Source organism: Monodelphis domestica, chromosome 4 (genome assembly GCF_027887165.1).
Source record: "Monodelphis domestica isolate mMonDom1 chromosome 4, mMonDom1.pri, whole genome shotgun sequence".
NCBI classification, from domain to species: domain Eukaryota; kingdom Metazoa; phylum Chordata; class Mammalia; order Didelphimorphia; family Didelphidae; genus Monodelphis; species Monodelphis domestica.
The window spans coordinates 407,727,499-408,304,214 of NC_077230.1; the positions used below are offsets into that span (position 1 = coordinate 407,727,499).

Here is a 576,716-nt window from a genome sequence, read left to right on the forward strand (position 1 = left end):
CCTTCCTCAAAATCACACAGTGGGTAAAGAAATTAGAACTCATTCTCTGTGATACCAGAACTCTCCTTCACACAACAGGAGCTTGTCTGATTTGCTCGTAATTTTTGGAAATGACTTCTCAGCTCTTGTTTCTGATATTCTTCCAAGGCAACCCAAGTTGGCAATCTCTAAGTCATTTTTGATTCTTCCTTTTCCTTCATCCTCCTTGCCCAGGCTGTCAAGTCTTGTTGTTTCTTCCTCTCACAGCACATCTCCAAATCATTCTCTTCTATCCACTCCCATGGATGCCACTCTAACTCAAACACCGATTGCCTGAACGATAGAAATATCCTATAGGTGCCCTGTCTGCTACAAGTAAGGATAACAGATTGGATGTACATGTACCCAACTGGTATCCAGGAAATATCCGGAATTCTAAGTGAAAGTAACAGCATCTTGGGTGGATGCTCTCCTGCAGTATTTAGAGGGTCACATGCATGAGGATTCCATAAGATGAAAAGATGTGGTTTGTTGGGCATGATTGTTATTTGTAGACTAAGGACCCACATTCTTAAAATTAAGAAAAAAGGAAGGAAGGAAGGAAGGAAGGAAGGAAGGAAGGAAGGAAGGAAGGAAGGAAGGAAGGAAGGAAGGAAGGAAGGAAAGAAGAAAGAATAAAGAAGAAAGAAAGAAAGAAAGAAAGAAAGAAAGAAAGAAAGAAAGAAAGAAAGAAAGAAAGAAAGAAAGAAAGAAAGAAAGAAAGAAAGAAAGAAAGAAAGAAAGAAAGAAAGAAAGAAAGAAAAGAAAGAAAGAAAGAAAGAAAGAAAAGAAAGAAAGGAAGGAAGGAAGGAAGGAAGGAAGGAAGGAAGGAAGGAAGGAAGGAAGGAAGGAAGGAAGGAAGAAAAAGAAAGTTAGTTGACTCAGTGGATATATCTATCCATAGCCAGGCCTGGAGATAAGAAGTCCTGGGTTCAAATATTGTCTCAGATACTTCCTAGCCGTATGATCCTGATCACAACCCTTTGGTTGTAGATGCTGACAGAGCAATGGCTAGATCCTGCAGTGGGAATCTGGGCCATTTGAGTTCAAATCCAGCCACTTACTAGCTATGTGACTCGGCAAATTCCATACCTTCTTCAGTTTCCTCATCTATAAGATCAAAGTAAATAATAGTACCAGGTATGTTGTGAGTATAAAATAAGATAATATTTGTAAAACGTTTTATCCACCTAAAAGTCTATAGAAGTTTTAGTTATTATTCTTACTCTTAGTATTATTATTAAATAAGTGAATAAAGGCTGAGAAATTTAAAAGCCTTACACATTATCACACCACTAGTAAGTACTGAAGTCAGGTTTGAACAGATGCTTTTCTGACACCAAGTTCAACATTATTCATTATAGCTGCTTAAAGTTAGGGTTCCTGGACTCAAATCCCTGACCGGCAACATTCTATCTCTGTGACCTTGGGCAAGTCATCTCCATTTTCTCTGTTCCCTAATTCTCTTGGTGGGTGAAAGAAAAGAAAGGTGCCTGGACTAAGTGTCCTCTATGACCCACACCCATCTCTGAGTCTCTGGCTGATCCAACCTTCGAACCTTGAATGAAGCATTCTATTTTGTTCCTTATGTGGAGGACAGTGGCAAGAAACTGAGTTCAACCATCAGGATCTTCTTGGGGAAAGTCATCTGTGATGCTGGCCCTAGCCTTGCCTGAAATTTTGGGTTCAAGGATGGACAGGAGCCCTGTAGGGTGCAGAGAGATAGAGGCAGTGGTAGATTGCTCAGATCAAATCTGAGTAATGTGGGCCTCCTGATGGGTTCACAGGGATGTGAATTGTGATTTTAACTGATGACTCATACAGAAATGGCTGGCTTCTGTTATTTAATATCAAAAGTGCTGTGGGAAAGCTATAAATGATGCTGGCTTCCTCCTGTTTTTGCTAACTTTTTTTGCAGGTACTTTTGGTATGAGCTAGAGATTGATTAAGGCCCTTAAGTCAAATGTGTACTGGGACTCCTGAATTACCTAATTGTGCATCGGATACTGATATGTGACTATATTTCAATTCAGTGTGTAATTATTTGGTGTATGATGCATGATCTGAAGGTTCAACTGCTATCTTTTTTTGTAAACCCTTAACTTCTCTCTTAGAGTCATATTGTCTATTAGTTTCAAGGCAGAAAAGTGGTAAGGACTAGGCAATAGAGGTTAAGCGACTTTTCCAGGGTCACACAGCTGGGAAGTCTCAGAGGCCATATTTAAACCCAGGACTTCCTGTTTCTGGGTCTGGTTCTCAAACCACTGAGCAACCTGGCTACCCCCTACTATCCTCTTAATGGCAAAAAGAAAGCAAGGAAGATGCCCAACAACCATGTAGGACAACATAGGTAAGTGTCCCACATGAGGGAGAGCAAGGATAGGTTTCTATCAGCACGATTGGAGGGACTATCCAAATGAAAGAACTCATAGACCCATTTTGCCAGAGGCCATCATACCCAGACCAATTGGCAAGGTCACAGTCTGAGGAAGGAAGGTCAGCAAAGGAGACCCCAGAATGAGGGCCCCCTGATGATCCCCCTTTGTGACTTCTTTCCCCAAATTTTCTCCACTAGTGGACTTGTTATGATTATTATTCTCTCCCCAATACAGGAGAAATAACATGAGAGCAAATACTTATAGGATCAATAAATATATACCCTACTTTAAACCCCCTAGGTTATTGCCCCCAAAAGATTGCAATTATAGAATAAAAGCCCAAAGATTACTGCCCATGACCCCTCCTTTCTCAAGCACAAGACATGCTCTAAGGCCCTACAATAAACACCAGCTGAAAGGTTGAGTACAATAATGAATCTTGTCCTACAGTTACCACACTCGAATGAATTTGTTGGATCAAAAGCCAAACAGTATTACTAGGCACTTCAGAGTAACAAACAAACAAACAAACAAACAAACAAACAAAAACAACCCAGAACTTATAAATTGAGGAAAACTCCAAAATTGGTGTGCCTAAAGTCCTCACACCTAGATACGAATATGTTTTGGTGTTCATCTCCCAAGCAATTATGATGGATAGTGAAAGCTGGCCAAAAGCACAATGATCCTCTCAGCAGGTCAAAGGGTACTAACCTACAAATGACTTTATTCACATTAATCATATCTATCACAGAGTATTGTAGAAACCTAGTAAGGGATCACAGAATTCTTTGTTGTAGTAACATTACAAGAGTGTTGTTTAGGTGATTTGATAATATCCAATTAAACTGTAGAATGTCACATAGGTAGAAAATTGATTATGTGTGTGTATCAAAAAACCTATATAATAAACGTACCATAGCTCTATGGCAGAGCACTGTGTGTGATGCCTGCATACGTGGGCTGAATGCACGGTGTATCTCATCTCATTTAACCAACCATGATGTCACATTTGGGCAGACAACCCTGGGTCCTCAGAGGCCATTAGACAGACCTCTGTACCATTTGACTCTTGTGGTTGGAAAAGTTAAAAGGCACTGTGATAGCTACAGGAGAATTTATATATAAATACAAATACAAAATCATCCTCGCCATTGGAAAACATATATTCTGGAGGAGGCTTGGCAAAAGGGAAAGATCACAAGGTCTAGAGTCAGAATTACTTGTCAAACTCATCTAAAAGGCTTATTATTGACATGACATTGGGAAGACCAGTAAACTTCCTTGGGCCTCAGTTTCTTCATTTGTAAAAATGAATGGTTTAAACTAAACAGCATCTGACATTCCTTTCAGCACTTGGTTTATATGGCTGCTCAGGGACATTATATATCTACAGAAAACTTAATACAGATTTGGGAGGGCAAGATTGCTGATAATGGAGGTTATCAGAAAAGGCCTCATTCCAGAAGTGAAACTGCAGAGGTGATTTTCATAAAATTTATTTTGGCATCTTTTATTTAAACAAATGATCTTCCTTTCCAAATATTTGTCTTCCTTTTGCTTACCCACTGACCCATCCCTTGCACCAAAGAATAAATGAAAAAGGGAGATAATACTGTGTTCAAACTAACATAAACATTAACGATGTCTGACAATATATGCAATTTTCCATGCTTAGTGACTCAGCTTTGTGATTTGTTTGTTTTAACCTCAGATTTATTTCCCAATAGAGCTCGTCCTCAGTTAGGTGGTGAAGTGGATAGAATTTTGGACTTGGAATCATCAAAACTGATCTCAGATACCTACTAGTTATCACCTAAGCAACTTCACCTCTGCATACTTCAATTTCCTAAATCAATAAAATGTGGATCATAATAGCTCGACCTCACATGGTTGTTCTTAAGATCAAATGAACTAATATTTGTAAAGCACAATGTACATAGTAGGCATTAATAAACACTTCTTTCTTAATAATTAATTAATAATGTAATATAATAATATATAATTAAATGAAATTAAGCTAATTAATAAATATGTCCTCCCTTAAAACAAATATTTTATTTTAAAGATCAAGGGATGGGGGAAGCAACTTTATAAAACCAAATCAACACGTCTACCAAGTTAGACAATGTATATTTCACAACAATTTTCCATTATTTCTTCAATGAAAGTTTTTGCTATTCTTCACTCATGTCCAACTCTCTGTGACCCCATTTGTGTTGTCTTTGTCAAAGATACTGGAGTGCCTTGCCAATTCCTTCTCCAACTCATTTAACAGAAGAGGAAACTAGGCAAACAGGGTTAAATGACTTGTCCATCTATTTAAATCTATGATATTTCTGGAGCCTCATCTCTCAGCTTTCTGTTTGCTATGGCAGGAAATCACAGCTCTAGCCAAGTATTATTGGAACATTTCATATTTAATGTCTGTCTTATGTGCATATATATAAATATTTATATATCATAAATATATATGTATTTATTATTAAAATAATTTACTTCTTAAAAAAATTCTTACCTTCTGTCTTAGAATCAATACTGTGTATTGTTTCCCAGGCAGAAGAGTGGTAAGGGCTAGGCAATTGGGTTCAAGTGACTTGCCCAGGGTCACACAGCTTGGAAGTGTCTGAGGCCGGATTTGAACCTAGGACTCCCATCTCTAGACCTGGCTCTCAATCCACTTAGCTACCCAGCTGCCCCCTAAAAGGATTTACTTCTAACCAAACCATTATTTCTACTTATCCTTTTTAATGAGGTTTATATTTCCTGCCTGAAATTCCCAAATAAATATTGACAAAGTGGTTGTGACTGTGCCTTTCTTCAGTGATATGGAAAATAGTGAAACTGCTCCAAAATAAAAATTAATAATACACATCTGAGGTTGGATTCGAACTTCAATCTCTTTTGACTCTAGGCTTGGCATTCTATGATATGTACCACCTTGCTGACCTCTCAGTAAGGGTAGAGTGGTATATTATATCATTTTTCTGTGATGTGCTTTCAAGGACATCAGGAAGTTGATGAGATTCAAGTCATGGAGGACCACCTCTGTCTGCAAAGGCATCTAAGCCAAGAAATCAGCCCTTGTGCCAAGGGCAGAGGGAGCAGACCCGTTTGACTGAAAAAGAAAGTGCCTAAACCAGGTGGTAGGGGGGGAAAGATAATATGAAATAGCTCTCTAAGTTGTAGATGGGAACCAAATCTAGGGTTTTAAAACAACAGGCTGAAGATGCCTATCAAGAATAATCCAATGACACAAGGAAAATTCTGCAGCAGGGAGAGTTAGATTCAGCTGTGTGATTACATTGGTTACTGCTGTGACCAAAGGCAATAAACTTAGTATCTTGGTCTTAGGCATGAACTTTCCATCTTTTACACAATGGAGCCAGGAGAAATACAACCCCAGGAATTTCCCAGAAACTGTTAGCTGATATTGACTCTAATGAGGATATTGTACCAATAAAGGGAAGAGTCTATAAAATATTATCATTTCTAATTGATAATTGGATTTTTTTTCATTATGCTTTAAAGTAAAGGGGTGGTAGGTGGAATGCTTAAGTCATTTTATGTGGATTTATTCTTTTTACTTCCCTAGGAAAGCAAGGCAGATTCTTTCATAAAAGAAGGACATTTGCATAAAATAAAGAATGGAGAAGTTACTGTGGGCCACAAGGAGAAAGTCACTCCAAAAGGATATTCCTTAAGCCTCATTTTCATTTCAATTTATTCTTCTAAATCACTTCCTCACCTACTATTGACATACACTTGTTTAAATGGGATTTAAATTTATGCTAAGCAGAATTTAATCTACCATAGGTCAATTCCAGGCTATCTGCCTTCCCTTCAGAAGGGATATTGCTCAAGAATGGAACTGTAATGTCAGAAGATATCTTTTCTGGGTTACCTTAGAACACAATTTAGGAAAAAAGGAAAACACTTTTGTTCTTGGAGACTCTTTTGTCTTTGGACTTGGAGAGTCTTGGATCTTTTTGAGGTCACTTGGGGGTAGGTTAATTAGCAAGAAAACACAATGGAGAACAAGCTAGTGCGACCATAGCTTCCCAAAATATGTTATTTATGCCCACCGAAGAGAATCATGTGTAAGAGTCAACTGTGAGCCCAGTCAATATGATGAGCACAAAAAGAAGGTAGAAAGGACAGAGACAAGATGGAGCCCAAGCCATAAAGATCAAGAAGGTGGATGAGGGAGCTGGAGACCATGCAATATGTGAATAATGCTGTGTTACAGGGCAACAAGAGATCTGTATTCTCTCTACTTCTTCCATACCAAGAGGAATGGGAGGGGCTGGAAGATCAAGAGGGCTCTGACCGGATTTTGAGAGTCTGACTCAGAGGCAATTATTTCTCTTTTCTTCCCTCTTCCTTCTCCAGTAGCCTTTGTTAAATGTCAAGGAAGCAGGGAAAGAGTCCAGTCCCAGAGCCTGCTGGGCGGTCAGAATGAGCTTCACTTTATCAAACTAGAGAAACTGAGTAAGGAAAATTTTACTAAGCATTTTCTTTGTACAGATCAAGAACTCTCAAGACAGCACCACATGTACTGGGTATAAGGGAGACTATAATGTTTAAGTTACACAGGGTTTATTTAGGGAAAAATCACAAAGGTTTGAGTAAGGCATGCAGGGTGATAATCTTTTGCTTATAGATGGCATGGATATGGGGAAAGTACAAAAGGTAGAGTAACATAACATTTCTTGGAAAGGGCAAAGTTAGCTACAAGCAGAAAGTGACAAAGGGCTATGGGGAAAAGCAAGAGTTTGATCCACTGGCATATTCTAAGTGAAATTCAAACTCTGAGAGGCTTTTAAAAGGCAAAATATGAGTGGGGTGGTGGCAAAAATCAGTTTCACAACCCACAATTATCATGATAATAATAGCTAATAATAGTTGATAATAACGTATTTACTATGACATGTGTCAGGCACTCTGCTAAGTATTTCATAATTATTATCTCATTTCATTCTCATAAAAATCTACAATGTAGGTACCCATTTTATAGATGAGGAAACTGAGGCTGAGAGTGGTTAAGTAATGATTAGAGATATATAAGCATTTAAATCAGGATTTGAACTCAGGTCTTCCTTACTTAAAGTGTCATAGTATCTACCACCCAACTGTCTCTACCAGAGCTGCCTTAATGAATACCATGAAGTGACCAGAAAAAAAATCCACTAAGACAAATGTCTAGGTCAACTGCATATGTGTGTGAGAAGTGAAACTGGGTCATTCACACAATTCAACTGGGAACAGAAGAAATGAATAGGTTCAGAAATGGTTACATAGCCAAAGGAAGATAAGGAATAGGGGTTAATTCCTCTGTATCCCTTTCAACATGGCTCCCTTTGGGAACTCTGCAACCATAAGAATGAGCTGCCAAGAAAGATCAGTCTTATAGATCCTTCATCTCAGTCTCATTGTTTTCATCCTTCCTGGTTAACCCTAGAGAGAAAACCCCTTCTCAGCCACTGCCTCTGGCATCTCTGATGCTATTATAAATATTTTTAGCCTCTTTTCATCCTCTCCACGGGCAAAGCTGCCACCTCTGGGGAAGGGAATGCCACCTTGCTCCTTTTCTTCCTCTGGGTTTTATCTCTTTTGTCCTTCAGTTCTCTCCAATTGCATCAACATACTCAAATTGTACTATATATTCTTCACATTAGAAATGAGCAAAAAAATCAAAATTGAAGAAGTCTATGAGCATTCAGATTGCTTTCTCTTTTTTTAAATTTAATTGATTAATTTAGAGTATTTTTCCAGGATGACAAAAATCATGTTCTTTTCCTTCTCTTCCCCCAAACCCCCTTCCCATATCTGATGCACAATTCCAATGGTTTTACACGTGTCTTTGGTCAAGACCTATTTTCATATTATTTATATTTGCACTAAGGTGATCATTTGGGGTTTATAACCCCAGTAACATCCCCATCAACCCTTGTGATCAAGCAATTGTTTGTCTTCTGTGTTTCTGCTCCCACAGATCTTCCTCTGGATGTGGATAGCATCTTTCTCATAGGTTTGTCAGAATTGTCCTGAATCATTGCATTGCTACTCATAGAGAAGTCCATTACATTCAATTGTACCACAGTGTATCAGTTTCTGTGTACAATGTTTTCCTGGTTCTGCTCCTTTCGCTCTGCATCACTTCCTGGAGGTCGTTCCAGTCTCCATGGAATTCCTCCACTTTATTATTCCTTTTAGCACAATAGTATTCCATCACCAACAGATACCACAATTTGTTCAGCCATTCCCCAATTGAAGGGCTTCCCTCATTTTCCAATTTTTTGCCACACAAAGAGCGCAGCTAATAATATTCTTGTACAAGTTTTTTCCCCCTGTTACAAGGGAATCACTTTAAAAAGACTGATATATATTAATTTAAGGTCGCCAAGGAATCAGCTATGTAATTCCTAAATGAAAACTTAAGTCAGCCGTCAATCTTTTATGGAGTTTAATTACAATAGGAGGAAGTAATTAGAGATAGAGAGAGAGAAAAGGGAGAGAAGGAAATAGGGCTTAAATACCCCTTCTGTTTAGGCTGGGCCAAAAGGCCCAAGCCCTTAGATAGCTGGGGCAAAGGAAAGAGATCAGTCCCTATTACTCACGTGACCAAAATGGAGAAACAGTCTCAGAGGCCCCCACCTTCAGCTTCCTTCAGAGCAAACTCCTCAGCGCCCACACGAACCACACCGACCAACTACTCAACCCTCCTCTGGAGTCTTCAGACCCCCTATCTTTAAGGAAACCCTCCAAGTTGCCTACCCTCAGTCCTCACATCTACCAATCACCTGTCCCTCAATCACCTGTGCCAATGGAGGCTCTAGCTTAACCCAGGACCGCCCAGAGGCTTTGCACATGTCTGTTGAAGGTCATATTTTCAAATGATTAAATCTTTGCTCCTTTGCTACAGCCCTTTCTAAATCCTGTTAACCTGAGTAGGGTAGAGATTGGAATAATTAAATTTTGATCTAGGCTGCAGCCCTTACTCAATCCTGTTAGGACTGAATAGGGTGGAGATTGATTCCAAGTATCTCCATTGTATCAATTCTAAAATCAATCATGACTCAAAGAAATTCCTGTTCTATGCTTAAACATAGGTCAAAGTCCTTTCCATTGTTCAGCAAAGGGTTTCTGTCCTAAAGTAATCTTAAGAAGGGAAGAGAAGGAACCTCCCATGCCAATGGGGTTCCCATTCCAATAGACTATCAGTAAGAAATTTTCCAAGTATGAAATATCCCAATGGTGAAATTTCCAACATTTATAAGTCTAAGGAATTTTGAGGTTTACACCCCCTTATTATCTCTTTGAGGTACGAATCCAGCAGTGTGGCTGGGTAATAAGGTAGGCAGTCTTTTGTTGCCCTTTGGGCATAGTTCCAAATTGCCCTCCAGAATGGTTGGATCAATTCACAACTCCACCAGCAATGAATTAGTGTCCCTACTTTGCCACATCCCCTCCAACATTCACTGCTTTTCTTTGCTGTCATGTTAACCAATTTGCTAGGTGTGAGGTTGAGGGTGTGAGTGGTGGGATTTATTCACCCATTCCTTCTTTTTCAAGAAGCCTGTTAAGCATAGTAATTGAATATATTTTTATTTAGATTTTCTGTGCAAAGTCCATTATCTAAAAATGATACCTTTCCACATCCTTCACCTTATTCCAGCTCTAACTGCTTTCCTTCTCCAAAATTAATCTTATATTTTAAATCTCCCAGCCACCTTTTACATATTTTGCATATATGTTACCTGTACAACTTATCTCCCTGATATAGATTATATGCTCCTTGAGGGAAGAAACAAGTTCAAGTTGTTGTTGTAATAACCCAGTCCATAGCATATAGTAGATACTTTAAAAGGCTAAAAATCAATTAGAGGAGAGAATACTAGGTGGAAGGGGTCATGGTAATGATTTTCAAATGTTTGGAAGGTTGCCATTTAAATGTGGAATAGACTTGTAGTATTTGGCATAGGTTTAGCAATAGTCAGTTAGTCAACTACTTTTAATTAAAAAAAAAAACTTACTATATACCCAGGAAATATGCTAAGCACTGGGGATAAAAAGAGAAGCAAGATGGTCTTGCCTTCTAGGAGCTCACAGTCTAAAGGAGGACATAATATGCAAAGAAATATGTACAGGAAGGAGCAGTGAGATGGTTAGAAAGCTAGAGCTTGAAGAAAGGGAAACATGTTTCTTAGTTCAAATATAGCCTCACCCACTTACTAGTTATGTGACCTTGGTTAACCCACTTCACCCTGCTTGCCTCAGTTTCCCTCATTTATAAAAGCTACAGAAAGAAATGGCAAAGCACTCCAGGATCTTTGCCCAGAAAATCCCAAATGCATCAACAAGAGTCAGAGACTGAAACAACAGAACAAATATATAAACAAGATAAAAGAGAGTACAAGTTGGGAGTGGGGGGAAACCTCAGAGGGAAGGCATTAGTTTTAAGGAGGACTTGGAAAGGCTTCTTTCCAAAGATAGGACTTTGCTGAAACTTGAATGAAGCCAGGGAAGATTATGAGCCACTGAAAAGGAGAAAAAGGAAACACCAAGGCATGGGGAAGAGGCAGCAATAATCCTAAATTAGGAAATAGAGCATCAAGTGTGGCTCAACTATGTAGGAAAATTTGATTTCACCTCTAGATATGGAAAACCTTTCTGACTCATAGGGTTAATCAGAAATGGAATGAGATTCTTCACAAGTTCATTGAAGGGGTTCAAACAAAAGTTAATTGGTCACTTCTTAAGGTTGCCATAGATCAAACAAGGAATTTATGCTCAGAGATGTGTTGGACAAGATGACCTCTTTCAATTCCGTGGTTTTGTAATTCAAGGCTTGGAAGGTTGGGGTTCACAATAGGATACGTATATTTTAAGTTAAAATATCCTTGTCTGTCATATTTGGCAAGGATTTTCATTGCTAATGTTCCTGAAGTCAGCTTTATACATTAGTAGAATAGGCATTCAGTTGTGCAGGATGATTCAAGGGGTACCAGAAAGAGTTATCCCCCCAGAAAATTCCTCCTCCATCCAGAACTTCCATAAAACATTTTATCATATATTCTTTATTCCATTATGTTTAATGTTACTCAGGAGATGAACCATAGTATTTACAACTAGATGGGGACTTCTAGATAATTTCATTAAATCCCCTCATTTTATACTTACTGAAATAATCAAAGGGACATAAATTTAGAGCAGAAAGGATCCCAGAGACTTACAGTACAAAACCCTGATTTTACAAATGAAGGTTCTGAAGTCCAAAGGATGAAAGTATCTTTCCCAAGTTCATAGAGGTAATGAAGAATAGTCTAGAATTTACATGCAGTTACTCTGTCAAAATTAAATATTTTCATGACTTCCCTCCAGAAATTAGACTATTCTCTCTCTCTCCGTTTCTCTTTCACTCTCTTTCTTCATCACTTTCACACACACATACACACACACTCATCTACCTCAAACACACACAGAGTACTACACTGTACAAATACAAGATAGCAGAGGAGTGGGAAATCAAGTCCCTCCTGAACCTTCAGCTAAAACAGTGTTGAAACTCAGAAAATCGCACAAGGAAAGCCTTTGGAGCAATTCCCCAATAGAATGGGCAGGGCATCCTGGTAGGTGGATATTCCAGAATGAAAAAGTTGCAAAGAATAATGGATGTTCCAAAGGAAGGTCACCCTAGGGAAACAAGGAGTTTCTAAGGGGTGACTATAGATGAATCATGGTTTTAAAACTGTAAAATCAAGAGCAGAAACAAGAGGGGAACAACACTGTGATTTCTCTAATGTGATCAATTTATTAGATAAAGTTCCACCTTCATGAAAGACACTCAGGCTCCCAAGAGGTTCTGAGCTCAAGGAAATTGTAGGGGAATCAAGAAAACAGGTTTCTGAATTTGGAGAGAAGGATACAGAGAGTTAAACAAGCCTTGAAAAAGCACATTCTAGGTAAAGTGCTAGATTAAAAAAAAATTAAACTGGTCCCCAACTCTCAAAGAGGTAGTGTGGTCCCAGACAGCTGGGTGGAATGATTCCTAAAATGCTAGGTCTGGAGTCAGGAAAACTACTTTTGGTGAGTTCAGATCTAGTCTCAGACACTTCCTAGCTGTGTGCTCCTGGAAAGATCACTGAACCCTGTTTGCCTCATTTTTTTCTCCCCTGAAAAATGAGCTGGAGAAGAAAGTGGCAAGCTATTTTAGTATCTTTGCCAAGAAAACCTCAATTTGGGGTCACAAATAGTGAGGCTCAATTGAAACAGATGAAACACAACAAAGAATAGTCCAGGGTTATTGGTCAACCAATAGACAAATATTTCTTAAATCTTCTCTATGTTCCAGGTATGCTACTAGGTAGAGATGATACGGATATAGGATACATGTCCCTGTTCTCAAGTAGAGAATTCTACCCAAGCAGGAGCATATTTCATTAGGAAGTAGATTACCTACTACCTGTGTGACCTAGACTCTTACTTAGCTGTCCTGCCGTCATATTCCTTATTGATCTAATGGAAGGATTAGATTAGATGCTCATTGAGGTCCCTTACATTCATCTATCTATTATATTCTCCCTATGTTGTCAATAAGGGAAGAGAAACAAATTTTAGTAAATGCAATAAAATTTTAAGGGGAGAATATGATCCAAACATTTTGGAGAGCAACCTGGAATTATGCCCAAAGAGTTATAAAACTGTGTAAATGCTTTGACTCAGCTACACTATACTATGATTACATTTGCTTTTGAAGGTGATTGGGATAAAAGGAATAGAGTCTATAGATACTAAAATATTTATAGCGGCTGTTTTTATGATTGCAAAGAACTGGAAATTGAGGTGCTGCCTATTTGTGGCATATGATTGTGATGGAATACCACAGCATTTAAAATAACTAGAAGATTAATTTTAAAAATATGTAAAGATCTACATGAAATTATGAAGAGTGCAACTAGTAGAACCAAGGGGATATTTCATAGAGGTCCAGAAGTGATAATTGAAAAATAATTTGTGTATGTCCACCTTTAGATAAAGAATTTCTACATAGAAACAAGCAAGACATAGTTGTATATCTATATCTACATCTATATCTCTATATATCTATATATATATATATATGTGAGACAGACAGACAAATACAGAGAAGAGATGGAGAGACAGTAACCAAGACAGAGAGAGAGAGAGAGAGAGAGAGAGAGAGAGAGAGACAGAGACAGAGACAGAGACAGAGACAGAGACAGAGACAGAGACAGAGACAGAGACAGAGACAGAGACAGAAAGAATAAAAGATTGTAAATGATACCTTCTTTCATTACAGGCATGGGAAGGAAAGAAATAACAGAGAACTTTAATTTAACAAATTATTTTTTTAACATTTTTCTAAAGAGGGAGAGAACACTATGGGATCAGGAAAGGTCCAAGTAGGAAGAGGCATCTGAAATGGGCCTTGAGGGAAGATGGGCACTCGAAAAGGAAGAAGTGAATTGGGAGTTCATTGCAGTCCTCTAGGACAGACTATGTATGCAATGGTGTGGAGGCAGGAAATGGTATGTTAAGAATGAAGAGTAAGTAGGAGACCAGTTTGAAAAAGAATGTGGTAAGGAATAAAATATATGATGAGAAAGGGAGGGAGAAGAGATTATGAAGAGCTTTAAACATCAGACCAATGATTTTCCATTTTATCTTATAGGCAATAAGGAACCATTGGGTATTTTGAAAGGGAAATTTTGTGATCAGACTTAGGTTTTTAGGACCCTTTGACTGCTCTCTAGAAGACTGATTGTAGTAAAAAGACATTAATTAGATCATTGTGATAACTAAGCCAATCATAAGCATCAACTTCTTGAAATCAGGGAACATCTTACAACCTCTATACCATGTCTGGTATTGTACCTTGAACAGAACAAGTAAAAACAAACAAACACATGTTGAATGGTTTTAAAAAACAATCCAAATACTAAACCTCTCCATCCTTATTATACATTATTACTGTTCCATGGTCCCTCTAAGCTGGTCTTCTTTCAGATTTTTTCAAAAGCACACTAATTCTTACCTCTATAAATTTGCAGTCTGTCATACAGGTCTAGAATAAAATTTCTTTTTACCTCTGCCTCTTAGATTCTCCACCTTTCTTCAAGATTTAGCTCATATGCCTTTTCCCAACCAGGCCTTTTTCCTGACATCCCCATTACTCTTTATTTATATAAATGTAAACATAAAATCATTTTATTATATTTTGTTAAAATTAAACTCCCCATTTCCAGTCCCAAAGTGCAGGTCAGCCCTGCTCTGCATAGGTCTATTTTCTCAAAGTCCAAGAGAGAATAAAAGAAAGAATGAGCAACTTTATATGTGAGTTTGCTCTTAAAGACCTAATGAAAATATGATACATCTGATAAGAATTCATCTCCTTACATCTAATTTGACCAATCACAAAGAGTTCCTCATATCCCAGCACCAAGGAACCAAAAGCAACACATTGTGGAGTCATGTAACAAAGGTCTGCATCTTGCAATTTCATCTGATTGATTGGGGAAATCATCCAACTGATCAGATGTTTCCCTGAATAATTCTCATTATGCTCTCCCTCAATATAAATATGTGCTATCCTCGCAGATACAACTGGGTTACTTTAGGTCATACCTTTAAATCTTGATAGCTATCTGGCTACTTAAGGAGGTTATAGCCTCTGTCTCCTTATCTTACTCAGTCTAGTACATTTTCTCATCAATGTTCCTGATCCATATTCTTTCTTTTAAAAAACCCTTAATTTCCACCTTAGAATTAATATTATGTATTGGTTCTAATGCAGAAAAGTGGTAAGGGCTAGGCAAGGGGGATTATGTGACTTGACCAGACCATGCAGCTAGGAAATGGTCAAAATTGAACCCAGCACCTCCCATCTCTAAGATTAGCTCTCAATCCACTGAGCTACCTAATCTTCCTGTGATCTATATTCTTCAATCATGCTGCAAATTAAATCGATAATTCTCTGACATGGCTTAGCTTAAAGGGTTAAAGGATAGGCCTGTGACATCACTGGCAAAGGAAAATACTTGATTGAAGAAAATCCCTCTGTTCATGTTTGTTGATACCCTCCTCAAATTATAGCCTTACAGAATTACTTGGGACATCAAGAGACTAAAGGTCATATAGACACAGAAGTATGTCAGAAGTGAGACTTGAGCACAGGTCTTCTTGACTTTCAGGTCTACTCTCTACTCATTATACTGTATGCTTTTACACATTATCCTATGAATTTGAAAATAGATTTATAAAATTAATTTAATTTTATTGCTGTGTTGGTGCATGTAAGAGCATAAATGACTTGAAGGATATAAGTTGCTCAATCAAAATACAAAAGCCTGCAGGAGGAATTGTTTGAGAAATAGGAATTTCATATCTTGCTTTTTTTGGTAGTGATACTTATAGGACATTCATTGAAGCTGTCTAGAAGACCATTGATTATGTAGGACTGGAATTTAGAAGAAATTGAAGAAAGAGATGGTGATCAAGTCCACTGCTTCTGTAGTGAACACTGCGAGAGAAATAAGGAATATAAAGATAAAAGAAACAAGAGCCTCAGGTGAACTGGGGGACCACCTTGGCAAATGAAAGATCTGACAAATATCCCTATCAGATTTTATTCCTGGTACCTACAGATTTTTTGACTAGCTTTTTATCTGGTCTGAAAATGATAAATCATGATGCTACTCAAGAAGGTATGAATTTACAGTATCTATGGCATGTAGCTAAATGGTGAGTTAAACAGAAAATATCTTTATTTTTGTCAGAGTAGAGAGCTCAAAGTATGTCAGGCAAATACCTTACCCTCCATCTTCATTCTTTCAAATGCATTGACACACTAAATTCACCAAATTGCAACAAATCAGGCTGTAATCACATCTGCGTGTATTTACAGTTATGAATTTTACTCACTAAACAATCCATCAGCCCAAGTTCCCCTGGAGACATATTAGTGATTTATTGGCTACAGTGTCTTGAAATGGGAATGCTTTAGGATCAAAGGAACCATCCTTTTTCTAATATCTCAATGAGCCTATAAGCAATATCCTCTAATGGAACTATGGATGGTCATTCTTGTGGAATGTCTGCCAGTTTCCTTCTCCTTCCAGAGCCAATGACTATCTTTGCTATTCTTTAGCATCTTTTAAGCTAGTCAAGTCAATGAGGATCATAAAATATAGAGCTAGAAGGGGACTTTGAGATTTTTTTATTCCCAATCCTGTCAGAGATGAGGAAATGGGAGCACAGAAAAGTTAACTGATTTGCCTAAAATCACACACCTACAATTACAATCCAGGTCTTCTACTTCCTACTCTTGTGTCTTTTCTTCAACATTGAAGGCAAATATGGTCATGTTATCACACTGACGTCAAGTATCTGTGGTTCCATCAGTAAAACCTGGCAGAGATCTTTGCAACTCATTCATAATTTAGCAGTTAAGTCTTAAAGGTATTGCCTCAAGTTTAAGGAGTTTATGTGATCATCTGCATTCACAAAGCTAGTAAGTATCAGAGGGAGGTCTCTGAGTTGCATCAAGTTAAAATGAAAATAAAATTAGCTCTGGAGTCATAGGACCTATGTTCCAATCATGCCTCAAGCATGTACTTATTCCATTGCACTGGAAAATCACTTTGCCTCTCTCTACTTCAATTTCACTGTCTGTGAAATGAGGGGATTAGACTAGATGATCTATGATGCCCCTTCAATCTCTATATCTACAATCCAAAGGTCTTTCTGACTTCTGGTATTATTTCAACTATGTGCTAATGACTAAAATAGTATGGAAAGCAATTTTCAACAAAGTCAAATGGTCATCTTTTGATCTTTGCATTAATTGGAATTGAATTAATCAAGTCATCATCCTTAGGTCAAATTGTAGAAGTAGAGATCTTATTGCTTTGGCTGATAGAAAGTTTAGCTAGGAGAAATGTTTTTAACTTGGAGTCCACATAATCTAAAGGGTCTCATAGTTGGATTTCAGGAAATCAGTGTCTTTTGACGGCACAATGAGTAGAGAACTGGATATAAAGTCAGAAAGATCTAGGTTCAAATGTTTTCTCAGGACTGCTACTGGGTTTTTATCCCAAAAACACAAAAGGAAAAAGACTCACATGTACAAAACATATTTGAAGCACTTCTTTTTTGTAGTAGCAAAGATATGAAAATTGAAGGGTTGTCCATCCAAAGAATGATGACCAAGTTGTGGCATATGATTGTGATGGAATATCATTTTCTTTAAGAAATGAAGGAGAATATAATTTCAGATTAACCAGGGAAGGCTTATATGAGCTGATGAAAACTAAAATAAGCAGAACCAGAAGACAGTGTACTTTGTAATAGCAATATTGTGACAATAATGGACTCTGAAAGACTTAACTACTCAAGACAATGATGCAAGAAAATTTGAAAGAATTCATCATGAAAAATGCTATCCCCCACCTGATGAATTCTGAAAGTAGATGGAAACATTTCTAATTTTTTTCTTCATTTTTCTTTTTCTTCCTTCCTTCCTTTCTTTCCTTCCTTCCTTCCTTCCTTCTTTCTTTCTTTCTTTCTTTCTCTTTCTTTCTTTCTTTCTTTCTTTCTTTCTTTCTTTCTTTCTTTCTTTCTTTCTTTCTTTCTTTCTTTCTTTCTTTCTTTCTTTCTTTCTTTCTTTCTTTCTTTCTTTCTTTCTTTCTTTCTTTCTTTCTTTCTTTCTTTCTTTCTTTCTTTCTTTCTCTCTCTCTCTCTCTCTCTCTTTCTTTCTTTCTTTCTTTCTTTCTTTATTTATTTCTTTCTTTCTTTCCTTCTTTCCTTCTTTCCTTCTTTCCTTCTTTCCTTCTTTCCTTCTTTCCTTCTTTCTTTCTTTCCAATATGACTAATAAAGAAATAAGTTTTCTATGACTTCACACATAATTTTTTGTTTACCTTCTCAATGGGTATGGGGCTGGAAGAAAGGGGAGAATTTTGAAATTGAAAATAACAAAAATAATGAAAAATATATAATCAAATATAGCCTCAGACATTTACTAATTGTGTGACCCTAGGCAAACAACCTAACCATTTTCTGCTTTAATTCCTCATCTGCAGAATTGGAACAATTTTTTAAAACTACCTTAAAAGTTGTTGTGAGAATCATATGAGAAATTATTTGTAAAACACTTTGCAAATGTTAAAGCATGGCATAAGTGCTATTAATTTTGTTATTATTACTTTCCTTTAACCTTCAAATGAAATGTGACATTTTCCTTTATTTATTCATTTTGATATACAGATATAGCAATAGATATTCTAAGAAGGGAGGTCTGTAGGTGTCCCTATATGGCAAAAGATCCTCATGATACCACAAAAGTAAAGACTCTCTAATTTAGCCTAAACCTCTTTTTTTTAGGGAAGAGGAAACTGAGGTTCCATCAGATAAAGGAAAAGTTTTGTTCAAGATCATAAAAATAATAGACTGGATAAGAGCCAGGATTCAAGTTCAATCTAATGATATTTTCTATATGACTTGACTACATCAACCTATCATAATATAACTTAAAAAGGACATTGTTAAGATAGGAAAAGTACAAAATAAGATAAAAAGGGTAGTGAAAGATCTGGTTTGTTCTCTATGAAGCCTATTTAAAAGAATTGGGATATTTACCTTAGAAGAAGAGAAGATTCATGAAATATATGGCAGTTATTTTAACAAATAATGTCCATGATGGATTTTACTTTTCTGACTTGGTCCCAGAGGGTAGAATGAGAACAATTGATATAGATTGTAAAGAAGCAAATTTATAAGAAACTAATTCCCCCCCCCTTTTTTTTTTTAGCAATTGGATTTGAATTAAAGAAGATGTAAGACCAGATCTTGCTTTAGGCATCTACTAGTTGTATGACCTTGGGCAAGCCACTTGAAGAATTTCAGCTTCAGTTTCATGTGTAAAAATTTAGGAAAGATAATAGAACCTAATTCTCTGGTTGCTGTGAAGATCAAATGAAATAACATGTTTAATTGGATGATTTGTCTTATCAAAAAGTTGAACTCCTGGAGTAACTGGGTTCCCTTTCACCTGGGATCTTCAGCCACAGGATAAGCAACCACTTGTATATTTATTGTAGGAGAAAGAGTGGGGAGGAATAAATTGTACTAGATATCCTCGCGAGTCCCTTCCAGCTCTGAGATTTCATGATTTTTGTGAACTTCCCAAAAAACTATTTACTATTTTTGTAAAATGAAAGAAAGAGTTGCTATACAAGCATGTCAGGTTTCAGGATTACCAGGCAGGAAGAAATGCCTCCAGTGTCCTTCTTGTTCTTATATCCATTTTAAGTACATATTGATCAAGGAGAATATCTCTCCTTTATATTCCTCTTCTTTTCCTTAGAGAATTTTATCTGGTTTGATGAAAAAAATTTTATCTCAATTTTGCCTCCTCTGCTTAATCAATATCTCATTTCCCATGCACTGTCATGGGTATATACCATTCCCATAAGGGTGGCTGAACCATCCTCTGGAGGAGGCATTAGGTTCAAAGAATTTCCATATCAAGCTAGCTTATCAGTTCCCTGGAAGATCACTATCAGATGCCTCTGGTTCTGCCCTTAGAGAATGACAATGTGAGCATATAAATCTAAAGTGGAATTCCTTAAAGAAGATGGGAAATGAATGGGTTTTGTGGAAGGACAAAAAAAAAGACTTCAGATCATTAGCTGTTCAAAGCAATAAAATGATGTTCAATGGGTCCTGGTCCTTTAATTAATCAACAGATATTAATTGTGTCTATTATATGCCAAGCATTATACTAGGTACTGCAGATACAAAGAGAAAATTGAAAAAGCTCTCATCCTCAAGGTGATAACAACAAGAACAATAATAAGAACTAGTTGGGTTTTTTTTTTAGTTTTACAAAGTCCTTCACATTATCTCACTTAGTCTTCCCAACAATCCTGGAAGGCAGATTATATTTTCTGTATATTTTTACACATGAGGCAGGCTGAAATTCTTTAAGTGACTTGCCCAAGGCCTAACAATTAGGAAGTAACTGAATCAAGATATGAATTTTTATCTTCTTGGCTTTGAAGTCCAATAGCCTAACTACTAAGCCACAAGATGGACACATATCAGAACATGCAAAATAGGTTTTAATTGTCAGAACCCTCACTGGGCTTGGACTCCCACAGGATCCAACATGTAAATGATTTAGGCAGCATTTTTGCAGTGAATTTTGGAGTCCAAGGACTTGGCTTTAAATCCTGAATCCAGCACCTATTTCCTGTGTAGCCTGAACCACTGAAATACCTGATTCTGTGGACAATAACATTTTTTCCCTCCTAACTCATTGGGTTCCTGCTAACTGAAGTATATTTTGCACCTGACAATGTTTTAAATGTGCTTATATGTATATGTGTTCCTCCCTCCCTCCCTGATTGAATTTCATTGGACAAGTCATTTCATCTTCTTTGGCTTCAGTTTCCTGAACTATAAAATGAGAGTGTTGGACTAGATGGTCTCTGCCATCCCCTTCAGCTCTTTAGCTAAGTTTCTATGGGCCTGAGTATGAAGACTGAAACCAGATCCTCTTCCTTTCTAGACATGACTATATTCCCCTTCCTTTGTCTTCCTGCTCCCCCATGCTCAGATTCCTTCCTCTGGCCCTACTGCTCTATAATTTCTGTTTGTCTCTTCTCCATCTGGCCATCTTTCCCCCCCCCCCTCCCTGTTCTTTGTCTTTCTGGGTCTCAGGATGCTGCCATCTCTCTAGCTCCCATGAAACAGCCATCAGCCAATAGCCTCCCAGGCACTCCTACTCTAGAATGAACACATGCCCTAATTGTCAGACAGGGGTGGTCCCCACGTTCTTCATTTGCTCATGGGCAGATCCCTATGGTGTCTCACTGTTCACTTCAGTGAACTGGACCTGCAAGAGAAATCTGATTCCCGCTGCTGCCATCAACTAGAAGGGGGGAAGTTTTAGTATTCTTTCAGAATGATTCTGAGTATATTTAAATACGTCCCCTATTTATGCCATTATCTGTGCCTAATTTTCCATTCTATCCCTTAACATTCCAATTTCTCCCTTCACTGCTTTCCTCCTTTTAAGAGTGCTGACAAACTTTCTTCACCTCGTGGAGTCCCGGGAGTCCTCTATGGTATCAGCTGCCTCCCTATCTCTTTTCATCAGTTCCTGGGTCTTGTCCCCCAATCACCCGTGACCCTCAGCAATGGACTACAGAGTCAAAGAGAATTAGCACGTGGTTATTGGAAACCATATTCAGTACTCTCTTTGGATGTTGTGTTAATGTCCTTCTCATCTTCAGATTTCTTGCTCAAGAAACCAGAGAAGTAGGTTTTGTTTTTTTTTTTGTTCATTTGTTGTTATTGTTGTTTTAAACTAGACTTATAAGTTCATTGGTATATTGAAGATCCAATAAGGGTACTACCTTTACCAATGAAGATGGGACACTAATACTCTTAGCCTTTGCTGAAACAGTGAAAACTTAAATGATTTACCTAGGGTCTCACAGTTGGCATGTATTCGAGTAAGAATTCAAACCCAAGCCATTTTTTATATTTTTATTTGAAACTGGGACTCCCCATCTTGCTTAGGCTGTAAGTATAGTAGTCACTGGGTTTTCTGATTCCATTGTCACTCAGCACTAAAGTGGACCTCCTATGTTTCTCATTTCAAGTCAGCGAAGTAGTCTTCTCCCAGGGATTCAGATGGCAGAATTATTATCTATACTTCAGTCCTCTCATCATTCAGAATCCTGACCTCAATGAGATCAGTTAGCTTCAGCCTCTAGGAGGTATGGACCACCCCACTCACTAGATTTTAGGCTTAACTCTCATCCTTGTCTGGGATCAGAGATAGACTGTTGAACTGGTGGAGACTTTGGAAACCATCTAATCCAAAGCTTCATTTGAAAGAAGAAAACTGAAGATCAGAGACATTATCCAATGTCACAGAAGTAGCAAGTTGGAGAGCTGGGATTTGGAACATACAAAAATAGGTTGAAATCCCTGTATCAAACCTCACTTGCCTAATGGTTATACAGAGGTAAAGTGACAGCTCTAGGTTCAGAACTCCAGTCCTTTGGTTTTAAGCCTAGTGTTTTTTTTTTTCCCACATCACCATGCTGAGTATGATAACATAAACAGATAATATTCTAAAAAGTATCTTTGAATCTTTCTGATGATGGACATCTGCTGAGTAGCAAGAGTTGTTATTTGCAGGATCACGTTTTTTGTTTTTTGTTTTTTCTATGAGAATTAATTCCTTTTCTAAATTTCCTCCAGAGAGTAGGCCCATAAACTGTCCACTGATGTGCCTGACTAGACAAGCCAACACCCTTAAAAATCCCTTTTCTGCCATTACTCCTTTATTTGTACACTGATGAGACTAAGGGGAAAGCCTACACATCAGTCCCTAGGGTCCTAGAACAGCTATCCTCTACTACAGAATTGGTTCTAAATAGTTTGTCTTTTTCCCCTGATTCTGTTTAAAGGGAAAAAAATATACCCAGGTTGACAAGTTCCCTACAACTCTTAATTTTTTAAAGGGCTGTTATCTGTAAAAATTTCAACTGAACCAGCTCTCTGAACATTTCTGTCTAATTAATTATCAGGTAGAGCTCATCCCAGTGCCGAAATAAAAGTTAAAAACCCAATTTCACTGAGTTCCATATTTTTCTGTTCAGCATCACTGTCTGAAAGGTTTCAAGGCTGGCCAACATTTGCATACCAGGGCCAGCCAAGGTTGCCATGGCAACAGGAAAACTTAGAAAATGGCTTCCCTTTTTGTGGGGCTGCTTTCTAACTTTATAGATTTCCCTGGAGAGAAGATTAGGAAGATCTTTTAACTCAGAACTTTATGTAGGCTAACCACTGGCCACACTCTAGAAATGTTAAAGATGCTGTTGCCATTTAATTTATTTAGATGAGTAACCAAGCTTGGTTCCAGAGAAGAATTGAAGAAATGCTCCTCCCTCTTTCTTTTCAAGAGGTGGTAGATTATAGATATATAACATTGCATATACTGTCATATTCAATGTTTTTTTCCTCTGAAAAACTGTTTTTCTCTCTCTTCTCTTCTCTTTCCTCTTCTTCCCTCCCTCCTAGCCTCTGTTTCTATGACTCTGTCTGTCAGTCTCTGTCTCTCTTGTGTCTCTATTTTAAGGACCTTGCTGTCAATTTATCTCTGTATTTCTGTTTGTGTCTCTATGCCTCTGTCTGTTGGATCCACAGTCTCTGTTGTTCTCCATATTTATTTCTTTTTACAAGGGAAGACTGGTTATGTGGTGAAGGTGAAAGGACTATATTCAGAAGTAAAGAGAATGAAAAATGAAATTATATCAGCCAAACTTCATAGACATATACTAAAGTTACAAACCTTATTAGATGAAATAGTGAAGATTGAATATCTGGTAAGAATGTTTCTTTGAGACATGTGGGAAGATGGCTAGGTCCTTCTTTTAGGAGATTCATATTCAGAATCTGCTCACTACCTGAATAACCTTAGGTGAGTTACTCAGTTTCATTGGGACTCAGTTTCATTTCTTTAACTGCAAAATTATGGAAGAATAGATGGATTTTAAATCATTTCAAAATAAAATCTAAATAAAATCATTTCTAAATAAAAACAATAATAATAATAATTTATATAGAATTTTAAGATTTGCAAAGTACTTTACAAATATTAACCCATGCAAATTTAAGACATTATTAATTACTGGACACAACATGCCAATATGCCACCTCCAATGCCAGGTTCAGAGGATAAAAAGACACACACACTCATACACATATACATATACATATATATGTGTATATGTGTATGAATATATATATATATATATGTATATGTGTATGCATGGGTATGTGGATGGGAACTGTGAAGATTGGATTTAGCTATATCCTGATTGTAACAATGAAGGTACTTAGCTCTTCCTTTATAGTGAAGCTAGAATTGTAAGCTACAATCTATTTTAGATTTTAACTACAAAAAGGTGTTAAGTAACTACAAAAGGTGAACATAACAAAAGAGGTATTAAGTAACCCAAAAAGATATAATATAACCAGAGAAGGTGAGAACTAAAGAATGGGCAGACCTGGAGAAAAGCATCTCTTGTGATTGGTAGATGTGAAAATTTGGGGAGGTGACACAAGAGAAAAAGATCTTTAAAAAGAGGACCAAAAGGCAGAAGAGGATGATTCATTCAGGCACTGACTTGGAGGAGCAACTGGAAGACAGACCCTTGAGGAGGGACTGGAATATAGACACCCAGACTTCTTTTAGATTGTCATCTCTGGTGAATGAAAAGCTGACTTAGTGACCCCGCCTTTCTGGAGGCATGAAGCCTCTAGGTAAGGCCTGTCTTCTTGAGACTCTCTTTCCCTGGCTGGGGCTTAGAGATTCTAACTGGTATCATAAGAAGCCAGAGTTCTCTCTCTCTCTTCTCTCTCTCTCTCTCTCTGTCTCTCTGTCTCTCTCTCTCTCTCTCTCTCTTCTCTCTCTCTCTCTCTCTCTGTCTCTCTCTCTCTCTCTCTCTCTCTCTCTCTCTCTCTCTCTCTCTCTCTCTCTCTCCTCTCTCTCTCTCTCTCTCTCATTGTAAATATTGTAAATGAACTACCATAACTTCCATTTACCTTAGTAATTCACTTTGGGATTTAGAAATTAAATCCCTGGTGACCACCTATATAAATAATATTTAGAGTCCAACCACAAATACATTTAACAGAACATAAATGTGTGTATATACGTATATATGTAGAGAGAGATCGGTAGATAGATAGATAGATAGATAGATAGATAGATAGATAGATAGAGAGATAGATAGATAGATAAATGGACAAATGAAGGAAAGGATAGAGAGATAGAGAGATAGATAGAAAGATAGATAGATAGATAGATAGATAGATAGATAGATAGATAGATAGATAGATGAGACATAATATGAAGCTTAGTTCTCTGACTCTACTTCACTGCCTGAGAGTACCACAAATAATATTTTGATCAGGAATAATGAACATCCAACATTATCAGGAAAAGTTTCCCAGAGAAAATAACAAATAGTCTGAGTCTTAAAGAAAACTTGGTATGCTAAGAAGTAGAAGGTGAGAAAGGAGAACATTCCAGGAATGGATATTGTCTATATGAAGTCTTGGAGATGGGAGCTAGATATCTCAGTAGGCCTGGATTCAGGAAAACCTGAGTTAAAATGCAGTCTCAAACACTTCCTAGCTGTATGATCCTGGACAAATCACTTAACCCCTCATTGCCAGATAAAAAGATCCAGTGAAGAAGGAAATGGCAAACTACTCCAGTATCCTTACCAAGAAAACCCCATGGATATCTATGGTCCATGGGATCATGAAGAGTTTTACACAAGAGATGGCTAAGTGGCTTAGTGGATAGAGTCAGACCTGGAGGTGGGAGATCCTGAGTTCAAATCTTATCTCAGACACTTACTAGCTATGTGACAATGTCCAAACCACTGCATCCCAATTGCCTAGCCCTTAGTGCTCTTCTGCCTGGAACTAATACTTATCTAGAATAATGATTCTAAGACAGAAGATAAGGGTTTAACAAAGGTCATGCATTACTGAACAACTGGACAAATGTTTTGAACTAAAAATATTTTTAAAAGGAAACAGTCTCAAATGTTAGCATGATAGTACCCTCAGATGATCTCATTATTCCTCAGGGTGATATGAAATTCCTAAAACAAATTTCATTCAAATTCAAATTAACTGAGACAATATTTCCAGAAAGGCAGAACAGGATATATAAGGATTCATTGAAGAATTTGCAGGTGTTTTACTTGCAGAGGTGAAGGTTTGAGGAAGAAAATTTTGTTGCCTACAAACATTAAGAGCTATCATATGGTAGAGAGAATACATTGACACTCTTTGGCTGCAGAAGGGAGATGACACAGAGAAGGTAGTTAGACTTAAAGTCAACAACATCAACACCATCAAAAACATTAGATGGTTAGATTCCTCTTTTCTGGAATTTGTCAAGCAAACACTGTATGAGTCATTATTGGAGAGTACAGAGATGATCCTTTTTCAGGTACCAGTCAGCCTCAGTGGTCCCTGAGGATCTTTTTATAGTCTCTAATATTACAAATCAAGTCAACCAACATTTAATAAACATGTAGTGGCATGGAAGACAATAATAAGGATAGAGAAAACAAAAAAAGGGAAAAGACAGTTCCTGTTCTCAAGGAGCTCCCAATCTAATGAAGGAAACAAAATGGAAACACCTTTGTATAATAAGATATTGACAAGATAAAAAGGAGGTAGTTACAAAGAGGAGCTCACCAGAATAAAAATAAAAAAATATAGTAATATCAAATGTTAGACATTTTATAAACTTCATCGATTTAATCATTACAACAATTCTAAGAGGTAAGTACTGTAAGGATAATTTTATAGTTGTGACTTAAAATCTAAATTAATTATTGGTCACCATGGCATAACCCAAATAATATAACACCCAAGTCAGCTGGAAATTATGGTGATTTTAATTAATATAGAGGAAGGAATTTAAGAAAGAGAGACAGGGAAAGAGTTAATTAAAACTGCTCTGGCTCAGGCTTAGTCAGGAAGAAGTTAAAGGCCTTGGCCAAGGGGGCCTCCCTTGAGCTCCAAGGGAAAAGGAAGTCAGTCTTATCACTCACCCTGAGACCATCTCAAGGGAGCTGTCTGAGGGAGCTCCTCCAGACTCAAGTTCCAGGATTGAACTGGTTCCCAGGCCTGCTCACAGGAAATCACCAGCCAGATCCACCTCTTCGTGTAAAGAGAGTAAAGAGAGAAAGTGACATGCTCTATATAGATGGTTTTTCATCACTTTCCTGTTTCTTATCTATACCAATGGTAGCTTAGCTTGACTTAGGATAGCTCAGAGGTCTGTCAGCTGTTTCTGCACATGCTTATCAAAGGTCATCCTCCTAGATACTTAATCCTTAAGTATGGGTGCAGACATTCCTGACCTTCTTAGACTAAGTAGGGTGGAGCAATGTAAAGTTCACAAGACATTCCTGATTCTGTTAGATCAAATATCTCCATTGTTGCAATCAGGAGATTACAACTTTATCTTCCCATAAGGTACAGTCTGAGTATGGTGGAGTAGTTTTAAAGTTCACAGTACTATTTTTAGTATACCCATCACAGATGACACTAAGGTAAATAGAGGTTAAGTCACTTGTTCAGGGTCATACAGCTAAGATCTGAGACTGGATTTTATCTCAGGTCTTCCTATGGCTGATTGTGCAGTAGACAGAGCACTGGGTTGAGAATCAGGAAAAACGGATCTTCCTAAATTCAAAGCTGGTCTCAGATACTTACTAACTCTGTGAATAGTAGGCAAATCACTTAACCCTTTCTGCTTCAGTTTCTTCTGTAAAATGATTTTGAAAAGGATATGACAAACTACTCCAGAATCTTGGCCAAGAAAACCCCAAATGGGGTTGCAAATAGTTGAAAATACCTAGACAACAAAGCCTTTCTGTCTCTATTCCCAGAGCTCTATCCACTGTACCACCTAACCACGTCATTAGAGAGGACTGAGAAAGTGAGATTTTAGTTGAGATTTGAAGTAAGCCAAGGAAGACAGAAAACAGAAGACTGAATCTGTGGGGTTTTCCTTAATGGACTTCCCTGACCAGCAGGGTCCCACAAGGGAAGGGGCTCACCTTTGTGATGGGACCCGAGGAGAGGTAGGAACCGAGAACCAGGGTGGAAATGAAAGACACCGACAAATCAGTGATTGGATAGGGCAGGCAACCCCTATGATTTTCCTTAAGGCGGAAAATGAGGATAATGGAATACAAGGTGGTTGAGGAGATTAAGATAGAGAATGCAGGCCGAGATGGTTACAGCCTCGGGGAAGGAGAAGGTCAAGAAGAGAGAGACATGGTCATTGAGGAGCCCAGTGGAGCTCCATGGAAGGGAGAAAGGCCAAGAGGAAGTTCATGGGATTGCCTCTGAATTTATTCATGTCCTGCTTGGGCGGTACTCCCAAGGATCACAAAGTATAGACAATTAAGATTGGGTGGCAAGGTAGAGGGAACACCTTTGGGCGTGTACATTGCAAACAGCGCTTTCCCGGGGAATTGACTCCGAGCATGCTAATGAGTTTGTCTTAGCCAAGGGCCGCATGGCCAGTTCAAGGTTACATTCACAAGCCTCATTGGTATAACCTTATGCTTGGAGACACAGTAGTAATACAGTCATCTATATTTCATAGATGTGAATATGCTTGGGATGCTACAGAATCAATATTTACAGTGTTAAAATTCTCTTTTGGATTTTAATATAATTTGGACAGGAATGACTACTTTTAAACCAGAGGTAGCTTGTTGTCATAGGCACATCAATGAATTGAGTAAAGTAGAAAAATCTGTAAGCAAATATTGTCTCAGGACACCAGCTCTCTGTAATATATGACCAGCAAGAGGGTCACACATATACACTGGGGACCTGGAGAGAGGGAGAGAAAGAGTTGAGAGAATAAAGAGAGGGAAAAGATTGATCTTCCCCTTTCTTCATCTTGGGAAAGGTAACCCAGCTTTGTCTCCTGAGGGACAGAGTATGTCTCTTCAGAGAGTGGTTCTGGGAGGTGGAGGTTAAAACTAGAGGCAATAGCTTTAGTGAAATGGCACATAGCTTTCCTTCTTGGTCTCAGCTATAGTTGAGAGCCCAGGTGGACATTTTTTGTCTTTGCCACTTCTCCTCCCCCCAAAATCTGGAGTTACTCCTCTACCCAGATGAGAGGATTAGTCCTTTGGATCTAGTTATTTGGATTCCTAGGATCCTGAGTTAACCCTCCCTTTTGGGGAGAGGTATGGTTCTCCCTAAAACTTCAGCCCCCTTCATTAGACATCATAAACTAAGCAGACCTGATCTAAGTAGTAACACTTTGTTTGGGATCATTCAGGGAAGGGAGAGATGAAGGTATTAGGTGAGAAAAGTGAGTAGCAGGAATTCCTATTAATTGGCAGACTGAGCCCCCTAAATCTGTGGGTCCAGGCTTTTGGCCTTGACTCTTCTGGTCAGCTGATGACTTGGTCCCTACTCCTGAGCCAATCTAGTTAGAACAATGGAGTTCAGGACAACTTGGGGAGAGATGGAGAAGAATCTTTGGAGAGAAGTTCTCAGTAGACCGCTTCAAAGTCCTAGTCTATGATGTCTCATGCTGAGTAAGAGATTTCAGGGGTTCACTGGGAAGCAGTTGATATCCAGAGGGACCCCCCAGTCTCAGAGGTCTTCTTCTCTGGGTCTCAGATGGAGGAGTGAGATCAGTTGGCTGTTTTTGGGTTCTCCCAGCTTCTGTTCTCTCATTAGAATTTTGAATTTTTTCCTTTGCCCTTCCCCCCTGCTTGCTTTCTCTTTGCACCTTATGACTGTCAAAGATTTCTCTCTTATAGATTCCTCTCTTGTATATTTGTAATATATATTAATGTATATAATATATAAGTAATATATATATTATGTAATAATAAAAAATAAAATAAAATGAATGACATTTAATTTTTTCTACTCTACATTTTCCTCATTGGCAAAATGGGAGAAAGTAATTTGTCACAGTTATGAAATAAGGAACAAATTAGCTAATGATCATATGGTAGATTCACAAAAATCTTGAAGATCTTTATCATGTCATTATTTTTATAGTTATCAACCAAAGGGCATTTGACAGTGTGAATCTTAAAGCTACTCAGACTCTACTTTAGAAGATTTGATTAAGCTATTCCCCATTTTTAACAATGAAAATATTTAATCAGGAATGTGTTGGGAACTTTTAAAATTACACCACCCTGCTCAAACAGTGCCTTAGGGGAAGATAAAGTTATAAACTCCTGATTGAACAATGAAAGTCCCCAACTCACACCTTATAGTAAAGCTAGAACCTTAAGCTAGGTCTATTTTTAGATCTAATACAAAAAGGTGCTAAGTACCTATGAATGTTAAATTAATCACTAAAAGGTCAAGCAACTTACAAAAGGCAAGCTTAACAAAAGAGGTGTGAAGTACTCAGAAGATTTAATCTAACCAGAGAAGGTGAAAACCAAAGAAGATGAGAACTAAGAACGGGCAGTGCTGGGGAAAAAATGTCTACTGTGATTGGTAGACATGAAAATTTAGGGGAGGTGACATAAGAGAACATTTCTTTAAAAGGAGGGGTAAATGGTAATTTAGGGAGTTGTAGTTCAGAGTTGAAGTGAGGATATTTTGAATTGAGTTCCCAATTGAATTCAGTTTGGAGGCTAATTTCAGTTCAGAGTGAAAGAGCTAGCTTGGAGATGATCTTGTGGTGAGTGATAAAGACTGACTCACTCTCCCTTAAGCTCATACTGCTTGGTTCAGCCTGGGCCAGAGCAATTAATTCTCTCTCTTTCTCTCCTTCCCTTAATTCCTTCATTTATATTAATTAAAACTTCCATAAATCCCAGCTGACTTGAGTATTTTCATATTTGGGAATTTTCCCATGGTGACTACTTATTTTAGATTTGAAGTCAAAACACTAAAATTATCATTACAGTTTGGCCAAAACCTTTACAGTTTTGGCATTTACAGTTTTTAACATTCATAGACAGGAGATGTATAAAATGCACCAGTTTTTTTTTAAACCCTTACCTTCCATCTTGGCAATACTGTGTATTGACTCCAAGGCAGAAGAGTGGTAAGGGTTAGGCAATGGGGGTCAAGTGACTTGCCCAGGGTCACACCGCTGGGAAGTGTCCGAGGCCAGATTTGAACCTCGGACCTCCTGTCTCTAGGTCTGGCTCTCAACCACTGAGCTACCCAGCTGCTCCCTGCACCAGTGGTTTTAAACTCAAGGAATTTACTCAGTGAGTACTTCTTAAGTGTATACAGCTTTGTGTAGATACTGTGAGCTTTATAAATAATATTCAATAACTAAGTATTATATTTTATAAACAGTTTATAAAGTTATTATTTTTAAATATAAAATATATAATTTTAAATATAATATATACTTTTAAATATAAAATATATAATTTTAAATATAATATATAATTTTAAATATAAAATATATAATTTTAAATATATAAATATAAAGTTTAAAAATAGTTATTAATAATAAGTAAAGTAAAAGAACTACCTGAACTTAGCCTGGTCATGAGTAAAAGAGAGCGTGAAAGGGTTCACAGCAAACTTAAATATAATCAAGAAAACTGGAGGACACAGGAAAAGGGAAAAGGATTCTTGGTAATACCGAAATGAATTTTGGATAATGTAGTTTTAGGGGTTCAAGAATTTCTAACTATATAATACCGGGATTTCTTCTCTCTGTCATAGATTGGGTATGAAATATTGGTCAAGACAATTTTGTTAGGCCTTAGTATACTGATCTGTAGTAATAATCATAGCTAGAATTTATATGGCACTTGAAAATTTTATATAGTGATATATATGTATGTAGATATGTATATCTACATAAAAATAGAACCATATTTGACTCTCACAACAACCTTGTGAGGAAGATACTATTATTATCTCCATTTATCTCATTATTTTCTAAATATGAAGAAACTGAGGCTGATAAAAGCTAAGTGAATTGTTCAGGGTCATCCAGGGCCAAAGTGTGTGAGTGACCTTTCAGATCTTCCTGATTCCAAGCCCGTTATACCAATTAGATGACTTTTCTGGCTGTAAACTCAAGATTCTATGATTCCTTGTTTGCTGTTGGGCCCAGCTTTAGCCTCTTTGCTAAGCTAGCAAAATATCCGACAAAGCTGTCCACAGAAGATAAGCCTTTTTCCCAGTCTCAGGCTTTGATTTTCTGAGATCATACCTTGGTGTCAAGTTTAGTTTTATCGGAACTTATGTCCCTGTCTCTAGTATTGTAATTTTCAGCCGAGTTCTTTGTCTGTGTTTATAAACATGCATTAATAAGGGGCAAAGGCCTTCCTAATTGCCATCAATCTCCACGGAACTCCACAATGAATAAGGTTTTCTTCTACATTCTCTTACATCCAAATAGACTTGTTAAGGCCTTATGTTTCTCTGTAATATATACAACAGGGAAGAATTTTGTTGAAAAAAAAAAGCACTGTTGGCCCAAGGAGTTATGATCCCCCTTTCCCATTGTACAGTAAACTGCGCAGGGATAGACAGAGCAGGTGAGATGCCTCAGCACTGAATGGCACATCATCCTGTATGATAATGTCTCCTTGATTAATGATTACCAAATTGACTTCAAAGAAGAGCAACAAACAAGTCTTAATCAGCATCTTCTCTGATTGGGGAGGTTTACTAACCTGCTATTCCTGGGTCCAGCCTTGACTGTGCATTATGCTTCTTTCCTCTTTTGCACTAGATTCCTTGGGGAGATCTTTGGTCACATAATGTTTTATGTTGCTAGTTTAATGAGCTGGGGATTGATGCTGCTGTCGGATCGTTTTGCCACTTGGCTCTCACCAAAGTAATTTCTTTAGAAAACAAACAAACAAAAACCCTGGATTTAAAAAAAAATGTAGATGCCAAGTGCATGCTGGAAGCATGGCTGGGATGCTCTGGGGTTCAACAATATTTGTTTTAAAAACAGAAAGAGATGAGAATTGTGTGTGTGTGTGTGTGTGTGTGTGTGTGTGTGTGTACACAGACACTCATTTGTTTTTTTCTTCCTTCCCCTCACCCCTCCATAAATATTATTTTTTCATTCTTGTCTCCATTAAATATGCCTTGGCATTGACCATTCTCAGTGTCTGGAATTCATTCATTCTTCACTTAATCCTCATGAGTGCCTCTCTTCTTTCAATATGTAGTTCAAGACTTCCAGGTAAAGTGCCCAACAAGACAGAAGACATGACATTTTTTTTCCAATCCTCATGACCTCTCAAAACTCTCCAAAATAGGAAATTATGTGGAAAAAATAAAGCCAGTTCAGCTGTCTTAATTGCCTCAGATATCAGCAAACAAAACTTGAAAGAAAAGTGAGAATCTTGAAAGGGGATTTCATAGTCTGTCCAGCAGAAATAATTGGCCTAATTGTAAAACTTGAATCTACAGTGGCAAGTCTAATTGAAGAAACAAAAGAGTAGATAACTGATTGGGAATAGAAATATATGAAAGTGAAGGACAATCCGGAAAGAGAGAAAGCAAATGTAATAACATGAAAAGAAAGCATTTTGTATCCAAATTCTCCTCTTTTTCTCTTAAAGCTAATCCATGAAATTTACTCAATCCCTTACTTACTTCCTACAGATCTCCATATAAAAAGTATATTTAGGGTCAGCTAGATGACTCAGTAGATGGAGAGCCAGTCCTAGAAATGAGAATCTCTGGGGTCAAATCTGGCTACAGACACATCCTAACTGTGTGATCCTGTATGAGATACTTAACCTCAATTGCCTAGCCCTTCTATGCCTTGGAAGCAATAAATAATACATATTCTAAGGTGAAATAGAAGGGTTTAAAAAACATGTGTATATTAAAGATAGAATGAGCATAAACAGATTAAGCATGTAAGTCTTCCAGGAAAACATAAATCAAAAGATGCTGAATACCATAATGCAAGACACAATGCATCCAGCCTGCCTAGAACTTCTGAAATGAAAACTAAGCATGAATTGGAGGAATCCACAAATCTTCCCAAAATGCCACTCAGGTACTTCCTTCTACCTGAAGCTTTTCTCAATCTCCTGCCACCATCCACTGCTAGTGTCCTCCCTCTCAAACAACCAGCTACTTTATACATATTTCCATTTACTCTCTTTAGAGTTTTTCTAAAGCAGTTCAAATCAGAATTTGTTCAGTCATTTCCCAACTAATGACATCTCTTCAATTTCTAATTCTTTGCCACCACAAAAAAAAGAACTGCTGTGAATATATTTTACAAGCATGTCCTTTTCCCTTTCCTTTTATATCTGGGGTATAGCCTTACTAATGGTATTATAGGATTAAAAGGGATGCACAATTTTATAGCCCTTTGGGCATAGTTCCAAATTGTCTTTCAGAATGGTTGGATCATTTCACAACTCCACCAACAATGCATTAGTGTCCAAATTTTGCCCCACCCCCTACAACATTTATCATTTCCCCTTACTGTCATATTAGTCAGGTATGAGGTGGTACCTCAGAGTTGTTTTAATTTACTTTTCTCTAACCAAGAGTGATTCAAAACATTTTTTCATATGATTATTGGTAGCTTTGATTTCCTCATCGGAAAACTGCTTGTTCTTATTCTTTGACCATTTGTCAATTGGAGAGTGAACTGAATTCTTCCAAATTCATTTAGGTCTCTATATATTTGAGAAATGAGACCTTTATCAGAGAAAATTGTTGTAACCCCCCCCCATTTTGTTGTTTGCCTTCTAATCTTGTTTACATTAGTTTTGTTTGTACAGAAAATGTAGTATTTTACAAATATTATCTCACTTTATTCTCAAAGCAACCCTAGGCAGGACAGTAGGTGCTGTTCTCCTCATTCTACAGAAAAGGAAATTGAGATATACATTACATGACTTGCATAGGATTACATAACTAGGAGACATTGAAGGCCAGTACTATAAACACCACCAGGCCTAACCCTGTAAATACTGAATTTTAAAAATTATTTGCATTTGTATTTTCAACATCTATCACAGTGTCTGAAATGTAACAAATATTTATTTTATTATGACTTAGGATTGATCCTTTAACTTTAGAAAAGGGTATCTTAACATAAAGGTTACCAGACATTCAAATAGTCTCTGAATTTGGATGAGAAAATATCTATAATTTTCATCATTTCAATTTCGTAATTTCCTTTCTAATTTTTATATTTTATGCATTTAAAATGATAATTATGAAAAGTTATCCATTAGACCTCAGTAGAATAACTAAGTGGTCTAAAACAAATGAATAAAGAACAAAAACAATAGATTAAGAAGCCCTGCTTCTTAAAGAGTGACATGCAAAGAAAGAAAAGGAATGCAGTATGGCAAGTCCCCACTTTAGACTTCTACCTATCGGCCACGTATATGGTTCTCATCCATTTTCTTTTCCTATCCCACCATTCCCTCTCCAATTCTTAGCTTAAAGAATGATTTTTCTTCAATTTTCCTGGGATAAGACAGCTACTGTCTCTTAGCTCTGAATGCAAAAAAATAAAAATAAATTTTAAAAAAGGAAAATGGACTAATAGTACAAGAATAGCTAGACAAATTTGAAAATCATTTTTCTTTTAGGCGTTAACGTTTCAATGGTCCTCCAAATTACTAAATTGTCCTTTTGTTAATTCTAGTTCTCATCCTAATGGTTTGGTTATGTCACTGAAGGCTGCTGTTTTTCTATCAAAACCTATAATTAAATACTAGGCAAAAATTGAGGGAATAATCATGGATTGGGGAATGACTAAACAATTTGTGGAAGATGATTGTGATGGAATACTATTGTGCTATAAGAAATGACAAACAAAATGGTTTTAGAAAAACCTGGGAAAACTTACATGAACAGATGAAAAGAGAAGTGAGCAGAATCAGGAGAAAATTGTTCATAGTAACAATCTTATACAATTAACATGTATGAACAACTTAATTATTATCTACAACACAATGATCCAAGACAATTCCAAAACACCCATCATGAAAAATTCTTTCCTCTTCCAGAGAAAGAATTGATGCAGTCTGTGGAGTCTAAATGCAGATCAAGTCATCCTTTTTATACTCTATTTTTCTTTTATTATTATTATTTATTTAGTTTGAGTCCATGTTTTCTTTCACATTACTAATATGAAAATATGCTTTACATACCTGCACAAGCATAACATATTAAATTGCTTTCCTTCTCAATGAGGGTTAAGAGGACAAAGGGAGAAAATTTAGAATGCAAAATTTTAAAAAGTTAAAAATTATTTTTACATGTAATTATAAAATTTTATAAAATTGTAAAAAATAAAATAAGTTAAAAAAATTACTAGACAAAGTGATTGGCTTGTGTTGGTATTTACCACTTCATTATCAAGAATGATCAAGAAAGATTTATTTGAAACCATTTTATTAAATACCTACTACACCTCTTAACTTAGAACAATGAGCAAAACTGATATAGTGAACTCCTTTGCTGGCAGTTCTTACATGTTAGTGGGAAAAGATGGAACCACAGTTTATCTTCAAATATTCAAAATAGCCTAGCTCAACTACAGAAAATCAGTTACCATTATTAAAAACTTGAACATGTGAAAAGAAGACTCTTTTTAATGATTACTTCATAATTTATTTTTAAAATAAATGAATAAAATGCTAACAAGAAGTAACTTGTTCATGAATAGATTTAAAGATAAAATATAATTAAAATGATTTTAATTATAGAAAAGATATCATAGTGGCAGTGGGCACAATGACCTCATGGCTTAGAGATAGCTCTATTATTTAAATTCTTTGTTGTTGTTGTTGTTTTTTCTCTTTATTAATCAAACTATTAGAGAAAATACATTGACATCCATTACCTCTACTTTCTTGCCTCAAATTTAATTTGTCAACTTTTTGAATTCTGTTGTCTAACCTCATGTTCAACTGAAACTTCTGTCCCCACTGTTAACAATTATTTCTTTGTGTCTGTGTGTGCATTTTTGTGACTTTTATTTATTTTATTTATTTTTTAATTAGTCAATTTAGAATATTTTTCCATGTTTACAAGAATCGTGTTCTTTCCCTAACCCTGCCCCCACCTCCTCCTGTAGCCAATGGGAAATCCCACTGGGTTTTACATGTGCCCTTGATCAAAACCTATTTACATATTATTGATGTTTGAGCCAGGGTGATCATTTAGAGACTCCATCCCCAATCAAATCCCTATCAACCCACGTGATCAAGCAGTTGTTTTTTCTTCTATATTTCTTCTCCCACAGTTTTTCCTCTGACTGTAGATAGTGTTCTTTCTCGTAAATCCTTCTGAATTGTCCTGGATCATTGCATTACTGCTAGTAGAGAAGTCCATTACATTCGATTGTGCCACAGTGTATCAGTCTCTGTGTATGATGTTCTCCTGGTTCTAGTCCTTTCACTCTGCATCAATTCCTGGAGGTTGTTCCAGTTCACATGAAATTCCTCTTTATTCCTTTGAGCACAATAGTATTCCATCATCAACAGATACCACAATTTGTTCAGCCATTCCCCAATTGAAGAGCATTACCTCATTTTCCAATTTTTTTACCACCACAAAGAGCACAGCTATGAATATTCTTGTACAAGTCTTTTGCCTTATTATCTCTTTGGGGTACAAACCCAGCAGTGCTATGGCTGGATCAAAGGGCAGACAGTCTTTTATTGCCCTTTGGGCATAGTTCCAAATTGTCCTCCAGAATGGTTGGATCAATTCACAATTCCATTAGCAGTGCATTAATGTCCCAATTTTGCCACATCCCCTCCAACATTCATTACTTTCCTTTGCTGTCATGTTAGCCAATCTGCTAGGTGTGAGGTGATACCTCAGAGTTGTTTTGATTTGCATCTCTCTGATTATAAGAGATTTAGAACACTTTTCATGTGCTTATTAATAGTTTTGATTTCTTTATCTGAATATTTCAAGACTCATATAAATAAAAATACATTACTCCTTATAAATTTCTACTAGGTTGAAATAAGAACCGAATGTCTTAAAAATGTTGAAGGTCCTTGAAAAATTATCTGAATTTGGGCAGAGTATACCTGAACATTCCCAGAAGGAACCATAGTATTTAGAATTATGCCCATTTCTAAATATGACACATATTTAGATAGATAGATCTACATATAGATCTCTACATATAACTTTAGGTATATGTGCATAGATATTTGTGTTTATAAATGCCTATACATATGCTATCTATAACCATATAATTCATTGCTATAAAGGTCTAGGCTATAAAATAATTGATAATAACTATTATTTATGTTTTAATAATAAATGATTTATTGTAATAATTATAATTGTTATATTACATACATAATTATTATAATAAATAATACACTTTTATTATTTAGATCTATAAAATGCTTTACAAATTTTATTTCATTTTGTCTTCAAAACAATATTTGTATTTAGGTGTGATTTTCTCATTTTATGGATGACGGACCAGAGGAAGAGAGAAAATATATGATTTCTCAGGGTTACATCACTAGTAAGTTTCTGATACTAGATTTGAAATTAGTTCTTCCATACTCTAGGTCTACCACTTCTTCCACTATAACATCCACATGCTTTTATGAAATATTTCACCTTTTTCTTTTTCTTGCCACTTAGATTACCTAAACCATACTTAAATTCTCCATTCCCTCTCAATTAGGTTATTGGAAAAATCTGTTAATTAGTTTTTTGTTTCTAATCTCTACTCTCTTCAATTTATCTATATCATAGCTGCTAAAATAATTTTCCTAAGGCATAGGTCATTCCTTTGCTTAAGAACACTTAATGACTCCCTATAGTAGTGATGGTAAACCTTTAGAGATAGTGTTCTCTCTGCCTCCACCCTACCCACAGAATGAGTGCATGCATGCCTCCCCATATCATCTCTTGACCCCCTCCCCTACAATCATATCTACTATGTGTTATTTCAGCAAACTTATACAAGTACATTGAGGTCAGTACATTCCTTCAAGATATCCAGGTATCTCTCTTTTCTCTTTCACTCCATTCATGCCCTTCCTTTGTCCATCAGACTATTTTTGTCTTTGGTAAAGAAAAAAAAATGAGTAGTCTGTCTAATATCTCATCCATTAGATTTGTTCCATCTAGTTTTCCAACCAGAATTCCTCTCCCTCCTTTGATCTTCTCTTTTCCCCTCTTTTAGCTAAAATTAAACTGTAATTATAATAATAATGGCTATTATTATTGTTATTTTGTTATTCTCCTAATCCTTTATCAGGACCCTGACCTCTGGTCTGTACCCCTTCTGTGCATTTTACCTTTATTCTGTTTGTTACCTTTGATAACATCTCCTCAACAAATCTATATCCAATTTCCATTGCTCAATGAGTGCCTCATGCAGTGATATCAATGGAGATGGCATCCCCTTCCTTTCCTCACCTGGAGATACCTATGTTTTCAGTATTAGCTAAAAGAGAGGGATGCTTCCTTTTTGGACTCTATATCCCCAGGGCATACAATAGTACCTTGCACATAGTAGGTACCCAGCTAAACAGAACAATAAGAACAGAAGTTCTGCTTTTTTTTTTAATACTAACTTCTCTTAATGGAATTATATAACTAAGCTACTGAACTGAAGCAACCCCATTAAATTCCAGAAACAAACTAAGAAAAGGTTCTTGACCTTTTCCTTCAAGTCCATCTCAATATTTTATCACACCAGAGCTACTCTTCTTCAGTATTGCTTATTCTGGTGATATTGTATTTTTCAAGGATGATTTCTGTTAGATTTGTTATGTATTCATGTTTTTTTTCATTTTTGAGTTAATTTATTTAGTCAATTTAGAATATTATTCCTTGGTTACAAGAATCACATTATTTCCCTCCCTCCCCTACTCCCTTCCCACAGCTGATATGCAATTTCATTGGGTATTATATGTGTCCTTGATCAGAACCTATTTCCATGCATCCATGTTTTTATTGTTATTGGGGCATGGGTATTAAATTGTTTCTTGTAGCTCCACCTTCTTGGAACTGTTGTGTTCATCATCATATTATTATGGCACACCCAGCAGTTGGATAAAATATTGAACTTCTTATTGATTAGAATCATGCAATTATAAAGAGCATCACACCCATTCTGACCTTTATGATATCTTTTCTGCAATAAATCATGTCAATATTTTCTATTTATAAGAGGTGATAATCTGACTCCATCTTACCTTTTAGGTTAGCATCACATTACACCCCACCCCCATTTATACATCATTTATTCTGCCCAAGTGGTCTTGCTTGCTATTTTGCCAAACTTGGAATTATTTTACCTCTTACATCCATATCTTTGTAAAGGCTGTCCCCATGCCTAGATTACATTATCTCATCACTTCTGGCACTTAGAATCATTACCTTCATTCAGAATTCAACTTATATACTACTTCCAAGTGGAAACTTTCCTGCTTCTTCAGCAATTAGTATGTCTCTCCTCCTCAAATTGCCATGTATTAATCTGTTTAATTAATCTTGCCCCTTTACTGTCAATTCAGTAAAATAAAAGCTTCTCAAGGAAAGGAACAGCTTTTCTTTTTATTTTTCCTTTGTAACACCACAGCTAGCTAACAAAATGTATTTAACATAATACAAACTTAATATATATCTCCTGACTTGGATCATTCCAGCTTCCAAAGGGCTGAAAAAAAAGCCAGGATCAAGAAAGCTCTGAAGACCATGTTAGAAGCAGATTGATTTAAGGGACTAGAGGTATTTAGAAAGATGACAACTGTCTTTGATTATTTGAAGGACTATATAAAGGAAAGGCAATTAGACTTATTCTACTTGACTCTAGACATCAGAACTAGGAGCAATATTCACAAGGTGGAGAGACACAGATTTCAGTATGGAAATAAAGGAAGGAAATACCTAGTAATTCCAACTATACTAAAATGGAATGGGCCTTCTAAGAAGATAACAGGTTCTCTTAAGTCAAGCCAGGATGAAATCTTATGGCATCTATTACAGAAGAGAATATTTTTTGCAGAATCACTTAGAGTAGATCACAAAATCACTTTTCCTGTGTATATTTTGTTTCTGTGATTACAAGAATAGCAATATTATCTAATTTGAGGGTGAGAGAGTTCTGAAGTAATAGTCCAGAGGTGGTCCTAGCTAACCTCTGCTCTAGAAAGATCATTATTGTTCATGGGTCTCATTCAAAATCAAAAGTTCCAGTTGCTTGTCCAAAGAACCTACCAACTCTTTAGGGAACCTTTCCTGCCATGGAAGAGTCTTCCTTTCATACTGAAATGTAATCCTCATCACCCCTAATAATCCTAGAATCCTTAGCTTTCTTCAAGGTAGGTGGCAGCTCCTACAAAAGCATTTCCAACACTCCTATGAAATACTGTTCTCTTTCTCCGAAAATAGTTGTCTTTATGTTTCTGTACCTACATTGCATAATGTCAGGAAAATATAAAGTCCTGAAAGATGGGGACTGTTCCTTCTTCTGGCATTTCATTTTATTATACATTGTCAGGATGTAGAATAGTGCCTTACACATTGAAAACACTTAATAACAGTGTTTCAAATTACACTGTGTTGCATTTGATTGAACTCACTTGAATTACACAAAAGGGGATGAAATGGAGAATATATGTTGGAATGGAATGAGATACAAAGTTATTTTATGAACTGATTTCCCTAAAAAGATCTGGTCCATAAGAGAGTAATAAGGTTGCTGTTATTGAAGTTGGAGTTTCCCTAGTTAAATTGTGTTTGCAGCTTGTTAATGCACTGCCTGATTAAGATCCTGGTAATGTACATCATCACACATGCCCTCAGAGAAGGACATGACTAAATAATCTTTAAGGTCTTTTATAACTTCAAAATATGATGGCATATTCCTAGCTGTTGCTGGGAAGAGTAAGGCTCATGGAGTTTAGGAGTTCAGAGCTGCAAAGAATCTCAAGTCTATTGATTATTCATGTTAAATCTGGAACCAGTATAGTGAATCCCAGAACAAGTAAACTCATGGGATGAGACCTGAGAACCTTTCATTTTAAGTATAGATGATTTCGTTTCTCTCTGGGCTACAATCCTGAATCTTCTGGACCGTCATATAATGGCACTGAAACCTGTTGATGATCTCACTCTATTCTGGATTTCACACAATGAAAGTATCCTCTATCCCTTCAAACTCTTTTGATTAGCTAGGTCCTCCCAGAAACTTTATTTTAAGCAAGAGGCCAGACCAGCCATGTCTTCATTCCTTTCCAGACTATACCCATAACTCTCCTGAACTTTATCCACAATATGCCCAAGTATCTTCAACATCCTACAAACACTCCAAATACCACCACCACAACCCCCTTCCTTCAGCTCCCTTTTATGTGTTTTCTTACACATTTAGAATGAGGGGTATGGACTATCTTTGGGATTGTATTCATATCACAAACATTTATCACAATGCCTGGTACCTAACAAAAACAATAAATACTTATTGACTTAACTTGAAGCTACCTAAGGAAAGGAAAATTAGTTCAGCTAAGAAAAGTGTCCATGCTGATCAACAGTGGAACTGGTCAGGGACTGGGTGCTTACTAGCTAGGGAAAAATAAGAAAGAAAGAAAGAAAGAAAGAAAGGAAGGAAGGAAGGAAGGAAGGAAGGAAGGAAGGAAGGAAGGAAGGAAGGAAGGAAGGAAGAAGAAGAAAGAAAGAAAGAAAGAAAGAAAGAAAGAAAGAAAGAAAGAAAGAAAGAAAGAAAGAAAGAAAGAAAGAAAGAAAGAAAGAAAGAAAGAAAGAAAGAAAGAAAAGAAAGAAAGAAAGAAAGAAGGAAGGAAGGAAGGAAGGAAGGAAGGAAGGAAGGAAGGAAGAAAGGAAGGAAGAAAGGAAGGAAGAAAGAAAGGAAGAAAGGAAGAAAGGAAGAAAGAAAGAAAGAAAGAAAGAAAGAAAGAAAGAAAGAAAGAAAGAAAGGGAGGAAGGAAGGAAGGAAGGAAGGAAGGAAGGAAGGAAGAAAGAAAGAAAGAAAGAAAGAAAGAAAGAAAGAAAGAAAGAAAGAAAGAAAGAAAGAAAGAAAGAAAGAAAGAAAGAAAGAAAGAAAGAAAGAAAGAAAGAAAGAAAGAAAGAAAGAAAGAAAGAAAGAAAGAAAGAAAGAAAGAAAGAAAGAAAGAAAGAAAGAAAGAAAGAAAGGAAGGAAGGAAGGAAGGAAGGAAGAAAGGAAGAAAGAAAGAAAGAAAGAAAGAAAGAAAGAAAGAAAGAAAGAAAGAAAGAAAGAAAGAAAGGGAGGAAGGAAGGAAGGGAGGAAGAAGGGAAGAAGGAAGGAAAGAAAAAAGAAAGAACATACATATATACATAGAAATTTATACTCTATGCAATTAATTTATATTAATTATATATATTGACTAAGTAAAACACATACATTAAATAATTATAATCTGGCAAAGAACAAAAAGCTAACATCTTGACAAAAATAAAGTCTTGAATTAACTACTTGTTTATAAAAAACATAAGCCTAATAAATAAGTAAATAAATAAATGACTTAAAGTGTGGAAAATGTAAATATTATCCTATTTTATCCTGACAAAAAACCATAAAGAGGTCCAATTTTATCTGTGATTTTTTTCAAATACACAGATTAAAATACTTGTACAGTATTAAACAGTTAGTAATTTTCTGGTTGTATTTGAACTCAATTCTTCCTGACTCCAGAATTATTAATCTATCTATTGTATCACCCAGAGGTCTTTACTATATATCTCATTTTTATCTCTTTCTTTCTACTAACATTACTTACACCCTATTTAAGAAATTCATTCCCTCTTTACTTGGTTTTTGGAACAGCATACTAACCTTTTTTCCCCAATATCTACCCTGTCCAATTCATCCACCTCACAGCAAGTTAAAAATTAAAAATGATTAAAAATCCTAAATGTTGTCCATGTGGATCACTGCTCTACTCAACAACATTCAGTTTCTTCTTATTGTCCCAAAGATAAAATGAGAACTTCTCAGATTTACATTTAAAGTCATTCATAATTTTTTCTATTCTTTCTAGATTTATTACGCAGTACTACCATATAATGTATTTTAATTTTCTGCCAGACTAGCCCATTTAGAATTCTTCATATTCAGCATTTTATCTCCCCCCTCTCTGCCCCCTTTACAGGCAATCTCCTATTCCTGAAATACAATCTCTCCCACTATCTCTAATAATTAGATTCCTTCAAGTTCAGCTCAAAGTACCACAGATTCTTTTTGAAGCAGTAAGACAGTATAGCTGCTTTCAAATAAATCTACCCCCCCTTCTCCATTATACAGATGAGGAAAGTGAGGCCTTTAGGAATTAAATGACTTACCTCTGTGTTAAAAATATGATCTCAGATACTAACTGAGTATATGGCTCTGGACAAGTCACTTAACTTCTGTTTGTCTTAAAAAATTAGAGAAGGAAAAGTCAAACTATTCTAATATCTCTGCCAAGAAAATTCCAGACAGTATTAGCATGCTGTGGTCCACAGAATCATTAAAAATTTGACATGGCTGAACAACCATCAGGTGAAAAGGCAGAGTTTGAACCTTGGCCCTTTAACTCCAACAATAATTATTTTTATTCTACTATATTGCAGTTCTTCTCCAAAATTTATATGCCCTCTATTATGGGAACTTTTTAAAGATTCTTGTATTTTTCTGATGTCTTCTCCTTTGTTTTAAGTTATTATATGTAGCTTTAAAACTGTGAATACAATAACTTCTATTTCTGTATTCATGTGTGAGTGTGTTTGTGTGAGGGGGGTATAATAAAAGAATGAGTTACCAATTTCAGTTGCTTATTGGAAGGAATCATGGAAAACTTTTCTTTTCATACAAATTAAAAAAAATCCATTTGACTAGATTATTAGATGGTTCTCCCAAATCTTGATAAAATTGGATTTCTTGATTGTGAGAATCTTGCTGATTCTATTCAACATCTCATCCTTGATCTATCTTGTATTTGAGATGTCACAGAGCAATCCCTCTTCATGAATTTGTCCATCTATTATCCTTGTATTTTGGAGAAAATATACTGTAATGCTCTGAAAAAAAACTATCTTAGATGTCATGAAAGACCAGAGGCAAAAATAAATAAACTAAAAGTACTCAAATATTACAGATTAAAAGCAGCAACTCAACTGAACTCTCCACATACCACTCTAAAAACTTTAATATTATGACTCAAATCTAATTTTGAAGTGGTAGATCCAAAAAACAGTCAGAGTATGACAGTTTTCTTACCTAAGAAAACTTAGATGATTGACAAGGAGGTCTAGACTCCAGGAAGGAAGCCTATTCAGAATAATACATGTTATTGGCAATAAGAGCACCCATAGAGGTAGCAGTAGCAACTTCAGGACCTATAACACTAGAGATAGGAAGGCATCTGACTAGTTGAAAAGAGTTTATAGGGGACTCATTGCTGACTCTGTGTACAGAGGGTGCTGACTGGCAATTCTATTGTTCATGCACTATCCTGGGTTGCAGTTATGAAATGGAGAAGAGTCCTTATTGTTGCTCTTGAAAGAGCAGGGTCTATAGTCATAGTTCCAGGACCAAGAAAAGTAATAGCACTCTTGGCACTCACTGTGTAAAAAACCAGGGTAAAGCCCAGAACAATGATCACTTCTTGTCCTAGATCACAGCAACCAAAAGTACCAAAAACTTGTAGAACCACAGATTAACTCTGAAAACAGCAATACAAAAAAAAGAAGAGAAAAATGAAACTTGGGACTATGGCTCCCAACCCCAAGGTGAAAGAAACTCTCAATTTTTACTTGAAGTTCAAGATATTGCCTGGAACAAAATAAATGAATAAAAAAAGAAAAAGAAAGAAAGAAATTGACAATATAAAAAAGCTACTACAGTGGTAAAGATCAAGACACAACTTAGAGTATAATAACATGAAAAAACCTACAACCAAAGCCTCAAAGAAAAATTCCAAGTGGACACAATCTAAACAAGAAATTCCCAGAAGATATAAAAAAGAAAATGATAATAGAGGGAAAATGGGACAAGAAATGCAAATGATACACAAAAATTAATAGCTTGAGGAAAAAAGAATTGGCCAAATGTCAAAATAATTTCTAAAAAAAAAACACTGAATTTTTAAAAATCCTTAAAAACCATAAGTTATTCTAGAGAAAAAGATAAGACCAAATATTCAGTGAAGAAAATGATTCCTTAAAAATTAGAATTGCACAAGTAGAAGCTAAAGACTTTATTTTATGGCTCATCAAGAAATAATCAAATAAAATCACTTTTTTAAAAAGACAGAAGAAAATATGAAGTGTCTCATTGGAAAAACAACTAATCAGGAAAGCATATCAAAGAGAGAGGATTTAAGGATCAAATATATAGAGAACTGAATCAAGTTTATAACAAAAGTAAAATTTATTTAAAAAATATAAATATAAATTTCAAAAATAAGATTCATTATCCAATGGATAGATGCTAAAAGAGTATGAACAGGAAATCTACCACACTCTTTTTATGTCACAATTTAGGTGGTGATACCTGAACCAGGAAGAGAAAAAAAAACAGAGAAAGAAAATTTTAGATCAATATCCCTAATAAATAATCATGAACAGTTTTAAATAAATAAATAGCAAGGAGATTACAAGGATTACACACTGTGACCAGGTGGATTTTATACCAGGAATGTAACAAAGGTTCAACATTAGGAAAGCCATCAGTATAATTAACCACATCAATAACAAAACCAACAGAAAACATAATCATCTCAATAGGGTGAGAAAAAATGTCAAAATTCAACATCTTTTCCTACTAAAAACATTGGAGAACATTAGAATAAATGGAATATTCCTTAAAATGACAAATAGCATCTATCTAAAGCAATCAGCAAGCATTATCTGCAATGGGGATAAACTAGAAGCCTTCCCAATAAGATCAGGAATGAAGAAAAGATGCCTATTATCAGCAATATTATTTAATATTGTATTAGAAATGCTAGCTTTAGTAATAAAGAAGAAGAAGAAATTAAAGGAATTAGAATAAGCAATGAGAAAATAAAACTATAACTCTTTGCAGATAATATAATGGTATATTTAGAGAATAAACCAAAAAGCTAATTGAAACAATTAACACTTTTAGCCAAGTTGCAGGATATAAAATAAACTCACATAAATCACCAACATTTTCCTATACCCCCAATAAAATCCAACAGAAAAAGATAGAGAAATACAATTTCAAATCACTGTAGTCAATATAAAACACCTAAGAGTCTACTTGCCAGGACAAACCCAGAAACTGTCTGAAGACAATTACAAAGCATTTTCGACACTAATAGAGCCAGAAATAGACATTTAGGAAAATATTAATAACTCATATATAGGCCAAGTCAATATAATGAAATTGACAATTCTAACTAAATTCATTTTCCTATCAGTGTCATATCAATCAAACTATCCAAAAATTATTTCATAGAGCTAGAAAAACAATAAAAAAATTCATCTGGAAGAACAAAAGGGCAAGAGTATCAGTGGAATTCATTAATATATATAAAAGTAGCTTAGCCTGTACCAGATCTCAAACTGTATTATTATAAAATAGCAACCATCAAAACAATCTGGTACTGACTAAGAGGCAGGGTAGTGGATTGATGCAATAGATTATGTACTCAACATACAGAAGCAAAGGGATATAGTAATATAGTATTTTGGAAACCCAAGGATCCAAACTTTTGGAAGAACTCAGAATTCAACAAAAGGTGCTGGGAAAATTGAAAAACAGTATGACTGAAACTAGACATAAACACCTCATGCCATATACCAAGGTAAAGTCAAAATGTTAACAAGAAAGAGTGATGCCATAAATAAATTAGAGGGGCATGGAATACTTTGTTATATTTATGAATAAGGAAAAAATATGTCCAAACTACATATAGAGAATATTAAGAGATTTAAAATAGATAACTCTATATAAAATTAAATATTTTTGCACAGGTACAACCAGGATTAAACAGGGAAATAACTAATTAGGGGGGAAATTACACCATGTCTGACAAAAGTTTCATTTCCCAAATATATAGAGAAGTGAATCAGATTCATAAGAATGCAAAGTATTTACTAATTGGCAAGTGGTCAAAGGATATGAACAGGAAACTTTCAAATGAAATCAAAATGGTCCAAATCACTATTTTTTTTCATTTTTGACATTTTTTATTTGGTCAATTTCAAATATTATTCCTTGGTTACAAAAATCACCTCCCACCCCTCCCCCACCCCATCCATAACCGACATGCAATTCCACTGGGTATTACATGTGTTCTTGATCAGAAACCATTTATATGTTGTTGGTGTTTGCACTAGGATGTCCATTTAGAGTCTACATACCCACTCATATCCCCCTCAACCCATGTAATCAAGCAGTTTTTTTTCCTTTGGTGTTTTTACTCCCACAGTGTTTCCTCTGAATGTGGATAGTGTTCTTTCTCATAGATACCTCCAAGTTGTTCAGCATCACTCCGTTGCCACTAATGGAGAAGTCTGCTACATTCAATTGTGCCACAATGTCTCTGTGTACATTGTTTTCCTGGTTCTGCTCCTCTCATTCTGCATCAGTTCCTGGAGGTTATTCCAGTCTCCATGGAATTCCTCCACTTTATTATTCCTTTGAACACAATAGCATTCTATCACCAACATATACCACAATTTGTTCGGCCATTCCCCAATTGAAGGGCATCCCCTCATTTTCCAATTGTTTACCACCACAAAGAGTGCAGCTATGAATATTCTTGTACAAGTCTTTTTCCTTATTATCTCTTTGAGGTACAAACCCAGCAGTGCTATGGCTGGATCAAAGGGCAGACAGTCTTTTAGCGCCCTTTGGGCATAGTTCCAAATTGCCCTCCAGAAAGATTGGATCAATTCACAACCCCACCAGCAATGAATTAGTGTCCCAATTTTGTCACATCCTGTCCAGCATTCATTACTTTCCTTTGCTGTCATGTTAGCCAATCAGCTAGGTGTGAGGTGATACCTCAGAGTTGTTTTGATTTGAATCTCTCTGATTATAAGAGATTTAGAACATTTTTTCATGTGCTTATTAATGGTTTTGATTTCTTTGGCTGAAAATTGCCTATTCATGTCCCTTGCCCATTTTTCAATTGGAGAATGGCTTGATTTTTGTGTATGATTGATTTAGTTCTTTGGAAATTTGAGTAATTAGACCTTTGTGAGAGGTTTTTCTTATGGAGATTGTTTCCCAGTTTGTTTTTTCCCCTTCTAATTTTGGTTACATTGGTTTTGCTTGTACAGTAGATCAGCTCACTTTTGGGTGAGAGCTTTTTTACCCCTTTATAGTGTGGAAATGCCCAAATCTCATGTACCTTCAATGCTGCACTCTACTGTTGAGTCCCTCCATTATAATGAGAATATTTGTTTTTTGTTTTTTGTTTTTTTGGTCTTTTGAGGTAGTCTATGTCAGTGGGTGCTGGGGAGAGGAAGCATCCTGCATCTAGACTGCTGCCATGCTTACCTGCAAGCCACCCAAATGACTATTAATTAGAAAAATGTAAATTAAAACAACTCAGGTACCACCTAAACCTATCAGAGTGGATAATATGACACAAAAGGAACATGATAAATGTTGAATGATATATGGGAAAACTGGAGCACTAATACATTGTTAGTCAAGCTGTGAACTGATATATAGATAGATATAGATATAATCCACATGGACCACAGCGAATACCAAGACAGGTATTCTATGGTGAACTGTCAGCTGGACTCAGGAAACAAGGCCGACCAAAGAAAAGATTCAAGGATCAGCTAAAGTCAAACTTGAAGTGGGCTGGCATTACACCAAAGCAACTAGAACTCGCTGCCTCTGACAGAAGCAGCTGGCGAACCCACATTAACGATGCCGTCACCACCTTTGAAGATGAGCGATGTCGACGTCTTGCCGCTGCCAGTGATCGCCGACACCAGGCCACACCCGCACCTCCCATAACAACTGGCGTCCCAGGCCCCATGTGCCACAAACTGTGCATCTCAGCCTTTGGACTCCAAAGCCACATGAGGGTACACTGTAAATGAAAACGCACGAAGACAAATGTCATTCTCGGTCACCGAGAGACTACTGCTACTACTAGATATAATCATTCTGTGAAGCAATTTGAAATCAGGTCCAAAGGAACATAAAACTTTATATATCGTTTGATCCAGTAATATCACTACTAGCTCTGTATCAATGAAGTAATCAATAATAGGAAGAAAGGACCTGCTTGTATAAAAAAAAATATTTGTAGCAGGTCTTTTTTTCCAGTGGCAAAGGATTTGAAATTGAAGGGGTGTTCATAAATTGGGGAATGGATGAACAAGTTATGGTATACTCTTGTAATGCAATGCTATTGTGCCATAAGAAATGATGATTGAGATGACTCTCTCCATCCCCAAACCCAACCCCCAGCCCCCACAACCTTGGAAAGACTTATATGAAGTGATAAAAAATTAAGTGAGAAGAATCAGGAGAATATTCTACACAGTAAAAGGAATAAAGGGTGAAAACTAACTGTGAATGATTTAACTATTATCAGTAATTCAAAAATCCAGGACAACTCAAAGGACAAAAAAAGCCATCCACTACAATAGAAAGAACTGAAGGAGTCTGAATGTAGATTGAAGCATACTACTCTTTGCTATATTTCCTCCATGTTTTTCCCCCATAGTGTAAGCACTATGTGTTCTCATTCAGAATAGGATGAACATAAAAATATGTTTTGTATAATAACAGATGTACAACTGTATAATTTTACCTTCCACATGGAAAGGCAGGGCAAGAGAAAGAGAGGGAAGATGAATTATGAAATATCAGAAGATTATTAAAATTATTTTGACCTGTAATCTTGAAAACAATGAAAATAATTTTAAAAGAATGAATAAATGCTATCTCTAGTTGAATAAAAAATATTCAAAATCATTATTGATTAGATAAATGCAAATCAAAAGACTCTGGAATACTACCTCATACCTATCAGAAGTGACAAATGTTGAAAGGGATAAGGAAAAATAGATACACTAATGAACTGTTGTTGGAGTAGTTAAATAATCTCACCATTCTGGGAACTCAAAGGGCTCTAAAACTGTGAACATTCTGGTTCAACAATTTCCCTACTAATTCTGTGTGGCAAAAAATAAAAGGAAAAGGGAAAGGACCCACATATACAAAAAATTAATATCAGTACTTTTTAAGATGTCAAGTAATTGGTAATTGAGGTACTGCCCATCAGTTGGCCTTGGCTGAATAAATTCTGGTATATGATTGTTATAGAATTGTTTGTCCTTCGATTCAAAGAGGGCCAATGAACATTATAGGATGATGTCTTGACTTAAGCATTAATTGGACTTAAGTGAGGCAGACTTGCACATGTTTTTTCAGCTTCACTTGTGATGTATTACTACTCTCTCTCTCTCCTCCCTCTCCCTCTTTCTTTAATTGATGGTTGAACTTGCATGGAACTAGGAATCAATTCTTCCCTTATTGATAGGCCATGATCATATGTGGCAATTTGTTTTCTTGACAAATTGGAAGCATCTCTGAGCTGTGTTTCATTCCCAATAAGTTTTAGGTTTTTTTACATTATTAGCACAGATGAGTTGATTACAACATTCAAATTTTCTCTTTCCATTCAGCAAGCATTTAATCATATTTGTTTTAATTCGTTGATTTAAATTGGAGACGGCTGCCCTCCAATAAGTCTCATTTTCAAATGAAAAAAATTAAGTTATTTATCTTAATGTCAATTAACTCTTTTGCTAATTGCTCATAACTAACTGCCACAGATAGGTACTGGAGTTTTATGAACTCTGATTTATATTTGATATGGAAAAATCTGCAGAAAAAAGAAAGAGAAGTAAAGGGAATATATATTTACATTCATCTGAACTGTACTTAGCATCCTGGGTTAAATAGTATACATGCTCCCTTTTTGATGTATTTTTTGACCACAGCTGCTCTCTAAGACCATCTGCCAAGTCCCAGAGAGGATGAAATCTAAATTGGTAAAAGGAACACATAGCTGCACCAATGGAATCACAGACCGTTGAAGCATTAAAATTATGACTATGTCTAGAGAGGAAGCCTGGAATCGTAGTTAGAAAATCAGTAGCAGAATGAGGAAGGCATTGCTTCAGGTCCTGACTCTTATCTTTGGTGGCTGGGTATCACTGGGCAAATCATTTAACATCTCAGTATCCCCAGGGGAGCCCTCTAAAATGCTAAGTTGAAGTACTGTTGTTGCTCTATATTTGTAGAGATGATTTCCTCTTTGAGAGTTCTCTACATCAATAAAATCACAGGAAATTATCATCATCATCACATTATTTATATCCCATGTTAAGGTTTGAAAAACACTTTGCAAATCTTGTTTGAGCATTACAAGAAACATGGAGGACATCTACTATCATTATCCCCATTTTTCCGGTTGAGGAAACTAAGGTTTCAGGCATTTAAGTGACTTTTTCAGGATTATATAATTAGTAAATGTCTGAGACTGGATTTGAACTGAACTCCTCCTGACTCCATGCTCCAAGGATCACTATTAGAACTAAATTCCTCAAACATGCACAATATGGGGAATTATTTCTCAAGATCAAAGATTTTGAGCTATACGGGAAATCAAGTCTTTTATTTTCGTTCTTTTCATTTTACAAATAAAGAACCGGAGGTATGAATTAGATCCACAATTTCCCAATGGTTACACAAAGGACAAGTAGTAGAACCAGGATTTGAAAGCAGATAATCTGATTCTGAATCCAGTATGCTTTCAGCTATATTATATTGACAACAAAACATTAAACATCTTATAATCATGTATTAAGTTCTTTGTGCTAGGAGCACTTGGGAAGACACAAAGGTGACAAAGATGCCTCAGATAGCTTTCACTCTAGTAAATGTGATAAGGAAAAATGAACAGACATATTATTTAAAGTAGAAAGAAATATAGGACACAAGAAAAGTGTGAGCAAAGTGTGGTGGAAGCTCAGAGGAGAAAAAATCCTTGTTCCTATTAGTGAGTAGGGAAGAAAGGCTATCTGAAGGAGGCTAAATTGAGATTGGTTCTTGAAGGAAGAAAAGAATTTAAATGGATGGAGATGGAAGATGGAAGATCGCTCTTTTTACTTGAAGGGAATAACATGAGATAAAACTGAGAAAGCATTTGGATATAACAAATTTGAAAATTATTAAATAGCCTGTTAACAAAGATGGTTTGAATGTTTGTTTTTTTCAGTGCCATTGAGCTATGATCTTATGATACATTTAAACTCACTGGGTCTCACTTTCTTCATCTGTATAAAAATAAGATTGGAAGTTTCACCCAAATTAGAGATGAAAATTTATATCTATCTTTTCTAAGCATCTATAGGTCTTAATTGATATATTTGTTAGTCTTGTTGAACTGCTTTTTTGCTTTATTTTTCATTCTTTCTTACAAAGGATGGTTCAATAGGTGGTGGCAGGAGTGGAGGGATATACTCATAAATGGGGGGTGATATAAAACTAAAGCAATATTTTCAAATAATCTTGAAAATAATTTAAAATAGGAAGGGATTGAATGTTATAATCTCCAAGAGCCAGTAAAATAAAACCTCTTTAGAGTTGAATACCACTTAATTTGTGTTTTTGTATCCCGAGAACCCAGAATGGTACTTGTCATGTATGAAGCATAAAATGTTAAATTAATTGAATTGAATTAAATATAGAACATAAGATATAGAATACATTAGCAACTAGATGGAGCAATGGATAGAGTGTTATGTTTAGCAGAAGGAAGATCTGAATTCACATTTTTTCTCAGATCATTATTGGCTACATGGCCTTGGCTAAGTGACTTCTCTTTGCCTCATTTTCTTTAAGTGTAAAATGCTATAATAGTAGTGACCTCCCAGGGTTATTGTGATGATATCATGCAATAATATTTATAAAGCACTGAGCACAGTACTTGGCACATAGCAGGCAATATCATCTTCATTATCATCAAAGAACATGGGAAAAGTATGGAGGGCTTCTACTTGGACTAATTAATAATATCTGCAGGAGTATATGTGAGGTTTATGGAGGACTTAGCACCTCTGGTGTGAGGAGGGCTTGCCACCAACTCTCACCTGTGGCCCTACAAAGATGAAGCATGTACAGTGTGTTGGCAGGAAGGCTAAACCAGGTTAAAGGTGGTTGACAGACTTCAAACATGTCAGTGAGTTAGGGGAATGTCTGCCCCAAGAATGTGAAGACTTCCCCTAGTTGAATGGGAAGATGAAAATAATTTGTCCAAATGGCCATTAAGGCAGCTGAAGCAGGCACCTTGGAATACTTACGGTTTGGTCAGACATAAAAGAAGCCAAGGTCATCCATTCACTGCATCCCAGGCCATCAGCAGTCATCCTGACTTTTGTCTTGTCAATGGACTTTGATGACTCTGGAAGAGTGAGTGAGACTGATGACTTTGTATGGTGATATACACTTAAATGTACACCTCACTTAAATCTGATTCACATGCAAGATCAAGGTATCACCCTGTGATATTATTGGTTCTTTTCAAAAACAAAGGACAAAAAAAATTGAATCGAATTTCTTCTCATAGATAATTCTAAAATTAGATTGTTTCTTCTCAATTTTCTACTTCAAATAATTAACTCTATCTTTTTTTCAGTAGCCTCTGCATACCATTTAACATTTTCATTATAGGGAGCCAAGTGACCCTCTGGGTATGAAATCAAGAAGACTTGAGTTCAGGTCTTGCCTCAGAGATTCATTATGTGACCATGAGTAAGTCATTTAATAACTCATAGCCTCTAATTCTTCATCTGTAAAGGCTGGATTTGATTATATCTAAGATTCCTTTTCTAGTATGGATATGATCATATCACATGATCACAGATCTGGAATATATTCATGTTCCTTTCTTTATATAATGTTGGACTCTACCAGTTGCTTGTAGATGAAATCTAAAACTTTAACTTCCTATTTTCATTTTCTCATAGTGGACCAAAGCCGTGTCCCTAAATACAACAGGGAGTGGATGGGGGTGTTAAATTAGCAGAGTGTTTCCTTTTGAAAGAATGATCCTCATGAGGCCACTTCAGAGGCCAATAATGAAGATAGCATTTGTAGCTGCAATGGTCTGCTAACCCAAATGATTGCAGCAGGGCTGGTGAGCATGATATAAAGTGCAAGGTTGCACATTGCCCCCCACCATTACAATTTACATCTTGCCAGCATTTGCAAATTAAAAGCAATCCCCTGACCTGCTAAGAATAAGATGTACAGTCAGCGCCATGTGCCTTGGAAAACTGCCAAGCTTCCTATGTTCTCATAAAGACATACAATTTTGTCTAGAAGACCCTCTTGTATAAGACAATTCAGTTGACCACCTCTCACTTTTCCTACTGTCCAGTCCAATCAGGATGATGATATGACATATTTATAAAGGACATTGATTAGCTGGAGAGTGATTATAGGATAAAAGGAAAGTAAAGAACCAAATGAGGACTGGTTGAAAAAACTGAAGATTCTTAGCATGAAGAAGAGAAAACTTAAGTGGGATACTATAGTTCTCTTCAAATATCTAAAGGGTTGAGCTTTGTTTATCTTCTAAAGGGTAAAAGTAAGAACTGTAAGATATAATGAGGGAAATTTAAACTATATAAGAGGGAGGGAAAAAACTAATGATGATGATGATGATGATGATGATGATGATGATGATGATGATGACGACAAAAGCAATTCCCTTATAATTAGAGTGATCTACAAGAAGAACGGAATACCTTAGTTTATAATAGATTCTGCTTCATTGGAGAAGTTCAAGTGAAGGCAAGATACTCACAAAGTGTATATACATACATATATATGTATATTGAAGAAAGGATTCTTGTTCAAGGGGGGAGGCAACATGATGCCAAGGAAAGTGTGGAATCATCTAAATCTGCATCTAAATCTGCAGCTTGACTTTTCCACTTGTGTTCCTAGGCAAAAACTTTTACTTCTCCATGTATTTATATTAAGATTCTGTTGGGCAATGACCTGAGTTATTCCTCCAAGGCTCCATTCAGCTCTAGAATTCTGTGAATCTCTAAGTGTGAACTTGTTTAGCTGATACACTTGGGGATTTTGTTGGTGAGATTGCTGATTGTTGGATTTACCTCAGGGAGTTTCATTACTCTTATAGTTTCTCAGTCGGTAACTTCATTCATCAGAGCATCTTCCACCTCAGTGCAGGTTGTAATTATTCTACCTCTGAGAGAGTTAGGTTCCAAAATGAGAACCATGACACATGACTTCCAAAAGGCTGTGATTTGATCACAAGGGTCATTAGAGTTGTGATCATCCAGTTGAAGAGAGGGAAGATGGGTCATTTTCATCCCTCCAAAGGAAAGTCCCCCAAGATTATCACTCCAACCTAGAGTTAAGTCTGTGCCAAACTGCACTGGCAGAAAAAGTCATTGGCAGCTAGAGGCAAAATTACTTCATTCCATGGCATTTCTCACAGTATTATCCATAACAGGGAGAAGCTGTCATTGAACATTATATGATTCATGATGAACAAATCCTTTTAAAGTGAACTTTCACTTAAACTCTGTAACTCTATTCTGACATGTAGTTAAACTTTCTTTATTAAGAAATACTATCAAATTAAAGCAAAAAATCCATTAAGGGATTTGTCTCCAACACAACAATAACTACCTTTCACTCATTACAGATCAATATTCTTCCATCCAATTTCATTCTTTTCCCCTGTTGTGCTAGCTTCAAATGCTCCCTTTCTTTAGCCAAGGGTTAAATCTTTACCTTCTTTCTTAGAATCAATAATAAATATTGATTCCTAGGCAAAAAAGCAGTAAGGGCGAGGCAATGGGAGTTATGTGACTTGCCCAGGGTCACACAGCTACAAAATATCTGAGGCCAGATTTAAAACCATGATACCCATCCCCAGGCCTGGCTCTCTATCTGGCTCTATCTATTGAACTACCTCACTGCCCCTAAAGCCATAAAATGTGAAGATCCGTTATCCCTTCTCAGTGTAGTTACAACCTAACCACAACCTACGTTCTTCCCTTAACCAAAACTGCAGAGCAATGGAAAACTCCTACCAAATCTTATAGTTGGAGTAGAGTGGGCAGGGGAGAAACTGGTAAGAATATGAAAAATTTTTAAATGAAGCCTGGAGACCACTGCCTTAGAGAATCATCTTGAAGGGTGACTATGGATTAAAAAAATATTGAAAGACAAGTTGCCTATGAGCTAAGTAAACCTAACTGTTCTTTGGGCAATAACAGCTCATATTCCATTGTCATAGTCTGAAAATTCAAGATCATCCTCACTTATATGATGAGACCCAAGATGAAGGCTTTATTGATCCTTAATGTATTTCACAAGGTTTTGGAAGTTTCCTTAAAGCCACAAGACAGCATAAACATGGATTGCACACTTGTCCCACCCAGATTGAAGGCCATGGAATAGAAGCCTTTGAAAAGACTAATGAGCTCCACTCTGACATCTCAAGATAATTTCAACTTCATTTTTTTGATGGTTATATGGATAGCTCCCAATTTAAAGGAGAGAGGGAAGCAGAGTAGGGATGGGATTAAAGTCATCTTTTTCCCTCTCTTCATTAAAAATGACACCTCTCATTTATTTTGAAGAGAATGGGAACTGTCTTAAAGTTTTCTAGCCTGACACCTCAAGATTTTTCTCTGGCTAAGAACTTGAAAAATATGTAAATGCCTGACATGAAGCAGATCACACTTCTTAAAAATGGGTTTGTTCTGATGAAGACTGATTTTTTTTAAAAAGGAGCTGATTTTCTTTTGCTCAGAGACCTTCATTATTTTTCCCTTAAATGAGCCTTTGCCAGAGTGAAATCTCAACTGAGGGAGTTTGCAGGTAGAAGTGGCTTATTACAATAAATTACCTTTTCCACTGAGCACTATCTCAATATTAGCTGTTGAATAGGATCCCAGCTTACCTGATGTTAGCAGGGCCTCCTAGTACCTTACATCCCAAAGAAAAAGGAAAGGAGGCATTTTTGAGATGTGAAGAGTCTGTTACGTATTTCCTTCAGGATCCATTGAGGATGTATATGTTTCCTCTTTCCTCAAATGAATTAAGAAAATTTTCAAAGTGTACTATAGAGGAGTAGAAGAGGGAAAAAGAAAATCCATTGAAATTAGCAACTATAATAGGCAGATAAATCAACCTCTCTCCACAGAACACAGAGATTGATTTGAGTTTGCCAATAATGTACTATTATCTTTGTTTGTGAAGTGGGTATTATAATCTGCCTTAACATTACTCTTAACCACTGCCATGAAAATTTAATAGAAATGGAGACTGAAAACAGCTGTCATTCCCCTTCCTTCCCAATGAATAGATCAAAAAAGTATTTATTAAACCCTATTATGGATAATCCACTGTGCTAAATTATGGGGATACAAGACAAGGTTATTTCCTGCGCTCATGGAATCCACAGAGGATACAAGCCCTACCACAGATGGCTGAAACCAGATATAAGCAAATATCTAATGACCCCAGATATGATGTGATTTTCTTATACATGCCTATAGATAAATTAAACACACAGTAAGATATTACCAGAATTAAATATATGCTCTGTTCCATTGTGCAGGGGTTGAGCCTGTGAACCCCTAGCAATATGGAAAATCTACACAAAATGTTTGATTCTCCTTACTAAAGAGAGTCTGAATTTTTTGTTTGTTTTTCTTTTATAGGGCATTTATAGTACCTTATTGTAAAATCTGGGTTAAGTGTTTGATCATAGGTTATATGTAGGTCAATATGAAGCAAAAATACTGTATAAAATGAAATTTTATGAATATGAAATAAATACAAATTTTAAAAAAATGAAACATATCTGAGAAGAAAAATACTGAATACTCTGCAAGTATAACAAAACAATTTAAAAAATAACTTTGAAATTCCCTACTGATAATTCTTAGCCTGTGGTTGGTTCATCTCTACAATCTAACTTCTTACTTTAAAAAAAATGAATGTTTATGTTATTAAAACTAAAATACACTTATATTCTACAATACTATATATATGTATATATATATATTATACTTGTCTGAGTTTTGTGAATTTTAAAAAGTCTCCATCTTGATCTAGCACCCAAAAATTGTGCACACCCACACTACACGGGCATGTGCTAGTCAATGACAAATCAGAAATAACTAACTGCCCACCTGGGCTGTCCTAAGCCAAGCTAGAGCCAACCATTGGATTTCTGAGACACAGGAAGTGAGGTAGGGAACAGCCTCTGGGATTCGCTCACTTCCTGTGGAGAGAGCTAGACGGGAGTTGGGGTTAGGAGCTTGGAGAGGGAGGATGCCCGCAGACAGTTTTCCTTCAGATCGGTCACGTGAGTTAAGGACTGATTCTTTCCACCTGGGCCTTTGGGCCTAAAACTCCCTCTGCCTTGGTCAGAGGTTGAGTAGCCCCTTTCCCTTTTCTCTTCTCTCCTTCTCTCCCTCTCCTTTCTCTACTTCCAGTGTGATTAAACCTCCATAAACTCCATTCTGACTTGAGTGTTTCATTATAGGAATTTCATAAGTAAATTCCTTGGCGGCCATAGTTCAATATTACACAAATCCTGTAGCCACATTTTTAGCCATTACAATATTATAACCTCTCCCAGAAGCCTAAAATTTCTACATTACAGTTTCTAAACTTTTTCTGTGTCATTTACTGTTCTCCTTTCATCTGCAGCTTCTACAGAACTCCCCAAACATTTCCATTTAAATTCTTATACCCCTTTGAAATATTGAAATCCCAATGGGAAAATTTCATTGTGGAAGGGACACTTGTACAGAAATAAAATATATTGTACGTCATTTACAGTATTGTACTCTTGAGTATTTAGGTGTTCAAGAAGGACTAGCACTCTGGTGTGAGGACTTACTGGGTTCTTTTAGGACTGTTCACTCACCTTTGGTGTCTAACTGGCACTCAACTTTCACCTGTGACTCCAAGAAAGTGGTAGATGCACAGTGACCACTCCTAGGGAAAATGATCTTCACAGATAGTCTAAATCAGTTTGAAGATAACCCACAAACCTGTCAGTAAAGTAACATGGTGTCTACCAAAATCACGTGAAGCTTTCCCCTGATGAAATGGGCAAGTGAGAAAAAAAACATTTTAATATCTATAAATGTGACTGAAATAGGCAGTGTGGAGCACATAGAGCTTGGTTAGGCATAGAAGATGCCAAGGTCTCTGATGACATCCTGGGCCATCACCAATTATCCTGATTTTTGCCTTGTACCTGGATGTTAATGGTAAAAGAGTCAGACTGATTTCTTGGAAGTCTGCTTGAATTAAATACAATTCATGCACAAGTCAAGACATTATCCTGTGATATTATTGCTGCTATTTGAAAATGAAAGACAATCAACAATGTGCTGAGCTATCAAACTTTATCATATTACAGTCTATAATTTCTTGGTGTATATTTGAAACTTATTAAATCAATATTTCTCATTTTCTGAAATTTTCAAAATTTTTGAGTTTTTTTTCCCTTTATTTCCCATGGGAGCAAATCATGGATATGGGGACCCTACTATATATGAATATACAGTATACATGTGTGGATCTGTTATGAATGCATATATACATAATTGTTTTTATGTTGTCTCCCCCAGTTGGTCTGTGGTCTCTTTAAAAATAGAGACTATCTTTTCCTCTTCTTTATATCTCTATGCTTTACATAATGCTTGGCACATAGTAGGCATTTAGTAAACATTTATTGATTGATTTCATAGAATCTTGGGCTAGAGCTCTAACTAGAACTCCTTATCTGTGACTGTGTCAGAGGTTTTATCTTGTATCTCTTGGGATACTCTTCAATTTCCATAGGTTTAATTACAAACTTTATTCAAATGACTCTCAGAACTCTATGCCCATGCAGATATCTCCTCTGAATCACTTATTAACTCTTATACAATTCAAATCCCATAAAGATATCCCACAAACCTGAATATCCTATAAAGATCTTAAACTTATGTAATAGATAATACCGAGGGGTATATTTGATGGGTAAATGATAACTAATAAATCAGGTAGTTATTTTCTTTTGCCTACCCTCCTCCCTCTATACCTCCCTTCCTCCCTCTTCCAGCCTCCCTTCCTCCCCTTTTCTTCCCTTCAGCTTCTCTTTCCCCTGTTCTTCTTCTGGTTAATAAGTCAGTCAGGGTGAGTTAATGATATTTCAGAGGAAATACTCTTTTCTCTTCTTTATCTGAAGTAAAGTGTTTATTTGGGGAAACAGGAAAGGGTAGAGAGTGCAGGTAAGAGGTTTGGGGTTTCCCTAATTCTATAATTAGCCTTAGATTGGAGGATATTGAGAGAAATGGTTGATAGATATAGTATTTCAGTCACTATCACCAATAGAGCAAGTCAGAAAGATATATGGACTATTGTCTTTCTTCTTCTTTTGCCTTCAAAGTCACCAGACCACCTCCAGCTTGATTATCCCAAGTCCCAGAGATAAAACCAGTTTCTTCCTTCCCTGATTCAAAGGCAACTACACCATCAGCCAAGTCCACCAGAATTCAGCCAGCAGTTGGTTTGGCTCCAAACTGCCTCTCCAGGTAACATTCCAAATCAGATTCTTCATTTGATTGACAGTCAGGTCATCACTCATCCATTGCTTCTTGTCTTGCTGCTTGCTTTCCCTCTGGCTTTTTTGCATGCTTTCCCAATTCCTCTTTCACATTCCTCTCTTTTCATCTTGCAAAAATGCAACCATCATTTTTTAATGATACTTACATTTTGGATATATTTTGTTATATTTCTATCTAATTCTTAACCCTGTACTATATTAAATATTATTTTACCCTCCCAAAATAACAAATCCTAATCTTATCTTAGCTATTCCATCTATCTAGTTCTATGCTAAGTTTGGGGTATTGGAAAATGGTTTAGGTAATAGGGATTTACATGAAATATAGTTTTGACATAATAACTCATATGACAATTTTTAAACAATTCCAACAATCTCAACAGCATTTTGAATATGTAACTGTCTTATCTCCTGTCTATGAATTCAACTAAGTAAAATTTTCTACTACTAACAATTGCTAATCTAAAATTATAATGCAATCTAACTGCTATACTTAAGTAGTTTTTGTCTGTCCCTACTTCCCTAAGACTTTGAACAAATTTTTCTAAATTGTCCCTATAGTTTAGTTATTAGAACATTAATAAATTATTCTAATAGTTTGTTAGTACATTAGTATGTACATGTGTACATAGGTTGTATCTATACAGATTTTCATATGTCCAAATATAATACTTGTTCTTGATTTCTGTGCAAACTGATGCAGATAAGAAATATCTTTGTTTCAATTTTCCACAGAAAGTTTTATATCAGTGTGACTTTCGTGTTTTGCAACTATGCATATGTTGTATACTTACCCATTCCAAGAGATCGCTTCCTACATTATATTTTAGTGTAGCATGTGTATGTATATATGTGATGTTAACATGTATGTTGCATTCTTACATAACCTCATGATCACAAGTCCAAACATTCAAAGTCCTTCCATGTCCTTTGATGTTGATTGTAGAAACTCTGTGTGTCCAAGTCTCTCGTCATCTGGTCAGCATCCCACTCTTGTCTACTGTCACTCTTGATTGTAGTCCTGTGTTCTTTAACTCAGGAACAAACTGGAATAATAAGGAACATACTAGAACAATCAGGAACATGCATGCGTGTAAGGTTTTTACATGTGCATGTATGTAAAATTGACATTTTCATTGTGCATGGAAGTAAGCTATGAGTTCTTCATGAGTGCTTGTCAGAATTCATTAGTTATTCTTCATGTGTAGAAGTAAGCATTACTTGTGTTCATCCTCATGGGTGGGTGTAAGCAGTATAGTATGTTTTTAGAATTTATGTTAAGAATATGAATTTAAAGTTTTCTTATCTTTTTGTTGTTTGATTTTTTCACAAGATTTATCATGTGGTGTCTTTAGCTATGCCTTGGAGATAGCATTTGGATATAATGTAATTGGTTTGGAGTATGTATTTATTTGAAATAATCTTGTTACCTTGCTGTTGCTATTGTAGGCAGAGAGTTTGTATAGAATATGTAGAGACTTTTCTATGGCTGCTAATCTTTTAAATGCATATTACTTTTACTCTGTATTACTGGCTTTTGCAGTGCTTTCCTTTCATCCATTCATAGTCTATCATTTTAACATGTGCTCTCTTGTCTGTACTATCTGTTGATACGTACTTTTGTGTGTGCTTTCCTTTGTTTTCCATAGGGACTGTTATTGATTTATTCTAGGGCTACTCAGACTGTCTTTCCCGGTAACATTCCAAATCAGAATCTTCATTTGATTGACAGTCAGGTCACCACTCATCCATTGCTTCTGGTCTTGCTGTTTACTTTCCCTCTGGCTTTTGCATGCTTTCTGAATTCCTCTTTCACACTTAACACAATTAAATATCAACTTTTTTCTCCCTCTAAAATCCCTGCAAACTCTCTTATTTCTGATAAAGGCACCACTATTTTTCTAATATCTCACATTAATATTCTTACCATTGTCCTGAATTCCCCACTATCTCTCACCTGTCATAGCTAATCATTTGCCAGATCTTGCTTTTTTCTTCATACCATTCCATATTTTATGTTTTATGCCTTCTCTCCATTCACATAGCTATCACTCTAGTTTTGACCCATGCTTCTTGTCTTAATTATTCCAACAACTGATTTGCTGATCTCAATACGAAAATTCTCTCACCACTATAGTTCATCTTATAATTGATGTAATTTTTTAATATGAGCACAGATCTAATAATGTGATTCTTCCATTCCACATACTCTAGTAGAGTCTTTATTATCTGTAACATATTATAGAGATTCATTTGTTTACTTTTTAAAACCCTAAACAACCTGGCTCAAACTTATTTTTCTAGGTTTAAAAGGACATTATTCTTTTAAAAAAAATTATTTAGTCAATTTAGAACATTATTCCTTGGTTATGAGAATCATATACTTTCCCTACACTCTCCTGACCATTCCCATAGCCAATGCACAATTCCACTGGGTATTACATGTGCCCTTGATCAGAACCTATTTTAATGTTGTTGATTTTTGCACTAGGATGTTCATTTAGTATCTATATCCCCAATCATACTCCCCTCGACCCATGTGATCAAGCAGTTGTTTTTCTTTGGTGTTTCTACTCCCCCAGTTATTTCTCTGAATGTGGATAGTGTTCTTTCTCATATATTCCTCCGGGTTGTTCAGGATCACTGCATTGCCACTAATGGAGAAGTCCATTACATTCGATTCTACAACAGTGTACAATGATTTCCTGGTTCTGCTCCTCTCGCTCTGCATCACTTCCTGGAGGTTGTTCCAGTTCCCATGGAATTCCTCCACTTTATTATTCCTTTGAGCACAATAGTATTCCATCACCAACATATACCACAAATGTGTTCAGTCATTCCCCAATCAAAGGGCATTCCCTCATTTTCCAATTTTTTGCCACCACAAAGAGTGCAGCTATGAATATTCTTGTACATGTCTTTTTCCTTATTATCTCTTTGGGGTACAAAACCAGCAGTGCTATGGCTGGAAAAGGAAAGACAGTCTTTTGGTGCCCTTTGAGCATAGTTCCAAATTGCCCTCCAGAATGGTTGGATCAATTCACAACTCCACCAGGAATGCATTAATGTCCCAACTTTACACATACCCTCCAGCATTCATTATGTTCTGTTGTTGTCATGTTAGTCAATCTGCTAAGTGTGAGGTGATACCTCAGAGCTGTTTTGATCTACATCTCTCTGATTATAAGAGTTTTAGAACACTTTTTCATGTGCTTATTAATAGTTTGATTTCTTTAATTGAAAATTGCTTATTCCTATCCCTTGTTCATTTATCAGTTGGAGAATGGCTTGATTTTTTGTTCAATTGTTTTAGCTGTTTATAAATTTCAGTAATTAGACCTTTGTCAGAGGTTTTTGTTATGAAGATTGTTTCCCAATTTGTTGTTTCCCTTCTAATTTTGGTTGTTTTGGTTTTGTTTGTATAAAACCTTTTTAATTTGAAGTAATCAAACATTTATTTTACATTTTGTGACTCTTTCTAAGTCTTGCTTGGCTTTAAAGTCTTTCCCTTCCCATAGGTCTGACATGTATACTATTTTGTGTTCACCTAATTTGCTTATAGTTTCCTTCTTTATATTCAAGTCATTCGCCCATTTTGAGTTTATCTTGGTGTAGGGTGTGAGGTGTTGATCCAAACCTAATCTCTCCCACACTGTCTTCCAATTTTCCCAGCATTTTTTTTTTATCAAATAGTGGATTTGGTCCCCAAAGCTGAAATCTTTGGACTTATCATTGACTGTCTTGCTGAGGTCACTTACCCCAAGTCAATTCCATTGATCCTCTTTTCTGTCTCTAAGCCAGTACTATATTGTTTTGATGTCCACTGTTTTATACTATAGTTTGAGATCTGGGAGTGCAAGGCCACCTTCCTTCCCATTTATTTTTCATTATTCCCCTGGATATCCTTGATCTTTTGTTCTTCCAAAAGAACTTTGTTATGTTTTTTTTTTCTAATTAAATAAAAAAGGGTTTTTTTGGTCTTTTAATAGGTATGGCACTAAATAAGTAAATTAATTTGGGTAGGATTGTCATTTTTATTAAGTTAGCTTGTCCTACCCATGAGCAATCAAAGTTGTTTTTTTTTTCCCAATTGTTTAGATCTAATTTTTTAAACATTATTTTATTTGGTCATTTTCATACATTATTCATTGAAAACAGAGATCATTTTCCTTTCTTCTCCCTCTTCCCCCCACCACCCTTCCCCTAGCCAATGCTCTATTCCTCTGGGTATCACATGTGTCCTTGCTCTGAACCCATTTCCTTATTGTTGGCATTTGCATTAGGGTGTTCATTTAGCATCTCTCCTCGATCATGTCCCCTCAATCTCTGTAGTCAAGCAGTTGCTGTTCCTCAGTGTTTTTACTCCCTCAGTTTGTCCTCTGCTTGAGGATAGTTTTTTGTTTTTTGTTTTTTTTTCTCCTTCATAGATCCCTGAAGATTGTTCAGGGCCATTGTAAAGCCATTAATGGAGAAGTCCATTACGTTTGATTGTACCACAGTGTATAAGTCTCTGTGTACAATGTTCTCCTGGTTCTGTTCCTCTCACTCTGCATCACTTCCTGGAGGTTGTTCCAGTCTTCATGGAATTCCTCCACTTTATTATTCCTTTTAGCACAATAGTATTCCATCACCAACATATACCACAATTTGTTCAGCCATTCCCCAATTGAAGGGCATCCCCTCATTTTCCAATTTTTGGCCACCACAAGGAGCACAGCTATGAATATTCTTGAACAAGTCTTTTTCCTTATTATCTCTTTGGGGTACAAACCCAGCAGTGCTAGGGCTGGATCAAAGGGCAGACAGTCTTTTCTCACCCTTTGGGCAGAGTTCCAAATTGCCCTCCAGAATGGTTGGATCAATTCACAACCCCACCAGCAATGAATTAATGTCCCTACTTTGCCACATCCCCTCCAGCATTCATTACTTTCCTTTGCTGTCATGTTGGCCAATTTGCTAGGTGTGAGGTGATACCTCAGAGAACACCTTTTCATGTGCTTATTAATAGTTTTTATTTCTTTAACTGAAAATTGCCTATTCATGTCCCTTGCCCATTTTTAATTGGAGAATGGCTTGATTTTTTGTACAACTGGTTTAGCTCTTTATTAGACCTTTGTCAGAGGTTTTTGTTTTGAAGATGGATTCCCAATTTGTTGCTTCCCTTCTAATTTTAGTTACATTGGTATTGTTTGTACAAAAACTTTTTTAATTTGATGTAGTCAAAATTATTTATTTTACATTTTGTGACACTTTCTAAGTCTTGCTTGGTTTTAAAATCTTTCCCTTCCCAAAGGTCTGACATGTATACTATTCTGTGTTCACCTAATTTACTTATACTTTCCTTCTTTATATTCAAGTCATTCACCCATTTTGAGTTTATCTTGGTGTAAGGTGTGAGGTGTTGATCCAAACCTAATCTCTCCCACACTGTCTTCCAATTTTCCCAGCAGTTTTTATCAAATAGTAGATTTTTCTCCCAAAAGCTGGGAACTTTGGGTTTGTCATGGATTGTCTTGCTGAGGTCATTTACCCCAAGTCTATTCCACTGATCCTCCTTTCTGTCTCTTAGCGGGTAACAAATTGTTTTGATGATACTGCTTTGTAATATAGTTTGAGATCTGGGACTGCAAGGCCACCTTCCTTTATTTTTTTTTATTTCATTATTTCCCTGGATATCCTTGATCCTTTGTTCTTCCAAATGAACTTTATTATGGTTTTCCCTAATTCAGTGAAAAAAAGTTTTTTTGGTAGTTCAATGGGTATGGCACTAAATAGATGCATAAGTTTGGGTAGGATGGTCATTTTTATTATGTTAGCTTGTCCCACCCATGAACAATCAATGTTTTTCTAATTGTTTAGATCTAGTTTTAATTGTGTGGAGAGTGTTTTGTAGTTGTGTTCATATGGTTCCTGTTTTTGTCTCAACAGATAGATTCCTAAGTATTTTATATTGTCTCAGTGACTTTAAATGGAATTTCTCTTTCTAATTCTTGCTACTGAACTGGGTTGGAGATATATAGACATGCTGATGACTTATGCGATTTTATTTTGTATACTGCAAGTTTGCTAAAGTTGTTGGTTATTTAGACTAGCTTTTTAGTTGATTCTCTAGGATTCTTTAAGCAGATCATCATATCATCCGCAAAGAGTGACAGCTTGGTCTCTTCATTGCGAATTTTAATACCTTCAATTTCTTTTTCTTCTCTAATTGGTACTGCTAGTGTTTCTAGTACAATATTAAATAATAAAGGTGATAATGGGCATCCTTGTTTGACTCCTGATTTTATTGGGAAGGCTTTGAGTTTATCCCCATTGCACATGATGTTTGCTGATGGTTTCAGATATATACTGTTTATTATTTTTAGGAAAGGCCCTTCTATTCCTATACTTTCTAGTGTTTTCAATAAGAATGGGTGTTGTGTTTGGGCTTTTTCTGCATCTATTGAGATAATCATGTGATTTTTGTCAGTTTGCTTGTTTATATGGTCAATTATGTAGATGGTTTTCCTAATATTGAATCATCCTTGCATTCCTGATATGAATCCTACCTGATCATAGTGGATAACCCTTGAGATGACTTGCTGGAGTCTTTTTGCTAGTATCCTATTTAAGATTCTTGAATCTATATTCATTAGGGAGATTGGTCTATAGTTTTCTTTCTCTGTTTTTAATCTGCCTGACTTTGGGATCAGTACCATGTTTGTGTCATAAAATGAATTTGGTAGAACCCCTTCTTGGCTTATTCTGTCAAATAGTTTGTATAATATTGGGATTGGCTGTTCTTTGAATGTTTGATAGAATTCATTTGTGAATCCGTCTGGACCTTGGGATTTTTTCTTAGGGAGTTCTTTGATGGCTTGTTCAATTTCTTTTTCTGATATGGGTTTGTTTAGGTAATTTATTTCTTCTTCTTTTAGTCTAGGCAATTTATATTTTTGTGAGTATTCATCCATATCACATAGATTGCCATATTTGTTGCCATATAATTGGGCATAGTAGTTTTTAATGATTGCCTTGATTTCCTCTTCATTAGAGGTGAGGTCTCCCTTTTCATCTTGCATCCTGTCAATTTGTTTTTTTTCCTTTCCTTTTTATAATTAGACTGACTAGTACTTTGTTTATTTTATTTGTTTTTTTCAAAGTACCATCTTCTAATCTTATTTATTAAATCAAGAGGTCTTTGACTTTCAATTTAATTAATTTCTCCTTTGATTTTTAGGATCTCTAATTTAGTCTTCATCTGAGGATTTTTAATTTGTTCACTTTCTAGTTTTTTAATTTGCATTCCCAATTCATTGACCTCTGCCCTTCTTAATTTGTTTATATATGAACTCAGTGATATAAATTTCCCCCTGAGTAATACTTTGGCTGCATCCCATAGGTTTTGAAAGGATGTCTCACCATTGTAATTTTCTTCAATGAAATTATTATTTCTCGGATTTGTTCTTTGACTAGCCTGTTTTGGAGAATCATATTGTTTAATTTCCAATTAGTTTTTGATTTATCTCTCCATGTACCCCTACTAATTATCATTTTCATTGCATTGTGATCTGAGAAGATTGCATTAATTATTTCTGATCTTTTGTACTTGTATGCCTCTATTTACAGATGACTTATTTTGTTTTGTAGGTTCTTTTCCCAGTTGTCTTCAGTCTCTCTTAATTGTGTTTTGAGTTCTTCCAAAGCCTGTGTCCAATTTGCTGGAGTTTCTGTGTTTTCACTTGGTGTCCCTAGATCCTCCTCTTTTACATTTGATCTTTGCTTATTTTTTTAAACCCTTACCTTCCAACTTGGAGTTAATACTATATATTGGCTCCAAGGCAGAAGAGTGGTAAGGGCTAGGCAATGGGGGTCAAGTGACTTGCCCAGGGTCACACAGCTGAGAAGTGTTTGAGGTGAGATTTGAATCCAGGACCTTCCCTCTCTAGGCCTGACTCTCAATCGACTGAGCTACCCAGCTGCCTCCTGCTTTTTGTTTATTGCCTGGATAGAAGCTGTCAATTATAATTTCTCTTTTTCTGTTTTTTGCTCATATTTGCCCCTTCTTTTTTCCCTGTAGTTGCCTACACTCTTGCTCCTCTCATTATGTGTCTGATCTATGGGTTTGGGTTTTTCTGTCAGCCTTCAACCTTGGAGCTTAGCAAAGCACTTAGAGTAGTCTGTGGGGGATGGGTGTTGGAGCTTGAGCTTCCAGGCCCTCTGAAGGCTTGATGAGATTAAGCCCAGCTGAGTTGAACTTCCAGCACTGAATGTGCCCTGAGGTCAAAATCTCTGGAAGGGAGGGTGCAATATGGAATGTCTGTTGCTTTGACTAGGTTGCCTCCTCTGTGCTTCTCCTGGAGCTGCCTCTCAGCCACCAGTGTTGGAGCCTTGAACCTGGCACAGCTTTGCCCACAAGGTACTCCCTCAAGACTAGATCCCTTGCCTACCCAGAGATTCCAGCCACTGCTGGAGGCTCAGTACTGTAAGTGGGGAAGGGGTCTTGGGACTTTCCTTCTTCCCTCCCCGTAAACCCAAGTATTCTTGAATTCAGACTTTTTGGGGGTGTACCTTTTAAGGTGAGTCCAGCAGGAGGGTTCCTTGGCTCTGACCTGTTTTTAGGTTTGGTTTTCAGTCCCCAAGGAGCATTTGGCTTTTAATAGGTAAGGAAGGGTTTTCAGAGGTCTGAACTTTCGCTCTCTCTATGCTGCATTCTTGACTTTTTGCCTCAGGACATTACTATTCTATCACTCAATGACCCAGCCAACTGGCCTCTGTTCCTCACATGTGTTATTTTTCTATCTCCATCCTTTTGCTATGGTAATATTCCATTCTTAGAATTTTCTCTCTCCTTATCTTTGCCTCAGAGTTCTCTTCCTATAAGATCCAGATTAGAAACCATAGTCTTCATGGATCGTTTACTGATTCTTCCATGTTGACCATCCCTAGTGATAATGTTATCTTTCTCAAACTATTTTATATTTAACTATTTTGCATATATTTATCTTATACATGTTTTATATTTTGGTATTTTAAAGTGTTATATATGGTATATTTCTATGCATCTATATATACCCATCTCTATAGACATTTAGATAGGCATCTAAAATTATCTATCTAAAGAGAAATATGTGTATATTGTTACATTTAGAAGAGTATATGCCATAAACTGTAAGAGTTAAAATGGTTGAGGTTGTAAACTGTAGTGAGTAAAATAGTGGAAGATATAAATTGTGATAGATATAAGAATGGGTGAGTAAATTTGACTGCAGAAAATATGTTTTTACTACAGTGTTTTGTTTTAAATCAAATATAAGATGGTCGCCAGGGAAATATCCCCAATTATGAATATACCCAAGTCAACTGGATTTTATAGAGATTTTAATTAATAATACATTGAGGAATTAAAGAAAGAGAGAAAGAGAGAAAAAGGAAATAATGAGAAAAGGATAGACAGGCCCAGGGTAGCCCTGGCCAACCCAGGCCTAAGCCCTAAAAAAAAAAGATCAGTGAGTCCTAATCACTCACCATAAGATCTGTTCAAGTAAGGATTCAGGGGGGCAGAGTCTCCCCAGAGGGAGTTCCAGTCAGAGTCAGCCTCCCTTGAGAGACCTCCTTAGAGATTGTCCTTCAAGAGATTCTTCCCAAGGGACCCTCCTTAGAGCCTGTCTCTCAAGAGCTTTTTCTTTCTCAAGAGATCTTTTTTCTTATATAGGGGGTTTTCTCCTATGTCACCTCCCCTAAGTTCTTCCATCTACCAATCACAGTAGACATTTTCCAAAGGACAGCCCATTCTGAATTCACAGCTGAGTCGACTAATCCCTTTAGTAAGTTTGAACCAGAAAAAACTTCTGAATAAGTTTTCACCTCTTTTCTCCTTGTAAATTCACAAGTTGCCTGTCCTTTATAGGTACTTAGCACCCTGTTGTATAAATTCTAAAAATAGACATGGCTTAAGTATGGGTGCAAGTATTTTTCATTGTTTAGCAGGGAGTTTTCTCCCCTAAAGCAGTCTTAAGTATGGGTGGAGTAGAGGTCTTCCCTTTTTTGATCTAAGTAGAGTTCTCACTGTGCAAATGGGGAATGTTCCCAGTAGGGAATTGTTCAAATGGAGAATTCCCCAGTGGGGAAATTTTTAACATTCACAAGTCTGAGAAATTTCAAGATTCACCATATATATATATATATATATATATATATATATATATATATATATATATATATGTACACATACATACTTATTTATTAAGAAATAAAATGATTGCAAGTAGGAATTATTATATTCTTTGCATTTGTATCTAACACATAGTAGGGACTTAAACCATTTCTTGGTTGAGTGGTTAAAATCTGAATTCAGTTTCATTCAGTGAACAGCTTGGTTGATATGTTGACTTACTAAACAATATGCTTTGACACAAGTTGTTTCTAGACTGTCTGAATAAGAGATAGCATTGGGAATTTGCCACCTTTTATGTGTTGCCATTTCTGAAACAACACTTATTTACAGTAGTGGGTAAATAGGGTATGGAAACACCATTACAAATGTATTCAGTGGCCCAAAATTTTTGATGTACCTAAGGTGGTGGGAAATGGGGAAGATCAGAGTTAGGGAAAGATTTTAGTTAATCCAAACTGATTCACTGATGACTTCATTTTAATCATCATTCAATTCTAACAATTTATGGATCAGAATTAGTATTTTATAATGGAGCCAGACTCAGAGTTGGAAAGAACATGGTTCAAGTCTAAATTCTTACATACCCTGAGTTCATGACCTTGGACAAGTCACCTAAGGTCTCAATGCCCTTGGCAGTTCTTTAAGACTGAAAGTTGCCTGGAAGGTATGAGCCTATATTAAAGGAAGTAGTTTCCTCATTGGAAGTTCTCTATGCCAATTATATCATAATTCTGGAACAATATATGCAATGGTTCTTGGTATAATCTGTTAAGATGAAAATTCTCTGGAGACTTTATCTTAATTTATAAGTATTCATTAAATAATAAAAAGCAACCCAGAGAAAGAAAAGGACTTTAGCTACATGTAGATGGCTGTTCCCTTAGCAAACCTCCAAGTACTGGGCTGGGAGCCCAGAATGGGGAGCTAAGCATACACATAACCTCCTCTGGATTCCCTAGAAAAAATTCCTTTCCTCTAGCAACTCAAAGTTATATTCTTAGTGATGTCCTTTTCTCAAGTCCCTCTAATAGAAGCAGGTCTTCTGGATACTAGAGAGTCACAGTGGGCAAAAAAGACAAATGTCTTCTGTACACAGGAGTCACAAACCATTAGAATGATGCACTTCAGAGTACATATGACCATTATTCTCTTTACTTTGTCCCACTATCTTAAGCAGGGTGCTGACAGATAAGCAATAGGTTTTTCTATTCTTAAATAAGTCAGAAGGTGGGGTGAATTGTGACTTAAAACAATTAGAGGTTGACTTCAAATTAAATATCAAAACTCAGTTAAAAAATCCAAAGGTAATCTTGGGTAATCAAAGAAAAGGTTTCAGGTTAATGTTAAATTTTCACAACTCAAATATATATGTGTGTATGTATACATGTACACACACACACAATATTGATTTAGAAAGCTTTAGAATTTCAAATTTGGAAGGAATATTAGACTGCTGTGGAGTACAACTTGAGCCTGAATAACAATCCCTTCCATAATGTGCCCATTAAGTTGTTAAATGCAATTAGCTATGAGCTGATTTTGTTCTAACCCCAGAACCAAGAGCTGTTTGAAGATAGTAATGAAGATGGTTAAAGAAAAAAAAAACAAAAACAAAAAAAAAGGAAAACATAATTCTGTTGTTTCTTTGTATATTCTCTGTGTCTGCAGCCAATCAATGCTCTTCTGGTCAGATGTCATTATTCCCCAAAACTCTGGAATCATATCTATGCAAAACAACTTATACATTAGTTACTAGTCATTCTTTTACCTTATAAAACCATAGAATATTCCAAATCCTTCACCTGCCTCATTCAATGTCCCCTCAGGTATTCCAGTACTTTGGTGCTAGGAGGCATCCTGAATAGCAAACACCTTGCCTTGATTAAATACTTTTGTTATTGCAGCCTTTGAAATCTTTTATTGTAGATTGATATGTTCATCTAACCTGATTTAAAGACCTCCATTGAGGGAAAACACATGACCTTCCCAGGCTATCCAATTAACTTCTCGGTGATTTTGAGGACATTTTTCTTCATATCATGTCCAGATTTAGCTCTTTGCTCTGATTCTGTCTCCTGGACTAAGAACAACTTTAATCGAAGTTATAGCACTTCAAATACTTTGAAGATGGTCATCATGCCCTCCACCTCGGCTTGTCTTCTTTTGCCTGATTATAGTGTTATTACTACTTTTCAAATGTCTTTAGATACTACTGTGCTTAATGGAATAAAATCCTTTTAGAATATATTTATATTAATTAATTTCAAGTATTTTTGTAATCTTATGTCAAACAATTGGCAAATAAACATTTGTTAAATGCTTTGTGGGCATCAGGCATTGTGCATAGTACTGGATATCTAAATATGAAAAATGAAAATATCTACTTTAACAGAAATTAGTTTTTAAACCAGTGGAAGGAATTAGGTGATATAGTGATTGGAATGAAGGACTTGGGAGCAAGAAGATCTCAGTTTAAAACCTACCTCAGACTAATATTTAGCCATTTGACTCTGGACAAGTCTCTTATCCTCTTGTATCTTCCATCTCTTCATCTTTAAAATAAAGATAATGGTGGCTACTTCAGTGGGATGCTAAGTGTCTCAATTTGGTTTCTATAGGTAAAGAGCTTGGTAAACTTTAATATCATATATAGGTTTGATTATTATTTTATTATAATCTAATAAAAATCCCTTTTTAACATTACTGAAAATGTTATAGAACCCTCAATAGGAAAAAAAAAGTGTATATATCAAGGAGAAAACAGAAGGTAGGACCCAATAGCAAATGTGCTCACTGAAATAAACACTTGCCTTCCATTCACAGGCACAGGAAGAACCTGGGAAATAAAGAATCTTGAAGAGTAAATCAACTTCACCAAAAGTATAATCAGAAGTGATTGTAAAAATTATTTGACAAAATATTTTAAGCAAGCAAAATGATGGTATAATTGAGAAGGAGATAAATGTCAGCCCCTTAGAAGAAACTAGAATCTTAAGAAATAATCAAGGTGATATCACAAAGAACTCATCATTCCAGATAAATTTTATTGCTATTTTTAACAAAAGGATTATAAACAATGATTAGACACAGTTGATGATATATATAGAGAACCATAAAATATTTGAGACAGTCTCATGGAATTGTTAGTGGCAGAATTAATTCAAATTGATGAGGCTTGGAACATTGTCATACAGAAGGCAATTGGCTTCTTGCCTGTAAACAAAAGACTACAATAAATTCTAGAGGAAGAGAAGAAGGGGGAGGATAGATACAGAAATAAGGCATTTACAAAAATCTCTTCATTTCACATCTGCATTAGAACTCTGAAAACCATTGGCCAGCCCACATATTCCATTGATATCCAAACATCATGACCAGAAATCAAATAAGGCTATCTCCCTGAACTGGCTGATTGGATACTATGTAGAAAATTTATTAGAGGATATGAAGAAAAGCTATTCATTTCTTTATTCCTTCATTTATTTATTTAACAGTCATTCATTAAGCACCTGCTGAATGCAAGGGTTTGTGCCAGATACTAGAGATAGAAAGACGAAAGCAAAACTATCCCTGCTCTTAGGAAGCTTGCATTCTACTTCGGAGTGGAGAAAAGCAAGAGATAGGTGAATATAAAATATACAGAATAAGTATAATATGTAATGCCAAGAGAAGGAAATAACAAGTGGTAGGGTAAAGAAAGGCTTAATGTAGGAGGTATCATTTTTGTCCAGCAAAGAAAATGAACTAGACATTCCCAGATACAAGAGAAAAAGAATAAGTGCAATTCTAAGCTTTGAAAACAGTTGGTGTAAATATCCAGATGTAGGAAATAGAATGGGTGAGGAAAGAAATGTTGTGTTTGATATCACTGTAGAGAAACTTCACATGAATAAGATCAGAGATAATCAAAATCTTAATAAAGTGACTGACTAATGGGCTTCCTGGGAGCTACACATCATAATAATGGTGCAAATTCCAGTTTACCAAACACTTTATTTATATTTTCACTTATAAAATTCACAGCAATCCTTTGAGGATTATGCTAATTATAGAGATGGAAACTGAAGTCCAAAAAAATTACTTGCCCAAGGTCATACAGCTAGTAAAAATAAAAGACCTAATTTGAACCTATGTTTTCTCTTGAATACAAATTCCATTCTCTTTCAACTCTACACCAGGCTCTTTGGAGAAACTTTGGAGATATTAATACAGAAAGAAAAAAAAGTAAAGCCATAGTGGGCCCTGTCTTCTGATGGATATGGTAGCCAGGGTATGTAAAATTAATAATGATAATAGAAATGTTCATGAATAATTAGAAGATTAACAAGAAAGATGACATTCGATCCCAACAAGAGCATGATGAGAAAGGTATTAATATGATCCCAATTTTTAAAAATTTACCAATTAAGGTTCAGAGGATTTGATAGTTACTCAGGAGCTCATTCCTAGCAAATAACTAAACCCACCTCTGCTCTAATTCATTGCATCCTTCATGGCATGTAAAAATTGGCTGGGTACATGTTATTTATTTAGGTACTATCTGATTAATGAATGGGTGGGAAATATACATCATTCCTTAGAGTCATAACTAAGAATCTAATGAGGTGGGACTTGTGATAGACAATCATGTGTCAAATCAAAAATCATAAATGATAGGGCTTAGAGGGTGGTAAAGTCAGGAAGAAAAAAGTTGGAACATGAGCCTCAAAAAATTTGTGACTCTAGGTAAATCACATAACTTCTCTAAGCCTTAATTTTTTCCCTTTCAAATGGGGATACAAATATCTAGGACACTTATATTACAAGACTATTATGAATCTCAAATGACTCATCTATATAAAGCACATGGAAAACTTTAAGGTGCTATCTAAATATGAACTATTAATACCTATGATAATTCACCATCACCTGGGTCATCAAAGCAGAAATTGAATTAATCTAATATTGGCCTCATTGCTGTTCTTTTTACAAGAAAATCAATCTGAAGAAATCAAAGCTATATATATAATCATATGAAAAAATGCTCTAAAATGTTCTATTAATTAAAGAAATATAAATTAAAAAACTCTAAATGCCACCTCACAACTATCAGGTTAGCCAACATAACAGAAAAGGAAAATGACAAATGTTGGAGGGGCTATGGGAAACTTGGAACACTATTTGTGGAGTTGTGATCTGATCCAACCATTCTGAATGGCAATTTGGAACTCAACAACTATGCATACTTTGATCCATCAATACCAATACTAGACCTGTATCCCACAGAAATAAAAATAGGTGGGGAGAGACCTATTTGCACAAAAAATATTTATTGCACCTCTTTTTATTGTAGTAAAGAACTGAAAATTGAGGGGTTTTCTATCAATTGGGGAATGGCTTAACAATTTGTGGTATATGATAGTGATAGAGTACTATTGTACTCTATATACTCTGTATAAGAAATGACAAGCATGAGGACTTTGAAAAAATCTGGAAAGACATATAAACTGATCCAAAGTGAAGTAAGCAGAACCAGAAAAATGTAGTGACTGAACTTTTTTTTTTTGACAAACAGCTGTGAATGTACTAGTTATTCTCAATAATGCAATCATCCAAGACAATCCTAAAAACTCATATTGAAAAAAGCCATCTGTCCTCTGAGAAAAAATTGATGAAGTTTGAATGGATACTGAATCATTCAATATTTGTCCTTGTTTATTCCCTCCCTCCTTCCTTGCTTCTTTACTTCCTTTTTTCCTTCCCTCTCCCTCCTCCTCCTCTTTTTTTTTCTTCTTCTTCTCCTCCTCCTCCTCTTCTTTCTTTGAGCTATCTTTTACAGAATGACTAATATGCAAAACTTAACATGTAAAATCTGTATCAGATTGTTTAGAGCCTCAGGAAAGGGGGAGTGATGGGAGGGAAGTATGATGAAAAGGAGGGAGAGAATTTGGAACTCAAAATTAAGAAAAATGAATGATAAAAATTGTTTTACATTTAATTTGAGAAAAAATAAAATATCATTAAAAACAAAGACAAAATTAACCCACAAAAAAGAATGAAAGGGACTCAGTTCCCTAATACTGGATATGTCCAGTGTCTGTACCCTGTGCCTAGAATTCTCTTCCATATTATTTTTACCTCCTTGTTTCCTTTATGACCTACCTAAAATCATACCTTCTGCAAAAAAGTCTTTCCAAAAACTCCTAGAATTTTAATGCCTTCCCCTCTAATTTGAAATTAATTCTATATATAAGTTGTTTGTATGTAGGTGTAGTTGATACCTCCTTAGTTCAACAGATCTTCTAGAGAATAGGGACTATTTTTTGTTTTACTTTGTCTTTCCTTATGTGGCCCTCCTCCAGAGGGTGTTTTAAGTATACAAATATGCATAACAAATGCTTGTTGACTGAGCTATCAAATTCAAAAGGACAGGGATCTCTGTGGAACTCATGTGGACTTAGAAAACCATAAATTAACATTATCTATGTAGTCTTTTATTTATTTTGTTAAAGATTTCCAAATTATGGTGCCTTTTAATCTGGTTGAGACATCCAGGAATTTTGCAGATTTCCTGAAATCCCCAGTGGGTGAATTTGGGACCTCTGTATTAAGACATTTCCTATATCACCTTCCACCAGCTGAGTTTGTCATTTTATGATTCCTTCATTCTTCAGGGTTAAAGATAGCCCCTTCCATGTTTCTCCTTTGGGAAGATCCATACGTTTAACCCCTCAGAGTAAATGAATTCATTTCCAGAATCAATCTTAAAAGAAAGAGGCTTCAGAAGCCATCAGATAATAGGATGGCAGGCTTGAGTGAAGTCACAAGGGAACATGGGAGATAAAAGAGTCTCTTATTTGTTTGGGTCCTAAGAGAGTGATAAATTCAATGCCAATCAAAAAGGGGAAGGGGAAGGGGAAGGGAAGGGAGAGAAAGGAGAAAGGGGGAGAGAGAGAGAGAGAGAGAGAGAGAGAGAGAGAGAGAGAGAGAGAGAGAGAGAGAGAGAGAGAGAGAGAGAGAGAGAGAGAGAGAGAGAGAGGGAGAGAGAGAGAGAGAGGAACCCAACCTAATGAAAAGATTTCTTACTTGTCAATTTTGTCCAGGACCAGTCTGAGAACACTTGCCTAAACAAACTAGAACTTCAAGAAGGGATAAGAGGGCCCAAAAGGTCATTAGTTTGGAATTGGGAAGGACACGGAAGGACATTGACTTTAGTATTCCCATTTTGCAGATGATAAAACTGAAACCCATAGAGGGAAGAGGCAGGGATTTGCCAAAGTTTCCCCAACTATAAGTGAAAGGGCTGAGAGTAAAGTTAAGTCCTTGGACTCCAAACTCAGATTCCTTTCTAGTGAGGTTCTTTTTGGAGAGTTGAATCATATCTCCTGCTAGCTAAGGATACTTTTTTCTGTATCTGTGTATTAATAAATAGTTTCCATTGTAGTTCTTTGTGGGTAGTAGAGGACAGAAGAGAAGAAACATTACTGATGAGAATCCCTGAATTTGACAAAGGCATTCATCTTAAAATATCAAAGGATAATGTATTGGTTCTTCTGAGGGAGCAGAGAAATTTCACTTATCCCTCAAAAATGGTTGAAATTGGAGTAAGGGAGCAGCCACATCACTCAGTGAATTGAGAGCCAGGACTAGAGATGGGAGATCCTGAGTTCAAATTTGACCTCTGACACTTCCTCTATGTGTGAACCTGTTCAAATTAGATTAATCCCCACTGCCTAGGCTTTGTTGCTTTTCTGTCTTAACCAATAAACAGCATTGGTTCGAAGATAGAAGGTAAGAGTTTTTAACTTTAAAAAAAAGTCAAAGAATGTTAGTCTTAAATATCTCTCGCATCTGTTTTGAAGATAGAATATAAAATATTTTAGCCTGGTCCCTAACAAAATAATAGAAAAATAGATCTCCCTCCTCTTTGCAAAGGAGTTGGACCAGGGATATGGAACAACTAGTTCCAATTCTAACAGGAAGTATCATCTGACCTGAGCCTTGGTGTCTGGTAATGTATCTTCCCTCAGGGAATGAGGTAGTATAGTTGAGAGAGTTCTGGGTCCTGGAGTCAGTAAGACTCAATCTCCTGAATTCAAATCAAATCTCCGACATACTAGCTGTGAGATCCTGGGCAATTCACTTAACCCTGTTGGCCTCAGTTTCTTTATCTGTGAAATCAGCTGGAGAAGGAAATAGCAAACTATTCTAGTCTCTTTGCCAAGAAAACCCCAAAAGGGGTCAAAAAGAGTTAGGTAGGACTGAAAAATGATTAAGCAACAACAACAGTGCTATTATTATCTTTATCTGAATCATTGTAGTTATGGAATCCTGGGTAACTCCTAGCTTCTCAGTATCCCAGGAAACTTCCTAAGATGTAAGATGCAAAACAAATGCTGATTTTCATTGGGAGATGCATTTTCCTGACTAGGAGTTACCTATATGAAAAGAAATCACAAATCCAATAGGAAAAAAAAATCCTATTACTTCATGCCTCACCCTGCCTATGTCTACTCACAGGGACATGTGTATTCATTTATAGGTATATATTTGTAAACTCACATTCTCACATTTCTTAATAGATTTCTAAAGACATACAAAAGTATACCCTAGGTACTTACAAAGCTTGCAAATAGCTTTATCACTGTTATAAATACTGCTGTACTGACATTTGTATTCCAGTAGGTGTCAGTCAGATATTATTTCCTCTTTTTCTGGTTTATCCTTAAAACAACACAGTCTCTTATTAGTCTGGATTCCTAAGACTGACAAATTCAAAGCCAACCAAAGGAGTGAAAGAGGAAGGGGAAAAGGGGAAGAGAGAGGAGAGGGAGTGGGGGGAGAGGGAGAGAGAGAGAGACAGACAGAGAGACAGAGACAGAGACAGACAGACAGAGACACAGAGACAGACAGACTGACAGAGACAGAGAGAGGGAGAAAGAGAAAGGGATGGAGAAGAGAGTGAGGGACAGGGAGAGAGAGAGAGAGAGAGAGAGAGAGAGAGAGAGAGAGAGAGAGAGAGAGAGAGAGAGAGAGAGAGAGAGAGAGAGAGAGAGAGAGAGAAATAGAGAGATGAAATATAAAAGCCCTTATCTCATCAGTTATAGGAGAAAGAAAATTAAATTTGCAGAAAGGAATAAATATACTTCAGAAAGGTAGAAGCAGACTCTATCAGTAAGTTGGATATCTGGTTTTTATAGAGCCTGAATTTTCTTTCAGTATTCTCTTAGGGGGCAGGGTAGCAAGAGATTAGAATGGGAACAAAAGGAGATGCTAGGTGTCTAGAACTGAGTCCAGACCAATTAATTTATCCTCCATAGATATAGCCACCTGGGGACCCAAGAACTGGCACAGAAGCTTCTTCCAAGTTTTCTTCTGAATGGAATCTCTGACACCCTCTGGTGCCCTTTCTAAGTAGTTGAGATGGGGGGGGTGTCACAACAAGGGAAGAGGGGGTGAGAATGGGAAGTGGGAGGCTGGGGAAAAGAATGTGGGTGAGCTAGCTCCAACTGTACGTTATGAAATGCTCTCTAAGATGACATCATGTTGGAGGGGGAGGTGCTCATTTGGTCTTTTATTTGGTAGTGATAGGAGAAAGAAACATCATTTGCCATGAATTTGCATAAAAGTAAAGAGATGGAGAAAAGTGCTGGTGTCAAAATGGTTATCTTTTTTAGTGCTTTATTATACTATATGCATAGTTGGTACCTGTGGCTGCTTAATTCGGTACTTCATTTTTCAAAATGATATGTTGACTGATGCTTAAAATATCACAGACGGTTCTCTCTGGCTTAATTATAATCATTAGGCTCAGCTAATGGCTAACAATGGTTTTTTGTTGTTGTTGCTGGGGCTTTTTTTTTCTCTTGAAAATACAGAAAATATGCCAAGTAGGGCCTGTCTTCATGTCAGCTTCATGTTGTAAGTTAGTGTATGATAGGAAAAAGCTGTTTTCCCCAGTAATCAGAATATAGGGCTCCTGGAATATGTGACCTTTTCCAGGCCTTTCTTTCCTGGTCAGTCCCCACTAACCACAAAATCTTGCACAATTCCTCCTGTTGTTCCACCACTAGCATCCCAAACTCAGTCTATCCAAATTGGAAATAATTTCTTTTTTCAGAAAACAAAACAAAATAAATGTATAAAACAACTGCGGCATTTAAAAGAGTTGGATGTGGTAAACTGTAAGAATTAAAATAGTGGAAGATATAAATTGTGATAGATATAAGAGTGGGTGAGTAAATTGTGACCGCAGGAAATATGTTTTCACCACAGTGTCTTGTTTTAAATCAAATATTTAAGGAGGTTGCCAGGGAAATATTCTCAATTATGAATATACCCAAGTCAACTGCGTTTTATAGAGATTTTTAATTAATAATACAATGAGGAATCAAAGAAAAAGAGAGAGAGAGAAAAATGAAATAAATGAGAAAAGAATAGGCCCGGCCCAGGCAACCCTGGCCAACCCAGGCCTAAGCCCTAAAAGAAAAAAAGATCAGTGAGTCCTAATCACTCACCATAAGATCTATTCAAGTAAGGATTCAGGGGGGCAGAGTCTCCCCAGAGGGAGTTCCAGTCAGAGTCAGCCTCCCTTGAAAGACCTCCTTAGAGATTGTCTCTCAAGAGCCTTTATATCTCAAGAGCTTTTTTCAACAGTCTTTCCTTTTTCTTATATAGCAGGTTTTCTCCTATGTTACCTCCCCTAAGTTCTTCCATCTACCAATCACAGTAGACGTTTTCCAAAGGACAACCCATTCAGAATTCACACCTAAGTAGACTAATCCTTTTAGTAATCCACACCTGAGTAGGTTAGAATCTCTGTGTAAGTTTTTTCCTATTTGCTCCTTTTAAGTTCACAAGTTGCCTGACCTTTATAGGTACTTAGCACCCCTTTGTAATAATTCTAAAAATAGGCATGGCTTAAGTATGGGTTTAAGTACTTTTCATTGTTCTGCAAGGAGTTTTCTTCCCTAAAGCAGTCTTAAGTATGGGTGGAGTAGAGGTCTTCCCATTTCTGATCTAAGTAGAGTTCTCACATTTTAGATCTAAGTAGCTTCATTGTTTAAAATGGGGAATGGTCTTAACCAAATGTTCTAAGGTAGAGTCTGAGAATATTTTAACATTCACAAGTCTGAGAAATTTCAAGATTCACACAACAAATAACTTCTCTGTAGAATCACAGATTTAGAGATGAATGGAATCTTGGAGGTAATTTAGCCCAACTCTTGCATTTGACATTTGAGGACACTAAAACTCATGGAGGTTAAGAGGCTTGTCCAAAGACATGTAAGTAAATAAGCATCAGGGATAGGATTTGAAATCTTAGTCTCTGACTGTAGATCCATTGCTCTTTTCACTGAACTGTGCCAGCTCCAAAGTTTCATATCAGAATGAATGAATGAATGAATGAAGTGAATCCTTAAGTGCTTCCTATATACCAGGGATTATGCTAAGTGCTGGAAATACAAAAGTGAGACAATGCTTGTCTTCAAGTCCATCATATTTTAATGGGGTAGAAAATTTCCCTAGGGTCATGGTAACCAAGGAAGTTTTGGTCTGTGATAATGAAAGGAGGGCAATTATTCAGGAGGATGATTGACATATTCTTTTCAGAATCAACAATAGTGTTGATTTGATTACTGATACTAAAGGAAAAGTTGAAAAGTGGAGGTTGGGGAGAGGAGGAGTCAGGCACTAGCTTGTTAGCTTCTAAATTTTATCTCTAATCCAAGGAACTCATTCAGTACCTGACACATAGTAAGTGCCTAATAAATTCTCTCTCTCTCTCTCTCTCTCTCTCTCTCTCTCTCTCTCTCTCTCTCTCTCTCTCTCTCTCTCTCTCTCTCGTTGATCTCTAATCTACCTTTTTATCTATCTACCATCTACCCCTAAGGTGACACAGTAGACAGAGAATACTAGTCCTGGAGCCAGTAAGACCTGAGTTCAAAATTGATCTTAGACACTTGCTAGCTATGTCACCCTAGTCAAGTCACTTAACTTCCATTTGCTTCAGTTTTCTCAATTATAATTAGATATAATTAACAGTTTTGAGGATCAAATGAGAAAAAAATAGTTGTAAAACATTTAATACAGTGTCTGGCACAGAGTAACCACCATATAAATGTTATTATTTTTACCCAGTATCTGTCATCTATCTATCTAAAGTGCATGGCCTATTTGGTATAAAATTATAACCACAGATTCTGGACAAAAGAAAAATATCACTAGTGGCTTTGTCTACTTCTTTAACACTAATATGTAGGAGTTTAATTTGGCAGAATAGAAAGTAGAGGAGAAATGCCCATTTCAACTGGAAAGGTTTTTGATCTGAGTCAAGCAACTTTGACTTAAACAGAGATGTGGCCTGAAGATTTCTGGGATGGCATTTGGGAGAGCTGATTCCAAGCAGCTCACTTGGCCAGATCCTTGGCTTGACTACCTGGACATAGAGAGAAAAGAGCAGACCAATGGGACAGCACTACCTCTGGGATGAACCCCCAACTCAGTCTCAAAGATCATTGGTACCTTTGGATAGCATCCTGCTCTTTTAAGACTGTTTCAAGTGAATAGACTGTGGAGAGTGGCTCTGGGAGAGAAGGGGAGAAAACATCTCTCCCCCTTATAATATCACCATGAGTATCACAGTATAGAAATAGAGCTACAAAAGTCTTAGGTATCTAGAAATTAAAAAGGAAAATACAAAGGCCCTAGCTACATGGGAACTGTAGACATGAGCTTTAGGAGTTCTCTAATAATCTTAAGCATGTTACCCATTTTGGAGAAACAATTTTGGCTTATGTTTATGTTCTAATCTATCTGAGGAATCTACCTCATTCTTTTTCTCTTGGCCATACTCATTGAGTCTGTTTCTAGTGTCCACTCCAGTAGATATCTGGCTCCTGGGTAGTAGCATGAGGGTGGGAACCTTGATTATGATGACGTATTTTCTATCCTGAGGTGGTAAAGAGTGAACAATATTTTCCTTATTAGTCATAATTCTTTTCTTGAATATTTTAGGTAACCCTTCTTTCCCAATATCTGGGTGATAATTTGAGGAATAGATTTTATTTTGGTTGAAGGAAAAAAAATCTTCTTAATGGTTGTAGTTACCCCAAAGTGGAGTGGGTCTCTTGATAAGTGGTTCCCTTCACTGGGTGCCTGTAATGTCCAGTGTCTGTAACACCTTTCACTGGGTGTCTATCACACCCAGAGAATGGCCACGCCTTTTTCAGGGGAGTTGATCATAGGTCAAAGGAGACTAGATTTTTAAAATGGAAACCTCTAAGGTCTTCAAGTCTAGTCCCTTTACTTTGTAAATGGAAAAACATACTTTAAAAAGCTAAGTGATTAACTAGTGTTACAGCACCAGAAGGTGTCAGGCAGGATTTGAATGTATGTTATCCCGATTCCAAATTCAGTGCCCTTTCCAATATAACATGCTGAAGAGAGGAGTCTCATTCAGGTATAGAATGGACTGAATCATAGCTGAGAAGCAAATCATCTAAGAGTTCCTATGGTTGTTTAGATGAAAAGAATTGGTTAGCAAAGTAGAAAGGGATCAGGACCTGCAGTTTACACTTACTACAATAACCCATTATTCTATGGCTTTGGAGAATGAAGGAAAAAAAAAAGATTAACATTCCATCCTTCTCCAATACTGAAATTTCTCTTCCCTTCCCTGGGGTTTACTTCCTCATATTTAAAATGAGAGTTGGATTTAATTGAAATGGTTTTTTACCTCTCTAATGATTTATAGCAATCATTAACAACTTTCTGTCTTTATTTTCTCTTCTTTTAAGTGGGATACTAACACTTTCTGGAGTTTCTCTGTTAACTGAGAAAGGGAGGGCATAAAAGTACACAGAGGGAAAAAAATAAACCAAATATTAATTCAGAAAGGTGGCATGGCCAAGTGGATAGAAGGCCTTGGCATCAGGATGACTTGGCTTCAATCCTGCCTCTGACACATACTGACTATATGACCTTGGGCAAGTCATCTGACCTGTCATTCCCATACTCCTCTACTCTAAATTACTCCTTCTTTGATAGAAGGAGTTTCCAAGCAGGAAGTTTGATATATTGGTGGAAATTCAGATATAGACCAACATAACTCTCTCTCTCTCTCTCTCTCTCTCTCTCTCTCTCTCTCTCTCTCTCTCTCTCTCTCTCTCTCTCTCTTTCTCTCTCTCTCTTCCTCTCTCTTTCTCTCTCTCTTGCTCTCTCTCTCTCTCATGAATGAGGGCAAAGTGGTATAACTCTTGTTGTCAACCAAAGCCTCCAGACTGTGGCCTGGAATGAAAAAGCATTATTTTTGGCAGAAGGGCTGCTTTCTCCCAGGAAGGCCTCTGTTTGTTTTTTGGCTGTCCTTGCCCTAAATCTTTGGTAAAGAAAGGCAGAGCACAGGAGTTGGACATGACATCCCATTTACACTGAAATGGAGTTTCATTCTAATTTATTATTGTCCATGTCAAAAAAAGAAGACAAAATACCCCCTCCATATCCTATACACACACACACACACACACACACACACACACACACACACACACACACACACACACACACACACTACTGTGATACCAACTGTGTACAAGATGAAATAAAGATTAGGGCAAAAGATAAAAGATTGGACTTGGAATCAGGAAGTCCTGGGTTCAAGTCATTCCTCTGATATGGCAGTTTTTTTTTTTTACTTTGTGAAAATAATTTAATTTCTTTTTATTTCCAGATAATACTTTAAGACTATAATTTACAGGAGGAGCTAGGTGGCTCAGTAAATAAAGAGCCAGTTCCTAGGTTCAAAATTGCTTTCAGATACTTCCTAGCTTTATGATCTTGGGCAACTAACTTAATACCAATTGTCTAGATCTTGTCTTGGAACCAGTACTTGCTATTAATTATAAGGCAGAAGGTAAGGGTTTTTAAAAACATTATCATTTATAGGAGAATTATCAAACAGAAGTTGTTGCTCAGATCATTGAAATCACATTCCTGAAAGCCACTTTCTCTCCTAAAACTACTAAGGTACTCTATTACATATCCTAGAGACATAAAATCAAAGTCACAACTAACTCATGGCTTTAAGGAGTTGACACTCTTCTAGCATATAAAATGCACAGAGATGAACAAATGTCATTTCAATTGAGGACAGAACATTAAAAGTTGGGGGGAATAAGGACATATTTCCAGGAGTAATCTCTTCTTAAACTGCGCCTTGAGGAAATTTAAGGATCTTTTAGGCAGAAGTAAGTGGAGGAATCATTCTAGCCATGGGTGAAGGCATGAAGACAAGAAATAATAAATATTAGGTTCAGGGAATAGCAGTTGCTAGAATAGATACTTGTTCAAGAAGGAGTGATTGTTACTCAAGCTGGTTGTATTGAAGGTAAGGGATGCTTGGGCATACGCCTCTTCTCCCAGGGTATGAACACTCAGGCACAATATTCTCTAATGTCTTGCTGATTTGGACCAACCCTTCTCCTGTGGATCAGTAGGGTTTGCCCAATGTTCTACTGCCAGCTGGCTAGCTCAGGCTCCATGTATTCTTGTAAGGGAGGCATTTTTTTCCCATGGAGACATCTGGTTCCCTGGCAAATGGTATAGACAGTTGTATAAACAGTTCCAGGATTCAGCTTGGTCTGTCCCCTGACTCTACATTGGGCCTGTTGTATGACTTGAGGATCTCCCAGATAGAGAACCTTTATCTATTTAATAATTACTGCTCCTCTGTGGGTAAATGTTGGCCTGCATTTCTTCTCATCCATCCTATTCACCAAAGCTACAGTGATATTTCCAAAATATTGTTCTCATTCAGAGCATCTATTATGTTAATCAGAATCCTTTAGTGTCTATAGAAATGACTTAGTCAGGCATTGAAGCCTGTTGGTGATTTGCACCATTTTTATATTTCCTATCTAGTCATCAACCAAGCCACCACTGTTCCCCTTAGCTACCATTTTTCTTCTCTTCTATTCCAACACCCTATACACTAGATCTGAACTTCTGTAACCGATATATTCGGAATCTATCACCAAACTACCTGGAGAAGTTAATTCATCTTCTTTGAACTTCACACACTAGAAGTCAACTCAGTGGTTTAATGAAATAATGGGAACCCTATATTATCCCCCTATAATTGCTATAATTGAGTCCCAATCACCAGACTATGCTGCAAGTTCACATTTCATTTACCAATTTAGATAAATGGTTTAATTTGGGTAAATCTCTTCCATTCTCTCATGTTGAGTTACAACTCAACACTTTCCATTTTAGAGTCTTTTTGAGACTTTTTGTTCATTTAGAATATGTCTTCCTTCAAAATCTAGCTCAAGTCCTTTCTTTTCTACTGAGTTTTGAAGTTTTATTTATATATATTTGCCTAACATTGCATTTACTGTTTACTCCAACTTTGCAGTAGTTTTCTTATATGAAAGCAAAGCAATTGTATAAAACTAATAATAAAATGACTTCATCAAAAAATGTCTACAGCAATCCACATCCCAACTCTTTATCTTTCTTAATTAAGAGAAAAATTTTACTTTCTCCTTTATTCCCCCCAAGAGAAAAGAAAACAGATACATCTTAACAAATATTCAAAGTTGAGTAAAACAAAATTCCTTCCATGAATTTATATGTGCACATTATTTATGTATATATAACTATAGGTATAATATATCATACTATGTATATAATATAGAAATCACATATACATTGAGAGAAAAAAGAAAGAGATGAGGAGGAAGATGATGAAACAATATTAATTAAGGAAAGGTGATAGATTTGGGGTATAGAATGAGACACATATAGAGTATTATAGATAGTTCACAATTATAATATATAATTATAATTATTATGTTATGCATAATTATAAATAACATATATGCATATACATAATGCATGTTCATTTGCATGTATGTATTATAAAATTATGAAACATAAATATTCAATACTTCTCTTTATTAGTAAGTTTCATGCTTAGGCCACTGAAATCAAGAATGGTCATTATACTGATCATACTTCTCAAAACACACAATTTTTTCCCCAATTTTTACAGTGTTTTTATTGTAGAAATTGTTCTCCTAGTTCTGCTATTTTCTTTCATCATAAGTTTAAAAGAGTCTTTGAAATTATTCTTTTTCATAATAGTAATGTAATAGTATAGATTTTTCTTCTATTTGCACTCAATTCATTATATATCAATTCATTTGTCTTTCTATTAATTTTTTCAATGATCTATTTCCTGATTTCTCATAATGTATTAATTCTCCATTATATTCATTCACCACAGTTTATCTAGCCATTCCATATTCAATATGCATCCCCTTGGTTTCCAGATTTTTTGCAGTTTGTCACCATGATAATAACTGTCATGAATATTTTTATACATACAAGACCTCTTCCTTTTTTAATTTCTATTGAGTATAAGCTATTTTAATTTAAAATCCAAGAATTTTGATTTTTTTGCTTGAGATTGTATTTTTACATAAAAACCAAGATTTTGATTTTGTTCGAGAAAATATCTTCAAGAAAGAAGCTTGAAACTCCTAAATCCAGAGAATGAATTGTTGCAGAAAGATACCCCCAAACCTACACTTCATCAAGAAGATCAAGAATGAACTTTGGATGTGATTGATTGAACTGAACTTTGATTGAACATTTATTGTAAATTTACACATTTATGCCAAAAGGGACTGCCTCTGATTTGGCTTTCTGTCAATGTGCCTAGCAAAACATTGGTTTTGCTTTCTTTTCTTTTCTATTTCCTCCCTCACTATTCTAATTTCTCTTAGAAAATTGAATATTGTGTATATCTATAGTTAGAAGTGCATTTAGAACTACAAAATGATTATGTTAAATGATCAATGGGGAGACTAATCTCCCAATGATCATCAGGGGTGATCATCATAAGTAAACCTTAAAATTTCCCAGACCCTACTTTATAAGATTGGATTAAGACCATTCCCCATTTGGGCAGTGAACTCTACTTAAAGCAGGAATGTGAGAATTCTACTTTACCTACTTGGGTCTGCCCTAGGGGAAGATAAAGTTGTAAACTCTTTTCTGAACAATGAAAAGTACTTAAACCCATACTTTTCTTAAGCTAAGTACCTATAAAGGTCAAGCAACTTGTGAATTTACAAGGAACAAAGAACTGGAAAACTTACTCTGAGCTTTCCTGGTGTGAATTACTCAAAAATCCACACCTTCTTAGGTGTGGACTAAAAATGGGCTGTCTTTTAGAAAAACGTCTACTGTGATTGGTAGATGTAAGGACTTAGGGGAGGTGACAGAGAAGATTTTGCCCTTAAAAATAAGAGCTCAGGGAAGAGATGGGAAGTCATTCTGAAACATTCAGATTGGAGAGACTCATTCTGAGGAGACTGATTCTGAAACATTCAGATGGAGGAGGGAGCTGGTGAAAGCAGCTGAGATGCTGCTGGCCTGGTGTCATTAGAAATCCTTACTTAGACAGATCTTATGGTGAGTTATAAAAAACTGACTGATTCCTCTCTTAAGGCTCAAGTCTAGGCCATATTGGCTTGAGGCCCTTCATACTTATTCCTTTTCTTACTCTCTCTCTCTTTCTTTGATTACTCATTCTATTGTTAATTAAAATCTCTATAAAACCCAGTTGACTTGGGTATTTGAATAATTGGGAATATTTCCCTGGTGACCACCTTATATTTGATTTAAAAACCAAGATACTGTAGTGAAACATTTTCTGCGGTCAAACTTACTCACCCTCTCTTATATCTATCACAATTTATATCTTCCACTATTTTAATCACTACAGTTTAAGACCTCAACCATTTTAAATCTCACAAAGCCTAGCTTATAAACTACTTATTAAACTGTTTAGTGACTTTTTCTATTTAATTTCATAATGATTTTCAGAATGACTATACCCATTCATAGGTCCACCAGCAATGCACCAACCTCTACAAAATAAATGACTACTTTGTTTTCTTATTTGATGACTATGGGTTAGACTATCTGAATAGCTTTGATTTTATTTCTCTCATCAGTGTTAGTTTAGATGACCCTTTTCTTAATTCAATAGGTAATAAACCTGAGTTTCTTCTTTTGATAACTGCCTATTCATATCATTAGAGAATTTGTCCATAGAAAATGGTTTATATTGTGAAGTTGAATCTGTTTCTTACCTATCTTAGAGATGAGATCTTTATCAGAAAAACTGTGCTGCAAAGTTATTTCCCCCACTTAATTCCATTTTAGACTTAGCTTTATTATATATTATTTACAAAATTGAGATTTTATGCAATCAAAATTATCCATTTTAAGCTTCTCTTTTCTTCTTTCTTCTTCATTTGTTCATGAATTTTTCTCCTATCCATAAATCACAGAGATTCCCTTCATCACTCTTGTAGCTGACAAATTCTTCCTCCTCTGAATTCTTATGGTGATGATTATCTGCATCCCCTCAATTGGATCTTGGCATATGCTGGCTTACAGCTTTTTTATGTCAAGGTTTTTTTTTTCTCCTCCAATTAGGCAGTGAGCTTTACAGAAGCACAAGCTGTGTCCTCTGCCTCTAGGTATTCTTAGCATCTTGCATAGTTCTCTGTATACTACAGTCATTCAATAGAGGAATAAAAGGACCTCAGGGCTTCAGGACACCTTATGGATCATATAGCTGAACTCACATATGTATAGGACTGTCTTCTGCAACCTACCTACTGAGCACTCATCCAACCTGTGTTTCAAGGCTTCAATGGAGAGGTAATAGGCTAATGTTTAAGGGAGTCTTCTACTTGGGATAGTTCTATGTGGGATAGTTCTAATTGTTAGGTAGGTTTTTTTTAAGTTTTCACAATCCTTTCATTAAGATTAAATTTGTCCCTTGGCATTTATTTTGCTCTTGGGGCCAAGAAGAACAAGTCTAATCCTTTTTCTTTGTGAAAACCCTATAAATAATAACAATAATAACAAAGCCAGTTTTTCTAATTCCCCACCCAATTCTTTTTGTTTTCCTCTGGGTTAAACATCTTAAATTCTTCCAACTGATTTTTATATGAGAAAACATCTAAGCTACATCATGATCATTTCTCTTCTCTGGATATTCTCTGGTTTATCGATGACTTTCCTAAAAATGTTGAGTCTAAAAGTGAACACACAATTTCATTTATGTTCTTGACAATGTTTCTGACCCATACCTCCTCTCTGATCCCACTTCCCAAGATATGGGGGTGACTAGGTCTGTAGAGACTAATGTTTTATCCCACTCCCCAAACGATGTTCTTTACTCTTCCCCCCCTCCCCAGGACAGTGTATGTTACTTACCTGGTCCAAACCATGACTTTACACAAATTGCTCTTCTTGATGACTTCCTCTAGGTTTGGAAAATAATGTCAGCTCAAAATTCCATCTGAAGTAATGATATGATAGGTTTTTAAAAGACATTATAACACGAGAAAAGAAGATCCCCATGAAGAGAAAGTGAATGATCCAGCTACTATAACTGTAATATTATTATTATCATCAAGCAAAGGACCTGCAGGAGATAAAGTAGGAGAGAAAACTGTCTTCATAGAAGCACAGAAGCACTGGTGGCAGGAGGAATACTAGTGCTTGCAATCTTTATCTCCTAGATTTTTAGTCTAATTGAATATCAGTTTGTATTTCAAGGATTGGTGATTTGGTGTAGGAATGGGGAACATCCCTTATTCACTAATGTTGTTCATAATCAGTCTGTTAGTGACAGGAATGCAAGAGACCTGTGAGATTCCTGAGTTCAGGGACTGCCTCTTGCCTCTTGAAAATTCTCTGTAACTTGTCACTGTGCTAGGTATATAGCTCTTATTAAATGTTTATTGATTGATTAATCCTCCCAACCCACATTTCTTGTCACTACCATATTTTGATTCTGGTCTGCCCTAAGGGGACAAACACAGGAAAAGTAAAGGAAAATACACACACACAGTGTGTGCATATATACTTGTGTGTGTATTTCTATGTGGAAGATTTTCAAATAATTTAAGATAATTGTTATGACCCAAATGCCTTCCCAATCTTTTTCACTTCATTCTGTCTTAACTGTTAAAAAATTTAACAGATCCATCCATTTCAGACTTGGAAGTTGACCTTACTTGGCTTCAAGTCAATCCAGTTACTATTTTCCTTTGTCACAAAGGATATCTTCCTGTGACTTAATTCTATGTTCCCTGGTGCTTCTTCCTAATCCCTTAACTTAATGGTCAATAGAATTAGTAGTGACCTCATAATATCTATAAAACAGTAATTATAACAGATGGAAGAAAATGTCATTTATCTCTGTTGTAGGGAAGCAAGTTGGAGAAGCTTTTTTTTAGGTCCCAGAATCATTGGAGTGGAAGGAACTCTGAGGTTATCTGGTCTACAACATGCCTGAAAACCAAGTCCTCTCCATAAAATCTGACAAGTGGTTGTCCAAACTTTAATGGAAGACTTATAATGGAGTTGGGAATGTACTGTATATGTATCTCATCACTGACATATTGTTTCTTCCATTAGAGTGCACTTTTCTAGGGGGCAGGAACCTGTCTTGGATCTCATGTGATTTGCAGTGTGCTTGGAATGAAGTTTCCCCTTAATAAATGATTGTCAACTGGCTGAATGACTACTTCCAGAAGCCCAATCCACTCCAATTCATAGGAAGCCCTCTCCCCAATAATTATAAGAACAACAATATAATATATCACCTTAAGATTTTGAAAGACTTTATATATATATATATATATGAACTTGTTCCTCACAACTCTGTGATTATATGCTATTATTATCCATGTTTTAGAAAGGAAGAAACTGAGACTGAGTGCTTTGTTAAGTGACTTGTTCAGGGCCACATGGCTAGTGAATATCTGAGGTAAGATTTGAACTCAAGGTTTTTCTGGCTTCAAGTTCAGGGCACCATGACACCTAGCTGAGTGTGATTTCAAATGTAAAGCAGCCTCTGTGCCATTTCAACTCATTGCAACTTGTTATACCTACTGGGGACAAGTGGAACAAATAGATTCCTTTCTCCAGGAAACTTCTTCAGATCTTTAAAGATAACTATTCTTACCCTGCACACTCTGTCTCATGAGTTCTCTTCTCTAGGTTAAATATGCCCATTTCCCTCAGTTGAATTTTATATGATATAAATTATATGATATAAATTGACTAGTCCTCTCTGCATTCTCTACCTTGCCAGTGACACAGAAGTGAGTGCATCTAGAATCTTGCAATGACAAATCAAAGATAATATCTTGATTTTATTATTGCCTTCATACACACCTTCTGATTCCACAAATTTTCAGAAAATAGTCTTAGATATCATGAAGTGCCTACAGTATTTTTGTAAAGGAATGCATCTTTATGCCCCCTGCCTATTTTTCTATAGTTTAATGGTCAGTTATCATGTATTTTTATTATTCTCTAACTCCACATTGACCATTGGAAAAATATTAAAAATCAACTGCCTTTGATCCCAAAGGAACAATTTTAAGAATTGATTAGTTTTGGGGTTTTTTAGCTGGGTAATCAAGATTCCCCCAAAATTATAAATAAGCTCTCAAGATTTTTCTCATGCTATTGCATCTCTTTTGTGAGGGGAAGGAATAGAATAGATATCAGTCGATAAGTGTGAGGAGCTCCATCCCCTGATGTGCATCATCCACTTGTATGTAGCTTCTAGTTTCATAGTTATCAAGTGCCCTAAGATTGAGTAACTCCTGTGATAACTAAGTCCATCTGCATCAGAGGCAGCACTTAAAATCTTGTCTTTCTAACTTGAAGGCCATTACTAACCACTTTTCCAAGCTACTTCATCTTTACATATTGCTTAAATTCCTATCTTTCATCCTTTAATCATGCCATTTTTCATGGTTTTAATATTATTCCCACTTTGTTCATCTTTTTCAATTGTTCTTCAGTAATTTTTCAGTCATATCTGACTCTTTAAAATCCTATTGAGGTTTTTCCCCCAAAGATACTGCATTGGTTTGCCATTTTCTTCTCTAGTTCATTTTACAGATGAGGAACCGGAGACAAACAGTGTTCAGTGACTTTCCCAGGGTCACAAACCTAGTAATATTCAAAGCTATATTTGAACCCAGAAGATGAGTCTTCCTGATACCAGGCCCAGCACTCTGTTCACTAATCCATTTACCTGTTCAAAATCTTTGTCTTCCTTTAAATACAACTTGGAAGTTACAACTTTGCTGAAAATTTTCCTGATCTCTCAGGTAAAAGTTGCCCTTGTTTTCGAGGAAAAGAGTATAGGGTTGTGCCTATATTGTTTTTTTTTTGTATTGATTAAATTATAATGTTTAAATTTTAAACCCTTACCTTTTATCATAGAATCAATACAGTGTAGTGATTACAAGGTAGAAAAGTGGTGGGGGCTAGGCAATGAAAATTATATTACTTGCCCAGGTTCACCCAGCTAAGAAATTTCTCAGACCAGATTTGAACCCTCCTGTCTCTCAGACTGGTTCTCAAACCACTGAACCAACTACCTGCACCTTTATTGATTAAATTCTAAATTATTTTATAGATATTTAGGTCCATATTTTTGACTCCAACACCCAGAATAGAAAATGATCAAATGTAAGATCAATGTGCTGATCTGTAGCTCTGTTCTCATCACTGTACAATATATTGCACATAGTGGATGCTTTTTTCAGCTGTTTTTGGAATGGAATTTCATTCCTCTCCTGAATTTGTATGAAACTCTCTGCTCTTCATGGATAATGATATATATTAGTCCTGTTGTTTCATTGATTTAGGGAATTCCAAGCTGAAGAAACTTCTGCCAGTGCTAGTGGACAATTTTTTTCCTCAATAAAAGACTCAGTGAATTGCCTGGGGTCAAAAGAGTCAATGTGGAACAGAGGTGGAATTTGAACTTAAGCCTTCCTGCCTTCAAGGACAGCTCTCTCCCACTTTCTCATGTTGCCTCTTCAAATCTTCATGAACTGGAATTAAATATAAATGAGGACAGAATGTGGACTTGCTTCCTGTACACTTCCCCAGTGCCAGATTCTACCAAGTCTCTTTCCTGTGTCATTGATTCCAGAATAAAATGTTTCATTTGCTCTTTGAAAATGACATTCAGAATCATTCAAACAAGCCTCTTCAACTTATGAAAATCACAGGGGATAGTATGAAAATCCATGGTTGTATTTTACTTGGTGCAGTCCCATTCACTTTGAAAGGTACTTAGAACATCCTTATTGATATACTACTTCCTATTGAATTTTATCCCAGGAGACCCCTGCCCAATGTCAGGTTGATTTAAGTTTCAATTCAATCCCAGAGTGAGCAACATCTTTCCCTGGTCCTCATTATTTTTCTGCATAATGTTATCATATATAAATATATGGGATGAGAGATGCTCACACCATTGCCATTAATCTCACATTTCAAGAATTCACTGTGTCCAGTGTTTCTTGATTCCCTGAGTCGGGGTGTGGGCCATCTCTAACGTCTTGGGAATAAAGTCTGGTGTAAGATAAGATTTACATCCTCAAGGCCTTAATACAGCTTAGCAAGGTTCCCCTGTTCTGCCTCACTAATATTATGTGTCTCATCACAAATATAAAGCATTCTCACATAATGAGAGATCCTGTACTGATTGGGAGATGATATTAGATATACACAGGACCAGGACTCAAACTGAGCTGCTTCAATGAATGACTTTGACAAAACAAAGGCAAATCATTTTCGTAATTCTTGGGATGTGCTTCTAATGTGTGTGAGGACAAACACCCAGAGGCCAGTTGGTATTGATGGGGATAGTCATTCTGAGGTTGTTTGTTGCCCCACAAGGGTCTGGCCTTGGGCTCCTACCTAATTCAGTGCCAGTTATCAAAAAGTCAATTAACTTGTAATTTTCCAGAACTCATTACGTGCTTGGAATTGTTCTCTGAGACCATGCTCTGGGTGAGTTGCCTATAAAGCAATCAGCGGGATTCTCACAAAGTGCCTCTCATCAAAATAAACTCATCTGACAAAGAGAGGGAGTACACCAACCTCACCATATTCAGCACCATGGAGAGCTCAGGTGCCATTGGCTGATGATGACACAAATTCTTTTGAGACTAATTCAGTTTCAGCAGGGCTGCAATCAGCCAGTGCTACTGGGGCTTCAGATTGTCCCTAGAGTATTAATGAAGTTCAGTTGCGTACCTATCAACAAGGTAGTGACATATCGCCTTCTTTAATAAATATAGCAGCTTCCCAAAGAAGAATGCCATAATCAATGCAGAACCAAACCATATATACATATATATATATATATATATATATATATATATATATATATATATATATTTAGATCAAAAGGGAAGTTTATGTGACACCTAATCTAACCTACCTATTTCAAAGACAAGAATAAATAGGCCCATAGAGGTTGAGCAACTTGTCCAAAGTCACACAGGTAACAGAGCAGACATTCAATCCAAGTTACTCTGACTAAAAATCTTGCCTTTTCCCCCCTCCCACTTCTTCATCCTGCCTTTCACAAAGGTCACACAAAGGTCAAGATTTTTAAAAATCCTATCATTTCTATCAATATCAAGGGTGTGTAGATATGGAAAGGGGAGATGAGAGTATGAATTATAAGAGACAAGAGGATCAATCGAGATCCTATAGACAAAGATAGATGGTGGAGGAAGGCGAGAAGGAACAAGTTGAATTATACAATGAAGTTGACAAATGTTACTGTATCTTTGGCCAGCATTAGCAGGCCCCTTCCATTTAGCAATGCAGCAGATACCAGCTTAGGGGCACATTTTGTTGCTGCAGGCAGAAGTGTGCAAAACCCAGATAGGAAGTCAGAAAATCCAAGGAACAAATGAAACAGAAATAAGGAATTGCAGATGCAAAACTGGGAGGGGCGGTCAATCTTTATATTTGCAGCTGCTCTATGTTGGGAATTATGTATTCAGTCTCTCCCCTTCACCCCCCCCCCATAAAATTTTATTACAGAATTTAACCACAGCAGCTGCTTCACCTTTTTCTGGCAACCTGAAACCAAAGCAAAAATGCCATTCTGAGTACAGACATTTAAAAAAGAAACTGCTTCCTTTTAAAGCCCAGCTGGGCTTTCCATGAGAAGCCCAGCTGCCTGGTTACTAGAAAATGATAATGTCACAACTCATGACATCACTTCTTAACAGTGCAGGGGTCGGGAAATGGAACTGCCATACTTCCTCAAGTCTTTGTGTCAGATGAAATGCAGAATAAGGTGGAAGGAGCTATCTCATTGAAGGAACAAATGATGCTTAGCTCAGAAAAAAAATAAGATGGGAAGGGGATAAACCTGGACTCTCTTCAATTCAAGAGTAGATACTATGTGCAAGATGAATTAATCAATAATCAATGTGAAGAGTCACCATGTATTTGTTTATTTTTTAATATCTGTGGGCTGTGAAGACAAAGACAAAAGTCAACTAGTCTCTGCCTTCAAGATGCTTACATTCTACCAGGGGAAATCAGTAGGCAGAATTTCCTTTAGGACATTCCTCATGAATTTGCCATCTAGCCTGTTCTTGAAGTTCCCTAAGGAGTAGAGGCAAATCATTTCACTCTTCAGCCTGTACGTCTATCAGAAAACATTTATTAAGCACTGCTCTATGACTCATTTTGTACTGAATGCTGAATACACAAAGAAAAAGGGAGTATACATTGTACTTCATAGATCAATCAAGTAAATAGTTTTATTGAGTGTCTCTTAAGTGTCAAAAACTGTTAATTGATGGGATACATAAGGCAAAGGGAAACAATTTTCACCCTCAATGAGATTCCATTCCATTCCATCATCCAATCAAGAAAAAAAATGTTATTGAGTGTCTATTAAATGATAAAAATGGAGTTAAGTGATGTGGATATAAATATATCATGAAAACAGTATCTGACCTTTAACAGCTCATATTCTATTAAGGGAAAGAAAAGTACACCTATAGGTACAAAGTAAATCAAGGTCATTTTGGAGAGTAGGTCCTACTATTTGAACTGATCTGTAAAGGCTTTGTGTAGAAAATGGCTTGTTAGTTGAGTTCAAGGAAATTAAGGCTTCCAAGAAAAATGACACTATGGGTGTGACACCAGATGGGGAGAATAATCTAAAGGACAAACAAATGACTTTGGAGGTAGTAGATTCTCTCTTAATGTTTCCAAGCAAAAATTAGATGACCACTAGTTGGGGGATACTTAAGAGAAGACTATTCAGATTGAATCAACGGACCTTTAATTTCCCTTTTGGACATGCTATTCAATAAGTGTTGTGGAGTCTATTGAATGGGAGTTGGCCAAATCTAAGTCATTATCAAATGGCTTTGAAGAGTCAGTCTTGGCCATTTTTCAATAAAATATCTTCCAATGGGATTGCAGGATGAGAACTACAGTGGTGTTGACTTAGGAAAGTGCACTGAAAAAGGAGAGAACTGCTCTTGTACAAACATCTTGCATATTTGGGCAATATACATATATAATTATGAAGGAACTAGAATTGTTTTAAGAATTCTCATGAAGAGAAGTCCTTTGACAACTCACAAGTGACAAATACATTCTAGGGAATTCCCTAAGGCCTTGAACAAAACATAAGTGTCAGAGATGGGATTTTAACTTAGATGTCCCTGAATCTAAGCTAACTTCAAGATTTTATAGTTTTGATGTTGCTAATTTTGTAACCTATCTCTTATTTAGGGCATGCCTACTAAATGTTGATGGAACTGAATAAAGTAAACAATTCCTTCATATGTCTACTTGTATAATAGGGAGGAAAATTAGGTTTTACTTTCTGTTTTATTTCTCTAAATTTAAGGAATATAATCCATCAAATGAGCATTAGGAAAGTATAAGAGATACACTTTTATAACTGGTTAATAGGACATATAGAAGTGTTGTCAAAATTCCCAAAATAGGTTTTTCTTTTCACACCTTGACTCTTGTTCTATTTCTTGTCTTACAATCTAAATTATCCTATCTATCCAGGATTATTCCTCATTACTTAATTATTTGTTTGTATCCTTAACACCTTGCACAGTGATTTGAATAAAGTAAGTGCTTAATAAATATTTTTAACTACATTTTCCCCTACATATATTTACTGGTCTTTTTATGCACTCTCCATCTCAGCCATATTTGCCTACCACACCAGCTTGCAATTTCTCAAATTTGACATTCATCTTCCAGTTGCATTACATTTCTGTAGACGGTCCCCCATCCCAAGAATTAAATCCTTCTTCCCCTCTCTCTCATAGTTCATGATTCTCTTCAAAGCTCAGTTCATTCATTAGCCACATTGGTGGTGCTGTGAATTGAGCACTGGGCCTAGAATCAGGGATATTCACCTTCATGAATTCAAATCCAACCTCAAATACTTATTAGCTGTGTGACCCCAGAAAGTCATTTAACTGTTTCCCTCAGTTTCCTCATCTTTAAAATGAGGTGGAGAAAAAAAAGCCCCTTAGGTACTTTTGCTAAGGAAATATGAGATGGTGTCATAAAAAGTAGGACATGAATGAAATGGGAAGACTATCCCCTTTTTTGCTTTTGTTCTTTGATGTTTGAAATAGTAATCTCTCTCTTTATATATGTATGTATATATATTATATGTATACACATAGATAAATACATATAGACATAGGTACACACACATATATATTTATATCCTTCAGTAGAATTTAAGTTGCTAGAGGGAAGAACTACACACATATATGTGTATATATACATATGTGTGTATGTACGTAGGGATACATAGATAGATAGATGAGTAGATAATAGATAGATAGATAGATAGATAGATCGATAGATAGATAGATGGAAGTATAGTCTCTTTAATTCTTTGAAAATGGCAAGTGATTAATAAATACTTGTTGTATTAGGTTGAGTGATCTAAAGAAGTCAATTCATTTATTTTATGGGGAGCTTTCTATAACTGATTTGTTAGACACTTTGACATCCTGAACTTTCTTGTTTTTATCTCAAAATAATTCAGGATTAATAGCCTTTTTCTCCCTGTTACTGCTTTTTCTTTTCTTCTTTGTGATATACTTAGAAAGTTCTTCAAGGTCAGGAGTAGGAATATACGATGCTTATATCCATGTTATAGAATTCCAGCTTTGCCCAGTAATAATCCTTGTACATAATTTGGAAGCACACAACAACTATATCTGATTATGTTAGAGGGAAAAACCTATTTCTCATGAAGATGAGAAAGGTACCATTGAGATTTTTCATTTTGGGGGAGATGAGGAATAAACAGCAAAACAATGCAGGTAATTGGTACTAATTGATTCAGCTATATTATTTTATGGGTTTTCATTAGAAGAAATGATCTCTTCATGTTACCAAATAGATTTGAGCTTTCATTTACTCCTCACTCAGATAAACTAGTGTGTTTATTTCAGTGGCATCCAGATTGTTCATTTGCTTAAATTTGTAAATGGTCGAAGAAGCATCACTTTTTTTTTATTTGTGATAGATACATTAGGCACCTCGTTCATCAATCTGTCTGAGTGCTTTAAGGCTTTTTCATGATTAAGATTCCCCAGGGAGAGAGTGGCCACTTTAGTTAGGTGCCAGACTTCATCCATTGGAGAATGAGAGCAGAAAGCTCTGTTCAAGCATATTCATAAAGAAGATGGACACTTCATTGTAACCAAAGAAGTCCATTCACAATGAAAGTGACATAGTCACATCTTTGAACTAGTTTAACAGAATGGTCTTTACTAACATCTCTGTAACCCCACACCCCTGATATATTTGGTACCACAAAATGAAAAATGCCTTCTAATTTCTAGGTCACTATTACAAAGTTATTGATAATTTTTCTCCAATTACAGTCCTCACCACATCCTGCCCATTCTCAAATGCTTGTGTTTATTCTGAGATAAGATGTTGGCAAATATGGTTGCCATCTATCTTGTTCAAGTAAACAAGAAAAAGAAAGTTCTTCTCTGGATACAATTCTACCACAGTTCCTCTGTGTATATAAGGACAGATTGCTTCAAAGATTAGACATAATAATGCAGGACATCTCTTGTAATTCAATTGAGCTTTGCAATTTGGAATCTTTGGGTCAGTCATATTTCAGTTCTTTTAAAAGAGTCATGGCTTTGAAAATAACTTTAGGAGATGTAAGAACTCTTATCAAGATAGTGACCAATTTTGACTTGAATAGATTGGGGGTACAAAATGCTTTCCATGTCTTAGAAGATAGATGATGGAATATTTATATACATATATAATGTGTGTATTTTCATTCACACACATATGTACATATAAAATACTTTTATATGCATAGATATGGACATACATGTAGGCACACATACATATATCTTTCAGATATGGTCAATGGATTAGTTTGGTGTGCTAGAATATAATTATTCACTACAAGGCATATCTGGAAAATTCTGTGAAAGAGTAGGGCTAGGTGATGGGTTGCATTTTTTAGAGTCATGTCAAAAAAAAGAAAAAAAGAAAGTAGACTGTCAATGGAACTTTTGAAATTTATATAGGGATGAAAAAGAAAATTCAGAAGTGATATAGAGAAGCAGACCAGTTTTTGTTATTATATGAGTTAAACTATAAAAAATCAATTAGTACAGAATTTTATTTACCTATACAAATTCTCTTCTTTATTCTTCTCTGTATACTGAAATCTAGGAAATGTGATTTCTGTAATTACTGTACGACTTTAGTGAAGTAACTTTAATGCTCTCTACCCCAATCTCCTCAAATATTAAGGAGAGGAAGGATAATAAAATCCACATTTTAGAATGATAAAAAATATTCAGTTAAAGGAAAGGAGGTTGACTTCTTATTATCTGGGTTACTTAGTTTCCACATCTCTAAAATGAAGAGCCTGGACTATATAACCTTAACAATATTTTTAAGTTTCATATCTATAAGCCCAAAAGGCTGCATATTATTAAATACATCAATTGTTCATGATGTTTTTTCATCCATCAACCTAAAAATTTTTTTCTCAAACTCTGGGAATTTTGGTTTTTTTAGTGTAAGTTTCATGGTTCTGAGAGAAGTTTTATGATTTGGCCAAGACTGAAGAGTCAGTAAGTAGTAGAACATTTTTCCTGACACCAAGATTTACTCTCTTCTCCAAGCTATCTCTTCACACATCAAATAAAATGATATAAATTAAAATGTTTATTCTTGCTATTGGCTTTATTTGGACCTATAAATGTCATGATTATAGGAAATCCCTGGCAAGGATTCTCCTACCCATTTAGATCAGCTACTGTTCTGTGAGCTACGTTTTTGATAGTTTCCTGGACATTAAGAATAGATACCTTGATCAGGGTCACACAGCCTCTAAGTTTTAAAGTGATAAGTTAGACTTAGGTCTACTGATTCTAATGCAGACTCTGTATCTTGTAACTCACAAGTATTTTAGTAAATTTAAAAAGGGCTATATCAATATAAGGTTTAATTCTATAATTAGTTTATTTACTACCCTCAAATGAGATGATGAGTGTGACTTACCTACTGTCTTAGCATACCCGTTGGCTACCTTAGAACCTGGAATGATAATATATGAGGGAAATTGGTCAGTAGGGGGGAGAAAAACAGAGACTCCACCCTACCCAGGCTCAGATGGTACATATAAAACCCTGTTAGAAAAAAATGGAAGATAAAATATTCCACTGTTCATTGAGATAAAACTATTGCATCTAGTTGTACTCATAAAAAGAAACTAAAAATTTGAGGAAATATTAAAATAACAAACTTATTTGTTTGAGTCCTACCCAAATACTCCCCAAGTCTAGTGTTCTCCAACATAAGCAACTAAGGATACTCTTGAAAAGCATCAACTATTCAGCCAAATTAACATGTTTCAATACACTTTCTTAAAGCACAGCTCAAATAAATGTTCATTCTTGACCAAGTTTAGCAGAATTTATATAATAATCTCACCCTGTCTTTGAGTTATATGGTACTATAAAATGAAGGATGCCTTCTAATTTGGAAGGGGAGGGTGAAAGTTGTAGGATTGCTGGTTGTTTTGCTCCTGAGAGGTTTCTCATCTCATCTTGTCCATATTCAAATGTTTGTGTTCATCCTGATACCTTCTGGTAAATTGACAACTTATGCTTTCTGCTTAATAATAATAATAATAATAATAATATATGCATAATATTATCTTGTTTTGTTTTTTCCCTTTCTCCCAACCCATTCTTCCAATTCTTCCCAAGTAAGAGAAATTCTGTATTGTGGACTAGATTAAGACTTTGAGAATGTCTTTAAAGTGCATTCCCAATAAAAAAATTCAACAGTAGAAACTTACATTGCTTCCTTTTTTAAATTAAATATTTAAGGTATTGGGGAGAGAGACTAGAGAATGAAACAAAGCTTTTTCTCTCCATTTCCAATTTATTAACTTGTTCTAACTCTTAAAATTATCTAAAATTTATTATTTGTGTGCATAGTGTTTTGCTCCAGCAAACCGTAAATTTCTGGAGGGCAGGCAGTTTTTTCCATTTTGTTTTAAAGTACGCACTACTTAGAACAATAGCTATCACATATTAGAGGATTGTGTTTGTTAAATTGAATTGAACTGAACTAAATATAAGCTGGTTGGTTTTCTCTGGTGAAATCCTTCCTATGTAAATGTTCATTTTTCAATCCATAAGTTATGGAAATTTCTTGGGATAGGGATTTATTCAGTTTTTATCTTTATATTCCTAGAATCTAGTACAGTGACTGCCACATAAGAGGCACTATTTAAATGTTTTTTGGTTGATTTATTTGCACAAGAATATTGAGAATCTTTTATTCTTTCCCTTGTCAGCCTTGCCACAATTTACATCAGCTTTTTATTAATTTAAGGTAACCAGTCAAAGGTATTGTGCTTTGTAATTCAATCCAAGAATATCTCAGGCAAAGGAGTTCATATTGATCATATTTTACTCATTTATTAGTTTATAAAATAATGCTAAAATTATAAATTGTAATAATGTTGAAATATGTGTCCGTGGAAAGATCTGACTTTATCATGAATCTAACATTCATTGATCATAGAAATATGGGGAAATTATTTATACCTTTCCAAGACTTAATTACTACATCTGTAAAATGTATATCATGAATCATACAGTAGCTATCTCACAGGAATATTTTGGGGATATAAAATAAGATGACACAAGAGCATCTTTGTCAGTTCAAAGTGACACATAAGTGTCAGCCATTATACCATGAAACAAAACAAAACAAACAAAAGCCTTCTTTTGGCCTACTGACATGTTGAAGAAAAAAATTTTTGGTCTAATTACTGCTTTTGTTACTATTCTATTTTAATATCACAACACAAATAAATTAATAATATGGTATTTACAATATTTTATAAATAGATGGGCTTGAAGTTCATAAAGAAAAGGGAAGGAAGGAAAGAAGAGAGGGAAAAAGGGGAAAAGATTAAAAGTGGAAGTGACTAAGGGAGAGAAGTATGGAGGAAAAGAGGTAGGGAAAGGGCAAGCAAAGGAGGGAAGAAGGGAAGAGGAAAGAAAGAAAGAAAGAAAGAAAGAAAGAAAGAAAGAAAGAAAGAAAGAAAGAAAGAAAGAAAGAAAGAAAGAAAGAAAGAAAGAAAGAAAGAAAGAAAGAAAGAAAGAAAGAAAGAAAGAAAGAAAGAAAGAAAGAAAGAAAGAAAGAAAGAAAGAAAGGAAGGAAGGAAGGAAGGAAGGAAGGAAGGAAGGAAGGAAGGAAGGAAGGAAGGAAGGAAGGAAGGAAGGAAGAAAGAAAGAAAGAAAGAAAGAAAGAAAGAAAGAAAGAAAGAAAGAAAGAAAGAAAGAAAGAAAGAAAGAAAGAAAGAAAGAAAGAAAGAAAGAAAGAAAGAAAGAAAGAAAGAAAGAAAAAGAAAGAAAATAGGGAAGAAGAAAGGAAAGGGAGGGAAGGAAAATGAAGTAAGGAAAGAAGGAAAGAAGTAAAAGAAACAAAGAGAAAGAGAGAAAGTACGACTGTAGTAAAAGTCAACCTGTATGGGAATCAAACCTAGCAATGTACCACCCCTCTCTGTTATCAACACATTGTTTCATTTCTTTTATTAATGTGATAATGAAAGACAATATAAAGGGAAATATATGAGACCAAAATACTTAACAATTTTGCAGGTGATATACTCCCCATAGATGAGTGCTTTATAAATATATGCATCATATGTAAACAGTAAGAAAGACTTCTTAGATTTCCTTTATTTTGTGCAAAAAAAGACACATGATCCATATAGAAGTAGAAACAAAGATCCAGTGGTTTATTATATCTGAAAAATATTCTAGAGAGAGGAAAATAAATCCAGTTTCTCTCCATAAAAAGGAAGGAAAAAAATCTAATTCTTCCGATTGCAAACTTATTTGGAATAAAGTATGCCCTTGTGTACTTGTTTCTCCTTTACTGAGATATGTCCTGCTTCATGAGGAATCATCTCTGCTGGTAAGTTGGGGTGTTGATATGGTTTCAGAGACACAGTAAAGAAATATCTCTCACTCAAATAATTACCTAAAGGGTCTAAAGTGGGAATGGCCCCCAAAAATCAATCAGAATCCACTGGCTTATGTTTTAAGATGGGTGGAATATTGTTCCATGTGGACCAGAAGAAAAAAAAAAGAAACTGTGCTAAATTAAATATATAGCGTGTAACCTTGAGAGTAGGTCATGCTTTGTTTGCATCCTTGGAGTCCTAATGCATATCATGGAAGCTGGCAGAGAAGACTCAATGAAATCTGGTTGAATTTAATTGCATCTTTGATGTAGTTCTATGAGAACTATGATTCAATTGGTTTGAGGAAATTCTTATGATACATTTGATTCTGGCTAACAATTCCTGTTTAACTTATAGTGTTAGATGTCTGAAGTACTAAAAGGTTAGAAGTTAGATGACCCAATGGATAGAGCACCAGGTCTGGAATTAAGAATACTGGAGTTCAAAAGCAGTCATAGACTTACTAGTTATGAGGCCCTGGGCAAGGAACAGAACCTATTTTTGTCTCAGTTTTTTAATCTGTAAAATCAAGACAATAATAGCACCCCCTACCAGAATTATTCTGAGAATAAGTGAGATGATATTTGTAAAGCCCTCAGCACAAGGTCTAGTATATGTTAAGTCCTATATAAGTTAGCTATTCTCTGGACACACATTCTAAATATAGTAGAAGCACAACTTGAATTCTGTTCCTCACAAATTCAAAACCTCGACCCTGTCCACTACACTTCATTATCTCTAAATTTTTCTATGCTACCTTAAATATTTAGATTTTTCTGCATTTTTAGTTTTAGAAAATTTAATCAATGGACCAGTGATTTGTAGCAAGGAGACTCTCATATTCAATCCCATCTTTGTGTGGAATAAGTAACCAATACTAAATATCATGAAGGCATTTGCTTAAGTTCTCACTCTTGGTAAAGAACAGAACCTAGATTTTTGTCCCAGTTTCTTGGGTTCATTTCCCAAAGCTCTTAAATTCCTTTGAAACCTCCAGATTATTGACTGAAATTCCAGTTGTTCTTATGTCTTGAGAATTATATAGCTTCACTTATTTAGTAGAACAATCTATGCCATTAAATAAGTCTTTAAATTTTGGCTTAATTTTCTATCAAACATAGATTTGATCATGATTCTTACAATGTAAAACCCTGAAACTAATAAATAAAACAAAATATTTATAGGATTTCTTCATTTATTTTTTCCTTAATGCAATAATATTCCATGGCATTAAGTGTTGCTTATTGTTAATGATTTCAATCATGTTTAAGTCATCTCTCGGTGTCAATGTGGTTTCTTAACTATCTAATTTGCTTTCTGGAGTATCTGCGGAACATATCTCTGTATTATGACAGAGGCTGGCACTAAAGAACAAGTGCCAGGCTGAAGAGTGTGTGGAAACTGATCACCTTGATGGGGGAGGGGCCCCAAGGAGTTGGAATCTGCAGGAGGAGAAGACTCTGATTGGTAGAGGAGTGGTTCTTGGACTCGAGAAGCCAAAGACAGAAGGTGGGAAAAAGACTTTTTCCTGGGGGTTACACATTTTTTCCTGCTGGTGACTGGAAATCCTTCCCCCCAACATTCCCAAATGAAGGGACTTTCTGAAGAGAAACTTGAGCACACTTTACCTCAGCTCCTGTTGCCCAGGGGTGAGTCAACCTGACTTTCTCAGGCTGCCAAGACCTGAGTTCCCCCAAAACTTGAGGAGGGAGGGGAAAGGGTATAGATAGAGGCAGGGACCCCCTTTCCCCACTTTCATTTTCCCATTCTTCCATGCCTGTTGTTCTTTTTGTATTACCTGATTGAGTTGACATTAAAAGTTATCAGTTCCCCAAGCTGTGTGAGTGAACAGATCAAGGGGAAACCCTTTGGTATCGAGTAGTGGAGGGGGAACAAGAGGGACAAGGTTAAATTGGAGAGAGCAGCTTTAGCTAAGGAGGGAAGGCAGGAGGAGAAAATCTTCAAACCCCCTCTCCTCTCTCTGAGCCAACCCTAAACAGCTGTCTTCCCTGAACCCCGCTTTGAGAAGGGAGGTTCTCAACTCTTCTACTCCCTCTCTATACTGAAAGACTAACCCCCTTTGTTACAACTTAACCTTCCCTTATAATACAGATGGCACCTCAGATGGGATTTAAAAGAACCCCATTTGTAAAAAAAAAAAAAAAGCTTTAGTGACTAACTCTCACCAATTGTCATCAATTGTCAGTTGTGAATTGTTGTCAATTACAATTCCTGAGACTAGCAGCATTAATATAGGTATTGGATGTTTATTCATTGGTTAAAGATCTAGTCATATTTAACTCCTCTAGATCAATATACCAAGAAAGGATAGGTAAATTTAAAAACAACTAGAAATGAGCAAGACAATTTTGCAGTGGAATTTTTTAAAATTACCTTTGTTACTTTGGAGCTGAATATCTGCTAAAGAGTTCTACTGGAGAATTGATCCCCTGACTTCTCTGAGCATCCAATATCCCATTTAGGAAGAGGAGAACTTTTATTACTGATATAAAAATTTAGCCAAAACATTTTAAAGTCATATAAAGCATCCAAATAAATGATGAATATGTTTTGTTTTGGAAATACTCATTTCATTACATTTTCAAGGCATGTGCATATTCAAGTAATAATAACTCCCCCCAAGCCTAACTTCCAGACAACATAACCAATTGGAAGCTTGAGCAAATGACAAAGACCTGAAACTTCCTTGACATCTTTGTTGACATTGAATTAGTGAGATTTCTAATGGATACCTCATCACAGCTTAAATCATAAGGGACAGTTTCCAGACTTAGAACAACTATGGAGTAGCAATCTGAAGGGAGAATTTCTTAGGATTTTTTTACCCATTTTCCTCACATATGCATCCTTAAAATTCAAGAGAAAAATGGATGGATGGATGGATGGATGGATGGATGGATGGATGGGGGTAATTTTCCACAGTTGTCAGAAGTACCAAAATCTGGGTAGCTGTGAGCCAAATTGACCAATTTATATGTTTGTTAAAATTTTCAGACAGGTACCTTCTTCCTTGATTATGCCATTCAATTGTCATTAAAGTTGCAATTATGTATAAAAAATAGGATGCATTCTCCTAAATCCATTCCCCATTTTGTAATCCTTTTTTAGTCTCTGATTCATCTATACTGAATTTAATGGAAAGCTATATGTGCCTTTTCATTTATTAAAGCTCTAAGATATCAGAAAATATGAGTGGGTAGAGTATATAATTCTAAGAGAAAGTGATGCATGTAATCTACCAAGTTAAAAATGATGCAGCAGATTTTAGACCACAATAAGACTGGGCTGTCATAGACCTTTCTTCCATTAAACTAAATGGAAATTTCCTAGATTTGTGAGTCACCTGAATCATAGCTTGGCATTAAAAGTTATTTGGTAATTGGAAGCACGTTTTTAATACAACCATTGTGAAGCACCCCCTTTTACTTCCGTTTTCAAAATCACAAAAAATAATTTTGACATAGGGCAATGTCTAAGTTGGATTGGGAATGCCAAATATAATGTGTGATGGCTTCATGAATGTAGAATAAGATATCACAACCTATGTTGCATCACCTAGGAACATCTCTAATGATATGGCACTAGATTCTTGGTCACTAGAGTCATTGTGACTCTTATAGTGTTTGAATGAAATGAATTAGTTGCGAAACTCAATATGGCCCTTAGTCTTGGAATTCTTTTTTTTTCTTTTTTTTTTAAAACCTTACCTTCCGTCTTGGAGTCAATACTGTGTATTGGCTCCAAGGCAGAAGAGTGGTAAGGGCTAGGCAATGGGGGTCAAGTGACTTGCCCAGGGTCACACAGCTAGGAAGTGGCTGAGGCCAGATTTGAACCTAGGACCACCCGTCTCTAGGGCTGACTCTTAATCCACTGAGCTACCCAGCTGCCCCCTAGTCTTGGAATTCTATTGGCTATAAATATCATTCTTTGTAAAATATAGGTGTCATAAATTATAAGAGCAGACTGGACTGATAGTCTTTCCATGCAATACCTATCCCTGCAATATAAAGGTTTGGTGTCTGAAAAGAGAGCTGGTTAAAAATTGTTTTAGCTAACCATTTGTCATTGTGAATGTTTTGGAAATTTATGTTCAGAATATATCCATTATATATAGTTTGTTAACATTGAAGTTAAGTAATATGGACTTTTGGTTTAGAATTGATTGATTATTATGTTGGCATATATTATTCTTGATGTTTTTACCTCTCCTTCCCTAGGTCAGGGTTAAGTTAAGCTGTTTGACTCAGAAATCTTTTCTAATTAATAGTTTGATTAATCCATGTACATCTTCATTTACTTGTAAGTCTTAGAGAGTGCAGGGGTATAGATTTGAAAAATAGATTGATAGGAGGATATACAGATGGATGTACATATGGATGGATGGATGGGTGGATGGATAGATAGATAGATAGTTGTAAATAGCAGAAGGTCAACTAGTATACCATAAAAGTATCTATTATTCATACTTTTAGACAAAATAAAATATACTCACTTCTGGCTTCAATTTTCTTAAAAGCAAATTTTCTCTGAAGTACCCTAGAGACCAACAAGATTCAACATAGTTCCAAAAGGAGTCAGACTTATGACCAGGATATAGCACAGGAACTAGGGTAAATTGGGGTTAGCACAAATCTATTTAGAGTAACAGTGCACACTGATGCTAATTTGCAATGAATGTAGAAAAACAATGCTTGATTTGATTTCATGAGCACATTTACTATAGATGTTTATATCCTGATGCCATTGTCTATCAGTGCTATGAAAGTGCTATCACACATCTCAATATGTCAGTTTCAAGTACCTATGATATACAGGTTAAATTGATGGATGTTACCTCTTAAAAAGGTTGTTTTCTTGGTTTGATATCTTAATTGCAATTGGAGGGTGGTAGCAGATGGTCATTCCTTTGTTTGCTTATATAGTAATTTATTTAAAGGGAATTCATTTCAATAGATGTTTGTACCATTGCTAAAATACCTTTATTTGGAATTTAAAGTCTAAAATTAACACAAAGAGAAATTCTATGAATCAATAGACTTTTTATCTGGAAATTTGAACTACTGGGAATGGTTTATGAATTTTGATAATTGATATATGGAATAAACACCATACAGATACAACTGGAACTCTCCTACCATACACTTTATGTACTACTGAAAAAGATATAAATAAAGAACACGTCACCCTCTTACCCTTCTCCTGATTTGGGTATTTACTGATCCATTGAACTGATATTACACAAAGGAGTAAATTTAAAAAATTGATTTAACCCTAATGAAAAGTAAAGAGATATGGAATCTTCTCAGCTTGGTGAAGGCATGTCTGTCTTCTTAGATGGCTCACATAATGCAGCAGATATTCAGTTTCAATAGCCTGCATAAGGATAGGGAAATTTCTCTGTTAAAGTGCTAGTGCATTTTATTAGTCTATTTACAGAGAAATTATGCAGGGAATCTGATGTTCTGCTTTGGGATCTTCTGGTCATTTTGTGACAGTTATTGAGTTCTGATTCTGGTTATAGTATGTGGCTTGGTGTTTGAAACATTAGAAAGTAAGCTCTAAGAAAGCAAGAACTATGTTTTGCATCTTTTTGTATTGCAAGGGCTTAGCACAGTGCCTGACATACAGAAAGTGCTTAATAAATGTTTATCGATTAATTGATCTTCAAGAGTGATCTTCAGTCAGAGGTATCAATGTGCATGTGCATGTTTCTGTGTATCTGTGTGGGTGTGCATGCAGGCGCACACAAGCACATTTGGACAGCATGGTGGAGACATCACCATGAGTTGAGCTTTCTGTACTCTTTATACCATTCCATTTCAAAACCTGATTCCATAGAGGAAGATAAAAAAAATACATAATCACACTTCAGACCTTTTGAAAGAAAGGGTCAGTAACATATTTTGTAATGTCAAATAGTCATTAATGATTACACTAGAAAATCCACAAATACTACTTAGTGCAGCCAACATACACAGTCAGTCAATGTAGCTCAATAGAATATAATAATCTCTTTACCTAGGAGGCACATCAATGCAAAAACAAGGGAAATTAATGAAGTAAATTGAATCAAAGAAGCTTAGATGGCAAGTACATGGGCATTGATGTGGGCTGCACTGCTTACACTGGTCCAATCCAATAGTTTCCATATGCTATAACAAACCACCAAGTTTATCTCTCCCAAATTACATTGATCATGCATGTTTTGGTATTACCTCTGGCCTCAGAAGTATGTTGCTCATTAAGGAATTTTAGGAAATATGATTTGTGTCAAGGGTGACCTTTTGAGAAAATGGTTTCAATCCAGTGGAGTACGTCTGCCTGGTTTTTAGTGGTAACTTTCAAACCTCCTTTGTTTCTGCCTAAACCTTTAAACCAGGTGCTGTATTAGCGCTGAGACAGTGTGATCTATATGGTGGCTTTTGTGGAAATGGGGATACACTATGAGAAGCAATGGTTAAAAGCATAAAAAATTACATAAAAGACAAGATAACCTTGTGATCACAAAATGATCCTTTTCATAGCCATTCATGCTTTTTTTAACATTCCAAATCAGTTTGACTAAAATATTTTTATATCCACTCATAACATGGAAATAACTCCAGAATCTCATAGGATTTCCAGAAGTCCTGACAGTTTAAATTGACCTCTAACTGTCAAAACCAACCTAGTATGTTTAGATTGCATATCTGTTTCTAAATTTTAGTCTTTTTAAGTGTAGGAATGTCCATCACAGAGTAGGATGATGTATGTCGCAAATATTGAAATTCAAGAGGACTTTATAATTGATTTTAGACTGATTGTGCCTAGTAAAGTGGAAGTTGGTTCTACAATGCCAAAAGAATGGATTTATGAACAACTGGACAATTATAAATATCAATAGAATTGAAGGGCTTGGTGGAAGGGGAAGAGTGGTTTAAGAACAGTAATTAGCCGTGCTTGGTAAAAACCTACAATTAGAACCCCATTGCTTTGTTATTTAGGATATAGAGGTATTGGGTTTTTTTTTTTTATTTACCTTCCAATCAGCCCTTTCCTTAAAGAAAATGATGGAAGTTCTGAAAGGAATCATCATTTCCATTTCCACTGCTTCAGGCAAAATAAAGGAACGGGCTTCATAAGTGAGATCTTTAATATTACTGAATTGTTGGAAATACAATATACAGTCTGGAACAAAAACAGGAGACTTTAAGATTTTGTTCTGTCATTGACTTGGAGCAGGACTTTAACCATATCACTGGACTCTTAACTATGGCCAGTTTTGGGATGTTCATTCAAATACAATTATTCCTTATATCCACCATGTTTTCATAGGAACCAAACAACAAAAATTACCCTTTTGATAGAAGTTATCAGAAAGAAACAAAACATTTCCTTTGCATTTTTTTTCAAAACATATCAACTCTGGGTCAACTAGTAAGATTCATGAATATTCAGTTTTCTATGTTCTGGAAATCCTCCAACCCCCTCTCATCCCCAAAATACTTTGCCTGAATATTCCTTTTATATCTTTGAATTTTTTCTAGCTTTTTTGTCATCTCCATGGTGAAATTTCACTGCATATTTCTGAGTGAGTGACACTATAATATAATGAATTCAACTTGAACTCATGGTAAATAAAGGGTTTGGGGGTATTAAATATGGAAAGGACCTCAGTGATCACCTAGCTCAATATGTTCCTTTAAGAGAGAAGTAAACCAGAAGAAGAATTAAGTTGTCCAATATCACACAACTATTGAGCATAAATCTGGGGTTCAGAATGAGGTGCTCCAAAAAAAAACCCCAACCCTATCATGTCCAACACAAAATTCCATTAATGTCAGTATATAACATGATTTATTCGAATTTCAGAAAGTGGGAGAGTTGAATGTTGTCATTTTCCCTTTTTTGAAGTTGCAATAATGGACACGTATGCAGTGAAAATTAAGGTATTGAGAGAGAAAGGGGGGGAGGGAGAGGAAGAGAGAGAAAGGGAGGGAGAGGGAGAGAGAGAGGGGGAGAGGGAGAGGGAGAATCTTTACAGGTAGACTGACCAATAACACAGAGATATAGGGATGATATTTTTTGGTCTTGAAGATGGTTATGAATGAATAAATGTCCCTATGGGCACTGATTTTTCACAAGTATCATTATGAAAATTTTATCAGAGTAAATTGGTGGTGTTTACTTATGGTTCCAGATTTCTATGATGGTAGAAATCTATCAAAGATTATGTAAGCAATTCAACTGGCAATAAATGTCAGCCAACTCAATGAGTTTATAAGAGCTAGGGAATAGATAGAAAGCATACAATGTTATAGCTAAAACAAGAGGGTCACTTGTTTCCTTTTAATCTCAAGAAGGATGCCATGTCTATGTTCCCTCAAGTATATAAAATGGAAATAATTTGACTTGGGTTTCTTACCTGCCTTTTTTATCTGCTGGAGTTCTACAAAGCTATCATTACATATTCTTCAGTCACACGGACCTTGATGTGTGAGGGATTGAGAAGTCAAAATTTCCAGATAGTATGGTAGGAAGACCCAATAAACAATATGGCTTTCTCTTAGACTCTGAGGAATGGGTTGAAAATTTAATAGCTTTTTTGCATATGTCAAGATAAGTTTCTACTTAAGGCTAAGAAATCATTATATAAGATTAAGGAGATCCAAATAAAGAGGAGGGAAGAAGCACACAACTAAAATTACTGTGAGTTTGCATCAAAGGGTGACTTCATTGCGTTGATTTAGATCCTTATAAAGAGCAAGTCAGGTGTTCATATGAATTTACAATCTATTAAGCAAATGACTAAGACAATGAATTTATTTCCATCAATCCTGAATTATTTGCATTAGATCAGGGGTTCTTAACTTGGAGTCCATGAACAAACATATAAATATATACATATATAGTGCACATATATGTATATGTGTGTATATATGCATGTGTGTATATGTACACAGAGATTGGATATGCATGCATACATGTATAACTATCTTAATAAAATTTATTCTCTTTTTAAGCCTATTCATTTTGTTTTGTGTACATTACAATATTAGTTTGAGAAAGGCTCCATAGATTTCACCAGACTGCCAAAGAGGGCCATGACTCTAGTAAGGTGTAGTTCTTAGAGGATAGAAATTAACAGGACATGAGCACAGTCCTCAATTCTAACATGAATCATCTGACCATGTCACACTTTTCCTGAAAGCCAAAGGAAATAGGTAGAACTTCAAAGACACTGAGTGATAGTCCAGGATAAAGGGGGAGGGGTCCTACTGAGAGTGTGAGAGTATGTGAGTATAATGGATTAAAGACGATGAAGAATTGCTAAGACCAGTAGTGAGCAGGGGTCAAATATGCAGTAAAATTCTTAGCCTTGCCAAGAAAAGAAACATTATCCCATTCATTTGGTTGATTGTCTCATTAAGATTATATCATTGGGGTAACTAGGAGGTTCCGTGAATGGAATGTCAGATCTGGAATCAGGAGGACCTGCATTCAAATGTGACTTTAGAGGCTTCCAAGCTGTGTGACCCTGGGCAAGTCACTTAATTCCTATTGCCTAACCCTTATACTTTTCTGCCTTGGAACAATTCTAAGACAGAAGGTAAGGGTTTTAAAAAAAGATTATAAAAACCTAATGATTTTGCAGTCATCCATCAGCACTGCCTTGCACACAGTAGGTATTCATTTAAATAAATGAGAGGTGATGATCAATATACCACAATCTAAGCTTTGCTCTGTACAGTGTAGACCATTTAGACTGCTAGCTTTTATAAATCAGTTCCTTTTATATAAAAGCCTTTTAATACACAGATATCATTACCCCATAAGGTGTCTAGAATGTGGTCTAAAACAAATTTATCAATTCCTCCCTATCACCTGGTTCAAAATGGAAGATGACTCTTGTTTCTTCTGCTTCTAGTTTTATTTTAAAAACAAAATGGTGGACAGTGAATAGATCAGCCACTGTAAAAACAGCAGCAAGGAGGGAAAAAATAAAACAACTAATCTACTTATAAGGGCATATTAAAAATTTGTCACCTACTCAGTCTGTGTGCTTAAGGATTTGTCTGCTGCATTATTTTCTGTTTGGAAAAGTCATAAATGGGTTGTCTTATTAGGGTATGCAGAGGTGGGGATGTAAGCTCAATTAGAATGAATTCTTCCAGCACACAGCCTCCTCAAGGGCAGATTCTCTTTTATTTTTGGTTGCTATCTCAAGTAACCAGCACGGAGTATCTGCTTAATAAATGCTTGTTGAGTTGACTTCAATTGGTTCAAATTGCCTTGAATTAGATTACATTGAATTGAAAATCCTGGTCTGAAGAAAATTGCACCTGTGAGTGCAACTTAAGGTCACAAGGAAGGTGATCACTGTGACAATCCATCTTGCTGGGGAATCCAGCCTCAAAGTCAGAATGCACTTGTGGCTCCATCATCTCCAGCTTCATTCACTCAAAGGATCAGGCTGTCAAAGGTTAATGAAAGCCAAATTCACTGCATAGATACAACCCAGCACTCTTACAAAGATACCCGAGCCTTGACTATAAATATGTGGATGTAGATAGGTATTAAAAAGAAAAAGAAAGAGGTGCATAGTTTGCTGAGGGAAGGTGACTATTGAATGACCAAAAGCCCCTCCCTTTACTGAACTACTTAAAATGATCTTTCCTCACCTTTTGGAAGCCACAGAAAATATAGACAGGGCAACAAGACTGCCACTATATATATATATATATATATATATATATATATATACACACACACACATACATATATATGTATATATATACATACATACATGCATGTATATAAGATCATCTCATAATATATGTGCATATATATACCTGTTGTAGCAGTCTTGTTCAATTTTTAAAATATATTTTGTATGTTTTTTACAAATATATATAATATACCTATATGTATATATTTGTAAAAAATCCCCCTTTTATTCCCTTACTTCTAAATGTAGAAAAATTAACTTTTCAAGTTTACATTTGTTTGAAGATAAGAATTGCCTGGATTAAAGGATCAGAAATTCATCTATGTTCATGTCTCACCTATTTAGGCAAAATAAAGAGAGAAGAATTGTTCCCTCTCTGCTTAATGATCCACTTGTTGGGTGTATTTAGGTTGGTTGAAGCACAGTGCTAATGAGACAAAGGTCACAGGATTAATCCCCACAGGGATCAGTTAGCTTCCCACCAAAAAAAAAAAAAACAAAAAACAAAAAACAAAAAATACTGTTCCATAGTCTGAAACTATATCCTGAAACAGGATTTCAGCCTTGGGCTTGGTCAGACATCTCTCAAATGCTTGTACTTAGCCCCAGCGGGGACCAAGTGAGATGGCATGGATGGCTCATCCACAGTAGATCCCACTTCCACGACTGAGCTTGTGACTCCAGGGTCAGGATGTTTTTGTGCCAAGTAGGTGACCCTCAGTGAGACCATCCACTCCTTTGGTGTATTGGCAGATTTGGTGTGGATTATATTTGGTAGTGATGAATGGATATGAGTACATGAATGTGACTATTGATTACAGGATTCTGGTTTGTTGGTTACATTGGCCAAGAACTGTCATGGGGTTTGCTGGGTTTTTGACCCCAAAGAAAGGATTCTGGATTTACAAGCAGTACCAAATAAAATTATTCTCACAGTACTCAGAAATGAAAATTCAGACCCTTGAAATAGATGGAAACTTACCCTCAACCCCCAACAGGCTTTGTCAATATAAGTTTAATTTAGAGGAATGCTTGAGGTGGACTCTGAGCAGGCTGGATATAGCCATTCACTGCTGAAGTGTGAACTTCCTGGGTCAAGTCAGGATGAAATTGCTGTGATTTCCAGATACAATGAAATGAACAGCTTTTCTGAGCACTTCATACACACGCTACACACACACACACACACAGATGTTCACATAGTAATAGAATCTTATAGTTGGAAGGGACACTCGCAGTCATGGAGACAAATTTGTATACAAAAAACCATCTCCTCTATGGCATACCTGTTATCCATTCTTTACTTGAAGACTTCCAATTATGAATGGATCCCTCTCAAAACTAACCCATCCTATTTGGACTAGCTCCAAACACACATACATGCATACATACAGATATACATGTAGAAATACTTTTAATTTTGATATTCACTCCTCATTCTATCTTTATGCCACAGTCATAGGCTCCAAGGATCCATGGAATACATCCCTCATCCTCCACCATTATCCTACCCATAATCCTTTTAAAGAACAACAACTCACCAAAAAATTGTGCCTCTGGCTCTTAGGTAGTATCTTTAAACAACCAAATGATTCAAATCAAATAACCATAATAACAAAAATAGAACCAGGACACTCTCTTTCCAATCTAAAGTAGAAGTAGTAATGGCGGCCGCTGGTAGGTGGACACATTTACAATGAGCGCTCCAGATTGTTGACTAAGGCTGTCCATCTGGGGTGGATGATGATAAAATAATGGTTCTTTAGAAGCATACTGCTCAGCTGTGGAAATGTTTCTAGATGGTCATATATATGTTGGGGTTTTTTTTTGGTGGATATATATATGTGTATATATATATATATATATGTTGGAGAGGCAAGCTGCCGAAGTAAAAAACACCAGTTTATTTAGTCCATACTAAGCATGTTAAATAAATCAGATTCTGTAACCCATGACACATTTTCTTTAAAAAGGAACATTTAAGAGCTTCAAAAATTGCTACAGTACAAAAAAAGGTGTCTGTGTGTGACTCCATGTATGTATTTATATATTTATATATGTATATTAACCAGAAATATTCACTGTCTCAGAAGAGAAACCCCCAACCCTGTTTTCTGTAATATTTCTATGTGTAGTTAACTTAGCTTCATGTTTGAAACGAAATCTTTCAGCTCAGTACATGGCACGTAATGGTGTTATTGGCACAGGTTCAGAATCATTGTCCAAATCCATATCTCCAGGCGGTCCATCTTGGCCTTTGCACTTGGCCTCCTTTTTCTCCCTCTGTCTTCAGAGCATCATTTCCCCATTTATTTCTGGAAACTTTTCTCTTCTTTCCCCCCAAAATTCCTTGGGGACAATACAGGTTGCCTATAGGCACGTTCCTTTTTTTTATAAAAATATATTTGGCCTATAGAGTTCTGCTCCATGAGTTCTCCAATGGCAAACAGAAATGATAGGTTTGGGGACTCTTTCCCCGATTTTGAGTTTTAAAGTTTTCAATTTTTTTGTTTTTTTTCACTTTTTTGTTTTTTTTTTAAATTTTTTTTGTTTTGTTTTTACAGGTTCACCAACGGAATCCTGCATGGGAGGAAAAGAAAACACAGAGATTAAATGGCAGCAGATGAATAGTCAGGCCCATCTCTTTAAATCATTTAAATTCAATCAACATTTAGAGCCTACTAGATGTAGGATATTGTTTTAGATAGTGAGGAATCTAAAACAAAATAGTTCTTGCCCCCAAGGAGCTTCTACTGTACTATTCATTGTTTCAGGTACCTTGTCCTACACTAAGGTTTTTCTTATCTAGGTCAGTTGTTAGTATTAAAATTGCACCAGATTTATTTTGTCTTTGTATTTTACCTGTGGAGCTATGAATTTGCTATGTCTCCCTCATTCTCACCCCAGCAGAACATAAATTCTCTGAGGGAAGAAAGTAATTTTTTTCTCTATATAGCCAGTGCCTGGCATAGTGGTATGCACATATTAAATGTTCTATCTATCTATCTATCTATCTATCTATCTATCTATCTATCCAACCACCTATCCATCTATCCATCTATCTATCTATCTATCTATCTATCTATCTATCTATCTATCTATCTATCTATCTATCTATCCAACCACCTATCCATCTATCCATCTATCCATCTATCTATCTATCTATCTATCTATCTATCTATCTATCGATCTATCTATCTATCGATCTATCTATCTATCTATCTATCTCTATCCATCTATCTGTCTATGTGCCTATTAGTCTATCTTTCTATCTATCTATCTATCTCTATCTATCCATCTATCTCTATCTATCCATCTATCTATCTGTCTATTAGTCTATCTATCTATCTATCTATCTATCTATCTATCTATCTATCTATCTGTCCATCCATCTATATCTATATCTATATTTCTTTATGCATACATATATTTATATAATCTTTATTTTGCTTCATTTGTATATGTTGCTGGACCTGTCTACTATCTCAGCCTCACTCTCCAACATTCAAGTCTCCAAGTTTTCCTTCCTTTCTTTCTGACTCCATTGCTTCCATAGACTTTTATGAGTTAACCCCCAGTTCTCAAAATTAATTAACTAGTTCTTAACAGAAATGTGAATAATTGGTAACTCAACTGGCAAGAGGTCTTGGTCTCAGCTTATGCAAATAACAGTAACTTCAGCTCTGGAGGCAACATTCACTCTAACTTCAGAGGTCTGAAATTGTATTGGAAAGAGTGCTCAGGACCCCTGTCCATATTAATCCATGAGTCATTGCATCCAAAGTTATGCCATTCTACTTGTCTGCTGTATGTTAGCCTTCTTTATAACATTCATCCACTTTTCCCCATTCCTTAATATTCACCATCTCCCATGAAGGGCAGACTGTCTCTAGTTTCTCTGTACAGCTGGTTGGAAACAGCCCATTTTAACCCATCCAGGCGTCTGTGGCTTTCCTGAAGCCTAGGACTTGGAAGAGATTAATGACTTGCATTAGAAAACCCATCTCCTATATCTCTGTGAGAGGTGATCTTGCTGAAGAGAAGAGAATTGGAATCACAGATATGTCTGGGTCAGGTCAGCTAGCAACCACAGATGTTTTTAAAGGACTGGCAAAGCATATTCAGCTCATATAATTAAGACTATGTGCCTCATGGGAAAAAAGGAAGGGAGAATTGGAAGCCACTGGATCTAGGGGTTCATAATAAGAATCAGAAGATTCAGGGAATATGATCTAATAGGACAGGAAAGGATAACCATCACATTTTGAATATTTCCTAGCAAATCACCATAATCAGAAGAGAAAAAGTGAGATTATCTGAAATAGATTAGTCAAGTTATCAAGGTTAAAGCTACATGATACTTGCCACCCACATTCAATGGTAATAAGATTATAATAATATCCCTGAGGATTCATTTTTTTAAACTATGTGATGATGCTTGGTTGAAATGGCTTTCATCTGTCCTCCCTTAGCACCTCTACATGCATAAAGAGAGTCTAAAGAGGATAGTGATTTAAAAAAATTGAATTTCAATTTTTATTATTATTATATATTTATACATATTTTATTATTTATTATTCCATTATTTGCACTATTCTCCTAATAAAATCAAATACTGAGAGAAAAAAGCACAATAATCCCTGAATGAAGGAAAATAAACCAGTAGGGTAGAAATCTGAGTAGTCAAAAGGCTATTCTTTTTAAGCCAATTTATAGTAATAGATCAACAAATTCTCACATTTAACTGCAAAAAAAAAACATTTTTGTAAATACTAGGTAGGTTTTAAAAAGGGGTCTCATAATAACTTAGGGAGTTAGATTTAGGAAGTGTGAAGAAGGAATCAATGAGAGTTAGAAGATGTCTGAGTGAAATAGGAAGAATCAGAGTAGACATTGTTGTTAAAGCCTATGCCTATATTTTGTCATGTACTTATCATTTAAGGAGATTCTGAAATACCACCCCAACATGAAGCCTTCTCTGACAAAATCTAATTGTTCCCTCAATCTCCACCCAGTGAAAGCATTCTCAAACTAAATGACTTGCACCTCAATGAACTACTAATTCTTGCCTTTTGATTTGAAAATGGACTGGCTCCTGATCCCAGTATATTGTCTGCTTAAAGACAAAATGTATTGACTTAATGTTTTTACTTGCTCTTTTTGCTTGTCTTGCATATGTGGGATTATAGCAGCCTACCAACTGACTCTGTATGGACTTTTCTTTAGTTAGTGTTTAAGAAAGTACCATCTACAACCAGGCGTAAAAACCAAGAGCTAAAATATTGGTCACAAAGTGTCAGAATAATCCTCCAACTTTCTCTGATGCATTGAAAAAGTGAGGAGGTAGAGACAATGGTTTATCCTAACATGACCATACAGGGCTGAGCTCAAATTGTCATGCTTATATACTAGGAATATTCCATTTCTGAATCTAGGCAGTCCTGCCCAATCATATATCTTGTGCTTCATAAGATTACTCCAAATAGGGCCACCCACTACATAAAGTTGTAGGAAAAAGAGAACCACATAAGGAGTGAGTCAGAAGCCTGGTGTTGTTGAAGCCTCAGTTCTTCCACTAGTTGTATGACCTTGGACAGGTCTCATTCTTTCCCTTGTGTTCAAATTTTCTGTCTCAAATATAAGGAGAGTGGTCTAAAGAATCTCTAAGTTCCATATCACTCTAATATTCTATGTTCTAAGGCCTCTACAAGGAACCCTATATACTCTGTTCTGCTTTGCTTTTTCTCTGTAATTTTCAGACACTTTATATCCTAAAGTCTTTCCTGTTTGAGGCAGCTAAGTAGTACCACAAGTGGATTCTGATAGATCTGAGTTCAGATTCAGTCTGAGACATTTACTAGCTATGTGACCCTGAGGAGGTCACTTCACCTGTTTTTGCCACAGTCTACTCAAGCATAAAATAGAGATGAAAACAACACTGAATAACAGGGTTCTTGGGAAGATCAAAGGAAATGCTATTTAGAAAGTGCTTAATACAAGACCTGGAAATAGTAGGCACTATACAAATTCTTTCTCTCTTCCCTTCTGCTATCCTGTCTTCTCAAGTAGTCTCCAAACTCTGATGTTCCATGCTCCAAGATATTTTCCAGGTCTGATGTTTGATATTCTAGGGTGTGCTTCTCCCAGCTCTGATATTCTATGCTCTAAGATTTCTCCTTACTCTGATATGTTATATTTAAAGGCCCCTTCCAAGTCCAGCAATATATATTCTAAAGCCTGAATCTACAATTATATTGTTATTGTTGTTGCTGTTGCTCTTTTTGTAGATGTTGAAGTTGTAAGACTCTTTCCAACTCCAAAACCTAAACAACATAGCTACTCCAGTGTCAGACAAGATAACCCAGTATTCCCAGTATCATTCTCTCTGGGAGTATTCAGAAATAGCAATAGGATACAAATGACTCAAAATGATTTAATTCTTTGACCTTCCTTTCCCTCTTCACTGTTTCTTTTCTCCTCCACCTCCACCATTATTTATTAGATCTCAACTGTCCATCATTCAACATTTGGAAAATTGCTACGAAACAGAACCAAGGAATCACTGTGCTGGAATATAGTTCCTTCTACTATTCTTAAACTGTCACATGTCATAATGGGGAGGAATATTTGCCATGAGCCAGAAGGGATCTATCATTTTCTGAGGCAGGGACCCTGGGTTACATTTCAAAGCAAGCCACTTTCCCTCATTGGTCCTGAGTTTTCTCATCAGTAAAATGAGGGGGATGGAAAACATTCTGAATCTGGAATCAGCGGACTTCTGTTCAGGCCTCAGCTTTGCTAACTATACTTTCCTCCTCCCTAAAATGAGGTCAAACTAGAGGACCTCTATGGTAAACTACAGTTTAAAATCTGCGACCTTCTGTTCATTATTAAAGAAAGGCTGCAGCCCAATCTCTCACTTTAGCTTCATAAGCCTGGACAAAATGAAGTTGCAGAAAACTTGGCACCTTATATGTGGGATAGAGGTGTTCTATTGATAAGTCAGGGGGGAGAAGGAAGGAAAAAAGGAAGGAAGGAAGGAAGGAAGGAAGGAAGGAAGGAAGGAAGGAAGGAAGGAAGGAAGGAAGGAAGGAAGGAAGGAAGGAAGGAAGGGAGAGGGAGGGAGGAAGGAAGGAAAGGAGAAAGGGAGGGAGGGAGAAAGGGAGGGAGGGAGTGAGGTAGGGAGGGAGGGAGGAAGGAAGGAAGGAAGGAAGGAAGGAAGGAAGGAAGGAAGGAAGGAAGGAAGGGAGGGAGGGAGGGAGGGAGGGAGGAAACAAGGAAGAAGGAAGGGAGGAAAGGAGGGAGGGAGGAAGGAAGGAAGGAAAGAAGGAAGGAAAGGAGAGAGGGAGGGAGGGAGGAAGGAAGGAAGGAAGGAAGGAAGGAAGGAAGGAAGAGAAAATTGAATTCCTTTAGCTCATGTCATATGAGAGTCTTTTGTAATTTGCAGTAACTTTATGTTGGATATTTTAATGGCAGTGTGGGGTAATTGGTTATAGACAAGATCTTAAATAAGGAAGACCTGGGATTTGAATGTGGGCTCAAATATTTAGTACCTATATAACCAAGGAAGAATGATATAAGCTGACCAAGCCTAAAATTTCCCAGTAAAATGGGATCAATAACAGCATCTTTGTGAAAGGGTTGTGACACTCAAATGACATTAGATCTATTTTGTATTTTTCAAGATTTAAATGTCATTTGAATGTCAGTTTTTATTTTAGGGGAAATGGACAGCTCAGAGCAGACTTTTTAAATGAATCTAATTACGACTGCAAGTTATTTTATGTGTGTTTAAATATTATTTTTAATAGGATCTGTGATCTAACTGTTATAGGAAACTCTCATGGCAGAGACTAGCTCTTTGTCAATGTGGACTAGCCCTGACCCTACAATTTATAGCTTATGGCACCAAGAGATAAAGTTCACTCCATCAGGAGATGGCAGAGAAAAGATTTAAACTTGAGTGTCTCTGACTAAGGTTGCCTCTCTATGCATTACTCCATGAAACAGAATAAAATATCATTTATTTCTGACATTTTCTGAAGAGGGAGCAGTTTGTATAGTGGAAAAAGCATTGCCTCTGCAGTCATAGAGCCTAGGTACAGAGGCTGCCTCTAACTGGCTACAAGACCCTTAACCATCCCAACCACATCTCATCTTCCTGTGCTATTGCCAGTTTCCCCACTCAGCACAATTAGGATGCAGGTTCTGGAAGGGCAGGGATTTTTTTCATTTTGAATTTTTATGTCCAGTGCTTAACACAGCATTTGGCACACAGGAAGCACTTAAGATATGCATTTCCTTTCCTTCCTTTTCTCATTCTTTTTTTTCCTTTCTATCTTTTATCTCCATATCATGTTATGCTTAAGGAACTTGTAATTCTTCAGAAGGAATAGGGCCTAAGAAATAGGGGAAAGAATAAATATTTTTAAAGTATCTATTTTGTGTTCAGACAAGGTGCTTTAAATATTAGCTCACTTTGTCCTTACAATGATTTTGTGAGGGAGGAGCTACTATTATGTCCATTTTACAGAAAAAGAAAATGAAGTGAGGTAACTTTCCCAGGGTCACACAGCTAGTAATTGACTAAAGCTGGATTTGAATTCATGTTTTGCCCCATACTTCATGTACTGTACCACTTAGTTGTCCAGTGGACAAAGTTCCTATGGTAGTACTGGGCCTCAGAATGAAGAATATATGTGGGAAAGTCCTGCCTCTGGCAGTCCTACCAGTGTGATTCTGGACATTCACTTAATATCTCAGTGCCTTAGTGAATCCTCTAAGACAAAACTAAGAGTTGAGTAAAACTTCTGGATTAGTGGAGGCAATTTCCAGACTAAAATTTTCTTCTACAGGTCACAGGCGAGGCTGAACCAAAACCAACCAAACAGATGAAACCCCTCATCTGACCTTCACAACATCCCTATGAATGAGAAAATGAAGTGTCAGAAGATCATGTTGGGAATCCCAATTCTGTTCTGCTCTTTACTCCTTGAATAGCCTTGAAGAGCTCACTTCTCTGCCACAGAGTAAAAAGTCACAGAATTTGAAGTCAAGAGACCATGAGTTAGCTAATACATATTTTTTTAAATTTACCATCTGTGTAATCTTGGGGAACTACTTTAATTTCTTTGAACCTTACTATCCTCATCCATAAAATGAGAGATTTGGATGCGATTGCCTCCAGGGTCCCTGATGAGCTCTGGTTCTGTGATCCTAGGTTTTCCATTCTTATATTTTCCACTGAATGGACTGAATGTGGTTGGTTAGTTGTCTTTGATTGTACTTGAAAATGACATCAATGTGTTGGGGTAAATGTACAGTAATGTGTTCTCCCATGATTGGCCAGACCAATATAACCTCAGAAGTTTCTACCAGAGATCGGGCACAATAAACCTGTATGAATATTTGGCATGGAGATGTCTCTAAATTTGCAGATTTAATGAGGAGAAGAAAACAGATGACTAAAGAGGATTTCTAAAGTTTAAATAGCCTATGAAAACCAGTGGGACATTGAGCTAACCATTTCTGTGCTAACAGTTGAAATCCCTTCATCCCCTCAACTACATGCTCCCAGAAATCATACACATTCTTTTTTTTTTTCTTTCCACAGGACAAGGCATCTATTGCCAGCAGTGATGATGGATTAGTGTTAGTATCTGCACCTCTCTCAAAAAAGCATGTCTGAGTACAAATGGAAGTCATCTAAGAGTATCACCCAAGGTGAAATGTGAAAGACAAGGGGATGGCGGGTTTAGCCATGTTCCAAATGTCTCAAGTCTGTGTTTTGGATAGGATCATAGCAATAAGATGGAGTGATCACAAACTGTTAAATCATCATTAAAAATGCATTTATAGAGGCTTAATGGTGATGGGAGAAATAAATATCTCCTTTAGCTCTTAAACTTTAATTAAATGTTTTAGTATTAATTGCTATTTATTTAAGGGACAATAAGTAGCCTAGTAAATCTAAGTGGTCTCTCGGCAAGTCTTCTATTAATGCTCATGCCCAGGCATCATTCATGGGAATCAGAGACCACACAGAGTCCAGATTCTCTCATCTCAGTAAGTGATAAACTGCATGTCAGAAACACACCAACTGAATCTTTAAACATTTATCAAGGACTAACAAGGCTGTTTGCATAGGTCTCCCTGGTTTATTTCCATGGGGATAAAAAAGAAAGGAAGTGAAAGTATAACAGAATTTAACTACTTTGCTTTTTTCAATAATATAGTGTTTCTTGTTCAGTGCAACACACTCATCATCTAAAGAAAAAATTCTGAGACTGGGGGGAGGTTCATAAGCTTTGTGTTTCTTCTTGATTCTGTCACTGATTTAGTGTATAATATCTGGCAAATCATCTAAACATCAGACCCCAGAATATTCCTTGTCTCTAAAATAGGTATTAAAATAACTTTGTAATCCCATCAACAAGGTAACTCCTCCAATAGGGTATAAAGGTCCTAATAATGTCTTTTCATAGCAAAGGAGGCCTATGATCCATGTTCTTTGCAAATTTTCTACTACAGGTCCACCCAATGTACTGAAGGACTTCCTTTAGAACTCATGGCACTGAGTAGATATATTGGTGTATGTATACTGTGAATAAATTATACTTTGCATTCAATGCATGATGACAATGGACAAAATGGGTAAACCACAGGAATAATGCCTAGCCATGCTTGAAAGAAATGAATAGTGGAGGACTAAAAGTCAAATGGGTTGCCTTGAGAGGAGGCAATGACTTCTGCTTAACTGGTGGTTCTTCAAGCAAAGACTTGATGGGTACTTGGGAATTTTGGAATGAGGAATCGCTCTGAGTTGGGATCAATGATCACTGAGGCTACTCTTCTTATACTCTATGATTTACTAAAAAACTTATCCAGAAGTTGGGTTTTTTGTAAACTCTCAGAAGGAAGTCCTTCATAGACATAGCATCTGAGGGCAAGAAGAGGAAATGATGACTACTAAGTGAAGTTAAAACTGAAATAGAATCCCCACTACAATGGATCTTACAAGTTATCACCTAGCTTTTGCTGAAGGCCACCATTGAGATGAGATTCATTATCTGATACAGTACAGTCTCCTTTGGGAAGCTGTAATAATCCTATTCAGAGTTAAAAGGGATCTCAAAGTCCCTCTAATCCAGGGATTTTTAACCTGGAATCCACTAATAAGTTTCAGGGGTTCATGAATTTAAATGGGAAGAAAAATTATATCTATTTTCATTTCCTAAAATGACAAATATAAATAGATACATAAGTGAGATTTTATTTATAAAGTTCTTTGAAATTCTTTTGACATTATATAAATGCTAATCCTCATCATCATTAATTATTTAGATTAAAAAACTTGATCTGAGAAGGGGCTCATGAATTTCACCAGGCTTCCAAATGGATCCATGATGCACCAAAAGGTAGAAAGACCTGTGAAGAGTCCAATCTGTACACAAAAAGTATATCCTCTGGACTTTATATGAAAAGTGGTCATCCAACCTTCATGTAAAGGCTTCCACTTTGGAGTAGAGTTGTTGTTCAGTCTTTTCAGGCAAGTCCAACTCTTCATGACCCCATGTGGGGTTTTCTTGGTAAAGACACTGACAATTCCTTCTCCAGCTCATTGGACAGATGAAGAAACTGAGGCAAATGATGTTAAGTGACTTGACCAGGACCACATAGCTAGTAAGTAAGTGTCTGAGGCCATCTTTCTGACTTAGGCCTGGCACTTTATCCATTATGACATTTTAAATAGCTTAAACCATGGTGTCCCAAAAGATTTAAACCTTCAACAATACTTTTGAGTAAAGCTAAAACCCAAACTAAGACTTGTGGGATAACCTACATTTAAAATAGAAACATGCAATCTCATTGGAGTGGTTATGGCTCCGCTTTCACATTGAAATCCCTTTCACACTATGACAACCATTTAATGAGGTATTGTGAAAAAAAATCTAATATTCAGCTTCTTATTGATGAGACTCTAAAATTCTTTACATGGCCCCATTCCTCAAGCCATTTAAGCCTGGTAGACTCTACCAAAACTTTTTTTTTTTGCTGTTAAACCCTTTGAAAGCCTAGGATAGCCTACATGCTTTGCTGTACCTCTGAGGCAACCAAGAAGAACTTTGTGAGAGGTCAAATTAGAAATTGGGTTTAGAGTACAAATGTTCATAGTCTCATAAAGCTAGAGGTGAATGTGATCTTGGTGACTATATAGTCCAGTGTTATCAAATTCTGATAGAAATGAGTCCTTAACACCATCTTGAGTTACAAAATCCTAATTATTATCTTTGTTGCATTTGTATTCATTTTGTTAAACATTTCCAAATTAAATTTTAATCCAGTTTAAGATTTGAGACATTAACAGTCCAAGTTTGACACCTCTGATTTAATTCAATTTCTTCATTTTGCAAATGGGAAAACTGAGGCTTAGAGAAGTTAAATGAGTTGGGTCCAGGATTTGAATTGAGGCCATCTAATTATACATCGATTACCAATTACAATGTATCATATTCCTTGAGTATATTATAAAGAATATTTTAGTTGCAGCTTCATAGGGGAAAATTAAAAGAGCAGTGGAGGGTGTTGAGGGAGAAAGAAAAGGAAATTTTCTCCCTCATAGCTATTGAAAATTCAGTATATCCCCATTGGGGTCAGATAAGCAGACTATGTCTGGGAGACTCATTTTGTGTACCACACTTTAGCTAGGGAATTAATAAGCTGAGAATATCCAAAGGAGAGGAATGAGGAACACAGTAGAAAGCTATTTGGGTTTGGAATCAGAGTACCAATGGGGAGAGATGAATTAGAAGGACCAGGAAATGTCTCCTTCCTTTTCTCCTTGAAACCTCTGATTTCCATCAAGAATCAGTTTAAGGGTCAACTTTTAAATAAAAACCTTCCTGACCCCTATTTTAAAGTTCTGGAGAGAGTGTCATGAAGACCCAAGTTCAATTTCTGCTTCATATTCTTATTAGCTGTATGACACTGGACAGGTCATTTATCCTCTCTCTGCCTCAGTTTACTCATCTGTAAAATGGAAATAACAACAGGACCAACCTACCTTGGTTGTTATAAAGATAAAATGAAATAATATTTGTTAAGAGCTTTGTAATTATTAAAATGTCATATAGGTACTGTTATTATTATCTTCCTTTCCCTAACTGTCTTAAATTCATTTAGTATCTATGATATATAATGTTGTGCACCCCCACCCATTAGAATGTACCCATCCTGAAGCCAGGCTTTTGTATCCCTAGTCTTTACCACTTAATTAATATTTGTTGATATCTTGATTGATTAAAAATGAATTTGATTTCAATAGGAATGATACAAGGTCGTTTCTCTACCCCATTTTCCCAGCATATAGAAAAGACATTTGTCTTGAAGCACAGAGTCAGAGAGACCCTAGCTGGAAGGGAACTCACAGGTTACCAAGCACAATGCTATCATTTTAGACTTGTGGACACCAAGACTCAGAGAGATTTAAATGATTGGCAACAGAATTTCTAAGTAGCAAAGCTAGACTTTAAGATCTTGTCCTCTGATCCTATATGGGCCAGGAAACTGGGATTCAACAACCAGATCGAATACTAGCCCATGTGTAACTTGAGCTCTCTGAATTATAAGATCAGAAATTTAGAGATGAAAGGAACACTGGAAATTTTTTGCTCCTCATTTTACAGAAGAGGAAACTGATGAGCAGAAACGTTGAAGTGACTTGCCCAAAGAGGTCACATTGTAAGTGGCAGAGACAGGTTGTAAACCTAGATCATCTGGCTCCCCACTCACTATCTCTCAACTACATTATTATGATAATCATTCTTGGTTTAGTCTTAATTTTAAATTAGATAAATCTCTACTCTTCATTTATTTTCCTTATCATTTTTCTTTCTCTTCTCTTATTATCATATTTCAATATTGTATTTTAATTACATTTTCCCATCCTCCTCTGAGTGCAATGATTTGGCATAGAAGACACTCATGAATGTCTGAAGAACAGGTATAATAATATTGATGTGATCTATCCCATGAGGCTTTTTGGTGAGGAAAACACTTTATAAAATCATAAAATGAGAGTGGAATGTGAAAATCTAGAAGTTCCCTTTCCTGTAGCTGTGCTATAGCATCTCAGAACCTGTTTGGGGATCAGAAAACTTAAATCTAAGACAGATGGTTTAGGGTTTGGGATATCGCTTCCAGTTCCAGAAGTTCTATGTTCATAATGAATAACTAACTATAAGCATTTCATTTGGGGGTGGAGACTGGGGGAGAAGGAGGTTTCCCAAGTTTGCTTCTGGTGGAGAGGATTGAATATGGGCCTCTGTATTATGCAGGGTTTGTCTGGGGAAGAGCTGATGCTTGCTTTTTGTATTTTTTTTTATTTTAAACCCTTACCTTCCACTTTAGAATCAGTACTAAGTATAGGTTCCAAGGCAGAAGAGTGTAAAGGCTAGGCAATGGGGGTCAAGTGACTTTCCCAGCGTGACCCAGCTAGGAAGTGTCTAAGGTCAGATTTGAACCTAGAATATCCCATCTCTAGGTCTGGCTCTCAACCCACTGAGCTACCCAGCTGCCCCCCAGAGCTGATGCTTATTAAGGAAAAAAGGGGGAAGTGTTGCCAATGCCCTATAAATATTTAGGTCACAATGGCTCAGAAAAACTCTTCTGATGGAGAATCACAAGGCAAGGAGCAAGTGGAGGGAATATGATTCCAGTTGGTGCTCTAAGTGTTCCAGCCTGGACCAGAGCACCGTTCATGTCACATTAGTTAGGACTCTCCTAAAATTACAACAAGGAATTTCCCTATTTCCCATTGGGGACTCTTCCTTCATTGGGGTGCACCACTGATACTTTCTAGGAGTTGTCACTTCCACAACATCTGGTCTTTCATATGGGGTCAGCCTAGAAACATTACCACATCCAATCTATTATGTTCCTGCTTTCATTTTTTTAGCCTAATAGAGATGCTGGCAACTGTTTGGCTCCATCAGTCCAGAGTGTTCCTTCCCCACAACAAAACAGAAGCTTTTTTCATTAGTAAGCAGGCTCTCGGTTGCTAGCTGAGATAGAACTACAAAGCCAGCATCTTCTGCGGTCTTAATGGCATTAATTACGGTGGGCTGACAAAGGTGACATGAGTCTGATGAATGTCCAGTGTCCAAGAGAGCTGACCCTATTAAACTGATTTGGGAAAGAACTCGTCTTACCTGCTCTGCCCACAGATACCCAGGAAAAACCTATTGTATTTTTATTCACTTTCCATCCTAATCTAATTCCATTTCTTTGTCTGTTGGCTGAACATCATGCTAAGCAGGCCATTCTGGCTCTGGGACAGGGAATGAGGGCTGGAAATTTGATTTGGAGTGAATATGCGATTCATTAGAGTTGGGATTAGGGACTGTCCAATTCATTCCTATTCCTGAAACTGTGTGTGAGCCTGGATCCCAGCCTATGGCAAATGCCACTTACTTAGTCCTTGCTCTGTGCTAAGGCTGCCTTCTTGGCAAACACCATCCCCTTGCCTGAATCACTCTGCTTCTAAAATACCTACCTGCACTCCTCACTTTCTTCCTCCTCCTCCTCCTCGCCAATGAGGCTAAAAAGCAGAAGTCTCTGATTATCTGTACGCTCTTGTTGTTCGTGTTGTGACGTGTGTGCGTGCAGAAAGGATTTCCTATAGGCAAAGTGTCTCCTGCAGTAAATGCGCTCAATGCAAATCATTCGCAAACCTCTGATTGCATCTCCAGACTATGCATAGAACATATGCGGGCAGAGAGGTAAAATGCAGTTTATACCACACAGCCCAAATGTTCAGAAGATTCAGCAAAGAAGAAAGCAATTTACCGTTAGCATTAAAGTTAATATCATTGAAAGCAAACCAAATGTTCTTATCCAGCAGAGCGTGGAAAATTCATCCTGTCTTGGTACCAGTCCCTGGTTTCAAATTAGTAGATATGTCTCAAATCTTCACTTTCTTTCTTTATCATCCTCTTCCTTATCTCTTATTTTTATATTCAAAATTGTATTTTAATTTAGTCCCCCCTCCCTTCCTCGTGGTGTAAAGACATGTGATAGAGGAGAGATTCATGCACGCTTAGTTGTTGGCCTAATCTTCTTCTGTTAAGGGAAATGAGAACTGTAATTGTAACTTGTTTCAAGAAGAAATTTTCCCCTGCCACACGTGCCGTTTGAGAAACTGGTGGCTTCTTTGGGAACCGACACACCATTAAAAATAATAACAATAAGAGGGATGAAAAATTGGTACAGGTCCATTTGCTATTCTGCCCTATTGGAGAATTTATATTGGATTTAATAGAAAGGGAAACAAAAGGATTAGTCATCTGGTTTGCATTCAGAGGTTAATACTGTTGTGGGTCCTTTTATGGGTAGAGAACTACTCAAAGTGATAGAGAATAGGAGGACTGGGAGAAGGAGAGAGAGACCATAATAATGTCTTAAGAGTGGTACCTACCAGGAAATAGACACATGGCGTCTGCCCTGCCCCCAGGAAGTAAAAGAGACTTCGGCCAGTCAGCAGGAGATTTCAAACCATTTCTCAGACACAAAGGCCACAGGAATTAGATGTCGGTCAGAAGAAGAAGGTCTGCAGCGAGCAGAAAAATAGGCTTGCGCGTGCTGGTACATAACACACAATAGGCAAGCCAGGTCAGGCCTGCTTTGAAAAAAAATCCAACTAGCTTCTTTAGAAGAAAGAAAGAAAATGAGAATTCACTCTAAAGTAATGCTTTGGATTGGCTCTTTGGCTTTTCTGCAAAACAAACCTATCGTCCTTTATTCTCCAACCAGAGAGTTATTCTGAGCACTGAGTGATTTCTCCTCCAAATTCCAGGTGAAAAACTTGAAAGGAAAACATGCTTAGTTGCTTCATGACATTTAGGATACCATGTAGTGGGCCCAAAGGATGGGTTCTACCGGAGTTAGGTCATCTTCCCAGGCATTTGTACACTTAAGAGTCTTATCTTTCTCTCAATTTCTACCTTAAAGAAAGGCCAACACCCCAGAAGTCTGGGACAAAGAAGGAGCTTCAAATGCATGCCAGTTGGCAGGCATTGTTATATCATGTCACTTTTCATTGATTTTTTTTAAGGCCAATGGGTGGCAGGGAAGGAAGAGTCCAACAAAGCATTACCTTAGGGGAGGAAAAAGCAGTGAACCCTATTCCAACCAATGTTTTCTCCCCTGTAGGAGACTCCAGACAAAGCAGACCAGAGACATCAATGATGTTGCTTGATAAAAACAGACATGAGAAAGGACAGTGAGACAGAACAGAAGCAAAGAGATCTACCTCCCCCCCAACCCCATGAGACCCCAGCATTGGTTGGCTGTAGTCTATGTCCAAGACAACACACACACAACACTCAATGAAATGGTTTGAAAATCCTTTTTCTTTTTTTCAATTTTTTTTAAATCTATTGAGCCCAGTACAATCCTAGACCATGAGAATCCAGGCTCCTAAGATTACTAAAGGAGATTTCTAAAAGTGTTTGGCAAAACAATTGATTGGGAGCTGCTCCTCCTTAGGTACCTATATTGAGAAGAAGGGTTTTATGTAATGAGCATAATGGAGATTCCAACATGGAGAGAAAAAAGAGAAGGAAATTGTGTGGCAAGATGCCACTGAAAGAGAAAAAAGGAGGAAAAGAAAATGCTAATTTGAGTTGATTAGACAAGAAAACACATCAAACTATGGGACAAAGTTGGTGAACATTGGTGAAAATCTCAAGCAGTTATTCATAGAAGCATGCTGGGATGATTTGCCTTCATATGGAATAATAATATAATTTCAACCTATATACATCATATATCAACCATTTCCAAAAAGGCTAGCAATAGAAGCATTTCCTGTTTTGCAATTGAGGGCTCTTTCCATGATCATCAGGCTTCCTTGGTCATGCTAATACCCTAGGCATAGGACTTCCTGGCCGCTCAGGCAGCTTCTCCTCTGATGGCCTATTAACATGTTTTCAGTTCAGTATCAGAGACTCATGGGATCAAAGGACCATAGATTTAAGATTGGAAGGGACCTTAAGGCCATCAAGCCCAACTCTCTTCTTTTACAGTGGAGGAAATGGAGTCCCAGATTGACTATGATTGACTTGCCCAGGGTTACATAGCTAATAAGTATCAGAGACAAAATTTGAACCCAGTTCTTCCTAAGACCAAGTCCAACATTCTCTTCACCCTAGCTGCCAGGATAACTAACAAAAAATTTTCATTTTATTTGCCCTACTATTTTAATTTGATTCTGGATAAACTTTTGGGTGCCAATGAGAAAATGCCAATGAGTTTTTAGGGCATTTCTTGGCATTTTTTGATGTATAAATAGAAAAAATCAATAATAAACAACAGCAGCATTTAATAAAGATAGGTCTGGGAAGGGAGGCTGGTTGGAATTTGACATTTTGGCTTCACCTGATGTTGACATTTCATTGACAGGTAGCCACAGCTACTGGCACACACAGTGGACAATAATAATCTGCTGATATCTAGAAGACCAATAAATCCAAGGCTGCCATTTGAACTCTAGGGGATGACAACAGCACAAAATGTAAAGCACCAGACCAGGAAAGGGCCACTGTGTTCTACCTTTGCAAACTCTAAAGTGTTATATTGTCCTTTGCTATTAGTATCGCTGATACTACTATTTCTATTTCTCCTAATCCTTTGAAACTGGATTGAAACCAAGCTGATTAGAACTCTTAGGGAGAGATGAAGGTATTGATAAACAGACCTAACTACATCCCTTGTAATTAACTCTATATGCAGAACATGTTAGTAGCTATTTGCCTCATTAGCCTTTCTATAATTTCAGTGGTCAGAAACATCTGAGACACATTTTAGAAATACAAGCAAATTCTCAACTATGTGGGTTGGGATCAGCCATGAGTCTTCCAAAACTCAACTGCATTTGCCCCAAGACTAGACTTACCTGTTTCCATTAAAGGTGGTTTTATACTCCCCAGTTGGGTGCAAAGTCTCATCAGTATACACGGGCACTGAGGTCCTAACACACTCATGTGAGCACTGCAGGGTTTCATTATAGGCGGTAAAGATATCCAAGTTGCTAGGCACCCGGGCAGGGGTGAAGTCTGTCAAGTTTTGGCAGCTCTCTTCTTGTTGATTGATTTTCCGTTGGTGGCTGTTTCTGCGAGTATTTCCACTTTGTGCACAGCTAAGAGAGAATGGTATGAAGTTGGGGACATGGAGTGGGGAATTGTGAGGTTGAGAGGACAGGGAATGAGGGATAACAGAACACACAAAGATATCATCATCATTTGAACATGGGGCCTTCATTGCAAAGCATTAATTATACATCATTTAATATTAAATTATAATTCCCAAGCTCTTCAGAAGGATCAACGACAATCAAGCAATCAGTTCACTTTATTTTTTATATCAAATTTGAATTTTAAATGTGAGCCATTATGGCAAAGAGAATTATTGAGATGAATGGTTTAGCCATGTTATCAGAAAGCTAGAGCTGTGTTTGCTCAAAGAGTGTCAGTAAGGCAATGTTGTTAACATGCTTTTCCTCCCTGATGCCTCAGTGGGACAAATAATTAGAATAGATAACTAGACACCAAATAAAGCTATAATAGTTCAGAAAAAATGGAGAGAGTATGAGAGGTGTTCAACAATTCATTTTGGAAGGCCCAAAATGGAGGAGCTTAGAACTAATGGGAGAAATTGACTAGCCACACACACACACACACACACACACACACATACATGTATAATAAACATGCACGTGTATATATGTATACATATGTATTGGTAGACATGCATATATATACCAATGTGCATACAGTGTGTATATATGCATTCATATACACATGTATATTATATACATATGCCTATATACACATAGGAATGCATACATATTTATGTATATATGCAAGTATACATATATGTGTGGATGTATATGTATATATAACCGACAGCACTTCATATCAGCCATTGAGTCTTGATAATCATGCTCATATCCTAAGGACCATTCCTCCTGTCATTTTTCCCTTTGGGGATATTTTAAACTTGGGATTTCTTTAATTCTGGAGCCCCAGAGTTGGAAGCTGGGCTCCATTCTATCAATATAGCATATAAAGATAAAGTGTATACATAACTGTATGGCATAGATATTTGGCTTCTTATTCTAGTCTTAGATCTTTGGAAATAACTCAATCTATACTCACAAGATGGCCATTGGTTCCCTTTTCTCTATGGCACCTTGTTGGAAGAAGGGATAAGAAATTAACTCAAAAGTACCAATGGTCTCTGGAATGAAGCAGGTTATCTATCACATGATCTATTTCATAGTATATAATATCTGAAGCAAGAGAGACAGTAACTGTCAGTTTCCAGCAGCAAAATAATAAATTGCATTGGCCGTTTTTCAGATATGTGTACTCTACCATCCACGGTGGTCTCTCATGGGCAACCCATAGCAGTGACAAAAGGAGGAGGACAAATGACTTGGGGATAACTGGCCTATATAAGATAATATGTTCAAATGGAACCCATCTTAAGACATATTCCTTGATGTTATGCCCTAATGACAATTTAATCATAGGATTAGAGTTAAGTCCCCTCATTTTATACACGAAGAACTAATGATTATGAGAGAAATGGACTAGTCAAGATGAAAAAGAAGAAAATAACTGACCTAAGACCCAAACCTAGTTCTTCTGATTGCAGAGGTATCACACTCTTTCCAGGGTATGGGTTTTCACTCCTCCTTGTTACTATATTGATGTTCTCTAGGATTTAGATCTCTTGAGAAAGGTTAAATTGGGAGCAGGAAGGGTAACATGGCGTTCTTCCCTCTACTTGAAGGCCATAGCTAGTCAATGGCTTAATTCCTTCATGTGATTGTGGTAGAGGTGATAGAGGGGAGTGTCCCTGATTCATGGTTTAGAACAGATCTCCATTATTTTTCTACCCTCAAACTGATATTTAAGAGGGTAAATTTAACAATAAATAAATCCTCATAAAGTACATTGTTATTTGGAGTGGGGAGGAAATGCAAACCAACTTATCCATCAGGAAAGAGCAGATGAGTTGTCCATCCAGTTTGGAGTTCCCTAGGTTGATACTCTGCCCCTTCTTCATGCTGGAATCATGACCTCTTTGCCCTATCGAGGCTTTCCAAAGAAAGCCAAAGGTGACACACTCTTTTCATGGAGTGACACTACTCTTTTCTATTTGGATCTCATCTGGGTCCCCCTTGAAACCTGTTTTGGTCACAGGACATTACTTCTGATACAGAGTAATGGATGTCACTTTGTGGGCCCATATCAGAAAGCCTTCCCCACAGATATGTAGAGCAGGATCGGCTCAAATATCCCTCCTTGCCAATCTGGCTGACCTCTATCTAACAAACTCCATTCTGTGTCTATGCCTGACTACCCTTCATTTGTTTGCAGAGAAAGCTCTGTGGGCATAGGGTTTTTCTAAAAGTACCAGGAAGTTCCCTTGGCCCCTTTGAGCTCATTCAAACATGCTCTGTGGCTATGTGATACTGTGTATATTTGGTGCTGTGTTCTCTAATTCCATCAACCGAATAACCAACTAACTCCCTTCCCATTCCTGTTCTTGGGGGCTTGGGTGCCCTTTGTACCCATCATCCAGTATTTCTTTTAGATTATTATCTGGAGACAGCCAGGGGCTCATTTAGGTCCATTACACTACAATAGAACTGAGCTATGAAGCAAGAAAGGTAGCACATTTTCTGGAAGAATAACTACCTGCAGAATGGGGGTGGGGGAGATATTAAAGGGGCTTCCAAAGTGCCTTTGTGAAGAGTGAGGTTACCCAGTGGTTCTCACAATTTACCCAGTGATATAGGTGGGGGAGTGGTAGTGGCAGCTTTACAACATCTAGCAAATCTGACCTCAAAGTAGGCCAATTTCCATAAGAAAACAAGCAAAAGCAGGGATGCCTGAAGCGAAGAACTAACCTATTTCACTATTTGCAGAGCTGATGTTGAAGGGAAAACCAGAGAGCAAATTACATTAGGAAAGTGAAGGAAATCATCCAAGGAGGCAAGACAGAGAAGAAGGAGGCAGAGAAGAGAAAGAGTCCTAAACTAGGGGAATCTCAGTGGATGTATGAGAACAACCAATAGATGCTGAAAGAGGGTGAGAAAAGAAAATAATAACCACTGGATGATGGTAGGCTGGGCTGATTCTCATCTTTGGAAGTTGCTTTTGGATCAGAGAGGCATGTTTGGGAACAGAAGCAATAAGGCTCCTGGGAAGTTATTTGAATATGGTTGGTGCTTGGTATAGCTCCTGCTGAGGGAGTCATGGGGCAGGATGATTTGCCCTAAATAATAGGTGTCGTTTTGGATACAATAGTTAGTCTAAGTAGTAACAGCAGAGAAAGCCAGCAAGCTTAGATGCTGGGGAATCAGCTGGAAAGAACACCAATTTGGAAATGGAAAATAATATTAATAGCAGTTATAGAGACAGTTGCCTTTTTTCTTAGTGAAATAACAGATAATGGGATATAGGTTATTTTCATGAATCTGGAGCCAGAAGGGATCTTGGAGGTCATCCAGGAGGAAACTGAGGTTTGGAGGAGCAAGGTAATTTGTCCAGGGTCACCCAGAAAGTAAATGTCAGAGGAGGGGTTTGAATCCAGATCTTCTTTGTCTTCAAATCCACCATTCTGATAAATTCCTTACCATACATTTCCCCCAAGGCCCAGGGGCCCACAAGATAGTCACCTTACCCTGTTTTCCCCCAAGCCAGAAGGATCCTTACCAATTTTTTAAGACAAGAGTTGTAATCAGAGCAGCTATAACCATGATGAGGGAGACAGTGATGGTTATTATCTGATGGACAGCCAGACCTGTAAAGAAAGAAAGAAAAAGGGGGAAAGTGGAGATGGGGGGAAAGGGGATAAAATATCCATGAAATTAATGAGCAAAGAGGAAGGGCAAACTTTTAAGGTAAAAAAAAAAAGGACATTAGTGTTACTTGGTTAAAAAATCCAATCAAATAAATAGTTAAGCATAATTCATGACCAGCCTTCCAACTCCTCTGAAATGAATGGTGAGTCACAGTGCAGATTAGAAAAGATGACAGCCACCTGAGTGATCTCTTTTCTAGGACAAAGTGTGGGACACTTGCTGCAAGTTCCTGGGATCAAAGAACCACAAAACCCCTAGGGAAGGTACTGGCTTTGGGCTCTTTGATTCTCACTAATTCCCCTTTTCCCCAGGACTTCAGTTCACACCACTGCTGCTTTTTCTTCATCCCCTTTACCCTCTTTAACATTTTGCCAAGAGATAAGGTAAGAGGATGGGGAGAACTCTGGATATCAAGTCCCAAGCCCCATTTCTGAATCAATCACTTTTTACTCCAATTCCACTTCAATGCAATAGGCATCAATTAAGTGCCAACAAATCAACAAGTGTTTACCAAGAGCTTGCTATGTTCAAGTCACTGGGTATAGTAATGGGGATGCAATTCAATGAATGATTCTATAAGTGAGTATTTATCCAATACTTGCTAAACATTAGACATTTAGATAAGTGATGGGGATGCAAAGACAAAAGGGAAATAGCCCCTGTTCTCAAGGAACTAAGGTTCAAAGAGGAGAGAAAAGACATATACATGCACACACACACACAAGGAGACATACAAACACACACATACATACCTGCTCACACATACATGTTATATATGTGTGTGTATATATATGTATGTGTATGCAAACATATGCATGTACCTTGGGCAGATAGGTGACACTTAGTGGATAGAGCCCTAGACCTAGAGTCAGAAAGACCTAGCTTCCTGAATTTAAATATGACCTCAGATACTTCCTTGCTGTGTGACCCTGAACAAGTCACCCAACTTTCTTTGTCTCAATTTCCTCATCTGTAACATGAGTTGAAGAAGGAAATGGCCAACTACTCTAGTATCTTTGCCAAGAAAACCCCAAATGAGATCACATAGTCAGACCTGACTGAAATGTCTGAATAAGAACAGCAATGTATATAATTTCTCTGTTTCTGTCTCTCTCTTCCCTCTCTGTCTCTCTCTCCCTCCCTCTACACACACACACACACACACCCCACAGAGCAAGGAAAAGTGGATTAAAATTTCAAATATGTTTGTCAAAGCAGTCAGCTCACAGCTTTACATTTTTCAATCTAGGGAACTGGAGGGCAATCTTTGTACAAAGAATATTGATTTATGTGCTACAGGGCAGTAACAGTGGCAGTTTGAAAAGAGAGACAGAGAGATAGAGACAAAGAAACAGAGCAAGAAGGGGGATGTAAAGAGAATATTGGAGAGGGAGTGAAGGAGAGACAAAGAAGAGAAAGGTATAAATAAGATGAATATAAAGCAGACACATATTAATATTGGCTGAGAAGATATTTGCAGTAAAGTAGACCAAGAAAGGATTCCTAGGGATACAAACACAAAGAAGAAACAATCTATATCTATGTAAAATTTCCGTACAACCAGAACTGAGAGATATGGTCAAGTAAATAAATTCAAAGCATATGCAAAGTAATTTCAAGAAAGGGAGAACTTTCAGGGTTTCTAGACTTTATGAGGAGCCCATCAAAAAGTTCCAGCATATCAAAGATAAACAACAGAGATAGATGGTCATGAAAGGAGAAAGAAAATACTTCCAGTGAAAGAACATCCAAGTACTTTGAGATACTCTTTTTATCGCCTGTTCTCTAAGCTTGAATTTATTTTTCTTTGAACCTTGCATGTATTTGGTGAGGAGGGGAATATGCTCCTGTTTTGTTTTGTTTTGTTTTTTGAGAGGTGAGTATTTTGCATACACTGTATCACTCTATATAAGCATTTCTAAAAGCTAATTGGATGAATGATTTATAGCAAATGATTATCATTAGGGGAAGCACACTGATGGGGGCTCTTTAACTATGCTATTAGACAACTTCTATTCCCCCCAAATCAGGCTACCCCTAGAAACCTGAGGGGAAATGTAGCCATCTTCTCTCTGGGATTAAATCTGCAAGTCTGAATGGGGGCTGGAAAAGTGAAGTCAGAGCCTCCAATACATTAGTATTGAAGCTGGTGAAGAACTTCCGGGTTAATGAAATATTAGAGCAGAGGTTCTCAACCTCTCAATTTGTAGCCATGAGAATACATAATGCATATCAGGTATTTACATTCCTAATCATAACTGTCGCAAAATTACAGTTTTGAAGTGGCCACCAAAATAATTTTTTGGTTTGGGGTCACCACAACATGAGGAACTGTATTGTGGGGTCGCAGCATTAGAAAGGTTGAGAACCACTGGATTAGAGATATTTAGCCCTCAATGGAAGAAAAGGGGACTCTGGATGAGAAATGCAAAAGCATGCTATCAGGTGATAGTGGATTTTTTTCTTTTTAAAGTTTTTCAATTATTTATTGAGTAATTTAGATTCTTTTATAGGTTTGGATTGATATATAAGGCCACCAAAATCTCTTATATTTTTAAATTCTATGATTCTGTGACCTAGGAACCTATGAACAAAAATTCAAATCTGGAAAGAACCCTAGAGACCATTAGTTTTAGCTTTTTCAATTTAAAATGAGGAAACTGAGGTTTGGAGAAATTAAAGTGATTTTTCCATAGGGTCCCACAACTAGTGAGTGCCTTAGATGGTTTGATGAAGATGATGATGGTGATGAAAATTATGAGGATGAGGGCATGACAATAACAATGATGATATCTAACATTTTAAGTTTTCAAAATGTTTTACTCTTTGGTGTATCTCCAGAGGATCCCGCACAATCTTTGTGCAGTTTAAATCTAAGGCTTAAAATTGTACAAAAACCTGTAGGATATACTACATTGTCATAAATGATCCCCACAAGAGTTCCAAGAGAGAGAAGTTATTATTAGCCCCATTTTATAGATGGTGAAATTGAGGCAATGAGAGGTGAAATGTTTTTGTTTTTTTTTCTAGTCTCACCCTACTAGTAATCCTCTGAGGCGAGGCTTTTCTGGTTCCAATTATAGCACAATGTTTTATCCACTTCAAAGATGCACAATGAAATCTCAGCAAAGATGAAACATATAACAAATGATATAGGTTATGAAATGGATCTTTCTGTGAATAGGTCTAAACTTGAAGGGCAGAGAAGTGCTTCCTTGCAAGCCTCCCTTTCATCTTAACCCATCATATCCCTAAAACTATGCCCCCAAAGCCTTCTGCCTTTATTATTAGGGAGAGTTTTTAATCAACTATTGATCACAAGCACTTCTTGCTTATCAGACTACAGATGGAAACTCTCTAGGTTTACTTATAAGGAAGTAATTTTTTTTGACATTTAAAGTTTGGGCCAAATCTAAGAAGACAAAATGTCATAAGAATAAGGGAAAAGTTCTAAGCTTTCAGAAGAAAAAATACTTTTAGAAGTACAAGATGGAGGAGCCATGGCACTTTGCCTGTTATTATCTGGTGGCTGTAGTGGACTGCCCTAGAAATATAGATCTCCAGTGCTATAATAGCCAAGAATATCAAGGGGAGTTCCATTGGAAAACTCAAGGCCCAGGTCCAGGATGGTTAAGAGTCCTATTGTATTCCAGACCACATCTGGAGTATTATTCTTAATTTTGGAATTGGAACATTAGGCATGGTACTAATGAGCTGGAAAGCTTCCTGATGATGGTGACCACGGTGGGCAAAGGAACTGAAATCATTTCATAGAAAACACAATTGAAAGAATTGGGAGCAGGATTGAACATTGAGACCAGAGAAGAGGATTTAAGGTAAGGTATGATATCTCTCAACAAATATTTGAAGAACTATCAAGTGATATATTATTTGATAAAGGGGGACAATAATAAACTACTGGATTTAAGGCATTATCTTGAATGCCATTGGATATAAGTAAAGGGAATGCAAACACAATCTTAATTATACCTTTTTAGTGTGAAAGCCCAGCAAAATTTCTGGTATATAGTATGAACTTTGGCATGCTGGTTGAATAGAATTGAGTAAGAAATTATGTCTAAATGTTGGAACACTGTATAAATATATTGTATTATATAGTAATGAAAACTGTACAAGGTTTCTGAGTTGAGAATCCAACTAAATTGTTTAACATGTATTAATTGTGCTTCCTTTTTAGTGGAAAGACATTAATTGAATTGATGAATTAGGAAAAATACAATCTATTGTGGGTTTGGAAGAAATTAGGAAGATAATGATAGAGTTTTTGCATTTGTATTATTGGAATCTAGCACTGTTCTACTCACATAATAGATGTTTAATAAAGGTGTGTTGAACTGGATTGAATTCTGCTGGATGGACTGAGACTGGATGGACATTTAATGAATGGACTAGGTGATCACCATTGAGCTCCCATCCAACTCTGAAGTTGGGTGATCTGTGATCAATGATCTATGATTTTTCCTAATGGTACCTTTTACCCCAACACAATATACTACCTACAATCTCTCTTTCTCATAAAAGTGCCTGAGCCTGCCATGGCATTTATTTATTTTTTTTTAAGTTTAGTTTTGTTTTTGTGATGGGGTGTTTTTGCATCTGTTTGCCCAATACACGTATGTGTTTCCTGATGGCAGATTTCATCCCAAAATGACTTTGCTGGCTTCCTCCCAAAGACACAATATCGCAAACAGATGTTACCTCTCCATTGGATATTATCCACTGGGGAGAAATTGTTAATAAATAATTAAGAGTTGACATGACCGGGAAATAAGTTTGATTCTTTTCTCCCTCCTACATGCTTTTGTTATGTTTGGTAAGGGATTTCCATCTTGAGCCTACAGGATAAATACTTTTTTTTCCTAAAAGAATAGGAGTGAGTACTGAAATGATATTTGCATTTATAACCAGTACTCAAAAGCTAAATTTTCTGGGTGATTTCAAATAGACACTAGTGGGGAACTGGAAGCTGGCTGTAGCTAATAGAAATTCTCACATCTGAGTTACTTGCCAGTAGTGACAAGATATCATTGTAGAGAGGAGCCTTTCATTTGCCCTTTGAAAAGACCAAAACCTGACATGTGAATGGGAGAATCCTAATTAGACAATCCTGGCAGCCTAACTTACACACTTCTTCGCAGCTATTCTCCTCATTAGAGACTGATGACCATTCATTAAGTGTCCTATACTGATAGAGAATAGACCTATGGATAAGGAATCTTTAATGAGGAAACTCCATCCACCCAGGGCAGGTTGCTATCTCCTCTACATCTTATAGTCAGAGAGTTGTCTAGAGCACTTGAAAGGTTAAGGGACTTAGCTAGGGCCACATAGCCAGAATATGTCAGAAGTGGAACTTAACACAGCTTCCTATTCTCTGAGGCATTGTATAATAGGGATTATTTGGGAGGTCTAGATTGGAACATGTGGCTATAGAGGTCCTTTCAATCTGAATTTTTATGATTCTAGGAATTCTACCACTGTTGTCACAATCTCCCCATGTTTTCGCATAGATTGCATTATTTTTAAAGTTCAATAATTCAATTCAAGTATTTGTTATAATTCTACCATAGGCAGGCACTGTGCTAGCTAGTATTGTATGTAGAAGGCTGGATAAATGCCTATTGATTGATGGGCATTATGGGAAAATTAGTTGGAAATATACACATATATACACTGTAAATGCATAAGCACAGACATATGTTTGTATATATATATATATATGTCTAAACATCTACCATATATATAAACACACATGCATACACATATAGATGCTGTATGCATGCATATTTCCTATAATGCTTCCCACAATGCCTGCCAATCAATCAACAGGCATTTATACAAGCATCTAAGATCCATCAGGCTCTATGCTGGCATAATGCTAGGCACGTAGGAAGAGCAAAATGAAAACATATTCATTGACATATTAACTCCCTCTAGCAACAAGCCTGGTCCTATTGATATTTCTTGATAACATAAGAACTCATTTTTGCATAGTGTTCTGAAATGTGTAAACCATTTCTTCCTCAGGTCCATTGAAAAAGCATGTGAAAGTTCACACTGTATATCTGGCACTGTCCTAGGCACTGGGACTACACATCCAAAATGAAGAAGTTCATGAACTCAGATCATTTACATTCAATGTCAATAATGTTAGAAAGTGTGTAGTACAAGTATTACTGTTCCTATTTTACCAATGAGGGCACTGAGGCTCTGAGAAATCCACGAACTCCAAGAGGTAGATGGAGAATGAACCTTAGAAATTATCTCCTCTAGCCCTGTCATTTTACATCTGACAAAACTAAAGACAAAAAAGGTAAAGTACTTGATTCAAGGTCTCCCTGGTAGTAGAGGGCAGAGTGAAGACTTCATGATAACTTTCCCATGATCACATAGCTAATTAGCATTTGAATCTGCAATTGAACCAAGGCCTCCAAATGCCAGGGTCAAGGATATATCTAATAGCCTTTTTGAATTAATAGGTCAGTCAATAAACATTACTACCAAGGACCTAGGTAACTCAATGGATTGAAAACCAGGCCCAGAGACAGGAAGTCCTGGGTTCAAACTAGACACTGCCTAATTGTGTGATCCTGGGTAAGTCACTTAACCCCCATTGCCTAGCTCTTACCATTCTTCTGCCTTAGAACCAACACACAGTATTGGTTCTAAAACCAAAGGTAAGTGTTTTAAAAATAAAATAAAATAAACATTACTACCTTTTTAATGCCAAGCACTCTGCTAAAATTTAAGGATATAAAAAATAGCAAAAACCAAACCAAACCAAAACAAAACAGTGCTTGCCTTCAACAAGCTCACAATGTAATGGAAAAACTCATTTCAAATGATAACTGACTGAATGAAATTCCAGTCTTTAGCAGTAAATAGTCACCTAATTGCTGTTAGTTCTTTATTTTGAAGAGGATCAATGCCATCACACTAGGGTGATGTCTTGACTGGGGCATGAATCAGATTTAAGTGAGGCAGAGTTGCACAGAATCATCAGACTCGCTTTTTAAGAGTCATTTAAGTCCAGTGGCAAAACAAAAGTCAGAATGACTGGTAATGGCCAATGATACACTCAATGACTTCATCATCTAATATGTCTGACCAAACAGGGCTTCAAAACACATTCTTCAGCCACCTTCATAATTACTGGAATAAATCATTCTCATCTGTACATTCTGCCGAGGAAATTCTTCACATGCCTGGAGTCCCTAACTCAATGAAGAATTTAGAGCCTTTTGGTTTCCCTCAATGTGGTTTATCCCATCTGTCAAGATGGTTTTGCACAGGTGGGCCAGCTTCTTGGAGCCAGAGATGAGACTTGGGTGAAATACAGACACCAAACGTGGACAGGTGCCCCTGAAAAGGGCTCAGCAAGCCCTCATACCAAAATGCTGGTCCTCCTTGAACACCCCATACATATTAATATAGTTTCTAAAAAGGTAGTTAAGGAAATGATCTAGTAATAGAAATGTCACCCTACTAGCTTATAAACTCCATGACAGCATAGACAGTATATTATCCAAATTAGACTGTTATGTGTTTAAATCAGTGCTCCAAGCATAGCAGGTGTTTAATACATGTTTGTTGGATGGAATTATGAATTTTTTAATGATATAGAAAAGTCTTTCAACCTAAAAAGACTAAGCTTTTCCCCATGGAAGTTATTTTCCCTTCCCCCTTAAGGACAGTGTACTATCCCTTTCCCTTTAGCTATTTAGAGACCAATTCAGTTCAATTCATCAAGCATTTATTCCACACCAGCTAGATGTAAAACACTGTGCTAAATGTTGGAGGTATAAAGGGAAAAGTTCAAATAAAAAAAATTACATTATACTGTGGAGATAATAAATATAAACAGATGGTTTTAAAATAAGAGAATTTTGAGGTGGAGAAATATTAATACCTGAGAAAATCATGAAAGGCTTCTCTTAGGAGAGATCTATGAACTGATTCTAGAAAGACATAAAGGAATCAGTCAAGAAGCATTTAATAAATGCTTACAGCATCTGACACCATATTAGCTTGTGGGAATACAACAAAAGGCAAAAAAAAAGTATCTAAGAAATAGCACCTAAGAAGTAAAGATAAAGGACTGTTCAAAGAGAGGTATTCTATTTTTCTACTACCTTTTCCCATCCTCTCAGAAAGTATGTAAGTAAGCATGTTTTTAAAGTTTGATGAGATAAATGACCAGTGAGAGCTATCACTTAAGGCATTCATAGTATGACCCAGCTTGGTTCCATTCTGCTGATGCTTAGCCAGTCCACTTTTTTTCATGACTAATGAGGGGCCCTTCTCCCCACTTCATAGCATGAACAGGTATATTCTAACAGTGAGATGACTGACAGTCTTCTAATGGGTTGATGATCCAGATGATCCAGAAAAAAATACAAAATAATCAAGCAAGTACTCTCTCTAGACCCTTATGGTTTGTTCGTTTTTTTTTTAAACCCTTACCTTCCATCTTGGAGTCAATATTTGGCTCCAAGGCAGAAGAACAGTAAGGGCTAGGCAATGGGGGTCAAGTGACTTGCCCAGGGTCACACAGCTGCGAAGTTGTCTGAGGCCAGATTTGAACCTAGGACCTCCCGTCTCTAGGCCTGACTCTCAATCCACTGAGCCACCTAGCTGCCACCTAGCTGCCTCCGACCCTTATGGTTTTTGAGGAGGAGGAATTACTATAAATCTAGAGCAGGGAGTACAGGGCAGCATCTTTGGATTTCTTATCTCCCCACCCAGGTGCCATGTGTCTGAAAGTACATAATACTTCTTTTTCTGGTATATTTCTTTTCTGTGTTTAGATAAATCAATATCTTGAGATGGTAATGCTTAAGAAACCAAAGAGCCCATCAAAACCATTTCAGGTTCCAAAGACAATAAAGTCTCAGAGCTAGTGGAAGCATCAGTTGAGTAAGGTGAGGAGATCATTGTAGAAACCTTGAAGAGTGACTTTCTTGACTCATTGCTGCACTGAAGCAAGGAAGTCTACGTAAACATTCATAGGCTGTTTACAAGAAGTGAATTCCTGGAATTTTGAAAAAGAGTCAACTCTCCCAAGGGATTAAGTGGATTTGTGGAGGGAAGATGCCATCTCATGGTGTGGAGCATGAGGGAGTATTTCAGGCTTTATTATATACCTTCTCAGGAGATATGCAAAGAAAATTGATGTCAATTAATTGATCTTGGGTAAATGCTAACTGTCTAAATGATTTTGGAAAGCACATTACTGAGGGGTCAATTGTTGTAATCATATTAGAAGCTCCATATCCTTTAAATTATCCCCCTAGGAACCTTGAAATGAATAGTCAATCCACTGAGGACCCAATCTACCAATGAGAGTAATGATTGGGACAATGAGCCCACAGATGGTGTTATGCATGCATTTACTTTGGATAGACTGATAAAACAAGATATTCTTTAAACTATTATCTGAGATATTACCTTTCCAGAATATCCAAAAATGGGGTCATAGAACAATGAGGCAGATTGATTGTTGAAATAGATGTATCCAATATCATCTTTAACAAGGCTGATTAATTTGGATATTCCTTGATCCTATTTTTGAGGTAAATTATGTGTTCTTGTGTGATTATGTGTATATTTGTACATGTCCCCTCTTTTCATCTTAAAGATTAATCAATAAGTGATTCAATCAACAAGAATTTACTAAGTACCTACAGGAATTATGCTATTGACTGAAGATGCAATGATAAAATCAAAATAATCCCAAACCTCAAAGAGACACATCTTTTACTGGGAGAAGAATGAAATAAAACTACTCTCAAACATGGTCCAATAAGATTACATTCAAGAAAGAGAACAAATGAGAAGTAAATTCTCCCAAATCTCAGGTGGTAAGGAGAAGACAAGCAGTTTGGTCTATTTTTATTCACGTTGATCTTTATGAGAACTGTGGCTTGATGATAACAACATCCAGTAGATTTGCTCCTATATTCATGTCTCTTTGCCTAAATGGAAGTTGTTACCCTTTGTGTTTTCCAAAACTTAAAACTTAGAATGTTAGCTTACTGAGGATATAGACTATGTTATTTTTTTCCTCTCATTTAAAAAAAAATGCCTCAATGCCTAAAACACTATCTGGTATGGATTAGGTACTCAATGAATGCTTACTGATTGGTTGATTGAGTCTTCCTCATGGCACCCATTAATAATGCATACTCAGGTGCTTCAAATCACAGCAACTCAAATAGTCATTTAGAATTTATGACCCTAAAAAATATAATTGATTTAGAGATACAGGATAACTTGGGTGCCAACTTTTCAATCTCTTTCTTTTTATAGATCATTAAATTGAAGTCTGAATAGGTAAAGAAGTGACTTGTCTGATATAACATTGGGGGTAAGCACCCTAGAGCAAAGATCTGAACCCAAGACTTCTGGCAGCAAATCAAGGCTTCTGCCCAATGTACCATCTCTTGACTGTGATTAATCTGCCCTGTATATGCAAAAACATTGTCAAGGTCCTAAACTAACAAACCTTCTGTCAAGGGGTCCCTGATGAGAAAGAATTTCTGGTGGTGGGAAACCTGCAAAGAAGACCAAATCAATTCCTTCCAATGTCAAGATGCACCATTCTTCAAGCTGAGGTTGGTTGACTTGTATGCATAATGCATACAATGCATATGCAATGATAGTTCTTTTGAGGATTTTGGCTAAATTAAGTGCCTTCTGAAATACCTTCAAACTCTAAAATTCTGGCATTATCATTTATAAATTCTCTTCTTTACTTCTAGTCATTTCTTCTTGTTCTGTTCCTGAAAAGAAATCTTGCCTCCCTTCCACAAGGAAATTTTTCAAATAGTCAATGCTAGATATCATAGCTCTTCAAATGTCCTTTCCTTTCCTCTTTAATCCCTCTGTTTTCTTTTTAGGCTGAAGATCTAGAGAACTTTAAATTTTTCCCAAAGTAACACACTCTCCAGCTAATTTGTATCCTTTTTTAAACTGTGGCTCCTGGAAATATTCCTGAAGTGATGAAGTTAGAGTAGAAAAGGATTGTCACTTGCTCATTCCTGGAGGAGTTAAAGAAGATATTCCATCTAGAAGACAAGTCATGAAAAAAAGGCAAAGCACAGAGGGTTTCCTCAGGGAAGAGTGAGCATATATATATTCTCTGTGGATATATCAGCAGGAATTAAACAATCTGCTTAACTTGTGAAGCCTATAATCTTGGAGCAATAGGAATAGACAGTTGACAAATTGTCAAGGTGAGAGGACAAGACCAAAGAGCCATAGGATTAGGCCTGAAAGTGACTTCAGAAGTCATCTTTCATTTAATGAGGAAACTGAGCCCTCTGAAAAATCATTAGACTTGTTCAAGCTAGTAAATGGAAGGGTTGGGATTTGAATCCCTATTCATTGATTACTAATCAAGAGCACTTCCCACAGTTCTGTTCCACTCTGTGTGCCCAAGTAGATGAACAAAATATACACCAGATTCAAGAGCAATGTGACACCACAATGTGAATGTCAATGACTCAATAAGTCAAAAACAAAAGTATTTTGAGTTGGAAGATATGTCAGAGGTAATCTACTCTAAATTCTTTAGGAAACTTATCTATTTTTTTTTCTTTAAGAAACTCATCTCTAATGGAAAATCAAGTGCCTTGCTCACAATCACATTAATGGTAAATGGAAGGACTGATATTTAAAATCACATTAACTGACTTCAAATTCAGTGCCTTCTACAATAGCACGTCATTCTCTGTGTACCCATTTAGGTTAAAACTATATAATAAATACTTTCAGAACCAATGTGGAATTTCAGTTTTTCAAGTCCCTTGAAATTCACAAAAATATTAGATTTTATCTGTTCTATATGGGGATTCTCTCTCCTTTTCCCTGATGAACATTATCCTTCCCATTTATTTTGGGCTCTTTTGCTTCTGGTAATTGTCATTGTATACTAACGTGTCTGGAACTCAGCTGTCATATATATAATGAAAAATTATACTTGAGATAATGGATGGGGACAGGCAGATCACCAAGTTATACATCAATCATTAGGGCTTTATGGTTATGTTTGTGGTGCTTTGTAATGAGATCAGACCTTGAAGATTGATGGAGAAGTTGGTCATCCATCTCAGAGTTTGGAGAAAGTTTCATTAGACCAAACCGAGGAATGCTGTCTATTGCTAAATTATAATAGTGATGATAATAATAATGCACACCTGAACTCTGTCTATATACATATAGAAAGGGCATGTAGACTAGGGGAAATGGGAAAAAATCCTGGTTATTAAAACAAAAGGCAGCATTTTTCTTAATATTTAAACCCTAAATCTATGTTTACTTTGTTTTATATGCAAATAGAAGGCATGAGAAATCATGCATTAGATAAGAAATTACCTTTTAATGTAAAGCTGCCAATCATATGGCAAAAATGGGTGATAAATATGATGAGAATACAAAAGAGTAAATACCAAATTTTTACTTCCCCATTTTCCAGAAGAAGGTAAGCTCATAGAACACAGTGAATACAGTGAATAGAAGACTAAATCTAGAGTAAGAAAGACCTGAGTTGAAATCTGTCCCCAGAGTTAATGTGTGTCCCTGGTCAAAGCATTTAGTCTTTAATTTCCTCACTTTCTTCTTCTATAAAAATCAGGATAATAACACTACCTACCCTCAGAGTTGTTAAGAAGATAAAATGACATAGTAATTGCAAAACTCTTAGCACAGGGCCTGGCAAATAGTGAGTGCCACAAAATATTAGTTTCTATTGTTGTTAAAAATATTTAACCTCATACTGGCACATGAGAGGTGCTATATGAATATTAGTTGTTTATTATGATCAGTAGTAGTAGTAGTAGTAGTAGTAGTAGTAGTAGTAGTAGTAGTAGTAGTAGTAGTAGTCATCAGTCATGCTATCCCTGATATCAGGACACCTTTCAAATGAGATTCAACTCAATTCACTTAATTGATTCATCAGTCATCCAGTATTATATGTCCAGGTCATAGAACAGTATTCTATATAGTGTACATGCTTGATAAATGCACATTGAATTAAAATGAATCTCATTAGAGAAGTGATAATGATATAATGGTTGGAATGCTGAACTGTGAATCAGGAAGACATTAGTTGAAACTATACATGTCATACTTATGCCACAGGTAAAGCACTTAACTTTCCTGCATTTAAGTTTCCTTATCTTTAAAACAGAGATATGGCTGAGAAAATAGGAAAACAGTGTGGGAGAGATTAGGCTTAGATCAACATCTCACACCCTATACCAAGATAAATTCAGAATGGGTAAATGACTTAAATATAAAGAGGGAAATTAGAAGTAAATTAGGTAAACATAGAATAGTATACATGTCAAATCCATGAGAAAGGAAAGAAATGAAGACCAAGCAAGAGATAGAGGACGTTAAAAGACATAAAATGAATAATCTCTATTATATTAAATTTAAAAGTTTTTGTACAAACAAAACTGATGTAGCCAAAATTAGAAGAAAAGCAACAAACTTCCGGGGGGGGGGGCGGTTATAACAAAAATCCCTGAAAAAGGTCTACTTTTTCAAATTTATAAGGAACAAAGTAAAATGTACAAGAAATCAAGCCATTCCCCAATTGACAAATGGTCAAGGGACATGAATAGGCAGTTTTTAGATGAAGAAATAAAAACTATTCATTAATCACATGAAAACATTCTAAATCCTCCTCAATTAGAGAAATGAAAATCAGAACAACTTTGAAGTACCACCTCACACCTAGCAGATTGGCCAATATGGCAGCAAAGTAAAGTGATGAATGTTGGAGGGGATGTGGCAAAATTTGGACACTAATGCATTGCTGGTAGAATTGTGAATTGATCCAATCATTCTAAAAGGCAATTTGGAACTATGCCCAGTGTTTTAAAAATGCATACACTTTGATCCAGCAATACCAAACTAGGTTTGCACACTAAAGAAATAATAATGAAAAATGTTCGTACAAAAATATTCATAGCTGTGTTCTGTGTGGTGGCAAAAATTGGAAAATGAGGGGGTATCCCTTGATTGGGGAATGGCTGAATGAACAAATTGTGGTATGTGATGGTCATGAAATACTGCTGTGTTGTAAGGAATGATGAACTGGAGGGTTTCTATATGAACTGGAAGAATCTCCAGGAACTTATACAGAGTGAAATGAGCATAACCAAGAGAATATTATACACAGAAAGTGAAACAGTGTAGAACAATGTAATGTAAAGTTTGCTAATACAAGATAATTCCAACGGATTTATGAGAAAGAATACTATCCACATCGAGAGAAAGAACTCAGGGAGTGGAAATACAGAAGAAAAACAAATGATCAATCATGTGTTTATATGGAGATATATATATATATATATATATATATATATATGATTTGGGGTTTTGGTTTTAAAAGATCACTCTATTGCCAAAACGAATAATATTGAAATAGGTATAAGTGACAAAATCTTTATAACCCAGGGGAAGTGCTTATTCAATCCAGGAGGGGGAAGGAAGAGGAGAGGGAAAGAAAGTGAAATATGTAAACATGAAAAAAATATTATAAAACTAAAATGAAAGTGAAATAACTAAATAAAATGGAGATATGAATGTTGGAAATTTTGACTCTGAAGAATGCAAATTAAAAGAACTCTGAGGTACCACTTCACACCTATCAGACTGGACAATATGACAGCAAAGGAAAGTGATGAATGTTGAAGGGGATGTGGCAAAATCGGGACACATATCCTGGTTGGTGGAGTTGTGAATTATTCAAACCATTCTGGAGGGTAATTTGGAACTATTCACAAAAGGCTTTAAATGAATGCCTGCCCTTTGATACTGCCATGCCATTGTGGGGTTTGTACCCCAAAGAGATAATAAGTAAAAGACTTGTACAAGAATATTCATAGCTGCACTCTTTGTGGTGGCAAAAAATTGGAAAATGAGGGGATGCCCTTCAATTGGGTAATGGATGAACAAATTGTGGTATATGTTGGTGATGGAATATTATTGTGCTGAAAGGAATGAAGAAATGGAGGGATTCCATGTGAACTGGAATGATCTCCAGGAATTGATGCAGAGTGAGAGGAGCAGAACCAGGAGAACATTGTATACAGAGATGGATACACTGTGGCACAATCGAACATAATGGACTTCTCTACTAGCAGCAATGCAATGATCCAAGACAATCCAGAGGCACTTAGGAGAAAGAATGCTATCCACATTCTGAGAAAGAACTGTAGAACCAGAAGTGCATTAGAAACATATATGATCAACCATGTAGCTCAAAAGGGATGTGATTAGAGTTTTGATGTTAAAGAATTGCTCTACTTCAAATATGAATAACATGGAAATAGGTTCTGAACAATAATACAGGGATAGTCCAATGGAACTGCTTGTTGGCTTTGGGAGGGGGAGGAGAAAGAAGGAGGGAAGGGAGACCATGAATCATGTGATCATGGAAAAATATTCTAAATTAAAAAAAATTAAAATAAAAAATTAATCTGAGAGATGGATAGTGTATAGTAGAGAGAGAATTTCCATCAGTATCAGGAAGTCCAGAATTCAAGACCCACCTCTAATATCTACTGACTGTGACTCTGAGCATATCACAATCACTTGGTGCTCCAGGCAAATCTCTAAGGCTATCTTTTGCAGAAAAGTTGCCTATCTACATTGACAGAGGAAATTCCTTGTTGGAGAATTCTTCAAATTAGAAACATAATAGGCCAAGTCTCTAACTTCTTACTTTATAACATGCAAGCATTTATTAAATGCATATATTTGTTGGCAATAAGCTAAGCAGTGAGGATATAGTAACAAAAATGAAACATTTCCTGCCCTCAAGGAATGTAAATTCTAACAGAAAATAGAGAAAAAATAGAGAGAGAGCGAGAGCGAGAGAGAGAAAGAGAGAGAGAGAGATAGAGAGAGAGAGAGAGAGAGAGAGATAGAGAGAGAGAGAGAGAGAGAGAGAGAGAGAGAGAGTTAGATATACAGACAGGTGATATGGATAACAGTAGATGTTAGATATATAAGTGATTTATATGTTAGATATCAATATCATTATATTAGATGAATGATAGTTATGTAATCAGAGATGTTAGCTATCTAAATAAACAGATAATATATAAATGATAGAGTGATAGATAATTGATAGATAAATGAGTAAAGGTAATTTTAGGAAGAACATTAGGGAAAACTGAAGGGGGATCAAGAAAGAGCTCCATATAGGAGATGGTGTTTGAGTTTAATCTTAAAAGAAACTAGAGATTCCAAGAGGAGTTAAGTGATTTGCAAAGCTCAGAGCAGTATAGAAATGTGAATTATTACTAAAAGCTACTCAAATCTTAGTTATTATTATTATTCCTATTCTCCTACAAAGTGCCTGGCAAAGCTCATAACCATCCCTTTAGAACATAGCCAGCAGACAGTCTATGTTCTTCATGGAAGAAGTATTTCAAAGTTATTCTATATGTCTCCTGCCTCTGAAAGCTGCCAGTGTACTTTCTAAATCTGGCATGCTCTCAGAAAAAGCAATACTAGTCTTTTGACTCCTTTTTTTAATAAGAGAATAACAAAATGCACGTAGGCCTGTGATTGCCTAAGTGAAAGATCAGAGACTTCCATAAGATGAATAATGGTCTGAGACAGCAACTAGGATTCAGGATGCCAGAAGGAAAAGATCTCCTCTTATCACAAGACTAATTAAAAATGTTTTCCCAGGAATCATATTGTCAACAAAGTGGAGCTCCTAGCAGCATCCCTTACTTTTGGACTTCACTGGAATTGACTTCTCCCCTAGTGTGGCACTGTAGACCATTAAAGAGCCAGTTTTAATTAGAAGAATTGATATGGTTGTTCTGGTTCAAGGAAAAAAAGATGATCCTTTATATTTTTTTGTGAGCTCTTCCACATAGGTTCTGCATGACCTTGAATGGTAATTATCTGAAATTATAATGATTTTACAACTAGAATAAAAGGCTAGGACTTGAAATGAACTTTAGAAAGCATCTAGTCTAACTCTTCTTTTTGACACATGAAGAAATGAAGGCCTATAGAGTTAAAATGACCTTTCCAAGTTCACACAGTGGTAAAAAAAGTCAGAATTTGAACCAAAATTTCCTGTCTCAAATTTGAATATTTTCTGGTTGTGCTGGGATGCTCCTGTTCATTTAACTCATCAAATGATGATTATATAAAATAATTTCCCTTGACAAATATGATTAGCAAAGAATTATATTATATATGTAGAATAAGTATACATCTGTCAAATATTATATGTACATATGAGAAATAGAGAGGCACAGACGACTGGCCTTGGAATCAGAAAACTTTATGTTCAAGAACCAAGTCTTCCACATACTATTTGGGAGACTCTGAACAAGTTTCTCAACTTTTCCTTGATGTTTCCTGAAAAATTTTCAAAGATTAAAATGTGAAGAAAATTCTTGCTATGTACTGTTGGTGTCATTCCCTTACCAGTAGATCTCTTCACAAATTAAATCATAGATCTCAAAAAACCCCACAAAACTAGATATGTGTAATATTGATTTGTGCATATAGAAAGTACAGAAATGGATATGGCGAGATGCATAAATGCAGATATGAGTATAGTTAGGTATATGAATATCAACTGATATTGATAAGAAGAAAGTGTTTAGATAGAGATAGAGATAAAAAAAGATAACTTCATAGTATACTAGGAAGAGGATTGGCTCTGGAGTCAGAGGACTTGGGTCCAAAGTTTGCCTCTGGTGCTTACTACATAATCCAGGCAAAGATATTTTTCTCCCTGGGGGCTCAGTTTCCTCCTCCAAGAATGAAGAAGATTAGAATAGCCTCTGGAGTCTATTATAGTTATTGATCTATGACATTACATATTTATTGATTTGGGGAAGAGGATGCAGATTTTTTATTTTATGTCAGTTAACTCCCAGCATGGGAAAAACTCAGGACCAAATCAGATTGGCAACCAATCTGTACATTATAGTTTCAACTGTTTGCCCAAGGACACCAAAAGTTAAGTGCAATTCAAGTTCACAAGGAGAATGTCAGAGGTGGAATTTCAATCCAGGTATTTTCTGACTCCAAGATAGGCAGTCTTTGTGATATGCCATGCCACCTCTGGGGCACCATAACACAGGATAGATAAGGGTAGACATGAAGGGGTTATTATTTGATTTTTAAGGTAACACCATAATCAATTAAATCACAAAATGAGGTACTCAAATTCTTAATTCAAATTCCTGCATGAAATATAGATAACAAGACCTACCGATGCTTTCCTTTGATTTATATAATCAGTAACAAATAATTGATATGAAATCACTATAATCAAAGGCTATACTCAATTAATGTGATGGATCAATAATAATTTGTTTACAATATATGCTATATACATATACATGTTGATAAGTCTCCAGAAATGAGTTCATTCTTATAGGGAACTCCTATTTCCTCATGGAATGGGAAAGCTCATTTTCCAATTGAGATTGTCAATTAATTCGTACATTAAAGTCTTAAAGTATTGCCTAGAGAAGCTAAGGGTTTAAATGTCTTTTCCCTGGTGAAATGTGTATGTGTGTATGTATATAATGTACATATATATACATATGTACAAATGTATGTATAGGCACAGTTTTGAATTAGAGGATGAAGAAATGTGAGTGGAAGTGTTGAAAGCAGAAGGATTAGAAGTCATAGGATTGAAAGCAGAAGGTATTTCAGAGATCATCTTGTCCAACCTTCTCATGTTATAGATAGATAAATAATTCTAAAGAAATGAAGAGATTTTTCCAAAAGCAATAAAATAATGTGCCCAAGGAAATACAGCTAAATGCAGCAGTCAGAAAATTGAACCCAATTCTCTTTACAGTGTACTATGTGGGAAATAAGGCAAACAAATATATAAGAAAATAATGTCTAGTAGATAGAGCTATCAGGTGTTTTAACATAACTCAAGTAGGTTAGAAGTCAATTCAGGGGACTCATTGAATCTACGAAAGGTCAAGTATATGTAGGGAAATAGCATCAGAAATCTAGGAAGTCTGAGAATTAGCTCAAATAATATTAACTAAAGGTCTATCTTGACCCTTAGGTAAATATTCTTTATTTCTATTATTTCTAAAATTAAGGTTTCAAAGATCTCTGCTTGAAATAATCAATCAATAAACATTAAGTGCTTACTGTGTGGCATTTCCAACTGCAAAGAAAGAAAGAAGTTCCTTATCGCAAGAAGTTTTCACTTTAATGAAAACAGAAACCTTCAGGTACAGCTTTGTCTTAATATACATATATTATATTACATATAATATGTTATAGTAGCTGCTAGCATGTGGCAGCGGCCACACCCCAGGCAATGGCTTCAACAGGCCAGCTAAACCTTGTGAGGGTAGCCATTGGGTCATCGACCCCTGGTGAACCAGGGCTTTGCTCACCCAGCATGTGAAGACTGTTTTGGCGGAACAGATGGAAGAAACCAACAAGAAGGTTCAACGGCTGAGAGGGCAATGCAGCAAAGCACTGTGGAGTGCTTAGGGCATGTTGGAGCACAAAAGACAACATGGCCATCCAATGCAGCTGAGGAAGTCTCCAGACATAAAGACTTTTTGTGCCATTGGACCCAGGCTTCCAACGCCGAGAGAGTGCATGGATTTTTCCACTTAAATATCCTTCACGCACAAGTGTCTTTGTGTACACTCATCTATACACCATAGATGAAAACGCACAAAGACAATCGTCATCCTCGGTTACCAAGAGACTACTACTATATTACATATAAGGGTTGTGGTTAAGCCACTATTTCCGAAGAGGATCAAGGGCATCACAGGGTGTTGTCTTTATTTATTTGTGCATGAACTGATTTAAGTAAGTCAGAGTTGCACAAAGTTGGCAGTGTCACTTTCTCTTCCCATCATTGAATTCCATTGGCAAGACAAATCCTGGGACACCTGACTGGTTGTGGCATGGGATGTAGGAGATGACCATGGCAACATTGACATTGGACCAAACTCTAAGTGCTCCAAAGTGCCTGCATCAGCTGCCTTCATAACAGTGGAACAAATTGGTCTCATCCATCTATTCTATAGGGGAAATCTTCGCATGCTTAGAGTAGACATCCTCCTAACTCATCAATAGATTTGAGGCCTGTCAGTCATCCTCAACTTGGCTCAGCCTGCCAATGAGATGGTTTTAACGGGGCAGACCTGCTTCACATTCTATAGATCTATTCTATAGATTCTTGGAGCCACAGGTGAGAGTTGAATGAGAGATGGACACCAAGGTGGATGAGCAACCCTGAAAAGAACTTGGTAAACCCTCACAACAGAGGTTTTAGTCCTCCTGGAGAATTCAATGAACTCCGTTATATTACATATACATATTGACACATATGTGTACATATGGATGTATGTGTAGATGAATATGCATGCATATATTGTTTTGCCCTTGAGAACATAAGTTCCTTGAGGGCAGTAATTATTTCAAGTTTTTCTTTTCATCCCCAGTGTCTATCCTAGTACCCAATATCATAATAGGCATTTAATACTTGTTGCTTGATTAATTCCCAGGACTATAGCTTCTATTTAGAACAATTTTATGGATAGCATGTGAACTTCTTTTGCTTTATTTTTGTCTTTGTATTCTTAGTGTCTAGCCTAGTTCCAATCACATAGTAGGTCCTTAAAAATGGCTTTTGATTGACTAATTATAGCATTACTGCCTTTGGACTAACTCCTGCAAAACTGTTTCACTAAAAACAATGTTTTCTTTTTTATGACTTATTTTAATTACAAATTTCCACATAAGTCTTCCAAAGTCATATGATGCAAGTTTCTCCTTTCCTTCTTCCTTTTCCCCCTTCTGGAGCTGTCTAGCAATTTAATATGTGTTACACCTTGTAAGAATGGCAAGGGGGATGTTGGCAGAACCTGTGTTGGGATGGGCAGGCACAGAAGTAGTAGTTTGGAGAAAAAAAGGATTGTGGGTAGAGAACAGTGAGCTGAAGAGAATTCTGGCCAACCCTGCACTGGAAGGGGAAGGGTTCTTTTCTGTGTGCCTTGGGGACATCTGGAGCCACAAGAGAGAGAAAACTGAGATTTTCCTGCCTATTCTTTGAAGCCATTGTCATCTAGGGAGTTCTCTACTACCTTCCTCCATCTGCCAGCTGACTCAGAAGAAGTTTAGCTTGGACTCTCACAAATAACTGAGTCAGCTTTCTGACTTCATTTCTGGGTATCTCCTTGCCTTTTCTTGAACTGCCTTAGATTTAGAGATTAAATAAATAGTAATGTAGAATAAAGAGCACTGACAGCTGGAAAAAAGGCTGAGTCCTTGGGGGCTCACATTCCTGCCCCTTGATCTGGCTATTTGGGGTTTTAACTTGTCAGGGCATCCTGTTCCCTTTCCTCTTCCCTACCTTCCTTTCCCTTTCCAAATAAATTCTTTAGTTCAAGTCAGACTTGGGGTTGGTCTATTCCATAATGGGAGATAAGTTGGGTGATTGAGAGCAGGATTCAAGGATGAATCCTGTCTCATCTGTGGCAAAACTACACCTGGTCTGCCATATTCCTCCATAGAGAAGGGTTGGACAACAAACCTTTGCTCTATAGCAACTGACTGGGATACAGACATTTTCTCTTCAGCTAGCTTTCACATTGGTGATAAAAGTGAAACAGTTTTTAAAATATTGTTCTGTCTCTCTAGAAGTACCTCAAGCTCTGATAACAGTTAACCCCAGGGAGGGAGAGATCTCACCATCTTCTCTCCACCAGCAGATCACACCTCAGCCTCCCCAGTTTCCCTCAATTGTTTCACTGTAGTCTACAACTTTCCAGTGAAATAAAACCATTCAGTCCTCTCCATTTAAAAGGAAGGAAAAGACTTCCTGGTAAACATGGCTGCAATCTAGACACAAATCGCTTCCTCTCCCCCAGCACCGAATGAAATAGACTACCTCAAAAGAGCATAAAAATCATCCTTTGAAGAATGGAGGGAATCTCCAGAAGGCCACAGAAATGAAGGTACATGGGGTTTGAACATTTCTACACTACAAGAAGGAGAAAAAGCATGCAGAAAAACATGAACTGAGTTTCCCTCCTTCACCTCTCCCATGGACCCAGAATAGGGGCCAGCATGAGCACTGGAGACAGTGTGTGAATGAGGAGTGTCTCTGTCTGGGTAGGGGCACACCAGGGTCCTTGGGATCTAATGAAGACTGCCAGGGAACTACCCCTCAGGGCACTTTCATTGAAGAACTCTGAGCACTGGAGAATGGGCAGACAGCGGGGCCCTTACAAACTGCAAACACTGTGGAGACCCTAGAAACTGTTAGAAACTGCCTGAGGCCAAAGCTCCATTCCTCGCTGTAGTGAGGGGGGCACACCAGGGTCCTTGGAAACTGACAGGGGCTACCAGGGAACTACCCCTCAAAGTGGTATCACAGGAGACTCCTGCGCACAGGAGAGAAGAGACCACAGAGCATGGGGGCAGGCCCAGCACACTAACAAACCACGGAGTTGGGTAAGAATCAGCCTGAGGCAAAAAAATCGCCAATTAAATCCATAGAAAACCCGCCCTTAACACCCAGACCTCTGACCAAAAAGGAAAGGGCAAATACCAAAGGGATGGCTAATAGTGTCCAAGATCAACCCTCCAAGAAGAAAGGGAAAAAAAGGTGACTATTGAAAACTTTTACAGAGGGAAAACCCAGGCTACAGAGGAAAAAGAGGATAAAATTCAAAAAAAATCAAAACATGCCCCCCCAAATGGAAATTATCTACAAGCTCTGGAAGAACTCAAAATGGAGCTTATCCAAAAGATGGAAACCTTCTGGCAAGAAAAATGGGGAAAAAATCAGAAAGAACAATAACTCAAAATTGGAGAGAGAGCTGGAAGCCTCAAACAGAAGGGCAGACCAAACTGAAAAACAAAATCAGTCTTAAAGGATCAGAATTAAGCAACTGGAAGACAATGATCTTGCAAATCAGCAAGAATTAATAAAGAAAAGTCAAAAATTAATGAATTAGAAGAAAACATAATATCTCACTGACAGGGTGACAGACGAGGAAAAAAGGAAGGAGAGACAACTTGAGAATCATTAGTCTACATGAAAAACCAGAGATAAACAAAAATCTCGATGCCATACAACAAGAAATCATCAAAGAAAATTGCCCTGATGTTCTCAAGCAAGGGGGCAAAATAGAAATAGAAAGGGTTCATAGAACACCATCTATACTAAATCCTCAAAAGACAACCCCCAGGAATGTAATCGCCAAATTAAAAAACTTCCAAGCTAAAGAGAAAATCTTACAAGAAGCTAAGAAGAGAAACTTCAGATACAGAGGAGCCCCCATAAGGATCACACAAGACCTAGCAGCGAACAAGCTAAGAGACCACAAAGCCTGGAACACGATATTCAGAAAGGTAAGAGAACTGGGTCTTCAACCAAGAATCAGATACCCATCAAAATGGACTATATAGTTCCAAGCGAAAGTATAGGCATTCAAGAAAATAGATTTCCAAGTATTTGCAAAGAAAAGGCCAGAACACATTGGAAAGTTTGACATCCAAACACAAAGAGCAAGAGAAATGTGAATAAGTAAATATGAAAGAAAGGGAAAAAGGAGAAAAATGTTTTTATTTTTCTTTTATTCAAACTCTCTTCTATAAGGGCTACAATTAGCTAAAGCATATATACTAACATATGGGGGAAATGTTATATGTAACTTACAAAAATGGTATGTATTAATACGGTAATCAGAATAAGCACTCATAGAGAAAGATCGGGGCATTAACATGATTTGGAGGGGGAAAAAAAAACAAAAAAAAGATAAAGGGAGGGGGGATAAATGATGATACTAAGATATACTTGAAGAAATAGAAATGAATTAAATAGAATAATCTTTGTCACACAAAGATAAACATGGGAAGGGGAGGGGAAGAATTCTCTTATAAGAAGGAGAGGGAAAGAGTGCTAATTATTATTACTTAAACCTTACACTCAGTCAAATCAACTCGGAGAGGGAAGAACATCTAGATCCATTGGGATTGTGAATTCTATCTTATTCAACAGGGTAAGGGAGAAGGGAAAACTAAGGGGGGCTGGGGGAGAGGGAGTACAAAAAGGGAGGGAAGGAGAGGGGGGGAAGGGAAGGGAACTAAAAGGGAAAGGACAGAAAGGGAAGCATAACAAGGGAGGGGAAAGAAGAAAGGTCAGAATTAGGGGAGGATATCAAAATGCTTGGGAATTCACAAATGATAATCATAACACTGAACGTGAATGGGATGAACTCACCCATAAAACGTAGACGAATAGCAGAGTGGATTAGAAGCCAAACTCCACCATATATTGTGTTCAAGAAACACACATGAGGCAGGTAAATACAAGGTCAGAATTAAAGATTGGAGTAAGAACTATCAGGCCTCAACTGACAGAAAGAAGGCAGGAGTAGCAATCATGATATCTGACAAAGCCAAAGCAAAAATAGACTGAATTCAAAGGGATAGGGAAGGTAAATACATCCTGATAAAAGGGAGTATAGACAACGAGGAAATATCACTAATCAACATGTATGCACCAAATGGTATAACACCCAAATTTCTAATGGAGAAACAGGAGAATTGAAGGAGGAAATAGATACTAAAACTATACTAGTGGGAGATCTGAACCAACCACAACCAAATTTAGACAAATCAAATTTAAAAAATAAATAAGAGGTAAAAGAGTGAATGAAATCCTAGAAAAATTAGTTTACATATATATATATATATATGCAGAAAAATAAATGGGGAAAAAAGAAATACACCTTCTTTTCAGCAGCACATGGCAATTCACAAAGATTGACCATAGACTAGGTCATAAAAACATGGCATACAAATGCAGAAAAGCAGATATAATTAATGCACCCTTTTCAGATCATAAGGCAATAAAAATAATGATCAGTAAGGGTACATGGAGAGCCAAATCAAAAATCAATTCGGAATTAAATGATATGATGCTCCAAAATTGGCTAGTTAGAGAACAAATCATAGAAACAATAATTCCATTGAAGAAAATGACAATGATGAGACATTCTTTCCAACTTTATGAGATGCAGCCAAAGCAGTACTCAGAGGAAAATTCATATCCTTAAGTGCATATATTAAGAAATTAGGGAGGGCAGAGGTCAATGAATTGTACATGCACATCAAAAAACTTGAAAGTGAACAAATTAAAAACCCCCAGAAGAAAATCAAATTCTAAATCCTAAAAATTAAGTGAGAAATTAATAAAATTGAAAGTGATAGAACTATTGAACTAATAAATAAGACAAGAAGCTGGTACTTTGAAAAAACAAGCAAAATAGACAAAGTACTGGTCAATCTAATTAAAGAAAGGAGAGAAGAAAAGCAAATTAACAGTATCATAGATGAAAAGGGGGACCTTACCTCCAATGAAGAGGAAATTAAGGCAATCATTAAAAACTTCCTTGCCCAATTATATGGCAATAAATATGCCAATCTAGGCAATATGGACAAATACTTACAAAAATACAAATTGCCTAGACTAACAGAAGAAGAAATAGAATTCTTAAATAATCCAATATCAGAAAAAGAAATCCAACCAGCCATCAAAGAACTCCCTAAGAAAAAATCCCCAGGGCCTGATGGATTCACAAGTGAATTCTATCAAACATTCAAAGAACAGCAAATATAATAATAATAATAATAATAATAATAATAATAATAATAAGCAAAGAGGGAATTCTACCAAATTCCTTATATGACAGAAACATGGTACTGATTCCAAAGCCAGGCAGGTCAAAAACGGAGAAAGAAATATATAGAGCAATCTCCCTAATGAAACAGGATACTAGGAAAAAGACTTCAGCAAGTGATCAGGAGGGTCATTCACTATGATCAAGTAGGATTTTTACCAGGAATGCAGGGCTGGTTAAATATTAGGAAAACCATCCACATAATTGACCATATCAACAAGCAAACCAACAAAAATCACATGATTATCTCAATAGATGCAGCAAAAGCCTTTGATAAAATACAATACGCATTTCTATTAAAAACACTAGAAAGCATAGGAATAAAAGGGTCTTTCCTAAAAATAATAAACAATATATATCTAAAACCATCAGCTAACATCATCTGCAATTGGGATAAATTAGATGCATTCCCAATAACAGCAGGAGTGAAACAAGGATGCCCATTATCATCTCTATTATTTAACATTGCACTAGAAACACTAGCAGTAGCAATTAGAGAAGAAAAAGAAATTGAAGACATTAAAATAGACAATGATGAGACCAAGTTATCACCCTTTGCGGATGATATGATGGTCTACTTAAAGCATCCTAGAGAATCAACAACAAAATAAAGATAGTTGAAATAATCAACAATTTTAGCAAAGTTGCAGGATATAAAATCAACCCACATAAGTCATCAGCATTTCTATATATTTTCAACACAGCTCAGCAGCAAGAACTAGAAAGAGAAATCCCATTCAAAATCACCTTAGACAAAATAAAATACTTAGGAATCTATCTTCTGAGACAAACACAGGAACTATATGAACACAACTACAAAACACTTTCCACACAACTAAAACTAGATTTGAGCAATTGGAAAAACATTCACTTCTCATGGGTAGGACAAGCCAATATAATAAAAACAACCATCCTACCCAAAATTATCTATCTATTTTGTGTTATACCTATTGAACTTCCAATTTTTTTTCCTGAATTAGAAAAAAAAACATAACAAAGTTTATTTGGAAGGACAAAGGATCAAGGATATCCAGGGAAATAATGAAAAAAAAAACAAAAAAACAAAGGAAGGTGGCCTTGCAGTCCCAGATCTCAAACTATATTATAAAGCAGTGGTCATCAGAACAATTTGGTACTGGCTAAGATTCAGAAACGAGGATCAGTGGAATAGACTTGGGGTAAGTGACCTCAGAAAGACAGTCTATGACAAACCCAAAGACCCCTGCTTTTGGGACAAAAATCCACTATTTGACAAAAACTGCTGGGAAACCTGGAAGATGGTGTGGGACAGATTAGGTTTGGATCAACATCTCACACCCTACACCAAGAATAACTCAGAATGGGAGAATGACTTGAACATAAAGAAGGAAACTATAAGTAAATTGGGTAAACACAGAATAGTATACATGTCAGACCTGTGGGAAGGGAAAGACTTTAAAACCAAGCAAGGCATAGAAAGAGTCACAAAATGTAAAATAAACAATTTTTATTACATCAAATTAAAAAGGTTTTGTACAAACAAAACCAACACAACCAAAATTAGAAGGGAAGCAACAAATTGGGAAATAATTTTCATAACAAAAAACCTCTGACAAAGGTCTAATTACTCATATTATAAAGAGCTCAATCAATTGTACAAAAAAATCAAGCCATTCTTCAATTGATAAATGGGTAAGGGACATGAACAGGCAGTTTTCAGCCAAAGAAATCAAAACTATTAATAAGCACATGAAAAAGTGCTCTAAATCTCTGATAATCAGAGAGATGCAAATCAAAACAACTCTGAGGTACCACCTCATACCTAGCAGATTGGCTAACATGACAGCAAAGGAAAGTAATGAATGTTGGAGGGGATGTGGCAAAGTTGCAACAGTAATTCATTGCTGGTGGAGTTGTGAATTGATCCAACCATTCTGGAGGGCAATTTGGAAATATGCCCAAAGGGCGATAAAAGACTGCCTACCTTTTGATCCAGCCATAGCACTGCTGGGTTTGTGCCCCAAAGAGATAATAAGGAAAAAGACTTGTACAAGAATATTCATAGCTGCACTCTTTGTGGTGGCAAAAAAAAATTGGAAAATGAGGGGATGCCCTTCATTTGGGGAATGGCTGAACAAATTGTGGTATCTATTGGTGATGGAGTACTATTGTGCTAAAAGGAATAATAAAGTGGAGGAATTCCATGGAGACTGGAACAACCTCCAGGAAGTGATGCAGAGTGAAAGGAGCAGAGCCAGGAGAACATTGTACACAGAGACTGATACACTGTGGTACAATCAAACGTAATGGACTTCTCCATTAGTGGCTTTACAATGGCCCTGAACAATCTGCTGGGATCAAGGAGAAAATAAAAACTCTAACCTCAACCAGAGGACAAACGGGGGATTAAAAACACCGAGTAAAGGCAACAGCTTCAATACAGGGGTGGAAGGGATATGATCAAGGAGAGACAGTCTAAATAAATACCTTAATGAAAATACCAACAACATGGAAAAGAGATAGAACTGAGGACACATGTGATACACAGAGTGATCACCCATTGCCATTGGGAGGGGTGGTGGGAGGGGGGAAGAAAGAGAAAATGATCTTTGTTTCCATTTACTATGTCAAATTTCTCCTGTCTTTTGGGCATTTCTTCATGCACTTGCTGAGAAGTAAAAAAAAAGAAAAAAAGGGAAAAATGATACAAAAATGCATTAACCTCACCTGCCATCCATTCATTAAAAGCCAGTGTCATATGATATAGAATTTAGAATTTATTCATTAGCTTATGTTTGGAATTAAAAATTTCAATGCATCATGCCAGTTTTTGCTTTTATCTTTGTTTTGCTTTGTGGATCTCATGTAGATTCAAGATAAACTTTCATTTGTAAATTGAAGGAATTTTATATGGAACTTGTAATGATCACACTTATGGAATACACAGGTATATTTTCTCAACAGAATTTGTTCCATGACACTTTCTTTCATTTATGTCTATTCATTAAGAGATTATTTCAACTCTTTCATTAAAAAAAAAAAAACTTTGAAAATAAAAGGCAGGAAATGTCTTCCTCTAACCCCCCTTTTTAACATGTATTATCATGCAAAACACAATCTCATATTATTCATTTTTGTAAGTGAATAATCTTATAAAACCAAAACCCCAAATCATGTACCCAAATAAACAAGAGATAAAGCATATCTTTTCATCTATATTCCTACTCCTACAGTTCTTTCTCTGGAAGTGGAGAGCATTTTTTGTCACTAGTACCTCAGAATTGTCCTGGATCATTCTATTGCTATTAGTGGCAATGTCTATCTCATTTGATTATAAAAACTATATTTTCAGAGACATTTTTAACATATATGTGTTTTACATGTGTTCTGTGCTAACCAAAAGCAAAAATAATAATCCAAAAAGAGACTCTTAGGAATTCCATGACACCTTGGGGTGTTTAAGTAATAGAACATTGATCAAAACTGTTGCTAAGTTGAGTATTGAGTCATTTTATTAGGTTCCTGCACCTACCTTCTCTGTTTCCATGTCCTTTCCTTTCTGCCTTCTTCCACTTCCACATTCATGATGTGAATGCCATTGCTAAAAAAGGGACCTTCATCTAATAAAGCCCAGATGGATTTGGAAATGCTTCAATCTATTCAAAGGATTAATGTAGAAATTGAGTGAGGAGCTTTGCATGCATGGACCCAGGGCATATGGTCCCTCACAACAATGGCACTAAAGCTTGAAAAGTACTTAAAGATAATTGGATCTGTGAAGGGCCCCTCCGGCCTGCAGAGTCATAAATAGAAGTGACACCAATTAGCAGGCCAATGCTAAAAAATGAGAGAAGACCATCATCATTAGACAAGAGAATCCCATACTCAGCATCTTCCACTACTCCATTGGCCACTCCAGGAGGTCAGTCACACTCAGAGAAGGAAAACACAAAATGACAGTGAATTTTCCAGATGGAAGAAAGTGGCAATAATGTCACCCATGGGGAGAGAAGGATTCTTGTCAAGATGGGAATGCCTCAACACACTGATGCTTCCATAAGGATTACAGAATTTAGTTGGAAGGGGACAGAGATAACAGAATCAGAGCTTTCCAAAGGAGAGTGACCAGGATCATAAAACCAACCAGCTGAACAATATGTATGCATGAAACATCTCCTGCCTTCCAGACACTGTGCTGAGCTCTGGGAAGACAAGTACAAAGAAAGAAGCAATTCCTCCTCACAGTGAACTTACATTCTAAGAGGAAAAAAAGCAGAAATAAAAATATTATGTGTGTGAGTGTATACATATATATGTCGTCTTAGGCTTATTTTCTCAGAGTGAGACCTGACCCTCAGGGTTCTAGAGTACCCTGGTCAGCTGAGGATGTCTCTTCTCTAATGTCATCTTTGACCCTTTACAAGTTGTGCTTTCCCTGCAATGAAAGGTTCCATGAAGAGGTTTTATTTAACCATTAAATATTGATTAACTCTTATAAGGGCAAATGGGTAGCACAGTGAGTAGAATGCTGGGCATGGAATCAGGAAGAACTGAGTTCAAATCCAGTCTTAGACAGTGACTAGCTATGTGGAGGAGACAACATGCAAATATATAAGCACATATAAAGTATATAAAGAATATATGAAGGTATTCTGAAAGGGGAAGGTATTATTACTATCTGGGAGGACCAGCAAATTCATCTGGCAAAAAGAGGGATTTTCATTGACTTTTGAAGGAAGCTAGGTAAAAGAAAAGGTAGAGGTGAAGGAGGAGGGTATTTCAGACATGGAGAACAGTCAGTCCAAATGCATGGAGATGGGGGATGGAATAACATGTTTGAGAATCAAAGAGTACATGGATGGAAGTAAAATATAAGACTGGAAAAGTTAGAGAGAACAAGATTATTTTTTAAAAGTTTACATTTTAAAGGAGTTACTGGTTTATCCTGAAGGCAACAGGGATCAGCTGCAACTTTTTAAAAAAGGTTTATTTAATTAATTAATTTAGAATATTTTTCTGTAGATACATGAATCATGTTCTTTCCCTCCCATCCTCCCACTCCCCTCCCATAGCCAACAATTCCACTAGGTTTTACATGTGTCATTAATCAGGACCTATTTCCATGTTATTGATATTTTCACTAGGGTCATCATTTAGAGTCTACATCCCCAATCATATCCCCATCAAACCATGTGATCAAGCAATTGTTTTTCTTCTGCATTTATGCTCCCACAGTTCTTCCTCTGAATGTGGATCAGGCATGTTCTTTCTCATGAGTCCCTCAGAATTGTTCTGGATCATTTCATTACTGCTAGTGGAGAAGTCCATTACTATCGATTGTACCACAGTGTATCAGTCTCTGTCTCCTGGTTCTGCTCCTTTCACTCTGCATCAATTCCTGGAGGATGTTCCAGTTCACATGGAATCCCTCCTATTCATTATTTCTTTCAGCACAATAGTATTCCATCACCAGAAGATACCACAATTTGTTCAGTCATTCCCCAATCAAAGGACATCCCCTCATTTTCTAATTTTTTGCTACCACAAAGAATGTGGCTAAAAATGTTTTTGTACAAGTATTTTTCCTTATTATCTCTTTGTGGTAAAAACCCCTGCTGCAACTTTCTAAGCAGGAGAATAACATAAAATATAAAATTAAATTAAAAATAAAAGATAAAATAGTTGCTGCATTTTATTTAGCCTCAATTTGCCCAACTCTAAAATCAAGGAGTCATATTAGAGATGCTAATTGGCCACTTTCATATTTCAATCTATAAGCATCAGATATAATGAAGTATATAAATACAATATGGAAGAAGGATGGTTCTGCTTGACCCTAGAGGGAAGAACTTGGAGCAACAGATAAAATTTGCAAAGAGATCATGTGAAGATCCTCATGAGGAATTTAAAAACAATTTTAAAACTTCATAGCCATCCAAACTCCAAAAGGGGAATGGACATCCTCAGGCAATATTATGTCCCAACTCATAGGAGCTCCTTAAGCAGAGGATAGATGATGACTCCTTGGATATATATTTAATGGGTATTCATTTCAGATGTTAGTTGAACTGTATAGATGATATCTGAAATCCTTTTCATTTCTAAAAGTTGTGACCCTATTAGGCATTATCTGTCTTCCCCTTCATTTTACAGATGAGTAAATTGAAACCTTGAATGTTATATGAATTATCTAAAGTCATGTTGATTATAAGTGCCAGATCTGTAATTTGAATTCAGATTCTTTGACTCTAATTCAGTAGTTTTTGCACTGCTCTATTATGTTGCCTCTACATAAGTCAGTGGTCTCATTTTACAGAATAGTAAACAGTCAGATAGAAGATATTTGCTGAATACAGGGAACAAATATCAGCTAGGATTCACTTTAGATGCTCTGACCCCAAAACACTGTTTTTTTCACAACAACATAATCTCAACAATGGATAATGCACTGAATTTTAGAGACAATGGCTAGAGGGCGCAGCCACATGGCTCGGTGGATTGTGAGAACCTTGTCTAGAGATGTAAAGTCCTGGTTTTAAATCTATCCTCAGATACTTCCTAGCTATGTGACCTTGGACAAGTCACTTAAACCCCATTGTGTAGCCTTTACTTTACTTCTGCCTTAGAACCAATACATAGTATTGATTCTAAGATGTAAGGGAAGGGCTTCAAAAAAGAAGAAACAGTGGTTTGAAAGATCATCTTCTTGTATGTAAACAAAGACTTCCTATATTAGTATGTGCTATGTGTGGTACACTCGGTTCTCTAAACTTCCCATTTCATTCTCTTCTTTCCAATTTAGTTTCAAGATGGAGAGGCACCTGACTCCCTGTTGTCATTTGGTCAACCTCTACTCACTAGGAATAACTATTCTATTCTCTTTATAAATCAATTTCATGGGTTTTAGTGGTTTCAAAGATCAATATAAATCAATGATAGGATATGTCATCCAGGAACTTAAATGATCTCCTAAGAATAGAAATATACAGTTATCTTATGCCTGAGAATATGTCACAAAAAGTCCAAGAAAGAAACCAAGAAGAAATAATATACACCCATATATATATATATATACCTAGAGCAATTCAATGTGGCATCACATTGAAACACAATGACCACTGACTTGGGAATGGATAAAGCAATACAAAAACTTGATTAGAATATAAAGAACCATATTGCACAGCATATAGGGATACATTTGATAAATTCAGAGAAAATGGGAAGATTTGTATGAATTGATACAAAATGTAATAAGCAGAAGTATTCTTACACAAGGTGTCCCAAAAAGCCTTAATGCAGTTTTAAGTTTACACCCCATAAAATAATGACTACAACAAGGTAAAGAAAAAAATTGCTGAAAGGATGTTCAGTTCTGAAGAAGTGAAAAAAAAACATTGAAGGTCATAGAAAAGTAAAAATGAAAAGATTTGATATAAGGGAATAAACGACCTGAATAGGGTGTTGCACCAGTCTTAAAATCAGGAAGAACTCTGTTCAAATACTGACTTTGATATTAGCAGAACTATCCTAAGCAAGTCACTAAACTCTTTAGAATGAATATGGCATAGTGGAAAGTATCCTGGCTCTTCAGTCAGTGGAGTAGAGTTTAATTTCCAGTCTTGATATTTGTATATTGGGTTGAAATTTAATGTCACTTGATCTTAGTTTTCTCATCTGTAAAATGGGGGAGTTGGTCTAGATGATTTCCAAGATGTCTTATCACTAGATCTCTGAACCAATGACTGCTTTCTTTACAGTAGAGAGATGGGGGAACCATAATGATGGAAAACTGTATACTTATCAGTCACGTCACTGCATCAAATGTTTTTGTTTAAATCCTTTTCATTGTCATATGGAAGGTATGATCTGGAAGAGGACTGGGGAATGGCTGGGGCATGAAGACAAAGGATATCAATAAAAATATGTTGAAAAAAAGATATAGAGGCAGACAGAAACAAAAACTAGAAATACAATATGCCCACTGTAATTTGCCCTTGACAAAACACATCTGAAGAACTGTTTTTACTCATGATACTATATTTTAGAAAGAGATTTAGCTAGTTTTTCAGAAAACAAAAGCTTTTCTGAGTGTTGAATAATAATAATATAAATGAAATTTAAAGGATTAGAAATAACTTTACAAATATTAATTTATTTTCTCCTCATAACACCCCTAGCTATTATGACATATTTAAAGATGAAGATACTGGATTAATTAATTTGTCAATAGTCACATATCAAGTATGTGTCTCGGGCCAGATTTGAACTCAAGTTTTCCTGACTCCAGGACCAAATCTCTATCTACTGCATGACTAGCTGTCTACTTATAAGGAATTGGAAAGAACATCTAGTCAAATTCATACTTAATATAGAACTCTTTCTACAATATATTGAACAAGTAATTTTCCAAGGCTCACTAAAAACTTCTAATAAAAGTTTTCTGTGGTGGAAACCCATTATATTTCTGGCTAAATTTCATTGTTAGAAAATTTTTCTTCACTCCAAACCTAAAGTTTCCCCTTTGTACCTTTCACTAATTGGCATTCTTCCCTCTAGAGGTATAAAGAACTTAAAAGACATGTTTCATGGTCACCTTGAGTTTTCTTTCTTTTTTTGGCTAAATGACACCAGTTCATTCAGCCAAACTTGCCATGAACTAAAGGTCCTTCATCATTCCAAACAACCTACTATATTTATTCTTCAACTTTCCAACACTTTTTCTAAAATGTGGTAGTGAGTTCAGTAAGCTAGATGAGGTCTAGATAATAACCAGAGTGAAATACAATTGAACCTTCATCTTCTAATTGAAGGAAGCTATGTCTCTCTCAATATAGTCGCAGATCTCACTGACTTGTTTTATTTATTGCATGAGAGATTAAGCTGAGATACTGTGAAGGTCAAATGGGATGAGTGGAAAATACTTTGCAAATCTTAATTATTATGTAAATGCATTTTTATTATTATCATAATCATCACCACCACCACCACCATCATCATCATCATATTATTATTGTTGTTGTTGTTGTTGTTGTTATAATCCTATATTTACCAGACCTTCAGTCTGGTGATAAAACAATTCCTTGGGCCTTCTGTTGGAGTCCCATTATAATAATCAGTATATATATAGACTAATGCAGCTAGGTGGCACAGTGGATAGAATACCAGCCTGGAATCAGGAAGACTCATTTTCCTGAGTTCAGCTTTTGTCTCAGACACTTGCTATCTATGTCATCCCAAGCAAATCACTTAACCTGTTTGCCTCAGTTTCCTCTTATGAAAAATTAGATGGAGAAAGAAATAGCAATCCACTCTAGTATCTTAGCCAAGAAAACTCCAGATGGGGTCATGAAGAGTCAAACATGATTGAAACAACTGAACAATAACAGAACAAATGTTCTGATAAATGTTTAATAACTAGACTCTAGAGGGGGAAATGCATATACAGTTTAAGTCTAATTTGTGTAATTAACACTTTCTTAAATCTGGATAATCAACAAAATAATAAATCGAAGTCTGTTTTGTAGCACTTTAAGAGACTTTCAGTAGCTTTAGAGTTGGATTAGGGACATCCCTTTTTTGAGTTTTCAGTCCACTCAAATCCATGGGTCGTTTTCTCCAGAGGAACTTTTTCCTTCCACTTGAACTTCTAAAATTAATTTTGGAAAGGCTCTCCATTCACCTCTGTGAAATCTCATCTCATTTGGTTTGACTCAGTGTTCTGGCCTATTAAGCTATTCTTGTTAAATTTAAACTCTTTCATCCATTGCATTAAAGATCCTTCCCATCTTGGTGTCACTTGAGCCTTTAACAATGAGACTAGCTCTGCATTTATACAAATCACTGGGAAATTCAGAATAGCTGAAGTCCAAGCAAAAATGCCACCAATTCATCATGGTTGCCAGCATACCTGGATAAAGATGGGAAACATCAAACTAACCCAGGAGGACAGACTGCTTGCTGGGTCTGGAATCAGGAAGATCCAAGTTTAAATTCTCCCTCCGTTACTTCCTAGCTATATGATTCTGGGCAGACCACTTGAATTCTCCCTATTTTAATGATCCCAACTGCCAAAATGACATTGGAATGCTAATTGATTTAACTTAATACCTATGAACATTAATTCCCTTCTTGGATTGTGTTGTTGTTGTTGTTGAGTTTTCTAAATATGGCTGACTGTGCTCTATGGACTTTGTTCATAGGATTTTTGTAGCAAGGATACTAGAGTAGTTTGTCACTTCATTCTTTAGTGTATGCCCATTTTACAAAAGGCAAATAAGGAACAAGTATCTTTCCAAGGTTGCAAAACTATTTAAGTGTCTAAGGTCAAATTTGAATTCATATCTTCCTGACTCTAGGTCCAGAGTTCTATCCACTGTACCACCTACATGCCTTTTCTTGGATTTTACCTCCTATGAACTTTTAGGAGAATCTGCAATTATATATCTTCCTACATCAAAGTTAATCCATATGGTACTTCTCTTGCTATGGATATAAATAGGCAATATGATATAGTAGATAAAACTCTGAACTAAGAGTATGGACAACCAAGGATCAAATATAGCCTTGGCTTCCCAACAGCTGTGTGAGGAAGAAGAATTTACTTATTCCCTCTGAGCTCGGTTTCTTAATCTAGAAAATGAGAATCAACAATGTCCCTTGTACCTATCCAGCAATGTAAGACTTAGATGAGATAATGTTTATAAGGCACATTGTACACTCTAAAAATCTACATAAATGCCAGCTGTTATTATTAATGAGGAACAGTGGATAAGTGGATAAATATGGCAAAGGGGGACAATTGAACTTTTTATAAAGAAAACTTTACTAACATCTACAGCTATTCAAATTTGCAATGGAATGCTTTGGCAAGTAATGGATTCTTCCATCATTGGAAGTCTTTAGGACAAGGCTGGATGACCACTTTTTAGATATGTTGTAAGGAGGATTCTTGTTCATATGTTAGTCTTCCAGGTATTTTTGTTTTACCCTTACCTTCTTTTTTTTTTAATAACCCCTACCTTCCATTTTAGAGTCAATACTATATATTGGCTCCAAGGTAGAAGAGTGGTAAGGGCTAGGCAATGGGGGTTAAGTGACTTGCCCAGGGTCACACAGCTGGGAAGTGTCTGAGGCCAGATTTGAATCCAGGACCTCCCATCTCTAGGCCTGATTCTCAATCCACTGAGCCACCCAGCTGCCCCATTACCCTTACCTTCTGTTGTAGAATTGACAGTAAGAATAAACTATGAAGCAGAAGAGTGGTAAAGATTAGGCAATTGGGACCAAGTGATTTGCCCGGGGTCAATAGCTAGGGAGTATCTGAGACCAGATTTTAACCCAGGACCTCCCATCTCTAGGTCTAGTGCTCTATCTACTGAGCCAACTAGCAACCCACTGAAGTCTCTTTTAGATCTGAATTTTGTGGATTATGGGATTTTTTTTTAGCCTATTGGTTTTAGGGCTTTAGTCAAAGAAAATTTCCAGAACATCTTACCTCTTATTTAATTGAAAAATAAATTTAGTAAGAAAGTATCACTGATGTATTCAAATCAAAGGGATAATCACTTAATAAGCACCTATTGTATACCATGCAGAGTCTGAAGTTCAGAATATACTAAGGAAGGCAATAAACTATAGTAACAAAAGCAACAACAATTAGTCCTTTCCTTTAGGGAGCTAATAATGTAATGGGGGATACAAAATGAAAACTTACAAACACACACATACACACAGAGAAACTTGATATAGATAAGATAAACCAATATAACAACATTAATTAAGATAAACAACAGAGGGAAATCTCTAGCACTTAGAGCTCAGGGAAAGCTCATTGAATAAGGTATGATTTTAATTAAGACCTGAAGGAATCTAGGGAAGCTAGGATGCAGAGAGAACAAGGAGAATGAACCAGGCATGGGAGACATCCAGAAACAATATCCAGAAGTATAAAATATATTGTCAGTATCACTGGTTCACAGAGTCCACTGGATGGAAGTAAGATGTATGAAAATCAAAAACATAGGAAAGGGGAATGGCTGAAAAAGTTGTGGTATATGTTGGTGATGGAATACTATTATGCAAAAAGGAACAATAAAGTGGAGGAATTCCATGGAGACCTGAACAACCTCCAGGAAGTGATGCAGAGCAAGAGGAGCAGAGCCAGGAGAACATTGTACACAGAGACTGATACATTGTGGTACAATCAAATGTAATGGACTTCTCCATTAGTGGCAATGCAATGTCCCTGAACAATCTGCAGGGATCTAGGAGAAAAACACTATCCACAAGCAGAGGACAAACTGTGGGAGTGGAAACACCGAGGAAAAGCAACTGCTTGACTACAGCGGTTGAGAGTCTGAGGAGAGACTCTAAATGAACACTCAGATGCAAATACTAACAACATGGCAATGGGTTAGAATCAAGAACACATGTGATACCCAGTGGAATCACGGCTATGGGGGGAAGGGGGGAAGGAAAAGGAAATGATCTTTGTCTCTAATGAATAATGCTTGGAAATGATCAAATAAAAATTATTTTAAGAAAAGATAGTAAAGGTCCAGGTTATGAAAAACTTTAAAAGCTAAAGAGAGGATTTTATATTTGATCCTGGAAGTAATTGGGAGTCAGTGGAATTGATTGAATGGTGGACGTTAGCTGAAATGACATAACCAGACTTGAGTTTTAGGAAACTCACTTTGAGAGCTGAATGGAGGATGGAATGGTGTGCAGAGAGATTTCTGGGAGGCAAACAAAGTAGTAGGCTTCTATAATAGTCCAGATGCAAGGTGATAATGGACTGCACCAGAGAGATGACATTTCAGAAGAGAGAAGGAGGCATATAGAAGGAAAGTTGCAAAGGTAGTTTTGATTAGACCTGACAAAGCTTTGAATAGGGGTGAGAGAGAGTGAGAAATCAAGGATGGCACCAAGGGGGCAATCCTGGGTCACTGGGATGATGCTGATGACCTTGACAACAAACGAGAAGTGAGATACAAAGGAAGGTTTTTTATTAAAAGATAATAAACTCAGTTTTAGACACTGGAAAGAGAGCTGTATTATGTGTTTGGAGGATATGAATTCAAATCCCAACTTTATCCTTAAAACCTGTTTGACCTTGGAAAGCTCTTCTAACATCTGTTAGCTCTAAATTACCTTCTAGCTCTGAATTAATAAGCTTCTGATCTAGCAGCTGTTGGTATCATAAGTTAATCACCTTAGTTTGAGACTGGCATAAGTTTCTTAGAACAGAGATATCAAATACAGAAACACAAAATTTGTCCCAACTATACTAAAATGTAATGAAGGGTTAGGCAGCTGGTTGGTACATTGGATAGAACTCCAGGCCTGTAGACATGAGGACCTGGGTTCAAATATTGACTCAGATACTTTCTAGCTGTATGGTCCTAGGCAAGTCACCCATTTTGCCTAGTCCTTACCCTTCTGCCTTAAAAAGTAAAGTTTTAAAAATGTAATTAGAAACAATAAAATAAACAAAAGTACAACATAATATAGAAAATGTTACTATGAGGATTTTAAGTCAATATGTGTCTTGCAAGGATCATTATGTAGATTCAGTAGCCCTATTTCTATTTGACCTTGATCCCACCCTCTTGGAGTACTACTCTAAATCAGAATGTTGGGGGCAATCTGACCTCTGTGAAGGTGTATTTGTTGTGGCATGATACCTTTTATTTCCTTGTTCTCTTTTATTTTTAATTCAGTGCACCAAATAAGTATGATAATTACACATAAATATTTTTCTCCTCATAATAGCCCGTAAGGAAGATAATTAAAATAGAGAATATGGCAAAAGTCTCACTCTAGTTTTAAGCTACTATATCTCTTCTAAAACTGTTGTAATGAGACAAGATAACTGTTGTAATATCACACAGTTCCAAAATACAGAAATCAAGTCAACAGGCACTTATGAATTACTTACTATATGCTTGGCACTGTGCTAATCCCTGAAACTATAAATACAAGAAGATAGAAATATAATCACTTCCTTCAAGGAGTTTATATTCTAATGGAGGAGGGTAATGAATAAAAGATAGCAGGAAAGTGAGGTTGATGAAAGAGGGATGGGAGAAAAAGTTCATGGAATGCTGCCTGGTCAGGAATGAAGCTTTGGGTGGACTAGTTATCCTTTTGAAAATGAAGGTGCCAAAGAATGGGAAATTTAAAGGATGACTATCTATTAAGAAATGGCTAGACAAGTTAGGGCATATGATTGCGATAGAATACTACTGTGCCATAAGTAACAAACAGGTCAATTTTTAAGTACCAGCATTGTACATAGAACATAAGTAGGTATTAAGTGATAGGTAGATAGTTAGATAGTCAAAGAGTTCAACATAGATAATAAAAAATGATTGTATAGAAAGATGATAGAGAGAATACATAGATAGATAGATAGATAGATAGATAGATAGATAGATAGATAGATAGAGTTCCTAATTCAAAATATGAACATGTGATTCAATTATTTTAGGTATTGTCTCCAGTATTTCAGATCTGAACCCAAATTTATGTCTATCTTAATTCTTTTCCATATTCTCATACTTGTTTGTCACAAAGTGTTTACCTAATGTGCTGGAGCCTTCCCCATTATCTCTTTTGAAAAGAATGAGGAGGAGAAAGGAAAGGGGAAGGAGAAGAAGGAGGAAGAAGAAGAGGGAAGGAAGGAAGGAAGGAAGGAAGGAAGGAAGGAAGGAAGGAAGGAAGGAAGGAAGGAAGGAAGGAAGGAAGGAAGGAAGGAAGGAAGGAAGGAAGGAAGGAAGGAAGGAAGGAAGGAAGGAAGGAAAGAAGGAAGGAAAGAAGGAAGGAAGGAAGGAAGGAAGGAAACAAGGAAGGAAGGAAACAAGGAAGGAAGGAAACAAGGAAGGAAGGAAACAAGGAAGGAAGGAAGAAGGAAGGAAGAAGGAAGGAAGGAAGGAAGGAAGGAAGGAAGGAAGGAAGGAAGGAAACAAGGAAGGAAGGAAACAAGGAAGGAAGGAAGGAAGGAAGGAAGGAAACAAGGAAGGAAGGAAGGAAGGAAGGTAGGAAGGAAGGAAGGAAGGAAGGAAGGAAGGAAGGAAGGAAGGAAGGAAGGAAACAAGGAAGGAAGGAAACAAGGAAGGAAGGGAGGGAGGGAGGGAGGGAGGAAGGAAGGAAGGAAAGGAGAAAGTTAAAGGAGAAAGAAAAGATAATTGACCAGGGTGTTAATGACTTTTGTTTATAAAGTGTTTTAGTTTTGTAAAGCACTTAATACTCAGGGTATCCATTATTTATTTTTCTTCTGATAATCTTATAAAGTAGGTAATAAAATAACATATCACAGGATCAGAGGAAAATAGCACAGGATCAAAGGAGAAGATCAAGGGGCTTTAGGGACCATCTAAACCAATCTACTTATCTTGAAACTAAAGAAACTGAGGCAAATGGTAGTTAAGTGACTTGCCCAGTATACCCCTGCTATTGAGTGTCTAAATCTAGATTTGAACTCAGGTCTTCCTGAATCCAGGCCTAACCCTAAGGACACTGTGCCACAATATATGAATCCCTTGGATATGCTATCCCTCATTCTCTCCATATGACCAATCAATTACTTTTAAGAAGTAGTGTGACAGGGCTGCAATGGAGCTGTAGGAAAATGATAACTTGTAGTAATGGAGAAGGATGCAGCTGCATTTGGGATTAGAAGGGCATATATACATACATACATACATAAACATATACATACATAAACAAGTTGCCAGCCATATGGGGGCTGGCAACTTGTTTATGAGTGCATTTTGTGTATATACATGAATATAGTCAGAATGGTGCACGGGGCTTTACATTGGAGGTCCTAGGTTCAATCCTGGCTCTAAAACTCATTATCTGTGTGGCTTTGAGCAAATCACTTCCTAATCATTGAACATCAGTTTCTTCTTCCATAAGATGATAATGTTAAATTAAATGAACTCTAAGTTTCCATTCACATATTTTTGGCATCCAGGATTACATTCATATGCCTAATCAAAGCGGAAATAAAGGAGGGGCTATGATTATACCTTGGGTAACTGGCTAGCTTAACTGTGAATTAGTTCATAAAGTCATAGATTTAGCACTGCAAGAGATATCACAAGTCATTTAGGCCATCAATATCATTTGAAGGATGAGGAAACTGAGACCAAAAGATGAAGTTGTTAGTTTAAAGTCACATAGGTAGTAATCAGAGAGGAAGGAGGATTCAAACACTGGTCCACTGACTCATAAGTGTCTGCTGTCTTCCCTGTATCATATTGCTTTATGTATTTCTAAAGAAGCCAGTTGATCTAGCAACCAATTAAATTAAATTAAAACTATGCCTGATTGTCCTAAAGTTTATTGATTGTTCAACTTTTCAGGTTGCTGGTAGAAAGCAGAAGAGGAGCAAGGAGTAGTTTCTAGCCTCTATATTATTTTGTGCCCTATAACTATTTCTAGAGACCCAGAAATGCAAAATTCCTGTATGTAGACATACAAAGAGAAAGAAAATGGGAATTTCTCATTCCCTTACTGCCAAACTACCTGATCAGTGGAGAAACAAATCATATCTGATTACACCCAGTTCCTTTTTTCTTACACTCCAGATGGTCCAAACCTAGTTGAAACCAAAGCATTTCTAATAGATTCCAATCTATTATGAGGCTTCTAAAATAAGCTTCCGTAGCCTTATATATATATATATATATATATATATATATATATATATATATATATATATATATATGACATAGGTGCCTTTGGTAGTCTGGCGAAGCCTATGGACTCCTTCTCAGGATTATATTTATGAATACAAAAAATTAAATACATAAAATTATGAAGGAAGGCAATTATATTGGCAGAGTTATCACTACATACATATTTTTTTAATTTTTAAAAATGGTCCCCAAATCAAGAATCTTGGTCTAAAGAGGACATTTCTGCTTCTTTATGTTTGTTCCTTTCTTTTCTCTCCTGTTGATGACATTTGCTACTTCTATTCAATTAAAATATAATTTAAAAACCTTTATAATTAAAAACCAAGTTCCCCTGAAACTCTACTGGGCACTGGGGAACAAATGGGGAAAAATAAAAGGAAAAAGACAATCCCTGTCTTCAAGAACTTTCCATTGTAATGATAGGATACAATAATAATATAAAAATAATAGAGAGATGGATGGATGGATGGATGTATAGATAAATGGATAAATAGATAGATGTTAGATATAGATGGAGAGGGATATGGTTATATAGAGAGGATATATATATATGTGTATATATATATATATAGAGAGAGAGAGAGAGAGAAAGAGAGAGAGAGATGGTTATATATAGACAGACAGATAGATGAATAAACAGAGAGAAACTGAGAGACAGAGACAGAGACAAAGAAATAAAGAAAGAGAGAGAGTTCCAGGGGGAACAAGAGAGATAGAAAAACGGAGAAATGTCAAAATACGACAGGTACAAAATAAATACAAACATTCCTTTATGTTCTAAGTATCTTGCCTCTATTAATGAAGAAATGGATTGAGGGGAGATAACATTATGAGTATCAGGCACTCATAGAGGAATGACCCCTTCTTTCTCTTCATTCCAAATTCCATTTGGAGATTGTTCTTTCTACCATGAGCTTTGTGAGAATGAAGTCATATCAAAGAGGCTAAGATGGTGAAAAGACTTGTAATGTGACCTACACATGGCATATGTCCGAGTGCAGCATTCTTTGATGAAAAGGAGGCCCCTCACTCCATGCACATGTGCAGGCCAAGCCATGTGGTGGGATAGCCAGCAACCTGACAGAGACAGGATCTGGGGCCCCATGCGTCTGGCAGCTGCCTAGTCTGTTACCATATTAATCACCAGCAGTGCCAGCTTCAATCAGCAGGGCAGACTCTATTTTTAACCTTTGCTTAGCAGGTTGCTCCATTCACATTTTTTACTATGGAAAGATTTGCCCTCCAGGAAAGCAGGATGACATTCCCTTAGTGCTACAATGACCATATTTTCCTGAAACTAAATCAGGACACATGGCCAATTGATTTTTGCCCTGCTGCTACCATTGTGTGGGTATTTATTCCAGATCATATAGTCTAATGTTTTCAGGCTTTATAACTAGAGAGTTCACAGGCCACATACACAGTCATAACTATAGATGAAAATCTGCTACATTCTCAAAAGACATCATGGTGCTTCCTCTTGAATCAATTCAGCTCAATAAAATAAATCTTTACTAAGTGTCTACAATGGGCAAAAGCCAAGGTTGCTGAACTTTTATCCCTCTAACCACCTTATCAGGGGTCACCTAATCCAAACTTTCAGTATAGAGTTCAAGTATGGTCTAAGCTCAGGAATTAAGGTAGGAAAATGTAAGGATCTTTAACTCTAACTATTGACCAACAAGTCAACCTTGCTGATGGTTCCAGGGAAGCTTTAGAATTTCTGAAGACCCTTCAATTTCTAGGTTGACTGAACCTTTTATCTGCCTCTAATCACTTTATTTGCCTTGATTCTTATGAATAAGATAGTCTATATAATCTATTTCCAGGTAATAGAGAGGGTAACAATGGTGGAAAGAGTGCCAATATATTAATCATCTATAGACCCCAATTCACATCCCCTTTGCTCATTGTGCAACCTTAAACCAATCAAGAAGCTTCTTTCCCTATTTGGGTTCATCCATTTAAAATGGATATACTACTTGCCCTGCAAGCTCATTAGACCATTATGAGAGATAGAGATGAATAAAGAAATGAATAAATGAAGAGGAAACAAAAGAAAGGAAGGAAAGAAGGAAGAAAAACGAAGGAACAAAGAAAGGAAAAGAGAAAGATAAAGGAAGGAAGAAATGAAAGAAGATAGAGCTTAAATGTTATATAAATACAACTTTATGTTACCATTCATAACAAAAAAGACAAGATGGTTGAACTGTGGCAGCAAAAAGGCTATATCATTTACCATTAGGTCTAATGAGGGCTCATACCTTTTTACTTCTCCAAAGTCATTAGTATAAAACACATTAAATCAAGGAGGGTCTATATCTCTAAATATGACATTATAGCTGATCACATCGATCAGAAGGAAAGAAGAAAAATCAAATGAGGCCTCTTTGGGCAGAGCAATATGATTTTGGAAAATCTATTAAAGCTCTGATCATGATCACATAGCTAGTCATGGTCAAAGGTGGCATCCTAACACTGGTCCTCTCAACTACAACTCTAGCCCTCTAGCCAATATCCTATGATTTTGATGGTACTCAAGTTGTCCCTCTGCAAAATGAGGGTGTCAGACTAGATGATTGTGAAAACCTCTTCCAGCTATAACATTCTACTATTTGACAGTTCCAGATAAATTTAGGCATAAAAGAAGGTAGGAGGCACCCAAGCTAATCTCATCACTGCACAGCTAAAAGCTTCCAAACAGAGCCCAGTTGGGCCTTGGCATCATGTATGCCTTCCAAATCCACCAATAGTTTTAGCAGCCAGCAGGAAGGAGATGGTTATCTCTGTTTCATTAAAACCTCTGCAGGGCTAGAAAGTTTCGAGAAATTGCAATGTGATTTGTAGAAAAAAAAAAGTGAAGGGAAGAGGGGGAGTCAGAAAAAGAGTGGAAGAGCTAATAGCCACAGGTTCTTCATGGAATCTCTCTGAACCCAAGTTAGGAATAGAGCCAACTGAAGTTCCCATTCCCATCAGTAATGGGTCCAGATTCATGCTTGACCATTACCGTTCTAGACTGAATGAGGCAAGAAGAGTCATCATACTAAAAAGGGTATTATAAAAATGTAAGTTTTTATTATAGAACATTATTGGTAAGGGCTGTTCATTGCCAAAAAAAGAACTATTGCAACCTGCATGAGTCAGGGCCAACAGTTGCTGGTGATTAGGAAGATGCTGGGGCAGTCAGTTACTCTGAGTAGAATTGGCAGCAAAATCAGTAGGCGAACATGCAGAAACCAAAAGACCAGACTGTGTGGGTACCAGAGAATTCTTAGACTACCAGACTCCAAGGGACTTAGACAAACAGGAAAACCAATTGTAGAGGCAGAGATTCAAGTAAGGAAGCCAGTTTGGGATCAAAAGGGATGACATTAAGACAGTAATGTCTTGTAAATAAGGGAAAAAATGTACTAGACTTGGAGTCTGGAAGGTATAGTTTCAAAAAAGTCCTCTTTGGATACTTAGTGGTTGTGTGACTGATCTGTAAGATGAGAGAGCTATACTCAATGAGCCCTATGGTTCATTTCAGCTCTAAATCTATGTTCCTATCATTTAAGGACTCTATAATACCTGGAAATCAATGACTTTATCTGTAAATGAGGAATTTGGCCTGTATAGTCTCTGAAAACTTCAGCTCTAGATTTATGATCTTTTCTAAAGGAAGTTCTTATTCATTAATTTTAAAATCTTAATTTTTTTTTGGTGTGGGATGGACTGGGCTTCTTTTGCTATCCGTGATTATGCCTTGAATCCCTTTTATAAATATTTTAAAATTTATAAAACAAAATACATGGGGTTACATGCAAAATAAATTATGTCAGGATTCAGTCATCAATGTAAAAATAAACTTCAAAACAGTTCACATACTCCAGGTGAAGAATCATTGCTGTATACTAACATTCTCAGAGTTAAGCATCTATCTAACTCAACTTGTCTCCTCAAAGTGTCAGGCATTTGGAGGCCATTTGCATTTTGCATTGCTTCCCTTTAGTGATATATGAGAATGGTAAGAAGAAAGGAAGGTTGGCAATAGTCTTTCTTGACAAAGATGACAAGCAGTCCATAGAGTCTTGCAGGATATCTATTAAGCATGCTGTGATTAACACCAGGCTTTTTGTGTATGTTGAGTATGGAATGAGTCCATTGGAGCACACACAATGGATAGGGTGACAGGGAGTCAGGAATCAGATCGGAGAAGGAAGCAGAAAAATCAGAACAAAGAAGATCCCAGAGCTTTAGGATCCTCCCAGGTATCCAAAAAATGTTTAGAGGTAAGAAGTAAATGACTATTTTGCAGTGAACATACCAAAAGGGGGGAAAATGTTGATGTTCAATACAGTATTCCAAAAGTTGTGAATTTCAAGTAAGATTTGGGCATGGGAAAAGTACTGTTCTCCCACCCCTAATTTGCAAGTAAAGGGCATGCCATTTGGAGGAAAAGAAGCAGGAGGGCCAAGTCACACCATTCCCTCTAACAAAAGTCAGCTAATTTCTTCAGGCAGAAGTAACATTTGGACAAAATTCTGGATTGGAAAATATGGCATAAAGGGGATGAGATACTGAACATAGAGTCAGGAATAACTGGGTATGCATCTTGACACTAACATTTCTTAGCTGTGTGACTACTAAAATATCACTGAATTATTCTGAACTTTCATTTAGTCAGCCACAAAAACTAGACTTATTTCAATGTTTCAATCACATCTGACCCTTTGTCAGGTTTTTATTATCAAAGATACTGGAGTGATTTGCCATTTCCTTCTCTAGCTCATTTTACAGATAAGGAAACTGAGGTTAAAAGGGTAAAGTGACTTACTCAAGGTCACAAAACTAATGAGTGTCTGAGGTCAGATTTGAAACTTAGGAAGACAAATCTCCCCTCTCCATTCATTGTGCTACCTACCTGCCTCAAAGATTTGTAGTAAGGTTCAAATGACATCATGTTTGGAGATCACTTTTCAAACTTTAAAGTGCTAAAAGAATCTCTCAAATTATTATTTTGGAATCCTCCTTAGCTCACTCACTACTAAAGCATGACTCTAAAGCATGTGTCCCTAAATTATAAATGAGAAAGTAGGGTGAATGATGTAGAATATAGATGAAGCAGAAAATCTAGAAACCAAGTAGAGCTGGGTTTTGGTTCTTCCTGTGACATATACTGGCTACATCAATCAATAACTCATAAACATTTAAGGGCCTACTATGTGCCAAGAACTGGAAAAATCCCAGGGAATACAAAGAAAGGTAAAAGAAAGTTTCTGCCCTCAAGGATCTCACAATCCAATGGGAAGAAAACATTTAAACAATTAGGTTTAAAAAAAAAAAGAAATGTATAGTTACTTAACAGATGTTCAAGTTTCTAGGCAATTTTCTAATGCCAAAAGTTGAAGAGAAGGTGCCAATCTGCTTTAATAGAAGGAAATACCTCAATTCAGAGTTTCCTACACCTAGTAAATCACAAGTTAAGTCCCTAGTCCTATAGATGAGGTGCCATAGGTCAATCTCATGATTAGTCTTTCCCTATACCTTTTATTTTCACTATTTCTTCTACAGCCAGAAAAGTTATCCTTCACAGCCAATCTAAAGACTGACCTATCTATCATCCTTTTCACTCTCAAAGCCTAGTAACACCAAATCCAATCATGGTGGTTGTGCTAAGAATCAGGGGGAGGGGGTTCTCTGCTCTGGTCTTTGACACTCTGATACTTTGGGTAAGTCCTTTGACCTCTCTTCGTCTTAATGTTCTCTTTCGTGAATCAAGGGGAGTCAGATGAATTGGTCTCTAAAGCTCAGACATTCTATGTTCTAAGGACAATTTCATCTCTGACATTCTTCATTCTAAATTCCTTCATATTACTGCCATTCTATACTTTAAATCTCTCCAAGATCCATCATTTCATGTTCTAAATTCCCTCAAAGAACCAACATTTCTTGTTCTAATGTCCCTTCCAGTTTTGACATTCTATGACCTAACCATCTTCCAGCTCTGATATGTGATGTTCTGAGCCTCCTCCTAGATTTCTGATTCTGTGCTTGATATTCTCATTGTGATTTTTTTATTTCATTTATTTATTTCATTTCACTCAGAAATATCCATCTTTTCCCATGCTTCCCTTCACAGTAAGGAGAATGCCTCCAAGCAATACTTTGCACAGTTGCTGCATATGGACAACATGAGGCCTAGAATTCAGCAAGAGGGGAGACTGGCTTGGTTGATACCTGAATATGGTTTCAAGGGCTTAAAAAACATCTCCTTTCTATAGCAGTCATTCTCCCTGCCAAGTTTTATGGCTGTGAATGAATGATCATGTTCTCAGCAGAATCAGAAAGGGAGGTGACCCAAGGGCCAATGGAAAGACATTTGGTCATCATAAGCAGGCTTCATTAACAAGGATTCTCTCTCACACATGCATGCTCACAAGTACATGTGCAAATACACAAACAGATCAAGGACAGGTATAACTAGTAAAGGAAGGAACCAATCAAGTAGGGAGGATGAAAGTGAGCAAAATAACAGGCAACACAACACTGAGATATTAAAAATAACAAAAAAGTAGACAGATCCTTGAGGGAGGATTTAGCTAGGACAAAGATAGAGGCAGTATGGTGCAATAGACAGTGTGTTCACCTCAAAGGCAAGACTGATTTTAGTTCAAATCCTATCAATGATACCTACTGGCCATGTTACACTGAGCTAAATACTTAGCCTCTCAATATTCAAAGTCAATAGTATATTTTCTTAGTTTTTCCCATTTCTATTAGAAATATTCAGATAATTTCTATTATTCCCTAAATATAAGGAACTCTCAGGTGAGATATTTCTCTCTACTCGGGCAGATTGGCACCTTATCTTCAACTTCTAGTTGTCTAGAAATCTGAAAGTCTATTAAGTAATTTTCTTCCCCCCCCCAAAGACTTTTGAAAATTTTCTTCCCATTAGTAGTACATTTATGTTCAAACAGAAATGGGGTCAACAAATGGTACATAAGGATCTGTGCTGGCCACATATTTATCTAGAAAACCATGTAATTAACATTATATTCTATTGAATTTCATTTTATTTCCTAAATATTCCCCAATTATATTTTAATCTCAAAAACACTCAAGCAACATGTTTGATACTTCTGCTCAAGATAACGTTATAAGAAATTTTCAAGATATGGAGAAGATCCCTGGGGATCTACAAGGTCAAAACTATTTTCCTAATAATACCAATGTTATTTAACATTTGAGAGTATAAATAGTAATAGGTACAATCCACCTAAATAAAAGTTTATGTGCGTTTCTGTGAGATATTGGGGGGGGGCATTAATTTTAAGTGTGTAAAGGGATCTTGAGACTAAAATATATGAGAACTGTTGCTCCAAGATTCTAAGCTACAGAAAAGATGGTGACATGCATTAGTAGAATTTCCTCATTTTGAATGTCCTTCTATCATTGGAATCTTATATTCTTTATCCCTATGGAAAGAAAGCACTGAGTATGAAGGTTTGGATGGATTATGGTTCTAAACTCAAGAGAGAAAGACTATAACCTCAAAAATTCATCATTCAAAGCATCGATATGTCATTTAGTAGAACCTTATGACTTCTAGGAAGAAATACAAACTTCTTCATTTGGCACTTTGTAGCCTTTCATAGTCTGGCTCCTACCTATCCTACTAGACTCATTTCACATTATTCACCATCCCACAGTCTATGTTCCATCCAAGCCTAAATAATTTCTTTGCACTGGCTATGATATTTTGCCTCCCAATTCCATGCCTTTCTTCATCCAGTCCTCCATTTTCAAATGGGCTCTGCTCTCACTGCATCCTGAGAATTTCCATCCCCTTTGAGGTTAATGCTTATCAGAACTTGCCCATGAGATTTTTTTCATTTTTCCTAGTTGTTGAGTTTCCTCATGAAATTACTCTAAATTTACTATGTGTATATTTGATACGTACTTATCTGATAAAATGCCATTTTCTTCTACTAGAATACAAAGTACTTACAAATAGGTTTTCTCTTTATATCTGCAACAACTGGCACAAAGTCGGCCACATGCAGTGGCCTTGTGAATTAAAGTGACATACCCCAGGACTCTAATTCCCCCTTCTCCCTCTAAAATCTTTACCTGGTAGATCCACAGGTCCTGTGAATTAAAGGATCCTCTTTAGGCAGATGACTCCCACACTTAGTATTCCACTCTCATCTCTCTCCTGAGCCCTAGTCTGAAATCTCGATCTGCCTAATGGATATTATATCTCCAAATACCTATCTCAAAGACATGTCAAAACCAGTATGTCCAGAACAGAACTTTATTATCTTTCCCTCCAAACCCACTCCTCTTTCAAACTTCCCTAATCTTATTGAGGTCCCCACCAGTCCTCCAGTCACACAGGATCCCAACCGTATCAAGTACACACCAACTGCACATCAAATCAGTTGCTACCCCTTGTTCACTCTACCTTCCCCAAATTTCTTCCATGTCTCTTATATCTCAGCTCACACCATAACTTTTCTATTTCAGGCTCTTATGACTTCTCCCTTTTACCACTGCCATTGCTTACTAGGTGATCTCTGCCTACTCCAATCCATCTTCCACACAATGATATTCCAAAATCATGCCATTCCCCAGCTCAAGAAGTTCCCACGGCTTTTAGGACCAAATATAAATTACTCCATTTGGCACTTAAAGCTGTTCATGAATTGTTTTCATCTGATCTCTCCAGGATTATCATACATCACTCACTCTAAGGTCCTCTCCTTTCCAAGTTGATCAAACTATTGTTTATGATTCATGACATCACATCTCCCACTTCTGAAGCTTTGCCCAGGCCCTCCCATTGTTGGAATGCTCTTCTTCATCACATACACCAAATGTTCCAAACTTTGTGTTCCTCCGAGATTCATTTTGAGTGTCATACTTTTTATGAAGTTTTTAATGTTTCCCTTAATTCTAAGTGCCCATCCTCCAATACATTTCTTTTTATTTAGTATAGCCATTATTTCATTATCTAAGAATAGCTTATCAGCTCAAAATAGAATGTAAAGTCTTTAAAAGGAGGGATTTTTCCTACTTTTATACATATTCTGGTGCCTAGAACACTGTCTGACTAGAAGTAGCAATTTAATTAATACATATTAATTGATTGATTCAATTTGATTAGCTACCAACAGATAATGGAAAGAATCTAGTATTCAGAAGCAGCAGAAATGGGTTAATATCTGATATATAAAACCTGAAATCATTTCACCTTCAAGCTTTATCCATAAATAAGTAAAGATGATGCTTGAAATGGAGAGATGCGGGGCGAGTGCAGGTATACTAAAGCACATTTCCAATGGCAACAACCTACGTACAAAAAAGTGACATGTGGGATATCAGTGAAGGAATATATGTTTGGAAAATGTGGTGGGCTGATCATGTGGCCAGTCCTAGGGATAGCAGATAGCACATAAGCTGTACCAGTTACCATGGAATGCAAAAATACCTGGAGGAAAGACTTCAACACATTAATCTGTGGAGACTCTAACAGAAATGTGAGTAAGAGTTGCATAGCATGAGAAGTTAAGGATGGGCTCTGACCTGTACCAATGAAAAGACAAACCTGCTGATGTGATGGAATCATGGTGCAATGAACAAAGAATTTCACTGAGTCAAAGGACCTGAGTTCAAAGGTTGATAATGACATCATACTCTATTTCAAGTCCCTTAATTTCTCAGGATTTCATTTTCTTCATTTTTAAAATGAAGGTGTTTGATTAGATGAATTTTCAAGTCCCTTCCAGCTCTAGATTTATGATCTAACCCAAGTGCTATTGGGCAATATTCGTAACCTCTCTGGGCTTCTATAGTCTCATCCATAAAAAAGTTAGATGGGAAAGACTAAATGACACAGAGTTCTTTCTGAGTTGAATCTATGATTTTATGATAATGCTCACACTGATTTATTAAAGTCTGATGCTTATACTATATGTTTGTTATCGTTGTTCAGTCATTGCAGTCATGTCCAACTCTTTGGGATCATATTTGTGGTTTTCTTGGCAGAGATACTGGAGTATCTTGCCATTTCCTCCTCTACCTCATTTTACAGAGGAAACTGAGGCCAACAGAGTTAAATGATTTGCCCAGGGTCGCACAGTGTTTTAGACTGGATTTGAATTCAGGTCTTCCTGAGTCCAGATCTAGCAGTCTATCTATTGCACCACTTAGCTACCTATTTAAAACACCTTAAAACTCCGATCTATTATGTATTTTCCTGAGAGAAACCCAGGCTTTCCCATAGCTCTCTATTTAGTTACAATGGGCCCTAGATTCCTTAGCTGTAAAATGAATTGGATGAGATGATCATTAAGATCTCTTCCAGATCCCTAGCATGTGAGTGCTTACCAAATCGGCTACCAATTGTTCCCTACCTACCTCTTCAATATCTTTCTTATCCATGACCTTTACTCCCCGCACACACCCAATGCCTGTTACACACTCTCATCACTACAATCCTAGAATGGAGCAATAGCTCCTTAGAACGTAGTCCCACTTCAAGTCTCTCCCCTCTGGAATCTATCCCAAACAAAATGATCAGAATAATTTTCATAAAGGATAATTATAACTATATCATGGTGAAATGGGAAATTGATTGAAACTCAAGGAAATTTAGTTCAAACTCCATTTTTGTCAGTCACTGCCTGACATAACATAACCACATAAGACCTCAGTTTTCACAGCTATAACATGAAGAGGAGTTGGACCAAATGACTTTTAATGTGCCTTCCAATTCTAATTCTAATTCTATAATCCTTGTCCAAGAATGTTAAGAGGTTATCAGTTCCCTCCAGGATAAAATACAAAGTCCCTGCGGCTAGCATTTAAATTCAAAATCTTATGCTAGTCTACCTTTCCAGACTTATTTCCCATCACTCCCTATCCAGACAAATTTGCCAATTTAATGCCCCATGCCCTTCAATTCTTAACATCCCACCTCATGACCTTTGCACAGACTCTTCCTCAGGGTAGGAATGTACTCCTTTTCCATATTCACCTGGCAGCTGATTGATGCAAAGGACAAAAGTACTGTCAGGAAGACCTGAGTTCAACTACAACCCCAGATGCTTACTAGGTTTGTGTCCCTGGGGAAGTCATTAAAGACTTTTTTCCTCAGTTTCCTCATCTGTAAAATGAGGATAATATTAGCACCTACTTCCTACATCATTATCAGGAAAAAATGAGATTTTTTTAAAGCTCTCTTCAACTTTAAAGTACTATTTAAATCTTACATTTTGTTTTAATCCTTAGCTTCCTTCAAGACTTAGCTCATGTTCCTTCTTGGTCAAAAAACCAAAAACCTTTCTTGATATCCTTAGTCCTCGGTGCTATCTCTGTCCTCCTTTTTCTGTCCAATTATCATGTCTATTCATCTGGGCCGAAGTTTTATCCCCTAGTAGAAAGTAAGTTCCTCGAGGAGAGGAACTATTTCATATTTTTATCAGTGTCTCCAACCCTTGGCATAGTGCCTCGCACATAGAAGGCACTTATGAACCTATGAACTGGATTCAGTTTTGTTTGGATATGACAATAGCTTAGTTGGGGGAAAGACATGAGAGCAAGAAATCCATGGTCTAACAACAGATGGCATTTCTTTTTTTCCCCCATGGCAGGGCCAGCCAGGATGGGAGGAGCACTTGGCTGGATGTTTTTGGACAGCATTTGAGGTTTTTTGCTTGGAATTCATAAGGGAACCACAGAAGGGCCAGCCACATGGACAGCAAATGGGATGGAAAGGAACTGAGAAGGGGGGGGAAGGGCTGTTCACTTGAGGACTTCCCAAATTGAAATTCATTGCTTTGGCTTTCTCTTTCAGCTGCCAGGGACTGGGTGCTGAGCAGATGGCTCCCTAGTCTCTGCTGCTTTGGCAGTTCCTTAGTCCCTCCTCCCCCACTAAGAGTCAGTGGTTTGGCTACTAAATTCTTCATTCCTGTCTTTTCCAGAGATTGGTTCTCAAAATTAATCAACAATGAGTATTTATGTATTACCTATTTAATTAATTATTTTAATTTAATATGTATTTAATTAAGTGTCAGGCCCTCAAAAGGACAAAAAAGGAACAGTTCAGTCCTTCAAGGGGCTTCCATTCTACTCATGACATACAATATAATCACAGCTAAATGGATTCAGAAAAATACTCAGTTATTCAGATGCCTGGGGGATTGGGCACTAATGATTAGGGGACTCATATAATCAAGCATTTAAAGATGCAAGGAGCCCCAGAGGGCATATGGTGTTGACTCTGGGCAGTGAGTGGCACACCTGGACTCAAATCTATGTCCATTGGCTTCAAATCAGGAAAAATTGCTGGTAAAAGATGCAGATGAGTTCAGAATTTTGAAAGTCTGAGGAGCATCCCCAGGGTCCAAACTTTTAATCTGATACATATCTCCATATTATTTATCTCTGAAAATTATTGTTGATTCTTCTTCATTGGCTACCTTCATAGAGGGGAAATAGGCACTAATAACAACGAAACCATATCACACTTTCTTTTTTCTGTATTAGTGACTAAGATTTCTTATGCTTTGCTGAGGGTCTTATTGGTTTCATTTGTTTTCCTTACAATCTTTGGGACTAGAGGGTTATTGTCTCAGTTTATAACAGCTAATATGAATACCTGAGTTATGCAGCTGGGAGAAAAATGACATTGGTTTCAGAGGACCTGGGTTCAAACTTTCTTCTGTCACAGTACTGGTGTGACCTAGGACAAGTTATTTAACATTTCTGGGTTTCTACTTCTTCATCTGTAAAACAATGGAGATGGAGTATATGATATAGGGTAGAGATTGTATCTGAGGATTTATGATCATATGGCCATCTTTGGAAAAGTGACATGCAAATAGCAGCAAGAGTAAGCTTGGGATGGGAGGAAGATGTAGGTAGACAGGTCAGTACAAAGGGAGGAATGTGTGCCTTCTATATGGTTCAATCTTGGTTTTTAGATAGACACCCTGTAAATGTAACTTTTATAACAGTTTGATATAAAATATGAAAAGAAAGAGAAGAAAAATAGAGAAAGAGAGAGAAAGGGAGGGGGGAGTGAAGAATGGAGGAAGGAAGGAAGGAAAAGAGGAAGGAAAGAAGGAAAGGAGGGAAAAGGAGGCAGAGGAGGAAAGAAAGACTGGGACAGAGACAGAAAGACATAGACATAGAGAGAGCGAGGAGAGGGAAAGTGGGGGAAAGAGGGATAGATGGAGAGAGGGAGGAAGAGAACCAGTTTACTATTATTGGGAAGGGAAAAAATGGTACCAGAGTTGGACTGGAGTTTCCCCTTTAGTTACTTCAGATGGGATTTTAACATCTAGCCTAAATGAGTAAGTAGCATTGTCAGGAAGCAAAAAATGAGTAGCCCTTCCTGTTAGCTGTTCTGCCAAGTTCTTTCATGTGGGTTGTGTGGAGGAAGGGGAGTGGATGAGTTCTCCAAGGCATTCCCCCATACTAGGCCCTCCATTGACTGGTAATTGAATCCCATTCCTGACACTAAATGGTCATCCCTGTGTCTTTGTCTTTCTCTTAGCCATAGAATCCTCATTTATAAAACAAGTATATGCTTTTCATAGCATCTGCCACCCAGCATTCTGAGGGAGTTTAAATGAGCTAATGTATAGAGAAAACAAACATTATTTATCTAGAGCTTTAAGGTGTGCAAAGAAAGCACTTCATATTTATTATCTTGTTTGTTCCTCAGAGTGATTCTGATAGATCAGTAGTATTATGATTTTTAAATTAGTAAAATGAGGCAGACAAAGTTAAATATCTTGTCTATGGCCTTCTGACTAATAAGTATCTGAGACAGAATTCCAACTTTGATCATTCTGAGTCCAAGCCCAGTATTCCAAGAACCATCATATCACCTAACTGGCTCAATGTAAAGCTTAAAGTTTTCTCCATGTGGGAGCTATCATTGCTACTGAGTTGATGTGTCTATTATTTGAACAGCCTCTCTCCATTCCTGTCCCTTCTTTTTCACAGAAAGAAGACAGATTTGCACAGACAGGGAGGTAATAGAGACAGATCATATCTATTTCTGGTAGAGCAGCATGGTGACAGAAGAAGGCATGGTGGACTAGACTGGAGTTCTTTGCCACTTATAATTGCTTTAAAAAGGCTCATCTCAACTTCTAGATGAGATGAGATGAATCAGACCTCAGCATAGACAATATTATGGGGGGAAATAATAATAATAGGTGATATTTATAAAATATTTAAAATTTTATAAGCCCTTTGAACAAAATCATTTCAAGTAAGCTTCACGTCAAGCCTGTAAAATAAACATGGAAGATATGACCATTCCAATTTTACTGATGAAGAAACTGAGGGCAGTGACTTGGTCATGGTCATATGATTTATAAGTTTCATAGGTCAGAGTCAAGCCTACATCCTCCTGATGAATACTCTAATTATTGTTCTTAGGACAGATTTTGGGAAAGAAAATAAGGTAAGCATGCAGAAGTAAATGGAATCTGGGGGTAGGAATGTTGGGAACTTAACTGCCATTTGCGAGTTGGATCCTGACTCTGGTATCAAGAGCATCTCCAGGACCCAACTCTGAGCTCCTGGAGACTTCTGGTTTGATCCAGGGAAGAAACTAGCAAGATCCTGATAGCGTTCAAACCTGTGACACTGCTACTACTGTGAAGAAATTGAAAACCAAGAATGGTTGACCAGAACACTTAATTTACCCATGAAGAGGCTCTGACTTCAGGCATGTAGATTTGAACACCCCCTGTGTCTGACTTCTCCTCTACTCTGATTGGAATCTAGAGACTATTTGTTTCATGGGTTTAGCCTAGAAATTAGATCAGAGAGCAAGGGAACATTAAGTTCAGAGACAGTGTAGCCTAGGTTCAACCAAGGATCGCAGATACCCTGCAAAGGGTCAGTTTTGGGCAAAAAAGGTAGATTGTATTAGTTGTTAGGGAATATACCTCAGTTCACCTTCCTAACCCTTTCCTTGATTACAATATTGAATAAACCTTTTTTTACCTGAAGACATCACAGTCAGATTTGATTGCATACTGGCCTGAGTCAGAGAGAGAAGCCCTTTTTGTTCTCTGGCCCTGGAGGAAACACCTTCCAGACTAGGTTAAGCAAAACTCTAGTCAACCATTATATGCCATCTTTTGGGGTGTTTGACTCCCCTCTTTCAATTATACAGCACTGCCTCTTTCCCAAATTACATTTGAAGCAAAATCTAGTGCTTATTTTCAGAATGTTTATGCCCTTGTTCAGAGACTGGTTAGAGACCCTCACTGAAAAATGATGATAGAACAGGTTAGTGTCTTTGCTATTAGCCTTACACTTAGTAGGTGCTTAACAAATGTTTATTGAAAAATCAATTAACTGCATACTTCTTTTATGCTGTCTGTCTCTGTAGAAGCCATCAGGTGAGTCAAACAGATAAATTAATGCATGCAGCTTGGTATTCTATTTAGTCAGGTCTTAATAACAGAAGAGTAATAATAACAGCCCATGTTTCTGTAATGCTTTAAGGTTAATACTAATGAATTTATATGGCACTTTAAAGTTTGCAGAGTACTTTACATATTGATAATTATTACAATCCTGCAACACAGATGCTACTATTATTTCCATTTTACAGAGAAGGAAACTGAGTCAGACACAGGTTAAGTGGCTTGCCTAAAGTCCCATAGTTATTAAAAACCTTGCCTTCTGTTTTAGAATCCAGACTGTTTATTGATACTAAGGCAGAAGAGCAGTAAAGACTAGGCAATGGAGTTTAAATGAATTGTCCAAGGTTACACAGTGTAATAACTAAATTAAATGAGGGTGCTTAATGTCTATAGAGTTCATTAATATTTATTTTAATAAGAGAAGGCAGACAGATAGAGAGAAAAAGCCTATTCTAACTAGCCATGTGGATACTCTCCACATGGCTCCTTCAGCCACCTTCCTTTTACTGCGCATCAAAGAGAACAGAGAGCCTGATTCCTGGAATTCCCTCTTTTATTCCTTCTCTTTTTACCTCAGATCAAGATCCCAATCCTTTCTGGCTCTGGTGCCTAGGTCACTGCCCCATGACTCAACTTCCATGGCATGATGTAGATGGGGTCCCAATGTGTGATCTGGGAAGAGGGCTTCCCTCACACAATAGTTAGGAAATATCTGAGACTAGATTTGAAATAATTACCTCTCAACTCTGGCCCTGGCTTTCAATTCACTGAGTTACCTAGCTTCCCCACAGTCTCATAGTCATTAAGTATCTGAGGCAGGATTTGAACTCAGGTCTTTTTTGATACCAATGCCAATGTCCTATGTAGTATTTAGTGCTCTTTCTAACAAATCTGGAAGTGATGGTCTGGATAGTTGTAATATCATTTGGCAGATGGGGTGATGGAGGCTAGGAAAGGTCATAAGATTCTAAGTCAGAGCTAAAAGTCATATCAGCGGCCATCAAGTCCAAACTTCTCATTTTACAGATGAGGAAAACAGAAGCCTTGGGCAAATTGCCAGAGATCACAATAATATAGAGTTGGCAGGGAATCAGTGGCCATTAGGCCCAATCTCTTCACTTTATAGATGAGGAAATTGAGGTGAAGAGAAATTTGAAAAGTTGGCCAAGATCAAGATAGGTAGTTAACACAAAGATAGGAGTTAAATTTGATGTCTTGTTCCAGGACTAGTGAATCCCTCTTTCAGGATTCTAACCCAGGTCTTTGGACTGTAAATTAAGTGTAGTTTCTCCTATTTACCTAAAATCATTGTATCATGGATTTAGAGTTGGAGGAATTATAATAATCATTGAGCAAAGCCCTTTCATTTTCAGTTGAAACCAAAGTTCAGAGAGAAGAGAGTTGCTCAAGAAGAAAGAAACATGATACATCTGAGTAGATTTTGTAGAAGAGGAGCCATGACCAAAACAAAATCGTATCCCTGAAGATAAACATCTGGTGACAATGATTTTCTCTGAACTCAGTTGGACTGGTCCTAGGAGGATAAATGTCCTACCCATTGCCATTTCCATTGTTGAAATCTCTTCAGTATATGACTTATAAGAGCTTGTGTATTACTGTTAGAGCTTTAAAAATAATAATAGTAACAAAATAAATAGTCATCTCTACTCCATCCATGCAGAGGTTTGTAAGGAAAGCAAGGAAAGTCAGTCAACATGATGTAGGTGAGTGGTGCCAAATTCAAATACAAATGAGTATCACAAAACTGGATCAGTGAAGGCCAAACATTGACCTAGAAAATCACATACTAACATTATCTAGGTTCTGCTGCATTTTTCATTTACTTTGTTATATATTTCCCACTTACATTTTGTTCTAGTTCTGGTTACTCTCAGGAATGCTGCACCCTGGGCTGGTTATTTGCCATCTTTGATGTAGAGGGTAAAGATTTGACTTCCAATTCAGGAAGACATGGTTTCAAGTCATATCTACCAAGTTTACTATAAGCTTCAAGATGACATGGGTGATGTCTTATTTAAAAATCCATATTCTCCATGCCAGAGAATGGCACTCTAAAGTCAATAGATGTATAATAAATATCTTCCAAACTGAATTATTAAATTGAAATCTTTAATCTGTGAACCAACATATACATTAAGTATGTACTTTGTCAAACACATAGTAACTTATAAAGAAATAAAAACAAATAAAAATAAAATTAGTTCCCCCTCCCCAAAGATGCTTACATTCCCCTGGTGGAAAGAAACTTTAAATAACCCAGTGCGTACAAGATAATTAAAAATAGGTAATAGTCAGAGGAGTAGACAGCAACTAGGAAGACTAGGAAAGATTTCATTGCAGAAGGTGAGATTTCATCTGAGTCTTGAATGAAATTGAGTTTTAAGAGATGGAAATAGGGAGAAAGAATGTTCTAAGCTTAAGGAATAGACAACATAACAGAATAGACATAGGAGATAAAATAAGGGAGTATTGTGATGGAGAGAGGATTAGATGGATTGTAGAGTATAAAGAGGAGTCAAGAATCAGAAGACCAGCAAGGTAGGAAGGGACTCATTTGAGAAATGTTTGAACTATATTCATTGTCTAAGTATTTTAAGCTCCATGGGCCTCAGTTTCCTCAATTGGAAAATAATGGAGGTAAGACTGGCATGTCTTCATGGTTTCTCCCAGCTCTACATTTAAGTATGAACCTATTATCTTCTTATAAGCTAGATTCTATAAACCCTAGCACTAAACTTTATATACAGTAATTGTTTAGTCAATGTTTGTTGAGTTGTGGAACTCTTTACTATATCCAGGAACTTCATTTTTTCCTTCTTCAGCAATCAAATCAGATCAAATTACCAGCCAATTATTATTGATATCCTGGACAGAATGACCTTGGATGCCTACTAGGGAACCTATAACTATGAGAGTTTGTCATAATACATAATATCTTCCTTAAAATCAACATCTCCATCCACCACCTTTAGTCATTGCAAAGCCATAGCAAAGCATCACTTTCTGTTAGGTTTTCTTATCTGCTGTGTTCAATATATTCTATGGGCCTTTAGCTCCAGGCATTCTCCCAAAACATTAAAAATTATGACAATAAGGAATCTAAATTTTGTCTTCAACATAAAAAAATGCCCCATGCCATAAGTTCTGTGTCACTCATATACAGTCCTTCTACCCCCCTGATTCTCATAAGCAATGAGTTTTTTAGATGTTATATACGCTTAGAGGATGTTAATAAGTGCTTTTTAATTGCTATTAGTAACAATGATCCCAGGTCGCCATACATAGGCAGTTAAATAATCAACTCTGCATGTCTTTGATTCTAGATTTAAAGCTGAAAAATCAGAAATGATTTGGTGAAATTCTGTCCATGTATTTATTAGAAAACTGAGGCTGCTTGAGTATTTAAATTGTTTGTCCAAAATTACAAATGTGGGATTTTGAAGAGGATAGACTTGGACCCAAGGTCTCTGACTCCAGATTTCTTTTTTTCCCCACTGTACAATATGGTCATTGCATTTGGTGTTCTGTATGTAATTGATGGAGGGAGTTTGCGTAATCAAATTTCCGTATGATGAGAAACAAAATCATAGATTCATCTGTTGTTAAATTCATCCTATTAATGTCTTCTTTTTGCATCACTTTCATTTTTAGGAATGTTCCCATATCTGTCCTTCTCCCCATATAAAAACTGAGCCTTTCCTTGTAATAAAGAAAAATAGTAAAGCAAAAATATCCAATACAGTAAAGATATTGGACACTGTATCCTATATTATGCTTCAATAGTCACCTGTCATAGCAGGAGGGAAATATATTTAATTATGTTCCCAAGACCCTTGGTTATTTTTCAGTTACTTGGAATTCATAGTAGAAATCAGTTTCTGCATATAGTGGAGTATTCATGCATTGAGTCATTACTGTCTAGCTTTCATTATTCCAAGGCTCAAATGGAATCGTAGAGTAGAAATGGAACTCAGTGGTTAAGTTAAAACAAGTTTTTTACCTAGTGAACAGAATCCCATTTAAAGAAAAATTTCCATGGAAAAGAGATTGTAGGGGGAAGGGGTGGGTGGAAAGGAAAAGGAGGGAAGAAGACAAAGAAGGAGAAGAGCAAAAGAACAAAGAAAATAGAAAGGAGGAGTGGTGTCCCATTCTGACTCTGCGATAAAGGATCATCTGAATTTAGAGATACCCTTTATTATTATCAGGATCCTATTGAATAATTCTGCATCCAGGGTTTGGTAGCTATCCTAGTTCCCAGAAATTGTTTTAATGAAAACAAATGTGAATTATTTTCACATAGAAGAAATAGAAAGAACATATGCTTTGTCATGGAGTAGAAAAGAGAAGGGGGAAGGGAAGAGAAGACATTTATTTGTTCATATTGTCACCTATTGCTCCTAACCTTTGAAAAAGAATCCTGAAAAGTGGAGTTGGAGAAGTTATTGTTTACTTTGTGATATACATTGTTTTCTTTTTATCACAAAGCTTGATACCATTTCTGAAGGCACTGGGTAAGCTTGAAGCTGGAAGAGTCAGATACTGTAGCTGCTGTTGAATAAGTGCAACTAAGCAAAAGTAGAGCTAAGTAGCAGCACATCAGGGAAGTCTCACAGTAAATCAAAAGGTCCATTTGGAAGACTGTGTCATGTGAAATGTCAGGAACACACAATGGGGATCAGCTCAGCTTATGAGTGGGAGCATTTGTTGAACACACAATCTTTGCTTATCGTGGAAATTTTATTAAAAAAATTCTCAAGACTGAAAGAAAATACCAAAATCTACAATTTCAGAGTAGTAGATTGCCCTGATCCTATATATGAACTTCCTAAATACCTTATTTACACAAGACTTTAAGTATAAGTTCAGCCTCCCCATTAACACTATGTGCATTTGAAGGAGAATGAATTTATGAGTGAAATATTAAGTACAGCTGGTGTTTATTTTTAATATTCAGTAAATATTTTATTCAGGATTAATTTGTGTATTGTTATATGATTTGTTAGTGGAAAATACAATGACAGGAAGCTAGGTAAAACAATAGTTTGATAACCAGGCCTAGAGATAAGAGATCCTGGGTTCAAATTTGACCTCAGACACTTTCTAGCTATGTGATTCTGGGCAAGTCACTTAACCACCATTGCCTAGATTTTACCAGTCTTTTGTCTTGGAGTCAATATACAGTATTGATTCTAAAACAGAACATAAAGCTTTTAAAAAAAAGATATACATTTTGTGGACTCGTGATATAATTCTCTAAGGAAAAGTGATCTAAAGGGTTACTCCTAAGATCCTGAGAATTAAGTAGTACCTATGTGACCGCTATATAAGTACCATTCTAACCTACTAAAATAGATGCATGAATGAACCAGCTCTGAGAGAGAGAGAGAGAGAGAGAGAGAGAGAGAGAGAGAGAGAGAGAGAGAGAGAGAGAGAGAGAGATGAGTTTCATGCTTAGAATACATTAGGGGCTCATCCAGGATGTAGTGAGGTAACCTTGTCATCATCAATGTCCCATTGAAGAAAATTTCCATCCAGGATTTAATAGCTACTTTAGTTTCATTAAGAAACCCTAAAGAAAAACAAGTTTGAATTTCTTTGAACAGTTCTCCAGTGTCTTCCCTTATAAAGTCAGAGCAATTTCTATGATATGATTTTTGAGGATTTGAATATTTAACACATTTTTATCTTTATATTCTTGCCTATTACTATGACTAAGTATGGAAAGTAAAAATGAAAAATCTAGATGCTTTATCTTTTGAAGACTGGTGGTAATAAATAGAAGTCAAGTCCCACAAAGGCTTAAGAAATAAATATATGGAAGTTATTTTCCAAGATATTACTGAGATTGTAAGGATATATGCAGTACAAACTAAGAACTCTAAGAAAAATAAAACAACATTTCATTTGTTTTCTGTCAACTACCTGAGGATATATGCTATTCTGAAATTCCTAATAGGATAGGGATTTCAGAAAGTGATTGGAGTCTGATTGCCAAACCTCTCACAAGGAAGAAAGAGTACTTCATAGAGTTAAAATGTTTTTAATTAATTAGGAAGTATCTGGAGATAGATTATTGGAATTAACTTGGAATAAAAAGCTATTTGAAAGACTAGAAACAACCAGAGATGTTAATAGGTTTCTCCACATCATAGAATATAATATTACATCTCAGTGAAATTACAGACCTAATTTAGCACTTTTCTCAGGAAGAAATCTTGTATCCCCAGGGAAGAAACCTGGGATATTTGGATTAGAAATGTAACAATTGGCTCACAATAATGGCAAATACCAAAGATAGAGAAGAAAAAGAAACTATTAGAAATTGTTAGATACAATGTTTGGAATGGTACAAAGTGTAAAGTCTGCAACCCTTGAAATGACCTAGTGAAAATGTTTGACACCATTGAAAGATAGTTTGTTAGTAAAGGGACACTTAGGCAAATATATGCCAATTCCATGAGGTGTTCTCTTTAGCAGAAAGGGGAATGACCCCTTGAGTTCATAACTTGAATGGACAGTAACTTATGAAGATTAATAGTAAGAAGAGCATTAAAACTCCAGGTAATTAATGAGATTGTACCAGAAGAGATAGTTCATAGAGGCCAAGAGTAGGAGATGATCCAGTTAGTCTCAATAATAAACAAATATTACCACATATTAATGAATTGTTAAAAATAATAAATCAATTAAAAATGGCAAAGACCCAACTTATCCAGAACACTTTTAAGAACACCTTTTAACATTTGTCTATTGTAGACAACAGAATTCAAGCAAAAGCTCACTTTGGATTATTAGATTTAAGATCAGAAATTTGTCTAATCTTCATGGAAGATGGAATGACAGAGAAGACCACTCTCCTTGGCACAATCAGAGATTAAAAGAAGAGAAGCCCTGGTGCTTTGATATATTACCTTTCTAGAAGAAATGAAAGAGTGGCAAAATATTTGTTATTGCTTCAGTTTAGACAGACATATGAATTTTGCTTGCACTGAAAAAAGGACTACAGAGCCAGTGTATAAGAGGCTAGATTATCAAAAATTGGCTGTGAGGACAGAGCTGGAGCCAGGAATGGAGGCGTACTGAAACCGTAATACAGTAAAAATGGCCTCATCATTATTTACAATGCATCAGCTTGATACCAAAATCTCATCATCAACATATAATTAGAAAAGCCAGATAATTATCTGCTATAATTGTGGATCAGCTCAACATAAGTGGGTTCAGTGCAAATGGGAACAGAATGATCATTTAGTTCAGAAAAAAACTAATAAATTATGTTGAAAAATATATAGCAATATGAAACAAGAGATTAAGAAAACATGATAAAGATTTAAAATACTTGGATATGTAAAGAATATTGACAAAATTAGTAAATTAGAGTAAATGCTTAAGTGTAGGCTATTTTTACAGTTGAATAGTAAAATATGAAAAAATAAAAATTCTTTATTTAGAAGAAACAAGATGACTAGCCCAATGTCCACAAGTGAAATTTTTAAAAACCTATTTCAGACAAAAATGTCACAATGCAGCAACAATGCAAGGAGATTAAATGTCAGGTTTTTCCTCCTTAGTCCACAAAGAGAATTGCTTAGAAGCATTTTTAAAGTGGATATCATATTGAGAAATCATAAAAGGTTGACTAGAGCTAAGGAGAATTCCAGGTCAGAAGATGATGATGATTTAATTGCATAGTGATACATCCTCCAGAGGGTTAAGAAATTCTATCATGTTTATTTCAAAGTGAGATACCAATTTAGATGAAAAGGAAGTGAGGAGAATGTTGTGAATTGCTGTCCAGCTGCTGAACCCAGAAGCAACTCTTTTTTTAGGATAACACTGGAGTTGTAGAATCTGAAGGAAGAAAGTACATTTACAGGACAATGTAATGCAAAGCTTAACACATCAAAAACTTCAGAATAAGGATTAAAGATAAGTCACTGTGTACCCTAGAAAATCAGGGTAGGAGCATTAGAACTTTTTAGGCACTGATTAGACGAAATTGCCAGGCAAACATGAAAAATGTATTCATGTAGCTAAATATGTTTTAAGAATAATGTTTTGAATTTATATTATCATTTTATTCATTATATCATAATTATATCATATATAGCTCAACATATCATGCTATATTTTCTTATGTTGTTATAAAGTCATATTTACTACTTTTAAAATATGGTTTATTGTTTTGGAATAAATCTAATGATATGTTTGTTTACATGCAATATTTGAAATATAATATTGCTATAAGAAGGGGGAAGCTAGTGGCTCAAAGGATAGAAAATTGGTCCTGGAGTCAGCAAGAACTGAGTGTAAATCTGGCCTCAGATAGTTATGAGCTTTGTGACTCTGAGAAAGTCATGTAATCTCTATTTGCCTTGATTCAATGGAGTAGCAAATGTCAAAATACTCCAGTATTTTTGACAAGAAAATCCCATGGATACTATTGACATCTTGTGGTCCACAGGGTCTCAGAGTCAGACTTGACTGAACAACTGAACAAAAATAATTGTTATAAATATGTATGATGTATGAATACATAGAATTGATTCCTTGGTTTATATCATGTATTGGAAACTTTATAACATATAGAAACTATGTAAAATGGTAAAGTTTTGGGAACTTTGTAACATATAGAAACAATATAAAATATTAAAATTTATTGATTTGTATCTAGACAGTCCTAAATAAATTGCAGAGACTGAAAGTTTTCATTTATAGAAGAGCAATAGAGGATGACTTTTGACAATTAGCTTCTCTGAGTTATTATTCTGCTTTTGATAAAATGAGTTGCTGAGTTAAATATTTAACAGCTGACTTGTCTTGGGACATTTGTCCAACTCAGTATTCTAAGAGAAGTAACTGAGTTTAAATCCGTTAGATTATGCCCCGGAGGGCAAGGTCTGTCTTTTTCCTTTCATTGTATCTTTAGCACTTAGTACAGTGTCTAGGACATATCACTTATTAATAAGGAGTTATTGATTGATTGACCAACCTGAGTTCTGAGCCAACAGTTGCTCATTTGTATATAAGAAGCTATAGAACACTGGAAAGAAATGGGGAAGAGGGGAAGTTTCCTTTGGTGATTTGAATTAATTAATTAATAATGAATTTGAAAATGCTTACGTTGATGACTATAGAAATATATATATATATATATAATGGTTCTGTTTTATGATTACAACATTAATGTAATTTACATGATTATAGGTAGAAGATATGAATTTTGTCAGAAAGCATAAGCTGATGTGATCATTCATAGAGAAGACCTAATTGCTAAACTAAAAGTATTATTAGATGTAAAAAGACAGATTTGAGAATCTCTCTGTGTCTCTCTCTGTCTCTGTTCCTCTTTCAGTTTCTCTGTCTGTTCTTATCTCTGTCTGTCTCTATTTCTATCTGTCTCTATGTCTGTCTCTTTCTCTTTCCCTCTGTCTCTTTCTGCTTCTATCTTGATCTCTCTCTGTCTTGCTGTCTTTCTCTGTCTCTGTCTCCATCTGTCACTGACATACTCTCTCTCTCTCTCTCTCTCTCTCTCTCTCTCTCTCTCTCTCTCTCTCTCTCTCTCTCTCTCTCTTTTCTCTCTCACTCTGTGGTGTGTGTGTTTCTGTCTCTGTCTTTCTCCTGTCCCCCCACCTCTGTTTCAAATGTCAGAGTTCTTTCTATTCTGGCCTGCTCATATGAAGGAAGACAGAACATATATTGTTTCCTATTATGACTTGCTTATGAGAACAAGAATAAGAAGGAAAAGAGAAAATATATTCTTCTCCCTATTATGATTTGAAGTTGAAAATTAGACAAGAAATGAGAAGAGATAAGAAACTTCTCTGGAATACCCTCTACTGGTGCTGAGAAATTTGGAAGAAGAAAATAAGTGGATTTAGAGATGCTTTTGCTAAGGTAAAGATAAAAGTTATTGTTTTTTCCTTAAAAAATAAAATAAGGCATAACTTTACATTAGCTGAAAGTAAGAGCTAAGTATGAAGCTGGAAGTGACATTTTGATGAGAAGTAAGCTAAGCTGATAAGAGGAAGGGCTTTGAAAAAGAATAATTGCCAGTAAGATATTAATCAAAAATAAGCTTAGCTTAGTAGTAGAAACATCTAGTTAATAGATGCTATGTTTGACAAAGAACTTTTACAGTTGCCAAAATTAAAGAAGACACCATTCTACAGTTCTAGATTTGTGAGTTGCCCCAGGCAAGAGTGGCCATTTCATGTTTGCATTATTATTTTTGGACTTTAGATGTATATCGGTTCTACCCAAAGCCACTCTGCACATTAGCTAGAGAATATTGCTAAAATTTACACATGGGATTCTGTGTAAATATTATACCTTTGTGTTGCATCTTTATGAAATGTCTTGACAAACATTAATTGCACATTAATGACTGATTTTTACAATCAGAAATAGACCAGTGGGAACTCTGGAAGTATATTAGTGATGTGACTAAGTGTTATCTATAAGGGTTACCCTTAGCTAAAATGAATTCAGGTACAGTGAGTAAGCCAGTCTTAGCTAGCTCTGAGGGAGACAGGATGGAAAGAATTGGTGTTAGTGCCAAACTTGGGCTCCAAGATTAGAGGATGAGCTACATGTGTATAAGCACGTATTTGTACATATATGATTTTTTACACAAAAGGAAATGGTGAAGCACATAGGAATACTGGCTACAATATATTGAAAATACAAAACTTAGAAGAGTCAGAGTATAAGAACTGGCAGAAAATTATACAATGGAGACAAAGTTCAACAGGCTATAGGGAAGGATGGCCGATATCTCTTGATAACCCACATGTTTTAATTGGGATGGCATCATTATAACTGAAACAGAAGTTAATGAAACCTTCTGGTACATAGTACATGGGGAACTAATAATGGGATATGGACAAGTACACTCACAGACAAGAAGCAGGCCTAGGTGGGTTGCAATTGAGATTGTTAGCAGAAGAAGATGAAAATAAACATTCATTTAAGCATTTGAAGATTACCAAAATGTACACATTTATTATAGGCATGTAAGTATATAATTTGTGGTCTATAGATTTGTTACTATTTGTATTATATACAAAAGTACATACATGTCTATTTAAGCAAACATATTTCACATCCCTATATCTCTTACTATAATGCCTTATTTTTTAGGCTTTTCAGTTACTTTGGGTTCTAGAAGGCAACTCTATTAGAAAGCAACCTATGGGAAACTAGTATACAGATGTAAATTGATGGCTTCGTAGAGTAGGAGGCAAAGAGAAAGTGATATTATTGCATTGGTCTAGACAATTATTTCAGGAGTCCAGATCACAACACAGATGACTTCCCATTCATCTCACATTTTTATCTGCATATTCCCACAAATATTCTACAGATTGTACAATCTCTCCCCAACATATTCATATATTCCTCTAAATCTCTTCACAATACCAGTGAGGGACAAGAGCCATCTCTTGACCTTTTAATGGACCAATTTGCCTCTTTTTACTTAGTGAAAAACAGCACCAATTATCACATTTAAAGAAGACAGATTGAGGAGAAAACTGTTGCCTATATTCACCAATATGCAGCCACTTTATAATTTCTACAGTTGAGCATGTTGCTTTTGCCTAGGGAAAGGAGTAGCAAAATTGTATTTAGCCTTATATCTTTCTGCTCCTGCAAAACTACAATATCCTATGAGTCCTAGAATGCCTAGGACTTTGAAGATTTCTTTGCCAGGAAAGAATCAATATATGAATCAGAGTTGTAGTAGCAATCAAATATGAATATGAGGGTAGTTATGGACAGTGAAGGTCCCTAATTAAAACCCCAGAGAAAACTCTTACCCTGGCCCTTGGTTTTCAAAAGGAACTCTTGAGTCCAGTGGATTTTCTAAAATTCTAATCAAATATTCTCTGATTTCTCAGCAAGTTCCTTCAGATTCTTTTTATAGATGGATGACCATGTGCAGCAGGGACTGAATAGTGTGAGACTGTTGACATAAAGAAATTCCCTACCATCTTTTGGAGGTGTGCCCCTGATTTACCACAAATGGCATGAAAATAGCAGATGTTTGGCATACCTGCCACCTGAGAGAAATGAGAGAGTCTCCCATCAAGCTCCTAAGTGCCCTCCAGCATACACAGTTCTATGATTATCACCACTTCCCAGATAGGCTGAGGCTCAAGTGTCTCTTTACAATTAAATTTGGAAAGGATAGTCATAGATTCTCCAACACACTCAAGGCATTGGGGAGAATGTCTGATGGTAACATGTTATTGTTCTCCATTGTTGTGCAGCATGATTACAGGTTACTTTCCCAATTTCAGTTCAAGTTACGGCAAGTAGTGGGGCCAGCTGCATGCTCCCTTGTGATTTATTCAATACAGAGACTACTTGTTTATAAAGCATGTTTGATTTGATGCTTTTTTATTATTGTTGTTCTTCTGTTACTTTGTAAGGCAATCAAGCACTGAGCTAGCAGTTATATTGTCGGAATGCTAGAATGTTAGAATATCAAAATAAGAAAGGTCTTTAGTGCTCATCTAATCTGTATCTCTTCTCTGACAGAAAAAGAAATGGAGGCCTGAGGAAGGCAAATGATATGCATTAGATCACAGGGCAAGTGAATGTTTGAGTGAAAAGATTATTGGATTTGGAATGACAGGATCTGGGCTTAAATCTCAGTATTTCTATCTTCTGCTATAGCTTTGTGACGTTGGGAAAATAAAATTCATCTTTCTGGGACTCCTTTTTCTTTAGAGTAAAATTAGAGGGTTGGACTAGATGACATATAAATTCTCTTTTGGTTCTCGATTTATGTTCCTATGAAATAGTCACCCAGGCAGTAGTGCCTGGGCAGAAAAGTAGAAAGGAAAGCTGATGCAGTAATTTTCTGATGACTCTTCCAATGAATGTTCATGACATGCATTGGATTGTCTCTTCTGTAGGACCAAGGTTCTGGACTAGATAGATGACTTGAATGTTCCAGCTCAAATCTATGATCCTGTGAGTGATAATATCAGGACTGAATTTAGCCTACTAGCTCAGGGTTCTTTCAGTTTTCTCTCAATCTAAATCCTATCTGTCTAAAAGCCATATTTAAAGCACTATATCAAATTTTAAATTCTTTGAAAATTCCATAGTTCATTGTACTCAAAGTGAAGGTCCCCTCTTGTAATGTGGATGTGAACTTCATTCTCTCATCTTTCACTACCATTCTCAAAACTTTCTCAACAAAAAACTCTACATTGTGTATATACTCTCTTCCCCTCCTCTTCTGGAACTATAATCCTTCAGCAAACAACTCAGCCATTCAAGCAATAAATCAATAAACAATTTATAAATGCCTACTATGATAAGCATTGATGATACAAAGAAAAACAAACAAAAATAAAAAGGAATTAATATTCTGATGGAAGTGCTTATACTTTATTTTTCTCAAACCAGAAGGGAATTCCTAGTGCCCTTCCCTAGTGACTATTGTACAATATTTTTTGCTTTCTTATAAACTACTTACAAATAAGGACTTTGCTTTTCTAGTTGTATCTCCAGTATTATACTCTTGCTCTCTCTCTCAATCTCTCTCTCTCTCTCCCTCTCTATCTCTCTCTCCCTGTCTCTATCTCTGTCTCTCAATCCTCAATCTCTCTCTCTCTCTTTCTCTCTCTCTCTCTCTCTCTCTCTCTCTCTCTATATATATATATATATATATATATATATATATATATATATATATATATATATATATATATGTATATGTATATATATATATATATCCCTCCCTCTCTCTTTCTCTCTCTTATTCTCTCTCTCTCCCTGTCTCTATTGCTTTGTCTCTCAATCTCTCTCTCTTTGGAGCTATTTGTTGTTAAATTTTTCAGTAGTGTCCATCTTTCATGATCCTATTCAGGATTTTCTTCTCAAAGACACAGAAGTTGCTTTCCATTTCCTTCTCCAGCTCATTTTACAGATAAGGAAAGAGATACAAACACGGTTAAGTGATTTTCCCAGTCTCACAGATATTGAAGTATTTGAGATTTGATTTGAATTCACAAAGATGAGCCTTCCTTGCTTAAAGCCCAGTGCTCTATCCACTGGGCAACCTAGATGCTCCTTTCCATGGGGCTATGGTTCCAACTGAGTGGCTTCTTAGTTGCCTACAGAATAAGAAAGCAAACCCATGAATAGTGTTTTTCACAACTTGATTTTCCATTGCTTTCTAAGTCACTCCATTCATCTGATTCCACACATCCTACTAAAATTTCTGGATAAAAATAAAGAATGTGTAGTGGAGATAGAGAACATCAGTGGTTTAGGGATTCACGTTCCAGGCCAGTCAAATGTTGAGCATAGTTTCCCTACTTATGCAGGGTGGGAAACTAGCCCAGCCTAAAGAAGGCAAATTCTCAGAAGCTACTTCAGCCTATGAAATAAGGTGTTAATAGAATTATTCCTGTAATAGCCATACAATTGGAGTCATTGGGAAAGACCTCATGGAGAAAAAAAATTGTGAAAGATAGCAAAGCATCTTGGACTTCTCCATTCTCCTAATAAATAATTGGATTTAGGAACTGGAACCCGAGATCTTGATGTGAAGTCCAAGGTTATGGTACTAAGACTCAGATCTCCTAAGCATTTACAGATGAGAAAATGAGCAGGTGAGCAAATTTAGGATTGAGAAAAAGTCCCTAATAATTAGAGCTATAGAAGGGTAAATAGGCAGGCAACACTCCTTATGTTAATGGGCCCCTCCTTATCAGAGGCCTCTAAGGACTCCCAGTAAAGACTAAAGATCCACCTATTGGACATTTGGGTAACTTAATAGAAATGGTGGTAGATTTAGGAATCAGGATAACCTGAGTTCAAATCCTTCCTCACTTACTAGCTTTTGTGACCTTGAAAAAGTCACTTATGTGTTGTCTGCCTCAGTTTTTTTCATCTGAGAAATGAGGATAACTATGGTTCTTTCACATGGTTGTATTTTAATGATCAAGTATAATAACACATTTAAAGGTTTTTGTGAGCTTAAAAGTGCTATATAAATTTGGCTATCTTCATTACATTGTTGTCTTTGTTATTATAGAAGATATTCTTGGTAATATGCAGGTTGTACTATAAAGACTCGGTGGTCCCTTCCCATTCTGAGAATCTGAGATTTGTATCCTTAAATGCTGAATAAAGACATTGTTTTTAGATGGATGGGTTGAGCTCAGACAAGTCACATAGTTACTGTGGTCCTCAGCTGACTCCTCTATTTGCCAGAGACTATGAACGAAAACAGTTTGAAGAAAAATATTATAAAGCATCATAAGAATGCCATGGTTAATTTTTAGGCTTCCAGAACAGAAGTACTTAATTTTCCACCTCCACAGACAAATGTAAAGCCATGGATAAGGTAGCATAATAGTAGGCCAGTGGTACAGGTTTTGCAAGAACTAGCTGTTCTCTCTTCCTTTGTTATAGGATTTCCTTCCTCCCCAGGACCTTCTGAAGCAGACCGGTTCCTCCAGGATGTCTCTAACCCATCAGTTCTCTAAGAGGAAACTCTATCTTTTATCTCTCCCTTTGTTGCCCATCTCCATCTGTCTCCATCTCTATGTGTCTGTCTCTGTGTGTCTCTATCTCAGTCTCTGTCTCTATCTCTCTGACTGCCTCCCTCTCTGTGTCTCTGTCCTTCTTTCTGTCTCTGCATCTCTGTATGTCTCTCTCTGGGTCTCTGTCTCTGTTTATCTTTCTCTGTGTTTCTCTCTGTTTCTCTGTCTCTGCCTTTGTCCATCTCTGTCTGACTTTCTCTTTCTCTCTATCTCTATTTGTCTTTGTCTCTCTATCTCTCCCTGTCTCTATTTCTGCCTATCTGTCTCATTTTCCTCTCTCCTATATCAAGCCTCTTTCACTTAGTAACCTTTGCTTTATAAATCCTAGCTTCCTACCCAATAATATTAATACCTAATGAAATCAACCTGCCTATTCTGAATTGCACTGGAAGTGTGGAGAGTTCTCTCTCTAATAACCCAGGCAAAGTTGCTGTCCTCCTTCCCTTACAATTATATCATCAGAACAGAGCCAGTTTGAAAGCATTAGTGAAGTCAGGAGGCCAATTATTTCCCAATCAATTCTGAGTAGGTAAGTCAGCAGTTGTTATTGAAGAAGCCTCCTTTCCTTAGACTGGGTTGAACCAACCCAACCTTCGATTTACAAATCATTCCCTGAAGCCTGAGCATTTATAGGTAAGGTCTGGATTTGAGCAAGGGTAGAGAGAAAAAATAAAACTTCTCAAAATCAAATGGGAAAATGAGATACAAGATCCTGGGAACCCTTAAAAATAGCAGCATAGTACACAGTGAATGATTCAAATCTAGACTGGGACTTTTGAAAGCTATGTGACTACCGACAATCTTCTGGCTTTCTCTGGGTTCCACTTTCCTTATCTGAAATATGAGAAGACTTCTAAGGTCCCTTCTGGTTCTAGAACTAAGATCTTAAAACCTCAAACTTCCCTTGGCCCCCATTTCCTTATCCATAAAGTGTGTGCATCCAACTGGTCAATCATTGATTTAGAGCTGGAAGAAACTTCAAGGATCATTTAGACCTTTCCTCTTTCATATGATGAATGGAGAACAAAGAAGATTAATTGACTTGTCCAGGGTCACCCTGGTTGTAGGTAGCAAAGCACTGGTTAAAGCTCAAGTCCTCTGGCTCCAAATTCCATGCTCTTTCTACAACACTAAGCAGATCTTTAAGGAAACTTTCAGTTCATGGTCATTTAAATTTTCTGGAGTCACAAACACACACACACAGAGAAATACATAAGACAGCGTACTTATCGCTACCATACCTGCCATATGCTTCCAACACCAATTTGCACAAGAACAATGTAAGCATGTTGAGGAAAGAACAGTGTTGCATTTTGTCTGTATGTCACCAATGCCTTTTATAGGGTCCTTTGACATAGTAAGTGCTTAGGAATAGGCATTCAATGAAATTCTGGCAAAGATCTGTATTTCCATACAGTATTCTTCAAAAAGAAAAAGAATGTTTTCTGGAAGAAGGGCTCAAAATTCCCTTATAGGAAATAAGAAATTCTAGAGAACCAAGAACTTTGAATAATAGAATCTGTTATTACTGAGTCTGAAACTTTTTATTCTGAAGAATCAAAAATCAAACCACTGAAAGGGAACAGTTGGAGGTTGTTGGTTCAAATCCAGCTTCCGATTCTAACTACTTGTATAATGTTGAACAAGCCAGTTAATTCCCCTAGCTTCAGTGAAATCAAGTGTAAAATAGAGAGAAGGGGGTAGATCAGTTGACCTTTGAGATGCCTTCAGAAATTTTCATATTCCAAGGTTTATTTAGATAGGCGTTCATTCATAAGACAGCATGATAGTAGGCCAGCAGTAAATGTTACATAAAAATCAATTGATCTCAAGACAGGAAGTTCCTACTGACAAAGGATAAGGATAAAGAGTCATTGATCATTTTTCCATATCCACAAATACATTTTTAAAAAGCTAATACTAAGGATTATCTATTCCAACTACATTTATCAATCCATGAGAGATCTTTTCACCAAAAACTCCATTTGGAAAGTAATCCTTCTTAATGTACAGGTCCTCTGACAGCCATAGTAGATGGGCCTTTGGTGCTTTCTTCTTAATTTCTTTTTTTTAAAACGCTTACCTTCAGTCTTAGATTCAATACTATTTATTAGGTTCTAAGGAAGAAGAGTGATAAGGGTTAAGCAATGGGGGTAAAGTGATTTGTCCAGGTTCATTCAGGTAGGAAGTATCTGAAGCCAGATTTAAACCCACAAGGACCTTTGATTTCTAGGCCTGGTGATCAGATTGCCTAATTTCCCCACCTCCTTTATGTTTTAAAGGAGGAAATTGAACTATCCTGCATTGGTTGTTAGGACATGATAGTTCTACAGCCTACAAAGGACATAATGATGATGATGATGACAATGATAATAATGATGATAATTATTTGGTCAGGGTTTGAAAAATGCTTTACTAATATTTACTAATATTTAACCTCACAAAAACCCCAGGAAAAGAGTATTATTGTTATCCCCACTTTACAGATGAGGAAACTGAAGCAAACAGACATTAAGTGCCTTGATCATGGTCACACAATAAGTCATTGAGGCTATATTTGAACTCAGGTCTTTCTTATTCCAGATCTCATATAGTGGTAGATCTATATAGCACTGGCCTCAGAATCATTAAGACTATGGTCACTTACTAACTATATTATGCTGGGAAAGTCACTTAATTTATCTGTTCCTCAGCATCCTCATTTGCAAAGTGATTGACTTTGGCTCAGTACCCACTAAGGTCCCTTTTAGGTTTAAGTTTGTAATTCTAACTCAGTCCCCACTGTGATAAGTAAAATAGTTTAAAGCTGTACACTGTAGTGATTAAAATAATGGAAGAATTAAATTGTTGTAGATAAAAGAGTGGATGGTTTAAAATGTGACCACAAAAAATATGGTTTCTAGACAGTGTCTTGTTTTAAATCAAATTTAAGGTGGTCGCCGGGGAAATATTCCCAATTATGAAAATATACCCAAGTCAGCTGGGTTTTATAGAGATTTTAATTAATTAATACAATGAGGAATTAAAGAAAGAGAGAAAGAGAGAAAAAAGGAAATAATGAGAAAAGGATAGGCCGGCCCAGGGCAGCCCTGGCCAACCCAGGCCTAAGCCCTAAAAGAAAGATCAGTCAGTCCTTAATCACTCACCACAAGATCTGTCCAAGCAAGGATTCTAGTGACACCAGGCCAGCTTCATTTCAGCTGACTCCACCAGTTCAATCCTGAATCTGAATGTCTCTGAATGAATCTGAGCTCCTATTTAAAGGGAATTTTCTCCTATGTCTCCTCCCCTAAGTTCTCACATCTACCAATCACAGTAGAAATTTTTCAAAGGACAGATCATTCTTAGTTCACACCTGAGTAGACTAATCTTTTGAGTAATTCACACCTGAGTAGACTAGAATCTCTGAATAAGTTTTCACCTCTTTGTTCCTTGTAAGTTAGCACCCCTTTGTATTAGTTCTAAAAACAGGCACAGCTTAAGAACTTTTTGCCCTATTATAAGTATGGGTTTAAGTACTTTCATTGTTCAGCAAAGAGTTTACAACTTTATCTTCCCCTAAGGCATGCTTAAGTATGGTGAAGTAGAGTTCTCACATTCCTGATCTAAGTTACTTCATTGTTTAAAGTGGGGAATGGTCTTAACCCAACCTTATGAAGTAGTGTCTGAGAATTTTTTAAGGTTTACAATCCTAACCTTATGAAGTAGGGTTTGAGAATTTTTAAGGTTCACAATCCCCCCTGAATGATCATTGGGAGACTAGTCTCCCCATTAATCATTTAACATAATCATCTTGTAGTTCTAAGTGCACTTCTAACTATAGATATACACAATATTCAATTTTAAGAGGAAATTAGAGTAGTGAGAGAGGAATAGAAAGAAAGAAAGAAAAACCAATGTTTTGCTAGACGCTTTGACAGAAAGTCAAATTAGGGGCAGTCCCTTTTGGCATAAATGTATACATTTACAATAAATGTTCAATCAAAGTTCAGTTCAATCAACCATATCCAAAGTTCATTCTTGATCTTCTTGATGAAGTGTAGGTTTTCTGCATCTTTCTGCAACAGTTCATTCTCTGGATTTAGTAGTTAGCAAGCTTCTTTCTTAAAGATCTTTTCTCGAACAAAATCAAAATCTTGAATTTTCAAAGAAATACAATCTTAAAAAAAAGATCAAAATTCTTAGATTTTAAATTAAAATACACCACCCTGGTGAAATTCTAAAGAGCAAGGCCCACCAAAATGAAGCTCTCCCTTCTGGTCATGTGAAGAATCTGATATCATAAATCTTTTCTCCACTGGAAATAATATGGTGAACTGAAAAAGTGCTATATTTGGAGTCAGTCTCCTGGGTCCCGGTTCTATCTTTGTTACTTGCTACAGTTAATGTGGAAAAGTGGGAAAGACCATTGATTTATTGATAAGACCCACCTCTATCACTCACTCTGCATGACTGTGGTCAAAACAATTAACTCCTCTAGCCTGTTTTCTCATATATAAAATGAGGAGGTTGGACTAGATGACTTATGAGTTCTCCTCCAGTTCTTATCTTCATGACTCCAAAAACTTAGGTGAGCTCTTGGTGCCTCCATTTTCTGATCTGTAAATGGAGAGATTTAGGGTATAGAAAAGAAAAACAAAAAACAAAACACCTGGAAATTAGAACACCTAGTTTTAGAACCTGACTCTTCTACTTCTTATTACCTGAATGAACTCAGGAAACTTCATTCATAACTCAGGTTCCTTATCTATAAACATTAGGTTGTGGTGTGGCACAGACACCCAATAAGATCCTTTTTGGCTCATAATTTATGATCCAGTGTTTTGAATTTCAGATTCATACTATGGAAATAACAAGGAATCATGGTGAAATTCTAATGCAATGAATCTCTTTCAATGGGACACCTATGACATCTATTGGGTGAATGCAAGCCCCAAAGAAGTAAATAAAGAAACTATTTCCTCCAAAGTCTGTTCACATAGCTTTCTGGTGTGTTTGTGTGTCTGGGTAGATGTGTGTGTGTACATGCACGCATGTGTGTGCTTCAATTTTGCTATAGGGGTCATTTCTCTGCAGTAACAGAACATGAAAAATACCAACTCTGAGTGTGCAATATCAGCCAAGATGACTAAGAAAAGATGAAATGCAAATTGATCTCTGCCTCTTGAGAACTGATTTAAGAATCTGTTCAAAATCAAATTAACTTTTTGACTTATTTCCCTGGAAAGCTATCGAAACAGGAATGAGACCTCCAGTTAATACTCCCTAAAAAAAGGGGAGAAATATGAGATTCCAGGAGGCTGGAATCAAAACTAGGTTTTGACATTCTGTGGGCCTTTCATTGGACGATCCTTCATTCTCATGATGGAGAAGTGCCCAGACCTTGGTGTAGAAAATATTGCTAATCCTGAGAGATTATAGAAAGTCTTAGAATTAAAAGACAATTACAAATATGATATGACATGTTTTTGAGTTAATGATGGATTTATATAATATAATATGATAATATGATATATGATATAACAACATAGCATAACATAATATAACATAACGTAACGTAATATAATATAATAACTTATAATATGGAACTAGCCTTGATTTTTGGTGATATAAATTACATTGAAGGAAGAAAAAAGGCCAAAGGAATGTCATGGCCGGTCTAAACATCTGGGTCAGGAGGGAAGAGAAAGTTTACTTCTCCCAGGCTCTTTGAAAGTGAAATGATTCCCAAGTGGTTCTAACTCATTTCACAGGTTCGTATTTTTATAATTCTAAGAACCAAAATGTCTTGCAATACTCAGAATTTATTGGGGTCTGGTATGTAAGGACTTCATGAAAATAAAAAAAAAAACTAGTTATACCAATTGAAAGGAATGGGCCCTTTTATTTCGTCATTTGTCAAATGAACCAAATGAGGTATGCAATTCAACTCTGCTAAAGTACTTGCTGTTCCCCATAAATGGAAATCTGTCTTCCATCCTTGCCTTGGCACTGGCAATATGTTCCCTATAAGTGGAACACACTCTGTCCTCATTGGTACTTCCAATCCTTGGTTTCCTTGAAGACTCAACAACATGGCATAAGAGTCTGTGTCTACCCGAGGCTGTTTCTGATCTCTCCTCAAACCAACTCCCTGTATCCCCAGTGCTTAGCATAGTACCTAGTAGATGCTTTAAAGTGGTGGTTGTGTATGTAGATATGTATATATGGGGGCAGCTGAGTGGCAAATTGGACAGAGCACCAGGTCTAGAGTCAGAATGACTTAATTTCAGATCCAGTCTTTGACACTTAATAACTGCATGACATTGGATAAGTCCCTTGATCATATTTGCCTTAGTTTCCACATCTACAAAATGAGGTGAAGAAGGAAATGGCAAACTGCTCTAGTATCTTTATCAAAGAAAACTCCAAATGGGGTCACAAAGAGTCAAACATGATTAAAAATAACTTTAAAAAAATAACAAAACAATACAATTAGGTGTCAAAGTGGCTAGAAGACTAAACTTAGTCAGGAAACCTTGAGTTCAAATTCTGCCAAAGATACTTATTAGCTGTGTGATGCTGGGTGAGTTACATGATCTCTAAATCTCAGATTCCTTAACTTTAAAAGGAGGGATAACAAAATCCAGTAGCACTTCATCAATTTATAATTTAATGAATTTAGAAGTTAGAAATTAAATTTATAATGATATACAAGTGCTATTACTATTTTAATAATATTTTATTTTCCCTAATTACATGTATAAAACATTTTAATTTTTTTAAATTGAGTTCCAAATTATCTCTCCCTCTCACTCTCCCTTTTTCATTCCTACATATCCTTCCCCACTCCCTGAGATGGCAAACAATCTATCTATTATTATGGATTATTATTATTATTATATGACATGAATCTAGGAGTCAAAGGTTTAATCTTCATTCTGCATATCTTTTCCTCTTATTTTTTTTCCTCATAAAGTAGAGAATAGGAAGAAAATAAAATAAAATACCTCCCACAGGAGAGGCAGGAGCACAATTTCAGGCAAATGAGTCTGTTTCAGTGTCTGAAGAAGCCTTAGACAGATAATTTCCTCTCTCTGCGTCTTAGTTTCCTCCTCTGAAAAAATAAGTACCTGGACTAGATGATCCCTGTCATGTCCGTGATTACGAAAATACTTTTCAGAAAAGCAAAATTCAATTTAGAGACAACCTAGGAGGAGAGGTCATTAGTCCCCCTGGAAAACTGCCTTGTTGAAAGACTGTATTGAGTTAGGTTTTCGCCCCATTGGCATTTACCTTGTTCTTCCAGAAACCATCTTTCTGATGGGTGATTGCCCAGGAAGTAAAGACACATATTGATTTTGTGTTTCAAAATTAATGGCGTCTGAACTCTTCTCTTCTTCATGTCCTTTTTTCTGGCAGGTGAATACAATGGCACTTAGAGACGGGCTTGTCCTTGAAGACAGCTTTTCACACCAGAGACTCCAAACTGCTGCTACCACCTGCATCTTGCGGTTTCAATACTGTCACCCTTCCAAGGGTGCTTCCAAAGCAGCTACTTCTCGAAAGTAACGAGAGTCCCATTTGCACTCCAGCAACAGATATTTATTGAGTGTGTATTGGGTCACACAGTAGAATAATATAGAGGAAGCTCAGCTTGGGCTCTGTAATGACCCTGTTCGTTGTTATGAGCTATGTGACTAAGGGTCAGTTTCTTAACCTCAGTGGGTGTCAAGGCTACCTCTGAGGCAATAGTTTTCAAATTTGTTTTGGCTCCAAGTGTGTTATTTTGGGAGATTTGAAATACTATGAAAGGGTCAAAAGCAAGAGTGTGTTGGAGCTATTTGATACCGCCTGAGGCCGATCACTAAATTTCTAGCATGATCCTTTACAACTCAGAAACCAGCAAACATCACAGAGGCTTGGGTTAGTGTTTGGTTGATTATCAAGACTTAAGAAAGTGATGGAGAAAATACTAATGGCGCAAATTGAACTTTAAATTGTGTCCTGCCTTTTCAGAGAGCTGGTTGGTAAATGCTTACCAGCACATGCCTGGTCTGAAGACTTGTCCATGCATGCATGGTGAGCCTCCAAAAAGAACATTTGTGGTGTATACTACCTGAGCTCAAACACTGCTGCTTTAAGGTTAGTATGTAAATGTAACAAGCAACTCGTGTTTATTCTGGGCATACCACAAGTAGCTTACTATCTATCTATCTCTATCTCTATCTCTATCTCTATCTCTATCTATCTATATCTATATCTATATCTATATCTATATCTATATCTATATCTATATCTATATCTATATCTATATCTATCTATATCTATCTATATTTATCTATAGCTATATCTCTCTATCTCTCTATCTCTCTATCTCTCTATCTCTCTATCTATCTATCTATCTCTATTTATATCTATCTCTATCTCCATCTATCAATATCTATATCTATACATCTATCTGAACCTATATCTATTTCTCTATCTATATCTATTTATATCTATATCTATATATCTATCTATATATTTATCTCTATCTATATCTATCTATAGGTATATCTATAGCTATCTTTCTATCTCTATCTCTATATTTATATCTATCTATCTATCTACATTTATATCTAAATCTATATATCTATATCTATATATCTATCTACATCTATCTATCAATATCTATATATCTATCTGTACCTATATCTATTTCTCTGTCTCTATCTATATCTATATATCTATCTATACCTATATCTACATTTATATCTAAATCTATATATCTATATCTATATATCTATCTATATCTACATCTATATATCTATCTGTACCTATATCTATTTCTCTATCTCTATCTCTATATCTATCTATACCTATATCTATCTACATTTATATCTAAATCTATATATCTATATCTATATATCTATCTACATCTATCTATCAATATCTATATATCTATCTGTACCTATATCTATTTCTCTATCTATATCTATATCTATATATCTATCTATACCTATATCTATCTACATTTATATCTAAATCTATATATCTATATCTATATATCTATCTATATCTACATCTATATATCTATCTGTACCTATATCTATTTCTCTATCTCTATCTCTATATCTATCTATACCTATATCTATCTACATTTATATCTAAATCTATATATCTATATCTATATATCTATCTACATCTATCTATCAATATCTATATATCTATCTGTACCTATATCTATTTCTCTATCTCTATCTATATCTATATATCTATCTATACCTATATCTATCTACATTTATATCTAAATCTATATATCTATATCTATATATCTATCTACATCTACATCTATCGATATCTATATATCTATCTGTACCTATATCTATTTCTCTATCTCTATCTCTATCTATTTATATCTATCTATCTATCTATATTTATCTCTATCTCTATCTATAGGTATATCTATCTATATCTATATCTATCTTTCTATCTCTATCTCTCTTTATATCTATCTACATCTATATATCTATCTATACCTATATCTATCTATCTACATCTATATCTATCTATATCTAAATCTATATATCTATATCTATATATCTATCTATATCTATATGTATCTATATCCATATCTATCTATCTATATCCATCTATATCTATCTCTAACTCTATATAGCTATATATCTATCTATATCTATATATCTACACCTATATCTATATCTATACACACACACACACACACACACATATATATATATATCCTGAGCAAGTGGAAATTATTTGGAACAAAATAACTTGTAACTTTTGAAATGTAATAATAGAATTGTCCAGAATTTAATGATATACCCAATGCGAAGTTTAAGAATATCCACTCTAAAGCCAGACTTTATAGTTGTGTTCTGACTCTGTAGGCAGAATTCTAAAAAGGGAGTCATCACATCAAGGAAATTACACAAGTTTTTGTTTTTGTTTTAACTATTACCTTCTATCTTAGAATTGATGCTAAGTATTGGTTCCAAGGTAGAAGAGAGGTAAGGGTTAAGCAGTGGGGGTTAAATGACTTGCCCAGGGTCACACAGCTGAGGTCTGATTGGAACACAGGACCTCCCATGTCCAGGCCTAGCCTCTATCCACTGAGCCACCTAACGGCCCTCAAGGGTATCTCTCAGCTCTGAATTTTGAGGATTATTGAATATGCTTCAGTCTTTTGGGTTTAATGCTTTTGTTAAGGGTTTCCCAGAACTTTTACATCTTCTTTAATCAAATGGCAAATTCAATCAAAAAGGTTTGAACCCAGGATCTCCAGTCTCTACTTAGCCACCCAGCTGCCACTATAGAGTCCTGAATTATGCTCTCAGTTTCAAGGGAGCTACAGTGAAAAAGAAGAAATTCAGGTCACTAAGAAGTCCATATTCCACTTAAGAGAACAAGAAAATGAAGTCAATTCATTTCAACAGAATGTTGTTCAGTGTCCACTGTATGCTAGCCACTGGGGAAAGAAATATAAAAATGAACCTATCCTCACCCTCAGTGAGCTTATGTTTCACTTGGAGGTGGGGATAAAACTCTCAAATAGGCAAATGGGCAATATTATTATTGAAAGAGCAATGAAGTGGCACCATAGAGCACCAGGCATGGAGTCAGGAAAACTCCTCTTCTTGAGTTCAAATTCAGCCTCAGACATTTACTAGCTATGTGACCCTGGGCAAGTCACTTAGCCCTGTTGGGCTTAGTTACCTCATTTGTAAAATGAGATGGAGAAGGAAATGGCAAATCACTATAGTATTTCTGCCAGGAAAAACCACAAAGGGGTCATGGAGAATTGGACATGACTGAAAACAAATAATTACAAGAAAATCAATGAATGAGTACTGTAGAAGTTCAGAGAAAGAATCTAGGTGGTACCATAGATAGAATGCTGAATTTGGATTCAACACGACCTAAGTTCAAATCTTTCCTTGAACATCTTCTAGATATATAACCATGGACAAGTCACATGACCTCTCCCTTTCCTCAGTTTCCTCGTCTGAGAATGACACTAGCATCTACCTCCCAATGGTGTTGTGAGGATTAAATAAGATTAGATGAAAAGTGCTTTGTTAACAGTAACACATAATATAAATGCTAGAAATGATTAAGGGTGACATCATGAAATTGAAGAGTGTTTGTAGAAAATACCCACACGTTTTGCGTTGAGTATAGTTGATAGGCATGATGATAACAAACCTAATTGTCATTTCTATGGTCCTTTAAAGTTTGCAGAATTCTCTCCAAAGAATATATAAACACTTTACAACATCCATGTGAGGCAGGTATCACTAGCTCAGGGAGGTCAGTTAAGTGACTTTCCTCTGGTTCCTTAGCTAGTAAAGTCAGAAGGAGTAGGTAAATCCAGGGTTTCCTGACCCTAACAGGAGTAAGGCAGATAACAGAATTTTAGATCTAGAGACAACTAAAGCAATTATTTTAATCGAACCTTCTGCCTTTACAGCTGAGAAAACCAAGACCCAAAGAGGGTAATTATCCCATCATGACCATACAGAGATAGAAGGTTTGATTATCTTCCATGATTAGATTCAAGAAAAGTGATGCTCATTATCAGTCCACCACATTTTTATTCTTCTATTTTATTTTTATTCTATATTCTCTCAATCCATATATTTCCTTTATTCTTATCCTGGTCCATATAAAAGTCATCCTATGAAAGTTTCTCTCTTTGTCAAATAGTACATGACTCTGGGCAATTATTGATCCTAAGACAGAAATATAGGTTTAGAAAAATGCTATGTCTTTCTTTTTTAGCATAATGCCATTCATTTATTTATTTAAAATCCTTACCTTCTCTAATCTATACTGCATATTGGTTCCAAAGCAGTAGAGTAATTAGGGGCAAGCAATTGGAGTTAAAATAATTTCCCAGGGTCACCCAGCTAGAAAGTGTCTGAGGCCAAATTTCAACCTAGCATCTCCCTGCTCTAGGCCTAGCACTGAGCCACCTAGCTGCCAATATAGCATCTTTTAACAGAAAGGACTCTGGATTGGAGTTAGAATACCTGAGTTAATTCATTCAATAACTATAGCTGTGTGACCTTGAGTAAATCACTACCCCCTTTAAGTTCCTCATTCTCAGCTATAAAATCATGAGAAAGATGTACTTTAAACATTCTATGATTTTTTCATTGAAGATCATTACTGAAAGGCATATTAGGTAGAGTCTTGGATAAGGCTTCAGTCAGGATAGAACTGGGTTCAAATTCTGTCCCAGTGATTCAATAGCTTTGTAACCTTAGGAAAGTCACTTAAGTTATGTCTGTTTCCTCATCTGTAAAATGCTGGATTTGGATTTAGTTGATCTTAAAGTTCCCTCCAAGTACTGAACTAAAAAACTGGTTTTGACATGAGTTCTGGAGAGTTCCATAGTCCATTGTCTGGCCTCAGAAACTTACTAGCTATATGAGCCTTGGCAAGTCACTTAACCATGTTTGCCTCAGTTTCCTTATCTGGAAAATGAGTTAAAGAAGAGAATGGCCAATCACTCTAATATTTTTGCCAAGAAGATGCCAAATGGGGGCATAAAAAGTGGGACACAACTGAAAAAGACTGGAAGGGATAATCCATAGTGCATTGCTTTGATTAGGTCATTTCTTAATATTATGTTCACTTCTAAGAATCACATTTCAGAAGATACTAGAGCTCCTACATGAAGCCCTTGTTGACCTTCCCTTTAAAAATCTAACACTCTCCACTCTCAAATCATTTTTTATTTGCTGTGTAGACATGTGGCATGTGTACAAAGAATTGGTATGTTATGATGAATAAAGAACTGGTCCTGGATTCTATAAGTCCTGGGTTCAAATCCTATCTCTGTCACATGTTGATTGTGCATCCCAGTAATTTTTTAAGACTATAACTGGCAAAGAAGAATCTAATCCTCATTGATAGAGGAAGTTCCTCACCTGAAACTTTCTATATTAATTATATCATGTGGCCCCTTTAAAATTATCTTATCTATCTGTCTGTCTGTCCATCTATCCATCCATCCATCCATCCATCTATCTATCTATCTATCTATCTATCTATCTATCTATCTATCTATCTATTTATCAATCATCTTATCTGTCTGTTTGCCCACCCATCTGTCCATCTATCTAGGTTATATTTTGTATAGATTTTTATGTGTGCCTGCCATCTCCTTTTATAGATTGTATCTTCATTGAACACAAGAATTGTTTCTTTTTTGTCTGTATCCCTACTACCTAGCAGAGTGCTTGGAACTTTATGATTATTTATTGATTGACTAATAAACTATGGTACCCAGAGAAGGGAAAAGCAAGGTACTGAAAAGCCTTGAGAAAATGATATATTAGGAACTGGAGATGCTAAAAGTGAGATGACAGTGGGTGCTATGAGATCTTTTTATGAAGAACTTGAAGGACTTCCAAAAAGAAAAGACAAATCAAACCAACAATTATTTCTTAAGCATTTGTTAAGTGTCTGTTGTTGTTTTTACAGTTGTTTTTAGTCGTTTTCAGTCTTGTCCAACTCTATGTGATCATATTTGAGGTTTTCTTGGCAAAGATACTGGAATGATTTTCATTTCCTTCTCCAACTCATTATAAAGATGAGGAACTTGGGCAAACAGTTAAGTGATTTGTCCAAGATCACACAGCTAATAAATGCCTGAGATCAGATTTGAACTAGGGTCCTCCTGACTCTAGACCTAGAATTGTATCCACTGTATCATTAAGCTTCCCTGGATATACCCTGGATATAAAGACCAGATTGAAAATCTCATCTGTCCCAAAGAATATGCTACATTGAGAGAAACAACACGAATAATGCATGTCAGCATATTGTTTTAAAAATCTGTGTCAAGTAAAAACAAGACAGTGGGGGTCAAGGTAGGAATGGTCTCAGTGGTGCCTTTGTGGCTTTGTCCTGAGCTTTGAAGGAGGTGAGGCATTCTAAGAGGCAGAGATGAGAAAAGAGAACATTCCAGACATGGGAGTGCAAAGAGATGTGGAGTCTCATGTGAGGAATAGTAAGAAGGTTAATTTGGTGAAACTGTAGAGTGCTTGAAGGGGAGTGTTGTATAATAAACCTGGAAAGGTAAGCAGAAATCAGATTGGGAAGGGATTTAAATGCCAAACAGAAGCATTTGTTTTTTATTCAAGAGGCAGCAGGGAGGCGGTGTACCTACTACACAATTATACATATGCCTGGTCCTGCCTAATGCCCACGTGGATCTTAACTCCAGGGAGCAGAACAAACCATTTTCCCATTCGCCAGGGGGTGGCTAATGGCTTCTCCCCCTCCCTTCCCCTAACTCCCTCCGGCAAGGAAATTAAGAGATCTAACTGGGTTCCTTTCATCCTTGAATCTGAACTGAGGAATGGTGGGTTTTCACATCTGTATTTGGATTTTAATTGCTGTGTCTGAAGGGGTGTTTTGTGAATTTCATTTTTTTTTCTTCCAAGTAAAGTTGATACTTGAAACGTGATCAACTAAAGTGTTGCTAATTGAAGCTACAGTGGAAGGACTCAGACACAAGATTTACAGTCCTCATGTGAACTGTTTCTGCATCCCCCTTCAATCTCTCTCTCTCTCTCTCTCTCTCTCTCTCTCTCTCTCTCTCTCTCTCTCTCTCTCTCTCTCTCTCTCTCTCTCTCTCTGTGTCTCTCTCTCTCTCTCTCTCTCTCTCTCTCTCTCTCTCTCTCTCTCTCTCTCTCTCTCTCTCTCTCTCTCTCTCTCTCCCTCTTCTCTTCTCTTCTCTCTCCCTCCCTCCTCGCTCCTTCCCTCTTCTCCCTCCCATCTGCTTATCTACCTCCCTGCTCTGTGCTTCTCCCTCTCTCCCTCCCTCCCTCCCTCCCTCTATCTCCTTTGATCCACATTTCATAAGGGCGTCTTGCCCTAGAATTCTGAACACAGAAATCAGAGCAAGAACTTGTTACGTTCTATTTCTGGCAGGGACACAGACAAATCACAATGCTAGAATCTTCTTCAGGCTCTGAAAAATGGCACGAGTCACAGCGACCTTTTCCTTCCTCTTCTTGGAAGGGGAAGGGGAAGGAAGCCTCATGAATAATTAATAATAACAATAACTAATAATTATAAAACATTTCCATATAATTTTGACATTTTGGGACCATTTTCTTCATGATGTCTCTATAAGATATATTAATCTAGCTAGAATAATTATCCTCCTCTTATAGAGAAGTATATTGAGGCTCAGAAAGGATGAAATATCTTGCTAAAGACAGAGCAAGGAAACAATGTCTACGCTTGGTAAATTCTATCCAATTGTCCTGAATACCTACTCAGGGACCGTGAAACCCAAGGGATGGACTAGTAAACAGTAAATTCCAGGAAAACTAAGCCCATATCTAATTCTATTGGAGAATAGTCACACTACCCCAAGGTGTCCTGTTTCAACCAGTGCTGGTTTCACAAGATTGGAATGGATTTCCCTCAAAAACCAAGTAATCAATCAAACAAGAAGCATTTATCTACTCCTCACTCCCTCCAAGCATTGCTAGGCAATTGGGAATACAAAGACAAAACAAGAAACAGTATCTTTTCAGGGAACTTATATTCTAATGAGGAGATGTAACCTTTGCATGTAGCTTGTATATAAAACACATACATGCCAAACTTGGGGAATGGGATGGGCACTGGGAAACTGGCCAAAACTCAAGTGCATATACAATATACATGTATATACTTCTGCATAGATGCATGCAACATATATGTGTGTTATATGTGAATATATGCATGTGTATGTGTGTTCTTGTGCCATCCAATGCATAATGAATACTTGTTGAATACATTTACAGAAAAAGCATTACCCAGGGAGAGAGAAGACCTGAGTTCTAATCTCACCTCTACTATTAATTACAAGGGTAAAATTTTTTTAAACCTTTATCTTCCATCTTGGAGTCAATTGACTCCAAGGCAGAAGAGTGGTAAGGGCTAGGCAATGGGGGTCAAGTGACTTGCCCAGGGTCACACAGCTGGGAAGTGTCTGAGACCAGATTTGAACCTAGGACCTCCAGTCTCTAGGCCTGGCCTAGAGCCACCCAGCTGCCACCAATTACAAGGGTAAATTGGCATTGGGTAAGACACTTTCCAGTCTAAAACCCAATTTCCTCCTATACTGAAAGAGACAGCCAAATTAGAAGATTCCCAAGGTCCTTCCCCATTCTGAAATGCACAATTCCAAGACTATGGCAGAAAACAGTTGCATTTTTCCCGCCCTTCAAAATAATGAACCCATTTTAATGAGTTGTTTAAATGTTTCATCCCTAAAATGAGGAATTTGGGTACTGGGTTAGACATGTAGGAGAAAATATTGGGGAAGGGAGTAAACAAGTTGTACACCCAAAACCACAATGACCAGCTCTAATAAAGGACTCTGCAGATTCCAGAAATTCCACTCAGAATACCAAGAATGACTTAGTGTTGCAGAAGTTGACTTTAGATGACTTTATGATCTATAAGGTCCTTTCCAGCTCAAAACCCTATGATTCTAAATATAGTGTAGCCATTACTAGACCCATTTCACTGATGAGCGACTGAGATTCATAGGCAAATGACTTGCCTCTGGAAATATTAAAATATGATATGTAGATAACTGGGGTACACAGTACTGTAAGACCAGATGTGGGTCAGATCACTTCCAGATGGAGGAAGATTAGTTAGCTCAAGTCAGGGGTATAATACATAGCCACTGCAATGAATGGGGCTAATGTTCCCTCCTAACCCTTAACCCTGTTTTCCTTAGCTCTTACTAACAGAACTAGCCAGCAACCACTTGGAGTCTAAATGTAAATGCTGATTAGCCTAATAATAGAACCAGGCCTTTATCTTTTCTTTCATCACTTCTGTTAAACCACTTAGATGTAGAGAACCTTAATCTTTAATCTGGCAAATTCCTTGGACAAGATAAAAACCCTTGGCAACATTTCCTTCACTTAGTGTTTATGGCAATGAATGACCCAAGTAGAAAGGGGCCTCTTGGGATTCTGAATGTGGTGATAACTTATTGAGGGACCCCAGATTTTCCAAAGGAAGTGACAAGGTAGTGAAGTGTATCAAGTACTGAACCTAGAGTCAAGACAAACTCCTGTCATAATAAATACAGACTCACTCCCTAGATCATAACCAGAGCCACAGGAGATGATCTAAAGCTGAAAGGATCTTTTTATTTATTTTTTTTTAAACTCTTACCTTCTGTCTTGGAGTCAATACTGTGTATTGGCTCCAAGGCAGAAGAGTGGTAAGGGCTAGGCAATGGGGGTCAAGTGACTTGCCCAGGGTCACACAGCTGGGAAGTGTCTGAGGCCAGATTTGATCCTAGGACCGCCCGTCTCTAGGGCTAGCTCTCAATCCACTGAGCTACCCAGCTGCCCCCACTGAAAGGATCTTTTGAAATCATATTATCCAACCTTTTCATTTGATAGATAAAAATAAAACTGACAAGAAAGTAAACTGACTTGAGTCAGTTGGGTTGCAAAATTGTTAGAGCGTTGGACCTGGAGTCAGAAAGACTTTAGTTCAAACCCATTCTCAGATACTTATTAGCTGTATAGCCCTGGACAACTCATTTAACATCTGTTTGCCTTAATCTGGTAGAGAAGGAAATAGTAAACCACTCCAGGATATTTGCTATGAAGTATTGACATCCATTGGTCCATGGGGCCCAAAGAATCAGAAATGACTGAACAACTGAACAACTGAACAACAGAACATTTTTTAGTTCCTTAAAAGCCCAAATATTGAAGCTCAATCACCATAATTATGGGCTGCCAGTATTCTTCCCTAATCTTAAAATTGTCAAAACAGAGCCACCTCCTGACTAAAATACTTAACCAAGACCTTCTAAGAGGGTAACGATTGGCATCAGAGCTAGATTTATTTCTATAGTACATGATAGGTCTCCTCCTATAAAGAAAAGGGCATACATGGATGTTATAATGCTAAGCTTTCCGAAATGCTGGCACTCACATAGTACTAGGAAAAAGCATTGACTCTGAAGTCAGTGGACCTTGGTTTGAATCCCACCTCTAAGGTTTACTCTCTCTGTGACCTTGGATTAACTTAAACCCAAGAGTTTGTGCTACATGGCTCCAGTGGTCCTCACTAGATCAATCGTCTTACCGTTATCTACATGAGTAAGTATTTGCTGAATACATTAAAGAGCCTACCCCCTGCCATGATTCACATGATACATTGGCCATTATGTTGCCATCCTCTCTGTCTCCAATGAGACTCTCTGGATTTTTCCATTCAGTCATCAATATGCCCCTAGTTTGCTTTCTACTTGGGAAATGGAATCAAACTAATGTGGGCATTGCCACTAGAAAGTACCCCCTCTATTTACCACCCTCAAAACTCACTAAGCCAAAAAAAAAACAAAACCTGAGGCCACGTAATGACCTGTTTTTTGTTTTGGTTTTTTTTACCTGTATCTCTAGTATTTAACACAGTGCTTAGCACTTGGTAAATATCCTAATACTAGCTCACTAATTCCTTCCTTCATATTTTACTAGATCTATTACAGAGAATATAATATCTATTATCTCAACTACAATAGAATATACAGGATATGGATGGAGAGATTGCCTCAGAATTTAGAGTTTCAAGACCAGCCTCTGACATATATTGGTGTGTGACCATAGGGATATTATTGAAACTCTCACTACCTCCAAGTAAATCTCTAAGACTCCAAGTCAAGGCATTTATCTGCATTCATGGGAGAAGTTCCCACATCAGAAATCTTCTGAGATTTGGAGTCTAAGGACCATGATTCAAGTATCACCTGTCATTAGTTAACTGAGGGACCTTGGACAAGTCAGTTAATTTCTTTGATATACAGTTTTATTGTTCTCAAAACGAGGAGATTAGGCTAGGTGTGGAAGCAGACAGCTGTGAAGGGCCATCAGGTTGATAAAGGAGTGAACTAAGAAGTAGAACAGGTCAAAACTCTATCCACTGTAGTAAGTATTTGTAGTAAGTAGTAAGATTTGTCCTGGTGGTAACCTATTATACTGCCATCCTGGAAGAGATAGAGAGTTGTTTTTAGTTGTTTTTCAGTCATGTTTGACTCTTTGTGAATCCTTTTGGGGTTTCTTGGCAAAGAGACTAGAGTGGTTTACCATTTCCTTCTCTAATAGATTAAGGAAGATGTTACGTGACTTTTCCAGGGCCATACAGCTAGTAAGAGTCTGAGATCCAGTTTGAATTCAGGTCTTCATAACTATAGAAAAAGCATCTGATCTACTGAGCCACCTAACTGCCCCTTCTGGGAAATCCAAGGTACCATAATAATCTATGACCATTCTCAGAATCCCAAGAGGTCTGTCTAAATGGATCATTCATTAATGTAAACACCTAGCATAAAAAAAAAAAAGCCTCTTTTTAATTTGCCATCAACATCATTTCAAAATGTTTGGGAGTCTCCTTGTGCTTATGGCAAAATCTTTTAATAAAATCCCCACAACCCTGTTTACTACCAAGAACACTACACCAGAGCTAATGGGTAGCCCAACTGGAAGCTTCCCCCAATCCAGGTAGGGACCTTATTTCAGCTAACTTCCTTTCATGTCATCTATCAGACACACTGGGTTCCTTGCTATCACTTGCTTCCATAATCTAATGCAAGCCATTCCTTGTAACATTACATTTTCCTAGAATAATTCTCTGCAGCTCTCTTTTGCTTCCATACTTGATCCCTTGTAATGCTACTTTCTTCTATCTCTCTCTTGAGTATCTCCTTTTTATACTAAGTATATTTTGTTTCTAAATAAATATTTGCATGTTGTCTCCTCCATTAGATTGTGAGCTCCCTGAGATCAAGAATTGGTTTTTGCCTATTTTTTTGGATCCTCAGGGCATAGCATAGTGCCAGACATATAGTAGGTGCTTAATAAGTTTCTAAAATGATTGATTGAATGGCATCATACTCTATGTCAAATTATCCTATATTTTAGAAGTTAAATCCATTAACACCACCCCAAACATTGAAAAATAGATATCAAGTTAAAGAAGGTGATTTCAAGAGGGATGGGATGCCAAAAACTGGTACCTGATCTGTGCTTGAAAAGAAACTAGGAATGCTAAGAAGAAGATCTAAGGAGATGCTAGTCTATTCCAAAAGTGGGAATATAACACATAAAAGGAATGTAATGTGTAGGAAATAGCTGACCCTCCAACCAGTCTCTCTACCTTTTGTCTCTTCCCCATCTACTCTCAAACAAACATTCACATGCTTAGTGATATAAATCTGCCTTACACAGAGATCTGATCATGATGTTTCCCTGCTCTAAACAATTTAAGGGCTCCACATGCTTAGTGGTTTAAGGCCCAAAACCTTAGCCTGTCATTTATACTTTTCCACCTTTATCTCAAATTCTTCTTCAGTTAAATCAAATCAGACTATTTGATAATCTCTTACATGTAGCCTAAATTTCATCACTTTTGTCCTTCCTTTCCCCATCCCTAAACTGCCCTGACATGGCTTTTCAAATTTCAACCCATCTTTAAAGCTTAGTTCAAATGCCAGGCCTAGAAAGAGTCCCCTGATCTCTTTAAATAGAAATGGACTTACTCTTCCTGTTCTTTAAATTACTCTTTCTACTTGGGAGTTTCTCATGAAAATATCATGTATTTTTTTTTATCGATGTCTGCATTCTATCCCCTCCCCTTACAAGGAAAGCTCTGTGAATACAAAAACCAGGGGAGTAGCTAGGTGGATCAATGGATTGAGAGTCTGGTCTAAAGACAGGAGGTCCTGGGTTCAAATTTAGCCTCAGATACTTCTTAGCTGTGTGACCCTGTTTAAGTGACTTAATTGCCATTTCCTAGTCATTATCACTTTTCTGCCTTGGAACCAATACACAGTGCTGATTCTAAGATGGAAGGTAAGGCTTTATTTTGTTTGTCTTATTTTTTTTTTAAAGACAGAAGCTGGACCTTATTTAGCTTTTATATATTCTCCATTAACTAACACAGGCTTCTATATAGGTAAGCACTTAATAAATTTTCACTAATTGGAATAGAAAGGAATGGATTTCAAAAGGCAATATAACTGGCTTTTCTTTTGCCTGGAAATCACCAGAACTTGTATGTAAATCATTTGGGCAGTGCAGGGGTCTGAGAGATTGACCAGTTGAACCATTTAGCATATCTAGGGTAGGTTTAGATTAGTTTCAACTCTTCCAACAGTTATCCTTTTTCCTTCAAGTAATCTGACCCTACTAGTGAAATCAGAGATTGCCTATACTTTAGCCAAGCATTTGAAAATGTCCCACAATCCATTCTGGCAGAAGCAGTGGAGAGATGTGGCTAGAAGGTAATATAATTAGATGAACTGTCCGATTTTTGAGTGGACAGACTTAAAAAGAGCAATCATTAAGGGTTTAACGTCACTTCGCAAGGAGGTTTCCAGTTGAGTTCCCTGGAGATCACTGAATTACCTTTAGTTTCTTAACAGATAGCTAAAGGCATCGATGACATTCTTATTAAATTTTTAATTGACCAAAAGTAGGGGGTAATACATTTAATATGCTAGAGAAAAGGATGAGGATGCATAAAGTGTACACAGGGATCAAATATTGTGTCAAAACAAATAATGTGAAATTTGACAGGAATAAATATGAATTCATAGACTCGGGTTCAAAAGACAATTCTACAAATTTAGAATGGGAGAAGAAAATACAAAATAATCTAGGACAGCACATTCACTATGAATCAGTAGTATAATATGGAATCCCAGAAAATTATCGTGATATTAGGCTGCATTATGAGAAAGGAAACACATAGAAAGAATATGGAATCATCAAAATGTATCCAGAGTATCATGTTCTAGTTTCCCATTTTGAAAAAGGATATTGATAAGCTGAAGAAGATAACAAGACTGGTAAAGGGGCTCTGTTGATGCCATATAGAGCCTGCTTAGGGGAGGGTAGCAGGGAAAGAATGAGGGAATAAACAATTTATTAAGCATCTCAGCTCCCTTCAATCTCCATCAAAGTGCCAAATACCTCCTAAAAATGAAGGGATTAAGCAAAGAGGACCTTGAACCTGGAGTCAGGTAGACCTGAGTTCAAATTTGGCCTCAGCATGTATAAACTAGAGGGATTGCTTGCCAACCCTGGGAGAGGGGAGGGAAACAACATGAATCAATTGGAAAACTTATGTGTAAATTTGTTACCAGAATAAAATAAAGACAAAAGTTTTAAAAATTTGGTCTCAAACACTTACTAGCTAGATGATTATGGGCAAGTCAAGTAACTTTTGTTTATCTAAGTTTCTTTATCTATGAAATGGGGATAAAAATTGTATCTACCTCCCAGCGTTGTTCTGGGGGCAATATTAAATAATATTTTAAAGGACTTTGAAGAACTTAAAACATTATATAAATACTAGGATCATGCAAATATTACATTATATGTAGATGTGATATAAAAGGTTTATTCCTCCAATTATTAATATCACCATAGTATTACTTTGTAATTATTTCATAAATAGTTGGTACTTGTTGCTTATTGGTAGGTATATATTACCAAGAAGAATGGAATTTGGTTGAGTGTGCATTATCGTTGGATCCCCCAGGTCCTCTCATAGTATCTAAAACATAGCAACTTCTTAATAATTGAATAATTGAAAAAATAAATTGAATTGATATTGAATATCTAGCTAAGGGATAAGGTATGGTAGGGTTTCTTGAAGGGAAATCCAGCACAGTGTATAGGCTGGAATAAAGGGATGGAAATGGAGTCAGGAAAAACCTGGCTTCAAATTCAAATCAAAATTCTCTTGTTATGTGTGTAACCCTGGGCAATTGAATTCAACTGCTTAATGCCTCTGTTTCCTCTTTTATAAAAAAGAAAGTGAATAAATGACCTTTAAGGTCTTTCCCAGCTTTGATCCCAGTTACTGTGCCTAGATTCTGTTTCTTCTGTGCCAGCCTCAGTGCCTAGCCAGTGTTAGGCATCCCCTTTGGCATACAGTAAATTCTTACTGATAGTATGATAAATAAACAACTCCGTCTTCCAGGTTTGACTGGGGAGCTGTGGGAAATAAATGATGGGCTCCAGGAAATAGCTTAGCAGTAGCCTGTGTTTCTGCTAAAGAGAGTTATTCATCTTTTCTTCAGGTATGTGGCCTGAAACATAGGCTCTGAGGTCCAGGCTGCTCCAGCAGGATATGAACCAATGAGGCCCTTTGCCCACATCTGATAACTGGATTAGCACAAGTGATTTTATACCTTCCAGGAATCCAGCAGTGACAGAGCCCATTCCACTGCTGGAAACATTAGTTTGCCTTATTTTTTTTTATTGTTGCTTTCTCCCTCCTCTCTCCCCGCCCCCCCCCATTAACCACTTAAAATGTAAACGGTTTTAAGGAAAGAGAGAGAGTGTGCTTGTGTGTATGTATGCAAGTGTTTTATCCTGAATCTATTTTCTAAAATTATAAATGTCGGGAGTTGTGAAGAAAACCCTGGCTTTCAAAATACTTGCACCTGCTCTCCTGGGCACCAACTGTGAGGATATTGGACTGTTTTCCATTTTTCCTTGAAGCAAAAAAAGTGTTTTTGTACAAAGCATTATTTTTATTTTTGATATGATCAACTGGTGAGGATTTAGGCTGGGCGATTTTGAAAAGTACCAAGTTTGGGATGGGAAATTGGAATGGCATTGGGCAGGCTCCTGGTCCTGGCTGGTGGTCACTACTAGATGAGCTACGGTTTCTATTAGAGACACATGATGAGGCCAAGGAAAGAGGACACATTGGGAGTATTTCAGGAAAAAGAAAAGCAGTTAATATAATCAGCTGGTATATTCAGTAAGGTAGATATGAGCTAAGAGGTAGGAGCAAATGACAAATGACAGAAGAAGACAGCCAAAATTGATGAGCCGAGCCAGAATGAGAGAACTAGAAAATGATAGAAAATCTGTCTATAGGCAGAAGATGCAAGAAAAGGGAGGTCAGCTCTCTAACACTTGGCCAAGAGTAGGTTGAGGACTCTCAATCCAGAGCTCTTCCTACTATATAATCCTTCTCTCTCCCTTACATCAAAATTCGATTGTCCAAGTTGGATGTGGGGAGTGTTATACCCTTGTGGCAGGTAGGCAGGCCCACTTGAGTGTTAGAATGAGGGCAAGTTCTTGTCGGTTTTGAGTTTGGCACTGCTTGAATCATCTCTAAGGCACAGCCCCACCTAAGGGAACAGGGTGATAGTCAGTTCCCCTCCTACCCCCTCTTGTAAAAAGACTTTTTTTTAATCCACCCCCATTCAGGGAAAACTTTTCAAAACTTCATTTTTTGTTCTTTCTGGAATAAAAAATATATACACAAAACTTTTTTCCTGCAAAATACATACATATATCCTGCAGAAAATAAGTTGCATTGATTTCTATCTATTCAGACTTCTTCTCTTCACTGGGCTCCTCTTATCATATACCTCTTATTTTCCTAGAGAGAAGGATGGGTTCATGGAGAAGGTCATGCTTTCTTTGTGACTGCTTTTGCTGAAATCTCCAAAGAGGCAAGAGGAGGACTCTCCTATTCATTGCTAGGAGGTGGGGAGAGAAACCTGGGAAGGTGGGAGAAGGTGAATCTCACAAATGGAGAGGCCTTTTGTTTTTCCTTCTTCCACATCACTTCTAGCTGCTGTGTTGAAATAATTAATTAGCAGAAGTGGGAACCTGACAGAGTATGAAGTTAGTATTATAGGCAAGTCATCCTGACAGCCAAATCCAGAGCCAACAACACTCTAAAGCAGAGCTCACTGGGGATGGACCTGGGCAGGTCATAGGGTACCTGGCACTCCTGAACAACAAAGTAAACCGCCTTTCCACTTGTTCACAACAAGGGATAGGCTTATTGCATTGCAAAGGGGCAAAAACTACAACAATTCCAAATATGAATAGTAAATTGAGGGATAGGAGATACCTTGCAGGTCATCAAATTCTTTACCTGACCTTTATTTTACCAAGGAGACCAAGAAGTCCAGGAGAGAGGACATAATTTGCCCAATATCACATAGTGGAAGACAGTATACAAATTCCTGTCTGTTGGGGCCCATCTTCAGGGGTTTCCTGTTCATAGAATTAATGACAATATCATCAGAAGCCCCTGCAAGCTTTCTCCAATCTGTGTTTATAAGCTAATAATTCCTTATTGCCAATCATAACTACTACTGCTTAGGGAAAATGGCCTTCCTATTCCTCAAATGACATTTTATTTCCAACCCCATCTCTTTGTACAAGCCATCCCCCAGATCTATAATGCACTCCTTTTTAGAATCTCTATAGTCTCTTTCAAAAACTAGCTCCAGTGTTCCTCTCCTATATGAGGACTTTCCAAATGGCGCACTGGATTGAAGTGGATAGAAGCATGGATTTGGAAATGAGGAAGACTGGAACTTGAATTCATCTTCAGATTCTAATTAGCTATAGCATCCTGAGTAAGTCGCTTAATTTTCCTGACTTTTAGTTTCCTCATGTCTAAAAATGAGGATAATATGAACACCTGCCTCACAGGGCTTTTGTGAGGATAAAATGAGGACATGTTGGTTGTCTATTCAAACCTTACAACAGTATATGAGTGCTAGCTAATATTATTAGGGATATTTCTAATCGCCTCCTCCCCTCAAAAATTGCTTTAGATTTATTCTATTATTTATGTCATTATAGTCTATTATATATCTATTCTCTCTCTGTCTCTGTCTCTCTCTGTGTCTCCCTGTATATATAAACATATACATATATATATGCTATCTCTCCTATGAAATCTAAATTTCCTGAAGTCAGGGTCTATTTCATCTGGTCTTTGAATCCCTAGTGTGTAGCACAGTGCTAGGCACACAGTAGGGGTTTTATATATGTATGCCAATTGATTGACCAATGTCCTTTTGCTTCCAAACTAGCATACTTTCCATTATTCACCATACATTGGTATCTTAGGGTTTTCTTTACTTAGGATCAAAGATTTGAACCAAGCTATACTTCAGAGTTGATGCAGACTTAGATAATCATTTTACAGAGGGAAAAGCTGCATCATAGAGAAATAATATGATATATCCATGGTCATACAAGTAGAAAGTAGCACAGCCAGGATTTGAACTCAGTCCTTCTAACTCCAGGAACACAGCCTTCTTTTTCTTTCATGTGCTGCCTCCTCCTCTTAGTAAAATTGCTGCTGTACTAGGGTTATCTATGTTTGATATTCTCACCCCACTTTGTAGAAGATATGAGGACAGGAACCAAAGCTTGTCTTTGTAATCCTAATTGAATAATATTTTCCACAGATTAAGAGCTTATAAATAGTTGACACTGAATTAGGGAAATAAATTTAACTAGGATTCTTTTTTCCTGCTCAACAGACTCATACTTGGACTCTTTGACACGTGGGCAAGTAACACTAGTCCTATACTTTCAGTTAAGGAGAGTTATAAGGCATTGGTCAAAGACAATGGGGAGGCAGAGTCTCTGGAACAACAAAGCAAGCATGATATTTGGGAATATCATGGCAGGGGTGAGGAGAGTGCTAGCTTCAGGTGGCCAAGTCTTACTACTTTTATCCCTTTTTTAACCCCTTAGTAATGACTCTAAGACAGAAGGTCAAGAGCTAGGCAAATGGAGTTAAGTGACTTGTCCATGGTCACACAGCCAGGAAACATCTGAGGCAGATTTGAACCCATGGCTTCCTGATTTCAGGCCTCCCTTATCCACTGTGCCACCTAGCTGGCCCTACTTTTATTCTTTACATGCTATAAAAGAACCAAACATTTTGCTGATTCAGGACTCTGTGGCAATGCCCTGATCACACTATCCTAGTCACAACTAAGCTTCCTAGCCCATTTTTTCTTCCAAATAAAAAAGGGAACTAGTCAAGATCCTTGTCTGTTTATTTATTCTCTGTGTTAGTTAAGGATTGGGAAATAAAGATGGCAGATTTTTATTAATTAATGATCAATCTCTTGGCATTGATGAATAATTTATTTTGATTTTTTTAACCCCAGAACATATCAGAGTAAGCAAGTGAGTTCTAGGGCTGAGAATGAGAAAATGGGCACTGTGTAGCAGCCCTTTGGTCTCAGGAAGCTCATTGGCTGTCCTTGCCTTAAACTGATTGAGTAGCAGAGACCCAGAGCATTCTTTGGACCCTGGCCTGCTGCCACCGGGGCTGAGGGCCAGGGGACCACTTCAAAGGGCAGAAGATTCTCAGAAGGAGTGTCTATCTTGCAAGCTTTTAAGTACCATTTCTGGGGTTTGACAGTCCTCTGGCATAGAGTTAGTCCATCAACAGACTGGGGGTGGGGAGATGGCTGAGAAGTCTGTGCAAAACCCAGAGCAAATAGAGAGGAAAATGAGATGGTCAGTTAAAGAAAACACTTTACTCTTGTGATGAGCTGGAGCTCAGACACAGCTGTTTGGAGTCTTAGATTGAAGTTTCAATCAACACACAAAATGGTCCTTTAAAGCACGCAAGGATCGATCAGCTTCTCAGCCATGCCAGAGGGGTCTCTATTCCTTTGCTTTTTTTTCTCTGTGCTGAACTCACTGCCACACTATTGATGGGCTGTCCCTGGACCCACAAGCTCAAGTCAGCTAACAAGCTGATTTCCAAGTGAAGGCAGCAGCAGAAGGTGACAGACAGTCAGAGGCTGACAGACTGTTTCCCAGGCCTGGGGGTGTATATAGCAGGCATTGGGATGGGGGTTTGGGAAGGGATAGATGGGAAAGGACCCTCTTATTGTCTGTGTCAGGTAGGCAAACTCAGATGGCCAAGGGGAAGTTAACAGAGGCAGCCAAATGGTACAGTGAATAAGGAGGACTGGCTTAGGGAGCCAGGAAATTGTGATGTTAGCTTCTACCTCAGACACTTACAAGAGGGTTGACCCTAAATAAGTCATTTATCCTCTGGCAGCCTCAGTTTCTCTTCTGCAATATGGGCATAATAAGATCACCTACCTCACAGGGTTGTTGAAAGCATCAAATGAAATGATATATGCCAAGTGATTTGAAAAGCTTAAAGAGGTATATGATTATGTTATTATTGTTATTAAAATAATTGATTTAGGTATGTTTGCTTTTTTAAAATTTATTTCCCTTTGTGAAACATTAATCCCTACTTACTCAATGCACAAGACCTCCTATTTTTTATGTATACATATTCAGATATCAAAATACTATGTATAACCTAGAGACAAATGGCACACACTTTCTCTGCCTTGTATCTCTCTATTTCTCTCTTTTTATCTGCCCCTATTCTTTCTCTCTCCTCTCTCTCTCTCTCTGTGTGTCTCTCTCTCTCTCTCTCTCTCTCTGTCTCTCTCTCTGTCTCTCTCTCTCTCTCTCTCTCTCTCTCTCTCTGTCTCTCTCTCTCTCTCTCTCTCTCTCTCTCTCTCTCTCTCTCTCTCTCTGTCTCCCATCTCTTTGTCTTTGTGTTTGTCTCTGTCTTCCCACCTCCCCACTCTCTTTTATGTGTATCTGTGTCTGTCTCTTTGGCTCTGTCTCTCTTCCCTATCAACCACAGTCAAATGTATGCTGAACAAAAATATTCCTTTTTATAATACCCTTACTAGTGATCATGGGCATCCAACTGACTATCTCCAGGCATATATAGCCCATGTCTCCTACAGGTCACTTCCTACACTTTTGGACACTCCCATCCCTTAGATGCTTTTTCCATAAAGTCAAGACTAAATCTGTCCCTTTTGTCAAATTCCTTCTATTATTCCAAGTTATTGTTTCTGATTCCAAAAAGAACCAGTCAAATTCCTTGTCCTAGGATTATCTTTCCCGTATTTTAAAACCATCATTGAGTGCCAAGTATTTTTTTCTTCTCTCATCTGATATCAGAAGAGAATTTTAGTCCATATCTTTCATACATGTTGTTTTGTTTGTTCTCCTAACCCCCATGAAAGGTTATCAACATGGTAGACTGAAAAGAGCACTGGTTCCAGAATACACGAGTTCAAATCCTGCTGCTGATATTTAATAACTGCACAATATTGAGCAAGTCATTTAACCTCCTTAAGCCTCAGTTTCCTCACTTGGAAAGCCAGGGGGGTGATACCAGATGGCTTCTGAGGTCCTTTCCCTTCTATAATTCTTATTTAGGTCAATAGGCAAGAATTATTTCCCACAGTTTATAGTTGTGTTCATAGCACAGTGTCTGGTACATGGCAGATGTTTATTCCAACCATCTAAAGTGAATCTGAACATTTGGATATATATCTCTTGGGATGGCAAATAAATACATGCAGGTTGATATTCTTATCTTGCTATGAGTACTGGTACTGAATTTGACTAACTCTCCCTTGTCACTGGTACCTTGTTTCTCCCTTGGAACTATGGATTTTTTCCAGGTCTAGCAAGCTATAGTGAAATAAAAATAGAATTTAAGGCAACTCTGTAAGTATTTATTAAGCAACTAATATATCCAAAATCCTGTAATCTGTTATAGGTGCTGAGGATTAAAAACTTTTTTTTCTAAAGGAAGTCCCATCTTTTAGGAGCATGCATTATATAGGTAAGTCTTTAAAATAACTATAATATGATTGCCCTAAATTTGAAGGTCTAAATCCCAAGTGTTGGACAGGGATAAAGCTTTCCCACCTACTCCCCGACATTTACTAGCAAATGTTCTCTAAATGGCTTTTAATTGATGCTTAACAAACCACTAAAAGACCCAAGGCACTGACTAATAAAAAGTTCATTCATGACTAGAAGGGGGGAAATGATTGGGGAAAGAAGAGATTCCAGAAAAATTCTTTGGATGGAGAAAACATTTTTAGCCAAGGGAAAATAGAGCATGAAAAAGTAGAACCTCAGTTAAGCTTTGAAGAAAAGAAATGAAACTGAAAAATGAAAAATGTGGGTAAGGAAGAAATGTGGTCAGAGTAAGAAATGTCACCTTGTAGGCACAAGAATGAAATGGATAAAGATGGCTTTGGTAGAGAGCTGCAAGTGTAGTGGATTGGTCACTCTAGTGGTGAGAGGTATGAGATTAACTTGGAATCATAGGTGAGAGACACATTGCAAAAAGTCTTAAATACCTGGCTGTCAAATCTGTATTCAATGATAGACAGACAGAGAGACAGATACATACATATAGGTATGTGTGTGTGTGTGTGTATATACATATATATATATACACATAGACAGAAGGACACATAGGTATATATATATATATATATATACACACATAGATGGATAGTATGGGTGGATCAAAAGAAAAAGACAGGAAGTCAAATACAGAGAAAGAGAAACATAGATGGACGAATAGATCTAGATAAAAATAAAGGGAAGTCAGACATGGAGATAGATACATAAAGAGGTGAATGAATGGATCAAGAGAGAGATAAAGGAAAACATACAAATACATACATACATAAATGGTTAGATAGATACATAGAAAAATACATAGGTAAAAAGCATTTATTGAGTGCCTCTTTTGTGCCAGGCATGATGCCAAGCAGAGTATACAAGTACCTCTAAAGAATCCCTCCACACAAAGAGCTAAATTTAAGTGAGAGAAGATAACTCACACAGGAGATCTAGGAAACTGACTGTAGGGGGAAGCAATGTAGTGGGAAAAGAAGAGAAATTTGGAGACTGAATGCAAATAAAAGTGAAGTAAAACACATCTGGGGTCATTCTTAAAATGGTGGCCCTAAGGACTGAGTCACCAATCAGAAGACCAGGGTGATAAGGGGGAAGTTTCTCAGGGATAGGAAAGCAGATGGCAATGCAATAAAATCCACAAGTTAAAGAACTTTGACTGGGTGGGAAAAAGAAACTTAGTAAGTCCTGTACATTAGGATGACTATTTAATATGCAGAATAAAGAATGGATTAAAAAATAGAGGGACCAGAGAAGGGAGATAATTAAGAGTGTTATAATAATTCAAATAAAATAAAAACATAGTTGAGAAATTGATAAGAATGTAGTTGCTGGCTTATCAGCTCTGGCCAGAGTCATTTTGGAATTTGCAAGTGAGATTCTTTATTGTCCTCTCTCTTTTGTCCTCCTCGATCCTTTTCTTTTTTTTTTTCTTGTCACTGTGACTATGTCTTCTTTCCTACTTCTTCATCCTTTCTGTTTCCCTCACTCCACATGTTTCCACTGCCTAAAAAGAGGTCAGGCCAAGTGACTGAATTAATTAAATAAATCTAATTCTACAAACATCTGTAAAAGGCATAGTATGAGCAAGGCATTGTGTTGGGAAGTAAGTAACCAAGATTCTTGTTTGGCACTTAAAACTTAGTGCAAGCTAACTTCAGACTGCTTTTCTGTTATATATACAATTACTCTCCATCAAGTACTCTCATTTTAGCCTAATGAGCCTACTTCTTCTTTCAAATACACATTACCAAAAGGGATATTTCTCATCCTGCTCCTCTGTAAAGCTGGAGAAAAGGTTAGCTTTCTCTTCCATTCTCTAATGGGGACAAAAATCTCTCATCCCTCTGAGCTACCATTGCCTATGCTAGATACCTCAGGGAAGCACATTATGAAACCCAAATAGGAAACCACTTCTCTACCCCTCTTCTGTGGCTTCTGACTATACAGGAAACCAATCAGTGACAGGGGTGATGTAAATGTACCTGATGCTTCTGGCTGCCCTCATTAAGCCTGATTGGCTGTAGGAGTCTTTGTTAATTTCCTCCTAGCCCTGCTGCTTTTTTTTTTCTTGCTATGGTCATTAACTAGAATCATTTCTTAACAATTTCTCCACTTAGCAAGATATTTAATATTCTGCAGTGGTGGCTTTAGTTGACTTTACATATATGTGTCTAGCATCTACCTAGGAAATGACGGAGAAGGGTAGATGTAATGACTTATCTTCTTGACAGCTTGCAGTTGCTGAAAATGTCTGACTGGGGATAGATGATAGAATTTTGAGAAATCTCTGGTCCATTCTGAATCATTTCCTCTTCTTTGACCTGAAGATTCTGAATTTTTATGGCATTTGTCCATGACAGCTTCATTTCTCTTTCTTGCCCTACTGACTCCCCCTGCCCCAGGTGACGATAATAAAGAAATTGGGAAACTAGACCTGTTCCTTTCAAACTCTAGATTGTAATATACTGGACCCCGGAAATATCCCAACATATACAGAGAATTGGAGGAAAGAATCCTAACTACTCTAGGTCATTAGGGGGCACTGTCCCATTTTGGTATCCCTAAAAACCCAGCTGTAACAAATTGATTTTCTTCCCACTTCCTTTTCTGGTAAGGATTATTGATGTCTTTTCTTGTGTGTCTGGATTGCTTCAGAATATATTCTACCCTTCAAGTAAGCCTTCCCTTGAAATAAAGTGTTTTTTTTGTTTGTTTTTGTTTGTTTGTTTTTTAAGGAAGGAAAAGCAGCCTGATAGCATATATGACATTCGATACCCATAGTCTCTCATATCATAAATGAAAGGAAAGAAGCATATTCCTATAGTTTATCTTTTAGCACAATATTTATTGTTTCAGTGGCAAAGGAGAAGAGGAAGAACATTCCACTTTATTGTACTTTTCATCTACATCAAAGTATATTATGAGTAGTGAATTCCTAGTTCTTTTTATTTCATTATGTCTACATTGATTCATATGCAATCTTCTCATGTTTTTTCTGAATTATTCTTGTTTTCTGTTTCATACCACATGAGATATTTTGATATATTTTTATACTTTAGTTTATTTAATCATGCCTCAATTTTTGATACAGTTTTTGCCATCATAATTTTTTTCTAGAAAGATTTTGGTGAATACAGGGAGTTTAATTCTTGCCTTTGACCTCTTTTGGGGGGTTATGTGAAGCCGAGTGATTCCCAAGTTGAAGTATTTGAGTATTTGAATTACTTTTATACTCTATAAATCAAACTTTCCTCCCTTTGTTCTTTTTTCTGCTCTCTCCCATTCCTCCACCTTCCCCAAGAAGGCCAGTAATATGATATAGATTGCATATTTCTCTGTCATATTATAAAACAAGACACATATTACTTCCACTAGAGAAAAAATTCATGGAGAAAATCAAGTGAAGAATGATGTTTCATTCTGCTTTCAGAGTCCATTTATTCTGCCTTTGGTGGTAAATATCCTTTTAGGTCATGAGTCCCTTGAAATTGTCCTGGATTCTTGCCTTGTTGATAATATTTAAGTCACCCACAGTTGATCATCATACATTATTTATGAAAGCCCAATAGTAAAACATACCCTGTTTATAACCCCAGGGTACTGTGATTGGCCCAAATGGTCGATAGAAGGGTCAAGAAGGGAAGGGGAAGAGAGAAGCTGAGTTAGAAGAACCCAAGATAAACTTTGATTCTTCATAAGTCTATAGAAACAGTCAATGAATATTTATTTATTAAGCACTTTCTATGTGCCAGGTAATTTTATAAGTTCCTTACCAATGACCTTGTTTAAAATCAAGTCAATTCAATCTAATTAGTACTGGTTAAGTATTTACTATTTGTAAAGTCTTGAATTGGGTACTTGAAGCTGTGGAGATTAAAAATATCAGTCAGGTGGTCAACAATCTGGGAGTAAGACTGGAAGGACCTGACCTATCCTCTCATTTTACAGATGAGAAAACTTTAAGGGTTGTGGCCTTGGTTAGAGAGTTAATGACAGAGACAGGATTTGAACCCAGGTTTCTGACTGCATTGAAAATTTGCCCAGTCTTTTTTTTTTCCAGTTCATCTTCAATGTAAATACCAGTATGATTTTCTTAAAGATCACTCTGACCATGTCCCTCTCCATTATCAAGAAATCTCAATGCCCAACTTTTGCCTCTATGTTAATATATAGACACCATCTTTTTTGGTATTTAAAGTCCTGGAGCATCTTCTTCCAGTAGAACTTTCTCATCATATTTCACATTACTCATAACAATAATAAGAATAATAACTAATATTTATAGAATGCCTATTGCATGTTATGTACTGTGCTAATTTATAATTGTTCTTGAGTCATTGGCAGAGATCATTACTTTGCAAAATTGTGTCTGACTCTTTGTAATCTCATTTGTCATTTTCTTAGCAAAGATATTGAAGTGGTTTGCCATTACCTACACCATCTCATTTTACAATTTAGGAAACTGAGGACAATGGGATTAAGAGATTTGTTCAGAGCCATACAGCTAATATGTAATTGAGGCCAGATTTGAACTTGGGAAGATCAAATTGCCCTATTCACAGGACTTTTCAAATATCCCATTTGATCTTCACAATAGTTATCTGAGGTAGATGCTATTATTATCCCTTTTATACAGATGACAAAATGCATAACAATAGCTTACATTTATATAGAACCTACGCCATGCCAGGCTGTACTAAGCACTTCATAAATATTACTTCATTTGATATATTGCTAACATTTATATTTGCTTACCCTGTGCCAGGCCCTATGCTAAGTGCTTTACAATAAGTATCTCATTTGATCCTTGTAATAAACATTTGAGGGAGATGCTATTATTATCTCCATTTTACAGATGGGTAAACTGAGGCTAACAGAGGTTAAATGATTTCCCCAAGGTCACAAGCTAATAAGTGTCTGTGGCTACACTTGAACTCAAGTCTGTCTGACTACAGCCATAAAGCACACTGGCTAGAAAGGCTAAATAAAGCACTGACTTTTCACTGGAGTAAAACTTTATTTCCTGTTTCCCATGATTTTGCACCATCTGCTCCTCATGCCTAGAATGCAGTCCTGTATCATCTCAACTTCTTGCTTCTGCTAACTTCCTTCAAGGATCTATTCAAGTGCCATTTCCTATGGGAAGCCATTCATGTCATCAGTTTTTAATATTCTCTAATTCCAGAACTTACCTGTATTTAGTTATCTGTATACATATGTATGTATGTACATATGCATATATGTATGTATGTATGCATGTACATCCTCACCCATCCCAAACACACTTCTAAGAAGGCAAGTTCCTTGAGGGCCAAGAGAGTTGTTTTTTCAACTCTGTATCCATGGCACCAAGCCCAGAATAAAATAGGCATTTAGTAAATGCATGCTGAAATGAATTGAATATTGGAAATAGCAGAATATGATTAAATGGTCATCAGCACTGGTTTAGAGTTAAATAAATTTTACTATATTCTAAGTCTTGGGAAACTGATGATTTGTTTGTATGTGTGGTCTCTATGGTAACTCTGTATATCAGAATATTTCATTAAGCAGGACCTTGTATTTCCTCAAATGTTCTGGATGAGGAAGCTGGTTGAATTCAACTTCATTTTAGGACAAATTCCCTTAGACTGAGTGCCAGAATTAATCATACTCAGGGTCTTCATATCCACCCAACTCTCTGTGAAGAAAGTTTTAATTTTCAAAAAAGTCATGTTGGACTTCAAATATGTATGTTGTTTTTATCGACTGATTAATTGATGTGCCGTGTCCTAAGAGTTTCTGGATAGTGCAGAAATTAAATGGGTAAAATGGATAAAGGAATTGGGATAGTGCTATGTACTACAGCCATCTTCACATGAGGAAATCCAGGTATAGGACAGAGAGAAACATTGTATAGAGCATTTGAATAAAGATCAATGGAGGGTAAAAGAGATTTTGTCATAATACTACTGACTGACCTTCTGGACAAAAAGAGGAAATAGATAGGTTTTTTTAGAAAACATCACAACAGTGAGACAATCCAATCAGCATTTATTAAGTACCTACTATATGCCAGGCACTGTGCTAAGTGCTGAGACTACAACTAGTAAGAGTGTTTCTACTCTCAAGGAACTTACAATCTAATGGCTATAACAGTGATGAAAGACAAATTATCTGATTATCTATTGGAATGCTCTCTTTCTCTAAAGCAGAGAAGTGAATAATGTAATTATAATTTCATAGGAATCAACAAAAGAGAACTGTAGTCTACTATCAATTTCATCCTCCCTAAACAGGAAGAAGTAGTTATTATACTGGAAATGACAAGAACCACTGAGGAAATCACCACCACCCTAGAGTCTATGATAGAGGAGGAGGAAAAAAAAGCAGGGTTTTAATCTGATATGCTACCTCAGCTTTGGGAGAGGAGACTTCAAAAGGTTAAGGAAAAGATAGTTAGAATTTTGAAGACTAAAATTCTAAAGGGCAAGTTGGCCCAGGAGAGAAAGGACATTCTTATGTTCTAAAGACAAGAAGAGAAAAAAAAAGTCTCATGAAAAAGAAAAATTAAGACTTTCCTAAAAGGCCTATATGGAACATACACACAGAAAATGGGACTTACCTGAAGAGACTCAGTGTAGATCACAAAGAACTCATCAAACTACTTGATATTTTGGGGAATTAGAGGGTAGAACATGTTCAAAAGATGTACTAAGGGCATATAAGAAGAGGAAAACAAACAAAAAATGGTATGGTCTTAATGTCATCAATGTTAAAGTCCAGACTGAGCTAGGAAAGAAAGATAAGAATGAAAAAAAAAAAGTATTATTTCGTGTTTGCTTTGGTTTTGATTTTGGTTTTAGGCTATTGTGGGAGAACATAGAATATCAAAGAAGGAAAAGAAATGTTATTGAAAGTCTATGGGGCTCTGATAATTGGAAATATAGATTAAAAAGCAGAACTAATTAATTTTTATTTTTAATTTGCTCTTTCCACCAAAAAGAGTGATCTTTGGCCAACAAAGAACAAAACAAAAATGTCTCAGAAAATTGCTATCCAATTTAGATAGGAAGATGGTAAAAAATCTCCTAGCTGACATGAATTTATCCACCTGGACCAGATTCCTATTGCCTTTGGGTTTCAACAAAGTAGTTGATGTGATTGTTGAGTCATTGGCAGTGAAATTTAAAACATTGTATGGATAAACTGAAACCTGCCAAAAGAGAAATGTAATTCCTGATTTTCAAAAACAGAAAAGTTATTGGAGTCTCCAAATGATAGACTAGTGAGCTTAACTTTTTAATTACTGGGAAAATTCTAGAAATAACTCTTAAAGGGATGGTTAGCAAGCATCTAGAAATTGGAGTAGTGATTACTACAATTGAAAACTGCTTCACAAAGGACAGGCCATGACAGTCTAGCCTTACACTTATTTTCAACAAGGCTATAAACTGACCCTATCGGAAGAAAGTTATAGATATTGTTTATACAGATTTTAGTGGTTTGCTTGAAAAAGAAACTCAAGCCATTCTTGTGCAAAATCTACATAGAAAGGGTACAGATGACAGTTAAATGGGATTGGACTCAATTGGGTGCAAGAAACTAAAGAGTAGTTATTAATGGGTCATTGGCAACTTGGAAAAATGTCTCCAATTGTGTTTGCCCATTCTTAGAATTTTTTTTTTATCAATGACATAAAAGCATAGGGAACATTTTTTCCCTAAAATTTGAAAATGATTTGAAGCTTGAAGGGAAAACTAAAACACTGAGTGACAAAATCAGCATTCTCCAATATATGGACAGACAAGACCACTGAGCTGAAACAAAAAAGGTGAAATTTAAGAGACAAACATAAAGTCATCCACTTGGGATCAAAAATCCACTTTACAAGTATAAACCGAAAGAGATTCTGATGGATTCTATAGATTGGACCCTCAATGTTAATCAATTTTATGATAGAGCAGCCAGAGCCAATTGTGTTTTACTGGTGATTCTTCAGGGAGTAATGGTTGGATAAAAGAATTACTGGGATTTCTTTTTCAAATATATTCTATGATCTTATAAAACTATAATCAATTAAAACTTAAAAGAATTTTACGCAAGGTCCATAAATAGGAAAAAAGGACTATAGTGATGAAAAACAATTGACTCTCTGTCCTCACAAAGTATATAAAGTTAAAGGAAGCAACATTAAATGGTATCATTAAATAATGGAAAAAATGTCCTCAAAGTCATGAGGACTGAGGATAAAAATCATTCCTCTAACATCTAATAGTGGCATAACCCTGGTAGGAGGAATAGGAGGAGGAGGAGGAGGAGAAGGAAGAGAAGGATGAAAAGGTCGAATAACATAAGATCATAGATTTAGAGCTAAAATCTGGAAGGAATTGTAGAGGCCACTGAATCCAAGCTCTAAACTTCACAGATGTAAGAGTTAAAATTTGGGGGAAACTGAGGCAGGTAGAAATTAGTTTCTCCCTGCAAGGAGTATTATGAAGGTGATTTTCACTAATCACAGATGAGGATTGTTTCCTGACTTGAATTTGTATTCTGGGATATTCCATATAAACTTCATGGATTCCTAGGTTTAGAGCTATAATGGACTTTAAAGGATATATAATTCAACTCCCTCATTTAGAGATGAGGAAACTGAGACCCTAAAAGGTGAAGCTATTTACCAAGGGCCACACAGCTAGTATGGATCTGAACACACATCTTCTTGCTGCCAATTCCAGTGCTCAATTTGCACCACAACCAGATATACACAATTATGTAAAGGGGAGGTGATGGACACAAATGCTATTATCTAAAATTGTGATATTAAAATTTAAGGAGGGAGCAAAAACTTTAACCTTGGGTTTGGGGTGGAGAAGAGAACTGGAGGAGATATCAGGGAGGAATTCATGAAGACTATGATCTGTGCCTTGGAAGAATAGAAGGCTTTTACCTAGTAGAATTCAGGAAGAGAGGCATTCTAGACTTAGGGGAATGGGGTATGATGAAGGAAGGCCTTGATGGGTATACCACCAGGAACTCAAGATGAGAACTGTCCTTGTATAGAGGTCCTGTAATGATTAAATATGGAACTATCAGCCTCTCTATACCCTCAGGATACCCCTTTGAGGAGCAAACAATATTTGCATATTTTACTGCCTGTAGGACAGACAGAATGGGAGGCTGCCATCATCCATCTGTTTTCTGAAACAGGCCAAGGGAGACTCCATGATTTCAGGTCTAAGAAGTATCTAAGGAATATGTGCAATCCCCACCCAGGCCCTCCTGGGCCTTTTCCAGGTCTTTTATTCAATTGCAAAAGTCTTCATGAGTCAGATGAAATCACTTATTCTGCTTCTATCCAAAGGTCAACACAAAGACTTCTTTTAAAACTGTATTTAGAAGAGGAAAAAAGTATCCAAGAAGGGATAGGATTATTGCTTGGGGTATATGTAATTCTGACAACAGAAAGAAAGCCGGGCTCCTCAAATCTTAATTTTGTTTGTGTTTACTCTGACAAGGAGAATGGCCTTTGCTCTAGAAATGACAGACTAAAAGTACCCAACAGGGAGTTGATAATCAAGATAAGTCAAGAGATAGTAGGAGAGCCTCTCCTCATTGCCCTTGACAATTTTTTTTTCAGCTGGCTCAAATGAACTATATCCTGGGGCTTTGAAAGAAACTGGAAGAAGGGATTGCTTCACCACACCAGTGATAAGTGAAAAACTATGGAAATTGGGAGAGGTACCAGAAGATTGGACAAAAGATGATGTTGTCCCATTGAAGAAAAAAAAAAGGAGATGAATGGAGTCAGTTAACCAGAGGCCAGGGATCTTAACTTAGATTCCCAGAAAAATCCTAGAATGAATCATTAAAGAGGTGGTAAGTAAATATTCAGAAAAAGAAATAGTGATTACAAGGAGTTATCCTGACTTCCTCAAGAACAAGGCATGGCAGACTAACCTCATTTCCTTTTGTGAGAAGATTACTACATTAGGAGATGAGAAAAATGGATCCTATTTTAGGATCAACTTAGAACTTGACTCAATTTCCCATTGTGTTATTTCCTTTTTAAAAAGGAATGTTTCCCACTTGGATAGTACTGCCTACTATACCAAATGTCAAAGCCCATCTGTTAAATATAGAGAAATCTTAGTTGAGTTAAAAAGGTTATTTATTAAAAAGGAAAGTGAATAGACATGCATGTTAGAAAACATTCAGAGTGAAGACTCCATAGCCCCAGAAGGGTTGAGAATTTATCCGGCATACTGTAGGCTCCTAATTGGCTCTTCTCTGAAAACAACCTTGATCTGTGTTCAATGTACCTGTTTAGTAAAGCAACTTGTGAAAAATAGGCATATTTTTTTTCATGTGATCCTGGGAAGGTCACTTAATGTCTGTTTGACTCAGTTTCCCTAACTATAAAATGAGGATAATAATGACACCTACCTCTCAGGTTTGTTGCGAGGATCAAAGGAGTTAATATTTGTAGTGTACTTAGCATGGTGCCTGGCACAAAGCAGGGACAATGTAAATGCTAGCTAGCATTGTCATTATCATCATTATCATCAGTATTGCCCCTAGATACAAAGAGTATCTAAAACATGATTCATATTAGTTCAATTCCATTCCAGAAGTATCAATTAGAGATGGAATGCTATAGTAGAGAGAGCTGAACTTGTAGTGAGGAAGACCTGTGTTCAAATCAAACTCAGATACTTACTTTGTTATAGTACCCTGGGCAAGTCGCTTGAACTCTCTGGGCCTCAGTTTCTCCATCTGTAAAATGAACTAAATAGCCTCTTAGATCCTTACAATTCTAAACTTACAGTACTATTACGTGTTCACTATGTGCAAGGGACTACACTAGGTACTGGGGATACTCCAGAACTCAAATACCTGAACTGAACCCCCTCTCCCATCCATACTTATAATCAGTTCATTGCTTCAGCCACAATTAGAGAAAGAGAAAGAAGGTGAAAAGCTGAATGCAGGTACAAGCTCACAAGAGGAAGCACTACTTTCATGGTTGATGTTTTTTTGGCTAAATTTCATTTGATCTCTCAAATCCACCTGCAAACTCCCACATGAGAAATAGATGGGCCTTTTGTAACAGCTCAGCTGTGTTGTCTTATCACTGCACACTCACTGAATATTACTCAGTTTTTACACTCATTCATTTGGCTTCCTTTTTGTGATTGTGAGTGGGGGTCATGGAAAAGGAACAGGGTGAGGGGGCAAGTGAGGGAGTGGTAGAGATCCAAACAAATATTGCTTCTGAGGCAAACCTGGCAGCCAATATTTCTATCATAAAAAAGGAAAATTTTCCTTGTCTGTTCTAGTGATTTACTATTTCTACATACATATGCTATAGACTGCATAAAGACGTGATATATACTACTTAGTCAATACCATGTACATCATTTCCATTTTCTGGTCCTCAGTTACCATCTTTGTAATATCAGGAAGCTGGACTAGATGACATCTACATTCACTTCCAAGATAAATAAAGTCCAGCACTGAAACAATTTTGCAAAGTTCTTTATCTATTATATACTCATACCCACATGTTCATGCACACCCTATAAGATGGGTATCATTATTCCCATTTTACGGGTGAGGAAACTGAAGGAAAGCTGATGAGTGACTTGTCCAACTAGTAAGAAAGCTAGTAAATGTCTGACCCCAGATTTGAAATCAAGATGTCCTGACTCTAGACATAGTGCTCTCTCTGTGCACTATGACACCATTTAGCTGCCTACATCTCAGACTCATTAAGGGGAAACACTATAAACTTTGATTTGATATGTAAGCATGTGGTGATTCTGACAAGAATCTGGCTGTCTCATGGATAAAAGAACTTTCTTAGGAATGAAATCTGAAGGTTCTTCACTTGGATTGAACTACTTGAAGGTGATTTCTCATGTATTTAAAGTGTTTCTACTTCTCCTGAAGTATAAAAGAAGAGATACTAGCCCTAATGGATAAAAGTTCAAAGGGTTGAAACAGTTTCCAAAAGTCTTAGAAACTAAGAAAACAAACACATGGCAAAATGTTCCAAAGCAGTAGTAATGATAGAAATACAAATTAATGTAATTCCAAACTTCTACTTTATGCTTATTAAATTGATAAATATCATAAAAGAAAGAAATAGAAAAAGTTAAAAGGACAATGATCAAACATATTTGCTAATACATTGTTGGTAAAGCTGCAAATAAGTCGAGCTCTTCTGGAAACAAAATTTGAAATTAGATTACAAAAGTTATGAAAATGTTTTGCCCTTTGATTTTGTTATACCATTATTGAGCCTATATTTTAAGAAGGTCAAAGTCAGAAAGAAATTTTTCATATGGGCCAAAATATTTATTTAATAAAAAATAGAAACATACATTGATTAGAGAATGACCAAACAAATTTTAGCATGTGAATATAATGGAATAATAAGGCAAGTTGTACTGTAGGAAAGGCTAAAGTAGAAGATCAAAGACATCTTGAGAGAACCAGAAGAACTGATACACAGTGAAGTAAGCAGAACCAGGAGAAGCACAACTACAATAATTCAAAGGGAAACAACTCTGGAAATCATCCAAACTCTGGTTAATAATGAACCAATTTTGGCTTCTGATTAATTCTATAATTCTATGAGTTTTCTAATGCTTAATGGTATCATGATTCTATTGTTACTCTTAAGAATGAATTTAAAATAGAGACATTTGTAAAACAAAACCCTTTTTATTCTGAAATCTTTCAAAACCAGGAAGCTCTGAGAAAAATAGGGAGAAGAAAGGAACTGGAAGAGTTCAGCCTGTCTTTCATGCAGGCAAGGAGATAGGCTTTGTCATGAACTTGTAAAGCAAAGATGGTGAACTTTTTATAAAGGCAGGTGATGTGCAAAATGTCATGTGCCCATGGAAAGGGCATGGGGAGCAGCCTGGCCCCACATCTCTCTGGCTTTATAGTAACAAACTCTGGCAAACTTTGTGCTGGGATGATAACATGCATGCCCACAGAGAGGGTTCTGAGTGCCCCTTATGGCACATACACCATAGGTTTGCCACCATAGTTTTACAGCATCATAATTAAATGTGGAATGGAGCTGAGAGGCTATCAGCTCAAAATCTCTCCTTTTACCAAGAAAGGAAGCAAAAGGGAAATGGGGGACTTAGGTCTGTTATACTGTTTATAACCCCTAAGCCCCTTCCTCAAAAGCATAATGTTCAAATGCCATATGGAAGACATGGAAGACAAATGTTTACTCAATTTTTTACAAAAGTGAGTCAAGAGGTTAGGGTCAGGCTTGGATTTCTGGTTTCTGGAAGGCTTCAGACAGAACTTAGATGATAACTTGCTAGAAGCATAGTAATGGAGATGTTTTAGCAAGTGCCCATTGGAGTAGATGATTTTAGAGTACCTTTCTAACTCTGAGATCCAGTGAAATGGTGCACCAATCACACAGAATGCAGAGTCTCATTAATTTTTATTCTGGGAACAAGAGTCAGAAAATCTAGTCCAAATACTCAACAAGGGGTGATCAAGTACTTCTTTGTGTCAGGTATTTTGCTGGATACTGGGGATACAGAGAAAAAATGCAATAGATCCTGCTCTTAAGAAATTTATATTCTTTCTTCCTAAAATAAAAAAAAAATAAACTTGCCTTCTATTTTAAAATCTATACTGAGTATCAGTTCCAAGACAGATGAGTGATAAGGACTCTGTACCTGGGTTAAGTGACTTGCCCAGGGTCAAATAGGTAGGAAGTGTTTGAGGACACATTTGAACCATGGACCTCCCATTTCCCAGCCTGGCTTTCTATCCACTGAGCCACCTAGTTTCAGTTGCCCCATAACTTATATTATTTTAATGCAATGACTTCATATTTTGGGGATATCTTCTTAAGATTCAATCACTCATTTTACTATCATTTATTTGTTGCCTACTATATGCCAAGTATTGTGCTCGGTGCTGGGAATACAAATTTTTAATAATGGAAATAATAATAAAATGTATTTATTAAAAATGTTTACTTGTAAAGAGTCCTTGAGTTCAACAACCTTATAAAATAATAATGTTATAAATTGGAGATACATTCCTGAGAATCTATCAGTTAACTGACAATTTATTAAATGCTGATTACATGTCAGGCACTGTGCTAAATGTTGAGGATACAGAGAAAAATGAAATGATCCTTGCCTTCAATGAGCTTCTGCTTTATTTATTTAAGAAAAAGTGAACCTGCATAACTATTTATAACGTAAATTCATCCCATGGTTTGTAGTAGGTAATTTTGCCTGGGGTGAGGATAGCTATTAGCATCTGAGTGGATCAGAAATAATTATGTACATATAGAAGGTGAACAGTTTCCATTTGAGCCAATAGTCAGTAACAAATAGAATCGGACTTTAGAGGGCCATCCAATTGTAGAACAAGAAAGAGAAGTCCTTCTAGTTTATTCATCTGCTAATGATTTCTTTCACTTTGCAATTAAATTTCATCTTTGCTCAACTTACTGGTCCATCATCAGTCTTGGCCTCTTATCTTTCCATGCATACATTTCAAAAGGGACCCTGAAGACCTCTGGATAACAAGGACAAATTCACTTGACAAATCATCCTTGGAAAAATCCTGAGTGACAAGGCAGGGATCTGTCTCAATGTGAACCATCTGATCTTTCAGCTGTGGCATGTGGCTAATACAGTAGTATGATTTCTCAGCCAAAAAAAGCTAGTGTAATCTTGGGCTGTATGAAAAGAGGCCTAGCTTTAGGGAATAAAGAAGGGACAGTCAGTCTTTCCATCCTAGGTCCTAATCATGCCACATTTGCAGTATTGAATTTAGGTCTAGGTATAGCAATTTAGAAAGGACATTAACAGTTTGGAGAGTGTCTGCTGGGAGTCGTCAAAGACCATGCTGTTTGACACAGTCCTAGGACCACAAAACAGCCCCCAGGAAGGATGGAAATATCCACTGAAACTCCCTCCCCAAGTGACTTTCCTTATTAACATCCCCTTATTATTGGAATTGCTATGATTATTATTCTTACTTAGCCCCAGGAAAAATAGATGAGAGCAATGTGCTTACAGGGTTAAAACAGGTGTCCCAATCTGTCCCCCCAGAATATTACCAGGAGATCCCACTTATAAAATTAAACCTAAGGATACTTTTATACCCACCTAGATAGGACCCTCTTTTCTAGGCATAAAATCTTCGGGCAAATCTGTGCCATGTTGATTCTACCCTCGACCCTGCACTTCGCAACAATGTTTTGTTGAGTGTCTCCTTAAGCTTTGAGTCTATTGTTAGGTTCTATGGAAACATGTATGTTGAGAATGAAATTGTGTGCCAAGTATAGATGTGTGATCATGAGGATATAAAATAAAGCCAAGTCTCAGACAAAGGGGAAGCAGTTTATCCTGTGAAACCTGTCTGCTGCAGGTTAAATAGAAAGCTGTATCTCATCTATCATTCTGCCAACACTCTCCCATCTCCAAGACCCCATACCCTGTGGGAGGCTGGACCACCCCACAGCAAGTGTCCAAAGCAAAGCATCTGGAATAATGAAGGGCCTTGACTTCATTCTATATAAGAATTGGTTTAAAAAGTGAGGATGCATAACCTGAAAAAGACTTCTATTGGGAGAGGTTTACACTAACTGTGTTAAAAGTGGTTTGAGACCTACCATGGTGATGGATGATTTTAGCATCATAGAATTAGAACTAAAAGGGCTTTTAGAGAGAATTATGCTCAATTTTACAATTGGAGGAACTGTTTATAAAAGAAATTTGCTCAAGGTCACTTAACCAGTAAAGGTCAGAGGTGGGAGTTGATCCCAGGTTTCCATGGGTTCTAAGTCAAACCAAAACAGAAGTAATGGGTAGAAGCTTCAAGAATAAAGACTCAATGTCAGGAAAACTCAAGAATTAGACTCAATATCAGGAAAACAGAGAAAAAGAAAATTTAATGAGTAGAGCTGTCCAACAATGGAATAGAATGCCTTGGAAGATGATGTTCCCCCTCCCCTAATCCCTGCTAAAAGTCTTCCTTCAAATGGAGGTCAGATGACAATTTGTTGGGTCCCTTGAACCAGAATCTTTTTAAGGTGCATAATGGACTAGATGGTCAGTGAGGTCCCTTTTAGCTGTAGCTCTATGAATATTATATGATCCTTCCATCTGGAACTTCATGTGACTTTGAAAGGTGGATCTGAACCAGGAAACAAACTTTAAACACCTGCAAAGATGTAAGGAATTTTCTTTGTGATCTTCTTAGTTTTGCTATTCTCTGAACAGGATAATAAGGCATAACTGTGAGGAAAAGCTATGCTACACAAAAATTCCAAAAATCTGTTCTTCATAAGCCTAGAAAGTGTCCAGGCTCCAAATGGTAATGTACAATGTGATATGGGTGACCAAACCTCCTTGATTCCTGGAACAATTGGCTGAAATACCCTAGAAACATTTTTTTTTCAACTATAAAGAAAAAAAAAACTTATTTTTTGTTTCTTTTGTGTGTGTGTGTGTGTGTGTGTGTGTGTGTGTGTTTAATTATGTTTCTAGGAAAGTCTGTCCTTTGAGATTCTGAATAAAATTGGAGAGTGCAAAATCATAGAGAGAAGATTATTTGTTAAGGGAAATTCCTCCATCTGGGCCTAAAAAAGTATCTCTGACCTGTTTGACATTCACCTGCTGCCAATACTCATCTGAGGTTTTATCTAAATGACTTGAGTGAATCAGAGCCAATCCAAATGACTTTCCACGGCATGCTGTTTTTGGCTGGTACCATAGGAGCTATCATCACGCTGTGAGGCAAGGGTGGTCAATGGAAAAAGAAAGTCAATGATGAACCCCACTATTGCCTACTTTGGACTCCAAACCACTAATCATCCCTGTAAATGGGAGAATGGGGTGTAGAATGTTTAGGAATTGTTTTCTCAGGGACTCACTACATGGAAAGAAACCTACAAGTATCTATTTAAAAGGGAACTATGGAGAAAGTGACCAAGTGATGGATCAAGAATGAATTCATTGCAACATGAATTACTCAGAGAGATTCCTACTTGTCACAAATCATTAGCAACTGCCAGAATTAGTTTCTGGCCAACATGTAAATGTTAAGTGTCATTTGCTATGAATATCTCAAATACTGTAACAATTCAATTGAAAAAGGTTTCTCTATACTTTCTGCCGGGAAGAACTGGTTCTAAAAGTTCTTGTTCAGGACCCCTAACAATTTTCTAACAAGAGATAAGTAATTTAACTTGTCACAGTCTCTATTTTTTCACTGATGAAACAGTAATATTTATAACTGTAGTACTGATCTCATGGGGCTATTGTGAAGATCAGATGAAATAAAGAACAAATATTTATTAAGCCCCTACTGCATAATGAGCACTGTACTAGGCACTTTACAAATATCTCATTTGATATTTTAGTTAAACTGGTTTGTAACATTAAAGTGCTATATAAATACAGATAGTTGTTGCTGTTTTGTTTAATTTGGCTTTGTTCTGTTTGTTCTAGACCAGTGATTTCATAACTGTAAAAAATTTTCTTTCTTCAGTGCAGATCAGCAACTGTTTTGAATTTATAGTTATAAAGAATTGTCCATGGCACTGAGAGGTTGTGATTTCCCCACATAATATGTATTAGAGACTGAACTTGAGCTCAGATCATTCTGACTTCAAGGACAGCCTTGATTTGTAAATGTTTTATATACATATATGTACATATATATAACATGTATATGTTTATGATTCTGTGTGTATGTGGAGAGATTGAACAGAAACAGGATAAAGACAAGGAGGAGGAGGAGGAGGAGGAGGAGGAGGAAGAAGAAGAAGAAGAAGAAGAAGAAGAAGAAGAAGAAGAAGAAGAAGAAGAAGAAGAAGAAGAAGAAGAAGAAGAAGAAGAAGAAGAAGAAGAAGAAGAAGAAGAGGAGGAGGAGGAGGAGGAGGAGGAGGAGGAGAAAGGAAGGAAGAAGAGAAAGGAAGGAAGAAGAGAAAGGAAGGAAGAAAAAGAATGAGGTTGAGGAGGATGAGGATAAAAAGGAAAAAACAAAGATGAGGAGGAGGAGCATTCAGACCAGGACAAGAAGGAGGACAGGTAAAAGAAGATGAGGATAAGGAGGAAAAGAGAAAAAGCCTGTCATTTTCCCAATCAAACAATAGAATATTAAATTACTTGAGTGTGAGGGCAGTTCAATGGTTATCTTTTGTATGCCAGGCTTCTAATGGTGCCTGTTACATAGCAGTGGCTTAATAAGCCTTTGCTCTTTGCTTCATTGCCTTTCAAATTTTACTTCTCATTTTGATCATTACTCCTCCACGCCATCTGGTAAGAAACTTAATCCCACATTCTCTGAAATCTCTTAATCTTTGAAGCAAGCTGATGCAGGGGTATTTCAGATAATGAAACTCCATAGCGACACCTTATGTTTCCAGCCTAGTCCTCAAAATTCTCCCATGACTCAAGTCCCTTCAATGTCCAGCTTCAGCTCTTCTGATAACCAATATTGCAGCTATGCAGGATAATTACTAAAATAAATTTATTACAATCACCTTGTTATCCGTGGTCAGAAGTCTTTTGATGAAAAAACACCACTAAGAATCAGAGAAAGAACTTACAAAAGCTCACACCCACTTTGGATGAAGACTTCCTGTAAAGAAGACTCTACTGCCTCCCAAAGCAGCCCATTTTACTTCTTCACACTTCTCATAGTTATGAATATCCTTTTTCCTGGGTTCCTATGATATATCTCTATACTTGAATCCCTCACAATTTCATTCATGCCAATTGAATGTCCCTTAGAAGACAACTAAACATTGGTGTTGATGGGTATCTTGGGTACAGAGGACTCCAATTAAGTTAATGTCTTGAAGAAAAAAAAATACACTATTTTATCCATTTCTACATCTTCTTATTAGGAAAATCTCAGAATCACTAAACATTAGTAGGGAAGATCTCCTAAACACCTATGTCAGCTCACCACTGATCTATAACCCCTTCTATATGGATTCTAAATGGAGAGAAAGTGATTCTCTCCATTTTCCATGAAGAGCTACAATACATGGGGACCTACTGAAGTAGCCCATTCCCCCCTTAAGTCAGTTCAAAGGGAACAAAAGAGTTTTTATTTGTTATTTTTCTGACATCATGACTAAACTAGTGCTTTTACCATTACTACTCCCCTCTCCCATCCCTTCTAATTCTTCCTTTTAGAGATGAGAGAAAGGAATGAGAGAGAAAGTAAAATGTAATGAGTTGTGGGGTTAAAAAGTATAAGATCTTGGCTGGAATGCAAGGGGAAGAGTTCCGAAGAGAATGGAAAAAGAGGAAAAGAGAGGAGGTTAAGCTGAAGCTGAAAGAATGTTCCTAGGTCTCTCTCAGAATTCTGAAAGAGAGGGACTTCTGGGGGAGTAACTGCCAGCCCTGAGGAGCAGTTTGGGAGTAGTGAGAGAGTTCACAGCTTCAGGGCTTTGGTCTCCCTTGGATCCTGCTTGTGATTCTCTTTATATTCCTGTGTTTGGTTCCTGTATATTCCTGAGATATTCCCACCAGCCAGTTCTTAATCTAGTTTAATTCTACCTGTGAGACTGTGAGAAAGAAAGTCAGCTCGTCTTGACCTTTTTTGACTTGTCTTGTTGTCTTGACTTTACTGTTTACTCTACCTCCACAGGCACTAGCCTGTATTTTTGGTGATCAGACCATTTTGGTCAACAACCCTGGTCCAGCCAACTTGATCTGTTAACTTTACCAAAAAACTGTTTTGGAGAGGCTAAAGACTAGGGAAGCTAGGATAGGGGTATTTGGGGGGGACATAGCTTAGTCAGGAAAGTTGTGAGATAGCTTGGAAGACAAAGAAGTGAGACTTGTGAAAGTCTCTTAGTTTGGGGCTAAGCATAGTTTAATTAGCCTAGGGACCTCCTTGGCCCTCCACCCTCTTCCAGTCTTTATTGTTTTATTTCATTAAACCTTCTATTAACAAGTATACATCAGTCAGATTGTGTTTTTGAGAGCTCAAGGCCTGAGGGTAGCCATCTTGCCTTCTGAGCCTAAGAGGAACAGAGACAACAGACTTCTGATTTTACTAACCTTTTGAGTGGTGAAACCTGGTTTCAGAGACAAACAAGAAAAAAATCTATCATCTATCTATCTCTAGACAGAAATACACACACACACACACACACATATATATATGTATATATATATATACACATATATATATATACACACACACATATATATATATATATATATATATATATATATAGAGAGAGAGAGAGAGAGAGAGAGAGAGAGAGAGAGAGAGATACAGTCATCCATGAGTCTTCTTTCTTCCTCATGTCCAACTGGCTGCCAAATATTAGAAAATCGACCTATTTAATTCCCTTTATAAACATCTTCTCTCCTAGCATATAGGCATAGTTCATTCATTTCTGACTCTGTGACCCCCTTTGAGGTAGTCTTGGATAAAGGAGTGCTTTGACAATTCCTTCCCTAGCTTATTTTACAAATGAGGGAAGAGTGGCAAATAGGGTTAGTGATTTTCCCAGGGTCATATAAACTGGTAAGTACCTGAGGCTGGATTTGAAGTCAGATCTTCCTGACTAGTCCTGGAATTCTTTATACAATTACAAAAAATATATATGTGTGTGTGTATGTATGTATATTTGCATATCTAGTTCCTGACTCATAATAAGCCATTAATAAATGCATCCTGATCAAATAATTAAATAAACTGATCAAATCACTCAGTCAGTTCTTCCTAGCTTCTGATTTAAAATGTTTTTGCTGCTAGAATGGCAGGATTCAGCTTCCAATTTCTCTAAATGGTGCCTAATAACTGGGGAACAAAAAGGATTCTTGGGAAGAGTGGGGGGTACTTAGATCCATTCCTGCCTCATCAAATTGTGTTGTCAGTTCCTGAGATTTCTTACCCTGAAATGATTGATCTCCCCACCTCTAATGAGGCTTATTGTCAGGAGCTTTTCACCTGATCCCCAGGATGCTGTCTCTTTAGCCTGTTAAAACTGCTTTCCCTTGGTAGCAACCATATACATTTTCCCTTTTTTGAATTCATCTCACTAAACAAATTAATCTGTGAACAGATTATTTTATGAAGAACCATAAATCTTTTTTTTTTCCAAGATAAGCATCTGTCGTGTCGGATTAGTAACGTCCAATGTTCTGTGAATTAATTTGCTAAGCCCTATAACACTGCCCTGGCAGTTTAACTTTAGTAATAACAAATCTAATTTGGAATAAGTGGGAAATTGTTTTCTCATCCATGTCCCTATAGTAAGTGATGTATGTGGAAGAAATGACATTAAATGTAGACTGTATGAAATTCTATTTTGATGACTACTTTTGAGTTTATTTGGGTGGGGAGACAGTTCAAATGCTTTGAATGCTCCTCAAGGCAGCTTGACAGAGATGATGGATTGCAGGCTTCCCAATTCCAACCAGACTCCCTTACTCAGGGTATACAATATGTGGGAAAACAAACCTCTGGTCACTCCAAGATCTCTTAAAAACTGCTTTTTTTTTATTTCTTTCTCTGGTCTCTGGTTCTAAGCCTGAGTATGCCTGAAACATAGTAGTTACTTAATAAATCTGTACTGATTGATAGATTAATACAATCCAGCTTTGGAATCCCTAGAAGTAGGTTCAAATCCATTTTCTGCAGCTTAGTGCATCTATGGGCTTGTCGTTAGATTCAATGATCTCTCAGATCTCTTCCAAGTCTAGACATATAATCATGTTGCAATACAGGAACAAGGAAAATGAGAAGCAGATGACAACTTTCTGCTGAGATGCTCTGGTCTTTCCCATTGGAAGGAAACCTGTCATCAGATGGGGATATGGGGATCCGTAGACCAAAGCCATTCTTTCTCTACTGATCTGAAGAATCAGAAGAAAGGGCAGGTTTTGGCAATTAGGGGGGAAAATCTACAGGGGATACGGTGTTAGGGCAGGGAGTTATGGTAGCCAAAGTGAAAAAAAAAGGTCAAGACAAACAGAATCTCTTAGTTTCATGGTGGTATCTAGTGAAGGAAAAGAATCACAGGGCCTAGACATCCCCATATAAAACGAAACTTTTTGAAGACAGGACCACATTTGCAGGTTCCCATTTTATGGCAGCCCTCTGTAATTCTTACATTTTATAGGGTTGGCAAAAAAGTTGTTGCTTACATAGAATATATTTGGGCTGTGCCCATTCAGGGACACCCAAACTGTTACACTGTATGTGACTGATGTTGGTTAACAAAGGCAAACAAAATTGGATGTGAATTATAAAAAGCCAAAGTGTGGCGCACTGGGATTGGAAGCTCAGAGATATTTCTAAGCTTCACCCATACTCCTTCTCTGTTCAGAATAGCTATGGAGTCAATGGAAAGGGCTTTTATCCCTGAAGAATTCCAGGAATTTCTGCCTCTTCTGGAGGAAAAAAATGAGAGAATAGCCTAGTGGAAAATAAGAAAAATATAAGGATGTGAAATGGGGCAGTGCAAAGGGGGGGGGATAAAAAGGGAGAGAAAGCCACCCAAGTGGGCATTTAAAAATTCCTGAGCCATCAATCTGAATCAAGGCTAATACCTGCAGAAATACCTTCCACCAAGATACTAGCCCATCCCTCTTCTATTACCTAATATTCATCTCATGATAATATTTTTAATGGGCTCTTAAAAGATTCCTAGGGGAAAAAAAAATATTTCACATCTTTAGTGATTGGTATTCAAGTGCTTAATCTCCCACCACAGGAATGGAAGGCTATAATTCAGCAGAAGTTGGTCATTTGGATAAACCCTGCTTTTTTTTTTTTTTCCAAAAGGGAATCATTTCCACCCCTGTTTCTCTGTGCCCCTCTGGGATGATATAGTTGTGTTTTTCCTTGCAATGAATGCAAGAAGACTACTTAATGAAATTTTACTTGTTTGTTTGCTTTTTTTTTGTTTTGTTTTTAATCTACCCCCAGTCCTCCCTACTGTTGTGGACATTGCCTGAATCAGGGTGCAGCTGGGTGTTGCAGATTTGCTAGATACACGATTATAGGAATCTGGAGAAAATCTTAATGGCTCCATATAAATCCATTATCAGATGCCTAGATAGTCTCTAAGGCTGTGATCTCTAGAAGACCAGAATCCTAAGTGTTTGTGACTATGTGAAAATTTATTTTTCATGTACTTTATTAAATCTTATAACAGGGCCCTAGAGCAATAAGACCACCCGTTCCTGTATATTAGGAAGAATTACTGTGTATTTCTGTGTCTGGAGTCTGGGTGAGAGATCCTATCTAATCTACTGCTTTTTTGCATTTTCCTTATCCTTAGGAATCAAAAGACATCATCCTTTTCAGAAAGAATTTTGTTAAGGAATGAAGGGGACAAGGATTTTTTTTCAGCATATGTGCAAGACTTCAACTGTCCCTCAATCAGTGCATGGATGGGCTGAGAATTTGAAAACCAACCTTCTAAATCACCAACTAAAAATGTCTTGGGAGCTTTGAGGGTGGGTAGGCAGGGGAGGTCCTAAATAACCAGCTTTTAAAACTATTCTTAGTCTTACCAGGGTTTGGGGACTCTCTGGTCATTGAAAAGGACAATAGAGACCTTTATCACTTTATTGGTTGTGATGTTGGCCTAAAGAATAAACTGATATAGTCAATTAACTGATATTCTTGTCTCAAAATCAAGCAACAGAGATAATTTTAATCATAACCACTACCAATCTCCTCCTCCCCTACCCACCTCCTGGGATGGGATTCAGGACTCTACTCCCAGACCAAATCAATTCACATTGTCAAAATTCCAATTGCTCAGCTGTCATCCCACAAAAATGTGATCTGATATTGACTTTGGTCCAAATCATGTATGGCATATGTATAAATGTGTTGTGCATGCACAGAGAAGTCATCAAAATCACACTTTCATATATTCATACTCTGCTGTCAACAGAGCAAGAGTCACACCAGGTTGGCTGCTTGTACTAATCAGACTCAAACCGGTCATGAGTTGATGCAAAAAAGAGATGGCCTCCACTGAAGGATGGACCACTGATTACCTTACAAACCAACTCCCAAGCCTAAGCCCACAAAGAGGTAGGTAAGAGTACCTGAGGTCTCGCCCAGAATCCGTGGTGGTGTGATGTCTTTGCCATTGCCCTGGGGGCCAGGGGAAGATTCTGTTGTGCTAATCCTACCAGGGTAGTTAGGACTGTTCTGACTAATAACAGGACTAAGGGATGGTGTGAACCCCTTAGGCTGTCGAGTGATGTAGCTTGTAGTGGTGGTGGTGGTGGTAGCCACAGTTGTCTTTCTGGTTTGCAAAATGGAGACGGTGGTGGGGCCATAAATCCCAGGAGATGTGCTAGATTCTACAGATTCTTCTTCCCCTGTGGGACCCCAGGCAATAAATTCAGTTTCCACTGTGGGCTTGCTCCCTCTGAAGTCAAAGTTATTCAAACTACCCCCTTGTAGATGCCTTTTGTCCCTTCTCAAAGGTGTCTGCTGTTCTATCCTCCCACTGTTTGTCAAGGACGGAATGGAAGGGTTGAATTTGGCAGCTTCTGGGTGTTTCAATGACCCACTTTTCAAAGGGATGACCCCCTTGTTCCTGGTTCTGTGGGTCCCTCTGGAATGATATTTCTGTATTTGTCCATGTGCACGTTCAGGATGGGATGAAAGAAGGTTCCATAAAGGGGTGGGGACCTTCGTTGCCAGTCCACTCTTAAAACTCCACAATCGGGGATTGTGGAAAGGCCGAGGCAAGAGCCTAAACTCCGGGCCTTGGGCTAGAGATTCACAGGTGGGGAAATCCATGGCTAGTTGAAACATGGCTATAAGTATCCAAGCATGGCTTCCTATAGGGCAACCCGACCAGTGGACAGACATCGAACTGTATCAGAAAAAGAGAGAGAAAATTATTTTGGTAATGCACTAGATTACAAGTCATCCATCCATCTATCCATTCATCCACCCACCCACCCACCCATCCATCCATCCATCCATCCCTCTATCAACATTGATTAAGTACTAACTATATGCCAGGCACTCTATTTGGCACCCGGGGTGCAAAAACAAAAGGAACACAATTCCTTTCTTCATATAACTTATATTCCATTGAGGGAGAAAACAGGTATATATTTTACATATAGAGAATAACTATGCAGAAGATAATACATGGCAATTAGTAAGTTCAGTAGCAGATAAGGAGATTCTGGAAAAGTTTCAGGTATAAGGTTATAACTGAACTACATCTTGAAGGAAAATTCTAAGAGGCAGAGGTAAGAAGGTATCATGTTCTAGGCATGGAATTGTCTCCCCACCACAATACTTCATCACTCTGTCTCTCTGTCTCTCTTCCTCTGTCTCTGTCTCTCTTTCTCTGTCTTTCTCTCTCCCTCTCTTTCTCTGTCTTTCCCACTTTCCTATTTACTTATCAATTTGCTTTTTCACTTGTTCATTTGCTTTTGTTCTTCTATTTAATGTATTTATTTTTATTTTTTAATTTAGTACTTCAAAAATAATTATTATTCTCATTGTTTATATATCACTTTAATGTTTACAAAGCAGCTTACATATTTTAACTCATGTGGTCCTCACAATAACCCTTTGAGATAGCTGTTTTTATCATGTTTATTTTACAGAGGCAGAAACTGAGGCACATGGAGGTCATGATTTCCTCAGGGTGACAAATTGTCAATCAAGACATCTTTGGGTGAGATTTTAACTCAGGTCCTTCTTGACTCCATGTCCTGTTAACACTCTCCACTATGTCACCAAGTTGCTTCTAATAATATTAATGATAATATTAGGGTTAAGAATTGATCATTTAATTTCACTGATAAAGGGAATTCCTGACCTGAGAAATTCCCTCTACCATCATATTTGGCATTTTCTTTGCAACTGATTGTCTTACAAAGAAAAGTCTAAAGTATTTATAAATCAAATGACTTGCCCAGGGTCACCCTAGCAGTATGTGCTAGAGGCAAGGTTTGACTCCAGGACATCCTAAGTCTGAAGCTCTCTAAACATTATGAGATAGCAGCCTCTAAGAATAATATTACGTAGCATTTATATAGAACTTGAAGGTTTGCAAGTGCATACAATATTACTTCATTTAATCCTCACAACCATTCAGTGAAATAGTTCACATTATTTACAAATAATCATTTTTATCAATGAGGAAACTGAGGCTGATATCAGTTAAATGACTCATCTAGTGTCCCATAACTAGTATGTCTGAGGCATGATTGGGACTCCAGTCCTCTGATTCCAAATCCTATACTATACTATATCAACTGTAATTTCCCCAAATGATTACCCTAATAATAATATAAGTAGAAAAAACTAACATTTTTAGAGCACTAAAATTTTCAAAAAATTTTTATGTCTTGTCTCATTTGATTCTCTCAACAAGAGAGGAAGGTTGGTGCTACTATTAGCCTTATTTTACAAGTGAGGAAAATAATACAAAGAGAAAAGTTAAGTGACTGGCATAGGATCACATAATAAATGTCTGAAATGGAATTTCACCTCAGTTCATCCCAAATCCAGGTCCAGCCCTCTATCCAAGGTGAAATGATATTTACATAGTATTTTAAGGTTTTCTCAAATGCTTTGAATCATTTTTAGTAAAAAAAAATAATGGTAGTCAATTGTATATGAAGATGGTCTCTCTGTCAAAGAACACTAACACTCATCATTTTCTCTAGCCCTACAGTATATCTGGGCTTCTAGGTGGCACAGTGGATAGAATGCTAGTACCGAAGTCTGGAAGGTTCATCTTCCTAAGTTTGTTTCTGGCCTTAAAGACTTACTACCTGTGTTCTCCTGCACAAGTCACTTTACCCTATTTGCCTCAGTTTCCTCATCTGTAAAATGAGATGGAGAAAGAAATGGCAAACCCCTCCAGTATCTCTATCCAAAAAAGACAAAATGGGGCCATGACTGAAAAATGACTGAATGACAATAATATGTTATAAGCAAATAGGATGTGGATAAATTTATGTTCATTTTATCAAAAGGAAAACTAGCACACAAAATTACTAAATGATTTTCCTAGGTTAATAAGTGATAGAATTAGATTTCTTGGTTCCTACCCCATGGTTTGTTGCATTAAGCCAAGAAGCCTAGTTCCCTTACATCTATAGATATGTGTTTATTATTACTTGAGCAGAACTGTTTTAAATCCCTCCTATTAAATATGGAATATCTCAGCTCTCTCCAACCTTGGATATCCACTAGATTATTCACTCTGGACTTTACCCACAGGAAAATAAATCTTTCCAGTTTGATAATTCAGCTATGCACAAGTGTTTGCTTTGCTGGCATCGTAGATCCTTTTATTTATTTTCAGCATAGATAAATCTTTTGTGAACCAATCAACCATGCCCTCTTCTGCAAGGAAGACTTAACAGAGGTCATCATGTCATTCTGTCTTGTTTCCTAATAAAACTAGAAAATTATAATGGTGGGGTCTGTTTTCTGCTCCCAGTAATGTTTATAAATATGCTATGATATCCTAGTGGACTCTCTGAGAAGTGATGCTATCTATCGTAATCAATAGCTGAGTTTCAGAGAGGTTATGAGCAGGGATGGTCATGGGGAAATTGGACAAACTGAGCTTCCAAGGACCGCTTTGTCAACTCACAGGGTAACCGCATTAGCTAAAGGTAAATTCCCAGAACATGAGATATTCTCATATCAGTGAAAGCTACATGATGCTTTGAAACAATAGTTCTTAAATATTGTGTATATGTGTGTTTGTCTGCCTATGGGTCTCTTCTCAGAATAAGATTCTCAAATGCATAGAAGAAAATGCACAAGTTTGTAAATTATACCAATTATATTGAAATAAATTACCAAATATATATTTAAAACAAATTAATTGAATCTACTTAAGAACTTCCACTTAAGATTCAAATCAGCATATTTTAAAAAATGTTTTCTGTAAATTCCAATTAAGTATTCTCTGTCACCAATGGGCTTATAGAGTTTATTAAATGAGCATTGACTGTGTATCTTGTTCATATTGAATATATGAGCCACCAAATCCAGATATGAGACTTAATGGTCCGGCGGGGGAGGTGGGAGGGAAATTGGTCAGTATGCCTATAAATCACTAAACTTTAATTATACCCTTTAAAAGCCAGTAAGAGTAAAATTGTTCCAATCCAATTCAATCTTTTTTGGGGAGGAGGAGAGTATTAGGAGGAGAGAAAAGACCTGGGATATAAGATATTTTTTTCAAGATGTTAATACTCTCGAGGATCTCACTTTCTGAACACAATCTCTCTCTGATTCAGCAGATGGTCTTCCAAAACAACTGCAAAAATCTATTAATATCCAAATCCAATTTTAAAAGTTTAAGTACTTACTCTGTGCTAGGCACTGTGCTGAGCACTGGGGATATAATTAATGAAAATAAAGGCAGTCCCTGCCCTCAAAGAACTTGCAATCTACCGGACCCTAGCATAAGACCAAACTGATGACAAACTTCTGTAAGTCTAGTCAATCTAAGACAATAGCTAGATTTGGATAAAAGCATATCTTTCCATCTTGGAGGAGATGGTGTTCAGGCTATTAACAGCATCCCCAACAACAACAATAAAATAACAATTTAACAAACGATTTTAAGTGTCCAGCACATGCAAGGCATGAAAGATGTCATCAAAGTCATACATGAATGAAATGAGTATTGATTGGCCACAGGACAGTTTTGAGTGGTAAGAGATAGGCAGCCCATGTGTTCTCTTGGTATCCTCAAGGGGTGAGGGGAAAGAAAAGTTGGCTTCTCTGAATATTAGGTAGAGCCCCTGAGGAGGACTCTAAGGCCAAGATATAATGCTGTGGTGTGCATTGTTGTAGAAGAAACCATCATCAACAGGATGAGATCTTGGATCTTATCTTGGATCTTGGATAGAGTTAGAAAACTTGAATATGTGAGAGATGCAGGGAATACAAGAACAAAATAACACTCTGCCTTCAAATCAGCTAAATAAGCATATATTAAGCATTTAGTATGTGTAGGACAGAATTCTTGGGACTGAGGAACATCATCACCGCCATCAACAAAACCAATCACTCTCCTCTTGGAGCTGGAATTCTACCTACACAGAATCTCTTGCATCTGACCTCCTCTCTACTCATATAAGTTACCAGCTTAGTTCAAGCCCCACTTCTCTACTCATTTCCTGCAGCAGCCACTAATTGGCCTCCTTGTCTCAAGTGTCTCCTCACTCCACACCACCACACGTACTCCTAGGAAAGAAATTTTCCTTAAGTGTAGAACTGATCACGTGACTCCACTATTCAATCTCTGGCTTCTATGGCCATTAGGATCAAATATAACTCTTCTTTTTAGAACTTGAAACCCCACATAACTTCAGTCTATTGTTCCAACCTTTACTAGCTATGAATTCACCTCCCCTCACCCTCCCCTCTTGATATAGCCACACTGGCCTCACACACAATAAATATATTTCGTATCCCATATCAGTGTGTCTGCTACACTGGCCATCCACCATACCTAGAATGAATGCCCTCCCCTATTTCCTTCATTTTATAAAACTCTAATCCTTTTAGAGGTAGCTCAGTCAACAGGGCAGTTAGGTAGTACAGTGCATAGAGTGCCAGGCCTGGAGTCAGGAACAGCTCAAGTCTATCCTGAGATACCTAATAGCTCTGAAACACTGGGTGAGTCACTTTACCCTGTTTGCCTCAGTTTCCTTATCTGTAAAATGAGTTGGAGAAGAATATGGCAAGCTACTCTAGTATCTTTGCCAAGAGACCCCCAAATGGGGTCACAAAGAGTGGGTCATGATTGAAAAACTGAATAAGAGTAACAGAAACATCTTTGGCATGAAAACTTCCTTGATCTCCCAATTTCTAATGCCCTTCCAGGGCACCTTGTACTTTGCATTAATGCACATTGAACTTGCTATCTATTTTAAAATATATGTATTTTAAATATATATTTATTTATATAATATATATTATACATTTATTTATATAATTATATATTAATATATAATTATTTATATAATTATATATTAATATATATTATTTATATAATATATTAATATATTATTTATATAATTATATATAATATATAATATATTTATTTATATAATTATATATTAATATATTATGTATTACTTATATAATTATATATTAATATATACTATATTAATATATTTATATAATTATATATTAATATATTATATATTTATTACATAATAAATATATAATGTTTTAAAATATATGTATAAATATATGCAAACAAAATATATATGCATGTATGTATAGATATATATATATATGTGTGTGTGTGTGCATGCATTCTGATTGTCTCCCCATTAGAACAAGCTTATTGCAAGAATTATTTAATGCTGTGTATTGATATCCTCAACATCTGGTATTTTGGTTGACATCTTCGTTGTTTAGTCATTTCAATCATGTCTTACTCTTACATGTCTAGTAAGTGTCTCAGGCCAGATTTGAACTCAGTACCATAAGTCTTCCTGATTCCATTGTACCATCTAGTTGCTTCTGCTTGGCACCTAGTAGGCACTTAGCTACTTTGTGATAAATTGATTATATTCCACTAGGATAGGGGTACAATATATCCTGAGGTAAATAATAGCAATGTGTATCATAGAAATACAAGTAATTTCAAGATGGACAGAGGAGCACAACTGGGTTGGAAAGGGAAAGGGTGGGCATGAGGAAATATTTGTGTATGAGATGGGATCAGAGCTGGGCTTGGGAGCCAAGAATTCAACAGAGAGATTATGTTCTACCTCCATTTCATTGTGAGGCATTGGAATATTGCATGAATTAAAAAATAAATCTCTCTGTGTGTTGGGCTGTGCAATTCAACCTTGTTTCCTATTAAAACTGAAAAATCCCAGTGTTGGGAGGGGAGGGGGTGACTGTCTCCTTCTCCATCTCCCATGCTCGGAAATGTGCTCAAATGTCCCTAAAGAGCATCACTAACTTAAAGCAGAAAGAAGGAAAGTTGTATTAATGAGAGCTAATTACCGAAAAGTACTAATCCCCAAATAATAAGACCTCCTGTTTTTTCATCACAATGAAAATGCCTGGTTGCAAAAACTAGATATTTCCCATTATGCTAATGATGCTAGACCAGTTTTTCTTTTTTTTTGGGGGGGGAGGGAGAGGGTGAGATTTTGTTTGTTGGAATAACTAGCTTTGATATTTACAGAAATAAGCATCACATCCATTGCCTTCCATGAGATTTAGGTCAATTTGAAATTCCCCAATCCACACACTGGCATCACAAAGGGTAGCATAGCTTCAGCTGGGGGATGACCCAGTAAGGATCAGGGATGTGTGAAAAAGAGTGAATATTCCCTAAAGCCCTCAGAATGGGGTGGGGAGTGGGGAAGAGAGGTGGAGGAAGGTTGACTGATATCAGCCTAAGAAGATCATGAGTGTAGCAGGTGCAGTCAGACAGCTCTCCCAGGACATTAATGGCAGGCAAAATAAAGAACAGTGGTGCCCCAACAACCCAACCATTAGTGTCATTGGAAATATCGCCCCAGGAAATTAAAAACTCAGTGCCAAGGCATGTGCCTGCATGACTGTCGGCCTGCCCCAGCATAACTTTGCTAACAGGATATTTTTGTGAGATTTCACCAATTACTGGCAGTAATTGGTTACCATAGAAACCCCTCCATTTCCTCATCATCCAGCTGTTTTTTTCAGGGGTGGGGGGAGAGAAAGATTGATCCCAGCTACAGTCAGTTTGATTATTTAACAACCCCCTCTTCAACCTTAGGGGCAGTTTCTCCTCTTTTAAATGACTGACTTGTGCCAAAAAGAGAAAGAGAGATGAAAGATGAAACCTAGAATAGAAAGCAACGAGGCTAGCTAGGGCACAGAGAACAAAAGTTGGGTGGCCACGAAGACCGACTGGATCATTTTCAGGACTGATTTACTTAAAAGAGCAGGAAGGGGAAAACTGAGACACTGAAAACCCTGCTCTGTGTCTTCAGGTCTTTCCAGTTTGATTCTTCTCTCTAGGTTGTGGGCATGCAACTATAGCTGAAAATACCCGGCTCCTGCAATCCCTATCGGCCTGGAGGCTTTGGGGCATGGAGAAGGCTTCATTCTATATGTGTTATTCTAGATATAGGGCACACACCATTGGAAACTCTCCTCAAATCCCGTGGAGACAAATGCCACTATGGGTCAAATAATGGAGCTGCAGGCAGACAGGAAAAATCTTTTTTCTGATGCTGATTCAACTACTATGTAGGACAAAGAACACTAAGCTTTGGAGCTTGGAAACCTGGCTTGAAGTCTCACTTCTGACATCTGCTAGCTATGTGACCTAGAGCAAGTCACTTACTCTGCAGCCTGATAGTTGTAAGATACGGAGAATAATAATTCTCGTACAACTGGCCTCATGGAACTCTTGCACACAAAGTGCTTTCAAAGACTGGAAGTACTTTAGAAATGTAAACTATCATGTTTGCTATTTAAATGAGAACAATTTTTAATATTATCAGACTGTTCTCATCTTCTCCAATGAAGTTCAGTAAGAAATAATACTGGGACAAGGCAATATCCTGCTCTTATGTTGTTATATTTAATTATTATTCTTTTTATTGTACATTATGTAAAAGTGGATAAAACCATTGATTTTTCCCATTTTTATTTAATTAATTAATTTAGAATCTTTTCCCATGGTTCCATGATTCATGTTCTTTCCCTCCCCTCCTCTCTCCCCCCTCCCAGAACTGACAAGCAATTGCACTAGCTTTTATGTGTATCATTGTTCAAAGCCTATTTCCCTATTATTAGTATTTGCAATAGAGTGATCATTTAAAGTCTACATCCCCAATCATATCTCCATCGAACCATGGGATCAAGAAGTTGTTTTTCTTCTGCATTTCTACTCCCATGGTTCTTTCTCTGGATGGGGAGGGCATTCTTCCTTATAAGTCCCTCAGAATTCCCCGGGAACATTGCATTGCTGCTAAAACTACTGATTTTTAAAGCTGAATAATAACAAAATAATAATGCCTAGCATTTATATAGCACTTTAAGACCTTTTGTGTTTGGTGTTCAGTCGTGTACTACCCTCTGTGACCCTGTTTGGAGTTTTCTTAGCAAAGATATTGGAGCAGTTTGCTATTTCCTTCTCCAGGTCATTTTACAAATGAGGAAACTGAGGCAAACAGAGTAAGTGACTTGCCCAGGGTCACACAACTAGTGTCTGATGCAGGATTTGAATTCAGGAAGATGAGTCTTCCTGGCTCCAGGCCTGATGCTCTATATGCACTATGTCATCACCTAGCTGCCTCTACTTAAAGGCTTACAAAACACTTTACATAGCATTATCCCATTCTATCATCATAACAGCCCTTTGACTTAGGTTCTATTTTTCTCCCTGTCTTACAGTTGAGGAAGTTAGGACTAAGAGAAGTAAAGTGATTTTCCCAGGGTCACACAGTAACTAATTGTCCAAGAAGAAATGTGAACTCAGGTCTTCCTGACACCAATCCAGTTCTCTTAACCAATACAACAAACTTCTGTAGAATGACTAAAAGCATCTCCAGGCCAACTCCAGTGGCAGGAAGGGTAGACTCTGCAGCCTTCAATTAGTTTTGATTTCCTAATCAAGGTCTCTACATTTTCAGAGCTTTTCATTACACACCATTTGGAAATTATGGGTATTTGGTATGGAAATCTCTATTAAAATGTTTTCAATATCGTGTGGGTAAGATTTATTTCTGGGTGACTATGGGAACCAGTTTTGTCTTTGATAATACCCAAGTTCCAATTCAGTTAATTGTTTGCATTTTCTAGGCTCTTGGGCAGAATCTGGATTTGTAATATAGAGATTCTCATCAGTTAGTTTATGAAGCATGATAAGTTTACGAGGCATAATTCTGACCATGTAGTCTTTCCATTCTCAGGAGAGGCAAAATATTTGTAACCTTCATGGATCTGCTGCAGTTTCTACTCTCTCCTTGCCTAACTGGTAATGATCAATAAATCTTAGACCCTTAATGATGACTTTCATAATTTCGGGGATCAATGATTTAGTCCTCTATCACTATTTTAAACTTTTCCATTACTATAACCAAATTCACTTGGCCTGGAATTTTGTTTTATGCTTTTTATTCAGTATAGGTTGAGTTCCTATAGATAGTTATCATTATCACCCTCAATATCACTACCATCATCAATATCATCATCGGTATTATTGTCAATATCACAATAATTATCATTCTTTATATCAAATTATACTCAATTTATACTCAAATTATGATCCTCATAAATATTATTTATCATCAGTATTGTTACTAGTAATTGTCAACTTCATTAATAACAATTAGTCTTGTTAGTGGTGATGATCAATGTTTTGATGAATAATGATCAGCATTATTAATATATATTAGCATTACTGACAATAATATATAGATATTACTATCAAAATGATATAATTAATAGAATGGGAATGTGAACAAAAATGAACTGAGTTCAAATTCTACTTCAAATACTCAATAACATGGCAAGTAATTGAATCTCTGAACTTTTAATGATGATAGATTCCCAAATGAATGAAATCATAGTCCAGGAATTATCATCTTTTTGGTCCAACTCATCATGAGGCAGCAAAGGATCATAGTAGATAGGACACTGAGTCAGAAACCTGAAAACCTGAATTCAGATTTTGCCTCAGGCACATACCAGCTGTGTGACTTTGGGAAAGTCATTTAAGTTCTCAGTGTCCAGGTCCACCCCCCACCCCATCTGTATAATGGGGTTAATAATATAATCTAGCTCCCAGGATTGTTTTGACAATCACAAGATATATCTGTAAAGCACTTTTAAACATTAAAGTATAAAAATTCTGGCTATCATTGTTGTAGTAGTGGTTATTGTTACACCTGACAATATTCTGCTGTGGGAAGTTGTAGGGAAAGTTCTGGATTTGGAGTCAAAAGTTCTGGGTTCCAATCTCATCTCAGTGACTTACACCTGTTTGTTCTCAGGCAAAGTCCTTTTCCCTTTCTTGGCCTCAGTTTTATCATCTTTAAAATAAGGGTGTTGGGTGACATGATCTCTCATGTCCCTTTCAGCTCTCTGTCTAATCTTAGCATCCCCTCCAAATCCCCCTTTAACAAAGATGGTCATCTTGATTCTGGGTAGCACATGGGGCTGGATGACCAAAGGAATCTCATCTTGAATTTCCATGATTAAGCGATTCTGGAAGAGCCACCCCCACTGCCTTCCCAGCCAGGATGCTTGTTGTACTGTAAGCCATTTCACAAAGTGAAATAGAACTTGACACGTCAGCAGAATGAAGGCACCACAGCTGCCAAGAGGACAGAACAGATAATCAGGGCTGGCATGAAACAAATGCCCGCCCTAAAGGAGTTCAAACTACCATTTGAGGGACAGCCCCCAGGCTACAAATACATTTGCCTGGTCCACATCTCCATAGCAAAATGCCTCAGGAAGGAGATCAGCTCAAGAATCCAGGGGAGCTGGGCTTTGGAAGAAGGTGGCACAGGTGTTGTGAAATGATGATTGCATTTGTAGTCAGGGCCTGAATTCAAATCATGATTTCTCTCACTCAAGTTGGGTCAATGAGCATTTATTTATTAAACATTTACTATCAGCCAGGCACTGTGCTAAATGTTAAAGATATAAAGATAGGTTAAAAAATAGCCTTGACTTTTAAGGAGCTCTCCTACTGGAGGAGGCAGCATGCAAACAACTTATTACTTTTTTAAAAAGTCTTTGGCAAGGTCATTATCTGGGCATCTGTGTGGCATAGTGGACAGGGCACCTGACCTGGAATTAAAACCTCAGTTCAAATCCAGCCTCATACATTTACTAGCTGTGGGACCATGGGCTAATCATATAACCCTGTTTGCCTCAGTTTCCTCATATGTAAAATGACCTGAAGAAGGAAATGGCAAACCACTCCAGTATTTCTGCCAAGAAAACTCTGGATAGAGTCATGACAAATTGGACACTGAAATGTCTCAACAACCACAGGACCATCACCTTCACCAAGCTTCAATTTCCTCAAATGTAAAATAGAAGGAAGTCGAGAAGGCAGTATGGTTAAATGGGTGGGGGCTGGGGTTGGCACAAAATAAATATTTATATGACACCTATTATGCCCCAAGCACTTTTTGCCAATCTTATCTCATTTAATCCTCACAACAGTTTGGCAAAGGAAGTGATACCATTAGTCCCATTGTACATCTGAGGAAACTGAGGCAAACGGAAATGACTGGCCTATGACATAGCCAACAAGTGTATGAGAGTGGATTTGAATTCAGGTCTTCCTGACTCTGGGACCAGCAATCTATCAACTGTGCCTTCAATTGCCTATGAAAGACTACAATGGACTAGAGAAAATCAAAGTTAAAATCTTTCCTCCCACCCATAGCAGCAATGTAACCAGGAACAGATGGCAGTCTCTCAGCAGCCCCAGCCACCTCTCTAAGACTAATTCTAACCAGTCACTGGGCTACATTAATGAAGGAAGTCTCCAAAAGGCAATTCCCTAACAGATGATATCACTGGTATATAACAGCAATGACCAACTGACAAAATGAGTCTTCGCTATTGAATGGCTGAACAAATTGCAATATGATAGCATAATGTGATTCTATTGGACTATAATGAAAACAACATTCTTTTTTATTTTTCATTCATGAAGCATTCAGAAAAACTGAAAAATGGGTATGCACAGATGCAGAGTGAAAGAAGTAGAACCTGGAGAAAGATGTAAAAAATAACTTCAATAATGAAATATCAAATGCTTCTTAGATACCTATTCTATGCCAGGGTCGGTGCTAGGCACTGGGGACTCAGACATTAATAAAATAACCTCCACCCTCAAGGAACTCCCAATGTAAATGAATGGAACACTAAATGAAAGCCTAGCTCAGCCTCAAATAATAAACCAAGAAATCCATCCCTTTCTCTATTTAGTAGACAAATGAAGGACCATGAATATGGAGTGCTGTATATACCATAAGATGGAAGAACTCTATCACTTCAACTTGTTGAATTGTTTTTTATTTGGTACAAGGGAGGGCTTATTCAGAATGAGTGGGAATATTCCCAGTAATTATTACGGCTGGATACTCTTTCAAAACCACTTAATAATGAAAAGTAAAGCTGTGAAAGATGCCTTTGGTCATCCAGCCCCATGTGCTCCTTAGAATCAAAGTGAATATCATCATAAAAGGAGGATTTAAAGAAGCTACCTCAGGGAGCAGTCTGCTGCTATTTCATTAGTACAGGGAATTCCCACATGAGGAAACTCCTCTACCATTTCAGACCAGCGTATTTTCCCCAACTTATAGTAGTATGCTAGAGAGTTGACTTGCAAACTGTTGTGTTAGGGCATTTCTTCAAAATGACACTGGCTCTGAAACCAACTCCCTACTCACTATATTATGAAATCTCTTTGGTACAAATACAAAAGTTGTCCAGAAATCTTTTTTCACAAGGAAAAAAATATACAGATAACAAAAAATAAAGAGGGAGGGAGATTTGATTGTGATGCCCCTTCTTGCTTTATATCTCTGATCCCATGATCTTTTGCTTTCTCCTTACAATATGAATATACTGTTGTGAATACATAAAAGAAGCTCAAGCAGAGGATAGAGAAAAGATTCTTGAAGCAAGATGTGCCAGCTTAATTAATTGACCAATCGTTTACGTATATATTAAATGAGGTAGCCCAATGGATAGAGCCTGACGTCAAGAAGATTTGTCTTAATGAATTTAAATATGGTCTCAAAGACTTACTAGGTGTGCAACCTAGGTAAGCCACTTAAACCTATTTGTCACAGTTTCCTCTTCTGCAAAAATGAGCTGGAAAAAGAAACAGCAAATCATTCTATTATCTATGTGAAGAAAACCCCATATGGGATCAGGAAGAGTCAGAAATGACTGAACAAACTGAACAACAAAAAAATAAGCTCCAGCTATATGTCAAGCACTGTATTGAGAATATAAAGAGAAAAGTAATGAGTTTAATCTGGAAATCTTTTCATCTAGGAAAAAATTAGGGATGTCAAATTGTGAAATTATATTGGATGTGAAATTGTATATCAGAGGAAGGTCCATTTGGGTCAAAGGATAGCCAATTTGTCAATAAACATTTAGTAGTCACTTACTCTGTGCCAGGTACTGTCCCAAGGGGTTGGGGATGCAAAGAAATATAAAAGGCAATTCTGCTCTCAAAGAGCTCCCAGTGTCATGAGTGAGAACAACATGTATTCAAATAAGTCACAGACAGGATCAAGTGGAAACAGTCAACAGACACAAATGAACTAGAGAATAATGTGGCCATAGGAACAATTACCACGACAGTTTTGCTTATTTTCTTCTATTTGTAGGAGTGGGAGAGTACCCAAGGAGAATGGTACCACAGTAAGGTTAAATGAGGGAGTGGGCTTGTACACAAGCTCCAATGTACACAAGCTCCAGTGTACACAAGCTCCAGTGTACACAAGCTCCAATAGATCAGCAGATCAGGAGCCTCTAGATAACACCAGGAAGAAACAGGACCTCTCCATGTCTATGCATCCTACACCTTGTATAAATGGAGATTTTGAACCTTTGGACTTCATCCTCCAGAAGTCACTTAGTATTCCCCAAAATTCCCTTTAATCTCTCCTGTTTCTCCATGTTTGCACGTTACTGTTTTGTAAGTTCTGTAGTTCCTCCCTCTTTCTTTTTTTCCCCTCATAACTGGGCTGGGTATAGGTAGTTCTTTTACTTTTAGTTATTATTAATAAAGCTTTTAAAATGTAATAGTTATTGTATATTAATTTTAAAAGCCACAACCTAAACCCTAGTCACCTTACCCTTGTAACAGTCCTCCTAGAGAGCCAATTCTTTCCTTTCTGGAGATTAACAGGCAAAAGAAGATTCTGGTGATCCTTACCTTTTCTAGGTAAAACTATGTAGAACTTCCTGACTGAGGTTCACCATTCATTAGTCAGTAGGTTAGTCCCTCCCTCTCCTTGTTTTTTTTTTTGTCTTCCCAGCAGATGGGTCTTGAAAAGAAGAATGGGCCCCTTAGCCATCTTCTCCTAATTGCTTCTAAATCAGGGACCATTGTTCCGTCCCACTTTATTTTCTAGTTTCCAGGTTTCTGGGCTCTTTCCCTTTTTACATTTTTATTGAAATATTTTCCCCAAGTAGAGTTTAATAAGATTCAGTGAGTTGAGATTCAATTCACTGCTTTCTGTATATTTTCTTCAGAGGAAGAATCACTGTCAATTAGGAGAGACAAAGACATCTCAGCTACTTAATGTTCCCACCTTTCCCTGGGTGGGGATTTTGCAAGATTTGCCTCACTTCTATTAAGTAGCTGGCATCAGACTTGCCAGAGGAGATGGAAAATCAGGACTCTGATGAGAGTGTATATGAAATCTGGGGAGGAATCCTGATGAGGGTGCTATGAAAAAGGACTGTACTCTAGGCTGTAAATAACTAGGGGTGCTGATTTTCTCCCCCCAACAGCTCTGCACTCTGCTACACTGATGTCTTCTAGTTCTGCGTTAGCTCTATTTGACATAAGGTTCTTCCCTGTACAATAAGGGTCTCACACCATGATGGGACTCTGACTGAACACATTCTCTTGGTCTCCTTCTAGGGATTTTCTGGAAGAACTGCCCCTCTCCAACTTTCCCACCCACTGCTCAACTGAATTGGCTGCACATTCCAGAATCCTCCATTAGGACTGTACTCTACTGTTTAAAGACATAAACTTGGAGTCCGGAGTCTTGGGTTCCTCAGCTCTCTTCACCATGTGGTCTTTCTCTCAAGAGTCCCATTTCCTTCCAAGAACTATAAGATCAAAGGTATGAATATCTGGAAAACTGTTCCTGTAAACAGTGTGTTCTCCATGCCACACTTCTCAACAGTGCTGGTTTTGGAGCTAGAATCCCTCAGTTCAAATCCCAGTTCTACTGGGATTTTCTAGTGGTATAACCTTGGGTTAGACATATGTCCCCTCTGGGCCTCAGTTTCTTCTGCTACAAAATGGGGAGAGAATCTCTAAAAAGATTCTCTATCTTCAGATAGTCATTTAAAGGCAGTTCTCTCTAATTCTATAGCCTCCTTAATTATAATACTAAATTTATGTTTTCATATCATTAACACCTGATAAGTCAAATGGGCTGATTTGGCCTGGATCTCACGGTTCTTGCTTTTCCCTCTCCATTGATAGAGAAGCCAAGGGGCATTGAAATAGCAAAGAGAAGGGAGCCCAAGGGAATCAAGGGTCTTTAAAAATTCAGAAACTGAATAAGAAATCCTTGAATAATTGAGATTTGTCTGAATTGTGAAGCTCAGAATATAGTGTATATATATTCCTGCAATAGATTGCAAATTCCTCGAGGACAAGGATTGCCTTGGTTTTCTGTTTGATCTGTGGGCCTCCTGTGTAGTAGTTTCCCTTGGTAATTTGAATGGTGGACACTTAGAAGAAAGAGACTGCCCCCTTTGCTTCTTTTCTGAGGAAATTACTTTTTTGATATAATGAATAGTAGCATTATGATAAAGGAAAATTAGGGAATTAAGGGGCAAGACAAGAATGGGAAAGGAATATTGGGGTTTTGCATGAGAAGGTATCATATGTCAGGTCAATAATTTAGACTCCCAAGAGTCATTAAACCTCTAGAATTCCAGAAACTGGAACATAGTAGACCCTTAATAAGTGCTTGCTTATTGATACTGATTGATTAGCAGAGCAAATTCCTTCCTATGTAAAATGAAGAAGTTGGGGCAGACAGCTCCAGAAGGAGGAAGACAAGAAAGGGGGGAGATCATTTGGATCATATAACTTCATAAAACGTATGTGGAAATTTATTACTAAAATTAAAATTAATTTAAATTTTAAAAAAGTTGGGGCAGAGGTCCTCAAAGCTCCCTTTTAGCTCAGAAATATAATCCTGTGATGTCACATTTTCATTAGCCTCTCTTTGTCTCTCTGTCTCTGTCTGTCTGTCTGTCTCTCACATGCTCTCTCTCTCTTGCTCCCTGCCTCAATTTATTCCTCTATAAATTGAGATCAAACTAAAAGGTGCCTCCAAATTCTGACATCCCATGTTCTAAGGTACCTGTGACATTCTGTGTTCTAAGGAACCTCACAGCTCTACTCTTCTATGTTCTGAGGCCTTTCTCAGTTATGATATTTGATGTTCTATGATACTATATTGGGCCTCTTTCCTAGCCTCTGAGGACAATTTAATGCCTGGGGTGGTGGGAAATATGAAAAATGTGTGGCGTGCAAAACAAATGATTCTTAAAGAAAGTAGGATTGTAATAACATTGCTGTTGAACCTGGTTGAAAACTATCTATTTGCCCTTTTTAAAAAATTCTGATATCAAATGCCACTACAAAACATATACATATTTACCCACACGCACACACAAAGAGTTTCACAGAATCAAAGCTAGAAGGGAAATTACAGTTTATCTAATCTATTTTACATTTGTGAGTAAACAGACTTGGGGAGGTTACAGGTCTCCCAAGTAGTATGTATCAGAAAACAGAATTTGAACTCATATCCTCCAGCTTGTCAGGGATAGTAACTGATGGGTGAGACAAATTCAACCCTAGCACTCTATATCTCAGGGATTCAAATAAATAAACTCCATGTGAAAAATCAACATAAAACTCTTTGCATATTATAGTGACTCAATAAGTCATTAAGCTCATTGGAGAAAGGTCATAGGTTCATAGATTTAGGTCTAATGGGGAACTTAGAGGCCATTGAATCCAGCTCTCTCATTTTACAAGCAAAGAAACTGAGTCTGAGAGATGTCAAGTGACTCGCCCAGAATTAAACAGATAATATATATCTGAGGCAGGATTTGAACTCATGTCTTCCTTATTTTAATCACACCATCTATATGTTGACATCTCAGTGGAAAGACTTGTAGACAACTTTCATCCATTTCATTTCAAGTCACATCCTCACATTTCACTAGGGACGATTTTAAATGGATTGGAAGGGGTGGTAGACCTTAGAGGAATGAAAATAATGGAGTCTCCAGCTCCTTCTCCTGCCTCATGGGTCAATTTAGAGACCCAGACTCTCTCTTTTGGAAAAGTGGCATTTCTAATGTTAACTGTCTGCCATATGACCAGTCAGTATTAATTCAGTGACATAAACAGCTCAGAAACTCATGAGAATATGAGAAAAGAACCCATCATTCTTCACAGGGCAGGGAATATTATTTTCATCATTTACATCATCACCATCATCAAGCCTTTATTAAATGTTTATTATATGTCAGGTTATGTGCTATGAGCTCAGAATTCATGGACACCAAAGAAAGTGGGATATTTGTTGATCGGCAACATGCTACAATAGTGATGGTGATGATACCGACAAGAAATTCTATAGTTGAAGGTTTTGTAAAGGACTTTAAAAATGTAATCTCATTTGAGATTATAGCTGAGACATCACTAGACATAAAATTAGGAAGTCCTAAGTTCAAGTCCTACCTTAGACACTTAGTAGTTGTCTGACCATGGCCAACTTATTTATCAGTTTCCACATCTGTACAGTGGGGGAGGGGGAGTGCATTAGATGGATTCTGTGATCCCTTACAGTTCTAAATCTATGCTCCCATACATTCAGGTCCCTTTACTATCACCCAAACCAAGAGTAACAAGGGAAGTTGGCATCAAAGCTCTTGAAATGTTCTGCCCTACAATAGAATTCTAATTATTAAACCTCAGTTAGATTGAAGAAGGTAAAACTCAGATCATCAATGCTAAGAATCTCATTTTATCCATGAGGAAACTGAGGATCAAATAGGGGGTATGAACTTGATCGAGTGAGTTAGTCATTGAAAAAGACTGGCTTTGAACCTGGAGTTCCAACATCAAATTCCATGTTCTTTCCCCTGGCTCATATTACCTATGAACAAGAATTAGAATTGAGCACTTCTGCTACTACCTGCAGTGTTCAGTCTACCTTGCTTCCTCTCACTTCCTCATCCGAATCTCTTGGCTCAGCCTTCATCTTGGGGGAAACATAAAGAACTTTAGGTATACATATTCCCCTGCCATTGGTTTTTCATTGCATTAAGGTACCATTACCTGTAAGAGGAAAAAAGACCCGAAAACAAAACACCCAATTCTCAGGCTGGTGGGAGAATTACATGCCCTTCTCCAAGGCTAACAGTCTAAGTTAATGAAATATTTTGTCAGGCCAGAATATTATTTGAAATGGGCAACACAGCTATGGTAACATGGAGAGGTTTGGCTACATCCTATTGTTCAGTTCATCCTGGATCATTAATGAGACAAACGTCAAAGCTGCCTGCTGGATTTGGGGATCAGAGAAAGGCCATGCCTCACTTGGGGAAAATAATTGTCTCCCTGCCTTCTCCTCTTAAGCTCAGAGCCAAAAGAGGGACGCCCACTTCCTTCTGGAAGGCAGTTGACGAGTTCAATTTTCTAATGAAAAAAAAATTAAACCCTGATTCATTTTAATAGCATTCCTAGACCTGATGTCATTCCAATGACCTGTCAACTTCTCCCTTTCTCATACTTTAATATGATTCAAAAATTCTTCGTTCAGGGGAGGGAGCTCAGTGATACCTAAGAAGAAACCATTTCAAGGGGCCACAGTACATGTCAGATGAATGCGTGATGCTTTACTCAGAGAGAAGAAGTAGAGTATGAATGATTCATTTCTGGTGAAAAGATGAAATTTGGAAGTTTTTTAAAAGCATTTATTCTAATACCACTCTTCTCTTTTCTCTCAGAAGTATTTCAGATAAGCCCGCAGTACTCTAAGTGTCTCCAATCAGACTGCACCAACAGGTGCCTTCATTCTTCTGTCCAGTCTGACAGAGGCAAATGACCTCTTCTTCCCTAAGTGGATGGCTACTTGGCTTGGCTCCACCTTCACGTTATTCTGACCACCCTCACATGGACTCTCAACAAACTGGATTTTCATCATTCCCACCTTAGCCCCTTGAAAAGAGTGACTTTATTTTATTTTATTTTTTGCATTAGTGTCTCCAGTGTCTGGAGGAAACAGCAAAGGAGGCATTGATATTAGAATCACAAGTCCTGGGTTCAAATCCTGCTTCCAGACTATATGACATATTTAATGACGATAACTCACTTAGCAAAGTCTTTCATTTCCTTGCCTCTAACAAGAATAGCTAGCATTAATATCACAGTTTCAAGTTTGTCAAGAGCTTGACATATATTATCTCTTTGGATCCTCACAAGAAACTTGTGAGAAAAATATTATCATCTCCATTTTACAGACCAGGAAATCAGAACTCAGAGAGATTAAGTGATTTGCCATGGGTAACACAACCAATTAATGTCTGCGGCAGAATCTGAATTTGGGTCTTCCTGACTTCAAATCTAACACTCTCCATTCCACTTAATTTGCCACCTAAATCTTAAAAGAAGGTGTCAGACTAGATGGCCTCTGAAGGCATTTTAGCTCATCATTTATGATTCTATGATTTTAAGTGTTTATTGAATGCTTAGAGGCTGAGTGATCCCAGTATAGAGTTCAACATTTCGATCAAACACTTTTTCAATCAAGAAGCATCTTTTAAGCACTTGCCATTTGTCCAATGACACAACAAATATTGATTAAATTTCTATTTTCCAGGCTCTGAAGAAAAGAGACAAACATTAAATAGCTCCAGCCCTCCAGTGCTGCTGCCCGCCCTCCATTCTCTTATGGTGATGTCACCAGGCCAGCTGCTTTCTTTGCTCAACCTGGTCCTCTTCTATTCTGCCAGGCTGCTGTCCACTGACATTTGTGCTGCTCTTCCCTGTCTGCTCTCTGTGCTAAATCACTACTCTTCTCCAATCTGTTCAAGCAATCCTCACTTGTTTTGTAACCTGTTCGCTTGCTCTTTTATCATTTTTGATCTTCTGTGGAATCATAACAGCCTATCCCCATAGGACCAAGTTCTTTTAGCGGGATCGCTTCAGTGGCTATTGCTATTGCCCCCATTAAGGCAGACAATAAAAGCCAGCAGAAACCTTCTCATTTACATCAAGTCTATATTTTTAACTGCCCACCCCCTGCCACGTTGCTAGGGTTCTCTCAGTCTACACTCTTATCTGATTAAGACAGTGCAGAAATTCCTTTTAACATCTATCTAATCCTTGTCTTGGGAAATTATATCCCTTTAAATCATCCTGAGGACTCCTCTTATCAGACTATAAAGGAGCTAGAGGTGGGGGTGGGGTGGGGGGATGATTTGAGGAGAGTCCTTTTAACCCTAGAGCATCCATGGACTGAGCACTGTCCTCCCACTCCTTCATCTCTATTGCATTCCTTTGGAATGCTCCTGGGGATGTTGCCAGGGCAACTAGAACTTTTGAATGTCAGTGTTCACACTGAAGGATGTTCTTCATGTTGACTGTGAACACCTGTCAAAATGAGAGTCTAGGGGAACACTGCATCAGTGGTTCTATTTTCCTCTGGACCTTTAGCCCCATCAACAGAAGGTCAAGGGACAGACAAGAGACCATGTTCCTTGCTGAGGCCAGTAGATGTAGCCAGTAGATCATCAAAAGAGAAATGTATCAACCACAGATCTTTGGTTAAGGAATCTGGTTTAGGCTCTCAGCATTCACAGGAATGTGTAACATGTAATTAGAATATAGAGTTATAACCTTAGGTGTCCATCTATTCCAGGTCCCTCAATATGCAGATGAGAAAGCTGAGGTCTTAAAAATGGTGAAATGAGCTAGAATTCAAACCCAGATGCACCCCTCCTACTTTAAACCCTGTTTTCTTTCCACAACAATACCTTGCCTTTTCTTCTCCACTTTGCATTTCATCTTCTGATCTCAGTCAATAAACATGTGTTAAGCACCTATCATGTGCTAGACCAGTGATGGTAAACATTTTAGAGAGTGACCCAAATTTCAACCCTTGCTCCACATATGAGCCCCCCATCTTATCCCAGACAGGGGAGGGAGGTAGCACTCCCTCCCATTAGGCTGCTGGGAAGAGAGGAGGGTCATGTGAGAAATGTCCTCACAGTGAATGGAGAGGTGGAGGGGAGTAGCCACTCTGGCACACTCCAGCACATGTGCCATAGGTTTGCCAACATGGTGCTAGGCACTGTGCAAGATATAGGGATTAAAAAAAAAACAATCTGTTGTTAAGAACCTTCCAGTCTAATGGAGGAGACAATATGCAAACAACTTTGTGAAAGCAGTATAAACAGGATAAACTGGAGTAATTAATAGAGGAAAGCTACAAACATTAAGGTAGATCAGGAATGTCTTCCCATTGATGGTGGAATTTTGGCAGAATCATGGGGGCAGCTGCATTTATTAACCATCTAGTATATAGGTGGCAATGTGTTCTGCAGCTAGAGATAAAAAGAAAGGCAAAAAAACAAATGACCCCTGCCCTCAAGGACAATATGCAAATAATTACGGATGCACAGTATATGAGATATCTCTTAAAGCTCTGAAATCTTACAACTACACTAAGACTTTTGGGACAGCATATATATATATATATATACATATCATATAAATATATATATTTATTTACATGATATATATATGCATTTATTTATTTTTACATGATATATATATCATGTAAATATATTTATTTACATGATATATATGCATATATTTATTTTTACATGATATATATGCATTTATTTATTTTTACATGTAAAATAAATAAATGCATATATATATATCATGTAAATCAGAGGGAATCTGAAAGGGAAGGCAGGAGTGGGAGAGGAATATTATCCACTCATTCCTACAGATTGTATCCAGAGTAATAGAAAATCCACTGGTCATACTAAACATTATTAGTGATATAATTGTCACGGAGAAGAACAAATGCAGAGTTATCTATGCTCTCCAAAGTGACTATTGCAATCTTTTGGTCTACATAGGAAACAAAATTGGTTCGCATTTAGGCTTCCTTTGATTGTCCTGCTCATTATTAATAGAGCTCCATGCTTAAGCTAGACATGTGTCAAACCAATCTGAGATAGAAGAGAACATGCCAAATGTGTAGCCAAAGATACCTTGGGAAAGCTGAGGGTAGAGGGTTGAGGGAGGAGAAGGCAGGACAGATAGACTCACACAGAGACACAGATAGATGGGGATGGTGAAACACAAAAACACAGAGACAGAGATACAGATAGATATAAAGAGAGACAGAAAAAAGAAAGATGAGGGAAGGGACCTTGGAAAAGGGACTTCATTTCCCTCAAGCCTATTTCCTCATCTATAAATTTGGGATAATAATACTGCCCAGCTTCCAGGACTCTTATGAGGATCAAATGAGATAATAATATGTAAAGCACTTGGAAACTTTAAAGATATACATAAATCGTATTTATTAGTATTGCTTTCATCAAACTCCAGCTCTAAACCTTCTTTGTTCCATGATCTTTAGCAAATCACTTAATCCAAGGGGTTCTTTATCTAGAAGTCCATAAACTCATTATACATATGTATATGTGTGGGTATATATATAAATACAATTGCTTTCTTTGGTAATCCTATATATTTTTACTTTATATATTTTAAATATTATTCTGAGAATGAGTTCATAGGCTTCATTAGCCATGATTTCAAATTAGGAACCCTTGACATTCTCCAGGTGCCTCAATTTTGTCACATAAAGGAAACAGAATAAATAGTATATATGAGATCACTTTTGTCTCTAGATTTTTCAGGTATGGTGCCAAAGTCAAACCACCTCTCTCTCTCTCTCTCTATGTTCCTGAGGGCTAGGTGGTCAGATAGGAGAACAATGAGAGAAAAGGAGAAATCTGCTTCCTCTTGATGTCCAAAGCCCAAACCTGGAAAAGAACAGTAACAAACTAAAGGAAATCTATTGCCATATCAAGAAATCTAAGACACAGTATTGAAGATGGAAAAGAAAAAGCACTGTAGAGGCTATCTAGTCTCTTATTTTACAGAGAGTAAAACTGAAGCCCAGGAAGGCTGTGACAGGGTCAGGGTCATCAGAGACAGGATTTGAATCCAAGTACTATGACTCCCCTACTAGTATTCTATTATAAAATATTGCCTCCCCTAGACCTCAAATTTCTAGTCCTTATAAAAACAGAGTTCAATGAGTCAAGGACATGAAGGAAAAATATTCTTTAAGTATGATGTTGCCATTTGGGGGGAGTAGTGGCAGGGGAGAGGGATAAGCTGGGTCAGGGAGAGCAACCACCAAGACACAGAGGACCAAATTCCTTTCAGGTATCAGCCTTGTGATGATGGTAGGATGAGAAGGATTTTAATAATATGAATCCCTTCCATTTGTATAATGTATTTCATGCTTTCAAAACATCTCATTTGATCTTAGAACAATCCTATGAGACAGGTGTTACCAAAAGCTCTAGTGTCTGAAAAATTAGTGCTGAAATAGCTGGAATTTTAAATAATCATTCCAGGAAGCCCACAGGGAAGCAGATCTGAATTTACTTTTTCAAAGCTTCAAGTATCTTTTATTTCATGGGTTGTGGGCTCTTCCTCAAGCAGGCAGAACAGTGTCTTTCAGAGTGAGTCAATGCTACTGGATAACTGGTGTAACTGACAAATTTATTGCCTGACACTTCACCTCTTGCTGGTTTTTCAATCAATCAACAAACATATGTAAAGCACTTACTATATGACAGACAATGTGAGAATCCCTGGAGATAAAAAGACATAATGAGATGGTCTTTGCTCAGTGTCTTTTTTTGATGCAATGTTGAGTTGTAGATTAATGAATTTCCACTGACTGCAACCTGACTTTTGTGATATAAACATGGGTTTTGTTGGAAAAATACTAGATTAGTAGTAGCATTAAATACCTAAATCTCTAGTGTCATTTGTAATAGAACTTTTGTCTTGAAGTAAAAGAGGCATTTGTGAATTTAAGCTGTGGTTATGTTTAGAGAATGTGCTTTCATACATCAGTGTGGGAGAATGTAATCTCTTTACTCCATTATTCTTGTCTTTTACAAAATATAATGTAAGCATGGGAGAAATGGCATGTACATCTTTTTTTTTCCCAACTGGACTTGTACATCCAAGGATGCAGAAAAAATACTAGTGAGGAATTTTCTCTATCATCTCCTCTGGGGTTTAGAAAGTTGCTTAGGGGCATTGAGAGGTTGAATAACTTGCCCACAGTCATATTTGAACATAGCAGAGGTGTTCTTTCAACCCAGTTCTCCTGAATTCTGAGGCCAGTTTTCTATGAGAGAGAGAGAGAGAGAGAGAGAGAGAGAGAGAGAGAGAGAGAGAGAGAGAGAGAGAGAGAGAGAAAGCGTGTCTTGTGTGTATTTTCCCCCAATATAAATTCATCTCTCTGATCCCAAGTAAACAGGTATGTAATCTGTCTCATATTTTCAATTTAGTCAAGCTTATGATCTGTTGGCATAGCCCTCATCAAAAGTAAAACTTGGGTTACCCTCTATCATTGGCCTTCTCCACTCCTCCTCACGTCCTCTTCAATTTCTTCCTCAATTCATACAGTCAAATAAATCCATTGTAGTTTGCAGGTTACTCTCTTGTAGCAACTTTAGTTCAGATATATCATAAAATGACAGGAAATATCTCTAAGTCAGTCCCTGAGCTCTCAGGCTCTGGCTTTATAGAAAACATTTCAGAATAGTTAGAATAGGGATTACTATTCTCATTGGACTGAGGAAGAAACTGAGGCACACAGTCTACCTCTCTAAGGCTACAGGGACAGTCAAATGACAGCCATTTAAAAGACAAGATCTGAATTGAATTCTGAATTGAAGCTCAGGGCTTTTCTCATGAATCATCACTGTAATTCATCCCTCTTTATCAGACCTCATCTTTGTGTTTGTAAGCATAAAAATTAATAACCAGTAACTCCAAGTATTATTTTTATAAGATTTGTTAATAATAACTTGAAGTAAAGGATCTTGATAGCCTTAGTAAAGAGGAGGATCTCAGACAGAGGTCATAAAAGGAGAGAAAAGGGTGAGGTTGCAGCAAACTTATTTACAAATGCAAAGTGGAGATGAAAGAGAAAAGGGATTCTGGAAAAAGAAAAGGAATTCTTGGGAATGGAATCTTGGGGCACAAAATGCTATTTACATGTTCCATACTCTTGTTAAAAGTGCAAAATAGCATCCCCTACTAGAACTAAAGGCAAGGTTAGTCCTTTTTGGTAGAGATTTTAGCAATTAAATATATAGTTAGTTAGTTAGTTAGTTAGTTAGATGTTCTAAATAAAGTATTGATTCTTAGATCTTAACATAGTCAACAAGCATACCAGAAGGGGGCAGAGAAAGGGCATAAGCATTTATTGAACAACTACTATGCACAGGTATTGTGCTCAGCACTTTACAAATGTCTCATCTTATTTGTACAATGATCCTGTGAGGTTGCTGTTCAGTTATTTTAGTCTTGCCTGACTTTTTGTGAACCCATTTGGGTTTTCTTGGCAAAGATACTGTAGCAGTTGGCCATTTTCTTTTCTAGTTCATTTTATAGAAGAAGAAATTGAGGTAAAATAGGGTTAAATGATTGGATTTGAGTCTCACAGCTAGTATCGAAGCCAGATTTAAACTCAGGAAGATGAGTCTTCCTGTCTCCAATTGAGGCACTTTATCCACTTCACCATCTAGTTGCTTGTCCAAAATAGGTAGTTGCTGTTAGTATTTCTATTTTGCTGTTGGGGAAACTGATGCAAACATAATTTAAGTGACTTCCCCAAGGCCACACAGCTAGAAACTATTTGAGATTCATCTTGAATTCAAGTCTTCCTATCTCCAGGTTCAGTGTCATCTACCACATGACCTAGCCACCCTCAGGCCATCCTCTTAGAATCTATGGCTTCAGTAATATTTCAAAGGAGGAGGAGAACATACAGTAGATAAGAATCTGGACCCATTGTAGTTGGTAAGACCTGGATTAAAATCAAGTCCCTTTATGTAGAATTTATCTGGCTACAACCATTTTAACCCACAGTTTTGTCATCTGTAAAATGGACATAAAATAACTCATTTTGAGGTTCAGATAACATCAATCGAAAGAACTTTGTACCTTTAAAACACTATATAAATGGTGATTATTTTGTATTAATATAAAGAAGAATAAATTACCTCTATGGTACTGATGAAGAGAGGCAAGAAGATAGAAGAAATTGCTTTTTTAAGGTATCCCCTTCCATCCTTAGGCATCAAACACTGCATTCAGTATCAGGCAAAGAGCCAAAGGAAATCAAAGACAGAGGGTTCAGGGAACATCTCTGTGGGGGCTGAAAGGTTAACAGTTGCCTTTTCTGTCTCTCCTTTACTTGCCCCCTGATGTTAGTGAATGATGCTCATTTTTTCCTCTCCCACTAATCATTTTTGACAACCGGTTAGCAACTCTCTATCAAGGATAGAGTTCTGGATCTGGTTTACTTGCAAGAGGAAGGGCCACTCTGGGGAATATTGGAAGGAGACCTCTAATGCTTTCAATCATTTCTTCCTGGACTAACTGAAGCTGAGGCTGCCCTGAACCCTGATCCTCCAGAATCCTTCTGTTCTCTGATGCCAACTCAATTCAAATCAAGTAAATTAAAGGAATTTATCTGGCTTGTTGTTAAACGGGAGACACCATGCTAAGCATTGTATATAAGAAGACAGAAACTAGTCACTAATTTAAGAGCTAAAAGTTGTTCGTTTTACTCCTCCCAATATCTCTTTTTTTCTCTATCCTTTCAATATCTCTATATTTATCTCAAAATCTACCTCTGTAAGTATATCCCTGAATAATCTAGCCAAAAATGAAAGTGCCAGAATCAAGGAGATGAGTTCAAATCCTGACTCAGCCACTCTGGTCAAGTTATCTAGCTTCTTTCTCAGTCCCTTTATCTTCATTCTTCATTGTTCCTTCCTCCCAAGGTTATTGCAAGTATCAAACGAGATAGGGGCAGCTAGGTGGGTCAGTGGATAGAGAGCCAAGCCTGGAGTTGTCAAATACTGGATTCAAATATGACCACATATACTTCCTAGCTGTGTGACCCTGGACAAGTCATTTCATACCAGTTGTCTAACCCTTACTGCTCTTCGGTCTTGGAACTAGTACTTAGTATTGATTGTAAGTTACAAGGTAAGGGTTTTAAAGAAAAAAAAATACTTAGTATTTTTGGTAACAAAGCTTAGAAACACCGTATATGTTCATTAATTGGCCAAAGGCAAAAAGAACTGTGTAATATGAATGTTATGGAACAATTATCCAGCTGGGCCCAAATGCCTACCCTACTACCTAAAGACATTGTGACTTTGGATTAGGTCTTTTCTACATTAATAATGCACTTCTTCAGAAGGTCTCTCTCCCTCGCTCACTTCTTTCATCCTAAATGACTCCCTCTCCGTCCACTCTTTGTCTTCCAACTGGAATGCTCAATTGAGCTCCAGGCACTTGCCTGAGTCTGCAAATTGCCCATTCTAGAAGTGGGGAGAGGAAGGAGAGTGGCCTCTCCCCAGCTGCGCCCCAGCTAGGACTGCAAGGGGTTAGTCCATAAGCCAGAAAAGGGATAACTCATACCCTTCATTGCCCTCTACATGCTCAGTCCTAACTTCCTAAATGCTTTACTGGGAGCTGGAAGAATGCACTTCTGCAGCAACAGTGATGTTTCCCTTAAGGCAGCTTGACATGGGGCCACTAATTAGAGTTGAATTTCCTGACAAATAGGAATAATACAGAAATATTTGATTAACGTAAACATGGAGAGCTGAACTTGCCCTCCAGCTCTAACTCCCCCCCCCTCCCTTCTCCTTCCTTTTCTCCTGAGATCTCCTCTCTGCTTTTCTCTTGGTCTGCCATTCTTTTGACAGGAAGAGGACTGAGGCCCCCACTGCTTCTTCTCTCTGACTTTCTGCCATGTGCAAGGCAGTAACTGATGTTAAATCAGAGCTGGTGAGAATCAAGTGATGAGGAAGGGAGGAAAAGGTCAGGAGCAGGGATTGAGGCCCACACAGAAGCAGAGGATGGGAGAAAGAAAGGAGAGGGAGGGAAAGGGGGAGAGAGAAAGAGAGACAGAAATATACAGAGACAGACAGAGGGAGACAGAGAGAGATAGAGAGACAAAGAGGAGAGGAGAAGAGAGAGGCGAGAGAGGGAAGGAGAGGGGGTGGAAGGGAGGGGAAAGGAGGGAGGTAAAGAGATGGAGGAGAGAAAAAGGAGAGGGGGAGAGACAGAGAGAGAAATAGAGAGGGAGGGAGGGAGAGGAGGAAGAAGGGGAAAGAGGAGGGAAGAAAGGAGAGAGGGAAGGAGGAGGGCTGGAAGGGAGGGAAAGGGGGAGAGAGAAAGAGAGACAGAGAGAAATATACAGAAAGACAGAGACAGAGAGAGGGAAAGAGAGGGAGACAGAGAAAGATAGAGAGACAAAGAAGAGGAGAGGAGGAGAGAGAGGGGAAAGAGGGGAGAGAGGGAAGGAAAGGGGGATGGGAGGGAGGGAAAGGGAGGGAGGGAAAGAGATGGAAGAGAGAAAAAGGAGGGGGAGGGGGAGAGACAGAGACAGAGAGACAGAGAGATAGAGAGAGGGGGGAGAGAGAGGGAGGGAGAGAGAGGGAGGAGGAGAAAGAGGGGGGTATTAAGGGACAGGAGGAAAGAATGAGGACTATTGTGTCGCAGGTGTCTGGTGACACTGGGTTTCTTGATAAGGCACTTGAACATTGCACTCTGCTGGAAAGTGCTTGGTGTTACAAACTGAAGTAGCCCACTGCACATGTGAAATACAAAGTATTTGCTGGCATTAAAGTGTGTTAGTTTGTGTACAATGCTCTGAGCAAGAATCTGGGGGAAGGAGGCAGGTGCTGTGGTTCAAAATTGAATTTTGTTTTTTTCCCCAAAATCAAAAGCACAGCCATGAGAAAATCATTTAGACTCTTTGAGGCTTAGTTTATTCATGTAGAAAAGGAGATAATAATGTCTTGAGTGCTTTCCTATAAAGGGCTGCTATGATTTGAAAGAGAAAAGTATGTAAAGTACTTTGCAGACCCAAAGTGCTATATGCATTGCAGGTATTATTATGTAGGTATTTTCCTTCTCACAAATTTCAACCATAAATATCCTACTTAGGAGCAACCTGGGAATGAGGACAACATTTCCCCAAATAAGCTTCAACTGTCACTGAATTTCCTAGTTGCAAGGGACTTCAAAGGCCATTGAGTTCTACTTGGCCATGAGCAAGATTCTACTTGACAATGTCCTTGGGACATTTCAATTCAACCTCTGTGTAAAGGTCTCCAGAATTAAGGTGTCCTCTATCTCCTAAGGTAGCCAGTTCTAGGAGCAAGTTTTCATTCCTTGGAAGCTGTTTCTTGCATGAAAGCTAAATTAACTTCTCAGCAAATTCCATCCATTTTTTCCTAGATAAATTCAATTAGACATCCATATATTATCTAATATCTCTCCCCTCTCCCCTCAGCCTTCTCCTCTTCTAAGCTTCTCCATTACCATGGAGGACACCATCAACCTCTGAATCATCCAGTGTCAAATCATCAGTGTCACCCTTAACTGCTTCCTCTCCCTCCTCCCACATGACCAATCCATTGTCAAATTGTGTCATTTCTATCGTAAGGACATCTTTCACCCACATTCCTTCATCTCCACTCATACAACCCCTACCTGGACTCAGGTTTTTGTTACTTCTAGAATGGACTACTAAAGCCACCTTCTAATTTGGCTCCTCCCTCTTTTGAGTGTCTCCTCCATTTGGCAGCCTAAGTGATGGCCCCACTCAATAGACTTCAGAGGCTGCCCATTACATTCGAGATCAGGTATAAATTCCTGGTTGGCATTTAAGGTTCTTCTCCACTTGAGTTCTTGTGTTAGTCTCCTCTACACCCAATATGATCCTGCAATATGGATCTACTTACTTTTCTTCATACACAACCTTCCATCTCCAAACTCTGTGCCTTTGGGATGGCTATCAGCCACATCTGGAACGTCCTTCTCCTATCCTTTGCTTCTTGACAGCCTTAACTTCCTTTAAGACACAGCTGAAATGTCACTTTCTATGGTATTGTTCCCCCTAGCCAGTTGATTCTTCACTTGCAAGGTCATCTCGAATTCACTCCATGTGTATCTTGCATGTATTTATATGTGATTTTATGCTCTCACATGTGGTCTCTCCCACATGTATGTAAGCTCTTTGAGAGTCAGGCCTGGCATGTGTGTACATGTGTCTACCTTTCTTAGCATACCCAGTATATATGGTGGTGCCTGGATCATAGTGAAAATTTGATTAATTCTTGCTGCTTGACTGATTGAAAAGCCTATTATCTGCCGGACAATCAATGCACTAGGCAGTGGGAACAGAAAAATAAGAATGAAACTGTCCCTCAAGGAGCATAGAAATCGTGTGGTTGGTTGGTTGGTTGGTCTGTTCATTTGTTTTTGTTTTATTTTGTATTTCTTACATTGAGGGGCACAGGAGTCTAAATCCTCTCCCACATGACAGCTTCTCAAATACTTGAAGACAGCTATCATGTTTCCCTGGAATCTTCTCTTCTCCATAATAAATAACCCCAGTTTTTCAACCTTATCATCTTGGCTGTCCTCCATTTTATGCCACAAAACTTGTGCCTCCAAATAAACATAATTCTTCATAAATAGCTTGACTAGGGTAGAATACAAGGAAATAGTCACCTCCCTATGTCTCAATAAATATAGCCTAAATTAAAATCCTCTTCTGTCTTCCATTTGTGATTAATGACTTATAATGTACTTGTTATCTTTTGAGTCAGCTATTTTGTCGCAGTGCTTAGTGCTGGATCTGGACTGAGGAACACCTGAGTTCAAATTCTGTTTCTTACCTGCACTTTAATCTCTCTTTACCTAAATTGCTTCATCTGTACAAATGGAGATAATACTAGCATCTACCTCCGTGTACTTTGCAAATCTTAAACCATTATATAAACACTAGCTATTGTTATTACTAAAACTCTCAGTTCATTTCTCAACTCTCCAGCACATCTTTCAAGTTTTATATTTATGAAATTGATGTTTTGAATCCAACTGAAAAAAATTTATGTGAATCTCTACTGTTTCATCATGTGACATTCAGTGCAATATTCTAAGCTATCATCTTAAAGAATGACAGCCATTCAACATATTAGGTATCCCTCTTAGCTTTGTGTTCTCTACACATTTTATAAACACACCATCAATGTCTTTTTTTCTAACAACATAGAGGTATGTATATAGCCCAGGACACTTCCCTAGAGACATTCTTCCAAGCAAATAGACAACTATTCTTGGTATTCAACCAAAGACCTGGATAAATTATGACCTTGCTCAGATCTTTATATCTTGTTCATAAGAGTAAAAGACTTGGTCAAATAGTGTCCTAACAATTGAGCAAACACTGATGATAATTGCCCTGATTGACATGCCTGTATCTCTTGTCATGAAGAAAATATAATTCATCTAGGGCCATCTTTTTTGGATGAAGCCCTGTTCTCTCTGCTATTTCTACTTTTCTTTTTATCTCATCCCTAAACATCTCTTTCTGGACACTTTCTAGAATTTTTACAGTAATCACAATAAAATTCATTGGAATAAAGTTAGTGATTTCCAGAAGCCAGAAGAAAGCTCAAGAAAAGGGAATAGTAGCAGATTTGGAGTTGGGGTTGGGAGAGGATGCAAATATTGATCTGATGTAGGTCAAGTCATGTCTCTTCTCTTGGTATCAATTTTCTGACACAAAATAAATATGGGATGCGAGTTTATCATTAAGATCCTTTCCTGCTCTTAATTCTAAACACATATTCTTCCATGAAGTCAGAAACAAAAAGAAAGGTTTCTTATACACTAAAATATGAATAGCAGCATTTTTTGTAGAAACAAAGAACAGGAAATAAGAGACATCCAGAAATTGAATAACAACAAAACTAAATGGTGTACATGCGTGCAATAAAATATTACTGGGCTGTAAGAGAAGATGAATATAGCAAATTCAAAGAAGAATGTAAGACATGTAAACTGATGCAGTTAAGTAAATACTCAAGAAAACAATGCAATAATGAAAAATGTGTGCATGGAAAGAATGACAAAGTATTACAAAAAAATAATAAAATAAACTATCACAAAGGCCAAGCTTTATCCCAAAGAAGAAATGAAATTAATTTAACCTCCTTTATTTAAAGAACTAGGACTGCAGATGGGGAAATTTGTGTCTAGGTCAGGCTCAGTTAATGCATTCATTGGTTTTGCTATATTCCTTCTTTCTCCCTTGTTTATTTATGGTATATTCCAACAAATGGATTATCAGGGAGGGGGGTTAAACATAGTTGGAAAATGGAGAGGATATAAATATATATATGTGAATTTATAATGTATATATACACACATATCTGTGTGCTCTTTATATATATATATATACATCTACATATATATATACATCTACATATATATATATACATCTACATATATATATATATACATCTACATATATATATACATCTACATATATATATATATTTATGTATATGAAAACCTATGTTATAAAAGATATCCCTTTCCCAAACAAATTAGACCCTCTCTGCCTTGGGACCAACTAGGAGGCTACCACTAATATTCTGCCTGTGATCTTTAAGGAAAAGAAAGAACTGGAAAGATCTTCCTGAACTGGTTCAGACTGAAATAAGCAGAACCAGGAAATTGTACACAGTAAAAGAAATATTGTATGATGATCAACTATGATGGATTTAGCTACTCTTAGCAATACAATGATCTAGGACAGTGATGGCGAACCTTTTAGAGAGGGAGTGCCTGGCCTTGCCCTCACCCCACCCTCCAGACTGAGTGCCTGGTATACCTGCCCCCACTTTACCCCACACAGGGGAGGGAGAAAGTGTTCCCATTAGGCTGCTGGGCAGAAGAGCAGGTAAAATAAGGAATGTCCTATCAGGTGTAGAGTGGGGAAGAGAAGCAGCTTCATCTGAGTCCCTTTGCCTTTCTAGTAATGAACTCAGGGTGGGGGGGATAAGGTGGTCACATGCAAAACAGAGTGCTCTGTATACCACCTTTGGCACCTATGACATAGATTTGTCATCACTGATCTAGGGCAATTCTGAGAGACTTATGACAAAGAATGCTATCTACCTCCAGAGAAAGAATTATTGGAGTCATAATGCAGATGAAAACATGATTTTACTTGTTTATTTGGGTTTATGTTTGGGGATTTTTGTTTAATAAGATTACTCACAAAAATGAACAATATAGAAATATGTTTTGCATGATTATGCATGTATAACCCAGATTGAATCACTTGCCATTTCTGGGAGGAGGGAAGGAAACAAGTTTGATCATATAATATGGAAAAACATATGTGGAAATTTGTTATTCTATGAAATTGATAAAAAATAAATAATCATAAAAATTTAAAAGAAAGAGAGGACAGACTGACATTGCCGCCATTCCATTCCAGGTCTCAAAGCAAACAGCACTTCCTTTAAGTAAAAGTGTTGTCAATAATGAATAAAGGCAGCCCTGAGGTCTTGTGAAGCAAGGGACTGGAATTGTTTTAAATGAGCTAAATTTTAATGTTTTCCAATGTCAAGAGTCCCTCTAATGTCATTGCAAATACTGCAATTGGCTTTGATGAAGTGAAAACTGTCTCCTGGGAAAATAAAGGAAAATTTATATTTTGTAAAAGTCTTTGGTCGAGCTTCCATGTGCGTGTCGGCCCTTCCTCTGCCTGGAGAAACAAGTTTGGAGAAAGTCTGAGGATTATGGAAATTCCCACTCCCTTTTGAGTTCATGCCAGGTACTTGTCAGGTCACTTCTGTTTGGATGCTAATGTCTGTTCACCAAAGTAGAAATAACCTTAAACTTAGAGTCTAGAGACTTTGGTTCACATCTAACTATGATACATAATGTGTGACCCTGACAAAGTCACAATCTCTCCTCACTTTCTTCATCTATAAAATGGGTAGAATAATATCTGCACTGCCTAACTTTAAAATACAATAGAAAAGTGAGCTTTTATTATGACCACATGTTATTTTTATTTAACCAATCAATAAGCATCTAAAGGGCCCAAGTGTCAAACAGTGTTAGATGCTAGGGATACAAATGAAAAAAAAATGCAAAAAGAAAATAGTCTTTTTTCTCAGCAGTTTGAACATGATAGTAAGGTTCCAATGTCAGCTCCTCCCCTTTTCTTTATATGTGTGTAGATTTCCACTTGCCTACACTAATTATGTGAGATAATATTCCTTTCTCTCCCCATCCCTGTTTATTCCTTCCTCCCTTTCCTTTCCATTCTCCTTTTAAGATTATCCAAACATAACATTATCATTGCCAGGCCTTCTGAATAATTGTTCTTGTTCAGTTTTATCAACTCTTCACGACCCTGTTTGAAGTTTTCTTGGCAAAGATACTGGATTGATTTATCATTTTCCCATCCAGCTCATTTTACAGATAAGGAAACTAAGGCAAGCAGGTTAAGTGACTTGCCCAGGGTCACACACTGAGGAAGAGTCTGAAGTCAGATTTGAACCCAGGTTCTCCCAACTCCAGGTCTGGCATTCTCTCCACTGTGGCACCTAGTTCCTATTCTGTGTCCTTTGTTAATAGGCTTCAGAGAAGATACATGTATCATCTCCCCATCTTAAAATGTAAAAAGTTGAGTCCCTTATAATTGTTTATTTATGCTTACCTGTTATCTTTCTCTTGACTCCTATATTTACATTTCAAAGTTTCTACATAGCTATGATTTTTTTTCTTCAGGAATGCTAGGAATCCTCTTTCATTATATAATGGGTTCATTTTTTCCCCCCTGTAAGATTATACTCAGTTTTGCAGGGAGTGTTATTCTTAGTTGTAAGTGTATATAGTTTGCCTATATTTTTTGAAAATCTATTATATTTCTTAAATAATATATTTGAAGTTTCTTGCAATATGTTCCTAGACAGACTATTGTCAGATGATTGTGCCCATCTCCTTATCCTGAGAGGAGCTGCAGAAATATTTTACCATGATTTTCTTGTATTTTCTGAAAAGGATTCAGTCTGATGAATTTTATAGTTCTATTTGGAGAAATTGTTTATGGAGGGGAGTTTGCTATGTTCCTATCTGCTATACCACCATCTTGGCTTCACCTCTAACCAAAATACAAATAATGAAAATGGTGAAGTATGGTATAATGGAAAAATCATGGAATATGGAATCAGATGGACCTTGTTTTGAATTCTACACTTTCTGTTCTAGGCCAGGCATATTTAATCAGTATGTCCCAGATTCATTTGTAAAATGAAGAGATTGTACTAAATAACCACAAAGGACCCGGTAAAATCTAGAACTATGAATCTCTTGACCATACATTACTTTCACTCCTGCTATGATGATAATGACACTTTTATTCTCTGAATAACTAAGTTCCTTGGTAGGTCTGACATCCCATATTGATTGTCCATATTCCTCAAACTCTATGGGAGAAATGAAGGTCTAGGCATAGCCTATAGGCTGAACATTGGAGAATGATGTGCAAGTAGGCCATTTTGAGTGGAGGAAAGAGAACAAGGAACTTTTGATGGGTTCACTTTCCCCTTTCAAATCAGAAAATAGGCATTTGAGAATAATATGGTATTTTCAATGGAACAACTCACTGGCAAAGGAAAAACAATTTAACTGCCTTAATCTGTTGAATTTGTACTGGGCAGGCAATTCTGATTTAGTTGTAATTGCCTTTGAAATCTATTTCAGGAGAGGAATGACAAGCTGTGTGTTTCTTACTTCTTTTATCCTAAGGTAAGTACCATTCCACATGCCCTGTTCTCTCTGACATCATCTTAGAAAAATGACATGAGTACAAAGGACCATCCTCTCTTCCAACAGAGGATGGGGATCTTGCTATGCTCCTATACACTAAAGCAAGGATGGATTTTAGAGAGTGAGTCCACCTGGGACTTTTTAGGAATAAAATCATCTCACCAAAAAGAGACCTGATTTCTTTATTATGTTAAAAATGGATTCTTAGATAGATCATTTTACCCTTTGTTGACCTGTTTCCCAATTTGCAAAATGGAAACAATGTTTTCCATATGATTATCATAAATACATATGAACTTCATGTATCACAAGGGACAATGTGGTAAAGTAATTAGAGAGCCAGCTCTGGACCAAAGAAGAAAGAAGTCCAAAAACCACGTCTGAGAAATACCAGCTATATGATTTTGGACCAAAAACTTAACCCATCAGTGACCAAGGGACTTCTTGGTATTGTGAGTTAAAGAGGAGGAACTAACTTTGACTAGAAGTGGGGGTTTCATCATGCAGGAGTTTCTTCTGTCCATGATATCACATGACCAATCTGTGTTAAATATGTGCATTATAATGTCTCTATTAGGGAGGGAAAGACTAAATGTTTTTTTAAACATCTTTCATTTGTTTACTTTCAAGAGACAATCTCAGTAGTGATTAAGGCTTTCAGTGACCAGAAGTAAATAAGAATAGATTGGAATTCTTGCTACTGTTTTTGCCTTTAATAGTAGAAGCAAACGATCAGCTAAATTTTTCTCAAAGGAATACCATGAAATCCAAGCATATGGCCTCAGTTAACACACTTTGACTGAACATGACACATCCAGGGAATATAATAGAGAAATGAATGTTAGCTATACTTTGATTTTTTTCCCCAAACATATTAGAAATAACAAAACATTTACCTGGACTGATCTTATCACTATTCAACAAACTCTGGGACCAATGTGATTTCTTATTGAAGCCTTTATCCATGTGGACTCTCTCTGACCTAGAATATAGTAGGTTCCCATATCTGCAGGGGATATGTTCCAAGAACTATGGCTGAAACCATGGATATAAGCTAGTGCATGGTGATGTACATATATTCTCTCTCCCCACTCCTGTACCTCTCCCAGGTTCTCTGTGGCCACCTACTTCTCCCATATACAAAAAGAAAATTGAAAAGGTGAAAATGAAAGCAGAAGAGACCTCTGAGAGGAAATAACTGAAACTGTAGAAAGCAAAACAGTGGATAAGGAGGTCCTACTGTATAGTGCTGAATTTAGAGTCTGGCTGACCTAAATTTAAAATGCAGCTCTGACACTTAACTGTGTCATCATGGGCAAGTCACCTAAGCTAGTCTTTGAGCCTCTAATTACAAATGGAAACTAACACCAATGCATATGAAGCATTTTGCAAAACTTAAATGGCTGTAAAATTGTTGGCTGCTTGATCATCTGTCTTGTATTCGAAATCCCAACCCATCCTTCAAGGAACAGATTAATTATCACTTCCTCCACTGAGTCCTTGAAATCTATTCCAGTCCATTAAAGCATTATCCCGTTCTCTTTCACTTTAATAGTATTTGTCCTCCATGTCATTCAGTCTAGCACTTAAATATTTTATTAGCTGTGTGATTCTATTTTTTTTCCCATTATCAAAGTCACAGAGTCAAGTATCTGGTGAAGGAGGCATCTTGCAATTAGCAGCAAAGGGCTACAATTTGGAGAGATTCATTTAGATAAACAATTATGTCTTGTGAAAAACAATTCCTCTGAGGAGGAGAAAATGAAATCTGATCTTGATGGAGAGACAACTCAGCAAATAAGTTAGATTTTAAAAATAAATATAAAGAAATGCAAAACCAAAATACGAACAAAAGTGTGTCACTGCAACACCCTGAGGCTTCAGTGTTCTTCTTCAAAAAATGGGAACAACAAATACTTGTCCTACTTTACCTAAGAGCAAAAATTCTTGGCCTAGGATCTAACAACTTATATGTATGTGTTTATATAAGCATGTATGTATAAAGATATATATGTCCATGTATAAATATATTAGATAAATTAATTGTTATATTTCCATAGAATCAATTTTCTTTGTAATTCATTGCATTGCATTTTATGGTTTTAAAAATATCATTCTGAGAAGGGGTCCATAGGGTTCATTAGACTACCTACCACTGTGTGATTCTCACTTCTTTTATTCTAAGGTAGGTCCCATTCTACCTGCTCTGTTCCCTCTGATATAATCTTAGAAATGTGGCATGAGTAACAAAGGAGGCCCTCATGGACAATTCTCACTTCCAGAAGAAGATGGGAATCTTGCTATGCCCCATACACTAAAGCAAGGATGAATATCAGAGAATGAGTCAACCTAGAGTTTTTTAGGTGTAAAATCATCTCACCAAAAAGACCTGATTTCTTTATTATGCCCAAAGTGGATTCCTAAATGAGGTTGGTCAGCTCATTTTACCCTTTATGAACATCTGTTTCCCAATATTCAAAATGGAAACAAAATTTATTCCATAAGGATATCATAAGTACATATGATTCTCATGTGCTACAAGTAACAATGTGGTAAAGTGGTTATAAAGTTAGCCATGGGGCAGAGAAGAGGGTGATTCAAGTCCCATTTCTGACAGATACTGTCTAGGTGACTCTGGGCCAAACATTTAATCCTCAGACACCTAAGATGTTTCCCACAGAAAAATAGAGATGAAGAAACCCTACCTTAATACATTCCAGTCACCTTGTCCAAATGAGCTATATTTTCATGGTCTTAAAGAAGACTTAAATTTCATGGCTAGAATGTCAGAAATATCTGAAATATTATGGAAAATAGAAGGGCTACCAAAACAATGAAGAAGGACATTTTGCCAATTAAAAAGTAAAAGGAAGAGAGCAGAGATTGTAAATAATGAGAGTGAACTTACTTGAGTTCTGAAAAAAATTTTAAACATGTTAGAAATGGTTGCAATTGTGACTTGTTGAAGATCAAGCCAGTCTAGATCAATCACGTTCCTTTTATTAATAGAACAACTTAACTAGAAGATGATGGGAATGTTGTGGCTATGATTCACCTGGATTTTAGGAAAGTTTGTATAAAATATAGAATATTATATTTTTTTTGGAGAAGAGGGAGAATATGGATCAGAAGTCCTGAGTCCTAGATTCAGGAATATCTGAGTTCAAATCTGGCCACAAACACTTATTAGCTATGTGGCCCTGGGCAAGTCACTTAATATTTTCTCAATTTTATTTTTAAATGATCTAGAGAAGGAAAAAGCAAACAATTCCAGCATCTTTGCAAGAAAAATTCAAAAGCGATAAAAGAGTCAGACATGATTGAAATGACTTAATGAATATATACATATAATCAAATGGATTTTTCAATAACCATATTCAAAAAGTAGTTGTTAATGCTTTAATTTAAATGTGATGGGAGAAATGCAGTGAAGTCTTAGAGACAGCTGTACTTCTGCCTGTACCATTAAATATATTTTTATCAACAGCTCAGAGGAAAACAGATAGTTTGACCATCAAACGGTAACAACAGACTGAAAGGAGAACTAACAAAGTCAGCAACCAAATGGACCTTGAAAGGCTAGAATACCAGGTGAATCAGAGATGCAATTGAATTTAGATAAATGTAAAATTTTGCATCTAAACATAAAAAATCAACTTCATGTGCAATATTATGGGTATAGGGGTAATATTGTTAGGCAACAGACATTCTGGCAAATATCTGAGGGTTTTCGTAGACTAAAAGGTCAATATGAGTTATCAGTGCAATGGGTTAGCCAAAATATGTTGGGATCTTAGGCTAGGTTAGGAAAGATATGGGTTTCAGTTATAATTCCAGGTGGTCATTCCATTTTACTCTCTACTTTTCAAAACTCAGTTGGTATATTCTTTTCACTTCAGAGCATGATACTTTAAGAAGAACATTGGACTACTATTGTGTTTGTACCTCAAAGAGATCAGAGGTAGGGGTAAAGGACCTATTTGTAAAAAAATATTTTAGCAGCACTTTTTGTAGTGCAAAGAATCAGAAAATGAAATTGTGCCCATTAACTGGGGAATGACTAAACAAGCTGTAGTATATGATTGTAATGGAACACTATGGTGAGCAAGATGAGTTCAGAAAAATCTTGAAATACTTATACAAATGATGTAAAGTAGTGAGAGAACTAGAACAGTGCTTATAGTAACATAAATATTGTATTATGATCAATTGTAACTAAAGGCAGCAAAACCAGTTCCAATATTACCCTCAAGAAATTCATATTTTTTTTTTAAATTGCTATCCACAACCAAAGAAGGAACTATCAGAACTTAACTGTGGATCAAAGCATGATATCCTTCACCTTGATTTTATTTCCTTCATGAGTTTGTTGTTTATGTTTATATATATATATATATATATATATATATAAATATATGCCATCAGACATTATATGTGGTGGGAAAAGATTAATATAATAGAAGGGAGGAAAAGGGTGGTGACAGGTAATACTTAAATCTTACTTTCATTGGAATTTGCTAAGAGAGAGAAGAACAGCCAAATTCATTGGGGGTATAGAATTGTATCTTACTCTATAGACAAGTAGAAAGGAATAAGAAATGGAGAGAGGAATAATATAAGGAAGGGAGAGGTTGGGGAGATGATCAAAAGACCCTATAGTAACTAGAGGGGAATAAGAAGGGAGGTGGTAAAAATGGGAGTAATATAAGGGGGAAGGAAGGGAAATGACTAAAAGTAAATTTGAGGAGAGGGAAAGAGTAAAAGGAGAAAGGTTAGGATTAAAGGAAGAAGTCAAAATGGAGGGATATACACAGATGGTAATCATAACTGTGAATATAAATGAGATGAACTCACCCATAAAATGGAAGAGGATACCAGAAATCCTGCCTTATGTTGTTTACAGGAAGCACACTTGAGGCAGGTAGACACACACAGGGTAAAGGTAAGAGGCTAAAGAAGAATCTTTGGGGCTGAAATTGAGAGAATGAAGGCAGGAGTATCAATCATGATCTCAGAAAAAGCTAAAGTAAAAATAGTTCTGATTAAAAGAGATAAGGAAGGTAATTATATCTTGATAAAAGGCAGTCTAGATAATAAAGAAATATCAGTACTCAACATATATGCCCCAAATGATATAGCATCCAGAGAATGAAAATCACAAAATGTTAGATTTAGGCTTCAGGTCATGACAAACAGGCAAGCTAACAAACAAAATGATTCTTAACAATTAAGGCTGTCCAAGAGTGGAACAAGCTATCTCAAGAAGTGTAAGAATCCCCCCTATTCCACAAAAAATGCAAAATAGATATTTTGCCTGAATATTTAAGAGAGGTGCAGTTAAGTTAGAATCAGGAAGACTCATCAATCTGAATTCAAATCTAGCTTCAGACACCTTCTAACTATGTGACCCTGGCCAAGTCACTGAACCATATTTCCTCATCTGTAAAATGAGCTGTAAAAGGAACCATTACTATATCTTTTCCAAGAAAACCTCAATTAATGTCACAAAGAGTGAACACAACTGCAACAACTGAACAACAAGCGCCATAAAAACAAATAGAAATCCCTTTTAAATAAATTCAAGAGAGGGAAATCATTCACTTTCTAAAATTATATGTAGGGTTGGAATCCTAACCAAAACAAGAAACAGAGGCATATGCAAAAGATAGAACACATAATTTTCTTTATATGATACTGAAAAAAAAAACTTTTATAGAAACCAAATTAATACAAGGATTAGAAAAGTGGTACAAAATATTGATGTCAAAATTCTCTGATAAGGGTCTGTTATCTAAGATATTTAGATAAAAAGAGAAATAAGTAAAAACAAAGACACAATAGATGTGTAGTCAAAGGGTAAGAATATAGTTCTTACAGGAAGGTCACAATTGATTGAGGCATAGGAAATGATGCTCCAAATCACTCCTGATGAAAGAAATCCCAAAGCAAATAACTTTGAGGTTTGATATAACACTTGGGAAAATGACAAAATGGGCAAAAACATGGGAAGTGTCAATGTTAGTGGGATTAAGAGAAGACAGTAATATTAATGAATTGTTGGCAGAGCTATCAATTAGTAAAACCATTCTGGAAATAAATTTGGAATTATACAAATAAAGTGACTAAAATGTTCACACTCTGACTCAGATGCCAGCACTAGACAGATTGCTGACAGAAAGAAAATGTCCATATACACAATATTCATAGAAGCATTTTTTGAGGGAACAAAGAACTGGAAACCAAAGATTGATGCTGACTGGTTAGGGAATGGTCAGACAACTTATAGCAATAAAGGTAATGGAATATGATTATGCTATAAGTAGAGAATCATGAGGATATGAACTGATGCAGAGAAAGAAGAATTGGGGGAAAAAAACCAATATATACACAGAACAAAAAACAGAATAAGCCACAAGAATAATAGCTAAAAAACAACTGAAAATAAATCTTGTGGAATTTAACCAAATTAAGCACTGAAAAAGATATTTGAAAAGACATCCTTTGCAAATGTCTGGGCCATGTATGAAAAACACTGAATAAAGTATCAGATTTTTTTTCTATGTCAGTGAGTTTCTTTGGATTTTTCTCTTCTTTAAAATTCTTTTTTTTCCCCTTTTAATTAAGGAAGTATAGCATTCTTAAGAGGATCGTAGGGCCACAGATAACATAGGCAATGGGAAAACAAGACATCAATAAAAATCTATTTTAAAAAAACAACAATTAGAGTTGTCCAAAAATGGAATGACTTGCCTCCAGAGCTGCTGCTGCTGGTGGTGATGATTGGTTCTCTGACCTTGGAAGTCTTCAAACAGATACTGGACAATTACTTGTTTAGTGTATTGTAATGGGGAGTCCTTTTCTTTATAATGTGGACTAGATGGTCCTCACAGAGGTCTCGTAAAATTCTCAGATTCTGGATTTTCCAATCTAATCTTGGGAAGCAGTAGACAGAGAGGGTCCTTCACTAGCATTCTTTAAGCAAAAGTCATCATCACTTTTCAAAGATATTAATCAAGGGTTTCTTAGGTCAAGTATTGTGGCAGAGAAGAAATGTGGGTACAATCTGATATTTACTCTAAATTTAAAGAAAGCAAATTTAAAAGAATTCTGAGTGACAAAAAAATAGTATGCCATAAGTGAAGATGCTTACAGGAAATTGAGCCCAAGAGGAATGAAAGATGCCCAAGAATGAAATTCTAAAGAACTAAAGAAGAATAGAAAGCCCCTGATATGTCTAAAAATTCTGTGTGTGTGTGTGTGTGTGTGTGTGTGTGTGTGTGTGTGTGTGTGTGTGTGTGTGTGTAAGGGTAACTGCACACTTATATTGTTTGCACATATTTTATTAAAAAACAAAGTGTCATCCTTGACCTCAGATTCAATAGATGAGTTCAAGTCCTTCCATTCCCACACACTGGCTATGTGACCATATCAAATCACTTCATTTCCAGAGTCCCAGGAACCCTCTAAGACTCATTGGTGGGATTTGTTTGCCTTAGTAAAGGAACTGTTCCCACAGATAAAATAAAAAATCCAGCAAAAAAAAAGGCGTATTTTTATTTTAACAAGCCATCAAATTGGCTTCTGTGAACCCTATATGATGTTCTCCTGTACATTTAATTGGGTTTTCTTTCTGTCACTGTTGTCTATATTCACTTAGTTGTCATCAGGTCTTCAGGGTATACATTGTTCCTTTGGTTCTGCCTTCTTCCCTCTGGAGCATTTCTGTGAAAGCTTTGCTTGTTCCTTTGAATTCTGCAAATTTGTCTTTGCTCATGGTGTGACAATAATCCATAGTATTCCTGTGTTATAGTTTGTACAAGTATTCCCTAATAGTTAAGAATATGATTGATTTCTTTTCTTTTTTATATTTTGCTAGTAAAAATCCTCATTATTAACAAGATATACAACCTCCCAAGTGAGTTTCTAACCTCAGGTAGGGCAAAGATTTGCACTTGTTCAGAGAATGAACACAACGATCATTTTATGACATGAATATGATACAGAAGAATAAGCATTAGCACTGGAATGAGAGGACCTAGGATCAAGGACTAACCCCAACAATTAAATAAATAAATTAAATAAATTATATAAATAAATAAATATAAATAAATAAATAAAATAAATTAAAAAATTAAATAAAACCATAGGCAAGTCATATAGCCTCTAAGCCTCAGTTATTTTTTTCCAAAGTTAAAAGGAGAATAAACAGTTTGACTTCTTAGTTTGCAAGGTTGTTAAAAGGTTTGCCACCAATAAAGCATTACAGAAATATGTCTTCGCCCCTTGCATGCTTCCTTCTTTCCGTGCTTCCTTCCTTCCTTCCTTCCTTCCTTCCTTCCTTCCTTCCTTCCTTCCTTCTTTCCTTCCTTCCTTCCTTCCTTCCTTCCTTCCTTCCTTCCTTCCTTCCTTCCTTCCTTCCTTCCTTCCTTCCTTCCTTCCTTTCTTCCTTCCTTCCTTCCTTCCTTCCTTCCTTCCTTCCTTCCTTCCTTCCTTCCGTGCTTCCTTCCTTCCTTCCTTCCTTCCTTCCTTCCTTCCGTGCTTCCTTCCTTCCTTCCTTCCTTCCTTCTTTGATTCCTTCCTTCCTTCCTTCCTTCCTTCCTTCCTTCCTTCCTTCCTTCCTTCCTTCCTTCCTTCCTTCCTTCCTTCCTTCCTTCCTTCCTTCCTTCCTTCCTTCCTTCCTTCCTTCCTCTCTTTATTCCTACCTTCCTCCCTGCCTCATCACTCTTTTCTCCTCCTCTTCCTCCTCCTCTTTCACAAAAATAAGTTATAGGTGGGTTGAAATATGTGCAGAGAGTCTTCCTACATCAATGAAATGAAAGATTCTTGTCATATTACAACCCATCTACAATTAAATGACTCTTTGATACTCCAAGAAATCAAATGATTTGCTTCTGACTACTAAATTAAAAGTTTCAGATTTGGAATGTGACAAGTCTTCATGACTCCAAAAATCCACCCTCTGTCAACAATAAAATTATGAATCCTTGAGTCACACACACATATATGTATATATACTTAGTCCAATGTATCTGTGACACCATGAATTTGGAAATACTCTCCAATGATTCCTATCACAACCAATCCCTGTTTGTCTATCCCATACATGTTTTGCTTTTGCCTTGCGGGGCATTTTCCAGTGTGTTTTGCATCCTTTTCTATTGTTCTTTTTGCAATTGGTTCAATTGGTTCATTCACAATTTTACTTTTGAAAATTAACTGCTTGTATCCTTTGACTATTTATCTCCTCTGTAAGGGCTTCTCATTCTACATATTTCTCTTCTTTGCCCTGACTGTTCTGCTTGTTTTCACATCCACGGACTAAGATGTCCCTACCCAAGTCACCTCCATCTTTCCTGAATATTGTCTCTCCTTATTAGATTATAAGCACTCTGGGGACAGGAACTATTTTTTTAAACTAATACTATCCTTAATACTATACTTAGCATAGAGCCTGGTACACAGAAGATATTTAATGAATGTTTTTGGTTTTTTTTTTGGAATAGAGTAGATAGTGGGTCCAATCGATGTATGAGTGGACAGGAGGGAAGAAAGACTTGCTCACTTTCTCCTGACATTATAAAGACACTGGTGGAGCACTCTTCTCATCCTTCTTCCATATCACAAGATTGAGTGTTGTTCTTTTCTACTGTCCAATTCTATGTAAACTAACGCAAGCCAGGCATGGCTTCATTGTTGTCTATGAATTGCTAGTAGTACTACAGAGACTGGTACATAGAGAGGATTTACAAATGTTTTCAAATACCAGGTTATTTTTACTCCTTTTCTTTGGAGTTCCACATTGGTTTGTTGTTGTAGTCTAATCACACCCTCCGTGCACCTCTCCATTAACCTCTTGTATGAGAGTCATGTTTAATTTGTAGGACAGTGTGATATTATACTGACATACAGTAATATTGGTAAAATGCTGGAATTAAATAGATGGGTCTTAGTTTTCATGGGAAAGATAAAATTCTTACCAAAGTCTATCCAGCTCACTCTAGTTACTATTCAAAGATAGACTCAATTTATTGTTTATCTGTATAGGTTTTAACAGATATTTATACAGATAAGTAAATTCTGTACATTGCCCATCCACTTGCATATTGTAATCAGTACATATATGTATGTATATATATATAATATACATAAATATTCTAGAGGGAATAGCTATTATTTATGAAAATATTGAACAACTGAAGTATATATGCATACTTATAGACATCAAACACTTTAAGAACACACATGTGCATGCATAAATGGTAAACACATACATACATGCACATGTGTGTTCATACATACATGTATGTGTATATGTGGTGTATGTTGTGGTATATATTATAAATATAATTATAAATATTGTATATAAACTTATAAATTATAACTATATATATATATTATAAAATCCAATATTGTCCTTCAGATACAAATGTCAGATGTCCCCACCCTGAATGGTCTCTTTTGCAGTATAAGCAGATTTAATTCATTTAACTTAGTCTCTTATGACATACGCTTAAGTTCCTTCATCATTCTGGTCGTCTTACCTGGAAATTCTCTAGCTGATCAATGGCTTCTCAATTTCTGGTGATCAGAACTAGATACAGAAGTCTGGATAAGAACTGATGAAGGCAGGGATGCTCTCCCATCCCCAGTCTGGTAAACAATGTCTCTCTTACTTACTGCTGCCCCATGCAGTGTTTATGGCTGCCACATATTATCGCTTATTTATAGAGAATTTTCTGGCCATTGAAAACCCTAGATTTTTTTTTCAGAATAACTATATCATCCATGTTCAGTGTCTGTCCAAGTAACAATTCCACAATGCATTTGAAAGCATTTGTATTTAAACAAAGATATATATATATATATATATATATATATATATATATGTTTGTGTGGACATAGATATATATGTACACATAAATATGTGACTACAAAGTACTTTGAAATGCATTGTGCAATTGGCATTTAGCTAGACATCGAATAGGAACAATGATGTAGGGATCAGATATGAACAGGAGAAGGAGGATGGGCCGGATGAAATTTGGAAAACTTTGCTGTCGTTCCAATGATAATAATAATCTTCCTGAAATTAAAAAAAAGTCTATCTTCTTTTCAACATTTTTTGTGGTCAATTGAAATCGAGGCTGAGTTTAGTCATAGCTCTGCCACATAATGGCTATGTGATCTTACAAAAGCCTCTTCACCTCTTCATGCCTCAGTTTTCCCAGCTGTTAAATGGGTACAATATACCTGATCCCAGAGGGCTTTACACACCAAAAAATAAAAATCTTCAGTAACATGAAACTATTAAAGAAATATAAGTGTAATTGTTATTATTCCCAAGGAAGAAAGATGGTACCTGGCTTCTGTGATTCTGTTGGAACTAAATACTTAATGAAATAATCACTCTTATGGAAAATCTGTGTCAAATCATAGAATCTCAGTGGTCACTGATTCAGTCTTTTTTTAAAAACTCTTACCTTCTGCCTTAGAATCAATACTATGTATTGCTAGGCAATGGGGGTTAAGTAATTTACCCAGAGTTGCACAGCTAGGAAGTATCTGAGGTCCAATTTGAACCCAGGACTTCCTGTCTCTAGGCCTGGCTCTCAACCCACTGAGATATCCAGCTGCTCACAATTCAAGCATCTTCTGACAAGAATATTTGCAATAGTATCCCTAGCAAGTGATCAATGAATCTTTAATAGAAAATCTCCAGGGAGAAAGAAGCCATGACTTTTTGGGGCAATACATTACCCTATGGGTCTATCTAATTGTGAGGGATGTTGCCTTTTATTGGATATAAAGGCAACTCTTTTGAACCTCCCAATTTTACTCAGAGTCCTGCCCTCTTTGACAAGCAAATTTTTCTTTTCCCTTCCCCTTTATTTTCCTATGATACCATTTCTAATACTTAAAGACAACCCTCACCTACCTCTTCTCTGACTAAGTACCCTTATTTCCTTCAAGAAATCCCTCTATCGTTTGGGGGCAGTTGGGTGTTTCATTGGATTGAGAACCAGGTCCAGAGATGAGAGGTCCTGGGTTCAAATTTGACCTCAGAACTTCATAGCTGGGTGACCCTGCACAAGTCATTTGCCCCCCATTGCCTAGCCCTTACCCCTCTTCTGCCTTAGAACCAGGACCCAGTATTGATTCTAAGATGGAAGGCACAGTGTTCTTTTGTTTTGTTAGTCCCTCTATCTCAGGAACTCAAGGTACAGGTTGTTTCCCTTTGGATGTTCTCCAGCTCATCACCATCATGGAAAAATATGGCTGCTAGAACTGAACTGAAATAATCCAGTTATGATCTGACCAGGGAGGTGAATAGCAAGACTATCATTTGCCTTTTCTGTTTGCTACCTGGTATAATCACAACTGAATGAGACTTTGCAATGTTTCATGGGTGGAAAAGGTTGTACTGGTCAGACTCTGAAGAACAACGCATGCCATCTCTGACCTTTTAACTGTTCTTTTGCAGCTGGAAAAATCCATTTGGTTACAACCTACTGAGCAATGAGCATATACATCTCTAACCTAGGCTTTTTGACAAAAACATCCCATCTTTATGCTAACAAAACATGAGAAAACAGTATGTGATTCAGAATAACAAGCCTAAAAGAATCATCTTGTCTCAGATCATCTTGTCCAACTCTCATTTTATGTATGGGCAGATTAAGAAATACAGAGCATAAAGGATTTCTCGAGAAGAAGCAGGCAGTTAGATCACTGGGTCTGTCAGGAAGACCTGGGTTAAAATATGATGTCAAATATTTTATAGCTGTGTGATCCTGGACAAGTCACTTAATCCTGTTACCTCAGTTTCCTTATCTGTCAAATGAGCTGGAGAAGGAAATGGCAAACTATTCTAGTATCTTTGCACCCCCCTAACGGGATCACTGTCAGTCATCACTGAAACAACAAAACAACAGAGAAGAAGCAGTTACCCCACCAATCTAACAATCAACATGGCCAGGAACAGGGTTGGAACCCTCAAGAGGCATATATTTCATCAAGGAGACATGAATATAAATGTTTTTAGCAAACTGTAAGGATAGAATTGCATCTGTGATTCAGTGATATAAGCAGCTCCCAGGAAAGGAACTCCCTCTACCAGTGGAAATAACACCTTCTCTGCAACACTTTATCTTAAAGACTTGCCAAGAGCTGAGGAGTTAAACTCCAGCAGGAAAATGCAGCTGAACCAGATTAAAATATAATTAGGAAACATTTGATGAAATATATGAAAATACAATATAGCCTAGATAATGTTAATGTGTGGTTTTCTGAGTCAAAAAGTGATCCTCCAGGATCAGTTTTCATTTGCATTTTATGCAATTAGCCAAGAGAACAGAAAAGCTAAACAACTTACCCAGGGTACCAAAGGTGGGGTCAGAAGAAGGATTTGAATCCAGGGCTTCCTGACTTTAAAACCATATCTCTATTCACTACAACATGCTATGCATTACATATAGAATATATCTAAAATAATTGCACAAATACAAAATAATTGTGAGGAGGTACTAGCAGCTGAGGGCAGTTGGGAAGGCCTCATGTAGAAGATGATACCTGAACTGAGCTTTGAGGAAAATTCAGGGAGAGTCAGAGACAAAGAAAGGCAGAGACAGAAAGATGAAGAGAATAAAAGAGAGAAGAGAAAACAACAGAACAGAATGGAAGAGGACAGAAAGAGAGAGAGAGAGGAAGATAGAGAGGGAGAGAGAAAAAGACAGAGGGAGAGGAGTGAGAAAGGAAGAGAGGAGAGGAGAGAGAGAGAAGAGAGAGATTAAAGTCTTGGGACAATTTTAAGTTTTGATGCCTTAAAACTGAACCAATACTTTTAGGAAAACCTGTATTTAATATTATATTTTAAAGTATAACATATATATTCATTTATAATATGTAAATATGTCACATACATTATAAACTAGCTATAAAATTGATTACATATAATTACAAGTCTCTTAAGTAAATTCAGAACTTGAGAATTGTCTGTCCATATAATTTGGACCAGAGATCTTACTGCTAAGTATTCACTCCAAGGTCAAAAATGTTAAAGATCCTTTATATACCAAAATATCTAAAGCAGTAAATTTTGTAGTAGCATAGAATAGGGATAGATTAGATGCCTATTAATTGGAAAATGACTACATGACCTAGGACCCATGGATATTAACTTCTTTTCTAAGGAAAACTTCCTGGCTGCCTGAAAACATACCCAAGTTTGTATACCCTTAAAAAAAGCCATCCTTTCCTCCAATCATCATCCTGTATCTCTCTTTCCTTTAATGGTTAAACTCCTCAAGAAAACCATTTACTGCTTCCATTTCCATTCTCCTCACTCTTTCCTAAATTGTCTAAAGTCTGACTGTCAACTCATGGCAGTTGAAATTGTTCTCTCCAAAGTGGATTTCCAAATCCACTAATGGGATTTCCTGCTAGATCTCTCCATAGCCTTTCATATTTTGATTGTCCTCTTCGACTACATAATGTTTTCCTTTGTAGGTTTTATTTTTTCCCCTGGATTTCATGTTACTCATCTGACTACTTCTTTTCGGAGTCCTTTACAGGCACTTCATACTGACTAACTGTGACTCCACTCACTAATGGAGACCATGGATCTGTCCTGGCCCTTCTTCTCTTTCTACATAATAACATTTGATGATTGACTGTGGGCTTGATTATCACTGTTAGGGAGGTGACTCAGATTTTTTTTATTCAATCTTCAATCCTAGCCTCTAATGCTGCATCACCAATTGCCTATTGAGCATCATGAAGTATATGTTCCATAGACATATTTATGTCATCATGTTTAAAACAGAACACATTATTTTCCCACTAAAATGTTCCCCTGCTCTCTACTTCCTTATGATAGTCAAGGGCACCATTATTGTCCTAGCTGTACAATATTACAATCTCTAATACCATCTTCAATTCATCACTTAACTCACTCATGCTATCCAATATGTTGCCAGATTATGTCTACTTTGCCAGAATCGCTTGTATATTTTACCATCTCTCTTCTGATGTAGTACTAGTCAGTATTATTGAAATATCTTGCTGGTTTGTCTCTCTGCCAACAAGTCTCTCCCTACTCCAATCCATCCTCCATTCATCTGCCAGTATTATCTTGCTAAAGTATAGGTTTCACTATTCTGCTACCACCTCAATAAACACCAGTGGCTATTTGCTCCAGTACTATATATAAAATCCTTTTCCTGGCTTTTAACATACTTCACAACCCAACTTCTTCCTACTTTTCTAGTTTTACAATTACCCTTTATTTTCTCTAGGATCCAGCAACACTGACCCCCTTAATGTTTCTCATATATGACACTCCATTCTCCATCTCCTTTTTCATTGGTGGTCTCCAATGACTGGAATGATCTCCCTCTTCATCTCCACCTCTTGGCTGTCTTACCTTTTTTGAGTCTGTTCTCAAATCTTGTCTTCTGGAGGTATTCCCTACCTCTTTCAACCCTCTAATTACTCCTTTTTGAGATGGTCTCCAATTTATATTGTATAAACCTTGTATCTGTATATTGGTTTCATGTTATTACTCTCATTATAATACAGGAAAGACACTCCATTTCTGTATTCCCTTCATTTTGTCTCTGTGTCCCTCATGCCTGGAATGTTCTCCTTCATACCCTGCCTCCTAGCTTCCTTGGTTTCCTTTAAGCCTTAGCTCATGTCCTACCATCTGAAGAAAGCCCTTTCCCAATCCTCCTAATGCTAATGCCTTCCATCTAGGATGATCTCCTATTTCTCATCTCCATATCATATTTGTACCTAATTATTTGATTTTCTCCCTCATTATACTGAAAGGGTTCCCCCCTTACTTTGTGTTCCCAGAACTTTCCACAGTATGTGACACATAGTAGGCATTTAACAAATGTTTGTTGACTTGACTAAAGAAATAACAACAATAAAGAATTGGATGTAATCACAATGTTCAACCCTAAGAAAAGAATGGCCATGAGACTACATCCTTTCTTTGTAGAGCTGAAAAACTATGGGTGTGAAACACAGCTTATACACACAGATTTATTTGTTATGACTTGTTTTGCTGAACTACTTTAAAAATTATCCCTTTGTCTGTCTATCTCTCTCCCTTCCTTTCTTTCCTTTCTTCCTACCTTCCTTCCTTAAGAATGGACTTCCCACCTTCTGATCTCAGTGACCTCATCTTTTTAAAGGATGACTTTGGACTAGATGAGCATCTTTCTCAACTTTACATCAATGAAACTTTTTGCTTGATTGTTTGCTGTTTGATGAAATCCTTAGGACAAGATAGTATCACTGAATAAGCATATTTAGTAGCTTTTGATGAGACATGATTTGCTAAGCATTAAAGTTATAGAATCAAAGCTTTGAGAAGAAACTTAAGACCTTCTAGATACATTTCTACAACCTATCCAATATGAAGTCATTTATCCCCTGATTTAATTCTAAAATTTACCTGTAGGCAACTTCAGTGTAATGCTTCTAGTTTTGTTATCTGTATTCCAGAGAAGAAATTAAATCCCTTGCCTTTCCTGGACCCAGAGAGTCATTTATTCTTTCTAAAGTCTTACTTTCCCAGCCATCCACCAACTCTTTAAATCAAGTCTCATAAGATCTCAAGATCTTCCATCATCCTTGTCACTCTCCTCTGGACACTGTTCACATTGTCTATGTTTGATATAGTCCCCAAAACTGAATATTCCATATTGGTCTTTAACATGACAAAAGAAAGAAAGATTATCACAGAATGATAGAATTCTAGAGTCTGAAGAAATTTTTGACAACATGAAAGAAGTGTCTAGTATATATATATATATATATATATATATATATATATATATATATATATATATATGAATATATATACTCTTAGTCCCAAATGACTTTTCTTTCTTTTAATACAATCAGTTTCCTTTCTCAGTTGTCATATGTTGTTGATATCTCTAAAACCTCTAGATCACTTTCAGACAAATTTATATCTAACCATTTCATTGGCCAAAAGAAAAACTGATTCTACATCTTTGATCATTTTTATAAAACTTAATTTTCTAGGCACTTTAAACAATAAGAAAACTGTTGAAAGTTACTTTTAGGACCATTTACTCTTAAAATGAATGTTGTAAATATATATGATCATAGCAGTTTATTAGTTACTTCTTCTGTAATCCCTCAGTTTCTGCTTATCTGTGCATTTCTGAATTTGTGAACAGATTTTTCCTATCATATTTAGTCAATGGGAAGCTTATTTGTCTTGTCCTGCTTTCTTCCCTTCATGTTATCTCATATGAATCTTTCAAAAGTACCTCATATTCCAGATATTTGTCATCTCAAATGACATTATATTATCATGCGGAAGATGAATTAGATGTATTGGGCTTGGTCCCAGAGGGCAGAACTAACAACACTGGTGAAAGATGCAAGAAAGCAAATTTGGGTTTGAAGGATGCAAACTTTGCAAACATTACAGTGATACAAAAGTTCCCTGAGCTGTTTTGGGAACTGGTACCTTTCCTTTCAGAGCTTCCAATTGGAGCTCCATGGTCATCTTTAGGGTATGGTATAGAAGAGATACAGTTTAAGATACAGGTTGGATTAGATCATCTCTGAAATCCCTTCCAATTCCAATATCCTGTCCTTCTGATTCTTATTTGCTACATGTGAATTGGCGTCATTGACACCAATAATAAGTTTTTGTAAAGAGCCTTTTATCTGTGGATTCAATGGGTTGTACATTACATCTGTAATCATATTTGATTTGGCCCTTAATTCTAGATTGCAGAGTTCTCTTTAGAGGCAGATTGGTTTGTCTGCCATGGCAGCTATCACTTATGAATTAAATAAATCACAAAGCCTTAGATGACTTGGACCAAATCACTTATTTACAAGGTGGACAACATAGCTGATTCATCCCAGAGTTTGTATGAATTTGTATGTATATGTAAACATAAGTATATGTGTATATGTAGGTATATAAACAGGCAAGGTTAGGGTGAAAAGAGCCATTAGAGACAATCTGTCCAAGCCATATCCCACCAAAGACTACCTTTATAACCAGCATAAAGGATGAAAGGCTCACCCAGTCTTCGCTTGAAGACCTCCACTAAGGGGAAACTCAACTACACAAGACAGTCTATTTTTTCTAATGCTTTGCCTGACGTGAAAATGAAAACTACTTCATTGTAACTTTCACTCAGTGATCCTACTTTTTTCAGATTTGGGCCCAAAGAGCCAGCTAAATCCCCCTCCCAGGTAACAGCAGATCAGACACTTGAAGCTGTCTTCATGCTTCCCTCAAGTCTTTTCTTCTGGTTAAACATAGCCTAGTTCCTTTGGTTGATCCTCACATGTCAGGGACTAAAGACCCTTCTCCATCCTGATTATTCTCCTCTGGTCACCATTATATTTGCCCTCAAGGTTATCATTTCCCCCTTAAACTGTGTTGTCCAGGAATGAGCAGAATTCCACAGATGTGTGACAAGGATATGGGGTAGTTCAATAATCACTTCTTTATTCCTACAGAACTGATTATGCCATTTCTGATGGAGCCCTTCTTCTGTGGCCAGTTCTGTGTTCTACACTGTCAGGGAATGTAAGAGAAGATATGATTCTTTCTCTTGAGGGGTTTATACTCTACAGCTACATTTACCCACAAAAAACCCCTGAAATACAGGAAAGTCCCCCAAGGAGTTAGAAATTATCTCTTAAAGTGCCTTCACCCTCATCTCTTTGTTTCTTATCATGTCATCTGCCATCTCAAAATCCCTCCTTCTGGCAGAGGACCCTAGTCAACAAATGATTGGGCCATCAGTTCCTGTTACACTCTCAAATTAAGAACAGAGTTGTCTTCCTATAAAGACATGCTATTATAGAAAGCAATGGAAAAGAAGAATGAGAAGGTCTTAAACTGGGCCAAGGAGGACCACGATCATCTTTCTCTATGAAGGGCTGCTCATCCCTAGCCTTATCAGGATTACTTTGCCCTGGGAGAAGAGCTTTAACTTTCAGCCCTGAGAAAAAGCCATCAGGCTAAAGACTAAAGCACTTGCAATAGTTTTACCCCCTATATCCAATGGACTTGGTAAATCTATCAAAATAAGTAAGTAGCAATACTGGTGCCAATATGGCTTAGAAAAAGAGCAGAATGCAAATTATTAGCAATCTATGCTCCATTTGCCAGGATATCCCATATTGAAGATATTAAGAGACCACAATTATGAATCCCACAGGGAGGTGGTGACATAGGAGCATAAGTATTCCTTGTCTGGTTGGGTCTTTTCCTATAGAAAAGAAGTCTATCTGTTGAGGGCTGACCACCACCCCCGACCCCCTCCATCCCCAGCTCCTTCCAACTGGTCACTTCTGCAGAGTTTAAAATGCAGAGTTGTACTGAGTTTCCTTATAGAATTATACAGTGGAGTTATGATCCTGGTCCATGATTGCATTAGGTAATGCATTGATATTGCAGAAAGAAGGAAGGTTATGTCCTTGTTTCTGGGTGATTTATGGACCTGGATCATTTCACACTCCCTGATTCTGGACAGGATTAAGATAGCAAGCCTCCCTAGCTGGGGCCCAAGAAGCATTGATGTCAAATGGATTCTAGGCTGGCTTCCCGATGAAAATGACTCCCTCAGGGGAGGCCTGCTCAGAACAGAGGAGGAGCCAGGGAGACATACCAGGAAGGGACAGGATGCTTGTCTGGCCTTCTGGACTTCAGGTTCTCCCTGGCTCCTCCCTGTTATTGCTTTCTCCCTCCTGGAATTAATTTATTTTTGCAGATAGTAATGGTGGCAGATAGGGAAAGGGTACAGGGCATAGAAGATCAGCTTTGGAGGAAGAAAGCTCTCCATTCAAATGCTATCTCTGATATATTCTAGCTCCATGACCATGTCAATGTCACTGTCTCTAAGACTCAGGAAAATCTCTAAGACTTCAGGTAACAGAAGAATTGTTGATCTGGTTTCCTTCCTTAATGAAATGGGTGGTCCAACCCTTACCCCCTCATATCTGAAATGCTATAAAACAAAAATCAAACCAATGAAGCCATCCCTAGGTATTGTTTCACTGTAATAGAATGTAAGCTTCTTAAAAGCAGGTGTTGGTGAAGGGACACTCCATGCTGTGAGTTCCCTGCATTAATAAAATTATGAATCCGGACATGCAATCAATGTTTCTCTTCATGCTCCGTAGTTACTTATCTTTGTATAAGTAATAAAGAAAGCTCTTTCAGGACAGGAACATTTTAATTCCATGTCTTTGTAACCCTAGGGCTAAACTCAATGATTGGTATACAGAAGTACTTTAATAATTATTTTTGTTTTAAGATAAATTAAATTCAATTGAAAAAATTGCCTCAAACAAACCTTGGGATGAAATACGCTTCTGCTTGTTCACTGATGGTAATCATAGCTTATAGATTCATATTTATTCATATATAACTACTACTAATTTATTATTATTATTAATCACTCAATACACATCTATTAAGGGACCACTATGAACCAGACATTTCTAGGTCTTTTGGATACAAAGTGCTTTTGTCATAATTCTAGAAGGATAACTAGGAGGTTATTATTGTTCTCATTTGACAGATAAGGAAACTGAGGCCCATAGAGGTACACTATATTGGTCTGTTCACATAATCATTTTATTTACACACACAAGTAAATATTCACATACATATACATAAACCCAAACACATCAATTTGTCTCTCTATCCAAATACAAGATCCTGCAAGTAGGGATTGTTTTATTCTTTGTGTTTGTGTCCGCAGCAGTCAGCAAAATACTTTGGCCACAATAGACTCTTAAGATGCTTGTTGATTGAACCCTTGATGGGTTAGTGGGTTCAATGCATTCTTGGGTTCAGAGTTCTAGCAGAGAAAGGCAATAACTCTGGGAAGAAAATAGGGCAGTAGGATCCAACAGAAAAAGAGAGGAATTGGATTCAGAGGACACTAGAAATATCTCTGCACAGCTTTGAGTCCTGTGTTGTCTTCTCTTTCAAAAATAATACTAGATGAAAATTATATACATACAACATGGTGCAATGGAAATAATACTAGGTTTAGAGTCAGCGATCCAAGCTCAGATGCTGCCAATTACTACCCATGTTACTTCAGGCTAGTCACTTTATCTCTTTGGTTTCCTCATCTGTAAACGAAGGGACTAGATTCAATGGTCTTAAGATCTCTGCATTCTAAATTTAAGACTAGAAGGGACTTTAAGGAGCATTGAGTTCAATCAATCATTTGGCAGATGATAAAACTGAGGCAGAGAGAGGTTCAGTCACTTGCCTAGGGTCACACATGTGTCTAGGGTAGCCTTTTAATTTAGGGCATCCTAAATCCAAGCCCAGTTCTCCATCCACTTAACTTCAAGCTCAGTTTATCTGTAAAATGAAATGATTGGAGCCAATATCTCTAAGGTCCCTTTTACTTAAAGATATATAATCCTGTGTAAACAGAAGACATTATTTTTTGTCCTAGAGTTAATAGGGAGCCCATAGAGTTTACTGAGTAGTGGAATAATGTGTCAGGTGTTAGTTTCTGCATCTCTCTAATAAGGGAATTGGATTAGATAACCTCTCAAGTCCCTTTTAGCTCTGTGTCTATGATGCTGTGGTCTTCTAATACTGTAGCCCTTAGGGAAGCGAACAAGAATACATTAAGTGACTACTACATGCCAGGAATTCAGCTAAGGGCTTTACAATTTTTATCTCATTTGATCCTCACAACAACCCTGGGAGATAAGTGCTTTTATGATCTGTATTTTACAGACAAGAAAACTGAGGAAGACAGAGGGTTAAATGATTTGCCCAGTGATACACAGAGGGGAAAAATGTGAGACTGGATTTGAACTCAGATCTTCCTAATTCCAAGGTGAGTGCTCTACCCACTGTGATACCTTGCTGCCTTTAATAACTGTAAAGCACTTTACAAGGATTATCTCATTCTAATAATGAGATATTCTCAAATTCCCTAAATCCTCTGATTCTATCCAAAATAGGAAGTCTCTGAAGGTTAGGAATTGTTCAGATTTGGACACTGATGTTTCCATCACCTCCTCTTCCCTCTGTGCCCTGCTGCCCAGGAGGCAAAGTTTCCTTTGCTCTACATCTGGGGCCCTACTCTAATCACTGACTCTTAATAGCTTCTTCGCTGGATGAGTCAGAATTTTGGATCTTATAAAAAAGTAGACCGTGTACTTTTCTCAACCCTGGCACAAAAGAGAATTTTTACAGCCTTCTCATTCTCTCCTGCCCCTGTGAACTCTTAAACTGGAGAGAACTGCTGAGCTAGAGTAAATGGGATTAGATGTGGTTTCCTAGGAGGAAAATTATCAACTGGTTAACAGCTGCCCAACCAACAGCTGGGGACACATTCATGGACATGAACAGAAAAATGGTATTTTCTGAACCTCTGGATTTCTCTTTCAGGAGCCAATTGAATCAATATAAAGGTGAAAGACAGGAATCTGGGGATTTAGAATTGAAAAGGGCCTTAGATACTATTTAATCTAGCCTTGTCTTTTTATAGAGGGGAAGAATGAAGCCCGGCTAGGGGACATAACATCCCCAAGGCACTCAGAAACCAAGTTTAATGGAAAGGGCTTAGGAGCTGGGTGGGAGGCCTGGGTCTTAGATCAATCTCTGTCACTAGCTCACTAGGTTTCTGGGTGGAATACTTTCCTTTTCTGGTCCTCAGTTGTAATATATGTGAATTCAATTCAACATCTCCTAGGGGACTCTCAATCCAACAACAAGTATTTATTAATTGAATTCTCTGGTTCAAGAACTGTTAGTCTCTTGTGATATATAATAAATAGAATAATAGTAATTGGCAAGAAACTTATATTCTGAACTGATCCAACCATTCTGGAGAGCAATTTGGAACTATACTCAAGGGGCTATAAAACTGTGCCTACTCTTTGATCCTGTAATACCACTATATCCCAAAGAACTCATAAAAAGGGGAAAGGACCTATTTTAAATATATATGTATACGTACATTTATATTTATAGCAGCTCTTTTGTGGTGGCAAAGAACTAGAAACTGGGGGCAACTGAGGAATGACTGAATAAACCGTGATACATGTTGGTGATGGAATACTTTTGTGCTATAAGAAATAATAAGCAGGGTGATTTCTGAAAAAGCTGGAAAGATCTGCAGGAACTGATGCAGAGTGAAATGAGCAGAAGTGGGAGAACACTGTATATAGTAACAGCAATATTATACGATGATCAGCTGTGAAAACTTGGCTACTCTCAGCAATGCAATGATCGGGGACAATCCTGAAAGACTTATGACAGGGAATGCTAGCCACCTGCAGAGAAAGAACTTTCACATCAGTGTATTTTGGGTTTTATTTTGAGATTTTGATTATGTATGACTTTGTTCTTATGACAATACCCATATTGGAAGGGGGTTTTTCATGAGAATAAAAATAAAATGTTAAGAAATGAAGCTTACATTCCACTATGTTTTGCTGCTGTTGTTTAGTTGTGTTATGACCCCATGTGGGGGTTTCTTGGCAAAAGAGTCTGGGTTAGTTTGCCATTTCTTTCTCTGGCTCATTTTACAGATGAAAAAGCTAAGGCAAACAGGGTTAAGTGACTTGCCCAGAGTCATTCAGTTAGTAAGTTTCTGAGGTCAGGTTTGAACTCAGGTCTTTCTGACTCCAGACTAGGCACTCTATCTAAAGCCATGATATTACCCAGACCTTCACTATTTCCGATCCTGTATATCCAATCTGTTGCCAAATACTTCATTGGGATCTTCATAACGCCTCTCCAATACATCTACTCTTCTCCACTCAAGTATGCAACACCAAATTTGAATTGGCATCACCTCTAACACAGACTATAATAAATTCCTAATTGTTCTCTCTTTCTCTAGTCTCTTCTCTCTTCAGCTCTCCATACCTGCAAAAGTGATGTTCCTAAAGCATAGTTCCGACCACATTGTTCCCTTACTCCCTAAACTCCACTCATCCCCTACTGATTCCAGAAACAAAATTATAATGTTCTCCATTTGGTATTTACAGGTTTCCATCTTGTTGCTCCTCTGATGTTTCCTGTGCTTTACATATTGGTCCCTCCACACACTTTGTTGTTTAGTCGTGTCCAACTCTTCCTGAAAAGACCTTCTCTTCCTGACCTCATGGACCATGACAATCAACCCATGGTGGTTTCTCTGCAAAGATACTGGAGTAGTTTGCCATTTCCTTCTCTAGTGGATCCTTTTGTAAGGCAATCACAGGCTCATGACTTGTCCAGGGTCACACAGCTAGGAAGGGTCTGAGGCCACAATTGGAACTCATATCTTCGAAGCACAGCGATTTTAATCACTGAGCCACCTAACTGCCACCTGGGCATACAGAGGTTAAGTGATTTGTCCTAAGTCACACAGTTAGGAAGTGGCTAAGGATTTCAACTCAGGACTTCCTGATTCCAATCACAGTGCTCTGACCACTAAGCCTCAGCTGTCTCTTCCACACACTCTACAACACAACAATATTTGCTTTCTGGCTATTCCTCACACTGGACACTCCAAGTCCTATCTCTATGCCTAGCACTGGTTTTCCCTTACAACTCTCTTCTCATAGAATCCTTGACTTCTCAAACAGCTCAAAGAATTCCTTGAAAGATCTCCCCCTCTCCCCTCAGTTTCTGGGGTGTGTCCCCTTCTTTAAAGTTGCATTCTTGCTATCTACATACAGATGTAGATATGGGTGTCTATGTGTTATCTTTCCAATTAGAATGTAAGGTCCTTTAAGGTAGAGGATATTTTGATTTCTAAATATTCTTGTTCCATTGCAAAGTACCAACTAGATACAAGGGGAACAGACAAATAAGGATAAATATTCCAGTGGAATATAATATAATCTACTTGAGGGCAGATGATTATCTCCTTGATGTGCTAGTATAGACACCACTCCTGCATCATGTGGGTTAGGGGCCAGTGGTTCCGTAATCTGGAAAATCTGGGTAAAATTTTTTGGTCCTCCCTTCAGAACAGAGCAGTCTAATTTTGTTTTATTTTTTCTATTATGGGGTATTTACTCTATCTTATTGTAAAATTCAGGTTGTCATAAGCCATATATTTGGTTCAATGTTAATTAGCATTTCTAGCTTTTGTATATCATCTTCTGGCTTTTACAATCTTTTCACAAACATTGACTTTTTACTTATTTTAACTTTGAAAAATAAATTGTGTGTATTTGTGTTATTAAAAGACAAAATTGGGGGGTTGGCAAGGTGGCTCAGTGATTTGAGAACTAGGCTTAGAGTCAAGAGGTCCCAGGATCAAATCTGGCCTCAGACATTTCCTACTTATGTGACCCTGGGCAAGTCACTTAACCCTCATTGCCTAACCCTTATGACTTTTTGCCTTAGAACTAATGAATAATATTGAATCTAAGACAGAAAGCAAGGGTTTTTTTTTAAAAAGAGAACAAAATATGTTGATATTATGTAATACCATACATATATTTAGGCACTTATGAGTTTCTAAACTTTATGTCATCTGCTGACCTTTTAAGTGTCATCTGTGGCTTCTGCAAAACTCCCTCCAAATTTCCATTTAATTTCTTAAACCAACCCAAGGCATATTGAAATGAGGGTAGAGAAAATGGTGATGTTGAAGGGCTGCCATATTTCTAGTATCTCACATGGTGTTTGGCATAGAGCAGGCCACTTGTGGATTAATTGACCTCATGGAACTCATCTTCTACTAAGGGAGACAATATACAAATTGGAAAATGATTACCAGATCATTGGAGAAGATGACCTCTGAAGTTCTGTAGCTCTAACATTGTGTTATCTATGGCTCTATGAACATATTTACTCCTCCAAGGGGATCCCTAAATCATCTCACACACTGCATGCAACCTGTGAGCCCTCTATATGGAGTGAAAGGAGTTAACAATGAGAAGGACCTTGAAGATTCTCTAATCCAGGGGTTCTAAGGTTTTTGTGTGTGTCCTAGATCCCTTTGATAGTGTACTAGAACCAATGGATTCCTTCTAAGATCCATGTTATATTTTACCACATGAAAGGAAATACATAGGATTCTAAAAGTAGCCAATTTGACTGAAATAAGTTATCAATTTTTGAAAAATAGACATCATTGTAAGAAACTCTGATCTAACCTATTCTTTTTATTTTAAGAAATTGTGATCCAGAAAAAATATATAATATTTTGTCAAATAATTCTCATTTCAAGGATTTCAGTATTCACCAGGCATGAAAATTTATAGAAGGATCCATGGTGAATACCTATCAATTGGTTAATCAATCGATAAAAAATAATTCATTTAACACCTGCTATGTGACAGACAGTGTGCTAATTGCTAGGGCTACACAGACAGAAGGGAGAGACTCTTTGCCCTCAGTCTAGCCTGGGGAGACAATAAGAAAATAATAGCAGCTGTTGAAATGGAACTAAATTCTGACATAAAAAGGGGTACCTCACACAACACATTCATATGATGATAATGATGAGAGAATGCAATCTCCTAAGGAAGGCTCTGGACAAAAAGCTTCTCTGAAATGGGTATGTCTGTGAATTTGTAAGCATTATGTTGCAACGAAGGTCTCACTTATTTGCTAATTCATTAAAAATATGTTTTCCTATATGAATAGAGTGTGAGATAGTAATACAAATTCATATAAGTCATAGAACTTCAGAAATGGAAAAGGCCCCACCCCTTACATGAACAAGTCTCCTGGACAGCCTCCTAAATAAGTGACCACCAGTCTTAGCATGAAGACTTGTGAATTAGAGACCACTATAGCTAAAATTAGCCCATTACAATGTCGGAGAGCTATAATTTTCAGGGAACATTTCCTGGCATTAACTTAATCTACTTTTCTGCATCTTCTATCCATTTCTCCCACTTGGGTTTTCTCAGACCAAGTTGAGCAAGGCTAATATCTCTTCCATATAGTAGCCTTTCCAATATCTCTGAATATATCTAGTATTTTTCATCTCCAGGCTAAACCAACTCAGTTCCTCCAAACCTTCATTATGAGCCATCACCCCAAGATTCTTCACCATTCTGGATGACTTTCATTGGATGTGCTCTCACTCATCAAAAGCTTTCCAAAGATGTGAGGCCCTGAACCGAACTCAGTATTCCGGATGCCATCTAACAGAATAGATTGGGTAGCTGTCAACTCTTGTGTTCTTAATTCCATGACTCTTCTTTTGGAAAATAGGTCTGTTTTAAATGATACCTCTTGCTTCTTACAATACCTTCATTTACTAATGTATTCTACTCCTCACTCTAAGCAGTGATTCCTTATAACAAAAAAGAAAAAAATTCAGAAAGTCTTACCAACTCATCTACTGAGTTCAACATTCCATCCAAAACAGTCTAAGACAGTAACATATCCTTTGCATATGTGCAGGGCTTTGCATATCAGGGATGTCTTATGGTTTATCCCAGAAGCACTAGGGAGTTACTAAATATTTGTAAATAAGGGAGCAAAATGATCAGGTCTGTGTTCCTAGGCATCTCAATTTAGAAGGAATAGAATGGAAAAGGGGAGAAATAGATGGAGGATGGGAAACAAGAAAGAAGACCACTGCAATAGTCTAGGCAATATCATGGAGCAGTAAGTGGAGAAGGGCCCTGGGTGGAGGTGGGTAGGAGAGCATCCATACAACCCCCACGCCCTGCTCTCCCAAGCTCACATCATGTAAGAGAGCACTTACTTGCAAGGCCAGCCTTGCCTACAATGAGAATTGAACAGATTTTTTTTTTAACTAAGGCAGGGATATTTTCCCCTTAAACAATAAAAATGGTTATTCTCTATTGAGTTCATTTTGTCAGAGGCTTCTCATTTATATTGGCGTGATGGCTCTCTGAGTCTGTCCTCTATTCTTTCCTTTCTGGGTCAGAGCCATTCCCTTAAGCTCTTCAGAATGTAGCAAGGTAAAACTGTGGGTCAAGTTCGGCTGAGCTCTGGCACCACTTGTCTGTTTTAATGCTTAATATTGGTGCTACAGAGAGCTGAAATCCTTCAGTTCTTGGGCAGTGTCCTAGCTCCATGCTAATCCTGCCAAAAATTCAGAATAAGAAAAGTTTGAAGAGAGGATAGAGATAGGCAAAGGGTAAAGACCTTCAGCCAGTGGCCAGGAATTTATTCATTCACATTCACTCAGTCAGTCAACAAACAGCTATTGACTCCTACCCTGTTCTGGTTCTAAGATCTGAGAGATGTTTTGAAGAATAAGAAATGGCCCCAGCCTTTACAGATCATACATTCTATTTAGCAGGGGAGATATCATAGGGTCACTTGTAATTGTTATATACATATCTGGTAGCATCATGTGAGATTGAAGGAATAATCAAGGAGAGGTAAGGTGATAAAATGGAAAAAGCTTTAAATATGGAGTCCAAAGACCTGAGTTTGAATTCCAACTCAGCCACTTAGCAATTCACTAGCTGAGCAAGAAAGGATGTTAGAGGTCATCAAGTCCAACCCCTTAATTTAGTAGATGATGAAACTGGAGCTCAGCTGGTTGGAGAAACTTGCCTAGGGTCAAACAGATGGTAAGTGACAAAGGCAGAACCTGAACTCAGAGCTTCCTGACTCCAAAACTAGCCCTCCATGGTATTTAGGGTCAATTGCTTCATAAGACAAGTCAAAGACTTGAGAATTCATTAAGCATTTACCCAGTGCTGGACATTGTACTAAGGGCTGGGAATACAAACAGAAAGAATGCCAGTTCCTGCGCACAAGGTTATTATATTCTAATGGAAGACCACAACACATAAAAGGGAGCTAAAAAGTGAGAACCAATGGGGACAGTGTTCAGAAAGGCCTAGAGTCCACACCCTCCTCAAAATGAGGTTCTTAGGAGGAACCAGCCAACCGAGGGGAGAGGTTTCAAGAGCAAAGGAAACTTCTAACATGGGAAATAGTCCAGAGAAGAAAAATTTCCTGGGTGAAAAGATTTCCTGGTTGTATAGAGAAATTCTTGTGGAAGGGAGTCAGGAATGCAGTCTGGAGAGGAACTTAGCTGTGCCTCAGTTTCCTCACTTAAAAAATTAGGAGGCTGGATAAAATAACATTAAGGCCTCTTCTTTCTACTGACAGGGTTTTATATAATGCACTTTGAAAAACCCAAAACCCAACATAAAATTGAACAAATAGCTAAATAAAATTTTTCTCTCACTCAGGACTTATAGAAGTGCTATCGACAAGTAGGCTCTTAATAAATATTTGTGAATGAATGAATGAATGAATGAATGAATGATATTCTTCCCCTTGATGGCACAGCCAATGACTGACATGGCCAGCAGGCCAGTAGTAACACTGTCATAGATGTGCAGACATACACCCAAACTGACAGAGAATCTCAGAGTCCGGAGCTACGAGAAGTTCCATTTCCCACCTGCACAATCCCTGCCAGCAAAGCAGAAACAATGTGGAGCTTGTCCTGACTCTTTACTACCTCCTGGGAACTCCCGGGGGCACTGCCCTCCAGGGACTGACTGTGGTTGGCATGTCTCTGCCACACTCTGTTGAGCATCCTGCCTCCTCCCGCGTGTGGCTGGCTGAGGGAGACACTGGCCGTTCGTGGCCTTTGACACCATTCTCTGTTGCAGTCTGTGGCAATTTTGCCCACTGTCAGGGCTGCTGAAAACATGGGCTTCGAACGGAGCTCACCAAACACTGCGGGCATTTAGCGCGCTGGGCGTTCACAGTGGGGCATTTCATCAAACTGTCTCAAGTCACACTCGATGTTTGTCCAGTCTAGACAAAGGGATTCTGTATGAGTTTGGCTGCTTAATCTAAACACTGCACCTGTCTCTTTGATTTATGTAACTCTTCCCCCCAGGATTTTAAGCCAATAACAGGGCCGGAGAACACTTCAGTTCAAACAGAACTCCCCCAGAAGTTTATCTTTGCAATATTTCCAAATCCACTGGAATTCCAGTGCCAGAGCCCTATTATTTAGCTCATATATCGTGCAGGTTATAAGACACTAAAATGTAATCCTGCCGAGAAATGGTCCATTTCAATTCCCCTTCAGCGAGAAGTCCATATAAAAACACTGCCAAGAAAAGGCTGTCTGAGATCAAATCGCAGAGACTAAGTAGTATTGCTACATTTAACTTCACGATTCTTACTAGGATGGAAACAATTTTATATCTAGCTATCTAGCTATGGAGCTGGCAGAAAGGGGAAAAAAAACCCTCCAGCCACACGTTGTTTGCATGTTCTAAAGGTTCGTCATCCCTACTGTTTGCATCTGACTCTCTAGTTACATCCAAGAGAAGATAGACACAGATCCTGGAAGCCTTGGAAGGTAGCCACCAAGGCTTGGCCCTGTGATGGAATGCAGAGCAGTGCTGCCTGACAAAGGGGAAGCCCAGCTGACCCATTGGCACCCAAGCCACCATTCTCCCACGGTGGAAGCTTCAGCTTCTTAGCATTGAGACAAATCATGTGAATCTGAATGCCACAGACACTTGCTGACTGGGTGATCCTGGGCAAGTCACTAAACCCTTTTTGCTTCAGTTTCCTCCTCTATAAAATGCGCTGGAGAAAGATATTGCAAACCCTCTAGAATCTTTGCCGAGAAAATCCCAAATGGGGTCAGAAAGGGTGAGACATGACTAAAATGACCAAACAATTCTTGACACCAGATCCAGAGCTCTAATGACCACCATATTTACTTGTTTCTGGTATGACATGCCAAGACTCCCTTGTTTTATTTAGACTTACACACATATGTGTGTATATATGAAACAATTATGTGATATGGTAGCCAAGAAGACAAGTTAAGTATTAGACTGCCTTCTTCAAAAGTCTAATGTCAAGCATCAAGCTGATTACACCATTATATTCTGCCCAGGTCAAGTCATATCTGAAGTGTTGCCTTCACTTCACTTCACTTCACTTCACATCATCTATATAGATAGATGATAGATAGATAAATGGATAGATAAATGGATAGATGGATGGATGGATAGATAAATGGATAGATGGATGGATGGATAGATAAATGGATAGATGGACAGATAGATAGATAGATAGATAGATAGATAGATAGATAGATAGATAGATAGATAGATAGATGGATGGATGGATAGAGAGGGAGAGAGACAGAGAAACAGAGAGAGAGAATACTAAAATGTTCAGTGTTTACCCCTTTGGAATGTAAGTTCCCTGAGGTCAAAGACTTCCATTTCTGTGTTTATATCCTCACAACAGTGCCTGATATAATATAGTAAACACTATGAAAATGTGAGTTATTATCATTGCTAAAATCTTTCCTTAAAAACTTAATACCTGTGTGATTTGGGGCAAATCACTTAATCTCTGTTTTCTAAACTGTAAAATGGGGATAATAATAGCATTATCTCCTAAGATAGTTTCAAGGATCAAATAAGATAATTTTCAAGTACTTATCATAGTGCCTTCACATAGGAAGTACTAAATAAATATTACTTATTATATTATTATTACTCAAATTTTGCCTCAGAAGCTTATTTGCTTTGAGACCCTGAACAATTCACTTAGCTTCTCTGCCTGCCTCAAAAATAAGGATTATAATAGCACCTAACTTACAGAGTTGTTGTGAAGATAAAATAAGAGAATATTTATTAAGCACTCTGCAAAATGTAATGAACTATATAAATGTTGGCCATCATTATTTTTCACATTCATTAATTCATTTAGATACCTAAAGATAGATATCATGCTCCATCCTCAAATCTTTCCCATCCTAGCTATTCCTCACTTCATAGGATTTCAAGGTCCCTCACCATCTTGGTTACTCTTCTATGGGTAACTTGAGTTACTCAATGTCCTCCTTTAAGTGAAATATCTAAAAATGAAGGCAACACTTCAGATATGACTTGACCTGGGCAGAATATAATGGTGTATTCAGCTTGATGCTTGACATTAGACTTTTGAAGAAGGCAGTCTAATACTTAACTTGTCTTCTTAGCTAACATATCACATAATTGTTTCATATTGAGTAGAATTATATGAAATCCTCCCTCCCTTCATCCTTCCTTCAATTCTTTCTTCCATCCTTTCTTCCATCCTTCTATCATTCCATCTTTCCATCATTCTATCTTTCCATCCTTCCTTCCTTTCATCCTTTCTTCCTTCAATCCTTTCTTCCTTCTATCCTTTTATCATTCCATCCTTCCATCTTTCCATCATTCCATCTTTCCATTCTTCCATCTTTCCATCCTTCCTTCCTACCTTCATTTCTTGTCAATTTTCATGTAAAAACGCCTTTCATGGCTGCTTGAGAAACTCAATAGTTGAATTTTAAAAGAAAATAGATCAGTTTAAAAATACATTGTGACTATAAATTACCCTACTAAAATGACATTGCTTCTGATGAGGAGGCCAACATTGCCCAGAGGGGTCTTCCAATCTCTACATTTCCTCTAGTGATACTGCAGACATTGCCAGATTTTACTTTCATCCATTATTTTGTTACATTTAGCTATTGACTTTTTTTACTGACCCGAGTTAATAAATATTTTTGGAACTTCAGGTCTGTTTCTTCCAGATTATTGGCTCACTTTGTCTCCTGTGCCTTTCCCCTTCAACCTCACTGCTATCTCTGCTGACCAAATTGAAAAGATTTTCTTCCTTCCACCAAGACTTAGTGCCTGCTATGAGTCAAGCTCTTGTTTTGGCTGCTAGAATTTTATTCTTCCATCCTGAAATGTCTACTGTGTCCTTTGCTGAGTTGAGCAAAGTGGGAGGTAGAGAAAGGCTGCCAAGGCTTCTGGGGAGAGCAGGGAAATGCCCCTGGCCAATCACTGTTGAGTCTCTCCTCTACTTCACACACTCCCTTTACCACAAATAAAAGCAATTAATCTTGGCAGCATGGTGTGAGGGTTGACTGCACAGGAAGAAGTTTCCCCATTAGTGGAGAGGATAGCTGTTCAAGGGGCTTAGGTACTGGGGATTTCCCAGAGGAATTTGCTTCAAGATCCCCTGGTGATCAGCAACTTTCTTATATGACAGGGGAATCAATCAATAATGAGTCAATTGATAAACATTTATTAAATGTCTACTATGTGCCAGATCAAAAAACAATATGACCACTGATTAAGCCACCAGTGTATATAAAGCAGTCCGTAGGGGAAATAAAACAATTAGGAATGGTATAACCCCCATCTGCCTAAGCCAGTCAGTTGCCTGCCTAAGAGACTTCAGTGTTTCCTTTTTTGCTTTTAGGATAAAATACGAATATTCTTGTTTGTCACTTGAACCTTCAGTCAGTTCCTTTAAATCTCAATTAAAATTCTACTTCCTCAAGGAAACCTTCACCATGCCCTCTTAATTCTAGAGTCTTTCCTCCGTTAATTATCTCTTATTTATCCTTCATACACCTTTTTTGTAAACATTTGTTTACATGATGTTTTCCCTCTCCCACTGCATACATTGTAAGCTTCCTAAGGGCAGGAACTGTCTTTTACCTCTTTTTGTACCCCAGCCCTTAGCACAGAGCCTGAGAACTAGAATGGGCTTGATGAACATTTATTGATTGATTCTTTCAATGTTTCTTTCCAAAATACTGTCACTTCCATGTTCTAGCCAAATGATCATACTTGCTCTTCCATGACATGGCTCTCCATCTCCTATCTCCATGCCTTTATTTCAGCCAGTCTCCCAAACTTGCCCTGATTGCCTTTCTTATCTCTGCCTCCTGGCATCCCTAATTCCTTTCAAGGCCCAGCTCAAGCATCCCCTCCCATGTTGTTCCCCCCGCTCCAAATTACTTGGCATTAATTTTGAAATGTATCTTATGTTTCATTACCTGCACATGTATTGTCTCCCTGAGTAGAGGGCAGACACTGTTTATTTTGGTATTTGCATCCCAACTATCTAACATAATTTGTGTCATATGCTAAATACATTCTTGCTAAATTGAATTGAAGGAGACAGCTCCTGCCTTGATGGAAGTTGCAATCTTGTGCAGGGGAGATAGAACAGAGAAAGCTACAATACACAGAAGTATGTGGAAAATAAATGAAGGGGGTACAAAGCACTGCTAAAAAAGATTTATTGCTAAGAAGAATTTTACAGATTGTCTTCTTCAACTCTCATACTTCACATTTGAAGAAACTGAAGCTGAGGGAGTGATGATCTGCCTAAGCTTGGGCAGGTAGCAAACAGCAAAGACAGGATTTGAACCCAGGTCCTCTGATTCCATGGCAAACATTCTTTCCACTTTTCCATACTACCTTCATGGAAGACGTTATGAATTCAATCTTGCTGTATTAGGATGACTCAAGTATTATTTTTTGGTGTGTGTGTGTGTGTGTGTATGACTCAAGTAAAATAGTATATATAAAGCATATTGCAACCTTTAAGGCACCATAGAAATGATAATGTTTGTTAACGATGCCATTATTCATTAATATTTTGTATTATTGTTCTTTGAATGAGATAAAGCCCCAGGAGGCTAAATCACATAGTGAGTCAGGAACTGGGTTTACTTGGAAACCAGCAGTGCTCTTTCTACTCAATGATGTTCTCTCTGTCTCTATTTGTTTATTTCTGTTGGTCTCTTGTTTATGTCTCTGACTCTTATCTCTTTGCCTCTCTCTCTGTATTTTTCTCTGTCTCTCATTGGGAGCAGAGTGGGCTTTGGTGGGGTTATGGAGAAGGGAAAACATGGTGCCTGAATTCTAACCAACTGCCAAGATGATTCTATTTCCAAGAAATTCCTCAAGAGTCGAGATTATTGTTGATTTTGTCCAGCTAGGGGTCAGTGAATGAATGGTAAATATTCTTAGTGCCTAGCATAGTGTCTGACACACTTAAAAATTTTTTTTTCTGATGGTTCTGCTATCCATATTATGGTCTCCTACCCAAATTGAGGGGCCTCTTCTTTCCAATTCCTTCCCACTAGCTAGCACATCCAGGCTACCAATGGGAGACACGGAAGTTTGGGTGACTACAATGGATGGATCTGTGATTTAATCATCAGAGTGAAGTCCCAGGGTGCAAACGCTCTCCACTAAAGCAGATTGCAATCTAGCCATGATTTTGTAGACACATAAAATGGAGCCTATAGAAACACAAAGCAATTAAGTAGCTTGCAAAAGGTCAAAGAGCTAATATATGTCCGAGGAAGGATTTAAACAGAAAAAAAAAACAAACCAAAAACCTTTTATTTCTAACTCCAGTTATAGCACTTTATACGAAGAAGTTAACTCTGAAAAATCTTTAAGATATACATAAAGACATAGACATACAAGCAGACATGTATAAGGATGAATAGTTAAATGGATGGGTGGATAACATGTGTAGAAATAGATGATAGGCATAGAATTATAGATTAAATTGGACTGATTTACACAGAATTGATAGGAATCAGCACATTTGTTGAGTGAAGACACTTCATTACCTAGTCACTTCCTTTTATTTTGAAGATAAAGTAATGAATTCGGGAAGGTTAATTGTCCATTGTCCATTGATACACAGATAGTGAGTAGCAGTGCTAGGGTTTGAACTCAAAATCACTGAAAAAAAATCTGTTTTTAAAGAGAATCAAATTCCTACGGCGTCTCAAAACCACTTACAAAATATTGGTGCGATTTTCTCATTTTGGGTTGTTATTTTTATTCTGCAGCCCATTTTGTTTCTGCTTCCCCTGCCAATTCCCTCTACCCCCATCTTAGAAAGTTAAGTACTGTGACATCCCTCTTTTTATCGAAAGGTTCAGAATCCAAAGTTGCCAATTTCTGCTCGTTGGTATCCTTGGCTCCGACACTGATAGATGCAGACCATTTGAAGGATATGTTTTCCCTGAAGCGACAAATGAAAAATGAGCTGCTTTGCTGACAAGTTCTCAGCCTCAATCGTGCATTTCTTGGCTATTTCCATGTCCTCATCATTTCTTCAATTATTTCCTCGGCTTCATCTTTGTGGACTGTTCTTTTTTCCCCCTTCCCTTTTTTTCAATTCACACATGAGCCTCATTAAAGATGAGCCTCAACTATTCTTTAAGTGCTCTATATTTTAACATTTTTGAAAAGGGATTAGTCACTGGGGGATATAACTTCAGTCACAATAATGCCTGAAGATTAGCTACTAAGAGGTAGAAGGGTTGTGTCTACATCAGTGAAAGAAGAACTCCCCCTAACTAAGTAATAACTTCATTTACATATGCTTTGAGGTTTGTGACCTTCTTTATCTAGTTTAATCCTCTCTGTATCCTTGGCTGATTTTTCCTTTACACATGAGTAATCTGAGGTTGAGTCTTTAAGTGACTTGCCCTTGACCACACATCTAGTTAGTGTCTAAGGTAGGATTAGAACTCTGGTCTTTTCGACTCCATGTACACCTCTATACTATACCACCTAGCTACCTCTAGCTATATAGACCTTTATAACATTAAGGTTCAAATCAAGCCAAGAAGTCAATCATTAAGCAGCAACTATGCGCTAGACCTTCAGCTAGACAGAAGGGCTACAAGACAAAATGAAAATTAAATCTTTCCATCAAAGACTTCATGTTATGAACTGAAATGCAACACAGAAGCACATAAATGTATATATATATGTGTGCATGTTTGTATATAAATTGCATATAATATATTGTATATATTTGTTTAATCATTTCAGTCATGTCCCACTCTTTGAGATCCTTTTTGAGGTTTTCTTGGCAAAAAAATACTGGGGTAGTTTGCCATTTCTTTCTCCAATTCATTTTAAAGATGAGAAAACTGAGGCAAATAGGGTGAAGTGACTTGTCCAAGGTCATCCAGATAGGAAGGATCTGAGAATGAATTTGAATTCAGGTCTTCTTGACTCCAGGCTCAGCCCTCTATTCATTGTACCACCTAGCTTCCCTCTATTTTGTACATATATAAATTTTATATGTATATTTTACATATACATTTAAAATTATAGTATTATATAGTTGCATATTTATTATTTTATATTATTTATTATTTTTTATTTTTATTATTTATTTATTATATTTTTAATTATATATATATATTTTTATTTATTTTATTATTTTATTATATATATATAATATATCTATCATATAATATATGTTAGAATAATATATAGTAACCTATACATACATATATACATAGAGAGACCGAAACACAGAAATAGAGAGAGACTGAAAAAGAGAGAGAAAGAAATACAAAAAGAGACAGAAGACAAAGAGAAAGAAGCAGAAGAGTATACTGACTACTGGCTACTAAGATTCAGGCTCAGGAAAGACCTCCTCTAGAGATGGCCAATGAACAATATTCTGAAAGCACCCAGGGCAGTGATAGCAAACCTTTTAGAGACTAAGTACCCAAACTGCACCCTCACACAGCATGTAAGCCCCCCACCTCACCCCAGACAGGGGAGGAAGAAAGCACTCCCATTGGGCTACTGGGCAGAGAGGCAGGTGATGTGAGAAATATGCTTAGGCATGGTGGAGAGGGGGAAGGGAGCAGCCCTCTCTGGCATGCGTCCAATAGGTTTACCAACACAGACCAAAGGTATCTAAAGGATAGTGAGAAGGAGAGAGTGAATTCCAGGTGAGGGAAACTGTCCAGATGGCATTTAGAATATGGGAAGGAGTGATGGATGTGCAGTAAGGCAGGCTAAAACCAGCTGGTGAAGAATTTTCAGTGTTTAGCTGAGTACTTGGTGATTAATCCGAGAGGTAAGAGGGAGCCACTGCAGGTCACTGAGCCAGGGATATATCACGACGCTATCTGTGCTTTGTATATATTTGCTATATGCTTATCTTTTCTAATAGAATATAAAATCCTTCATCACAGCAGGGACTGGTTCAGCTTTCTCTTTGCATTTCTAGTGCAGGGTCTGGCACAGAGTGGACACTTAAATTCTTGATTGACTGATAGGAAAATTACTTTGGCAGCTGTATGATTGAAGAAGAAGAGATTGAAAACTGTGAGTCCAATTAGGAGGCTGTTGATATAGTCCAGGTGAGAGGTGATGAGGGCCTGAACAAGGGTAATGGCCGTGGGAGTAGAGTGAAGGGAATTGGAGAAGGATATTATGGAGGTAAAATAGATAAGACGTGGCAACTGATTAGACACGGGGGATTTGGGAGAGGGAAGATTCAAGGATGACTCCATGGTTACGAAGGCAGATGATTGGAAAGGATAACAATGGCTTTGTCAGAAATATGGATTTTGGAGTAAGGATGGGTTTTGAGGAGAGGATAATGAATAATCAGAGATTAGCAGAAATATGGAACTTTGAAGTCATTTGAATATAGTGATGATTAGAGCATAATCCCATCATTGGGTATGAAGCATAGTATCCAATAAGAATAGTGAAGATATAAAAAGTGGAAACCCTGAACTGAACATCAGCCATGAATTGTATGCTTTGGCCTTTTGCAGGACGACTGTGATTCATCAATGTGGGCACATCCTCCAAAGACACAGATCACAAAGCCTCTGTGACTTAGTGATCATCTTGGACAATTATTGAGGCCAAAATTTCCTCACTCAATAAATCTACTTACTGATAAGATTTTCTGTATTTATCTGGAGTGCTTTTAAGAAATAAACAAAAGGCCCATCACAGAGGGAAGTAACATAGCAGAGGGGGAAAAAAATATCACTGGAATTGGAGTCAGAAGATCTGGGTTCAAATCCCAGTTATACTACCCTGTGTGGCTTTAAATAATCATTTAACTTGAATAGGTGTCATTATTCTGATCCAATAAAAATAAATAAATAAACAAATAAATAAATGACTAGAAGAACAAATAAATGAAAGGAGACCTAGAGTACCTCTTCATCTCTTCTACTTCTAAATTCTAATGGGGAAATCAGGGAAAATTCAGACACTGTGTTACCTAAGTATGAGAGAAATTTTCAGCAGAGGAAGGGAGATTATGGAGAGAGTAAGTGTTACCTTTCTGATGGCTCTCTAATCATACCACAGTTATATATTCTGCCTCCCTAGGCACATAACATTTATTTGACACAGACTGGCATCAAAGTCTTTCTACCTTGAAGGAACCTTCCAGAGGATGGGCTCTCCTGGTGGAACCTTGCAGAGCCAGACTCATCTCTACAATAAATGCAAAGGGAGAGGACTTCACTGCAGGAGTTCATGAATCATTTGGTCGATACACAGAGTTTTCACTGATTTTGCGTCAACCAGACTCAGCTCTGATCCTCATTTCATGTTCAAGAAAAAGGGAATTTGGGGGGTTGGTTGATTTGTTTGTTTGGTTTTTTGCTTGTTTGTTTTTATAACTAGCTAAAAAGAAAGTAGTGAATCTGAGAGGAAAAAAGAAATCAGAGGTGCCTGACTGATTCATTGGGGTTGGGGGGGGCAAGAGATATTAGAAGCAAATAGCTAGGGAGAAACTAGATGAAATGCATGATGAATATCAATATCAATCAGCATCGGTAACATTAATTATAATTAGCTTCTTGAATTATACTTCATTCTAAGAGAAAAGTCACCATCCTTAAGAGAATAGAAGGTCTCTTTAAAAAGTCAAAGAATGAAAGACATGTTTGAGAAACACTGGTGATCTTATGGGACTCAGGAGACCTGGGTTCAAGACTACCCTCCAACACTTACTAGTTTTATGACCCTCAACAATTGATTTCACTTGTGGGTGCCCAAGTTTCTTCTCATGTAAAATGGGAACACTTGTGCTCCAAAGCATCCAAAGTCCCTTCCAACACTCCTTTACTTCTCAATCATAATTCCACCCCCCAAACCAGGTAGCTACCCCCATCTCCTTTTAAGTTTTTGTATGTTGTCTTCTCTTGTTCAATTCCTTCAAACAAGCAATGTTGGGTTTTTGTTTGTTTGCTTGTTTGTATTGGTATCCCTTGCACTAAACACAGTGATAGACAGGTAGCAGGTTCAAGATACATGTTTCCTAAGAGACTGTGTTTCTTTTATACATCTAGTCCACAGAATCCAATGTGTGTTACAGAACACTATGGATTTAGAGCAGGAAGAGAAGGTACAGGTGAACTAAATCAAGGAAACCAAGGTTCCAATTGGGTATAATGACTTCCTAAGATCACAGAGATCATAGGATCATAAATTCAGAGCTTCAATGACCATGACTTATTCGAACTCTTCAAACTCTTCAGACTAACAGACTAACAGAGTATCCAATTAAAGCTCCTCATTTCATAGAGGAGAATACCGATACCCACGGAGGATAAGTGACACCTAGGGTCACACAGGTAGTAACAAAGATGGGATTTGAATCCAGGACCCCAGATTTCCAGTCCAATGCCCTTTCCACTGCACCACTCTGCCTGTGAATCTGCAGTGAACTTGCTATTCTCTCATGTAAATCCCACTAGCTTTGATACAAATGCTTACTTCTCCAATAACAGCTTCGTCTCAGAAGCTCCCCAATTTGCCTACAGAATACCTAGTTCATCTATGGAAATATGACCTATACATTCTTCTGAGATAATGTTAAAAGTTTTGATCTAGCCTGACTAGATAGAAACAATGTACTTTCTCCAAAGGCCCTCTTTGAAAGCCTCATTCAGTGATAAGTCAGTTAGCATTTTTAATTTCTACAATAGTCCAGTCACTATGATAAGTGCTACAGATTCAATGGAAAAAAAAACAAAATATAAAAAAAACCAACCTGTGCTCTCAAAGATCTCAGTCTAATAGGGAAGAAAACACATTAATAATTATGTACAAATATGATGTATTCATGTATCCATGTCAATTTATACATCTTTACCTCCATTATGTATTTATCCTCTATTTGTATCCCTCCATTCATCCATCCGTCCATCCATTCATTCATTCATTCTATCTATCCAACTATCCATTCATCCAATCTATCTATATATCTATCTCTGTCTGTCTGTCTGTCTGCCTGTCCATCCATCCATCTATTCATCCATCCACCCATCCCTCCATCTATCTATCTATCCATCTATCCATCCATCTATCTATTCATCTATCCATCCATCCCTCCATCCCTCCATCTACCTATCAATCTATCTATCAATCAATCAATCTATCTATCTATCTATCTATCTATCTATCTATCTATCTATCTATCTATCTATCTATCTATGATGGAGGTTTGGAGATCACTCTGAGTCCATGAAGTCTAGGTCAGTAGTTCAGATTTTGGCACCCAATTCTATAGAAATCAAAGACCTTGGAAAGTGGGTTCAAGAATAGACTACTGTATGAAATTTGGGGGCTACAGCAAATTGCTTACTAATTCACCATAGGAATGTGAGTTGTACATCTGAAAAAGGCCTCACAATGAATAAATTGTTGACCATTGAAGTACTGACAGTCTCCTCATCACAGCTACTTGTAGGCTTACTTTAAGAAAACTTTTGAGTCATAAGGTCATGGAAAGTAGTTAAAGTGATAGTGGAAAGAGTCTTGGCCTAGAGTCCACCTTTACTATTTACCAGTTGAATGATTATGATTATGTCACTCTAAGCCTCAGCTTTGCTCATCTGAAAAAATGGAGTTAATAACATATTTATCCCTATCTCATAGAGAAGTGGTGATGCTCAAATGAACTTATGTATGTAAATTACTTTAGAAGCTTTAAAGTCTTACATAAATGTTTGTTATTATTATAATTATCAGAGACAAATGGACTATCATGATGTCTATTATGTGGACTCTGCAATAACTACTGTTGTTCAGCCTTGGGGAAAATGTTCAAGGTAGTCAAAGAAACTGTAGTCAATGAAAGGGCATTGTGGGACAGAAGAGAGATTGCTGGACTTAAATCCCCAGGTTCTGAGTTCAAATCTTAGCTCTGATAGTATCTGAATGGCCTTGTTTATATCTAGATCTCCCTGGGCTTTATTTTCTTTAACCATAAAATGAGGGAGCTTGATTCAATGGACTCTGAGAACTCTTCCAGCTTTTAATCTATATCCCTTTATAGCTCTAATTCCAACAGCCTATGAACTATGTGATCTTATATTAGTCACCACCCCCTAGGTCTCAGTTATCCTCAAATATAAAATAATTCAGTTAGATCATCTCCTCTTTCATCTCTGCCTCTCTGATCCTATGACCCATATACCCTTGGACCATATAACCTCCTCTTCCCAGCACTCAGTTTCCTCATTAGTAGAATGGGATGGGTGGAATAGCTCTCTTAAGAGCATTTCAGCTTTGACCTTTGAATCTCATGACCTCTACAACCTTGGACAACTCACTTCCCCTATCTGGGCCTCAGTTTCCTCATCTGTATTATGAGAGGGTTGACCTGGATGGTCACTGAGTTTCCTTCTAGCTCAAGACCTATGAATCTCTGAATCAATAACCCTGGAAAGTCAAACTGTTCTTCCAGGTGGTCCTGCCCAAGTCAATCATTTCTGGGATGGGGGAGAGCATGCCCAATCTGAGCCCAATCCGAGATGAAATTCTGTTGTCACTGCAAGTGCCACCCAAGAGAACTTCTCACAGGGCATGAATCACGCTGCAGTGGCTGCGTCTGTGTTTGAAAACGCTGAATGTCAAAAAGGAAGAAAAGAAGGAGGCAGTGGAGCAGAAATAGGCACATCCAGATGAAATGATGCTGGTGGTTTGCATAGCAACTTTCTTCTAAAACCCACAAAACCCTGGGGAGGAGGGGCAGATGCTCAGTCACCTGCCTTGCCAGTTACTACACTGCCCACAGGTTCCAGTTTGGGAAACAGAATTCAGGAAACCTCTCTCATAGAACCATGGTATCACAAGAATAACTCCCATTCATATTTGGAGGACAGGGTGGCCCCTGTGGATAGAGCTTTGACTTGGGAGGCAGGAAGACCTGGGGTTCGAATACCAACTAGGCACTCACTAGCAATGGGGTGATGGACAAGCTTCTTGACCTCTCTGAAACTCAGTTTCCTCATCTGTAATTTGGAAACCATAGTGTAATAAATGTAGAGCTGGAAGGGACCTCAGAGGCCATCTAGGGCAACCACTTATTGTATACATTAGAAGAATGAGGCCCAGCATGATTAGGTGTCTTGTTCAAGGTTATGCAAGTAGAGTACACCTCAAGGGTTGTAGCACCATGTGGCAGTAGATTTAATGCTGGATGGGACCTTTAATATTGCAGGGAACCTCAGGGATCTAGGCTGATCTCCTCATTTGGAAGACAGAGAGAATTCCATAACTTGTCCAAGGTCACATACACAGAAGTACCCAAGATGGGATTTTAACCCAGTCCATTCATTACATATGAGACCACTTAGTCCAATCTCCTCATTTTACAGATGAGGAAACCAAGGCTTAGAGAGGATAGGAAATTTACCCAAGGTCACATAGATCTAGTAAGCATTCGATAATTTAAACTCAGACTCTTATGATGACAGAGCCTCTGCCTTTTCCCACTGGATCCCAATGCCTATAATACACATAGTACCTACCCCATAAAAAAGGAGATGTTCAAATGAGATCATGTATATAATATGATTTGAGAATCTTAAAATATTATATAAAGGTCAGTGCTTTCTTTTTCTTTTTCTTTCTTGGTGGGAGTTTAAGGGTTTTATTTTATGTTTTGATTTGTGTTTTTTTTTTGTTTGGTTTTGTTTTGTTTTGTGCAAATTTGGACCCAGGATTTCATTGGTATTGGGAACCACACACTGAGAAAATTCTGAGAAAAAGTAAACGAGTAACTGTTTTGTAATATATTTGGGGAGCAGGGGCAGCTGGGTAGCTCAGTAGATTGAGAGCCAGCCCTAGAGAAGAGAGGTCCTAGGTTCAAATCTGGCCTCAGACACTTCCTAGCTGTGTGACCCTGGGCAAGTCACTTGACCCCCATTGCCTAGCCCTTACCACTCTTCTGCCTTGGAGCCAATACACAGTATTGACTCCAAGATGGAAGGTAAGGGTTTAAAATATATATATATATATTTGGGGAGCTCTTAAAGGTTAAGTGACTTGTCTAGGTTCATAAAGTCAAATGTTTGAGGCAGGACTTATGTTCAAGTCTTGTTTTTAGCTTACTTTTATGTGTTGCATTCTCTGATTAGATTGTAAATTCTCTGAGGGCAGAGATTATTTTTCTTTTTTTTTTTTCCACATTTGTATCCCTATTACTTAGCACAGTGCCTGACACTGAATAAATGTGTATTATATGATTGACTCTGAGGCAAGCTTATCACAACCAACATGGTCACCATATCATAATTTAAATTTAGAGGGTTTTATCCACATCAGCTCATCTTATTATCCTCATAAACCTATGAGGCAAACATGGTTAAAATGATTATGCCCATTTTACAGATAAGGAAAATAAAACTCTGAGGTAGAACAATTTTTACCCAAAACTACTAAATCAATCTGGGACAGCTAGGTGACACAATGGATAGAGCACTGGGCCTGGAGTTTAGGAAGCCCTGAGTTCAAATACAACCTCAGATTATTTACTAGCTGTGTGACCTTGGGCAAGTAACTTAACCCTTCTGGTCTCCATTTTCTCATTGGTAAAATGAGTTGAAAAAGGAAATGGCAAACTACTCCAGTACCTTTGCCAAGAAAACCCCAAACGGGGCTGGACACAACTCAAATGACTGAAAAACCAAGTCAGTCAGTGGAAAACTCAAGTCTTGAACTTAGCTAGATCTTCTGACTGACAGTTCTGTGATTTTTCTACTATTCTGCCCTGCCTGCAAAGGCAATGTGGGAGCCAATAACTATGTAACCTATGCCCTTACCTTCTGCCAGGAAGGTACCCTGATGATATAAACCATTTTATACTTTAAAACCATGGCCAAGGAAGGACATTTTATGATTTATCCCATCACTAGATTTCACAGAATTCAAGGTCAGAAAAGTTTACCACCACCCAGCTGAAGCTCTTATTGCAATAGCTTGAAGGTATTTACCATTGCTCTGAGTCATGCAGGTATTGGTGCCAGTAATGAGGAAGAAATGTCAATATAGCTGTACTAACACTCCATAGTTTAAGGCTGCTAAGCCTCAGTAGATCTCTGATTTTACAAACATGGACCATTCTTCTATATATACTGCAACAAGCCCTCCACTTTCTTACCCTGCATAACTCTTGTCCATCATTCTCCAGTAAATAAATCCTTTATAAGATATTCCCTCAGCAAACTGGGATATCCTCCTTGTTATCCTGATTTTATTTGGGAGACAATGTAGTATGTGAGCCATCCCTCTACTGTCATCATCCCAGCACCTAGCACAGGACCAGACCCACAGTAGGTACTTTAGTGTTGGTTGATTTACTGATCTCTACCATTCTCTCTATAAGTAGCCAAAACCCCTTCCCTTTCTGATCATATATTTCCTTCATCATACAGATTATGCTGTTTATTTTTTCCAGGAAATTCACTGTTAATCATTTGGGTATCCAGTTTATGCCCGCCATGTTTTTTCCTCATGTCCTTTGTGTGAGTCTATATTCTGTTTCTTTGGGGACTGATATTCCGTGACTTACAAGCCTATCAAAAGACAAGAAGATGTAAATGTTTAAAAAATAGGATTTTGTTTCAGGGGCGAAAGACCTTAGATCATTAAAAGTTTTGTGAAATTTCCTTTTGCAATCTTGCTGATTCTCTTCCTCCCAGTCAATTCTGGCCTTTCCATATGCTCTATAAACTCAATAGACTTGAGGAATATTGACTCTTCTTTCTGACCTACCCCCTGCCCTTAGTCTTTCTTTCCTCCCTGCCTGGTTTCCATCCCTGAATCATCCCTTTCTCTCTCTCCCAGAGAGTGAACACATACTCCATGTCTGGGCTCAGTTGGAGCCCTCCAACAGAACAGACTCTTGTGATGCTTGGCTGATGCTTCCTGGAGTAGGAAAATGATCATCCTGGTTATACAATTAATTCCCTAATCCTCCAGTTGGGAACAGCTTCTTTCCCCCCTCAGACCTCACAAAGCACTGATTATTTCCATTTCTCCAAAGCACAGAAGTTCATCTCCAGAGGGGACTTTTGAAATCATTCGGTCTAGCCTATACCTGAACAATTTTTCCATCACTCAAAAAACAATCCCCCTGCTCCCCAAGGGGTTTACCCTGTATTTCCTTGAAAGCCTCTAGTGAAGGAAAGCCTATCAACCCTACCAACAGCTCACTCCATTGGAAAACTAAAATTAATAAATGTTTTTTTTTTTTTTGCTTATAGAACTAAGATCTCCTGTCTCTGCTCTCCACCCGTTTCTTTCTAATCCTGCACCGGCACCAGGTAGCACAAGTCCAACTTCTCTATTACAGCCAGTCTCTTAAACATTTGAAGAAAATGAGACATCCACCACCACTCACCTATTCGGCCCTGAAACTTGCTCTTCCCCAGGCTCACCATCCCCATCCTCATCTTCCTGACCCTAAGCCAGGGCTCTTCTTACAGAACACCACCTGCAAAGGATGTGGAGGACCGGGGCCAGAATTTTGGCTGTGTGAGACTCACCACTGACCCATGTGAGCTTAGGTAAATCATGACCACTCATAAGGCCTCCTTGTCCTTACTTTCAGAAGAAAGAAGTTCTCCTAGATGATCTGCAATAGTCTTTTGCTATACCATCAGTCCAAAAAAAAAAAAAAGTCTTCAGTTCAAAGGCAGATGGAGCTGAAGGATTATCATGGTAATTCTATTGCCAGGGGTTAGCAGCAAAACCAGATAATTCCCTAGGCTTGCAGAGAGTTCTGTCTAATTTCAAATATAAGCACTCTAGATAACTTAAAAATATATGCATATACATATATTGCTCTCTTTTCAGAATAATAATTATATTATAAATACATGTTATAAACAGAAGTATAATAAAATGTCTATTATTATTACTGTTATAACTAACATTTATACAGTGCTGATTTATTAAGTGCTTACTGCAAGTCTAGAACTGCTGCCTCTAATCAGGATTATACCTTTAAAAACTTGCTCACTTTAAGGCCCCCTGACTGAGGGCAAGTGTGAAGAACTTGGAGTGTATCTTAAAGGGAGCCACAGGATTCAAGCCAGGTCAAATCCTGCTGTCAGAAAACAATTTATGGGGTTTTAATCTTTGGATCTAAGATCTAGAGCTGGAAGAGAACTTTGGATTATCCAGTTCCAGTCAACCACGCCAATTCTAAATGTTAAAGATAAGAACAGCAAAAGCCATGGGTAGAAATGACTTCCCCAAGGTCACACAGGAAATAGCAAAATCAAAGATGAAATACAAACATTATTATTCTTTTCATTATACTGCATTGACTCCTCCCATGAATAAAATAAAATCTGGTCTATCCTTAATGGTTGAAGAAATCAGTAGATCTGGATATTAATGTCATAAATTTGACTTCAGAGATCACCTTATACTATTCACACCCAAACAATTATCATCTGAGCTAGATCCCTGACCAGATTTCCTGTGGACTCAACTTCTAGATCTTAATTTTTTTCATTATTTCTCTCTGTCTCTCTGTCTCTGTCTGTCTCTCTCTGTCTGTCTCTCTGTCTCTCTCTGTCTGTCTCTCTCTCTCTGTCTGTCTCTCTCTCTCTCTCTCTTTCTCTCTCTCTCTCTCTCTTTCTCTCTCTCTTTCTCTCTCCCTCTCTCTCTCCTTTCTCTCCCTGTATGTTCTTTCATTCATCCCCCCTCTTCTGTTCTCTCTTTGTGTCTGTCTCTCTGTCTCTTTCTCTTCCTCCTGTCTTTCTGTCTCCTCTCTTGTCTCTCTATCTCTTTCTCCCTCACTCTCTCCTGTACTCTGAAAACCACTGAACATTTCCATCTGCCCTATAGCCGAGGCCTTCTATATGGGGTGTCTCTTCCAATGAAAATATTGTGAGCCTTTAGATAGCTGAGAGTGTTTCCTTTTTCTCTATATATCCCCAGAGCTTGTTTGTTATATAGCAATCATTCAAATATGGTTCCATTCCATTCCATCTTTATATATAACTATACTAAGTTCCTAGAAGATGGGAGAACAACATTATTATCACTCTCTTATTCACCTTTGAATACCCTAAAGGTCTAGAATGTTAGATTATTTTTAATGTGCATATCAGTTTTGCTCATTTATTTTCTCTCCTCTCTTTCTCTCTCTCTCTACCCCCTCTCTCTTTCTCTCTCTCTCTCTCTCTCTCTCTCTCTCTCTCTCTCTCTCTCTCTCTCTCTCTCTCTCTCTCTCTCTCTCTCTCTCTCTCTCTTTAAATAAGGGATAGAGAAAGAGAATCCAATGCAGGAGGAACTACCTGATGTAAAAACCAAAGATATCCTCAATAAATTTTTTAAAAAAAGAAATATTGCTGAATGAAATCTGTTATCTAAATTCTGCCTAATATATCTCTAACAAAAGAGTCTGTCAGAAATAAGAGAAAGTGACTATTTAGCCTCCATTTTATCCCCAAATCAGAAGGAATTTTAAGATTTTTGCCAGTTTTGTTCCCTGCTCCCAAGCAGGATGAACCTAAACCTCCCGTGACAAATGACTGCTGATCGTCCTCTTAGAAGCTCTCTAGGAATGGAAAATCCCATTTCCCTGGATGATTGGTTTTCACATTTACTTATTCATTCATACAGCAAAGGAAGGTTTCTGATGTTTTATCTGAATCTTTCGTGCCATACTTTGCTGATGACTGAATTGGACATAGAGAATGGCCAGAAGATTGACATGGCTATTCTCACAAAGAGCCATCTCAGTCTGACTATCTCCATCTGAAAAGCTATCTGACCTTTGATTGAAGGTCTTAACCTCATTATAAAACATCCTTTCATACAGTCCTGTTTTCTGAGGAGACGCACTGTACAGTAAGTCATGCACTCACGAGAGGGGAAAAGGAAGTTAAAATAGTGTCTTTCATGACCAACTAAGGGTTCCATTTTGTTCAATGTCCTGCATTTCCAAAGATTACCCTTCCCTAAAATGGTATTGGTTTCCTTTAGAAAATTTTTATCTAAAGCATACTATCTTTCATGTTGGTGTGTTTACAGTTTCTTTTTTAAATTCATTTATTTAATTAATTAATTTAGAATAGTTTTCCATGGTTACAGGATTCATGTTCTTTCCCTACCCTCTTCTCACCTGTATCCCATAGCCAATGATTTTACATGTGTCATTGATCAAGACCTATTTCCATATTCTTTATATTTGCACCAGGGTGATGGTTTAGAGTCTACATCCCCAATCCCATCCCCATTGAACCCTGTAATCATATTTACAATTTGATTTTGTATGAGTGTACTCTTACAAAAATAACCAATATGGAAATGTATAATGATGATTCAAGAGATATGACAATAAAAATTAAATTAAATTTTAAAAAGAAAAATTTGATCTCTGAGAATTTAATCCCATGATCGAATCTGTCACCGTTACGTTTTCCTGGACTCATTTTTATGGTCAATAGATGGAGGTATATCAGACCACATTTAATATTAATTGTGAAGTTCAAAAGCTGTCATTTGGAAGAGGATTAACTGTTCTTCTTGGCTTTTGGGGTGACAGCCATTGGTGGGCTTTGCAAAAAATCAACCTTAAACTTAAAGAGAAAACCTTTCTAAGCATTAGAGTTTTTCAAAAGTGAAATACACTGCCCACTGCTGGAGATCTTCAAATAGTGTTTACTTGACCACTTCGGTGATATTGGAGAGGGGGTATCTTTCAATATACAGGATGAAGGAGATGACCTCTGATATTCTTTCCAATTTGAAGGTCAAGGAAAGAGGATCTTCCCTTGAGTGTCAAAGTTCAGGGAGTATCCAGGCCTTTCCTTATTACCATTGTAAACTTGAGCAAGTCACAACATCCCTAGACCTCAGTTTCTTCAAATGTGAATGATGGGAAAGGGGAGCAGCTGGGTAGCTCAGTGGATTGAGAGTCAGGCCCAGAAACAGGAGGTCCTGGGTTCAAATTTGGCCTCAAACACTTCCTAGCTGTGTGACCCTGGGCAAGTCACATAACCCCCATTGCCTAGCCCTTGCGCTCTTCTTCCTTAAAACCAATACCCAGTATGGATTCTAAAATGGAAGGTAAGGGCTTTAAAAAAATTTTTTTTAATGTTAATGAGGGAATTAGACTAGATGGCTTTGGGTGTCTAGTCTAGCTCCAGTTCTATTATGTTATTGGATTTGATAAAATATAAGGTCATAAAAGCAAGAACTATTATCTTGGCACTTAGCCCAATTATTAGCACATAATGGTCTCTTTAAAAAATATATTATAATTAGAATAATTAAATAATAATTAATTATTATATAATTTGTTATATAATATAATTACAACAATAATAAATAAATGGTTACATAATTTATTTGAAAGAGTTCTGGCTTTAGAATATTTAGATCTGAGTTCAAATCTATATTCTACCACTTACAACCTTTGACAAGGGTTCTTAACCTGGAGTTCATTAACTTTTTCTATAAAATTCAATAATTATATTTCCATACGAATGGCTTCTTGTGTAATCCTATATGTTTTATTTTGTGTCTTTAAAAATATGATCCTTAAAAGAGCTTCAGAGGCTTCCCCAAAGCTTCAAAAGTGATCCAAGGTATAGAAAAGGTTAAGAACCCTTGATCAATGGGAATATGGACAAATCATAACATCTCTGGGCTTTAGATTCTTTAGCTGAAAAATAATCTGTTTGGACTAGACACTAAGGTTCTTTTTAGCTCCAAGTCTATGATCTTATGAAGCCAAATAGGGTTACAGATTTCTAGCTAGAAGGAGCCATAAAAGTCATTTTTTCAGTGAAGAAACTGAAACTCTGAGAACTGATATAACTTTACTAAATGTAAGAATCTGAAAAAGATTTCGAACTCGCACCTAACATTTATAATTCTTCTGTGTTGGTTACGATGTTGACACAGCAAGATATAGGTTGATCCTAGGTCTCAAGTATAAACTAGAGGCTATGTATGTAGGCATATATACATGCATGGTGGACAACCACATGGCATCATGGGGAATAGAGCTGAGTCTGGAGTCAGGAAGATTCATCTTTCTGTGGTCAGATCTGGTCTCAGACACTAGCTGTGTGACCATAGGCAAGTCATTTCACCTTGTTTTCCTCAGTTCTTCATTTACAAAATGAGATGCATTGGAAAAAACTTAAGCGTTTTAAGTGATTCCTCATGTAAAATCTGTATCGTATTGCTTCCCATCTCAGGAATAAGGTAGGAAGAAAGGAGAGAATTTAGAACTCAAAATTTAAAGGAAAAAAAGTTAAAATTTGTTTTTTACATCTAACTGGGGTGAAAGGAAACAGCAAACCACTCTAGTATCTTTGCCAAAAAACAAATGAACACACAAACAAAAACAAATGAGGTTATAAAGAGTTGGTCATGACATGCGTATATGCACATATGGAGGACTACCTCAGTTTTCTCATCTGGAATATGGGGTTAACAATAGACTCAAGTTACAGGGTTGTCCTAAAGATCCAATGAGATAACACAAGTTTATATAGCCCTTCAAGTGTTCTATAAATGCAAGCCATCTTTACTGTTATTATCTCAATTAAAAATAAATATACTGATTTATCTTAAAAATAGTCATACAAATATCATTTTAATAATATAGCATTCTTTATCTAGGACATTAATGGAGATCTACTCCTTCACTACATTAAAAAACAAAACAAACAACAACAGTAGGATCTGGAAGATTTATACTGAAAAGTTAGATTTTATGACTTACTATATATAAGCGAGTGGAAGCTCCTACTTATTATTGCCATTATTGAGTAGCATGACAATACTGATATAATGATAAGAAAATTGAGTCAGAGGTTAAGTGATATGCCCAGGTTCATATAGAAACTAAGTATATGAGTCTGGATTTGAACTCATGTCTTCCTGCCTAGTGAGAACAATTTTCAGTAGAAAGTATGAGACAGGCTCAAAAAATCCACACATGTACCATCCTTATAAATACAAGTTGAGGCAAAAAGCATAGGATCACAGGCTCATAGACTGAAAACTAGAAGAGAATTCATAGTTCATCTATTTCAACATACTCCTTCTACAGATGATGAAACTGAGGCCCAGAGAGGAGAAATTATTTGCCCAAGGTCACACTTGTATCAAGCTACAACTTTGGAATGATTCTAGAACATCATGAAACAAATGGAAACATGAATAAAAGTTGATTTTGCCAATCTGGAGAACTCCCAGTATGGTAACTCCTTCCACAGATGCAGAAAGAAAAGTCACCTATAACAGTAGTACATCTGTCTCAGGGAGATAAATAAAGCACACTGGTCAATGACTTGCACAGGACCACTCACATTTAGTGTTAATGACATGATTTTTACTTAGGTCTTCCTATTTCTCAGTCTAGACCTCTTAGCCCCCCATTAATACACTGTCCCTAGAAAATCATTATATACTGAAAATAAATAAGTCCCCAGAACCCCACTAGCAGTGATCTTTTTTTTTTAATGTAACAGAAGCTGAACATAGGGATTGCAATCAGTCTGAAAAAAGCTCATCTTGGATTCTGTGCATGCTCCCTTGCTAACTTTCAGTGTGGCCTTAGAAAAATCACTTAACCTCCCTAAGCCTCAGTTTACCCATCTGTGAAATGAGGTTAATAAAATTTCCTGACCTCATAGGACTGTTGAGAGTCTCTGTTAATTAAGGTTTCTGATTCACTGGGAGGTTGATGGATGAAAAGGGCAAAGATTTTTTAATTGATGAATTTCAAGTCCAGTGATGCTTCACCAAAAATATGTTATAGCAATTCTCCTTCTAGGTTATTTGGAGGAGAGAGGTTCCAAGCTTTTGTTTTGTTTTGTTTTGTTTTGTTTTTAACTTTTATTGAGAAGCAGGGCAGTCCAACCCAAAGGTGAATCACATGGCCACCTATATGACATGACCCTGTCCCATACACCCTGCTCAAATGTAACTATATTCCCCCACACATACATATCTGAAATTGTCACTACTGGAACCAATCTCAAAAGCCACTGTCAGCCCTTTAAGGCAATATGGGGCCTTGAAGACTCCTGTTCCAATGCAGACATTCTCTCTTAATTATTATCCCACATTCATACCTGGATGAGCGTATAAGAAATAAGAGTTGATCAATAACATAACATTTCATTCACTTAAAAATTAAGGTCTCACCGACATAAACACTGACAGCTAGGTGGCACAGGGTACTCGAGGCCAGTGGGAAGATGTGAATTCAAATCCAGTTTCAGACACTTCCTAGTTGTCCTATCCCACCCCGGATAACTCACTGAACCTTATTTACCTCAGTTTCCTCATTTGTAAAATAAGCTAGAGAAGGAAATGGTAAACCACTCCAGTATCTTTACCATGAAAACCTCAAATGGGGTCACAAAGAATCAAATATGACTGAAATGATGGAACAACACATACATACCCACATACACATACACATAAAAACACACACTATTATCTACTTGTAAACTAGGTAAGTAACCTGACTAGTAATCTGAATGATAAGTAATCAGTATAAAATTCCCATTTTACAAAGGAGAAAACTGAGATCCAAAAATGACAAAAAAATTATTAAAAAATACCAGACCCTGTCTCCTGACTCCAAACGGATTGATTTTTCCACTATAACTCATGGTTTTAGGATCAAGCTCTGGAAGGAATGGAACACAGGTTTGATGGGGAGATGCCCAGAACATGGGTATTGCCTTATTTAGTAGTTAAGGCAGTGTCAGGACTGTGTGGAAAGTCTCTGGGAAGCCAGAGGATGGCAGAAGGGCAATGAGAATTTTCTGGGGGTGGCAGCGGACTGGGAAGAGAAGAGAGAGTACAGGAAGCAGGATGGAAAGAGGGAGCATAAGGGGTGGCAAAGCCCAAATCTCTATTTCATCACTACATGTGGCTGGGAAGTGGGGGAGAGGGGACATGTGACTCAGATTTTGAGAACAATACGTAGGCCATTGTGAGTCAGAGTTAAAGAGAACCCAAAGCCTATTCACATTCCATTATGTTCAGCAAGAATGGATGAAGTACCTTCTATGTGCCAGGTGCTACATAAGTCCCTTGAGGAAGAGACAGTCTCTTTCTTTAAAAAAGATGTGAAGGTTTATGGGAAGTACAGCAGCTTGAATAAATAATCAATGGAAATAGTAGAATATTTTGCCCTGAAAATGGTGACTTCCCTCAGTGTAGATGGGAACCTGACCAGGATTTCTTAAAGAATAGCCCTCACTGTCTCCTTCCTTTTTATTCAGACACAGATCAAAAAGAGACATATTCCCTCTTCCCTTCACCTTCATCAAACTCATCAGGGCAGACAGACTACTGTCAAGGGACTTTTCCCTTTCTTAGAATAATTGCTGTTCTACCACTCCTCAGCAGATACCTAACAATAACTGCCCAAAGGTCTAGGTCTATGTTAGTGAACCTATGGCACACCTGCCAGAAGGGGATGTTCCCTTCTCCCTTTCCATGTAGGTCTAAGGACATTTCTTATATCACCTGCCCCTCTGTCCAGCAGCCCAATAGGAGTGCTTCCTCCCTCCCCTGTCTGGGGTAAGACGAAGGGCTCACATGTGGTATGAGTGGTTGCAGTTTGGGCACTCAGTCTCTAAAATGTCTCCATCACTGTTCGAGGTGTTACACGAGACTCAAGGGAACAGCTGTATATTAAGTACCTAATTTATGCCAAACACTGTACTAAGAGCTTTTCAAATATTATCTCAGTTGATTTTCCCAACAGCTCTGGAAAATAGGTGCTATAATTATCTCCATTTTATAGTGGAAGAAACTGAAGCAGACACAGGTTAAATGATTTGTCCAGGGTGAGACAATCCTTAAATGTCTGAGGCTGGATTTGAAGTCAAGTCTCCTGACTCCAAGTCCAGCTTTCTATCCACTGTGCCACCTATCTGAAATGAGTCTGACTAGTCTAAAAAATCAGGAAAGAGATCCATTCATGGATCGTATTTTAATCAAATTGACCTCCTGCAGGTTTCTTGGTGTAATATGGAATCCCTCCTCTCCATGTTGTTGTTGTTGAGTCATTTTTCAATGGTTTCCAATTCTGTGACCCCATCTGGAGTCACATTTGGCAAAGATACTGAAATAGAAAAAGTTAAGTGACTTGCTCAGATTCGCACAGCTAATAAGTGTCTGAGGTCAGATTTGAACTCAGGAAGATGAATCTTCCCAATTCCAAGTCCAGTGCTCTATCCACTGGGCCATCTATTGTCCTTTACCTCCATACTTTTGCACAAATGATCCTTCCCCACTCCAGCTCTGGAAGGCTCTTCTTCTTCAGCTATGCCTCTTGAAATTCCTCACTTCCTGCAAAGCCCAGTGCAGAGGACCATGACTATGTGAGGCTCTTCTTGCTTCACCTCAATCTTTCCTTCTTAAAATTACTTTGTGCCCAAATAGTACCTGCCAATGTAAAGGTTATCATCTCATTCCCTGGAATGCAAGTTCTTTGAAGGACGGGGCTACTTCATTCTGCCTTTGTATTCCACGTGACAAACACACCCAGTAAGTGTCACCACATGTCCGTTAAACTGAATTGAACTTATCTGAACAAGAGACAATGAGGTGGCACAGTGGATTGACCATCTGGCTTGAAGTCAAGAACACTTAGCTCAAATTTGGGCCCTAATATTTCCTAGCTGGGTGACCTTGGGCAAGTCATTCATTTCCCAATATGTTCCATATTCACCATTGGTAAAATGATGGTAATAATAACACAATGTCAAAGAGTTGTTAGGACATCCAAATGAAATAAACATAAAGCATTTAGCCAAACTTTAAAATTATATAAATATTGATAATTATTATTATTAAGGAATTGAATTAAAGCAATTTGGTGCTCAACTTTTCTTTGGAGAATCAGAATTCTTGTGGACAGAATGGAATTAGGTTGGAAAATGCTGAGGGAAGGAACTTGGGAAACCAGGAGAGGTAAGAGAGACTTCCAGGGTGATAATGGCCAGTAAATTAGGCCTCCATTGGGGCCCTAAAAAAGCAGCTAGCAGAATGGCCACTGGAATCTGGCCCAGCATGTGTGTAAGAACATTGCTGTGAGATACCAGAGTAGGCTAGGTTTTCTAATGTAGCTGTACCGTCAACATTTTCAGGGATTCTGAAACGCAGTGTCATAAAAATAAACACGACATTTTCTCGTCTCCTATAATTGGCTCCCTAAAGAATCTCAGAGTTCTCTAAGCCACCCATGCCTCAGCAGGAGACACAGCTTTCTCTGTGGCTGGTTCTTTCAACTTTTCTTTCCAAAAAGAAGAGGAAAAAAAAGTGATAGGAAAGTAGCTTGTGAGGTGTGACTCTTTGGTGATGTTATTGCCAGTTCCTGAATGGGCTTCCTCCTAAGTGGTAGGAGATTGTTTCTATAGCTGACAGAAAGCAGCAGTTTCATTTCAGAGGGAATTTCCTCTGGACTAAATACAGGGACTGAGCTTCAGATTTGGGATGAGGTGAGGACAGACCATTTGGGATTTAACTTTGAAGGAATTCATAAAAGCCACCATTTTTTAATGGTGGAAAATGGAAGACAAATACTATAACCTCAGTGCTACCCTGTATCACCAAAATCACTAGATCTCAAGGCTGGAAGATGCCCATGTGAGTAGTGATTTAACCCTTGCTTAAATAATTCCAAAGAATAGCAATTCACCAGAGAGCCAACCTAGTCCACTTTTTGTCAGCTCAAATCATCAGGAAGTTTGTTTGTTTGCTGTGAAATGGAGTCTAAATCTGCCTCTTTGCAACTTTCCCCCATTATTCCCAGTTCTGCCCTCTGGGATCAATCCGAACAAGGCATGATACCCCTTTGAACACTTGAAGACAGCTATCATGTGCCCCCTGAGTCTCTTCTTTGCCAGGTTCAATTTCCCAAATAGTTGCAAAACACTCATCTCAGGGGAGGGGAATGAAAACGAGATCTTGCAGCTTTTTAGACATTTCTGGCCAAAGTAACAACCTTTCTTCTTCTTCTTATACATTGTCAGGAATTGGAGTCAGAGGACTTGGATTCAGCTATTTCTGGCATGTATGAGCTTAAGCAATAAAATTCATCCAACTTTTATTAAATATCTATAACGTGCAGTGTCCTAACATAGGTTGCCAGGATATAAAAATTCAATATAGTCCATTCACTCTAGAAATCAGCCTTTTATTGAAGTTCACAACCCACACCCAGACTCAACTTTGTATTAGATCTTCTGTTGAGAGTGAGAATATTAGCTAGTGCGAGCATCAAGATTTGTTCTTTCTCCAAACCTCCATTTCCTCATCTATAAAACGAGAACATTAGAGGATACTTAAGGTCTCTTCCTGCCCTGTATTCTGTGTTTCTGTGAACATTGTTGTTCTGATTCAAGTCCAGTCAGATGGGCAATCACAGCTCCATGTTGTCAAAGACAAGTTAAGTTATTAAGTTTCTCTGGGTCAAAGGGAATTAAAGGAGAATGGAGAATCAGGACAAAGGCTTCTGTGACACCAGCCTTAGAGGGAATTGATGATCTAATTGATCTGTTCTTTCTCTAATAGCTTTGATTATTTCCAAGCATCATTGTTGACCTTGTCATTGATCTACTAGAGGGATATTGTTGCCTTTAATCCCCCATTCTGAGTGCTTCCTCATCCAGACTGGAAAAGAATAGGAATGTAGTTTCTGTTTTTTAGTGCTTTGTTTTTGGCTTTTTTTAACTTAGAAAATACTTGGGGCTTAGAGGATGGAGGGAGGAAGGTGTGTCAGAATAGATCTTCAATTATCCGAAGGTTGTCACAGGAAGATGGATGAAACTTATACTGCTTGGCCTCAGTGGTCAGAACAAGGAATGATAGTAAAACTTGCTGACAGGAAGACTTTGATTGTATATAAAGAATAACTTCCTAGTAGTCAAGACTGTCTCAATATTTGATGGACTGGCTTGAGATACAGTGGATTCCCCATCATTAAAGGGCAGAACATAGTCTGAATGAGAGTTCGGGATGCTGGAAAAATGATTATTTTTTAGTAATGGGTTGGATTTGATTATTCTTGGGATCCCTTCTGCCAGAGGATATGAATGGCATGAAGAGTTATTTCCTTCTCCCAGAAAAAGGAAAGTTTAAGTACCCTTACCATGATGTGAAACAACTACTGAGTGAGTTCTCTAAGAACCTTCTTCGCCCCCAACATTTCTCTCTCTCTCTCTCTCTCTCTCTCTCTCTCTCTCTCTCTCTCTCTCTCTCTCTCTCTCTCTCTCTCTCTCTCTCTCTCTCACACACACACACACACAAACAAACACACACATACACAAACCTTTTAATGTCAGTGTTGCATATTGTCTGTTCTCTCTAGGAAGATAGCATTTAATTACTGCTGTTCTCTCATTTTCACTTTCTGTTTTTCTCTGTTTCTATCTTTTGCTTTCTTTGTCTCTCTGTTTTTCTCTGTCTGCATTTGTATCTGTCTCTGTATTTGCCTCAGTGCATCTGTCTCCAACTCTACTTCGAGTCTGTCTTTGCATTACTTTATGTGTATGTGTGTCTGTCTGTTTATCTGTCAGGATATTACTTGGTAATCCAAACTGACAAGTTACTCACTATAGTCCTCTTTTTGTCTTCATTTTCTAATACAGCCATGCTATAACACTCTATTTTACTAATAGATATCACCTACCTTTCTCTGTCCTGAACATTCCCTCATTATAAGCCTATAAAAAGTGTTTTAATCAATGTTATAAATCTAAAGATTTATAAATGGAATTTATTTAAAATATCTGAGAACTCAGTTTTCTTCTTAACTTAAACACATTTCCCAAATGAAGGAATCTTCCCACAAACACAAAGTTCTAATTTCTATCTAGTAGAAGTGGCATCCTCCATATGTTCCTCTTTTTGGATGATATTTTATTACTTTCATCAAGCCTTAAAGTGATGCAGATTCTCTGGGAGAAAATTGATAAGCATTCCAAAGAATGTGTAATAATCATTCACACAGGAAAAATCAAGTGGATGAATAATGGCTATGACAGAACAAACCAAGAACATAAAAGAAGAATGATATTGAATAATGTAAACAGGGAGATGGATACTAGAAAAAGGTGATGGTTTAATCACATGACCAGTGTGAAGGAGAGTTGATGGATAGCCTGTTTATTTCACTGATGGCATCATAATACCAGGACTAAGTGAGAAAGGCTACAGGCCTAACAAAACTTATAGGGAGATATAAATAAGAGTGTGGCAAGAAGGTCAGACATGGGTAGTTTACAATGTGTAGAGTAGGGTGGAATTTCCAAATCAATGAGATCAAAGATTCATTGGAGTATCTGAGGAGAAATAGCCACATATGTTCAACTGAAACATATTAGGAATTTGACACTGCCATTGCCAATGGTGGAAAAATTACTCATGTGAATTCATTGTCTTACATATTGGTCTCTGTTATAAAAATGACCACCATCATCTTACCAGTCAATAACAATCACAGAAAATCTCTACAGAAGAGGCAAGCCTTCTCCCTACAGAGTTTCAAAAAAAAATGCATGTTAGCAAACCTGAAACAGAATCATTTCCTCTCTTAAAACTACTTATGAATGCAAGTTCTTTGATTGTAGGATTATTCACATATTTAGTTCATCTAGGCAAATATTTTCCTCACTGAACAGCATTTTTTTCTTTCTGTGTCTCTGTCTATCTTTCTCTGTTTCTATCTGTCTGTCTCTCTCTGTCTCTCTCTCTCCCCCTCCCTCTTGAGAGTCTTCATTTAAAAGTTTTATTTATGCATTTTTGTTGAAGTTCGAGTACTCTCATATTCTTGAGGTTGCAAGAATCAAAGAGTTGGGGATTGAAATCAGTAAAGTCCCAGGTTCAAATCCCACCCTGAACTAGCTATGTGACTTTGATGAAATCATTTAACTGCTCTGAGATTTAGTTTGCTCATCTGGAATCCCAGTGCTCTCTACCTTGGTCAAACTCTATTTTTCTTCCTCCAGCACTGGGCATCATGGCTTAGGAAAGACATTGAGAAACTGGATTATGTCCAGAGGAAGTAAATCAGTATGATGAGAGGAACGGATACTACATTTTACCAGGATTGGCTGAAAGGACAGGGGTGGTTTATTCTGAAGAAAGATTTATTTGCTTTAAGTAGTAGAGGGCACTAATGTGTGAAGAGTGATTAGGCTTCATCTGCTTCACTTCAAAGGGGGGAATTAGGACTCTTAGGCAAAAAGGCAGCATGGTATGTGGTGAATAGAATGCCAAACCAGAAACTGAAGAGTTGGGCTTAAATCCTATCTCACACACTTAGGGCTGTGTGGCCCTTGCCAAGTCATATAAATTCTGTGATCCTAGGTTTACTCCTCTGCAAATGAGGATAATGATATACTCTGTACTATCTAACAGAATTATCTTGAGGATCAACTAATATTTAGAGACCTTTGAAAACTTCAAACTAGGTAGCTGAGATGGAGATTATAGATGGATGGAGATATATACATATATCTCTATATTTATACTATATAGCAATAGAGATATGCTTAGCTACATAAAGACAGATATTGATAAATCCATATCATTCTATCTATATTGTTACATAAAGGCTTTCTGAAAAGCACAGTGAAATGAGTTGCTTTATTAGAGAGTGATTTTCCCATCCATGAGTTTCTTCATGCAGACATTGGAATGACCATTTGTTGGGGATGACTGAGAAAGGGCCCCTGCTCAAGAAATGAGTTACATAAGAACATTTTTGAGGTTTCCTCTGACACCGAGATTCTTTAGCAATTGACAGGAACTAATGTAAAGTGTTGCTCTTTGGTTCAAAAAATCAGTCTCAAAAGTATAAAATGGGGAATATTTGGCTAGATAAAAGACTGATTTGAAAATGAGTAGGGCAGGGGGAGTGATTAGAAGTGATTATTGGGCTTCAAGCTCAAAAGGCATCAAGTATGTAGTATGTCAATAAGAAAGTCAATAAATCTTAGACTGGATTAACAAAGGTCTAATATCTAGGATTTAGGAGATAACAGCCCCATTATTCTCTCACTTTGATAGATTACATTGGAAATATTCTATTCATTTCTGAGCCATATTTTTTAAACCCTTACCTTCTGTCTTAGAATCAATGCTATGTATTGATTCTAAGGCAGAAGAGCAGTTAGGGCTAAGCAATGGGGGTTAAGTGACTTGCCCAGGGTCACACAGCTACAAACTGTCTGAGGCCAAATTGAGCCATATAATTTAGGATGAACACTAATAAACTAGTGAATATCCAGAGGAGAAGAGCCAGATTGGGGTACCACCTTGAGTTTGTGCTCTATGTGTACTAATTAATGAAATTGATGCTTTTTACTAGTTGAGGGAGAGGGGACAGTTACAAGCAGACATAAGAGTTATCTTGAAATAAAGTATTCTCAAATTGGGAAAGGAAATTAAATTTGGTCTTGTTGATCCCAAAAAACAGAACTAAAAACAATGGGAGAAAACAGCAAAGGAACAAATTTAGCCTTAATAAAAATAATAACTTCCCAACCATTAAAACTCTCCAAAGTGGAATAGGCTCTCCCTCATTTAAGGTCCTCAAGCAGAGACTGGATTTATTATAGATAGGATCCTCATTCTTACAGAGATTGGGACCAATGCCACTAAGGTCAGTTCTGACTGAGAGGAACAATTACTCTTTAATATTCATATAGCATCCCATTCTATGCTACAGAATAGTCCACAATAACATAAATGTTGGAAAGAACCACAGAAATCATTTAGCCCAACAACTTTTTATAATTGTCTCCAAGACATATAGTGGCTTATTTACATTCACATAATTTATAAGCAAGAGAAGCAGGATTCAAACCTAGGACCTCTCACAGTAAACCTAGTTTTCCATTGTATCACTGGGCTTCCATTTCTTCTCTGCTATTATTCTGTTAATTCTCTATAAACAAAAGGTTACATGTATTCATATTCATATCCAGTTTCTGGCATAAACTATTACTAATTGGTAGCCTTGTAATCAGCATTTGTATAAAGAATGAAAAAGGAAGGAAGGAAGGAAGGAAGGAAGGAAGGAAGGAAGGAAGGAAGGAAGGAAGGAAGGAAGGTTAAGTAAATGGATGAATTTGGAGGTGATGATTTGGTCATAGAAATTCTTTAACAGTATTTACTAGAAGTTACAGAAGGTTTGTGACCTGTAATGATCAAGAAATATTCTATATCAGTTGATTAAAAAAATGCTTATCCTTCAAGTACTGGGGTATAATGACCAGCAGAAAGAGGCATGCTGGATTCAAGTAGACTGATATATATATATATATATATATATATATACATATATATATATATATGTATATGTATATAATATAATATTATATTTTGTTATTATTTTATTATTATATATTATAATTATATATAAATATATAAATTATTATTAATATAATTAATTTAAATATATGTTTATATATATATATATATAAAACAATGATCTTTGCATAAGTGGCATTAAACATGCCATTAAGGGGGGGAGAGAGAGAGAGAGAGAGAGAGTAATCATGCCACAGGGTGGGAGAAGTATCTAAGTCTTAGTCAGAAGACTTGGGTTCAAATTCCAGGTTTACCACTTCTTTTCTGTGTGACTTTTCTATGTGACATTTAACCTAGAATAATATCCAGAGCTGGTAAGGACCACAGAGGCTATCTGTTTCAATCTCTTCATTTTACAGATAAAGAAACTGAGGCCCAAAGGGAGTGGAGTCACATGCCGGAAGAATTTATAGGTAAGTAGTTTTATATGGAGGACTTAAATTTGTGGTCTTTCCATTATACCATCAAAAGGGTAAAGAGAGGAAAGAAGAGAGGGAAATATCACACCTTCAGATAATCTCATTTGCTAAGAAACCCAGGCAAATTTAAAATCAGTGCTGCCTACCCTAAAGGTGTCTAAATCACTAGCAAAGGAAAGCCTGGGTTTAAAACCTCTCCTGGATCCAGATTAAATCGGAGGTTTTTAAGAGTGAGCTCAGTGGAGTGGAGCTGTAACAGAAAGGAGGAGGCTGCAGGATCTAGCTCCCCAACTCCCCAGGACTCCAGGCAATAAAAAGTAAGCAGAAGGGCAGAGCACATGATTTCTTAAATATGCCAGCCACCTCTGGGCAGGTTTTCCTGTGGCTAATGAAGCAACTCCACCTCATCAACAATGTGTAAGATTTCCTTGCTCAGGACTGATTTGGGAGATTTTAAATGTGTTAACCATTAAAACCCATAAATAAAGGCTGGCCCTCTGGCTATTCAAAGTCCCCAGGGACTCTTGAGAAGAGGGAGAGGGCTTCTCAGTGAAACTCGAGGCTGAGAGACTTCACTGTGCCTTCTTCCACTTTCCTCCTTGTGCTAATTAAGGCTGAGCCTGCTCCCTTCCTGCCCTGCTGCTGAGTCGGATCGCTACAAGACAGTTAGGCAGCTGCTTCATTCCTCCCTGGCAGTGGGTGAAGTGAGTATTCTCAGTGGTTCATCTGTAAAGGGCTTTGGGGACTCAGTTCTGAAGAAACAGCAGACCATTTATATTGTGTTGTGGCTAGAGAATATACTGAAGAGATGGGGAGTGATAAGGTAGCCTCTCTGTCCCAGAACCTACTAGACCCTTCTTAGAAGACCATATCTGGTCCCTGGTGCCCTACTGAGATTTGAAGAACCCTAGAGTATTCCTTAGGGGCCAGAAACATTTGATTCATCATTTGATTCCCACCTTCCTCACATGAATTTTTAAATTTGGTGTTTTCCCACATATATCCAAGTACTCAACAAGGTTTTGTTTTGTTTTTTAAAGGCAAAACAGTATAGTGAATGATGAACTGGAAATAGAATTAGGAAGACTTGACATCAAACTCTGACTTTGACTCTTATTGTGTGGAGGTCACTTAACCTCTCTGATCATCAAGCAACTTTTTAGAGGACAATATACTAAGTTATTGATGGGGATCTCACTAAGCACTCAAGTAAGAAGCATTAAGTGTATGATATGTGCTAGGTACTATGCTAGACTCTGGGATTCAATGATGAAAAAGACAAGATGAAGAGAGAGAAATGGGTAGAAGAGGTTCCAGACATCAAGGAATTTATGTTCTATAACAAGACCACCCACTTGCATGCGTGCCAGTGATCAAGGAATGATGGGGGGGGGCACACAGTAAGTCCAACCTCCTCTCTGTTTTAATAATGACTAACATTTATGTGGTGTTTGAAAGTAGTGAACATATTTTTTTCATTTGATCTTCACAACAATCCTGATAGGTATCATTAATCCCCATTTTGCAGACAAAGAAACTATGGCAAACAGAGGTTAAGTGACTCCACTGGCATCACATTTCCAGTAAGTGAGGCAACATTCAAACCCAGGTCTTTCCTGACTCCATGTCCAGGATTCTTACCAACTGTAACACCTGAAGCCCAGAGGTATTTAGTGGTTGACCCATGTCAAAGTCAGAATTAGAACCCAAGTCCTTGGCCCCCAAATCTAGTGCTCTTTTCAACCTGGTGTACTTGGGTTACTTCATCTGGCCAGCAACAATTCTTTTGCTTCCATGCCATTTTTGTCTAATTGGCATTAGGAAAGATGAAACCCTCTCGAGCCAGACTTCAAACACAAAAAATCTAGATCAAGGATATATTTGGCTTTCTGTGCTAATCTTTACATCAGTTTGGTCTCTGCTGACTTGTTACCCTTTGAAGAAAATTTAGCAACTACTTATTTTAAACAGATGACTGTTCTCTAACCCCAAACATGGTACAGAAGCTTAGCAGATGGCCAGCCACTGGATACATTCAATTTTGTATTTGCCCACAGGATGATACAGGGTATCATTTTTTATTGACATGGTTGAGATACAATAACTCCCTTATTTCCCACAAAAGGCAGTTCAGGAAGATTTTAGAATCTCTAATGCACAACCTATGCCAAGCCAAATTACAAAATTCCAGGCCACTGTTCTTGAATAAGAAAAAACATGATGACTGCTTCACTACCATCCCTGATATTAACAACTAGAAATCAGAGGAGGAAGATTCCAGATTGGGGGAGGGAGGGTGGAGAGAGAGAGAGAGAGAGAGAGAGAGAGAGAGAGAGAGAGAGAGAGAGAGAGAGAGAGAGAGAGAGAGAGAGAGAGAGAGAGAGAGACCTTCAGTGCTCTGAATGGAGCCTTGTCCCCTTATTGAATCTATCTAATAAAAAGCAGATGATAAGAAAGCCTCCAGGAGAAATTTCACTCTTTTTCATTGCCTGAGAAAATGATATATCTCCCTTGCATAGCAACAATTTCCCAAGTGGGGCCCCAGGGAGAAGGTGAGGGGTTGAAAGGAGGGGATGGAATGGGTTGTTATCAGGTTTGGTTTATGCATAAAAGGATTTATTCAAGGAGGATTGTCCCCATAAGTATTATTACTAGTGGTATTAAATGGACTCTAGTTGTGATCAGTTTCACCTTCAGCAGCATCAGAAACAACTAGGAATGAGACACAGCCTGGATTTACTGGGATGAGGGTGTTTGTGGAAGGAACACTTGATTCAAAGACTAAAAGTCAAGCTTTACAATGCCAGCTGCTGTCTGGGTTTACAAAGAATGGTGGGGATGCCCAGAACTCAATCATTTCTAATTCTGGAATCACAGAAACCTCCAAACCAGTGTTCCTGCTGACCCACAGGTTATCCAAGGGGAAGGGGAAGGGTTCTCCACAGGAATTCCCCTGGGGAAAAGACCCTTGTTCTTGGATAGAAATTCAGCATGCATCAGAAAAGTACCTGGACCTCCAGACCACATACAAAGGGAAATTTGGCCTGTTACAATTCTAAAATAAAGGTATTGGACTGAAAGATTAGGCCTAGGGCAAGAGCTATGGTAGTCACCTGTTCTGGGATGATGTTTATTGATTGTTTAGCATCTAAGGCTAGATTCCCTTCACTATTGGAAGTAAAGGCCCAGAGAACTCACAAATCCCTCAAAAAGAAATCCCCTACTCCAAACTGAGTAAACAAATAAAGAGCATTCACAATCAAATTAAATCTCACCAAGCAATCCTAGATGGGTTGCTCGATTAGAGTTGAAGAGAAGTTTCTTCTCTGGAGATGGTTTTTGTTTTGTTGTGTTGAGTAGGCTCTTGGAAGAGTTTATCTTCAGGCTACTGCCTCCTTAGCCTCCTTCAGAATCTCTCTTATGCAAATACTTCAGCTTCTAGGTCCCAAACTAGCTAATTCTATCAAGTGCTCAAATTGATCCATCTTTGAAACTGGAGCTAAACAGTCCAAGGGGATTTGAGCTATACATTAGAGACATCACCACTTGAGCTGGGAGCAGGGAGGGTTAACCGGTGAGCAGAGGCATTGCTCCAAAGAAAAGAGAGGAAAACATCTTAGCTAACTGACCACAAACCCATGTCAGCTTTGAAAATGCTTCTTTTGACCTTGACATGTAATAGAGCCTTAGCTGTTGTTTAACTAGACATATATGCCTATTGCAAACCTTAGTTCTCGGAAAGATGATGGGGAAATGGCATTTATATTATCTCAGGATGTCAGCATTTAGGCAAGCTCAAACTCATCCTTGGATTCAAAAACAATCTCTTGAAAAGAAAATATGTCCTTTCAAAAAGCCTTAGAGATATTTTCAAAAAAAGATGCCAAAGTCCCATTCTCCTAAACAAAATCCCCAATTTGATATCACAGTATGTATTAGAAGTGCTGTTTTCCAACAACTAGACCCACCCATTTTTATAATGAATTATATGCCCTCCCCCAACACACTAGTTGTCTTTCCTCCTCATAAAAATGCAGAGGTCCACTGATCCAGCAGTTTAAGAATCCAAATAGAACTTCACTCCAAATAACTTCCCAATTGTAACACAAATGCATGGATTACAGGCTAAGAGAATGTCAATCAGAAAAGATCAAATGTGAATGAGGAAGGCTGGATTACCAGCTTCTTTCCTGAGACCCAGAACCTCTGAGGCTTGAGGAGAAATCTCGGCCATTAGGAAACAGAAAAGTATGACATCCAGCAAAATAAACCATGAATTAGGATACTGTTGCAAAAGGAGGGCAGGGGAGAGATGAAAACAAGAAACTCCAGTGTGTCTCCTGCCTTGAAAGGGCCCTCCCCAATGTCTGCCTCCTTTTCTAGCCGCTCACATCAGTATTGATTGCTCTTCCAGCCAATACTGAACCCAATCAGCTTCATTATTTAACCCTTTGAAGCCCAAAAGGGAGAACGAGAGTCCTGCTTCAACTCAGACCCCTGGGAAGGACACTAGGTAGAGGCCTGAGAAGAAAGGGAATCTCCAGGGGGAAGGCAAATAGTGACAGTTGAGAGATTTTTAAAAATTATTATTATGAAGGAGATTCCATTTAAGTAAGTTAGGGGAGCCTGGATTTTCTAAAATAAAAAGAGAAACTTGAAAATCCTGGTAAATAAGTATCCCAAACCCTTTCTTTACATTTTCTCAAAATCTTGCCCCAAATTAAAGGCTGGCGCGGAGGAAGATGCGCCGGGGGGGAGGCCAGTGTTCTGTCTCAGCTTCCTTCTTTCTCCTTCCCTTTCTCCCCAAAGCGGGAGTGCAGTGCATCCCAGTGGACAAACAGCGAAAGAACAAGTTGGTTTGCCTTGCCTCCGCCTCCGCCTCCGCCTCCGCCCCCGCCCTCCTTAGCCAGGGTTCGCACTCTCTCAGCCTGTCTCCGAGGCGCGCGCCGGGCTCCGCGCCGACGGTTCTGAGGGCTGCCGATTGTGGCCGCGTCCCTAGGCCCTACCCTTGGTGCTATATGAGACCTGGTTTCTCCCAATCTGAACTATTCCCCACGGTGAGGGTCTGACCAAGGAAAGCAGGGCGCAGGCGGCTATACTAGCCACTGGGGGGATCCAGGACAAAGTTTGCCTCGGCAACAGAAGCCAGCCGTGTCTCTACTCGCAGGCAACTGGGTCCTCCGCGCTCTGTCTAACTCCAGCAAGCTCAGCGGAGCTCCCTGCCCTCACCTCCGCGGGTGTCCACGCAGGTGGATGAGTAGAGCTTGGACATTATTAGCCACAGTGCATGCCTGCCCCCCGGCTCCCTCCATTCCATTTTTCCCAGGGGGATTGCATGCACGCTTTACCATGCTCACCCCTTTACCCGTGGGGTTCCCTGGGGCCCACCGCTATGCGCACCCATGTGACCTAGGGCGGCTCCATGCCTTGGGTTCGGAGTAAAGCTGCGCTAAGCGAGGGTCCCTCCTTAGGGTCTGGGGACTGCCTAGGCAAAGGTTCGGTGGTTTGGGGTGGAATTTAGTAACTCCTACCGGAGTGCGCTCTGGAGAGTGGGGTGTCCTGGCCTCTCAGGCCAGCTTGTTCGCTCCCCCAGTCCCTAGGGGATGCTTTTAAGTGACCCTCCAGTAGGTGACACAGGGCTGGCAGGAGAGGAGCCTGGCTGGGGCGGCCGGCCAGGTCACTGCGCTGCCGCCTCAGGGAGAATGGGGAGCTGCTACCTCAAGGGCTCTAGCTCATCCTAGCCTCTGGCCGAGCTAGAGAGAGGAGAGAGTCCCTTAATAGCAGTGTTGAGCTTTCCTATGATCTGCCTATCCCTTCCTCTTGGTTTGGTTTGGCATTGGCCGAGAACCCCCGGCGGACACTCGGAAGAAAGAAGGAAGACAGCAGAAAGATCTTCTCCCCAGTCTTTATGGATCATTAAAGTAGTGCCCAAGATCTCCCAAACGGACACACACACACACACACACACACACACACACACACACACACACACACACACACACACACACATACACACACACGACTTCTCACCTGATTCCTAAGAGCTGTTTAATCCACATGGTCACGTTTCACAGAACCGAGCCTCAGACCTTCATCTCCCCGTCCATCGGCGCCTCCCCGCCCCCCCCACCCCAGCACCCCGATCCGACTCTGCGAGTGTCCGCGCCCGCCGCGGTCCGTCTGACAGCTCCGCTCCCTGGGCTAGCTCCCTGGGTAGCCGGGAGGTAGGATCAGAGAGTCGCTGCACAGAGCTCCATCCCAGTCCTGGGCGCGTCTCAGCTGTTGGGAAGCCTAGACCAGGCAGAAGCGCCTATAAATGAAGACATAGCTGCATAGATTATTTGGGGACTAGAAAGGGGGGTTCCGTTCTCAAAACCACCACATTTTCTTCCCCGGAGCGGTCTTGGGTTTGTCTGGGGGCTGTCTGGGGTTTTCTCAAGTGCTGGATGGAGATTGGGGAGGAGGTTCGGAGAAAACGCTGGGGACCCCACGTCCCTGAGTCTATTTTAGCTCTGAAGTGGTCTCTAGGAGAGTCTGTAGTTTCTGAGGCGCCCACGGATCTTTCCTCCAAAGGAAAAGGGGGGAAAAAAAGGAAGGAGGGAGGGAGGGAAAAACAGAAAAGGCAGCGGTCGGGAGAGATCTGCGTTTTGTTGTTCAGGGTTTCAGCCTGAGCCCCACGTAGAGAGGAGAGAGATGCGTGGCGGAGGGCGGAGAGAAGAAGGACGAGACGAGCTGGCTCCCGGAGTTCGCAGCTTTTCCTGTCGGGTAGGATCCTTCTTTCCCGGACCTAGGCAGTCGGTTGAGGCTGGGGAGCTGGATGCGCTTGCAAAAGTAGACCAGGGGAAGGACTTTCCTCTCAGGCGCGTGAACAGTCGAGTTCGAGTCCGAGCGGCAGAGAGAAAAAAGGGGGTGTTCGAAGACTGCAGCGTCCGCCCGTCGGGTAGAGGAGGAAGGTCTCCCAGAGAGGCTCCGAGGGGCTCAAGTTTCCCGGTCTGTCCCAGGGCGAGCTCTCCAGACAGTCTAAGGCTGGGAAGGCTGGGAAGGAGGCGGGGAGAGGGAGGTGCGCTTCGAGCTGAAGTTGCGTTGCGAGAGGAAGGAGGAGAGAGCCCCAGGAGTGGGGAGGGAGGTGGGGGAAGGGGGCTCTTCCCCAAAGAGAGGAGCGAAGATTCCCGGGGCTCTGAGTGGCTCGGGCAGCGTCAGCCCCAGTGAGCCACTCTAGCCTCTCTTCCTCCTTTTCTCTGCCTTTTGCTCTTTCTGGATCCAGCCCCCTCCTACCTCCCTCAAGCAGGTCCCAACTCCGCCTGCTCCAAACCAGGCTCGCGTCACTCGACCTTCCTCCGCCCCTTTGACAGGAGGCTGAGACCCCTGCCCGGCTTTTGGTCCCCACGCCCTCGCCTGTCCTCCAGGACCCTGGGGAGTGGGATTATTTGCATAGTCCAAGAGCCCCTGAAAGACAGGTCCCCCTCCCGCCCCTTTCCTCATTCCTGTCTTCGTCCCCCCACGTCCCCACCTTGGACACTGCTTCGGAGATACGGAAGATTCCGATTGGACCTCCTGGCTCCGCCGGATGGTGTTGCCACGGTAACCGGATGGAACGTTTTGGAGCTCGAGGTTCCGACCCGGTTCCCGGGTGGGCAGTGGACTAAGCCGGCGACGCAGGGATACTGGTGTGTTTGGGGGAGGGGGGAAGAACGGTTTAGCGGAGGCTGGGGAAGGGGAGATGAGGCATGATTTGCAAAATAAAAGAGGAGACAGGGTCAGAGAAAAGTTTCCTTTAGCCAAAACAGGGCATCTCCTGGTAAGATCTCATAGCCTGCTCAGGAAGGAAGGGATCAGGTCGAAGGTGTTATCTGTTGCCTAGCTTTATTTATTTAATTTATTTATTTTGGGGCTTTGAAGTTTTTTTACCAGGCCCCCTGGAAACCATAATCCCTAGCCATCACCCTGGAGTGGCTCTGAACTGGCATTCAGCTAATGACCCTCAAAATCTAGGATTTCAATAGTACTACATAGACTTGTGCAGTTATCTGTATCTAACTCCGTGTTGCCCACCTCTCCTTCTTTGTCTTCGCCTTGCCCTGAAACATTTAACTAGCCTTTGCTCACAATTCGATTTTTAAAAAAGGAGAGAGGTGTGGCTAGAAATGATAGTCCTTTTGTTGAGAAAGAAATGACATACACAGCAAAACCCCCCAGTGGTAGGTTTGCTGAGTCCCAGTTCCACCCTCTGATGCTTTATACAACCTTGGATTCGTTCCTTGTCTCGGTATCTTTCACCTCCACTTTGTCTGCAAATGGATGGAGATCCAAGCCTCCAGGCTGTTTGTAAAGAGTTCTTTGAGACGATTATAATATTAAGTCAGAGGCCATTGCCTTCTGCTTATTTACTCCCTCTTATAGGAAGGATTTGCATTATTGTATGTTGTCCTTTGCTAGGGGACTATGGGAGTGGGAATGGTTGAAGTAGTTGGCCAGCCCCACACATAGAAGGACAGAATAAATAAACCGGTGGAAAGATCTCACACTCAAGTCTAAGGCAAGCCCTTAGCTGGCAAGAATGCTTTTACTCACATGCTAGGGGCAGTGGCTGCTTTTGGAAATAACAAGTATGTGTTAAAAATAACAAGTAACAGGAAAACATAGGAATAAAATGAAGTCTCCTTCCCCTTCTTCCTTGAATTCTGATGTGATATCATGGAAATGGTCAGCATGGAGGGATCTAGGTCCAAATCACAAGACCTGCCTTGTACCAGTGATAGCAAGTCACTTAATCTCTTGAGTCTCAGTTTCTTCATATGTAAAACAGGTATAATTATAACTGTAGTGTGTATTGCACATGGTTTTGTGAGACTCAAATAAGACAATGTAGATGATACTGAAAATGTTATATGACTCTCCGCTATTATTATAAAACAGATCTGTAAAAAGGGGGAAAAAAGTTGGGGAGGGGGTGGGATATGAAAGCAGCTACTGCTACAGAACAAAGGACTTTCCTAGCATGAGAAGGGCTTATGGCCATACTGTTAGACACTGTGCTTTGCAAACCTTAAAGTGCTATATAAATACTTGCTAGTTTAATCCACCTCCAGACTCAATTCCTCAGTCCCTCCCACCTCAACCAAACCATTTTCATGAAAACAAGAAGAATGACCAATAGGGATGAGTCCCTGTCACCAAATCTGGGCTCCCTTTCTACTGAACATCCCCAGGTTAGTCCTTCAGGAAGAGCTCTTTTCCTTTCATCTCAAAAGGCAGTGGGAGAGAGGTGAATGTCAGTCACTGGATTTAGATATAGAAAGGTCTGAGTTCAAATCATATTTCAGACACTTGCTAGCTGGATGATGCTGGGCAAGTTTTTTAACCTCTCTTTGTCTGAAATGCCTCATTTTTAAGGTGAAGGTGGGGGTGGGGGAGAGATTATATGTCTAGAATCACTTCCAGCTCCAAATCTGTGATATTCCATTTTTTTGGCTGTTTCTTGTTCTTTTTAGAGATAGCTATTTTAAAAGTTCATCCAATGTCCAGTGATCCACCATCTTGTTATATTTTTTCTCCCAAGAAAATTAAGCTGTCTTTAATAAGACAGTTTAATGACAAAATTAAGTTTGCATTTTGCAGAAAATGGAGAATGTTCACTAGAGGTAATATTGTTTTCCAAAAATGAACATACAGATCCCTGGAGTTGGTTGATAGGTTGTGACAAATGCAATGATGTTTCCCTCATCCAACATATGAGTGAGGGAGGTATTAATATCCCCCCTTTTGGCAACTGGACCAATCACTGAGTTGTTCCACAGGTAACTAACTGAGTTGATCAGGAAGCTCTAGCTTCTTGAATGGCATTTGGAGAAATAGGTAAAACTACAGGCTCACATTGCAAGCAACCTGAGTGACTCATGCAATATCCATTGCAACATTTGTAATACACAGGGGAAACACTCAATGCTTCCACTACCATCAGAGAACTTGCTCGTTAACAACAAGAAGGGATTGGCTTCTGGTATCAGAGATTGCACATATTCTGTCATCAGAGGAGGGATGAAGAGAAACCCCTTCTCTGAGAACAGACAAGCAACTGGTGTGTACAGCTGTGGCCCCAGGGCATCGCCTAAGCCAAATGGGACATAACCTTGAAATCACACCCCTGGGGAATTGTAGGAAACAGGGTACATTGGCTTAGAAGTTCTGTACTATTTATTGCTCTACCAGTGTGGCCTCTTGCGCTGGTGAGTAGAAAAAGCTCTGTTTCTGACAGTTGAGCAACCCATCACATGATACAGGCTAGCAGAAAATGTCCAGGGCATAAAGGATAACAGTAAACCTCACAAGTCTGCTCTAGCCAGTGGTTTTGGCCAAAAACCCAAGCACTTTACCAGGAACGAAATTCTTCTTTGAAAATAACAAATTGCAGTTGTAAAATTCTTTATGGCTTATGAAGTCCTTTCTTCATAGCAATCCTCTGATAAATACCATAAATATTATTGGCCCATTTTGTACATGAGAGAATTGAAACTTAAACGAAGTGACATCCATAAAACTTCCTAAGTGAGAATGCCAACTCAGGTAGTAGCTCAGTCCTCCATCCAATGTATCCAGATTCCACAGAAGGAAGAGAATGGCTCATATCAAGAGTCTACCCTGACTAGTTCCTCTATTCAGTCCCTTCCCTTATGGGGTTTCATGTGGAAACTTTTCTTGAAATCAGAAGGCTCTGAGTTTTAGATCTGTTAGAAATGTACTCTCTCTCTCTCTCTCTCCAGTATATATTCAATATATCCTTTTGATTAGAAGCTAAGTCATTCTAATTTAGTGTTTGGTATTCAATAAATATGGATAGAGCAGGTAACCTATTAGAAATCACAAAATCATTAATTCCTTTCTTCAGTTCAACAGGTATTTGTTAAATACTTTCTGTGAATGAAATCTCGTGTTAGGGGAAAACAAAGATGAATCAGGTGCGCCCTCAGTGAGCTAACATTTTAATTGTGGAGAAACAATGCCTGCAAGTATTTAGGAGAAGAGGGACTTAAAGGAGAAACACTTGGTCTAATTAAGATCTCTGAGGATTTCAGAACTAGTTCCATTTTGTAGATTTGTTTTTTGTTTTGTTTTGTTTTCCTTGGAGGTAAATCAGGGAAGAAACAATTGGTAATTATACATTTGGAGGGCCTGGGGACAAATAGTAGGTTCTGATACTTATTTTCTTTTCTATCTTCTTTTCAGTAATAATTTATTTCCCCCCCAATTACATTTAAGAACAATTTTCCATTTCTAACATTTTAAATTCCACATTCTCTCCCTTCCTTTTTCCCCTTATCCCTTCTTGAGATGAAATGCAATTCGATACACCTTCAAGGAATTAAAACACAGTGCATTAGTCTTCTGAAGTCTTCTCATAGTATATAAAATGGTATAGCTAAAGCAGCTAGGTGGCGCAGTAGATAGAACATAGGGCCTGAAGTCAGGAAAATCTAAATGCAAATTCATCCTGAGACACTTACTAGCTATGTGACTTTGGACAAGTCACTTATTCCCATTTTCCTCAGTTTCCTCATTTATAAAATGGAGTCACAAAGAGTTGGACATATCTGAAATGAATGAACAACAATGAAGCCTCAGGTGGTATAGATAATTGACACTCAAATATTTTGTCAGTGGAATACCAGCTCTTGATGGGTTCCTCCAATCTGAAAAAGGCTTGAAGTACAGGCCTATTGACAATTCTGCTTTTTGAGGAAAACACTTTCAGTCTGGAAAGGCTCAACATCAGATATCATATATGGCTAATGAAGACAGATAGGTGGCACAGTGGATAGGGTACCTGGCCTAGAGTCAGGAAAAGCTGTATTCAAATCTAGCCTCAGACACTTACCATCTGTATGGCCTAGAGAAGTCACTTGATCTTTTTTGTCTTAGTTTCTTCATCCATTAAATAAACTAGAGGAAGAAAATGCCAAAGAAACCTCAGAAATCACAAAGTGTCTGACATGATTGAAAATGACTGAACATAGGTGACAACTGAATTATGAAAACTCTTGGAAGATAAGCAATGTGGTACAACAGACTGAAAAGGGTCCTCAAAGCCAGGAAGACTGCCTCTGACACACATTGCCTATGTGACTTTGACTAAGTCACCTAATCTCTCAGAGTTCTAGGTCAGTGAAGTTGAACTCAAATAGTGAGGATTTCTTTGTGGTCTATTGACTTAGAAAAGCACAAAGTAAAGTTTTATTCATTTTGTTACACATTTACTAACTATTTTTTAATCTTTCACCTCTATTCTAAGCAACTCTCTAAAGACTCAGAGGCAAATGTATCAAATGAATGATCCTCATTAACTAGATTACAATGTAATTGTAAAATATGTAACAAACTAAATAAGAATATAGTACAACCAAGATAACATCAATAACATTACACTTTAAAACTAAGTCAATATGTGACCTTCAGGGATCCTTCTGATGGATTAGTGACACCCATTTCTGTTTGAGTTTAACAATGTTGCCCTAAAGTACCTATATTCACTAGGAGAGGGAAGCATCTCATTAGAAACTTTCTATTCAGATGATATTGCAGGTGTAGTGCCTTATACTTACATTTTTTAAAAACCTTACCTTGTGCTTTAGAATCAGTACTATGCATTGGTTCCAAGGCAAAAGAGCAGTGAGGGCTAGGTAATGGGGGTTAAGTGACTTGCCCAGGATCACACAACTAGGGAGTGTCTAGGGTCAAATTTGAACCCAGAATCTCCCATCTTTAAACCTGGCTCTCAATCCACTGAGCTACTCAGCAAACCAGCTACCCCTACATCTTGTGTGAAGATTAAATTTAACTCTCCTGATTGTGAAAATGAAAATAATTAACTCTCCCCTGATTGTGAAGATCAAATTGTAACCCCTGCCAATTTTTAGATTTTAATCACAAAAAGTGTAAACACTCTATTTAAAAGTTGAGTATGGAGATCTGTTCATTTTTAGATCTAATCACCAAAAGTACAAACATCCCTCTTAATCATTAAGTGGGAGGTCTGTGACCCATGTGTGTAATAATGGGTGACAAATCAGAATTAAACTAACTGTACCTGGGCAGTCTTAAAGCAAAGCTTCAACTGTGATTGCTAGATATAAAATTAGAGAAGCACACAGGAAGTGACACAATAGAAGCATCTTTAAAAGGAGCTGTCACTTTCTATGAGAGTTCTTCATTGTTTGGAAGTGGAGACTGGAGTTCTACTTGGAGTAGAGGCTGAAGAGAATCTGCTGACTGGACCTGAGACCTTATTCCTGGTGAGGCTGTTCTAAAATCTCTTCCTTTAAACTGACACGTGGTGAGTGAAAAGCTGACTCTTAACTGCTGGATTTTCTGGGGAAAAAAAAAAACAACTAACCTCAGGAGACTTACCTCTTGAGAGAGACTTCCCCAGGTCCTTGGCTTTGCTAAGAACTAAGGGAATAAATTACTTAGTGTTTAAGCTAGATATCTTATCCTATCCTTTCTCTGATTTTCTTACTTTACTCTTTCTACATTTTGTAAATAAATTATAAATAAATCTATTTGGAATAAATTAAATTCCTGGTGACCACACTTAAATAATCCAGTCTAACCCTTTTAAAATTAGCCCCCTTTCCCCCTTATAGTTATTAACTGTTTACTAAAAGTTCCAGAAGCCTGTCATATGTCTTGGAGGAGGGAACACCCAAACTACTATACTGATACATTCCCTCAAGGTCCAGAATATAATAACTAAGGGTAGAAGAAATAAATAGATTGGGCTTAAATAGACTGGAACACATATCTTCCATAAGAAGTGGTAAAAAGATAGCATTAAAGATGGGGTAGAATGGGGAAAGAGGTAGAAATATCATATAGTATAGCAAGAAAAATATTTAAATGTGAAGTCATAGGACTCAGATTCAAATCTTAGCTCTTCCACACCTCTGTGACCTTGGGCAAGTCACTATACCTAAAATCCATAGATAAAAAGCTGGGAAGTCTTACCACCTTCTGGAGTCATCTAGTTTATCCTTGCCTCCCCCCTTCCCCCATGAGGTAGCTAAGGCCTAGGGAGAGTTAGTTTCTTGACTAAGGTCACACAGGTTATAAGCAGAAATAGCAGTCAAGCCTAACTCCAGATTCCTGAACCAAAGTTCTTTCTACTGTGTATCATGGGCTTCAGTTCAGAGTACTTGACTCTAAATCTATGATCCTATAAAAGGAGAGTAAAACTGTGACTGCAAAAATATGGGTTTCAAGACTGTGAATTGCCCAACCTGTAAAGATAATTTTTAGCATCTTGATTTTATATAAAAAATGAGTGGTCACCATGAGAAAAATTCCCAAATATGAAATACCCAAGTCAGCTGGGTTTTATGGAGATTTTAATTAATATAAATGAAGGGATTAAGGAAAGAGAAAGAGACAGAGTTTTTAATCACTCACCACAAGATCTTTCCAAGCAAAACTCTAGTGTTCAGAGACCCAGCAGCCTCCTCTGACTCCTGACCTCCAATTCTGCTTCCAAAGCTGAATTAAATTGAACTACCTTGAACTGGCTTAGACAGGTTCTTTTAAAGACAAATTTCTCTTGTGTCACCTCCCCTAGATTTTCACATCTACCAATCACAGTAGATACTTTTCCTAGGACATCCCATTCTTAGCTTTTAGTTCTCACCTTCTCTGGGTAGATTATATCTTCTGAGTACTTCACACCTCTTTGTTACGCTTGCCCCTTGCAAGTTGCCTGACCTTTTTGTGATTAATTTGACCTTCATAGATACTTAGTACCCTTTTGTATTAGATCTAAAAATAGACCTAGCTTAAGGGCTTTTACCTCACTATAAGTATGGGTTAAGTAATTTTTCATTGTTCAGTAAGGAGTTTACAACTTTATCTTCCCCTAAAGTATGCCTAAGTATGGGTGGAGTAATGTTAGAGTTCCCAATACATTCCTCACCAAGTACCTCCATTGTTTAAATGGGGAATAACCTTAACCATAACCTTAAGATAATGTTCCAAGATAGAGTCTGAAAAAATTTAAGATTCACAAAAGACAACAAGCATATAATCCAAATATTATGCACATATGTGTGTTTGGGTGTATTCAGTTATTATTTTAGCTGTTTAGTATTCTCTGTCCTGATTTGGGATTTCTTGACAAAGATCTTGGAATGATTTGACATTTCTTTTTCCAGCTCATTTTGCAGATTGAGGAACCAAGGCAGAGGATTACATGACTTGCTCAGTGTCACCTAGCTAATTAAGTGTCTGAAGTTAAATTCAAACCAGGATAAATGAATCTTCATAATTCCTGATTCCAAATCCAGTGTTGTATCCATTATACCACCTCACTGTCCAAATATTTTATTTAAACTAAAAATAATTAAAAGAAACACAGGAATGCTGGTATGTGGGTAGTATAAAGAATGCAGAAGTTGGATCAGAAATTCACATCTCAGGTTATGTTATTTTGTGCGGCTGTGACATTGGGCTAATTCCTTAACCCCTGGAGTCTTCAGTTCCATCACACATAAAATGAGGGAATAGGATTCAATTCATCCCAGGATCCTTTGGGGGTTATAAATTGAGAAGCCAATGAGTTTCTAAACCAGTAGTTATAGACTCTATATATACCTTATGGGAGAGCATGTCTAGGAGTCATGGAGGAAGTGAAGGGGGAGATGAGTTTTATTTCACAGTAGTGAGGGAATACAAGCATCAATAAGGCTGGTAAGCCACCAAAGCAAAATAAATAATACTGCATGGTATAGTGAAGAGAGTAATGGCTGTAAAAATTAAAATTTGATCTCAATGATAAAAATATATTTTAGGAGATTTCTTGATGATCATTAGAAATAAAATAATAAAAGGGATACAAAATGAAGACCATGTGTCCATGGCTGATCAACCAGTTCAGATGCCCACCTTACCACCACCAAGCTTGCTGTCATCAAGCCAAAGACCCCAAGAGGACCACCCACAAGCTAATATCTTCTGACTATAGGAAGAATGTAACAATAGGAAGTCAGTGGGCTCCCGGGAAATGTAGTTCTTTTTTAGGGTAACAGATTTTGAATTATACATGGCCTTGGTATTGTAAAGATTAAAATTTAGGGGAGACTGAGGCAGGTAGAAATTAGTTTCTCTCTGCAAGGAGCATTATATTTTAGAGGTTTATTAAAGGTTAAGGATTAAAGAAAATACAGAATAAGAAACATGTGCCTAGGCCAGAGAGGCCTAGACAAGACCTCACCTACATTATGAAAAGAGCCATGTCTGCTCCAAAATGGAAGTCCAAAAGAGAGCACAAAAGCCTTTGCAATCAGATTAAATCCCTTCTCGATCTCGTCCCACCTGAGAATTCAGTGAGATTACAAAGCATTTTGGGGAAGTGGAGCAAGGGCTTGTGGGGATAGAAGTCGAGAGTTCAAGTCCATTTTTTACATTTCTCCATGTGATCATTTTTGGAAAAATTAATTTTTTCCCCAAAAGGATCATAAAAGCATAATCAACTTAAAAGATTACAATAATGTGAGGATAAGAGAAAAAAAGAACAAAACCAATAATTACTGGACGCATTGACAGAAAGCCAGTTAGGGGGCAGTCCACTTTGGCATGAAAGTATACATACAAATAAATGTTCAATCAACTACACCCAAAGTTCATTTTTGTGCAGCTTGTGGTCTGGAGGCTTCTTCATGGTGGCTTCTCCAACAGTTCAGTTTCTGGATTCAGAGAGGTAGCATCTTCTTTATCTAAAATTCTTCTCAAAAGGAATTTAAACTTTGCAATTAAAATAATATTTTTTTTTACATTTGCCCATGTTGTGGGTGATTGAAAAATACAGGATCACGTAGGGATCCATGGCTGAGGTATGAGGCATATGAACCAATTAGTAAGAGATATTAAAAAGACTTCAGAAAAATCCAAATAAAAAAAGAAAAAACTCTGGATGAAAATATAGACTATCAAAGTCTTATGTGAAAAAATTCTAAGTAAAAGAAAAATAAATCTATAACAGGTCCTTAAATCAGGGCCCAATCAAAATGATCTAAGCAATAATGCATTTACCCAGTCAGTAGCCAGGACTACAGAAAGGTACCACAGTATGAGAGGCAGAAAAGGAGATTATATGAGGCAAGGTTCCAGGGATACTCATCTGTGAGTATTTTCAGAGTGAGTGTGGACACAAGGAAAGCCTATGTCTAACAATGTTAAACACAGTAACCTTGAATCTTCACCCTAGATTCAAGACTTTTGTATTGGCCTAGAAGTGCATCAACCCATCCTGGATTGGCTTTTCTTTGGCTCTGTGCAATGGCTCTGTTGTGTATATCTTGTCCTGGAATCAGACAGAATCATTAAGCAAAGTCCCATAATTTTTTAAATAATTAGTGGCATCATTTTTATAGTCACAAGCTTTTGGGGCATGCATTGACAAATGTATCTTAAACTTATAGTACTGAAAAGTCAAAACCTTAATGCTGGTGACATGTGCTTTAAATATAAAAAAGAGAAAAAAATAAAAAAAAACTGAAATAGTATATTGCACATGCAAGAAAATATAATAATAAAAGAGCTTTAAAAAATTCAAAAATATAGCTTATAATCATTGACATTCTGTGTCAGCTAAGAGAATATAAAATGCAAGGCTTTCTCACCAAAAATGAGATCCATTTCCTCTTAATATCTGGCCATGATCACTGTGAGTAGAAGGCAAATGAATTCAACAAGGTAACAATTTTTCATTTTTAAAAATACAGTAGTACAAATATGTAGTTATCAATATCCTCAAAATTTTCAATAGCCCAATTAATTCCAATAGCAAACAACCACACACAGAAGTTGCTGTATGGCATTTTAAAAACCTATTAATTGATGGATATTTGTCACAATTTTTACAAACATAGCAATCTTTCAACCTTGGTATTTAAACATATTTTTAAACAAAGTAAAACTCATCTTGGGTTAAGAACATAATCAAGAAATCTATATATCATTCTGGTGGAAGTAAAATAGTGAGCTGAAGAGTATAAATAAAGGGGTGCTCCTTTTTGGAGGCTTTTTAGGGGTACAAATGCCCTGAGATTAACTACCCCAACTTCCATTCACATATTTAGAAATGCGGGAAGGTTGGGGGTTATAATTGTATTTCACTTCAGCTAGAATTGGCCTTACACCTTGTGGTAGGGGCAGGCAAAAATAATCAGAGATTGTTAAAAAAAATCCCAAAAATCATATTTTAAAAAACCCTTAAAATCATTTGAGGTATTTAGCACATTAAATTTTCCAAAGGTTGTTATATAATTGTAACCAGTTCTGATGAAGTCCATCTATCCTCTATGTGAGAATTTACAAAGGCAAAAATAGAAAAAAACTGTTTTTTTTCATATATGGGCTTAATTAACCTATGAATTTTTTCAATATGGTTATAGGGGAAAAGCAACAGAATTTAACAGTAGTTAAAACTCAGTACATTAAAATGAACAGTATAACAGAATAATATTGAATCCAGTAATATATGAACTTAAAATCACAGTTATATCTTCAACAAAACAATCTGGAAAAATGCAATAGAATACAGAGATTTTTATAACCATAGGAGTCTGAAATGCCTTAAAATATAGCCTCTTGTCTCTTTGAAGTTCTTTAGGTGTGTTTTTTCTTTGTTTGTTTGTTTGTTGTTTTTAATTATCCATTTAGATGCCTATTGTCAGAAGGCAGAGTGGTAAGAGCTAAGCATTGGGGGTTAAGGGATCTGCTCAGGGTCCCACAGCTGGGAAGTATCTAAGGCCAGATTTTAACCCAGGACCGCATGTCTTTAGGCCTGGCTCTCAGTTCACTGAGCCACCCGTTTGCCTCCCCAAAGTTAGCTGAGTCTTCTCCCTGACATGCAGGTGAAGTCAATAAAATTACCAGAACAGTCAAAAGGTATCCTTTTAAATAGCCCATTGATTTTTAAGTTTCTTTGAAAAGTCTGTTTCTTCTCTCTAGTCTCTTCCCCTCCTCTGATCCACTCCGCCCACGTGGAGCCCAATCCCCTGTTACCAGCTCGTAGAAATGAGTCCTGAGTGATCTTCTCCAAGGATCTGGGTGATGAGCCGGCTGGGTCGGAGGCTAGTTTTTGCTGGACTGGGATTAGCTGGGCCAGATGGGCAAGAGACCACTGGGGTGGGTCAGGGCAGGAACGCAGGGCCTGGATCCGGAGCACCAGGTGAGGACAGAGAGGGGTCAGGATCGAGGCTGCAGGCAGGAAGCGGCCAAGCCAGGTGGGGTGGGTGGGCAGCAAACGCAACAGGTCCGTAGCGAGCCTGTGAGCTATCTAATGGCTGGAATGAGCAGCAGCTTTGCAAGGGTAAAAAAAAAAAACACCTTGTCCAGAGAAAAGTGGATAAAAAAAATTTCTAGCCACTAGCTATTAAAAGCTGAACTTAAGATCAGAAAAGAATCAGAAGATTGAGAGTTGTTTCTCCCATTAGGTCGCCAACCATAAAGATTAACATTTAGGGGAGACTGAGGCAGGTAGAAATTAGTTTCTCTCTGCAAGGAGCATTATATTTTAGAGGTTTATTTAAGGTTAAGGATTAAAGAAAATACAGAATAAGAAACACATGCCTAGGCCAGAGAGAGGCCTAGACAAAACCTCACCTACATTGTGAAAAGAGCCATGTCTGCTCCAAAACGGAAGTCCAAAAGAGAGCACAAAAGCCTTTGCAATCAGGTTAAATCCCTTCTCGATCTGGGCCCACCTGAGAATTCAGTGAGATTACAAAGCATTTTGGGGAAGTGGAGCAAGGGCTTGTGGGGATTGAAGTCCAGAGTTCAAGTCCATTTTTTACAGTATCAAGAACATCTGTGAATCCTATCTTAGAAACTTGTCTCCCTGGGTGTACCTGGGCAAATCACTGTACCTATCTGAATCTTGGTTTCCAAATCTGTAAAATAGATAGAACCAAATTACCTCTAAGGTACAATCCAGATCCTATATGTATAGCCAGGTAATTGCTGTAATAGAAATAAATGTGATTGTTATGAAAATCCCTAAGGTATTTTGATAAAAATGGCAAGCTGGCCATTGAAGGAAGAATAGGATCTGGACAGCTGATGATAAGGATGGAGAAGAAGAAATAGAATCCACCAAATCATGGAATTCAAGTGTTTTAAGGTACTGACTTTCTAGATTGCCCCATTCTGGGTGAAGAACCCACTCTTTAACATATCTGAGATGTCATCCTTGTATCATTTTTGAAGATCTGGGAACCTCACCACTCTGATGTGGAGAGAATGAAGTGAGGCCTAAATTTCTATGATATCAATGTGATCATATGTATCCCCTTGTTTTCCTGATTTTGTTATCACCCCTGTCCCCATTGTATGTTATTTTTGGTCCTTTGAAGGACAAATTGACAGTTTTCTATTTTGCTAGGTGGTTTAGATCCTATAGCTTCTCACATGGTGCACATGGGAACTACTGTCATTTGAGCTGGGGCTAAGGTGTGTGTTCATCGTGATTGGACCTGTGCCAAATCAGAAAACCCCAAAGGAGGTCCAGTAGGAACAAGCACCAAGTGGGTGTACACAGCACTTGGAAAACAACTCAAATACAAGATGAACAGGTGTGCCTTAAAAGAACCAGTCTCATTTGGAACTGTGCCCTGCAAGAGTCTACCCATGTGACATTGCTCATATGTGGCTCTTCTTCCTTACTCCCACTGCTACCTCCCCAACACAAGCACCCACTTGGATGACTACAATAGCCTTACATAATGAAAACAATGAACTAACAACAGCTTTCTTCTTTTCTCTTTCTTCTCCTTCAAGACACCTTTCACACCCTCCTGGTATACTTTTTGTTGTTCTTTTTATACTGTCCCTCCTCTGCTCAAACATTTTCAATGGCTCCCTATTACCTATCCAAATGCAAACCTATTTGCTTCCCATTCTGAACCCTTCATAACCTGGTACCACCCTGTTTTTCTACATATGGTGCTTCTCCTCTGTGTTCCAGATGAACTGGACAGTTCTATGTCCCCTGAATATTCTTTCTCCCTTTCTGGCTTTTTATAATACAACCCCAGATTACTAGAAAGTTCTGCTCCATCTTCTCTAGCCTGACAATGAGCAGAATGCTGGACTTGGATGCAAGAAGACTTGAATCCTGTCAGATTTACTAATAGTGTAACTTTGTGCAATTAAATCTATTTACTCATCTGTAAAATGGGCATAATAACTATTATATCATTTTATAAGATTGTAGTAAGACTCAAAAAGATAATTAGTGAGTCAATAAACACTTATTAAGTATAATCTCTGTGTCAGAAACTGCTCTAAGTACTGTGGATACAAAGAAAGGAAAAGTCAGTCCCATCTTGCTAGAAGATCACAGTCTAATGAGGAAGGCAATGTGCAAACAACATCTGCAAATAAACTATATACCGAATAAACTCGCACATCATCAACAGAAGACAGGCAAGTGGCACTCAAACTAAGGGAGATTAGGAAAAAGATTTCTCTAAGAGGTAGGATTTTCGTTGGAATTTGAAGGAAGCTGGTGTGCAGTGTGTATAAAAGATGAAAAATGTTGAAGTTATAAAACACCAGCTATTATGATTAAATCCTCACCTGTCTTTCAACATGGGGCTCAAAAAGTCTCTTGAAGCTTTCTCTCATATATTCTGCCAGTGATGTTTTTTCCCCTTAGACTTGCAGTTTATTCTGTACCCCAATATGAATTTACCTGGTAATACTGTGGATTGTAATTATCACTGATGTTGATTTATCCTCTACTAGATTATAAACTCAATGAGAGGAAGTACTACTGAGTCTTATCTATCAATTAAAGAAAATAGCACACCTAATATGTGTCAAGCATTATAATAGGTGCTAGGGACACAAAGACAAAAACAAAGTTTCTAACCTCATTATATTTAACCAAGGGAAACTACATGCAAGGTTATACATAATAGTACACAGCACTTAGAGAGGGCTTTTAAGTTTGTAAGATGTCTTTACAAATAATATCATATTTTATTCTTACAACAACCCAGGGAAAGAAGTTATTACTGACATTTTATAGTTGAGGAAACGGAGGCAGAGAGATTAAGTGACTGGTCTCGGGTCACACGGGTATTAAACATGTTGTAGCTAAATTTAAATTCAGGTCTTCTTGATTCCAGATTTTAAATTCTAGCCACTGATATAGAGTATATAGAAATTATGTGTAGATGGCAAAAATTAAAAGGAATTAGGGATTCTAAGGGGAAACTAAGTAGCATATTGGGTAGAATGCAAGGCTTGGAATCAGGAAGACTCCTGTTCTTGATTTCAAATTAGACCTCAGACACTTATTAGCTGAGTGGCCCTGGGCAAGTCACTTAATCCTGTTTGCCTCAATTTCTCCACCTGTCAAATGAGCTGAAGAGGAAAATAGCAAACTTTACCAGTATCTTTGCCAAGAAAACACCATATGGGATTACAAAAATCATACACAACTGAAATGACTGAATAAAAGAATAATCATTCTAAGAGGTATAGCCTAAGAATGAAGGACAGTCTATGCCAAGGCATGAAGACAGAAGACAGAATGTTGTGTACCAACAACAGTAAGCAGGCCATTTGGGTTAGAATATGCAGATCATAAAGGCAAATAACTACAATAAACATGGAAGGTTAGTCTAGAGGGAGATTATTAAGGGTTTAAATGTCAAGCTGTAGAAACACTATTTCATTCTATAAGAAACAAAACTACTGGAGCCTTTTGAACAGGAGAGTGATGAAGTCAGACTTCTGTTTTATACACAAATATATCTTTTTTTTTTCCTCAAATGATACCTTCTCTAATTTGGAGAAGGTAAAGAAGGAAAGAGTTAACTGGACACTTCAAAATAACAAACAACATATATATGTATACAATATATGTGTGTATGTGTGTATACCTTTAGAAGATATGGGGAAGATGGATTTTTTTGGAAGTGGAGTTGGAGACTGGGGAGAGAAAAAAGCATTTATATGTGCCTACTATTATGTGCCAGGCACTGTGTAGGTATTTGATAAATATCTTCCTTGATCCTCACAACAACCCAGAGAGATATGTTATATGATTATTCCCATTTTACAGTTGAGAAAATTGAGTTAGGCAGAGGTCAAATGATTTGCCGAGGACCATGCAACTAATAAGTGGATTCAAATCCAGCTAGTAGGCTTTATTTGAATTCAGTTCTTTCTGACTCCAGACTCAATTCTATTACCTACCCATCTAGCTAACAGAGAGAAAAGTCTGAAGGAAAGATCAAGATTTGGGATGAGATATGGCACATTCTTTGACTGAGAGTCACTGGATATGATGAGAATTGGATATATTAAAGAGCTGCCCATGGAGGTAGTACCTATATGATGACTGTAAGAGTTAAAATTTAGGGAAAACTGAGGCAGGGTAGAAATTAGTTTCTCTCTGAAAGGAGTATTATATTTTTAGAGGTTTATTGAAGATTAAAATATAAAGAAAATACAAGTAAGAGAGGCACGTGTCTAGGCCCAAAGAGCCTATTCACGACCACTCACATCTTGACTGCTAGGTGCAGAGCGACATCTGCTCCCAAGAGGAAGTAGGAAAGAGAAAAAAAGAGCCTTTTTACAACCAGATTAAATACCCCATCTCACTCTAGGCCCAGGTGAGGTTACAAGGCATTCTGGGGAAGTAGAGCAAGGACTTCTGGGGATTGAAGTCCTGGTTTCAAGTCTCCATTTTTACATGACCAATAGACTGAATATGTTGAGTAAATGAAGTGAAGGACTTAGAATACCCTTATAGTTGCAAAGAAAGTTGTCTTGAAAAATGATCATGTCATCGGAAGAAAGAGGGAAGATATAGAGGGAGAGGAATTGGGTTTGATATGCTTAAGGGACAAATAGGGAGACAAATTGAATTAGCAGCTGGAGATAGGCAACTTAAGGTCAGCAAAAAGACTAATCCTGGGTTTATAGATCTTGAATAGTCTTTATAGAGATGATAATTGAAATAATGAAAGTTAATGTGATTACCCAGAGAGAGTATATGGACAAATAAGGAAAAATAGCCCAGAACAGATCCTTAGAGAACAGGAATGAGCATGTAAAGTTAGGGAATAGGACATGGATGATGTACCAGTAAAGATACTGAGAAGCAACCAGACATTTAAGTGGAGAACCAAGAGAATAGCGTGATAGAAACTCAGAAAAGAGGGAAGATCCAGAAGGGAGACTAGCCAACTATTGTCATAGACTGCAAAAAGGTCAAGAAGTTTAAAGACTGAGAAAAGGTCATTGGGATTTGTCAATTAATAGATCATTGATAAGTTTGGAGAAAACCATTTCTTCTGAGTAAACAGAATGGCAGCCAGATTGTGAGGAGGAGAGGAGTGAGAGAAGAGGAAATGCAGACAAGGAATGCAATGACAGCTTTTATGTTTTTGTTTTCCCTAGGGGTTGGACTAGGAAAGGGAAGAAAGATATAAGATGAATGGTAAAGTTAAGTGCTTCCCTGATTATTTGCTGTTTAAGAATGAGGGACATTTTTGCTGACCACCACATATAGAAAGCTTGTTTCTCTCCTACGTCTTAGTTATGTGCCCCATGGTTGATATTTAATAAATTAAAAATAAACTAATGTCATTTAGCTCTCACCTGTGGTTCCAAGAAGCCACATCCTAGTAAACCATCTTGGCAAGAGGATTAAACCAGGTTGAGAGTATCTGACAGGTTGGTGAGTTAAGAGAAGGTGTCTATACCATGCATATGAAGATTACCCCAGCAGAAGAGGCAGATGAGGACGGTTTGTTTCAGTGGCCATGAAGGAGGCTGAAGTAGATACTATGGATTTCTTAGAGCTTGATTAGACATTGAAGATGCCAAGATAATCCACTGAATCCTAAGCCATCATCAGTTGTCTTGTTTTGTCTTGCTACTGGACTTCGATGACTCTGGAAGGGAGAGTGAGACTGATTACTCTGTACAGCTCTGCCACACTTAAGTCCAATTTATGTGTGAATCAAAAGACATCACCAGTGATGTCATTTTGTTTCTCTGAATACAAAGGACAAAACCCAATAAATCAATGAATTTTAAGTAAATAAATGCACGTGAATTGGGATTTAGTAACAACAGTTGCTGTTACTTCAAACTTGTGATTGCATTGATGTTATTTACTCCCTGTGAGGAAAACACCTCTTCCAATGCAGATCTGAAACTTATTGTCTTAAAGAGCCGTCTGTGGGCATTGAGATGTTGTGACTTGATAAAGATTTCATGGGTAGTGTGAAGATGGGATTAACTTTCCCCTGCCTGTTTTTAGATTCAATCACCAGAAGTGTATATCCCCCATTTTATTCTTAAGTGGGGGAGGTCTGTGACCCGCATGTGCTAAAGTGGGTGATGAATCAGAAATGACTGTCTTCCCCCTGGGCAGTCCTAAGCAAAGCTAAGGCTACAATTGGTCCACATAAAGTGGAAGACATGTACAGGAAGTGATGCAAAGAAGTGTCTTTAAAAGCAGTTGCAACTTCCTGTGAGAGGGAGTTCTTCAGAATTTAGAGTTCGAGATCAAGGCTGGTGAAGAATCTGCTTTGTGGACTTGAGACTCTGAAATTTGGTGAGACTGTTCTTGAATCTCTCCCTTTGAACTACCATGTGGGTGAGTGAAAAGGCTGACTTCTTTCCTGACTTTCTGGAGAGATAAGCATCCCAAGAGCCCCCTGTTTTGGAGGTCTCATGACTAGAAACCTTGCTTAGTTTACCTCTGGACCCCTCTTTGCTGGGGTCTCAGAAGCCCTGCCTGGTTCAAACCAGACCAGAGTAATTATCTATTCTACTCTCTCTCTCATTACCCTTACTTTCACTCTTTCTCCTTTTGTAAATAAACTGCCATAAAAAGTCATTCAGGCAATGCAATGATCCAGAAAAATTCAGAGGGACATATGAGAAATAATGCTATCTGCATTCAGAGGAAGATCTGTGGGAGTAGAAACACAGTAGAAAAACAATTGCTTGATCACATGGGTTGATGGGGATATGGTTGGGGATATAGACCCTAAATGAACATCCTATTGCAAATATAAATAATTTGGAAATGAGTCTTGATCAATGACAAATGTAAAACTTAGTAGAATTGCACATCAGCTATGGGAGGGAGTTAGGGGGAGGGAAGGTAAAGAACATGAATCTTGTAACCATGGAAAAATATTCTAAATTAACTAATTAAATAATCCCCCCTCAAAAACAAAGCCATTCTGATTTGAGTAACATATTTTCGGCAATCACATTTTTATAAATTTAGCTCAACCTTAATTTTAACCCTTACAATAGTATCTCAAATGGAGGATCTTCAACTATGTCTTCCTGTGGTTTGTGCTATAACACCTCTCTGCAATGACTTAATTAGTCATGAATCAAGTCTTCCAAACTGGCAGATGAGAACTGGAGGATCATTTCCCATGGTTCTCAGCTTTGGTCAATTGGCACTCAGTGCTCATCATTGCAAAGACCCTTCCTGCTTTAGCAGAAGTTTCTGATTGGAATTGCAAGCAAACCAGAAAGGGAGGAGATACTTAAACACATCTTAAACCATGGAAAGTCTTGAACTTGAATGAATATCTGATAATGCAACAAGGGCAATGAGTTCCAGAGAGTGTTTGAGTCAGAAACTATTAATAGAAAAATATACTCTCAGACAAGCAAACTACATTCTCTCTCTTCTTCAAATTCATCACAGACTAGAAGAACCATAGATTTCCAAAGGACTTACAGAAATTTATTTTTTGTGAGATCTTAGATTTAGAACTACGAGGGACCTTAAGAGCCACCTATTCCAATCTCTCAATTTCCCAAAGTAGAAAAAAGGGGGAAGAATTGATGGTTCAATTCCCATACATCTGAACATATGAATGTCTTAAACCACTCAGAGTATATGATTACTTAACCAAAATATTCTATCAAATTAGGGTGTTTATTAAATCTCCCAAGTGCCTGAGCACCTTGATATCCTATGGAATTATGAGTTTCTACACAGTATTTCATCCTGGAAAGAATACAGACTTGGAGTCAATAGACTTGGGTTGGTATTCAAGCTCTACCAATATTGGCAAACAACATGGTGTAATGGAAAGGACCACTGACTCTGGAGTCATGACACGGGTTCAAATCCCAGCTCCCTTATTATTTATGTTACCTTGGGTACTTAATATCATTGGATTTTAGTCTGTTCATCTTTAAAACAATGAGATTAGAATATATTGATTTCCAAGAGCCTTCCAATACTAAATTAATGATCCTATGATCTGTGCAACATTAAGAAATTAATTTACCTTCTCTGGCTGTAATTTCCCTTTCTACCAATAAAAGGAATAGTAATTGAACTAACATGGTGGTTTTGAGAAAAGTGCTTCATAAGTCTTAAAGTAAAATATAATTGTGAATTACAATACCACCACCTCCACTATCACTGTCACTCTATTACTACTACTACATATTATTGCTACTGCTACTACTCCTACTACTGATAATCCTACTACTGATAGTCTTCCTCTTCATCCTCCTCCCACTACTACTACTACTATTACTTTCTACAGGGAATAGTTATTTTAAGATGAAATAAGAAAAACTTCCATGAAAAGTGGGAAGAGTCCCATTTTAATAGTATATAAATGATGCTGACAATTTGATTTATTGGTGCTCTCTGATGTTCATTGTCCACTACTGTCTTCTTAAGGTAACTCATTTCTAATCAAGGCTGGTTGCTGTCAACAAGGAAAGTGATTGAATAGAAAAGTTACTCCCATTGGGCGAAAAAAGTACAATTTAAGCTCTGTAACTACCCAAAAAAGAGTGATAGAAAATCCAAGGTTCAAATTCCATCTCCCATATTTATTAGTTTTGTGACTATGGCTTTCTTACTGTCCTCATCACTAAAATGGCAAATAATCACAATAATAATTATATCATAGAGTTTCTGCAAGCTTTATTGGATCTTCTATACAAATTTGATGAACATCTCAAGGTCCTCCAAGTTCAACCCTCTCATTTTACAGATTGGGAAACTAGGACTGAGAAAGCTGAAGTGTTTTAGATAAAGTTAGTAAATGTTAATCTGAATCCAAAACCAGATTCTCTTCCCTCAAACTCTGCCCTCTTCCTTGTCACCCAATTGCTTCTTAAGATATTACATTTTCTAAATACCCCTGGGCTTTGGGATCTCATCCATGCCAATCTTCCCTCCAGTGAGGCAGATTATAGACTATCAAAGTTTACCCATCATATATGTTGTTGTTGTTCTCTAATCTTTACAGTCATGTCCAACTTTTAATGACCCATTTGGGGTTTTTTTTTGGGGGGGGCAAAGATACTGGTGCAGTTTGCCACTTCTTTCTAAAGCTTATTTTATAGGTGATGAAACTAAATAAAATAGGGACAAGTGTCTGAGAACAAATATGAACTCAGATCTTCCCAATTCCTATATCATATATCACCATGCTCTCACATTAATTTACCATTCAACATTCTTGAGGCCTGCTTCCTATTCTTCTAACATCTGGAAGATACAAATGGTACATTATGGATTCCCAACTATCATCAATCACTCTGGATAGTTGGACAACCCCATATTCTCTTCTATCAGAATTTATCAAAGATGTGAATCTTGAGATAATATATGTACAGTGCTTTGTGAAACTTTAGGCATTATAGAAATATCAGATATTATTTTTACTAATAACATTAAAGATGTGGAGAATTTAATGATCCACCAATGAGCTTTTCAGAAATAGCATGGGGTGCCAGAATTTTATTAAGAAAGAGAATATTGCCCATACTGCACATGTCAAAGGAGAAGGGAGAATATTTGCTTGTGAGCAACATCACGATTCTACTAGTTATTTACATGAATTGAATAGTCTCTTCAGAAGGGAGTTAGGGAATGAGAACCTGACCAATATTTAATGAAAGCTGGATTTTCCTTTTGTCTCCTAATTTACAGTTAACTTGAACTGCTTAGAGCAATGCTTCCTAGCTCAGGAAGTACTATTAACAGTGCAGGATTGAGGGTAAGGGTGGGGGAAGCTGATGGGTTGCTGTATACCAACCATTGCTATTTCCAACTTTATTTAACTCTCACAAAATATGCAGCCTGACTCAACAAAATGAAACATTGAATAACCCTGCTAAAACAGGGTAAGTGCAGTTGCTGTGATGGAGGAAATACAAATTAATTTACAGGCATTAGAGAATTCATAGGAGTTTATGTGTCATGATGTATTTTCTCAATCAACAAATATTAAGAGTAAAACTACAAACATGTGGACATCTGTGAAATATTTGTGATGTTAAAAAGGGACTCTCATTTGAAAAGTCTAGGAACCACTAAGCAGGATATGAAATTCTGCATCCAAATTTTAAAAAGCCATGCATTTTGGTTTCCAGTATCTGTTGTAGATTCATTTATGACAGAGAGTAAGATAATTTTAACCCCCCCTCTCATTGTCCTTTGTCTTCCTTTCCCTTCTTTTCTCTTCCCTTTCCATTACTTCATTCTCCTTCCCTCTGTTTTTCTCCCCTCCCTCCCTCTGTTCCTTCCTTCCTTCCTTTCATTCTTCCTTTCTTTCTTCCTTCCTTCCTTCCTTCCTTCTTTCCTTCCTTCCTTCCTTTTATCCTTCCTTCCTTCCTTCCTTTTATCCTTTCTTGCTTCCTTCCTTCCTTCCTTCCCTCCTCTCAAAATTTCATTTATTACATATTACAATATTATATACTCTTTCCTTTCCTCATTTCTCTATCAATCTATCCATTCTGGATATCCATCAGTAAGTGAGAAATCTCAATTAATTTGACTATGTCACTGACACCTTCATTCTCCAATCATTCCATTTCTTACTTAACCAAAGTTCTACTTGGTTTCCATATCATCCTTGTGATTAACTATCTCCTTTTCATGTGACTCCTTTGGTATACTGAAGATCATTAATGCAGCTTCTCCAACATCCCAAGAGATTACTTTCAGAAGGAAACATGCTTCACTCAACTTTTCCAAACCCTCTAGTCAAGACTCAGAAATATATGTTTGTATGTGTGTGTGAGAGCATGTGCTACACATGTGTACACATCATCTTTCTGGATTTGTGCTGAAGTAGTGGATAATAGAGGAAAAAGAATCTCTTTTACATCATTTCTGAAAAATGGCTTAGAAGCAATTGCTTGAAGATCTTAGTAATGGGGAATCCAGAATTTCTTGAGGCAGCCCACTCCACTTTGAAACAGATCTAATTATTAGGATTTTTTCTCATACAAATGGTTCATATTTTTCAGTTTTTTCAGTTGTATAAAACTCTTCATGACCCTATTTAGGGTTTTCTTGGCAAAGATCCTCGAGTGACTTGCCATTTCCATGTCTAGCTCATTTTTTTTTTGGAAGAGGAACTGAAGAAAAATGGGGTTAAGTGACTTTCACAGGGTTACACAGCTGTATCTGAGGTCAGATCTGAATTCAGGAAGATGAATCTTCCTAACTCCAAGCCAGGCACTGTGAATTTTAAAAGTCTCTATCTTGGTCTAGCACCCAAAAATTGTGCACACCCACACTACACGGGCATGTGCTAGTCAATGACAAATCAGAAATAACTAACTGCCCACCTGGGCTGTCCTAAGCCAAGCTAGAGCCAACCATTGGCATTTGTGAGACACAGGAAGTGAGGTAGGGAACAGCCTCTGGAATTCGCTCACTTCCTGTGGAGAGAGCTAGACGCCAGTTGGTGTGAGGAGCTTGGACAGGGAGGACGCCCGCAGACAGCTTTCCTTCAGATCACTCATGTGAGTTAAGGACTGATTCTTTCCACCTTGGTCCTTTGGGCCTAAAACTCCCTCTGCCTTGGTCAGAGGTTGAGTAGCCCTTTTCCCTTTTCTCTTCTCTCCTTCTCTCCCTCTCCTTTCCCTACTCCCAGTGTGATTAAACCTCCATAAACTTCATTCTGACTTGAGTGTTTCATTTTAGGAATTTCATAAGTAAATTCCTTGGCGGCCATTGTTCAATATTACATAAATCCTGTAGCCACATTTTTAACCATTACAGTTGCTCAGTCTACCCTTATTCCCTAAAATTTCTACCATTACAGCACTCTATCCACTCTTTATGCTACTTCTATTTATCCTCATTCTATGCTGTGTGTCCTGTTGAACAAATCAAAACTTTCTTCTGTAAGACAGCCCTTTACGTACTGGAGGGCAATGGTCATTTCCTTCTGAAACTGGACAAGAAAAACCAAGATGACCCCTACTGTATATTTTAAAACCACTCCTCAACGTGGACATATATTAAGGGGTTTCAGTTTAGGAAATTGTCTTCAGGTTCCAAATGCCCCATTTCCTTCATTTTCTCCCAGATTACTCCTATTTCTCCACAGCTCAACAAAAATATCTTTTCATTTAAACATTTTTGATTTATCTGATAAGCCTGCTCTAACTATCAGTTTCTCTACTTCCTCAAAGTACAATTGAAGAAGAAGAACTACTCTAAGCAAGAAATCTTGCTTGCTACATAAGAAGGCGAGGAGAGCATCTAAATGCTATTGGCCCAATAGTTCAGGTGAGAATTATAATTCCCTTTTTTCAATTTTCTCTATGTTCCCTGATGTATAAATGATTTGAGAATGTTCCAGATAAGGCAGATGCCTGTGACTCAATGGACCATTTAAAATATATTTATTTATTAAAAGTCATTTATTAATTTTTTAGAACATTTTTCCATGGTTATATGATTCATGTTCTTTCCTACCCCTCTTCCCCCCTCCCTGAGCTAACAAGCAATTCTATTGGGTTATTCATATATCACTGCTCAAAACCCATTTCTGTATTATTAATATTTGCAATAGAGTGATCATTTAAAGCAATGGACCATTTTTTTACATGCACCAGGAAGTGGATGATTTAATGTCATCAATTGCCCACACAACTTTGGAGGATATCTACTGACCTGGAATGAGGTGAAGGATTTCCATAGAATGACAATAAAGTGGCCATTGCTCCCTTCCTATTCTAGTACACATTCTCTAATCAATAGATCTTATCAAAAGGAACAGGGACCTCTGACTCTCTCTACATTTGGACACATCTGTTCTGGAAGAGATACTCATTCACCTAAAAAGGGGAAAGGACACACAGAGAGGGAAATAACCCTAGATTTCATGATCACCTCATTGAATCTTTTATTTTATCTGCTACATGGTTGTATTCCCCACAATCCTTAAAAAATGAACAACAACAGAACCTGTGAACCTGCAAAATGACCAAGGTTATGAGTTGATTCAAAGGATTCTCATCTCACAGAATCTTCAAAGCTTAAAAGGGCTACAAAATGACTAAGATCCCAGAGCAGAACCAAAAGACCCCTGTGGATTATAACCACTCATAACAATCAACTCAGACAAAGAAATACCAACATGGAAGCTTCTGAACAAATGATGGTGATACGTGAACTTTTTTGAGGGAAACACCTGGGGAAGAGTTTTGTGATAGTGATAAAAAGTACTGAATTGTGGTCACCAGAAAACACATAAAGATTATCCTTAAAGAGTCTAGCCTTATTTATTGAAGGAGATCTAACCTTATTTATTGAAGCCTTATTTACAGAAAGAAATGGTTGAAAATGTGTTAACTTATTGACTTCAGGTTAAAGAAACTAATTAGTAACTAAATTCTAACCCTAATTAGAAATTATACTATGGGTGGCCAAAATTGTTGTTGTTTGTTCTTCATTTTCCAGCAACATCATGGGATGATGTCTTGAACTGCTTGTGATTTGCACAAAGTCATCATCTTCACACTCTATTCCAGAGTTATCAAAGTCTAATGGCATGACTAGTCAGGAAGACTGGTCATGGTCCAGAATGAAGTATATGACCTTGAAATCTTCAGAGCCTAAGTTCTAAGGGCTCCAGATACCTGCTTCCAATTACCTTAGAGGCCATTGGAACAAAATATTCTCATCCACTCCTTCTTCTGAGGTAAGTCTTCACATGCTTTGAGTGAGCATCCCCTAACTCACTGATAAACATTAAGTCTGTCAATTAACCTCAAACTGGTTTAACCCTTCTGCCAAGATGGTTTTACTGGGGTGTGGGCAGCTTTTTGGAACTGAAAGGTGGACATCAAGGTGGGTAATTAGCCCTGAAAAGTTCTTAGCAAGCTCCCACATCAGAGATGCTAGTCCTCCCTGAATATCCCATACACTCCAACTATTATAAACCATAATTATACATCAAAACTTGTTAAATTAATTTTAACTTCATAAATGAATAAAAACAAATTAATATACTAAGGATATGTCCATGTTTATATTTGAGAATTCAACAAATAACTTTCAATGGAACTGCTTCATTGTCTCAGATGAAACTATCAAAACAAATACCTAATAATAACATTAACCCATAGAAATTTAATAACATCTGTAATAAATAGACTTCACCTTACCAAATATCCATGGTTCCCAAACTACATGGAGATAAACATTTTGAAAATATAAGAATCCAGTGAAAGAAATCCAAATCATATTGGCACAGGAGGAGGTCCACATCATCTTGGTGATTCTTGGAATCATCTCATTGCTGCACAAAAGATGAGCTTCTATCCAAATTCTTACTCAGTTGCAAAAAGCAGTCATTTTATCCACCTTTGCAATAGTCCACAGCACATTAAATGTGTAGGGTCATGTCTCATAAAGCTCTATTCTCAGAGAATAGACTGTGCATTCCCCCTGCTGCCAGCTCACGTATAAGAGACTGAAGAGCTCATTTCCAGAAAGGTGTGATAATATATAATAGAAAGTTCCTGCTCTCTAATTCAATGCATCTGAAAATGCCTTGACTATTCCTAGCCCTCTTACCATATGAAGAAGAGTTTTTTTGATTGGCTGCTGATTCTGAACTGTGAATTCCTTCAAAAGACACTAGCTGGCCAAAGTGTTTTCTCTTTTCTGCCTACCTATATTTGAGTGAGGAGGAATTGATTACTTGAAGTCTTCACTGTGGAGAGAGTCCTCAGTCCTTTCCAAACACAAGGCACCAACCAAGTGGTCTGCAAACACACAATCCTACTGTTACTTTTGTCTCTCTTCTGTCTACTTTTTCCTACTTTAAATGAAGCAGTATTAGAAATGGTAGAGGTCTATGAGGTGTCTAGAGAGAATGATCTCTAGAATGATCTATTGTGATGGCTTGCCAAACCATTTTCAGTTTTGCTTGTATATCTTTGGTGTTCCCTTTTTAACCAACTCTCACCTGTGGCTCCAAGAAGCTGTAGCATTTGCAGGGACCACATTCTGGTAAAACCTTCTCACTTTGTTGGTAGATGGGCTAAAGCAGCCTGAGGGTAAGCAACAGACCTCAAACACATCATTGAGTTACCAGTTGTCTACCCCAACCATGTGAAGACTTTTTCTTTTAGAATAGATGGTTCAGAGAGTGACTGAGGCAGGGGCTGTGAAGCCCTTAAAGATGTGGTCAGACATCAGAAGATACCAAGATCATTCACTGCATCAGTCATCTTGACTTTTGTCTTGATTTTGTACAATTCTGCTTCATTTAAATACAATTCACCAGAAAGGTAAAAGATTACCATGTGATGTCACTGGTCCTCCTAGATACAAAGAATGAACATCAATAAATTACAGATGCTTATGACCTTGTGAATTTCAGAAGTTTAGAATAATGAATGCCAGAAATATGGGAACTAGAATTCAGGATGAGGTATAATGGAATCTAAGGACAGACAGAGCAATAGCAGAGGCTCTAAACAGATACTGACTTGCTTGACCCAGTCCAGCAATGGTAAACAACCAACACATTTCCAATGGCAATGCCCCATTCTGAAATTAACTTGTAGGGAAACTGCTTGAAGTATGAATTTACCCTCGTAAGGAACCAAGGTAGAATATAGGAGATTTTGCCCCCAGATGCTAGAGGACAACATGGTTCTGTTATTCTATATTTTCCCCAATAAGTATACTTTTATAAGACTTGATTGATTATTTTTTTGCTATTTATGTAATTGATGTTGATTAGTTAATTATATTGTAATGGTAATCAATAATAGTGAGAGATACTAACTATAAATATTAAAAATTAGAAAAGGAACTTGAGCTGATAGCATCAGAGAACTATACTCCTCCCCCCAAACTCTTGGAAATATCTCTAGAACACCGAAAGGAAGATGTTTCCTTGCTGTAGGGTACCAGATTCATCATTGTATGTGAGTTGAGATGAAGATCCACAGAGCTTAGAAGGAATGTAAAAGAATATCAGGACTATTTCTATCTGAATTCCATTAAAATGAGAATTAGATTAAAAATAATCCTAAATACATTAAATACAGAGAAATACTTCTAAAAGTTGCATCACTTCACAAAACAATAGTAAAAGTTAAGTATAGGTGCTCACCCATATTTGGTGCAGGTAACTAAAACATGATTTATGACTATATTGAGCATATGAATCAGCTCAATTCCAGAGTGGAATCCAAGGGCTCTCCATGGACAACAGGTGCATAAACTTAACTAATAATATTTCAACAATGAAACAAAAAATAATGACTGAATGATGGGAATTTCTTTCTAGAATCAAGGGATTTATGATAGAAATTCAAAATCTTATAATCATTATCAAAAGTTATAAACAGATTATTCCTAAGAAGCCAAATATATTTTTCAACAAAGGTTATACAAGGAAATGTTAAAACTGTGTAAATGTATAATGATTTCCTTTTGGAGTGTTTTGCTCTAAAACTTCTAAAGAAGAAAAAAGACACCAAACATGAATGATTAGCATTAAAACTATAACCACATCACCAAATTGAGTTACACTGATGATTACTGTAGTACTGAAGAAAATGTGCTTCCTACCAAATGTCTAGCAAGTCATGACCTGGTAATCAAAATTATTCATCAGATATATGATATTATTAATTAACTAATAGAAGTTTGTTAATGGTAAATATCACAATTATATCCCAGAGAATAGAAGAAAAAAATGATACCAAGGACAGTACATCAAATAATCCAGATCTCCAAACTACAAGAAATGAATAGATTAACAAGAGAAGAGATCAAAACCATATCAAAGGGGAAACTAGGTGGATAGACTGTGTGTTATCCCTGCTTCTGGGTCATGTGCAAGAGTCTGAGGAACTTACTTCCAGAAAGATGTGAAAACATAGAGATCCAGGCTTGGAGGTAGAAGGTCCTGGTTTCAAATATGGCCTCAGATACTTCCTAGCTGTATAACCTTAGTTAAGTCACTTAACCTCCATTGCCTAGCCCTTTACCACTCTTCTGCCTTAGAGACAATATATAAAACTGATTCTAATATGGAAAATAAGAATTGGAAAAAAATTATAATGGGGTAGCTAGATATCAAAATGGGTAGAGCTCAAGGTCTGCATTTAGGTGAACCTGGGTTCAAATCTGACCTCAGGTACTTCCTAGTTGTGTGACTTTGAATAAGTGACTTAACCTCAATTGCCTAGCTCTTGCCACTCTTCTATCTTAGAAATGATACTAACACAGAAGGTAAGAGTTAAAGAAATAATATGAGAGCAGCATGCTATCTGGGGCATGTATATCATCCTTGTTACTAGATATGTCCTGAGCATATTTCTGTGACTATAACTCTAAATAATATAAACTTACACCACACTCCTGTTATGTAACCAGAAGAAAGCAGTTAATCTATTTCTATACAAGTCCACAGAATATTTAATATGAAAGAATAATAGTAGGATAGTGACTTGTTCTTTGATAGATTCTACTTCTGTCTCTTAAGAACAAGATAGTGTTAATAATGATAAGGGTGTTAATGACACAGGCTGAGTGTACTGTTAGGTTGCAAAGTACTTTTCAGTCATTATCTCATTTGATCCTTCCAACATGCTGGTGATGTAGGTGTTATCACTCTTCCTTCAGAGATGAGGAATCTGTGATTCTGAGAGCTTCCGTGACTTGTCCAGAGGCTAAGCATCTGAGGTGGTATCTAAATTCAAGTCTACTCAACTTCAAGTATTCTTCTCTATCCATTTAACCAATTCTTGTATGACTGACAAAAAAGCAGAAGAGTATTGTGGAAGTGAGGAGTGGGGCGGGGTGGGAATAACCAGTGGTAAGCCAGTATGCTATATTTGTATCTATAAAATATTTAGGGCCCAGAGCATGCTTCAGTCATAACTTCTGACATCACCATCACTTCCACCATCATTATCCTTTTACCTTCCTTATCTTCCTCTTCAAAATCATCACTACTTCTATGATGACATCATCACCATCATCATTGCAATAATAATTATGATGATGATAATAAAGATGATAATTATTGTGTACAACTTTATAGTTATTTGAGTTTATCAAAACACTCAATTTCCTTATATTGGTACTGGTAGGTAGGAAGGCAAAGCCAGGACAAGGAAAAATATTTAGGAATAAACTATTTTCTTCTATGGGCAATTTCTACCAGTTTCTTTCCTACCTGATGTCATGTCTGCATGTAAAAAGGGCCATGTCTAAGATTTCAAGCAGGGATGCAGATAATACTAATTAATTAGTCCTCCCCTCACTTCAAAATAAGCGTTCTTGTATCATTAGGGTGATTTTCTTTGCTGTTATTATTATTATCATACCAATCACTTGTACTCAGTGCCTTTCATCCAGGGATATCAAAGTAGAATACTTTATAAGTATATGACTATGTATTTGTGTAAGAAGTATCATTTGAAAATCCAGCTTCCAATCTTACTGGAAGAAATCTGATTTCCCTCTGGCATGAAGAATTCACCTAGAAAATCAGTCCAAGTGGATGTGTGTGTCTGCTTAATTGGGTACAGCATTGGTTATTAAATATGATAGGATTCCACATACTGCAGGGATGAGAAATATTGGAATGAGTATATGTTTTGATGGAGATGATCATATGACAGCAATTTTGACTTGACTATCTATAGAATTAGAGCTAGAAGGGTCCCTAGGACGGGATGGGAAATTGAAGTTCAGACTCCTTAATTTACAGATGAGGAAATGAGCTTCAAAATAGATTGTGTAAGAACACATAACTACTAAGCGTTACAATCCTGGATAAATACATGAAGGGATGAAAAAAATAAACTAATAAGTTAGTTAATGAAGAAATATTTTTAAAATCCTTACTTTGTGCCTAGCACACTTTATTAAATGGCAGGGATAAAAACACAAAAGTTAATGTAATTCCTCCCTTCAAGAAGCTTATATTCTAATAGGGGGAGACAACATATAAAGGGAAATGGTGGCTACGAAGGTACGTAATGGTTTGGAAAGTTGAAGGTATGATCAGTGGAGCTATAATTGAGAAGTTTAACACACTTTTCAAGTTTCAATGGCAGTATTGATTCTATCTTAGTTCCAGAAGTGGAACAGAATTGGGGTGAGATGGGGAATCAAAGGCTATACACACAGGGATGATAATAAGACAGGCAAGGAGATGGCCAGGGAGAAAAATGAAGAATGGCTGGAATCAGTCCAATCTGATATATTGAGCTGACCACATGAAGCACTCCAAAATTCAGAACAATGGGCCCATCAGGGCATAGCTATTATATTTTTTTTCCATTTTCACTTATACCTTCTGTGTTAGAATCAATACTATGTATTGGTTCCAAGGCAGAAGAGCCATTAGGGCTAGACTAGTGATGGTGAACCTTTTAGAGACTGAGTGCCCAATCTACAACCCTCACACTGCATGTGAGTCCTGCAACTCCACCTTACCCCAAGCAAGGAAGGGAAGAAGTACTCCCATTGGGCTGCTGGGCAGAGGGGTGGGTGATGTGAAAAATGTCCTCAGGTATTCATGGAGAGGGAGAAGGGAGCAGTCCCCTCTAGCACTCATGCCAGAAGTTCACCAACATGGAGCTAGGCTATGGATCTTAAAGAACCTGCTCAATGTCACATAGTTAAGAAGTGTCTAAGACCAAATCTGATCCTAGGAGCTCTTGTTTCTAAACCTGACTCTGAGCCCATCTAACTGCCCTTATGGTTACTATCATTAAACTAATTTCTCCTGTAATCTAGGAAACTGGTAGACTATTTATCCTTCAGCTTCTGAAACTTCCTTAAGGGCACACACACACACACACACACACACACAAATACATGTGTGTGTACATATACATACACATCCACCCTAATAGAAACATGATACTCATTTTCAAGTATTTAACCTCTGACATACAGAAGACATAGGGCAGCACTTTTTTTAATTAATTAATTTATTTTTAAACATTTCTCTATGTTTACATGATTCATTTTCTTTTCTTCCTCTCTTTCCTCTCCCCTCTCAGCTCCAACAAGCAATTCCACTGGGTTGTACAAATGTTGTCACTTGATACCTACTTCCATATTATTCATTTTTGCTATAGAGCCATCTTTTAAAGCTTAAACCCCAAATCACGTACACATATATACATGCGATAAGTGATGTCATATGTTCTTCTCTTGCATTTCTACTCCCACAGTTCCTTTTCTCAGTATAGCTGGCATTCTTTCCCATAAGTCCTTCAGGAGTATCCTGGCTTGTTGCATTGCTACTAGAAGCAAAGTCCATTACATTGGATTGTTCCACAGCGTTTCAGTTTCTGTGTACAATAACCTCCTGGTTCTGTAGAACAGCTATTCTTAAGCTTCTCTGGCATCATGGAATCCTTTGGCCATTTGGTAAAGTCTATGGGTCTCTACTCAGAATTCATAAAATAAAATATACTGGATTAAAAGGAAACCAAGGATTGAAATAAAATTATCAAAATTAAATATATGCATGTCGTTATTATTATTTTGTAGTCCAATAACAATTTGAAAGATTGCCCTGTGAAAGCAGGACTTAACTTGTTCCAATTGGCCTGAGAATGACATATGTGAGTGTATTGTGCATTTTAATATTTTCACATCCATATATTTAGAACTCTTGACTTGGACAGAATCAAAGGATCACTGATACGTTTCTAAGGAGGCTGAGACTCCATCTTGCTCATTCGCCTCATTTTACTGAAAATACCTCTAAGATGGAGAGACATGAAACCTATTCTCTGACATCATATAGGTAGTGAGTGACAAAACTGGAATTTGAACCACGTCAGAGATATTGTATTCATTCCTCTATGACATATTTTTAGAAGGGCATCAAGTGAAGATTAGCCCAGAACGCAACCAGAATAGCAAACAACATTGAAATGAGTTTAAAATAATAGTTATAATGGAACATGTACACATTGCTTACTATGTACCATTCGTTGAGCTAAGTCCTTTACGATGATTATTTTATCTGATCCTCACAACTTGGGAAAGTAGGTGCTATTGTTATCTCCATTTTATAGTGGAGGAAACTGAGACAAAGAGGTTAAGTGACTTGGCCAGGGTCATACCATAAGGGTCTCTGGCTATATTTGAACTTGGGTGTTTTCTGACTCTTTTTGGTACTCTGGACCTTGTGGTGCCTTCTAGTGACTTCATGAAAACTGAGTCGGACAGCAGTTAAGTGATTTTCTAGCAGTGGATTCAGCTCTTGTGTCTGAGCAGGATTTGAATCCATGTTTTTCTGGACTCCATGTCTAATATTCTATCCATTGGGCTACACTTCAGTTTATGCTCTGTAATAATAAAAAAGAACTAGCACTCAAAGCACTTTAAACTTATGAAAAAAGAACTGCTTATCTATTATCTCATTTGCTCTTCATAACAATCCTTGGAGGTAGATGCTGCTATTATCCCCATTTTCCAGATGAGGGAATTGTAGTACAGTGAGGTAAAAGGTTTTGCTAAAATTCACCTGATAATTAAATATCTAAGGTTGAATTTCAACTCAGGTCTTCTCCAAGTCTAGAATACTATTCGCTATACATGGAGAGTTTAAGGATATACATAGGAAGGACATGCCACTAGGTAACATAACTTTCTAAGCTTTTGTGTCCTCATCTATAAAACAAGGGGGTGGGATACCAGTATCCTCCAAGATCCCTTTCTTCTTTTAATTTACACTCTTCTTAGAGGCAACTAGGTGGACAGGCAGTCCCTGAAGATCTGATTTTCAATCCTACTTCTGGCACTGTTTTTTTGATTCTAGACAAAGTCACTTTACCTCTGCCTCAGTTTTCTCATCTGTAAAATAGGGATAATAATAGCAAAGCAGCATCTACCTCAAGATTGTTATAAGGATCAAATGAAATAGTATTTGTAAAACTTAAAACACTAGTTACTGTTATTATTTTCAAGTCCATTGATTATTTGGAGGATTAACCTGTGGGAAAAGACACTGTTTTTTCAGACTGGCCTGAAAGTGCAAAACTAGAAAGAAGTAGTGCCATACATTTGTTGTTCAGTTGTTTTAGCCATGTCCGATTCTTTGTGAACCATATTTGTGGTTTTCTTGGCAAAGATACTGGAGTGATTTGTTTTTTCTTTCTCCAACTCAATTAACAGATGAAGAAACTGATGCCTAAGGGGTTACAATGAATTGCCCAAGGTCACACAGTTAATAAGTGCCTGAGGCCAAATTTAAACTCAGGAAGACAAGTCTTCCTAATTCCAGGTTCTGTGAAGTAGGGAAGGTGTCAGTGAGGATCAAGGTACAAAATAAAACAAACAAAAACATAGAATCATTATCCTTAGATTTATCCATCAGGCAAATGGGCTGTCCCAAGAGGTCAAACCCCTTCCATCCTCCCCAATCTATTCCCCTAACCCCTCAATGAATATTCTTAAAACTCATAATCTATGAAAAGTTAAAACACTATTGTTACTAGCCAGAGCTTGAAGAAAAAGAAGTTATGTGACATTTGGGGATTATTGGCATTAAACTAAAGAGGAACTCAGGGGGCATCTGGTTTAATCTTTTCACTAAGATGGAGAAAATGAATTCCAGAGAAGTGAGATAATTTGCTGAAGGCCACACGCGTAGCCAGTTTAAAGAGAAGAGTTCAAATTTGGGTAATAGAATCATAATTCTAAAGCTGGAAGGTCAATCCAGTTCCAATTTATTGTTTTACAAATGGAGAAACTGAGTCATGTGATGGTCAGGTGACTTGCTCAGGGTCATATTCAGGTAGAATTTAGGATATATTTGAACATAGGACCTCTAACTGTAAGGCGCAACACTCTACTATAACAAAGTACTTCCTTCCTCTGCCATTTGAAAATGGCTACAAAATCTTTTTGAATGAGTTTGTGCTTCCTTCAGGGCTCAGAAGGATATACTGTCATGATTCATAGTACATTTTATTATTTCTGGAAACAGGAAGACCCTACCTGGGGAAGTTTTTTCCTCTTTAATTAGGTCATAGAGATGTATGAGCCTTTGGCATGTTTGAAGGGAATCTTGAGGAGCAGATAAGCCCCATATGTTTGCAGTCAGAGTTTCCCAGTGCTCTCTCTTCTGTGAAATACACACTGGACAGACATTGTGCTTTTCTCTAACTGCCTTTATATACCCAAGGAAAATTACTCTACTAAGAGCTTTGGAGATATTAAAAAAAAAACAAAAAAACCTTAACCACAATAGCTGTGGATGCCTGATGCCTACAGCACTGCCTGGCAGACAGGGGGAGCCCAGAAATAAAGAGCCATGGAGGAAATAAGACTGGAGGCCTAGCAAGGAGATTTCATCTATCTTTTACTGAGTCATTTATCTAGAGCTTCTATTTATTTCTATGTATGCATTTGTTTTGAAATCTCACTACTGAATTTGTGATAGCTCTTCCCAGATTAAGGTTAAACCAGTGAAAAATTCTAGACAGCTGCATTGGGGATGCTCCCACATTGCAAAAGGGTTTGATTGGATGGATAAGGATCTACAGGAACTAAAATATCCCACTGTAGACCCTCCAGTATTGATTGACTTAAATGTCAAGGCCAACCAGCTCTGTCTTTCTTCTTTCCTGCGCTCATTAAGTGGCTGCCAGCATGCTCAGAACCTGCAAAACCAGTCACTGCAGTCCCACCCCACCCCCAGAGAACCCCTGAGCTCTTGCAGGTGTCTGAGACATCTGCTTTGTTTTCTCCAGTTAACAAGATTTGTTCTGAGCCCAGCATCCCAGGAGAGTGACAGTTGTCGAGAGAACAGAGATGGTGTTGTTCTGAACTCATGTTACAAATGAAAAGGATGAGAACTAGCTCTTTTTACCACCCCATCCTGATCCCTTGAGCATCTGACTTGTTGACCTCTCCCATGGGAAGGAACCACAGGTACACTGCCATATAGGATTGGTCTTTCAAGTAGACAAGCAATATGATTCTTGGTACTGGAAGATGAGCAAAGATTTTCAGAAATCCTGAGCTGGTCATTTGATGCTTTCTATACATTCATGTCATGAACAAGGGAGAAAGTTTTTTTGGAAAACTAGGGCCAAGAACACGTGTACCTCTCAGGCCTGAAAATGCACAAAAACATTCCCATTTTGTCTTTTTTTAGGATCTCTTATTTCCTTCAAAACTTTGCTTAAGCAATAGCTTCTACTCAAAGCCTTTTTTTCACCTCCATGATCTTGGACGCCCTTCCTTCTACCATCATCTTGAATTCGTTTTGCATGTGTTCTGTAAATAGTTATATCATGAAATATTACCCTCTGAAAAGAATGGAAGTTCCTTGAGGGCAGTAAGAAGTTTGCTTTTGTTATTATATCCCAGAGTCCCTCACAAGTTTTGGCCATATATAATAAATTCTTATTGAGAAAAATATATACACATATTATATAATGTATGTATATGTGTATATCCCTCTCTCCCTATCTCCAACTATCCCTCTCTAACTTTCTCTCTTGTTCTCTCTCCCTCAGTCTCTCTCTCTCTCTCTCTCTCTCTCTCTCTCTCTCTCTCTCTCTCTATCCATCCATCCATATCTATCTATCCATCTACCTACCTATCTAAATATTTATCCACCAATGCATATCTATCCATCCATCTATCCATCTGTCTATCTATCCTGTGAGATTTAAAAGAGTGGGAGCCATAAACTGTAAGAGTTAAAATGGTTGAGGTCCTTAGACTGTAGTGATTAAAATAGTGGAAGACCTAAATTGTAGTAGATATAAGAGTGGGTGAGTAAATTGTGACCACAGAAAATATGTTTTCACTACAGTGTCTTGTTTTAAATCAAAATATAAGGTGGTCGCCAGGGAAATATTCCCAATTATGAATATACCCAAGTCAACTGGGTTTATAGAGAATTTAATTAATAATACAATGAGGAATCAAAGAAAGAGAGAGAGAGAGTAAGAAAGGAATAAGTATGAAGGGCCTTAAGCCAACATGGCCTAGACCTGAGTCTTAAGAGAGGGAGATCAGTCAGTCTTTTATCATTCACCACAAGATCTGTTCAAGCGAGGATTCAGGGGGGGCAGATTCTCCCCAGAGGGAGTTCCAGCCAGAGTCAGCCTCCCTTGAAAGACCTCCTTAGAGATTGTCTTTCAAAAGCCTGTATATCTCCAGAGCTTTCTCAACAGTCTGTCCTTTTTCTTATATAGCGGGTTTTCTCCTATGTTATCTCCCCTAAGTTCTTCCATCTACCAATTACAGTAGACGTTTTCCAAAGGACAGCCCATTCTGAATTCACACCTGAGTAGATTAATCCTTTTAGTAATCCACACCTGAGTAGGTTAGGATCTCTGTGTAAGTTTTTTCCTCTTTGCTCCTTTTAAGTTCACAAGTTGCCTGACCTTTATAGGTACTTAGCACCCCTTTGTAATTAATTCTAAAAATAGGCATGGCTTAAGTATGGGTTTAAGTACTTTTCATTGTTCAGCAAGGACTTTTCTCCCCTAAAGCAGTCTTAAGTACGGGCGGAGTAGAGGTCTTCCCATTTTTGATCTAAATAGAGTTCTCACTGTCCAAATGGGGAATGTTCCCAATAGGGAATTGTCCCAATGGAGAATTCCCCAATGGGGAATTTTTTAACATTCATAAGTCTGAGAAATTTCAAGATTCACACTATCCATCCATCCATATCTATCTACCTATTTATCTGTCCATCTATCTATCATACACATGGTTGTATATGCACCTGTATGTGTATATGTATATGCATGTCCCTATGTGCATTCACATACTATATGTCTATATATAACACAGTTATATACTTGTCTCTATATATTCAATGCTGTATATTTATAAACAACATACATATATATGTCCATGCACACTGTATGTCTGCATATATCATATACACACAACATATATGTATATATTATATGTATACATCGATATGCATGTAGTTAGAATCAGGAGCACTTGGAACACTACATTTCACAATGCTATTTGACTGATAAAGAAATGTAAGAACAGTATTTTTAAAAAATAAGGAAGAAGGGGGGTACAAATGAGCTATATAGAGGGAAAGAGAAGTATAAAAGAAGGAATAGAACCCAGTGTTTGGGGAGATAATATAGTCAGTAATCAACAAACATTTATTAAATACTTTCTATATGCCAGGCTCTCTGCTAAGCTCTGGGGATATACAGAAAAAGTCCATGCCCTCAAGGTGCTTACAGCTTAATGGGAGAGGCAGAATACAAACAACTATGTACAAACAAGGTAATTGGAGAAGGCAGGTACTAGTATGAAGGGGATTGGGAAAGACTTCTTTAAAAGGTGGGATTTACTTGAGATTCAAAGGAAGCTAGGGAATCCAACACAGACAGGTGAGGAGGGAGTGCCTCAGTCTCCAGTACAGTATTTTACTTGAGGAACAATAATGAGGCTGATGTCACTGGATCAAAGAGTATAAGGAGAGAATAAATTATAAAAAATGTTTAGACAGGTAGAAGGGAGTCAGATTAAGAAAAGCTTTGAACTCTAGACAGAGAAATCTCTATTTGATGCTTAGAATGATAGAGATTCCCTGAAATTTGTTAATCGGGCTTGAACTTTAGGAAGATCAGTTTGGCTCCTGAAGGGAAGAGTGATTGGAGTCAGAAAAGACTTGAGGCAAGGAGAACACCCTCCAGGCTATTACAGTGGTTGTGAGGTAATGAAGGTCTTCACTAGGTTAGTGGCAGTATCAGAGGGGAGAAAAGGTATATTAGATATATTAAAAATTCAAAACTGATAGGACTTTTGTCAAATGATTAAATATGAAGAGAGAGAGAGTATGGAATTATAGATGAATTATAGGTTGTTAGCCTAGGGCACTAGTACTGTAATAGAGGCATTTGGAAGCGGGGAGGATTTGGACAGAAGGGGAAAGTGCAAATTATAAGTTTAGTTTTGGACAAGTTGAGTTTACGATATCTACATGTAATTTGGTTCCAGATGTCCAAAAGGGAGTTATTGACATGAGACTGGAGGTATAGAACTGAGAATTATCACTATCGAGAGAATAATTGAATGCATGGGAGCTAAAGAGGATCACCAAGTGAAATAATGGAGAAATATAAGAGAAGAGGGCTAAAACAGAGACCTGGGAAACACCCACAGGTATTCAGTATAAACTGGATGAAGATCCAGCAAAGGAGACAAAGAACAGGTCAAAAAAAAAGGGAGGATGAAAAGGAGAGAATAGTATTCAAAAGCCTAGAGAGAAAAGAAAGTATCAAATACTACAGTGGTCAAGGTTGAGGATTGAGAAAAGGTCTTTGGATTTGGAAACCAAAACATCACTAGCAACTTTGGAGGTAACAGTTTCAATGGAATGATGAAGCTGGGATTCAAGAAGTTGTATAGAGTTGAGATTAAGAGAAAAGAGGGTAGAAACAACTATTTGTAGCTAGCTTTCTCAAGGAGTTTAGAGGACAAATATGAGGTGAGAATAGGAATGGAAGAATAAAGTGAGAGGGTTTTTTTTTTCTTTAAGAATGGAAGACAAGTGAACAAAGAATAATATATCTGTTAAATCTCTGGGAAAGGAAGGAATTTAAGACCAAACAGGAGACAGAGAACACTATAAAATATAAAATGAATAATTTTGATTATATTAAATTAAGAAGTATCTGTACAAACAAAACCAATGCTACCAAAATTAGAAGGAAAGCTACAAATTTGGAAAAATTACAACAAAAACCTCTGACACAGGTCTCATTTCTTAAATTTATAAGGAGTTAAGTCAATTGTGCAAAAAAATCAAGCCATTTCCCAATTGAAAAATGGTCAAGGGATGTGAATAGGCAGTTTTCAGAAAAAGAAAAAGAAATCAAAACCATCAATAAGCACATGAAAAAAATGTTAATGTTCTAAATCTTTCATAATTAGAGAAATGCACATGAAAACAAAGCTGAGGTACCACCTCACACCTAGCAGATTGGCCAGTATGATAGTAAAGGAAAATAATAAATGTTGGAGGAGATGTGGCAAAATCCAGACACTAATGCATTGCTGGTGGAGTTGTAAATTAATCCAGCTATTCTGAAAGGCAATTTAAAATTATGACCAAAGGGCTTTAAAAGATTGCTGCCCTTTGTTCCAGCAATACTACTGTTGGGTTTGTACCCCAGAGATAATTGGGGAATGACTGAACAAATTTTGGTGATGGAATACTACTCTACTATAAGTTCTGGGAGCCATCAGGCCATGATGTCTTGACAAGGTCACTTGTGGAAGCCAACAGGTCACAAAGTGTCTCTTTGTCAGGATGGAATTGCCCATTTAGCTCTCTCTGTATGATTTCTCTCACCAATATCCCTTACTAATAGAATTGACATGATTATTGTTTTTTCCCTAGTCTCAGAAGGAACAATATGAGAGCAAAATACTTCTACACTATTCCCCCAAAATATTACCAAAAGATCAGACCCACAAAACTAAACCCAAAAGACTATTATGGGTTTACTTTTGCTTAGGTACATAATTCCCAGCAAAAGTTGTTCCCACAAACTATGCCTAGAAATCCCCTACTCCCATACTTTGAAACTGATTCTCCTAAACCAGTACATAAATCATTCATAAATAGAGGCCTATTCAAAATGCTTTGAAACACCATGTCTTATCATGCCTCAGTGACTTGATTTACTGACCAAAATCCTTCCTGAAAAACTCCCCAAACAAACCCCGAAGAATTACTAGTACCCCATTGATCCTTCCACTTGATTGTTAATTGTCTCTAGAATTTCTGATTGATCATCTATTTTTATTAAAGGTAATGTGATTTTCCTTGATTGCCTGTAAACTCAAGCTCCTCACAGGCTAATGGGAAAATTAAGTCACCTGTGATGAAATAGTTTATCTTATGCAAAAATCTTGTGTATCCTATCAGAATCAATAGTTACAATACAAGTGTATGGAATGATCTGAGAATGTTCATCAAACAACTTGTTAAAAGTTAATGTATCACTTATCTAATTATTGTTATTCGAACATGTATGTTGAACAATGTAACTGTGCGCCAAGAAAATGGGTACAAAAATAAAAGCTGAACCTGGGCATGGTGAAGCAGCCATTCCACGCAGAGCCTGGCCTCAGGCAGATACACACACAGAGCTGTCTTCCATCATTCATTTCTGCCTAGCCGCTCCACCTGCCCAGGACCCCCTGGAACCATGGGCTTGGCTGGATCCGAGACCCCAGCATGTAAGGACTGATGATTTAGAGAATTTCTATATTAACTGGGAGAAACTCAGTGAACTGTTGCAGAATGAAAGGAGCAGAACCAGAAGAACATTGTACACAGAAAGTAAAACATTGTAGAAAAATCCAATGTAATAAATAGACTTTGCTACTAGTAGCAATGCAAGAAGCCAGGATACTCCTGAAGGACTTATGTATCCACAATGAGAGAGAAAAAAACACACAACAACTATGGGAGTAGAACTGCAAAAGCAAAACATATGATATCACTTATTATATGTATATAGGTATGTGATTTGGGCTTTAGGTCTTAAAAAAATCACTAGCAAAAATGAATGATATGGATGTAGGTATCAAATGACATCATTTGTACAACCCAGTGGAATTTCTTGTTGGCCCTGGGAAGGGGGAAGGAAGAGGGAAGGGAAAGAAAATGAATCATGGAAACATGGAAAAATATTTATCAACAAATAAATAAATAAAATTAAGGGTGGGGGGAGAATGGAAGAAACCTGGACTTTTTAAAATCAATAGATAAGAAGCCCATACATAGGGAAAGGTGGAAGATTAGTACAATGTGGGGATAATAGTAGAGAATTTCTTGAGGAAAGACTAGACAAAAGAGACAAGGAGAAGCTGCTAATTGCTTGTTTTCTTTTCCTTCTCTCCCCTGCCTCTTTATATAAAATAGCATGACTTGAAGATAACAAAGACTACCCAGGTGAGCAGAGGCAAGTTTAATCTTTCTCTTGAGAAAGGGCATATCCTTAAGTGAGTTGCCCTTGAGAAAGTGTTGCCCTTGAAAAAGGAAACATCCTTCCCTTCCTCTCTTCCTTCTTTCCTTCCATCCTTCCTTCCTTCCTTCCTTCCTCCCTCCCTCCTTTCCTTCATTCCTCCCTCCTTTTTATCCTCCCTCCCTCCATTCTTTCCATCCTTCATTCCTTCTTTCTTTATCCTCACAAAACCCCAAAGTTAGTGCTATTATGGTTTTCATTTTATGAATGGAAACTCAGTCAGACAGATGTTAAATGATTTCCTAAGGATCACACAGTTAGTACACTCTGAAGTTGATTTGAACTTGTCTCCAGTAAGGCATAGAGAACTCTCTCCCCTGCCCCAGACACCTAGCAGAGAATGACATTTGGAAGGAAAGAAATAGAAAAAATAACATACAGGGTTGATAGACAAGTAATAGTAAGACATCTTTAGAGTAAGTAATCAGTATAGTACAGTATAGTATAATTTAGCATAGTATAGTATAGTGCATGGTATACAATAACACAGCATAGTATAGCAATACTAAGAGAGTAAGGCAATATGTAAGACAGATCTCCACTTGGATGAATCCAAGTGATCTCTCCTAAATGAACTATACATTTGAGTCTTAAAAATAAAATGAAGTAACAACACATAGGCAGATGTGGTTGCTGAGTCATTATCAGTAATATGAGAAAGATCGGAGTACTGGAGAGGAACTACAGGGCTGGAGGAGAATAAATATTCCAGTTTTCAAAAAATAAATGGAATTGAACAGAGTTTGTCAGTCCTTGAAGTTGATCTGGATTTTAGGAAACATTCTGTAATGCATTATTAAAGAGAAAGTTAATGAACATCTAGAAAAGGAAACCATTATTAAAATCAACTACCATGACTTCGTCAAAAACAGATCATGGTAGTCAGACCTTTTTTTCCCCTTTTCTTGACAGGCAATCTAAACTGAAAGCCTGGGGAAAAGCCACAAAGATAGTTTACCTAGATTTTAATGAAGTTTTGATCAAGAATAAATTCCAGGGTATTCTTGTGGAAAAGACAAAGAAGTACGGATTTGATGGCAGTATAACTGCTATATGTGAACTGGTTGAAAATAATTGAGAAATTTATTATTTTAAAATATTTCTTTTAAATAATTTTTTCCTCTAGTTAAATTTAAAATATACATACATACATACATATATATATATATATATATATATATATATATTTAGACTTTTAAATTGAAGATGACCCAAAGGAGACATGATAATTGTCATCCAGTATTTGAAAGACCATTATGTGGAAAGTGGATTAGATTTGATGTTTGGGTTTGGAGGTCAGAACTCAAGTTGCCAAGAGAACAAAAAAGGTTTCACTCAATGGATAACTTTCTAATCCTTATACATAGATGAGAACTGCATGGGCTAAATCATGAGATTAGTCCATGCTTCCCCCCTTTGGAGATTATGAAATAGAGACTTAGATTTCTAGTCATCATAAATGGCATAGTGGGGATTTGGGGGTATATTGGACTACAGATGGTCACTCAAGTCCCATTCTAAAATACTAGTATAATCTGTTTCTGTAAAAGATGTGAAAGACCTCAAAATATAAACTTTTAAAGGTGTAGGTGACCTTCAAACATAAAGTAACAAAGGTGAGGGAGACCTTAAGAACATAGAACATAAATCTGAAAGACACTTTAAAAGGTCAGAGTCAAGAGGGATCTTAGATCACAGAATGTTAAAACTGGAATGGAGCAGACATAAAATGATAGTTCTAGTCTCTCCTTGATGAACAATAAATTGGACAAGGTCCCTAAGTATGCCTTTCTCTTTCCCTCTCTCCCTCCCTCCCTTCCTCTCCTCTCATCTCTGTTTCTTCCTTCTATCTTTCTTTTCTTTCCTTCTCTCTTTCTTTTTCAACTCAATAAACATCTATTAAATACCTATTTCATACATAGAGTGCTATGCTAGGTGCTAAGAAGCAGAACTTCTATTGCCTTCATAGAGCTCACAATTTAGTAGAAGAACAAGATATATACAATGGTAACAATAATAGACAATATCATAGTTAGGAACAATTGTTTCCTAAGATGCAAGAACAGCATTTGAAACAGTAATAATTTTAAAATACAATAAAACCTCATTATCTGCTATAATTACAAGGTGGGGGAGATTTTACATAAGTGAATCTTGTTAATTGAAACCAATATTTTTAAAAATTCTGAAGTCTTAAAAAATATTTTAGCCAGTTGAGATGGAGGTCTTTATGAATGTCCTTTCAAGTATTACATTTTTAAGATATTCATTTCTAAAATTTTGAATTCTAAATTTTCTTCCTCCCTTCCTCCTCTATAAGAGGATGAGCAATTTGATCGAGGTTATACTTATTCTAGGCAGGCTTTTCCCAGGCCTCAGTGTATTTATTGGTGTAACATTTCCCTGGAGTTTTTCTCTTTCCCACTATGATCTTTCTCCATCCCTTCCTTACCCCTTAGCACTAATGAGACCTCACTGGGAACTCAAAGGGGGCCAAATGGCTGCTTTCACATTCCATGTCCTTTGCGACTAATTGTTCTGGCTTTTAGTTTTTTTCCCTTTAAAATGGGAGCAAGGGAATCAGCTCCAGTCACTGACCACCTCTAAAATGCAAATTGGTATAATTTCAATCAATGCATGCAGCACTGAACATTAAAAATGCAGATTTCCTACTGTGCAAAGATCAGGACTGAACAGGGCACTAATTTAAAAAGAAAACGAAAAAATGGCTGGAGGACCACTTGCTGTCCCAAAGATGTGGATGTGGCTCTTAATTGGAAAATGAAGGGGGAAAAATCTTGTGATGAGACTAATATTAGTCATATACTAATCCTTACCTACCCCCCCAAATAACAACCCCAAACTCTGATAACTGCAAGACTGCATTAGCCTGCAATGTTCAGAAATGTTGCTAGCTGGGCTCAGAGCCAAACACCTGTGCTAACTCGCCATCACACTTCCTTCCCCCTTCTACTTCCTCTACATTCTCTTTTCTTCTTTCTGTCATGTCACTTTCTCCTCATCAGAGTGTTTATTGACAATCTGGATTTCTGTGAACCTGTGCCTCATGATTCACCTCTAGATGGGTTTCATAAAATCATAGATCTACAGCTAGAAAGAACCTTAGAGCTCACCCTACTCTCATTTTACAGAAGACAGAACTCAGGGTCAGAAAGATTCATTGACTTGTCCAATGCCACAGTAGTAGGAAATGGCAAAATTTTCTATTTATTCTATTCTATTCTATTCTATTCTATTCTATATCTAACTATATTCTAACTATATCCTCTGACTCCAAACCCAGAAATTCTTTCCTTATGCTCTAGGATACCCTTCTAAGATATCTCCCATCTGTGTATCTACTGTAGGCTGCTGATACCTCAATGACTGTTCCCTGTTCAGAAAGTATTCACAAAGCTTATCTCTAGATTGGACTTGTAAATAGAAAATGTAAGAATTATATGGAAGGGAGAACCTTAGAACACAGACTACCAGATTTGTCAAGGATATTAGAACTAAGAATTTCAGATCTAATGGGGAGAAATCTGAGAGCACAGAATATCAGAAATAGTCAGAAACTAAAACCATAGTATGTCAGACCTAGAAGGGAACTTGGAACAGAGAACATGAGGTTAGAAGGAACTTAGAACAGCAAATGTTAGAGCTGGGAAGGAAGAAGGCAGAGTTGGAAAGGTTTTTAGAATGTAGAATGTCAACTCAGAGGGTCCTAAGAACCAAGAAGGTGAGACCTGGGAAGGTCCTTAGAACCACAGAATGTTCAAACCTAGGAGAACCCTCAAAGCAGAGGATACCAGAGCTGGAAGGGTCCTTAAAATATCAAATGTCAGAACAAACAAAGAGAGAGAGAGAGAGAGAGAGTTCAAAGAGCCAGTCAAAAGTGAGGCTCCCCTGGAATGAACATGGACAAGATGCCCAAGATGGATTTTCATGGACAAAGCATAATTATTAATGCTGGGAAGAAATATTCATGAGGAATCACAGGTCCAAGAATATTATGTGTGGATCCTTTCAAGATACTGAAGAAGATTCAAACATAAATACTCTCCCTTGCCTTTATAGAGCTTACAATGAATTAATAAATTCATATTAAAGGAGAGTAGATAGAAGATCCTCTCTGTGCTGTGAATTGTGAACATGTGTATTAACATCTCTCAACCCAAGGCCTCCTTGGGTCCATCTTCCTTTCATTTTCCATAGTGGTGTTAGGCAAGACTTCTTACCAATGCAGACACAGTTCTGTTCCCTTCCTAGAAACCTCTTCTCATTGCCCCAGGCCCTCTGGCTCTTGCTGCACTATTTATCAATGCATAGCAGGCATATTACATTAAACCCTCAAATGGAAAGTTATGGGGAATCATCAGTTCTTCCCTCCATCTGTTCTAAAAGCAGAATCACTTTTACTCCTGGTTGTGTCCCCACCCATCTTGAAATGTCATATTTAAATGATCTCACCCAAGCAAAGTTTTATTTCTTCTAGCAGCTGACAGTCTAACAAAATGAATCAATTTTAATTTAAAGTGGGTACAATGAAAAAGGAAGGAAGGAAGGAAGGAAGGAAGGAAGGAAGGAAGGAAGGAAGGAAGGAAGGAAGGAAGGAAGGAATGAAGGAAGGAAGGAAAGAAGGAAGGAAGGAAGGAAGGAAGGAAGGAAGGAAGGAAGGAAGGAAGACAACCATTCTTCCCAATTGCTCTGAAACAAGATTGGGGTAATGAATGAAATTCAATGAGCTGATTGCTCCAGGAAAAAGACTTCCTTGAGTCAAGGCGGTCTTGTCTATTTCCAGTCATGGTGGCAGATATCTGTGCTAGTATCCACCCCACCCATGCAGAAGCCCTTCTGGCATGTCACAGTTGACCACAAACCCCACAAGATGATAATACCATCTGAAATCACAGCTTCTCAGAGTCAAAGTCCATAGTCTAGAGAATCTGGGCCCACTCCTGTTTGAATGTATTCCTTGTGGGTGGTGGGAAAGTCTGGCCCTGGGATAGAAACATATCTGAAAATAGCTGAATGTTCTGGGAGGAACCCCTCTCTCTAAATGTAAAAGAAGTGACCCAAGTTTTCTGTTAGGAGCTGTACTAGGAGATGTGGAAAGCAAAGAGAAAAGAGGAGGGAGAAAGAAGCCCTGCCCTCAGTCCAATTCAAGTAGAATTTATTACTCAATTTCTATGTATCAAGCAACAGGCTTTTGCAGGTATTTATTTGTTCCTTCCCCTCACACACACACCCCTCCCCCACCCAGAATTCTCTCCAATTCATCCCATCTTCATACAAAATTATTTATATGTTTTCTCCATTGGATTTTGGGACTGCTTTTTCCTTTCTTTGTTTCTCCAAAACATAGCACAGTGTTTAGCACATAGTAGCTGTGTGATAAATGCTTGTTGACTTTCTCTCCCTCCCTCCTTCTTTCTCTCTCTCCCCCTTTCTCCCCATCTCTTTTTATCTCTCTGTCTCTATGTTCTTAGCTCTCTGTTCTTGTCTCTGTCTCTCCCTCCCTTTCCTTCTCTCCTTTGTTCATTGTTGGGAAAGGGAGTTCAGGTCTGTAACTGATATAGGGAGCCCCCAAGGAGAGAAACCTCTTCTATCTTTGTAGATTGGCATCTTTTCTGCAACTAGTAGCATTAGATTATAAGTTCTTAAGCTAGGGTCCATTAAAATACATATGTTTATAAGTAGATTTCAATAGAATAGGCTTCCTCTATTATCCTAGGTGTTTTATTTCATGTATTTAAATGCATTATTCTGAGAAGGCTCTCATGAGCTTCAACATACTGTTAAAGAGATATATGACCAAAAAAAAGGTGAAGAATTCTGGTGCTAGAGTTTCCTGTTATACTGAGAGGTTCAATAAGTTACCCAAGGTCACACAAGCAATGTGTGCAAGAGGTGGATTCAAACCCAAGTTATTCTGAATGCCGTCTTTCTTCTGGCTTGTGGCTAGCAGAAAGTAATCTTTATCCTTTCTATTTAGCACATTCCATTTTGGACAGTCTTTAGCAGGACCCCCTCTCTATCCATGCAATCGTCATTTAATCTGATCCTACTGATCCAATATTTGTCAAATGCCTACTATGTGCCCAGAACTATGCCAAGTCAGGGGGCAAAAAGAGTGAAAAATGGAAGGAAACCTTCCTCTCCTGGAGTTTGCTTTCCATGTCAGGGATAAAACATATAAACAGTTAAGGCATGTTTTTTAAGGATAATAATAATGATAAGGAGGAGGTGAGCCAGGTGCTGATCACTGAAAGAACTTAATATTTCTCCAAAGTAGGGGAGGAGGAAACCCATTTCAGACATGGGCAATTGCTATGCAAAGTCTCATATTCAGGCTCTCAAAAATGTAGGACTCAGGCAGGATGCCTGGAATGCGATTTAAATCCTCTTAGGAATCAGCAACCCATGATTTTGACTGAGCAGGTCCCTAGATAAAGCCATTTCCCTTGCTTTATTAGAATATAATGAACCATCTATGAACATCAGCAATGCAGTGTTAAATGAAGAGTTAGCACCTGGGGATTGCCATTGTGGTCCTCAGGGGGTGAGGGATGCAGATTGTGCTTTGGGGCCCTGGAGACCTGTGTAGCATTGTTGAGAGTGTTCTCGGGATAAATTCCTCCTTTTTCCTACACATCCTTCAAGGTCACGTTCAAGTCTCATCGGGTCCACTAAGTCTTCAGACAATCACAAAATGTTGACAAAGGAATGGAACATAAGTCTAGCACAAATGCATGCCAGGATTGGGATTTGAATAAAGTCATCTGATTCCAAATTCTGGATTTTTTTTTCCATTCCGCAAAGGAGATCTAAATATCATTATTCTATTTCAGAGAGGAAAACTGAGGCCTTGGGGAAATCATTTCCCTCTCCTTTGATTTAACCAGGAAGCACACATACATGGGCTCAATCCTAAATTTTCAGACTACAAGTACACAACAATTCTTCTGATCTTTCAAATCTCATTGGATTTTTAGGTCTGATTTCTAATCATAACTCCTTCCATATTTTACATAATCAGGTTTTATCTCTATGCCAAGATTTTAAGCACCTTGTGGACAAAGACCTTCTCTTTTGAAAGTTCTCACACCAGCCCTGCACAGGTCTGGGCACAAAGTAGTTCCTTGTTGAATACGTGGTCCATAAGAATATGAAATCCTTGAGCACAGGGACAATGCTTTTTTGTTTGATTCTCTTCCTTCCCTTTTTTCTCTCCCCAAATGTTTAGCACAATGTCTGATGCTAGTAAGTAAGTACTGAACAAATGCGTGTTAATTGATTGTTTAAATGACTGACTGAGAGATTTCCCCCTGAAAGAAACAGATAATCTTCCCCCAAAGAAAGTGTTAAGTCCTGAGGAACATATCAGATCAATTGGAAGAGGGAGCTGAGAGGAATCTCAGAATTACAGAAACTCAGGGAAGGAATCTGATCCAAGAATCCTTCGCATACATAGCCTGGCACTTAATCAATGTTTGTGGGTAGTGTTGCATTGTGGGTAGAGTCCTGAACTGACCTGGGTTGAAATCTGACTTCAGACACTAAATAGTTCTATGACCTTGTGCTTCCACTTGAAGACTCTTAAGTAAAGGGGAACTTGCCTCTGCATAAAGAAGCCCATTCCACTCTGGAACAGCTGATTTTATTTTTATTTGTTTGTTTGTTTTTTCTTTATTTTTCTTTTAGCTGCTTTAGTTGTAATTGCCTCTAGCTATGCCCCCTGGGACCAAAGCAGAACAAGGTTGAATCTTCCTCCATGTGTCAGCAGTCCAGAAACTTTGAGACAAGAATCATGGTCCTAACTAGTAACTCTTTTCTTCTTTGGGAAAAAAATATCCCCCATTTCCTTGAACCCATCTTGGTTTGATATTCAGTCTGTGAATCAAGGGGGGTTCTATGTCACAATAAAATGTGGAATGTTGGAAATGGCCCTGGACTTAGAGTCAGGAAATCTGCATTCGGGATCCTAGAAAAGGCTGTCAGTTTCTCCATGACAGTTTCATCATCCCCCCAATGGGGTCAATTCTGACGTGCTATCGCTATTTTGTGGAAGTTTGTCTCTACTGCCTTTTCTAGCCTCATGGTGTATTACTCCCCTTCAGAGGTGCCAGGGTCCAGCTATTTCTGCTAGCCTACTTGTCACTTTATCTCCCAACTCCAGACCTTTGCACCGACAGTTCCACATGCCTAGAATACATTTCCTCTTTATCTCTAGCTTTAAAAATCTCTCATTTTCTTCAAATTCCATTGAAATGCCACCACATATAGGAGGCTCCTTCAGTTACTGATGCACAATTTAACTTGAGTCACTTTCAATTTATTTTGTATATATCAACATAAACATGCTTATATGAATATGCTTGCATAAAATATACATATGTGCATGCAAATAATTAGTCATATACATGCGCACATGAACGCATGTCTATTGTATATACTTTTCATATGCACTCATATATGTGCATATGTATACACACTACAATGCAATTCTTATACATTTACATACATGTATACATGTACACAATGCTTCTTGATAGTGTGTATGTATGTGCAACATGGCACACATGTATATGCACACATTATATCACATGTACACACATATTTCCAATGTGTAGATAAATACACTACAAATTATGTACATGTAACATTCACATGCATATATACACATAACCTCTCTCTATAGGTATGTGTATATACATGTACATAAGCCACATATGTACATATACACACTGAGACATACACATATATGTATATAACACACACATACTGATACACTGATAGATGTATGTATTTATGAATATACATACATATATCTGTCTAACATAATATATGTATGTGTGTATACACATGTATTTTTATATATAAGTATATAGGTGTATATATGTGCCTATATATCTCTGCATGTGCCTGTTTACCTATCATCTATCGATCTGTCTGTATGTCTTTCTGTCTATCTGTGTCTCTCTGACTACCTATCTATCTATTCATTTCTTCATCCATTAGTCTATCCATCTATCTATCTTTCTATCTATCTATCTATCTATCTATCTATCTATCTATCTAGCCATCCATCCATCTTTCTCTGTCTATCACTCTCTCTATTACTCCATCACTCTTATCTATCTAACAATCCATCTATCCATCCATTCATCTTTCACTCTATATCACTCTACCACTATCACTCGATCACTATCACTCTATCTATCTATCACTCTATCTATCTATCTATCTATCTATCTATCTATCTATCTATCTCCTTCATTTTATAAAAGAAGAACAGAGACCCAGAGAAATTAAATGTGTTGTCTAGTAATATGCTTATAAGACAATATTATAGTCAGAATACAAATCCAATTCCTCTGACTTCAAAACCAATACTCTTTCCATTCTTCCATTACTTATCTTTCTTATATTTTCTTTGTTTTTGTTTGTTTGTTTGCTTCATTGTATCCCCTTTGTATCTCCTTGGGGCTTAGCACAGTTCCTGCACCTCAGAAATATTTATGGGTAGTATTACATTATGGGTAGAGTGTCAGACTTAGAATCAGGAAGACCTGGTTTGACCCTGGGCAAGTCATTTTACCTCTCTGGGCCTTGGTTTTTTTTTTTATATATAAAATGAACCACTTGATTCAGATAATTCCTAAGGGCACTTCCAGCATTAATTTATGATCTTCTGATTGATTGATTAAAAAAGCTTTGTAAATAAGCAATGACCCCCACAATCAATGACTGAGTTAATGAACAATCCTTTATTAAGCTCTTAATATGTACAATGAAAGTTGTTACTGTGATGTTCCCTGGGGACAAGAATTGAGGCATTGATTTCATTTGTTAACTCTATTTCTCCTCCCTAGACATGACTGCTCTGTTCCTTACTGACTGACTGCCTGATTGACTTTGATGAGGAATGCCAAACTTCCTAACCATGATACTCCTCTCTCTGATTTTCTCCAACAGAAGACTATACTGGGTTCTGTCCAGGTTTAATGTCATTTGTGCCCATGAATAGCCCATGATTAAGCCATCTTCATTAATGGCTCTGGATGCATTTGGAAATCCTTCCTATTTGTAATTTGGACAAATGGCTTGGTAGCCTTTCTCCATGCCTGCTTTATGGACAAGGCACCTGAAGGGAGTATTGATTTATTTTCTTCTGTAAATGAGAATGATGCCTGCACTTTTTTCCTATAGATCAGAGGATGTGGTTTCTTCACAATGGCAGTAGAAACATTCAGGAGTTCAGTAACTGAATCCAATAACTCCATTACTGGGCAGTAATTAAATGTTCTACAAAACATTTCCCTCTTCCCCATTTTTTTACACATGCATGGAGGATGCTGTGGCAGTGATCACACTCCAGAATCTTTAGTTGCCTCTTTGCTGCCTTTATCTGAGGAATATTACTCTCTTGGCAGTGACAATGGGAGGCAGGTCTCACTATGGAATAAAACAAGAAGACTGAAAAAGTCTATAATTATAATTTAACTAGCAAGAATTGGATGAGGAATGTAGATTCTTCTTATTAGGCTGCCATTGTTTCAGGAAACGCTATTCTCTTTGACTGGTGCATGGTCCCAGCATCTGTCCAGGTAGGAAGCTGAATGAATCTCAGAATCACACAGACTATAAGACCTGAAAAGAACTTCAATGGCCATCAGCCCTTATATGAAACAGATCATCATGACAAGAGGGTATCTCACCTCTGCTTGGAGATATCTAGTGAAAGTACCAAAATAACTGTAAACTTATGTCCATGAGGGAAGACATCATGTCTTCTCTAAATAGCATATATCCTTTTCTTCTGAAACCTTGTATAACATTGTATGGGATACTTCCTACACCTTCTTCCCTCCCCTCCATCCATTAGGGAAAACATCATCTGACAAATTGTGTGTGTGCGTGCATGTGTGTAAAACTATGTCTTCCTTATTTCTATTATTTGTTTGATGAATGAGAAGGAAAACCCAAGAGGGACAGTGGGGCAATTAGAGCTCTCATCATGTTCTCTTCTGCTGGAGATCTGCCTCTCTGGCCTTACTTACCCTATAAGACTGGCTCAGGGCATAATCTCCGTTCCCTTCTGATTCTGATCTTGACTTGCCAACTTGACTCATTCTGTGTCCTGACTTGCATTCTCATTTGTTATGTCTGATGTCTATGTTTCAGAATCTGGACTCTGACTCCTGCCTGTTCCTTTGGTTTGACCATCTGATTTGGTGTTCTTGACCTTAGATTGCACTTGAAAAAGCTTTAACATCAAGAGCTGATGGGAAGTAATTAAAAAAGAAAAGAGCATTTCTTCATGAGATCAAAGATTTAGACCTAGATATGAACTGAAAGTCTATTGATTCCAACCTCATTTTGCAGATGAAGATATTGAAATAAAAAGAAGATAAAGTGGCCCATTCATTGTAAGGAAGTCAGTATCTATAGTGAGATCTGAACCTATATTGTCCTAGTGTTCCCTTCAGTTCCCTATCCACTTCACAATACTGCCTTCCTTCATTAAAACCTTATGCTTCATATATGTTTCAGGGTATTCAGAGGCTTTGAGGTGTAAGACTAAAATTTCCTGAGGAGCAAGACCACAAATAATTATAATGATGATGAAATAACAAATAATAATGATAGCAACCATAATAACAAAGACAACTGTGCTCCAAATCCCTATCGATTAAAGAATTACAAATTAAAACAACTGTGAGGTGTTATTTCGCACCCATACAACAGGCTAACATGGCAAAAAAAAAGGGAAATGATAAATGTTGGACAGAATATGGAAAAGTTGGGACACTACTACATGGCTGGTGGAGCTGTGAACTAGTACAACCATTCTGAAGAATGATCTGGAACCATGCCCAAAGGGCCGTCAAACTGCACACTGTTTGACCCAGCAAAACCACTACTGGGTCAATATCCCAAAGAGTTTAAAAATAGGGGGAAAGAACTTATCCAATCAAAATATATTAATAGCACCTCTTTTGTGTGTGTGTTGGCAAAGAATTAGAACTGAAGGGTTGTTTATCAATGAGGGATGGATGAACAAGGTATGTTATATACCTGTAATGGAGTACTACTGTGCCATAAGAAGTGACAAACAAGATGATCACAAAAGAACTTGAAAGGACTTGTATGAAGTCATGCAAAGTGAACTGAGCAGAACCAGGAGAATATTGTGCCCAACAATAGCAATAATATACGGTGACCAACTATGAATGGCTTAGCTATTATCAACAAGGCAAAGATCTAAGAAAATTCCAAGAGACTCAAGAAAAACAGGACATGCACTGCTATAGAAGGAATAGACAGAGTTCACATGCAAACTGAAACATACTATTCTTAATTTTCACCATGAATTTTCTCTAGTATAAGCAATATGTGTCATCTTTCACAAAATGATAAACATGGAAATACGCATTATATGATGATATATGTATAACCTACATCATATTAACTGTCTTCTTGGGGAAGGAGGAGAGGTGGAAGGGAGACAAAGAACACAGATTGCAAAATATAAAAAATGAATATTAAAAGTTCTATTAATGTATAATTTAGAAAAAATATAATAATAAAAAGTACATGGTTGTGGATAGAATGCTGGACCTGCAGCCAGGAAGAAATAAGTTCAAATCCAAGCTCATATACTTACTATCTCTGTGACCTTGGGCAAGTTACTCAACCTCTGCTTGCCTCAGTTTCCTCATCTGTAAAAAAATATCCTCTCAATACCATTATGAGTATCAAATGAAATGATAATTGTAAAGCACTTTGCACAGTGCCTGCACATAGTAGGCACTATATACATGTTAGCTACTACTACTACTACTAATAATAACTAGTCATATAAAGAACTTTCTGCATTGTCTCATTTGGATAAAGGAATAACTCTTTGAGACTATTTGCATATGAAAAAGGTTTCTCTGAGTATCTCCATTATAAGGAAAGAGCCTGGGCCAGCCATTTCTTCTTCCTCTCTAGGCTCTACTACTGACTTGACCCCTGCTACTGTCTTCTCCCCACCCCACTCACTTTCAGCTTCTTTTATGCTGTTATGTTATCTTTCACCGTTAGAATATAAGATCCTAGAGGGAGCCTCTCTCCCACTGTAAGGCTCCGGAGGCCTTGAGGCTGCTATACCTGAATTGGAAGGCTACAAGTGTAAACAACAACCACAACAAAAATAAAGCAATAGAATCTGGAGTTGGAAGTGACTACAAAGGATTATAATAGAAGCAACATTTGGAAATCCATTTGAAAGAACACATATTCACCTGCCCACAAATGGGATGGATTGTAAGTAAACCAAAAAGTGTTTTTTTTTCCTGATGTTCTCCTAGAGGTCAGTTTCCCTGAAATGGAATGAGGGAAAGAGATCTACTAAGCATGTATTATATCCTATGTTCTAAATGCTGAGAATACATATGAAACTAAGATATATCATAATCTCAAAGAATTTGTCTTAATTTGGGGAAAAAAGACATCAAGTGAGGTTTCTTTGTCATGGCCAATAGAAAAGTTACGTCATACTTAGGAAGTGAAAAAAGCAAGGCAGATGGCAAGGCCCAGAGGATCCAGGGAGTCATGATAGAGCAGATGGCCCTCTACCAAAAGGAGAGTGGGTTTGTGGAACAGGACTCTGTGAAAAGGTCTCAGGGTTCTATGGGCTAACATAAGACTTGCACTGTGTGCCTGGTGAGAAGTTGAAAGTGGGGAAATGAGGGTTGGTTGAAAAAGAGAAAAAAATGTTCTTGGCTTCTTTTAGTGGCAACAGGGGTTGCCATATGTCTTATGCCATGTTCCTATAGCTGGCACATTCCTTGGGAGACACAATGGAAAGCATGCTACTGTTGGAGTCAGAGACCTGAGATCTATTTTTGGCTTGGCCACTTGTTGACTTCTTTCTACTTATCTGATTTGCTGTTGATTTCTCTTCTCATTAGTCATTGGCAGGCTGAAGTTGTGGAGGGAGAAGATTCCCAACTCCCAACTCCCAAATGAGAGAAGGAGAGTAGATGATCCTACACCCTAGTCTTTGGCCCCAGTTCCTCCAGGAAGCTGATCAGATACTAGAGTCACCTCCATTTTTTCCAAATATGTCCTCTCACTCTGGTTCTCTCTATCTGCCTTCATCAATCTCTCTCTGTCTCTCTCAATCTCTCTCTGTCTCTATCTCTGTCTCTGTCTCTCTTTATCAATCTTTCTCTCCTTTTCTCTCTTCCTCTTCCTCTCTCTCTTCCTCTCTCTCTCTCCCTCTCCCTCCCTCCTTCCCTCTCTCTCTCTCTCTCTCTCTCTCTCTCTCTCTCTCTCTCTCTCTCTCTCTCTCTCTCTGTCCCTCTCTGTCTCTCTCTGTCTCTCTTTCTCTCTCTGTCTCTCTCTGTGTCTCTCTGTGTGTCTCTCTTCTCTCTCTCTTCCTCAATCTCTCTCTCTCTGTCTTTGTCTCTGATGAAAGGGGAGAAGGTTTAGAAAGACATGCAGAAGCTCCAGGCAGAACAAAAATGAACCACACATCTGGGCTACAAAATGCAAATGCCAAGGGGATTATTTTTACCTGCAAGGGCTTGTTGGAGGTATCAGATAATGTATTTATAACGGCCTGCATAGCTCCACTTAGCAGCAGCCTCCGTGAGTGACAAGTAAAATTGTTAGAAATTGTTCCCTGTAAAAATAATGAGCCCCTTTGAAACAAACCAATCAAAACACTCCGCTAATGACTCGCTGGCACACAAGTCAGGTGCGGCAACATGGAGGAAGCTTTCCTGCTCCCCCTTATCCCCCAAAAAGGTGCAGGCCCAGCTCCATCCCTAAGGAACCAGTTTCCTACATCTTGGGTAACTGCATTAGCAGACACTGGAGTGTCCCTTTGGGCTTGAAAGCTGATGATCTGTAGTTCCTTGACTGATCCAGCAGCCTCCTAAGTGAGTCACAAGATAGCAATGACATTTTCCTTAGACCCCAGTATGGAAAGAGCTCTGTCCTGCCAATGCCTGGGGGAATGATCAAAGATGTCCCATTAGATTGTTAGCATGAAGTCACGGAAAGAATGCTGGTCTCAGAGCCAGGAGAAGAATCCAAATCTAGAACCTCAGACTTCCAATCTGGACTGTAGAGGTCATGTGTCTTATGCCATGTTCCCACCGCTGGCACATGCCTTGGGAGATAACATAATGCCATGGAAAACATGCTGCCAGTGGAGTGAAAGACCTATTTCTGGCTTCGCCACTTGCTGACTTCCTCTCTTCCTCTTTCTAGTCATCTGATTTGTAGTTGTTAATCATTCTTTTCAACCATGTCTCACTCCCTGTTTCCACATTTGTGGTTTTCTTGGCAAAGATACTGGTGTGGTTGGCTATTTCCTTCTCCATCCTATTTTACAGATGAGGAACTGAGACAAACAAGGTTAAGTGACTTCACCAGGGTCACCTAACTAGTATGTGAGGCAGTATTTGAACTCAGGAAGATGAGTCTGCCTGACTCTGTGCAGAACTCTAACCATTGAACTATGTGGTCACCCCGTAGTTGTCTGATTAATTACCTATAATGATGATAACAGTAACAATAATACGTTTACATAGCATTTACTATGTACCAGACACTGTGCCAAGAACTATGAAAGTATTATCTCATTTGATCCTTACCATAACCCTGGAAGGGAAGTACTGTTAATTTTTCCTATTTTAGAAATTGAGGAAACTGAGGCAAATTAAAATTAAATGACTAGTCCAGGGTCACAGGACTGGTAAATACTTGAGACTGGATTTGAATTCAGATTTTCTTGACTCCTGACTTGGCTCTCTGTGCATCATGTAGATGCGTAGCCGTCTCTAAAATGGTGGGGTTAGATGAGAAAAAGAGTTCTTAATTGAGGGTCCATTAACATAATTTTAAGTCATTACTTTCTGTCTTAGAACTAATACTGTGTATTGGTTCCAAGGCAAAAGAGCTGTAAGGGGGAGATAAATGGGGTTAAGTGACTTGCCCAGGGTCATACAGCAATGAAATGTCTGAGACTGAATTTGAACCCAGGACCTCCCAATTCCAGGTCTGGTGCTTTGAACCACCTAACTGCTCCCCATGAGCATGTTTTTAAAGAAATATTTTGATAAATCTATTTCAACATACTTGGCTTTCTTTGTACTCTTTTGTATTTAATTTTATACATTTAAGACATGACTTGGAATAAAGGTTCCAAAGACCACCCCACACTGCCAAATCCCCCAAATGATTAGAGCAGATGAGTACTGTTTTCTGATGGGCTTGGCCTTGATGACTTTCTAGCTATAAATCCATGTTCTGATGTTTCGGAATGAGTTTCTACTCTCAGCTTTCTACTCTTGGATCAATAGGTAATGGCCATGTTGGGGTGACTAAGTGGCTTAGTAGATAGAGAGATAGGTTTGGAGATAAGAGGGCTTAGGTTTAAATCTGGCCTCAGACATTTCCTAGCTGTGTGACCCTGACCAAGTCACTTAACCCGACTCACTACCTCTTCGTGCTGTTTAATTTTTGTAAAATCCAAGATTGAAAATTTTTGAAGAAAATTTAAGGAAAAGAAGTCTGCTAACTCCCCAAATCAAGAAAGTGAACATTTTGGAGAAGTTTCCATGAAGAAGCCTATGGAAACCATTCACTAGTCATCAGTAGATCCAGAATGAACTTTGGGATGTAGCGAATCGAACTGAAGAGGGTTGAACACATTTATTTTGAATGTAAACTCTTATGCCAAAGGGGACTGCCCCCTAATTGATTTTTTGTCAGTATGCCTACCAATCATTGGTTTTCCTCTCTTCCTCTTTTATTTCCCTCTTATCTCCAACTATTATAATTTTCCCTTAGAAAGTGTAGTATTGTATGCACCTTTTAGCTAGAAGATCTTTAGGGATATAAACTGGATATTTGAAATGATTCATTGGGGAGACTAGGCATTTAAATTTGGAAGATTTCAAAGTGCTCATCTCCCAATAGAATCACAGAGGGGATTGTGAAAAGGAACTTTTATTCCCTTTGTCTATTTTAAGTTATTCAATCAAGAACTTAAAATATCCCTACTTAACACTTAGTAAGTCTCTAAGAAAGAAAGTTCATGCTCTAAAAGGTCACAAGCACTGCACCCTCCTGGGAAGTGCTAGGCAAATTGCAAGCCTGTGATGGGTTCCTGAGATGTGATAGACCAGTCCACAATGAAAGGAAGGAGAAACCAGAGAGATAGGAATTGACATGGAGAAAACTGCTTATAAAAAAGCCAGCTGAGAGCATTCTCATTCATTCTACTGCCTTGGTGGCTCTTGCTGGGGATGACTTCTGGGTTGGTGTCTCTGTGTTGGAGGGTCTTCTGTGTTGGAGAGATCCCTCTGCTTTGGGCTTCTGTGTTGGAGATTGATTCTGCACTGCACTCTTGCTGAAGAGACTACCATGACTTCTGGTTGGAGATTGGGACCTGAGAGAGCCTTTGTCAGAGTTGAGTTGGATTCCTTCAGATTGGAATTATAGGGCATTTAGCTAGGAAATATTTCGACCTCCTTCCTACATTTATGCCTCTTTACTATCTCTACCCTGTTGCAATAAAGCTACTAAAGCTACTAACATAATCATAGTTAAATTTTTAATTTTTGTACATGGCGACCACAACAAACTTTTCTTAACTCATAAATTTAGTCAAAACATTTTTAACCCCTACATTTCTCTTTTACTGTGGAACTACTATTAGGTATTGATTCCCAGAAGGAAGGTAAGGGTTTTAAAAAACTGCATCTAGGAAGAAGAGAGGGATTCTATGAGGTATCAATGAAGAGAGATTGCATTCCAAGTGGGGAAGATAGACACTACTAACGTAAAATGTTGACATAGAATTCTGTGTAAGAGGAATGACAAGGACAATTTTACTGGATTATAGAATATAGGAAGGGGGTCATATAGAGTGAGAAAAGAGAGATAAGTTCATTCAGGCCAAGCCATCACTGAGAACCTTCCTTCTCTGACCTCATGAAACAATTTATCCTTATCCCTCTAATGCACTTCTGAGTTATTGTATATTATAGCTCTCTGTCCTCTAGTAAAATCTTCCCTGATGCCTCCTTACAGGGTGGAGGTGACCCTGAATCCTTGAAAGTTCTACCATTGGAGTATAGCCTCTGGCAGGGCATACAAAAGCTGGAACAGTTTCAAATAGGGGCTCCATGGCTGGTCATCTGATGGCCAGCTTAGCTAAGGTCAGAGAGTCTCATCACAAGGATGATGAATCTTCTATCCACAGAACCTCTCAACATCCACTTACTAGTAAGGAAACGAGTCACAATCTGAATTGTTATAGAGACTGGCCAAATTGATTAAATAAAAGATCCTCAAAATATTGAAGGATGTATGACTAATTTAGAGACAGAAGAGAAGTTTTAGAAATCACCTAGCACAGCATCTTCATTGTATAGGTGAGACAAACAAGCCCCAGTGTGGTTCAATGACTTATCCAAAGTCACAAAGACAATAAGTAGAAAAGGTAGAATTTAAACTGGTTTTTTGATGCCAAATCCATCCCATTCCCTACTGCTGTGTATCCCATCCTCCTACTAGACTTTAAATTCCATGTGGAAATCCATGGGGGTCAAGTATAGTGTTAGATTTGAAGTTAGAGCACCTAGATCCAAAAGATCACATATCTAGAGCTATCAGGGATTTTAGAGTCCATTTAGCCCAGTTCTTTGATCGTATAGATGGGGAAAGCAAGGCTTCAGGAGGTTAAGTGATTGGCCCATTTTAAGAACTCTAGGAGGTGATAGGGATTCAGATCCTGACTCTAGATTTACTATCTGTCTAAATAACAACAATAATAATACATGCTAATAAAGAGTTTACTATGTGCCACATTCTGTTATTTACAATTACTATATTATTCAAACCTCAAAATGATCCTTCAAGATAAGTACTGTTATTATTCCCATTTTCCAGATAAGGAAACTGAAGCAGGGGTTAGGTGACTTGCTCAGAGTAAATAGCTGAGGATGGATTTGAACTCAGTTCTCCCTGACTCCAAGCTTTGTTTACTATGTCAACGTGGTTGCCCTTCTTATTATGGTTTCTATTATTGTTGTCATTATTTTAACATAATTATCATTGCTTGTCTATTTGTTCATCAAGTAATCATACTCTTCCCCCTCATAGCCCTTAGTCACTTTAAAACAACATATAAAAGCATATGGTTTTAATAATAATAATTTAATTTATATATAACAATAATAACTATAATAGCTAACATTTATATAGCACTTACTAAGTGCCAGATGCTAGGGGAAGCAATTTACATTTATTATCTCATTTGAACCTCACAATACCTCTGGTTGGTAGGTCCCTTTTTATTTTCTTTTTATAGATGAGGAAACTGAGGCAAATCGAGGTTAGATGACTTTCCCAGGGTCACACCCTTAGCCCTTACCTTACCTTACCACCCTTAGGAAGTTTCTAAGACTGGATTTGATCTCAGTTCTTCTTGACTTTGGACCCACACCTCTATCCTACTTGCTTAAAGCAAAACAAATAAGCCCCTTTACCTTCCTGAGCCTCAATTTCCTCACTTGCAAAATGATCGAGTTAGACCTGTTGGCCTCTCACAATCCATCTAATTCCAGGACTGTGTTCATTTGTTCCTTTGAGAGCAAAGACATTGTCTTTTCTAAATTTGCATCCCACTGAGGGCCTAGCCCAGCTCTCCGGACAAAGTAGGGACTTAAAAAAAATTCCACCTGGAAAAAGATTGTTGACTTAATGAGAGACTGAGTCAAGATTCCCACAGCTACATCAGCAGTTGTTCCTTGTGGCTTCTCGTGGCAAGCTGCCCTTGACCTGCCAACATGTCAGACCCACAGCAGGGAGCTCCAATTGATTATCCTCTGCTCCAAGTGAATGAACTTGAATCCTGTACTTAGCAGGCTGACCTTTGAATCTAGCAGATTTCAGAGTTGGAGAAAACAGCGTTTTCTCTGTCAGAGCCAAATGATCTGTGTGAGACAGAGCAGGTGTGCCTACGTCAGGCTGCAGAGCTAACTGAGCTCGAATGATGCAAATTGGCCCATTATTCATTTTATCGGTTACTTATTTTTGGAGTGATTTTAACAATTACCTTTAAAGTGCAAAGCATAAACCTGATTTACAGCAAAACTACTAATTTACTGCCTCCACTCGGGCACCTGACAATTTGTGTGTTTTCATTTGGCCTTCACCCACCCCCTTCCTCTGGTGTCTGAGTTTAATATTATCTTTCTATTAATTTATATGAGAACACTTCTAAAGGATAAAGTCATAATGAATTAGGAATGAAAATCAGTAACACGTGAAATCTTCCATGTTTTATTATCCAGTGGATTACACCAAAGAGAACACTTTAACTCACTGGCAGACAGGCAGACAGCCAACTGGGGGAAGGGCCAGCCTGAAATCTTGAGGGGAGGAGGTGAATGGAAGAAGGACAAGGAGGACAGGGAGAATGAACTGGATTTTTCAAAAGACCTGGATTCAGATCTCAGCTTTGCCAGTGTGAACCTGGTCCATTCACTTAAGCTCCCTGGGCCTCTGTATCCTTACCAGTAAAATGAAGAGGTTGGACTTAATGGCCTCTGAGACCCCTTCCAGCTCTAAATGTGTGAATCCATAACTGGAGTAATGATCAGAATTTCTCTGGAACCCGGGGAATTGCCAGAACCTTTGCATGCTCCCATCATGGCAAGAATGGGTAGTGTCATCCTCTTCTGGACTTATTTGGAGCCCAGATCCCACTTTGCAAAGAAACTTTCCCCATCCTCTTAATTCCAGTGACTTCCTTTTTTATCATTTTTAAAACTCTTTGGTATAGGGCAGTTGGGTGGGGCTATGGATAGTGTTGGGTCCAGACTCAGGAAGAACTGAGTTCAATTCTGCCTCAATGTGACCCTGGGCAAGTCACTTAACCATGTTTGTTTTAGTTTCCTCTTCTATAAAATCAGCTAGAGAAGAAAATGGTAATCCATTCCAGTATCTCTGCCAAGAAAATCCCAAATGGATTCATGAAGAATCAGAAATGCCTGAAATGAATGAACAGCAACATATTTGTTTGAGTGTTGTCTCCTCATTAGATTTTGAGCTCCTCAGGGCTCCTCAAGGGACTGATTTTTGCTTTACTTTGCTTGGACATAACTTTAAAAAAACACAACTAACTTTTCTGTCTTAGTAACAATTCCAAGACAGAAAGGCAAGCAAAGGGTAGGCAACTGGGTTAAGTGACTTGCCCAGGGTCACACAGCTAGGAAGTGTCCAAGGCCAGATTTAAAGCCAGGTCATCCAGATTTCAGGTCCGGGGCTCTATCCACTAGCCACCTAGCTGCCTCGTGCATAAATGCCTATTGACTGACTGTGTAGATGAGGGAATGCGACTACAGTGCAGGAGCATGTCTTCTTAAGCAATGGATCTTTCTTGATCACTACAGAAGGTCAACTGCTGGAGAAACTCTCCTTGCCTGGCTGTAGGGGCAGCCAACTAGTGAGCCACAAGCTGATTAAAGAGGAATGAGTCATATCCTGCCCCACTGTGTCGCGTTGGGGATGCTGACATGGTTCCCTTCTGAATTCCTACCTACCCACTCCAGTAGCCAACGTGTTCTAGGGAGATGGTGCTGACCTTGATTGTTCAGGGGCTGCCAGAATGCACTCATGAGAACAATTTGTATTTCAAGAGAATTAAGGCATGTGAAGCTACAGACAGAGAACTGTGGGAGCTGGAGTTTTTGGAGAGACAGTTCAGTTGGGAGTTGGAGATGGTGGAAGGAGGGGTCCAGAGGACAATCCATCTCCCCTGGATACTGATGTACCCTAATCCCTTAGAGCCTAAATGTAGGAACTTTGATCCTTGCAAACCCTTGAAGGGAGCAGTAGTGGGAGAAAGCAGAAAGGGTTGAAGTAGGGGGAAAAGAAAGGAACACAGAAAGGGAGGGTGCCCTTAGGGGTGAGGCTGTATAACACTGTCCTGGCAGAGAACCTTGAGATATTGAAATGCTAAGCCAGAGAATGAATAGTCATAGTAATAATGATGGCATTTACATGGCACTTCAGATTCTGCAAAGTACTTCACATATACTTGGCAGCTAGGTGGCACAGTGGAAAGTATGTTGGGTCTGTCATCAGGAAGACTTATCTTCCTGAGTTCAAAATTGGCCTCAGATAATTTACTAGTTGTGTGACCCTGGATAAGTCACTTAACCTTATTTGCCTCCATTCCTCATCTGTAAAATGGAATGGAGAAGGAAATGGCAAACCACATCAGTATTTTTGCCAAGAAAACACAAAATGAGGTCACAGACAATCAGACAGGACTGAAATGACTGAATGACAACAGAGCTAGGCTTTCTCATTTTAGCTGATTTGAGGAAGTATGCCTGGAACAAAGCCCCAGTCATCACCCACTGATTCTTCAATCTCAACTTCTTACAATAACCCAGTGAAATAGGGAAATATGGAAATACTGTGCCCAGCATATTGTAGATGTGTGAATCTGGAGCTTTGGAGGGTTCAGCAGTGTATTGGCGATCCTGCAAGGAGCAGATTAAAAACCAGATCTCTCAACTCCAAGTCCAGGATCGTTTCCCCTATACCACACTGCCCCTGGTACCCAAGAAACAAATTGCCTTGCAGGTGAAAACACCCAAGATATACCCTTCCCACTGCAGAACAATGACAAAAATCAACTAAAGGGTCAGGCTAACTAATGAGACCCAGCACTTTGTTTTTGACACTAATAGAGCTGTACTCTATTGAACCCGGGGATTCTCTTGCATTGCCTCGCCGACCCCATTATTTACTGCATACTTATTGCCACCGATTACAAGTCCCTATTTCCACAATATTGATAACCTGGATGTTCTTCCCCCATGTGAGGTAATCTACTTGCCTCTATGCCTGTGCTGGCTCTTGTAATTGAGTCCTGCTGATGCTGCAATCCATCCCCGAACTCTCTTATTTATTTGAAAAAGGCAGGAAAGCACCTTCAGATGCTTACAGGAAACCAAGACAGGACAAATGATGAAAGGGACTGAGTCTCCAAGGGCCCTTCCAAAGACAAAGCACAGAGAACCTGATTAGTGCCACAGTTTCGAAGGCAGCGAGCAGAGCTGCGGGTGGGACCTAGCGTGCCATTTATTGCCTCTCCCTGGACGTGCGCCATGTAGCTATCACTTAAATTATTGAAAGCATGCAAACACTGTCCGGTTTGGGATACTGTCAGATGGGAGCAATACTGTAGAGGGCGGAAGCTTTGTTTTCTCTCCTAGCTGACAAGCTATGGATACAGATACAGCTAGAGGGAAAGCCTTATAAAAATATAAGTGGAAATCTTGGTGGAGTAGCTGTGGGTTGGTTAAGTTAGGGACCTGATGGATTCTGCCTTGGAGATCTCATTCATTCATTAGCAAACATTTTCTGAGCATCAGATGTGCCCATGGGTCCACACTAAATGTAATGGGGAATAGAGGCTCTAAAAGATGCCGCCTCTTACATGAGGCCTTCTCTGATTCCCTGTCCTTGCAGTTCCTGAATTTCCAGTGCTGTTGGCGACTTGGAATTACTTTTTCTTTCTTTTTTTTTGAGACAAATCAGTTTATCAAAGTGGGAGACAGCTGACCTCAGAATTTAAGACCCTAGTGGAAGGGTTTGGAGAGATCTGAGAATAAACTTTCCTACTTCAGAGTGCTTGAGAAGAAATTTGAGATTTAAATGGGTAAAGATGGGGCACACAATGTTCCTGTCCTTCCCCGATGATCAAGATATAGCCTTGGAAGAGGGGACAACGAGGAGACAAGGCACTGTTTGCTCCTATTTGGCTTCAAAAGATGTCTCTAGGCTCAAATAGGAAAATAAATCCCATAATTTTTATTACTCTTCACATGCTGCTTTAAAAGGACATTTAATGGATAGGGAAACAAAGGCCTTTGAGTGGCTATGCTTACCTGCCTGAGGACACCCAGCTAATCATGAACAGAGCTGAAAATAGAACACTATTCAATGCTCCATATATTAACCCAGCCATCCGCTTTATCCTTCCTTCCTTAATAATAATAGCTAAGAATTAGTACTTTATACTTTGCAAAGCATTTTACATAAATTGTCTCATTTGAAGCCACACCACAACTTCCTAACAAAGCTATGATCATTTTTATTTACAGATGAGAAAACTGCTCAGCATCAAAAGCTGAGAAAAGAGGCTGCATAGAGCTAGAGACAGAACCAGAAGTCTTAAGTTCAAGTCTTACCTCCAAAACACACTGACTCTGTGACCCTGGGGAAATAGCTTAACCCCTCTGTGTTCTAGGTAGTTCTCTAAGTTACAGGGATGGGGGCTAACCTGCATTAACAGAGAGAGTTTTCCTCATCTAGGACCTACCTATAACCCTGAAATTACAAGTCTAGCTGTTCTCCACACTCCACAATATCAGAAGAGATTTGAATCTAGAATCTTCTTGGCTCTAATTTTAGCACTCTCTCTCAATGCCCCCTTTCCTAATTCCTCTTTATTTCAGAACATATGACCAAACCTTTGTTCATTTGCTGGTAAAGATCTTTTTACTTTCAAGACAAAAGCCACAGTATCTTTCCCTACTTCTCTCTAATTAAACTCTGTCTCCCTCCCTCCCTCCCTCCCTCCCTCTCTCTCTCTCCCTCTCTCTCTCTCTCTCTCTCTCTCTCTCTCTCTCTCTCTCTCTCTCTCTCTCTCTCTCTCTCTCTCTCTCTCTCTCTCTCTCCCTCCCTCTCTCTCTTTCCCTCCTCTCTCTCTCTCTCTCTCTCTCTCTCTCTCTCTCTCTCTCTCTCTCTCTCTCTCTCTCTCCCTTTCTCCATTTCTTTCTCTCTCCTCTCTCTCCCTTTTTCTACTATTCTTTCTCTCACTCTTTCTTTCTCTTTTCCCATTTCTTTCTTTTTCTCTTTTCTTCTTTGTCCTTTTTTATCTACTTCTCTTTCAATTTCTCCCTTTCTCTTTCTCTCTCTCCCTTTTTCTTTCTGTTTCTCTGTTTCTCTTTTTTATCTCCTTTGCCCTCTCTTCCTCCTCACCCCCCCACCTCTCTCCCCACCATGCCTGCTGAGTGAATTCTGTCCATTTCTCATTTGTCACTGATGATTCCTGCCTCACCACTTCAAGGTTCTAAGGTTGGGCCAATGGAGAGGAAGACACATTCCATACTGAGGGCTGCACGTGGCATCCATCATCTCCACTGCTCTGAATATCAGGGCTACTGTCCTTCAGTGAAGGGCAGAAACGTTATTTTCTATACAAACATCAAGGTCTTATCTTTTCATTTCAAGAATACTCATCCTGCATCAGGCAGAGAATTCTACCTAAAATGTCATGTTGGTAATATTTATGATTTTTTGACCAGCTGGAATTCCTCACTGACTTGTTTCCCTTTCACAGAAACACAAATGCACACACTTACATTTACATGGACTCACACTCATATAAGACAACTTCAAAGAAAAATATGATTTTGCTTTCCTTCCAAGTTGGAAATGTATCTCTTTTATTTGAGAAAATGACACAAAAGTAGTATGCCTAAATCTGTATACTGCAGAAAACCTCTAGGGAAAGCTCAGGTGGTGAGCTGCTGCATCGACCGAGACAGGAAGATAAAGAGAGATAGACAGAGACAGAGATACACACACATACACAGAGACAGAGAGAGACAGAGACAGAGAGGGAGGGAATGAGAGACAGAGACAGACAGACAGACAGACAGACAGACAGAGACAGAGACAGAGATTGAAACATTGTTTTGACTCCAAGTCTGGTTCAAACACCTGAGTTCAAACTAGACCAAATTCCCATATCTAGCAAGTAATTTAACTTCTGTTTGCCTCAGTTTCTTCAACTACAAAAAAAAGACATAATAATAGCACCCACTTCACAGGGTCATGAGGATAAAATGAGATAATTGTAAAGTTTTTAGCATACTGCCTGACACATGTACGTATAACATAAATTCGTATTCCCTTCTCTATTCCTTAGATATTTAGATGCAATTAGATTATAATATATATATACACACATATGGATATGCTAATATGTGCAAATATGTACATATATATATATGAATGTCTATACATGCATATATGCACAAATATCAAGTCAGTAAGTTCAAATCCATTCTCAGACACTTAATAGCTGTGTGACCTTGGAGAAGTCACTTAACTCTGTTTGCCTCTGTCCCTTATTTGTAAAATGAGCTGGAAAATGAAATGGCAAACTAATCAATATCTTTGTAAAGAAAATCCCAAATGGGAACACAAAACAAAAACAATTGAAATGGTTGAATATGTGTGTATGTGTGTACATGTCTGTTGTGTGTGTTACTTCTAATTCATTACCATTTTCTGCATGGAATCTACAGATCTATATTAGGTGGCAGCCTATGGTCTCCTGAGAGGTGGAGGAAAGAGATTGGATGGGATGGAGGAGGGCTATTGGGACATAGATTCTACTGGTTGGTTCCTCACAGATGGATGTTGTCATGCATTATTTTGGATTGGGTGAATATCTAGGTTGGCAGCATTGTCAAGGGAACTCTTCCTATATTTATTCTGCTGAAAATTGTTGGTCCTGATTCTCTTTCTGATCCTAAGAGTAAGTCAGCACATGGAAATTTGTCATTATTGGGTCATCCTTGTTGTGTTTTGAGCCCAGTATAATTGAATTTCATTCATTTCAGTTCAACATATTTTTCCTAGTAAACTACTGTATGGAAGTCATTGTGGTAAGCACAGAAGAGTCTTTGATAGGTTGGATGGATTTTTGATTCCATTCATGTGGTCAGTCTCTCTAGTGATGCAAATTAAAACCCATGCCTTGTTTGTTCTGTGTGACTTGCCCAGGTCCTCCAAAATGCTTCCACTCAGGTCCTCCAAAATGCTTCCACTCAGGAATCCATCCAACATGTTAAGGGCCTTTCAAGTGTTCTCAATTTAGGATACTTGACAGATGGTATAGAAATTATTTAGGAAATAACTTGTTAATATTAATATCAATGGTTTTATTTTATTTCTAATATGCATATTCATGGTAAACTCTAGAATTTATTTCCTTTAATATGAAATAGGGGGCATGAGAAGCTTTTCTCATAGCCAAGGATTGTGTATTGCTAGGCAGAATCCACGTTGTCCCTTGGTTTTTGGCTATTTTAATTTTACAAACAGCTCACATATGTGCTCCCCATCACTAATCCCAATTATAATTCTTTTCTACTGACATCCTTCATGATTTTTCTTTGGCACAATTCTTCATTGATAATTTCCTTAGTATCTCTTCACCCCCACCATGTGCCTCTCCTTTGCGCTTTGGATGGTACATCACTTTACCTTTTTGGATACTGGGTGTCATTTGTTGTTCAATCTTCATTTCATAGAGGACCAATGATATTACAGAATGATGCCTTGACTGATATGAATTGAATTTAAGTGAAACAGAGTTGCACAAAGTCATTAACTTTCCTCATTTTTCCAGAGTAATCAAAGTCCGGGGGCAAGACAAAAGTCAGGCTGACTGGCAATGGCCAACAATACAGTACTGAATACAACAAGATAAAAAAAAAGTCCCTGCCCGTAAGGAGTTTGCCTGGACAAGGAAAGGGTGAGTAGATGGATATAACATGTACATAGATAAGTAATTTGAGGAGGGAGCTAGTACTAACATCTATGGGCATTACGAAAGACTTAAAGAGATGGAGCCACTGTCTACCTTCTAGGAAGATGAGGATTTTAAAATAGGAGATGAGGAGGTAATATATTTCACCCATAGGTCATAACCTGTTTAACCACATGGAGGCCAGAGGGTGACAAATAGCTAGTAATCCTGTTTACCTGAAAGGGATATTTTGTGAAAGAAAATTATATAAAACAAGTCTAAACTCATGGCTTGAAGGCCAAGTGGGGAAGCTTTAAATGCCAAGCAGAAAAGTCTATATTTTTGTCATAGCAGCAATAGAATAGAGGATTGATATGATCAAATCTATATATTAAGAACAATAATTTGGGTACCATGTAAAGATTTGAGGAATCAAGTGACTATAAAAGTTAAGACAGAAATCTTGCAGGATGTGAGAAAGAACTAGTGGACCTAGATAGATAGACAGACAGATAGATAGACAGACAGATAGATAGATAGATAGATAGATAGATAGATAGATAGATAGATGCAAAAGGGAATTAACTTCAGAAATATCATATGATTTGGATCAATAAGGTTTGGTGACTAATTCACAGGCTATCTGAGGTGAAGAATAAAAGAACGTGAAGGAAGACAGATTCTGAAACTATGGGAGAAATTTTTGACAAAGATGAGCAAGTCAGCGATGTATAGAAACACTTTCCCTTTTTGATATACTGAATAGAAGGTATCTTTCAGACAGTTGGAAATATTTGGTATGTGGTGATGAGAGACTGAAGTTTAGGAGAGAGATTAAGGCTCTCTGCTGCATATTTATAACTATAAGTATATATCTATATGTGTACAGATACATATATGTATATATCCAAGGGGAGTCATTTGTGTAGAGATTATATTTGAAAACACAGAGCTAATATGATTGCTTAGAGTTACCGAGCATTTAGGCTATGTATCATACTTTAAAAATGGGAAGTGGATTGTGATAGTTCATAAAAAAATAAAGGAGATAGCACTATCAGACACATCGAAGAAGAAAAGGGAAAATCAAGGCTACTAATACCAAAGGAAAAGATTGTGTCCCACAGGAGAGTGGTAGTCACAAAAAAAAAATTCAGAGGGCTCAGGTAAGACAAGAAATGATCATCAGATTTGTCAATCGCAAAATAATTGTTAACAGTGAGGAAAGAAGTTTCAGTTGAACATCGGGTTAGACAATAGAATTCAAAAGGTTGACAGGGGCAGCTGAGTAGCTCAGTGGATTGAGAGCTAGCCCTAGAGATGGGAGGTCCTAGGTTCAAATCTGGCCTCAGACACTTCCCAGCTGTGTGACCCTGGGCAAGTCACTTGACCCCCATTGCCCAGCCCTTACCACTCTTCTGCCTTGGAGCCAATACACAGTATTGACTCCAAGATGGAAGGTAAGGGTTTTAAAAATTAAAAAAAAAAGGTTGACAAATTAAATTTGAGGTAAGAAAGTAGAGGCAATGGATGTCAATGTATTTTCTCTAATAGTTTGATTAATAAAGAGAAAAACAAAAAGGATGTGGAAATTGAGGGACAAAAGAAATGCTTTTATTTTTTTTTTGTTTTACTATTTTGAAGCTTTTAAAGAGGGAATCCAACAATGTCTAAGCACTGAGGAAGGAATAAATATTTTGAGAAATCAAAAATATGTATGTGAGAGAGAAAGAGGGGGAGAGAAGGGGAGGGGATTGATCTTGACCAAGAGGAGGTTCACCTCTTTCCCAGAGGTGGAAAGGAGAGACTGTGAAAGGTAGTGTCCTTATGATGTATGGAAGAGAAGAGAAGAGAGATTCAATTGTGGATGGTCTTAAGTATTTCAAAGGAGACAAAGTCCCTTTCTGAACCAGTGTACAGAAAGAAGATTGGGATTAGGGGGAAATTCTGTGATTATGATATTGAAATGATGCAAGGGATTTAAGAAGAAACAGTTTAGGATTGCTATTGAAGAGAGGGTGATGCAGACTAAATCAAGACTCCCCCTAATACTAATATAACAAAATAATGTTTTAATAATATAACAGAAGGATTGCTGTCCAGCAGTGAGAATCCATTTGCTATTAGATAACATTATTGTCTAGTAGAACTAGTGGACACCATTACATGACTTTTTCTAGCCAAATTCAGTTACACAGGAATAAAAGTATAAAGGGTGAATGGTGAGGAGAGGTTAGATTTGGGATGTGGCAATGTGTGAGCAGGCTAAGGAGGAAAGTGACTCAAGGGTAGTATTAGATTTAAATTAATATCCAATAACTCCAAGTATTATATTTATATGATGGATTAATAATCACTTGAAGTAGAAGAAATAAAAGGACAAAAGAAAAAGGCCAAGTAAATAACACATGAGTAAAATTCTCCTTCCTGGCACTCACCGAACCTCTACCAGTCATGTTCTTGGGAAAAGAGAGAGAGAGGGTGGAGCTACATTCAAAATATATCCTACCTACTTTAATATGTTAGTGTAGATACATAAATGGGATACTGGGAGAGAGAGTCCCTGGGGAGCAAATTCGAATTATACAGTAGAAAAGTGTATATACTTTAGCTGGTTAATGACAGGAACAAGCCTGTGAATTGAAGGAAGTGAGACTGAAATAGGAGTGATGGTGTGGGATGGTAGAGAGACTGAAGGTCATAATGAGGATGAAAGCCAGAGATAAGAAGAGTAGGGATGAAAAAGCAGAAAGAACAGGATGTTTTATGAAGAGATGGGTATTTCACAGATCAAGATCATGAATACAACACAATTTTATATGATAGTGGCATTTGTAAAACCCTTCTTCGATGTTATCAGTGTGGAATGATGTTGTGGGAAAAAATATGGAAGAAGGTGAGGAGCTGGCAGGTGACAGGGGTCAAGTAATATTGGGAATGGGAGGATATTCACATTCCACTCATGTTGAATAGTAAAAAACAACTTGGAAGTAAAACAGAAAATGTCAAATCTGGGGAAGAGAAAGTTGACGGTTTTAAAAAATATATATTATTTGCTGACATTTAACCTAATTTTTAAAAATTTGAAGAAAAGTCATCACAAATCGCCTTCTACACAACTCTATAAGGTAGATATCATCATCACCCTCATTTTAGAGAAGAAATTGAATCCCAAAGAAGTAATTTGCATATATGTTCAGAGCTAATAAAGCTCGACTGTTCGATTTGAATTCTAGTATTACTGACCTCAGGTCAAATACTCTATCCACTACTACCTCATATTAAAAGCCTCACCTGCAGTCATGGAGCTAGTAAACATTAAAGATGGGGCTGGAATAGTAGTCTCCATTGATTTTAAATAGTAGACTCTTACCCCAGGTTTCCATTGCTAGGTGTGGAGTTAAGAAGATTCATCTTCCCGAGTTCAAATCTGGCCTCTGATTCTTCCTAGCTGTGTGACACTGGGCAAATCACTTAACCCTGTTTTCCTCAGTTTCCTCACCTATTAAAGAAGCTAGAGAAGGAAATAGAAAATCACTTCAGTTTCTTTGGCAAGAAAATCCCAAATAAGGTCAGAAAGAGTTAGACGTGTCTGAAATAACTGAATAACAAATTGTCTATTATTTATTATTATTATTACTATTATCATCTTCATCATCTTCTTGGAGCATGGCAGGAACTGTTTTGAGAGTAGCAAGCTCTCGGCCAAGAAGTGTTTCAGCTGCTTCAGTTTAGAGATCAGTAGTACAGAAGAGGCCACAGGGAGGTCTCCTCGAACCAACTTCCCATGACATGTACCAACTCGACCAAATCTGCTTTATGGCACCAACATTCCTCCCACTGCCTGTCTCTACATGTTTTTTGTCTATTAAGGTTCTGTCATGAACTATCTCAGAAATCTTAATTCTTAAATTTTAAAAGGAATTGTATTTTGCCAGCTGATATCTGGGATTTTATGGTACTGCTGGGTCCCATCCATTTTCCCTTCAAACACAAGATTGCTTCAAAACAATTGGAAAGTTACCAAGCTGACTAGCAGAGACAACAAAGGAGAGTCATATAACAATCTAGAGAGAAGGGTAAAATGTCACAAGGGACAAAAGATTGGTGTATGGCCAAAGAGGAGGGCCAAACTGACCTCCCTGTCAGTTGTGTGATGTGTTCTACTTTCTTTCAGGGAGTCGCATCAGATATCTTCTACTGGGAGGAATGGCTTCCAACTTATGGGTCAAGGATACCTGGGAGGGGGGAAAAGAAAAACACTATTGCAGAAGAGACCATGATTCCATATGCTCACCAAAGACTGTCATTTGGGTCTTTAATTAGTTCCAAAAAAAACATGGAGTGTGAACCAGTATGATAAACAAACAAACATTCTTATGGACTGAATGTGTTTCACACATACAGGTATTGCTATTTTTCAAATATACGAAGGTCTTATAATTAATAATGTGCAAATGGATTTTAAAGTGTTACTGGATTAATAACAGCTTTTTCTCATTGTGTGTGTGTTTTTTTTAATCAATGAGTATTTATAGTTCTACTACTTTCATATGTGGGATCTATGACATTTTCTGATATCACAACAGAGGTCCAAACTTGGAGAGGAATGAAGGAATGGTTAGTCTGATTGCTTTCCTTAAAATGGACTCTCTAGGAGGAATAGACTAATGGGAGAAGAGGACTACTGTCAGGGTGGAGTCTAACTACAGAGGGAGGAGGCATCAAGGACAGAGTTGTCCTTGTCAGGGTGAGAAGGCTTCTAATGTAAAAAAAAGGAGAACTAGGAATAATGGGTGAGAACTGCCCAAAGATGGGCAGCTAGGTGGAAGAGTGGATAGAACACTAGAATGAGAATCAGAATGGCTCATCTTGAGTTCAAATCTGGCCTTAGACACTTATCTATGTGGCACTGGCCAAGTCACTTAATCATGTTTGCCTCAGTTTCCTCATCTGTAAAATGAACTGGAGAAGGAAATGGCAACCCACTTCAGTATTTTTGCCAAAGTGTGGCATCACAAAGGGTAGGACATGACTGAAAATAACTGGATCTATCTACAGGAAGGAAGACTTAAGCTTGAGGTTAAAGAGAAAGATGATGTCAAGGGGACATGCTAATATTTAGAGTTTTCTAAAAGCAGAAAAGATGGATTCAAGAAATCATGAGCTCTCCCTTCTCTCTAAAGGTATTCACACAGAGGCTGGATAAACTCTTTTTGCAGATGTTGTAGGAGTAATTCTTGTTCCTGTACAGGTTGAATTCAATGGCCTCCGAGGCTCTTTCCATTTCTCAGATTCTGTGAACCGGAGAATCCATCTTCACAAGGGCATGCCCAGAGAAAATGTATCCTGCTTCATTCAGCCTCCTCAGCATGGCATGCACTGTCTCCATATGAGGATTCTACTATTTCCATCTCTGACAGCAAACCACAGGTGTCTCAGGTTCAACTGCAGAAGTGTAAGCAGAGCTAAAATTCTTCATTGTTCACTCCCTTCACTTCCTTTTGCCTGCATTAAATTAACATGTCTTATCACTCAGTCTTATTTTTGTGTGCTGGATTTTTGGCAAATAATGCAAGGTGTCTCTATCTTTAAGAGAGATATTGAACTTCTCATTAAAATATAATTAAATATATAAATTATTTGGGTTGTTACATGTGTCAGAAAACTAAACCTCAGTTGCTTATCTCCTTATTCAACCCTCTTTCCCCCTTTTCTTTCTTTTTAATTTCCCTACATGTGCTTCTTCTGATTCTTTGGAGAACTATGTCTACAAACATACAGACATGTGCAAGCAAAGGCTGGAGAAACACTTAGAGGGGCTTCCTCTTCAGATATGGGTTGGTCTAGATAGATCTGAGACCATACAATTACAAGATAATATATTGAGGACTAGAATGGACCTCAAAAGTCATCTAGTCCAAAATTCTCATTTTTAAAGATGAAGAACCAAGACACAGAGAGATTAAGTGGCTTTCTCACTGGTGCAAAGCTAATAAGTAAATGGTAGAATCATTATTTGAGCTAATGCCCTCTGGTCTCTCTAAACCCATGCTCTTCCAACCTTCAAATTTAGTGGTTGGATTTGTGAGGGAGCTAGGTGGCACTGTGGATAGAACATTGAGCATGGGATCAAAAAGACTCCCCCTTTGGAGTTCAAATCTGGCCTCAGGCACTTGGTATTTATCTGACCTTAGGCAAGTCTCTTAACCCTGTTTGCTTCCATTTTCTTGTCTAAAATGAGCTGAAGGACATGGTGAACCACTACAGCATCTTTGCCAAAGAAAACCCTAAATGGGTTCATAAAGTATCAGGCATAATTGAAATGACTAAACAGCAATAGTTGACATACAAGTGAAAAATAAAATTATGCCTTTGTTTTAATTTGGTTAATATTCCTAAAGCACTTTAAGGTTTGCAAAGCATTTTATGAGCAATTATCTCATGTTATGCTTCCAACAACCCTGTGTGATCTTTACTACAGTTAATAAGCCTACTTTTTGCCTTCAATATTAATTTTATTTTATTGATTAAGAAAATTTTTCCATGGTTACATGATTCATTTTCTTTCCCTCCCCACCTCCCACCCCCCTCCCATAGCCAACACACAATTTCACACAATTCCAACACGAAAGTCATTGATCAAGACCTATTTCCATAGTATTGATATTTGCACGAGGGTGATCATTAAAGTCTACATCCCCAATCAGAACCCCATCGACCCATGTGTTCAAGCAGTTGTTTTTTTTTTCTGTGTTTCTACTCCCACAGTTCTTTATCTGGATAGTAAGACCACTTTTTAAAAATAAGGAAACTGAGGCTGAGATGTCAAGAAACTTGACAAATCAAATAGCTAGCAACCTTGTGAGATGGCATTTGATTTTCCTGATTCTTAAAATTAAGAATCTTAAATTCTTAAAAAAAAATCTTAAAATCCAGATCTTCCTGATTCTTAAAATTAAGAAGCTTTTTTACTAGATTAGATGGTAGCCTGATATAATAGAAAGAAGATAGGGGTTTCTAGTCAAAGGTCTTAAGTTCTAAGCATAGAATCTCCACTGATTAGTTGTGAATCTTTGGACAAGACATGTCTTTTCTCTGAATTTTATTTTATTTCTATTTTAAAAAGGGAAGTAACTTGTGAAAAGTCTGTTTCACAGAATTTTGTGAGATTAAATGTTGATGTTATCTAACCCATCCTGTATTTTGAACTTATCTTGATACATACATGGTGTCCCAAAATGTTAGTCCAGTTTTAAGCTGTAAAAGCTGTTGGGTTTCTGGGTTTGCACACATTTATGCCTTCTGCCAACCTTATATACTCCTAGAAGGCAAGGATTATTTTTACTTCTGCCTTTGTAACTTAATGCTCATAAGAGTGCTTTCCACTTAAAGTAGGCACTGAAATGCTTGTTGATTGATTGGTGCCACTTATATAGAGCACTCCTAGGACTTCAAAAGTTATGTAAATTTTAGCTATATTCAGAAATAGAATTTTTGAGGTGAATGGGACATTAAAGGTCATTAGTCAAATGCCTCCAATGAGTTTGAAGGGTAAGAATGATGGAATAGCAGAAAGATCATGGTATAAATAATGGCCTTCAAGTCCTGGCCCCACCACTTGCTAGCTTGTTTGTCCTCGTTGTCATTTCACCTCATAGTTTCCTCATCTGTAAAATGAGGTGCTCGAACTACATGAAATTTGAGATCTCTTTTAACTCTGAATGTTTAATATTTTTAGTTTAGGAGGACTTTGGTTTCATTGAAACAGATAGGATCCCTAGTCTTGATCCCCTGTATCACAAATGCAAGCTGATATAACAGTGGATCAGGTGAAAGAATGTGGGCGATTCAATGCAAACCATCTCCACTGCTAGGAAAGGGCATATAATCTCATGTCCTATTAGTGCTGAGTCAATGACACTACCACCATTCCAAGAATGGGTCAGCATTTCTGTTTTGCAAGAGATGTGATGCATATGTCCTTATTCCTTAGAACACACGCCAGGAAGAGACAGACGATCTGCTCCATAGAAATGAGTATGTATTTATTAGAAATTTGGGGGCATCATACAGGGGTGGGAGTTGGATCTATATAGCATCTTGTAGAGCATTAATGTTCAAAGAATAGTCATTAAAGATAACACTTTTTATTGATGATTATGACAACCATATTGCAAAATTTCTTTCTTTCTACTATGGGAAAGAATGTCAGATAATGGACACAAAATGGAACAGCTCAGAAAGTCTGCTTTCCTTTAGCAAGTGTTCTGGATGCTTTTAGAAAAATAAAGATTTCCTCCCCCCTGCCCACACTCTTATCCCCTTGCAGGAAGATTTAGGATTCCATTAACTGGCTAACTGGAGAGTAGAAGCATGGGTGGATTTCTTCAAATGGATATGGTAGAAGGATGCATGCAGGAAGGGGTCAGATCTGTTGCTGCATCAATGCACTTTCCTTCATTTCAATCATGTGGAGATTACCTTTCCTGCCCAGAGAGAGCAAACAGAGGATCAAGTTAGTCACCTGCTGGAAAATGGCATAGTGATGCAAATCCTTGGATTTTCTATTCCCTTCTCTGTGTAGATTTAAAGATTTCATTGAAAAGCTTTAACTGAGACTAGAAGAAGAGGCAGAGGAATGTACTAGAATGAACCCTTCTCTTCTATTGGACTTGCCCATTTAAGGATTCCATAGAAATGCATTAACTGAGGCTAGAAGAAGAGGGAAAGGAATAGGCTAGAAGGGACCCTCATCTTTTATTGGACTTGCCCATTACTGGGTTGCTACTAATAATTGTCCGGGGGAAGAACATCCCCAAAGCTCCTTTGAAGTTTGCTTCTTTTTGGCTCTCTCTGAGCCAGGTTGACTGTGAAACTCAACTTTCTTATTCTCATCACCAAACACAGACCTGACATTGATTGGATTAATGGGAACAGAATTGAAAAGGCTCCATTAGATTGGGGGAATTAGGTATATCAGGAATCAGACAGGATGTAATTTGGTCCATTTGTTTAAGAAAGAAAAGAAAAGTGGGGGGGCTGGGAGAGGAAAGGAAAGAGATGCTAATTTGAAAGGGCAACTGAATTCACTTAAGAGATATGGCTCTGGGTCTCAGATGCTGTTTGTTTTCATTAACTGGTTGGGAAAGGAGTTAATGGAGATAGAGGGAGCTGAAAGTCTAAATCACTAAGACCAGAGCTAGAGCGTTGAATTGGAAAATATCTAGGCCTTCAAGTTAGGAATGAATGGGCAGGTCTGGCTTGAAAAAGAATATACCAAATAGCCTTCCCTCTCTTCCACATTTCTCTCATCATCTTCCTGCATCCCTCTCTCACTATCATATGTGGTATAGGAGAGAGTGCTTTGGACCTAAAATCAGGAAGTCCTGAGTTTGAATCCCATCTTAATCATTGACTAGCTGTGTGACCCTGAGAAATTAATTCTTACCCCACTCTCAACTGAGTGTAAGTTTCTTGAGAACAATGACTATCCAGTTTTTGTCTTTGGATCTCTACCTGGTACCAGAGTAAGTATTAAAAAGTATATTGAATGAATAAAAAATGGAGTCTTATCTAGGACACTGGAGAGTGACATAGCTTCTTTGGCCTGGTGGTCAGGACTGGCTAAATGTGGTCCACCTGCTAGGCAGGGTTAAGTTGATTTAATAATATGATACTCAGATAATGCTTCGTGATTGGGTAGTTTTACCCAATTTGAAAGGATCATTGAATTGTGAAGCAGGTATTTAGGTGTATATGTTATACCATTGGTGTAAGTATGGTTGAGTGGAAGTGTGGCTTTTGGATAGGTATCAAGGTCTCACAGCCTGGTGGTATGGGCTGTGACACTGTTGCCTAGTGATCAAGGACTGCTGGAAGCTTCTCTAGGATTAGTGGAAAATTGTATACCAGTCATACAGATATGGTAGAAGAATGCCAAATGACCAGATGAAAAGACTGTCCTCTTATCTGAGCCAGGCAGAGGTGTGATCCCAGAAGCCTCATAGTGCAGTACCACAGATGACAGGCCCAAGATGTTCATACTCATTTGGAGGTGCTGCTTTGGTGGTGGGATCCAGTAAAACCCAATCCAATATTTGGAATTCACTGAAAGTATATCCTGCTGGTTCATACCGAATGGAAGCTTGAACTGAGTATATAAGTAGGTGAGACATATCTTGGTGTTTAATGCTTTCTAGAGAATTCTAGACTAATGGTCCAGGAAGAATGAAAGTATACAATACAAAGTTTACAATGCCATGAAGCTTAGCTCCATTGATACAGGTCTAGAGGGCCTATGTGCTCAAGAGTTCAGTCTTGAAAGCAGGGTTTCCTTCACTCCACCCCCTCAACCTGATAATTAAAGTATCTGACTTTTAGAGGTCATTACTGTGTCTATCTTGTGGCTTTTTCTAAGTCAAAGTGTATTGGCAATAGTCCATAATACAACCTCTGGCTCGTGCTAGGGAGGCATTTTAAATATGGCTTTTTGTTTAGTGGTGAGGGTTTTTTTTTTTTGCTTGTTTTGTTTTGAATTGTTTGTGTGCTTAGGGGATTTGTCCTAGAAGTAAGGTAGGTACATATTTGGTTTGAATGTTATCTTTGTGATATAGCCAAAGGATTTTAATTCAATAGTGAGAATCCAGAAGAGTTCTTATCCTTCTGGACAGTTACTTAGGGGTATCTGTCATGTGGGAAGGGAATGTGAAAGGTACAGAAAAGGCTTTGACCCAGTGTCCCAAATTTGTTGTTTTACTTGTTGCTATTGAGTTGTTTTCAGCCATACCCTCCTACTCTTCATGATGCCATTTGGGGTTTTCTTGGCAAAGATAATGGATCAGTTTGCCATTACCTTCTCTAGTTTATTTTACAAATGAAAACCTGATGCAGATCTAACTTATTTCCCAGGATCACACTGCTAGTAAGTGTCTGAGACCAGATTTGAACATGGGATATGATCAAAGTACAATCTGGAAACCATCATGGCATCTAACAGTGACACTGCCACCTTAGGGTTTAGGCCATAACTTGTTTTCCAGGTTTAAGACTTGTTTCCATGGTCCGAGTCTTAGATTTTCAATACTGGAACTCTAAACCAGGAGTCAAGTTGATGCTTCAACTATGGTCCTGTTCCAGATAATTATAGACTTGCCTTTGCAAGGCTTCAACCAGTTAACTTAGGGAGGGGGGCGGAGCTGAGATGGGAGAGGTTTACCGGCACAGGTATGTTCCTAGCCTGGTATTGTTAATGTCCAGTCATGTCCAACTTTTCATGACCTCATGAACTATACTGTTCTTAGCAAAGATACTGGAGTAATTTGCCATTTCATTCTCCAGTGGATTAAAAGACAAAAGATGTTAAATGACTTGTCCTAGGTTCTACCCCTAGTAAGTATCTGAGAATAGGTTTGAACTCAGGTCTTCCTAACTCCAAGCCTAGTTCTCCATCTATGGTGCCACCTAGCTGTGTCCTCCCTGGTCCAGTAGTCAGGATTAAATGAGAGTGTAGATACAGTTGGGACCTTGAGTTCTCTGAATGATGGAACCTTAACCCAGAAGTCAGAAAATGAGTTGCTGATTGAAGTGTTACTCAACTAGAATGACACAGTTGTACGACTTTGGGCAGATTCTCAGTGTTACTTGAACCCTCTGACCCATAGTGATATACCACATTATTCAAGAGATATTAAAGTCATGGATACCCTGGCCCAGAAGTAGGGCAATTTAAAGGAAAGATTGTGACTATGATATAGCTTTTTTCATTGTTGTCATAGTTTTGCCCTTCCCTACCCCATATTTCAGAATGGGTTGTGGCAGACTCATTGCCAAGCAGCCAGGATTAAGATACCTGTTTGGAACATGATGAGGACATAATTGTGTTTCCAGTACTAAAAAAGGGGTGATAATTTAGTCTAATGGTTGAAGCATGAAATTTGCCATGTAGCAGTTGTGTTGCCATGATGATTTAATATAATTACTTGACTGGTCTTTTGGAGAGAAGTAGACCAGCATTCTTGGAAATATCCTTCATTTTCTTATTCCTCTACTTGAAGGAATTCTCTTGCACACCATAGCAAAAAAGCAAGGGCCAAAAAGGGCCAAAAAGTGTCCATACTTCCTGGTGTGATCACTATAGTTTTATTTTTCTGGTTTTTTTCTTCTTTTCATTATCCCAATGATGGCTCCCCCTAAGTTGGGTAATGGATAGAACTGCCTGGGGATGAAGAGCAAGGAGTTAGGGTTTTCCTCTATTCCTTTTCTGAAGTTTTCTACTGATTCTAATGGAACTACTATAGAGGTAAGATTTGGAAAACCCAAGTTCTTTGACTATGGAGAGAATTTTTAATCCTTTCTCTTCTTTCCTCATCTATAACACATTATTGGCCCTAGCATAGATTGTGTAACCCTAAAGAAGTAACAACTAATTTTATATCCAAGATCACTTTCTAAACCAGGTGTTTTTAACCTTTATTTTTAGTTAAATTAGAATAAAATAGAATCATATTCTAAATATGGAAAATAAAATGAGATTTGTTTTTAAATTCTTAAGATCATTTTAAATATATAAAATAAGTCATTTTTAAATTCTCAGAATCATGTTTTAAAGTATATAAAGTTACAAATATGATTACAGGAAATTAATTATATCAAAATAGTTCTATCTATATCTTTATTTATCTGATTATCCGTTTGTCTATCTGTCTGTCTGTCTAATGTCTATCTGTTTCTTTGTCTCTCCCTCTCTATCTATCCATCTGTCCCTCTGTCCCTCTGTCCATCTATCTATCTATCTATCTATCTATCTATCTATCTATCTATCTATCTATCTATCTATCTGTCTGTCTATCTATCTATCTGTCTATCTATCTATCCATATATCCATTAATCTATCCATCTCTCTCTTTCTCCATCCATTCATCTATCATCTAACTATTATCTATCATTTATCTAGCTAGCTAACTATCCATCCCAAATTAGAACCTCTGTTCTCAGACTATAAGATGCATATCAGAACCCAATCTGCTTTGGTAGAGGAAGTTTTCTTATTGGAAATTCCCCCTAAACCAAAAGAATCTCTTCTGTGGTGGGATAGGTTGGGGGTGGTGGTAGGAGGGGAGGGTGTCTTTTTAAATAGCAGGATTCCCATTGAATTTAAAATACGATTTGTTTTCTAAAACATCTAATTTTATAGATCTAGTTGAGCCATTACTTCCTTCCTAAAGTCATGATGAACTGAATATATCAAGCCAGGTGTTCCATGGACTTCCTTGAACTAGTATTTGGCTACTTATGACTCAGTGCACAATTCATCTCAGGGGAAAGGAAGGAAAAATTAGACTCATTAGTCATTTTTACAGCCCACCCACCCCCAACTCTCTTATTGTTTTAGGATTTAAAAAAATGCAATCTCTGCCTAGCATTTACAGTCCTTCCAATCTGACTCCTTCCTTTGTTTTATATCTATTTCATGCTATTCTCATTCATGTGCTTTAAGCCATAAGCAGATACATTCAAAAGCTACTACAAATAATTCCAAATATTTTCCTGTTTTTGTCTCTATGCATTGGCCACCCCTTATACCTATCTAACCCTATAATATATTCCCTCCAATATCAGATTTTATCTTTCAGGAAGCCTTTCCTGATAACCCATCCTCACCTAAAAAGTTACTTCTTCTCAGAGTTTGTTGGAATACTTGATTACTCCATTTCTGTGCCTCAAGATAGAGAAACAACAACTCAGTCCTTAAATTAAACCTTAGGGAATGGAAAGAGAAGAGACTTCAGATATCATATGGTCAAAATCCTTCATTTTATAGATGAGAAAACTTAGGTTAATTGACTTGCCCAGGGTAACAAAGGTAACAAGGGACAAAAAAAGGATTTGAAGCCAGGACCTCTCACTTCAGAGATGGCATGCTTCCCTCTAGAGTAGTGTGACTTCTAAAATTTCTTAATTTATTATTTTATATTATTATTTATTTTTAATTCTATTATAAATAGCTATTTCATTATATATAAATATATTATATTATAAAATATTATTAATAATATACAAACTAATAGGCATACACAAAATGATACATATGACAAATAACCATGCCAGTCACCCAATTTTCTCAGTTATTCCTAGTCTGTAGATGCAAACTCACATTTGAAATTTTCTCAGGGAAAAAAAAACCAAAAACAACAACTATCCCTTTCTAGAATTACAGGCTGGGTCTCACCCATCATGGACAGAACGGACATTATTTTACACTCAAGAAGGCAATAGGAATCTTTTCCAAAGGCATCATCAGATTCCAGGAATCTGAAAACATCCATTAGGAGCAAGTGAGGGGAGGCACACAGGCAAGGGAGGCAGGGAAGTGGGGGAAGGAAGATCATGAATCTGACTGCCAGTGTAGTTATTTCTATGTAGTCTCACACCCTCTTTCTAGTAGGGCACAGGAACATCATCCTTAATTACAACTAATTCTTTATTTGGGGGAACTTGAAATTATCATGAATTTATTGAATAACTATGAGAACATAGATTTGGAATTGGGTCTTAGAGTTTACCTACACCTTTTCATTTATAAAACATGAAACTAAGTCCCTGGGAAGTGACTTTCCCAGGTCACACACATATAGTTCATATCAGAAACAGGATTCAAACTTAAGTCCTATGACTCCAGATTTTGTTGTATTTTCACTCTACCAAATATTCTCCACAATCTGCCCATTACTCTCTACCTTACAACACATTTATTAGTCCATCAACCAATAAGCATTTACTAATCATATACTCTATGTCAGGAATTACACTAAATGCTAAGGATGCATAGGATAGGGAAACAAAAGATAAAAACAGTTCCTGCCCTCAGGGAGCTTATATTCTAATGGGAGAAATAATGGATTTAAATCAGAATATTTTGTTGTTGTCTAATCATTTCAGTTATGCCCAACTCTTTCCTGACTCCTTTCTGGAGCTTCTCTGGCAAAGATACTAGAATGGTTTGTCATTTCCTTCTCCAGCTTATTTTACAAATGAGGAAACAGAGACCCATAAGGTTCAATGTCTTGCCCAGGGTCACACAGCTAGGAAGTATGTGAGGTCAGATTTGAACTTAGGAAGATGAGCCTTCCTGACTTTGGGCTGAACACTGTCCCCTGTACCACCTAGCTGCCCTGTTTAGAGAATACTACACATATAGAACCAATTGCATACATGCATACTAACACCAATGTGGGTACAAACAACTATAAAACATGAGAATATAATCTAGTGAGAGCCATATGCTAAACTGTGAGGGGAATTTAGGGCAGTATTTGCATGTTGTGATTTAATACTTAAATTCTGAAAGGCTCAGTAGTCTTCTCCATTCCTTTTGATTCAGTCCTCCCCTATTTCCTTTACCTTCCTCTGGAGATTGAGAGAAAAGGGAGGGTGGATGGAGGGAGAAGCCTGAGGAGGTCATGAACTAGACTACCTTGTGCTGATCTGGAATTATTCATAGTAGAGCCAGTGCTTGGAATTTATTCCATGGCCACACCTACTCTTCCCAGACATTGGAGACAGTTTCCACACTTTATAACAAAATCTCCGCACATAAGTGCTAAATAAATACCTATTGAATAATTAATGTATTGTGGGGAGCCAAAATGGAACCTATAATGAGGGATTTTTGTACCTAGAACAAGTAACACAAATCACATACAGAAGTTCTGGAGAAAGGATCAGTATTCTATTGAGCAGTCCTCTCACCCTGGAAATCCCTCCACCCTTGAGGGTCTTTCCTCCAAGTGGACAGTTCCCATGAAATCTCTATATTAAGGAAGTGCCCAGTCCAGGTATGTTCACTCCTTCCCTCCTTCCAAGTTCTATGTCTGCTATTTGAGACTTATTTCTCCACCATGTCCCAAAAGGATATTCTCATTCCTCCTTAATCCTCAGCTTTTCATCCCCCTTTTATCTGTTGTTTCCCTTCATTAGAATGTAAGTTCCTTAAAGGCAACAACTATCTTTCTTTTGGCTTATATTTGTATGTCCATGTTTTAGCATACTACTTAGTGCATCATAAATGATTAATGAGTGCACATTGACTTGTCCACAAGTCAACACCCAATTGCTTTGTTCTGTTGTTGTTCCATTGTGTCACAGTCTTTGTGACCCTATTTGGGGCTTTCTTGGCAAAGGTATTAGAATGATTTGCCATTTCATTCTCCAGTCCATTTTATAGGTGAGGAAACTGAAGCAAACTGGGCTAAGTGACTTGCTCCAAATCAATAAGCTAGTAAGCATCTGAGGCCAGATTTGTACTATGGAAGATGAATCTTTCTGACTCCAGGCCCAGCACTCTGTCTATTCTTGTTACCTCACTGTTCAATTGATTTACCAGATGTTTTATTGGAATTTGGGGGAGGTAGATATAATTTTTGATCAGGATAATCAAGGCAGGCTACTTGGAGGAGTTGTTGTTTGGGATAGCCCTTAATGAACAGATAGGATTTCAGTACAAGATAGAAAAGTCTAGTTTCATTCGTCTAATCCTTTGACCACTCCACCTTCTCTGAACTCCAAAGTTCTTAATGTCTGTCCCACTTATAGCTTTGCTGCATAGACTCCAGAATTCCATCTCATTATCAGTGTCAGCAGTGTAGGATGTATCTGGGAGATATTGATGCACTTAGCGTTTTGGATTCTCCAAAGCTCTTGTCTTGGCTATCACCTCCTGCTTTAGTGTGTTCATAGAATAATCACTCCTAGATCTAGTACTCCAAAGGCCTCATGCCCTATGTCGTCCATCCCCTTTACTTTTCAGGTAAGAAAACTGAACCCAGGGAATTTTAAATCACTTGCCCAAGGTGGCAGAGGCAGGAAGCATCAGAGAAGGCACTCTGGATTCCTGGGATAGGGAAGCTGTATTTGAGGAAATGTAGTCATGATGCCAGGACAAAACACTTCTTGAATATTTGGAGGGTCACTGTGATCCCTTCTCTGCCTCAGACAGGACTGGGCTTTGCTTAATTCTCTAGCCAGGCCAGGGATTCATAAAATAGCCTTGCTGTGCTCCTTCTCTATGTTTTCTGCTTGGGGGGGATACTTTTAGCTGCAGGTAACAAAAGCTTTTCAGGTGTAGGAGAACTTTAGGATGAGCAGTGGAGGAACCCCCAAGCCTGCTGGAAAGAATCTAAATAGCCCTTTCTTCTTCTTAAGACTCTTTTGTTCGGTTTTCCACTAGAGGGCTCAAGTTCATTCCCAGAAAGTTCAGCCTAATGCCAGCGGAAATGGACAGGTCCAGGACATCACCAATCCTTTTGGCTCTAGCCTATGGTATCCAGACTTGACAGACCTGGGATGAATTTATTTTAAAAGGATCCTGAAAACCCGAGACTCCATTTCCCAAAAAAAAGTACCTGAGGGAGCAAGTGTGAACCTTCTAATGCCTCTGTCCTTCACAATTGCTTAAACTCTCCCACTATCACCACCAACTACTTAATCCCAAGGAGCAGCCACTCCATACCTTTTTCATGCATATATACTCTTCTGCTCTTTCAGTTTCATTTACTTGGGGGAAATGTTGTGAGGATATGAGGTATTATTGCTAACAACAACAAAAAAAAACAACAACAAAAACTTCAGCCTGGGTTTTTGAACCCATAGGTTGGTCTCTGACCCTGCAAAGAGCATCTTTGAGCTCCTTATGAATTTCCTTCTGAGATATGTGATCCATAAATTACACTTAGTGGACAGGTTTGACTAATTTTTATCAATACATCACTCATATGGAAGACAGGGCGATGTATTCTTCATTGTTTCTTTTTTCTATTATGATAGTTTTATCTCATCTCTGTATGTGTCTCTTTGTAGATTTCTTCTTCCTCCCAATAAAGCTTTCCTTTGTCTTACATGAAATCCCAACTGATGGTTTGATTCCATCTTTAGAGCTGGAAGGAATCTTAGTGGTCATCAGTTTGGTACAATCCAAAGAGCATTAGTTTGTAATCAGGGGCCCTGAGATCAAATAGTACTCCTTTTAATTTCTGCCTCTGGACATTAAACAAGTAATTTCAGCCATCTGAGCCTCAGGTTCCTCTCTAGAAAATTAGGGAATTGTGTGAGATGGCCTATGAGGTCCATAATCTTTTAGCTGAAAGGATTGTTAAAGACTACCAGGAAATATTCAAATGTGAGCTAAGTCTTACCAAAAGAGAATTTTGACAGATAAGGGAAGCACATTCTAAGTATGGGAGATAACATGCCCAAATTCTGAGATTTGGGAGAGGATAGGTTGAAATCAGGGCACAGTCCCGTGGATTCACTTCAGTTGGAAAATATATTACATGTTCATGAATTATATGAAATAAGGCTGGAGTGAAAGGAGATCTAGATTAAAGTCTTAACTTCAGACACTTGACCAGCAGTGTGAGGATGAGCAATTCACTAAATCTATCTGAATCTTAATTTACAGTTTTGAGATTTGAAATTTGAAAAAATGAAAATTATACTAAAAACATCTATGACAGAGGGTTATTGAGAGCATAAAATGAGATATGTGGAAAACCCTTTGTAAAACTTAAAGCACCAAATGTAAGTTTTATTATTACTTAAGTTTTATATCGTTTCCATCATTTTAACAGTATTCTGCACACAGTAGGACTTTGATAAATGGCTGTCAAATGAATGAATGAATGAATGAATGCACGAAATTTCTAATTAAGAAATACCTCCTTAATGATGAAGATATAGTAATGATGATAAGGATTATTGCTTCTGGCACCCAGGAAGTATGAGACTAGGCTTTATAAGCTCCATGAAGACATGAAGAAAATGTTTTGATTATTTTTCTATAATCCATAGTACTAGGATGGAAGGAAGGAAGGAAGGAAGGAAGGAAGGAAGGGAGGAAGGAAGGAAGGGAGGGAGAGAGGAAGAAACAAAGTGAGGAGGATGGAGGAAGGAAGAAAGGGAGAAAGGAAGGGAGGAAGGAAGGAGAGAAGGAAGAAGAAGGAGAGGAAAGAAAGAAGGAAGGGAGGGAGGAAAGGAGGAAGGAAGGAAAGAAGGGAGTAAGGAAAGAAGGGAGGAGGAGGGAGAAAGGGAAAAAAGGAAGGAAGGAAGGAGGAAGAAAGAAGGAAGAAGGAAGAAACAAAGTGAGGAGGATGGAGGAAGAAAAGGGAGAAAGGAAGGGAGGAAGGAAGGGAGGAAGGAAGGAAAGAAGAGAGGGAGGAAATGAGGAGGGAAGGGAGGAAGGAAGGAAATAAGGGAGGAAGGAAGAAGGAGAAGAAGAAGAAGAAGAAGAAAGAAGAAGAAGAAGAAGAAGAAGAAGAAGAAGAAGAAGAAGAAGAAGAAGAAGAAGAAGAAGAAGAAGAAGAAGAAGAAGAAGAAGAAGAAGAAGAAGAAGAAGAAGAAGAAGAAGAAGAAGAAGAAGAAGAAGAAGAAGAAGAAGAAGAAGAAGAAGAAGAAGAAGAAGAAGAAGAAGAAGAAGAAGAAGAAGAAGAAGAAGAAGAAGAAGAAGAAGAAGGAGGAGGGAGGAGGAGGAGGAGGAGGAGGAGGAGGAGGAGGAGGAGGAGGAGGAGGAGGAGGAGGAGGAGGAGGAGGAGGAGGAGGAGAAGGAGGAGGAGAAGGAGGAGGAGAAAGAGGAGAAGGAGGAGGAGGAGGAGGAAGAGGAAGAGGAGGAGGAGGAGAAGGAGGAAGAGGAGGAGGAGGGAAGGAAAGTAGAAAGAGAGGAAGGAAAGTATGGTTGGAAGGGGGGAAAAGAAGCTAGAAAGGAAAGGAAAAAATAGAGAGTGAGAAGGAATGAGAAAATGAAAGAAGGAAAAAAGAAAAAGAAAGGAGGAAGTAGAGTCAAGCATAATGTCCAACATCTCTAATATGTAATACCTCCATTGTACCTGTGTCTATCCTCCTAGGATCCCTTGGGCATAATTTGTCAAACAATACAGGTTAGGAGGTGATCTCTCCTGTCTAACTTTGGAAAACATAAATGGCCTGCAGGATACAGAATGGAAGTTCACTGTTACTTCTTTCCTTTATGGAGCCATTTGGTGGTCATATCATGTCAGTGTCTTGCCATTATGATTCATTCTTCTTTTCATCTCTGATTCTGATTTTTTTTACCATCTTCAGTTATATAAAAAGTCAGTCTGACATTACTGAAATAATGGGAAATTTCTCTCAGATTCTCATCAGCAGGGGGAAAAAAAGCCTTAAGTAATGGTATTAGCTCTTTATCTATCTGTCAAAAGACCATTCAGCTGTGTCCAAGTCCTAAGGGGCAGTGACCAATCCCTGCAAGTGTGCTCTATGAATCCTTCTCCCTGACTCAACAGTCACTAAAATAGTCAACCAGACTGCTGATTGGAAGAGAGAGGTACACTGCTTTGTTCTCCTCAGTCTGGCAGGGCTCTTCTCTGAGAGTCATGCAGAACAATGTAGAAATGGTAGTGATAGAGGAGGGCACATATATAGATACCTTTTGTGTCTTATATATCTTATGCCAGTCTCACACTGCCCACTGTCTACTGGATGTCTCCACCTAGAGAGAGACAGGTACAGTAGAAATAACACCCTGGTTCTTGAATCGGAGGATAAAGTCCAAATCCTGCCTCTGATGCTCACTACCTGTGTGAATGTGGGCTAAATATCAGTTCCCTAGGCCTCAGGTTCTTCATCTATAAAATGAGGGGTTCATACTACAGGTATTCTGGGATACATTCTGGTGCTAGGTATATAGTTCTTTGCTCCTTAGGCATCTTAAACTCAATATGTAAATAACATTGTCTTCCTACTTCTGAATTCTCTGCTCCTCCAAATTTCCTATCAGTCAGTAAATATTTGTTAAATACATACTATATGCCAGACAGCCAGGCCTTAAGTATTAGGAATAGAAAGAAAGGCAAAAGCTAGTCCATGACCATGAAATAAATGAAGGACAAACAACATTAAATGCTTACAGTATGCAGAACACTTCTAGAGACTGTGGGAGATATGTAGTTTTGAACACACATGGTCTTTGCCCTTGTGGAGATCATAGGAAATGAGTACAATAATAACCATAACTTTTAAATATTTTTTTATTTAGACTATTTTTCCATAGTTACATGATTCATGATTTCCCCCACCTCTTCCACCCCACTACCTACGGAGTTGACAAGTAGTTCCACTGGGTTATCTATGTATTATTGTTCAAAACCTATTTCCATGTTATTCATATTTGCAGTAGAGTGATCTTTTAACATCCAAACCCTAATCATATCCCTATCAAACTATGTGATTGAGTATATATTTTTCTTTTGCATTTCTGTTCCCACAGTTCTTTCTTCATATGTGTATAGTGTTCTTTCTCATAAGTTTCTCTGGATTGTCCTGGGTCTTTGCATTGTTGCTAGTAGAAAAGTCCATTACATTTGATTGTGCCATAATGTATCAGTCTCTGTGTACCTTGTTCTCCTGCTCATTTCACTCTGTATAAATTCCTGGAGGTTGTTCCTGTTCACATGGAATTCCTCCAGTTCATTATTCTTTTCAGCACAATAATATTCCATCATCAATATATACCACAATGTCTTCAGTCATCCCCCAATCAATGAACATACCTTCATTTTCCAATTTTATTCCCACCACAAAGTGTGTGGCTATACATATTTTTTGTACAAGTATTTTCAGCTATTATTATTAGTGATATGGCTGGGTCAAATTGGTAAGCATTCTTTTAAAGACCTTTGAGCATAGTTTCAAATTGCCCTTCAGAATGATAACCATAACATTTTGTTGTAAGTACCCTAGAGAGGTGCAAATGAGGGAATTTTGTGAGGTCTGAATGGAAGGTCATTGACAACAGGAAGGATCAGGGAATATTTTATGGTGGAGTGTAATTTTGACTGAGAATTTTAGTAGAGATTCAATAGCTGAAGGAGAGGACAGATTTTCCACATATGAGCAGAAATGTGAAGGTAGAAAGCAGATGACATAAATGAGTAAGAGAGAAGAATTCAGCTTGGCCTAAAGATTCAAGTGATAGAATCTAGGGAAAGGTAGGGAGATGTCAGATTGCTGAAGGTCTTGAATTCTGAATGAAATAATTTGAGTTTTATTCCCTAAGTGGAAGGGAGGCATAGAAAACATTTGAGCAAAGAGGAATGATCAAGTAATGTAGAAGAAATGAGCAATATAATACTCAGAGATGTCTTAAATGTCTCAAGGAAATCACCTAACTTCTCTAGGCCCCAGTTTCCTTCTCTGAAAAATGAGGTGGTTGATTTAGATGATCTCCAAGGTCACTTCTATTTATAAATGATTTCTTTCTTTTATTGATACTCTATCTTGTGTGTGTGTGTGTGTGTGTGTGTGTGTGTGTGTGCATGCGCGCATTTACATGTTGTCTTCTGATTGAAAATGTGACATTAGTGAGGGTAGGGGTTGGCTTTCTTTGTTTGCCCAAAACTTAGCAGAATGCTTAGGACATGGTTAGCACTTAAATGATTTTTGATTCACTTTTTGATAAATAATATTTGATTCCCTTTTACTATAAATACTCAAAGGTGGAGTCTCTTTTTTAAAATTTTTATCATGGAAAACACACTTTTATATTGATCCTTGTTGTAAGAGCACTCATACAAAATGAAAACTTCAAAATAAAACTATAAATACACTGATATGAAAGATAGTATGCTTTGGTCTGCATCCATCTGACTCCAATAGCTCTTTCTTTGGAGGTGGATAGTATTCTCCATCATAAGTCTTTCAGGATTGTCCCAGATCACTGCATTGCTGAGAATAACCAAGTTTTCAAAGTTGATCATTGTACAATATTGCTATCGTATATATGCTAGTATTTTACTGTGTATAATATCCTCCTGCTTCTGCTTATTTCACTCTGCATCAGTTCCTGCAGATTTTTCCAGCTTTTTTTCTGAAATTATCTAGCTTATGATTTCTTACAGTATAATAGTATTTCATCACCAACATGTACCACAAATTGTTCAGCCATTACCCATGGTGGACATCTCTTCAATTTCTAATTCTTTTCCACTTCAAAAAGAGCTTCTATAAATATTTTTGTACAAGTAGGTCCTTTCCCCTTTTTTATTATCTCTTTGGAATACAGGCACAATAGTGATATTACAAGATCAAAGCATATGCACAATTTTATAGCCCTTTGGGCATAGTGGTAGAGTATGTTTCTATTGAACCCATCCACATTCTAACTCAAAGGTAAAAGAATATTTTCTTGGTTACAAACAGGACAATGCAAATTAAGACTTTTTTCTTCATTTTCCCATTAATATGACAGCCAATGTTTGAGCTTCCTTTTGATTCAACAATTCAATTCTATCAGTTAATCAAGAATATATTTTGCACCCAACATTATGTTAATCTCTGAGACACAAAGACAATAATAGAATAATCCCTACCCTCAAGGATTTGACATTCCTTGTAGCCTTTGAGTAGACTGACAAGTTACCTAGAGGATGACAAGAAGGATGGTGAAGGGTCTTAAGTCCATGTCACATGAGAGTTGATTAAAGGAATCAGGCATGTTTAATCTGGATTAGAAAAGACTAAAGTGGGGAGAAGGGACTCTGCATAAGGGCTGTTCATTTATTGAAAGGACTATTACATGGATGTAGGATTAACTTTATTATGTTTTGCTTCCAGTGGGAAGACTGAGGAGAAATGGGTAGAATTTACAGAGACAAAATATTGACTAAATGTCAAAGAAATAAAACCCTAATAATTAGAGCTGCCTGAAAGTGGAATGAACTATCTAAAGAGATAGTTGTTTCCTCTGTAATGGATTGAGATCTTTGAACAGAACCTGGATGACTACTAGTTCAGTATGTCATCCCTTCCACATCATCAACTGATCAAGATGACCACTTAGATTCCTATGACCCATCAGATTCTGTGATTCACTAATTCTACTGGTGGTTTATAAAAAATCCACAGGTAAGTAAAATGGATACATAAAGTGACTTTGAGGGCTGATGGATTAGGAATGATTTTGTAGGAGATATGACTCAAGGCAAGACCCTAAGGTAAGTAGACATTTTAGGAAGTAAAATAAGGAGGGATGAATTGGTTTGGGAATGTTAATCTATGTGAAGGCATTGAAATTGCATATGGGATGCTATTAATGGGGAAAATCCAGGAGTATCATGATATAATGGAGAGAACTTGAAACAAACTGTGGATGAGTAGGAAGTAGGAGAGTAGCAAATGAACAAAATTTTGCTCCATTTACATATGGCCTATACTTGTGCTTTTTGGATCAAGGCTTTGTTTTGCAAATTTTTTATTCAAGAAGGGGAGGGGGGAGGAGTCAAGATGGCTAATTAGAAGCAGCAAAATTCCAGGCCTCTGTGACAAATCTTCCACACCAATTGAAAACGAAGTGTTTTGAGGGGACATAAAACCAAATCTAACAATAGGATAAAACCAGGGGACCCTCCTGGTTGATTCAACTTAAAAGGTACAGAGAAGAGGCTGAATTCTGAGGTTTAAGAAAAAGGAAGAAGGAAGGTCCCAGGACCCCTCCACCACCTACTGTGCTGAGTCTTAGGCAGTAGCTGAAATCTTGGGATGAGGGTGCCAGCCCAGAGGGAATGCCTTGCTGCCACAGCTGTGCCAGGCTGAGGGCTCTAACCACAGCCAGTTGAGAGGCAGCTGGAAGAGAGTTGTGGACAGGAGGACAGCCTGGTCCCAGGCACCATTTTAAGTCTTGGGCCTCCCCTTCTCAAGGTTTTGGCCTCAGGGCACATCCAGCTCTGAAGATCAGCTCTATCCCAGCTTAATCTAGTCTATCATTAGGGCAGATAAGAAGCCTTCAAAGGGCAAGGCAACTCAGTTTCCAACACCCTTCCCCCAAAAAATGCACTGTAAGAATCCTGCTGACTTGGATTCCAGGGCAAAGGCTTGTGAATTTTAGATTTACTCCACCCTGCTTAGTCTAGGAATGTACAATAAGAAATGTATACAGGCCTACTTAAGGATTAAGTGTTGGGAAGGATGGCTTATGGCAGACATATGCTAGCAAATGACAAATCAGAAACAACTGACAGACCCCCTGGACTGTCCTAAGTCAAGTTTAAGTTACCATTGGTGCATGTGTGACACAGGAAGTGATATAAAAAATGGTCTATATATTTCGCGTCACTTCCTCCCTCCAATCTCTTTTTGCGGAGAGGTGGCTCCCTCTCTTTCACAGCAGAGATATGACTGGTGACAGCATGCTGTGCATCTTGGCATCTTGGTGTATTTTAATTTAAAATCCAAGTTTTTCGATTTTTTGTTTGAGATTGTATTTTTATAAAAATCCAAGATTTTGATTTTGTTCGAGAAAAGATCTTTAAGGAAGAAGCTTGCTAACTCCTAAATCCAGAGAATGCATTGTTGCAGAAAAGATGCTGGAAAAACCACACTACATCAAGATCAAGAATGAACTTTGGATATAGTTGATTGAACTGAAGTTTGATTGGACCTTTATTGTAAATGTACACTTTTATGCCAAAGGGGACTAGACTAGTCTCCCAATGATCATCAGGGGGGATTGTGAATCTTAAAATTTCTCAAACTTGTGAATCTTAAAAATTCTCAGACTCTACCTTAGAACATTTGGTTAAGACCATTCCTTATTTTAAAACAATGAAGGGACTTTGGTCAGGAGGGTGGGAACTCTAACATTACTCCACCCATACTTAGGCATACTTTAGGGGAAGATAAAGTTGTAAACTCCTTACTGAATAATGAAAAGTACTCAACCCATACTTAAAGTGAAGCAAGAATCCTTAAACTAGGTCTATTTTTAGATCTAATACAAAGGGGTGCTACGTACCTATGAAGATCAAATTAATCAGGCAACTTTCAAAGGACAAGATTAGTCTACTCAGGTGTGAATTAAGAATGGTCAGCCCTTTGGAAAATGTCTACTGTGATTGGTAGATGTAAAAACTTAGGGGAGGTGACATAGGAGAAAAATCTCTTTAAAAGGAGGTCAGAAGGTTTTTGAAAGTTAGTTCAGCTTGCCAAAGCTGAATTGGAGGGCTCAGTGGCTGAACTTAGTTGAGCTGAGGAACTGAACTGCAGGGTCTCTCTGAACACTAGATCTTGTTTGGGACAAAATCTTGTGGTGAGTGGATTAAAGACTGACTGGTCTCTCTTAAAGCTAGGCCCCTTTTCCCATTATTTCCTCTTACTCTCTCTCTCTCCCTTTCCTTAATTCCTTATTTGTATTAATTAAAACCTCCATTAAAAACCCAGCTGACTTAGGTATTTCATATTTGGGAAAGTTTCCCATGGCGACCACTTTATTTTTAATATAAAATCAAGACACAAAAATTTATCTTTACAGTTTGGGAAATTCAAAGTCTTGAAACCATATTTTCTCAGTCACAGTTTAAGGCAACACTCTTTTGTTTTAACATTGGCATCTTGGCATTTTGGCATGCTTGTAGCTCTTGTCCAGGCTTGACATGAGAGTCATGTGTGTGAGTGTGTTTAGACTGATTCCTTTTTCCTTTACCTTCAAAAGCACTATTCCCATAGGAGGCCCCTCATCTCGGAGTAGACCTCTTAGCTAGAAGCTAAGCTAGTTTTTATCTTGGAGGAGGCCTCATGGTTTAGGTCTCTGAACTTCCCTTAGCTTAGGCTAGACCAGAAAATTCTTATACCTCTTTCTATTCTTCTTAATTCCTTCCCTCTATATTAATTAAACCACCATAAAATCCCTAAACTGATGAATATTTTTATTGGGATTTGAATCAATCCTTGGCTACCAACTAAATTTATATTCAGCTAAAAAAACCCTAAATTTATGCCTTACAGGCTTCAACCTCAACAGAATACCTTGATAATATGGTGGGAAGCCCAACTCCCATTAGCCTCCACACGTTCACCTACTCCTTCAGTTTCTGCTCCAAGCTGGGGAAGATCTGACCTCAGGGCTCATTAATATTCCATCAGTCTAAACTAGTCAATCAGTAGAGCAGAGAAGAAATTCCTTCAGGACAGAATAGCCCAAATCAACAGATCCAGAAAATAATCAGAGGAGCAAGATTACAGTCAATGGCAAGGGGCAAAGAAGGAAAAAATATGAATAAACAACAGAAAAAGATAAAAGAAATTATAATCAATAGCTTCTATCCAGCTAATAAATGAAGAGCAATTGGAGCAGTAGAAGACCAAGGAACATCAAGCAAAAACACAAACTCCAGTGAATTGGACTCAGACTTTGGAAGAACTCAAAACACAATTCAAAAAACAATTAAGAGAGTCTGAATACAATTGAGAAAAGAATTTAAAAAGCAAAATAAGTCATCTGGAAACAAGTACATGAACTAAAACAAGAAAATAGTCCCTTGAAAGCCAGACTTAACCAGTGCGAAAATGAGACAAAGAAAGTGAAAGATGACTACAAAGAAAAATAGACCAGAAGGAGAATGACCAAAAGGCCAGGGATGAAATTCAGTCCTAAAAAAATTAGAATCCAACAAATAAAAGCAAATGACTTCACAAGGCAGCAAGAGTCTATAAAACAAAATCAAAAGAAAGACAAAATTGAGGAAAATATGAAACACCTCATTGATAGAATTATAGACTTGGAAAATAGATCCAGAAGAGCTAGTTTAAGAATTATTGGACTACTGGAAAATCATGACAAAAGCAAAAACCATCATTCTACAAGAAATTATCTAAGAAAACTGCCCCAAAATTCTCAAACAAGAGGGAAAATGGAGATTGAAAGAATCCATAAATTACCTCCTGCATTTAATCCCCAATTGACAACACCCAGGAATGTTATAACAAAATTCAAGAACTATAAGATCAAGGAAAAGGTACTACAAACTGCTAAGAAGAAACCATTCAGATATTATGGACCCATAGTTAGGGAAACACAGGACGTGGCTGCATCCACATTGAAGGACCAGAAGGCATGGAATGTGATATTGCAGAAAGAAAGGGAACTGGGTCTACTGTAAACCTCAAATTTCCTTAGACTTATAAATGTTGGAAATTTCACCATTGGGATATTTCATACTTGGAAAATTTCTTACTGATAGTCTATTGGAATGGGAACCCCATTGGCATGGGAGGTTCCTTCTCTTCCCTTCTTAAGATTACTTTAGGACAGAAACCCGTTGCTTAACAATGGAAAGGACTTTGACCTATGCTTAAGCATAGAACAGGAATTTCTTTGAGTCTTGATTGATTTTAGAATTGATACAATGGAGATACTTGGAATAAATCTCCACCCTATTCAGTCCTAATAGGAATGAGTAAGGGCTGCAGCCTAGATCAAAATTTAATTATTCCAATCTCTACCATACTCAAGTTAACAGGATTTAGAAAGGGCTGTAGCAAAGGAATAAAGATTTAATCATTTGAAAATATGACCTTCAACAGACATGTGCAAAAGCCAGAAACCTCTGGGTGGTCCTGGGTTAAGCTAGAGCCTCCATTGGCACAGGGAAATTGATGAACAATGATTGGTAGATGGGAGAACTGGGAGGAGGAACTTGGATGGTTTCCTTAAAGATAGGGGGTCTGAAGACTCGAGAGGAGGTTGTTGAGGTTTTGGTCGGTGTGGTTCCTGGGCTCTGAGGAGGTTTGCTCTGAAGGAAGCTGAAGGTGGGGGCCTCTGAGACTGTTTCTCCATTTTGGACACGTGAGTAATAGGGACTGATCTCTTTTCTTTGCCCCAGCTATCTAAGGGCTTGGGCCTTTTGGCCCAGCCTAAACAGAAGGGGTATTTAAGCCCTATTCCCTTCTCTCCCCTTTTCTCTCTCTCTATCTCTAATTCCTTTCTTACTCCTATTGTAATTAAACTCCAAAAAAGGCTGACAGCTGACTTGAGTTTTTCATTTAGGAATTACATAGCTGATTCCTTGGCGACCTTAAATTAATATATATCAGTCTTTTAAAGTGATTCCCTTGTAACATTGTGGCTGACCACACGGGAGTCTAAAGAATCCTCTCAATAAAACTTTTGAAATTCCTTGCCTTTTTACTATACCGTCTCACCACTTAGTCCTTTTTTTTTTTTTTAACAAAAAACTTGGCTTAAAGACACAGCTGCTAGAACACGTGAGTATAAAAAACTTTTTCTCTTTTCTCCTTAAGTTAAATTGGAATCAGCAGTTTTTTTCTTTTTCTTCCCTTTAATCTTAAGGGACAGCTGGGTAGCTCAGCGGATTGAGAGCCAGGCCTAGAGACAGAAGGTCCTGGGTTCAAATCGGACCTCAGATACTTCCCAGCTGTGTGACTCTGATAGACAGAAAACAGCTGTTTTAAATCTCAGCAACAGGACTCTAAAGTCCTGGCTGGAAGAACTGTTTCTAAATATCCTTTCCCTTAAGGAACAACTTCCTGGATTAGAAAAAAAAAAACCCTGTGGAAAGTTTGTTGCTTTGCCCTGCTCCCCACGTGTTTTGTGAAATTACAAAATATATATATATATAAAAATGAGTACTACATTCTTTGACAATTATATAGCAGCTGAAGAAGTAGGGGCATTGAGGAATGAAGGATACCTCCAAATTTTTATATTAATAGGTACTGTCATTTTTGTACTCCTCAATACTATATTTAGAGATGAAAAAATAAAAAATATTGAGGATAAAATAAAACAAAATGAGGATAAAATAAAACAAAATGAGGATAAAATAGAAAATATTGAGGATAAAATAGAAAATGTTGAGGATAAAATAGAAAAAAATGAGGATAAAATAGAAAATATTGAGGATAAAATAGAAAATATTGAGGATAAAATAGAAAAAATTGAGGATACAATAGAAAAAATTGAGGATAAAATAGGAAATATTGAGAATAAAATAGAAAAACTTGAGGATAAAATAGGAAATATTGAGAATAAAATAGGAAATATTGAGGATAAAATGGGAAATATGGAAGATAAATTAGGAAAAATTGAGGATAAAATGCAAGCCCAATTAGAAGATCTAAAAAGTTTCTTACAGGATCAATTGGCAAACAACCACTCTACCAGAAACAGACCTGTTTCTGAACCTTTGAATGAGGAAATTTCCTTCCCTGAAATAGAGATGGAAAACACCTTCCCTATAGCCCAGTTAACAGACTGCTTCTCTCGTGTAGTGCAAATCTTGTCTGAATTTAATCCCCAAAACCCTTCCCCTGCAATCCCAGTTTCTCACGTTCCTTCTCCTACAGAAAACCAAATTCCAATGCAAGGGAGATCTTGTCCTCCTAGAGAAACCTGTCCTTGTCAAACTGACCCACAGGTGCAAAATTCAACTAGAGGCCTGTTTCCTCTAAGAGAAGTACCTGAAATAGGACGAAATGGGGATGTGGTAACTTTAAGACATAGGATACCGTTTACTCCCCAAGAAATAAATGAATTTACACGAAATATCCCCACATATGAACAAGATCCTTTTCTAGTAACAAAAAAGATGGGAGACATATTTTTTCAGTATAATCCGTCTTACAAGGACGTTGAGAGCTTACTACAGGCTTTTTTAAGTGAACGTGAAAAAAATAAAATAATTGCTCATGTCAACAAAACCCGGGGGCGTAATGCAGCACATTGGCCATCTCAGGATCCCGAATGGGACTATAATAATCCTGAGGACTATCTACAACTATACCATTGTAGAGAGGCCATCCTCATGGCCATGAAGGAATGTGCAGACAGTACAGATAAGTGGATGGAACTGGAAAAAAATTAAGCAAAAGGAAAACGAAACACCCTCCAGATTTATGGACAGAATTATCGAGTTTGGGGACAGATACTTAGATTGGGACTTAACTAAAGAGAATAGTTTAAGACAAGTTAGAAGAATATTTGTAAACAATTCTTGCAAAGTAATTAAAAATTATTTTAAAACACAATGCCCAAGATGGTCAGATATGGACCTTGAAGAATTGCGAAAAACAGCTATATATGTTTTAAAGGGAAACGAAGAAAAGGAGAAAGAAAATAAAGATGACATGGAGGAAATGAAGAAAAAAATAAGATATTTAATAGATAGGATAACTAAATTAGAAAGTGGGCATGATAATGAACCAACGACAATTGCCCCTCTCCAGAAATCCAATTATCAATCCATTATTTGCCACTTCTGTGAGAAGAAGGGCCACAAAATGATGGAATGTAGAACCTTTCTTAAGATGTTTGGAAGGAATACACAGTTTAATAATAGCTTTAGAAATAATAACTATAATGAATATAGAAATAAGAACTTTAGAAACCAGAATTATAGAAATAGGAATTGGGAAATTAATGACAATGCTCAAATTGAAGAAAATTTTAATGATAATACTCAATATATGAGAAATGGCGCTCGTCCAAAAATTACTCAAGGTACTAATGACCCTCAGAGAGGTGCCCTTCAGGGGGGTGCCCAAGGAATATCCCAAACACAATGATGGTGCCCGGGGGGGGCTGGGGTACAGGAATCAGAGGATACAACCTTTGATTTCCCAGACCCTGATGTCCTACTACCCGTTGTCCCTATCCACTGCCCTCCCCATACTAATGAACCCCATGTTACCTTAAAAGTGGGTAACACCTATTATGATTGTCTATTAGACACTCGAGCTTCCTGGTCTGTATTAAAGAGAACACCTGATTTACAATGTTATTCTATTGGCTCAGAGAATGTAATGGGAGTATCAGGAATAACCCAAAGAGTTAAAAGACTTCCTCCTAGAATGGTGTCTGTAGGACCCCTAGAGGTACAACACTCCTTCCTTTTGATGCCTGACTCCCCTTTAAATTTGCTGGGGAGGGACCTTCTATGCAAACTCAGAGCCACAATAACCTGCTCCCCAGATGGCTCATTATCATTAGAAGTACCAGAGGAATCTTTAAATTTACTCCCTGTACTTCTCTCGGAAAACCAGGAGGCAAAAGAACCTTTCATTTTTGAAATACCTAAAGATATACCGGAGTCTCTTTGGGCCACATCTTCTTCTGACGTAGGCTTACTTAAATCTGCTGTTCCTGTGCAGATAAAAACTAAATCTAGCCCACCTCCTTCTATCCCTCAGTATCCCCTCTCAAAGGAGGCAATTGAGGGTATTACACCAGTTATTAACTCATTAATAGAACAGGGAATAATAATCCCTTGCAAATCTGAATACAACACGCCCATCCTGCCAATTAAAAAACGAAAAAAAGGGCCCGATGGCAAGCACATCTATAGATTCGTACAGGATCTAAGGGCAGTGAATAATCACGTTATAAAGAGACACTCCGTATTTTCTAACATACATACTATTATTTCATCTATTCCTAGCACAGCTACATACTTTACAGTAGTAGACTTGTGTTCAGCTTTCTTTTCCATACCAATACATGAAAACTCCAGGCATATTTTTGCTTTCACCTGGAAGGGCTCACAATATACCTGGTGTCGGCTGCCACAGGGTTATGTCGAAAGTCCGAGCTTATTTGAGCAAATTTTGAGCCAAGACACAGACAATATAACATTTAAAAATAGCAAATTAATCAAATATGTAGATGATCTACTCTTGGCTTCAACAGATGCAAAAACATGTCAAGAAGATAGCAAACACCTTCTTTTGGAATTGCACAAAAGAGGACATAAAATCTCTAAGGATAAAGTTCAATGGTGTCTCCAAAAAGTAGAATATTTGGGATTCATCTTGACTGCGGGTGCTCGTTATATTTCTCCAAAACGAATTGAGAACATTCAAAAATTGAGTGCTCCTACCACTAAGAAACAGCTGAGAGCAATTTTAGGAGCAACAGGGTTTTGTAGACAATGGATTCCGTGCTATGGGGAAATCACTAAACCCCTTATAGCATTAACAAAGGATTCGGTTCCTGAACCCCTCAAATTAGAGCCTGAACACTTGTCAGCTCTATCAGATTTTAAAAAGGCTATCATGTCTGCCCCTGCTCTAGGCATCCCAGATTACAACAAGCCATTTACTTTATATGTGCATGAGCGAAGAGGAGTAGCCTCTGGTGTGTTAACTCAGACTTTGGGACCTTCACAGCGCCCAATTGCTTATTATTCTGCCCAACTAGACCCAGTAGCAGCAGGAGCACCACCATGCCTTAGAGGAGTAGCTGCTACAGCCTTACTAGTAACAAAAACCGTTGATTTAGTATTGGGATGTCCATTAACAATAATGTGCCCACATGAGATTGAAGCATTATTGGTAAAACATAGAACACAGGCATTCTCGGATCAGAGAATTACAAGGTATGAAATAACCTTATTAAATAGTGAAAATATTACCTTGAAACGCTGTTCAACTCTTAACCCTGCCACCTTGCTTCCAGATTTACCTACTTCAGGAGAACCATTACATAACTGTGAAACATTAGTGTCCATGGCAGAAAAGCCTCGAGATAATCTCTTGGACACTCCCTTAGACAATGCAGATCTGATTTTATTTACCGATGGTTCCTCTTTTATGAGGGATGGCATATGTTACACTGGAGCTGCCGTAGTCTCAGAATTTGCCACTGAATGGTCAGCTTCACTACCTTCTAACATTAGCGCTCAAGGAGCAGAACTCATAGCTCTAAAACAAGCTTGTATAATTGCCAAGGATAAAAAGGCAACAATTTATACGGATTCTAGATATGCTTTCGGCATTTGTCACTCAGTCGGGATGCTATGGCTCCAAAGAGGATTTTTAACCTCAGCTGGAAAATCCATAGCTAATGCAGAAATTATTAATGAAGTTCTTTCTGCTCTCAAACTACCTAAAGCCCTAGCTGTAGTTCATTGCTCTGCCCATACAGGTGGCTCTGACCCTGTCTCTAGAGGAAATGACCGAGCAGATGCCGCTGCAAAACTAGCAACCATAGAAGGACCTGGATTAATTTTAACATTAACAACCACTGATAATTTAAATTTATCACTCTCCTATAATGAAAAGGAAGTGGAAAAATGGAAACAAAAATTTAAAGCAAAACAAATTAATGGAGTATGGGTGTCATCTGAAGGAAAACCCCTGCTCCCTAGAAGTTTCTATAACCAAATTTGCCAATCTATTCATAAAAATGGTCATTTTGGCACCCAGGGCATCGTGGACTCTGTCAAGAGAGTATGGATAGCCCCTGGTATAACTACTGTAGCCTCTAAAGTATGTTCAGCCTGCCCTATCTGCCAGGCATATAACCAACATGCATATCGTGGAAAAGCCTTTGGGGGACGTCCTCTGGCTTACACACCTTTTGAACATCTACAGATAGATTTCATAACAATGCCAAAGGCTGGACATTATAAATTTTGTCTAGTAATTGTAGATCAACTAACCAGATGGCCGGAAGCATTTCCTACGACCCGAGCCACAGCAGATTTTGTTGCAAAGATACTTTTAAAAGAAATTATTCCTTGTTTTGGCCTACCAGCACGTATTGACTCCGATAGAGGGAGTCATTTTACCTATTCTGTCTTAAATCAAATATATTCTTGCTTGGGGATAACTCCAAAATTTCATGTTCCATATCACCCCCAGAGCTCAGGCCAAGTGGAGAGGATGAATAAAGAACTTAAGACTATGATTGGCAAATTATGCACTGAGACCCATTTAAAATGGCCTGAAATTCTCCCTCTGGCCCTATTTTATCTTAGAAGCAGGCCTAGAGGAGACTTACATATTTCACCATTTGAGATGCTTTTTGGACATCCGCCTATACAGGCTAAGCCTTTCTCCCCGGCTTATACATCGCTATTAGGGGGAGATATTACTATTGCTTCCTATATACAGGAGTTACAGCACAAACTACGTGAACTTCATGAATCCGGAGCTGCAGTACAAGCTGGACCATTAGACTTTTCTCTGCATGACCTGAACCCAGGAGATAAAGTTTATATCAAGAATTTCAAGCAAACTGGAGCAACTGAACCTTCATGGGAAGGACCATTCCAAATATTATTAACTACTCCAACATCTATAAAGATTGGAGAAAGAGACTCTTGGATTCACTGCTCACATGTGAAGAAAGCATCTTCTGCTGAGACTGGTTGACTCTATCCTATCATATGAATTGTGACTCTATCTTATCATAAGAATTGGAGATAATAATCCATAGACAAATGGATATTTTTTTTCAAGAATATATTGAATTACTGATTTTTTTCTTATTTTTTCTTATTTCTTTTCTTTTATTTTTTTATCAGAATATTTGATTTTTTTCTCATTTTTTGTACTGAAGGTACACATAATTAATATTAATATTTTTCCCTGCAGTAATACAAGTTAATATATATACTCTTGCTATAATATCAATATATGCCTAAAAGCTTTAAACTATGGGAACCTGCCATTTATTGATAAAATATTATAGGACTGTGATTAATGTTTGTGTCTGATTCCAGGAAAAGGGATAAAAACAAGGAGCACAGACTAAACCTGAATAGTGCCAATAGAGCACACATGAAATATTAAAGTGAGACTCGAGGTTGCGACGCTTAACTTATGTTTAAGTCATAGGACTTCCTTGTATCTACACTCTTTTCGAAGTACTCAAACAAGTACAAGGCTTGACTATCATGCTGGCTCCCTATATCTCTGAGGAAAAAATAAGACAAGGGAATGACATTTCCCCATCAAAATAGAATTCTAATTCTTACCTTCTTATATTATGGCAACTTCCTGTAGTCTTGGCCACAAATGGCTAAGTGAAATATTACTGCATTCTGTCCTACATACTTGTGGGATAGAAATTACTTTAAACTGGACCTATACAAGGTCTATTTTGAATTTTTCTTATGTTTTTGATTATTTTTCTATTCTTTTGATAATTGACACATACACCCCCATAACTGAACATTGCATTCTGAGCTAAACTTGATTTTTTTTTAAATACTTACTTCAGGGGGGATTGTATTTTAATTTAAAATCTAAGAATTTTTGAATTTTTTTGTTTGAGATTTTATTTTTATAAAAATCCAAGACTTTTGTTTAAGATTTTACTGTTATAAAAAATTTCAAAGATTTTGATTTTGTTCGAGAAAAGATCTTCAAGAAAGAAGCTTGAAACTTTTATATCCAGAGAATGAACTGTTGCAGAAAGATGCCAAAAACCTACACTTCATCAAGAAGATCAAGAATGAACTTTGGATGTGATTGATTGGACTGAACTTTTGATTGAACATTTATTGTAACATTTATGCCAAAAGGGACTGCCCCTAATTTGGCTTTCTGTCAATGCGCCTAGCAAACATTGGTTTTGCTTTCTTTTCTTTTCTATTTCCTCTCTCACTATTCTAATTTCTCCTAGAAAATTGAATATTGTGTATATCTTTAGTTAGAAGTGAATTTAGAACTACAAAATGATTATGTTAAATGATCAATGGGGAGACTAGTCTCCCAATGATCATCAGGGGGGATTGTAAACCTCAAATTTCCTTAGACTTATAAATGTTGGAAATTTCACCATTGGGATATTTCATACTTGGAAAATTTCTTACTGATAGTCTATTGGAATGGGAACCCCATTGGCATGGGAGGTTCCTTCTCTTCCCTTCTTAAGATTACTTTAGGACAGAAACCCGTTGCTTAACAATGGAAAGGACTTTGACCTATGCTTAAGCATAGAACAGGAATTTCTTTGAGTCTTGATTGATTTTAGAATTGATACAATGGAGATACTTGGAATAAATCTCCACCCTATTCAGTCCTAATAGGATTGAGTAAGGGCTGCAGCCTAGATCAAAATTTAATTATTCCAATCTCTACCATACTCAAGTTAACAGGATTTAGAAAGGGCTGTAGCAAAGGAATAAAGATTTAATCATTTGAAAATATGACCTTCAACAGACATGTGCAAAAGCCAGAAACCTCTGGGTGGTCCTGGGTTAAGCTAGAGCCTCCATTGGCACAGGGAAATTGATGAACAATGATTGGTAGATGGGAGAACTGGGAGGAGGAACTTGGATGGTTTCCTTAAAGATAGGGGGTCTGAAGACTCGAGAGGAGGTTGTTGAGGTTTTGGTCGGTGTGGTTCCTGGGCTCTGAGGAGGTTTGCTCTGAAGGAAGCTGAAGGTGGGGGCCTCTGAGACTGTTTCTCCATTTTGGACACGTGAGTAATAGGGACTGATCTCTTTTCTTTGCCCCAGCTATCTAAGGGCTTGGGCCTTTTGGCCCAGCCTAAACAGAAGGGGTATTTAAGCCCTATTCCCTTCTCTCCCCTTTTCTTTCTCTCTATCTCTAATTCCTTTCTTACTCCTATTGTAATTAAACTCCAAAAAAGGCTGACAGCTGACTTGAGTTTTTCATTTAGGAATTACATAGCTGATTCCTTGGCGACCTTAAATTAATATATATCAGTCTTTTAAAGTGATTCCCTTGTAACACTACAACAAAGATTCAACTATCCAGCATAATTGACTCTATTCTTGAAGGGGAAAGTATGGTCATTTAATAACATAGAAGACTTCCAAGTATTTATAATGAAAAAAACCTGACATTGTATGATAGAAAATCTGTTACCCTGAAAAAGAACTACATCTCCAAAGAGCCCACTGACTTTCCGTCATTGCGTATTTTCTGTAGACAGAGGATAAAGGGCGTGGACTTTGAAGGTTCCTCCTCTCTGATGTAGAATCAGCATTGATGGTGGTGAGTGGGGTTGACTAAAAAATTACTAACCAGCCATGGGCATGTCATCTTTATTTTCTATCTTCTTTATTCCTTGATTTCTAATGATCATTAATAAGCCTCTTATAATATAATATAATTATTGAGATTTAATTTTAACTTTTACATTGATGGCAACCACTATTCAGAGAAGAACCTCTCAAAATTTTAAGATAGCCTAGATAAAATTTTTTTAAGACACATTTCTCCTGCCAAGGCTTTTTGCCCTCTCCACCCAGCCTAGCAAACTCCAACTCTCTTGGAAGCTGCTGGGTTTTTCTTTTCCTAATTTTTTCCCTGTTGCTTGCTTTACCTACTATTTTTATCTGGAGGGCTCTTGGCAAAGAAGAAATAAACTGTTTCTCTCCTCTAATTGCTTGAGTCCTTTGTTCCTCATTCCTCCTCGCTGCTGACTCTAGCATTGCTGATATTGCTTCCTCCTGATCTTCTGAACCCATATCACTCACCCAGACCCAGCCCCCAGCCTCCAGAAATCCTCCTCTTGATCTCCAGTTCTGATCCTAAATTGGCCTCCTCCCCAACCCTGGTCACTGTTGCTGCCTCTGCTGGGCTGATTGCTGCCACAGAGAAACTAGGAGTCCTTGGAGGCACTCCTCAGGGCAAATGGTAAAAAAATAAAATTTAAAAAACAGGGTGTTTTTTTTCCCCTTAGGCAACGTTTAGCTTCATAACTCCCTCTGGGGAAACTAGCATTTTACCTCAGAGGAAATGGGGAGAAGGAAGAGACTCTTCCAAACAGGAAATTGATTACAATCATGGCATATTCTATGAAAGAGAACTGCAGTACCTATTTCAAACAGCTTCCAGCTTTAAGATTTTTTTTTTCTTTCTACCACTGATCCTTTCAATTTTCTAGCCTGAGATTCAGGGGAGAAATTCATCCTCTACAACCCTTTGCCTTTTGGGACTGCCAAGTCTCTAAGATTCATCCAGTTTGATATTCTTAAAACCCATATTCTCCCTTACTATGGAAGATACCACAGTGCTGACAATAGGGATCTGAATTTTAGAAAAAGGAGCTTTAAAGGGTCTGGAGGTGAAATTTTAAGCCTTTTCAGACCCCGTTTTAAAAAAAAAAAATTAAAGTCTCTGTGTCTTATTGTATTTTGATGATTGTTTTTTTAAGATTTAGTTTTACTGTTTTAAGTTCATATATTAAATGTATGTGATACTGTTCTGTTATAATGAATCATTTATTCTACTGTGTTTTAACTATTAGATATATCCTGTTACCGTTCCCTTATGATTACTGAACAAAATATTGTAAAATATTGTCAAAGCCTATAAACAGCTTCCCCCCCCCCATTTCGCAGTTCTTGATTGTCACATAGATGATGGATGAACTCAACCTGGCTAACAACCTTTAGAGAATTAATAAGCTAAGAATTTAATTGTAATATTAAGGGGTCTTCAGAAATAATTTTAATTAGCGATTGGCTTCTGAATGGATGAGTGTTTTTTTTATATTTATATTTTTAAAAATGTTGTATTAAAGGTAGAGAAACAAAGAAATGTTCCTACCAAGGTATTTATATGAAGCAGGAAGCCAAAAAGAGCTCCTGCAAAATTCTTCAGTTTAATTTACTCCCACCAGAACAATCTAGATTTCTTGGTGATGTTCTAGACCCAAATAAGTTTTACATAAAAAATACATTTGCCAAGGTTGAAAGATTTGCTACATCTGTAAACATTGTTACAAATATACATTAGTTCAAAGTTGTTTGTTTTTTTTTTGTCATAGAGCAACTTATATGAAATATGATAGTGGGTTTGTTTGCTATTGTCATTAAATGGACTATTGTAATTTTTGGAATTTTGATACTTTTTGAATGTGCATTACATGTTGTACTATTGTTCTTTATAAAAAAAAAAAACTATTACTTTGTGAAAATCATTTGCTTGTACACACAGTGGATCATAGTCAGATTTGAAGAGGAAATGGATCTCATTTTTGGTTAGAAACCATTGTATTCTACATTTCCTTAGCTAACAGAGTGTCAATGATTATAAGCTATATATTTTTGGTTTTTAAAACTCTTTTATATTGTTTTTGCTGGCTTGTGAAATATACTATTTCAGTTTTATTTTTTCTCTCCATTTTGTATTTGAAGCACATGTCACCAGCATTGAGAAGACTTTCTTTAACTTTTTTGATTTTGCAGTAATATAAGTTTAAAATATATTTGTTATAATGTCAATGCATGCCCCCAAAGCTTGAGACTATAAAAATAATGCCACTGATTGTTTAAAAAAAGAATTATGAGACTTTTCTTAATGTTTCTGTCTGATTCCAGGACAAGAGAATACAAAAAGAGCCATTGCACAGTGCCAAAGAAGCTCAAAGCTAAACTTCATAGTGCCAATCGAGCGCAAGGTCAAAGAGACCAAACAATCCCGATGGGATTCATCAAAATTTTGAGCCAAGACAAGAGGACTTGAACTTCTTTTGGGGTTTGAGGTTTCATCTGTTTAACACATGTTAAAGGCAGGGCTTCCTTGTCCCACATTCTACCAATTATCTCAAATTTGGCTCCTACTTGGCTCCTATAATCTAGTCCCTTTTCTGTCTTTCCTGGAATGGCCAACTTTCTATAGTCCTGGCTACTGATTGGGTAAATGCACAATTGCTTAAATCATTTTAATTGGGCCCTGATTCAAGGACCTTTAATGGATTTATTTTTCTTTTACTTAGGATTTTTACACATAAGTCTTTGATAGTCTATATTTCATTCAAAACTTATTTTTTATTTGAATATTTTTTTTAATTTCTCTTGCTAATTGATTCATATACCTCATAACTCAGCCATGCATCCCTAAGTGATCCCTGTGTTTTTCAACATCATCTTCAGGGGGGAATGTATTATTATTATTTTAAATTGCAAATTATAAATTCTTTTTGAGAGTAATTTAGGTTAAGAAACATGCTACCTCTCCAAATCCAGAAAATGAACTCTTCTTAGACGGCACCATGAATATGCCTCCACAGACCTCAAGCTACATCAAGAAGATCCAGAATGAACTTTGGGTGTGGTTGATTGAACATTTAATTTGAATGTATACTCTTATGTCAAAAGGGAACTGCCCGCTAACTGCCTTTTTGTCAATGCACCTATCAATTATTAGTTTTGTTCTCTTTACCTCTTATTCTCAAATTATTGCAATTTCAAAGTTGGCATGTTTACAAGACCCACTGGAGAGACTAGTCTTCCATAGGTCTCAGGGGGGGATGTATGATTGAAAATCTGTTACCCTAAAAAAGAACTACATATCACAAGAGCCCACTGATTTCCTGTCATTATGCACTTCCTGTAGACAGAAGATAAAGGGTGTGGGCTTTGGAGGCTATTCTTCTCTGATGTAGAATCAGCATTGATGGTGGTGAGTAGGGTTGACTAAAAAATGGCTAACCAGCCATGGGTATGTGTTCTTTATTTTCTATCTTCTTTATTCCTTGATTTCTAATGATCATTAATTAATCTCTTAAAATATAATATTATTGTTGAGATTTAATTTTAACTTTTATAACATAAACAGAAAATTTGATATCCAAAAATAGATCTCAAGAAAATCACCAAAAGCCAATTAAGAAATGGAAAAAAAAACAAAAACCTTTTTTTAAGGGACCCAATAAATTCAAATGATTTGTATTCCTATAAGAAAATATGATATTGGTAACTCTTAAAAATTGTTATTATCACCAGTGTAGAAGAGTATACTTAGAGGGAATAGTGAAAAACTGTATAGGATGAAATGTCATATATATATATATATATATATATATATATATATATATATATATATATATATATATATATATATAACTAGGGGTAAAAAGAGGATAAATACTAAGAGAAATGGGAAAAGAAATAAAATGGGGTAATTTTACATTTCATAAAGAAATGCATGGGGTGAGAAGGCCAATACAATGGAAGGCTGAAAGAGTTTGGAGACAGTCTCCAAAACAATTTCAATCATTATAGTTGGAAGGGTCAGAAAGGTTCAAATGGAAGGAAAACCGCCAACTCCAAATTCAAACATCATCATCATCATCACCAACAATATCAACATCAACATCATTATCAACATCAAAGTATCCATCTTTTCCTGGACCAGGAAAGATTTTTGTTGGCTGGCCTAACCTAATAGCATATTATGCAGAGTACTGAATGAGAGCCAAATGACCTAAACTCTAGGCTTTAGTGCCATTATGTGTACTTTGGGGGTAAAAAGAAAGGCTTCTTTTTCCTGTACTCAAATTCCTCATTCATGTATGAGTGAAGCTTACCTGGACTTTGCATTAAGTTAATAAGTAAAATCAAAGAATAAACCAGGTGTAAACAAGAAAAAAGATCAGGAGGCAACTGGGTGGCTCAGTGGATTGAGATCCAGGCCTAGAGATGGGTAGTTCTGGTTCAAATTTGGCCTCAGACACTTCCTAGTTGTGTGATCCTGGGCAAGTCACTTAATACTCATTGCCTAGCCTTTACCACTCTTCCGTCTTAGAACTAATGCACAATGCTAATTCAAAGACAGAAAGAAGGGTTTAAAAAAAAGATCAGGCCTCAAAAATGGAACAGATTGACTCATGTTGGAATAGTACTAAAGATAAAGTAAGGCTCTCTATCTGGAGTTTTGCTCTCAGTTATCTGAGGTTAATTCAAAGGCTCAGAAATTTGCCTAAGAAACATTTGAAGTCTTATATAGCAGTGTACTGCCCCTATCATGGTTCCTTCTGCTTCTACTTTTTCTTCCTTTTTTTGTGGTTGAGTGGGAGACCTAAAAGAGACAAGTGAAGGGGCAGAATGCTCTCACATATATATGGACTCAGTGTGTGTTCACTTATATTCAGCTACAGTCATCCTTAGTAGGTCTTAGAAAATATCCTCCCCAAATATGAGTCTTACTTTTTCTCCCTTTAGCCCCTTTTTTTCCTCCCTATATTTACTCAAGTAGGACAATCCTAGACTATCCCAGATGGTCTGGGAAGAGAAAAAAAACAGGTAGTTTCTCCTTCTTGGTGCTGAAAACTGAATTTCTAGTGAAAGTTTGATTCAAACCCACAACTGCTGATTCACAAAAGAAAGTAAAGGCCAGTGTCATCAAATTTTCACATAAAAAAAGAACTAGGGAGAACATCTGGCCCAGAACCATGTCTATAGACAGGTGAATGTCGAAAAAAATGAGGAAGGTTAATGGTTAAAACAGAAAACCAAAAGATTATAACAGAAAATCAGGCCTTAAAGACCAGAATTGAGCAACTGGAACCCAATGATCTTAAAAAAAACAGCAAGAATTAATAAAGCTAAGTCAAAAGTGACAAAATAGAAGAAAGCATAAAATATCTCACTGACAAGGTGACAGATCAGAAAAACAGAGGAAGGAGAGACAATTTGAGAATCATTGGTCTACCTGAAAAGCCAGAAATAAACAGAAACACCATACTGCAAGAGATCATCCAAGAAACCTGCCCTGAAGTTCTGGAACAAGGGGGCAAAATAGACATTAAAAGAGTTCATATAATACCCTCTACACTCAACCCCACAAAAAGAATTCCCAGAAATGTAATTGTCAAATTCCAGAGCTTTCAAGGTAAGGAGAAAATCCTGCAAGAAGCCAAAAAGAAACAATTCAGATACAAAGGAGCACCAATCAGGATCACTCAAGACCTGGCAGCTTCCACACTGAAGGACCACAAGGCCTGGAACATGATATTCAAAAAGGCAAGAGAACTGGGTCTTCGATCAAGAATCACATATACATCAAAACTAACTATATACTTCTAGGGGAAAGTATGGACATTCAACAAAAAGAAGATTTCCAAGTATTTGTAAGGAAAAGAACAGAACTAAGAGGAAAGTTTTATATCCAAACACAAAGATCTAAAGAAACATGAAAAGGTAAATATGAAAAAGAGGGAAAAGAAGAAAACTGTTTTTTTTCTTTTTTTTTTTAATTCAAACCCTCTTCTTTAAGGTTACAATTAGATCAAATTATATATATATATATATATATATATATATATATATATATATATATATATATATGGGGAGAATGTTATTTTTTAACTCACAAAAATGTTTTCATTATTATAGTTAATAGAATAATCATTCATAGGAAAAGACTGGGGCATTAAAGGATATAAAATGATATAAAAAAGGGTGAGGGGGAATCGATGATGGTACTAAGAAATACCTGAAGAAATAAAATAAATAAAATAATGTTTGCCCCACAAAGATACACATGGGAAGGGGAGAGGGAGAATATTCTTATAAGAGGGAGAGGAAGAGAGTGCTAATAGGTAATACTCGATTATTACTATCAGTGAAATCAACCTGAGAGGGAAGAGCATCTAGATCCATTGGGATCTTGAAGTCTATCATCTTATAGGGTAAGGAAGAAGGGAAAACCAAGGGGAGTAGGGGGAAGGGAGCTCAATAAAAGGGGAGGGAAGGAGAGGGAGGAGGGAACTTAACAGACCCTAAAAAAACAAGAAGGGAACAAAAAGGGAGGGGCCAGAAAGGGAAGCATATCAAGTGAGGGGAATAGGGGGATTGACTAAAAGTAAAACACTGGTTTAAAAGTATATATCAAAAGAAGAAAGGTTAGAACCAGGAAAGGATATCAAAATGCTAGGGAATTCAAAAGTGACAATCATAACTTTGAATGTGAATGGGATGAACTCACCCATAAAATGTAGATGAATAGGAGAGTGGTTTAGAATCTAGAATCATACCATATGTTGTCTACAAGAAACACACTTGAGATGAGTATATACTCACAAGGTCAGAATTAAAGGGTGGGGCAAGACCTATTGGGCCTCAACTGACAGAAAGAAGGCAGGAGTTGCAATCATGATATCTGACAAAACCAAAGTAAAAATAGAACTGATTAAAAGGGATAGGGAAGGTAAATACAAAAAGGGAGTATGAGGAAATATCACTAATCAACATGTATGTACCAAATAGCATAGCACCCAAAATTCTAATGGATAAACTAGTAGAATTGAAGGAGGAAATAGATAGTAAAACTATACTAGTGGGAGACCTGAACCCCCCACTATCAAATTTATATGAATCAAATAAAAAAATAAATAAGAAAGAGGTAAAAGAGGTGAATGAAATATTAGGAAAATTAGAGTTAGTAGATATATGAAGAAAAATAATTAGGGACAAAAAGGAATATATCTTTTTTTCAGCAGCACATGGCACATTCACAAAGATTGACCATATACTAGGTCATAAAAATATGGCATACAACTGTAGAAAAGCAGAAATAATAAATGTAACCTTTTCAGATCACAAGGCAATAAAAATAATGATCAGTAAGGGTACATGGAGAGCTAAATAAAAAATTAATTGGAAATTAAATAATATGATTCTCCAAAATAGACTAGTCAGAGAACAAATCTTAGAAACAATTAATAATTTCATTGAAGAAAATGACAATGATGGGACATCCCTTCAAACTCTATGGGAAGTAGCCAAAGCCATACTCAGGGGAAAATTTATATCCTTGAGTTCATATATTAACAAATTAGAAAGGGAAGAGATCAATGAATTGGAAATGCAAATCAAAAAAGTTGAAAGCAAACAAATTATTCCCCCCCCCAGAAGAAAACCAAATTAGATATCCTAAAAATTAAGGGAGAAAATAATAAAATCTAATGTCTTAGAAATATTGACCTAATAAGACTAAAAGCTGGTATTTTGAAAAATAAAAACAACAGACAAAATATTGGTCAATCTAATAAAAAAGAGGAAAGAAGAAAATCAAATTAATAGTATTAGGGATGAAAAGGGAGAACTCACCTCCAATGAATAGGAAATTAAGGTGATCATTAAAAGCTATGTTGCCCAATTATATGGCAATAAATATGCCAATCTAGGTGATATTGATGAATATTTACAAAAATACAAATTGCCTAGATTAACAGAAGAAGAAATAGAATTCTTAAACAATCCCATATCAGAAAAAGAAATTAAACAGGCCATCAAAGAACTCCCAAAGAAAAAAATCCCCAGGACCTGATGGATTCACAGGTGAATTCTATCAAACATTCAAAGAACAACTAATCCCAATACTTTACAAACTATTTGACATAATAAGCAAAGAGGGAGTTCTACCAAATTAATTTTACTACACAAATATGGTACTGATCCCAAATCCTGCAGGCCAAATACTGAGAAAAAACTACAGACCAATCTCCTTAATGAACATAGATGCAAAAATATTAAACAAGATACTAGCAAAAAGACTCCAGCAAGTCATCACCAGGATTATTCACTTTGATCAGGTGGGATTTATACCAGGAATGCAAGGATGGTTCAGTTTCAGGAAAAACATCCACATAATTGACCATTTCAACAATCAAACCAACAAAAATCACATGATTATCTCAATAGACACAGAAAAAAGCCTTTGACAAAATACAACACCCATTCCTATTGAAAACACTAGAAAGTATAGGAATAGAAGGATCTGTCCTAAATATAATAAACAGTATCTATATAAAACCATCAGTCAACATCATCTGCAATGGGGATAAACTAGATGTATTCCCAATAAGATAAGGAGTGAAACAAGGATGCCCCTCATCACCTTTATTTTTCAACATTGTACTAGAAATCACTCTTTGTGGATGACATGGATGGTCTACTTAATGAATCCTAGAGAATCAAGTAAAAAGCAAGTGGAAATAATCAACAACTTTAGTAAAGTCGCAGGATACAAAATGAACCCACATAAGTCATCAGCATTTCTAAATATCTCCAACATATCTCAGCAGCAGGAATTAGAAAGAGAAATTCCATTCAAAATCACCTTAAACAATACAAAATACTTAGGAATCTATCTGCCGAGACAAACACAGGAACTATATAAACACAACTACAAAACACTTTCGACACAACTAAAACTCGATATGATCAATTAGAAAAACATTAATTGCTCATGGGTAGGACAAGCTAATATAATAAAAATGACCATCCTACCCAAACTTATCTATCTATTTAGTGCCATACACATTGAACTTCCAAAAAACTTTTTTCTGAACTAGAAAAAAACTGTAACAAAGTTCATTTGGAAGAACAAAAGATCAAAGATATCCAGGGAAATAATGAAAAACAAAACAAAACAAAACAAAGGAAGGTGGCCTTGCAGTCCCAGATCTCAAACTATACTATAAAGCAGTGCTCATCAAAACAATATGGTACTGGCTAAGAGATAGAAAGGAGGATCAGTGGAATAGACTTGGGGTAAGTAACCTCAGCAAGACCGTCTATGACAAACCCAAAGACCCCAGCTTTTGGGACAAAAATCCAATATTTGATAAAAACTTCTGGGAAAATTGGAAGACAGTGTGGGAGAGATTAGGTTTGGATCAACACCTCACACCCTACAACAAGATAAACTCAGAATGGGTGAACGACTTGAATGTAAAGAATGAAACAATAAGTAAATTATGTGAACACAGAATAGTATACACGTCGGACCTTTGGGAAGAGAAAGATTTTAAAACCAAGCATGACTTAGAAATAACCACAAAATGCAAAATAAATAATTTTGACTACATCAAATTAAAAAGCTTTTGTACAAACAAAACCAATGCAACTAAAATCAGAAGGGAAACAACAAATTGGGAAAAAATCTTCATAACAATAACCTCTGACAAAGCTTTAATTACTCAAACTTATAAAGAGCTAAATCAATTGTACAAAAAATCAAACCATTCTCCAATTGATAAATGGGCAGGGGACACGAACAGGCAGTTTTCAGTTAAAGAAATCAAAACTATTATTAAGCACATGAAAAAGTGTTCTAAATCTCCGATAATCAGAGAGATGCAAATCAAAACAACATTGAGGTACCACCTCACACCTAGTAGATTGGCTAACTTGACAGCTATGGAATGTAATGAATGTTGGAGGGGATGTGGTAAAGTCAGGACATTAATTCATTGCTGGTGGAGTTAACCATTCTGGAGGGCAATTTGGAACTATGCCCAAAGGGCGATAAAAGACTGTCTGCCCTTTGATCCAGCCATAGCACTTCTGGGTTTGTACCCCAGAGAGATAATAAGGAAAAAGACATGTACAGGAATATTCATAGCTGCACTCTTTGTGGTGGAAAAAAACTGGAAAATGAGGGGATGCCCTTCAATTGGGGAATGGATGAACAAATTGTGGTATATGTTGGTGATGGAATACTATTGTGCTAAAAAGAATAATAAAGTGGAGGTCTTCCATGGGCACTGGAACAACCTCCAGGAAGTGATACAGAGCAAAAGGAGCAGAACCAGGAAAACATTGTACACAGAGACTGATACACTGTGGTACAATTGAATGTAATGGACTTCCCCCTTAATGTCAGTGCAATGTCCCTGAACAACCTGCAGGGATCTATGAGACAAAACACTATCCACAAGCAGAGGACACATGGTGGGAGCAAAAACATCGAAGAAAGGCAACTGCTTGACCACAGGGGCCAAGGTATTATTATTGGGGCTGTAGACTCTAAATGAATATCCTAGCGCAAATAGGAACAAAATATAAATGGATCTGGATCAAAGACCCAGTGGAATCACGCATCAGCTATGGGAGGGGTGTCGGGAGGGGAGGGAGGAAAAGAAAATGATTTTTGTATTCAATGAATAATGTTTGAAATTGACCAAATAAAAATGTTTAAAATAAAAAAATAAAATAAAATAAATTATTCCATTGAAAAAGAAATCAGTTACTCATAAGAATGTTGTCAAACAAAGAGTGAGACTATATGATTATAATACTGGTTCTGGTGCTTATTCTTTTTCTGAGCTTTGACATTCTCTGATCTCTCTTCACATTATAGAGGCATATATGTAATGCAGTGGATAGAATCCTGGTGTCAGGAAGACCTAAGTTATGTTAAATTTAATTGTGACTGGACTCCGAATATTTATATATGTGGTCACCAGAGATTTAATTTCTAAATCCCAAAATGAATTACTAATGTAAATGGAATTTATGGTAGTTTATTTACAATAGAGGAAAGATATTAAGGAGTAAGAGAGAGAGAGAGAGAGAGAGAGAGAGAGAGAGAGAGAGAGAGAGAGAGAGAGAGAGAGGAAACTCTGGCTTCCTCTGAGCCAGGTAGAAATTCTAAGGCCCTAATGAGGGAAAAGGGTCTCAAGACGATGGGCCTTTTTTGGAGGTTTAGACCTCAAAGAAAGGCAGGGTCACTATGCCAGCCTTTCACTCACCCGTGGTGACTGCCTAAAAGGAAAAGCAGTCTGGGGTCTCCTGCCCGTGTTCCCCCAGGGGTTCAGTTCCACACTCTCTCCTCTGAGTCAGAGAGCTCTTCAATCTCCTCAAACCGAATATATCTCCTTCTGGCCTCTGATCCTCTTTTTAAAGATCTTTTTCTCTTGTGTCACTTCCCCTAAATTTTCACATCTAGCAATTACAGCAGACGATTTCTCCAGAACTGCCGATTCTTTAGTTCACAACTTCTTTGGTTAGATTATATCTTTTTGGGTTACTTAACACCTTTTTTGGTTAGTTCACCTTTTGTAGTTACTTAACACCTTTTTGTAGTTAAAATGGGTAGATCTACTTAAAATACTAAGTTATCACCTTCTGGGGATAAAAATAAGAAATAGATTGTGGATTACAATTCAGTCTTCCCAATAAAGGAAGAGCTAAGTACCTTCATTGTTACAATCAGGGGGGTACAATTTAATCTTCACAATAAAGGAAGAGCTAAGTATTTTCATTGTCATAATCAGGAGATAGCTAAATCCAATCTTCACAGTTCAGATTCTAACTCAGATACATGGCCCTAGGCAAGTCTTTAGATTTCTTTCTGCCTTAGTGTCTTTATTTGCAAAATGGGATGATCATAGTACCTATTTCTCATATTTATTATAAGAATCAAAGGAAATAATGCACATTGAGTTCTTTGCAAAACTTTAAACTGCTACATAAGTATCAGCTATATTCAAAACAATGGCTAGTGCAGACCACAATGGCTGAAGCAGCCCACAAAGAGTACAGAATTTATCATCTCTGATTTGGCCCCTTTTCAGTCGTTTCTTTTATTCTCAAATGCTAGATGTAGCACTGGCCCAGTGGTCATATAAACAATGGTAAAAATAGTTACTCGAGTTATATTTTTCTCCATCCCCCTACTTTGCAACTTAATCTTTCTGACTTTCTCTTTGTTATTTTATTTTCAACTCTATTTTTGTGGATTTCCCCCTTCCCCATACCTTTTACCTTGCCCCTTCCTAGTTAAATTCCACCACTATTGGGCTGATTTTTACCCTCATTTGAAATACATCAATCAAGTCCTAATGGAGATTGCCCAAAGCCCATTACACCTACATTAATATAAGAATAGTGTACAGAGTGGTACCAGTAATAACCAAGCTGTCCTTGGCCAAATCACATCTGAAGATTCTTATGCATTCCTAAGTGAAATAGTTTAGGGAGAATATTACTAAAATCTGTCCATAGAAAGATGACAAGAATGATTGCATAGCAGAAAACTATGCCATATCAAGATCAGTGAAGGAACCAGAGATAGTTAGCATGAATAAGAGAGTACTTGGGATGAGATGAGTAAGATGTCTTCAAGCAGATGACAATCATCTGGGAAGAGGGAATAGACTTCTACTTGGTCCAAAAGGGACAATGATAGGAATAACTTGAGGGATCTGCAGAGAGACAGATTTCAAATTAATATAAAGAAGTATTTCCTGAGAATCAGTGTTGTACAGCAGTGAAAGGATATGCCTTGATAAGTAATGGGTTCCTCATCACCTGAAGACTTCAAACAAAGGCTGGATGACAACTTGTCAAAGAAGTTGTGGAGAGGATTCCTTTTCAGGTGTGGGTTGTATTAAATGCCCTCTGACATTCCTTCCCACTCTAAATGGCTCTTGTTATGAACCTGAGTGCAATATTTCACTAAGGTTCACTGGAGTGTTTCTCCCACCTCAGTAAAATGTCAGATCCATGATGGCAGATGTTATTTTTCATTTTAATTCTTCATTCCCAGAACCTAGCACAGTATCTGTCATTCAATAGAATCTTAAATCTGGAAGTCTAAGGGACCTTTGAAGCTATATAAACCAACTCCTAATAAATATATATTGGTCTGAATCAAAGAGTCTCTTTAATATGTTTCTGACGAGGAATAAGGGATTTTTAAAAACATTTTTAGTGGGGTTGGTGTTTTTAGTTTATTAACAATTATTATCAATGATAAGAATTTTTTTATTTTTACAATGTAACCCTTCCTGACATCTTGAGAACAGAGAAAACCCAGATTGAGGAATCGATATTTCTCAAGTAACCCACTCCCCATAGTGACTAATAAATTTAGGGTCATTTGTTCAAGTATCTATCCACTTCAAACTTCCTTTTCTCATTTCAGACTTGACCAATTTTTATTCCTCCTAAAATCTCTATGTATAGAGAAGAAAACTGATCTCAACTGAGCATCACGGAGGGAGGGAAGCCAAGCCTGCTCAATCTCTTTGTGCAAACAAGAACTTCACTGCAGATGACATAGATGGTAGCCTTAAAAATGGAATCAGTGATGAAGATAGCAAGGACAGCTAATTACTACTTTTCTATTTCTGGCTAATATTTACTCACCCTTTCTTGGGATTTTGGCACAATTTTAGAGTTTATATTAAAAACTATTGTTTGACTAAACTCAATTCATCAAATACTTATTGAGTACTGACTATGTAAGGGACCAGGAGGGGTCTAAGATGACTCTGAAATTTTAATCCCAGAGACTGGGAGAAATATAGGGACAGAAACAGAAGTAGGTCATTCAGAAGGAGTTTTTTTGAGTGGGAAGATGACCTAAGTTCAAATCATTTCTCTGTTATACCGTAGCTGTGTGACCTTTATGTTCTCACGGCCACCATTTACCACTACAAGTTGAAAAGAAAGTACTGGCATACATTTGTAAAAGAAACTTCCTCATCTAGGAATTCTCTATGCCAATTAAATCAAAAGCCCTACCCTAAGCACCTAGCATAGTACTCAGTGTAGTCTAGGTTTAATAAATTTATATTAAAGTCATTTGAACTGAGGAAGGGGTAAAGGAAAGAAGTAAGTATTTATTAAGCACCTGCTCTATATGAGGCACTATTTTTGACATTTAAAAATTCATAATATCATTTGATCTTTATTTTTTCCTAAGTCTTACATTCTGTCTTAGAATGAACACAAGTATTGTTTCCAAGTCAGTAAAGCAGTAAGAGCTAGGTGATTGGGGTTAATTGCCTTTTCCAGGGTCACACAGCTAAGAAGTATCTGAGAACAGATTTGAACCCAAGACCTCCTGTCTCCAATAGGTTTTCTATCCACAGAGCCAACCAGCTGCCCCTCCTCAATTGGTCTTTACAACCTATGAGGTAGGTTCTGTTATTATTTCTATTTTACAATTAAGGAAACTGAGACTTGGCCAAATTACTTGATCAGAGGAACATGGCTTATGACTGAAAGTTAATTTGAATTCAGGTCTTCTTGAGTCCAAGTGGAGAGTTCTATGCCTCCTATTCTTTTTATGTTCTTGGCTTCCTCAAATGACCTATGATAGACCAGTTATAATCCAAATATTCTTTTTTGAGGAATAATTGTGTTATCTATATCTATATATACCCATATGTATTTTTCCATATTTCCAAGTATATGTATGCATATGCACATATATATATATAGAAACATTTGTTTGTATGTGTATTACTGAATTAATATTTAACCTGGTAGTCCATTAGCCTGAGGATATCATAGAGTCTTTCATAGAGATTCAATATTCCCTACAAATCTATGAACACATTTTCATTCAAAATATTTTATTGCTATTATCATTATGACAGTGATAATGATAATGATGATAATGATGATGATGATAAATTAGACTTTGTAGGTGCTCAGTGATCAAGGCCAAAATCAATTCATCAATTAATAAACATATACTAAGCTAGTACAATGTTTGGGCATTCTGCTCGCTTCTGGGGATACAAAACAAAGAGATGAGATAATTCCTGCTCTCAAGGAACTTACTGTCTAATGAGGTAGGAAAATTGCAAACAAATATTAAATAGATATTTAGAAAGATAAATATAAATATAGGTAGCTATAAAGCAGACTGTATATAGGATAAATAGGAAATAATTAACAGGGAAGACACTAGAATTCAGTAAAGCTTTCTAATTCAAGGTGTAATTTTATTTGAGACTCAAAGCAGTCAGGGTAATTAATAAGTGAAGTAGAAGAAAAGCATTCCAGTCAGAAGAAAATCTTGAAGTTTTGTTTGTGGATCAGGCATGAGGTCAGTCTTATTGGGTTGAAGAGTATGCATATGTATGTAAGATGTAAAAATACTAGAAAGGTAAAGAGTGAGGTGGTAGGTTACAAAGAATTTGGAATGCCAAATAGAACAGTTGCTATTTGATCCTGAAGGCTATAGGAAACTATTCAGTAGGAGAGTGACACGGTGGAATCTGTGCTTTAGGAAATTCTCTTTGATGACCAAATGGAGGACAGATTGGAGTAGAGAGAGAATTGATACAAATAGACCCACTAGTGGGCCATTATGATAAACCAGGCTTGGAGAGATAGAGCCTGGACCAGTGGGGTGGCAGCATCAAAGGAGAGAAGAGGGTTTATACAGGAAATTCCAGAGAGGGAAAATCACCAACTCTTGGCAATAGATTGGATACAATGACTAAAAGATAGTGAGTATTAAAGTATTAAAGACAACTCTTAGGTAGAAAGTCTGAGGCACAGGGAGGATGATATTTTCCTCTAGAGTAATTGGGGAAGGAAGAAGGAGGGAGTTATGGAGGAAAGATAACAAATTATGTTTTGGACATATTTAGTTTAAAATATCTATTGGAGATGCAGCTCCAAATGTCCAAAAGGTTATTAAAGTTGCAATCAACAAAGAAATTGGGGTAGGAAAGGTAGATTTGAGAATCATCTGCATAAAGATGGTCATTAAATCCACAGGACCTAATGCAATCACCAAGTAAAATCCTGTACAAAAGAGAAGAGGGCCCAGAACAAAATTCTGAGGGAAACCTAAGATTACAGGACAGGATCTGAATGAAGCTCTGGGAAAGGAGGGTAAGAAAGAGGGTTTGGTTAGGTAGGAAGGAGAAGAACCAGGAGAAAAACCAGAAAGAAACAAGTAACAAGGAAGAAACAGTGATCAACAGTGTCAAAGGCTAGCTACTAAGAAGTCAAGAGGCATGGGGATTGGGAAAAGTCCATGGGATTTGACTACTAAGAGATCACTGGAAACTTTTCAATGGAATTATAAGATCAGAAACCAGATTGCAAGGAGTAAAGAAGAGTAGGAGGAAAGTGAAGTCCCTAATGTAGACAGTCTTTTCCAGGAATTTAGCTACAAAGGATGGAAAAGATATAGGGCAATATCAAGACTAACAGATGAAATGAGGATTATTTTTTTAGGATAGGGGATTTTTTTTAGGATAGGCAGTAGGGAATGATTCAGTAGACAGAGAGCTTTGAAAATAAGTGATAGAGTAGGGATGACAGAAGAGGGACAGGCTTTTGGAGGACAAAGGATAGAATGGTAATACTGGAATAGGTAGGGAGGGATTAACCTTGGTCACACATAAGGCCACTATATCATGTGATACATAGATGAAGGAGAAGATACTGACAAAAGTCATGGAACTGGAAGGAGATGAGGAAGAAGAAAGAAGACAAAATTTATGGCTAATGGTCTCCTTTTTTTCTGTAGAATCTGAGACAAGATACTCAGCTGAGATGATGGGAGAGAAAGAGTCATGGAATATTTGAGGAAGGATGAAAAAGTTTGGAAGAGCCACTGTGAAGAGTTAAGATGGTTGATAAGGGAGGTATAATATGATTCACTAACAATAATGAGGTTCCAGTTGCTATTGTACAACAAAAAATGGTTCCAATCAGATCATTTCCATGACTTTCTCTACCTTCATTCAACAGCACCTATATATAGAAGTGAAGGTGGTGAATGGTGGAAGTGATCCAAGGTGAAGTTTGGCTGGGCATATTCAATTAAATAAGGGCTAGGGATTCAAGGGAAAGATCTTAAATGTCTCAGTCTTCAATATATTTGAGACATACCAGGTGTTATAGTGACAGGTGAAAGTTGGGAATTGTCCATCTTTTAGCTGACTCCTTAACATCTTGTAGCCAGCTAAGCCTCTTTTTTCATCAATCAAGCTTACCCCAGTTCCAACTGCAATATGGTTTCTGTCTCCCTCATTCAGGGTAAATTTGGGAAGATTGCTTTCACAAATTCCTGTATACCTAAATCAGGAACAAGTTCTTAATGGATATTAAGCATCCCCAAGTATTATCAATCAGGGGAAATATCAGATATGGAACTAATCCTCTTATACTTGCTAAGGTCCTTTATAATCCTAGATCATAGGATATAATCATCTTAGGAACTAATGATTTCAATAGTCATTCAGATGTTCTTGTAGTCTCATCAATAAGTATATGCATTTCTTTACTGAAATTTTCTGAAATTTTGGTATCAAGGGTGTTGGCATTTACAAAATGTCAGTGATAAATATACTTGCCTCCAGATTTTTTATCAACCTGCTGATCCTGTTGAGTCTTTGATGATGGACTAGGAGAAGAAATGTCAAAATGGTTTAAGAGAAATGGCAGAAATCATAGAAAACCTGACAAAGAGATCTGCATAAAAACACAGGCATTTGGACACATAGAGAGGGAAAAAATCTGAATTATTAAATATTTTGAAAAAAGTTACAGATTGTTTGCAAGTACAATAAACACTCTCAATGAATATTAGTGGGAAGGACTCGGAATAACTTGGCCAGTCCCTAAGGCATGGTTTGAACCAGTCTTCTGGATTCTGAGTGTATTGTTCTATGTCTCAAAAAGAAGATGCTCAATGGACTGGAACCGTAATATGAAAGGATAAAATGTGGCAACTAAGAAAGCTAATATGATTTCAAACTGAATTAGAGGGTAGAGCTTCCACGAGTAAGGAAATGATCACCATGCTGTTCTTAATTCTAAACAGGCCACATCTGGAGCATTGAATTCAGAGAGGCAAATTTATCCTTGATATAAGGAGAATAAAATCCCTAACAATTACAGTTCTATGAGCATAGGATGGACAGTTTGAAGACCTCATTAGAGGTCTTCAAACAAAGGCAATAACTTCTCTTGTATATTTTAGAAAAGATTCTTGTTTAGATAAGGATTGGACTAGATTACTCCATGTCTAAGATCCCTTCTACCTCTCAGATTCTAAACTGATTATTTGCCTTTTCTTATTTTCACAAACTATAGGGTTTGGGGGGAGATGCCTTTCTGTAGATGTCTTCATTTTAATCAGACATTGGGTGCCAATCAAATCCCTCTGGCAACATGATTTGAGAGGAAAACAATTGTGACTCCTATGAAGATTAAAACATCATTTTGCAAGGTTTAAGATGAAAACTAATTTTAGGGGCTTGGCATTTCAAACCAAACTCCAACATTCCTATGCTATTTATTTTTATTAACAAGACACGATGTTCTATTTTTAACAGCTTAGAAAAAGTTTTAAGATGGCTCTTGAGTGTCTGTTATATCTGGAACTCTTAGACAGTCTCTCTTTAGTTGGTAGCATGGAAGAAAGCAAAATGTGCTGTATTTCTCAATAAAGTTTATTTCAGTCTTCTCTGATTGCTCCTACCAAAAACGCATGGCATTTTTTTAATGAGGTAGGGAAAAGGAGCATCAGGACCTCCAGCAGTTGTCATTTCATTTTCAAATAGTATTTTAAAGAGTTTTTAGGAACAGTGAGAAGTAAATGACTTGCATAGGGCCACAGTGTCAGTAAGTGCCAGAGTTAGCATTAGTCATTGCCTCTGTCCCCAAGGTCAGTTTCCTATGCATTACAGAACATTTCTTTTTATGTGGTAATTTAGACATTTAAACACCTACATATTTGGAAAGTCATTATATTCCTTATATTATTTTAATGGTGTCATCCATAAAGAATAAGATTTCTTACTCTCTTCTTTACCCTCTTAGGTGAAATACCCTAAAGATTAGTTCATAGGGCTTACTATTTTGACTTTCTCTGAGGCATCCCCTCAAATTTATTCACTGACATTCAGTAAAAACCCTTAGTGGAACCCATTTTTGTTCACCACTCAAACCCCCATCTATAGCAGTCTAGCCTTAAAAGTATTGAGAATCAAGGAGGCTGAAAATTAACTTTATCACCCAAAGTTTGGGAATCATCAAAGTTTGAAAAGTTCTGAACATTTTTCTTCTGGAGACCCTGGCCACTGGCATTTCTTAATCAATGTCTGTCTTCATAATCACATCAACTAACAGGATCTGGCATCCAATGTGGGACAGTAGTAGATTGAGGTCTAGTCAATGTTTAGAGTCAAGAGAGCATGTTTGAATTTAGCTGTGCAAATAATTTAAAATTCCTTCTTTGCCTCATTCATTAAAAAAAAACTATTTATGAAATGACAGCTATATCAAGCCATTGTATTAGTCAATGATCATACAATATAGTAGCCCTTATAAACTTGTACAATGGCCCTATCCCAAATCTTATTCTCATTGATAAGTTAAGTTCTCAGAGCAAAGCTAGATAGTAACAATTCCTTCTCAGGAATCTGGTGAGATCACTGAGGGACCATCAAGTTCTCATCTAAAAATATTACCTAGAGCTTGCATTAAAGTTAGTTCTTTCCAGTTGAAGAGTCACTCAGTTATCTTTGCAATATCATTTGGCTGATTAATCTCTATAAGCTTTTGCAAAATGATATTGCTGAGAAAGTAAACCAGGAATAAAAGTTACAAACACATCATTCTGAAAACTAGGGATGCATTCTTCCTAATACTCCTTTAGTTCCTGGGGAGAGTGGGCTCAGACTTAAAGCAGTTGCCCCAAAGCATTCTTCCCATCATGTTTAATTCCTAATATGGCATCACATAACTTCTGGAAAGAAAGGAATATGTGCTAAATATTTATTATGTGCCAGTTAATGTACAGGGCACTGAAGACAGATTGGAATTCAAATCTGTCTTGCTTCCAGTCCGATGCTCTATTCACTCTGCTACCTAGCTACAATCTTGGATATGCAGGTCATTCCACTGCTGAGCTATGTCCGGGTCACTCCTTGAGATTATACTTGTGGCCAGTACTTAGATACTTGCAAACTCTGACATAGACTCCAGCCCTTGGAAATCTTATCTTTCTTGACCTTTCAAAGCTCACAAGATCAATCCCCAGTTACTTCTGTCTCCAATGATCCTTCCCCAAGGCAGGAAAAAATAGTCACTGTGACAAATGAAGTATGAACAAAGCTTTACATTCAAAACTTCATCCTGACTCTGGGTGTGAGATGGAAAGGTGCTACTTGGCTTCTTCACTCACCGTCAAGGAAGGAAAGAGATCTAGTTGTCCCCCTGATGGAACCAATCAGCACAGAGTAAGCAAAATGGAAATAGTCCCTAAATAAGACAGGTGCCACAGTAGATATAGCCTGTGACCTGAAGTCAAGAAGACCTGGGTTCAAAACTAGCCCCCCAAAACCCTTACTAGCTGTGTGAGTTTGGGCAAGTTGTTTGCTCTCTTATTACCTCAGTTTCCACCTCTGTAAAATGTGGATAACAATGACCCCTACCTCCCATGGTTGTTGTAAATATCAAATGAGGTAATATTTGTAAAGCACTCAGTATAGTGCCTGACTCTTCACAGGTTCCTAATAAATTCTCATTCAAAAACCCCTCCCTTCATTTTTCTTTCTATGTTATTGGGTACTTCAAGAAGGAAATTCACAGAGCATGTATGTTCCTTGGTCTAAGGACTTTTTGGCCAGTTTCCTGTTGCCCAAAAGAAAAATAAAAAAAAATAGTATGGGGCTTACAATTGACTGGAGTTGAATCAGTAGGTACACAGATAAGAACATACAAAATAGACATAAAGTGATTCCAGGGAAGAGAGGATGAGGCAAGAAAGGCCTCAGTTAAGAGATAGAACTTAACCTAGTCTTGAAGGAATCAAAGGATTCTCAATTAAGCAGGAGAGGAGGGAGAACCTTCCTTTCTGTTTCATCATCCATAAAATGAGTATGATAGCAAATATATTATTTATTGCACAGGGTCATTGTGGGTCATATTCATATGGGATTAATGATATATATGTGGAAGGAACCTCATATACTATCCAATCCTTGGCATTTTTTAGCTGAGAGAACTGAGAACCAAAGGGGTTCAGTAAATTGACCAAGGACACACAGAATCTGGATTTGAACCCTGCTCTTTCCGTGGTTCCACAAAGTGCTAATGTGGAATTGATATTTGATTTATTAATGTACAGACATACATTTTGACCCAAAATTAGTTCATAGAGGACAATTTGGGGTTAATTTCACTAATCCTCTTTTATAACAACTACTTTCCTGCAGACTGCCCTGTGAGCCTTGGTCCTGTCTTATTCAATAGTCAGCCACTCAGTAGGGACAACAGCTGTAGCAAGAACTCATGCCAGCTATAAGCTCTAGGTGTTGCCATAATCCTGTTCATGGTGGCAATACCCACTGATGCTTTGCTTAGTCTTTATTTCATCTGATCCTCTTCTAAACCTTTCCCCATCCCCTCTTCCAATCATGCTTATTGTGGCATTGGAAGTATGGAATATCTAAACAAAGCAGAAGACAAAAGTAGTGTCCTCAAGGATCTTACTCCTATGCCAGGGAGATAAGATTTGCCTACCTGAATCACCTAGGGAACAATTTGAGTCAATGTGTAACCAAGTGTTAAATTGTGTGATACAGACTGTGAGGACACACATTAAGAATTCAGAAAAGAGAGAGATCAATGGAGTCAGAAGCCATTGGGGAAGTCTTAACAATGCTAGAACTTTTGCCAGGTTTTGACTGATGAGTAGGATTTGAGTCAGTTGAATGGAGCAAAGAGGACATTCTAGGAGGTGGGCACAGCTGGAATATAGGCACAGAAGTGGGAATGAGCAGTTTTTCTCCCCATTTTAAACTACCTGCACTGCTCTTAGATTACTCTAGAATGCTATCATATCCCTCATTTGGGTATATCCCCTCCTTTCCATTTCCTCTTCCATATTGTCTTCTCTGTTAGAATGTAATCTCCTTGAGGGCAGAGGCTATCTTAAAACTTTGTATCCCCAGCCCTTAACCTGGTATAAAACATATACATATATGTGTATATATACATGTATATATACACATATATATATAATATATTTAATACATGTTTATTGACTGAGGAGGATCATGAGAAGGTGATTAGAATAAAGTCTTTTGGTTAGGAAATAATAAAGGAAAAATGTCAAATAATAGAGGAGGAATGGGTACTAGTATTATGCAATGTCTATAAAAGTGGTATATTGGAAGACAATGTGGGGGGGTGAATCTTAGCCATGCTTCCTATTATCTGTAGGGAATCCTTGTTCAGAACATTGGCTGTGGCCATGTCCTTGTCCCCACCATGTTGAATAACAATATCCTCACATACCTGTTGTCAATCAGTTTCTAATCTGGAACAAATAGAAGAGAAGGAAGCCTTAAAGGGTCTATAGGAGGGAAGGCGAACCTTCTAGAGATGGAATGCTAGCCTCCTCCCAAATCCCCACCCCATACTGAATGCTGTGCCCACCCCACCAGAGACTTTGTGCCATTCCCCTCCCCCCCACATGTTGGGTACTTCCCACACCCAACCAGCCCCTTCACATACACAGAGGAGGGAAAAAGCACTCCCTTCTGGGCTTCTGGGCAGAGGTGGGAAGGATGTGAAAATAATCCTCAGGCATGGTGGAGAGGGGAAGGGGAGCAGCTCTTCCTGAGTCCCTCTGCCTTTCTGGTAACAAACTCTTGGGGGGGGGTAGCCCACTGCCATCTTTGGTACATGTGCCATAGGTTCACTATTACTAGTCTATAGGATCCCTTCTATTTCCCATTACAAAGATTGGCTGCTTCCTAGCAGATCGAGTCCCTTGAGAAGAAGCCCCTATCTCTAACATCAGTTCTTAAGGAGTCATCACGAAGCATGGCATAGCTTCTTTAAGAAATGTAGTCCTTCTAAAAAAGAGTCACCAATATCTCAGAGAAAGAGGAAGGGATGGAAGAAGGGAGATAATTAAAAACTCAAAATGACAAAAGGTGAATGCTAAAAAAAAATGTGTATGTAATTAGGAAAAATGAAATACTATTGAAGAGTTTAAAAAAGGGTTCACAATTCTCTCATCCTATAAACTTACCAAGTTGGGAGAATGGGAGTAAATCTTTTCATCTCTTTACTTATAAGAAAAATAATGTTATAGTAATTTACCTATAAGATGACATTCCTGCTAGTACCAAATGTATAATCCTCTGAATGCCAAGCTGAGATATTTGAATTTCATGTGGTAGTGAAGAGGGAGCCACAGAATGCACTTGAGCAGGGACAGTTCTTGGCAAGAAGGAAAAGAAACATTTCACAAAATTGCAAAGGAGTAAATGAGTTGCTGAACTGCTGATGAATCCAATTTATGTGACTTTCCAAATGGTTTTTCATTCAGAGGCAGAAGATCCTTGGTAAATGATTATAGAAATAAAGCTTCTACATAGACCCATTTGGGTGATAGTTAAACATTATATCTATTATGCCTTTAATTCAATGTGGTGATAGATACATGTATGATTTTGTGGAGGATGGGGAGGGTAATAGAGGGAGATGCTTTGTCATCAAAAGCAACGTCTTGCTGGCATATTAAAGGAATGTTACCTCTCCTCTACACAAAATCGATTCTGTTCAATATTCAAAAGCCTTTAAACACAAGAGAAGCAATCTGTCTTCTTTTATGGCTGTTGGAGGTGTGAAGGAGAGCCACCACATTAAATAACAGGCTAGCGGAGAATTTAAAGCCATTATCATAAAAGTCACCTGACTTTCCTGAACCAAAATCCACTGTTGGACTTGGTACAGAAATGTCCCTTCTTCGTGAGCTCTCAATGGGGAATTATTTTTTATTGTCCTTTAGGGTTCACCATCTCAGAGATCCCTCTGAAACCTCTGTCTTCAACACTTCTTCATTGGGATTGGTCCTTACTGGCCAATTTGCACAAAAAACAAAAACAAAAACAAAACACTACTCCTGTAGGTTAAAATCTTACTGGATACTAAGTTGATTTGGTGACTGTGGGCAAGTCATTTCATGACTCTGGGTCTTAGCTCCCTCATCTTTAAGTAGGACTAAAATTAGTTTTAGCATCAGAGCATAAGTGCTTTGTGGTCCTAAGGACATAAAGTACCTAATGGAATTTGATGAAAAAAAGACTAAGTGAAAGCTATTTTTCCTTATCCTTACAGATAAAGATAAGCTAGATGATTGAGTGATAACCTTTCATAACTTCAGAGTATTTTAGCTAGAAGGAATCTTAGATCATTGTCTAATTCCTTCAGCTCATGACATTTCCTGTCATATAGTCTTCAACTGGGTCATCACTTCCACCTCTGCACACCAAAAAAAGTAAACTCTGCTCTTAAAATCTTCCCGGTCTTTGATTGTCCAAATTTGGCTCCATTCTCCTTGGTTCCATGAATTCATAGCACTTCATCTCTATCATATCATGTACTCAGTTGTGTATCTTCCTTAATGTAAGGACCAGGGCTATATTATATTTGATTAATGAATTCTCTCCTCTCTTTTCCCCGGTATGTCCCTAATTCTTTCTTTCTTTATGATTCTTTCTCTATCTCTACCTCTTGATATGTCTCTCTGTCTGTCTCTTCCTCTTTATGTCTCTTTTTCTGTCTCTCTCTCTTTCTCTCTGTATCTATTTGTCCATTTTGCTCCTGATCTCATGGTTTCATAGATAAAGAACTGAAAGAAACCTCTAAGGTCATGTGTTCTGGGCCAGCGAGGTGGCACAGTGGATAGAGCACCAGTCCTAGAAGCAGGAGGACCTGGATTTTGTGTAGAGGAGAGGTAACATTCCTTTAATATACCAGCAAGACGTTGCTTTTGATGACAAATTTCCTAGCTATGTGGCCTTGGAAAAATCATTTAACCCCTATTTACCTAGAAGTTGCTCTTCTATATTAGAGTTGTTACTAAGATAGAAAGCAAGGGTTAAAAAAAATAAAATAATGCATGGTTATTACAAGGGTTTTATGGGACTGTTAGATGGCTCAATGGATAGAGCAATTAGGCCTGGAGACAAAAGGTTCTAGGTTCAAATCTGTGCTCAGATATTTCTTAGCTCTGTGATCCTGGGCAAGTTGCTTAACCCAAATTGTCTACCCTTTACCACTCCTCTACTTTGGAAATGATACTTAGTATAAGCACTAAAATAAGGCCATATATTCCTAATCCATTTATTTTGTAGAGAGGTTAGTCAACTTGCCTAAGGTCCCACAGATAAGTGGCAGAACCACGGTACAAAACAAGATCCTTGGGATCCAAACCCAACCTCCTTTTCCACCATACCACCCTAAGTTCCTTCAACAAAACCATATAGGTCATGATTTCCAGTCTTCTCACAATACTGGTTGCCTTCTGTTCACCCATCAGCTTGCTTATAACTTCTCTGTAATATATTTCCCAGAAACAAACACTACCCCAGATATGTTCAGATTTAGGCAGCTTATATAAGAATCCTCATTTTATTTTTAATTAAATTGATTTTCTTTTCAATGACCAAGCATTTATTTTTTCTCCCATAGGGAAAGAAAAAAAAAATCCTTGTTACAAGTATGCATAATCATACAAAACAAATCCCCATATTAGCCATGTAAAAAAATATGCCTTAGTCTACATATTTAATCCATCATCTCTCTACCAAAAATCCTCTGGAATCAAGAGTGAACTTTACTTTGATCAGAATTCTTAAGTCTCTCAAAATTGTTCATTTTTATAACGTTGTTGATGCATGAATCCCTATCTTATTGACAATAGAACTGAGACCAGAAGAATGACTCATGAGCGGGAGACCCTGAAATAGAAAAAAAAAGTCTTCTCTGACTCCTACTCTTTGCTTTTTTTATCCCATAAAAACCATCTAGCAGGTCAACTAGACCCAATGGGCCCCTCCTTGCCACATTTTCTCCAAGTTTTAAAAATCTGAAGGATAAAGAAGAAAGGGGAGGGAAAATGATCAATTAGTCTGGTAAGTATCCCCATTAACTATTATGTTATAATGGAAAGAGCTTTGGATTTAAAGTAGGAAGAGATGGATTCAGATTTCAGCTCTGCTACTTTCTGTGTGATCTTGAACAAGTAATTTTATTTCCCTCGTCTTTAGTTCTGTCATTTGCAAGTGGTGTGTGTGTGTGTGTGTGTGTGTGTGTGTGTGTGTGTGTGTGTGCATTTTGAGGGAATAGATTAGACTCATTCCCAAAGTCTCCTTCTAACTCCAGACTTGAGATCCTTACTCCTACTTAGAAAGCATGGTGCAGAATTAATGTAAAAAGAAAAGGGAAAAGAGGAGGGACTGCCTCTGGCTTTGGGATAGTCGGTCAGAGGAGCTGACATTTTATTTTTCCTTTTTTTTTTTTAGCAGGGGGATAAAGAAGAATTTCACCTTGCTGAGCTTGAGAGAGGATTGACAAATTGATAGCTAGCAGTGTTGACCAAGGTCTGCACTCATTGGCTCTGAGACCCCCTACAATTCTGAGCAAAGACATTGACAGATCAGAGCAAGCAATGGCCCATAACCCCAATTACCCAAGAATAATAAGGCCTTCAAGGTGGGGAGGATATTTGTACCTGCTCAGCATTTCCCACTTCAAAGGTGGTTACTTGTATTCATTTTTCCCATAAAATACTTAACCATAAAATAAGTAGCAGGAAAGTTTGATTGGGTAGTAGTCAAAGATAACTGTTTTAAAGCTTGTGAGTGAGAAAAGGAGGGTGTAGGCTAAGCTCAAGCAAAGAATCTGGCAATTTCAGAGATCAGTCATTATTTCTGGGGCAAATAGAAGTGGACTTTAGGCTGCTTTTGAGTATCATTGAGAACAAATGGCAGACTAACTGAGTTTTAACTCTGTTTCCACCACTCAGTTTACCCTATGACCTCAATCAAATTGATATTGCTCAGTAGTTTCAGTTTTATCTGATTCTTCATGGCCTCATTTGGGGTTTTCTTGGCAGAGATACTGGAATGGTTTACCAGTTCCTTCTCCAGCTCATTTGACAGATGAAGAAACTGAGACAGAGTTAAGTGACTTGTCCAGGATCACATAGTTAGTAAGTACCTGAGGCCAGATTTGGACTCAAGAAGATCAGCTTTCCTGACTCCAGGCCCAGCACTTAATGTACTGTTCCATCTAGCTGTCAAGTTATTTTCCCTGTATGGAAATTTGTATTTGTATTTTATTTATTTAATATCCATTACTATTTTCATTTTGCTTTTCTCCAGGACTTCTTTCTTCTACCTAATGCTAATACCATGTCTTTTAAGTTTACCTTCCCTTAATCTGAATTCATCTTATATTTCTCATTTATATGTGTTGTCTTACTCATTAGAATGTCAGCTCCTGGAGGGAAGAACTCTTTCTGCTTTGTATTTTTATTTCTAACACTTAGCAGAGTGCCTGACAAATAATCAATGTTTAATCAATTTATGTTAATTGATTGGTCTTTCTCATTTCTATATGAAGTCTTTCTTGATCCCCCAAGTTGTTCAGGTATTTATTGATTACTGCCACAAAATGGAATCAGCTTATATTTATCTTGCATATTTACATGAGTGTATGCATGCACATGCTCTCTCCTCTGAAGGAATGTGAGCTCCTTCGTGGACAGGGATTATTTCATCTTTAGTACTTAGCACAGTATGGTATATAGTAGGGGCTTAACAGATGCTTATTAGTCAGTTGTTCAACTTCCTATAAAATACTACTATAAATTTTTTCCTATGAAATATCCAATAAAATAAAACATGATCTCCAATTTTCCATCTAGTTTTGACCTGCTTTGATTCTGTGAATCTTTCTGAGAATAAAAAACATCATTAAACTGAACAATTTTACCACCATAGATTGTGAGCTCTTTGAGGGTCTTCTCTTATCATGTCCCTAGCACTTATCACAATGCCTGACACACAAGAGGTACTTAAAAAGTATTGAGTCAGGGGCAGCTGGGTGACTCAGTGGATTGAGAACCAGGCCTAGAAATGGGAGGTCCTAGGTTCAAATCTGGCCTCATACACTTCCAGCTGTGTGACCCTGGGCAAGTCACTTAACCCCCATTGCCTATCCCTTACCACTCTTCTGCCTTGGAGCCAATACACAGTATTATCTCTAAGACCAAAGGTAAGGGTTTTTAAAAAAAGTATTGACTGATGAATCAATTAAGTACCTACTATGTGCCAAGCACTGTGCCAGGCAACTTGGAAATATAGTGATTATAGCACTAGATTTGGACTCAGGAAAGCTGAATTCAAATCCAGCCTCAGATACTTTATAGTTCTTTCATCCTGGGCAACTCCCAGCACATTCAGCACATTAAGCTTCAGTTTCCTCATCTATAAAAAAGGAATAATAATTGTGGCCCTTACATCATGGCATTGTTGTGAAGATCAAGTAGGCCACCACATATGAAGTTCTTTTCAAACCTTAATGCACATACGAACACTAGTTGTTACTGTTTTTATTATTATTGGCATTCAAAGACAGAAAAATGCCCCTGAGCTTAATATGATTACTTTCTATGGAGGTAGAGACACTGTTATTTACACAATATAAATTATATAGAAAACAATTCCAAGTCATTTGCATGAAGAGGAATTAAGAATTTAGGCAATTAGGAAAGGTCGCCTCTGGGAGGTAGCAACTGAGCTGTATTCATGAGTTGGTATTGAGGATGGAGTATGTCTAAGACATGAGGACTATCTGTGCAAAAGCATATTGTCAGATGGTAGAACACCAGGTATGGGGAGAGAGTCAGATTTGGAATCTGAAGTTGTTGTCATTATTAAGTCATATTCGACTCTTTGTGACCCAATTTGGGATTGTTTTGGCAAAGATCCAGTAGTGGTTGGCCGCCATCTTTTTCAGCTCATTTTACAGATAAACTGAGGCAATGAGGTTTAAGTGACTTGTCCAGGATCACACAGCTCATAAGGATCTGAGCCTGGATTTGAACTCTTCACTGAGCCACCTAACTGTTCTAGGGACAGAAGATCTAGGTTGGAATCCAAGTTTCTCTACCCAGTTCTTGTATTTTTAGGCAAATCACTCAGTTTTTCTTAGAAAAAGTGGAGGTTAGACAAAAGGACTTCTGAATTCCCCATCTATAAGTCTATGGCATAGAAAGAAGACATCCCTTTGTACCCAGAAAGCATCCTCTGCACATAGAAAGAACAGTGGGCTCTATGTATCCACTCTGAAGACAGAGCTGCCAGTCTTGTACTTGAGCCCAAGCTCTGGCTGATGGGGAGAATATATCACACTGCAGATACATGGCGGCTTCTGCCGGCTGCTCTTATGAGCCTCCCATCTCAGAAATGTCATTACACTCTAATGAGCTGCTTTGAAGCATCAACTTTCCATCCTGCCCAGCTGCTCCAAAGGCCTTTATGGCTTCACTGCAAAGATAAAAACACCCAGAAATTCCTGAAACTGAGCTTAAACTGTAGTGTACCAGGAGGCAATGGCACTTTCTGCTCTTAGCTGATTAAACTGTGAAGGTCACTTCTACAGAGCAGAATAAAGCAGAAGGACTTGGGTGACCAATAGGTGTATTAAGTGGTTCATTGTCTTGCAGCTTTTGTGCTTCTGCTGACCATCCATTCTGTCTTTTACCCTGGAGTGATGGGAAATTGTCGGACAGGAGCAAGCAAGAAAAGCTGAAAAGTGAGCTTCAGCTTGTGTACTGACTCTAGCTAGTTGTTTCTTCCCTGTGGAGAATAGACGCCTTGGTCATTCTAGAATAGCTCTGCCCAGTTCCTTGTGTGCCCTCATTAGGGTTTTGAGTCCCTTACGAGTCATGAAAGGGGGTGTGATATTGGGAAAGGCCACTAGTTCTAGGTTCAAATTCTGTTATCGTTCTCTATTTCCCCTTGGGTTTGTCACTTACTGATTCCCTCCGAACCTCAGTTTCAATATTGGCAAAATGAAGGAATCTTGCCACACTGTTTTTCTAATCTTACTTTAAATTCTCGTGATTCTGGTATATTTCCAGATGGAGCCATTTGTAGAATTGGGAGTCTCTTAATTCACATCGAATGGACTTTAAATATGCCAGGATACCTGAGAAAGCTAGTTAAACCCTAGCTTGAATTAAGATTGGTGAGATTAAGTGAGGTGATTGTTTGTTTTCTCTCACACCCTGGTCAGACCACAGCCAGAGTTTACGGCCACATTTTAATATGAATATGGTTAAACTGGGGAGCATGAGAGGAGGATCTTAAGTGTAATTTGGACTCAGGTCCATCTCATATGAGGATTGATGGAAGGAAGTGGGGTTGTTTAACTTGGAGAACAGAAAGCTCAGAAGGGACACAAATGCCATGTGCAAGGTTTTGATGGGCTGGCATGAGGAAGAGAGATTAATATTATTTTTCCTTGATCCCCAAGGGAAGTATTAGGAGCAATGGACAGTGTGTGTGAGGAGGGATTATGAAGGATATTTCAGCTTGATTTCTGGGAAAACAAAACCTAAATTAAACAAAAACTTCCTAATAATCAAAGGTGCCCTCATCATGAACAGGCTAAGGTGGTTGTGAGTTCACTTTGAATAGAAGTATTCAGGCACAGACTGGATGACAGCTAGTCAAGGATACTGCAGAGAAGAATGTTCTGGTGTGAGGTGGATGGGATGACCTCCAATCTTCCCTCCAATGTTATTTTGTAAGACCACCCCCTGAAACATGTGCCAAACACAAATAAAAATGGATTTGGGCTTCAGCCCAACAACTGGACTTTGGCACAAGCTACTGTATATTCATTCATTGGCCAAGTCAAAGAAAACGTGCCAGGTTAGCAAACAAATCAATCAGTCAGAATTGCTGTCAGGTTTGACATTCTCTTCATTAAAGCAAAGCCTTGAAGGGACATAGTTTATGCTCTTACATTTCCCATTATAACATTCGATAAACCTAGTCTTCACCTGCTTCAGATCATGGGATCATACATTTTAATTTAGAAGGAACCTTAGAGGAAATTAGTTTGATTCCCTTATTTTTAAGTTAAGGAAACGGACCCAGAGACATCTCATGAATTGTCCAAGATCTGAAACTTATAGGAGAGATTTTATTTCATTTTAGCATTTCAAGAGAAATTTGAAAGTCATCCTCTATGTGCTAGACTTTGCATTAGACAAAGGAAATTGTCGTTGTTGAGTTCTGTTTTGACTCCATTTGGAGTTTTCTTGGCAAAAATACTGGTGTGGTTTGCTATTTCCTTCTTCAGATCATCTTACTGATGAAGAATCTGAGACAAACAGGGTTGACAAGGGTCACAAAGTCAGTGAGTATCTGAGGTTGGATTTGAACTCAGGTCTTCTTGACTCCAGGCTTGGTGCTCTATCCAATGCTCTACCTAGCTACCCAAGGCACTAGAGATACAAAACAAGAACCACATAGTAATGACCCTCAGGTTAGATTCATGATTGGATTCATTCCATTCAATATTTATTGTTATTTATTTGAATACTTTCTCTGTGCCAGTCACTATACTCAGCAACAGTAACAAAGACAGAGAATGAAACAGATCTTACTCTCAGGGGACCTAGATTCCATCTGATTTATCTTGTATAGATAACTCATAGCACAGTTGTTTACATAATGCCTCCTCCATTAGATTGGGAACTTCTCCAAGATTAGACTTTTTTTGCATTTCCTTGTACTGCCAGTGCTTAGCATGATGCCTGGGATACAGTAGGTGTCTAATACATGTTTATTAAATGAATATTTGGCAGGATTATTATGGTAATCATAGATCAGAGCTAAAAGACCCCAGAGATCATGGGGTTCAACCCTTTCATTTTTGAGATACGGAAACTGAGGCTCAGACAGAGTTCATATAGCAATTATGGGATAGACCTGGAAGCTGGATCTTTTCCCTCTAACCAAGACTCTTTGCTCTCCACCATAATTACAGCCCAGCTTTGGAAAATGACCTCTTTGTGACATTATTTCTGCACTTTGATTTCCTGGTATATAATTGCAAGGTTGATAGAACTGCCTTCTAGTTTATGAAAGCTGTGATTTATCACAGAACCCATAAGAAATTCTTCCTTCCTTTAACCCAGACAGAATTGATGAGCTGCGTAACAGTTACAAACTTGCTGGCTGGGGTTGTAAAAAGATCCTGGTTTACTGTGCTCCCAAACTGGTACTATTTTTTTTTAATATTTCCCCCAAACAAATATAGCAGGATGCATTATTGATGTCTTATTAAATACACTTGTTTATAGAAAAATGACTTGTAGCCATATGTAAAATTATTTTCTTATTATGTGCATACATTATAAGATGAAGGAGTCGACCAAATACTGTAATAATAACTAGCTTGTTTTTTCACATAATTTTCCTTATGATGTTTTGATTAAAGTCAAGTTCATTATTCCAGACATTATTGACCTACTTTATTCCATTTAATATAATCTAAACTATGCTTTCATATATCCTCATAACCATCGAAACTGTCCTGTCCATTATATATTGATCTCTCATACGTTACTGCATCTGTGTCTGCAATATGCCATACAGAAAGAAGAAAGCAAGAACAAGAACAACAAGAAGCTTAGTTGCCAGAGCCCTAACACTCCATTCCTTGAAGACTGTGTGACAGAAAGAAGTGAGTTTCAAGGCTGGGTGTTTCTGTATTGTGGAGAATTTTAGTGTTTTTTTTTTTTCTGTTAGAATCATAACTTTAGCATAAGAAGAGACCTACAAGGTTTTCTGGTCCAACATCCTGACTTTTCTCTTGAGAAAATTGAGTCCCATAGAAGTTAAATGACTTGCCCAAGGTCACAAGGGAGTCAGGATTTGGTTCCTGTGACTCTATATCTAATACTTTTTCTACTATAGCATATTCCCCAAATAAAGATACAAAATCATTCAGGATGGAGTGAGAGGGGTAGGGGGCTTTGACTTGGACTTCTGGATCATGTGAGGGAGATAGATATTGGTCTTATGACATAGTGGGAAAAATAATTTTATTTAAAATACTTTTATCTTTCCGTGCTCCCAACATTGTATGCTTTTTCCCTGGGTTAATGACAAATGAGCAAGCACAAGCCATGCCTTGTCCCTGATTGGTCTATGGAATACTTTTCCTTCTTACCTCATCTCTAACCATCCCAAGCTTCCTTCAGATCTTCATTTAAGGACCTCCTCTTACAATGAGGAATGGAATTAATATGATGCTAGAATTCTACATTTAAGGACAAATAGGAGCTTAGAGGCCATTTCAACTGACCTTCTCATTTTATTATTAGGGACACCAAAGCTCTCAAAGCTGAATCAAGTTACCCAAAGCTACACAGAGATTAATTGGTGAAGCCAAAGCTGATCCCAAATTGGTTCCAACTGCAACTCCCTTTCTCCTGTAACATCCCTTCATTCAGGCCTCCGCTTTTACTACTCCTTCTCTGTGATCACCACCTTCCTACGCTGCAGAAAATCCTTAATGTAGGCTCTGCTTTCGTGATTGGTGATTTCCTTTCCAAACCACTACTTCAGTAGGGCTCTAGTCATGATTCATTTCAAGGATGCTACTATTATGGTACTCCTCTGTGAGAATTTATTGTTCACGTACACTACTTATTCTTATATCAGGGCCCTGCAGTAGAAAGACCCTGATCAATTAATTACTGTGCATTTTCGGGTCTGCAGTCTGGCTCAGAGATTCTATCCAGTCTGCTACTTTTTGCATTTCCTTTGTTCATAAGAATCCCAAGGAATGCGGCCCTTTGAACAGAATTTGGTTAATAAATGAAAGAGACAAAAGTTATTTTCCTGTGCACCTGCTCTCCATGCCTTCAGGAAAGAGAAGGGTGAATAGTTTGATGGATCACCTCTTAATTAGCTATCTACAAATTAGATATGTCTTGGGATGTTCAAGGGCTGGGCTGAATAATGAGCTTCAAAAACTCTTTCTGTTGAGCTGCCTGACCCAGCTTTGGAGTCTCTGATCATTTGAGAGGATCATTGATTTATGTCACTTGTCGGGCTATAATGCTGACCTAGCCAATGGATGGATATATTCAATAAATTGATATTCTTTACAAAAATCAGTCTCTTGAGATAATTATAATCATAATACTTCCTTTCCACTTCCCAGTTATCCTTTATAATTTGCCTCCTCCTGAGTACAATATAGATTCTTGAAGGTGGGGGAAATGTTGTTTGCTTGCGCAAGTGCCTAAGACACAACAGGCATTTTAAAAATGTATGGCTATATCTTTATGGCTAAATATATATGGAGGTGTGGCCTCTGCTCATGTGATGTGTTACTTTGAAGCAAGAGGTGAGGGTCAGGTGCCATCACCAGTCAATTCACTTTTGTCCTGCCACTGGACTTCAAAGACTCTGGAAGAGAGAGTGAGGTTGACAACTTTAAGCAACTCTGTCTCAATTAAATCCAATTTACCTATGATGCTATTAGTCTTCGTGGAAAATGAAGGGCTTGGGGATAGCCAGGTAGCACAGTGGATAGAGTGGGAGGTCTAGAGTCAGGAGGACTTGGGTTCTAATCTCACTTCAGATACTTCCTACCTGTTTAATCTTGAGCAAGTAACTTAACCCTGGTTGCTAGCCTTTACCACTCTCCTGCCTTAGGATTTTTAATTGGTATTGATTCTAAGATAGAAAGTAAGAGTTTAAAAGAGAAGAATAAACAACTCTCTATACCTGTGAGTCTTTTCCATGCCTTTATGTCTATACCTTTGTCTACATTTTTTTCTTTGTTTATAGCTATATCTAGTGACTAGATGATTTCGTGGTTATAGTGCTGGACTTGAAATCAGGAAGCTTTGAGTTCAAATCCAGCCTCAGACTCTTAACTATGTGACCTTTGATAAGTCACTTAACCGTTGTTAAGCAGCCTTGGTTTCCTCATTTGTAAAGCAAGGATAATGAATCTTTCGAAGGTTGTTGGGAGGATAAAAGAGACAAATTTATAAAGCACTTTGTAAACCTTCACATTCTATATAAATGCTAGCTATATCAATATTGCATATTGTATTATTATAAGAAATGTTACTATAATATTATTTTATTATTATATCTTATGTCTTGAACATAACAGATATATAAATAGCTATATGATATTGCCAAGCACTTAACAATATCCCATTTGATTGACATAACCACCTTGAAGGTATTATTATGCACTCTTTTAGAGATGACTGGAGATAGCATAGATTAATGGATAGGAGCTAGTTTCTGTAACATTTAAAAGAGTGGAAAGGCATAAACTGTTACAGATAAAAGAGTAGTTGGCTTAAATTGTGACCGCAGAAACATGGGTTCAAGGCAGTGTCTTGATTTTATTCAAAATATAAAGTGGTCACCAGGGAAAAATTCCCAAATATGAAATATACCCAAGTCAGCTGGGTTTTATAGAGATTTTAATTAATACAAATGAGTAATTAATGAAAAGGAGAGAGACAGAGTAAGAGGAAATAATGAGAAAAGGGCTAGACCAGCCTAGGCCAGCCTAGGCTAAAAGCCCTAAGAGAGAGATCAGTTAGTCTTTTATCAACTCACCACAAGATCTGTCCAAAGCAAGATTTTAGTGTTTAGAGAGACACCAGTTCAGCTTCAGCTAGCTCAAACAAGTTCAGCCACCAAGCCCTTCAAGGCAGCTTTGGCCAGCTGCCTTCTCCAATTCAGCTTTTCCCAGCTGAATCTCCAGCTGCTTCTCAGCTGAATCACCCTTGGAGCCCTTTCTGAGCTCCTTTTTAAAGCGAATTTTCTCCTATGTCACCTCCCCTAAGTTCTTACATCTACCAATCACAGTAGATGTTTTCCAAAGGACAGACAATTCTGAATTCACACCTGAGTAGACTAAAATCTCTGAGTAAGTTCACACCTCTTTGCCCCTTGCAAGTTTGCAAGTTGCTTGACCTTTTAGTGATTAATTTGACCTTCGTAGGTACTTAGCACCTTTTTGTATTAGATCTAAAAATAGACAGCTTAAGTTTTTTTAGCTTTACTTTAAGTATGGGTTAAGTACTTTTCATTGTTCAGTAAAGAGTTCACAACTTTATATTCCCCTAAAGTATGCTTAAGTATGGGTAGAGTAGAGTTCTCACATTGTTGATTAAGTCCCTTCATTGTTTAAAATGGTTCTTGTTCTTGTTCTTGTTCTTGTTCTTGTTCTTCTTCTTGTTCTTGTTCTTCTTCTTCTTCTTCTACTTCTTTTTCTTCGCAAACTGACTGAAATGCAGTAGGCTCCTTTATAAATGCTTATTAACTGATTGTATTAAATATCCCTAGGGAGTGAAGGTAGCTAACAACAATACCATAGAGGACATCTAGTTTGGTCATGTTCTAGTATTCTTCCTACCTCTCTTCCTCACTAAATCACTTCCACAATGCTATTTCATTAGTACTCATTGATCATTCCACTAAGTAATAAGTAAATAAGTAAAAGATTTGTAATATTTCCATTTTAAGACATGGAAATGGGGGCAACTGGATGACTCAGTAGATTAAGAGTCAGGCCTAGAGATGTGAGGTCTTAGGTTCAAATCTAACCTCAGATACTTGCTAGCTGTGTAACTGAGCAAATTACTTCACCCCCATTGCCTTGCCCTTGCCACTCTTCTGCCTTGGAACTAAGACAGAGTATTGATTTTAAGATGGAAGGTAAGGATTTTTAAAAAAATAAAATAACAACATGGAATGTAAATTAATCATGGTTGAACAATGACTAGTTCAGATCTCTAGACTAAGAAGTAACTCTAAGAAGGTACTTTAATCCCTAACAAGCTGCATTCCCCAGGAAAACAAGCAAATAATCAAACAATTTTTATTTGAGTTAAAACTGATGTTTTTTCAGGCCACAACAAGGTCAAAGTCAAAGCAAGGGAAAAAAACAAGGAAAGAGTTTAATAGAAGGGGAATCTGTGGCTCAGATACCACTAATTATAAAGGTTTCATTTTTTTTTTCAAACCGAGTTGGCCAATAAAGATCTCTGATGGTCCACAATTTATAATTCTTTTGCCTAGGATGAACACACACACACACATATATATATATATATATATATATATATATTAGTGTATGTACATGTGTATATATACATATATACATACATATATTTATGTATATCCTCAGATAAATGTTTTATTTTTTTTTTTTGGTTGGGGGTATGGGGTTGACCAGGAAGGAACCTCAGGACTCTCTCCTATGATTACAGAGACCATGAGTCTTGTGCTGGGTAATGAGGACATAGTGAGGAATAAGCTGGTCTTATCTTATAAGATATATATATATATATATATATATATGTAAATATATATGTATATAGTATAAGTGTACTTTCATCATCCTCTCAGTTTCAGTTCCTTGGGGCAAAGTCCTAATTACCTCACCCTAGTTATAGCTCATTTCATCCCACATTTCCCCATAGATATAAAAAGTCCATCAAAATTGATTTATGCACATCTCTTAAACATTTAGAAGTGAGGAGAAATGAGGTAATGCATAGTCAATGATTTTAGATCATTTAGATACTATGCCTAATATTTGGAAGTTATTAAATTGACAGTTAAATAAATTTTTCCTGCTAATCCTGTGCCAACCCAATAAAATAAACACTTCTTAAACATCTACTATATTCAAGACAGTGTGACACTAAGGTTACAAGAACAAAAACAGACAACTATTCCTCTGCTGCCATTTTTGGAGGTGTTAATATGCAGTTGGTATATTTTATAGTTCAAAGAAACACTAGGTAGAATCAGGAAATAGGCTTATCAATGGAAGTTGTACTTGATCTGAAAATTAAAGAAAATGAGTTACAAATAAGAGAAAAGGAAGAGGGCATACATTCCAGGAATGCGGGTCAGGAAAGTTCAAAGAATGGTGATTCAGTTGATCTGGTGGGAACATTGAGGGCATGAAAAAGAATATGAAATATCTGGAAAGAGAGGTAGGAGCCAGATTTTAAGAGACTTTAAATGCTTCTTGGGATTGTTTCTTTTTTATCCTTGAGACAATGGGGAGCCACTAAAATTTTCTGATTGTGGTATTTTGAGGATAGGTCAGACAGTCATAAAATAATTAATTTGGCAGCTGCATGGAGAATGTTTTGGAGATGAGAGAAATTAGGAAGAGAGAGCCTAATTATGAAGTAAAATAATAGTCTGGGTGAGAAGAGAGGAGAGACTGAACTAGTTAATGGCTGTGGAAATGGAGACAAAGGACTAGATGAGAGGGATCTTTCAGAGATAAAAATTGATGAGACTTAGCCTCTGATTGGCTATGGGGCACAGAGAGTAAAGCATCTAGAATGATCCTGATGTCATGGCCCTGGGCAACTGGAAAAATGACAGCATCCTATATATTTAGCAAAGAATCATTAAATGCCTAATATCTGCGAACTCTGCTAAATATTGATAGAAGAAACACAGCTACAGAAATATGGAGATTTGGAAGAGGAACATACTATGAAGGAGAAACTCATGGGTTCTGTTAAGGAACCCTATGAACCCTCCTCCTCTATTCTGGGGTTGCTTACTGATTGGCAAGTTTAACTTGAAGAGCAACATTGTCACCTCTGTTCATATCTTTCACATCCCACTGACTCTGATCATTCTTCAAAATCTGTACCCCATCACCCACTATTCAGTTCCTTATTCCCATCCTCTCAACCCTCCTACTCCCAAATTCCAAACAAACACCACCCAGGTTTTCTACTGTGTCATCTGAAATGCTTATTCCACATGCAACAAACTTTTCGTTATGCTAAATACTCTCTTTTTCCACCTTCCCATACAATTTTTATATTATGACTGAAACCTGGCTCCATGCAGATTGCAGAACCCCCTTGAGCATTCTCTCCAATACTTGCTGGCCAAAAGAGATTCTCTCTGGTAACAAAAAAGTATAATCAAGAAAAACAATATTTCAAAATATTTTCAGTGACTAAAAATGAATGTCTCATTCTGTTGACTCATCTCCACAATGCTTTATCAGCCATGCCATACAACCTCTTCACCCTTAAACCTGTCCATTCCTGAACTACTTCTCTCATTGAAAGTACCCTCCACACTTGCAGCTCCCACCTGGTAACTGGTCAGAATGTCCAAAATAAAAAGGAAGCCCATACCAAAGATGTCTTCATTCCTCTCCAGACTGTAATATTTATTTGTCTCCAAAGGACTTTTTTCCTCACCTCCCAATTTGTCAACTCCTTTCTATATGTTGTCTTCCTCCATGAGAATAACCTTCTTAAAGACTGGGACTATCTTTCTCCTATTTGCATTCCCAAAGTTAAGAATAGTGTTTGCACATAGAAAATACTTAATCAGTGCATCTTAACTATTTGATGGTGAACCTGGTCAATAATTCTTTTTCTTTAAACCCTGACCATCTGTCTTGGAATCAATACTGTGTATTGGCTCCAAGGCAGAAGAATGGTAAGGGCTAGGTAATGGGGGTCAAGTGACTTGCCCAGGGTCACACAGCTGGGAAGTGTCTGAGACCATGCTTGAATCTTAAGACCTCCCATCTCTAGGCTTGACTCTCAATCCACTGAGCTCTCTAGCTGCCCCACCTTTTATTTTTTAACCAGAAGGTAGGAAGGATGCCTCATCATCAGTCTTCTGGAGTCTTGAATTAATCCAGGTTTTGGCCACACTTATTTGATCTTTCACAATTGTGGTTACTGTGTAAATTGCTCTCATGGTTCTGCTCCTTTTTACTCTGCATCAACCTATAAACTTTTTCCAGGTGTTTGTTTCTGAATTGGTCAGTCACCTTTTCCATTTGATATGGGGTGAGGATATTCCATTCCATTACATTAAAAAAGCACAATTGCTTTTTGCCAGGCTATAATCTTATAGGTAAGGAAGGGCAAGGGGTAGACTGCTTTGAAAATGAGCTCTATAAATCAAAAAGCTTTCCTTTTACTTTATTCTTTGGGGCTGGGATCAGCACCTCATCTCAGAAGCTTTTATGATAGTATTAGAAACTCCATAACCTGAGCAATACGCAATCTTGTCTGCATTTCTGTCCAGTCAGATATTCCCTGATAGCAGTTCTGCCTTCAGAGGAAGTTAGTAACGTTGGTGCAGCACAAACACAGCTACTCCATAAGTCCATAAGGTCAAAGCCAAAGTTACCATTTATGCCCAGCCCAGGGGTCTTTTGATGAGGGCCCTCATTAGTTAGCAACACAAGAACACTAGCTTGGACTGGAATAATGAGATCCATAATGCAAAAGAGACAAAAACCTTTGTATTTATGACAAAGAAACAAGTTCCTTCTATTTCAGGTAAGATTCTCTCTTAGTGACCAAAAAACAAATCTTATGTAGAACTTGAGATGGTCTGGATATTTTCTTAGCTTGCCATTGCTGGTTTTCTTCTGTGGCATCTTTGGTGCCTCTCTCCCCAACATGTAGGAAACTTCTTTTTCTCATGGGAAAAGTTCTTGTATTTTCAAAAAGAGTTTCACGGATACAACAACGATGGGAAAAATCATTGAATCAACGAGCATTTGTTAAGCACTTACTTTATGCCAGGCACTATGTTAAGCTCTGGGAATACAAATCCTAGCAAAAAAGGGCAATACCATCCTGCACCTCAAGGAATAGGAGATTGTGCCTCATAAAAGGGATCTGAAAAGCTGGCAGTGGGGAGATGGAAAGGGTTGTGGAGCAACATGATGGCAAACCCTGGAGAGTAGGGAGTCAAAAGTAGAGAGATAGGTGGAAGGTTTGGTCATTTCCTCAAAATGGAGGATCCTGGAGGAAGTCACCAATGAGAGGAGCTTGGGTTTTGAGTCAGAGGAATTGAGTTTGAATCTTAGCTGTCACTTCTTAGTTGTGGGACTGGGTAAATCAATTCGGTCCTTCATACCTCAGTTGCCTTATTTGTAAAAATGATGGAATTGTACTTGATGACTTCTAAAGCCCTTTGTAGCTTTAAATCTGTGGTCTTGTGATTGAGAGTCTTGAATGCAGAGTGTTAACCCATAACTGTGATGTCCTTTTTTTTTTTTAATAAGTAAGCCTCCATGGAATTGTCCTTAGAGGACAGATGTAGTGATATTTTTGAGGGAAATAAGTATTTATTATGTAGCGACTGTGGGTCCTCCATGTGGTAAAAGCTTTACAAATAGTGTCTCATTTGATTCTTTCAACAGCCCTGGGACATAGATGCTGTTAAAAAATTCATTTTGTAATTGAGAGCATGAAGGCAGAGAGAAATTAAATGATTTGTTCAGAAAAATATAGATAGTGAGTGTCTGAGGCTAGATTTGAACTCAAGTCTCTCTGACTCCAGGCCCCGCATTCCATCCACTGCTCCACCTAGCTGCTTGCTAGATAAAAAGATAGAGACAGAAAGAGAGAAGGAGATACAGATGGTAGAGCATGATATAAATATACATTTAGATATAGGTAAGAATATGTATAATAGATGTGTAAAAGATAAGTGTAGTGTAGGTATATTTAAAACATCAGCTATTTAGAGAAATGCATTGTCATCTATACATACATATATATACAACAGACATACACATACATATAGACACTTAGCAAGAGTGACAAATAAATATATTTTATGTGTATTTATATTTTTATGAAATGCACCTTCTGGGAGCTTCCCTACCCAACATGTTGGGTCCCCAGAGGATGTCTACTCTGGGTTCTGAATCTGTCCTGAAAAACTATAACCCATAATGCTCCATGGTGTATTTGTCTTCATTAGTCAGACAAAGAAGAGACATATATTGAGATGGCATCATAAGAGCCATATCTAAAAACCTTTCCTTGAACCTGGAGCTCATTATCTCAACAATACACATAGCACAGTTGAAAGATTGGGAACATAAATGGACTTTGATAGTAGGAGTTATTTCAGTTCTGTGACCCCATTTGAGGTTTTCTTGGCAAAGATAATAGAGTGGTTTGCTATTTCCTTCTCCAGCTAATTTTACAGATAAGGAAACTGAGTCAAATAGGTTTAAATTACTTGCCTAGGGACACACAGATAATAAGTGTCTGAGGCTGGATTGGAACTAAGAGAAGATGAGTCTTTCAGACTCCCAAGTGCTTATACAATGTCCCCCCATCTGCCCTGTGTGGCAATGAACACATATTTGTCACATGACAAGGATCATATGCTTTTGATGCTGATGGACCCCTATGTCCTATTGCTTCTCATAATGTCTCTGGGTGTAATGTTGCTGCTGTTGTGGGCTCCTTAAACCTGATCCTTTTTGTTGCTCAATTTTCCATTGTTAAGGTTCAATTTCTTCTGAGTTTATTGAGTTTTAACTAGAGCTATCTCTTTCCTCAATTGCTGTTCTTACTCCCTACTAGTTATAGCATCTCTTACTAAATGAGCATCTCTTCTATGATGTATTGGTGGATATGTAGAAAGGGTACATGAAAGAAGAATTTCTTTTTCTCTTCCCAGAGACAAGAGGTGACTCTCTCCAGGAGTGCTTCACTCCCTAAAGCTGTCTCTCTTCTTTGCTGCCAAAGGTCACACTCTTCTGAGAAATCCACTGCTTCAAATAAATCCACAGCATGAATTGTTGTCATGGATCTTCTTAATAAAGCCACCCCAACTATTTCAGGAGAAAATCAATTGATCAAGCTTCCTAATCAATATAGATAAACATGAAGATACATAGATAGAAAGAAAAATATAGAGAGAGATAAAGAAAGAAAGAGAGAAAGAAAGAGAGAAAGAGAGAGAAACAGAGTCAGAGACCAAGACAGAGACAGAGACAGAGACAGAGGGACAGAGATGAAAGTTAGAAATAGAGAATGTTATATCGATGGATATAGATTTATAGATAGTAAAGACATCTACAGAGAGAAAAATATAGAGAACTTGAGGATGGATGACAGAGATCAGTCTTCATATCCAAATTAAAGAAATATTGAAGAATACCCAAAGTTCTGATCCAGAAACTAAAGTCAGAGGTATCAAGTCCCCCTGTCCCACAGTGGAATAGAGCATGGGAGGAAAAAAAAAAGAGGATTTAGGGAAAGAGTTCACTCTAGAAATAAGTGAAAAGAGGCTTGTTAAAGCATTAAAAATACACAGAAGAAAACAAAAGGAGAACCAGAAGAAAACGGGCAAGCAGGATAACTTTGATAATTATATATCAAATGAATTTTATACTTGAAAGGGAAAGCAAGCTGTGGATTCACATTTTCATGTACAATCCTCATTTTCTGTTTTATCTTGTAGGCAGAAATTCTCATTTTATTTGGTATTTGTTAAGTTTAAAATTTAACAATTTTTTTAAAAAGATAAAAGTTGGATATGGGCAAACTAGAGCAAATTACCAGCAATGACCTGTGAGTCAGAAATACCATTAAAAGACATCACCAAGGGCATAAATAACTAAGAAAGAAGATAGGATAGCTAATCATATAATGAGAACAAACTATAACAGATGGGCAGTCTAAGTACTGCAATGGGTGCTGTGAAATATTAAAGACCTAGAGGCACTCCAGGACATGAGGTAGATTTTCTATAAAGCATTTATGGAAAGTCCTGATTAAGAATCATGTAAGATATAAAAAATGTGGAAGGACAGTGGCATTGGCAGGAGCAATAGCCTTGGTCATATCAAATCAAAAGAAGACATGATTAATTACAACACAAGACACTGAGAAGAAAATGATTTGTAAGTGATAAAATAATATGTATATATACACACATATACATATAATATGGCAATTTTTTTCTCTTGTTTGATATTCACATGGAAAGACAACCGAGACAATTATCATTATCATCAACAGCAGCAGAAGCATCATTAATCATCTTATTCTTCTAGAATCAGGTACATGTTACAGTAGATAGATTTCTGAGCTGAATTCAAATTTGGCCTCAGATAATTATTAGCTATTATGTGACCTGAACCAGTGCTTTAATTCTTCAAAAGTAAAATGGGGAAGCTATCTTCTAGGATGGTTGTGAGGATCAAACATAATGATATTTGCAAAGTACTTAATGCAGTTCCCGGCACATAGTAGGTGCTTAAAAAATACTTGTTCCCTTAATTCCTTATCATTTCCCATTGATTTTTAGCCTCCCTTGAATTAATTGTTCTTTTTTCATTATATTAAAGATATCCAAGTTTTCCCTTTCTAGTTTAATCCAACAGGGACTACTCATCATGCTGTTCATAGAATTACCATATAAATCACCAGAAATTTTCTTCAACTTCTTTTTTCAAGGGTTCTCTGTATATCTGTCTTCTCTCTCTCTCTCTCTCTCTCTCTCTCTCTCTCTCTCTCTCTCTCTCTCTCTCTCTCTCTCTCTCTCTCTCTCTCTCCCCCCTCCCTCTTTTTCTTTCTTTGTCTCTGAATTTGTTTTTGCTTGTGGCTGTCTCTCTTGTAATTTCTCTGTTTCTCAAAGACTTGCAATAAAGTATTTGGTTGACAAAATTATTATTATTTTGTTATTTGTGTTGTCTTCACCTTTTAACCCTAGTTTCAGTTTCTATCTTTTATTATTACATTTACATCACCCCTAAGTATGCAGCAATCCTGTAACTGGCCCTCTAGCTGTTCCCTCTTACAAGACACTCCTCCTGCCTCTGGTCATTTTCACTGGCTGTCATCCATTCCTGAAATGCTATCTCTCCTCATCTCAAACTCCTAGCCTTCTAGCTTTCCTGAATTCTCAAGGGAAAATCCTCTCTTCTATTTCCTAGTGTCCCCTAATATTCATCCATTCTCTGAATTGATTTTCTACAATTTATCATATTGCATATATATTCTTTTTATAGAAGTGCATATATGTTGTCTCATCCATTAGAATGCATCATGCCTGAGAAGGTTATCTCTTGCTTTTCTTTGTATTCCCACTACATAGTCTGTATTTAATAAATACTTAGTGACCTACCAAGTAAATGAAAATGGACTTGTCAATTTTTTTGTTTGTTTTCATATTCTATGATACATAATTCTTTTTTGTTCCTTTTGGCAGAATCACCGATTTCAAGGACTGCAAGAGATCACAATAGCTATCTATCTCAATTCATATATGAAACTATCTCCACCATAGCATACCATTTAATGGGTCAATATATTGCTCAAGTTCTCAACTGTATGTACCAGATGGTTATGGATAAAATCTCCCTGTGTTCTCTCTACGGGTCTTTAATAGCCCACTCACATCATTTTTTTTTCATGGAGTATTTGACCTCTGTCCTTAGAAGTATTCTTTGATAGCTCCACCTTTCTGCTTATGGTTCTTACCATGGCAACAACTAGCACATACTGTTGTATTCAGATCATGATTTTCTTTTCACAATTTCTGACAATTATCATGTGATAATGTGTTTGTTCTTGATGGTTACAGCAAATACCAGTGTTTTTTGTATTACTTTGTTAAGACATAATTGGTGTGTGAAGTAGATTCATGTCTTACTCTAAATGATATTTTCAAAATTCCAAAGAATTCCAATCATCCCTTTAAAAATAATACAAAACATCAACATTATTTTTTTTTCATTTTGCTTCATTTTCCCCCAATCCATTTTATTGTTAGGTATAATTTGAGGAGTGCATATTGAGGGAAGATTTTAATTGATCCAGAGTATCTCTTTCTGCCTCAGATTTTAGTAGCTTCACAATTTCAGCTTTTACTTCATCTCATCTGGGTTTAGGGATGAAATTATTCCCAGCAATTACCCTGCATTAGACAACATCTTGTATGAGGAGTGTATGAGGTGTCCAGAGAACTATGTTTCTGATGTGAGGACTTGGTGAGATCTCTTCAGGGTTGCTCTTTGGTATCCACCTTCCATTCAACTCTCACCTGTGGCTCCAGGTAGGTGGACTATACACAGTAGTCTTTCAGTGGTAAAACTGCCTTAGCAAATGAGATAAATGAGATTGAGGGTAGCCAACAGCCTTTAAGTCTGTTGGCCATGCAAGGGAATATGCACATGAAGCACATGAAGTCCTCTCCCAGTGGGATAGACAGACAAGAATTATTTGTTGTAGTGGCTATGAAGGTGGCTGAAGTAGAGCCTAATCAGACATCGAAGAAGCCAAAGGCAATCCATTTCACACTTTCTAATTTTTGTCGTGCCACTGGCTCTTAATGACTTTGAAAGATAGTGACTGATGACTTTGTGAAACTCTGCCTCAATTAAATCACATTCGTGAAAAAGTCAAAATAAAGCTTATCATTGTTACTGGTCTTTGAAAATGAAGGATGAACAATACAATAACAACAACAGCAGTAGCAATTTTGTGACTTGGAATTGAAAGTATAATTGACCAAAAAATAACATGAAAGCTTTACTTTTAACCTGCAGGAATATTTTTCAATTTTTCTTATGAGTTTTTTGGTTTTGTTGTAAAACAGTAAGGGCTCCTCTTGAAAGTATCTAGTTCCCATATATATGCTATTTTCCCCCATTAGAATGTAGGTTTCTTACCGTTAGAGAATGTCTTGTTTGCATGCATTTATATTTCCAGCCCTTAGCATAGTGTCAGGAACATAGTAATCACATATTAAAACAGAAAAATGCTTTATATAGGTATATAGGCAGAGAGAGGGGAGGAGAGAGGGAGGAGAGAGAGGGAGGAGAGAGAGAGAGAGAGAAAGAGAGAGAGAGGAGAGAGAGAGAGAGAGAGAGAGAGAGAGAGAGAGAGAGAGAGAGAGAGAGAGAGAGAGAGAGATGAAAGCGGGGAGTAGGTAGGTATGTAGGCCAAAGCTTGTATTACATACATATGTAAGAGCTTTCTTGGTGTATATACTTAGCAGTAGAACCTTTAGGACAAAGAGCATGGATATTTCATTTGCACAATCTGAAATTGCTTTTTAGAATGGTTGTACCATCTCACAGCTTCCCCAAAGGACACTAAAGTATTAGGGGATTTTTCTTTCCATAATACCACCACTCGTTGCCATCTTTGCCAATTTACTAGATGTTAGGTGAAACTTCAGGCTTCTTTTGATTTACATTTCTCTTTTCAAAGATGGGATTTAAAGGCCTTGGACAAGCATTGGTGGGCATAATTTGAGACAAGATCCCTTGACTGTAATGCTTATTGAGTTCTAATTGTATCTTTTTAATTCCATAAGTACAAAATAAAGGAGGCATAACTCTGAAACATTTGGGAGTATAACCAAGAATTTTAATGACTTCATTGCCATTAATAGCTCACCACACTGACACAGTAGTCAAAAATGTTGACACAATCTTAGATTACATTAAGAAAAGCATAGTGGCCAATAAAAGAATAATAGATACTGGCCAATGAACCCAGTTATTATGAGCATTCAAAGAATATTAGATATTAAAATCTCTCACACAGGTGTGGAACATGCATAGAAATTCTGTTATTAATTTTACTGTTTACATCATGAGTAATAGCCTCCTTGATTGGCTATGGAGCTATAACTGGGGTGCATTAAAAAGATGGTAGTTAAAATGGACTTGCTGACAAAGGAGAATGAGTTGCTGAAGGCCTTAAGCTGGGAGAGTACCTTCAAATCCTCTTTCATTCAGAGCTGGCATGAAACCTAGGATGCAGGGCCCTGAAATTACTTCTGCCTCTTTTGGGTTCATTCTTTCTTGCTTTTACATGAGGGAGATTTGAAGTGGCTATGACCCAGTGTGCATCAAAAAGATGCCAAAAGTAAGCCATCAAGAAGTTCATCTTCTGGACCTTATGATCAGCTAGTCCATCACTGAGGTCCAAAAAAATGACTTGGGGCTGATTCTACTCAGACATGACTATTTCTTTGGACCAATATTATCTAGAAACTTCATGAAACATTAACTTATAATCCACATCGACAGGATCTTTGGAGAGGGGGGACAACTATTTATATCTCCATTTTGCTTTTGAAGTAAATGTTCCTTTGGAAGAACTAATTCATGTTAACTAATTGAATACAATTGGATGCTTATCAATAATGAGAGAGAAATGGGAGAAATACACCAGTATGTGTGTTCAAGCTAATAGCTATGCCAAGAACCACCTTTTTCCCCTTATAGGTAAATCTAGAACACCGAGGGGGAGATATAAAGCTGTCCTCAATCCAGGAGAGTGTATTCAGTGTAATCAGTACACAAAGAAGCTATTGGTTGAGCTGTTCACAATTCTTATCAAACCACATTTATGAATATTAGGTTCAATCTGAATACCATGTTTAGGGAAGATAATAACAAGCTAGAGACTTTCTAGAGGAAGACAGCCAGAAGAGTAGAGTAGGATACATTCCTTATAGAGCTCAATTAAATACCCAAGGATACTTAGACTGGAGAAGAGAAGGCTCAAGGCAGGGGTGAGTGGGAAATAATGCCCATTTCCAAGTTTTTGTAGTCTTTCTATTCGAAAGAGGGATGAGATTTGTTTTGCTTGGATCTGGGGGGCAGACAAGGAAGAATTAGAGGGGGAATTCTAGAGAATGTACATTAAGATAACAAAAATGCTATCCATATATTTCACCATTATGATGTGCTGATATCAAAAGAAAGATAATACTAAATATTCACAAGTTGGCAAAGTGTAGAGGATAGAATACTGGCCTCAGAGTCAGAAAGGATTGTATTTAAATCTGTGTCTGACACATGCTGGTGGTACAACCTTAGGAAAGTCACTTAACTTAGTTTCACAGGCAAACCTCTAAGACTTTAAATTGCAAAGTGAGTGTTGATATATCTAGTTGGCACAGCAGATAGAATGTTGAAGCCATAGATGCTTATAACCATGTGACCCTGAGCAAGCTACTAAAAATCTCTGTCCCTCAGTTTCTTCATATGAAAAATGATGAAAATAATAGCATCTACCTCCCAAGGTTGATGTGAAGAATAAATGGGATGGCATATGTACAGTGCTTTGTGAATCTTAGAGTAGCACAGAAATGATAACTGTGATGATGGTGATGTGATGATGATGGTGATGGTGATGATAATGATGATAATATTGTGAGAGGAAGTTCATCACTATAGTTCCTTATAAGGATAAAATCAAAGCCTAAGGAGCAACCATAACAACAATTGACAACTAGTATTTATCTAGCACTTAGTAATTTAGAAGGCATTCTACATATGCTGTCTTATTTGATATTTACAAACACTGGAAAGATGCATACCCTTATTATTACCATTTGAGATATGAAGAAACTAAGTCAGACAGAGGTTTAGTTACTTGATCAGTGTCATCCATCTACTAAGTGCCCAAGTCTGGATTTGAATTTAGGTCTTCCTGACTCCATTGCACCACCTACCAGTGGCTACTAATAATAACCAACATTTTTACAGTTCATTGTTGTTTGCAATGTGATCTCATTTGGTTTTCAGAACATTCCTTTAAGGTAAGAACTATTATTATCCCATTTTACATGTGAGAATACTGTGGTGCAGAAAACTTCAGTGACTTGTCTAGGGTCATGCAACTAATAAGGGTATGAAGCATGATTTGAAACCAGATCTTTCTGACTCCATGTTTAGCTCTCAATTCTTCCTGCTATGTGCCAGCATATGATATAGCCAACTAGGACCTTCTTATCTTTATTCAGTAATAGTCAGGTATGCATGAGATTCAGTTAGGGGGTGACTACCTCTGTCTGGAGTATTATCTGATAATGAGTAGCCTCTGAGTATTATTTCAACTCTATAAAATCAAGAACAAATCAGATTAGTCAGCGAACTTTACAAATACATAATTTGGAGAGAAGTACACTCCAGGCACTTTTGTGCAACCTAAACAGAAGTCAATTATTAAGATTGTATAAACAGATCAATATAATTCCTTTGTTATTTAGTGGTTACTATGGGTCTAACATCTGCTCTGTTTGTTTCTAGCTACATATGTATTACATTTCCTCTGGAGGAAGGTGCCTGATACGACCAGATTTCCTACACCTACTTTCATTGATACCTTCTTAACTGGACTTGAAAAGTAAGGTGGGTGAACATAGTGACTAGAATATTAGACTTGGAATTAGGAAGACATGAGTTCAAATTCAGCTTTAGAGACTTAATAGCCCCTTAATACAGGGTTTTTGTAAAGATTGGATGAGACAATGGAACTAAAGTACTTTTTAATCTTTCCAAGACCAGGAAAGTTTAGCCATTATTATGCTTATTATGGACAAGTTCCTTGATAGAATGTGAGTATTTGAAAGGATCTCCATGACCATCTAGTATAATTTATACATGGAAAAATAATCTCTAAAGTATAATTAAAAAGTACACTTTCAGGGTTTTCTTGAGACATTCAAGGAGGGGGAATCTACCACATTTCGAGGCAGTTTTTCTACTTTAGTTTGTTTGTTTATTTTAATTCTTACCATCTATCTTAGAATCAATATTGTGTATTGGTTCCAAGGCAGAAGAGTGGTAACGGCTAGGGAATTAGGATTAAGTGACTTGCTCAGGTCACACATCTAGGAAGCAACTGAGGCAAGATTTGTACCCAGGATCCCCCATTTCTAGGCCTGGCTCTCAAGCCATTAAGCCACCTACCTGTCCCCTCTATTTTAGTTCCAATTACAAGGAAGTATTCCTTTGCATCTAACCCAAGTTTTACTCTACATAAATTCTACCCACTATGCCTAGTACTTTTCTTCAGACCAAAATTCCTAATGTTAGCTCTTCCCATACTTGAAGTTTGCCATTATGTATCCATTGAGTCTTCTCTAGTTGCTTTTCTAAGACTTGATCCTCTTGTGACATGGGTCTCAGAGCCCTTCATTATTTCAACTTTTCTCTTATGGACTTTAGTTTATCAATATCATCCTCAGCCTCAGCCTCAGTCTCCTTCTCTGTAAAAAAATGTGACAATCACACCTAAAGCACCTTCCTTACAGGGTTTTTGTAGATTGGATGAGACAATGGAATTAAAGTACTTTTTAATCCTTCCAAGACCAGGAAAGTTTAGCCATTATTATGCTTATCTCCTTTGGGAGGGAATTTGAAGATTCTAATTATGTAGTTACCCAAGGCTTTGCTATATCAACAGGAAATCTGGGTACAAGGATTTCCCTTTATTAGTGCCATGGAAAAAGGCAATCTAATGTAATTTAGGGCATTGTTTGGATGTTTTCTTAGTGCTGAACAATAATTGAATCCCTGGATACTGAGCAGGATCTGACCACACACAGTGAAATTATTTCTTGGTCATAAACTAAAAAGTTAATTGGCTTCATTTCTTTAAATAGATTCAATTATTTAAGTAACAATGAATCTTTCAGAGGTACTTACAAGTCAGGGATGACTAAAGGAGATGGAAGTCTGAAACTCACTACCCAAGAGCCTTTGCTTACCTCCACTGAGGAGTTTACAGATTGGTAAGGGATTTATTTCTGCTCATAAAAATATGAAAAACTGTCCTCTGTGGCATGATTATCCAAGTTAGCCCATAACTTGCTTATTAAAAATTAACGCAGCCAAGAAATAGTTCTTATACCTAGCAGAGAACTCATTCTTTTTGAGCATAGGTTGGGGTTAAGAATTCCAGTTACTAAGTAGGGAGTTGTAGGCTAGTAGGGGAGGCAATATTCTTGTCAACTCTAGGAATGCAATTTTAGCTCATCCCTGGAGTTTTCTTTGTTTTGATTTTGTTCAGAGGACTTAAAAAATTATAACTGAAGTGGAACAAGACTTTGATCAGTGTTCTACATGGGGAAGCAAATTCTTAATTAGCAGGGATACGATTATGGTCACCATGTTGATTTCACTTTCAAGAGGAGGTCTTCCTAATAAAGTTGTAGAGAGGGAAGAAAAGTGGCAAACTCAGAAGACAACTAGGATGGTGAGTTCATGCCATATAAAGACTGATAGAACCATGGATGTTCAGCCTGGAACTCAGAAGACTTGGGGCAAGGAGGGGGATAGGATTTACACACGTTTGAATGGCTGTCAAAGGGAAGAAGGATTAGACTTGTTCTGTTTGACCTCAGGAAAAAGAATTAGGATCAATAGGTAGAAAATGTAAGGAAGTATATTTAGATTTCATCTAAGGCTGGCTTACTTGTAATTGGAGCTGTCCAGAAGTCAAGTGAACTGCCTTAGGAGGTGTTGTTTTTAGCCTCAGTTGAAGCCTTCAGGGAAAAACTGGATGAGATGGTTGAGGGTTGTTATAAAGGGAATTCATTTTGAGATACAGATTATTCTAGATGAGTTTTCTCAGGTTCTTTCCGACCCTTAAATTCTGGGCAATTCCACATGAGCCCTGGAGTTGGAATTAGATTTGGGTTCAAATATTGACCAGTTTTTTTTTTTCTATTTATATGAACTCAGGCAAGTTATTTCATCATTTGGGGCTTCTACATGTAGCCATTTAGACCAAATGACCTTCAAGATCCCACATATCTAAATACTCAATTTGCAAATACTTTAAGTCATCTGTTTTTAATTCTATCAAACTATCCATTCTTATTATTTTTACTATCATTATTATATCAAAGTATGCTTTGATATGATTATCTCTCCAATAATAAAAGTTGCCATCCATTAATATGTGGAGTATAATTCACTCAGTTTTTTAATACTTTATAAACATTAAATTAATTATTCTTACTCAAATGAATGAACCCCTGAAATATCTTTAGATTCAAGCAACACATTCTCTCACTGTTCTTTCCATTCTTCTGCTGATGCACTGCATAATAATCAGTCCCCAAATATGAGGTCTCTAATTAGTTGAGAATTTAACCTGAGCAGCTCTTTTTTTCCTTAACAAATGACATGTCCAAAGATGAGTGTGAGGCAGTCCTCTGCTCTTCTCAGTTGTCACTAGTTCCTGTCTGTATGAATGTGCTTAAAAAGCTAAGAGCTGAATCATTAACCTTAACCCCCAATTTCACTAAAGCAAAAGGATTTGAAACCAAAGATCAGGTCAGGTAATTAGAATCATGTTCAAAACATTAGAAACATGATGTTACTCAAAGTGAATAAAAGTTAAGAGATAGGAGGATAGGATTGATGATGGTAACCAAAGAGTGCTGGGTGCCATTGTCATTTTATTATTAGATATCTGATATCAAATCTTAGATAATTCATCCACCATATTGGTTTCAGATCATGATGGCAATAATGATTCAAAACTTCAATAAGTTCATTATTTCATTAATGTAATTGCTGTTCTTCTAGAACAGATTGAAAACCATCTAAAAGTTCTTATTTTCTGTGATTCTTGTTAAAGTTTTTTTTTTTTTTTATGAATCCTCCACAGAGGTTGTATCTTGGGGCTTCTTTGTTCTTTACACCAGAATGCTGTTAATGCTTTTACTAGTGTTGTTAATGATGGTGGTGGTGGTAATGAAATGTGTGTTTGTGTGTATCAATATGTATGCATAAGATAGAATTCTTCAGCCATCTAATATAGCCTATAGACCCCTTTGAATAGGAATATTTTTCAGTGAATAATATACAACATAGAAATACAAAGGAAAAAATCATGTTAAAATTAATGATATAAAAATTTATCCAAGTTCATAGACTTCCAGAAATCAATCAATGGGTCACTTGAGGTTTAATGGACCCCATATGAAGAATCCTTGCTCATATGTTTTCATGGAACCATTTTTATATCAATTCAGATAACACAAATTCATGTTTCAAACTCAAAATTTCCCTTAGGAATTCAGGCCCATATTCACCAAATTGGGGATCCTCACACAAATGATGTCCCACAAGCATTTCAAAATCATTATAAACAAAATACAAGATATAAAACAAGAGCTTCATATGGATCTGTTATCACTCTTACGTTTATGCCCTTCAATTCCAATTACATCAATCACAGCTTATTCACATCTGCCCACACTGTTACGATTTTATATATTTCTTTCAAAAAATTCCTCGTCAAGAATCTACCTAATGGGCTTCCCTCCTCTTCTTTTAAAATATCCAGAGTAGTACATAGGTTGTCTATCAGTTATCTCTCATGCTACTCATATGATCAACTATTTTCTCTTTTGATGATATATTTCCTTAAGGAAATACTGTATTAAAGCTATCCTTCATTATTTCTTGTTAGTAATATATGATATTCTGCTCATACTTAGCATCTCCAAAAGAAAACTAATTCCTCTCTTTCTACCTTTCCCAAAACCTTTCTTTCATTCAAACTTCTCCATTGTCTCTGACATACATTTTCATAAATTTTGAATCATATTTTGCTTTTTTTTCCCTTCTTCCTCTCTACGTCTAATCAGTTGTTAGGTCTTTCCCATCCTACCTCCTTTGTTATACTCCATAAATCCTTTTCTTACCTTACACAAGCACAACTGGTTTTAGCTCTCTTTAGGTCTCACTAGTATAGAACTAGAGCTTCCAAATTAGTCTCTCTGCTTGTAGACACCACTCTATTAGAATCTTTATAGAAACCCCAAAACACCCTTCTGAATGCACATGTGACCATGTTGCTCCCCTTCTAGAATATTCTTTGACCCCCCATTGCTACTAAAAGGAAATTAAAACTCTTAATGTTTATATTTAATGCCATCTAATCTTTGATTCAATATATTCTAACAAACATTAACTTATACATCATGCTAAGTATTGCAAATACAATTAATAAAAAAAAGTCAGTCCCTGCCCTCAAAGTGCTTACAATTTAAAGGGGAAAGAGAACACACAAAAAAGGAGGCAGGACATTTGAGGGGAGAGAAATTGGAGGATAGTATACCAGTGGATAGATACCCAGTGCAGAGACAGCTTGTTCCATTGAGCTGAAATGAGATAGAACAGCAGATGCAAAATGGAGCCAGCTGGGAAATTCCAATTTCTGCCCTCTGTAAAGGAAGATATTAAAAGAGTTTACTATTTTGCTCTCCAGCCCTTCACTCAGAGAAGAGAGGAGATTGAGGGACGTAGGTTCAATCAGGGCCTGAGTTTGTCTCATGGTGATGAGATGAGTTCAGAAGCGATGAGCTCATCCTGGGAGGGGCATCTTGTTCTGTGTAGATGATACTAGGCAAAGTAGCCTATGTAAAGTGGGGTGAATTGGCCCTTTCACAGACTCTTTATTCTAACCAAATGGAACTATCAGATGTTTTCTATAATTGATACTTTATCTTCATTCCCTATGTATTCATATAGATTATCTATCCCCTTGCAACTAAGATATACCTCTTCCTTCATCTTTCCTGAAACCTTTTCTTGCCCCCAAGACCCAGTTCTGGTGCCAGTTCATAAATGAACCATTCCTTGTTTCTCTAGTTGTTAATGTTCTTTATCCTCTCAAGTGACCCTATGTTAAAGTATGTTAGAGTAAAAATTACTTAGAATTGATCAGTAAACCAGAGTGATGAAATTAGATGCCTACTGTTTCAGGCAGAAATCCTTTCAGTGAATCACAACTCAAACCCCATAAGGCATCTTTTCTAATCTGGAAACTAGTAGAAATAGGTCTAATATGAGTCATAGACTAACTTATCCATACACTTATACATATCTGTGTACAATGTTCCCCTGGTTCTGCTTCTTTCCCTCTGCATCAATTCCTGGAGGTTATTCTAATTCAAATTCCAGTTCATTATTCTTTTTAGCACAATAATATGCCATCACCATCAGATACCACAATTTATTCAGCCATTCCCCCAATTGATATACACCATTTCATTTTCCATTTTTTTGCTAGCTATATTTTTGTACAAGTATTTTTCCTTATTATCTCGTTGAGGTACAAACTCAGCTGTGGTACTGCTGGATCAAAGGGCAGCCTTTCATTTAAAGCCCTTTGTGCATAATTCCAAATTGCCTTCCAGAAATTTGGACCAATTCACAATTCCACCAGCAGTGTATTAGTGTCTCAATTTTGCCACATCCCCTCCAACATTTATCATTTTCCTTTGCTGCCATTTTGGTCAGTCTGCTAGGTATAAGGTAGTACCTCAGAGTTGTTTTAATTTGATTTTCTCAAATTTAGAACACTTTTTCATGTGCTTATTGATAGTTTCATTTGATCGTGTGAAAACTGACTATTCATTACCCTTGACCATTTGTCAATTGGGGAATAGTGTGGAAAGGAAAATTGAATCAAGAGTTGGCATTTCTGCCACTGAGGTGGAGGAGACAGCAGTTGGAATGTTGGAGAGAAGATATTGACAGCAAAGGTAGTTGGATGGGATAGGGGAGACTTGAAGAGTGACGGTTGTTCTCAAGGGCTACTCTTTCCTGGCCCACTAGAAGGAACACTCTCTCCCTGTCTCTGGAAAAAGTACCTCTATTCCTGGATTCTTCCCAACTGTGTGCTCTACCTGGATTCTTGTGATCATGTCATCAAACAAAAGGATTTAATGGGACTGTTTTGAACTGTAAGGCCAATATTTAGGGCATTAGCCTGAAAAGACAGGCCCAATCACCTCTGAAAGTCAGAACCTTTTCTTCCTCTTATTGTCTATTGCTAAAGACTTTGAACTTAAGAAAGCTAGCATAGATTAGCATAAACAATAATAAAAGAAACCCTCCACTAGCCTGTGAGGCCTAGCCTCAGCTCAAAAGTTTAGAGAGGCTCAAAAATCAATCTGTGGCAAATATAGGGAAATCCTTATTCCCTCTACCCTGATACCTTCCTAATCCAAACATGTTATTAAATTCATCTTTTGTTAAATAACAGATATCTTTTTAATAGTGAGGGGACCCTGAAGGGAATAAGGGTTTTTTAGGGGAAAAGGTTCTCTATAACCTGAAGTACCCAAATCTTGAGGTGCCTTCCTTGCCTATCCTCCATTTCACCCCTGATATATATAACATCTGTAAGGAGAGAATTTTTCTTACAATGGTTCTATTTTTTTTGTGTGTGTGTGTAAATTTGACTTAGTTCCTTATATATTTGGGAAATTAAACCTTTGTTAGAGAGTTTTGTTATAAAAACGTTCTCCCAGTTTGTTGCTTTCCTTCTAATTTTTGTTGCATTGGTTTGGTTTGTACAAAATCTTTTTAATTTGATATAATCAAAGCCATTCATTTTATATTTTGCAGTGTTCTCTATGTCTTGCTTGATCTTAAAATCCTTCCTTTCCCATACATCTGAAAGTCATACTATTCTATGTTCACCTAATATATTGATGATGAAAACAATTTTAATAATGATGATAGAGAAATATCCATTTCATCAATAACCACAAAAAAACTTGAAAAGTCTATAGGGGAAGGACCACTGTTATAAGGTCACCTTGTTTGGAGGCAAATATGGGCCCAGCCTCTTGCTGAAATGACACAGGTAATTCTTTTGAAAGTACAAAGTGTTACAAATGCCTACAAAATGCATGACAAGCAAGAGTCATGTGGTATGTTCTTGTTGGAAAAGAGTCTTTCCCACATGGTCTATAAGAGTGGACTCTGATTCAGCTCATCTAATTTATCTCTTCTTTTCCATTATTTTTTCTCCCTGGGAATTTCATGTGAAAATTCATAGATTGGTGGTAGGGTTTAATAAATGTATTTTTAGTTCTTTCATTTTGGATAATCAATAATCAACAAATATTTAATAAACCCTAACCACATCCCAAGCATTATACTAACTCTAGGGTTATTTATGTATATAACTTATTGAAATCTGTATTTTTTCTCACTAGAATATAAGATCTTTACAATTAGGGATTAATTTATTCAGTGTATTTTTATATACTGGGTAATGCTAACACAGGATGAGAACCACATCCATTCTTACCCAGAATGTTTGATAAGAACCCTGAGCCATGAGTGACACAGTAACGAACACTTAAATTTGTAATGTTATAAAAAAGTTAAGAATTAATAGAGTTTTGGTCACCTGTATCCCATACTCTTTCCCCCATACCCTTGAAATATCTTGACCACTCTGGATCATGCATAAGGGAGATAATGATGTAGGAAACGCTTCTCCTTCTTTCAGTCAGTCTTTATGACTTAGCTTAAATGCTCTCCTCAAATACAATCTGAAGCCTACAGCTGTTTTACCATTTAAGCAACATGCCTGAGCTCCTGACTTTAAAAGGATTATCCACATATGCAAACTCTCTAAAGCTAGAGCAAATATATCATTAATTAAATCTACCTACAATTTAAATCTTTTCTGAGTGATCTTATGAAATGTTTGCTAGCAAAATTATTAAATTGTAACTGTAGATAATGAGTCAGTTTTAAGTTATTTAATTAATGATAAAATTATACTGTTCACACCAAACTCTGTCTTTTGAATTTAATTTAGGGATTCTTGTCAAGTGATTTGTTCTTTGTCCATAATCAGTTTCTTTTCTATTGTAGGTTCTTGACTTTTTTTTTTTTAGTTGACAACCTTCCCAACATCTTCTGAGAGATTATTTATTCTCTGAATGATAAACCTTTAGGGTAACTGAGTTCTTTGGATTTCCTTTGCCTGAATGAGTCTCATTGGGTTCTATGCTTCAGTGTGTGGAAAAAAGTCTCTAACAAGGGTCAATTAGTCACCTTCTATCCATTCCATGAGCATCTAAATTGGATTGGAACATGATCCCCCAAAAATAGTTACCTCCTTCTCCAGGGACATAGATACTCTGGGGCCCCACTTCAGTATAACCTCAAATTCCTTCATAGATAAGATTAATAGTTCAGGTAAGAGATGAGCCCTGAGAGAAACAGAAGAGACCCTAAGTACCTTCTATTCCTTTTCTCTGTCATCTGTGATCATTGGTGTTACCATAGCATCTGACTATCATGATTGTATTACAAGATAAAAAATCTTTCCTTGGCATCTTTATATTACTGGAAATTAAAAAAAAATTCTTGTTTTTCCATTGTGTGACCATATTATCCTTCACCCTGGAATGGGGTGAAATCATCTGGAACTGAACAGCTGGAGCCATCATCCATTTTAAGAAATACAAGTTAAGCAGAAGAAATTGATTATGAGGAGCACATCTGAAGAGGTTTTCAACATTATACCTTTCTGTGAATTCTCTCCAACCATGAGAAGAAGGTTGTTTTGTTATTTTTTCTCTGTGACAATTAGTGTATATGTGTATGTGTGTGTGTCTGGGTGTATTTCCATACTATGTGAAGGACAATATCTCCATTCCACAGCATCCCAACAGAGAGCATTACAAAGTAACATCATATCTAATGGCATGGCGTCCCCTGGAATCAGCATGAGCATCAGAGTGTAACATCGCCATGGAGGGAGGAACTAGGGGGGCTTAAAATTTAGAGCATGGGAAGGAGAGCCTCTCTTTACTTCCAGTTTTGAACAGACACACTCCCTGGGCTTGGCTGGCACTTGACACAGGGCAGCCAGCATGGAGGGGACCGTGCTGGCTGAAATCTTGGGCCACATCTTACCTTGTAAAACAACTCTCTCTCTCTCCCTCTTTCTCATTTTATTAATAAATGCTTATAACTCTGGGCAGACCATCCTTTTTTTTTTCAATACACAGAGATGAACTTACAAAGAATTTGTCATCATTTAAACCAGAAATTCTTAAACTGAGATCCATGAGCTTTTTTCTTCTTTTTCAATAATTATATCTCAAAAAAAATAGTATTTTTTGTAATCCCATATATTTTATGCATTTAAAAACATATTTTCCCAAGAAGGAGTACATAAGTTTGTCTGAATTTTCAAAAGGGTCTAAGACACAAAAAAGGTTAAGAAAATACTTATTTTCTGAGGCTGAGTGATTTAGTGTCAATCTTCATTGACAGGTAATTAAGAAAATAATCTAAAATAATATCTTAGAAATGAAAGGAAAATGTGGAGTTATTTAGACCAAAATTATTCATTTTTCAAGTTGACAAAGAACAGTAGCAAAAACAATTAGAAAAACAAAACAACCATAGCTAGCCTTTATAAAGTACTTTAAGATTTACAGAGCATTTTCATATGATAAGTCATATATTCCTCACAAAAACCCTGAAAAAAGGAGTTATTTCCCTTTTTACAGCTAAGGAAACTGAGATGAAAAGAATTTGTCACTTTTCTGGGGGCTCTTAACTAGTAAGTACCTAAGTCATTATTTGAATGTGATTTTTTTCTCATTACACTCTATTCCCTCTTCCACTAGATGAAGAATGAAGGCTTGTCCAATGTCAAGTACCTAGTAAGAGGCAAAACCAAGATTTAAATTTCAATCAATAAACTCCTAAACTAGCTGTCTACTGCATTGTGCTAAATTGTGAACATTCATCTAATTCTTCTCTAGATATCATTTGTTAATGGGTTGAATAATTACTGGACCTGAAGTCAAGAAGACCTGGGTTTGAGCCCTATTGCCAATGTTTAATAGCCTGAAGACTATGACCAACTCACTTGTCCTTTCTTTGTTTTATTTTTCATATTTGGAAAAGGAAAATTATACCAATTATTCTTATGTACTGTATTCAGAGTTTCAGGAAGATGTCAATGAGATCACATATATAGATCTTTTTTGCAGGCCTTATATTATTATTTCTATGTTTGTTTAATCATGTCCAATTCTCTATGATCCCATTTCAGGACTTCTTTTTCAAAGATACTGGAGAAATTTGTGATTTCCTTCTCCAGTTCACTTTATAAATGAGACGACTGAGGCAAACGGGGTTAAGTGAGTTGCCTAGGATCACCCAGAGAGTATGTGAAACTAGATTTGAACTCAGATCTGCCTGACTCCAGGCTCAGAGTTCCATCCATTTACCACCTATGTGTCCATAGAATATTTCTATATCAGTGATTTTTTTAAAAAACAATGATTATCTCATTCTTTTAAAAAAATAATATTCAAATAGAAATGGTTCTGGAACAATAAGGTGCTTTCTTCTTGATTAGATTATTTTTCTACATTTGATGATCTCTAGATTATTTCAAAGGTGGATAAAATAACTGCATTTGAGGAAATTGAACAAATGTATTGAGATAGAAGTTCATGTAAGCTCATAGGAATTTCTTTGGGCCAACTAAAATTATTATTATTTGTCATCATCATTGTCATTGTCATGAAGATGATGATGATGGTAATGATAATGATGATGGATGATAATGTACTCTGGGGAAACTGATCAGGTGGCTCACAGCCTCTCTGAAAAGAATGTTGTACATGAAGTTGAACAGAGCCAAAGGAAATTGGATTCTACTGTTCCTTGCCATTTTTACAATAGTCTGTGAGAGGAACTACTGCAAACGGGGAGAGACTCATCCAACTTTCCCCAAAGAAACCTGATTTTCCATCATGAAACCTAACCTGAAGCCTGGCTAGTGTTGCTCTCAGCTAGCCTGGAGCAAGGTTCTTTAAGTTGCTATCTATCAAAGAAGCACTATACATCAAGCCTGGCAGTCTCCATATATTAAGCTCTTTGAAAACACTCTTCAGATAGGAGCTTGAGGAGGCTGGCATTTCTTAGGTGATAAAAGCCAGGCATCTCTTTCACTTCTATTCATTCCACCAGAAATTGAATGGGGCAATAGACAAAGGATCAGAGGGAATAAGAACAGACTATGGGACTATCTTTATAACATCCATCTCCTTCCATTATCAGCTTACCTCACCCCTTTCTCTCCATCCATCTCATTCTGGGATCCTCTGACCAAGGTCTCAAAGAATTTTGTTACTCCCCCCTTAAAATCTCACTGAAATTCAAAGTATTTGCCCTTAATCTTTTCCTCCTATCTTCTACTCCACAATAGCTCCCCATCTCTTTCAACTAACTGATTTGAATCCATCACACATTCTAGCCAATCTGGACTGCTTACTATTCCCCAAATTTGACTCACCATCTCCTGGCACAATGCAAAGAACACTGTATTTCTAACCAGGGGCTTGAGTTCAAGTCCCATTGTTGCCATTTTGACTCTTCACCTGTGCGACCTTAAGAAATTAATTTACTTTCTGTAGACCACAGTTTCTCATTCATAAACAAGTTGTTTGGACTAGATCTCTAGCGCTCCCTTTACCTCCAATTCAACCAGTTAGCAAGCTTTTAAGAACCTGGTGAGACAAAGAATTGTTTTTCTGTAGAGGAGAGTAGTGTATATGTATATATATATATATATATATGTATATATATATATACACATGTGTAGCTATAGTATATATAGCATATATGTAGATATAGCATAGATATATTTGTACACATATACACATAAAGAATATCTGTAAAGAAAATTAAAATAACAATAGGAGAGATTTGGGGAAAATATAAGGTACTGAAGACAATGATGACCAAGTGTAATATGGGTTGTTGTAATTTCTCTCTTTCTGGGTCAAGTCTACTACATTTTATCCTCTCATGATTCTCTAGTACCTTGGGGAGAAGAGAATTTCTTTCTTCTCTCATCAGTTTGAGCTTCCACTGACTGTGTTCACCCCCCTTTTAGGGGCTAAGTGACTAGAAACCAAGTCCCAGTTGGGTAGTTAACAAACTATTAGCACTTATAAAGGGGCATTTATTACAAAGATATAAGAAAAACTTACCGACATTTCTCCTAAGACCTCATGGACATAATCTGCATGCATATATGCATAGCACCTCAGTCACTGGGAAGAAGAAAGGTGAATTAACCTCAAAGCTTAGTTTAGTTCCTAGATAGCATCAATCTGACCAAATCCAAGTCTAAAGCCAGCAAAGCTGGATTCTGCTGGCCTTGAGTGCTGAACCTTTGATCCTTGCCATGTTGCTGTTGGAATGGATGCAATGTCTAGCCTGGAGTCCTGGACCATTATACCTTTATGACATACTTCTGGGTCAGAGTGAAGAATTTCCTTCCTATACTTGATACCTAAAAGAACTAACAAAAAGATCAAAGCCTCATTCTGATTTCATAATGCCACATGATCCAGGGGAAAGGGGATTTGGTAGGAGTCAGATTTTAAGGCTTCCCTATTGAGGTGAATGAAGGAATCATCATCGGATGTGAATGCTGCAAAAAGATGCATAGCTGATGAGTCATGCTATCTGAAAGATGCTGACTATTTGGGCTACACATATAATAGAAAAATGCTGTTCCCTACAATGTAGTAGGATAATACAGAATACTGATGTATACCCCAGTCAGCCAGTCTCTTAGACATAGGTCCTCAGCATTTTCTGTGTAAATGATACCATCTTAGATGGTCTACAACAATCCCCCATTATAGTTATTTTGGGGAAAGGATATTGGCAGTTGAGGAGATTGAGAAAAGTTTCATAAAATAAGGAGCTAGATTTATTTCATTTTAGGAAGGGAGGAAGGGAAGAAAGAGGGAAAGAGAAAGAAAAAAGAAAAAAAGATGAAGAAAGAGAAAGGGGAAAAGACATGTCAAAGAACATTTAAAATACACAAATAAGGACAAAAGGAAGTTCAGGAGCATTTTTTTTTCTTAAAAAAAAAAAAACCTTATTTGCTGTGTATTGGTTCTAAGGCAGAAGAGTGGTAAGGGCTGGGCAATGGAGATTAAGTGACTTGTCCAGGTCACACAGCTGGGAAGTATCTGAGGTCAGATTTGAACCCAGGATCTCCTATCTATAGGCCTGGTTCTCAATCCACTGAATCACCCAGCTGCCCCCAGAAGGATTTTTTAAAGAACTTTATATAATAGATTCAGTTTCATGTACCATCCTACTTTTCTCTCCTTTGTATGTGGACATGTCAATATTTGTTGATGATTTTCTTGATGTAGATTTTTTAATGAAATCAAACTGAAAATTAGATTCCATCAAGGGCATATCAGAGAGAACAGATTTTAAATACTCTCACTGACACCTAGTAGCTGTATAGCCGTGAGGAAGTTATTTATTTTAGTCTCAGTTTTCTCAACTGTAAATGAGGATAATTGCATCTCACATAATTGTTGTGAAGAAAGTACTTTATAAATGTTTCCATTGTTATTGTTATGATTATAGTAATTATTAATATTATTATTAGCAATGGTAATAGTAGTAGTCATTTTATCAGCAATATATTAGGTATAATAGACATTTTAAAAGGAAAGGGTATGACTTTTGTCTTTCAAAGACCTTCTTTAGTTGGAAAAATAGGATTAAGATCCATAAAATAGCTAAATAGCAATATAACATAAAATAAATTAATGCTCAGAGATGTTTTACTGATCATAAGTTGCATGGGACTTCAGAGGAGGAAGAGAAAAATGTGGGCTGAAGTACCTGGGGGAGGATTAATGGGAATTATTGCTTCTGAAACACTCTAGGTTTGAAGTGATTCTCTTTTTATCCTCCAAATGATGTAAATCCTCTCAATCCCACCCTCCCCATCTATCCATCTTTCTCTATCCCCACCCCCAGACTACTTACCATTTTTCTCACCTCATCTTCAGAGAAAGAACTACCTTAGGGTACTTGGGATACAAGTGTTCTTACCCCAGTGTAAGTACTGATTTAAGTATTGACTTTTGAATGGGAGGCAGCTTAGTCCAAAGAAAATATCTTTGAACTAAGAGTCAAGGGTCAAGGCTTCTAATTACAGTTCTACCACTAACTAGTTATGGGTCTAAGATACTTTATTCTCTGAGACTCAGTTTTGTCTTCTGGAAAATGAATCAGTTGTGATAGATAACATCTAAGATTCTATATAGCACTAAAATTCATTTCTAAAGCACTGTTAAATGTTGAATTCTGGGGGAAAGACTGGACGTGAATAGAGTCAAGATTACCATGATTTTTCAGACTGATTAGGAATGTCAACCTCAGTATGTAATTTAATAAGTTGGAAGTTCAGTTGGTGCATAGAGACAACAATAATAACCACCTCCAGGATTTTTTGTGAGAATCAAATAATGATTATAATATGTATGTGTGAGTATAATCAAATATATACATATAGCATCTTGCAAAAGTGTGTGCATCATATATACATTCACACACATAAATACACATGCCCATATGTATATAGTATATTAGTATATATGTATATCTAATATAGGTATGTGGTTGTTATTACTCTTACTTCCTATAATCTGTTTTAAATCATAGAATCCCAATGAGAAGAAAGTTCTGTTTTAATTTACTCTGTTGATTATGTTTCCTTGACTGTTCATTTTAAATAGTGGTGCAGGTAAATAAGATATCATGCTATTGGTGGTAATGCTGATGACAGTGACAATGATGGTAATGATGGTGTTGAAGGTGATGAGGTTGGTGATGATTATGATTGTGGTGATATCCACATCTTGCCTACTGATTTTAGCCCATCATTCTTATCTTTCTCCACCTGAACCTTGGACTCTTTTCTGGGTCCTCCAGCTCTGATAGTTGAGGGTTTACTTTATTTTCCTTGATCCCAGGCCTCCATGTCAGTTCCCTGAAGCTCCTTCTTTCTGTTTTGGCTTTCCCTAATTAGAATGTAATTCATCGAGGACAGTGACTTTCTTTTTCATTTGTATCTCTAGTTCTTGGCATGGACATAGAAATCTCTCAATAAATGCCTCATCTATCTATCTATCTATCTATCTATCTATCTATCTATCTATCTATCTATCTGTCTGTCTGTCTATCTCTCTACCTGCCTGTATTCCTGTCTGTCCATCTATATGTATATATATATATGTCTATATATCTGTATAATCTATATATCTATCATCTATCAATCTATAATTTGCTGATGTATCCATTTATCTCTCTGTTTCATTAGATATGATGATTATGAGGAAAAGAAAAAGAGAATGGTTACATTGTAAATGATGCTGATGATACTCGTTACTATGATGACAAATGATACTCATTATATTGATAATGAATTTGGTGATGATGATGATGATGATAGTGATGATAATGATGTGAATGTAGTCTATGGGTTCAACTTCCCAAAATAACCTTCATTCAGTGAAGCACTTATAGTCAAATTAATCAATGAAACATTTTCCTTGGGTTCTCACTTAATCCTTTGACCTTATGTTTACATCCTTCATTGTCATTTCCTCTATTTGCTGCTTTACTCATTTCTTCTAATAGCTAATTTGGTTCTGATCCTGGTCAACTTCTCTTGTTAAGACACAGATTTGCACAATATTTGAGTTTATTCTCAATTATTTAATAGTAATTTTATTGAGTTATTAGTGATGGTAGTGGGAAAGTAGTAGGAAACTGCCACAACTTGTATTACTCTAGTGGTCCAGAGGAGGCTTCCATCACTGTGATGAGTTCACCTTCTTCAATAAATGAATAGTTCTCTCATTTAGAGATTTAGTTCTTCATTCTACTTGGAATTGATTCAGTAAATATTTAATAAGCCCTAATCATGGACAGACATAGAAGCTCACTACCAAATATGATGATCCAACTCTTTCAGTTGACGAAAAATATAATCACTTCTATGATGCAAGGAGCCTCTAGATTTAGAAGAAAAAATGAAGACATTATTTTGGGTAACAGTTAGACACAATGACTTGTGGAATTCCTAACAGTTTAATTCAAAAGACATTTCTTAAACATCTATAATAGGAACAGCACCACAGACAAATCTGAGGAAACATAGCAGTGATTCAATGATCCATACAATGCAGGGACATTAATTTGTCACAAAGTGGTAAAATCCAATAAAAATGGCAGGTCTATATTGGAATAGTTCTAGATTAGATATTAGTGGATCTAGGTTCAAATCCCAACTTTACTAATTGCTACCTATGTGGTCTTGGCCAAATCCCTCCCTCCTTTCTTCGTATCAGTTCATTGACCATAGATACAAAATTGGAGAACTTTTAGAACTCAATTTAATATTAATAGCTAACATTTATATAGCACTTTCAAAGTACTTTCCATTTGTTAGTTCATATAATTCTCAACACAATCATATGAGGTAGGTGCTATTATTATCTTCATTATGCAGATGTGGAAAATGCAGCACCAAGAGGTTACATCCCTTAGCCAAGGTCACGCAGCTAGTAAATGTCTGAGGTAAAATTTGAATTCAGGTCTTCTTGATTTCAAACTCTATGTGATTCAGGAGATATGTATAGAATGAGGAAGACAAAAATTTAAATCTGGCACCAGACACTTCCTAGCTGTTTGACTCTTGGCAAGTCACATAAACTCTGTTTACCTCAACTGTCTCATCTATAAAATGGGAATAATAATAATAGCACCTACATCACTTTTATGGAGACCAACTGAGATGATAGTGGTTAAAGCACTTAGCCCAGAGTCTGGCATGAATTTGATATTTAATAAATATTTATTCTTTTCCCTTCTCCTCTCTACACTATACCACCCAGCTGCCCTTTCATAGGTTACATTGAAAATAAATGAATGAATGGTCTCAGGAAAATGTCTTAAGAAGCAGCGGGTTCCACAATTTGGAAAAATGTCTTGGGGAGCAGTGAGGCCCACTTCTCTTCCAAGTTTTTAACTAAATCACATTTTGTTTGGGTTCTTGATCTCTTATGCGTGGAAGTCAATGGATTCCAAAATATCATTGAAGTACAAATCTTTGAGATCTTCTACTTCCTTAAATCTGAATGATCTTTAATGACTTATTCAGTTGTTTATTTCTAATTCTTCATCCACATACCATATAGATCTCTCTCTCTCTCTCTCTCTCTTTCTCTCTCTCTCTCTCTCTCTCTCTCTCTCTCTCTCTCTCTCTCTCTCTCTCTCTCACACACACACACACACACACACACACACACAATCATCATCATCGAAATGGTCCTACAGACTATCCATTGAACACCAGATTTCATCTTCTGACTCCTTGTCTCTACACAGGCTGTCTCCTAAGCTTGAAACCTTGTCCCTTATATCCCTTTCCTCTTGCAAAACCTGGATCCCACCTTAGCTCAGGTCAAATGTCACAAGAGACCTTCCCAGATTCACCCAGTTAGTATTTCCCCAACAGAACCTTCAAATTACTTTGTCTTCATACTACACATCAGTATCTGCATAATCATCACCATCACCATCCTTACCATCAACACCATTATTCTATCAAGATCACCTTTCTGTATACTTGACGCTGCCCAGGTATAGCACATGCAACTTGAGGGAAGGCAATATTTCTTTTTTTAACCCCTTTGTATTCACAGTGTAAGGGGATTTACTGCTCATTTTATAATAGCTACTTAATAAATGGTTAGGGATTGTTTAAGTGAATGAGTAGAATGAGTAGTTCCTTAAGAGAAGGGAATTTTTTTTAATCCCCCCTCTGTGCTTAAGACAGTGCTAGGCATGAAACAGGCTCTTATGTTCAGCTGATTTGAATGAATTCTTGGCTCCTCTAGTGGAACCGGAACACAAGAAGACTAATTTTGATCAGTAAAATATAGAGCTGTTCAGGCCAGGGAAACAAGGAAATCAATTTCATGCTTCAGGGAATTGACAGATAATCTCTGGGGTCAGATTCCCTCATGAGGGCAATGCTATACCACCAGGTCCACATACCACAGTCAGCATTGTTTTCAGCCTTGGTGCTGTTGTCTTGTGGAGTGTCTCCAAAAGCAGGGAGCTGGAGTGAGAGACAGAGATGAATCCTGTGATGATGGAACATTGTAGGGCAGGGATGGGGGAAGGTGGAAATTGATGGTTTTAATCCACACGCCCCCCTCCCTCTCATTTTAATAACAGTGTTGCTTTCCCGATATTAGCTCTGTTAATTCTCACCCCCATTTCATTTGCTTTTGTTCTCACCCGCCTGGGCTGTAATTTTCAATTTAATTAGTTGCATTTCCTTGGAAGGCAACAGGTTCTGGGTTTATCTTTGTAGCTAATACTGCTAATTGTTTATCCAGCCTTCAGTAATATCTCATTAACTTTATAGGCTATCGTTTCCACATCATCTACAGAATTAATTTTCTGCAAATCTAGAGATGTTTCGTTCTCCTTCGCATTTTCCTCTGGAAAGGAGGGGGAAAAGAAAAAGAAGAAAGAAAAATAAAGTCACCCCTGGAAAAGTTGGAGAAGATGACTGTCATTTTCCATCTTGGTGTCCCCAAAAGGAAATATTGCCTACAAATAATCATTGCTTTAATTTCTATGTATTTTTTAAAAAGAACAAAGCACCCGGCACCCCGGCAATTCATCATTTTTATAACCATGACTATCCATAAAATGCTTGCAGAGGGAGCAAGGAAATACGGGGCGGGAATGCAAAGCAGAAGAAGTGTTTGGCAGCATTACTAAGTTGACACCTCCATTTATTTGTTTTAATATAATGAGGTTGTTATCCAGACGAGTTTTATGGTCACAGTCTTGTTTTCTGGAAAGGTTTAATAACCTGTTTCTCTTGCTTTCAGAGATGGGATGCTGGTGGAGGTACTCAACTTGGGATTGTAAAAACAAGATCCAGGGCCTGGTCTCCTGTTCATTGTTAAGTAAGAATAAATGGGAAGGCTGGGAGAGGGGAGGAGAAAGTTGTCTTTTGACATAATGATAATAGGGATAGCTCATATTTAAGGCTTCTTTTATAGTTTACAACATGTTTGTTTCACCCCAGGTGAACCCCAAGAGGTATGTTGGGCAAATCTGATTTTCCAGATTTTATAGTTAGGAAATTAAAGCTGAGAGGTGAATTAGTATGGCATAGTGGAAGGAATGTTGGTTTGGGGTTGAAGAATCTGGATTTGCACACCAAATCTCTGTAATATTGGGCACGTTAGTTCACTTTGAATATTTCTCCTTGACTGTTTTCCTCTGTTCCACCAACCCCATTTAAAAATATTTATTTGATTTTCTTCATCTCTTTTGTGTTTATAATGCTTCTGTTTTCCATTGAAACCCTCCCTCTGTTCTCTTCAAGAGTCTAATTTCTTGAAATAAAGAAACAAAAAAAAGGAAAAATGAACTTCAGCAAATCTAACCATCATTTTGCAGAAAGGCCATTGCTCTATATAGACTCATAGCCCCCTACTTTCATGAAAAGCAAAGGAGCTGACTTTGCATATAACTTCTCCAAAGAAAAACCTGGTCATTATCATATTGGAGCATTTGCTTTTGATCATTCTCTTGTTCTTTCCATTTACTTGTTGTCATAGAGTATGGTTTTTCCATCTTCTCCCTGTTTGCTCTGGCATTAGTTCCTATGTCTTCTTATGCTTTTCTGTATTCACATTATTCATCCTATGGCACAGTGACATTCTGTTAAATTCATGTACCCACATTTGTTTAAGCATTCTCTAGAGGATGGAAATTCATCTTTTTAATGACAATTGTTTTAGGCAAGTTGCATACATTGTTAAACATCTAGATTTCAGTTTCCTTCCTTAAATCATAAGAGGTTTGGCCTAGATGACATCTTAAGGTCCCTTCTGGCTGCAAATCAATTCTTTTGCATAGCCATGCCACATGGGCATTCAAAGATGCTAATTGCAACCCATCCACAACCTTGCATCCTGTGTGACTCTTCTCTAAGGTCCCTTGTCAATCCATTGCTTTAGTCCATTTGACATTGTGTGGATATCCATGAAGCCTTCAGGCTTTCTCTCTTTTAGCCCTGGCTCTCTCCTTTTTCCAGTCCCAATCATTGTATGGTACTTCTTTTGTACAATTTGTGCCACATGAATGTTTTAATCTATTTGTACCAAATTTGGGCCTCTCTATGATCTTTGTGCATCCCTTAAATTAGATTCTATGGATACCATGGTTTTCTATCATAGACATCCATATACCATATACCATATACCATGAAGAATGTTGTTATTAAAAAGATAATATTTTGTTTCAGAAAGAGCTTGGAGGGAAAGGCTCAATGAGATTTGTAATTTCATAAGTTGGGTGGTTTCCTTCAAAGACGCCTATTGCCACTCACATGTACCTGCCCATCTTATATGACACTGATCCCAGATCTCTTCCAGCTTTGCCAAAAAGAGGCCAACCAGTGTGCTGTTGACTGGCCTCATTCCCTCCTCACCTCACAAAGATATCTGTGAAGCACATGGGCTGCCCATGAGCTATTCATTCATTTTCATATAACTAAATAATTTTCTTTTTCTAGTAGCATTTCTTAGATTTCATCCTTTCCATATGAGATGATCACTATCTAAATGGCTTCCAGGTCCTGCCTCTTTCAATTAGACTAATTCTTTCACTTAAAGAAAAGAAAGCTAACTCCATTGTTTGATTGGTGTAAGGTTCAAAGGATCAAGATGTCCGTTTCTTTGGATGCAACTACCTGACTCCCCAGTTGTATTGATGTGGCTTTCTAGTCAACAAAGGACATAAGCAGCCTTCACAAGTGATATGTAGGCCCTTCAGACATGGTCAGTGTTCTAAATTATCCAACCCTGGCCTACTGCCAAAACATGGTTTCCCTACTGACATGAGGGAGATCTGGATCTATTCAAGGTAGCTGATACAGTGTCTATTGAGTATCATTTATGAACTATAATGACATAATTTTTGTTAACTAATAAATTATCAAAAGTGTCTCATTTCATTGCATTTTCAAACCTAAACTGCCAGGAGCCTTTCCCGTGTCAATCTAATCTATTATATTCTAATTTTCCTATTCATTTTGTTTTTTATAATGTTTATAGTTATCAAATAATTTAAGCGTCTGATAGGTGCAAAGTAATATACTAGCTGCCAGATAGGGGTACCAAGTGTAGACTAGACTTGATTTCTACCCTTATGGAACATACAGTCTAGAGGAGGAATACAAGATATACAGATCACTATGATAAATAGGACCATAAAATAAATGCTAGAGAAGAGCACATTGTTTATGAGAGGGAAAAAGGTCCTTACCAGATCAGAGAGAAGGATAAAGGAAGGCTTCATGGAGGAGATGGAATTTGAATTCATCTTTCAAAGATAGGGAGGAAAATGATAGTCATAACTCCAACCTAAGTCTTCTGATATTGAGTAGAGTTTGTTGATATTGGTATTGTGATATGGAAATCACATTAAAAGACATATATATATATATATATATACATATATATATATATATTAATTTAAGGTCGCCAAGGAATTCAGCTATGTAATTCCTAAATGAAAACTCAAGTCAGCAGTCAACCTTTTATGGAGTTTTAATTACTAACAGGAGGAAGAAAGTTATTAGAGAGAGAGAGAGAGAGAGAGAGAGAGAGAGAGAGAGAGAGAGAGAGAGAGAGAGGAGAGGGGAGAGAAGGGAATACGGCTTAAATACCCCCCCTGCTTAGGCTGGGCCAAAGGCCCAAGGCCTTGGATAGCCGAGGCAAAGAAAAGAGATCAGTCCCTATCACTCACATGACCAAAATGGAGAAACAGTCTAAGGGCCTCCACTCCAAGCACCCAGGCTCCAACAACCTCCTTTCCTCCACACAGGAAGTCCCCAGACTCCTCAGCTGTCCTCTACCTCACTTCCTGTGTCTCCCCTGTGCCAATGGTGTCTCCATGTTAACCCAGGACCGCCCAGAGGTCTGTCCCCTTTGCACATGTCTGTTGAAGGTCATATTCTCAAATAATTAAATCTTGAGCTTTGCTGCAGCCCTTCCTAAATCCTGTTACCCTGAGTAGGGTGGAGATTGTAGTTTCCAAGACCTGATTCTGTCATTCCAAGTATCTCCATTGTTATTGATCAGGAAATAGCCAAATCCCATCCTCTAAAGAATGGTTTGAACATGGTTGAATAGTTTTTAAATTCACAGTATGTCTCTTCATTTCTTTGTGGTACTTTGCCTTTCACATCAAATCTTATTTGACTTCAGCCTACCCAAGTCCTACTTGAATTCTGGGAAACACTATCATATCTACATTATCTCTTTCTTCCCAAATGCATATCTCTGTCCTGCAACCCTCCAGGATTTATCCTTTTCTTGTTGACATGATAAGCCAATTCAACTTAAAGGTTATATAAATCAAATTAACTTATAACCCTAAGTAAATAAATATATAAATTATTATTGTATTAATCATCTCCAATTATAATATTCTCTAATAATAGCTCTACCAATTTTATTCTATTGAAAATTTCAAAGTGTTCTTTATTCCATTTCATCTCTACTCAACATTCCTATGAGGTAGGTACCTTAGTTAATATTATACTCATTTCATATCAATATCATTTTATAAATGAGGAAATTGAGGCATGGAGAAATTAAATTATGCACCATAGGCCTCCTTGCTGGGTACAACTCAGATCTTCATGATTCCAAGTAAAAGAAGGGAATTTAATTAAACAGCCTCTCCTTTGTATTAGTTTAAGAAGCCCCTAGTTTGATACCTTGTAACTGTTTGATTTGTAATAAGAATACAGTCCCAGGCAAAAGTTTATGTATTTAACCAGATTAAGAATATAGTCCCAGGGTAGAACCTGAGTAATAGTTTTAAGTGTGTGTGACAAGGAAATCACTTTTAAAAGACTGATATATATTAATTTAAGGTCCCCAAGGAATTCAGCTATGTAATTCCTAAATGAAAACTCAAGTCAGCCGTCAACCTTTTCCTAGAGTTTTATTACAGACAGGAGGAAGAAAGGAATTGGAGATAGAGAGAGAGAAAGGGGAGAGAAGGGAATAGGGCTTAAATACCCCTTCTGTTTAGGCTGGGCCAAAGGGCCCAAGCCCTTAGATAGCTGAGGCAAAGTAAAAGATCAGTCCCTATTACTCACGTGACCAAAATGGAGAAACAGTCTCAAAGTCCCCCACCTTCAGCTTCCTTCAGAGCAAGCTCCTCAGAACACCTCTCCAACCACTCAGACCAACTCCTCAACTCCCACCCTGAGTCTTCAGACCCCTCTCTCTTTAAGGAAACCATCCAAGTTCCCTCCCCTCAGTTCTCACATCTACCAATCACTGTCCATCAATTTCCCTGTGCCAATGGAGGCTCTAGCTTAACCCAGGACCGCCCAGAGGTCTCTGGCTTTGCACATGTCTGTTGAAGGTCATATTTTCAAATAATTAAATCTTTGATCCTTTGCTACAGCCCTTCCTAAATCCTGTTACCCTGAGTAGGGTAGAGATTGGGATAATTAAATTTTGATCTATGCTGCAGTCCTTCCTCAATCCTGTTAGGACTGAGTAGGGTGGAGATTGATTCCAAGTATCTCCATTGTATCAATTCTAAAATCAATCATGACTCAAAGAAATTCCTGTTCTATGCTTAAGCATAGGTCAAAGTCCTTTCCGTTGTTCAGCAAAAGGTTTCTGTACTAAAGTAATCTTAAGAAGGGAGGAGGAGGAACCTCCCATGCCAATGGGGTTCACATTCCAATAGACTATCAGTAAGAAATTTTCCAAGTATGAAATTTCCCAATGGTGAAATTTCCAACATTTATAAGTCTAAGGAATTTTAAGGTTTACATGTGTTACCATAAGTGTTACTAAACTCATTATAAATGTGTGATTACATTATATTCTACTTTTCTTTATATTAAACTGATTCCCATAGAAGGGCAGCAAGCCCTGGGACGGGGTTAGGGATTTCTCAGAAATGGGGGGTGGGATGCACTTTATTAAGAATGGCATGTAAGTATCCCAGGGTAAAGTGCCTGATCTGTAAGTTCCAGTTACTTTTGTCAAGAATGACCCTTGTAAGTCTCTCCCGTAATCCCTTCTTTGTAAGTACCTATTTTTGCCTTTAAAAAGATGTCAATGAACCCAAAGACTCCAGCTTTTGGGACAAGAAATCAGTATTTGACAAAAACTGCTGGGAAAATTGGAAAACAGTATGGAAAAAATTATATTTAGATCAACATTTTATACCCTATAACAAGATAAATTCAAAATTGGTAAATGACTTAAATATAAAGAGTGAAATCATGAATAAATTAGGTGAATATAGATTAGTATACCTGTCATATATGTCAGAAAGGAAGGAATTTAAGACAAAGCAAGAGATAGGGAACATTGCAAAATGTAAAATGAATGACTGATTATATCAAATTAAAAAGGTTTTGTAAAAACAAAACCAATGCAACAAAAATTAGAAGGAAAGCAACAAACTGGGATAACATTTTTATAACAAAACTCTATGACAAAGATTTAATTTCCCAAATATATAAGTAACTGATTCAAATCTACAAAATAAGCAAGCCATTCCCCAATCAACAAATGATCAAGGGACAAGAATAGGCAATTTTCACAGGATGAAATATCAATAAGCACAGGAAATAATGTTCTAAATCCTTCCTGATTAGAGAAATGCAAATTAAAACCACTATAAGGTACCACCTCACACCTAGCAGGTTGGTCAATATGACAGCAAAGGAAACTGATAAATGTTGAAGGGGATATGGCAGAACTGGGACACTAATACTTTACTGGTGGAATTGTGAATTGTTACAACCATTCTGGAGGACAATTTGGAATTATGAACAAAGGGCTTTAAATGAATGGCTACCCTTTGATCCAGTAGTACCACAGTTGGGTTTGTATCCCAAGGAGATAATAAGGAAAATATTTATAACAAATTATTCATAGCCACACTATTTTGGGTGGTAAAAAACTTGAAAACAAGGGGGCATCCATCGATTAGGGAATGGCTGAATAAATTGTCGTATATGTTGGCAATGGAACATTATTGCACCGAAAGGAATAAAGAAATGGAGGAATTCCATGTGAACTGGGATAACCTCTAGGAAATGATGCAGAGAAAAAGGAGCAGAAGCAGCAGAACATTGTACACAGAGAATGCTACATTATGGCACAATTGAATGTAATGAACTTTTCTACCAGTAGCAATGCAATGATCCAGGACAATCTAGAGCTTTAATTTCTTCTTCTGAAAGCTGCCCATTCATACCTTTTGATTATTTATCAGTAGGGGAATGACATATCCTTATGCATTTGATTCAATTTTATATATATTTGAGAAATGAGTTCATCCAAGAAACCTGTAAAATTTTTTTTCACATTTTCTTTCTTTCCTTCTAATATTCTCAGTATTAATTTTGTTTGTGAAAATCCTTTTTTAACTTAATGAAATAAAAATTAGCCTTTTTAAATTCCCTTGAGCCTCTCTTTTTCTTATTTTATCATAATCTTTAACCATAGACCCAACATATAAATTATTCTATATTTGCCCATTTTGTCCATGGTATCATATTTTATCTCTAAATCCTGTAAATATTTTGATTTTATGTCAGTATGTGGTACAAGATGTTGGCTTATAACTCATTGCTGCCAAACCACTTTCTACTTTTCCCAGCAATTTTGTCAAATGGGGAGTTCTTATTTCCAAAGAAGGATCTTTGGGTAAATCAAACACTAAATTATTATAATGATGTACAACTGTACATTTTGTGTCCCTAATCTATTCCACTGATCCACCACCTTATTTATTAGCCATTATCAGATTGTTTTGGTGCTTACCACATTGTAATACAATTTGAGATTTAGTACCACAAGGCTACCTTCCTTCATATTTTTGTCATTGATTCTGCTGATATTCTTAATCTTTTGTTCTTTGTGTGAAAAAAGTTTGTCATTGTATTCATATAGACAATGGCCTTATGTTGGAAAGTAGACTGTCAAGTATTTTATTGTGTCTGTCATTATTTTTCAATAGAATTTTCTTTCTATCCCTTTCTGCTGGATTTTGTTGACAAAATATAGAAATGCAAATAATTTATGTGGGTTTATAATATATTTTGAAACTTTCCTTAAGTTGTTACTTGTTTCAACTAGTTTTACTTGATTTTCTAGGATTCTCTAAATATATCATCATATTATCTCCCTAGAAGGATAGTATCATTTCCTCATTCCCTACTCTAACATCTTCAATTTCTTTTTATTGTCTTATTGGTCATTCTTGCTTCACTCCTGATTTTACTGAGAAGGCTTCTAGCTAAACCCAATTATATACAATGCTTGCTGGTGGTTTTAGATAGACACCATTCCTCATTTTAGTGAAAATTCCATTGATTTCTATGTTCTCAGATGTTTTTTTAACAGGAATTAATATTGTGTTTTATCAAAAACTTTTTCTGCATCTCAAGATATTAATATGAATTCTGTTGTCTTTTTTATTGATATGGTTAATTATGTTGAATGTTTTTGTAAGGTTGAATGAGTCTTGTATTCCTGGTCTATATCCCACTTGGTCATAGTGTATGATATTTGTGATATATTACTGTAATCACCACAATTGTATTTTATTTAAGATATTTGCATCAATATTTATTAGATAAAATGTCCCAAAAGAGTTCCCAAATGGATAATTTCCAAGAATATTATAGCCAAATTCCAAAACTTTCAGGTCAAGGAGAAAACATTGGAAGCAACCAAAAAGAAACAATTTAAATATTATGGAGCCATAGTCAAGATAGCACAAGATTTAGCAGCTTCTACATTAAAGATTTGGAGGGCTTAGAATTATGTTATTCCAGGGATCAAGGGAGCCAGGACTTCAAACAAGAATCACTCAGCAAAACTGAGCATAATCCTTCAAGGGGAAAAATAAGAATTCAATGAAATAGAAGATTCTTAGACATTCCCGATGAAAAGATCAGAGCTGAATGAAAAATTTGCCTCCCAAATGTAAAATTCAAAAGAATAATAAAAAGGTTAACAGGAAAGAGAAACCCAAAGGCATTCAACAAGGTGAAAAATGTGTTAATCTCTACATGGGCAGATGATTCTTGTAACTCCAATGAATTTTATAATTATTAGGGCAGTTAGAAAGACCATGTAAAGACAGAGTGCTGGGGCATGAATTGAATATGATGGGACGATATAAAATTAAATTAAAGTATGATAAAGAGGAATGCATTGGGAGAAGGGGAAAGGGGGAAATATAATTGGTTAAATTATCTCTCATAAAAGTGACATGAGGTAGTTTTTACAATGGAGAGGAAGATGGAGGAGGTGAATAGGGAAACATGTGAACCATAATCTAATTGGAACTGGCTCAATGAGTGAAGAACATGCACAATCAATACTGTAGAGAAATATATCTTAAGCTATGGGAAAATAGGAGGGGACAAGAGAAGAGGGGGTGAGGTTGATATAAAAGAGAGCAAACTAACCAGGGGGAAATAGGAAGGCAACTAATATACAATAACCATAATGGTGCAATTATTTTTTTAACAAATCTCTCAAATAAAGCCTCATTTCTCTAATACATAAAGAAATAAGTCAACATATAAGAATATATAGCATTCTCCAATTGACAAGTAATCAAAGGATATGAATGATCAGATCTTAGACAAAAGTAACTAAAGATCTCTTCAGTCATGCAAAATAACCACTCTGAATCACTATTAATTTAATAAATGCAAATTAGAACAACTCTGAGGTACCCTCTCACACCAATTCGATCAGCTATTATGACAGAAAGGAAAAATGACATTTGGAGAGGATGTGGGAAAACTAAGACACAAATGCACTGTTGCAGGTGTCTGATTCAATCATTCTAGAGAACAATTTAGGCCTATGCCCAAAGGGATATAAAATACTACATATTCTTTGACCCAGAAATACAGTTTGTATCCAAAAGCAATTTTTAAAAAGGTACTCATATGTACAAATATACTTAAAAGAGCTCTTTTTTGTGAGGGCAAAGAATTGTAATTCTTCAACTGGGGAGTAGTTGAGTAAGTTATAATATTTTATTATAATGGAATACTATTATGCTACAAGAAATGACAAGCAGAAGGAGCTCAGAAAAGTCTGGAACAACTTATACAAAATGAAGCAGAGTGAAATAAGCAGAACCAGGAAAACAATACAGACAGTGACAGGAATACTTTACAATGGCCAGCTGTGAAAAACTTAACTATTCTCAGCAATAAAATGCTCTGAAACTATTCCAAAGGTTTATAATATTTAAAAAAAAACTATCATCAGCTTCTAGAGAAAAAATACTGATAAGAGTCTAAATCCTGACCAAATAATTTTTTAAACTTTTTTCCTTAATTTTTTAAATGGCAGTTTACCTTTACAAAAGGATTAATTTGGAAAATTAAATTGGTTTATTGGGAAATATATGAAAATTGAAATTTTATAATAATAAAAATGGAAAATCAAATGATTATGCATATAAAATCAATATGAAATTTCTTACTATTTGAATAAGCAGGGGGGTTAAGGGGAGGGAGGAGAAAGAGAATTCTAGACTCAATGTTCTTAGAAAATGTTGGAAATTTTTTACATGTAATTGGAGGGAAAGTTAAATAATGTCTAATTTTAAAAAGTTAGTTCATGAGTAGAGAGGTGGAAACAAGATAGCAGAGTAGCATCATGAAAAGCTGGAACTGTAATAAAGTCAACAAGGGAAAGAATGGAGTAAATCTATTACATAAAAAAACTTTAAAAGTTGGTATAAGGAGGGTCTATTTCACTGGGGTGAGAGGGGAGCAGTAAATAAAACCATGCATAGAGGAGTACAAGCCACCTACTGTGTCAGCTTCTGAAGCTGGGCACAAGTCAACTTTGACGCTCTGGATAACTGCCTAAGCCAATAGCAGAGCACCTCATACCAATCCCTTGAAGTCCCAAGCCTTGGCACAAGCCTGTAGTGAGACCCTAATTACATGTTGGCCTATTCAAGCCTGTGGTGAAACCCCAATATCCACCGTAATGCAGTCCACAGTGTACCAGGCTTGGGTAAATTCAGTATGAGGCTCAGAGCTTCTTTCCAAGCCAGAAGTGAAGACTCAAACCCCAGAAGAAGTCAATCCCTTCCTATTTGGTGCTAACATAAGGTGAGGCGCAGTGTCCTGCTCAAGCCTACATTGAAGCCCCAAGCCCCAGAGCAAGGTAACTCACAGTGAGTTCAGCAAGCAAAAGATAGTTCCTAGGAGCAGGTTGAATCAGCAGCATGATGTGGCTCCCAGAGCTTCCAATTATACCTTCTTGGAAGAACTGAAACTTTCAGAAAACCAGAACTAGAACTGAAAGTAGTAGCAAGGAAAAACTGAAATTTAAGTGAGTACACTCTACCATGAAAAAGGAGTCCACCTTTAAGATGACAATAAAAAAATTAAAAGTCTGGGAAAATGTGAGCAAACAACAGCAACAACAAAAAAAAACCTAACCATAGAAAAATTTTGTGGCTACAAAGAAGAACAAGGCACAGATTGAGTAGGGAACAATTCAGAACAAAGTTGATACATGCAAAACTTCAAAGAAAAATGTAAATTAGCCTCAGTCTCTGGAAGACCTTAAAAGGGAGCTGAAAAATCAAATGAGGTAGGCAGAATAAAAATGAGGAAAAGAAATGAAAGTAATTCAAAAAAGAAAATAACAGCTTGAAAAAGCAGGTTTGGCCAACTGGAAAAAGTGGTACAAAGATCCAATGAAGAAAAGAGTATTCTAAAAATTAGAATTCACCAAATGGAATAGGAGGTTCAAAAAGTCCTAAAATCAAACCATTCCTTTAAAATGTGTATTGGGCAAATAGAAGTCAATGACTTCATGAGACATCAAGAAACAATTAAATCAAATCAAAAGTGAAAAAATAGAAGATATATAAAATATCACAATGAAAAAAAAACTGATCTGGAAAATAGATACAGGTAAGACAATCTAAGTATTATTAGAGTATCTGAAAGTCATGTTTAAAAAAATCCTAGACATCATATTACAAGAAATTATGAAATTATGAAAGAAAACTGCAAATTTTAGATTTACTCCACCCTGCTTAGTCTTTAGAATTTTAGCAACCAGGAATGTATAAACCCGTACTTAAGGATTAACTGTGGGGAAGGAAGGTCTAAGACCTGCATGTGCTAGCAAGTGACAAATCAGAAACAACTGACTGACCCACTGGGCTGTCCAAAGACAAGTTTAAGCCACAATTGGTACATGTGAGACTTAGGAAGTGATGTAAAGATTTGCCTTTATATTTTGAGTCACTTCTTGTTAGAAGGACTTTGGCCTTTGGCAGTGGAACTTGGTTTGGAGGGCTAGAGCATGGGCCTCAGATTGCTTCCCTTAGATGCCCATGTGGTGAGTGTGAAGGCTGACTCCCCTTTCCCTTGGCATTTTCTGGAGGCACTAGCTTCCAAGGAGGCCCCTCATCTTGGAGGAGGCCTTGTGGCTGGAAGTTGAGCTGGATTTAATCCTCTGGGAAGGCCCCTTGTCTGAGGTCTCTGAATTCCCCCTGGCTCAGACCAGGATGGAGCAGATCTACCCTTTTTCCCCTCTCTCTCCCTCATTCTTAATTTCTTCCTTCTATTGTAAATAAAACACCATAAATTCCATTCTGACTTGAGTATTTCATTGGGATTTAGAATTTAAATCCCTGGTGACCACAATATATATATATATATATATATATATATATATATATATATTCAGTCTCAACACTAAAATCCACTCCCAACAAAACTACCCTTATATTCTTCAACAAGAGGATAAAATATAAATGAAAATTGAAAGAATCTGCCTATCATCTCCTGAAATAAATCACCAGATGACCACTCTCAGGAATGTTCTAGCCAATTTCAAGAGCTACCAGAGTCATAGAAGGAATGAATGAGCTTAAAGAGGAAAAAAAGCAAAATATGCTAATTGGGGATACTCTCAGAACTAGATAATTCTAACAAATAAATAAATAATAAAGAAATAAAGGTAATTAAATTTTAGAAAAGTTAGATTTAATAGCTCTGTAGAGAAAACTGAATGGGGATAAATGATTATATCTTCTTTTCAATAGTACATGGTATATCACAAAAATTGACCCTATACTAGGACAGTGATGGCAAATGTCTTAGAGATCATGTGTGGTGCCCTGCTTCCTTGACTGTGTGCCATGTCCTTCCCCCATACCACAGACCAAGTTCTATCCCCCTCCTACCCCAGATAGAGAAAGGATAAAAGGGACAGGATTGACTCCAGTGATCAACTCATTGGAGGGAGTAAGTGCTTCCATTGGGCTCCTTGGCAGTGGGATAGTTGATAAGAGGCATTTGTGGGAAAAGGGAGGGCACGTTGCTCAGGGGAGGGTGTAAACATTTCCATTGTGCTACTGGGCAGAAGGGAAGGGAGGGGAGATGGAGAGGAGGAAGGGAGAAGCTCCACCCAACCCTCTGCATTTCTACTAACTATCTGTCAGGTGATGAGGCACACTCCCACAGAGAGACCTCTGTGTGCCATCTTTGGTATGCATGCCATAAGATTGCCATCACAGTAGTAAGGCATAAAAACTTCACAGTCAAATGAAGACAATCAGAAATAATTAATGCAACTTTTTTAGATCATAATGCAATAAAATTATAATGAATAAGAGTTTAAGAGAAGACAAAATAAAAATTAATTGGAAATTAAATAATGTAATTCTTAAGAATGGGTGTCAAGGAACAAATTATAGAAACAATAAATTATTTCATTAAAGAGAATGACAGTTAGAAGACAATACATCAAAAGGTATGGGATAAAGCCAGATTGGTACATAGGGAAAATTTATGACACTGAATGATTATATCAATAAAAATAGAGAAAAAGCAGATCAATGAACTAGTCATATAACTAAAAACTAGAAAAATAATAAATGAAAATCCCTAATTACAGTCTAAATTCAAAATCTTAAAAGTCAAAGGTGAAATTAGTAAAATTAAAAGTAAGAGAATTATTGATCTAATAAATAAGACTGAGTTGATTTTGTGGGGGTGGGGGACAAATAAAATAGAATGAGTACTAGTTAATTTAGGTTAAAAAAAGAGAAAAAAATCATATTTCCAGTATCAAAAATCTAAAAGTTGAATTCATCAACAAAGAAAAGGAAATTAAAACAATCATTAGGAGCTATTTTGCCCAATTAGATGAGAAGAAATCTGACAATATAAGTGAAATGGATATTTTAAAAATAAAAATTGCTCAGAATTACTAAAGAAGAAATAGAATACTCAAATAATCCCATCTAAGAAAAAGAAATTTAAAAAACCATTAATGAATTCCCCAAGGGGAAAAAAAACAGGGCTAGATGGATTCAGAAGTGAATTCTATAAAACATTTAAAGAACAATTAATCTCAGTGCTGTATAAAGTGTAAGGCAAAATAGGTAAAGAACAAATCCTACCAAATTCTTGTTATGACACATATATGATGCTGATATTGTCTAAGTATGGCAATTTTCCACAGTCTTAGCTGCCAGTGGATAAGTGCAATATTGCTGCAATTGTCCTATAGGCTTATAGGACATAAGTCACTTTAATTGGGTCTTGCTGGTGATTCAAGGACCTATTATGGTTTTCTCTTTTAATCATAATTTTATACACAGAGGATTTTGATATATAATTTTACCCAGATTTTATTCTTTTCTCTTCAATTCAGTTTGTTGGGTTTCTTTTGAAAATTGATTCATATACCTTATAACTCAGTCATGTATCCCAGGGTGATTCTAGTGTTGGTCAATGCCCTCCTCAGGAGAAATTGTATAATTATCCTAAAATCCAAAGAAAAAGATCTTTTAAAGCAATTTTAGGAAAAGAAAATGACCAAAACCCAAATCAGGAAAGTGGATCTTTTGCAGAAGGTTTCATAAGGATGCCTACAGAAACCACATGCTACATTATGAGATCTGTAATGAACTTTGGGTTATAATAAACTGAACTGAAGGGGGTTGAACCCATAACTTAGTCTGAATGTAAACTCTTATGTCAAAGGGGAGTGCCTCCCAATTGACTTTTTGTTAATGTGTCTATCAATAAGTTTTTCCTTTCCTGCTTTCCCTTTTATTCCCAAATTATTATAATTCCCTCTATGTAAAGGGCAATATTTTATACACATCTAGTAAGAAAATCTTAAGATGTATCAGCTAGAGATATGAAATGATTCATTGGGGAGAGTAGGCATGTTAATCTCCTGAACATCTCAAGTCAGGAGATTTTAACATGCTTGTCTCCCAATAGAATCATAGGGAGAAAACTTGTCTAAAGTAAATTTCTCCTTTTTTTCCCGTGTCTCTCACATGACGTCATATGGAGGCCAAATACTAGTGATTGAGCTGAGATAAATGGGGCACTGGAAAAGGGAAATTAAGAACCAACACAATAGAAAGCAATGAGTCAAAATATATTGCAAAATATCCACAGTCACTGCTCCCCTGGGGAAGCAAATTAAGAAACTATGATTGGTTCCTGAGGTGTGACATATGAGAGTTAGTGAGTGGAGAAAACAGTTTATAAGCCAACACAAAGAGGAAGTGGGGGGGTCCTTAGTGTGCTTTTGGAGGAGCTTATTGGACCCATGGCAGAGTGTAGTAAGTAGCCTCAAAATGATGGCCACTGATTAGAAAACTAAGTACCTCTCTATCTCTTTCCTATTTTCCCTTCTCTTCCCAACTACCACTACTTTGATTTAATAAAGTTAGTAAGCTACAAACAGACTCATAATTTTAATTATTCCAATACTTAAACCAGGAAGACAAAAAACAGAATAATAAAATTAAAGACCAATTTTATTAATGAATATTGATGCAAAAATCTTAAATAAAATACAAGCAAAGAGAGTATGGCAATATATCACAAGGATTATTATTATGACCAAGTGGGATTTATACTAGGAATGGAAAGCTGGCTTAATATGGTGAAAACTATGAATTTAATTGACCATATCAATAACCAAACTAACTGAAATGACAGGTTATCTCTATAGGTGAGAAAAAAGCCTCCAACTAAATACAATACCCATCCCTATTAAAATCACATGAAAGTGTAGGAATAAATGGGCCTTTTCTTAAAATAATAAGTAGAATCTATATAAAACCATTATTAAGATTCATCTGCAAATGGGGATAAGTAAGAAGCCTTTCCAATAAGATCAGGGTGAAACAATGATGCCCACTATCACCACTAATATTTAATATTTTACTAGAAATGTTAGCTTTAGCAATAGGAGAAGAAAAAAAAAATTGAATGAATTAAAGCAGGCAATGAGGAAACTAAACTATCACTTTCTGTGGATGATATGATGGTATATTTAGAGAATCAACTAAAAAAATTTAGCACACTTCTGGGGTACAAAATAAACCCACATAAAAACAAAATCTAGCAGCAAGAGGTAGAAAGAAAAATTCCATTGAAAATCACTCGAGATAACAATATATTTGGCAATTTATTTGCCAAGTCAAATACAGGAATTATATGAACACAATTACAAAATATTTTTCACACAAATAAAATAAAGTGGGATCTAAACAACTGGAAAAACATTAATTGCTCCTGGGTAGACTGAGCTAATAAAATAAAAATTATAATTCTGCCTAAATTAATTGACCTATTCATGCTATAATAATCAAACTATTATAGAACTAGGAAAAATAATAACAAACAATGTGGAAGAACAAAAGTTCAAGAATATCAAGGGAATTGATGGAAAAAAGTATGAAGGATTATGGCCTACCAATAATAAATCTCATACTGTATCATAAAGCAATAATCATCAAAACAATCTGATATTGTCTAAGGACAATAATAGAACAATAGAGTAAATTAGGGTTAAATAACTTTAGCAAGTATAGTGTTTCACAAATCCAAAGGGCCTAGATTTTGGAATAAAAATTCATTATTTGACAAAAACTGCTGGGAAAACTGGAAAACAGTATAAACTAATATCTCACACCTTATATCGAGATAAGGTCAAAATTGATATATGATTTAGACATGAAAGGTGTAATTATAAGTAAGTAAAGGGAACATAGAATTGTTTATCTATTAGATCTATGGAGAAGAGAAGGATTTATGACAAAAAACAGATAGAGAATATTACAATATGTAATATAAATAATTTTGACTGTATTTCATTTAAAGGTTTTATGTAAGCAAAACCAATGCAATCAAGATTAGAAGGGAAATAAGAAAATGGGAAAAATTTATAATACATTTCTTTGATAAAGTTCTAATTTTTCAAATATAAACAGAAAGAAGTCAAATTTATAAGAATCCAAGTCATTCATCAATTGACAAATGATTAAAGAATATGAATAAACAGTTTGCAGAGGAAGAAATGAAAGCTATCAATAATCATATAAAAAGTTCTAAATCCCTCTTGATAAGAGAAATACAAATTAAAAGAACTTTGAGGTACCACCTCACATCTATCAGATTGGCCAATGTGACAGTAAAGGAAAATGACAAATGTTGGATAGAATGTGGAAAAATTGGGACACTGCTTCATTGCTGGTGGAGTTGTGAACTAGTCCAACCATTCTGGAGGGCAATTTGAAACTATAAAAAAGGGGTTTTAAAATAATGCATAAGCTTTTTTTTCCTTTTTCTTTCTTTCTTTTTTTTAACTTGGACATTTTATTTAATTAATTAATTTAGAATATTTTCCATGGTTATAAGATTCATGTTCTTTCCCACCCCTCCCCCCAACTTCCTCCATAGCAAGTGTGCAATTCCACTGGTTTTAATTGTGTCATTGATTAAGACCTATTTCCATATTATTGATATTTGCACTAGGGTAATCATTTAGAGTCTATATTCACAATCATTTCCCCATCAACCCATGTGATCAAGCAGTTATTTTCTTCTGAGTTTCTATTCCCAACGTTCTTCCTCTGAATGTGGATAGTGTTCTTTCTCATAAGTCCCTCAGAATTGTCCTGAATCATTACACTGCTTTTAGTAGAGAATTTCAATACATTTGATTGTACCACAGTATATCAGTATATATGTATAATGTGCTTCTGGTTCTGCTCCTTTCACTCTGAATCAATTCCTGGAGATCATTCCAGTTCACAATGCATATCTTTTGATCCAGTAATACTACTACTATGTCTGTATCCCAAAGAATTAAAAAAAAAGAAAGTCTCTATGTACATAAATATATATATATATATATATATATATATATAGAGAGAGAGAGAGAGAGAGAGAGAGAGAGAGAGAGCTATTCTTTTTGTGTGTCAAAGAATTAGAAATTGAAGGGATGTCCATCAATTGGAGAACGAATGAACAAATTAGAGTATATGATGGTGATAAAATACTATTGCATTCTAAGAAATGATGAACAGGATGATTTCAGAAGAAGCTAAAAAGTCCTTCATGAACTGATGCAGAGTGAAATAAGCAGAACCAGGAGAACATTGTGCACAGTAACAGCAGTACTGTACAATGATCAACTGTGAAAGACTTGGGTACTCTCAGCAGTACAATGATTCAGGACAATTCTAAGGGACTTATGTCAAAGAATGTTGTCCACCTCCAGAGAAAGAATTGTTGGAGTCAGAATGCATATGATTTTTCACTTTCATTTATTTGAGTTTTTATTTGGGGGTTTGGGCTTTATATGCTTATTTATTCTCTTACAAAAATGATCAATATGGAAATTTATTTAGCATGATAATACATATAAAACCCGGATAGAAATGCTTGCCACTCAGAGGAGAGAAAAAGGAGGGAGGAAGTATGATAGAGGCTGGCACATAAGAAGAGTGCCAGGCTGAAGAGTGTGTGGAACTGATCACTTTGACAGGGGAGGGGCCCCAGGAGCTTGGAATCTGGAGGAGCAGAAGACTGGTTGGTAGAGGAGTTGGTCTCTTGGTCTTGAGAAGCCAAAGAGAGAAGGTGGAAAAAGTTACTGCTGAGGGTACCCACTTTTCCTGCTGGTGACTGGAAATCATTCCCCCCAACATTTCCCAATTGAAAAGACTATTAAATAGGAAACCTGAGAAAGACATTTTAAATCTCTGTCCAACTTTATTTCAGCTCCTGTTGACCTGAGTCTGAATAGTGGTCAAGGGATCAAACGCAGGGTGAGTCAACCTGACTTTCTCTAGGGGGGCTTAGGCTGACAAAACCTGAGTTTCCCCCAAACTTGAGGAGGGAGGGAAAAGGGTTTAGGTAGAGACAGGGACCCCCTTTTCTCTACTTGCCTCTCCCATTATTTCCTTGCCAGGTTTTCCTTTGTATTATCCTTATTGAGTTAAGTTGACATTAAATAGTATCTTTTCCCCAAGCTGTGAATCAAGCGTGAGTGAACAGATCAAGGGGAGACCCTTTGGTCTTGAGTAGTGGAGGGGGAATAAGAGGGACAAGAGCAAATTTGGGAGAGCAGCCATAACTAAGGAGGGAAGGAAGAAGGGGGGGAAATCTTCAAACCCCCTCTCCTCTCTCTGAGCCAACTCATTACATCTGCTATCTCCCCTGAACCACACTTTGAGAAGGGGGTTCTCCACGCTTATCTCTCTCAATACTGAAAGACTGAACCCCTTGGTTACAACTAAACATTCCCTTGAATAGAGAAGACAATTTGGATCATATAACTCAGGAAAACTTGGTTGGAAATTTGTTATTACATCTAATTGGTCAAATAAAATTTCTTTATAATAAAATAAAAAAATAAAAATAGTTTGGGAGAAAGTGCAAGTCTTTTATGAAATCAATGAAATGAATATTTTTGAATAAGCATGTTTGAATATAAACAAATACATATGTGAATGTGTACACATAATGTTCTATCTATATCTACATATTTATATATCTACCTATGGAGGAAAAGCAGACTAAGAGAGTTTCAGACTGAATGAGATAGAATGATTCAGAATGAGAAAAAGAGACAGCATAGATTGAATTTAGAATCATAGGACGTGTGTTCACATCCTGCCACTTCCTTAATTACTTTCATTGATTAACTTTTCTGGGTCTTAATTCTACATTTTGAAAATGAGAATATTGGACTAAATAATCTTAGTCCCCTATCAGATTTAGCATTATGTATGTATGTGCATGTGTATTTGAGTTTGGTTATGTATATGTCTATGTGTTAGATCCATAAATAGATCTATCAGTGTGTATATAGAGATAAAGATAGATATGCATATGTGTTTAGATTAAAACATATATGTGTGTATGTATACAAGTACCCATATGACAGGTATATGTGTGTATATACACACATTTGCATAAAGATAGGTCTATTTATGTAAGTGGGCCATTCCTCAAATTTCTACATAAAGTGAGTTTTGCATTTTCCCACATATCTGAGGAAGGACAAGAGGTAGAGAAATAGGAAAGGTGATGCCTATCTATGGAGAGAGATATCCAATACATGGTTCAAGGTGTAAAAAATAGACTCGAATACAGGACTACAATCCCCATGAGCCTTTGCTCCACTTCCCCAGAATGCCTTGTAATCTCACCTGGGCCGAGATCTAGAAGATTAAGCAAAGGCTTTTGAAGGGCTCGGCCTTTTTTTTGGACTTCCGTTTTTGGAGCAGAGAGGTCTCTTCCATGATGTGAGGTTATTTTGTCTAGGCCTCTGGCCTAGGCACATGTTTCATACTTGTATATTCTTAATCTTTAACCTTTAATAAACCTCTAAAAAATATATATTCCTTGCAGAGAGAAACTAATTTCTACCTGCCTCAGTCTCCCCCTCTCCCCTAAATTTTAATCTTTACAGTTTGGCTAACCACTACGGGAAAAAAAGAACTTTCAATCTTCTGATTTCTTTTCTGATCTTAAATTCAGTTTTAATATCTAGTACCTAGAAATTTTTTTGAGCCATAACTCTCTGGCCAAGGTTTTCTTCCCTCACAAAGCTGCTACGGGCTCCGGACCTGCTGCCCACCCCACCTGGCTCGGCCCCGCCGCTTCCTGCCTGCAGCCTGCAGCCCTGATCATCCTCACCTGGTACCTGGTCCCGACCTTGCCCACCCCCGCAGCCGCTTCTGCTCCTGGCCTCTCACCAGCCGCTGCCTGCCTATTTCTGTGCCCCAGACCCAGGAGCCCGACCCAGCCGGCTCATCACCCAGATCCTTGGAGCAGATCGCTCAGGACTCATTGCGACCAGCTGGTAACAGTATTGGCCACGTGGGCGGAGGGGAGAGACCAGAGGGAAAGGAGATTTTCCCTTAGGCTAAGCCTCCACGTGGCTGGGGGTATTGGCCACTGGGGTATCAGAGAGGGGAAAGACAGAAAAGACTAAAGAGAAGAAACAGATCTTTTCAAACAGAAACTTAATAGCAATGGGCTGTTTAAAAGGATTTTTGACTCTTCTGGCAATTTCATTGATTTTACCTGCCTGTCTGGGAGCAGACTCAGCCCAAAGATTCAACTTTAACTTTGGGGAGGAAAATGGGTGGCCCAGCGAACTGGAAGCCAGGCCCAGAGCCGGGAGGTCTCTAGTTAAAATCTGGCCTCCGATGCTTCCCAGCTATGGGGCCCTGGACGGATCCCTTGAACCCCATAGCCTAGCCTTTACTACTCTACCTTCGGACAATAGACATTTAAATGGATAAATAAAAACAAACAAACAAAAAAAAAAACCCCCAAGGAACTTTGAAGAGGCTAAAGGCTATATTCTAAGGCATTTCAGACTCTAATGGTTTATAAAATTATCTGTATTCTATTGCATTGTTTTGTTTAAGGTTTAACTTTGTGATTTTAAGTTCATATATTACTGGATTCAATATTATTCTGCTTGAACTGAAGGTTGATTGAATTTATTTTGAATGTACTGAATTTTGAAATTCTGTTGTTTTTCCCCTATAATTGTGTTGAACACATATTGTGAATAAGCCCATATATGAAAAAACAGCTTTTTTCTATTTTGCTGAGGATAGATGGACTCCAGAACTGGTTATAATTGTATTAACAACCTTTGGAATTTTAATGTGCTAAATACCTCAAATGATTTGATTTTAAGGGTTTTTTAAATATGATTTTTGGAATTTTAACAGTCTGGTTATTTTTGCCTGCCCCTACCACGAGGTAAGGCCCATTCTAGTAGCTGAAGTGAAATGTATTTTATAACCCCCAACCTTCCCACATGTGAATGGAAGTTGGGCAGTTAATTTCAGGGCATTTGTACCCTTGGGAAAAGCCTCCAAGAACAAGGAGCACCCCTTCATTTATGCTCTTCAGCTCACTATTTTACTTCTACCAGGATGATATATAGATTTCTTGATTATGTTCTAAACCCAAGATGAGTTTTACTTTGTTTTTAAAAAATATGTTTATTACCAAGGTTGAAGGATTGCTACATTTGTAAAAATTGTGACAAATGTCCATCAATTCGTAGGCTTTAAAAATGTCATACAGCAACTTATGTGAAATATGAAAGTGTGTTTGTTTGCTATTGTAATTAATTGGGCTATTGAGAATTTTGGGGATTTTGGTAACTACATATTTGTACTACTGTATTTTTAAAGATGAAAAAATTGTTAACCTTGTTCAATTCATTTGCCTTCTACTCACAGTGATCATGGCCAGATACAAAGAGGAAATGGATCTCATTTTTTGGTGAGAAAGCCTTGTATTTTATATTTTCTTAACTGACACAGAGTGTCAATGGTTATAAGCTATATTTTTGAATTTTTAAAGCTCTTTTTTTATTATATTTTTCTTGCATGTGCAATATACTTTTTCAGTTTTTTTTTATTATTTTTTCTCTCCTTTTTATATTTGAAGCACATGTCACCAGCATTAAGATTTTCTTTAACCTTTTGATTTTTCAGTACTACAAGTATAAGATACATTTGTCAGAGCATGCCCTAAAAAGCTTGTGACTATAAAAATTATGCCACTAATTATTTAAATAAATTATGGGACTTTGCTTAATGATTCTGTCTGATTCTAGGACAAGATATACACAAAAGAGCCACTGCATAGTGCCAATAGAGCATAAGGTCAAAGAGACCAACCAATCCTGGAGAAATTGACGTCACTTTGAGCCTAGACAAAGAGGACTTGAACGTGTTTGGGGTTCGAGGTTGCGGCTGTTTAACATGTGTTAAAAGCAGGTCTTCCTTGTTCCACATTCTACCAAGTACCTCAGACTTGGCTCCCGGAACCTTGGCTTATATACTCTGGTCCCCTTTTCTGCCTCTCATAGTGTGGTACCTTTCTGTAGTCCTGGCGCTGATTGGGTAAATGCATCATTACTTAGATCATTTTGATTGGGCCCTGATTGAAGGACCTGTTATAGATTTATTTTTCTTCTACTTGGAATTTTTACACATAAGACTTTGATAGTCTATATTTTCATCCAGAAATTTTTCTTTTCTTTTGGATTTTCTGGTGTCTTTTTAATATCTCTTGCCAATTGATTCATATACCTCATACCTCAGCCATGCATCCCTAACTGATTCTGAATCTTTCAATCACCCACAACACGGGGGAATGTAAAAAATATCATTATTCAAATTGCAAAGTTTAAATTCTTTTTGAGAAGAATTTTAGGTAAAGAAGATGCTACTTCCCTGAATTCAGAAACTGAACTGTTGGAGAAGCCACCATGAAGAAGCCTCCAGACCACAAGTTGCACAAAATTGAACTTTGGGTGTGGTTGATTGAACATTTATTTGTATGTATACTTTTATGCCAAAGGGGACTGCCCCCTAACGGCTTTTTGTCAATGTGTTCAGAAATTATTGGTTTTATTCTTTTTTCTCTTATCCTCATACTATTGTAATCTTTTAAGTTTATTATGTTTTTATGATCCTTTTGGGGAAAAATTAATTTTTCCACAAATGATCACACGGGGGGATGTAAAAAATAGACTCGAATACAGGACTACAATCCCCATGAGCCTTTGCTCCACTTCCCCAGAATGCCTTGTAATCTCACCTGGGCCGAGATCTAGAAGATTAAGCAAAGGCTTTTGAAGGGCTCGGCCTTTTTTTTGGACTTCCGTTTTTGGAGCAGAGAGGTCTCTTCCATGATGTGAGGTTATTTTGTCTAGGCCTCTGGCCTAGGCACATGTTTCATACTTGTATATTCTTAATCTTTAACCTTTAATAAACCTCTAAAAAATATATATTCCTTGCAGAGAGAAACTAATTTCTACCTGCCTCAGTCTCCCCCTCTCCCCTAAATTTTAATCTTTACAAAGGGCATGTAGTGACTGAGGAGAGAGAATGATTTAAAGTCTCAAATGAAGTGGCATGGTGGTGATCTCTCCAATGTTTGTTCTGCTTTAATTTGGAGAGTTTTACTATTGGGGGGTTGGGGGGAGGCAGGCTGAAAAATGCCTAAACAAAGGCAGGAGTGAAGATAGAAAGAGATACAGTGCTTGAGATAGTGAGCCAGTGAGCTGAACTGGGTGTTTCTCAACACCCACTTCAGGGGGGTATTGTATTTTAATAAAAATCCAAGATTTAAAATGTTTGTTCCAGAAAAATCTTCAAGGAAAGAAGCTTGCTAACTCCTGAAATCCAGAGAATGAACTGTTTACAGAAAGATGCCTGAAAACCCTATACTACATCAAGAAGATCCAGAATGAACTTTGGATGTGGTTGATTGAACTGAAGTTTGATTGAACATTTAATTTGAATGTATACTCTTATGCCAAAAGGGGATTGCCCCCTAAGTGTTTTTTGTCAGTGCACCAAGCAAAACATTGGTTTGTTTTCTCTCTTCTATTCCCCTCTTATCTCTAACTATTGTAGTTTCCTCTTAGAAGGGAAAATTTTGTATGCACCTGCAGTTAGAAGATTTAGAAGTACAAGATGTTTATGTTTAGTGATCAATTGGGGAGACTAATCCCCTAATCATCATCAAAGGGGGTTGTGAATTTTAGATTTACTCCACCTTGCTTAGTCTTTAGAATTTTAGCAACCAATGAATGTATACACCCCCACTTAAGCATTAACTGTAGGGGCGGATGGCCTATGACCAGCATGTGCTAGCCAGTGACAAATCAGAAACAAATGACTGACCCCCTGGGTTGTCCTAAGCCAAGTTTAAGCCACCATTATTACATGTGAGACACAGGAAGAAATTATAGAGAATTCTGGGAACTACCAAGAACTTCTGGGGAATGAAGTCTAAGGTTCAAAATTTCCATTTATACAACTTTGAGTCAGACATTTTGGGGTTTGAATATCATTTCTTACCTGAACCAGCTCCCAGATCTTAGGCAAGCAACTTTCTTTTTTTTTTTAATTTAAAATTTTTTTCCATGGTTACATGATACAAGCTCCCCCACCCCACCCCCATCCTCACCTTCCCACCTCCTGGAGCTGACAAGCAATGCCACTGAGTTATACATGTACCATTGTTTAAAACTAATTTCCATGTTATTCATATTTACAGAAGAGTGATCTTTTAATATCAAAACCCTAATCATATCCTTATCAAACCATATGATTGATCATATGTATTATGTATTTCCTCAACATTTCTGTCTTCACAGTTCTTTCTCTGCATATGGATAATGTTCTTTCTCCTAAGTTCCTCTGGATTGTCCTGGGTCATTGCATTGCTACTGTAGAGAAGTTCATTATGTTCAATTGTACCACAGTGTATCAGTCTCTATGTACAATGTTCTCCTGGTTCTGCTCCATTCACTCTGCATCAATTCCTGGAGGTCTTTCGAGTTCACATGGAATTCCTCCAATTCATTATTTCTTTCAGCATGATAATATTCCATCACCATCAGATACCACAATTTGTTCTTCAGCCATTCCCCAATTGATGGACACCCCCCTTATTTTCCAATTTTTGACTACACCAAAGAGCACAGCTATAAATATTTTTGTACAAGTCTTTTTCCTTATTATTTCTTTGGGGTACAAACCCAGCAATGGTATGGCTGGGTCAAAGGGTAAGTATTCTTTTTAAGTCATTTGTGCATAATTACAAATTGCCCTTCAGAATGGTTGGACCTACTCACAACTCTACCAGCAGTGTAGTAGTGTCCCAATTTTGCCAAATTCCCTCCAACATTTAATACTTTCCTTTGCTGCCATACCAGCTAGTCTGCTAGGTGTAAGGTGGTACCTCAGAGTTAGGCAAACAACTTTCTTGAAGATCTGGTAAAGCTATGTATGACTTTATTAACAATCTAGAAGGGATTCAAAAATAGGCCCTTCAATTGACTTTGTATCTATATTATGAGAACAAATCTGGTTAAAGACAGTCATATCATTAAAAATGGTCACAAAATTACTGTGGTTATTATTTACTATTATCCTGATCATAATCAACATTTTTATTATTATCATCATTATTATAATTATCATCACTATTATTGGGGCCACCGAGATGTGTTATCTTCCTCATCTGGTTCCTGGCTTATTTTGATATTTTGGTCTCAGTTTAGGTTTCTTTGTTTTGTATTTTGGAAGCCTCTGGTTCCAGATTCCTTAAAGAATGTGAATATTTGGTATGGAGACATGAAATAAAACCATTATTTTTAAGGTTTTTATGGATAATTGTAATGGGAAGTACTTTGGTCTGATAATAACCCACTTCCAATATATTTTGTGGGTCAATTTTTTCAAGATTTTTTCAACAAATATTTGTAGAATGAGGATGTGTCATTCAATAGTCCATGGAAGATAGTGGCCTTCTGATTTTTATTTCTAGCAGATCCATCATATCTTACTAACTATTTAGAATTTGCTAAATTTTTACATCCTATAGTGAAGTGTTGCACAGTTTCCAACATTACCTTACATAATTTACATTTATCACTAATTATTTATATTGCCACTGTTCTCTTTTACATTCAATGAACTTCAAATAGAAATGGTCTAGAGACAAGCTTTTATCCTGCTATTTTTTCATTTATATTTAATGTTCTGTGGACTATTGCGCAGAGATAAAATTACTGACTTTTGTAGTATAATAAAATTATTAAGATTTCAGTTCATTTTCTATAGGCCCACTATATTTTTCTGATTCTCTTATAGTCAATGGTTTTCAGATGGAAACTTTCCTGAGATGTGTCACTATCCTGTTGCTATTGTTCTTTGATGTTTAGTTTTCATGAAACTATTACACATATGAATAAAATGAACTTTTAGTCAAAGAAATATATCAAGGTATACTGTGACTTCTTTGGTTTCA

At 37.3% G+C, this 576,716-nt stretch overlaps 1 protein-coding gene and 1 long non-coding RNA gene across 3 annotated transcripts; one reads left to right on the top strand and one right to left on the bottom strand.

The window, feature by feature from the left end:
* Positions 1-118,868: 118,868 nt before the first annotated feature.
* AJAP1 (adherens junctions associated protein 1) lies at positions 118,869-379,638 on the bottom strand. 2 transcript variants are annotated; one of them, XM_007492077.3, is made up of 6 exons: positions 372,485-379,638; positions 267,088-267,869; positions 139,772-139,859; positions 135,940-136,182; positions 133,462-133,593; positions 118,869-119,567 (listed from the first exon to the last, which is right to left on the bottom strand). In XM_007492077.3, exons 1-5 carry the CDS (start codon positions 372,511-372,513, stop codon positions 133,521-133,523), a joined length of 1,215 nt encoding a protein of 404 aa, XP_007492139.1. In that variant the 5' UTR covers positions 372,514-379,638; the 3' UTR covers positions 118,869-119,567; positions 133,462-133,520. The 2 variants fall into 2 exon arrangements, with proteins under 2 accessions (XP_007492139.1, XP_007492141.1); XM_007492079.3 differs by lacking the exon at positions 133,462-133,593.
* Positions 379,639-379,651: 13 nt separating this feature from the next.
* LOC103097243 (uncharacterized) lies at positions 379,652-401,405 on the top strand. The gene is made up of 3 exons (XR_008911589.1): positions 379,652-379,781; positions 386,497-386,615; positions 397,952-401,405. It is a non-coding gene; the product is annotated as an uncharacterized LOC103097243 (long non-coding RNA).
* The last annotated feature ends 175,311 nt before the right edge of the window (positions 401,406-576,716 follow it).

Coding starts and splice junctions, on each gene's coding strand:
- AJAP1 (XM_007492077.3), bottom strand. CDS start 372,513: ATGTGGATTAAACAGCTCTTAGGAATCAG. Junction 267,870..372,484: donor AAACAGCTCTTAGGAATCAG/GTGAGAAGTCGT, acceptor TTTCTGATACAG/TTCGATGTCTGTCCACTGGT. Junction 139,860..267,087: donor GATTCTGGGCGAGACCTCAG/GTACTCTTACCT, acceptor CTTTCTTTACAG/GTCTGGCTGTCCATCAGATA.